Raw genomic sequence first — 576,716 nt, 5'->3', positions numbered from 1 at the left:
GCAGAAAAACCTATGAATGGAGAAGGTGTGTTCAAACTTTTGACTGGTACAATATATTAAAATCTGGCTGAGAAAACGGTTAAAGGGCCACCTGCCTGCAAAAAGGGGCCCTGGTCTAGCCAAGAAAAGACAATTTAGGACAATAATTTAAAAGATATACAGTGGCATGCAAAGGTTTGGGCACCCTTACTTAAAATGTCTGTTACTGTGAATAGTTAAGTGAGCAGAAGATGAACTGATCACCAAAAGGCATAAAGGTAAAGACGACACATTCCTTTTCAGCGTTTTCTGCAAGATTTGTGTATTATTTTTGTTTTGTACAACTGGAGAGTGAAAAAAGAAAAGGAACACCATGCAAAAGTTTGGGCACCCCAATACATTTGAGTTCTCAGGTAACTTTTACCAAGGTTCCAGACCTTAATTAGCTTATTGAGCTGTGGCTTGTTCAAATTCTTCGTTAGGAAAGGTCAGATGATGCAGATTTCAAAGCTGTATAAATTCTCTGACTCCTCAAACTTGTCCCTAAAATCAACAACCATGGGCTCCTCTAAGCAACTCCCTCGCATTCTGAATAATAAAATAATTGATGCTCACAAAGCAGAAGGCTACAAGAACGTACAGTAGCAAAGTGTTTTCAGGTAGCCATTTCTTCAGATCGCAATGTTATTAAGAAATGGCAGTTAACAGAAACAGTGGAGATCAAGGTGAGGTCTGGAAGATGAAGAAAACTTTCTGAAAGAACTGCTCGTTGGATTGCTAGAAAGGCAAATAAAAAACCCTGTTTGACTGCAAAAGACCTTCAGAAAGATTTAGCAGACCCTGGAGTGGTGGTGCACTGTTCTACTATGCAGCAACACCTGAACAAATATGACCTTCATGGGAGAGTCATCAGAAGAAAACCGTTCCTGCGTCCTAGCCACAAAATTCAGCATCTGAAGTTTGCCAATGAACATCTAAATAAGCCTGATGCATTTTAGAAACAAGTCCTGTGGACTGATGAAATCCAAATAGAACTTTTTGGCCACAATATGTAAAAGGTATGTTTGGAGAAAAAAGGGTGCCAAATTCCAGGAAAAGAACACCTCTCCAACTCTGAAGCATGGGTGTGGATCGATCATGCTTTGGGGTTGTGTTGCAGCCAGTGGCACAGGAGACATTTCACTGGTCGAGGGAAACATGGATTTGAATAAATACCAGCAAATTCTGGGAGCAAACATCACACCATCTGTAAAAAAGTTGAAGTTAAAAGAGGATGGGTCCTACAATAAGACGATGATCCAAAACACTCCTCAAAATCTACAATGAAATACCTCATGAGGCACAAGCTGAAGGTTTTGCACTGGCCCTCACAGTCCCCTGACCTAAACATCATTGAAAATCTGTGGATAGATCTCAAAAGAGCAGTGCATGCAAGACAGCCCAAGAAACTTGTAGAACTGGAAACCTTTTGCAAGGACGAATGTGTGAAAATCCCCCAGGTAAGAACTGAAAGATTATCAGCTGGCTACAAAAAAAAGTGTTTACAAGCTGTGATACTTGCCAAAGGGGGTGTTACTAGGTACTAACCATGCAGGGTGCCCAAACTTTTTATCTTCAGGCCCTTTTCCTTTTTTGTCATTTTGAAAATGTAAAAGATGAAAATAAAAAATTGTTTTTGCTTAAAATATAAAGGGAATGAGTCATCTTTAACTTCATGCCTTTTGGAGATCATTTCATCTTCAACTTGCTTAACTGTTCACAGTAACAGCAACTTTGACCAGGGGTGCCCAAACTTTTGCATTCCACTGTAGAAGGTGTCCATCAACTGCATTACATCCTGCGCTAAGATCAGATTAAACAAGTTGAGCACCAGCATTACAGTCAATATCATTTCGAAAATTGTCAGAAAATTATGAAATGCTGTCGTTTTCTACCTCATTTGGTCCATTTTATTTCAATCTATGAAAGCACAACTCTAACTAGAACTGTGAGTAAACTCACTATCGAATACCCCCCCACAACAAAATGTGTCAACTGGAACTGTGTGAACTTGAAGGAAAAAAAAAAAAAAAGAAGATACCCCTGCAACACCATGATTCAAATTCCTATTAGTCATTCATCTCAATAACATATTGGGTCTAAATCCATTTGGTACAATTTCATAGAGTGGAACACCAGCCACATCACTAGATAAGGACAAATGTAAGAAAAATACATATGAAATAAAAAAAAAAAAGTATAAAAATCAAAAAACATGTTCCAGCATCTGTACAAACCCTGCAAAACAGAGAACTGCCTTTTCTACTTTCCCTATATTACGTTCAACAGTTGTGCGATCGGCACGTCAGGCTCAAATTCTGTGGCATATTTTGTGTTACGAATTTATGAAGGTGGTTACAATAAGAAGGAAAAATATGACCCTCCTACCAGCAGATGTGGTGCAGATGAGGTGTATGAAAATCCGACGGATACCTTGTGAAAGATTCGTGCTGGGGCCATCTCGGCACCGTTGAGCGTTTTCAGTAAGAACATTGGCCAGGACGACGCGTTCAGACGGAACCCTGGAGCAAACATTCACACAGAGGAAATGATTTACAGAAGTCTGTCAAGATGAAATAGTCAGTCACAAGGGTGTTGTTTAAACAAGTGAGTGTGAAATGCTGTATAGACACGTACTGGTGCTCCTCACTCCAAAAAACACTTACAGTGGTGAAAATGTACGAGCATTCAACTTCTGATCGACTTTTTCAAACGATCATGCTGCACCATACAAGATCTGTATTCTTAGTCAGTACTGACATCTAGAGGACACCAAATACTTCACATGACGAAATGCTTAATAAAACTTTTCATGCACTCCAGCTGCCAAGACTAATATCTTCATAAGGCTGTATTCTGTGTAGATACAAGTATATCCTAGCAGCATTATATAACGAGGTTAACTGCTAATTTGGTGATCTTTTCCCCTCCTCTTGCCCAGTTGCTATTTCTGTGGAAAGGACTGAATGTACATGAACTGACATGCGTGGGGTGGTGCATCGGAGCTTAAGGCATGTGTTTATGCAGCTTTTACATCGTTATTAAAGATCTCGACCTCTTCTTAGCACAAGGTATTTCTCTATCTTCAGGCAATAGTTTAAAAGTGCAAGCCCGTTTCTTATAACACAGTTTAATGGATGCACACAATTTCTGTCAGCCCGTTTCAGTATAAACACTATCCCTACCTCAGTACTAATTACAATCGACTAAATATATTTGAATCAGTGATGCAGGATATAGGCTGGTGGAATATGCACTGAACATATGTTATGTTATTTAACAAAAGCACTACAATGTCTAATAGAACTAACTTTTGATTTCATAAAAATCGGTGAAATTTAGTTCCCTCTGAAATTTGGTCATTGTGGTATATGTTCACCTCTGTAATATCTTTAAAAAAAAATCCAGGCCATTCTAAAGCTGGGAAATTATTTAATTTGAGGGGATTCGTGAGCAAATGTACAAAAAATAAAAAAACCCGCTCACTTCACGCAGTCGAGCAGACAGAGGAAATCCGTGTGCACAGACACAGGTTTACCTTCTTTTTCTTCTTTTGGGTTTTACAGCAGCTGGCATCCACAGTGTTGCATTACTGCCATCTACAGGTTTACCTCTGACCGTGCGCTGACAGTTACATCATTCTGTCGCTACACGAACAGCTGATCACACCGAGGTGCTCGCAGACCGCCGATATTTATTAGTTTGGTCCTGTGTTTCCTTTCCTTCGCAACAAAGTCTTTTCTTCTCGCTTTCTGTTACTGTAGTCGGTCTTTCACGTCCTCCATTGTTCTCTCCTGTTTCAAATTTGTATCCCACAATGCTTTGTGCGAACAGGGAAAGCCCACCACGTGATGCATGATGTAGTATCTTGTATTGTGTCATGGTGAAGCAGGTAAAAAAAAATAACAGAGAATTTAGGGCCACATGGCCCTAAATATATTAAATGTTCTATTTAAAAAAAAAAAAAACCTAATAAAATTGGAAGTCTGTGATTCAAATTCAGTAGCTTTTAGTCCAATAAACAAAAATAACTGGGTGTCAGGGAAATTTTTTTTTTAATGACCTAGACTTTAAAAATCTGAAAGGCAGTATAGCTTTAAGTAACGGACTTGCCAAAAATGATTTAGAATAAAAATTCACTGCGATAAAATGTAAGTGAGCAGCTGATGGACTTTGAGCAGCACTCCAGGATAAAATAAATGAAAAGAATAAGCATCATGAAGGTAGACTGACAAACCCATATATGGTTCTTCCCCAAACGGTTGCTGCAAAGTTGGAAACACATAACTGTCTAGAATGTCTTTGTATGCTGCAAAATTACAATTTCCCCTTCAATGCAACTAATGCCCCTTTTCCACCAAAGCAGTTCCAGGGCTGGTTCGGGGCCAGTGCTTAGTTTGGAACCGGGTTTTCTGTTTCCACTGACAAAGAACTGGCTCTGGGGCCAGAAAAACCGGTTCCAGGCTAGCACCAACTCTCTGCTGGGCCAGAGGAAAGAACCGCTTACGTCAGCGGGGGGGTGGAGTTGTTAAGACCAACAACAATAACAAGACCGCAAAAGATCGCCATTTTTTAAGCGACGAGAAGCAGCAGCTGTACAAACGTGAAGTCATCCATTATTATTGTTGTTGCTGCTTCTTCCGTGTTGTTTTTGCTTCGATATTCGCGCCAAGGTTTATGCAAACGTAGCGACGTAACTGACGTATACAGCAACGTAACTGATGTGTCTTCCCTTAGCACCGTGAGCTATGGAAAAGCAAACTGGTTCTCAGCCAGCTCGCAAGTTGAACGAGTTGTGAACCAGCACCAGCCCCGAACCAGCCCTGGAACTGATTTGGTGGAAAAGGGGTATAAGAGGCCCAAACATGTTCCACCATAATGATGTCCCTGTGCACAAAGCAAGCACCATAAATACATGGCTCGCCAAGGTTAGTGTGGAAGAACTAGAGTGGCCTGTACAGAGCCCTGACCTCAACCCCACTGAACACCCCAGGCCTCCCACCCTGACCTCACTAATACTCCTGTAGCTGAATGAGCACAATGCTCCTAAATCTAGCATAAAGCCTTCCCAGAAGAATGGAGGTCATTACAACAGCAAAGGGGAAAACTAAATCTGAAATGGGATTTTCAAAAAGCACATCAAAAAGTCATGGTCCGGTCTCCACATACTTTTGGCCATTCAGTGCATCACTGCCACTGCAATGTACACGCTCGGTTTTTAGGATTACGAGGGGAGTTTATTTTAGAGATGCACCGACTGCAATTTTTTGGGCCGATTCCGATTTCCCATGGAGTGTGACCTGCCGATACCGATTTTGGCCGATTCCGATTTCATTTTTTCAAACCACTTCACAGCACACACAAAGACTATTTTCTTTTTATCTTTTCTTTAATAGAACATTCTGCCAGATTTTCAGTAATAAATTTTCAACACCTCAAAGGTTGAAAACAAAAAGACGTTCTTTGTAAAATCTTTCTTCATGTTTGGTATTAACATATTAATTCCTAAAATAGGAAATTCACACAAACATTTTTTCTTTTCCCATCCAATATCTGGCACAAAAACGACTTCCCCCTCAGATATTATTTGCCTACTGCTATGGAACACACTTTCATAAGCCTATTTAGATCTGAAAACTTATGCCTTATGGAACAACCCATTTCTTCATTCAGTATCAAAATACAAAAATAATTTCCAGTCATACTTATACCACAGCCATTCTATCATCTTTGTCAAATGTGTATTTGTAGAGTAATTTCCAATGGAATCAAGTGCAACCAAGGTTGTCAAACAAAAAGACATTTTTCTCTCTCTCTCTTTGTACAAATCTAACTAGATGTTTGGTAATAGGCTAACGTATTAATTCCTGTAATGGGAAATTCACACAAACATTTTCTTCTTTTCACATCCAATATCTGGCGCAAAAAAAAAAAATCACTATATTTGGATACATTGCTTTGGAACACACTTTTATATTTAGGTCTGAAAACTTAACCCTTATGGAACAGCCCTTTTCTTCTTCCCACATTCAGTAACAAAAAATACTAAAATAATTTTCAGTCATACTGCCATTATATCATATTTAATAAAGGCAGGTGTTCTTTGTTAACGGCACGCGTGCCGGAGCTCGTTAGGCACGCAGGACTGACACTGTTCTGCGCAAGCGCAACACAATCGCACTAGAAAGCGTGTTCAAGCTGCCAGTGTAGCTGCAGTCTTTTTAGCTGTGAATTACGAGTATTTCCACTTTCATCTCTATGTGATATACAAGTTTTGATCGGCAGATTTTAATTTTGACCGGCCGGTCGCTGGTCACGGCCGATCACGCGAAAATCGGCCAATTCCGATCAGCAGCCGGTCAATCGGTGCATCTCTAGTTTATCTGATTGGCTGTCACCTAATCCCAGTTCTTGATAATGTATTCTGCACTAACATTTACAAAAATACAAGGAATAATTCGAGCACATCCACAATGCCAGGATCCTGTGCCTGATTTTTGAGCTTGAAAGGAAGACCAACAGACTAGACAATATTAACCCTGATAAATGATGTGGGGTTTTTGTTATCAGGATCATTCCATGCCAAATCAACAAAAGGTTATGCTCGACCATCTCAGATTTCAATGAAATTTAGAGGGCTCAGAGATACTATTAAAAGAAGTTAATCCCCAAAATTTGAGCTTCCTATCACCAATGGTTTCAGAGATACAGGCATTTGAATTTTTCGATTTTTTTGTTCAAAACATACATATTTCAAAGTGCAATATAATCTTTATTATGCAAGATAGAAACCTAAAATTTTGCACAGAGACTCAATGTCTTGTACTACAAGCTTCAACTTAGAATTTCAATGGTCATTGTATATTAGATGGTGATTTTAACAAGGAAATTAAAAAGACAAATTTGCATTTTTTGCATTTCTAACTCATTCTGGAAGCTTGCCTGTGGCAGTAATGCTTAAACTAAGAATGTTATTCAAATCTACACAGACATATCTACCAACTTCAGTTTTACCAAGTCTCCACTATTCCTAGTTTGTCTGTAATAGGGTTTTGAAATTCGCCGATTTCTAAAACATGCCATTTTCAGTAGCAAGAAATCCAATGTGGGATAGCAGTTAGGAACGTGTAAATTTTTTTCAGTAATCCCCAAGACCCATATTTTATATTTCCAAATTTTTGTTCTGTGTCTCTCAAGTATTTTTAAACTACAGGGGTTTAAAAATCCATTTTCACCAAATTCGAATTTTTGATATATTTTCATATAACTGATATTTGAGGGTTAATAAATGCTTCAATAAGGCTCAAGTAGGTTAGGAGACATGTTTCTTCCTCGATTTTAAGTAAAATTTCAATTAATGCTCAATATTAATTATTTATAAATTGATTTTAATCTAAGACTGTGTAACATTAGCAATCAATGACCAGCTATTGTGTACCAGTCAACAGCCAGCCTTATCAATATCAACACAACACAATAGGTGACCTTTGATACCAGAACAGGTGGCTCATATCTTATAGTTTTAGAGTCTGTAAACTGCATACTTGTTCAGATAACATAGTGCTTGGATTATATTAAATGCATTGTAATGCAGAGCACTGAGAAAATTTACCAATGTTATTAACTGAATGTGTTTCTTTGCAAGGATTGGATATTTTGAATAGTTGACTAGGGAATTTAATTGTAGTTGCTTTCAATTTGAGATCAGTATAAATGAGTTTGTTCTTAGACATCTAGAAATGGCTGAACTTCCTCCCTGTTCTATAGGAATTGGACTAAAGAAAGATTCTGACTGCCATAAACTAACATACAACAGAAATTGTAAGTTAAATACACTCTCTCAGTATAGTTTGGAGCAAATTTCATTAATTAATAAAATTTCATTTTAGAACGTAAAGTTTCTTCTACTCGTTGCAGCTTTGCTTTGCCATATGCAGCTTTCTGTTTGTGGCTATACTTGGCAATTTTCAGTGGAGAGCAACCAATTGACACAAGGCTTTTGTCAAGTGATTCAGCTACCTCACCAGTGTATGTTGGATCCACATCTACACACACGCTCTCTTGTTCTGATTCTGTAGAACCTGCTGAATCTGCTTGGCTTAAATGTTCTTTCACTCTCTGTGAACATTTAGAACACAATTTTTGTCCAGGTTTAATATTTTTATTTATCAGTTTTGAAAGTGAATCTGCTATTTCAGGAAGAATTGAACGTAATTCTGTTTTAACTTTTTTCTTGTGCCTTTCATGTGGATCACAACAACTTTTCTGTAGCTCTTCATATTTCATCAGAAACAGTTTCTCATGATGCAGACATACTGTGTCTGTGCTTGAAATGTTCTCAAGTTCAGTTCTCTGTTTAATTAATGAAATTTGCTCCAAACTATACTGAGAGAGTGTATTTAACTTACAATTTCAAGCACTATGTTATCTGAACAAGTATGCAGTTTACAGACTCTAAAACTATAAGATATGAGCCACCTGTTCTGGTATCAAAGGTCACCTATTGTGTTGTGTTGATATTGATAAGGCTGGCTGTTGACTGGTACACAATAGCTGGTCATTGATTGCTAATGTTACACAGTCTTAGATTAAAATCAATTTATAAATAATTAATATTGAGCATTAATTGAAATTTTACTTAAAATCGAGGAAGAAACATGTCTCCTAACCTACTTGAGCCTTATTGAAGCATTTATTAACCCTCAAATATCAGTTATATGAAAATATATCAAAAATTCGAATTTGGTGAAAATGGATTTTTAAACCCCTGTAGTTTAAAAATACTTGAGAGACACAGAACAAAAATTTGGAAATATAAAATATGGGTCTTGGGGATTACTGAAAAAAATTTACAAGTTCCTAACTGCTATCCCACATTGGATTTCTTGCTACTGAAAATGGCATGTTTTAGAAATCGGCGAATTTCAAAACCCTATTACAGACAAACTAGGAACAGTGGAGACTTGGTAAAACTGAAATTGGTAGATATGTCTGTGTAGATTTGAATAACATTCTTAGTTTAAGCATTACTGCCACAGGCAAGCTTCCAGAATTAATTAAAAATGCAAATTTGTCTTTTTAATTTCCTTGTTAAAATCACCATCTAATATACAATGACCATTGAAATTCTAAGTTGAAGCTTGTAGTCCAAGACATTGAGTCTCTCTGTGCAAAATTTTAGGTTTCTATCTTGCATAATAAAGATTATATTACACTTTGAAATATGTATGTTTTGAGCAAAAAACAAAAAAATCGAAAAATTCAAATGCCTGTATCTCTGAAACCGTTGGTGATAGGAAGCTCAAATTTTGGGGATTAGCTTCTTTTAATAGTATCTCTGAGCCCTCCAAATTTCATTGAAATCTGAGATGGTCGAGCATAAATTTGTCAGATATTTTTTGATTTGGCATGGAATGACCAATCATTAAATGCTGCCAATAGCAACATCATGGACAGATTGACCATACTTTCCTTACTGTTATGCAAGCACAATAAAATGCCTACTTGATGGATATTCTCGTTCTAAATAGCTCAACCCTAAGGAACAGCTCAACTCCTGTGAATAATCGTGCAAGAAAACAGGGGTCCTGCTTACCCAGGGGTGGCTGCAGCATGCCTCCATTCTTCTCGCAGCTACCGATGGGCTGGATCTCAGATGAGTCCACCAGGCGCCAGAAGTCGTTTTTGTTGTCACTTCCATCGAGGCGCAGCCGGAGACGTGAGCCGGTCAGGCCCACCACTGTGGCGATGCAGGTAGAAGTGGTGTTCCTGGGGTCCTGAGCTTCCAGCTTCATTCCTGCCTTGAACTCATTGACCGGGGGTGTAGCGCTCTGTGGAGACGGCACACAATGTTAAAGCTAGACGGCCTTTCGATTTCATAAAATTGGTGAAATTTAGTTCCCTCTGAAATTTGGTCACTGTGATACATGTTTATTTCTGTAATATCTTAAAAACACAGGTCATTCTGCAGCTGGGAAGTTCTTTCATTTGAGGGGATGCCCAAGAAAATAACGTGCATGAAATCACTCGCTTCGCGCAGTCGATCAGACAGAGGAAGTCCGTGTGCGCAGGTTTACCTGCTGCTTCTTCTTTTGGGTTTTACAGCAGCTGGCATCCACAGTGTTGCATTACTGCCATCTACAGGTTTACCTCTGACCGTGCGCTGACAGTTACATCATTCTGTCGCTAAACGAACAGCTGATCACACCGAGATGCTCGCTGACCGCCAATATTTATTAGTTTGGTCCTGCGTTTCCTTTCCTTCGCAACATAACGTCTTTTCTTCTCGCTTTCCGTTACTGTAGTTGGTCTTTCACGTTTCATTCGCACACTCCCATCCTCCATTTTTCTCTCCTGGTTCAAATTTGTATCCCACAATGCTTTGTGTGAACGGGGAAAGCCCACCACGTCACGCATGACGTAGTATCTTGAATTGGGTCACGGTGAAGCAGAAAAAAATAGCGGAGAATTTAAGGCCACATGGCTCCGAATTCATTAACTGTTCTTTTAGGGGAAAAAAATAATAAAATCGGAAGTCTGTGATTCAAATTCTGTAGTTTTCGGTCCAATAAACAAAAACAACTGGTGTCAGGGAAAATTCTTTTTATGACCTAAACTTGAAAAGGGCAGTCTACCTTTAAGCACTGCCTTAGTCTCTCTACAACATTACTCCTCATCCTTTCACATTATAATAATAATAATAAATAAGCACATCAATTAATATTTCTCAGCAAAAATGCTAGATTTGTTATCTGAAGTCTGCTCTAGAACTGATTGGGAATAAGGCAAGAACACTCACCTGTTTGAAACAGTGGGCTGGAGCAGCTATAGCACCCGTCTCTTTCAAATACTTATCCCAACTGAAGTGGCCTAAGGAGGCGCAATAAAGAAAAAACATTTCAACCTTAGATGCCTAACTCTTTGTTTTTGGTGTTACTGCATTGAGTCCTAACTCATACCTTTCAGCTGAGGCTCTGGAAGTGGAGAAAGTAATCTACATTGCTGAGACATGGGTAGTAAAGTTTAAAACTGAAAATCAAATGGGAGTCAATCATCATTCTTGAGCAGAAATTCTGAAATTGACTGGTCTTTTTGATTGGTAGAACAAAGTGATAATGTAGCTGGCAGTAAAAATGTTGGATAGAAAAGAAAAGAAGTAAAGCTGATGGAGACATGGAGTTTAAAGCAAATGCAAATCTGTGATGATTGCGGTACCTTGATACTGCGAGGGAACTCGTGAGGGCCGCCCGCTGCGGGAATGCTTGATGCGTCTGCCGTCTTTCCACTCGATAACTGATAAAAAAAGACAGAAGTGTCATTATCGGACATATTTCAGTCCGACACACCAAAACACACGATTACGTGATTTATTGAACTGTACATAGTTTAAAAAGGGTAGTAATGATACTGATGCTCAGTATCAAATCAATCAATCACATTAGATCTAGTTGTACACAGTTTTTAATCCATTTATATATTTTATGCTGTCGGGATCCATCATATTGACTTATGACAGATTTTGCATGCAACCTAAAGGTGTAGGTGTTTTCCCTCCCCCAAAAATTTCAGAAAGGGAGCTGGTAGTCTGATATGAATCAAAGAAGGGCTATGTTGTACTTGTGTTCTGTTGCGTGACACATTTACTGCTTTCATTCATCCTCAGTTACTGGTTTATTCTGCTCAGGGTCACAGTGGTTTAAATGACTAATTTGTTAATATTTTGACAAGCAGTGCCAACTTATTTAACTGGAAAATATCATGGACAGGTGCGATCAAGAATACCTGCAGGAGCAAATGGACAGGGGGTTAAAGCTATCCTGCCTTTCAGATTTTTCAAGTGGAGGTCATAAAAAGAATTTTCCCCGACACCTGATTATTTTTTTGTTTAGTGGACCGAAAGCTACTGAATTCGAATCACAGACTTCCAATTTTATTAGTGTTTTTTTAATAAAACAATCAATGAATTTAGAGCCCCGTGGCCCTAAATTCTCCACTCTTTTTTCCTGCTTCACTGTGACCCAATTCAAGATACTAAAATCATGCATCACATGGTGGGCTTTCCCCGTTCCCTCAAGGCATTGTGGGATACAAATTTGAACCAAGAGAGAAAAATGGAGGACGCGAGTGTGCAAATGAAACCTGAAAGACCGACTACAGTAACGGAAAGCGAGAAGAAAAGATGTTATGTTGTGAAGGAAAGGAAACGCAGGACCAAACTAATAAATATCGGTGCTCAATGAGCACCTCGGTGTGATCAGCTGTTCGTTTAGCGACAGAATGATGTAACCGTCAGCGCACGGTCAAGGTAAACCTGCGCGTGCCCACACGGACTTCCTCTGTCTGCTCGAAGCGAGCGATTTCATGTGCGTTATTTGCTCGGGAATCCCCTCAGATTAAATAACTTCCCAGCCACAGAATGGCCTGATATTTTGTGAGATATTGCAGAAATAAACATATGACCAAATTTCAGAGGGAACTAAATTTCACAGATTTTATGAAATCGAAAGGCCGTCTAGGTTTTAAAAACAAAACAAAAAGCAACTAAATAAAGCAGTCACCTAACATAAGCATAGGATGCAATGGGTGGGACTGATGCATTTGCGCAAAAATAAAATAAATAAGTCACACCATACCTTTCGCTGGCACAGGTTTTTTCATGATTCTGTTATATCTGGATTGACCTGTTTAAACGAACACACAAAAGACAATATCAGACATCTTGCATCAATAAATCACATCCAGACTCAAGACTTCTTATGAAGAACAGCCAGGTTTAGGCTTATGTTCTTTGTGAGTCTTCAAGGCTGCTCCAAAGCATTCCCTTTCACAATGAACTAGACTTAAGTCAACTAAAGGGTGTAAGGTCAGGCCAAGGCCAGGGGACTGAAGGGTGCACTGACTGACTCAATAGCACAATATACAGAGAACACTCACAGTACGTTATTATAATTATGATGTCATTCCAATAACTAGTTACTGTAAGTGAAGGATCTAAACATCCGTTCACGTTATACATCACATGAACTAAACAGGCGCATATGGCTAATAAGACACTGTTCAGATCTATGCGCTTATCCTGGAGTAAACAATAACAACATAAACATCAATACCTTAGTCCTGCATTAGTGTGCGGGAACACGGTGCCTTCACTTCAGTTCCGTTTTCTCTTCCTTTCAAAAGAAGGGCGCCTTTTTCGAGGATGGCGTCCAAATGCAGGCGCCCGGAGTTCCTCCCTCCTTCCCAAGAAAATGACAGACAGCAACGTTATTTTCCTGGGACACCGACAGGCTAAGGCTCAATCACAAACCACGCCATATCAGACACGCAGTGCACTACATAGGGTTCGGGAGGCATTCTGTCATACATGATCCTAGTGCACTTTTTTAGGGAGTAGGGAGCAATTTGGGAATCGACCTAATAAGACTGGCTCAAATAAAGGGCAAGCACCCAGGAGCTGTTAGTGATGAAAGGTTTTGTTTTGAATTATTATTACTAACAGCTAAACAGGTTAGTTGATTTGAAATTGGCAAAAGCGGAAACAAATTCTAAAAATGGATAATAAAGCGGAAACGTGGATGTAGTAATAGTCAAAGGAATTACACGCACCAAATAAACAGCTAACGTTATTAGCGTCACGTGTCTCATAAGTTTGATTTAAAACTCCTTAGTAGGCTACTAAACTAAATAATTCAATATTACATATTTTTTTCTCTCTCCACTGGGACACCGATTAAATCATCCTTAGGCGACCCAGAAATATCCAGTTCAGTCATGTGTGCGCATCAGTAATATATGCGGGGACGTCACACACTCGAGGGCATTCTCAGGAGATAACATAGCATAGCTAGGCTAACAACAATACTGCCTAGGAGCTAGCAAAGCAAACAACAGCGATGTCTATGGGGTAACTTAGCTAGGCTAACACCACTAGCGTCTGCGAACTAGCTAGGCTAACAAAAACAAGTTCAGCAGCTACGGTTGGCTAGCTAGGCTAATAACAGACATGTATATCGGCTAGCTAGGCTAACAGCGCTAATGACAGGCATGTATATCGGCTAGCTAGGCTAACAGCGCTAATGACAGGCATGTATATCGGCTAGCTAGGCTAACAACAAGCATGTATATCGGCTAGCTAGGCTAACAACAATAGCAAACCGACGGCACCCCTAGTTTACTCATGTAGCTAGCAATTTGTACATATTTAGTCGAGAACTTAGTAAAGCTATCTTTATACATTTTAAGTAATGTAATAATTTCAAGGTAGGTCGGTAAACGCGGCAAGTTACCTCGCTTGAACTTGGCTAATACCTCAAATGTGACGTTAGTCCGCCATGTTTTTTTTAGTGCGCGTGCAGTGTGTTTGTAGTGAGGGGAGGGGGAGAGCGGGGTCGCTGAGAGAGAGAGAGAGTGAGTTACACTACGTTCACACTGCAGGCTGAAGTGACTCAAATCCGATTTTTTTCGCCCATATGTGACCTGTATCCGATGTTTTATTGACAGTCGCTACGTTCACACTGCAAGGCTTAATGCTCAATTCCGATTTTTTTGTGAAATCCGATTTTTTTGTGAGGTCGTTCACATTAACAAATATATGCGACTTGTATGTGATCCTCAGTATGAACGAAAAGCGACCTAAAAGTGTTCCGCATGCGCATTGCAGGATACGACGACGTCACACGCAGTGAGCATGGCCAGTGTTTACGGAAGTAAAACCGCCCGGTTGCGGTATGACCCATCCAATCTAGCTTGAATAGCTGCATCCCCCCAAATGGAAATCAGCTCCCTAACCTCTGCGTCCTTCCATTGAGAAGACTCAGAACCTTCACAGCCCGAAGCATAGACGTCGCCAGACCCATTTTAGGGTAGCTCCAGCCACCCTATCTTATGGCAAAGCCACCCTATATTTTTTGCCCTTTTTTAAATTATTTATATTTTTATTTTTTTTCCCAAAAAAAAAACAAAGGCAGTAAAGCACTGAACATGAGCCATCAAGAACACAAGTTAATCCGAACAACAGTTTCTGCTTGCTTATTTATTGTTTAATGCAATATTATTAATATCGTTATGATTCCTCCTCATTGGCTCTGTGTCAAGCGTCACGTCGAGTGGTAGGCTAGTAGGACTTAAAAAACTACGCGGGCATTCTGCAGCAGGCGCGGTGCGGGCTTCCATTGAGTTGGGTTTGCAAAGAGTCAGAATTCTATGCTTTCATTTGCAGACACACACGGTGAGATTGTAATTTGATGTCAGTGGTTTGCATTTGCTTAACTTTACCTAGGCTATATTGAGTCTTCTGTAGAATGTTTACATGATGATTTGTGAAGCACTTGCCCTCAGTTTGCGCAGGAATGCATGTCACCTACCATTGTTTTTTTCACATTTTTGTAGTTTAGCTGGTGAAGTTGCTTCGGCAAGCAATTAAATGATGAAAGCAATTTTTTTTTTAAAGATATTTTTTTGGGGGCTTTTTGCACCTTTATTGGATAGGACAGTGCAGAGACAGGAAATGAGCGGGAGAGAGAGAGAGACGGGAAGGGATCGGGAAACGACCCCGGGCCGGAACCGAACCCGGGTCGCCCGCACCCATGGCATGGCGCCCTAACCACCTGAGCCACGACGCCCCCATGATGAAAGCAATTTTAAAATAGAATAGAAATGGTGGGAAGTGTGTCCCCAAGGTGTGATGCTCTTGAAATAATGAATTGATTGACAGCCTTAGTAGGTGCTCTGAAAAATGTTCGGCGCGCGCTGTGCGCGCACAATACCTTTTCTCCTCTGGGTGCTAAGCTACCCCTGTCTCTCAAACCTAGTGACGTCCCTGGCCCGAAGCGTCCCTCGCATTGATGTCATGCGCAGATACGTTTTTTGAACTGGGGGGGACAAAAAACTGGGGGGGACAAAACTGCCAGCAAACCAACCCCAACCCCGATATGCCTGTCAAATTTGTTGTGGGTTACCATAGCAACCAAGCTCGAGCTCGCAACCTGTGCAGTCTGCACAGCTCAACCAACCGAATATCAGTCTTTGTTTTGTTTTATGTGAGTTGTTGCAACTATGTATACACTGCCGTGCACCTCGATAAACTGAATGGTAATTAGTCTTTTGATTTTTCCGTGAGGTTTGCCTTATGCAAAGAAAGACAGCATAGACGTTTTTTCCTCCCTATAAGTGGGGGGAACCGAGCGAGGTGAATTTAAATCTGGGTGGGACGAGTCCCACCCTCTATCTGCGCCCGTGATTATGCGCCATGTTGTTGTAACTTTTTTTGAGAGACCCGCCGCCTACTTCAGCGCAGAATAGTGACGTTTGTGGCTTGTTGATGACGTGTAAGTCGGATGAATGCGACCTGGCGGTTCAGACTGAAGTCGCATATGAAAAGAGCGGATAGGAATCGGAATTAGGACCACATATCCAAACGGCCTGGGTCGGATTTGAAAAAATCGGATCTGTGTCGTTCATATTGTCAATAAAAGATCGGATACAGGTCACATATGGGCGAAAAGATCGGATTTGAGTCACTTCAGCCTGCAGTGTGAACGTAGCCTTATTGTCAAACTCAAGAATTAATTCACAATAAAAAAATTCAAAGTGACAGTTGGTCCATGTTCGGACCGTCATGCTGGAGATTCTGGGTCTGTGTCATCCAGGGGTCTCAGCAGCAGTGACTGAGGGTGTCAGGAATCTGTCACGGAGGTGAGCTAGCCTGATGTGCTGATCCTGAACTGGCGTCATGACTCGAGGCTGACCAGGGCGTGGACGATCCCTGGTGCTCCCTGTCTGTCTGTAACGCTGACTCAAACGGGAAATGGTCGAATGATGAACACCGAAGTGCCGGGCGACCTCTGTCTGTGTACTTCCGGCACGCAACATCCCGATGGCCTGTTCACGTTGATTTTGGCTTAGGCGTGGCATCTTCAATAATGACAATTTTCCCATCATTTCCCCCGGGTATTTATAGGCAAGATTGTGTGTGTACAGTGTATGCAAAATTTGTTTGAAAATTAAAGCCTGTCCATGTCATTGACTACCCGAGTCATATTGTACGTTATTGAGTACAACTCCCTTAAATTCTGATTTGAGCACAGATTTGGAACTTATTCGGGCGGAACGAAGTTATTTTTCCATTGTGATATATTTCTTTTCTTCTTGAGATAAACTCAGCACGAATTCAGCAAGTTTTATCAATGTGCGTTTTTAAAGTTACTTAGTGTAGGTGTGTTTGTTTTGTTTTAGTGATGGGAATTTCGGCTCTTTTTCGGGAGCCGGCTCTTTTGGCTCTTCTTACTATAAGGAGCCGGCTCTTTCGGCTCCCAAACGGCTCCTGAGATTTAATTTTTGATTTAATTGCTGCAATTAACTAGTTAATTAATGACATTATGATTTATATTTTATCAATAGGATGTTTTCCATTTTATTTTTTAGTTTTTGTAGCCATTGTAAAGCTTTGTAAAGTATAGCAGTGTAACAATGTTCTAGCTATAGAAATAAAACTTACTTACCAATTAATAAATTATTTTCTCACAAACATAATGCAAAACTGTGTTATATTACCAATATAAAATACACAGAAGACATCAACTGTTTATCCTTTATGGCTTTATTTCACACTCGACCTTGAACAAAATGCCACAAAATAAATTATGAAGTATAAATCAGGCCTAAGAAACTATGAAGCAAAGTTGGAAATTATTTTAACAAACACAGAACAATGTGCAACAAAATATTTTATTAAATTAAATATTAAATAAGTATATAAAATAAGTATAAAATGTATAAACTACAATGAACAAAGAAGTAAAAATTACAAAGAAGTGTCAATAACAAAAAACTATTTACATTAAGGCTGCACAAACTCCCAGAATAAGTCTTTAGTGGAGATTGGCATTGAGGAAAACCAAGTGTCTCAGCTTGGAAGGGCTGATTCCATTTCTCCTCTCAGTTATAATCTGTGGAACAGCAAATATGCTCCTGTTATAATGACTGCTGTCTCGTTGTATACCGCAGATTAATCTGGCCATGCCAAGGCGGTTGCCGACCGAACCTGTCAATTTATGAGCGACAATTTATATCATGAGCTTCAGGAATTCACGGCAACAAAACAATGATCATGGTTGTCAAATAGACAATCATCCTTCAGCTGAGCTGAACTCTCTCTCTCTCTCTCTCTCTCTGAGGCACCTAAGGACAAAAAACTAATTCGGCTCCCCAACTCGGCTCCCACTGAAGAGCCAGCTCCCGTCGTTCACTTCAAAGAGCCGGCTCTTTGAACCGGAACATTCGCGACCGACACATCACTATTTTGTTTTTATTTGTTTCACATTGTACATAATTAAATTAACCAAAAGAAAAAAAAAAGATCGAATTGCTCTCTCACTGCAGTTGCACGGTGGTGTAGTGGTTAGCGCTGTTGCCTCACAGCAAGAAGGTTCCGGGTTCAAACCCAGCATCCGGCGAGGGCCTTTCTGTGTGGAGTTTGCATGTTCTCCCCGTGTCTGCGTGGGTTTCCTCCGGGTGCTCCGGTTTCCCCCACAGTCCAAAGACATGCAGTTAGGTTGACGTGGGGCGGCCTTGGGCCGAGGTGCCCTTGAGCAAGGTACCTTAACCCCTGACTGCTCCACTGTGGCTGCCCACTGCTCTGAGTGCGTGCGTGTGTTCACTGCTTCAGATGGGTTAAATGCAGAGGATGAATTTCACTGTGCTTGAAGTGTGCATGTGACAAAGGGTTCTTAGTTGAGTTCGCTTGGTTCGAGCCCGAGACCGCTTCTACTCAGATGGTTATTTTTGTTCTGCACAACAAAGTGAGTGAGATTTCTGTGTTCTCACCTGCCTAAATCAAAGCCCCTTTCACACATGAAACCTATTATATAACAAATATTATTTTTTCACAGTCTGGTTTCCATCAAATCATGCGCTCTGATTGGCTCACGAGCAGTCTGGAATCCTACGATCCGGACCCCGGTTACGGATCTTTGGCGACTCACTCATTCACAACAACAACAAACATAGTAGCACTTTTTTGTCAAGATTTATTTTCGCATTTCTCAGTATAATAGCATTAATTTTACAGCATGGATAGCGATAACAACAGTGTTCACAGCGAAAGCGAGTTTTACTACCCTGAGGAAGGCGAGATAAAAGAAAACATTTCAGGAGAAAGCCGAGTAGCAGGTTTGTTCTAAATATGGTTTCCCTTTCGGGCGCTCTCATTTTCTGTTAGAATTTGGTAAAGAAAAAAATAAATATATTATTTACCAGCTTAAGGTCGGCCTGTATCGTGAAATACCGTGACCTCGGCCTTGAAAATACCTCAGTCACGGTATTTCACGATACGGACCGACCTCAAAGCATATACGCAGAGCCATGGCCTCACTTTCATTTATAAATGCCTTGAGACCTCAAGAATGGCACAGGAATAGTTTTAAGCATTAACAATAAATCTAATATAGTCATTTTTACATTTAAAGTGATTCATATACAACCCCAATTCCAAAAAAGTTGGGACAAAGTACAAATTGTAAATAAAAACGGAATGTAATAATTTACAAATCTCAAAAACTGATATTGTATTTACAATAGAACATAGACAACATATCAAAGGTCGAAAGTGAGACATTTTGAAATTTCATGCCAAATATTGGCTCATTTGAAATTTCATGACAGCAACACATCTCAAAAAAGTTGGGACAGGGGCAATAAGAGGCTGGAAAAGTTAAAGGTACAAAAAAGGAACAGCTGGAGGACCAAATTGCAACTCATTAGGTCAATTGGCAATAGGTCATTAACATGACTGGGTATAAAAAGAGCATCTTGGAGTGGCAGCGGCTCTCAGAAGTAAAGATGAGAAGAGGATCACCAATCCCCCTAATTCTGCGCCGACAAATAGTGGAGCAATATCAGAAAGGAGTTCGACAGTGTAAAATTGCAAAGAGTTTGAACATATCATCATCTACAGTGCATAATATCATCAAAAGATTCAGAGAATCTGGAAGAATCTCTGTGCGTAAGGGTCAAGGCCGGAAAACCATACTGGGTGCCCGTGACCTTCGGGCCCTTAGACGGCACTGCATCATATACAGGCATGCTTCTGTATTGGAAATCACAAAATGGGCTCAGGAATATTTCCAGAGAACATTATCTGTGAACACAATTCACCGTGCCATCCGCCGTTGCCAGCTAAAACTCTATAGTTCAAAGAAGAAGCCGTATCTAAACATGATCCAGAAGCGCAGACGTCTTCTCTGGGCCAAGGCTCATTTAAAATGGACTGTGGCAAAGTGGAAAACTGTTCTGTGGTCAGACGAATCAAAATTTGAAGTTCTTGATGGAAATCAGGGACGCCGTGTCATTCGGACTAAAGAGGACAAGGACGACCCAAGTTGTTATCAGCGCTCAGTTCAGAAGCCTGCATCTCTGATGGTATGGGGTTGCATTAGTGCGTGTGGCATGGGCAGCTTACACATCTGGAAAGACACCATCAGTGCTGAAAGGTATATCCAGGTTCTAGAGCAACATATGCTCCCATCCAGACGACGTCTCTTTCAGGGAAGACCTTGCATTTTCCAACATGACAATGCCAAACTACATACTGCATCAATTACAGCATCATGGCTGCGTCGAAGAAGGGTCCGGGTACTGAACTGGCCAGCCTGCAGTCCAGATCTTTCACCCATAGAAAACATTTGGCGCATCATAAAACGGAAGATACGACAAAAAAGACCTAAGACAGTTGAGCAACTAGAATCCTACATTAGACAAGAATGGGTTAACATTCCTATCCCTAAACTTGAGCAACTTGTCTCCTCAGTCCCCAGACGTTTGCAGACTGTTGTAAAGAGAAAAGGGGATGTCTCACAGTGGTAAACATGGCCTTGTCCCAACTTTTTTGAGATGTGTTGTTGTCATGAAATTTAAAATCACCTAATTTTTCTCTTTAAATGATACATTTTCTCAGTTTAAACATTTGTCATCTATGTTCTATTCTGAATAAAATATGGAATTTTGAAACTTCCACATCATTGCATTCCATTTTTATTTACAATTTGTACTTTGTTCCAACTTTTTTGGAATCAGGGTTGTAGGTAGCGGTCTGAGTGAATGACCTTGACGTCCGTAACGTCACAGCAGGAAGTCTATCGGCCTCATCGCCATTTCCGCTATACTAAAACACAGAGCTGACTGCAACTCCAATCCTCCATTTTGAGCTAATTTATCTCCATGCCACATAGATGTGTTGCTGGCCGGTGCAGCAACATGACAGAAGGTGGATTTATGTTGCATTCATGGCCCAAGAATGTTCAAATTGCAAAGATTTGGAAGTGTTTTGCGAGAAGTTCACGGGCACATTGGGCGCCTATGAAGTGGTTTCTCCTCTGCTCTGCACATTTTACTGCAGACTCGTACGAGACCTCTGATCTGTTGAGGAGCGTGGGCTATAATCCTGTATTGAAAGAGAGTGCAGTACCAACAATTAAAGGAAAAGAAAACTACAAGAAAAGGAAAGTATTTTATTTATTTTTAATTTTTTTAAAGGAAAGTGAGTTCAGTTGCACCAGTCTTCCTGGAGTGAGCCGAGGGTTGTTGCTAAAACCCAGGACGGGAGGGGACATATTGCTCGGGCAGTGACCTCCCCGCGGTTGTTGCTAAAACCGGTGACATCCCGTTCCGTCACGGGTTTTAGTAATTGCCTGAGCCGAGCAGTAATGGCGGAGTACTCATATGAAGAAAAGTGAATGAGTGGAGCAGCCGTCTTATTTCTAAACTGGATATTGCTGCCATCTCGCCCTTACGTGGAAGAAGCGAATGAACGGAGAACTGAACGAACAACTGAAAGTCAGATTGTTTCAAAAACAATCGGCCACAAGATCGGCCTTCAAGAAGCAAGAACACAGACGGGTAAGCTCCGACTCTCATTTGGATAAAAAACAATAACAAAAACAACACGTTTAGATTAATACATGTCACTTGTATTGTGTGTTTAAGTTACCGGTATAAGATTATTTAATTTGCTTCAGAATGTGATCGTCTCAGTTCGTCTGATTATTTAATTAGTCTTTTACGTTTTATCAGTGAAAATGCATGCATGTACATGTATGTTGCATAAGTTATAACACCTATCCTCGGCCTTAAAACCGGTTCCTGTTGTGACGTCACGCATTCAGGGCTGGCTGGCTCAGCGGGGCAGCTCGAATGCCGACTTTGTGGTTGATTTTAACTTTCAAAAATATCTCTTTTTTTGTTCCTATTTATGCAGCATACAAGAGTCAAGGCTGGAGATACTATCCCCTCAGAAATGTATTTAAAAATAAAGGCTCTGTGTATCTCCTTTAAGCTGGTATATATATATATATATATGTTTCATTCCCACTCAATATTCCCTTACAGTAAAGTAACAGGTGTTGTGTATTCCCACCCGACTGTATTTAGTTAATGGGATGCTACAAAGCACAAAACTCAGCGAGACATGTGGAAGAAGAAGCCTTTATTTGTCACATGTACACTCAAGCACAGCGAAATAACCTTTCTGAAGCAGTGAACACACACATGCACACCACGGCTCGAAATTGGCGGTGGTTCGGTCGTCCGAGGCGACTTAATTTTTCATTTGGTGGGTAATTCCTGTCACTAGCCAGCCTGACTGGCTAGTTGAAAATAAAAATATATATGAAGCGAAGATTCAGACACACCATCAACTAAAGTCATATTAAACGTGTGCCGTGTCTGCGTTAATCGATGTGTTTATCGGCAGGACGGAAACTACCGAAGAATTCCGAATCATATCGTGTACGAGTCAGGCTGTCGTTTTTTTCAGTACTGCGCATGCATATAACGCATCTCATTGAATATCGTGGTAATCACGTTATCAAATTCAGTAGATGTGGCCACATTATCACCCATTTAAACACGTGTTTTTGTTGTTGTTTACATCTACATCTGCCAAAGCTACGTTGTGATGTGGAATTTTCTGAAAGGTGTACAGAAACCGCCAGAGACGGGGACAAAGCGACCTCGGTCTGAAGAGGACAAAAAGGCCGTCAATAAAGCATACGAGAAGGAGAAACGACAAAGGGGCAAACGTGGGAGCAGGGTAGGCCTTGGCTGCGATACGATTTTTATGGAATAATTAATTTTTTTCAAGTTGATTCCTAGTCAATATGAAGCTCCTAATGCTTTCTCTCTCATAAATGGTTAAATACAGAAAGCATGTTGGACATATTTTGGGTGCTATAGTCATGATAGTAAGTATATTTGTTTTCAATACTCATACACCAAGTTGCCAAGTTTTCCAATATATTATTATTTGTTGATATTATATTATGGTGCTCTGTGTTGTTCTCATTTATGTATTTAACAACAGTATCAAAATACTCTGGTCTTGAAATAAATGCACATTAGTCATGAACAGTGATAACTACTCTCTTTTGTGTTATTTTTGACAGAAGTAAAATTCATACATGAACAAATTTTGGCGAGTTGATTTTCTGTTTGGCTAGTTACTTTGGAAGGTAACTAGTCCGGCTGGCTGGTGAAAAAATATATGAATTTCTAGGCCTGCACACACAAGTGAGCATGGGCGCCGCCGGGGGGGGGAAAGGTTAGAACAATTCTAGGGGCCCAGCACTGCCATGGGGCCCTTTAAGGGGCTGATAATATGCTTTTAATGATTTTAATAAGACTTTTGAAATAACAACAATGCAATATTCCATCTGGTAAAATGTGCTAATTGAACAAGGTTAGCCCTGTGATGACCTGGCGACTTGTCCAGGGTGTACCCCGCCTTTCGCCCGTAGTCAGCTGGGATAGGCTCCAGCTTGCCTGCGACCCTGTAGAAGGATAAAGCGGCTAGAGATAATGAGATGAGATGAGATGAGATGAACAAGGTTGTCTATTTCTTGAGTTCTTCAACATATTGTCATTTAACCCTCCCCCTTTTGCGAAATGGTACGGTCCAGTTCTGGTAGAAGTGCGATGCGTTAAATCTGTGTGCTGATCAGTGCAACGCTACTTGCTGCTGTGTCGCGGTGCAGCAGCCAGCCAGCCAGCAGTGGAGTGCGTACAGTCTATGATCGCTAAATATGAAGAGTGGCTATCAAAAACATAAAGAAAGGCAGCTGAAAGCTGAGAGGGACCGGAGAGGCAGGCAACTGGTCACTCAGTTTTTCCCAAAGAAAGGTTGCTATCGCTCACGTGTGTTCAAAATATTAGCGAATGGTAAATGAACAGTATGAACGTGGTTGGATTAGCCTATCAAGAGAACACCTTTACAGTTTGTACAGTGACATTTTTTCCATTTTAATAACTGAACTGACTTGTGTGATAAACAATAAGATGAAATATTACGTTATGCTGGTGCTAATAACTAGTGCTAATAACCAGTTTCATAACTAATGGGGTGCCCTAAATATGCACAGATTCAGCCTCAGGGGGACCTCCGCCCTACCAAACCACTGAACCCCCCTTTGGAGAAGGAGGTAAGCAGCAATACAACCCATAAATGCTTTAGGATTGAAGTTTTTAATGAGCGAGCGCCATATACAGTTTGCTAGATTAAAGTGTTGCTAATAACGTTCAGCAGTCACATCACACATTTCACTACCAATTGTCCTAGCACAAGAAGGCATGTGGCAAAATCTTGAATTTTCATTTGTGATTGTAAATGCACCAGAATTAGTCACTGACCAGTTTTCATCTAGTCCCTGGTAGGTTAATACATAAAATGTAATAATAAAGTCACAAACTCAAGGTCCATGGGCTATCAAAAGTCAAATAATGACAATAGTGCAATTGTGACAAGGGTGGGCAAAGTTGGGGGGCCCAAAATTCTAATCTTTCATGGGGCCCAAAATTTCTGGCGGCGCCCCTGCAAGTGAGTAGTGGGCAACTATACTACAGCGGCCGGGGAGCAGTTGGGGGTTTGGTGCCTTGCTCAAGGGCATTTCAGCCGTGATACAGACGGAGGGGAAAGTGCTGTTCATTCAGTCAACTCCCCTCATGTTTTCACTGCTGATCCTGAGAATTGAACAAGCGACCCTTTGGGCCCAAGGCTACTTCTCTAACCTTCAGGCCATGGCTGCCCCCCCCCCATGTAAAACATGATTAGATGTAATGTCGTATACTTCATTCCAATTTCCAGCCATACCGGTATCTGCTGATGTTTTCTTTCCTTGTTTTGAATTTGCTGCCAGTCACTTTTCAGTGAGACAGTATTTGGATTATGTAGGTGTTGTCATGGAAACGCTCTCAATCAAGAATAATCCAGAGGCAAAGAGTTTACAGAAAAGTTTAGACTTTGATTAATAGGCCATTTGCAGGAATTGGTCACGTGTCAATTTTCCCCATCGCAACAAGCCCGTGGTGGGCAGGCTAACTTGACATTCCTTGACAACCATAAGAGTTTGACTGGCGATGCGAAGCAATCCATTTCTATAATAGCTGTTTTTACCTTTTCTACTGTCTTTTTTTGACCTGCATTGTTGTGTGTACTTGGAAGAAGTTTGTGGTTTTAACTTCTGTCGTAAGTTAAAGCGAATCATTGGCCGTAAAAGAGAGTTTTTTGGACTCAAGTTGGTCGCCGCCGAAAGAAATTCACGTGCAAAATGGCGGATTTCTCAGGTATGTTTCATTCTCATCTCATCTCATTATCTCTAGCCGCTTTATCCTTCTACAGGGTCGCAGGCAAGCTGGAGCCTATCCCAGCTGACTACGGGCGAAAGGCGGGGTACACCCTGGACAAGTCGCCAGGTCATCACAGGGCTGAGACATAGACACAGACAACCATTCACACTCACATTCACACCTACGGTCAATTTAGAGTCACCAGTTAACCTAACCTGCATGTCTTTGGACTGTGGGGGAAACCGGAGCACCCGGAGGAAACCCACGCGGACACGGGGAGAACATGCAAACTCCACACAGAAAGGCCCTCGCCGGCCACGGGGCTCGAACCCAGGACCTTCTTGCTGTGAGGCGACAGCGCTAACCACTACACCACCGTGCCGCCCCTCAGGTATGTTTATAACTTATAATTTCTCCTTTTCTACCTTTATCATTCGCTTAATGTGTGAAGATTCTTGAAAATAAATAAATATATCTGTAGATGTGCTTTTAGCCGATAAGAAGCAGATTTATTTGCATCATGATTCGCTTTAACTTAGGACAGAATTATACTTAGTCATTTATTTATTGAGGAAAATGATCCAATATTACAGATCCATGAGTGGCAAAAGTATGTGAACCTCTAGGATTAGCAGTTAATGTGAAGGTGAAATTAGACTCAGGTGTTTTCAATCAGTTGGATGACAATCAGGTGCGAGTGGGCGCCTTGTTTTATTTAACGAACAGGGATCTTTAAAAAGAGATGATACACTTCCACAAACATGTGTTGTGAAGATCAGACTTTGATAGATCCCTGTTCTTTAAATAAAACAGGGCACCCACTCGCACCTGATTGTCATCCCATTGATTGAAAACACCTGACTCTAATTTCACCTTCGCATTAACTGCTAATCCTAGAGGTTCACATACTTTTGCCACTCATGGATCTGTAATATTGGATCATTTTCCTCAATAAATAAATGACCAAGTATAATATTTTTGGCTCATTTGTTTAACTGGGTTCTCTTTATCTACTTTTAGGACTTGTGTGAAAATCTGATGATGTTTTAGGTCATATTTATGCAGAAATAAAGAAAATTCTAAAGGGTTCACAAACTTTCAAGCCCCATTGTATTTTGGACAAGAAGTGGATCATGGTATGTTGATGAGATCGTGGGCGGCATTGCATAATGCCATATGAAATACTGATCACTCCTCTGATTACACACAACAATTTCACCTGAACTTTGTTCCATCACATTCTTAACCAACTGAAGCTGCGGGATCCACCTCCATCCTGCACCAATGACAGGGCACGGCCTTCACGACGACCAGCACAGAAAAGGTTTAGCTTATTGTTTTACTACTGTTTTGAGTGTGTTCAGTACCCTGAGTTGAAATCTTTAAATCGTTTCACTAGATTAGATAAAGAAATTCTTGTGTATTGCTGAGAACTTTGACTCTATACGAACTCATGAGATATCTGCAGTCATCTGAAAAATAAATGCATTCTGTGGAAATGAAGACTTTTCTCAACATATTCAAACAAGCAAACATTTCACTCTCTTTGATGCAGTGCCTAGGTGATAAACAAAACAACACAGAAAATTCACTCATTTATTTAACAGAAATAGCAATCGATGCAATATTCTTCTGTGGAGAAAGTAAGTACACCCTTGGTTTCGGAAGCTAGTATTGCCCCCTTTAACAGAAATAACGTCTTGGAGGCGTTTTGCATAAAATTGTCCACCAATCTCTGACATCGGCTTGTTGAAATTTTTTTAACACTCTTCCATGCAAAATTCCTTCAGATGAAAAATGTTTGAGGGTTTTCTTGCTTGTTTTAAATATGTTAAGAAAAGTCTACAATTTCCATGGGATATTCTTTCTTTTCCACATAACTGTGTGTTTCTTGTGTGTGATCTTTGCCACTTAACCATGCCATTTGCCATTTTGTCTCCATGATCTCCATCGGACAGAAATTTTTTTCAGAAAATGATTGAATGTTTTGGCAATTGGGAGTCCACTCTGTGCTGCATGGGACCTTTTTAAAAAAAATCTTCATTCGTTCCATTGTTCTTCTTGACTAGCTTACATACATAACCCACACACACACCTCCTCTTTGCATGCTCCAGTGCACCAAGCTAAGAGCACATGCATACATGCCCATATCTTTCCTGAACATGTAGTCTGTTAGTTATAATCACTTGTAGATTCTGATCCAAAGCTTGTGTGTATGTTTGCCTGTTATGTGTAATAGCATGTGTAATAACAAACATTGGTTTCCTGCTTATGGCACTCCTTTTAGAAGCTTAACCCATCATATGTTGTTATTTTTCATCTCATCTCATCATCTCTAGCCGCTTTATCCTTCTACAGGGTCGCAGGCAAGCTGGAGCCTATCCCAGCTGACTACGGGCGAAAGGCGGGGTACACCCTGGACAAGTCACCAGGTCATCACAGGGCTGACACATAGGCCAAGTTTACATTAGACCGTATCTGTCTCGTTTTCTTCGCGGATGCACTGTCCGTTTACATTAAAACGCCTGGAAACGCCGGGAAATGGGAATCTGCCAGCGTCCACGTATTCAATCCAGATCGTGTCTGATCCGGTTGTTAGGACTTGGACTGTTTTGGCCTCTAGAGGCCGCTGTTATTTCCTTTTCGTGTCTTGTTTATTTTGGCCTCTAGAGGCCGCCACTGTTCCTGTGTTTTGTGTTTTTGTTAATTGCCTGTTAGTCCTAATTATCTTCACCTGTGTCCTTAATTAGTTTGTGTATTTATACCCCTGAGTTCAGTCCTCTTGTCACGGAGTCTTTGTGCTGTTATGTTTATCTCCAGTTTCCTTTGTACTGTGTTTTGTGGATCTTCTGAGCTTTTGCATTTTTGCCTTTTTCTTTTTGAATTATACTCTTTGTTTTTGTTTTTTTTGTTTTGCCCTGGATTGTATATAGTGTACATAGTATAAATAAACCTTTTGTTACTTTTTCTACTTCCGCCTCACGCCTCTGCATTTGAGTCATTCCCCTGGTGGCCTAGTGGGGGTTTGCTGGATCATCACACCAACGAACCAGGTTCAAATCCCAGCAAAACCCTAACACCGGTGCTGCGTAAACATTGAGAATACGCGGATACGCTGTGCTGAGCTCTAGCTGGCATCGTCATTGGACTATGTCACTGTGACATCCACCTTCCTGATTCGCTGGCGTTTGGTCATGTGACGCGACTGCTGAAAAACGTCGCGGACTTCCGCCTTGTATCACCTTTCATTAAAGAGTATAAAAGTATGAAAATACTGCAAATACTGATGCAAATACTGCCCATTGTGTAGTTATGATTGTCTTTAGGCTTGCCATCCTTCCACTTGCAAGTGGTAAGTGATATGCGCTGGGATCACACACACAGCGGCTCAGTCCCGAATCACAGCTCGTGCACTCCACTCGCGCGCTCTGTGAGCTGCGCAGGGCCGGAGTGCGCACCCTCCAGAAGGCACTCGCTGTTCAGGGCGGAGTGATTTGGAGCGCAGGATGCCTGCAGAGCCGAGCGTATCCGTGTATTGGTGTTGCTGTGTGCACGCGAATCGTGTATTGGTGTTGCTGTGTGCACACTAATCGTTTTAAAAACGTTAATCTGATGATCCGCTGATACGGTCTAATGTAAACCCCACCATAGACACAGACAACCATTCACACTCACATTCACACCTACGGTCAATTTAGAGCCACCAGTTAACCTAACCTGCATGTCTTTGGACTGTGGGGGAAACCGGAGCACCCAGAGGAAACCCACGCGGACACGGGGAGAACATGCAAACTCCGCACAGAAAGGCCCTCACCGGCCACGGGGCTCGAACCCGGACCTTCTTGCTGTGAGGCGACAACGCTAACCACTACACCACCATGCCGCCGGATTTATTATATCTTTAGAACTTTAATTTCATGATAACATGATGTAATACAATTTTCATTCCTGGGCAGTAAGTGGTATTTTCTAATTGCTTATGCATTCAAAAGTATAGAAAATGACTATTAATCCACTCAAAATTTACTTTCATGACCAGGACATTGGTGTTTTGATTTTTGGTATTTTAATATTTGGTGTTATTCAGGTTTTGATTCTGCCTCAATGTGGCCAGTCTGCTCAAGGCAATCGGAATTGCTTATCGGCCAAACAAGTGGCAGCTCTTTGCTGACAGTTTATCCAGGAGCCTCCAAGGCGTGCTGCTCCCTGTTTCTTCCCCTGGCTCACTCGGTGTACCTCAAAGAGCATTACAACAGTTTCAAGTCATTGCCGGACGCCTTGAAGTATGATTAGTATGGCTGGGAGGTCATCAGAGACTTCAGAATGGTGGAAGGTGCTGATTGAGCCTTATAAAACACTTTGCCATAGGTTTAGAAAAGGAGTCAGCAACCTTCAGTTATCTTCAAGACTTCCATCCGAAGTTGTCCAAGGCAAACGCCAAAGCCAGTGTTAATATTAATATTCATGCTAATATTGACATTAAACATAAGATAAGATAGCCTTTTATTATCCCACAAGGGGAAATTTACATTGTTACAGCAGCAAAATATATAAAGAGAACAAGATAAGGCAGTGAAGGAGTAGTGCAAAAGTACTAAGTCTACAAAAAGGATATATATAAAAGAAATAAACTATAAATTTAGAGATTTTAAAAAATACAGTTTGGGGTCTCCTTTGTCGTATTTTGTATTCATAATGCGCCACACGTTTTCAATGGGTGACAGGTCTGGACTGCAGACAGGCCAATTTAGCATCTGGACTCTTGTTTCAGAGCCACACAGTTGCATACAGAATGTGGCATTGTCTTGCTGAAATAAGCAAGGCCTTCCCTGAAAAAGGGTTTTGTTTGCCTTTAAGTAGAGTCAGAAATGAGGCTGAGATGTCGAACAGGTGTCCATGATTAATACCCAGGTGATTGGGAGTAGTGCGGAGCATGATGGGAGTTGTAATGCGGGGTGTGCTGTGCAATGAATGAACGTGTAGGTGACAGAGAACGGGCAGTGGAAATGACAGTCCCTAATCAGCAAGCCTGAGGTGATGGCAACAAGATAAAACTACCTGAGACGACATGAGGAAGAAACCTTGAGAGGAACCAGACTCAAAATGGAACCCATCCTCATTTGGGTGGTAGTGTGATTATAAATACCTTGCTTCGATAAGGGAGCTATATGGTCAAAAGTTGCAATCGTATACCCAGGAAATTCATTATAGCTTTAGCGTGAAGTCTATTTTGTTGATGTTATCAACTGTTCACTGATGGAGATTTGAGTGCAAAACTGTTCATGCCAACTACAGTCCTAAAGTGTTCATGGCAGTTGTAGTCCTAAGCCATTGTAGTAACTGTTTGTATTAATTATCCAAAGCCATCTTCTAAGTGTATCTTTTGATTGTTTATATGGGGCCATCCTCCACAGGAGCGAAGCAATGAGAACTATCCTGATGCCCTACATCTGGCTGAAGATCAGGCAGGTCTGGAGAACAGGTGTGGTCAGCATCACTGGTATCTCAGGAGTGGCATGTGTAGCTTGGCAGAGAGAGAGAGATTGTTAGGTATACCCATTATCAAGTATTGGTTAAGAACAGTCTCCATTGTGAGCTGAGTGCAGGCAGGGACTCCGGCAAGACCAGCTATGACAGCATAACTAAAAGGGAGAGCCAGACAGTAACATGTCCTGGGACAGCAGCCAGCCACTCCACCATCAACAAACCTGAGTGAACACGTAAGAGTGTGAGGTGACAGCATCCCAGTTTACCAACACACTCTATGCCCAAGAACCCTCCAGATCTGCTCCTTTACCTAATAAAAAAAAAAAACTATTAACGAAAAGGCTCATTAACTAAACAAATATATTTTCAGCCCAGACTTAAACACTGAGACCAGGGCAGGAAGTTCACGAGGGTCATGGCCCTTATGCCCTCTCAATTTGGCCTTGTGCCCTTGGAAAAAAATATCTGCCATAAGGCCACAGTGGCCTTGATGCCCTGCGGTTTTGTAGTCTGCCTCATGACTGCCAATAGGCTTTAACATCACCTGCGTCTACTGAGAAAAAAATACGTCTTTTGATGACATTCTGGATTCTTATTGGGCAACTCATCAGTGGTGGATCGGACTCGAGCCTGGCATGAACCGCTCCGATGTGCTGTAATGACACCAATCTATCACCAGCCAACCAGGAGACTTAATCAAACGCATCCCCCGCCCACTTGTGTCCGCGTCTGAGATGTTGAATTTTCACAGAAGGAGGGAAGAAGTTGACTGAGGTAAGATTGTGTGATAAATTAACAAACGAATAAGATAGGAATTTCAACATATAGGACTTAAGTTTGTTACCGTTAAATAAGCATTGCTTGTACAGTAATGTTATGTCATTACAATGTTGACCCACTTTTAACGTGCCGAGTACCGACTGTAGCCGGTAACAAATGCTAATTAGCTTGCTGTCAAAAGTGCAAAGACCTTAAATTGCTCTGTGTAAATTAGAAAATGGCGCAACTTCCTCTGTAGCCGTCAACGGACATGCACAGACTTGTCTTGAGTTTTGAGCCAATCACAACAGGGCAGCACTGTGGCCTGAGGTAAAACATGATAGTTTAAGTTTGTTTAAATTACAAAAATGAGTACACCCAAGGCGGCACGGTGGTGTTGTGGTTAGCACTGTCGCCTCACAGCAAGAAGGTCCGGGTTCGAGCCCCGTGGCCAGCGAGGGCCTTTCTGTGCGGAGTTTGCATGTTCTCCCCGTGTTCGCGTGGGTTTCCTCCGGGTGCTCCGGTTTCCCCCACAGTCCAAAGACATGCAGGTTAGGTTAACTGGTGACTCTAAATTGACCGTAGGTGTGAATGTGAGTGTGAATGGTTGTCTGTGTCTATGTGTCAGCCCTGTGATGACCTGGCGACTTGTCCAGGGTGTACCCCGCCTTTCGCCTGTAGTCAGCTGGGATAGGCTCCAGCTTGCCTGCGACCCTGTAGAACAGGATAAAGCGGCTACAGATAATGAGATGAGATGAGATAATTTTCCTTGATTGAGAAATCGGTCTGGGCTCTTATGGGTTAATCAGTAGCCTGCATGCTAGTATATGTTCCATTTACAGTCAAACATTTTGATTAATCAAAAATCTGCGTAGTAGTACAGTCTGAAGATGCTCTTGCACATTCGGTGTCAATTGAACAAAAATTATGGGAGGATATAGGTTTAATAAGTTTTATAATTTTTGAAGTGAGTGATGGATTGATAAGTTTAGATGTGTTCAATATTTTCTTATCTTCAGACATAATAGTGAAGATGTTTCTTTACCTGCTTGATAGTTTCGACTGAGACTCCAGTCTTCCTCAGAAGAGTCATTAGTCCTTAAATTAAATTAATTATAGACGTGAACTCTATAATCATTGTTTTATTTTATGGCCTTGGTGCCCTGGCTTTTGGCCTTCGTGCCCTCAAAAAATTGACAGCACAAAAGGCCAAGTGGCCTTGCCCCTAAAATGACGAAATTCCAGGCCTGACTGAGACTGTGTCTGAGTCCTGCACACTACTTAAAAGACTGTTCTATAACTGTGGGGCTTTGCAAGAAAAGCCTCTTCCTCCTATTGTTGTCTTCAGTAATTGAGGGAGCAACAAATAGCTTGCACCTTTTGATCTAAGTAGGTGTGGCGGGTCATAAAAGACCAAATGTTCGGTACTGTGAACTGTGGCGTGACACCATTCAGTGCTTTATAGGTCAATAGTAGTATTTTATACTCAATGCAAAATTTGATTGCTGCTGCATCTGGACTAACTGGAGCTTGTTTATGCATCTACTGGATCCTCCAGACAGTAAGGCATTACGATAATCCAACCTGGAGGTAACAAAGGCATGAACTAGTTTTTGTGCATCGTGTAGTGACACTATATATCATATCTTCGCAAAATTTTTCAGATGAAAGAAGACTAGCCTTGTAATATTGTCAACATGAGTGTCAAATGAAAGGTTGGAGTCAATAATCATACTAAGGTATTTTACAACCCCGATTCCAAAAAGGTTGGGACAAAGTACAAATTGTAAATAAAAACGGAATGCAATGATGTGGAAGTTTCAAAATTCCATATTTTATTCAGAATAGAACATAGATGACATATCAAATGTTTAAACTGAGAAAATGTATCATTTAAAGAGAAAAATTAGGTGATTTTAAATTTCATGACAACAACACATCTCAAAAAAGTTGGGACAAGGCCATGTTTACCACTGTGAGACATCCCCTTTTCTCTTTACAACAGTCTGTAAACGTCTGGGGACTGAGGAGACAAGTTGCTCAAGTTTAGGGATAGGAATGTTAACCCATTCTTGTCTAATGTAGGATTCTAGTTGCTCAACTGTCTTAGGCCCTGTCCACACGGCAACAGATTCAGGTGAATCTGATAAAATTGTTTATCGTTTCGGCCTGGCGTCCATACGGCACCGGCGTTTTGGGTGCCCCAAAACGAAATCTTTTGAGAACGGGTTCCAGAGTGAAAAAATCTGGCAACGGCGCCGTTGCGAAGTCGTCTGGATGAGTAGAACGGATTTGTTTACGATGACGTCACAACCACATGTGCTTCACGCCGGGTAGAAGTGTAACGAACTCAATGCGAGTTGTCAACAAATCCTATAACTTGGTTCATGAAACGCGCTTACAAAATATTTTCACTGTGAATATTTATTGTGCAATGGTGCAAAGTGAGAGAGAGAGAGCGAGAGAGAGAGAGAATAGCCCTTAGGGCAGAGTCAATCCCGCCAGCAAAAATAGGGAAAAAAAAGGAGCGATCTCACCTCTTCAGATGTTGGTTTAAGTCCGACAATACATTCCTCAAAAAGGGCGTAGAAGACCAAAGTAATCCATCAACGTGTAGCATTCAATTTATTCCGGACCATTAAAGAATTCTGGAGGATATCAGAATGTTGGCGTACCGGCTTCCATCTACCCCCGTTCATTCCTCTTTCCGCGTCTCCATTCGAAAAACGAGCACGTGATTTAAAGGGACAATATCCATAGGATAGGGAGTGAGAAAGTGTGTGCGTGTGACAGTGACAGGGATAGTCACTGTGCACATGCACAGTTATGCGCATGCTTCTACTTCTATTGTTCTGGTGTCCCCGATGGGACCGTCTTACAGCGCACGTAGTGGTGTGGCATGTGTATTGCATCATTTTCAGCAAGCGTTGCGTTGCCATATGAACCTGATATTTTACTGATCCGTTGCCCATGTGGACGCGATATTTAAAAAAAAAAATCTCGTTGCCGTTGTCGTGTGGATGTAGCCTTAGGTCTTTTTTGTTGTATCTTCCGTTTTATGATGCGCCAAAAAAAGTCATTTACATTTACAAACAGATAACGATCAGTTAAATAACACCTGAGCCAGGAGTGTGCCGTTCCTTTATCTCCAACATTTTCTAGTCTATCAAGGAAACTAATATGATCAGTGGTATCAAATGATGCACTAAGGTCAAGCAACACAAGCAAAGAGACACAACCCTAATCACAGGTCAGTAGTCGGTCATTTACTACTTTAACCAGTGTTGTTTCTGTGCTATGATGAGGTCTAAATCCTGACTGATACATTTCATGAATGTTATTCCTATGTAGGTATGAGCATAACTACTGTGCTACAGTTTTTCTAAGATCTTGGAGATAAAGGGGATGTTTGATATTGGCCTATAGTTGGCCAGCTGAGAGGGGTAGTAGTGACAAACAGTGTTCTCAAGACAATGGTTTTTGGAAGTGTTCCTGAGCCTATGCAATGATTTCCACTCCAGAATCATGTCTGTTTTTAATGCAGTGCTGCTTGAGGGCCCAAAGATCACGGGCACCCAAAGTTAGTTTTTGGCCTTGTCCCTTACATATAGAGATTTCTCTGGATTGTTTGAATTATTATCACAATTATATTATGTACCATAGATGAAGTGATCCCCACATCCATTATCTGTAGTTGCTTATCCTGTGCAGGGTCGCAGGCAAGCTGGAGTCTAACCCAGCTGACTACAGGTGAGAGGCAGGGTACGCTCTGGACAAGTCACCAGGTCATCACAGGGCTGACACATAGAGACAAACAACCATTCACACTCACGGTCAATTTAGAGCCACCAATTAGTCTAACCTGTGGGGGAAACTGGAGCATCTGGAGGAAACCCACGCAGACACAGGGAAAACATGCAAACTCCACACAGGAAGGCCCTCGTTGGCCACTGGGCTTGAACCCAGGACCTTCTTGCTCTGAGGTGACAGTGCTAACCACTACACCACCCGTGATCCCCACATTTCATAACAAGAAGAAGAAAAACTTTATTAAATCACATGCTTGTGAAATTCCTCTCTGCATTTAACCCATCTGAAGCAGTGAACACACATGAGCCATGAGCACACACATACCGTATATCCAGCACTCGGGGAGCAGTTGGGAGTTAGGTGCCTCACTCAAGGGCACCTCAGCCCAAGGCCATCCCATATTAATCTAACTGCATGTCTTTGAACTGTATGGGAAACCAGAGGAAACCCACGTAGACACAAGGAGAACATGCAAACTCCACACAGAAAGGCCCCTGCCGGCCACTGGGCTCGAACCCAGAACCTTCTTGCTGTGAGGCGACCGTGCTAACCACTTACACCACCGTGCCACCATTCATTCATCACAATTCTTAAATTGTTGCACGATTTACCTACACAGTCTTTCACAGAGTGGTGAAATCCTCCCCATCCTCCCTGGGATGCTCTTATATCTTCTTCTTTTGGCTGCTCCTGATTAGGGGTCGCTACAGCGGATCTTTCGTCTCCATTGCTCTCTGTCTTCTGCATCCTTCTCTACCACACCTGCCACTTTCATGTCCTCTCTCACCACATCCATGTATCTCCTCTTTGGTCTTCCTCGTTTTCGTGTGCCTGGCAGCTCCATCCTCAACATTCTCCTTCCAACATGCTCTGCATCTCTTCTCAGGATGTGCCCATACCATCTCAGTCTCATCTCTCTTAGCTTAATTCCCAAGCTCTCCACATGTGCTGTCCCTCTGATGTGCTTGTTCCTTATCCTGTCCAACCTTGTCACTCCCATCACAAACCTTAACATCCTCAACTCCGCCACCTCCAACTTTGCCTCCTGTCCTCAAACAAGGAGAACTTTCAAGGAAGATGGACATCATCCAAATCGTGACACTGCTTTACACACTGCATGTCTGAGAGAAAATGAATAGAACTTGAAACAAATATCTTCTTCTTCTTTTGGCTGCTCCCGATTAGGGGTCTCCACAGCGGATCTTTGGTCTCCATTGCTCTCTGTCTTCCGCATCCTTCTCTACCACACCTGCCACTTTCATGTCCTCTCTGACCACATCCATGTATCTCCTCTTTGGCCTTCTTCGTTTTCGTGTGCCTGGCAGCTCCATCCTCAACATTCTTCTTCCAACATGCTCTGCATCTCTTCTCAGGATGTGCCCATATCATCTCAGTCTCATCTCTCTTAGCTTAATTCCCAAGCTCTCCACATGTGCTGTCCCTCTGATGTGCTCGTTCCTTATCCTGTCCAACCTCGTCACTCCCATCGCAAACCTTAACATCCTCAACTCCGCCACCTCCAACTCCGCCACCTGTCTCTTCGTTAAGGGTACGGTCTCCAATCCATACATCACAGCTGGAGTCACTACTGTCTTATACGTCTTACCTTTCACTTTTCCTGGGACTTTCCTATCACAAATGACTCCGGAAATCCTTCTCCAACTGCTCCACCCTGCCCGCACTCTCTTTCTCACCTCACTATCGCAGCCCCCATTTTCCTGCACAGTTGACCCCAGGTACTTGAATTCATATATAGGCATGTTATTAATCTGTTGCCAATTAACCTAATTTTTTAACATTGCACAACTTTTCCAGTCTTTTGTTCCCCTGTCCAAACTTTTTTGAAATATGATGTTGACACTAAAATTAAAAAAAAAAAAAATTCTCAGGTTCAACATTTGATATGTTGTCTTTGTACTGTTGTCAATTAAATGTAGGGTTTCCATGATTTGCACATCACTGCATTGTGTTTCTATTTTTGTTTTACACGGCTTCCCAACATTTTTGGAATTGGGGTTGAACATGCAGTTATCACTAGGTTTTCATAGTCACATTCTGAACTCCCTCACATACCACAGACTCGCATGCTCTTTTGTAGTCAGATGCATTGAATAGGTAGTCAGGCGGTATTTGCAAAATTTGCCAAGTCTTGTTTTTGGTAATAATATACAAGTTCCGATATAAATTCATAAATCTGGACTTCTTGTAATGTTTGTAGGCTGCTGTTTCATAGTTAACTAGAAAAGCACTCGGAGAGCGCAGACCTCCGCCAAGAGTCCTTTAAAAAATCCGGGATCCAGAAGGTGATCCGGATCACCGCCAAAATTTAATGGATTGTTACTTGTGCCCAGTCACACCTCTGGAAAAAATTTCAGAGCAATCCGTTCATAACTTTTTCTGTAATGTTGCTAACAGACAGACAAACAAACGAACAAACCAACGCTACCAAAAACATAACCTCCTTGGCGGAGGTAATTATGCAGGGTAACTTTGTGCATAAAAAGAGCCCTGAAACCACATATAGGAAATTGGTATAAAAGTATTATATCATGGGGCGGCACGGTGGTGTAGTGGTTAGCGCTGTCGCCTCACAGCAAGAAGGTCCGGGTTCGAGCCCCGTGGCTGGCGAGGGCCTTTCTGTGTGGAGTTTGCATGTTCTTCCCGTGTCCGCGTGGGTTTCCTCCGGGTGCTCCGGTTTCCCCCACAGTCCAAAGACATGCAGGTTAGGTTAACTGGTGACTCTAAATTGACCGTAGGTGTGAATGTGAGTGTGAATGGTTGTCTGTGTCTATGTGTCAGCCCTGTGATGACCTGGCGACTTGTCCAGGGTGTACCCCACCTTTCACCCATAGTCAGCTGGGATAGGCTCCAGCTTGCCTGCGACCCTGTAGAACAGGATAAAGCGGCTAGAGATAATGAGATGAGTATTACATCATTAATATGCAATTATTATATCCATAATAGGTGTTATTTGTGGCACACAACCTTTTTACTCAGGTCAAAAGCAGAGTTCATACATTAGATACCCATTTAACCCTAAAAGGACCTTAACTACTGAGTGGGATCAGTTCGAACCTCAGAGGTGGTGTGCTGCTCAGCCTATTCAACTGACATAACTTTTTGCTTTTAGAAGTTTGTTACTCTATAGATTCTTTATCTAAAAGTATGTTTGTTTCAAGATTGATGAAAAAAAGTGTTTAACAAGGTGACTGATTTTCTGTTGGGGTCCCATAACTCTGTTGCAAAAATATTTCAGCTAGTTCATCGCTTCTTTGTGTGTCAATCTTTGCCTATCTGTACATTTGCATGCTTGTCTCAGATGTCTGCCATAATTAAGAATATAACTCTTTCTTACAAATTGTAGATAACTAGGTGAACCTGTTAGTTATAGAGTTACTGAAATGTCTGATGCTTATGTGTCCATGCACTCTCCATACACAACCACAACAGATTCCTCATCCTTGCACCTGTCCTGTAAATATGCTTTGTGCTAATATGCTTAATAACAATGTGTCCACGTACCAACTCTTCAGTAAAAAGCTGGGATAAGTGATTCCTTATTTGAATAAAAATATTTTATAAAGACAAAATTTGAAACCTGCACATGTCAACTATAATATTTTGAATTAGAAGTATCATTCATGTTTTACTTATTCATTAATATGGAATATCAAATGATGAAAAGTTCATTGCATCATAAACATGTGGACACATTTGAAGGTAGCTTAATATGCATGCTCGGAGAAAACGCTCATTCTGCTTTATTTCTGGTCATAATGTGTGTTCCCAATAACTGCTTTTATCTTCGTGTTTTGTGTTTGAATCCTTAGGCAAAGTGTTACTTCTTGATGTAGTTTGGACATTAAAAAAAAAAAAAACAGAAACTGCTAGCAGCTTAGTAATAAATGTATCACAGACGTTTCTGAAATGAGAGATTGTGAGCTGAGTTCTGGAATGTAGATCAGCTATAAATATTCTCAAGTTCTGTAGCAATAGTGTAAAATATTTCAGGCTTTTTTTATGTTCTCTATGTACTTAAATGTCTTATTTTAAACTTAACTTGATGATATCGTGGAAATATATGATTTCTATTCACATAAAGTTAGTAAACAGGTAATTAAAAAAAATACAGATGTTATAATGGATTTAAAGGTTATAGGCAATGGTCGGAGGTGAAACGTAGAATATCAACTTTATTGTCTAGAAGAACGACCAAAAAAGCGAATTCAATTTTCTTAGTGTCTAATTTGCACCCTAAAATTGAATAAAACAGTTAAAATATACTGTTTTGCCCAATTTCCGAAGGTTTGTTTACATCTCACTTATGCGCACTTTCACTGCCAGGGGGCCGTCATCGCGACGTCATACAAGCCAAACAGACCGGGAGCAGTTCTGTGTTTACCTGCGAACCGAGCACACGTGTGCAGACTTTGGTCGTGAGAAGTTGTGTAAAATGTCTGAAAGCGATGGCGATTTTGAAGCAGGAACTCTCCAAATTGAATATCGAGAGGTGAAACCATGTATGTATGAACGAACCTATGGCCGTTGCGAAGCCATCGGTGAATGTGGCTCATTGGTTTGACCATGCGGCCTCAGAATCGGACAGCGACTCGGCCGACTCTGATCGCGGTGACCCCGGACCTCAACAAGACTCGTGCTCAAACGATTTATCCTGGTAGTTATGATAAATTCCTACTTTCGTCATAATACTAATAAGAGCCCTTTTGAAGAATAATTAAACCGCCCTCCCTAGTGGATATAGGGAACGATTACCGGACAGTGCGCCGGTAGGCCACATTAGCCTGCCATCCACGGCATTATACTATTTATAGCCGACTCTGAGCGAGGAAATATCCCTTTGTCTCATTTCCACAATGATTGTACAGGATCCCTCAGGATTCTTGACTTGTCAATTGCAAGCAAAAGTAAAAATGTTTACCTCCAATCTTCTCCTTTTTGCTTGAGCGTTTCTGCTCCGTTTCTTCTTTGACTACTTGATTTTGTTTCACGCGCAAAATCCACTCTCTCTGCCTCATCTCCTCTTTTGGAAAAAGCCAACCCTCTCGCTCCGCCTCTTCTCCTTTCTCGGAAAAAGCCAACCCTCTCGCTCCGCCTCTTCTCTTTTGGAAAAAGCCAACCCTCTCGCTCCACCTCTTCTCCTTTTTTGGAAAAAGCCAACCCTCTCGCTCCGCCTCTTCTCTTTCGGAAAAAGCCAACCCTCTCGCTCCACTTCTCCTTTTCTGGAAAAAGCCAACCCACTCGCTCCGCCTCTTCTCCTTTTCTGGAAAAAGCCAACCCACTCGCTCCACTTCTCCTTTTCTGGAAAAAGCCAACCCACTCGCTCCGCCTCTTCTCCTTTTCTGGAAAAAGCCAACCCTCTCGCTCCACTTCTCCTTTTCTGGAAAAAGCCAACCCACTCGCTCCGCCTCTTCTCCTTTTCTGGAAAAAGCCAACCCTCTCGCTCCGCCTTTTCTCCTTTTTCAGAAAAAGCCAACCCACTCGCTCCACCTCTTCTCCTTTTCTGGAAAATGCCAACCCTCTCGCTCCGCCTCTTCTCTTTTGAAAAAGCCAACCCTCTCGCTCCGCCTCTTCTCCTTTTTCAGAAAAAGCCAACCCACTCGCTCCGCCTCTTCTCCTTTTTCGGAAAATGCCCACCCTCTCGCTCCGCCTCTTCTCCTTTTTCAGAAAAAGTCAACCCACTCGCTCCGCCTCTTCTCCTTTTTCAGAAAATGCCAACCCTCTCGCTCTGCCTCCTCTCTTTCGGAAAAAGCCAACTCTCTCGCTCCGCCTCTTCTCTTTCAGAAAAAGCCAATCCTCTTGCTCCGCCTGTTCTCCTTTTTCGGAAAAAGCCAACCCTCTCGCGCCGCCTGTTCTCCTTTTTCGGAAAATGCCAACCCTCTCGCTCTGCCTCTTCTTTTTCGGAAAAAGCCAATCCACTTTCTCCGCCTCTTCTCCTCTCTCGGAAAAAGGTAAAAACTGCTTCCTGAACCGGTCCCGTTGTTACAGTTCACTGCACAACAATAAGGCACGGTTTTTCTTTGGAAATTCCCCGAACGCACGTCTGCACTGAAGCCGAACCGCAATGCAAGTAAACAGAAGTGGACTCAACTCAAGTGGTTTGTTTGTCTTGAATGACGTCACATGTTGAGTGGTCACGAAAATCGCCGAACAGAAATTCGCCGCGAGCCGCACTAACTTATTTTAATTATTACTTATTAACAATACTTCTTGGGACCCGAAGAAAATTACAGAGGGTTTTTTAACGTATAAAGTTTCAAATGTGCATAAAATTGAAAACTGTTGCCTATGATCTTTAAGTCTCATCTCATTATCTGTAGCCGCTTTATCCTTCTACAGGGTCGCAGGCAAGCTGGAGCCTATCCCAGCTGACTACGGGCGAAAGGCGGGGTACACCCTGGACAAGTCACCAGGTCATCACAGGGCTGACACATAGACACAGACAACCATTCACACTCACATTCACACCTACGCTCAATTTAGAGTCACCAGTTAACCTAACCTGCATGTCTTTGGACTGTGGGGGAAACCGGAGCACCCGGAGGAAACCCACGCGGACACGGGGAGAGCATGCAAACTCCACACAGAAAGGCCCTCGCCGGCCACGGGGCTCGAACCCAGGACCTTCTTGCTGTGAGGCGACAGCGCGAACCACTACACCACCGTGCCGCCCCATTGCTGACATTACAACAAATAAAAATAATTTGTTTGGGATGTAAATAGAGAGTTAATACTGAAAAACCAGACTGGGCACATTTTGCAAAGTAGGTTGCATATGCTCGCTGGGCTGTTCGGAAGCACATCTGGAAAACAAGCAGAAAGGATTGCGCTGCTGTCACCAGCTGCAGTGTCCCACACAGCGGACTCAGCTCTGCGGTTCGGCTGTTCGACTGTAATGCCACAAAACCCCTCGGTGTTCTCGAGTATTTTGGCCCGAGCATGAATTTCCAGTGAAGTTCTGACCACAGATGGCGCTCCCACATCTGGCGGAACACGATAGGGTAAGTGGGCGGGGACTAAGACGCGTCCGGCGGAGTCTTGAGAAGGGAAGCCACGCCCATTCAGTGTTACCTGCGTCTGCGTAATTGCTTGACGGTCAGGTCGAGCGCGCGCGCTGCGGTAGGTCAGGTATGCGAGCGCGAGGTGGTCGAAAGTGCTTGAGGTTTTAAGGCGCGAGGACGCGATGTACACGACGGAGCGCAGGCGCATGAGCCTGCACGAGGTGAAGAGGAAGAGCTCCATCCGGCTCTCCGCCGGGAGTTTATGGCAGGACTCTCTGGCTCTGGAGCTCAGCGCCAACAAGAGCGTGACGTCTCCGCGCAGCCGCAGCAGGGCGTTATCTGTGGTGTACGTTGTGGTGGAGGACGCGTCAGTGCCGCAGAGTGAGGAAGATCTCTCTCTGAGGTGTGTGAAGGAAGCCTGCGCGGATTCCCACGCCGAGCTGCAGACCGTCCCGTTCGAGTGCATCCTCCACGCCGCGGCCAACACGCTGGATACTTTCTACAACGCAGGCAAGTGCGGACACGCTCCAGCGCGCGGGCTGTGCGCTCCTCCAACCCGTCACCTTTCTTTCAGACGCGCTGTTCGGGAAGCTCAGGCGCATCCCAGTGATGGTCCATGCGAATATTGGGTGGGAGCATGGCAGAGCGTTTGTTCACATAGTTAGAGTAGAGTGGGGGGAAAAAGCCCCCCTTAAGGAAAATTCAGTTTTTCTCCAAGTTGAAATGAACCATGTGTTTAGTTTTAATCATAGTTTTTGACAACAGTGACATGAACAATAATGCCACCTAAAGTTAATACTTAATTTTTTTTTTTAACAAAAACAAACATTATGCCAAGGGGGCCTTTTACCCCCCCCCCCCCCCCCCCCCCCCCAGTGGGGTAAAAGGCCCCCTGAGGTGGGGCAATAGAGGGCTCCGAGATGATGCTAAAAATAGTAACACTGCGTGTGCGCGGCCATCTTGGAAGTCACTCGCGCCAGAGCTCTCATACGCTACGTTCACACTGCAAGGCTTAATGCTCAATTCCGATTTTTTTGTGAAATCCGATTTTTTTGTGAGGTCGTTCACATTAACAAATATATGCGACTTGTATGTGATCCTCAGTATGAACGAAAAGCGACCTAAAAGTGTTCCGCATGCGCATTGCAGGATACGACGACGTCACACGCAGTGAGCATGGCCAGTGTTTACGGAAGTAAAACCGCCCGGTTGCGGTATGACCCATCCAATCTAGCTTGAATAGCTGCATCCCCCCAAATGGAAATCAGCTCCCTAACCTCTGCGTCCTTCCATTGAGAAGATTCAGAACCTTCACAGCCCGAAGCGTCCCTCGCATTGATGTCATGCGCAGGGGCGCAGATACGTTTTTTGAACTGGGGGGGACAAAAAACTGGGGGGGACAAAGCTGCCAGCAAACCAACCCCAACCCCTATATGCCTGTCAAACTTGTTGTTGTGGGTTACCATAGCAACCAAGCTCGAGCTCGCAACCTGTGCAGTCTGCGCAGCTCAACCAACCGAATATCAGTCTTTGTTTTGTTTTATGTGAATTGTTGCAACTATGTATACACTGCCGTGCACCTCAATAAACCGAATGGTAATTAGTCTTTTGATTTTTCCGTGAGGTTTGCCTTATGCAAAGTGGGGGGGACCGAACGAAGTGAATTTAAATCTGGGTGAGACGAATCCCACCCGTCCCACCCTCTATCTGCACCCGTGATTATGCGCCATGTTGTTGTAACTTTTTTTGAGAGACCCGCCGCCTACTTCAGCGCAGAATAGTGACGTTTGTGGCTTGCTGATGACGTGTAAGTCGGATGAATGCGACCTGGCGGTTCAGACTGAAGTCGCATATGAAAAGAGCGGATCGGAATTAGGACCACATATCCAAACGGCCTGGGTCGGATTTGAAAAAATCGGATCTGTGTCGTTCATATTGTCAATAAAAGATCGGATACAGGTCACATATGGGCGAAAAGATCGGATTTGAGTCACTTCAGCCTGCAGTGTGAACGTAGCCATAGAGTACACATTTAGCGATTCGTTTCCGCGTTAGAGGGCTTAAAAGCTTGGATTTTTTTTTAAAGAATTTAGACATCTGAAGTGATGGAGCACTACTGTGATAGTTTGGATAAGCAGGCACGGGAGCGTTATGCTGAGAAGGTACGTTTCATTGGGAATGTAGATCCATACACTGTTAGTGAGAAGAAATGGAAAGCTGACCCCAGCTTGTTGCTGCATTTAACATACATAGATCTTGTGAACTATCTAGTGTTTCACCCAAGTCCATTTTGTGAACTAAAGGATTTCCAGAACTACAAGAGCATGGAAGCATACAATAGATTTGTGTCCGGTTGGGTCCGCGATGTGTCGGTGTTTACTGCTGAAGACGGAGAGACAAAAGTGATCAGAGGGAAAGTGTTACACTCGCAGAGACTATCCCAGCCTAGTCTACACCCCTGGATAATAGTTGACAAGAGACATGCTATTTTGTGTGCACAGTGCAACTGCATTGCTGGACTTGGGGAATGTTGCTCCCATGTTGCTTCCCTGATGTTTTATGTTGAAGCGGCCACGAGACTGAGGGAAAGAACAGGCTTTTAGATAGAGGGGCGTCTGGGCGTCTTTTCGACGCCCTGTACTGAAAAAAACAAGAAATTGGACGCCCTACTTTTTAGTACGACGCCCTAATATTTCCGCCCGTGTTATGTCCGGTAACTTAGCTGAATATGTTAAAAAATCGCCGAGTCTGAGCTTTCCGAGGATCTACAAGCTTTGTTGACACCGCCATTTTGGAAATTTCAGAAGTCTCGCTTTGACAGCTGTCTTTCCCGAAGACGCCCAGGGTTACCATAGCAACAGCACGAGCCCAGAGTACAAAATATAGGCACCCGCCGCAGAGCTACAGAAACACGCGTTTCTATGGCTGCACTAATTTCAAAGTTGTGAGAGCCCTCGTTATAAATAAATGGGTTATTAAATAAATTTGGTGTACAAAGCACTTGTAATATGCGTTCCCAGAGCAGAGGGGGAAAAGATGTATGCCTAGGAGACACTGGCATAAATATCCAGACAATATAGCCGTAGACTATATTGCCGCAGCTAAATGTGGAATGTAGTCTATAGAAAACCGGCCTTACCTGACATGTTATTTATCCCGAATAAATCCTTTTAACAGTAAATAACACATTTTCATGCAGATTTTCCCAACATTACAGGCTACGTAGTGGAGAGTGTGGTAGTCGAGCCGGCGGGTAGTATTTCTAGTAGGCTAAACAATAATCAAATACGACACGTTCTAAAGGATGCTGGGATTCCAAAGAACGCACGTGAAAAGGACGAACACGTGGGATATTTGGTAAGGAAGATAGCTTCTAGCTTTGTAATTAATGGGTTTCTATTGAAAAAACGAATACCATTATAATGTTTGAAGACTTAGCCATATTTCCTGTGTGTTTTTTTCTTTGTTATACTAAATCTTTGGACGCTAGCGGCTTTGAAAGCAAAACTGGTCAGTCGGGGTTGGTTGTCACACTGTGTTCGGGGTTGGTTGTCACATGTAATGCAATTGCAATAGGTGCACTACTGACTGAGACAAACACAGCTACAACAAGCTTTATTTATGTAGTATTCTGCGATCAGAAAGCTTTATAGCTAATTTGTCATGCTTAATATGCAACTCCAGCTCAAAAAATCCCAGAAATATACCCATTTTAATAATAATATTCATTAAAAATATACGCAGTTTGCAGTGTATTTTGTTTTGGTGTTCCCAAAGTTGATATTGTATTACCAATCTGTTATACCTACATGTATTTTGAATACATTTTCTTTAACATTTTTACATAATTCTCAAAAATATGTATGTATTTTCGGTTCCTGTACCGCCCCATTGAAATAACATTGTGACAACCAACCCTATAGGGTGTCACAATCTGTCAAAGTGTGTTTGACAGCCCATATCTTTTGAACACAACGACATAAAGTAGAAATACCACCTTCCAGTCGTACCTGAGACTTGCAGCTTCCTTTGTACATTGAAAGGGACCCTATTCATACTATTGATACAAGAATGTTGTAACAAAGGCAAAAACACTTGGCTGTATTGCTCAAAATTTGCTGTCAAAATGAAGGAAATAGCATTTGAGAGCATTAGAAATTTCAAAATTTTCCGGGGGAGTACCCCCGGAACCCCCTAAAACACTCGTGCCAGCGGCGCTCAACGCGCCGCTACACCTCGCCACATACAGTGACACCTGCAAAAAAGTTAGACTCCCTAAAAAAAAATCCTGCCTAAAAGCCTGGGAAAGAACGACGGTCACACAACAGCTGGCATACTGGATGCAGGCCCGGCGCCATGGGGGGGCGAAAGGGGGCATCGCCCCCTCGTGGCTACAGCCCCGCCCCCTCAATGGAGACTCAGATCACTTAATTGTTTTCTTATGAAAATATAATGTATTATAGACGTATTAATTTGCATTTTCAAATACGAAATATTAAGTGGTTGCGCATTGGACAAAAATACATTTCACATAAATCACTAGTAAAACTGGCACGGTAGAACAAATCTGATTGGTTGTTATGATTCTTGCGTTGCAATCGTAGAATTCAACTGTATTAAGGTAGGATTATTTCAAAAAGCCTGAATTTAATATTAACCCTGTTTAGACATATGTATCAATCCTAACTACTGGGGACTAGTTATTGTGGGTGTGTGTGTGAAATGCTGACACAGCCGCGCACACACAGACCTGTGATAAGGACAGGGGGCGGGGTCGTGCCGGCAGGGGTTTTACATGCACACTTACAAGTGCACTGTCTCTGCAATATCCTGCAATATGCAGTCAGTTTACGGGAGTAGTCTTTCCCCTTCCGAATTAAACGAATTCAGTCACAATATTGTGAATCCATTTTCTTTCTTTGTAGGCTAAGTTTATCTCCGTTTATGTTGGTGTATGTGTTCATATATGGTCCGCTTTGTGCGCAAATAGCGTAAAAATATGTGTCGTTGACGTCATCCCCTATGCAGCGAGGGTGAAAATTCATCACTTCAGAGTGTTTTGTCCCCTACACGCCTAAACTGGGATCGCGGATTAAGTGGTTAGCGTTGACTCGGTGCGAGTCAGGAAGGCTATTACTGGGGCAGCCGCGGGGTCTGTTGATTTTTTTTTAAATTATGATTTTGGCCGCCGAGCCAAGTACCTTAGACTTGCATTGACGTTTTGTTTTCATGCCGCGGAGCTATTTGTATGTATTTTAAATGTAAAGGACTTGCCTGGGGCGGCACGGTGGTGTAGTGGTTAGCGCTGTCGCCTCACAGCAAGAAAGTCCTGGGTTCGAGCCCTGGGGCCGGCGAGGGCCTTTCTGTGTGGAGTTTGCATGTTCTCCCCGTGTCCGCGTGGGTTTCCTCCGGGTGCTCCGGTTTCCCCCACAGTCCAAAGACATGCAGGTTAGGTTAACTGGTGACTCTAAATTGACCGTAGGTGTGAATGTGAGTGTGAATGGTTGTCTGTGTCTATGTGTCAGCCCTGTGATGACCTGGCGACTTGTCCAGGGTGTACCCCGCCTTTCGCCCGTAGTCAGCTGGGATAGGCTCCAGCTTGCCTGCGACCCTGTAGAAGGATAAAGCGGCTAGAGATGATGAGATGAGATGAGGACTTGCCTGTAGGTTTGTGTGTGTTGTTTTATGTTTGGCATCTTTCCGGTTGTACCGCGTGTCTGTGAGAAAATTGGAGGGGAGGGTTAACAGGTGGGCACGGGGGTTGATAAAGCGCAACTGCCCTGGTAATATGCCACATGATTTTCCCGGACTAAAGCAACCTTCGGGGCCGTGGTTTTGTGGTTGGCGCAGTTAATTGTTTGAAACACGTTGTCAGACCGCCATCACTACTACACACTATATGAAAAATATTTGACCCCTTGCGATTTCTAATTGCCCCCTTAGTAAACTGTTCCTGGCACCGGGCCTGACTGGATGCTACCGGTAACTATGAAATTAAAATAACTATTTTAGTAACTATGAAATTCAAGACAATATTAACCTACCTGTCACAAAGTGATCAGAACAAATCCGGATACAGTCAAGTTGTCCTAAATTTGGTCGGTTGATGGCAGCCAGCCACTGTCGTCTCCTCCGCTCGCTTTTCTCCTGTGCTGCAATTCCCTGGTTAGTCACGACTTTAGGGAGTCTGTGGAAGCTTTTGCCACCCTTTTCCCCCGGCTACTACAGCCAACAATGACACACGTATTCGGCATTGTCACCCCTTTTTGCTTCGCTGAACAACAACAATGCACTGACACAGCACGCTTTGACTTCCAATATGGCCGCCGCCGGGTTCGCGCTGACCTCGAAGCACTCTATAGGCCCCCTCACTCAAAAAAAGCTGTTTGGATAGCAAAAGTGTTTACTTAAAGTGCCATTCCACCATTGGATGTATTCTTTGGCATAAAATACAATATATTTTATGACAACATGACTAGACAGAGAAATCTTTTAGCTTCAAAATGATATATCAAACATAATTTGACAACGACAAGTATATTAATTTTGCGACCAAAGTCACCTACCCTTTTAATTTCCGCGCGGAAGTGAAACGTGATGTCATCGGCAGGTTCCCCTTCTTGTGTACTACGTGTCGGTCTATTTTTAGACCAGGAAACCCCCAAAGTGAGAGAGTCATTTCTCCTCGTATATGGGGGCCAAAAAAATTGCGAAAAATTGAGTTAATCTTTCAGTTAGCTAGATTTATTGGTATTATTTTTATCGCGTTCTATCCGCCATTGCTGATAATCTGTGCCACGTCACACGTCACGTGGTACACAAGAAGAGGAACCTGCCGATGACATCACGCGCGGAAATTAAAAGGGTAGATGACTTTGGTCGCAAAATTAATATACTTGACGTTGTCAAAAAATTGTTTGATATATCATTTTGAAGCTAAAAGATTTCTCTATCTAGTGATACCATTTATATCTGTTGTCAAAATATATTGTATTTTATGCCAAAGAATACATCCAATGGTGGAATGGCACTTTAAGCCTATAATGTGAAAGAAACAAGAACATATCTCTGAATTAATGAATAGATGCATTATTTTATTATATTTCGCATTTTAATTTCAATATAATTTTGTGTGGATTGAACATGAATTAGCAAAGAACAAGTGCATCAATAAATAATGCTAATTGAATCAATAAATTCATTACATTAACATATTATAAATATAGTAATTATGATAAAAGGAAACGATGCCCCCTGGGGGCCATTTACCCCGCCATTAAGGGGGTGTTTTACCCCACAGACTACACTTTTACAAAAAAGGGTCTTACTTTCAAAATGTGATTCAACTTTTTATACCTAATGTATTTTTTTTTTAACGTACTGACTTGTCTACTCATACCACATACACAGCTGTGATATCTGACGAAATAGCAGCTATCTAAATACAGTTTTACTGGTATCTGAAAATTATATCACTTACCATGAAATTTGATTTCTCTCCGCTGTGTTGCTGATATGCGATCCACAGTGGATATTTGTATATCCCCGTTGTCAAGCCAGTCCATAGCAACAATAGAAATGTAACTTTGCGCCATCTGGTGGTTATTTTGGGTAAAACAGGCCGGGGGCGTATTACCCCACTCTACTCTACTGGTCTCCCAGTGGCCAGATTTGGTCTCCTAGTCAGTGCCAAACCAGCTTCACTGGGAGACCAAATTTTAAACCAGGGGTGTCAAACCTGATCCATAAAGGGCCGTGTGGCTGCAGGTTTTCATTCCAGCCATGCAGCAGCACCCTGATTTGGCTTATTCAATCAACTGACACACCCACCCTTTAATCAAGGGTGGGTGTGGCTGCAAGTATTTGACTGTGTGAAGACAGTTCAGTTGATTGAATGAGCCAAGTCAGGTGTGCTGCTGCATGGCTGGAATGAAAACCTGCAGCCACAAGGCCCTTTATGGATCAGGTTTGACACCCCTGGTTTAAACCAACTTGGGCTGCCAACTCTCACTCAATAAGCGCGAGACGCACACATTTGACTGTCTTCACACGCCATACCTCCGATTTCTCACGCTAGAAAAAAAAAATCTAGTTTATCTATCTGATCTAGGCTACCCACTGCGTCACGCCAACCACTTGCGATCGATCAATTACGCCTTCCACACGGCTAAACAGGCAGAGAGCTGTTCCCTTCTGTACACACTCCCCATGGTAGGTGGCACATCTAATGATGCTGCACTCGCCGGAAGTTGGATAATTACCTACCGTCAATTTAGAGGAAGAGGAGGGAGAAGTATGGAATCAATTTTGTGCCAAAATGTTCATACAATACTTTTTGAAATATCAAACAAAAACGACAAATCAAAATACAAAAAAAAGTCAATTTTTTTTAGACTGGCAAACAAATTATTCGTGTAATCGTGCAAAATATCAGTCTATTACTCTTCAGAAACCTTTTATTTTTGTTCCACGTCTTTCTCAGTTTTGTTTGATGTAATTTATTTTGGTTGCGATTCCAGCTTTCTCGTTTGCGCTCCCTGACTTTTTGCTTGCAGTTTTGGCACAAACTTCGTGTGGGTGGGCTGTCCAGGAGTGCATTCCCATTGGCTAACTTGTGTTTGACTGACAGCTACGCTCAGCCATTCCCTACTCGGATTCTGGCGGACTGTTTGACGAGTGACCGATCCATTGACGGTAAACAAGGATCGAGTGGACTTCAGTGGCGACTATGATATTGAATTAATTCAACAAAGTGTAAGTGCGGGATAAATGTGCTGTATGTGTTGCAGTAGTGCACATTATGCAGGCGTGTTTAACGTTAGCAAGACAGCTATTATATTGGGTAGTGGAGCTAAGGCTAACATTTGACTTGCCACGAAACACCTGCATAATGTGCACTACTGCAACACATACAGCACATTTATCCCGCACTTACACTTTGTTGAATTAATTCAATATCATAGTCGCCACTGAAGTCCACTCCATCCTTGTTTACCGTCAATGGATCGGTCACTCGTCAAACAGTCCGCCAGAATCCGAGTAGGGAATGGCTGAGCGTAGCTGTCAGTCAAACACAAGTTAGCCAATGGGAATGCATTCCTGGACAGCCCACCCACACGTGAAGTTTGTGCCAAAACTGCAAGCAAAAAGTCAGGGAGCGCAAACGAGAAAGCTGGAATCGCAACCAAAATAAATTATGTCAAACAAAACTGAGAAAGACGCGGAACAAAAATAAAAGGTTTCTGAAGAGTAACAGACTGATATTTTACACGATTACACGAATAATTTGTTTGCCAGTCTAAAAAAAATTACTTTTTTTTTTTTGAATTTTGATTTATCGTTTTTGTTTGATATTTCAAAAGTATTGTATGAACATTTTGGCACAAAATTGATTCCATATTACTGGCGTAATTATGAACTTATATAAAGTTTCTGAATCGTTTTAGCCTATAAATGTTGTGAGAATATTTAATACCATATTGAGAGCTGTGTACTAGGCATGCTAAATCATTATAGGCCTACTGCCATGCCACAGCCTCTATCTTCCCCAACAAGCAGCACGGGAGAGCACCTCCTTAGCACACGTAGAGAATATTTGTCAGATAACAGGCCCTGATGAATGCTCTATTACTAATAAGAAATATATTAATATAGCTTAAGTGTGACAAATTTTTAAGCCCAACTTAGTGTGCACATTCCCACCTATGGCCAAGGTTCAGCTTTGTGTTTCAATACTGTTCAAACTTAATCATTTTAATGTTTCTTGTAGCACATGCACATTTTGCTTACTGTTTAAGCATTTTATTTGTTCTTCTGCTGAACCCAGTGGTGGGGAAAGCCCTTAAATGCATAATGAATAGTCAGTGAGGGACAATCTTATTTTTGCAACAGTTATTAAAAATATAACATTTAGTTTCAATTCAGAAGGTGTTTAGGCTTAGCTGATGAAATATTTTCAAACATGAACTTGCCTTTAAATCTGAAACACAGGTCTATAGAGATCTTGCATGTGACATCACAGCCGATCCAGATTGTAACAGACGCCATCGTGTCGGTCAAACGCCATATTCCGCCTTCCACTTCTGGTTCTACTTCTGCTTTTACTTCTACCTTTTCTTCTGGAAAACCCTACTATATACAATTCTACTACAACGGCTGCGGCTACAAGCTCTCCCTACCTGTGCACGGTTTTTATGTTTTTTGTGTGTATTTTTGCGTGTTGTTCGTCTGTACCGGACTTCAATATCCACTACAACCGTATGGACTTACTGGACATTGGTTTCCAGCAGAAAATGACGGTTTGTAGCGATTTCCATCGCATGCACAACATTCCGGCCGAGGAAAAAAAAAAAAAAACATTCTGGACAAGACCAGATTGCGAGACCAGCGGGGTCTCCGTGGATTGTTATCAGAAGCAAAGGGAAGGAGGCGGCGCCGGGAGCCGAAGCAAAAGCGAGGCTACAGGCAGAGCCGGCCTGTTGACTAAGCTCAGAAAACAGCTACTCAAATCTCCACTGCCAAGCCTCTACCTCTCCAACGCCAGATCCATGTAAACAAGACAGACGATTTGGAATTACCTTATTCTATTCTATAATCGGCTGGTCAGTGCTATACTCAATACTTAAGTGACTTACCCATCCAATGAGGATCATTTTCTTGTTTACAAGATGCCACATCTGAGTCGCTGACAAATCCTGAATTTCTGTAAAGAAAACTGTCCAGAGATTTATAAGCATGCAGTGCTTCACCACTGAACAGCGAGGGAAAGTTAATGAGGTAATCATACACGTCCGGGTATTCCGCTGGCAGTTCAAAATCCGGTCATGAAAACTCCGTCCGGAAAGCCATAAGGGTCACACATCTGTAGATCGTTTATTTTAGACATATATCTAGTTATCTGTTCATTAGAAAAATGAGCCGTGTAGTCCGTCAGTTGAAATTGATCCATTCTGTACACGAGTGCAGCAGTATTCAGCGGTGTTTTTGACCGACACGATGGCGGTTGTGTACTTTCCGGTCACGTGACTGCAAGATCTCTATAGGTCTACAGGAACATTGGCAGTCATCTGTAGTTTTCTAGTGTGGGGGCTTTTAAGCCAAAACTTGGTGCTTTTGTTGGCCACAAGCTGAAGGCCTCGCAAGTCATGGTGTATAAGAATGTAGGTATGGCACAGCAGGCCACTCCAAAAATCCACCAGAATGCAGGAACATCTACTAAATCCAAAATCTCAACCCCCCTTTCATTGTCCATCTCCAGCTGGGTGACCCACAAACAAAACACCAGATTGCAGGGGGACAAGTGAATATCAAACTGAATACAAAATTCCCACTTACTGCGTGGTGTGCGGAAAAATTTTGCCTCCCCCCCCCCCCCCCCAAAAAAAAAAAAAAAAACCTCACTCCAAGGAATTTTGAAAAGTTGGCAGCCCTGTGTCTTATCATTTGGTTCAATCAGTTGCAATTAATTAACCAAGTACCATGTAAGTCTACATTTAACAAGGAAAACGAAGATCTATGTTATAAGATATACACACAAGATCATGTTGGTTAAGAAAAACAAAACTAAAATTTGGTTACTGAGATGGCTGATGTCAGAATCCGATGTCATTACTGTGTAACTTTGAGTGTCTTTGACATAACATTTGTGCTTGGTAATTGCTCTTGATAGCTGTGTAGTCACTGTAGTGTGTTTGTCTGTATGGTGATTGGTGAACCATTTTGCATCACAGATAGGGATGTCCCGATCCGATCACGTGATCGGAAATCGGGCCCGATCACGTGGTTTCAGACTCGATCGGAATCGGGCATTACCTCCCGATCAGGGATCGGATATATATCTATATAATATATTCTCATTTTTAACACATCAATAGCTATGTGTTGGCACAGAGTGAGACCAGACGTCTTGTCTCAACACAGCAACAAAAACACGTGCGGCATGACCTCACTTTGTAGCAGAGACGCTATTGGTTATTGGCTGCCCGTTGCCGGCAAAGTTGAACACGGAAGCAGTTCGAAGCGGAAAGCAAAGTATGTCTGTGGTGTGGCAGTATTTCAAAGTTGATGACAACATTGCCATAGCAAACTGTGAAATATGTAAAGCTGGAATTTCAAGGGGTGGACAGGAAAGGGCCGCATTTAATACAACAAACCTGATACGGCACCTGAAAAACAAACACCCGACACAATACAGCGAGTTTTTAGTGCTGTTGCAAACGTGTTGGATGACAAAAACAGGCTCAAACCTGAAAGGGTAGAAATGCTTGTTTTCATCAAGAAAAACATTCATTTCCTTAATTGAAATTACTGTATACCACTGTGAGATGCGTTCTTAAAAGCAAATTACTGGCACTGTGGCAGTTTTTTTTTAATTTGTTTACATTCCTGCCAGGTATTTTAAGGTTATGTTTTTAATTTATGTTATTTATTGTTCAAACTACCTCACGTAAGTGCTCTGTTTGCTAACGGAGTTGTTGGATGTTAAAATAAGGTGTTAAATAAAAAAAATGAGGAACATCCTGGATCCGTTTCTTTCCTCGTCTTTATTATTTTTTATGGATTATAAGAAGTATCGGATCGGGACTCGGTATCGGCAGATACTCAAAATCAAATGATCGGTATCGGATCGGAGGGCAAAAAAACCTGATCGGGACATCCCTAATCACAGAATATGCCGCAGCGGTGCAGCCGTATGGACTCTGGGGCCTGTGATTGTATTGCCCAGACCAGTTGGTCTCGTAGTGGAAAATCCTTAAAAAATGCTCTGGATCATGGCAGAGCATTTTTTAACATAGTTACTGGGAGCCCAAATGGTCTCCCAGTGGCCAGATTTGGTCTCCTAGTCAATGCCAAACCAGCTTCACTAGGAGACCAAATTTTAAACCAAGTTATGTTAGATTGATGCTGAAGGGTAAAACTGAAATGGGATTATGGGAGATGCTTGAATTGCTGGTCCAAATTCATAAGACTGTTTTCTTTGGATTGGAATGTTTTAAGAAATATTGAAGTTGGGTTGTCAAGACTGTGTTCCAAATTATAGACTAAATATAGTTATTTGATACGATGTTTCACATTGAGCAATAAAATTGAAGATTTTCTTATTTCTTATTTTTCACTGTTTCTTAAAATACATAATATTATGAAAGTTGATAAGACAACTTAAACTCATAGTGTAATTTTAGTATTTTCCCATACTTATGATGAAGTTATGGTAACTTGGCACTGCATTAACAATGTTGATATTATGCTGGCTGAAACGAGGATTCGTAATGTGGCAATTTGCATCACAGAATATGCCGCAGCGGTGCAGCCGCGTGGACTCTGGGGCCTGTGATTGTATTGCCCAGACCAGTTGGTCGCCTAGTGGAAAATCCTTAAAAAATGCTCTGGATCATGGGCTCTCTTCCCGATGAGTTTATCTGCAAAAGGGCAGATTAATGAAAGAATTAACCTTCCATGCTTTAGGATATTTTTCAAAATGTACTCAAATATCGAATCAGTCCACCATGTTAAAGTGCATATTCTGGACCAAATTCGTTTTTTTTTTTTTTTTAAATATGAAAGTATGTCCCTTTACACACTCATCCAGAAGGGTAATTTTGCACAAGGCCATCTGTCTACAGCAGAAAAAAATAAAATAACACGTCTGGAAAAATCCCAAGGGAGTCTGGAGCCAGATTCGTGACGTCACCTGCGGAAGCGCCAGCAGGCTGCGCGAGCTTTGCACGGTTTCAGTGCACAGCCTGTGTAGACCAAGCGCTCCCATTTCTCTCTCATTGTCAAGGACGCGTTATCCTAATGGGCTTCATGGGCAGCTGCCCAGGGCCTCGGCCACTAGGAGGCCTTGGAGGTAATGAGATCGGAAAATATGAAACGATATTTTCAGAAGTTTTGATCATATTGATAACATTTTTGATGCATTTTGCCACCCGTAAGGAAGCTCACCTTGTCCCGTCGCATAAATCACCCATCATTGTCAATATGATCACTGTCCACCATGTCTTCACGCTACGCCAGCTTGAGTTCAATGATTTAATTAAGGGTTGTTTATCAGGGTACAAAGTTTGTGTCACAGGGGTCCAAAATTCAAATTGATTCAAACTGGTTCTTGTACCAGTTTTTAAGTGAAGGACAAGTTAAAGAACAGATTTCAGGTAATTTTTTGACGTGTGTATGGTAGTTTTGTGTAATCTGCTATAAGATGGGAGAAACAAATGAAGTGATTCTCGGAGAGGACGTTTTTTTTTTTTTTTTTTTGACAATTCAGAATCCGCTACTTCCATAGTGCTTTTAAATATAAGGCTGTAAGCTTTGTGTTAGTTGTCTCTCATATTTATGTCCCGATATCTTGACCACATTTTAGGATGAAAATAATCATTTTAGATATGTTATTTTATATTGAAAAATGAGCTGTCTTGGAGAGGACATTTTTTGACACAATTACATACTAATTTGATCAAAATAGTCTGAAAACTTACTGGCATTCAACATTAAAACTTAACTATGTTTCCAATGATATGGAACCAAATATGTGTTTTATGGTATAAAGAATGATTAAAGTGCATCCCTTTTGGAGCTACCTGTGGTCAAAAAAGCACTTTTTCTAAATGACACGAGTAATTTTGATAAATATGACATATTGCCATACATTCACCAAAAATAACGTTACCACCATTTTTTTTTTTGCATGGTAAATAGAGCTATCACAGGGCTACAATAAACAACCAAGTTTATTTAGTCAAGCCTTTTGATATTGAAGATAATAAGTGTTAAATGTGATTTTTAGCTTGCGTACCCTGATTGTAAAACAACCCTTAATTAGAGCCCTGCACTCCCGCGGGACCCGACGCAAAGCAGTGCGGCGCGGGACAAATTTTGAAAGCTCATTGCGGGCAGGGGGGGTGATCAGCTGCAGTCCCGCTAACTAAAAACGTGTTTAAAATAAAATTTATAAATTATTAATTTACATCTATCATATATCATTTGTGCTGGATATTTTATTTGGCATTAATAAAAACATTTTAAGATGCCTAAATTTGCGGATGTGGTTGTGGCAGCGAGGGCGTGGCCAAACAGCAGTCTGTGAATGGAGGGCGGGGTCGGGGAAGGTAAGTGGCTAGGTCATTACACCTGATGTCAATTTGTGTGTGTGTGTTGCAGGGACGGAGTATAAAGGGAGGGGGAGAGGAGAGAAGAGGGATTCACTCCCCGACCACAACGTGTGTGTGTGTGTGTGTGAGTGAGTGAACGAGTGAAAGAAAGCTGAAAAGCTCAATAAAGTGAGTGGGTGTGAACACGAACTCTTGCCTGTGCTCCACCCACATCGGGGATTACTAGTAATCTAGGGTTAGGGTAATCCCCGATGTGGGTGGAGCACAGAAGCACGGCAGGCGAGAGTTCGTGTTCACACCCACTCACTTTATTGAGCTTTTCAGCTTTCTTTCTTTCACTCGTTCACTCACTCTCTCACACACACACGTGCACACGTGTTGTGGTCGGGGAGCGAATCCCTCTTCTCTCCTCTCCCCCTCCCTTTATACTTCATCCCTGCAAAACACACACACACACACACACACACACACACACACACGCACATTGACATCAGGTGTAATGACCTAGCCACTTACCTTCCCCGACCCCGCCCTCCATTCACAGACTGCTGTTTGGCCACGCCCCCGCTGCCACAGTGGTCTAATCTCGCGTACGTTTCCGATTCCTTTCCGCTCTTCCGTGTTTGAGATCTCTGATCATGGCAGAAGAGCAGAGCTCCTCTAGTGAAGCTCACAATGGGTATCTCTGTAAAGCCTCAGCTGCGCATGCCGCCTGGCAACGCGCACCCTCGCTACGTGCGCTAGGTGAAGGATCGGTCAGTGGAGAGCTCAGCTAAGCTCAGCATGTTTAATTCCCCAAGCCAATCACAAGAACTTTCATGAGAAATAACGCGAACGTCTGCATCATGCGGGATTTGCGGGCGGGAACGGGACTGAAAATCATAATTCTTTGCGGGAGCGGGCGGGAGCGTGACTGCACAATGCGGGCGGGAGCGGGACTGAAAATTCTGTCCCGCGCAGGCCTCTACCCTTAATGACTTCGCTTTCCAGAAAAGTAGGAAAGTGCCCTTGTAAGTTGACCCATGGCTGTCAAACTGAATGCGCAAAGCTGTGTGCCACTGTTGTTTGGGACATTGTGTGTGAAAGGATGAAATGTTTCACATAGCCGAACATTTTGAGATTTATTTCTGAGAAGCAAGATATTTTTCTTTCTTTATCACTCTTTGTTTTCACAAGTTAAAAGTCGCCTGGATTCCAAAATGAAAACGAACAGTTATTTACCAAATGAATGTTCTTGTTCTGAATACTAAAGAAACTGCTGTAGGCCGAGGTTCTGTTCTTGACATGTTGTTCATTGACTCACTCATTCAAAGGCTTCTTGAGGCTAAACTTTAGTTAACCAGACCTGTTAACCGTGATGTCTGATGGAGTTTTTCACCATACAATTGCCTATTTCACCATTGCTTTTTCCCGATTAAATAGGTGTTGATGGATATAAAGTTTTATCGTTCAATAGTATTTCTAATTGTGCCACTGTCATTATTTAAGTTTCTGTGTCTAGTTAGACAGGCACGTCTGAGGGGGTGAATTTGCTGAGCGCAGTTGACAACAGGCGGGGGTGGGGCCTCGGGGGTGTGTCTGCCCAGGGCCTCGGCAAGGGTTAACGCGGCCCTGCTCATTGTCCGGTCTTTTGGAAAACGATGAGTACTAATCCCATCAAGACTGGTGTTGCTACACCCTCCTACGATACATCTGTTAACCATTTTAATAATTATGCGATAACGTTGAAGAAAACCACCAGGTCGTTTTCTCATAAACAAACCAACGCTGTTGCCTCACAGCAAGAAGGTCCGGGTTCGAGCCCAGTGGCCGGCGAGGGCCTTTCTGTGTGGAGTTTGCATGTTCTCCCCGTGTCCGCGTGGGTTTCCTCCGGGTGCTCCGGTTTCCCCCACAGTCCAAAGACATGCAGGTTAGGTTAACTGGTGACTCTAAATTGACCGTAGGTGTGAATGTGAGTGTGAATGGTTGTCTGTGTCTATGTGTCAGCCCTGTGATGACCTGGCGACTTGTCCAGGGTGTACCCCGCCTTTCGCCCGTAGTCAGCTGGGATAGGCTCCAGCTTGCCTGTGACCCTGTAGAACAGGATAAAGCGGCTACAGATAATGGAGGGATATATATCCTATTTTCAAGAAATCACTAAAACGACTCATAAGTCAATAATGATAAACCTATATTTAACTATGATTATTGGTTAAGATACTGCCATAAATTCCAATATGCAAATATTAACTCATAAGCCAATCACTCAGCAAGTGTTGTCTCGGCTGGCGCTTAAAAGAGGCTACTGTAGAGCAACTGCTTGTCTCATCGGGCAATGAGTTCCAGATTTTTACACCTCTGTAAAGCCTAGGTCACAACTGGACGTACGATTTTTTTTGGCTGTACGATTTTTGGCGTTTCCCAAATTGCTGCTTTTTTTTTTGTTCGTGAAGAAAGATGCACGTTAGCCGTAAGTTTATCTTGCAACCTGAAAAAAACCGTAAGCGCCCGTAGAGTTTGTTTGACATGACAAAGAACCTGTGTTCAGTCTACGGCTCGAAAATCAGCACGTCACACGCGCGCCTTCCGTGCGTTTCTGGCGTTTTTTGCACGTAGACCGGCCGTAGGAGCATGTACGGCTGGTTATGACCTAGGCTTAAGGAAAGGAGTTCTGAGCCAGAGCAGTCCTGCACTTAGGGAGGTGCAACGAGTCCCTTTTTCTGATGCTGTAGTCATGAGTTTGCGATCTCTTGTTGGACATGTTGCATGTAAAGCACTTGTACATTTGCATACCATCTCCGAAACAAAGACAATCCAGTACAGGAAGAAGTTTCAACTGTTTAAGTGTTGGTTGAATGTGGTCAAATTTCCGTTTTCCTGAGAGAATCCTGAGTCCAGCAAAGTTCTGGACTAACTGAAGTTTGGAGATATTATACTTACTAGTACCAGCCCATATTATCCTGAACAAATTACCATCAAACCGGCGAGACAGGGTCCCATGATTGAATCGGGTTAGAGTGAAGCACTCTTGTGTTCCAGTCAATCCTAAAAAACCGGAAGCGTAACCCCAGATCAAATGGATGCTGAATATTGTCTTTTGTCATGTTAAATATATCCGTCTTTGTTTCTTTCTCCTAATTTTTGTCTTTCCTGTGATTGCTGCAACGATGCAAGAAAGGATTCAGACTCGTCTGACAATAAACTATTGTCGTCATCATCCTGGTAATATTCAATAAGGTTCACTATAATCGTTGCTGTCCCTTGTTTTGTCGTTGCTGTAGATGTTGCCATAGTCGAGATGAGCGATTCTCACAGCCAGCAGTCTCTCTTCTATCACCTTGGCGTCAGAGAGAGCTTCAGCATGACCAATAACATCATACTGTACTGCAGCAAGCAAGAGGGTGACCTGCAGCTTCTAAAGGTGAGATTAGTGGAACTTTTGGCACTAGGTGCAAAAACATTTGCAAAATAATATTCGGCTCGGGGCTGTACGCAGCAGCCGTTTTTTTGTTCCGATAAAAGACCCACCTCCCTTGCAGAGCCACTTTGTCAGTGTACAGTGACTCATTGTAGCTGCAGTTCGCATGTGTTGCTTGCACAATGTATTGCTTTGCACAATGTGTTAGCCCTCAGCCAGTATTTCCCATCATTGACTGGTAAGGTGGTTGACACAGTTATGCAGCACATGGTGCTGCTGCCTCACAGCTCCACGCTCGCTGGCGTCATCTTTAGTGTGGTGTTTTGTTTGCTCTCCTTGCGTCTGTGTGTGCTTCCTCTAGGTTTTCCTCTCCACCTCCAAAAATCATTAATGTAAACGAATTGGCTGAGGTAAATTGCTCCTTGGTGTGAATGATTTATTGTCAGCACAGGATCGACATGGTAGGGCATGGTGCTGTTACAGGGTTTCTTTTTTTTTTTTTTTCTTTTTGTATAAACTTGGTTCACCTCTTGCCATGTGCACCTTTCAGATATATGTCACACAGTGCAATTTTTTCCTTTTTTTTTTTTTTTTTTCTTTTCCTGGTTGGTCACGACTGTGATGTGTATATAAAATCTCACACACACGCTGGCCACTTTTTATTAGAAACACCCATGATAAAACCTGCTGTTTTATACCATTATCTAATCAGCCAATCTCTTGACAGCAGCACAAAGCATAAAATCATGGTGAGACAAATCAAAAGCTTGAGTTAATGCTCACTTCAAACATCAGCATAGACAAAAATTTGATCTCGGTGACTTTTTCACTGTGGCATGGGTGTCGGTGCCAGATGGACTGGTTTGAGTATTTCAGGAACTGGGGTTTTCACACACAACAGTCTCTCGAGTTTACACAGAATGGTGCGAAAAACAAAAAAATATCGCGTGAGGGACAGATCTGCGAGTGGAAACATCTTGTTGATAAGAGAGGTCAGAGGAAAATGGGCAAATTGGTTCGAGCTGCCAGGAAGAATATCGGAAGTCATAGCAACTCTTTACAACCGCGGTGAGCAGAAAAGCATCTCAGCATGCAACAGCAGAAAACCACACTGGGTTCCACTCCTGCCAGCCAAGAACAGGAATCTTACAATCAAGAACAAGTTCCTATTAAAGTGTCCGGGGTGTGTAAGTGTATATGATGAATGACATAACTGTTTTACTGGGAAATACGCCACTCATATTTTTCATACAAACTACATCCGGGAAATTGAATAACACATTTTTCAATATCTTCTCTTCTGAGGAAATTGATGAATAGTTTCGATGAATTTGGGTGCTTTTTGTTTGTGACGGTGTCTGTATAATAAAAAGAAAATCGCACATTGGCTTGAAGATATGAAGTTTATCTTCTCATGTTGAAAAACTCATTTTTCATACAAACTGCATGGTGGATCTGAGTGACACATTTTCCAAGATTTCACTCTGATGTCACTCTCTGTGTTTTGCTGCTGGCTTGGTGCGCGTTACCAAAATGGCGAATCGATTCAAAATTAAAATTCTTTTGATTAACTTGTATGTTTTTGTGGATGTGTCCATATAATAACTAGAAAAGCACTCGGAGAGCACAGACCTCCAGCAAGAATCCTTTAAAAAAAAAAAAAATCCAGGATCCAGAAGGTGATCCGGATCACCGCCAAAATTTAATGGATTGTTACTTGTGCCCAGTCACACACCTGGAAAAAATTTCACAGCAATCCGTTCATAACTTTTTCCATAATGTTGCTAACAGACAAACAAACCAACCAACGCTACCGAAAACATAACCTCCTTGGCGGAGGTAAAAAGAGTATTTTTATTAATACGGTGGCACGAAGATATGAAGTTTTTCTTGTTGAAAAATATTTCACTCATTCGCTTCACTCACTCGTGAATATGTTCACCACTCGAAGATAGATAAACTCCATATCTTTGCGCCACCGTGTAATATCCTCTATTTATTTTTTCGCGGTGCAGTTTCCATCAAATCCTGCGCTCTGATTGGCTGGCGAGCGGGCCCGTATCGTAGGATACGGACCCCAGTTATGGACCTCTGGCGACTCACTCGTTCACAACAGCAAACATAGTAGCACTTTTTTTTTTGTCAACATTTATCCTTTTTTTAATAAGATTTATTTATAAGATTATCAAAAATCTTAAATTTTTGCCAGCATTTCTCAGGAGACTAGCATTAATTTTACAGCATGGATAGCGATAACGACAGTGTTCACAGCGAAAGCGAGTTTTACTACCCTGAGGAAGAAGAAATAAAAGAAAACATTTCAGGAGAAAGCTAAAAACCTCTAACTGTTGCTAACGCCGAGCAGAAACATGGCTGAATCCTGAATGACTCAATTTTGTATCAATGGGGGACTACATAAGCGGGAAAATGTTTTTTTTTTTTTTCCTGCCATGGAAGTGCACTTGTATACCGAGGAGGAAGCAATTTGCGTTACAGACGTGAATGAGGATTCAAAATGGCGTCTTGGCTCGGTTTTCCCTTTCGAGCGCTCTCGTTTTCTGTTAGAATTTGGTAAAGAAAAAAATAAATGTATTATTTACCAGCTTAAGGTCGGTCCGTATGTTGAATACCATGACCTCGGCCCAGAGGGCCTCGCTGAGTACTTTCAAGACCTCGGTCACGGAATTTCACCATACAGACCTCCCAGCTGCTAAATAACACACGTAGGTATGTACATGCACAACCAGAAATAATTGGGATGGTATGTTGAAATTAAAACTGACAACAATGATTATTTACAAATATTTGACCTGTATTGCACTCAAAACAATACAGTAGCACATTTTCATATTTTACATCATGAATTTTATCATTTTTTCAAAATGAACCCTTTCAATTTTGATTCTTGCAACACATTTCAAAAAAAGTTGGGACAGTAAAGTATTTACCACTTTAAAATGTTGCCATTCCTTCTTATAACACTTAAGATGTTTAGGGACTGAAGAGACCAAGCGATGGAGCTTTAAGTGTTTATTTTATCCTATTCTTCCTGCAAACAGGTCTTGGTGTGCAACATAGTCGGGTCATAATGTAAGGTTCTGTGACCATCCTCTGGCAACAATGTTTTGATGATTGATTTGACCTCTATGGACCCTTTAGAAAAGATTTAGCTTCCATGTCCCTCCCAAAAATCCCGGCATTTTTTGCTACAGAGCCAAATTCAAAATGGCGCCCGGCGCCATCTCTAAAAAATAACTTTTCATCTGAATGACCTAGAATCATGTATGAAGGCACTTTTTCATACAAGTCAACCCTGAGGATTCCAAATCTGACATTTTAATAATCAAAACTAGTTTTGATATTGAAATTCAAGATGGCCGGCATTCAGTAGAGTGAAAATAGCCAGATAGCCAGCTGGGGGACTGCTCCCTTTGGGCCTGCCATCCCGCCCTGAACCATTCTTCGTCAGGCCCCTCACCAGAGACCAGTTTGTCATGGGAGGCCCTACCAAGAGCACGAGGCTCCAGACAATATAGCTCTTGGGTCATAGGGACGCACAAACCCCTCCACCACGGTAAGGTGACGGTTCCCTGAGAGTGTTTTTTTGTTTGTTTGTTTTGTGTTGTTTTTTTTGTTTTGTTTTTTTTTTGTTTGTTTTTTTGTATTTTTTTTAATGCAGAGGTACCACCCGCTGCATTATGTGGCGAGGTAGTTATCATCACCAATAACGGTAACATACGGCAACCACAAAACGCGTATCAGTCTGAATCAGAGCATTCTGAGTCACTGCCTTCTGAATCATCGGATTCAGATGACTCCACCCTCTTCTGTGCAACATCCTCATCCTCACCTCTTTCAACTTCCTCGTCCCCTTCAACCAGCCCTGGTGCAGGTAGGTGTGTGGGGAGTGCAGGCCGAGTGTGGCGGACAGGACGACAACGACCACCCACCAACTCCCAACCATGTCCGAGTGGCGACGGGTGGTCCTTCAGTGTGGGGTGGCGCACTAGATATGCCAAGTAGTTGGCACGGAGGCAGTGTTGCCGTAAGCTATCTGCATCTGGAGGGAGACGGATAAAAGACTTTCTCTTCATGGTCTTCCACTTGAAAGCACGGGCTTCAGCCATGGTGCTACTCTTCTTGTCTCCATAGATCACCTGTCTCGTGAATGCAAATAGCTCTTGTTCTACCTCATCTTCAAGGTGAAGGCTGTCTCCACACCGGGAGAGTTGCTGCCGTGCCACAGAGCTCTTTGCCACCTTCTCATACACTGATGATTTCCCTTTGCCATAGAAACCTGAGTTGGCATCACAGCCTGTAAAACAGTGTAGCTGCACAATGCAGTGTGCCATCTCTTCTGTCAACATGCCACGACAGAGGACTGTCTCTTTATTCCTTTTGATGCAAAGCATGCCAGGGAGCTGCTGTGAGATGACCGATGCTGCGATGTATACATCAGTATCAGCTGCATCAATAACAACAGGGCCACTATAGCCTGATTGCCGTAGACCAGCATAAACAGTGAAGAGGATGGTGTCAGCTTCAGTCTGGTCAATGCTGTAGTCTTCCATCGGTTGCTGTGTTGACAAGTTGGTACAATGTGGGCCAACAGAGTAGACAATCTCAGCTTTCATGTTCTGTGCCAGGTCAGTGAGGTGGCTGCATATTAGTTTTTGCAACCGCCCCTTGTTGCTGACACTACATAGTAGCGTTTTGAATGCCTTGGCAGAGGGGAAGGGGTCATCCAATTTCATGTAGGTGTTTGGTACATGTACCTTCCCTTGTATCCGCAGGTCTCGCTCATCATCTTTAGTTGTATATGCTGCATCATATGGATCGTTCACACAAATGATACGGTGAGCATCAGAGTGGCGGGCAAGGATGATGGATGACACCTTTTGGACATAGTCCAACCACTTGTATGGGCTGCCGTCTTGGGGCTGCCGATCTTCTGCTGATGGAGTTGCTATCCTCCAGATCATGCCCATGTCAATGAGAGCAACGTAGGGTTGTCTGATAACAATTGTTTGGAGGGAGAGCTTCTGGATGAGCTTGCTCTTCTGTGTCTTCCTGTATGTGCCATTGGGGTTGAATAAGGCCACACATTCCTCAACAACACGGTGTTCCAGCAGCTCGGGGAGCTTGACAAGTTGACTGTCTTCAACCAGGTTGATCACTGCTTTGAGAGCACTTCTTTCCATTTTAGCAGCTCTTGCCTTGAGTTCCTCGCTGGGCTTCTCAATGCATGCCTGCTTGGAAAATGTCAAACGTTTGCTCAAACTGACAGGTGAATGGAGGGATTTATTCTTGCTGAACACCCGGTCCTGCAAAAAGATGTTCAACTTCTCTCCTGCAGAATGGGCTGATTTGAAGTCAGCAACGAGCTCATCAGAGGCAGGCATGGCTGACTGTAGGGTGCGAAGTGTGGGTGAAGCCGGATTAAACGGGAATGAGTCAAATTCATCCATGCATGCAAGCAGGTTATGCACACACTGCTCATCCTGACGCATACGCTTCGAGCCACTTTCCGTGTGTTTCTCCTTTGTTTATTTTCGGGTGGCAAGAGAGTTGTGTGCTGCTCTTATGCGGGTAACATTGTTGACATTTCTTGAGTGCACCAGCAGTTGTTTTTCATTTTGGAGGATTGAGAGCCAGCCTGACTTCATTTTGCTGCCCTTATTCATAGTACACTCAATCCACATGTCCCAGGCCATGTTTGAATAGGGGTTACCTGTGATGGACTGACTGAAGTTAGAACGAAGGAAAGCAACCTGTTCAGCAGGGAGAGCTGTCAGCATTGCCCAGAAGTCAGGCAGCCACCTCCCATACTTATTGTTGTCATATGCTACCATCCACGGCTGCATAGCACGCAGAGAGCTGACATACTCATCCCAGTTGCAGATATGGACTGCATGCACATTCTGCATTAGAGCATCTGTCATGGACAGGAAGTCCCTCCAGTAGTCTGCCATGTCACTGACCTCTACTTGGGAGAAAAGGTTGGTGATGAGATCCTTTAGATCAGCATCATCCTCCAGGGCTGCATGAGCAGCAGCACGGGCTTCTTGGGAGAGACTTGTATTCCTCAGAATATCAAGATTCTCACTTGTCTCCTCTGTTAGGTTGGGTATCAGGCTCTCCTTGGCCAGCTGGCTCATAAGTGCCTCATACATCAGCCTCAAGCAACGAAGCCCCCTTTTATAATGCTTGCCTTTCAGAGCAGAATCAACGGATCCCTCTGCAATAACTCCAGCCGCTACAAGTACATCTCCCAGCTCACTCCCTTTGTAGCGCTTGTAGATGGTACTCATCATCACACACTGTGTATGGAAAGGACCAAGAAAGGGTACAATGTCACGGTACTTGTCTGGGTTCTCTGCCTTGAGCAGAGTGACAAGGACGTACACAGGATGATCTCCCACTAAAAAGGCAAAGGGCATGTGTTTTGAGATGATGATGTGAGAGAGCTTTTCCATGATGTCATTCACAACTGACTTGTTTGGCGGTTGATTGTAAGACATATGGAAATAAGCCTTGCTCTTTGACTGCTCCTTATTCAAGCTGGCATGAAACCCGTTGTAGGAAGGGATAGTCTGCTCAGCTGCATTAGGGCGTTCACCATTCTTGTTTGCACGAACAAGCGCATGAATAATGCTCCGCTTGCGCTGAGGCTCTGTACTTGATGAGAAGGTAGTGGGCCTGGGGCGGATGGGAGGTTCCCCACGCTTGATCGTCTTATATGGTTTAACTGCCTGCATCTCTGATGCCTTCTCAGTCAGAGCCTGTGAAACAGTCTTTGCATCTTTTGTGCACTCATGTGCATCGTGGATGTTCCGCTCCTTCTGTGCAAGAAGATCTAGGCGCTGCAGAAACATCCAGTTACAGCGGTGTCCAGTACCCCCCCCGTCAAAGTGTCATTTTGAAAGTCATCATTGTCAATGATACTGATACTTGGCTCTCCCTCAGCAATGTCATCAGGACACACAGAACATTGCTCAAAATCATGCAAGGTCCAGATATCATGCAAGAGAAGCACATCATGGTAGCTGATCCCCATACCCAACTTGTAGTAGCAGTCAATAAGCTCCTTGCTGTGAGTCAAACCATGAAGGGTGATGGTGGCATTGATGGCCGTTGTGGTGGGTCGTTTTAACACATACTGTGTGATGAGCGAGGTGAGGGAATGTGTGCATGGAGACAGATCTACCTCCTCCTTCCCCCGTAAAGCAGATAGCAGCTGCACAAGGAGAGGTGAGAGCTCTTCCTCCTCCTCCTCCTCCAGTTCTTCAACCCTTGGTGGCCATCGGATGAGTTTTATAGATTTAATATCATCCCTGATCCGCTCAGCCACATTGTGCACCAGTTGCTCATTACTGACGCCGATGGAGTTTAGTGCAGCTTCAACATATGACCCACCGCCAGATGTGTCATAGACTAGGTCACTCTGGTTCCTCTGTGAGCGTGAATGGAAACCAATCTTGCTCCCAAATTCCCGGGTCAGGATGTCTTTGATGTAAGATGATTTAACCCCAGATGTTGGGAATCCATAACGAGAGATTATAGAGCTGTAGTCTTGGAGGAGGCTCTGCAGTGACCTTAGTTCATGTTCCTCAATAATAATTTTTCTTATGTGATTAAAGAACATAGTATGTGCCTCACGTAGAGTGACATTGTGCATATGTGGGAGTTTGTCATCTTCGGTTATTTTCTTGTATTTTGTCACATATTTCATCCAACATGTGTAGTGATATCGGATCTCAAGTGCATAGGGCTGATCAGTTGCAGAATCGATCAGGCAATTGATTCTGTCCCGCATTGTCTGATCTTCCAGGGCAACTGTATGGCTCTTGAAAGCTGCCCATGCATGATCATAGGAAATCAGCCTCAACTTTGTTTCTGGGTGCTTTGGTGACTCAGGCTTACAACACCAGACACATTTTGTTTTATCATGTATCTGCCCAAGACTTGATCGTAGTCGTTTGGCAGGTGGATCTGCAGCTGTGGAACATTCATCTAACATAGAAGAAGACTGAGATGGGCATTCATCAGTCTCTTGTTTTCTCTGTCTTGTTTTGGCTTTTTCCAGTTTTTTTAGTATTACATAGTGTCAACAAACATGCTTCATGGACATACTTTCCAACTGGACCTTTATTCCAATCAACAGTTGCATAGACATGCCCAAACTTGTCAAGGCCATTCCATAACAGTGACTTTTGTTTTATGTTTTCCCATCTCTGAGTTGACCTAATGGTATCTGTGGCTTTATTACACAGAGTACCACATTGGAGAACACATGGCTGTCTATCTGTCCCTGTTGGTATATTGCTTTCTTCCATATTCAAGCAGTTGTGCATGCAGCATGAACACTGTCTTTACATTTGTCTTTACAGATCAAATATCTAGCTCCTCTCACTGTGGGCTCAAAAGAATGACTGAGGCAACAAGTAGCAGCACTAAACAAGCAGCATGTGATGATGCTATGAGAGATATGTTTCTGACCACGGTGCAGAGCTATAGTTATGCTGAAAAACAATGATTTTGTCACTTAAAAGACAAGCTTTTTGCCATAATGTCGCCAAAGCCGCTAGATGAGGTTTTTAGAATTGCCAAAAAGTCGCCAAAGTAGCTAGATGAAGTTTTTAGTCGCCAGAGACGTCGCTAAAGGACATGTCAAGGCATGAAAGGTAAAGAGTTAGAATCAAGAAAACTGGGTATGATGTGCACAATATAAAATGAACAAAATAGTACGAGTGCATTATTCACTGGCCTTTTTTTGCTTTTAAACAAAAGTTATGTTTTCTAACCTATGGGTCGAGACACAAGGTGTTTTTTTTTTGGGGGGGGGTGATAATGTAAGAAACTCAAAGTAAAAGCACCTTGGCTACTCGGTAGCGTACTGTAGGTCGCTCTTGATGTACTGTACGTACTTTCACATAAATTGGGGGGTCACGGCCTGAAAAGGTTGAGAACTATTGTACTAGATGGCAGCCATCTTGAATTACGTGATCAAAACAAAGTTGTATTATCAAAATGGTGTCAGATTTGGAATCCTCATGGCTGACTTGTGTGAAAAAGTGCCTTCATACATGATTCTAGGTCATTCAGCTCAAAAGTTATTTTTTAGAGATGGTGCCGGGCGCCATTTTGAATTTGGCTCTGTAACAAAAAATGCCGGGATTTTTGGGAGGGACATGGGCGCTAAATCTTTTCTAAAGGGTCCATAGAGGTCAAATCAATCATCAAAACATTGTTGCCAGAGGATGGTCACAGAACCTTACATTATGACCCGACTAACAGTACGGGGTCAGTGTCATATTTGTCATTCCAAAATTCGCCACACGTTATCGGGGACAGAGGTTACAGGAACCCACTTCTTCCACAGCCATGCCTTTGTAATGTGTGCAGAATGTGGTTTTGTATTGTCTGTCTTGTTGAAATATCCCTGGAAAAGATGTCATCTTGAAGGCAGCATACGTTGCTCCAATATCTCAATGTACTTTTCTGCATTAATGCTGCCATCACAGATGGCAGTGGCCCTTTGCCAAGGCCACTGACACAACCCTATACCATGATAAACCCTGGCTTTTGGACTTGTTACTAGTAACAGTCTGGATGGTTCTTTTCATCTTTTGGTCTGGAGCACACAGCATCCGTTTCTTACAAAAAAGACCTGAATGCCTCCGAGCCCAGAGAAGTCGATGGCGGTTCTGGACACAATTAACATAAGGCTTTCTTTATGCACAATAAAGTTAATTGACCTTTGTGGCTGTAACTCCATATTGTAGTGCTTGATAAAGGTTAGCCAAATAATCTTGAGCCCGTGTGGTTATATCGGCTATACATGAGTGACGGTTCTTGATGCAGTGCCGTCTGAGGGATCAAAGCTCACAGGTGTTCGGATTAGGCTTGCGCCCTTGTCCGTTACGCACTGAAATTCCTCCAGATTCCTTGAATCATTTGATGATGATATGCACCATAAAGGGTGAAAAGTCTAAATTCCTTCATATCTTTCTTTGAGGAATATTGTTTTTCAACTTTTTTCAATAATTTTCTCACCCATTTGTTGACAAACTGGAGATCCTCAGCCCATCTTTGCTCCTCAAACACTAGGCCTTTCTTGACTACTGACTTTATTTGTACCAGATCATGATTACAATCACCTGTTGACATCACCTGTTTCAAATCACATTATTATTTAATTGTTTTACCTCACCTCATTACCAGCTCTAAATTTCCCCATCCCAACTTTTTTTTTTTGGGGGGGGAGTGTGTTGCAGGTCTGAAATGCAGGAATGGAGATATAAACAAATGAAATGAAGTTGACCAGACAAGCCATGAAATATCTTGGGTTCATTCTGTCTGCAACGAAATACAAGTCAAATGAAATTTAGAAATCACGGCTTTCTTTTTTTAAAATTTGCATTTTCCATACCATCCCAACTTTTTCTGAGATGGGGTTTTGTATATAATGTACTGTAATACATACATCCAGTATCAGTGAAAAGTTTGGACACACAGTCATTCATAGGGTGGTGGTATTATTATTATTGTTAGGGTGGCACGGTGGTGTAGTGGTTAGCGCTGTCACCTCACAGCAAGAAGGTCCGGGCTCGAGCCCCGTGGCCAGCGAGGGCCTTTCTGTGTGGAGTTTGCATGTTCTCCCCGTGTCCGCGTGGGTTTCCTCCGGGTGCTCCGGTTTCCCCCACAGTCCAAAGACATGCAGGTTAGGTTAACTGGTGACTCTAAATTGACCGTAGGTGTGAATGGTTGTCTGTGTCTATGTGACAGCCCTGTGATGACCTGGCGACTTGTCCAGGGTGTACCCCGCCTTTCGCCCGTAGTCAGCTGGGATAGGCTCCAGCTTGCCTGCGACCCTGTAGAACAAAAATAAAACGGCTAGAGAAATTTTTTTGTTTTGTTTTTTTAAACTGTTTTCTAAAGTGTAGAACTGTTTAAGAAATAACATGGAATTATGTGGTGAACAAAGTGTTATAAAGAACACTTCATATTTTATATTCATTAGTGTTTATCTTGATGACGCTTTGCATACTATTGACGTTATCTTCACCAGCTACATGAGCTCATCACCTGGAATGCTTTTCAGTTAATAGTTGTCTCTCATCTCCGGTTACTTTGTGGAATTTCTCTGATTCCTTGGAACTGGTAGAACTAATTCAAATGAACTTCATTAGACTGCTCTAACTTCATTAGACTTTCTAAATTTAACAAGATGTTATTTCCGTGTTAATTCCGTGCAATTTCTTTCCTCCTTAATGTGTTTGAGATCAAACTGTAAATAGTAAATAATAAAAATACAGTAAATAGCCCTGTTCCACAACTGTAGTAATCCACATTATGTGAAGAACCGCTCAACGAAGTAAAGAGAAACGACATCCATCATTACTTTAAGATCTGAAATGTGTTTTGTTTTATAAAAATCAAGAAAAACCACCACATTAGAAAGTGTGTCCAAACTGTTGACTGGTACAGTGTATATACTCCAGCTGTTAAATTATCAGGCTCATTATTTAAATGTGTACACTTTTTTTTTTTTTTTTTTTTTTAAATTCCTGAGCAGCCTACTGACAATACAGCAGGTCTAAGTTGACATTATTTATAGACCTAGTCGTTTTTCAGTTATCAAAGTTTGGATTCAATTCAAGTGACCAGTGAAACTGGCTAATGACTATAAAGCCTTTTAATAACGAATAAAATAAATAAATCTAACTCCGATAATGGTGGCTTGTGATTTCCTCCAGTATAACAACAAAATAATGGACTGGCTGTGTTTCACAGTCCCCTGAGGAGCTCCATGATCTAAGCCAGTATTATTGTCAAGTCACTAAACCCCAAGTCCAGTCTCAAGTCCCCAGTGTTCAAGTCCGAGTCATTCAAGAAAATGTCGAGTCTGAGAACAAGACTCCAACCGCACCATTTGACGGTGGCTGTTGCTGCCTTTATGTGAAACTGTCTCTGCTACTGTGTTGGACTAAAGGCCAATTTATGCTGACAACCCAGTCCTCACAGATAGCGTCGCAGACAGTGTCTGCGTAGCCCCCCCACCTTCACAGATGCTCTGCGCGCACCTCCCAAAAATTGTGACCACCGAAGAAGCCTCGCAGACAGCGTCGCAGACAAGAGGGCTCTGATTGGTCCACTCTACATCCGCTGTACACGCACTTCCGCTTCCCTACTTTCCCGGTTTGGTTTGTTTTCACTACTGCCATTTTTTAAAAACACGAGCGAAGATGGAGCAGCACGAAGAGCGGTTGATCGAGGAAGTGAGGAAGTACGTACATCTATATGACTCTAGTTCTAGTCATTATAAGTAACCGGAGGATAAACACTCCACTAACCACACCCACCAACTACTCCTAGCGATTTTGCGACTTCGTGCCCCCTTGCGTTGTGGCAGTGAATAACATCGCGCACGCCTATTACTCCCCGCTCAACGATAAATTACAACTGTCTGCGAAAAGCTATCTGCGAAAGCCTTGTCGCAAGAGCATGCAGAGGCCTTAACATTACTGCTTGACTGCTCATTTTAGTTAACAGGCTACAGATAAAAAGCTTGTTCATCACTCAGCAAGCCCTGCTATCAACAGGGCAAATAACATGAGAGAGGGTTAACACTCGCTAGTTCATCGGTCAGCAAGCCCTGCTATCAACAGAACAATGAACATAGCGTGTCACTTACTTCTCTGGGTGGAGTCTTGCCAAATGGCAATTAAAGTTCGAGGTTGTCCCTGTCGTCTCCTCGATAGTTCTTCTACATATGGAACACATAGCAGTGCATTTTTTTTCCCCACTGCACGAGAAGTCTGTATTAGCAAAGTGGACAATCCTAGGGGCTTCTCTCCAGGCATTTTAGCGCTATTAACATTAGTTTGTTCCTGAACATGATATATGAACAGGTTAATGTGCATTCTCTTGCAGGAAATTAGTATAAAAATTAATGCAGATATGAATATCTTATGGCAAATTATTATGGCATGTTACAAAAAATAAAGAAAAAGAGTCCTCGTCTCCAATTTATGAGTCCGAATGTAGTTAATGCATGAGTCCAAGTCAGAGTCGTCAGTGTTCAAGTCAAGTCACGAGTCCTTAAAATTAGGGCACGAGTCGGACTCAAGTACTACAAGCCTGATATTAGCTACAGGCCAAGGTCTCCCGTCGCCTTGAACTGATGACCCTGTTGAAATTTATGAATAGGATCAGTTAATTTATTACAGGTATCTCCCATCCACTCACAGTGGCAGTTGCACTTGCACATACAGGTACATCGAGAGCTTAAACAGCTTTATTAGTGTGCACACACTTAAGAGAAAGTAATGCCAAAACAACAGGCATGGTAACAGTTCACCCAATTCACAGTTTGGCTCATTTTCCATCATATTTTTGAAAAAAGAAATTAAATCAAGAAAATTACAACAGAATGCAACCAGTATTTTACAATACAGTTTTTCTTTATCAACCTAAACATTCTTTTTGTGAACCCCCCCCCCCCCCCCAAAAAAAAAAAAAACAAACAGGTAAAAGAGGGCTCCAATTTCATGTTAAATTTATTTGTAGTCCATCACAAAGCAGCTTTTTCCCATTTAAGATTTTTTTGTGTGTTTTTGCAGCATTAGAGCTATGTTACTTCAGCCTGGGGTGAAGTCATGTGCATTCCCACTATGATGTGACTTTTTGCCCCTTGCTGTCCAAACAATGCAATTACAGCTAAGAAAAACAAATGACACACCAACTTTTGACTGATACTACAATTGTACATCCCAGGAGTGAAAATAGTTGCTGGCCTGTGGCCAGCAGGATTTTTAAGTTGCTAGCCCATCTGGCCAGTTGTGTGTGGCTTATTTTTTTATTGCATTTATACATGAAACACCTTGATATTAATTTCTCTTGTATATTTGGCCGACATTTGCTTGCACACACAAACTACATTTATGAATGAGATCCTGAGAGAGCCAGTCAAGTTGCACTAATTTATCACATTTAGTGCATTTCGTTTCCGGTTTATCTCACCTGTAATTGGTGGCCATGCATATTGCAAGTAGCAGCCGTTATGTTTCACTACGAAGCTGTTTGCTACTATTTATTTATTTAATAAATCTCATCTCATTATCTCTAGCCGCTTTATCCTGTTCTACAGGGTCGTAGGCAAGCTGGAGCCTATCCCAGCTGACTATGGGTGAAAGGCGGGGTACACCCTGGACAAGTCGCCAGGTCATCACAGGGCTGACACATAGACACAGACAACCATTCACACTCACATTCACACCTACGGTCAATTTAGAGCCACCAGTTAACCTAACCTGCATGTCTTTGGACTGTGGGGGAAACCGGAGCACCCGGAGGAAACCCACGCGGACACGGGGAGAACATGCAAACTCCGCACAGAAAGGCCCTCGCCGGCCACGGGGCTCGAACCCGGACATTCTTGCTGTGAGGCGACAGCACTAACCACTACACCACCGTGCGGCCCTATTTAATAAATAAATATAACTATTTGTATGTATGTTTTGTTTTGTTTGAGAGAAGGTAGACATTGTTGGAGGAAGTTTCTGGAGAGAAGTTAGTGTCGCGTGAATGGGTGATGGACGAATGTAAGTACAGGAAGAGTTTATTTGAAAGCAAGCTGGCAAACAGTTCCAAAATATGAGGCAAAGAGCAGAACTAGGGACGGACAATAACTCTGCGAGGCACAAACAGGATATACTTGGCGAGGCAAAACATGGTCCTGAAAACAAAGTTGAAACGAGAGTCACTAAACAGTAATCAAATGGCTTGGTAACATCAGACACAAGGAACAGATTGCATACTATGCAAAGTCTGTGTGAGCTGTGATTTGCGCTCTGATCAGGAACAGGTGCATGGCATTTGGTCCTCAGGAGCTTGAGCACAGTGCTGCATGTGAGTTGCAATCCAAGGTACACTGCTGCCCGCTCCGGCGTGACCGACGCAGACATAAAAGAACGTTATCAGTGATTTCAGATAAGTTAATGCTACTAATTCTAGTGTCCTTAAGTTTGAGCACTGTTGGAAAAGTTGCTAAATTTGCCTCATAAAAGAACCAAAGGATGATGGTGAAATTATGAAAAAAAAAAAAAATATATATATATATATATATATATATATATATATATATATATATATATATATATATTTGATGGGCCACCTGGAATTGGGAAGGGCCCGTAGATTTCCAACTCTACTATCCCTTCTGGCCATTGACAAAAACAGACTTATTTTTACCCCTGCATACGTGTGAAATTGTGTGTGATCTATAATATGCATACACACACAGACACGAGTGTTTTACTGGGAAATACGCCACTCATATTTTTTTCATATGAGCTATTCTTCTCCGTGCTCTCACGGAAAGCGGTCGCATTTCTCTGCTCTCCTTTTTTTTTTCCTGCTTATGCTCTTTGTTTTGTCTCGTCTGCCTATACTTTTTTTTTTTTTTTTTTTGAGAGACACTCTCCGCATTGAATTTCTAAACTAAAAAAGCATGGATTTGATAAACTGGTCTCCTAACGAAATTGACAGTTTCTGGGTTCGGGGGAACCCACCTGTCCTGCCGGAACGTCTGTGGAGGACATTGGCGATATCTACCTATTCGGAACCATGATTACCAGACTTTTGCTGATTGGATTAGGCATTGTCCTGGTATATCGAGGAAATCAGACAACGGTGACAGCTGTTCAAAGCCCCACAAAGCTGCCCGATATGATTGAGCGGTGGGCAAAGCTGTCGGCACTCAGACTGTGGCTATTAGAACTTGAACCACAACATGGTTGTCATCTTGGAGATGCTTTCGGCTTTGCAAGGAATAAGTATTTAGGAGACCAAATGGAATTGAATTGAGCAGAAATGGACAGATATGGACGAGTGGTGTGGACGTGTAAAGACTGCGTCTGTTCGAAAGACTAAACAATCTCTATCTGATCGACATTCGGCTCCCTGAACAGCACCGGCCTCAATCAAGGCCGTTGCTGGGACAACATTTCCCCCAGAAGGTCACTGCTGGGAGACACTCTCGCATTCTTCGCATTCCTTCCCCAATTTTCCGCGGTTGCCGTTTTTCACCCCCAGTGTGACAAGCGGGTGCGTGACCAGCGCCGTTTGCATGGCTGCAGGAGCGGACGGCTGCTTGCTTGCCTCTACCTCCTCTCCTTCCCCCCCTTTCCCCCCCTCAAGTCCCATGTTTTAAAGTGTACTTGTGTTGTTGTGTGCTTGCGCGGAGGTTTTTAAATGCTCCCACTAGGGGTCGACCGATAATCGGCCTGGCCGATATTCTGCATTTTTAGGGTTATCGGTATTGGCCATAATTTCCGCCGATATGCCGATAACATGCCTTTTTGCAGCCATTTCGTTCCTAACGCGACTGTCACTGCACGTCCTTTCCTGCACTCACCTCTCTGAGTTCAAGAACACGGTCCCACCCACCACAACATCTGATTTGTTTGGCACAAGAGATATAGCCAATCGACATGTGTAGCTAAACGCTGGGAACTGTTTCAAGGCGGCCGTACGGGCACTCAGGCAGAAGCGGCACAAGGGATACAGCCAATCAACACGCGTAGCTAAATGCTGTGAACTGTTTCAAGGCGGCCGTACGGGCACTCGGGCAGAAGCAGATCCCACTTCAAGGTAAGGACACGCTGCTTTTGCCGCAATAAGTCACAAACACACAAGTTGCAAAAGCACAACATCATTATATGTTTACGTTCTTCATCTACTACTCGTTAAAATTGTCCATTTGCATCTGTGTAGCCAGGCAAACTTAGCTTACGGAAGGAAGCACTTGAATTAGCCTACAACCAACTAGTCTCGCTGAAACTACATGTAATGCTTCCTTCACTACAATATAATCCTCCTAAATTGGGAATATTAGGCTTGGGCATTAAAAGCATTAGAATGTAGATGGTTACTTGTTAAGTTGTTACATAATAGGGAGTGATAGCCTACTTTGTTTGATTTTACTTTTTAAAAAAATGCTGCAGGCAGCTCCCTACACTTGATTTGTTATTTAAAAACTACTTGAAGTTGGTAAGTCTTACTTAATTCTTAGTGTAAAAGAATCCAGAGTGTATTTTCATTTATTTTCCACTGAAAATGGTGAGCTATAATATAGTAGGGAGTGATTTTTTTTTTTTAATTGGTGAATATTTATTTTATTATTATTTTATTTCTCATTTTATTCTAACTAATGTTTGACTTTATTGTACAAATGCTGCTGGCATCTCCCTGCACAAAATTTCATGTTCAATTTTACAATTAAGCATACATTTCATGGATATGAAGGTCTGTGTCAGTGTGTGCTATGTTTAATTTCATGTGAATTATAATGTTTACATTTATCGGTTGCACATATCGGTTATCGGCATCCCAATTCCATAATTATCGGTATCGGCCCTGAAAAAAACATATCGGTCGATCCCTAGCTCCCACACTGTACTCCTGATAGGAGCATAGTGGGGGGGTGTTCTTTTTTTTTCCTCATCTTTCCTCATGTTACTACTGTGTTTCTTTTTCTTTTATCCCTGTCTTCCTGTCCTGTTCCCCCTCTGTAAGGACAGGTTGATGGTCAATTTCACTGGTAACGGTGACAAAGGGTTCGTTCATTCATTCACATCCGGGACATGGAGAACCAAAACTGTGACATAAATCTCTTTGTCACTTGTGAGGAATTCGATGAATTTTGATAAATTTGGGTACTTTTTGTTTGTGATTGTGTTTTTTATAATAAAAAAGAAAATCACCCGCTGGCTTCAAGATATGAAGTTTATCTTCTCATGTTAAACTCACATTTTTCATATGAAATCTATTGTGGATCTGAGTGACATAATTAAATAATATTGGCTGGCATTGAGTGGTAGATATATTCCATTCAGCTAGCACGATATTGAATGAGTCGAAGATGAGAATGAAGTGTATCTGATGTACTGCGAAAAAATCATTTATTATTATTATTATTATTATTATACATACACATTCGATGGAACAGTTATGGATTTTACAAAAAGTTAAGAACAGGGGGGTAACTTACCAATATCCAATGCTGATTCTGACGTGTGATGTGTTGCTTTGACAACCATGCAATATTGTAAACCATATTGAACACTCATTCTTCATTGGGTAGAGTGACGTAATACACGTAGGATAAGCGATATGCTAACAAGATCGCATGCTATTAAACTAAGGGCGTATTCACACCTACGTTGTTTGGTCCGGACCAAACGAACCAAATTTCCCTTGGTCCGGACCTTTTGGGTTGGTCTGAATACAAACCACCGAACTCTGGTCCGGACCAAACAAGCGGACCGAGACCGAGCTGCAAGGTCGGACTCGGTCCGGACCAAAGGAACCCTGGTGCGGACCTTTTGGAGGTGTGAAAGCAGACCGGACCTAATCCTACAGTTTTGCTTTTTTGTACCTCGGGAGCTTCCGTCGTTTGTCGAGCATTATGGAAAACAGAGTCTTGACACTCCACCGCAAAGTGCAAACACTGTTTCGGTTGTCAAGGGAACCTTACAGCAGTCGTTCAGTCATTCAGACCAGTGGTAGGCTAGACTACAGAGTACAAAAAATGAGTAGGGGGCAAACGTGGGCCGAGGAAGAAACGCGTACCCTTGTGGATATATGGGCAGATGTCCACGTATCTGAGCTTTTGGAGAGAACACACAAAAATGCCGACGTGTTTGCTGTATTCAGTGAGAAAATGAAGGAGAAGGGGTTCACGTGCTCCCCAGAACAATGTCGGCTAAAAGTGAAGAAACTCCGGCAGACCTGCATTAAAATCAGGGACATTCTTTCAAAAAGTGGCGGTACTAGCGACTTGCGTGAAGAGCCAGAAGTGTCACAACATGATGTGCGCTCATCAGCGCTATCCTCCGTGACTACTTTTGAACTTAACGCTTTGTGCGCGTGTCGTCTCTGACCAATAGCTGAACGACCTCAGGGCGCGTGGCTTTGTTGACAGAGATTTTGGTCCACTTACTAAAATGTACAGTGTGAAAGCGAACCGCACCAAAATGAAAACATAAAAAAAACATTTGGTTCGGACCAAAGCAAGTGAACTATCGAACTATCCTGGTCTGAATACACCCTAAATGATTGAAAGCTGCTAGAAGGGACTAGAACACATGATTTTATTCCATCAAAAAGCGTCCTGTATGTAGTATAATCACTGATATTTCACTCTGATAACGTCACTCCCAGTGTTTTCCTGCTGATTAGACGCACCTTGTCAAAATGGGGAACCGGTTCAAACTTAAAATTCTTTTGATTAACTTGCATTTTTTTTGTGTGTGTGTGGATGTGTCCATATAATATAAAGAACATTACATGGTGGTGTGAAGATATAAAGTTTATCTTCTTGTGCTGAAAATAGATCACTCGTTTGCTTCGCTCTCTTGTGATGTACATCTTCACCACTCAAAAGTGAACTTCATATCTTTTTGCCATGGTGTTGTTCTCCCCCACCCAAAGTTTGGCAGGGGATATGGAAATGGGGTCTGTCCGGTCACATTTTTGTTTCCGGGCCATATCTTTAAAACTACTGAAAATATCTTAATGAAACTTTGTATACATATCAAGCAACATGTGAACTGGTACCTTTTGCTATTTTGGATTTTTTGAAAGAAAAATTACATAAATAGATTTTGACTTAGTTTCTAAGAGCAATGTTCGTTTCCGGAGTGCATATCCAAAACTATTCATGATATGGATTTGAAACTAGGTATACATGTTAACAAGGTGATGTAGATGTGCCTTTTCATATTGAGAAATTTTAATTTTTCATGTTTCCATGGACAAGAAGGTCCGGGTTCGAGCCCCGTGGCCGGCGAGGGCCTTTTCTGTGTGGAGTTTGCATGTTCTCCCCGTGTCCGCGTGGGTTTCCTCCGGGTGCTCCGGTTTCCCCCACAGTCCAAAGACATGCAGGTTAGGTTAACTGGTGACTCTAAATTGACCGTAGGTGTGAATGTGAGTGTGAATGGTTGTCTGTGTCTATGTGTCAACCCTGTGATGACCTGGCGACTTGTCCAGGGTGTACCCCGCCTTTCGCCCGTAGTCAGCTGGGATAGGCTCCAGCTTGCCTGCGACCCTGTAGAAGGATAAAGCGGCTAGAGATAATGAGATGTTTCCATGGAAACAATTTCAGACTTGGTCTCTCAGGTTAGTCTTAGGAGTAGGTTTTGTTTCCGGAGCAGAACTTGAAAACTGAGTGGTAAGGTCTTGAAAGTTGGTATATGCTGGATGCGATTTGCTGGGGGGGATGGGGGGGGATCATCCCCCCCCTCTGGTTTTTATCTCTGCTGAAAAAAAATCCTCGGGGACAACCCCGTCAATAAAACAAACCAAAAAAAAAGTTGACATGACAGGCATGTTGTGACACAGTTTTCTATGGTCTACACTGCACTCACTTTCAAAATGACCCGAAGTGGCAGCTTTGATGTTCACGAACGTCCCCAGCAAATAGATACATTGTAGATAATAACAGTATCTTTGCGTTCTCATAGAATGCAAAGATATTGTTATTATCTACAATGTATCAGTGTATCTGCAGGGATGCAAACAGCGCGGCTTTTGGCGGATGCCGCCTTTTTCACGGCCGTTTTTTTTTTTAGGGGGGGGCGTTGGAGTGTCTGATTATAATTTCAAAGTAAATTCTGTATTAAAATTACTAAATAAGCAAATCCGTTACAGTCCATGAAACAGGAAGTATAAGGATGAGAAAAAAACAGTTTAAATCAGAAAGCTGCGCACAATGTGAACTGCGCCATCAGAGCAAACTGTTCATTTAGTATTCATGTATTTTAGTGATTTTCGAGTCACTGTCCGTTTAATCCGGAGGGAGAGAAACATCCCAGCAATGCGAACTTTGTTGTGTTAGTGTTCGTGTATTTAGTCAGAGAGATAGGAAGATGAATTTACTATCTCTGGTTTAGTGTTCGTTTTCATTTAGTGTTATTCATTTGATATCATCGGATGTTATTGAGCTGTTAGCCTATTGTTACCTTAATTTTGTGACGTTTCATGATTTAAAAAAAAAAACATCCCCCCTTCTGGTTTTTTGACAAATCGCACCCTGGGTATATGTGTTGAGTAAGTAATGGATATGTGCCTTTTGATACTAAGAAATGTGAGAAATTTTAATTTTTAGCTCGCCTGGACCAAAGGTCTGGTGGATTTATGCCATGGGCTGCTGAGGTCCGTGTAAAGAGGTCGGGTTGGTTTCCTGCAGCAGAACCTGAAAAATGTGACAAATAATATCTTGAAACTTGGTATATAGTGTGGAGGATATAGATAACGGTCTTCTTGTATACACTCACTGTGTGTGTAATGTATATTTTATATATATGAGAGTGATCAATGTCTTTGATTTGACAAACGTTGCAATTAATTGACCTTCAGAAACGAGCTCTCCGAGGTTTCAAATGAATCTTGTTGTTCTTGTTTGAATGTACATGTCTTAAACAGGAGCAGTGTGGAAGCTACACCTTCATTGCTTACATGGTGTCGCCTCAAGGAAAGGTGTTTGCCTGTGATGCGACTCTGATGCGGGGAATCACGGAGATCCTGCAGCCTAGCTTTACCATCGAGCCTCTTCTGACTCCTTTAGTGGAGCGGCTGGTCAGGCTGTTTGAAAATGTATACATCCATGCAAGGTCAGTAGTCGGACTGGACCAGTTGAAAGAATTGTTATGCTGTAACGTTAATTGATAGGGATGTTTTTGAAATGGAGAATTGCCACAGAATTCTCAGTCACCTAATCAACAGTAACCTTTTTCTTGATGATAAACCGCTGTATGTTGCTTGCTTGTATTATGTCTAAATAAACTCGGGCCACTGGGATGCAGTCTGCTGAGGTCGTCGCATTTTCAACAGCAGTTGCACCGAATGCCTCATAACACCGTAGTGACGGTGCAACTCTTCTAACCCGTATACAGTACTGTGCAAAAATCTTAACCACTCGAATTTGCTAATTTTTGTCTTCAGTGTATATTTTATAACTTCTCCATTGTTGGAGTTTGAGCTGAAGCATTACTTTTCCAACCAAAATGAAATGTTACAGAGAAAATGTTTGGATGCTAGTGAAGAAATGTATTACATAATACACCACTTCTCAGTCCCCAAAAAAAGAATACTGGCTGTGTGACAGTTTCCAGAAGAGCTGTGGTTTTCCCCAATATGCTTTAAAAAAAAAAAGACGTTTCAGTTTCCTTCTACAAACTGCATAAAATCTGTCTGAGACTCATCATGGCTTTGTAAAGACAAAGTTGTTGCACCAGTTTGTGGCTTACTTTAGTGCTGGTTCTTTCTGCTCTTTATAGAAGAATGTTTAATCGTATTATATTTGAATGCGTCTTTGCTTTACAGCATTTTGTTACAGGTTCCTAAGACTTTTGCACAGTACTGTAATTTTTTTTTTATTTAATCTTGTTAATAGGATCACTCGATCCTTTGTGCTTATTCAGTGCAGTGTAAAAATATATTGTCATGCTGGAACAGGTTTGGGCCCTTTAGTTCTGGTGAACAAAGGGAAATTGTAATGATGCAGCATACAAACACGCACTACACGATTGTGTGCTTCCGAATTTGTGGCAACAGTTTGGAGAAGAGCCCCATCCAAGCGTGATGGTCAGGTGTCCACAGACTCTTGACCGCATAGTGTAGGTTTCTGTCCGTGTACTTTCATGCTGCTTCATCTTTTTATCCTGGAGCGCTGCTAAAATTCCACGAGCTGCTCGTTTAAACTTTTCTTCTAGCGAGTACGTGCACGAATCGATCCGGCGGGAGATCCGGACGGCACGTGAGCGTTTCAGCGGAGAATCCCTGAGCCAGGAGCTGAAGCGAATCCAGAAACGCCTGGACACTGTGGACCTTCTCAGCCCTGACATCGTGATGAACCTCCTGCTGTCTTACCGTGATATCCAGGTCAGGCTTTGCACTAATTCATAGCATGAAGCAAGCGTGTGTGGATCTAGTGTGAATATTCTGTTACCATATAAACTGGTTTGCATTTTTGCTCCGATGCATGTTGCATCCACACTCTCGCTTCCTGTTTGTTTTAGATCAAGAAATAATAGCTTAACAACCAAACCAGAATTCTGCAAGTTTTTGTTGCTAAGTGTTATTCGTATGTGTGGCGATTGGCCTGCTTTTCAGAGATTTCGTGTCCTGTGTTTATGTGCAAGATGCATGTTGTCGCCGAACAAACATGCATCCACAGCATAAAATGTCACCACGTAGATTAAAATATATTAATGTGGGGGCGTCGTGGCTCAGGTGGATAAGGCGCCATACCATAAATCCAGGGACCCGGGTTCGATTCCGGCCCGAGGTCATTTCCCGATCCCTCCCTGTCTCTCTCTCTCCCGCTCATTTCCTGTCTCTGCACTGTCCTATCCAATAATAAAGGTGAAAAAAGCCCAAAAAAAATCTTTAAAAAAAAAAAATATATATATATATTAACGTCTGCCGCCACTATCGCACTCTCGGCCTTCCTCAATTAATTTGGAAACCAAGATTCAGATCACCTGATGCATGAAGTGATGTCGCAGGATAATACAGTTGTATTACGTCCTTTAATTGGCAAACAAATCAGCCACTGTTTCAGCTGCTTGTGAAATGAGTCACTGATAGATTGTAATTTAATATCGGGCTCCTTTACAGGATTATGAGTCCATTATTAATCTGGTGGAAACCCTGAATGGCCTGCCCACGTGTGCAGTGGCTGCACAGCCAAATATCAAGTTTCAGTACATATTTGCTTTGAATAGGTAAGCCTTTGTATTTACAGTGTTGTATAAGGAAGTCATAGTCACCGCTAATCTGTGCTATTTTTACATTAAACATGCACTTCTGATTAATCCGTCTAGGAGGAATCACCCGGGTGATCGTGAGAAGGCTCTGTCACTCATTCTGCCCATGGTCCAGTCAGGAGCGCCAGTGGCCTCAGACGTGTACTGTCTCTGTGGACGCGTTTATAAGGACATGTTCCTGAGTTCTGGCTTCACGGATGCACACTGCCGTGATCAGGCCTGCTACTGGTGAGAGACCACCCCCAGTTCCTATCTGCTATCTGTCTCACATCTCTACGACCTCCATCCGAGGCGTTTCGCTACAATTTGTCAGGATCCCGTTTCATAAAATTGTGTACACAAAGGTCAGGGTAAGCAGTTAGCATGACTGACTGACTGGTGAAAACAGCTAGCTTTTAATGCTGAACCATTAAAGTGTGGTTTATGGCTGTAAATAAGACAATTAAATGGTTGCGTCCTTTTGTAGCGGTGTGTTATTTTCCCACTTTTGACAAGCGACATTAAGCACCTCAATTTGTAATTTGACATGGGGAGAATCAACACAGGCGGCACAGTGGTCAGCACTGTCGCCTCACAGCAAGAAGGTCCTGGGTTCGAGCCCAGCAGCTGATGAGGAGTGTGGAGTTTGCATGTTCTCCCCGTGTCCGCGTGGGTTTCCTCCGGGTGCTCCGGTTTCCCCCACAGTCCAAAGACATGCAGGTTAGGTTAACTGGTGACTCTAAATTGAGCGTAGGTGTGAATGTGAGTGTGACTGGTTGTCTGTGTCTATGTGTCAGCCCTGTGATGACCTGGCGACTTGTCCAGGGTGTACCCCGCCTTTCGCCCGTAGTCAGCTGGGATAGGCTCCAGCTTGCCTGCGACCCTGTAGAACAGGATAAAGCGGCTACAGATAATGGATGGATTTGGTCAAAGCTGTATAGTTAATGGAGCCTTGAAGCCTGTGTTAAACCAGAATCGAGCTTTACTGGATACAGATTTGTCACTTCGCACAGCTGGTTTGTTTTCAGTGTTAAGAATAATCAGGGAAGTCTGTCCTCGAACTAACAGTGCAGTCCGCTTTAGGAATATTGGGAGAGCGAGGCTGAAGTGTATCCTTATATAGTGTAAGTCTGGCATTGGTGGAATACTTTTTAAAAATGGATGATTTTGGAACCAGTCCACTCTCCAGACTGTACTTGGCTTTTATTAACTGATTTTAATAAAGGTCTAAACCAGGGGTGCCAGGGTGAAATTGGTAAGGGGGCCAGATTTTTTTCAAGTGGGACCTTGGGGGCCGAATTACACTTTTGGCCTGAAAAGACCAGACACTAACTCAACAAAAGGACATTATTTTATATGATTTTTGAAGGCCTATACGCCCAAAAGGAATTGTAAAGCTATAGCCTCAAAATGAGGCGCACAATAACATGGCAGACAAAAGCAATTTACCCTCTGAAAATGTGACAGTCTAAGCATGCAAGTAGCCTACATTTATAAAAAAAAAAAAAGCTACAGAAATAGACTAAGACACAAATAACACAAGTGTAAACTGTAAATGACTTAGATCAGATTTATTGATCTTGCACATCAAAAACAGGTCAATGCATAGGCCTAATTAGGCCAATTAAAACGATTGGCAAGTAGGCCTAAATGAGTCAAAAGAAAGAAGTGCCAGGGTAAATAATTCCACCAACAGGTCAAGTGACTAAATATCCAGTAGCATTAGTTTAAAAGAGCCAAATATGACTGAACATACCAATAAAAACAAACTACAGATGGCACATTAACTTTGCTGGTCAAGTCCCACATATATTTCCACACACCCATCCTGTTTATTCCCCCTCAAGCACACAGCACAAGGTTACATGGGGGAGAAATACCAGCTACATTTTACATGTGGAAGCCAGAAGTCTTTTACTTTTTACCAGCTTGTCGACATTGGGGGACAGACTCTGGGCAGTTGCTATTTTCATGACATCGTTGAGATGTCCATGGGTCAGACGACTACGCAGTTTCGATTTATTAATATTCATTACTGAAAATGCCTGTTCACATAAATATGTTGTCCCGAACATAGAGTATTTTACCGGCAAAGGCCGTGATAATTGGGTACTCTGGTGGCAATGACTGATAGAAAGATTGGATTCCAACAGATGCGTATTTATCCTTGACGAATGTACCCTCCGAAAATGGCTTGGACACTTTTGCGATCTCCCAGGCGATGATGTAGCTCGCCTTCACTGCCCCTAACATGAAATAAAATGTACAACAAAGATATTGAGACACCCCTCTTTGAAAACAGCCGCATTTAACATTAAAGGAGAACTGAAGATGATGTATGATATTAAAACGAACCTTCATGTGTCTCTCGAGACTTTGAGAAAGCTGCTTGCTGTTTTTGAAGGTTTGAGGCAAGCTCATTTAGCTTTTCAGTCCTGCGTTGCCCGGTGAATTGGCTGTATTTGTCGGCGTGGGTCTCGTAATGTCTTTTGACATTGTATTCCTTCGGTACAGCCACTTGTTGCGAACAAATCAGACAAACAGGTTTTCCCCCTACTTCCCATAAAAAGTATTTCTCTCTCCATTTTTCCTGAAAGATGCGACCCTCAGAATCAACTTTTCTCTTTTTAGACAACATCTTGTGAACGAGCAACAACTAGCCGACTCTACATTAAATCCGGGTCATTGCACCTGCGCGTGCTGCAGCAAGCAGAGAGCAGCTAAAAACGAACCGATGGATTACACGAAAATGGAATCAAATTGAAACATTAGATTTAAAATCATTACAAAAAAAAACACAACATTCGATTTTTATTAATTTATTATTAAAAAAAAAAAGTCTCATGAACCACCGGGCCGGATGTGATGACCGGTTTAGACTCTAAACTTTTCTGCAACCTCTTTGACTTTCAATCATTTCTGCTTGAGAGAGGTTCCATGACACTGTCTTGTGGGTGGAGAGCCCTCGGGTGGGTGGGAATTGGCCATGGTAGGAAAATCGGGGGGAAAATCCCCCCCAAAATGTTAGTCTACCAGTGAAGGCACCATTATGGTTCCATATTTTGTTTTGCGTTTTTTGACTACCATTTTTTGTAAACATTATTTGCATGTTTCATGTTCTCATAGAATCAGCTAATGGTCTAATCTTGTGACACTTTTCTGTTCTTCAGAAGGCTGTTATAACTCAGTCTTGTCTGATTCTTTATTTCCGTATGTTTATTTCAAGGTATGGTAAGGCATTTGAAATGGAGCCCTCACTGCACTCAGGCATTAACACCGTGGTGCTTCTCATGGCTGCCGGCCATGAGTTTGACACTTCTGTTGAGCTGAGAAAGATCGGTATGTTTAGCATGTATATCACATCTCCATTTAAGGAAACAAAGTTTCAGGATAAACTGATAGCATTAGGCTTGTTTGTGCACTTAAGATTATTGCGCTTGGGTTTGGACACACTAACCGGTTTTGTGAATAAATGGTGTCGGAGTTCCCTGAAACTGATGCTGTTGTGTACTGCTTCCTTACTTTGTCCCGGGGAAAGGAGTCGCTCTCAGCAGTTTGCTCGGTAGGAAGGGCAGTTTGGAGAAGATGCATGATTACTGGGATGTAGGGTTCTACCTTGGGGCTGGGATTCTGGCCAACGAGCACAAGAAGGTAATCGAAGCCTCAGAGAAACTCTACCGTCTCAATGCACCCATGTGGTGAGTGCCACAACTCGTGTCCAGTTAACACTTTATCACTCATTTGTCCAGGGATTAACATTTTGTGTATTATTATTATTTTTTTTGCCTTGGTGTGTTCCTTCTGGATTTTATTACAGGTATGTTGGATCAGTCATGGAGACGTACATTCTGTACAAAAAGTTTGCCAAACCGCCAGAGGTGAAGACCCCCAAACAGGAAATTGTGGACTTCTGGATGGAGCTCCATGTGCAAGCATGCAAACCTACTCTCTCCACAGCTCGTTGCCCGGTACGAGTACAGTCTCTTCAGTTAAATTCTACAACCTCAATTGCGAAAAGTTGGGACGCTGTGGTAAAACATAAATAAAAACAGAATGCGATGATTTGCAAATCATGGAAAGCCTATATTTCATTTAAAATAGTATAAACATATCAAATGTTGAAACTGAGAAATTTTATTTGGTTAAAATGTATGCTGATTCTGAATTTTATGCCAGCAACACGTGTCAAAAATGTTGGGACGGGGCATATTGTACGGTACTTTTTGTCCACAAAGTCTTTCACAGAGCAGTGAACCCCTCTCCATTTTTACTTCTGAGAGACTCCGCCTCACTAGGATACTCTTTTTAGACCCAAGAATGTTCCTGACCTGTTGCCAAGTCCCTTTTTTTTTTTTTTTTTAAACATTACACAACTTTTCCAGTCCTTTATTGCTCCTGTCCCAACTTTTTTGAAACATGTTGCTGGTATCAAATCATTTAAATTTTTTTTTTTTTTTTTTTTAATTCTACCAACACACAGGCTGTGCAATATAACAAAAGCCAAGAAGCCTTTATTTGTCACGCATACACTCAAGCACAGACTTAAGGGCACAGTGAAATTCCTCTGCATTTAACCCAAATGAAGCAGTGAACACACAAATGCACATACAAGTGAGCAATGAGCACACACGCGTACCCAGAGCAGTGGGCAGCTATGCCATCTGTCTACAGCAAAAAAATAAAATAACAAAATGCATCTGGAAAAATCCCAAGGGAGTCTGGAGCCAGATTCGTGACGTCACCTGCGGAAGCGCCAGCAGGCTGCGCGAGCTTTGCACGGTTTCGGTGCACAGCCTGTGTAGACCAAGCGCTCCCATTTCTCTCTCATTGTCCGGTCTTTTGGGAAACGATGAGTACTAATCCCATCAAGATTGGTGTTGCTACACCCTCCTACGATACATCTGTTAACCATTTTAATAATTACACGATAACTTTGAAGAAATTTGTAGAAAACCACCAGGTCGTTTTCTCATAAACAAACCAGCGCTGACGTAGGATTCAGAGGGAGGCGTCCCGCACGCGACGTCACGAAAATCAATGTTTGCCGGGAAATCCAAATGCAAAGTTTTTTCAGAGGCGGACCAATTCGCCTCAAATGGCTTGATTTCAGCTGAATTTTTCTGGTATTGCGCAAGGTAAAAAAATTGCTCAAAATGTTACAGATATTTGACCAAAGTTTAATATAAAATAGGAGAATTACATTGATCTTGCTCCTGAATTTACCCGTGATATGCCCTTTAACCTAATCACATGTCTATGGACTGTGGGGGGGGAACCGACGCACCTGAAGGAAACCCACACAGACATGGAGAAAACATGCAAACTCCACACAGAAAGGCCCCTTTGGCTGCTGGACTCAAACCCAGAACCTTCTTGGCGACAGTGCTCACCCAAAAGACAATAGACAAAGACAATAGTGCATAGACCGTGAATACAAGATGTGTAATGCACAAAGGGAAGAAGTGGATATTTTCTGAAGTGCAAATTCAAAAACACATTTTTTTCCCCCCTCCCCTTTTTTTCTGCCATCAATTTCAAAATGAACACGTTTTTCAAAAATATGATTTCTTAGTTTCAGCATTTGATGTTTTTGTACTATTTTCAATGAGATATAGGATTTCCAGGGCTTGAAATTCATATATTTTTTCACCAGCCAGCCGGACTAGTAACCTTCCAAAGTAACTCGCCAAACAGAAAATCAACTAGCCAAAATTTGTTCATGTATGAATTTTACTTCTGTCAAAAATAACACGAGAGTAGTTACCATTGTTCATGACTAATGTGCATGTATTTCAAGACCTGAGTATTTTGATACTGTTGTTAAATACATAAATGAGAACAACACAGAGCACCGTAATATAATATCAACAAATAATATATTGGACTTTTTTCCCCGGTCTGCAAGTTGGGATGTCTGTAACCCAATCAGGATGCTTTTTGTCTAGCATGCGCTTCATGAACAGGCACACAAGTCTCTCTTGCACACTCCGTCATATGCGCGATGCAGACATTAATGTTTCGCGTGCACACTCTTGCTCTAGATTCTGGGAGATATTCTCCAATTTGCGGGCATCAGGGAGCCACTATCAATATGCGGGAGACTCCCGGAACTTGCGGGAGACTTGGGATGTCTGTTATATGCATGCGCAGTAGTGAAAAAACTGACAGCCTGACCGTCCTGCCGATAAACACATCGATTAACACAGACACGGCACGTGCTTAATATGTGGCGGCTTTAGTTGACGGTGTGTCCGAATCTTCGCTTCATGTATCTTTTTTTTTTTTTTTTTTTTTTTTTTTCTTTTCAACTAGCCAGCTGGGCTGGCTAGTGACAGGAATTACTCGCCAAATGACAAATTAAGTCGCCTCAGGTGACCGGACCACCGCGAATTTCGAGCCCTGCTTTCCATGATTTGCAAATCACAGCATTTTTTTTTTTTTTTAAATATACATTTGACACAACATTCCAACTTTTTGGGGGGAATTCAGATTGTATTTATCTGTCTAGTGTGTTTTTAACAGTAGAGGTTGTTACAAAGCAACTTCTCAGAAATCTGGGTGTAGATTTATATTTAGATCCCCAGTGAACAAGCCGGAGCCAAAACTCCATGAGTCAGCATGAGGAAGGAACCATGAGGGGGACCAGAATGAAAAGTGAAGCAATTTTCTTTGAGGAAACACCAGACTGTTTTAAAGGTTGTTCAATATGAACATATTGTGAATAGGACCCCTGGGATGAGCACTGAACAGTATTGATAATTACAGCAGCAGGTCCTAGGTATACGTCTGGAGAGATTAAGTGCTAAATCCGTGGTGAGGGTGGCCATAGAGTTTATTTGGGAAGTGTAAGTCGTGAGAGTATCGATGTGGGACCAGCCACTGCAGCAGAAAATGAGTCAAGTGTAGAAGCTCTGAGCGGAACTGATGAATCACCTAACGTTGTAGAGTGAAACGTGAGTCACAAGCTGTCAATCTCTTCTCCATTCAAGGGCTTCAATTAGAAACCGCAATTTCACGGAAGAGTTATTGGCTGTTCTGTAATGGCCGTCATTGCAGGTTCTGATCCTCGAACCCACGAAGATTTTCCAGCCCAGCATACTGAGTGTGTGCGAGGAGGACAAGAGCCGCACCGTGCAGCTGAGCCATGTCCCACCACCCCAGGTACACACTGTTCTGCTTCCGCTTGCCTGCCCTGCTAAACTTCCCTTTGTGGGTTCCAGCTGAATGGATCTGGCAGTAATACTGAATTATGGAAAGGGTGTTGAAATAATTTATGAAATCAAAAGGCGGAGGTTTTACTGATTCTAGTGTGTAAAGCATACCTGTTTATCGCACTTACTACAGCTGGGGTTTAGTGATACTGTTTGTAATGTGACCCATGAGTGTGAAGTTTACACCCAAGAGGCTGGAGCAGCACTGTGTATCGGTTGTTGAACATTAAATATTGAATGCTATTGAGAGTAATTTATGCAAGAACAAGACAGGAATCATAAACCAGCTGGGTCATCTCAAATTATGCACGTTTCTTATTTGACTGTAAAATGTCTCACCATGTCATGCTGTACGCATTAGGGTGCATCAGTTGCCCCCTAAAAATGAAAAGTTCTTCCGATCATGATGCATTTTTGTTTTTATGTTCCTTTTGGTAAGAAAACACACTGGGTGAAATGGTTTGACAAAATTCAAAAGTTTAATGGTGGCACCAGGAGCTCAAAGTTATGGAAAAAGCTGCAATTTTATGACTTTTATGACAAAATTTCGATCACTTTTCATGAAACATTATGGCACCTTATAGAGTATACCAAATATCTTAGATACACATTTTTAGTACATATTCTAAATATATGATCAAGCACAGTTTGAGTTTTAGCTGTTCATTGAATCATTGTTCAGCTACTTTTAAACAATACAAATGTATTATGAATCACATTAATGCTTCTCAATCCCTTGCAAAGGTTCTTAACATGATCTCTGGCTCACAAGAAATCAATAAATGGAGTCCAACATTGTGATTCAAACCTTACGCGAAAACATAAAATAAGTGTTTTTTGGCAAAAAATGAACCTCATGGTTCCACCATTAGACTTTTGAATATGGTCAAAAAATTTTACAGGATGTCTTTATTGGTGAAAAGGAACACCCAAACAAAAATGCATCAGATTTTATGAAAGTGAGGGCAACTGATGCACCCTAGTACGCATCCTTTGCCCTGTCACTAGGTTGTGTGTGTGTGTTGATTCATTCATGAATAGTCATGTTCAATTATGTCTTGCCTCATTTAGAAAGGTCTACATGAGTGGACATTTCCTGCATCAGCAATTCGTGGAGTGAGGTATGGACACCTGGGGTGTATCACTTGCTACTGCTCTCTCATTTTCTGTCTCTCACTTCCTGTCTGTCTAGTCTCTCTGATTTCCTGACTTATTTTCTTTGCTATATATAAAATGACTCTGCAGTTATGAGTCATGCTGATAGTTTGAGCAGCAGGTGGCTTGTTTTCTAGCTACATGTTTGCAACACAAATCACTTACTGGGTTTGGCAGCTTGTTAAAATGGTTCAGACCTGATCAGTGAAAACAGGCTCTAGTTCAAGCTTTGTTCTAGCTTTTATATCTTCTTTCGTGTTCTGCGTGATGGTAGGTCCCTTCTGACTGCTTCAACCACCAAGTTTTCATGGTCTCTCAACCATTCACACCTACGGTCAATTTAGAGTCACCAGTTAACCTAACCTGCATGTCTTTGGACTGTGGGGGAAACCGGAGCACCCGGAGGAAACCCACGCGGACACGGGGAGAACATGCAAACTCCGCACAGAAAGGCCCTCGCCGGCCACGGGGCTCGAACCCAGGACCTTCTTGCTGTGAGGCAATAGTTAAATTCCACTTGAAATTGTCATCTTTTATGAAGGCCTTTGACATTTTATTGAGGCATATAAAACATTGTAGAATATAAATATCGATCTGATTATGAATTAAAAAGGTCTTGTCATGCAGTTTGACAGTGTTTTTAAAGACTGTTGTTTGTCTCATGGTATCTAGACGTGTACAGTTATTTCTTCACCGTACACGGCAGCAACGGGCAAATAATTTTCACATTTGATGTGCACAAACACACAATGTAACAACAGAAGATGTATTGTTAATTATTGATGTCGAACAGTCTTTCGACCAGGATTTATTTCTTCATGCCTGCTCTGGATGATGGACAGAAATTTTGATTCTGTATGTTATGCATGATGTAAAAGTTTAATTTATATAGCACCTTTCTCAAACTCAAGGTCGCTTTATATAGGTCAAAGAAAACGGCAGACACAAAAAGGTTGCTAAAGACAGGATTTTATGCAGTGGTGGTGAAGTGTTCATGAAACGGCAAGGTTTTGAGATGAGATTGGAAGAAAGGAAGGGAAGAGTAGTCACGGAGGGGTTGAAGGGGAGAATTCCAGAGCTTAGGGGCCATGCTGCTGAAGGACCTGACTTGGAACCACTTATGGTTGATGATGTAGTTAGAATGGGCAGCGTTTAAGGCATCCCAATACTTATGAGCGTGTTCAGTGTAGAGCAACGGGTGGACAGTAAGACCGGTTTTCTTATGCAAGCGCTCCAGACGTCGGCCAGTGGCCTTCATTACTCTGAGCTCAGGGGTGAACCAGGGACTTGCCTATTCTTTACAGGGGCTAAGTCATCCAGCAATCTAGAAACCGTGTCCTTGTAAACGGCAACCAGATTGTCAGGGGAGGAGAGCTCATCATGTAGGTCAAACAAGGATGATGCCTGTATAGAAGCAGCAAAGAGGTTGTGGTTAATAGACCTAATATTCCGGTAGGTGACAGATGTTTTCTTAAAGGAGGGAGGAGGAATGGTAGTATAGAAGCTGCATACAATGTGTGTTTTTGTATAATTATAATAAAATGTGTGTTGTGTCATGTTTCACTTTTAGTATGTCCAAAATTGATGAGCGGAGCTGTTTCCTGTATGTGCTCTACAACTCCGATGACTTCCAGCTGTGTTTCCCAAGCACTCTGCACTGCAAAGGGTGAGAGCCAAAGCAAGCTGCACGGTGGGACTGTAATGTTCTTCCCATATGTTTAAGCAAAGATCAAACTCCGAAAGGGAATTTGTTTCTTAGATTGAGCTAAAATTTATTAAAGAGGAAAATTCCACCCAGCATTGTTACCTCCGCCAAGGAGGTTGTTTTTGGTAGCGTTGGTTTTTTTTTGTTTGTTTTGGCCCTTTTCCACTACCCTTTTTCAGCTCACTTCAGCTCGCTTCAGCTCACTTCAGCCCGACACGGCTCGCGTTTCGACTACCAAAAACCAGCACGACTCAGCTCACTTCAGCCCTGCTTAGCCCCTAAAACTCGCACCGTTTTGGAGTAGGACTGAAACGAGCCGAGTGAGGCTGGGGGCGTGAGCAGACACTCCCCTGTGCACTGATTGATGAGGAGGAGTGTCCTCACATGCCCTCACACGCCCCGCGAGCGCGCTGGGATCTGTAAACACCGCAAACCCGGAAGGAGAAGAATTATGAATTACGAGAATTTCTGAAGCCTTATGCGCCTCGCCTCATCTATACGCTCTTGCCAGTATCTGTCGGCGTTGTCGGTGACAACAAGCCACAGCACCAAGACCAGCAACACTAACGACTCCATGTCCTCCATGTTTATTGTTTACTATCCGGGTCGTGAGACTACCACTTAAAAGGTCACTGATGTCACTGTTTGTGCTGCTTAACGACATCACCTGACGTCCACCCACTTTCGCTAACTCCACCCAATGTGTCCACCCACTTCCAGCCAGCACGGTTCAGCGCGGTTGTAGTCGAAATGCAACTCCAACAGCCCCGCTCAGCACGGCACGGCACAGCTCAGCCGCGTTTGTAGTGGAAAAGCGGCATTTGTTTTTGTTTGTTTGTTGGTTGGTTTGTCTGTTAGCAACATTATGGAAAAAGTTATGAACGGATTGCTCTGAAATTTTTTCCAGAGGTGTGACTGGGCACAAGTAACAATCCATTAAATTTTGGCAGTGATCGGGATCACCTTCTGGATCCCAGATTTTTTTTTTAAAGGATTCTTGGCGGAGGTCTGCGCTCTGAGTGCTTTTCTAGTTCTTTATTGGTTTAACAATATGAGTTTCTTCTTAGAAAGTGTTCTTTGACCGGATTTCATTTAAATGTCTCAGACAACTCTGTGGAACGTGTGTTGGGGGGATTTAAACAGTAACTCAAAGATTGCTTCCATGATGATCTCATGTTCATTTCCATTGTGCACATGAGTATGACTTTCTTTCCTCAGATTCTGTGAGCTGGTGAGCTCTCTGATCAGTCCGGCAGAAGGGGTCAGGGATTACTCCCCCTTGGACAATAGAGGACTGTTGGAGGTCAGTTCTACCTTCATAATATTCATCTCCTCCTTACTGTTGAAGCAGAGAATAATACAGTGGTGCTTTAAAGTTTGTGAATCCTTTAGAATTTTCTTTATTTCTGCGTAAATATGACCTAAAACATATGACCTAAAACATCATCAGATTTTCACACAAGTCATAAAAGTACATGAAGAGAACCCAGTTAAACAAATGAGACAAAAATATTATACTTGGTCATTTATTTATTGAGGAAAATGATCCAATATTACATATCCGTGAGTGGCAAAAGTATGTGAACCTCTAGGATTAGCAGTTAATTTGAAGGTGAAATTAGAGTCGGGTGTTTTCAATCAATGGGATGACAATCAGGTGTGAGTGGGCACCCTGTTTTATTTAAAGAACAGGGATCTATCAAAGTCTGATCTTCACAACACATGTTTGTGGAAGTGTATCATGGCATGAACAAAGGAGATTTCTGAGGACCTCAGAAAAAGCACTGTTGATGCCCATCAGCCTGGAAAAGGTTACAAAACCATCTCTAAAGAGTTTGGACTCCACCAATCCACAGTCAGACAGATTGTGTACAAATGGAGGAAATTCAAGACCATTATTACCCTCCCCAGGAGTGGTCAACCAACAAAGGTCACTCCAAGAGCAAGGCGTGTAATAGTCAGAGGGGTCACAAAGGACCCCAGGGTAACTTCTAAGCAACTGAAGGCCTCTCTCACATTGGCTAATGTTCATGAGTCCACCATCAGGAGAACACTGAACAACAGTGGTGTGCATGGCAGGGTTGCAAGGAGAAAGCCACTGCTTTCCAAAAAGAACACTGCTGCTCATCTGCAGTTTGCTAAAGATCATATGGACAAGCCAGAAGGCTATTGGAAAAATGTTTTGTGGACGGATGAGACCAAAGTAGAACTTTTTGGTTTAAATGATAAGTGTTCTGTTTGGAAAAAGGAAAACACTGCATTCCAGCATAAGAACCTTATCCCATCTGTGAAACGTGGTGGTAGTATCATGGTTTGGGCTTGTTTTGCTGCATCTGGGCCAGGATGGTTTGCCATCATTGATGGAACAATGAATTCTGAATTATACCAGCGAATTCTAAAGGAAAATGTCAGGACATTTGTCCATGAACTGAATCTCAAGAGAAGGTGGGTCATGCAGCACGACAACGACCCTAAGCACAAGTCATTCTGCCAAAGAGTGGTTAAAGAAGAATAAAGTTAATGTTTTGGAATGGCCAAGTCAAAGTCCTGACCTTAATCCAGTCGAAATGTTGTGGAAGGACCTGAAGCGAGCAGTTCATGTGAGGAAACCCACCAACATCCCAGAGTTGAAGCTGTTCTCTACGGAGGAACGGGCTAAAATTCCTCCAAGCCGGTGTGCAGGACTGATCAACAGTTAGCGGAAATGTTTAGCTGCAGTTATTGCTGCACAAGGGGGTCACACCAGATACTGAAAGCAAAGGGTCATATACTTTTGCCACTCACAGATATGTAATATTGGATCATTTTCCTCAATAAATAAATGACCAAGTATAATATTTTTGTCTCAATTGTTTAACTGGGTTCCCTTTGTCTACTTTTAGGACTTGTGTGAAAATCTGATGTTTTAAGTCATATTTATGCAGAAATATAGAAAATTCTAAAGGGTTCACAAACTTTCAAGCACCACTGTATAGCTGGTTTATTGTAGTAGGATTTTATTTATTTATTTATTTATACACATTTCCTGTTTAAATGGATCATCAAGATTTTCCATAATTGTGCCACAGTGAGGTTGACTTCTTAAATCTGATTGGTCAGAAGGTGTGGAGTACTTTTCTGTAACCGGACAGTTCTGGCTGTTACATGAATGAAGGTTGATGTTAAGTCGCTTGTTCTAATGTGGTATTGTTTCTATAATAACAGCTCCTGCTCAATGACGTGTATGAAGCAGTCTCGTGTGTCTGTGCTTTAACAGTCTAAGTTTCCTGATATCAGTAGCTACAATTTTGTATCTCTGCCAGTCAGGGCCGCTGACAGCTTTTGGCTGGGCCTGGGACAAAATGCTCTGAATGGGCCCCCCCTAACAACACCCCCCCCCCCCCCACCCCACCCCCCGGCCAACCCACACACACACACACACACACACACACACACACACACACACCCACCTCTCTTATCCCAGTCTCTACTCACGCGATTGGGGTGCTCTTGAAGGAGCAGCGATGGACAGGGGATTTCGGGCAGGGCTGGGGGCAAATAGTATACTGTGCGTGCGTACTGTCCAGTGTGAAGAGCAGAGAAGAACACACTGCTCGAGAAACGGCGGGATATGATTGCGGGCTAATGTGAATATTCTTAGCTTCAATCAGATATATGAAACACAATGTTATTAAGCCGTTGTGGTTATGAAATGATTCAATGCCCTGTGCGTTTGATATGGTGTTCAGTGTGACTTGCTCTCCCCTCGTTTGTAACATGAATTTTATTTTCTTTCCTTTTCTGAAAACCCGATTTGTGTCCAGACATTTTGTTCTGCTACCAACGAACTAACTCGTCAGGTCTCGTCTCTCGAGCCCGCGATGATTCCCGTGGGAAGGGCAACAACTGATACATTTTTACAAACAACCAATAAACAGCCAATAGGGAGGTTGCAACGTTCAGGCTCTCCTTTGCTCACAGACACTCAGTAATGCACTTATTCAAGAACAGAGAGAACTCTATTTTTTATTTTATCTTATTTTTGGGGGCCCCTCTCCACACCAGTCCCGGGTGCAAATCCGTTGCTACCCCTCCAGAACCGGCCCTGCTCCTGACTTGTGCATGTTGGCAAATGGCACGCACGCTGATTGTCGAAGCGCTATGATCGAACAATGTCGGTTTTTTTCTCCTTAATCAAAGAGTCAGACCAAACCATTTTTGCATTAGGGGTGGTAGGGGGTTCTTGACTCCTTTTTCAAAGACAATAAAGGCAAAAGATCTAGAAATCATTTATTGAATGCAAATATAGCACATTTCTTCCCCAAATCAACACATTTTGAAATGAAATAAAATAATCGCAACTTCATGAGAGCCCAGTTCTGGGCCCTCCCCATTCCTGGGCCCGGGACAACATACCTGTTTGTCCCCCCTTGTTGGCGGGCCTGCTGCCAGTACGTGGTGGAGGTTTTGTTTTCAGTTTGATTGATGAATGGTTGAAGGTTTGTATGGAATTAGCATTGTAACCAGCAGATGGACTGATTTTCGGTTTTGGAATTAATCCAAACAGGGTTCAAGAGGGATCTGATTTATTGGCAGTGGAGACAGTTGAGTTCTTGTATTATCTGAAGCCCTGTTCACACATGAAATCCGTTATTGTCTGAGGTAAAAACAACACAGAATAGATGATACATTTTCAATCCCACTCTGTCTTCCAGAACAGAAAAGTAATAGATGCAGTGTATTCCCACCTGACTGTGTTTAACGGAATGCTAGAGTGTGAAACTCTGCGAGACCGGATATGACCCGCAGTTCACAAGGCGACAAGTCCATTGTGGTGAAAAGCCCAAGCGGAGACATTAGTTAGTTAGCAGCATGGCATGAGTCGATTCGCATCGCATCTCTGTTTAGAAAGTTCTCTTCCTGTTCCTGAACATTTTTGTTCAAACAAAGGCTATTTATAACTTTTTGCTTATATCTGCCAATGTTTTCTTTGCTTGTTGTTTTGAGATTGCCGCCGGTTGCTTACATTGAGGCAGGATGATTAATTCTGTTAAATATCACCATCATTTACATCACTGCTGGCAACGTCACGACTGATAACATTTAAATCCAATAGTTCTGATTCCCACTGGAACCGTGATAAAAGATTTACCATAAACGTTACCAAGTTGTCATGGGATAGAGTAATGTTTCTTGGATTCTGTTTTTCTCCCATTCTCTCACACCTTTACAGCATAATTGCAGAAAATATACGGTTTTGAGTGGGAATGGAGGAGGAGAGATGGAGAGACACAGATGGGGAGAGAGACACAGACAGGGGGAGGGGAGAGAGAGAGACACGGAGACGGAAGGGGGAACGAGACACGGAGACGGACGAGGGCGCGAGCGAGACGGGGAGGAGAGAGAGACACGGAGACGGACGGGGGCGCGAGCGAGACACGGACGGGGGCGCGAGCGAGACACGGACGGGGGCGCGAGCGAGACACGGACGGGGGCGCGAGCGAGACACGGACGGGGGCGCGAGCGAGACACGGACGGGGGCGCGAGCAAATGTTGTTTATAGCTGCTGTAACATAAGTAATAACGAACTCGGCTCTTGCGATGTTCCACAACATTAAATGTAACTGTATAGTTCAAATTCCTGCTTGGTCTGTCATTTAATAAATTAAAAATTAATTGTTGAAGTAGATTAATGTGATTTATAGGAAAATAACTTGCTTTGTACAGGGCTGTTAAACACTGCCCTTGCATGGTCTGTTTATTATTCCTTGCTTAATTAATTAAACATAATTGGCTGTGATGGTGAGCTAAATGTTCAGTTACTGGCTCCTAGTGAACAGGGTTAACTCTGAACAGTCACAGTTTCTAGTCTGTGCTCAACACCTTGTGGCTGTAGATAAAAATGACCGCTTCCATGTTCACCTCTGCTTCTGTATTTCTCCCAGTACATGTATGAGAAAGGAGACAACGGTGAGAATGTGGTGCTTGGGAGAGGAACTTATGGAGTGGTGTATGCTGGACGAGACTTGAGTAATCAAGTGCGCATCGCCATCAAGGAGATTCCAGAGAAAGACAGCACGTATGGCCATGCTCAATTTTTTAAAAATATTTATCGTTTTTATATTGTAGCACATTGACCTCATCTGATTAGATGTTGTGTGTGCGTGTGTAGGTTTTTGCCCCCCCCCCCCCCCCCCCCCCCTCGTCAGCAGTGTTTACCCACTTCTGTTTAATGGAAAAAGATTTGACTTTGTGTTTCCAAGGGCTTGATCATTTCCTGCTTGAGGGCTTGAAGCCTGTTTAGATTTTTTTTTTTTTTAAAGCATTTATCAAGTGTTGTTTCTTTCAACTAACAAATACCATTAGAACAACATTTCCCCCCTCTCTCCATACCAGTTACTCTCAGCCTCTCCATGAAGAGATCGCCTTGCACAAGAGACTGAAGCATCGCAACATTGTGCAGTACCTGGGCTCTGTCAGCGAGGGTGGCTTCATCAAGATTTTCATGGAGGAGGTGCCAGGCGGTAAAGCTGCCCCACCTTATTCACTCTAATAACAACATCTTTCATCATTTGCGTGTGGAAAACCAGACTTTTATGGTCAGCCGGAACCTCTTGAAGTGTGTTGTGTGTGGGAGGATTTCTGTCAAGCAGGAAGTGCCTTTGGCACATTATTCTTTGCAATACGGGAATGTTTGTCTAGAATGACGCAACATGTGCACACAGGAGCACACAGCTGTAATGAACTTAGCCAAGAAAAATGAGCCATCTTTATATTTTGACAGGAAGCTTGTCCTCGCTCTTAAGGTCAAAGTGGGGTCCTCTTAAAGATAACGAGCCCACCATCGTCTTCTACACCAAGCAGATTCTTGAAGGACTGAAGTACCTTCATGATAACCAGATAGTTCACCGAGATATCAAGGTACATTCGGGTTAATGCTAAAAGGGCGCGCATGTGTCCGTGTAATGTATTGAACGTGTTTGAAGATTCTTCTCGCTTCGCTCCTTCCACCAGGGTGAAAATGTCCTGATCAACACGTACAGCGGCGTACTCAAGATATCTGATTTTGGAACGTCGAAAAGACTAGCAGGAATCAACCCTTGTACAGAAACCTTTACAGGTGACCTTTGTTTTCCAGTGACTTTGCATTAACGTACCTTTTGTGTGTGTGTGTGTGTGTGTGTGTTGGGGGCAGGTGGTAGTTGGTGGTATAATTTGTGGTATCGAAACAGTCGGTATTCAGGATTAAGTTCGATGAAGTTCCTCTCGCACACATTTCTTTTTGACACACTTGTCTTACTTGTCTTACCTTCCGTTGACGCAATTATTAATGCAGCTAACATAACATAAACCTAACACACACACACACCTTATGTCAGGCATTCATCTGGTGAGTCTGTTCATGACAGCTCTTGCCAGACTGTTAGTGTGTCCTGAGGCTCTGTACTTGTCATATGTACATTTGATTCTTTATAGACACTTGATACCTTTGTGTATGTACATTACAAACCTTTTGTCGACCTTTAGTTCATCGCTTGTGTCTAGGTACTCTACAGTATATGGCTCCAGAGATTATCGACCAGGGCCCGCGGGGTTATGGGAAACCGGCTGATATCTGGTCTCTAGGCTGTACCATTATAGAGATGGCCACTGGGAAAACGCCTTTCCACGAGCTGGGCAGCCCACAGGCCGCCATGTTCAAGGTGCTACCACAAATGGAGATTTATTTATTTATTTAGCATTTGTTACATTGCTGGAATATGCATGAATTTATACAATGATGTGATAAATAGTTCAGAATGACGAAAGCAAGCTTCTATTCCAGGTCGGCATGTTCAAGATCCATCCCACTGTGCCAGCGTGCATGTCCGAAGAGGCAAAATCCTTCATCATGCGCTGCTTTGAGCCCAATCCTGACAAAAGGGCCACAGCATCTAACCTGCTGAAGGATGCTTTCCTTAAGAGCAGTACCAAGAAGAAGAAGAAGAAGACCAAGCCGTCTCCCAGCTTAGCTGAGATAGAGCCCATCACCTCTGGTGAGTCAGCACGACTTTTAGAAAGATTAACACTGATTCTTCGGCGTTGAAGCATGTTGGCATAACTATGTCAGGATGCAGAGAGGGGGTGTATGGGAGAGGGTAGTGAACAGAAGCACACAAGGGTTGAGGTCTTCACCTCTAAAATGTGTATGGGGTGTAGCGACAGCACTACATGTCAGGCAGGGCTGATTGGCTGAACAGGGAACTGTCAGCCCTTGAAGTGGAAGAGGATACAAGCACCTTTTTTTTTAAAGATATATAAAGCTCACACGGCCACAAGCCAGTGAACTATTGCCATCAGTGTCCGTCTGTCCACAATTCATAGAAATTGCTACTTCTCTCTGAGAGGCTGTCCACACGGCAACGGATTCAGGTGAATCTGATAAAATTGTTTATCGTTTCGGCCTGGCATCCACACGGCACTGGCGTTTTGGAGAACGGGTTCCAGAGTGGAAAAATCTGGCAACGGCGCCGTTGCAAAGTCGTCTGGATGAGTAGAACAGATTTGTTTACGATGACGTCACAACCACATGACTAGAACAAGCAGCACTCTCGCTGTTTTGTATGAACCACTGCATTGCATTCACTTTTGTATACAGCTTTTCTTTTAAATAAACAAGTAACTGAACCATTTCTTGAATTTCTTTTTTTTACTGGATAAGACTGCTTTTCAAAATGGTCACACACAATATAAAAAGTTATATAAATTATATAAAAATGCTTTTCAAAATGTTCACACACAATAAGAAAATTAAGTTATATAAAACTATGCACACTAATAAAACTAATTTATACACACAGAAGGCACGATTTCCTCGCGTAGTCGCAGCCGCCATCTTGTTGTTGTGTGTTTGTTCCTGAGAGTGCTTCACGCCGGGTAGAAGAAGGGGTTTATGCGCATGCGTCCTACTTCTTCTATTGTTCTGGTGTCTCCGATGGGACCGTCTTACAGCGCATGTAGAGGTGTGGCATGTGTATTGCATCGTTTTCAGCAAGCGTTGCGTTGCCATATGGACCTGATATTTTACTGATCCGTTGCCCATGTGGACGCGATATTTTTTTTTTTTAATAAAATCTCGTTGCCGTTGTTGTGTGGATGTAGCCTGAGTTTTCAGTAGATTCTAATTCTGTTTTGTTTGGAAGATCTAATCAGCCTGTACAAAAGTGTTTTTTTTTTTTTTTAAGACATTTTTTTTTGGGCTTTTTTCACCTTTATTGGATAGGACAGTGTAGAGACAGGAAATGAGCGGGAGAGAGAGACAGGGAGGGATCGGGAAATGACCTCGGGTCGGAATCGAACCCCGGATTTATGGTATGGCGCCTTATCCAACTGAGCCACGACGCCCCCGGCCTGTACAAAAGTTACTCCTTGGTTTTGCGATTTCTCATGAACAAGTTGCTAATTAGGCCAATTAATGACCTTTCAGGAAAATTACTCCTCCTCCCTGAGTTTTCAATGCATTTTGATTCTGATTGTTTTGTCTGGAAGATCAGACTGTTCTCATGAAGAGCAGCTTAGCTAATTGTAAACAAGTCTGGTTTCTCATGGTATGGCTGGGTAAGCTACAGCGTCACTGATACACTGGGTTGTTTGGGGTTTTCCCCCCACTTTCAGTGTTTTGTGTTAAACTCCGTTCCTTACGTTTTAGCTAGTCATTTCTTTGCGTATCTTATTATTTGAAAGCAGAAAAAAATTACACATCCCAATTTAGTGATGTTAATGTAGGGTTGTTTGTTTGTTTGTTTGTTTGTTTGTTTGTTTGTTTTTGTTTGTTTTAAACTCATGAAGGAATTTAACTCTGGCCTTTCACAAATCGCATGCCACCCCTCATGGTCTTTGCAGCAATAATGTGCTCGTAAACTGAAACTGCTTTTTCAGCAAATATCATTTGAGATGACAGATTATTTTTCAGTGTGCTGTAACCATGCTAGGTTTCAGGTTTTCATTTCCTGCCCTGAAGAGGACACGCGTGTTACTTGCAGCTTATGATGGTCAACACCTATGTAACCACTTGTGCAAGGTGACCTTTTAAATACGTGGCATAAGAAGTGTAAACTAGGACTTGTTACCATCACATAGATAAGCCTGTGTCTTATCTTTTGTTGTTGGGTGGGGTTTTCTTTTGTTGTTTTTTTGTCTTGTTTTTTTCCCCTCTTTTCCTCACCCCTGCTGTAGTTGCATCATTGTCTAGTATTGTCAATGTAATGGTTGTTATTGATGTGTATTTCTACGATGTTGATGAAATGCTTGAATACTGTAATTTTTCAATACAAGTAGTTCTGTTTCAATTATAGTTTTGTTTACTATTAAGCAGCAAAATGTTAGTGGTGCTTGAAAGTTTGTGAACCCTTTAGAATTTTCTATAGTTCTGCATAAATGTGACCTAAAACATCATCAGATTTTCACACAAGTCCTAAAAGTAGATAAAGAGAACCCAGTTAAACAAATGAGACAAAAATATTATACTTGGTCATTTATTTATTGAGGAAAATGATCCAATATTACATATCTGTCAAGTCAAGGTTATTTGTACAGCGCTTTTAACAAGCATTGTCGCAAAGCAGCTTTACAGAATTTGAATGGCTTAAAACATGAGCTAATTTTATCCCTAATCTATCCCCAATGAGCAAACCTGTGGCGACGGTGGCAAGGAAAAACTCCCTCAGACGACATGAGGAAGAAACCTCGAGAGGAACCAGACTCAAAAGGGAACCCATCCTCATTTGGGCAACAACAGACAACATGACTATAATATTAAGTTTTCACATGAAGTCAGTTTTGTTGATGTTATAAATTCTTCACTGATATCATGTGAGTGGCAAAAATATGTGAACCTCTAGGATTAGCCATTAATTTGAAGGTGAAATTAGAGTCAGGTGTTTTCAATCAGTGGGATGACAATCAGGTGTGAGTGGGCACCCTGTTTTATTTAAAGAACAGGGATCTATCAAAGTCTGATCTTCACAACACGTGTTTGTGGAAGTGGATCATGGCACGAACAAAGGTGATTTCCGAGGACCTCAGACAAAGCGTTGTTGATGCTCATCAGCCTGGAAAAGGTTACAAAACCATCTCTAAAGAGTTTGGACTCCACCAATCCACAGTCAGATAGATTGTGTACAAATGGAGGAAATTCAAGACCATTGTTACCCTCCCCAGGAGTGGTCGACCAACAAAGATCACTCCAAGAGCAAGGGGTGTAATAGTCAGCGAGGTCACAAAGGACCCCAAGGTAACTTCTAAGCAACTGAAGGCCTCTCTCCCATTGGCTAATGTTCATGAGTCCACTATCAGGAGAACACTGAACAACAATGGTGTGCATGGCAGGGTTGCAAGGAGAAAGCCACTGCTCTCAAAAAGAACATTGCTGCTCATCTGCAGTTTGCTAAAGATCACGTGGACAAGCCAGAAGGCTATTGGAAAAATGTTTTGTGGACAGATGAGACCAAAATAGAACTTTTTGGTTTAAATGAGAAGTGTTCTGTTTGGAGAAAGGAAAACACTGCATTCCAGCATAAGAACCTTATCCCATCTGTGAAACATGGTGGTGGTAGTATCTCGGTTTGGGCCTGTTTTGCTGCATCTGGGCCAGGACGGCTTGCCATCATTGATGGAACAATGAATTCTGAATTATACCAGCGAATTCTAAAGGAAAATGTCAGGACATCTGTCCATGAACTGAATCTCAAGAGAAGGTGGGTCATGCATCACGACAACGACCCTAAGCACACAAGTCGTTCTACCAAAGAATGGTTAAAGAAGAATAAAGTTAATGTTTTGGAATAGCCAAGTCAAAGTCCTGACCTTAATCCAATCGAAATGTTGTGGAAGGACCTGAAGCGAGCAGTTCATGTGAGGAAACCCACCAACATCCCAGAGTTGAAGCTGTTCTGTACGGAGGAACGGGCTAAAATTCCTCCAAGCCGGTGTGCAGGACTGATCAACAGTTAGCGCAAACGTTCAGTTGCAGTTATTGCTGCACAAGGGGGTCACACCAGATACTGAAAGCAAAGGGTCATATACTTTTGCTACTCACAGGTCTGTAATATTGGATCATTTTCCTCAATAACTAAATGACCAAGTATAATATTTTTGTCTCATTTGTTTAACTGGGTTCTCTTTATCTACTTTTAGGACTTGTGTGAAAATCTGATGATGTTTTAGGTCATATTTATGCAGAAATATAGAAAATTCTAAAGGGTTCACAAACTTTCAAGCACCACTGTATTTGAACTCCATGTGTCATTTTAAAGGGGTTCTGCATATTGGTAGCGGCTTAATAAAATTCAGTGAGATTAAATAATGCATGTATAAATTAAACTTGGCTTTTGAATCGGCCTAGAATAAAATTTAAAATAAAGGGAATTGCAGCCTATAGCTAGTTATCAAAGCCATGTAAACAGTCCAGCAAGAAGAATAAGAAACTCCCTTTTTTTTTTTTTTGGTCGAGTGAGTGAGTGAAAATTCTGCTTTTCTAATTTAGTTTCTCCAGCAGTAGAATACCAGAGGAGCATGTCTGTACCCATAACTGTGCATGTGGATACTGACAGGATAGACTTGTCTAGTTCCCTCAATCTGAGGAAAACTATCCATTGCCTCAGAGAAGAGGACATTTCCGAGAGCCCTTCCAGTCCCACCACCTCTGGGTGAGTTCGAGCACCAGCAAATATCTTTTCAATCCCCTCAAGTTTGGTAGGACTTCAGTGTACACAAGTGCATATTTCTGAGGTGTGTGTGTATGTGTGTGATAGCATACCTGAGGGACAACAGGGGGACATCAGTCCTTCTGTGTCAGGAGAGCAGCTTGGTCTCTTCCTGCTCAGGAAAGACAGTGCAAGGAGAAGCACTCTGCACCGAGTTCTTACTGACTATATTGGCCAAGTACTGCACAATATAAGCGAATCGCTCCCACAGGTACACGTGTCCACATGCAGCCTTTGTTAGCATGTGTGCAAAATGAAATGGAAGGGAAATGAAGTTTTTGGTTTGTTTATTTATTTTACTTATTTGAATGTTCTGAATGGCTTTTGTGAAAACGCAAGCTGTTGCCTTTTGTCCTGCAGACAGAAGAGCACTGCATCAGCTCTGAGCACATCAAGCAGCTGATTGGTTGCCTGGGAGAAAACATCCGCTCTCCAGACAGGAAGCAACTGACCAACCGACTCCTGAAGCTGCGCGCGAGCCTGCATAATGACGCAGTACCTGTATGCAGCCTGCAGGTGGCACTCTTCAGCTTCCAGGATGCCGTATGTGACTCAATATGCAGTGATCACTGGAGTGGGGATTCCATCCACTGTTTTTGCTCTTGAATAAAATGCAAATGTTGTATTGCTAAATATGCAATCCTGTTGAATCGATGGTCACTCCAGGTGAAGAAGGTGTTGCGGCAGCAGCAGGTGAAACCTCACTGGATGTTTGCTCTGGATAACCTGCTCAGACAGGCTGTGCAAGATGCCATTACCGTGCTTCTGCCAGGTATTTTTCACCGTCCGGGGAGGGCATAAATCGCGACTGTGTTTTCCATAGCATCCAGCATCACTCTCACACGGTTCTCTGTATCTTTCAGAGCTCAAGCTGCAGCTCCAGTCATCCTTTGAGGTCGAGGAGAGTTCACCTGAAACAGAACGGACAGCTGAGGACCCAAATGCAGAGTCACACAAGGAGACTAATGGCATGTTTCAAGATCCTCAGCAGCCCAGGTCTGAGAGCATCAGTACCAGGCTGCCCAACGGCCTCGGCACCAGCTGTAGCCCTCTCATCCAGGAATTTTTCACCTCATGCCAGGAGACTAGGAGGTATCCGGCTTTCTGATTTTGTTTATTTAATATAACTCTCACGTTTTCATAGCGAAAACGCTTCGAAATATCCACGACGAGTACATGGTTCGGATTAAACGAATACAACTAAAGGTATGAATAAGAGGTGCGCTGATTTTTTTTTTTTTCTTTTTTTGTTTATCTTTCTTTATTTAGAAAGCTTGCGAGGCAAAGTTTGTAAGGCTTTTAATTGAGACTAGAGGTGTGCATTGATCCTGTAGGATGCAGTCGGAAATTTGCACAAACTTTTTAAACAGTTTTTTTTACTTTAACGCGGGTGTGAGTGAGCACTCCAAGCTCGCGGGACTTACAAAAATCATGTTGTGCAATGCATTTACGTTATTTACATCGCAACCCTGCTATAACAAACTCTTACTACGCGTTACTTTCGCATCTAATGAACTAAATTCGTGTTCCCCGCCTTTAACAATGAGTCGGAGCCTTCAGGAAAAAAAAAACATCACTGAGCCATGCGCTCCTCTTCAAGTCCTCAGTCAAATTAACAGTGTGTTTTTAATATCATAAAACAAAAGCTTACTGAGCCTTGCGTAGGTATCGATCACTAACGGTTCTCAAGAATGGTGGTCAAAGGATGAAATGCTGAAAGAATTAACTTGAACACCTAGTTAAAGTGCACCAGCGGTGTTTTTATACCCCCCTGCTCAGCACTGTGGCGCAACATAAATGTCACTGGTGATTTGTAACACATGAATGAACTGAATGGTGAAGATTTAGAAAACAAAGCAAGTCAGCGAGTGGACACGGTCAACGATACACCGGTAATCTCCATCATTTCCATCACAGACGAAGAAATCATTCGCCTCCGTTTATGATCCTTTAAAGGGGAACTGAAGGCAATTTTTTTTTTTTAAATCAAAATTCTAGCTCATTTTATTAAATATCGGAATGCATTTCTGATCGCTATTTTGTCGCTGCAATAGCAAGTTCTGAATGTTTGAAATATGCTCTGTAATACATCAGTCCATATGTCAAAGCAACAGCCGTAAACAAGATTCGCTGAGACCTGTGCGAGACGTCGTAGGACGGAAGTAAAACGTACAGCGGAAATCAAAGTGACTGACATCTGCCAACGCTGTCAGAAGACGTGCACGCCCTCTTTCGAATGCTGACGTAATCAAGCCGGAAGTTTTCCATGTCTGAAATCACTCTCTATTCACTATATAGTGGGGACGCCATATTGTAGTGCTGTCGGAAACCTTAGTGAGGATGATGTGGGAAATGCACTCAGTATAATGTGTTCATCACAAAAATACATGCATGTATTTATTATTTTGAAAACCCACCAGCCGCCTGATCCGGCACGTTTTAATTGTACGACAGTAATGACGTAAATACCAGCGCGATGGAGTAGTCTTTATCCTGTCGTCTTTCCAACTCTTCTCTACTCCATGTTGGTTCGAAGTCTCATTCTCATTATCTGTAGCCGCTTTATCCTGTTCTACAGGGTCGCAGGCAAGCTGGAGCCTATCCCAGCTGACTACGGGCGAAAGGCGGGGTACACCCTGGACAAGTCGCCAGGTCATCACAGGGCTGACACATAGACACAGACAACCATTCACACTCACATTCACACCTACGGTCAATTTAGAGTCACCAGTTAACCTAACCTGCATGTCTTTGGACTGTGGGGGAAACCGGAGCACCCGGAGGAAACCCACGCGGACACGGGAAGAACATGCAAACTCCGCACAGAAAGGCCCTCGCCGGCCACGGGGCTTGAACCCAGGACCTTCTTGCTGTGAGGCGACAGTGCTAACCACTACACCACCGTGCCACCCTTGGTTCGAAGTCATATGGAATAATCTCATCACTGATGAAGCTGGCAAATCTCGAAATTAATCTAAATTGGAATGGTATGGCGATCTGGCCGTTGTGTAAACAGTTTTCAAAATGATGGCGCTGACACTTCACATTTGAAGTCTCGCACAAGTCTCGTGAAGATCGCGCTGATAAGCGATGCCTGCCGTGGATGATACGAACTACATTCAACATGGCTAAAAACCGAAAAGGCCAAGAAGTGTAATATAATATGCCAATATGAGCCACGATATAAGGTTAATAAAACCAAAAAAGTAACTGAATAACACGTTAATTAAGAAATAAAGCAAGTTTAAAAATGACTTCAGTTGCCCTTTAACTCGATGAACTGTGATAGTGACTCGGAACAAGAAATTCATGATAAGGAGAATGTACCCTAAATTTCCCATGTAATGTGAGCGTTTGGTGTGACCAGTGGGTCTATTTCAGTGTTACAAACTTTTGGGTATTACAAACTATTTGAATGTTCCCAAGGAGTTCGTTATAGCAGGGTTACAGTGTATTTCTAACATGCTGGCAATGGTTTCCAGAGTTTCTTGGGGCATAGTGGGAGGTTTATTTATTTATTTATTTTTTATTTTTTTAATTGTTTAATGAGAAATACAGACAGACATGTGACGATCTAGAGGACTAAACAGATACTGCTCGAGGTGTTGTTTTACACTGTGAATATGAACATGGTACTGAATTAATGTTTAAATGACACAGAAAATGTTTTGCATCGTATTACAAGCACTGCATAGGAGTCGTATTAAAATGGACAGTTTTAGATTAAACCCATTCAATTCAAATGACCGGGCAACTTGAACCATCATGAACGTAACTAGAGTGACAAAATATGATGATGAATATTGTAGTTGATTGTGACCATAATGTAAATTAAAAACGGCAGTCATGACTAATAAAACATTAGTTCAGTTGGCTGCACATCACATACTTTTACATCACGTTTGCTCCTTAGTGTTGAATAGAAGCGACGTGTGTAATTTCTCCTCCCATCCAAGTCATACTCATGGTATTTATAGAGGAAACGATTGACCTGGTCCTGATTAGCATTCGCCTTCGTTAGAGACTGAGCGAACGCTCCGAAATGTCGTGGAGAGTAATTACAGTGGAACGCTTTGCGCAGTCTCAGTGCTGATATGAACCATGCATTATTTCTGATTTCCAGGTTGCTGACTCGGCTAAATGAGAAGGAGAAGGAGTACCAAGAACTTCTAATGAACTTGCTGCAGAATGCACAAAGCTCAATAGACACACTAAAGATCAAGGCTCCAACAGAGAGCAGGGGTAAATATTTCTTTCTGCCTCTGGTTTTATTTATTTTTTTCCTTGCATATATTAAGCTATTATATCCACAACTTTCCCGAACTCTGACCTTTCCCATGATTCATTGCTGCGTCGTAGCAGAAGCCGGGATCTTTCTTCAGCTCCACTGTGTTGATGTTTGTAGCTAGCGCTAACTGCTAGGTAGGTAAGATCAAAGATGACTAAAAGACGGTTACACAGGTTTGATTAGACGTGCTCTGGGGATAATACAATCAAAGTGCCCCATCTGTCTATCCTCATGGAACGGATAGACGACATGAAGTTGTGCCCCGACGTCAGCTACGTTGTCCTTGTCAGTTATTTTATTCTTAGTGAGGGTGCTGATGGTGAGGAGCTACAAAAGCATAGAGGCATACAATTATCTGCACGGTAATAAAATTGGCAAAATTACGTGTAAAAGAGAGAGTGAGTTTCTTTGCTTAAAGGCTGAGGTTGAGCTGAGCCAGAGCAAAAAAAAAAAAGGAAATCAATCCCACAGTCATGCAACAGCTATCATCTGGAAGGTAGGCCATGTCAGAGTAGAGCGATTGTATTGGTTTACTGATAATGTGGTGTTTGATATATTGTAAGTCGCTTTGAACAAAATCGTCTGCCAAATGTCATACAGGCTCAGTATGTACATGTATAGACTCAAGAAGCAAAAGCTAGGAGAGAAGCACAGGCTAAACATCTTAAATTGCATATTCTGGACCAATTTCGTTGTTTTTTTTATATGAAAGTATGTCCCTTTACACGCTCATCCAGAAGGGTAATTTTGCACAAGGCCATCTGTCTACAGCAGAAAAAAAAAAAAAAAACTAGACTGCATTTCTGCAGAGAAAATGCAAAGTGTGCTTGCTGAGCTGTAGCAGAACAGCTAGCATGCTAAAAGCTAGCATGCCAAAATGCTAACAACTAGCATGTTAACAGTTAGCATACTAACATGCTAAAAGCTAGCATGTTAACATGTTAACAGCTAGCATTCTAACATGCTAATGATTAACATGTTATTTGTTAAAATTAACACTAAGGCTAATATGCTGGCAGGTTAACATGCTAATGGCTAGTATGTTAACTTTTAGCATGCTAACACGCTGAGGGTGACATGCTAGCATGCTAACAGCATGCTAACATGCTCAGGCGAACTTGCTAACAGCAAACATGCGAACTCTGCATGTTACCATGCTAATCCTAACATGTTAACAGCTCTCATGATAACATGCTAATGGTGAACATGCTAACAACTCGTGAGCTAACAGCAGGCATGATATCGTAATGGGTAACATGCTAACAGCTAGCATGGTAACACGTGAATGCTTATATGCTAATTGCTATCGTGTGTGTGTGTAAGTATTCCTAATAAAGTGGCCATTGAGTTGAAGTTGATTTGCTGTCTAAGTCAATTCTACTACAATTCTACTACAACGGCTGCGGCTACAAGCTCTCCCTACCTGTGCACGTTTTTTATGTTTTTTCTGTGTATTTTTGCGTGTTGTTCGTCTGTACCAGACTTCAATATCCACTACAACCGTATGGACTTGCTGGACACTGGTTTCCAGCAGAAAATGACAGTTTGTAGCGATTTCCATCGCATGCACAACATTTCCGGCCGAGAGAAAAAAAAAAACATTCCGGACGAGATAGCTAGACCAGCGGGGTCTCCGTGGATTGTTATCGGAAGCAAAGCGAAGGAGGCGGCACCGGGAGCAAAAGCGAGGCTGCAGGCAGAGCCGGCCTGTTGACTAAGCTCAGAAAACAGCCACTCAAATCTCCACTGCCAAGCCTCTACCTCTCCAACTCCAGATCCATGTAAACAAGACGGACGATTTGAAATTACCTTATTCTATTCTATAATCGGCTGGTCAGTGCTATACTCAATACTTAAGTGACTTACCCGTCCAATGAGGATTCTTGTTACAAGATGCCACATCTGAGTCGCTGACAAATCCTGAATTTCTGTAAAGATAACTGTCCAGAGATTTATAAGCACGCAGTGCTTCACCACTGAACAGCGAGGGAAAGTTAATGAGGTAATTATACACATCCAGGTATTCCGCTGGCAGTTCAAAATCCGGTCGTGAAAACTCCGTCCGGTAAGCCATAAGGGTCACAAATCTGTAGATCGTTTATTTTAGACATATCTAGTTATCTGTTCATTAGAAAAATGAGCCGTGTAGTCCGTCGGTTGAAATTGATCCATTCTGTACACGAGTGCAGCAGTATTCAGCGGTGTTTTTGACCGACAAGATGGCGGTTGTGTACTTTCCGGTCACGTGACTGCAAGATCTCTATGGGGCCAAAAATCAATGCAAGCCTATGGAGGAAGAAGGGATGAGCAAAAAGAAAGGGAAAAAAATGAGTGCGGGTCAGAACCAATTGCATGTATGTGTTGGGGGAGTTGGCCTGAAGTATCACATGAGGTTTGGTGCATCTGCGATGGAGCGTGTCCGAGTAGGACGATTTGATTCATGAGCCCTATTCATTCTCTATGGGAAAAAAAACAAAAGAAAAATGACAAGAACAAGAGAACGGGCGCGTTGATCCAAAAGCTGTATACAAGCACACTACACCGCTTCGGGCCAGACGTCTCAGAGTTGGAACGGTGTCTCTATCTCGAACGCCCTAGGAGGAGTAGTGGATCCAAAAAAACGTGTCAGTATAAGTAAACTTAAGAACCACAATAGTGTGCTTACCTTTGGCAAGCAAGCACACTAATAAAACGCATCTGGAAAAATCCCAAGGGAGTCTGGAGCCAGATTTGTGACGTCACCTGCGGAAGCGCCAGCAGGCTGCACGAGCTTTGCACGGTTTCAGTGCACAGCCTGTGTAGACCAAGCGCTCCCATTTCTCTCTCATTGTCCGGTCTTTTGGGAAACGATGAGTACTAATCCCATCAAGATTGGTGTTGCTACACCCTACTACGATACATCTGTTAACCATTTTAATAATTACGCAATAACGTTGAAGAAATTTGCAGAAAACCACCAGGCCGTTTTCTCATAAACAAACCAGCGCTGACGTAGGATTCAGAGGGAGGCGTCCCGCACGCGACGTCACCAAAATCAGTGTTTCCTGGGAAATCCAAATGCCAAGTTTTTTCAGAGGTGGACCAATTTGCCTCAAATGGCTTGATTTCAACTGAATTTTTCTGGTATTGCGCAAGGTAAAAAAAATTGCGCAAAACGTGACAGATATTTGACCAAAGTTTAATATAAAATAGGAGAATTACATTGATCTTGCTCCTGAATTTACCCGTGATATGCACTTTAATGCAAATGCTGTCAAACTTTGGAACCAATAAACATACTGTACTTACAATCCCGATTCCAAAAAAGTTGGGACAAAGTACAAATTGTAAATAAAAACGGAATGCAATGATGTGGAAGTTTCAAAATTCCATATTTTATTCATAATAGAACATAGATGGCATATCAAATGTTTAAACTGAGAAAATGTATCATTTAAAGAGAAAAATTAGGTGATTTTAAATTTCATGACAACAGCACATCTCAAAAAAGTTGGGACAAGGCCGTGTTTACCACTGTGAGACATCCCCTTTTCTCTTTACAACAGTCTGTAAACGTCTGGGGACTGAGGAGACAAGTTGCTCAAGTTTAGGGATAGGAATGTTAACCCATTCTTGCCTAATGTAGGATTCTAGTTGTTCAACTGTCTTAGGTCTTTTTTTGGTCGTATCTTACGTTTTATGATGCGCCAAATGTTTTCTATGGGTGAAAGATCTGGACTGCAGGCTGGCCAGTTCAGTACCCGGACCCTTCTTCTACGCAGCCATGATGCTGTAATTGATGCAGTATGTGGTTTGGCATTGTCATGTTGGAAAATGCAAGGTCTTCCCTGAAAGAGACGTCGTCTGGATGGGAGCATATGTTGCTCTAGAACCTGGATATACCTTTCAGCATTGATGGTGTCTTTCCAGATGTGTAAGCTGCCCATGCCACACGCACTAATGCAACCCCATACCATCAGAGATGCAGGCTTCTGAACTGATAACAACTTGGGTCGTCCTTCTCTTCTTTAGTCCGAATGACACGGCGTCCCTGATTTCCATAAAGAACTTCAAATTTTGATTCGTCTGACCACAGAACAGTTTTCCACTTTGCCACAGTCCATTTTAAATGAGCCTTGGCCCAGAGAAGACGTCTGCGCTTCTGGATCATGTTTAGATACGGCTTCTTCTTTGAACTATAGAGTTTTAGCTGGCAACGGCGGATGGCACGGTGAATTGTGTTCACAGATAATGTTCTCTGGAAATATTCCTGAGTCCATTTTGTGATTTCCAATACAGAAGCATGCCCGTATGTGATGCAGTGCCGTCTAAGGGCCCGAAGATCACGGGCATCCAGCATGGTTTTCCGGCCTTGACCCTTACACACAGAGATTCTTCCAGATTCTCTGAATCTTTTGATGATATTATGCACTGTAGATGATGATATGTTCAAACTCTTTGCAATTTTACACTGTCGAACTCCTTTCTGATATTGCTCCACTATTTGTCGGCGCAGAATTAGGGGGATTGGTGATCCTCTTCCCATCTTTACTTCTGAGAGCCGCTGCCACTCCAAGATGCTCTTTTTATACCCAGTCATGTTAATGACCTATTGCCAATTGACCTAATGAGTTGCAATTTGGTCCTCCAGCTGTTCCTTTTTTTGTACCTTTAACTTTTCCAGCCTCTTATTGCCCCTGTCCCAACTTTTTTGAGATGTGTTGCTGTCATGAAATTTCAAATGAGCCAATATTTGGCATGAAATTTCAAAATGTCTCACTTTCGACATCTGATATGTTGTCTATGTTCTATTGTGAATACAATATCAGTTTTTGAGATTTGTAAATTATTGCATTCCGTTTTTATTTACAATTTGTACTTTGTCCCAACTTTTTTTGGAATCGGGGTTTTAAATAATTCGTTGTCTGTGTTATGGCCATTTTGCTAGATTTCATGTTTTTTAAATCCAAATGATATTTAGTTATTCTGAATTTGTATATCTTTACTGTCAAATTATTGTAGACTTTGTGCCGATAATTAGTTATTAGTCCACTAGTTAATTTGGTCATTAATTTGGTAATTAGCTTGAACATGCCTATGCTTGGATCTACATACGTCACGTCCAGTAGGCCTTTGAGTGAGAATTTGTTTGCAAGTCAAATGTTGGGTGGCGTGTCGTTGGTTTAATACGATTTTTTGAACACTTTCTAACCTTTTGAAGGAATATGAATTAAGTTTTGTTTACCTATGAGTTTGTTGTGCATTATCGAAGCTTTTTCTATTGATATTTTTGGAGCAAATAAATGGAATAAGTTTTGGAAACAGAGAGTTGGAAGTGCGTATAAAATGACCACTACTCATGCCGCCCACGGCCTAGTTGGAAAGATTGAAGCTGGAGTAACTTGGAAGGCCGATACACTACACTATTTGTCCAAGCTTCTTCAACTTCTTAACTACCCTGATCATTCCAGGTATTGGATGGTATTTGTAGGCTATTTGTTTACACTAGTACTTCAGCACTGGTCACTCTTGGATTCTCTTGGCTACAGTCACTTTTGAATAAAAACATCAGCTAAATGAGTGTAATGTAGTTGAATATTTGAATAATGTACAATATCTAAACAACAATCACCATAGAATTTATGTTGTTGATTCAGGTCCAGAATGCAGTGGTTAGTGGAAAGAAAGGAATCACGTACAGAAGAGCAGCGTATGGTGCTGGACAACACGTCTGGAGCCCGTTTGTGCTCAAAACAGATTCCATTCATAAAATCTTAAGCTTTCGTGAGTTGTTTGTGCACCTGACGACGGCACCCATTGAACCAGAAAAGAGACTATTTAAAAAGACGTTGTCCTCTGACTGAAACATGGCTGTCGTAGCTAGTTCTGCTCGACCATGTTCAGCTCCCTCGGCCTCTGCTGCTTGGCGACCCCTATTGTCTCTTGCAGGAAAGTTGTGGATTATAAGGCTTTCACTTTAGGTCAGATAGATGTACTGAATGAAACAATGTCTGACTTGTCTGCATGTAACAAAGTTCTTGTTTAAACCCCATGAAAGGTGTGACGGAGGCATGCTGTACAGCTGGCTTGTCTTCACTTGCTGACGCATGTCTGCAAACCTGATGTGTGTGGGGGGGGTTGGCTATGGATAATGTGGGATACATCATCAGCCACGCCTCGATAATAATTTAGGACTTGTTTGGACAATGAACTAATCCGTTGAGCTGTTGAAATAGTCATGCTTCATTAAGTAGGATTGTTCTCGCTAATGTATTCTGATTCTCCAAAAATGTAGACTTGAATGTAAGGACGCACCTTAAGCGATTTGTTGAGCTGTGACTGTTCAGCAGAGAATCATTAAAAATGCTTGCTTTGCAACCACATTGTAGATTATGGCTTTAAACATACACCGATCAGCTGTAACATGACGACCACTGACAGGTGAAGTGAATAACGTTTTGATTATCTCACTACGATGGCATCTGTCAAGGGGTGGGAAGCAAGAGAAGAGTCAGTTTTCAAAGTTGATTTGTTGGAAGCAGGAAAAATGGGCAAGCGTAAGGATCTGAGCGACTTTGACAAGGGCCAAACTGTGATGGCTAGATGACTGGAACCTAAACTGCTGAAAAAGTTGAAGGAGAACTAGGGATGAGAATCGAGAACTGGTTCTTGTAGAGAACCAGTTCCCAGTAGTTCAATTCCTTGGAATTGTTAGTCTGCTTGCCGAATGATTCCCTTATCAGTTCCATGGACGTGAGGACGCATTATGTTATACACGCGTGCTGTATTTGGTTCAGAAGTATCCAACATGGCATCGAGGCAGAAGCGCCCTAAAGCGTGGTTATATTTCACTAGGAAAGATGATAGTAGGGCCACTTGCAATACGTGCAAAGCTTCAATTACAATAAAAGGAGGAAATGCCTCCAACATGCTCAAACATTTGAATACGCAGCATACAATTAATTTGCATGAATCTTGCAATGTGTTTGATATGCTGCTTCGCGGTGATTCTCAAAGCGAAGCTTTCAACACCGCGTCCTCAGTCTTAAATGCTGTGGGTAACGTTAAACTCTCCTGGTCCTGTAGATTGTGTTAATGTTGGCACCATTTTTCTGCACACAAGTTGTTAATTTGCCACTCGGCCAAATGGAGCCAGCGGAGACGATGCAGAAGTCATGTTAATAATGACCCCAGACACGCGCACACTGTCGTGCTAATTTTTCTGCATAAAAATTATTGTAAATTATTATTTTTTCATGCCAGTTTTAATTTTATTCTAATTTTTTATATACTTTACATTAAAGACTTAATGTAAACAAACCCATTTCTACTGTATTTTATTTCCTAACCCAATGAGAATTGATAAGAGAATCGATAAGGAATCAAGTCAATAAGTGATATCGATAATGGAATCTGAATTGCTAAATTCTTATCAGTTCCCAACCCTAAGGGGAACTGAAGGCAAATTTATTTTTTTAAATCAAAATTCTATTTATCTCATTTTATTAAATATCGGAATGCGTTTTTGATCGCTATTTTGTCGCTGCTGTAGCAAGTTCTGAGTGTTTGAAATATGCTCTCTAGTATATCAGTCCATATGTCAAAGCAACGGCTGTAAACGAGATTCGTTGAGACCTGTGCGAGACGTCGTAGGACGGAAGTAAAACGTACAGCGGAAATCAAAGTGACCAGCGTTGTCAAGACACGCGTGCCCTCTTTTGAATGCTGATGGAATCAAGCCGGAAGTTTTGTTCGTTTTGATAGCAATCAGGAAAGTTTGAAAAAAGTAGGCAGCAATCGTCATTCAAGCTCGTTTTTGTGCAATATTTCGTTTGGAAAACAGTTTTCAAAATGGTGGCACTGACACCTGGCTGACATTTTGACGTTTCGAAGTCTCGTGAAGATCGCGCGGATAACCGACGCCTGCCGTGGACCAAACGAACTGCGTTCAACGTGGCTAAAAATCGAATAGGCTGAGGAGTATAATATTTAATTGCCAATACGAGTCACGATGGGGCGGCAAGGTGGTGTAGTAGTTAGCGCTGTCGCCTCACAGCAAGAAGGTCCGGGTTCGAGCCCCGTGGCCGGCGAGGGCCTTTCTGTGCGGAGTTTGCATGTTCTCCCCGTGTCCGCGTGGGTTTCCTCCGGGTGCTCCGGTTTCCCCCACAGTCCAAAGACATGCAGGTTAGGTTAACTGGTGACTCTAAATTGACCGTAGGTGTGAATGTGAGTGTGAATGATTGTCTGTGTCTATGTGTCAGCCCTGTGATGACCTGGCGACTTGTCCAGGGTGTACCCCGCCTTTCGCCCCTAGTCAGCTGGGATAGGCTCCAGCTTGCCTGCGACCCTGTAGAACAGGATAAAGCGGCTACAGATGATATGAGATGAGACGAGTCACGATATAAGGTTACTAAAACCGAAAACATAACTGAATAACACGTTAATTAAGAAATAAAGCAAGTTTAAAAAAAGACTTCAGTTCCCCTTTAACGCTGGCTAAAACAGAAAGGTGTCCGCAGTAACTACTTTTCAACAGTTTTTGCTCCAGTAGCTCTTCTGTGGGATTGGACCATATGGGCTAGTATTTGTGCCCCATGCGAATCAGTGAGCCTTCAACACCTGTGACCCTGTCGCTGGTTCACTGGTTGTCCTTTCTCGGACCACTTTTGGTTGGTACTAATCACTGCATACCAGGAACACCCCACAAGATGTGCTGTTTTGAAGATGCTCAGACCCAGTCATAGTCATCACAATTTGGCCCTTATCAAAGTCGCTCAGATCTTTACACTTGCCCATTTTTTTTTTTTCCTGCTTCCAACACATCAACCTTGAGAACGGACTGTTCTCTTGCTGCCTCATTTATCCCACCCCTCGACCGGTGCCACTGTAATGAGATAATCAGCGTTATTCGTGTCACCCGTCAGTGGTTTTAATGTTACGGCTGATCGGTGTATTTTGTGGTGTATATACAAAGTGTGCCTGTGTGTAGCTGAATTAGAGGTAACTTTGAAGAAAGAAATTGTACCTTGTGATTGTCCTTTTCAACTCCTGTGTGTTTGAGACACAAAGTGGGGAGAAAAACATGTACATCTCCATATTTGTCTTGTCAGCAACAATCTAATCAGCTAGCTGAGGAATAATGAATATTTACATTCTCAAAATGGTGAACTGCTTAGTCAGTTATAGGTTTAACAAGCTAGTATGACTTATCTAAATGATTTAGATAAATCATGTATGTACAACGTAACTTATTTAAGAGTGAAGTGCTCCATTGTTTGCTGCCGATGCTGTGAGCAGCCATGCTTTATTTGTTGACTTTACTTGCTGAACTCGGGGTTGAGGAGACCATCCCAACTTCACAAGTACGAATTTGGAGTTCAGTGGGCTTTGTTCAGAGGTTGGAAAGGAGTTTTAGTCAAACACAACGTATACTTCACTCACGGACGTAAGTGGGGGGGGAAAGACACTGCGTGTAGCAAACATGCAGGACAAATAGTTGTGTTTTGGTGGGGAGATGGATAAAGGCTCCTGAAACTGAAATGCTGGAAGAAACTGAAATATTTCCCTACTCTTTATAGGAATTGGCTTTGAGTGTATTTCGTGGTTGGCATGGTGCCATTGCACAAGAATACGCCAGCTTTCTCTTTCTAAATGTGTGCCAGTCGTGAAAGATAAATCAGTTGTGAAAGAGATGAATCGTGTTTCATTATCCCGTGCAGATAATAAGGCTGTCTGCCATAACGCTCAGACCCTGGCCATGGTGCACTGGCTGAAAGCTGTCCCAGTGGATGAACACACCATAAACACAGTGAGTGTGGCTCTTTTACACTTCATTCATCACTGACCTGCAGAGAATCTTACATATCCCATCATTACTGTGTGAAAGTAAATGGAAATTCCTTGTCCAGCTCGTGTCTCATGGCTTCACGTTAGACATCCTGCTCCATATGGCCTGCAAAGATGACCTCAAGTACTGTGACATCAAGTAAGCATTTGTTCAATCTGTCATATTTCATTAACTGTGCAAGGGGTGGACAAATCATTCGCAAGTGAAAGCTCTGCTGCACTGCGTCAAGCAAAATTTGTTTTGTCAGCAAGGTGTTGGGCAACATTTCAGCTGTGACGTGCTGTTCTTTCCCACATCATACAGTGGGGCAAAAAAGTATTTAGTCAGCCACCAATTGTGCAAGTTCTCCCACTTAAAAAGATGAGAGGCCTGTAATTTTCATCATAGGTACACTTCAACTATGAGAGACAGAATGGGGGGAAAGAATCCAGGAAATCACATTGTAGGATTTTTAATGAATTAATTGGTAAATTCTTCGGTAAAATAAGTATTTGGTCACCTACAAACAAGCAAGATTTCTGGCTCTCACAGACCTGTAACAACTTCTTTAAGAGGCTCCTCTGTCCTCCACTCGTTACCTGTATTAATGGCACCTGTTTGAACTTATCAGTATAAAAGACACCTGTCCACAACCTCAAACAGTCACACTCCAAACTCCACTATGGCTAAGACCAAAGAGCTGTCAAAGGACACCAGAAACAAAATTGTAGACCTGCACCAGGCTGGGAAGACTGAATCTGCAATAGGTAAGCAGCTTGGTGTGAAGAAATCAACTGTGGGAGCAATTATTAGAAAATGGAAGACATACAAGAGCATTGATAATCTCCCTCGATCTGGGGCTCCACGCAAGATCTCACCCCGTGGGGTCAAAATGATCACAAGAACGGTGAGCAAAAATCCCAGAACCACACGGGGGGACCTAGTGAATGACCTGCAGAGAGCTGGGACCAAAGTAACAAAGGCTACCATCAGTAACACACTACGCCGCCAGGGACTCAAATCCTGCAGTGCCAGACGTGTCCCCCTGCTTAAGCCAGTACATGTCCAGGCCCGTCTGAAGTTTGCTAGAGAGCATTTGGATGATCCAGAAGAGGATTGGGAGAATGTCTTATGGTCAGATGAAACCAAAATAGAACTTTTTGGTAAAAACTCAACTTGTCGTGTTTGGAGGAGAAAGAATGCTGAGTTGCATCCAAAGAACACCATACCTACTGTGAAGCATGGGGGTGGAAACATCATGCTTTGGGGCTGTTTTTCTGCAAAGGGACCAGGACGACTGATCCGTGTAAAGGAAAGAATGAATGGGGCCATGTATCGTGAGATTTTGAGTGAAAACCTCCTTCCATCAGCAAGGGCATTGAAGATGAAACGTGGCTGGGTCTTTCAGCATGACAATGATCCCAAACACACCGCCCGGGCAACGAAGGAGTGGCTTTGTAAGAAGCATTTCAAGGTCCTGGAGTGGCCTAGCCAGGCTCCAGATCTCAACCCCATAGAAAATCTTTGGAGGGAGTTGAAAGTCCGTGTTGCCCAGCGACAGCCCCAAAACATCACTGCTCTAGAGGAGATCTGCATGGAGGAATGGGCCAAAATACCAGCAACAGTGTGTGAAAACCTTGTGAAGACTTACAGAAAACGTTTGACCTCTGTCATTGCCAACAAAGGGTATATAACAAAGTATTGAGATGAACTTTTGTTATTGACCAAATACTTATTTTCCACCATAATTTGCCAATAAATTCTTTAAAAATCATACAATGTGATTTTCTGGATTTTTTTTTTCTCATTTTGTCTCTCATAGTTGAAGTGTACCTATGATGAAAATTACAGGCCTCTCTCATCTTTTTAAGTGGGAGAACTTGCACAATTGGTGACTGACTAAATACTTTTTTGCCCCACTGTATGTTAAAATGGATTTGGGTGCAGCTAGCATCTTTTATTTTCTCTCAATATGGAGTGTGTCACCACAAAATGAGTCCAGTTGTTTTATTGGATATCCTAAATCTACAGTTATCTTTAAAATAAGGGGTCGTGAGATCATATGACCACAAGGCCAATGAGCTGCTGCCATGGCGTGGCGTCTGTCGTCCGTCTGTCATCCACAATTCAGTTAAATCGTATCTCCTCTCTTAGTTCTCTATGGGTTTCCATTCCGATTGTTTTGTCTGAAAGACTCCTCACTCCACAAAACTTGGTCATTGTTTTGTCAAAGTTTTTGCTAATGAGTTAGTAATTAGGCCAAATGAACAAATTTTCCAGGTCTCTCATTAGAATTTTATCGTCTCTCTACTTTCTCATCTGATTTCAGTTCTGATCGATGTTTTGGATAGATCTTCATTTGAGAAACAAAACTTGGTCGTTTGTTGGCTGATTTTCCTGTTGTAAATAATTTGTTGACAACTTTTATTTTCATTTAAATTGTATCTCCTCCCTCAGTTCTCAGTGGATTTCAGTTCTGATTGATTTTGTTTCAAAGAGCTCGACCTTCTGCACAAAACCTGGTCATTGTATTGTCGAATTATTATTATTATTATTATTATTATTATTATTATTTATTTTTGCGCTAACGAACTGCTAATTAGGTCACCTTAATTAATTTTGGGACTTCTCATTATAATTGTATCTCCTCTTGCAGTTCTCACCTGATTTCAGTTCTGATCGATGTTTTGGGTAGATCTTTGCTTTAAGAACAAAACTTGGTCGTTTGTTACTAATTTTCCTGTCGTAAACAATGTGATTTGATTAGAACTTTGTTTATTTTCAGTTAAATCATGTCTCCTCCCTCAGTTCTCAGTGGATTTCAGTTCTGATTGATTTTGTTTGAAAGAACTCGACCTTCTGCACAAAACCTGGTCAATGTATTCTCAATTTTTTGCTAACAAATTAGTAATTGGGTCAGTTTAACAAATTTTCTGACTAGAATCGTATCTCCTCTCGCAGTTCTCACCCGATTTCAGTTCTGATCGATGTTTTGGGTAAATCTTCCCATGGGGAACAAAAATGTAGTCCTTTTTGTTGACTTTCCTGTTGTAAACAATTTGTCGTGGAGGTTGGTCCTCTCTGGGTGGCAGGGTGGTGTAGGGGTTAACACTGTCGCCTCACAGCAAGAAGGTTCTGACAACAGTACAAAGACAACTTATCAAATGTTGAAACTGAATTTTTTTTTTTTTTTTTTTTTTTTGAATTTGGTGCCAACAGCATGTTTCAAAAAAGTTTGGACAAGGCAACAAAAGACTGGAAAAGTTGTGCAATATTAGAAATGAGGTTAACTGGCAACAGATTGATAACATACGTTGGATATATAAAAAAGAGCATCCCAGGGAGGATGGGGAGGGTTTCACCACTCTGTGAAAAACTGTGTAGGCAAATCGTGCAACAATTTAAGAATTGTGATGAATTGTTATGAAATGTGGGGATCACGGGCAGCACGGTGGTGTAGTGGTTAGCGCTGTCGCCTCACAGCAAGAAGGTCCTGGGTTCGAGCCCCGCAGCTGATGGGGGTCTTTTCTGTGCGGAGTTTGCATGTTCTTCCTGTGTCCGCGTGGGTTTCCTCCGGGTGCTCCGGTTTCCTCTACAGTCCAAAGACATGCAGGTTAGGTTAACTGGTGACTCTAAATTGACCGTAGGTGTGAATGTGAGTGTGAATGGGTGTCTGTGTCAGCCCTGCGATGACCTGGCGACTTGTCCAGGGTGTACCCCGCCTCTCACCTATAGCTGGGATAGGCTCCAGCTTGCCTGCGACCCTGCACAGGATAAACGGCTACAGATAATGGGTTGGTCCTCTCTCACGTTGTTGCATTTCAGTTTGGTTTGTTGTTTTGGTCGTCATGGTGATTTTGATGGCAGGCCAGACGAGCTGCTACGTCCTTGACGTTCTGGTTTGTTAAATTTGGTGCAGCCAATCCAGACAAACTAGTGAGAGTGTTGACGTTATCATCTTAATACAAAATCAAGTTTGGAGAAACTCAGCTGTGAACTTTTGCGATGTGTAAATTGAAATGAATGCATAGCTCACATGTCTTTGGCCAGCGAAGTCATGTTTATAGGTTGTTTTACAGCATATTATATTTTGGTGATGGATACATTGTAGATTAAGGACTGTATTTACAGCAAAGTTAGACCTAACTACATGGGCGGCCATGTGACACAAACAATTAAGATGAAAAAACCAAAACTCACAGACCAGCCAAGGAGGGCATTAATCAGAGATGCAACAAAGACACCAAAGATACTTAAAGTACAGGAAGTCATCGCCTAATAGTTAGAGAAGCAGCTTTGGGATCAAAAGGTCACTGGTTCGATTCCCTGGACCAACAGGAATGACTGAAGTGCCCTTGAGCAAGGCACCTAACCCCCAACTGCTCCCCAGGCTGCTCTGGATATGTTGTACATCGCTCCAGATAAGAGCGTCTGTTAAATGCCATTAATGTCATGTAATTATGTGGATAAATGTTTTGATGCACTCCTGTTTCAAATTGCTGTATCTCAGAATGAACTTTGAATACGCTGGACTTTTGTTGTGACTTGCCCCATGTTTAACTATTAAACTTTATTTTGCTCAGTTTCATCAGCTTTTCCACATACCTGCGAGCTCCTACAGTAATTCCGAAAAGCATCCATTCACACTAGTGTACCTAGTCCAAAAAGGGCAGTGTACATCACACCACTATAAAGCACATCAAGTTTGCACATACATGGCAGAAGAAAAGCAAGTAGGACTTCTTTTTTTTTTTTCGTTTTCTTTTTCTAGTTGTCGATCCTGCTCGTCTTTTGGTGGGAATCTACAAATAAAAAAAAAGAAATAGCTTGGACACCGATTTGTCCATCACTGTGCGTGTGAGGTCTTGAATCTCTGCAAAATGATGTCTTGAATTTATCCTGAAATTGTCTTTGGGTGTGTATTCACAGAGGTGGGATGGTGTGTTGTCTTTGGAGAGCCATTTCTGCCCAGAGGAAGAGTAACCGGAGTGTGGTCACGGAGGACAGTGAAGAAACCATACTCTGACCAACCACTCACTCTGGGACTTGAGGGTTGTATGAGCTCAGTGAGCTTTTAATATTTTTCTGTCTGGAGACATGTGCCTTTCACGTGGGACCTTGATTGATTTATTCCGGTTCATTGGGGAAGATGAGCAATGATGTTGAAATTGCTGCCTTTTCTAAAATGATGACGTACTCACTCTGTATGCATGTTCTTACGTTCTCTTTTCTGTGTATTCAAATGTGTGTTCGTGTATGCGTACGCATAGGGGAAAGGGGTTTATTTCAGACCCATAAGGTTTTTAGTTTGGCTCTCTTGGAGAACCTTTTAAGCATTGTATGTAGAACCCAACAACAGTGTTCCCTCATCAAAGAGGGTTCTACATACAATCCCTTCAGGGAGTTTACTATCCAAAGAACTCCTAGAAAACCTTTTTATGAGTGTGTTTGTGTAACTATATTATATATAGTTAATAAGATTTTAGATATCCAGACAGGCAAGAAGTAAAAGGGAAAAAACAAGCGTCTTATGTTAAGGTCTCACATAGCCGGTTGATCTGTGAGAACCGTGATGGGGCTTACTGTGGCCATTCCGGCAGATTTTGGAACTGACTGTCTCATAAATTTGGACGGAGTAAATATGCAAATGAAGCCACAGTAGACGTGATGGAAAACACCGGTAAAACCAGTGGTGGCAGCGACGTATGGCCTTTGAGCAATAACGGCAGCGTGTATGGTTTTCATGATTGCAGTACGGCATAGCCACAGCAAGATGAAATAAACCATGCCCCCGTGGCAAACTTTTCACTTTCTGCAGAATGTTGTTCCATGAACAGTTTGAGCTCGGTGGTTGCGACGGAATGCTATGGTAACCCATGGTTACTGTGCTCCATACCGTAATTCCATACTGTGGATGAATTCATCTGACGCTTGACCCACGGCACTTTTCAACACAATGAAATTTTCCGGGCATAGAAGCCACGCCTTCTCGGTTGTCAAGGTAGCTTGACAACCGCGTATTCTGACCGAAGGGCCCGGAACGTGTGTCAGTTGACCCCCAGAAGGCTCGAAATCATCTTCCATTAAGTGATTTCTAGCTATGTGAGACCTTAGCGTTAGGAAGCTGTTAAGCCAAAACCATTGCCAGAACAGTTTGTGATGTGCCTTGATAAACCTGTGGAGCTGCATTGGACGTACTGTATAAACACCATTCTTCCAAAAGATAGTCTCTCATCGAACGCCAAAATCTCCCATAGCTGTTCAGTTGGGTTGAGATCTAGTGAGTGAAGGTTACAGCATCATTTTCATATTCAACAAACCAGGATAGGAATGTTTCATCAGAGAAGGTAATCAGTTAGAACAACTTCGGATTGATCTGATTGACGGTAACTGCTAAGGGAAAAAGTGGACCCAAAGAATGCCAGAAAATGTCCCCACAGCATAACAGCCACTGTTTTTTGTTTTTGTTTTTTTTCCTTTAGTTTGTTTCCTGTGTGTATGCACAGCCGTGGGAAGGCATGGGATTTAACATTTTATTTATTTTGAATGTCGGATGTTTTCACCTCCATCAGTTTCAGCAGCAGTTTGTTTGCCTTAGACAGCTGATGAATTGTGAACTGTTTCAAAAGGTCTGTTTCTGTGGAAACTTTGTACTTCTACTGTGTCTGTGAAGAATCTCAGTCATCCAGGTACATAGTAATCTGTGGTTGGTAGAAGGGAGCAACTGGACTTGCTTGAAGATTCTTGAAAACGTTTCGCCTCTCATCCTAAAGGCTTCCTCAGTTCTGTCTGACTAATAGGGAGTATCCAGTATTTATCCTCCCATGGATCATCATAGAATCAGAATGCTGATGGCTGCATTGTAGGCGGCTGATAAAAGATGTCATAGACACCCACCTCTGTTCAGTGATGGTCGTTCCAGGTTGACAAAAATGAACGATCCTCTCTGGCTAAGAAAAATGAACGATCCTCTCTTAGGCTACGTTTACATTAGACCGTATCTGTCTCGTTTTCTTCGCGGATGCACTGTCCGTTTACATTAAACCGCCTGGAAACGCCGGGAAACGGGAATCCGCCAGCGTCCACGTATTCAATCCAGATCGTGTCAGCTCCGGTGCTGTGTAAACATTCAGAATACGCGGATACGCTGTGCCGAGCTCTAGCTGGCGTCTCATTGGACAACGTCACTGTGACATCCACCTTCCTGATTCGCTGGCGTTGGTCATGTGACGCGACTGCTGAAAAACGGCGCGGACTTCCGCCTTGTATCACCTTTCATTAAAGAGTATAAAAGTATGAAAATACTGCAAATACTGATGCAAATACTGCCCATTGTGTAGTTATGATTGTCTTTAGGCTTGCCATCCTTCCACTTGCAAGTGGTAAGTGATGTGCGCTGGGATCACACACACAGCGGCTCAGTCCCGAATCACTGCTTGTTCACTTCACTCGTGTGCTCTGTGAGCTGCGCAAGGCCGAAGTGCGCACCCTCCAGAGGGCACTCGCTGTTCAGGGCGGAGTGATTTGGAGCGCAGGATGCCTGCGGAGCCGAGCGTATCCGTGTATTGGCGTTGCTGTGTGCACGCAAATCGTGTATTGGTGTTGCTGTGTGCACACTAATCATTTTAAAAACGTTAATCTGATGATCCGCTGATACGGTCTAATATAAACATGGGCTTAGCCAGAGAGGATCGTTCATTTTTGTCAACCTGGAACGACCATCACTGAACAGAGGTGGGTGTCTGTGACATCTTTTATCAGCCACCTACAATGCAGCCATCAGCATTCTGATTCGGATTCTATGATGATCCATGAGAGGATAAATACTGGATACTCCCTATTAGTCAGACAGAACTGAGGAAGCCTTTAGGATGAGAGGCGAAACGTTTTCAAGAATCTTCAAGCAAGTCCAGTTGCTCCCTTCTACCAACCACAGATTACTTCTACTGTGATTTTTAGCATGTCTGTTTATTCCTGAAGTGCTCTCCAGTTATTTCATGGATTCTTCAGAATTAGACACAATTTGAACATGACCTGTAACGGGTACTTTATTTAAAGCTTCCAGATTCCAATGAACCCACTTTATTATTTACTGCAACTGTAAGGCGGCTTCTAACACTAACAGCTTTCCAAATGAATGGACATTAAAGCAATCTGTTATTTCAACAAGTTCTGATTCATTGTGTTTGATTTTTACTCTCACTCAGCAGAGGTGGACAGTACCGAAGTACGTTTACTTAAGTACACTTTTTGAGTATCTGTATGTCATACACGACAACCTTTAGTTCTCCATGCCCTTACAAAATCTGTATTTTTCCCTTACATACGCCCATGAGCCCTTCTACACGAGAAATTCCAATATATAATCCAAAGCACCGATTGTTCTATTCCACATTATAGACTCCTATTGTAATAGGCATATTTATCACACTGCATCAAGTTAAAGGGATCAAATAAGTGTATACTGAATAAAAAGAAATTTTAGATCCCAGAGAAAACAACTGAATTAAAAAGGACTATATGTACAGTCAAGTAAACAATTATCTACTAAAGAGAATGACTGAACTATAAATTTAATTATTTAATATACATTGTATCAGTAATACCAGAATTATTGATGTAAATTTTGCAAATAAGATGTCTCATCTCATTATCTGTAGCCGCTTTATCCTGTTCTACAGAGTCACAGGCAAGCTGGAGCCTATCCCAGCTGACTACGGGCGAAAGGCGGGGTACACCCTGGACAAGTTGCCAGGTCATCACGGGGCCGACACATAGACACAGACAACCATTCACACTCACATTCACACCTACGCTCAATTTAGAGTCACCAGTTAACCTAACCTGCATGTCTTTGGACTGTGGGGGAAACCGGAGCACCCGGAGGAAACCCACGCGGACACGGGGAGAACATGCAAACTCCGCACAGAAAGGCCCTCGCTGGCCACGGGGCTCGAACCCGGGACCTTCTTGCTGTGAGGCGACGGCGCTAACCACTACACCACCGTGCCACCCCCAAATAAGATTGTATTAATATTAAATAGTTCATAAAAATTACCCAAAGTTCTATTTGACAAGTGCCATCACCTACAATATTACATTCCACCAAAGAAAATTACTTGAAACACAACAGCAGTACTAAGTAGGTCTGTTAATTAAAGTAGTAGGTTACAGGTAATAAATTACAGCGCTCTCCACAATTATTGGCACCCCTGGTTAAGATGTGTTAAAAGCCTTAAAAATAAATTCAATTTTTATTGCAGAAGCATAATCTCACACTGAAAACTGTAGAAAAATGTAACCCTTAAGTCAAGTGAATTTAAAAAAATAATAAAATCCCTGACTAAGAAATAATTATTTTTCATAAAATCACCTGTTCCACAATTATTGGCGCCCATAATTCCTAGAAAATAAATGTAATTGAAGCATTTCTGTCATTTCTACTGTAGTTTATAAAGTTGATCAGAGTATCTAGGAACCTTTAATTAGTAATTCCTCACATCCTGTTTCCCTGGGGTATAAATATGATGTGACACAAAGGCCTATTTCTCTTATCCACTCTTCAACATGGGAAAGACAAGAGAACACACCATTCAAGTAAGGCAGATGTGTGTCAACCTTCATAAGTCAGGCAATGATCAAGATAGAGCTTTTTGGCAACAAACACTCTAATACATCACAAAAGATGAGTATGCGGAAAAGCACCTCATGCCCACTGTGAAGTATGGGGGAGGATCGGTGATGCTGTGGACCTGTTTCTCTTCCAGAGGCCCTGGAAACCTTGTTAGGGTGCATGGCATCATGAACTCTTTGAAATACCAGAAAATTTTAAATCAAAATCTGGTGGCCTCTGCCCGAAAGCTGAAGATGGGTCGTCACTGGGTTTTTCAGCAAAATAATGACCCTAAACATGGCCAAATCTCCACAAAAATGGTTCACCAGACACAAAATCAAGCTCCTCCCATGGCCATCTCAGTCCCCAGACCTCAACCCAATTGAAAACCTGTGGGGTGAGCTGAAGAGGAGAGTGCATAGGAGAGGACCCAGGACTCTGGATGATTTAGAGAGATTGTGCAAAGAGGAATGGTCGAAGATCCCCCTCTCTGTATTCTCCCATCTTGTGAAATGTTATAGGAGAATATTAAGTACTGTCTCTTGTTGGCAAAAGGGAGTTGTACAAAGTATTAACATCAGGGGTGCCAACAATTGTGGCACACATGATTTCATGTAAAAGAATTATTTCTTAATGTGGGATTTTTTTTTTCCCACTGAATAAATGCACTTGAATTAAAGGTTGGATTTTTCTCTTTTTTTGCATTGTTGTTCTATATTATTTAAAAAAAAAAATGAATTTATTAGAAGCCTAAGAACACATCTTAACAAGGGGTGCCAATAATTGTGGAGGGCACTGTGTGTGTGTATGTATGTGTGTGTATGTGTGTATATATATATATATATATATATATATATATATATGGGCGATTCTATAATTTTTGTTCAAATTCACACTTTTTAACATCTTGAAAAAAATGTGTTATTTCCTGCAAACTTTGTAGTTTTAGGCATACAATAACATCTAAGGAACATTATTCTACTGATGGGACACTTTAATTCCCTACTGAATTTTTATACAAATTTAACCTTTTTTGTCTCTCCCCAGATGTGTCACAACCGAAACACAATATCATTTCATATAAAAATGAAGTTTCCTGGACTGTATTTTGATTTTGCTTTAATTAACATTCCAAATATACTTCTAGTGATTTTTAAAGACAACTTCCAGGATACTAAAATTAAAAAATATCATTTTAACACAATATTAAGGGTGGTTCTTCAAATTAATAGCATTTTGAAAACAATACTTCTCTGTAAATTCCATACAAACACTGATACAACTTTCAGATCCAAGGATTCATTAGTTTAATAATTTATCTAACTATATGTAATGAACCCATCGTTTCAGCTATCAAAAAAATATTTTATTTTCCCTAAATATCCATATTTATCGGTAGTGACATCAAATATTCGGTAGTGACGCCATGTTTCAGTTGTGACAACTATAGAGTCTGTAGACTATTAGACTACTTATATTTTGTGTAAACAAGTTAAAAGTGGTGGTCATACCAAACAACATGTATAGCACAAACAGCCTTCAACAACATATATAGTAAAAGCACTTCACAAGCTGGAAAATAGCTTAGATGATGGATACCAAATATTTTCTTGATTTCCTCAGAAATGCCTGCATCTCATCCTGTCTCTTTACCATTTCCCTGTGTTTCTTCTGCCTTTCTCGCCATTGTTTTCTGATGACTCTTTGCTTCCTGGCAGATAATTCATTTATTCGCTGTAATTTCCCTTCTTTCCTTCGTTTCTCATTTCTTTCTCTTTCCTTTCTTAGGTATTCTTGGTATCTTTCTGGGTCCTCCCTCAGTCTTTGTCTGTAGTTCCTTAGTCTCTCCGCAGTAGTTAAGGCTTTCTGTTTAGGCATTATTTTTCCGCGCTCTGTCTGTGGCTATCTGTATGATTTAAGCAAATATATTTGGGTTGTTGACGTGACATAGCAATTATGCTGTCCAACGATCTAAAATGTATTTTAATTCATTCTTTCAAAATTTAAAATGTTGCAAATGGTTAAACTTCTATCTATTTAATAAAACAAAGTAACTTTAAGAAATCTATACTTAAAATAAAAAACTAAAAAATTGAGCGAAACGTTGAAATTGTCCTATGGTGTGACTGTCCCAAGCTCAATTTAACAGGTAGTAACTTAAATAATTAAATAATAAGAAGGTCAGGCCTTTCTATAAAAACCCTGGCATAATTGTGAAAGTGTCTATTTTAGTAAGTGTTAATGCATTTTTCTATACATACTTTTCAAAAAATGTAGGGATTTGTGAAATGTTGTCACTAAAAACGACGTCCTATGGTGTAACACCAAATTCCTATTTTTACACGGGCAATTTCATAGACAACTATATCTTGTTGAAGCTCCACCTTGAAATGTATGTTTCTGAAGACCCCAAAGAAGCCCATGACATGTTCACATGGTAAGTTTTTCTGTCAGACTTGATCAAATATTCAATAATGTTTTCACATCAGTGAAAGTGTTAAGTTTTGTTGTCCTTTGGTGTGACACCCTTAAATTACATTTTTTGATAAAAAAAATTGTTTTTATTAACCTTGTTGTGGAGAAATATGCAAATGTATTTCACTAAATGCTAATGGAGAACTAAGCTAGCAATGACAGGGGTTTCAACTGAAGCTAAATGCTAAATGTCCTTTGGTGTGACAGAAAATATCCTATGGTGTGACAGATTGGACGGTCACACCAAAGGACAAATGTGTCACACAAAAGGACTGCATCTCTGAGAATGTGCTTTGAAAACAAGTAATTTTAGTTAATTTATAGTTGAATTTTGTATTTATAGTTTATCTTATTTATTCTTTTCATTGTTTATTGACCATTGGCATACAGGCATTGTTTTTATGGATATATGATGGATATTTGCTGTTGATTACAGAGACTGTCTAGTGTTCTTTAATTAAAAGCTTTATTGATGAGATTTCATAACAATATTGATGAACTGTGACCTTTTTTAGAACAGTAAGATTTGAGGGCGAGATGAGTGGGAGAGAAAGGATGAGAAAGTATAGAGACCGAATCAACAGTGATCCACAGAGAAGGGAGGCAATCCTTGCAGAGTGACGGAGAAAGTAAAGGAAACTATTGCAGCACAACACATGATTTACATACATTTTAGAATTCCTTCAGCACAGAGTTTTTGAGGTCATACTGAATGAAACCAATCATAATGTGTTAGGACGGGCAGGTAATACAGGTCATGGCCTTATAATTATATCTCATAATGACTGTAATATTACGTGTTTTTCCCCAAAATAATGCTAAAACATTTTCTAATAATACAAATATGTGAGATATTAATAGGGATATCATGTTTGAACACAAGTTCCTGATTATTATCTGTTACATTAATATTAATCTACGTATTTTACAAATCTATTTTCTACTTTCTTTTAAAACAGATATCAACAAAGGAAGGCTGAAGGAAAACTGTGTGCCTTTGATATCAAATCAGTACCAAAAAGGAAGCAAGAACATTTGCGAAAGATATGGAAGGAATCCAAAAAAAGATGCAGAGCCAGGGAAGAAGCATTGAATGCTATTCTGGACACCACCCCACAGTCTCCTGAAAGCATACTGGTGGAGCCAGGGGTGGAACCAGAACATCCTCCAGAAGAGCCTGTGGGAGTAGCAGAAGAGCCGGGCCCATCCGTCCTTTAGTGTGACTTGGATGTCCTATGGTGTGACATTTTAAAAACCTGCATAATTTTGTTTAATGTTATCAATGTCTTTATAAAACATTATATATTGTATGTGGGGACACAAAATAGTCACCTCTGAAAATTTAGTACAGTTTCCAACAAAATTGTACAATTGACAAGAAAGTTATCTGAGCATTTCCAGGAAAAGTCTCATCAGTCCCATCTGTAAGTAGGAAAAATGTCTTTAATGGTGATTTCATGTGAAATAAAAACTTAGAAATGCATAACAAGGGTGTGAATATGAACATAAAACTTTTTCAAGCCATCTCTGTATTAATATATATATATATATATATATATATATATATATATATATATATATATATTTCTGTATTCTTTGCATGTCACACCAAAGGACATATTTGCCATGCATTGAATTACAAATGTAAAAAAAAAAATAGGTAATTAGTTGTCTTAAGATTGTGACCACTTGTATTTTTTGAAAGATCGGTTCTCATACTACATAAATATGTAATTTTTATCTTTATTAATGATGTTTCACAAAAAAAACTTTTTTGGGGGTCTATCTGTCATCTACCCATTTGCACTATTAGCATGCAAGGAAGTCCTTTTGACTGAAATATAAGTATCATAAATACAATACTATAAATTGACTATTGTTTTGTATTTATTTCATGAAATGATGAAATCCAGACCATTTTGTCACTACCGAAACAACTATGTCACACCCAAAACCTCAACATATGTTTCGGTTGTGACAATTTAAGCTAATGTTGACCCTACTGCTAACATGCTAGTCAGTACGAAGTTAACTAGCATGGATCTCAACTTTGAAACATCAGTGAAAAGTAGATTACCAGCAAAAACAATAAAAAAAAAATCAAGATTATTTGCTAAAAAGCTGTGTTTGGTAGTGATATTTTGAAATGTCACCTGCTGATTTTCAACCTTACAACCCAATTTACTTCAAAATATTTTGACTGACGAACTTAGCATGCCACCATGAGGGAGAGAAAGGGTAGACTAATGCCGCTTTTCCACTACAAACGCGGCTGAGCCGTGCCGTGCCGAGTCGAGCTGAGTCGAGCTGAGCGGGGCTGTTGAAGTTGCATTTCGACTACAACCGCGCTGAACCGTGCTGGCTGGAAGTGGGTGGACACATTGGGTGGAGTTAGCGAAAGTGGGTGGACGTCATGTGATGCCGTTAAGCAGCGCAAACAGTGACATCAGTGACAGTGGCGGAACAAGTCAGAGCCGGGCCGGGGGCGGGGCAAATGACCGGGCCCTTTATTAAAGCTTATCATAACATCATTTTAGGCTACAAAATGTCCGCAACTGCGGTGTTTACCAATTTCAACACTACCGGGTGCAACTATGTTATTTAGTACATCAAGTCCTTCAAACGAACATGTAACTCAGAAACAAAAAACATTAGGATACTGTACATGGCTCATAATAAAACATCAATAGCCTATACTGCGCACATTATTTGAAGGGCATACGAATGAGCGCTCAGAGTGGTGACAGGAAGAGTCAGAAATAAAAGGAGGGCGGTGCAAACCTCACTGAATGCATTGTGTTGACCAATTTCAACACTACGGGGTGCAACTATGTTATTTTGTACATTAAGTCCTTCAAACGAGCATGTAACTCAGAAACAAAAAACATTAGGATACTGTACATGGCTCATAATAAAACATCAATAGCCTATACTGCGCACATTATTTGAAGGGCATACGAATGAGCGCTCAGAGTGGTGACAGGAAGAGTCAGAAATAAAAGGAGGGCGGTGCAAACCTCACTGAATGCACTGTGTTGACCAATTTCAACACTACGGGGTGCAACTATGTTATTTTGTACATTAAGTCCTTCAAACGAGCATGTAACTCAGAAACAAAAAAACATTCGGCGACATACTGTACATGGCTCATAATAAAACATCAATAGCCTACTGCGCGCATTATTTGAAGGGCATACGGCGAGCCTTGCGCTCCGCGAACTCGTCCACGATGCTCTGTATGTCACTGATTCAGTGAGCTTTTAAGCGGTAGTCTCACCACCCGGATAGTAAACAATAAACATGGAGGACATGGAGTCGTTAGTGTTGCTGGTCTTGGTGCTGTGGCTTGTTGTCACCGACAACGCGGACAGATACTGGCAAGAGCGTATAGATGAGGCGAGGCGCATAAGGCTTCAGAAATTCTCGTAATTCGTAATTATTCTTCTTCCGGGTTTGCGGTGTTTACAGATCCCAGCGCGCTCGCGGGGCGTGTGTGGGCATGTGAGGACACGCCTCCTCACCAATCAGTGCACAGGGGAGTGTCTGCTCACGCCCCCAACCTCACTCGGCACGGCTTGGCTCGCTTCAGCCCCACTCCAAACCGGTGCGAGTTTTAGGGGCTAAGCAGGGCTGAAACGAGCTGAGTCGTGCTGGTTTTTGGTAGTCGAAACGCGAGCCGTGTCAGGCTGAAGCGAGCTGAAGTGAGCTGAAAAAGGGTAGTGGAAAAGGGCCATAACTTCCTGATCCAAAATGTAGGGGTGTGGTTTAAGGCTGTGTCATAATATGGGCCAAAGTGTAGAATGTTTCGGTAGTGACATAAAAATGTGGGACAGGATTTTTTACATGGTTTTTTGTGATTATTACCATAAAATGCCAATAGAAATATGGTTATGGCATAATTAACCAAAAGTCTTCCATAAAGACATTCCTAAAAATGTGTTAGAAAAAATTCTAAAAAAATATTTCATATTTTTTTTTCCATTGTGAAATTAAGTCTTTGGAATTTGGGACAGCTACCTCGCAATTGAAAGTACCATAAAAATGATAGTATTTTCTATATTAAACTAGCAGCTACATCAAATGTGACTTAGTGTCCTGGTTGATATTTCCTTACACTTTGATATCATTAAAAGAAAAATTACATAAAAGGTTTTTAAATTTTTTTTTTTGGTCCGGGACAGCATTTTGAACAGCTTTTGTAGAATCGCCAATATATAAAAAATCATGTCAAACAGTAAATGAAGGTTAGTAAAAGTTCCATTTGAGAAAAAAGTGTCAACACCACAAGCAGTGTTAGATCCAACTAAAGATGACCGAACCACATCAAGTATTTTATGTAAACAAGGATAAGTGAAAATATTAATAAATTATGAAGTTAAACTGAAAATCTTTCCAGTAATTTATAACAGGAATTTGAATCGTATTCCTTTTTGGAGTGTTCTTTGTTGTACAAAGATGTTGCAGATTTGGCACTAGCTATAATATCACTGCTTGGGTAGCAGTTGTAGCTCCTCATCACAGTTCATTTTAATTTGCAGATACAGTATGCAGTTAGGGGCGGCACGGTGGTGTAGTGATTAGCGCTGTCGCCTCACAGCAAGAAGGTCCGGGTTCGAGCCCCGTGGCCGGCGAGGGCCTTTCTGTGTGGAGTTTGCATGTTCTCCCCGTGTCCGCGTGGGTTTCCTCCGGGTGCTCCGGTTTCCCCCACAGTCCAAAGACATGCAGGTTAGGTTAACTGGTGACTCTAAATTGACCGTAGGTGTGAATGTGAGTGTGAATGGTTGTCTGTGTCTATGTGTCAGCCCTGTGATGACCTGGCGACTTGTCCAGGGTGTACCCCGCCTTTCGCCCGTAGTCAGCTGAGATAGGCTCCAGCTTGCCTGCGACCCTGTAGAACAGGATAAAGCGGCTAGAGATGATGAGATGAGAGTATGCAGTTAATGTGTCTGCAGCCAGATTTTTTCTGTCCTCAGTATGAATTTTCCTAACCAATGAAAAAGCCCTCTCACTATCTGTATTGCTATGTGGGAGGCACAGCAAAGCAGTAAAAAGTTGTTTCAGCATTGGAAACCTGGCAACACCCAGAGCAGTTTTTACATCGAAGACCTTTCCCCAGTATACATCTATTATTTTCCTGGTCAATAAAAGAAAATCAGAGCACAGCAAACATGTAGATGGTGTTAAATGGCTTCCATCCCCTACTACACATTTTAGAGACAGGTTACCAGCGTTCGTTACCACCATTACTCTTCATTCAATACTTTTCCAGTTTACTGACGACTGATGGTAGTAACAAGTGTTGGTCATCTGTGTCTACATATAATGTCTATCAGCAATTAAAATGTTTAGGGAAGTTTAGGGAATGTTTAGGGAAGTGAAACCAGAAATCTGTGACTCCCAGTATCGCCTCCCGAAATTATCATGATAATGGAGGAAGCTTTCCTACATGCAAACAGTAAAAACTTAAAAAAAAAGACACAAATGCTTACCTGTGCAGTCTTTGAATCAAGAAACTTTTTTTTTTTTTCACTCGTTGCGAAAAATGGTCTGCCACAATTGGGGGGTTGTTGTGCTCCACGAGAAATTGGCAGAACATAACTTCTGCAGCCGTCACAGAAGTCTGGGCAGTCCGAGCCGATGGACTTAAATGACTGAGAAAACCACGTGCAACTATAAAACCACATAAATCAAAAATAGTCCTGTTTCATTGTGCATGCATGTTCGAAAAAATAAATGGTGGATGCTAAGAAAATTCTCAGAATAACGGAAAAAAATCTCTGATACAAAACGTAATTTTCCCGTATGAAAATCAGTGTACGCTGTATTAGCCCAAAAATTGCATTTTCCCATAAAAATACGGGGAAACCGTATAACTTGACATGTATGGTAGCACTTTACTTGAGGTTTTTTTTTTGGAAACTTATGACTTTAACTTCACTACATTTGAAAGGCAAATATTGTACTTTTCACTCCACTACATTTCTGTTAAGGTTCTCGTTACTATGAAGCAGCTTTGAAAGTGGATGGTTTTTTTCTTTTCTTTTCTAAAACATGATTGTGTTTTTCACAGGTGTCACTGAGACAGCCTATCAGTAATCACTAGGGTCACATCATGTCCATAGACTGGATAAAATCAAGTTCAGTGATTTCTCAGCAGCATTATTTGAACACGATCAGTTGATGGCAGAATGGGAGGAGGCAGGTCTTCTGGGGAATGCGCACACCCGTGGCCATTCCACCTGAGGAAGCATACTGAGGTATATAAATGTTTTATTCCAAGAGAAAGCTTGCAGTGAAGTTGTCTGTGCTTTTAAAGCTAGCGATAACATTGCATTAGCTATGCAGTCTGGTTAGTCAAATGACTTTCTACGGATTTGCCCGCCAAGTTGTCGTAGCCTTATCCATGGCTAACGTTTACACATAGCTAGTTAACTTGGACACTGTTAGTTAGCATGTAAAAATGGAGTTACGCTAACATGAATAATGTTAACTTATCTGAAGTCCTTTCAGAAATATGTTTTAGCATAATCTTGCCAAATAAACAGAATGTAGAAATATTTCTTTTCTAGTAGCGTTAGCTACCCAATATGATTTCGAGTTTGAAAAGAGTTTGCTAGCATGTCCGATGGAGCTTTACTGACTAGCTAGCTTAACATTAAACCACCATGATGGCACAGCATGTGTTCATTTTGTGAATTCACATTTCTGTCTTTGGTAACCGCATTAGGTTTTGTAAGCGCTGTGGCAATAATACAATGATGCGTTGACAGAAAACATATTTTTAATACTTAAGTATTTTTAAAAGCAAGTATTTCAGTACTTTAAGTAAAAATTTGACTGGACAACTTTCACTTGTATCGGAGTAACATTTGATCAGTGGGATCTGTACTTTGACTTAAAGCAGATACGCAGAACCTTTATTTTTAAATACATTTCTGAGTGGATAGTATCTCCATCCTTGACTCTTGTATGCTGCATAAATGGGAATAAAAAAATATATTTTTGAGAGTTAAAATCGACTGCAGAGTTGGCATTGGAGCTGCCCCACTGAGCCAGCCAGCCCTGAGTGCGTGATGTCACAGCGGGAACCGATTTTAAGGTCGAGGCCTTTTACAACTATAGACAAAAGTCATATAAATAAAAATTTATGGTGAAAGTAAGAAATCCCGTTACCGACTTGCTCAACTAAGACGGATTTGACTTCATTGATTGTGGGTTGACTCTCATTAAAACAGGATAGGTGTTATAACTTATGCAACATACATGTACATGCATGCATTTTCACTGATAAAACGTAAAAGGCTAATTAAATAATCAGATGAAGTGAGACGATCACATTCTGAAGCAAATTAAATAATCTTATACCGGTAACTTAAACACACAATACAAGTTACATGTATTAATCTAAATGCAGGTAAACAACAAGTGTTATTGTTTTTGTTGTTTTATATCCAAATGAGAGTTGGAGCTTACCCGTCTGTGTTCTCACTTCTTGAAGGCCGATCTTGTGCCTGATTGTTTTGAAACAATCTGACTTTCAGTTGTTCGTTCATGCGCTTCTTCCACGTAAGGGCGAGATGGCAGCAATATCCAGCACAGAAATTGGACGGCTGCTCCACTCATTCTCCATTTTCTCCATCCTGAGTACTCCGCCATTACTGCTCGGCTCAGGCAATTACTAAAACCCGGGACGGGAAGTCACTGGTTTTAGCAACAACCGCAGGGAGGTCACTGCCCGAGCGATATGTCACGTCCCGTTTCATCCCGGGTTTTAGCAACAACCCTCGGCTCACTCCGGGAGGACTGGTGCAACTGAACTTACTTTCCTTTTCTTGTAGTTTTCTTTAATTGTTGATACTGCACCCTCTTCAGTACGGGCTTATAGCCAACACTCCTCAACAGATCAGAGGTTTCGTACAAGTCTTCATTAAAATGTGCAGAGCACAGGAGAGACCACTTCATAGGCGCCCAATGTGCCCGTGAACAACTCGCAAAACGCGTCCAAATCTTTGCAGTTTGAACATTCTTGGGCAATGAATGCAACGTAAATCCACTTTCTGTCGTGTTGCTGCACCCGCCAGCAACACATCTATGTGGCATGGCGATAAATTAGCTCAAAATGGAGGATCAGAGTTGCAGTCAGCTCTGTGTTTTAGTATAGCGGAAATGGCGATGAGACCGATAGACTTCCTGCTGTGACGTTACGGACGTCAAGATCATTCACTCAGACCGCTACCTATATGAATCACTTTAATCATAAAAATTACTATATTAGATTTATTTTTAATGCTTAAAACCATTTCTGTGCCATTCTTGAGGTCTCAAGGCATTTATAAACAAAAAGTGAGGCCATGGCTCTGCGTATATGCTTTAAGTAATGAAGTTGGGTACTTTGTCCACCTCTGCACTCAGTTACCATTTCATCCTGGGCAAGGTTGCAGTGAGACTGTGACTATCCTGGGCACACTGGGCATGAGGTGGGGATACATGCGCGCGCACACACCCACTCAGGGCAATTTATCTTAGCTTGTCCACCTACTGGCATGTTTTTGTATAAGAAAGTAAGGGCTTCCTGAGTGAGTACACGGACAAACACAGACAGTAACCTGAGTACATGATTAAATGCTGGACACTGGAGCGGTGACCTTGCATTGCATTGCATTACATTACATGGCATCTAGCAGACGCTCTTATTAAGAGTGACATACAACGAGTGCAAAAATCAGTTACATGAAGTGCTGAACTTCTAGACAAGAAAGTTCTCGTGCCAACTGAACAAGTGACAACAATACTTGGTGTGATATTCTGTTGAAATATCAATACTCAAACAGCCAAGGAAACAAACCAACCATATAAAGTACAACTAAATGGAGAACTCAAACGGCTAACCCCAGACTAGACGGTACACAGCCTGGGTTGGTCTAGACCGAAAGGCGGTTACACAGTGGGCAGGGAAGCAGGGGAGAGGTGCAGCCTGAAGAGGTGAGTCTTCAGTCTGTGCTTGCGACCCATTGCACTACCTATATTTGATTTGCTTTGATTTAAAGTTCCCATGGCATGAAATTTTCACTTTCTGAGGTTTTTTAACGTTAAAATGAGTTCCTCTGACCTTAAGTCACCCCAGTGACTAGAAATTTCATAATGTGTAAACCAAATTATGCCCAACATTTGAGAATGGCGCGTCAAAACGGCGCGTTGATAAACTCTTCCCTTGCCTACGTCAGCAAGGGAGATGATCCCAACGCCCCCCCTCTGGATTCCCACCCACTGTATGGATTGCCCGCCCAACTCAAAAGTTGCCACCAAACATGGAAGTTGCACTGTACATGGATGTGACAACACAGAAAGGAGTCTGTTTTTACTGCCGACGGGAGAGCCCCTGAAGACGCAGTGGCTTAATTTTATTTACTCCAATAATACGCCGTCGAGTCTACCTAAGACGGTGTATGTTTGTCGGAAGCATTTTCCTGATGAATGTTTCCACAACTTGGGACAGTACAGGGCAGGTTTTGCACATCAACTGTCACTGAAGCCTGGGTCCGTACCAAGCATCCCTGCCGCATCAGCCACAAACACCGAACAAGTAAGTGTATAACTGTTAAGTCGTTTTGCCGTGTTTTAAAATCGGTGCCACATTAGCCTTGCAATGGCTACATTAGCTGTGCAGCTAACCGCTTCCTGCAGTTAGCCAGGCACTCTGCGCTACAAAACCAAAAAGCATGCAGCATGCTCTGTTATAATAGCCAATCAAAACAGTTTTTACAAAGACACCCATATTCTTTTTTTTAAGTCACTCATTCATTTTATTTGTTTGTTTGTTCAGTAAAAACCCAAACATTTGTTGAATTTATTTTATTTCCTCGCATCGCACCTTAATGATGTCAGCACACGGTATTTTTTCCTTCGCGGTTTGTTCCTTCTCTCTCGCCATAGTAAGACACCTACATCCGCTTGTTCTGACCCACTGGAGGTAGCGTCACAGTGCTGTTAGCCAATCAGAGGTAACACGTTTACATGTCATGAATATTAATGATAAGACCCGCCCCCACCCTCTACCCTTCCCCGCCTCCTGCTTCTCATTAGCAAAACGACACACTGGGAAAAGCGTTGAAATGGGGCTTTCTCCCAGGGGGCTATATCTACGCGCCGAAGGTTCATTTCGAGAAAGGCTGCGGATATAACATCCGGAAACCTCCACAAGCCCGTTTAAAGCATCAACAAACCACCATGCCATGGGACCTTTAAGGACTGGAGAATGGTTTAGTTTTGAGTTCTTTTTAAGTAAAATATTAAGCTTCACTACATATATTTTTGATCACTATTACAGAGTAAAAGACCTCAGAAGACTGTAAGCCAATTAAAAGCTAGTATGTGCAATTTTTAAATAATTGAATTTCAGGGTCCTGTCAAAATAGAGCAGCAATGTCTGAGACAGTGGAGACAGATGAGCATCTCTGGCTCAATTTATCAGTTATGTTTAGTTGTAAATGCTTCAAAGAACACAGTGTAGGTGGTAATAATCAAGTTATATGAGCCAAAACGTACAGGTAAACCATTAGCTAGTTGAGCTATGAAAGCTCTGTAATAAACTTAAGATATATCACTTGGATGTTCAGCAGCATTTGATTGTTACACTATATGATTAAAGGTTTGTGGACACTTGACCACCACACACCCATAGCCACTTACTGAGTATCTGATTCCAAATTTAGTCCCCCTATACTTTTGTTATAACCTCCACTCTCCTGGGAAGGCTTTCCACTAGATTTTTATCCCCCGCTGGCCAAAAGGCCCGAAGGGGGATTATGTTGTGGCAATGTCCGTCCGTCCATCCGTTTGACATATAACAAAGACAGCTTTGGTATATGTCAGTGATACGCTGTGGCAGTTCCTATGTATGGGCGGAGCACAGAAGACGGCAGGCCAGAACTGAGTTCACAAAAACTCTTTTTATTCCACTTTTCAGCTTACTTAAACACTCTCTCACACATGCGCACACATCAGCCGTCTGGTTCGGGGGAGAGCCCCTCTGCTCTCGCTCTCCCTCCCTTAAGTAGGGCGCAGTCACTGGGAAGGCACACAAACACAGGTTAATTGCTCTCAGGTGTAGTGATTCTGCCACTTACCTTCCCTGACTCCGCCCTCCTGTCACAGAGCGGCGCTTGACCATGCCCCCGCTGCCACATACCCCCACCGCCTGACTCAGGCCGGGCGGCCGTCCGGGCTGCAGCCGACTCCCCCCCCGATGGGAGAGGAAGTCCGCCACGACCATCTGTGCCCCCGGCCTGTGGACCACCTTGAAATTAAAGGGTTGGAGTGCCAGATACCAACGGGTGATCCGCGCATTGGCATCCTTCATGCGGTGGAGCCACTGGAGGGGCGTGTGGTCTGAACAGAGGGTGAAAGGGCGCCCCAGCAGGTAGTACTGGAGGGCGAGGACCGCCCACTTGATGGCCAGACACTCTCTATGGTGCTGTAGCGCCCATCACGCACCGACAGCTTCCTGCTGATGTACAGGACCGGGCGGTCCTCCCCCTCCACCTCCTGGAACAAAACCGCCCCCAGCCCTCTGTCCGACGCATCGGTCTGCAACACAAAGGGGAGAGAAAAGTCAGGGGAGTGTAAAAGTGGCCCCCCACACAGTGCAGCCTTTACCTCAGAAAAAGCCCGCTGGCATTGCTCCATCCACTGGACTGGATCTGGTGCCCCCTTTTTAGTGAGATCAGTCAGCGGGCTGGTGACGTCCGAATAATTAGGTATAAACCTACGATAATAGCCAGCCAGCCCCAGGAACTGTCTCACCCCCTTTTTGGTCTTGGGCCTCGGGCAGGCCGCAATCGCTGTGGTCTTGTTAATTTGGGGACGCATCTGCCCGTTGCCCAAGTGGAAGCCCAGATACCGTACTTCCACCCGCCCATTCGCACGCTTCTTCGGGTTGGCTGTGAGACCCGCTCGCCTCAGCGACCTAAGGACAGCCCTTAGGTGTTCAAGGTGCCTCGGCCAGTCATTACTATATATGATGATGTCGTCGAGGTAGGCGGCCGCATAGGTGGTGTGGGGGCGGAGGACCCTGTCCATCAGCCGCTGAAACGTAGTGGGCACCCCAAACAGCCCAAACGGAAGTGTGACGAATTGGTGTAAACCAAACGGTGTGGAAAAGGCCGTTTTTTCTCGGGATAGTGGAGTCAAGGGGATCTGCCAATATCCCTTCGTCAAATCCAGTGTCGAATAAAAGCGAGCCGTGATGAGTCGATCGAGCAACTCATCAATACGAGGCATTGGGTACGTGTCGAATTTAGACACCGCGTTGACTTTTCTATAGTCCACACAGAACCGGACCAACCCATCGGCCTTGGGTACTAAGACCACCGGGCTGCTCCAGTCACTGTGGGACTCCTCGACGATGCCCGTTTTGAGCATGGTCTCAAGTTCTTCCCGAACCACCTTTTTTTTGTGTTCGGGTAGCCTGTAAGGGCGGCTACGCACTACCACCCCCGGGGGCGTCTCTATGTGGTGCTCTATGAGGTTAGTGCGACCGGGCAGGGGCGAGAACACATCCGAAAACTCGGTCTGCAACTGGGCGACCTCCTTGAGTTGGGTCGGGGAGAGGTGGTCTCCACAGGGGACCGGAGAGGTACGTGATGCCAGTGCCCCTTTTTGAACCTCCGGCCCCAGCTCCGCCTTCTCCGGAACCACTGACACCAACGCCACGGGGACCTCCTCATTCCAGAGTTTAAGCAGATTGAGGTGGTAAATCTGTAGCGCCCCACCCCTGTCCGTTCGCCTCACCTCATAGTCGACATCCCTGACTCGCTGTGTGACCTCAAAGGGTCCTTGCCACTTGGCGATCAATTTGGAGCTCGACATGGGCAACAGTACGAGTACCTTATCTCCCGGTGTGAACTCCCTAAGGTGCGTACCCTTGTTGTACAGGCGGGCTTGCCGTTCTTGGGCCTGTCGCAAATTCTCCTGGGTTAGGTGGGTGAGCGTGTGGAGTTTTGCGCGCAGGTCCGTAACATATTGAATTTCATTTTTGCTTTGTGAAGGTCCCTCCTCCCAATTTTCCTGCAGCACATCTAGAATGCCACGCGGCTTACGCCCATATAAAAATTCGAATGGGGAGAACCCCGTGGAGGCTTGGGGGACCTCTCGCACTGAAAACAGCAAGGGCTCGAGCCACTTATCCCAATTACATGCGTCCTCACTTACGAATTTTTTAATTATATTCTTAAGGGTGCGATTGAACCATTCCACTAAACAGTCCGTTTGTGGGTGATACACGCTGGTGCGGATCGGCTTAATCCCCAATAACCCATACAGTTTGCGCAGTGTCCGTGACACAAACGTGGTGCCTTGATCAGTCAGAATCTCTTTCGGGATTCCAACTTGGGAGATAACGTGGAAGAGCGCCTCCGCAATACTGCGTGCTGAGATATTGCGCAGAGGCACTGCTTCTGGGTATTGCGTTGCATAGTCCACCAGAACTAATATAAAGCGGTACCCTCATGCTGACTGATCTAATGGCCCAACGAGATCCATCCCAACTCTTTCAAACGGGGTCTCAATTAATGGAAGAGGGCGCAAAGGCGCTTTTGGAATGGCCGCTGGATTCACTAACTGGCATTCGCGGCACGCCGTACACCACCTATGGACATCCCCGTGAATCCCCGGCCAATAGAATCGGGCCATTATTCAGGCTAGTGTCTTATCCTGCCCTAGGTGTCCAGCCATGGGATTAAAGTGAGCCGCCTGGAATACCAATTCCCGGCGGCTCTTTGGAATTAAAAGCTGCGTGACTCGCTCTTTAGTTTGAGTGTCCTGCGTCACTCGGTATAATCTATCCTTCATAATCGCAAAGTAGGGGAAGGACGGGGTGGCGTTTGGCTGGAGCGTTTGACCATCGATTACTCTCACTTGGTCAAACGCATGTCGCAGAGTCTCGTCTCGTGACTGCTCTAATGGGAAATCTGTGAGGGATTCCCCAATAGAGAGAGGAGGGGCCGGCGGCTCCTCACTCTGACGCGGAGATGACGTAGACGGCTCTGTGACAGCTGCTCCCGCCAAAGCAACACCGGGACCTCCCCCTGTTAAATGGCAGGACCCACTCTCTACTAAGCGTGTCATTAAACCCCGAAATCCCGGCCAATCAGTCCCCAAAATTAAAGAGTGGGTAAGGCAAGGATTAACCGCCGCCTTCACTATAAATTTTTCCACTCGGAAAAAAATGTGGACTGACACCAAAGGGTAGCTGTGAATGTCCCCATGCACACACAACACCTTCACCCCCTGTGCTCCCCCAATGCCTCGTGTTGCACCAGGCTTTGGTGAATTGAGGTCTGATTACAGCCAGAATCCACCAACGCCTGATATGTATCCCCTTGGATACTCACCAGTATGCGATACGCTCCGGCCCAATCGAGGGCGGCTTCTGGTGCGTCGGGGATCCGAACCACCGCGCCCACCTCCCTTGCCATGCACTGCTGTTGGAGGTGGCCCGGTTCCCTGCAGCGCCAGCAAACCGGCCCGGGCTTCCTCTCTGCACCAGTGTTCTGGGGCTCACTCACCTGTGGGGGGGGGAGAGACAGACACAGAAGGGCGAAACGGGAGGGCACCGCGGGTGCGGCGGGCCAGCTGAGGTGGTGCTGGCCCCCGCCTCCGCGGTGGGGGAATGGGGCGAGGACGGGACACAGAAGGAGGGGGAGAGAGAGAGAAGAGGAGAGAAGAGAAGAGACTGTCTGCTGTCCTGCCGCCGGAACAGCTGCCAAATGGTCCTCTGCCAGCTCGATGGCCTGATCCAGCGATGCCGGGCGGTGGCACTGGACCCACTCCATGGTTCCTGTGGGCAAGCACGCAATGAACTGCTCCAGCACCACCTGATCGACGATCTCCTCGGTGTCGCAGTTGTTGGCCCTCAGCCACCGCCAGCAGGCGTCCCGGAGTTGCTGGCCAAACGCGAACGGGCGGCCAACTTCCTCCAAGCGCAGAGCGCGGAAGCGCTGGCGCTGCTGTTCGGCGGTGCGCCCCACACGCTGGAGGATGGCCCGGCAAAGGTCCGCGTAGGCCAGCCGGCGGTTGGCGGGGAGCTGTAGTGTGGCCAGCTGCGCCTCCCCCGTTAGCAGGGGGAGGAGGCGCGCTGCGCGCTGATCCATCGGCCACCCCGAGGTCTCCACGACTTGCTCAAAGAGCGTGATGAAAGCCTCAGGGTCATCCTGCGGGCCCATCTTTGTCAGGGTGAGGGGGGACGGGCCCGCGGTGGAAGTGTCGATTGTCCCCGCCGACGTGAGGAGGTGCCGGAACACCTGTTGGTCCTCTTGCTGGGCCAACACCAGGGCCTCGAAGTGTTGCTCCTGCTCCTTACGGAGTGTGACGAGCGCCTGGTGCCGGCTTTGCTGGGCCGTGGCGAGGGCGTGGACCAGGTCGGCGAACGGGGAAGACTCCATGGGGCGGTTCAGCGTTCTGTGCTCCAGATCCCAGGTTTCGGCACCACTGTGGCCGTTCCTATGTATGGGTGGAGCACAGAAGATGGCAGGCCAGAACTGAGTTCACAAAAACTCTTTTTAATCTGATTTTCAGCTTACTTAAACACTCTCTCGCACACACATCAGCCGTCTGGTTCGGGGGAGAGCCCCTCTGCTCTCGCTCTCCCTCCTTAAGTAGGGCGTGGTCACTGGGAAGACACACAAACACAGGTTAATTGCTCTCAGGTGTAGTGATTCTGCCACTTACCTTCCCTGACTCCGCCCTCCTGTCACAGAGTGGCGCTTGACCACACCCCCGCTGCCACATACGCATATTGTAATGTCGTTAAATTGGGTCACATTTTACCAGAGTTACAGCCCTTGATTAACAAAATTATACTTTGACAATTTCACGAGCGTTTTTTCCTTCCGAAATCAACTCCTCTCACAATCTGTGGAGGAATTTCACCAAACTTGGCAAAAGGCTTTGTTAAATGACCGTTATACGCATATTGAAATTTTGTTTAATTTGGGCAAATTTTACCAGAGTTATGCCCTTGATTATGAACAAACTTGTACTTTGGCAATTTCACCAAGGTGTGCTTGCTTTCTGAAATCAACTTCCCTCACAATTTTTACTATCCCCCACTGGCCAAAAGGCCCGAAGGGGGATTATGTCGTGGCGATGTCCGTCCATCTGTCCATCCATTCCAGGAATGGTACTCACCTTCTGAAATCAACTCCTCTCACAATTTTTGGAGGAATTTCATAAAACTTGACAAGTGGCATTGCTGTATGTTGGTAATACGCATATTGCAATTTTGTTCAATTCAGTCGCATTTTACCAGAGTTATGACATAGTTGCCAGCAGGGGATATTGTGCTCTCAGAGCACTCTTGTGAATCATGACAGTGGGTTTTTGCCCGTTTGGTCACAAGAGCATTAGTGAGGTCTGTGTTCCAGGTCACCCTAAAGGTGTTCAGTGGTGTTGAGGTCAGGGCTCTGTGCAGGCCACTAAAGTTCTTCCACTCCAGTTTTAGTAAAGCATGTCTTTATGGACCTCGTTTTGTGCACAGCATCATTGACATGCTGGAACATGTTTGGGAATAACCACATGTGGGAGTGATGGTCAGGTGTCCACAGATCATTTGTAGATATAGATACAAAAGTAATTTTTCACTGGATGATGAGTAATAATGTACTCCTACTGGAGTAGAGCAAAATGTTATACTCCATTATAGTATATGTGAATATGATAGGGTGGCTGTGATGAGCGGAATCCCCCAGGGATCAGTCCTCGGACCTCTTCTGCTTAATCTTTACATGCTGCCATTGGGCCAAATTCTACAGAAAAATAACATTAACTACCATAGTTATGCAGATGATCCTTTCACCAGATGACTACAGCCCAATAGACTCAGTCTCAATGTTTAGAGCAAATAAATAATTGGATGAACCAAAATTTCCGACAATTAAATAAGGACAAAACCGAGATTCTAGTGTTTGGCAAAAAAAAGAGAGAGAGAGAGAAAGAGAGAGAATTAATAAATTGTAACCACCTTGATTTTCAGGCTTCACAAGCTTGATATTTAGTTTTTAATCTTGGTGTTTTTAATAGACTTAGATCGCTCCTTTACCAGCCATATCAAAGTAAGCACCAAAACAGCATTCCATCATCTTACAAATATAGCCAGGATCAAAGGTTTGGTGTCCCAAAAAGACCAAGAGAAGCTCATCCATACAGTTCCAATAGGGAGGACTATTGTAATGGTCTTGTAATTTGACTTTCAACAAAAGAAAGGAAAAAAGAATAAATAAAACGGCTGCAGCTTGTTCATAATGCTGCTGCAAGAGTTTTATCGAGGACCAAGATGTAGGTGCAATTTGTAATTAAGTGATCAATCTCATTAAATCAGTCTCATTAAATCATTAAATCAGTCTCATTAAATACCATTAAATCAGTCTCATTAAATAATACCTTTAATTTTGGTGCTTAATAATAAATTATCAAACAGCTAAATTATGGTATATTCCAAATTATTATGATCACTTGTTGTATTACACAACCCATATACACCTTGGAATTCTTTGAGATTGGGTAACTTCAAAAATATCGGTACAACAAATAAACACACAGTTTCAATAATAATTGAATTTATTATAACAAAGATAGTTCACCACCCACAGAGGTAGCAGTAGGGGTTTGGTGCAGTGTGGATTGGGTGGCAGTCGAAGGCAGGGGCCTCGACGACCTGATCCCCGGACACAGCGGCTGGCTGTTGGGACATGGAATGTCACTTCGCTGGGCGGGAAGGAGCCTGAGCTTGTGCGGGAGGTTGAGAGGTACTGGCTAGAGATAGTCGGGCTCACCTCCACGCACAGCTTGGGCTCTGGAACCCAGCTCCTCGAGAGGGGCTGGACTTTCCACTTCTCTGGAGTCGCCCGTGGTGAGCGGCGGCGGGCTGGTGTGGGCTTCCTTATAGCTCCCCAGCTCAGCCACCATGTGTTGGAGTTTACCCCAGTGAACGAGAGGGTCGCCTCTCTGCGCCTTCGGATTGGGGAGAGGGCTCTTGCTGTTGTTTGTGCCTACGGGCCAAATAGCAGTATAGAGTATCCAGCCTTCTTGGAGTCCCTGGGAGAGGTACTGAGGGGTGCTCAGACTGGGGACTCCATTGTGCTACTGGGGGACTTCAATGCTCACGTGGGCGATGACAGTGACACCTGGAGGGGCGTGGTTGGGAGGAACGGCCTCCCCGATCTGAACCCGAGTGGTGTTTTGTTATTGGACTTCTGTGCTAGTCACAGTTTGTCCATAACGAACACCATGTTCGAGCATAGGGGTGTCCATAAGTGCACGTGGCACCAGGACACCTTAGGTCGGAGGTCGATGATCGACTTTGTAGTCGTGTCATCTGATCTCCGACCCTATGTCTTGGACACTCGGGTGAAGAGAGGGGCTGAGTTGTCAACTGATCACCACCTGGTGGTGAGTTGGATCCGCTGGCGGAGGAGGAAGCTGGACAGACCTGGCAGGCCCAAACGTATGGTGAGGGTCTGCTGGGAACGTCTGGCCGAGCACTCTGTTGGGGAGGTCTTTAACTCCCACCTCCGGGAGAGCTTTTCCCAGCTTCCGAGGGAGGCGGGGGACATTGAGTCTGAGTGGACCATGTTCTCTACCTCCATTGTGGATGCAGCTGTTCGGAGCTGTGGCCGCAAGGTCTCCGGTGCCTGTCGTGGCGGCAATCCCCGAACCCGGTGGTGGACACCGGAAGTAAGGGATGCCGTCAAGCTGAAGAAGGAGTCCTATCGGGCCATGTTGACCTCCAGGACTCCTGAGGCAGCCGACGGGTATCGGCAGGCCAGGCGTGTTGCAGCTCGGGCAGTTGCGGAGGCAAAAACTCGGAACTGGGAGGAGTTCGGGGAGGCCATGGAGAAGGACTATCGGTCGGCCTCGAAGAAATTCTGGCAAACCGTCCGGCGCCTCAGGAGGGGGAAGCAGTACTCTGCCAACACTGTTTACAGTGCGGGTGGGGAGCTGTTGACCTCGACTGGGGACATTGTCGGGCGGTGGAAGGAATACTTTGAGGATCTCCTCAATCCCACCGTCATGTCTTCCACTGAGGAGACTGAGGCTGATGACTCAGAGGTGGACTCGTCCATTACCCAAGCCGAAGTCACTGAGGTGGTTTGCAAGCTCCTCGGTGGCAAGGCACCGGGGGTGGATGAGATCCGCCCTGAGTATCTCAAGTCTCTGGATGTTGTGGGGCTGTCTTGGTTGACACGCCTCTGCAACATCGCGTGGTGGTCGGGGACAGTGCCTCTGGAGTGGCAGACTGGGGTGGTGGTCCCTCTTTTTAAGAAAGGGGACCGGAGAGTGTGCTCCAATTATAGGGGAATCACACTTCTCAGCCTCCCAGGGAAAGTTTACTCCAGGGTACTGGAGAGGAGAATTCGACCAATAGTCGAACCTCGGATCCAGGAGGAACAATGCGGTTTTCGTCCTGGTCGCGGAACACTGGACCAGCTCTATACCCTTCATAGGGTGCTCGAGGGTTCATGGGAGTTTGCCCAACCAGTCCACATGTGCTTTGTGGATCTGGAGAAGGCATTCGACCGTGTCCCCCGTGGTATTCTGTGGGGGGTGCTTCGGGAGTATGGGGTTCGGGGCTCTTTGCTAAGGGCTGTCCGGTCCCTGTATGAACGGAGCAGGAGTCTGGTTCGCATTGCCGGCAGTAAGTCAGACCTGTTCCCAGTGCATGTTGGACTCCGTCAGGGCTGCCCTTTGTCACCGGTTCTGTTCATAATTTTTATGGACAGAATTTCTAGGCGCAGCCAGGGGCCGGAAGGAATCCTGTTTGGGAACCACAGGATTTCATCTCTGCTTTTTGTGGATGATGTTGTCCTGTTGGCTTCTTCAAACCAGGACCTTCAGCATGCACTGGGGCGGTTTGCAGTCGAGTGTGAAGCGGCTGGGATGAGAATCAGCACCTCCAAGTCCGAGGCCATGGTTCTTGACCGGAAAAGGGTGGCTTGCCCTCTCCAGGTTGGTGGAGAAGTCCTGCCTCAAGTGGAGGAGTTTAAGTATCTCGGGATCTTGTTCACGAGTGAGGGAAGGATGGAGCGTGAGATCGACAGGCGGATCGGTGCAGCCTCCGCAGTGATGCGGTCGCTTTACCGGTCCGTCGTGGTGAAGAAGGAGCTGAGCCAAAAGGCGAAGCTCTCAATTTACCGGTCGATCTACGTTCCGACTCTCACCTATGGTCATGAGCTTTGGGTAAATACAGAAAGAACAAGATCGCGGATACAAGCGGCTGAAATGAGTTTCCTTCGCAGGGTGGCTGGGCGCTCCCTTAGAGATAGGGTGAGAAGCACAGTCACTCGGGAGGAGCTCGGAGTAGAGCCGCTGCTCCTCCACATCGAGAGGAACCAGCTGAGGTGGCTCGGGCATCTTTTTCGGATGCCTCCTGGACGCCTCCCTGGGGAGGTGTTCCAGGCATGTCCCCCCGGGAGGAGGCCCCGGGGAAGACCCAGGACACGCTGGAGGGACTATGTCTCTCGGCTGGCCTGGGAACGCCTCGGTGTTCTTCCCGAGGAGCTGGCCGAGGTGTCTGGGGAAAGGGAAGTTTGGGCTTCCATGCTTAGACTGCTGCCTCCGCGACCCGGTCCTGGATAAGCGGAAGAAGACGAGACGAGACGAGATAACAAAGATAAAAATGAATAATAGCAGTTGAAATCTTCAGCAAACAGTGAGGTGTGTGTATGTGTGTGTGTGTGTGTGTGTGTGTGAGATAAAAAAATTAAATGTTAGCAATTGAAATACATTCAAATATGATATGGTCGGGGGCGTTGTGGCTCAGGTGGATAAGGCGCCATACCATAAATCCGGGCGACCCGGGTTCGATTCCGGCCCGAGGTCATTTCCCGATCCCTCCCCGTCTCTCTCTCTCCCGCTCATTTCCTGTCTCTACACTGTCCTATCCAATAAAGGTGCAAAAAGCCCAAAAAATATCTTAAAAAAAAAAAATATGATATGGTCATATACTTGATGAGCGCGTGTTTGTGTGTGGGGGAGGTGACCACGTGTTTCTAAGGTGGGGTTTACATTAGACCGTATCAGTGGATCATCAGATTAACGTTTTTAAAACGATTAGTGTGCACACAGCAACACCAATACACGATTCGCGTGCACACAGCAACACCAATACACGGATACGCTCGGCTCCGCAGGCATCCTGCGCTCCAAATCACTCCGCCCTGAACAGCGAGTGCCCTCTGGAGGGTGCGCACTCCGGCCCTGCGCAGCTCACAGAGCACGTGAGTATAGTGCACAAGCAGTGATTCAGGACTGAGCCGCTGTGTGTGTGATCTCAGTGCATATCACTTACCACTTGCAAGTGGAAGGATGGCAAGCCTAAAGACGATCATAACTACACAATGGGCAGTATTTGCAGTATTTTCATACTTTTATACTCTTTAATGAAAGGTGATACAAGGCGGAAGTTTTTCAGCCGTTTTTCAGCAGTCGCGTCACATGACCAACGCCAGCGAATCAGGAAGGTGGATGTCACAGTGACGTTGTCCAATGACGATGCCAGCTAGAGCTCAGCACAGCGTATCCGCGTATTCTCAATGTTTACACAGCACCGGATCAGACACGATCTAGATTGAATACGTGGACCCTGGCGGATTCCTGTTTCCTGGCGTTTCCAGGCGGTTTAATGTAAACGGACAGTGCATCCGCAAAGAAAACGAGACAGATACGGTCTAATGTAAACTTGGCCTAAGTAGAACAAAGAATTAGCTTTGGTTGCTAGCTAAGATATGTGTGTGTGGAGGAGGGGTCACCACGTGTTCCTAAGTAGAACAAAGAATTAGCCAGTAGCTAACCCACTAGCTCATAACATTACTAAATCCACTGAAATCTTGATGAGGTCAAAATATGTGTAATAATGAAATTAAAGTGTTAGAAAGGATAGAGAAGCATGCAAAAGCCTATCTATTAAGCAATTGAGAGATCAAAACAGAATAGAACAATCATCAATTCAACACCCTAAGTATTTACAGTGTACACAATTAAACCGTTCCTGAGTTTAAATTCACACTACTTCATAAAACCAATTCCTAAGACTAGTCTTTTTGCCCAAAATGCTAATCTTACTTCAGTATCTTGCCTCGACGCAAGATTATGAGGAGATGTTCTGAAGAGATGGAGTTTCAGTTGTGGAGGCCTCCGTGAAACGCAGAGAATTTCTTGGTCCGACACGTGGTCGTTCGTGATGAAAAAAAGTCTCTGATCAAACAATGTGCACAGCGCTTTTAGTTAGAAGGAATCCGGTCGCTTCTAACTTTAATTAACTGCTTTGGGCTGCAGTCATACGTACTTATAATGAACAAATGAAACCGGTTGTAACTCAATCTGAGTCACAATCGTGCAATTCTAGAGTTTACCGTGGCCAAAGGTAAGTAAAAGAAAAGCGCTAAATTCTGATTCTTGTCAGAAAGATGTCTTTATCTGGGTTGCTCTCCCGAGCGGATCTCTTTGTGCCTGCAGACGGCTGGTCCAGACAAGAGAGAGAGAGCCTCTTTATGTCAGTGTGACCCGAGTCACATCCGCGCCAAAAGAGGGAGAACGGAAGTTTGCTCAGTTACTTATGGCTTCCTGGGGGATGTGACGTAGGTGATCCCGCCCAGGCGTGACATAAGTCAACGCGGAAGTTGGTTGATGGGAAATGTAGTCCTTAGACGGACTGACTGTGTACCTACAAAGAGAACAGAGCACATTACTGCAGTTCTAAAGTCGTTACACTGGCTTTCAGTTCGTTACAGAATAGATTTTAAAGTGCTGCTATTAATCTAAAAATCACTGAATGGCTCATGGCCTGAATGAATTTCAGATTTAAAGAATGCAAACCAAGTAGGGCTCTTGGATCCATGGACTTGGGTCAGCGAGTGGAGCCCAGAGTCCAAACTAAACATGCTGAAGCGGCACTTAGCTGATCCTGTGGTGATTTTATCCCCTTAATGTAACAACACACACATGCCTTGATGTCATCATATAAACCAGGGGTTCTCAACCTTTTCTGATTTAAGGTCCATCTATTCATACTTGTAATGAGTCGGGGCCCTTTAAAAAGATCCCCAATTATTTTGGCTCATCTATTCTCATCTCATCTCCTCTAGCTGCTTTATCCTGTTCTACAGGGTCGCAGGCAAGCTGGAGCCTATCCCAGCTGACTACAGGTGAAAGGCAGGGTACACCCTGGACAAGTCGCCAGGTCATCACAGGGCTGACACATAGACAACCATTCACACTCACATTCACACCTACAGTCAATTTAGAGTCACCAGTTAACCTAACCTGCATGTCTTTGGACTGTGGGGGGAAACCGGAGCACCCGGAGGAAACCCACGCGGACACGGGGAAAACATGCAAACTCCGCACAGAAAGGCCCTCGTCGGCCACGGGGCTTGAACCCAGGACCTTCTTGCTGTGAGGCGACAGTGCTAACCACTACACCACTGTGCCGCCCCGCTCATCTATCCTTTTAGAATCTAATAATCTATTGTCAAGTGTATTAATGGGATGTAACATCACTCCCTGTTACAGATGGGAGCCCAGACATTAAATAAATGCAATAAAACCAAACTGTTTTTAATTGTAGGTATTGTATTTAAAACTGTATGGATGTGCCAGAAGCCAAAACCCTGCATGCAGGACATTCTCAGTCAAAAGGGATTAATGATCCAAAAGGGGAGTCTGGTCCATTAACACAAGAACTTATTGCCATGTTTGTGTTCAGCAAACAAGCAAGTTATTAAAACCAAGAAGTACACTCAAAAGAAGTGGATATAGAAACCATCCAATGGGCTTAGATCCTTACACGCTAACAAAGAAGGATTTTTCCTGTGAGTTGGAAAACGATCCATCCGTTGAGTTCCCCGACATCTCAAACTACCTGGTGCTGCAAGCATCATTCTACACGGGGACACAGATGAAAACCTGGAAGAGCTTGGAGGCTCCAACTTTTTATATGTGGCTGGGTTAAAGATCTGGGGATCAGGACACTACAAGATAGACGGCGATCTAAGTGCAGGAAGAGTGTTTATTAGCAGTGTTAGGACTGGGACTGTTTTGGCCTCTAGAGGCCGCTGTTATTTCCTTTTCTTGTCATGTTTGTTTTGGCCTCTAGAGGCCGCCACTGTTCCTGTGTTTTGTGTTTGTGTTGATTACCTGTTTGTCTTCATTATCGCCACCTGTGTTCAATTTATTTTGTGTATAAATACTCCTCTGTTTGTCCCCTAGTCACGGAGTCTTTATGCTATGCTGTCTAGTGCTAGTTTCCTCTGTCCCATGTACCTTGCCTGTGCCCTTGTGTTTTTTATATTTTTTGCTTTCTTTGAACTTTGTACTTTTGGATCTTCTGAACGTTTTGCATTTTTGCCTTTTCCTTTTTTTTGGACTTTGAATTGTTAATTTTTTATTTTTCCCTTTGTCTTCTCAGCATTGGATTATACTTTTTTTTTGCCCCGGATTGTATATAGTGTATATAGTGTAAATAAACTGGGTTTTTTTGATACTCTACTTTCGCCTCACGCCTCTGCACTTGAGTCATTCCCCTGGTGGCCTAGTGGGGGTTTGCTGGATCACTACACCAGCGACCCGGGTTCGATTCCCAGCAAAACCCTAACAGAAAGACTCCGCCATGACCGACTCAGCAGAGGCTGCTTCAACTGTCTACCCGGCCAACCTTCAGGGAATTATGGCAGCTTTGACATGCTTTGGAGCGACCATGGACGCTCATGGACGAACGCTCGCAAGCCAACGTGAGGCCCTTGCTCGCCACGAGGTACTGCTTCAGCAAATTGGGAAAACCCTGGCACTGCATGTCCTGATCCGGCTCCTGCTCCAGTGCCTCCCGCCACGCTGTCTCCTTCACCTCGCGAACCCAGCCTTCCTGCACCACAGAGGTATGACGGCAAGCACGGTGAGTGCCGGGAGTTCCTTACCCAGTGCCAACTCACCTTTGAGCTCCAGCCTACCACCTACACTACGGATCGCCGCAAGATTGCCTTTGTGATAACCTTGTTAGCTGGTAAGGCACGAGCTTGGGCAACAGCTATCTGGCAGAGACGGGGACCCGAGTGCTCTGATTTCAAACTGTTTACAGAAGAGATGCTTCGGGTCTTCGATCAGGCGGACATCAGTATAGACGCAGCCAGAAAGCTCATGTCCATCCGGCAAGGAGGAAGCGTCGCAGACTACGCCATATCATTCCGGATGCTCGCAGCAGTCAGCGGATGGAACGAGGCTGTCCTGGTTTCAGCCTTTCACCATGGTTTGTCTGACCCCATCAAAGATGGCCTGGCCTCTATCGGATGCCCAAGTGACCTCGAAACTCTGATCTCATATGCTATTCATCTTGACAACAGGATTAGAGAACGCCGCCAAGTCCTGAGCCTCCCCGGCCTCACTACCTCAACATGGAGCCCGTCTACCCCCTCCAGTGACTGTCCAGAGCCCATGCAAGTGGGTCGTACTCGTCTCTCCGCATCTGAGAGGGAGCGCAGAAGGAGGGACAAGTGCTGCATCTACTGTGGCAAGCCTGGTCATTTCCGAGCATCATGTCCCGAGCTCTCGGGAAAAGGACCGCCCCGTCCAGCCGAGGGAGGGTTGTGACGGGGCCTACCCTCTCTCCCAAACTCCCTGGCCAAGGAGTCTACATCCCGGTCTCCATCTCCTGGGGTGAGTCCGTCCACTCTTGTCAAGCCTTGTTAGACTCCGGGGCGGCTGGAAACTTTATGGATGTTCACTTCGCCCAAAGTATCAATGTCCCGATTGCTCCTCTTGAAATCCCATTGTCTGTGTCTGCCCTCGATGGCCAAGCTTTAGGTGACGGAAGAGTCACCCAAGTTACTTCTCCAGTCTTTCTCCAGTCTCAAGCTCACAAAGAAGAAATATCCCTGCACCTTATTCACTCACTAGAGTTCCCGGTGATTCTAGGCCTTCCTTGGCTTACCCGCTACAACCCTCGTATAGACTGGGTAACAAGCCAGGTTGTGGAATGGGGTCCTGCATGCCATGCCTCTTGTCTGCTCTCTAGCTCTCCCATGTCTCCTGCCGAGCCTCCTGATCTCACCGAGTTATCTCAAGTTCCCACAGAGTACTGGGACCTCAAAGAAGTCTTTAGCAAAAGCAGGGCCGCCATTCTTCCTCCGCACCGTGCCTATGACTGTGCCGTCGACTTGCTCCCTGGGACTACCCCTCCTCGGGGCAGACTGTTCTCCCTCTCTCAGCCAGAACGCAAGGCCATGGAGGAATACCTCAAGGACGCCCTGGTCTCTGGGTTCATTCGACCCTCCACCTCACCTGCTGGTGCTGGCTTCTTCTTTGTCGGCAAGAAGGATGGGGGGCTCCGACCATGTATTGACTACAGGGGCCTGAACAAGATCACTGTGCGCAACCGCTATCCCCTTCCGCTGATGTCCACAGCATTCGACCTGCTCCAAGGCCCCATCGTCTTCACCAAGTTGGACCTACGGAACGCATACCACCTCATCCGTATCCGACAGGGAGACGAGTGGAAGACTGCCTTTAACACCCCGTCAGGGCACTACGAGTACCAGGTGATGCCCTTCAGACTCACCAACGCACCAGCTGTTTTTCAGGCCCTAATCAACGACGTCTTGAGGGACATGATTAACCAGTACGTTTTTGTCTACCTCGATGACATCTTGGTATTTTCCAAGACCTTGCAGGAGCACTGCCACCATGTCCGCCAGGTTCTCCAGAGGCTGCTACGGAACAATCTGTTTGCGAAGGCCCAGAAATGCGAGTTTCATGTCCCCGAGGTCTCCTTCCTGGGATTTATTGTTCGGACGGGACAACTCCAAATGGACCCAGCCAAGACCCTGGCCGTCCGGGACTGGCCCACTCCCAAGTCCGTCAAGGAGGTGCAGCGGTTCTTAGGATTCGCTAACTTTTACCGCAAGTTCGTCAGGAACTTCAGTTCCGTAGCAGCACCCATGTCAGATCTCACCAAAGGGACTGGTGGATCTTATGTCTGGTCTCCTCAGGCGGAAAAGGCATTTAAAGACCTCAAGCACTGCTTCTGCACGGCACCCATTCTGGTCCTCCCGGACACCTCCCAACCATTCATCGTGGAGGTGGACGCCTTGGACAGTGGTGTCGGCACGGTGCTCTCTCAACGTTCGTAAGGAAAGTTGCACCCCTGCGCATACTTCTCCCACTGCCTGAGCCCTGCGGAGTCCCAGTATGATGTGGGGGATCGAGAACTGCTAGTGGTCAAACTGGCCCTTGAGGAGTGGAGGCACTGGCTGGAGGGAGCGCAACATCCATTCCTGGTTTGGACGGACCACAAGAACCTGGAGTACTTCCAGCAAGCCAAGAGACTGAACCCATGACAGGCTAGGTGGGCCCTGTTTTTCAGTCGTTTTGACTTCACCCTATCATACCACCCCGGCTCCAAGAACACCAAACCTGACGCACTGTCCAGGCTGTTCTCTGCCACTAACAGGGAGAGTGAAGTCGGGCCTATTATCCCTGTGTCCCGGATTGTGGCCCCTGTCCGCTGGGGTGTTGAGGAGGTCGTCCGAAGAGCTCAACGCCAGGACCCCGGTCCTGGGACGGGGCCACCGGGCCTCTTGTATGTCCCTCGTCAAGCCCGGGCCAAGGTTCTCCAGTTGGGGTCATTCGTCCCCTCTCACCGCCCACCCGGGAGCTCGGAGGACCGTGGACTTCTTGAAAAGATGGTTCTGGTGGCCAAGCATGGAGAAGGAGGTGAGGTCATTCGTCCTTTCCTGCGAAGTGTGCACCAGAAGCAAGAGTCCACGACAGCATCCCCAGGGCCTCCTGCACCCTCTGCCTATTCCCCGGCGTCCCTGGTCTCATGTGGCGGTCGACTTTATCACGGGCCTTCCAGACTCACAAGGTAACACTGTCATTTTGGTAATAGTCGACAGATTCTCTAAGGCCTGCTGCTTCATACCACTGTACAAACTCCCTTCTGCTCTTGAAACAGCCAAACTCATTTTCACTCATGTCTTCCGAGTCTTTGGTCTCCTGCAGGACATCGTCTCAGACCGGGGGCCCCAGTTCTCCTCCCGAGTGTGGCGTGGGTTCTGCAAGCTTATCGGAGCCACTGCCAGCCTCTCCTCTGGGTTCCACCCCCAGTCCAATGGCCAGACGGAGAGGCTCAACCAGGACCTGGAAACCAAACCACCCTGCGAGGCCTGGCAATGGATAACCTGACTACATGGAGCACCTGGCTGCTATGGGCAGAGTATGCTCAAAACACCCTGCAGTCATCGGCCACCAGGTTATCACCATTCCAGTGCCAGTTCGGGTTCCAGCCACCTCTGTTTCCAGACCAGGAGGAGGACACTGGGGTGCCCTCGGTCAATCAGTACGTGAGACGGTGTCGCAAGACCTGGAACAAGGTCAGGAGGACCCTCATCCAGACTTCCAGGTCCAACCAGATTCAGGCCAACCGCCATAGAAGGCCTGCCCACGTTTTCCGCCCGGGGCAGCAGGTTTGGCTGTCCACCAAGGACCTTCCACTGTGGGTGGAGAACCGCAAGCTTGCTCCTCGCTACATTGGCCCCTTCAAAGTTGTGTGCAGGGTGAACCCTGTCTCCTACCGGCTCCAGTTACCACGAACTCTTAGGATCAACCCTACATTCCATGTTTCCCTGTTGCAGCCTGTACTGTCGTCCACGTATGCCCCTGCCCCTAGGAATCCCCCGCCCCCCCGCATCTTCCAGGGTCAGACTGTGTTCACTGTGCGCCATCTGCTGGACTCCCGCCGGGTCCGTGGCGGGCTTCAATATCTGGTGGACTGGGAGGGCTATGGCCCTGAGGAACGCTGTTGGGTCCCCGCCCGGGACATTTTAGATAAGGAACTTTGTCGGGACTTCCATTTGGCCCATCTGGATCGCCCTGGGAACATCAGGAGACGCTTCTGGGGCGGGTCCTGTTAGGACTGGGACTGTTTTGGCCTCTAGAGGCCGCTGTTATTTCCTTTTCTTGTCATGTTTGTTTTGGCCTCTAGAGGCCACCACTGTTCCTGTGTTTTGTGTTTGTGTTGATTACCTGTTTGTCTTCATTATCGTCACCTGTGTTCAATTTATTTTGTGTATAAATACTCCTCTGTTTGTCCCCTAGTCACAGAGTCTTTATGCTATGCTGTCTAGTGCTAGTTTCCTCTGTCCCATGTACCTTGCCTGTGCCCTTGTGTTTTTGATATTTTTTGCTTTCTTTGAACTTTGTACTTTTGGATCTTCTGAACGTTTTGCATTTTTGCCTTTTCCTTTTTTTTGGACTTTGAATTGTTGGATTTTTTATTTTTCCCTTTGTCTTCTCAGCGTTGGAGTATACTTTTTTTTTTGCCCCGGATTGTATATAGTGTATATAGTGTAAATAAACTGTTTTTTTTGATACTCTACTTTTGCCTCATGCCTCTGCACTTGAGTCATTCCCCTGGTGGCCTAGTGGGGGTTTGCTGGATCACTACACCAGCGACCCGGGTTCGATTCCCAGCAAAATCCTAACAAGCAGGAGTGATATTCACGAAAGCAAAACAGAAAACAGAGTATTTAAACAGCGTTATAAACATGGCTAGAAACAAACGTGATAATGATAATACTTCACAAAGCCTCTGTGAAAACAGTATCTGTGCGTGCTGATCGTGCTCAGTATCAGGTGTTTCGTATAACGACTGGGTCCCAAGCACAACGTGCTCCGTGAGCGGCGCGGCCGCTTGAGCTGTGCCAGACTCAAGCGCGGAAAGGCGTGACAGTCAAATGTTCACCTCCTATGTGACCACAACTTTTAGCTCACATGTATATCACCACCAAAATGGCTCATTTTCATCGATAACCCATCACAAAGCATTGCGAGCTGTAGTGTGACTGTAGTTTAATGAGGTGGATGTGACGTCGGATGCGACCCGGCAACTGTACCCTACTCTGAGTAAAACTTAGCTTCAACTTGAAAAAAATTTGCGGCCCACTAGATGGTGCTTCGCGGCCCAATGGTTTAGAAACATTGATATGAACAATAATTTGGTTTATGATGATTGTATTTTGGTTCATATGTGATCACAATTATACAGTGATTTCATTGTATGCTGATTACATATTAATTCAAAGCCAAGTATGTTGATTTTTGGGAAAGAATGAATGAAGTTAATTCTATTAAAAGTAATAATAAATTGATTTATGAATGATCATAATTACAGTAAAATACACTAAAGACATTGTTTGTTTATACTGAAGGTTGTTTTCTGCTGAATCGCAGGCCTGTTTAAAAAGTGTATTATTCTAACTCCAGCACCTGCAGTGTTATCATATGTTATAATGAGTTACAACATATGATAAGACCATGTTGAATTAAGCACTTGTTAATTCTGGAGTGTTTTGCATGCTAATGTAATACACTTTATCAAGTTATTCTGAATCGGTATTTTTACAAGCTGCAATGTGCATCTTTTTTTTTTTTCAATCCTATGTTGTGGTATACTGGCCAAGGCCACGTTTGCACCTGCAGCCTGTATCAATCTTTAAGCTGATTTGACTCCAGTCAATTTGAACCATGTATTGTATGCTCTGAATGTTGTGTTGTTCACAACGTACCACTTCTTCTTATCATATGTTTTGATTCTTCCTGAATTGACCATTCATACTGGAAAATTTGGCTCGGTTGATACAAAATATGAGAAGCGTGAGATGTAATGACCAGTAGAAAATGTTGAAGTGGTATGACGTGACATGTTAACCAATGAAATTATTTCCGTGGGTTTTTTTTTTTGAGACAGTATAAAATGAGAACTTTGTGATTTTGAGTCGGTTCACTCTGCAGACTGAACACGGCTTTTATTAATTGATTTAATAAAAGCCGAAACTTTTCTGCAACCTCTTGGACTTTGAATCATTTTTGCTTAGGAGAATTTAAGGTTTGAGAGTTTCCATGACACTCCACTGTCTGCAACTGGAATAAACTGCCAGAAGACCTGAGCTGTGTCCCAAGTGTGGCTATTTTAAATCCAGGTTAAAAATATTTCTCTTCTTGTGCTTATGACTGAACTCAAAAACTTGCACTTATTCTTACAGCATTTTACATCTTCTATTTTAATTATATTACTTACCTTTTAATTGTATTACTTTCTTTTCATTATATATATTTTTTTCTTTTGTTATTCTGCTTATTTCTAAAGCACTTTGAATGTTCACTGTGCGTGAATAGTGCTGTGTAAATAAACTTGCCTTGCCTTATAATCCAGTCAGTGTGTTTTGTCCTCTTTTCACCACAAGTTAAATATACAGTGCCTTGCAAAAGTATTCATCCCCCTTGGTGTTTGTCCTGTTTTGTTGCATTACAAGCTGGAATTAAAATGGATTTTTGGGGGGTATTCACCCCCTTTTCATACGAAAGGGGGTGAATACTTATGCACACTCCAGTTTTCTGTTTTTTCATCTTAATTATTGTTTGTGTCACAATAAAACAACAATTTGCACCTTTAAAGCGGTAGGCATGTTGTGTAAATCAAATGGTGCTAACCCTACAAAAATCCATTTGAATTCCATCTTGTAATGCAACAAAACAGGACAAACAGCAAGTGGGATGAATACTTTTGCAAGGCACTGTAGCTGTCATCATTTAAAATGTACCTTTTCAGGCAAAAAAAAAAAATAAATAAAAATCACAGGAATATAAAGTGCAAGCTCAGGTTGTATTGGGGAGAGGTGAGAAGAATTGATGCTACACTGATTGACTGAGATCCACTGTGCGCTTGATACAGCTTTAATATTTCTCAGAATATCAGTTCAGTAGAATAGACAGTGGGATGAAAAACATGAATTTCTTTATGAAGTCATTTTATTTTGGAGCATGGTGTGAAAATATAATGTGACGTGACGATGGGTTGCACGTCTGGGCCAAATCGCTCAGATATTTTCTGAGCATGACATCAGTGAGGCCAGTGTGGTGGAAGTGAGACAGCTCTGAACATTCTGACCATCCTTGATGTTTTCATCCTGTTGACTTCATCCTAGCAACAAGCTGTGCGTCTCTTCTGTGGTGTGGGCTTTTCTTTTCTTTTAATTGTTAGACAGTGGATTAGTACATGCTTGTCTATTCACTGAAGACAGAACTGGAGAGAGACCAGGAAGACAGGATGAAGTCTGGATGTCGGACTTTCCATGGCGTTTTGAGGCCATACTCATTTTTCTTTTGTTGCTTTTCCATTAGTTTTTAGATTTTCATGGTTCTTTTTTTAACCATTTGCCTTGTGTACTTGCATGAATCCACCAGGTGAGGGCACAAGGCAAAACAGTACACTTCTGTTGGTTTATACGACTTGGCCTCAGTCACGGTGCCTGTTAGATCCAGTTTACTTTTCACCTTCCATTGTGTTTACAGTGAGTTAATTTCACACACACTGTGTTACAGAGGCAGGACAGTCAGGCTTTCAGGTCTGTGGACTGCCATGTCTCCAGGTTTGCTCACTGCTGGCTCTGGACTTTATCCAGCACTGTTATCAGTCAGCTGACTATCGGTGAGGACGTGTTTTATCAAGAAGCAAGGACATGGGCTGGGTTATGAGTGTCATGTCAAGGAATAGAGATGAGACATGAAGGTGGAATGTGTTGGTGTCTGGGCTTGGCACCTGAGTCAGTGCTCTGTGCAATTCAGGCAATCTGTTTTGCATGACAAGTCGAACAGGCATTTTAATGATTTGCGGCTTTGTTCTGCTTGATTTAAGACAACATCGATGATCTTGATCACCAAGAATACTCTAATTCCAGACAAGAAAATTGAAAAATACAGTTGATAGTTGATAAAATTCTGATCGTCCATGCTGTTATCTGATTAAGCTGAGGTAGGAAAACATTTTAAGACTTTCAGAGTAGTTTAAATAATGACTGCTGATCATTAGATGATCCATCCATTATCTGTAACCACTTGTCGTGGGCAAGCTGGAGCCTATCCCAGCTGACTATGGGCGAGAGGCGGGGTACACCCTGGACAAGTCGCCAGGTTATCACAGGGCTAACACAGAGACAAACAACCATTCACACTCAATTTAGAGCCACCAATTAGCCTAACCTGCATGCCTTTGGGGGAAACCGGAGCACCTGAAGGAAACCCACGCAGACACGGGGAGAACATGCAAACTCCACACAGAAGGGCCCTCGCCGGCCGCTGGGCTCGAACCCAGGACCTTCTTGCTGTGAGGCAACAGTGCTAACCAGTACACCACCGTGCCGCCCCTCATTAGATGATGAAATCGTTTATTCTTAAAGGAGATACGCACAGCCTTTATTTTTAAATACATTTCTGAGTGGATAGTATCTCCATCCTTGACTCTTGTATGCTGCATAAATGGGAATAAAAAATATATATTTTTGAGAGTTAAAACGACCACAAAGTTGGCATTGGAGCTGCCCCACTGAGCCAGTCAGCCCTGAGTGCGTGACGTCACAGCGGGAACCGGTTTTAAGGCCAAGGCCTTTTACAGCTATAGACCAAAGTCATATAAATAAAAATTTATGGTGAAAGTAAGAAATCCCGTTACCGACTTGCTCAACTAAGACTGATTTGACTTCATTGATTGTGGGTTGACTCTCATTAAAACAGGATAGGTGTTATAACTTGTGCAACATATACATGTACATGTATGCATTTTCACTGCTAAAACGTAAAAGGCTCATTAAATAATCAGATGAACTGAGACAATCACATTCTGAAGCAAATTAAATAATCTTATACCAGTAACTTAAACACACAATCCAAGTTACATGTATTAATCTAAATGCAGGTAAACAACATGTTGTTGTTCTTTTTGTTTTGTATCCAAATGAGAGTCGGAGCTTACCCGTCTGTGTTCTCGCTTCTTGAAGGCCGATCTTGTGGCTGATTGTTTTGAAACAATCTGACCCTCAGTTGTTCATTCAGTTCTCCATTCATTCGCCTCTTCCATGTAAGGGCGAGATGGCAGTGATATCCAGTGAAGAAATCAGACGGCTGCTCCACTCATTCTCCATTTTCTCCATACTGTATACTCTGCCATTACTGCTCGGCTCAGGCAATTACTAAAACCCGGGACGGAACGGGACGTCACCGGTTTTAGCAACAACCATAGGGAGGTCACTGCCCGAGCAATATGTCACGTCCTGTTCCGTCCCGGGTTTTAGCAACAACCCTTGGCTCACACTCCGGGAGAACTAGTGCAACTGAACTTACTTTCCTTTTCTTATAGTTTTATTTTCCTTTAATTGTTGGTACTGCACCCTCTTTCAATGCGGGCTTATAGCCAACGCTCCTCAACAGATCAGAGGTTTCGTACGAGTCTGCAGTAAAATGTGCAGAGCACAGGAGAGACCACTTCATAGGTGCCCAATGTGCCCGTGAACTTCTCGCAAAACGCGTCCAAATCTTTGCAGTTTGAACATTCTTGGGCCATGAATGCAACATAAATCCATCTTCTGTCGTGTTGCTGCACTGGCCAGCAACACATCTATGTGGCATGGCGATAAATTAGCTCAAAATGGAGGCTCAGAGTTGCAGTCAGCTCTGTGTTTTAGAATAGCGGAAATGGCGATGAGACCCATAGACTTCCTGTTGTGACATCACGGACGTCAAGGTCATTCACTCAGACCGCTACCTATATGAATCATTTTAATCATAAAAATTACTATATTAGATTTATTGTTAACGCTTAAAACTATTCCTGTGCCATTCTTGAGGTCTCAAGGCATTTATAAACAAAAAGTGAGGCCATGGTTCTACATATCTACTTTAATTTTCTTTTCTTTGTACAATAATTTGAATCATGTCAAATCAACTTGCCTGTTATGTAGAAAATTTAAAACAGCTTGTGAATTTGAAAAGGGTTTACAGATGTTCGTGTAAATTCAGTTTGTAGAGCTTGTTGTTGTTGTCTTTTTATGCAAATTCGATGCTAGTCCATACAGTGTTGTTAAATACTGGTGATTATCATGATGGACACTGTGAAGAAAATGTAAAATGTGTTCTTTCTTTCATGGAATTTCGGACTGCTTGCTTTTGCCCCAGCTTATGCTCCAAGCAGTCTCTTTGCTAGCTTCGACTGGGGGTGTATTTAACCCTTTAAAGTAAGGAATAGTGGGGATTTCAGTGAAAGGGGTTCTGCAGGAAGAGGATTTCCCCTTCGGGGGCCTGAGGATTAGGCCTTTTCGAATGTAGGGTGGAGAGATAAAGACCATTCGCAGTGGGTAAGAGGTGCTAGAACTTTTACTGTGAACATATCAAATGTAGCTTGTTAATTTACCCTTCTGATTTCACAGATGTTTTGGTAAATCCCTTGTTAATCCACAGTAATGTCTGGGATGCTTTGGGTATAAAGTACCAGAGTGCGTTTGTAGTACTTGGTTGATGTTACTAATGTATTAAAACTAATTCAGACCCTTTTTATTGGGTACTGTTTGATTACATTTCCAGTAACAAGCGTTTCTAAGTTAAAACTGCAGTACCTTTTTTATTTTATTAAATATTTGACCTGAAGGGTGTGTGTGTCTGTGTGTATGCTGAGAGTCTTTTCTGGGTCAGTGCTTATTAATACCTCTAATAGAAGTGGGGGTTAAGGTTAGGGTTCTCATTTTACATCATATTTCGCCAGCAAGAGTAACAGTGACGAGACACATGATGGCTCTTCGTTCACCAACGACATCATTAACGGTCATTAATTCTGAGACGCGGTATCTGATGACACGAATGCCATTTCGCAAGTGAATGTGATGAGATGAAGCTAAAGATCCTGTCACTGCCTGAGAGATTCAGTGTTTGCACGTGCTTCATTCCACAACCCCAGTATTTTTGTGTAATGGAAGTGTGTCTCAGTGGTTCTGGCCCTGTGCTTCTGTCAGCACTTCACACACTGATTTGCTTTGTCATATTAGCTTATGTGTCGTGTGCAGGACATTTAGCCAAATGTACAATTAGACAGATCATTCTGTTGGATTGTACTATGAGGTACAACAAAGGGGTGTTTTGTGTTTTTTTTTTTGTATTTTTAAGGTTTATATATCAGTAAGCTTGTTTTTAAGTGCATCTATGTATGAGCATCGCTAGCAGTCTGAGTCTTAGCATTCATTTTTAAACTCCGAAAAAGCAAAGCAGAAGTGATCTATGACCTTCTCACCCAATGTGATCTAACCCACTGAGCTTGTGTGTGTCCTACTGCCACTCATCCATCTATTTAACGTCAAATAACAGCCGGCCTTCGTGCCTCTCTATTCATGCAGCTTCAACCTACAGCCTGATTGCGTCGCATACAAGTGGTCAAGTTCTTTTATGGAAAGGCTTCGTTTCACTTCAGTCCAAGCTGCTTGTCCATTCCTGAAGAGGACCTGCTGCTAATAGCGCATCTGATCTCTCATGGAGCTGTCGTAATTCCTCTCAGGCCTCATGCTGAACTGAAATAGAATATTTTATTGGGATTGGAGAAATGTTTGCAAGCATTTACCGGTTGCTAGAGGGGGGGATGTTGCTGGTTCATTTAGTCCTTTTCCCTCTCTGTCCACTCAGCCCTCCATTTATCATGGTAATGAAAGAATAGAAGGGGAGGATAGTAAGCTGGAGGGGGTAGGAGCCTGTGCACATGACAGTCGAGGAGAAGGAGGAGGGAGGTGGTGTTCTGGGCTCTGCTGGGTCTCAAATACAAACTTGTATAATACACTGAAAGTGTGTGTGCATGTGTCACGGAGTAGTACGAAACAGACAGAGATGGACAAAATACCCAACTTCATTACTTAAATCGAAGTACAGATCCCACTGGTTAAATGTTACTCTGATACAAGTGAAAGTTGTACAGCCAATTTTTTACTTAAGTTAAAGTACTGAAGTACTTGCTTTTAAAATACTTAAGTATTAAAAGTACATTTTCTGTCAACGCACTGTTGTATTATTGTCACAACACTTACAATACCTAATGCTTCTGAAGCAACCGACTGGATTTACTGACTAGCTTGTAGAACCTGTAGCGCTGAAGCGCCACCTGACATGCTAGCAAGCTCTTTTCAAATTCGAAATCATATTGGATAGCTAATGTTACTAGAAAAGAAAGCTTTCTACATTCTGTTTATTTGGCAAGATTACGCTAAAACATGTTTCTGAAAGGACTTCAGATAAGTTAACGTTATTCATGTTAGCGTAACTCCATTTTTACATGCTAACAGTGTCACTCAGTGCGTTTACATGCACATAGAGAAAATCGAATTTCTGCCGTAGCTCGACTGAAATCGAAGTTCTAAATGCCATGGAAACACCTTAGCTCGGCTGAAATCGAACCGAACTGGATTTCTTGTAATCGAGCTACGCAACCTAGATTATGCGATTGTAGCCGAGCTACTTAGTGCATGTAAACCCTATCGAGCTACATAATCGAGCTACTTACTTCAGCACTGCCCCTTCCGGAAGTGACGAGTGACGAGACCACAAGCGGGAAACACAACAGCCTCGGTCGGCATGACAACAGTAGTAGAAACGTGCACTTCTGGAGCAATGAGGAGATAGAGTTCATGCTCATTCAGCTTAAGGAGTTAAATATATATATATCGATGTTGCTGTCCTCGTCGTCGTTCTTCTTGTGAACACGGAACTGATAACTTTGTTTATACTCTTGAATAGCTCTTCTTCATGACGACAACCAGAAGTGTACCAACACGATGGGGTGTGTAGCGCCACCTGTGGCTCGGGTGCACAATGTACCTCACACAATAGCTCGATTTCCTTGTGTGCATGTAGGATTGGATTCCTCTGGCACCCCTGCTGAGACCCTTAGCTCGATTACTGACAGTAGCTTGATTTGGATGTGCATGTAAACGCACTGAATGTTAGCCATGGACAAGGCTACAGCAACTTGGTGGGCAAATCTATCGAAAGTCATTTGACTAACCAGACTGCATAGCTATTGCAATGTTATCGCTAGCTCTAAAAAAACAGACAACTTCATTGCAAGCTTTCTCTTAGAATAAAATATTTACAGACCTCAGTATGCTTCTGCAGGTTGTACGGCGAGTTTTTGTAGGCCGTGATGTGGTTCGTTTTAGGCAACAAAAAAAGCAAACATTTAAAACAAAACAAATCTTTATTCTTTTCCGAAAACTGAAACATGGGTTCTAGGTATGGCCATGGGTGCGTGCGTGCGTGCGTGCGTTCCCCAGAAAAACTGCCTCCTTCCATTCTGCCATCAACTGAACAATCGTGTTCAAATAATGCTGCTAAGAAATCACTGAACTTGATTTTATTCAGTCTACGGACGTGACGTGAGCCTAGTGATTACTGGTAGGCTCTCAGTGTCACCTGCAAAAAAACCAATCACGTTTTAGAAAAGAAAAGGTAAAAAAGATCCACTTTCAAAGCTGCTTCACAGTAACGAGGACCTTGATAGAAATGGAGTGGAGTAAAAAGTACGATATTTTTGTCTTTCAAATGTAGTGAAGTTAAAGTCATAAGTTTCCAACAAAAATAATACTCAAGTAAAGTACAGATACTCAAAAGGCATACTCAAGTAAACATACTTCATTACGGTCCACCTCTTGAAACAGATTTATAACAGAGGCAAGTGTAAAATTGTGAAATTTACTGAATGACCACGATTTAAAACAAAACACGACTGTTGAACCCAGAATATACTGTAGGTACGCAGCATGTATGAGCCGATTCAACAGGTATGTAATCGATATGTACTATATATTGATTTATTCCCCTGAGATGGAAGAGTTAGAGCCTGTTTTCTGTCTGGGAGTTAAACCGTGTTGTCACGTTGCTTCTTAACAAATATGTCAGTAAGAAAAGTCTTTATGAAGATAAAAAAAATCTTTTCTCACATGCAAGTCTGATTAGACCTGAGGACGTTTGGTTTCATCCAGCTCTACTGCAAATTTACTACTAAGTTAATTTCTAATATATACTCTGGCTCTGTATAGAGAACAAGAACACGTGGGGGACATTCTTGGCATTCACGCCATTGTGCTTTGATTAAGGGGCCACTGATGACCCTGGTTCCTCAGTAAAGTGACCCCTAGACTCTGACACAATAGGTAGGATTCTTCAGTGAGACCCCGAAAATGGAGCTTTAGCACTTCAGTGTTTCAGCTCTGTCTTTTTTTTACTGTATAAACACAGTTTTGACATTAAAATTGCTGTCCTTGTATCACGCATAGCCTGTCATCAGTTTTTTGTTAAAGTAGTTTGAAAAAATCAATGGCCTTACATTGATCTTTGGGTGTTATCTTTACTCTGAAGTCATTCCCTCACAGTTTTTTTTTTTTTAGAGAATGTGAGGTACAATTCCACATTTGTAAGACACGTAGAAGCCTCTGTTCCTTTTCCCCCCCATTCTATTTGCATTACAATTAAACACCCTAGCCTGGTTTTGTGTAATGTGACAAATTGAACACCATTTAAAAAAAACAAAACAAAAAAAATCCCTTTTTCTTTCCTTGTCCGTGACAGTAGTTGGGGGTGTTTTCAGGATACTCTTTTATGTACAGTGTGTTGTTGGCTGAAACTCTACTGGCTGCTCCACTGCTCATGTGATTACATCATGCTCTATTGTGTGCTGTTTACCTCGAGCCCGGATCTCTATTCAGCTTCAGGCCTGCAGTGTTCGCTCTGATCATCCACAAAGAAATTCGGGTTGCGTTTGTGAATGGATGCATACGGCCCTGTGTGTGTGTGTGTGTGTGTGTGTGCATAGTGAGAGAGAGACTGCAGCTTGCAAATAAACCCCCTACTTCTCTCCTCCTCCAATAGGCGAGGGAGTCTTTTCCAGTGCACCCATGTATGGTTGGACACTTAATAAACTCCCTCCCGTCTCTTAACATCTTCCTTCCATGTCCTTTCATCTGCGGCTTTAGAAAATCTCTGTGGCGTTGTTTTTCCAAATGATAAGGATCTTCCCTTCAGCCTGAAAGGTTTTATGTGATGCTCTAACTGGAAAATCATACAGAACTTGCTCTAGCTTCACAGTGTGAGGTTTCTTTGACAATCCTACATCATTTCAAGCACGAATCAACCCTTATCACCAGTGAAAACCAAAAAGCCGGCTGGCAGAAAGATACTGAATTGAACAAATTAAGAAGAAGAAGCCTTTATTTGTCACACGTGCACTCGAGCACACAGTGAAAATTAACCTCTGCATTTCACCCATCTGAAGCAGTGAACACACATGCACACACAAGTGAGCAATGAGCGCACACACATACCCAGAGCAGTGGGCAGCTGTGCTACAGCACCCAGGGAGCAGTTGGGGGTTCGGTGCCTCGCTCAAGGGCGCCCCATGTTAACCTAACCGCATGTCTTTGGACTGTGGGGGAAACTGGAGCACCCGGAGGAAACCCATGCGGACACGGGGAGAACATGCAGACTCCACACAGAAAGGACCTCGCTGGCCACGAACCCAGAACCTTCTTGCTGTGAGGCGACAGCGCTAACCACTACACCACTGTGCCGCCCAAAGAAAGTACTGATTTACATTATTTAATTCAACTAAGTTTCTGATGATCTCATCTCATCTCATTATCTCTAGCCGCTTTATCCTTCTACAGGGTCGCAGGAAAGCTGGAGCCTATCCCAGCTGACTACGGGCGAAAGGCGGGGTACACCCTGGACAAGTCGCCAGGTCATCACAGGGCTGACACATAGACACAGACAACCATTCACACTCACATTCACACCTACGGTCAATTTAGAGTCACCAGTTAACCTAACCTGCATGTCTTTGGACTGTGGGGGAAACCGGAGCACCCGGAGGAAACCCACGCGGACACGGGGAGAACATGCAAACTCCACACAAAAAGGCCCTCGCCAGCCCCGGGGCTCGAACCCAGGACCTTCTTGCTGTGAGGCGACAGCGCTAACCACTACGCCACCGTGCCACCGTTTCTGATGATGTAACTTTTTTTTTTTTTTCATTCTTGTGCAATTTCATGTCACTGTGATGTTGAAGCTCAGTGGAGATTCTGGTGTGATTCCTGTAGTCAGCAGATTCCTGGAGTGCTGGGGTTCATTAAAACTAGGCATGTTCCTCTGTAACAAATAAACAGACTTCCAGATATTGAAATGAAACAGTTATGGTGAAACAACTCTAACTGTATTAAAATCCGTATGTACACTACCGTTCAAAAGTTTGGGGTCACCCAGACAATTCTGTTTTCCATGAAAAGTCACACTTTTATTTACCACCATAAGTTGTAAAATGAATAGAAAATATAGTCAAGACGTTTTTCTGGCCATTTTGAGCATTTAATCGACCCCACAAATGTGATGCTCCAGAAACTCAATCTGCTCAAAGGAAGGTCAGTTTTATAGCTTCTGTAAAGAGAGAAACTGTTTTCAGCTGTGCTAACATGATTGTACAAGGGTTTTCTAATCCTCCATTAGCCTTCTGAGGCAATGAGCAAACACATTGTACCATTAGAACACTGGAGTGAGAGTTGCTGGAAATGGGCCTCTATACACCTATGGAGATATTGCACCAAAAACCAGACATTTGCAGCTAGAATAGTCATTTACCACATTAGCAATGTATAGAGTGGATTTCTGATTAATTTAAAGTGATCTTCATTGAAAAGAACAGTGCTTTTCTTTCAAAAATAAGGACATTTCAAAGTGACCCCAAACTTTTGAACGGTAGTGTATTTTTGTTGCAAACTTTACATTAGTTTGAATATCATATGCTTGTTTTTACTCGCTTATTGTACTTTAAATAAGACGAGTCAGCGATGTATTTAATAAGGGAAAGTCTGTACCAACTTCATATGATGAACATTTCAATTGCATTTACATCTCCAGATAATTGCCTAACGTTCCAGTATTAACGCATGGAATTAAAGTTAGACGTCACTGCTAGAAAAAAAAACAACCTTCTGCGTGCAGCAGACATTGTAAAGAGACTCTGCATTTGACTGTGCAGATTTAATTTATCAGACTTTAGTCTTTAAGCTTATTTTATTTCCAAGTAACAACCCAAAATGTCTCCGATCTGCCTGTCTCTGGTGCAGCACTTTCCCTTGTCCTGAGCATCCTCGTCCCCATCCCCCGTCATACTCCTCTTCTGTGCCCAGTTGCAGTGACAGGTGGCTCTTGGGGTTTGTGTGTTAGCACGGGCCAACAGCTGCACAAAGGAGCCCCTCTGGGTCTTCGGCGGGACGGTGTGTCCCCTCTCGAGCGTGCCATTTGCCTCCCCCTCCTCACATCACAGCCATGTCTCTTTCTGTTGTGGTCTACAGGTGATGAACAGTGGCACGGTTTAGATTGATTTGTTTGAACATCCTTGAATGTATCTGGGCTCCTGAAAATACACCAAGCAATTACCGTACAGGAAAAAAAAGATTACAGTCCTGTTTTCATGTGCTATAAGAGATCAATGTTCATACTAACATACTGTACAGATTGAGATTTGTGGAGATTGGTGAAAAGTTAGACGTTTTAACTGCATACAATGATCAAAAATATCAGATTTGTAAGTAGTCTGAGAGTATAAGACCTGCCTGGCTCCATCCAGTCATTCCCCACCCCTCTCAGGAATGCTGGTTATTACCGCTGCCAACTGTGTTGGAGGAGGTTATGTTTTCGCCTCCGTTTGCCTGTTCCCAATGTAACTCAAAAAGTAGTGAACAGATTTTGATGAAATTTTGAGGAAAGCTGAACCACGGGCCAAGGAGCAATCGATTAGATTTTGATGCAAATCTAGATATGTCTGCAGATCTGGGATTTTTATTTATTTTTTTGTCTGTTCCCAAGGTAACTCAAGGAGTAGTGAACAGATTTTGATGAAATTTGGTGTAAAGCTTTAGTATTATCCTAGGTTCAAGTAATTTGATTTTGATGTTATGTGGCTTGGCGGAGGTATACACTCTACTGACTATCCTTCTAGTTATGTTTTTGAGATCAGAAGTGATATGTGCATGGAAGAAAATTAATTAATTGCTTGATTGATTCGTTCATTAATTAGCAGCCTACATGTCTGGGGCAAGAATATGACGAGTCACTGGGTGTTTTGGACACCAGTTTGGTGTTCATAGTATCAGAAACTGGTTAATTCTAGTGCTTGTAAAGAAGAAGAAGAACTTTATTCATCACACGTACATTTGTGAAATTCCTCTCTGCATTTAACCCATCTGAAGCAGTGAACATGCACACAAGTGAGCATTGAGCACACACACATACCCAGAGCAGTGGGCAGCCATGCTAACAGCACCCAGGGAGCAGTTGGGGGTAAGGTGCATCGCTCAAGGGCACCTCAGCCCAACGCCACCTCCATGTTAACCTAACTGCATGTCTTTGGACTGTAGGGGAAACCGGAGCACCCGGAGGAAATCCACGCAGACACGGGGAGAACATGCAAACTCCACACAGAAAGGCCCCCATCAGCCACTGGACTCGAACCCAGAACCTTCTTGCTGTGTTTTAATTTATTTAATTTAAAAAAAAATTAATTAGCTTTGCCATAGCAAGATATATATATATATATATATATATATATATATATATATACACATACATACACATTATGGCTGGGAAACCACAACAGCTTGCGCCAATTACAGTGGCCCCATTGTACCAAATCTGCATGTCTTTGGACTGTGGGGGAAACCGGAGCACCCAGAGGAAACCCACACAAACATGGCAAGGACATGCAAACTCCACACAGAAAGTCCCCCATCAGCCACTGGGCACGAACCCAGAACCTTCTTGCTGTGAGGCGACAGAGCTAACCACTACACCACTGTGCCGCCCCAATCACAAAGCAAAATCACTATGTTGTTTTTCTTCAGCTTATTATTATTATTATTCCCCTTTTTCTTAAAGAATTTTCTGTGAATAATTCTTCAAGAACTGTTTAATGTAAAACTTTCATTCAAACTTTGTTGCATGTCTGTCTTGGAAATGACACTTAAAGGAGATACGCAGAACCTTTATTTTTAAATACATTTCTGAGTGGATAGTATCTCCATCCTTGACTCTTGTATGCTGCATAAATGGGAATAAAAAAATATATTTTTGAGAGTTAAAATCGACCGCAAAGTTGGCATTGGAGCTGCCCCACTGAGCCAGCCAGGCCTGAGTGCGTGACATCACAGTGGGAACCGGTTTTAAGGTCGAGGCCTTTTACAGCTATTGACCAAAGTCATATAAATAAAAATTTATGGTGAAAGTAAGAAATACCGTTACTGACTTTCTCAACTAAGACTGGTTTGACTTCACTGATTGTGGGTTGACTCTCATTAAAACAGGATAGGTGTTATAACTTATGCAACATACATGTACATGCATGCATTTTCACTGATAAAACGTAAAAGGCTAATTAAATAATCAGATGAACTGAGATGATCACATTCTGAAGCAAATTAAATAATCTTATACTTAAACACACAATACAAGTTACATGTATTAATCTAAATGAGGGTAAACAACGTGTTGTTTTTGTTGGTTTTTTTTATCCAAATGAGAGTTGGAGCTGGTGGTGTAATGGTTAGCGCTGTCGCCTCACAGCAAGAAGGTCCGGGTTCGAGCCCCGTGGCCGGCGAGGGCCTTTCTGTGCGGAGTTTGCATGTTCTCCCCGTGTCCGCGTGGGTTTCCTCCGGGTGCTCCGGTTTCCCCCACAGTCCAAAGACATGCAGGTTAGGTTAACTGGTGACTCTAAATTGACCGTAGGTGTGAATGTGAGTGTGAATGGTTGTCTGTGTCTATGTGTCAGCCCTGTGATGACCTGGTGACTTGTCCAGGGTGTACCCCACCTTTCGCCCGTAGTCAGCTGGGATAGGCTCCAGCTTGCCTGCGACCCTGGAGAAGGATAAAGCGGCTAGAGATAATGAGATGAAATGAGATGAGATGAGAGTCGGAGCTTACCTGTCTGTGTTCTTGCTTCTTGAAGGCCAATCTTGTGGCCAATTGTTTTGAAACAATCTGACTTTCAGTTGTTCGTTCAGTTTTCCGTTCATGCGCTTCTTCCACGTAAGGGCGAGATGGCAGAGATATCCAGTGAAGAAATTGGACGGCTGCTCCACTCATTCTCCATTTTCTCCATACTGAGTAATCTGCCATTACTGCTCGGTTCAGGCAATCACTAAAACCCGGGACAGAACAGGACGTCACCGGTTTTAGCAACAACTGCAGGGAGGTCACTGCCCGAGCAATATGTCACGTTCCGTTCTGTCCCAGGTTTTACCAACAACCCTCGGCTCACTCCGGGAGAACTGGTGCAACTAAACTCACTTTCCTTTAAAAATGAATAAATAAATAAAATAAATACTTTCCTTTTCTTGTAGTTTTATTTAATTGTGGGTACTGCACCGTCTTTCAATACAGGCTTATAGCCAACGCTCCTCAACAGATCAGAGGTCTCGTACGAGTCTTCAGTAAAATGTGCAGAGCAGAGGAGAGACCACTTCGTAGCTGGCCAATGTGCCCGTGAACTTCTCGCAAAACACGGCCAAATCTTTGCAGTTTGAACATTCTTGGGTCATGAATGCAACATAAATCCACCTTCTGTCATGTTGCTGCACCGACCAGCAATGCATCTACGTGGCATGGCGATAAATTAGCTCAAAATGGAGGATCGGAGTTGCAGTCAGCTCTGTGTTTTAGTATAGCGGAAATGGCGATGAGACCGATAGACTTCCTGCTGTGACGTTACGGACATTAAGGTCATTCACTCAGACCGCTACCTATATGAATCACTTTAATCATAAAAATTACTATATTAGATTTATTGTTAACGCTTAAAACTATTCCTGTGCCATTCTTGAGGTCTCAAGGCATTTATAAACAAAAAGTGAGGCCGTGGTTCTGCGTATATGCTTTAAGCTATGGTGTTTTCATTTTTCTACACTTTATATGGAAGATATTAAAGAAAACTAGTAAAAAAAATTCCTGTTGAAATGAATGGTGGAATTTTCCAGACTTTACTACTAGTCTATAACTGTCAACAATCATCAACAGTCAACTATCTATCTATCTATCTATCTATCTATCTATCTATCTATCTATCATTTTCCAAAGCAAATTTTTTTTGCTTTGCAAGTATTAACTGGGGCGGCACGGTGGTGTAGTGGTTAGCGCTGTCACCTCACAGCAAGAAGGTTCTGGGTTCGAGCCCAGTGGCTGGCAAGGGCCTTTCTGTGTGGAGTTTGCATGTTCTCCCCGTGTCTGCGTGGGTTTCCCCCACAGTCCAAAGACATGCAGGTTAAGCCAGTATCTCACTGGGCTGTGACAGCCTGCAACTAGTTGGAGACACAACAATTGCGATAAAATATGCGAATTAGCGACAATTTTCACTTGGAATCACACTGAATTGATATTCGTATATTTTAGTTGTATCTCCAACTAGTTGCAGGCTGTCACAGCCCAGTGAGATACCGGCTCGCACTTCCTGTCTCACGGTAACTGACTTGACAAGGGTTCGTGACGGCTTTGCGACACCAGCGACGCATTTGTGGCAATTTTGAGAGAAATTTTGTTGCAATAATTTTTTGAGGGCGGCACGGTGGTGTAGTGGTTAGTGCTGTCGCCTCACAGCAAGAAGGTCCTGGGTTCGAGCCCCGGGGCCGGCGAGGGCCTTTCTGTGCGGAGTTTGCATGTTCTCCCCGTGTCCGCGTGGGTTTCCTCCGGGTGCTCCGGTTTCCCCCACAGTCCAAAAGACATGCAGGTTAGGTTAACTGGTGACTCTAAATTGACCGTAGGTGTGAATGGGAGTGTGAATGGTTGTCTGTGTCTATGTGTCAGCCCTGTGATGACCTGGCGACTTGTCCAGGGTGTACCCCGCCTTTCACCCGTAGTCAGCTGGGATAGGCTCCAGCTTGCCTGCGACCCTGTAGAAGGATAAAGCGGCTAGAGATAATGTGATGTGATGTGATGTGTGATAATTTTTTGAATATGTTTAAAATTTCAGCGACAAAGGAGCGACGCTTTGCGAGTCACGCAAGGAAATTGAGAAGTCCCGCGAATATTTCAAGACACTTTTGAAACTGTCTCGTGAATGACATTTGCAATTTGCTGCAAGCTGTCGCAGCCCAGGGAGATACTACCCTTAGGTTAAAGTGCATATTCTGGACCAATTTTTTTTTTTTTATATGAAAGTATGTCCCTTTACACAATCATCCAGAAGGGTAATTTTGCACAAAGCCATCTGTCTACAGCAGAAAAAAATAAAATAACAAAATGCATCTGGAAAAATCCCAAGGGAGTCTGGAGCCAGATTCGTGACGTCACCTGCGGAAGCGCCAGCAGGCTGCGCGAGCTTTGCACGGTTTCAGTGCACAGCCTGTGTAGACCAAGCGCTCCCATTTCTCTCTCATTGTCCGGTCTTTTGGGAAACGATGAGTACTAATCCCATCATGATTGGTGTTGCACCACCCTCCTACGATACATCTGTTAACCGTTTTTATAATTACGTGATAACGTTGAAGAAATTTGCAGAAAACCACCAGGTCGTTTTCTCAAACAAACCAGCGCTGACGTAGGATTCAGAAGGAGGCGTCCCGCACGCGACGTCACGAAAATCAATGTCTCATCTCATCGTCTGTAGCCGCTTTATCCTGTTCTACAGGGTCGCAGGCAAGCTGGAGCCTATCCCAGCTGACTACGGGTGAAAGGCGGGGTACACCCTGGACAAGTCGCCAGGTCATCACAGGGCTGACACATAGACACAGACATTCATTGGAATTTTCAATGTATTTCCATTGTAATATACTTTCATGTTTAATGAATTTTAAATTAAAAAAACATTTATTTCCATCATAAATTCTTCCAAACAGTGTTGTGAAGCCGAGCCTGTAGCTGTTGGCTTCCTGTGTGGGAATCCGCTGGGCGCCCACACCGTTTGAAAGTGTGGCTCCTGGGGAGAATCCACCGCGACAGGGACGCAGGGATACTTTTAAAAAATGACAAGACATTGGGACACGATACAATACCGTTCTCACGCCCACAGATCAACAATAAGATCGTAGTAATGAGTTAATTGTAAATGTCGAAGGTAAACAGCGCTACAAGTTAAAGTCAGGGTAAAGAAGTCAACCCAGCTGAGACGCTTCCCTCTGAGCAGCAATGGTACAGTCCAAATCTCGGCTCGGGCTGTGTGCATGGGGCGCCGCTCACTGCCAGCAGAGCAGAGCAGCGCGGCACATCAGCTGCTCTGGTAGAAATCAAGTCAGCCGACATTTTTGCTTTTTATTCATTTTTTTCTGTGCTGGGTTGGGCTTTTTCCTCCCCCTGTTCCGGAGGAATGAGTAAACAGCGACAGTAGAGCATCCACAGAGAACTCATCAACACGCACACATGGATCAGGAGGATCAGACTGGGCTGCTGCACACACACACACGTAAGTCATGAAAAAATCTAAAAATAAATCTTTCCTTCAGTTCCTGCTCTCGTATAATGAATCCGTGCTTCTGTATTTCAGCTTCACCGCATGACTAATGTTAATCCTATTGCTCTAAAAGTCCTCCAGAGCGTCCTGCTGGAGTTTCAGCTCCACAGTCAGTGATGTGTCGTTCACTAGTGAGTCGGTTCTTTTTCTGAACGCTGACTGGGAGTCGACTCGTGAAGAGTGAGCTGTTTGAGTGGTGGATCAGAAGCAACTGGGGAACAATTTAAAAAAAAAATTTCTGTTGAGTTAGATTTTTATGCTGATTAAAACTAAAATTGGCATGCTGATTCCAAAATTGCAGTCAGTTTTTTTTCTAACATGTCAAGTTTTTTCTCCACAGCTTACCCTCCAGATAAGCAAAATCCCACTGTAGTAAGACTATTTGAAGGTTATGGAAGAACATTATCAGGGTAGATGGGATGCACATATGATGGCTGACTATTGTTGGAGCATCAAACGCAATAGTCCTCAAGTTGAACACTCCAGAAAGAACTATAAATGTAAATTTTTTTACCTTAACTACTTGGTGGCACGGTGGTGTAGTGGTTAGTGCTGTCACCTCATAGCAAGAAGGTCCGGGTTCGAACCCAGCAGCCGGCGAGGGCCTTTCTGTGTGGAGTTTGCATGTTCTCCCCGTGGGTTTCCTCCGGGTGCTCCGGTTTCCCCCACAGTCCAAAGACATGCAGTTAGGTTAACATGGGGCGGCCTTGGGCCGAGGTGCCCTTGAGCAAGGTACCTTAACCCCTGACTGCTCCCCAGGCGCTCTGGTGTGGCTGCCCACTGCTGTGCGTGTGTTCACTGCTTCAGATGGGTTAAATGCAGAGGATGAATTTCACTGTGCTTGAAGTGTGCATGTGACGAATAAAGGGTTCTTCTTCTTGCACACAATTATATTTACAGTAGCCATATTTTTTGTAAAAACATAAGTGTTAAATAAACATTGCAGTCATGCCTGTTTCTTTCATATTTCATTGTATGTCAATATTTGTAAATTTGTACCATATAAAACAAGCACATATCTGTTAAGTACGGTATTTTTCATATTTTTTGAGAAAATGGGGATCCTATAGTTCAAAAACTTGATGTGATGGAGAAAAACTGAGATCAGTTTTGGATTCCGCACCCAAAACTTAGTTAAAAACAGCTGTCAGACCTAACTCAACAAAAATTGTGTTCCCCAGTGTAATCACCCGGGTAAAATATATCACAGAGTCGGTTTAGAAGAAAAATAGCAACGAGCTGTTTAGGAACTGAAAGAGTCGACTCATGAGTCAAATGATCCGAGTCACTGCACAGAGATGGGATTCCCATCACTGGGGCTGATCTGAGTTCAGGCATCTGATTTTCGAGACGTGTGATTTATTTTTCTTGGAGACTCAAGGATTCTTCAGTATCCTGTGCATGTGTCATGAGGACCTGAGCAAAGCACGACACGCTCTGACACATCAGAGAGAGGAAGCTGCCTTTACACCAGCTCTCAAAGCAGGGATTGCTAGTGAAAGCTGAAGCAGGACAGGTATGTCGAGCTCGTCTGGTCATGATTTCTCTGTGATGAAGCGATCTGTCGTTACAGCCTAGTGCGGGGTGTTCTGGAGCACTGGATTTGTTAAAATGACCCGATCTGTGTGTTTGTGTATACTACAGCAGCAGCACTGTGACCTGGAGAATACATCATGTCTCAGTCCTTATTTGGGATGAGACATGGGCGGCACGGCGGTGTAGTGGTTAGTACGGTCGCCTCACAGCAAGAAGGTTCCGGATTCAAACCCAGCAGCCGGCGAGGGCCTTTCTGTGCGGAGTTTGCATGTTCTCGCCGTGTCTGCGTGGGTTTCCTCCGGGTGCTCCGGTTTCCCCTACAGTCCAAAGACATGCAGTTAGGGGCAGCCTTGGGCTGAGGTACCGAACCCCTGACTGCTCCCCGGGCGCTCTAGTGTGGCTGCCCACTGCTTCAGATGGGTTAAATGCAGAGGATGAATTTCACTGTGCTTGAAGTGTGCATGTGACAAATAAAGGTTTCTTCTTCTTATTGTGATCTTGGCTTTTGCTTTTTGGTGTTGCAGAAGGCTCGACTACTTTTCTTCTGTTTGAGCTGTCAGCATCCTGGTGATCAGCCGCAGATGTTCCAGTCCCAGATGAATGTGTCTGTGGGTGTTTCGATGAATCACGGCATTCACACGATCCAACAAGCAGAACTTTTTACTTGGGTCATTCTTTCAAGCTCACCCTTCCCCAAAGCCTCTGCGCCAAGATGCCATTTTCGATGTCATTGATATTCCACCATGTTACGTTTGGAAAAGCAATCTGCAACGATGTGGCAACATCCGAGGCCATAGAGCATAAATTGTAACGTGAAAGTGAAGATATTGTCAAAAACAGTTATCTTTTAAATTCTTTCAACCAATCTGTTGAACAGTTATTCCACGAAATCGAGTCGTACATGAGCTGATGGCACCGAGTCGGCTGTACGACGAAATTGAGTGTTTTATTATATCCACGTTTGCTGGATTTTGAGAAATGGAGCATTTTTATTTGCGTTTTTTTGCAAATTCGATGCATAACTTTCTACAAAATGTCCACTAAAATAATTTCCGCTTGGAATGTAAACAAACCGGTGAAATGACAGGAGCAATTTGTGAATAATGATTTTTGAAAAATACGTTCTTGCCATCAAATACTTTTTATTCCATGTATTGTTGTATCTTTTTTTTTGGGGGGGGGTGTTTTGTTTTCGAGTAGAGTTTTTATTTCATCCTCGGTTGGTTCAGCAGTACGCGCTGCCATTTTTGTTTTTTCTCTACTCACAGTATATGACCTGATATCCTAGTAGTAGAGTAGCCAATCAGAGTGTGCGATTGCTCATATCCAGTGAATATGAATAGAATAATGTGTTTATCTGATTATTCAGCTGTAACGGACCAGAACTGGCTTCGGCCGCTTTGTTGGCAGCTACAAAGGAAAGAAATATCAGGGATATTGTGTTCAAAAACGCACACAATTTATTAGTCCCCCCCCCCCCCCCGGAAAGGCTCCGTATTTAGCTAGGTGACGCGCACAGAGAGAGCTATTAGTTACAGGCTTTCAGAACATGTTGGCCTGTATGTAAACAAAAACAGCAAATCGGATTCTGGTGTCACATCAGGGGAGGTTCATCAGTTCTAATATGATGCAAGGCATATTGCAGTCACAATACGTAACACTGTAACGTGATATTTAATTTTCCTTCAGTAAGATGTTTCGTCCGTGTCGGCAGGATCGGAGCGTGTTTACACATTATGTTGCTGAGCATCACTGAAACTGGAATCAGCGTAGTCTGGTTGAAACCTTGACTTGCAAGTGACATCAAAGCAAAATAGAAACCCGGATGTCGGCCATGTTGGTGGAGATACAACTGTGGGGTCAAGTGACATTCCATACAAAACATAGTGACGTGCGCAACTCTTTGTTTTTCCACTGCTTTAAGCGTTCTTTTACTTTTGCCATATCTTTGTGCTGTATATGGTCGTGGTCACAGCAGTACTCGTGACAGTGGCACGTTCCGATTTTTTAGAATTCCGTCCGTGATTCGGAAAGAGGGCGAGGAAACTCTGAGGCTTAGTACGGAGAGGAGACGAGCACGGCTGAACAACATCGGCAGGGCTGATCTAACAGAGGCGAAAACCAAAACAGCTCGTGTTTGCAGTAATCATTTTATCTCCGGTGAGATTCAAAAGCTTTCTCGATAAGATCATGGAAGAATTTTATTTCGTGTTGCTAGAATCTTGCTATAAAATGAGCGTTCTCTTGTCGTGGTTCACTCGGTCGTTGTTAGAATTTTAACCCGTGTATTACCATTTCGCTTCTAGGAGCGCCAGCAAAATTATACGATAGAAACGATCCACACTGGGCGCCCACTCAGAACACGGGCTGTGTTTCATCCAAGGTCGGACTTGATTCTTCGGCAGCCAAACCAGATAGAGCGTGATATCTGGGTACTCGATGGTCGGTAGAAGCATCTTATCTTCAGAAAAGTCTGACTTTTTAAAAATAATATGGGTCAAAACCACACATATCGATCTTCTCTTTGCAGTGTTCTCCACGGGTGCTTTTAAGTGGTGTACCGCCACGTTATAATTCTGGCCTGCCACCCTTCCCTTGGCCAAAAAAACCCTAACTTCATCAGTATACACCAAATAAATCGTAAAGTATTCGCGTTATTATAATTTTGTAACTATTTAACACGCAGAAGACCATTAAACGAATGCATACAGGGCTACCTGAAGTGGCCACGCGACTGCAATAGAAAACCATCCGGCCGACTGCATATACAGGTTGTGACCCAGAGCTCTGCAGATTGAGGTGGATCCCTGCGTTACACTACACCGCACTATATTACACTATACTGACGCACAGTAACGCTGGAAGCTGCAGCTAGCCAGCAGCTAAATAACTTTGCGGGTGTTTGTAGCGTTATTGTGCAACGGTTACGCTTCTCTATCGTCTTTTCTGACCATACACAGTTAGTCATCATATAACAGCGCGCGCACACGCACACATTAGTTACGTTCAGGTCTTTTATTTTACGTATCTGTGATCGTGTAGGCGAGAGCTGCATTTTCCCGCTGCTTCAGTGTTTGTTTACTGCAGGACTTCTGGGTTCTTGGGCTAAAGGACCCGGGGTGGCTTTGTAGCGCCAGTCTCTGGCACGCGCACCAGCTCGTGCGTTGACTGACTGGAGTGGTTTCACCCAGTTAACATTGTGTATTGGAAAAATGTGTGCGTTTATTGTAATTGGGTATTTTGTTTATGCATGGAAGTTCATTGATTTTTCACGCACACAAAAAAATATAATTAATTCAGGGATACGCAACAGGCGCATCAGTCTCAACGGAAATGTCAAATGAGTCTCACGCTGATGATAAAGACATGAGTAAGAGTGTTAATTTTTTTGCAAAACGATTTAGCATTTCCTATCCGTTTATTGGCCAGTTTCACTGTCAAAAAAGCCCAAAGTCCGTCAGCTGCTCCGACCAGGGCTCCGCCCCTGGACCCCCCAACCCCCCGCCACCACCTTTTATTTTTGAAAAGTGGAGAACACTGTCTTTGTATTGAATCTTCGCTCGACCGTTCAAATCGTGGTAATGGTGAGAGAATTCAGCATTGTCGTTTCCAGACACGCTTTCAGTGGCTGCCGTCCTAGTTGCTTGTATATCCACCATCATAGCAGATGCTCACGACGATCACGTGGTTGCAGGTCATCTATAGGGGATTACATACAGCAGCGTTCTGTAGAGATCAGTGCCGCTGTGATACTCAGGCAGACTCTTCAAGTAAATATTCTACGTATGGACTGCACTGAAGCGCATTATTTGATCCTTGAGCACAGAGAGCAGGCGTACGCACATTGTATGGTTTAATTCAAACGCCCTGATGTATAAAAGGAAGGGCTTTTATTATCTCTTAAGCTGTCAGAGAACCTCCACGTTAATTACAGCAACGCAGCATTGCCAGAGCAAAGGCATTGTGTATAAGAGCTGATCAGTACATTAGTATCGATTATACATGATGGGGAACATTGCTGCAGTGGTACTTTCAGAGCCTTCTGCTCTTCCTAGTACCTTCTCTGTGGTATGCATTAACCTCCATCTTCGATCGGGGGGGGAGGGCTTTCTGTGGTGACATCAAACGCTTATGCTTCCTTCCTCATGCTGGCGGAGCAGTGGAGCGGATGCTTTTGGCTTTGATTCAGGATGGCAGCAATCCCATGCTCATTGTGGGAAAATCTGATCTCCTGTAGCACACTCGCACAATTTGTCATCATCAGTACAGCCGAGTGACCGTCCATCTGTAGGGATCTTTGTCCTCCTTGCCTGGGTATCACGAGCACTGAATAGGGAGTGAGCGGAGCAAGGGGAAGTGCAGCTTGATCATCACAAAATTGCCAAGCGTCGCCATTCGTTTCAGGCGACTGCGATTTTGAAAGGAGACTCTGGTTGCATCCTAAATCGCACACTACTCGACTAAATAGTATAAGTCCAACTTGATAGATTGTTTAGAGTGGTAGCGTTTCGATTGTGTGGTTTGGAACGTGGCCTAGAATCACTTCTCTGCTCAGTGGTGTCGGATTTCATTTCCATCAAATCCAATGGAAACCCCAAAAAGATTTGCCAAGTCAGCTGCTTTATGTCTCTTCATAATAAATCAAACAGTACGTTGGAAAAGGACCAAGCAATGCAAGTGTATTTTTCCGTGAACCTGCACCCACTGGAGCCTCAGGGTGTATTCAGACCAGGATAGTTCGATAGTTCACTTGCTTTGGTCCGAACCAAATGTTTTTTTTTTTATGTTTTCATTTTGGTGCAGTTCGCTTTCACACTGTACATTTTAGTAAGCGGACCAAAATCTGTCAACAAAGCCACGCGCCCTGAGGTCGTTCAGCTATTGGTCAGAGATGACACGCGCACAAAGCGTTAAGTTCAAAAGTAGTCATGGAGGCTTTCCGTGCTGTTATTCTTTTTAATGTCATCTATATGTTTTTTCCAGGTTTTACTGTTTTCACAATTGTGCGATTACTATGCTGTTGTACAAGTAATTTATCAACGACGACGACAAAGGGCAAGGCGGCTACGGAGGATAGCGCTGATGAGCGCACATCATGTTGTGACAGTTCTGGCTCTTCACGCAGTAGATGAATTTCTTTTTTGCGTCGCTAGTACCGCCACTTTTTGAAAGAATGTCCCTGATTTTAATGTAGGTCTGACGGAGTTTCTTCACTTTTAGCCGACATTGTTCTGGGGAGCGCGTGAACCCCTTCTCCTTCATTTTCTCACTGAATACAGCAAACACGTCGGCATTTTTGTGTGTTCTCTCCAAAAGCTCAGATATGTGGACATCTGCCCATATATCCACAAGGGTACGCGTTTCTTCCTCGGCCCACGTTTGCCCCCTACTCATTTTTGTACTCTGTAGTCTAGCCTACCACTGGTCTGAATGACTGAACGACTGTTGTAAGGTTCCCTTGACAACCGAAACAGTGTTTGCACTTTGCGGTGGAGTGTCAAGACTCTGTTTCCCATAATGCTCGACAAACGACGGAAGCTCCCGAGGTACAAAAAAGCAAAACTGTCGGATTAGGTCCGGTCTGCTTTCACACCTCCAAAAGGTCCGCACCAGGGTTCCTTTAGTCCGGACCGAGTCCGACCTTGCAGCTCGGTCTCGGTCCGCTTGTTTGGTCCGGACCAGAGTTCGGTGGTTTGTATTCAGACCAACCCAAAAGGTCCGGACCAAGGGAAATTTGGTTTGTTTGGTCCGGACCAAACAACGTAGGTGTGAATACGCCATCAGACTCCTGTTCTTGGCTGACAGGAGTGGAACCTGATGTGGTCTTTGGCCTCAAGGTTGGATGTGTTGTGCAATCTGAGATGCTCTTCTGCTCACTGCAGTTGTAAAGAGTGGTTATTAATTCATCCAGCCGACCGGCGATAACGTTATGCCATCGTGAGTTGTCCGTTGTCCACATTTCATGAAAATCGCTTCTGTCAGTTCTTCACCAGTTTTTACTTTTTTGGCCGGAAGGTAGGTCTGCCTGGGGTGCATATGGCTTCTACGCAAATTTGCATAATTGCAATTAATAATGACGAGATGGAGTAATTAAGCCCTAACGAGCAGTTTCATCACACATCGCTTCTTCTCTGTCAGTTCTTCACCGATTTTGATTCTTTCTGGCATGAAGGTAGGAGTACCTAGGGTGCATATAACTACTACTTCTACCCAGATTCGCTTCATTACAATTATTAATGAAGTTATGGACTAATTAAGCCTTTAATGAGCAGTTCAACAAAAATCGCTTCTTCTCGGTCGATTCCTCGCCGTTTTGGAGGCACAGCCCGAGTGAGCTATACAGTCAGTGACGGCCTCGTTTGAGGGACTGTAGCTTTTTCTGTCAATGCGAAGTAGTCTGGCCAATCTCCTCTGACCTCTCTCCTCAAGAAGGTGTTTCCGCTCACAGAAACGCTGAACAAAATGCGGTCGTCTCTAGATCAGGGGTCTTCTATCTGATCTGTAAAGAGCCGCTGTGGCTGCAGGTTTTCGTTCCAAACAACCAGGAGCCGCACCTGATTCCACTTGGTTAACTAGTTCACCTTGAACTGCAGTCATCCATCAAGTGTACTTCCTGTCTTTGTGTGGAATGAAAGCCTGCAGCCACACTGGCCCTTAAGATCTAAGGATAAGATTGAAGACCTCTGGGGCTTCAATAGGGAACGTGTGGTGTAGATCCAAGCAGAGCCACAAATTCTGAGATAGTCGGACCAACAGTCATGTCATGATCAGAGTCCCTAAGATGACATATTTTCTCTCCAGTCTGGTGCTTGACGTGTGCATTAATTAACTGTCGCTCTTGACTTGTATTGTTAGGGTTGATGATGAAGTCTGAACCTTAGCTACGTTTCCATGCACGAATGGTTTATTTATTTATTTAAAAAAAAAAGATTCGGAATCGATTCATTGTGATCGGTGATTCAGAACACATAGTTCACGTGAAAGCGATGGGGCATGTGTTCATGTCCCAAGCATACAGCGTGAAGTGTTTCTGTCATGAGTCCAATCCCATACAGCAGGCTTACTCTGGTCTGTAAAGATGGAATACATTGGATGATGTTTTTAAAAAGGTGCCGCCTCAAAAAGTTTTAGAATGATTTTGAAGCATTTTGTTTATTTATGCAATTTTATTTGCTTTAATTACTTATTTATAAAATAATACCCTTGAGAAATGCTCTGGGGCGGCACGGTGGTGTAGTGGTTAGCGCTGTCGCCTCACAGCAAGAAGGTCTGGGTTCGAGCCCCGTGGCCGGCGAGGGCCTTTCTGTGCGGAGTTTGCATGTTCTCCCCGTGTCCGTGTGGGTTTCCTCCGGGTGCTCCGGTTTCCCCCACAGTCCAAAGACATGCAGGTTAGGTTAACTGGTGACTCTAAATTGACCGTAGGTGTGAATGTGAGTGTGAATGGTTGTCTGTGTCTATGTGTCAGCCCTGTGATGACCTGGCGACTTGTCCAGGGTGTACCCCGCCTTTCGCCCGTAGTCAGCTGGGATAGGCTCCAGCTTGCCTGCGACCCTGTAGAACAGGATAAAGCGGCTACAGATAATGAGAGAGAGAGAAATGCTCTTGCCATGATCTAGCCTCAGGTGCTGATGTGGCATAAAAACAAACTTGCTCACTCCGTAAAGATGGACGTGGTGAATATTTTAGTCGATCTTATCGTATTTTCTTTTATCTATTTCAGTTAAGTAATGATGGTTCGTAATTGGGTTAACAGACCTGTTTATCCCGGCTTCGTTAAGCTTCTCCCACACTCGGTTAAACAGGTCACAGTCGTGGACTTGGTGCTCATCCAACCATCCAACTATTTCAGATTCTTTAAGTATATTTAAAACAATTTGTCTCCACCGTCAAACCAGGTTTTGTTATCACATGCCGCCATGTTTCTCCTGTCCGTAAAATGTTATTCCTGTGTGAAAGCGTATTGAACATGTGCAGGTGGTCACCGGTACAGATGGTAGCCCGATCATGTGTTTACATGGCGAATGTTTTCTTCTCAAACAGATTGAGATCTACACCACTGGAGTATTTCATACCGATCGAGCTTGAATCCAATTAGCTATTGTCTGAATGCCATTGGTTTCCACAATAAACATGTACAAAGATGTTAAGTGTAGGAGTTATAACGGTGCTCCCCGAGCGCAAAGCAGAGCTCCATATTTGAAAGAATATGGGAATGCATCGACCTGGTTTTTGATGGCTTTTGGAGCTGTGTGACGTCCATACATATGAATGACATGACATACGTGTACCACCACAGGGAACCCGATCATAAGTGCAAGGCAACGTGTCTCATAAACACTTCACCACCAGACAATGAAATTTGTCTCTTTATTTACATTAAGATAGATGGGGTTTTATCCAGCGCTTATTTTTAATTTGCTTTTTAAAAAATAATGTGGGCTTATTTACCGTCACTGGAGCAGCCTTTGGTATTAAGAACAACAGCAGAGAGTCTCTGACGGGCGCATGTGTGTTTTATTCCTCTTGAACATGAGCGTAGCATCGAACTCTGGACATCATACACTGTACAGCGAGCACCGTGAAAATAAAAATAACAAGAGAGTCATCTATATCCCCCGCCCTATATATCAACTATATACCAAGTTTCAAGATATTATTTTTCAAGTTCTGCTGCAGGAAACCAACCCGACCTCTTTACACGGACCTCAGCAGCCCATGGCATAAACCCACCGGACCTTTGGTCCAGGCGAGCTAAAAATTAAAATTTCTCACATTTTCTTAGTATCAAAAGGCACATATCCATTACTTACTCAACACATATACCAACTTTCAAGACCATACCGCTCAGTTTTCAAGTTCTGCTCCGGAAACAAAACCTACCCCTAATGCTGGGCGATTTTTGGCCCGATTTTGACACGATTTTCACTCGTGCGACTATTTTGGAGATCGGGCCGAGTTTTGGCTCAATCGTGCGTCTCGGATCGTGTAGTATACATGGGATAACGACAAGCGATTAACACCTCACGACCTCCTCCCGATCGATCGGATGAAAATCAAACCTGTTTGAAATCCTGAGCATCGGATCCGAGCATCGGATCGTATAGTGTGAGAACAGGAATCGTAAGCTGCGTGCTGTTTACCCCTGCGATTCACTCGTACAGTATGAGCAGCAGCTGAATACCGCGATTGAAAAAAATCGCACAGTGTATGCCCAGCTTTAGACTAACCTGAGAGACTAAGTCTGAAATTGTTTCCATGGAAACATGAAAATTTGAGAAATTTCAGTTTTCTTAGTATGAAAAGGCACATCTACATCACCTTGTTAACATGTACACCAAGTTTCAAATCTGTATCATGAATAGTTTTGGAGATACGCTCCGGAAACGAACATTGCTCTTAGAAACGAAACCAAAATCTATTTTCGATGTAAAAATTTGAAAAATACTTTTTTTTTTTTCAAAAATAGCAAAAGGCACCCGCTCACATGTTGCTTGATATGTATACAAAGTTTTTCATCTTCAGTAGTTTTAAAGATATGGCCCGGAAACGAAAATGTGGATGGGTGGACTGACCCACTCACCCCGTTTCTACAACCCCTGGCAAAAAGTATGGAATCACCAGTCTTGGATGAGCACTCATTCACACGTTTTATTCTGTAGAACAAATTCAGATCACAAACATGATACAATAATAAAGTCATTCCAAAGTGCACCTTCTTGGCCTTCAGAAACACTAAAAGAAATGAAGAAAAAGCATTGTGGAAGTCAGTAAATGTTACTTTTACAGACCAAGCACAGGGAAAAAAATATGGAATCACTCAATTCTGAGGAAAAAAATATGGAATCATGAAAAACAGACAAACAAAAGAACATTCAAAACACATCACTAGTACTTAGTTGCACCACCTCCGGCTTTTATAACGGCTTGCAGTCTCTTAGGCATGGACTTGATGAGTGACAAACAGGATTCTTCATCAATCTGGTGCCAACTCTCTTTGATTGCAGTTGCCAGATCAGCTTTGCAGGCCGGAGCCTTGTCGTGGACCATTTTTTTCAATTTCCACCACAAGTTTTCTATTGGGTTGAGATCTGGACTATTTGCAGGCCATGACATTGACTGGATGTGTCTTTCACCAAGGAATTTCACAGTTTTTGCTCTATGGCACGATGCATTGTCATCTTGGAAAACTATTTCATCATCCCCAAACATCTTTTCAATTGAAGGGATAAGAAAACTGTCCAAAATGTCGATGTAAACCTGTGCATTTATTGAAGAAGTAACCACAGCCATCTCCCCAGTGCCTTTGCCTGACATGCAGCCCCATATCATCAAGGATTGTAGAAATTTGGATGTTTTCTTCAGGCAGTCCTCTTCATAAATCTCACTGGAACGGCACCGAACAAAAGTTCCAGCATCACCTTGTCCAGTGCAGATTCGTGATTCATCACTGAAGATAACTTTCATCCAGTCATCCACAGTCCATGATTGCTTCTCCTTAGCCCATTGTAGTCTTGTTCTTTTCTGTTTAGGTGCCAATGATGGTTTTCTTCTAGCTTTCCTATATGAAAATCCCATTTCCTTTAGGCGATTTCTCACGGTTCGGTCACATACTTGTACACTGACTCCAGCTTCCTCCCATTTATGCTTCATTTGTTTTGTTGTACTTTTTCGGTTTTCAAGACATATGGCCTTAAGTTTTTTGTCTTGACGCTTTGATGTCTTCCTTGGTCTACCAGTACGCTTGGCTTTAAAAACCTTCCCATGCTGTTTGTACTTGGTCCATATCTTAGATACAGCTGACTGTGAACAGCCCACATCTTTGGCAACCATGCGTGAAGAGTTACCTTCTTTAAGAAGTTTGACAATCCTCTCTTTTGTTTCAAGAGACATCTCTGTTGTTGGAGCCATGATTCTTGCCAATCCACTTGGTCCAACAGCCCTCCAAGGTGTGATAACTGCGCTGTTTCTAACTGCAGACTAACGAGCAGATCTAATCTGAGGCAGGAGTCAATTTAGGGAAAGGAAATTGACTGGGTGCGTCCTTTATTTTCTACCGGAAAATTGAGTGATTCCATATTTTTTTTTTTCCTCAGAATTGAGTGATTCCATATTTTTTTCCCTGTGCTTGGTCTATAAAAGTAACATTTGCTGACTCTCACAATGTATTTTCTTCGTTTATTTTAGTGTTTCTGAAGGCCAAGAAGTGGCACTTTGGAATGACTTTATTATTGTATCATGTTTGTGATCTCGGTTTGTTCCACAGAATAAAACGTCTGAATGAGTGCTCATCCAAGACTGGTGATTCCATACTTTTTGCCAGGGGTTGTATATCCCCCACCAAACTTTTGTTTTGGTGAGGGATAATTAACATGGTTGTAAACAGATATGCAATTTTGCAGGGTAACGTTTACAGACTATGCTCTGAACATTACACACCTTGGTCTGTTCAGCCAAGGGTGCAAACCTCTGCAAGTTAGCCAAACGTGCACCATTAACCTCTGCTCTCAAAGTCTCGTGCTAAACCACAGTTCATCCAATACATCTGAACACAAAAAAACCCACACACTTGACAAACAGCGCACGCAGACTTTACATTGTGCATGAGTGACACATCAGGATGACAGACAGCAAAGCTTTAACACGCTGTGCTAAACCTCTAACCGAGGTACATGGAGAATATAAACACAGTGTCTGTAGTATAACAAATACAGCTTCCTGGGCTGACGGCTCCGCCCATAACGTGAATAATGAATGACGGCTCTGGCTGCGACTTACACACGTTACACTCATCAGGAGCTCCGCTTTTAGGCAGTGCCTACATTTTATATAGTGCTGTGCAAAAGTCTTAGGCACATGTAAAGAAATGCTGTCGACCACAAACGACTTAAAAATAATGAAATGAAATGTTTCAACACTTAAAAAATACTACTGTGTGTGTGTGTATATATATGTGCACATACAGTGCTGAGCGTAAATGAGTACACCCCCTTTGAAAAGTAACATTTTAAACAATATCTTAATGAACACAAACAATTTCCAAAATGTTGACAAGACAAAGTTTAATATAACATCTGTTTAACTTGTAACATGAAAGTAAGGTTAATAATATAAACTTGGATTACGCATTTTTCAGTTTTACTCAAATTAGGGTGGTGCAAAAATGAGTACACCCCACAACAAAAACTACTACATCTAGTACTTTGTATGGCCTCCATGATTTTTAATGACAGCACCAAGTCTTCTAGGCATGGAATGAACAAGTTGGTGACATTTCGCAACATCAATCTTTTTCCATTCTTCACCAATGACCTCTTTTAGTGACTGGATGCTGGATGGAGAGCGATGCTCAACTTGTCTCTTCAGAATTCCCCATAGGTGTTCGATTGGGTTCAGATCAGGAGACATACAACCCCGATTCCAAAAAAGTTGGGACAAAGTACAAATTGTAAATAAAAACAGAATGCAATGATGTGGAAGTTTCAAAATTCCATATTTTATTCAGAATAGAACATAGATGACATATCAAATGTTTAAACTGAGAAAATGTATCATTTAAAGAGAAAAATTAGGTGATTTTAAATTTCATGACAACAACATCTCAAAAAAGTTGGGACAAGGCCGTGTTTACCACTGTGAGACATCCCCTTTTCTCTTTACAACAGTCTGTAAACGTCTGGGGACTGAGGAGACAAGTTGCTCAAGTTTAGGGATAGGAATGTTAACCCATTCTTGCCTAATGTAGGATTCTAGTTGCTCAACTGTCTTAGGTCTTTTTTGTCGTATCTTCTGTTTTATGATGCGCCAAATGTTTTCTATGGGTGAAAGATCTGGACTGCAGGCTGGCCAGTTCAGTACCCGGACCCTTCTTCTACGCAGCCATGATGCTGTAATTGATGCAGTATGTGGTTTGGCATTGTCATGTTGGAAAATGCAAGGTCTTCCCTGAAAGAGACGTCGTCTGGATGGGAGCATATGTTGCTCTAGAACCTGGATATACCTTTCAGCATTGATGGTGTCTTTCCAGATGTGTAAGCTGCCCATGCCACACGCACTAATGCAACCCATACCATCAGAGATGCAGGCTTCTGAACTGAGCACCGATAACAACTTGGGTCGTCCTTCTCCTCTTTAGTCCGAATGACACGACGTCCCTGATTTCCATAAAGAACTTCAAATTTTGATTCGTCTGACCACAGAACAGTTTTCCACTTTGCCACAGTCCATTTTAAATGAGCCTTGGCCCAGAGAAGACATCTGCGCTTCTGGATCATGTTTAGATACGGCTTCTTCTTTGAACTACAGAGTTTTAGCTGGCAACGGTGGATGGCACGGTGAATTGTGTTCACAGATAATGTTCTCTGGAAATATTCCTGAGCCCATTTTGTGATTTCCAATACAGAAGCATGCCTGTATGTGATGCAGTGCCGTCTAAGGGTCCGAAGATCACGGGCACCCAGTATGGTTTTCCAGCCTTGACCCTTACGCACAGATTCTTCCGGATTCTCTGAATCTTTTGATGATATTATGCACTGTAGATGATGATATGTTCAAACTCTTTGCAATTTTACACTGTCGAACTCCTTTCTGATATTGCTCCACTATTTGTCGGCGCAGAATTAGGGGGATTGGTGATCCTCTTCCCATCTTTACTTCTGAGAGCCGCTGCCACTCCAAGATGCTCTTTTTATACCCAGTCATGTTAATGACCTATTGCCAATTGACCTAATGAGTTGCAATTTGGTCCTCCAGCTGTTCCTTTTTTGTACCTTTAACTTTTCCAGCCTCTTATTGCCCCTGTCCCAACTTTTTTGAGATGTGTTGCTGTCATGAAATTTCAAAATGTCTCACTTTCGACATTTGATATGTTGTCTGTGTTCTATTGTGAATACAATATCAGTTTTTGAGATTTGTAAATGATTGCATTCCGTTTTTATTTACAATTTGTACTTTGTCCCAACTTTTTTGGAATCGGGGTTGTACTTGGCCACTGAATCACTTTCACCCTGTTCTTCAGAAATCCAACAGTGGCCTTAGATGTGTGTTTAGGATCATTGTCATGTTGGAAAAGTGCACAACGGCCAAGGGCACAGAGTGATGGTACCATCATCTTCTCTTTCAGTATAGAGCAATACATCTGTGAATTTATGATTCCATCAATGAAATGCAGCTCCCCGACACCAGCAGCACTTATGCAGCCCCACATAAGGACACTGCCACCACCATGTTTCACTGTAGACACCATGCATTTTTCTTTGTATTCCTCACCTTTGCGACCAGTTTTGAAGCCATCAGTTCCAAAAACATTTATCTTGGTCTCATCACTCCAGAGTATAGAGTCCCAGTAGTCTTCATCTTTGTCAGCATGGGCCCTGGCAAGCTCTAGGCGGGCTTTTTTTGTGCCTGAGCTTTAGGAGAGGCTTCTTTCGTGGACGGCATCCATGCATGCCATTCCTCTGCAGTGTACGCCGTATTGTGTCATGGGAAATAGTCACCCCAGTTTGGTTTTCTACTTCTTTAGATAACTGCAGTGAACTTGCATGCCGATTTTCTTCAACCCTTCTCATCAGAAGACGCCCCAGATAGCAAAAGGGCGTTGATTCGACAGGGAATCATCGGTATGTTCTTCGACCATACACCGTCGAATCATCGTGGATCACCGGCGTTGATTCAACACCGCTTTGCTCATACGAGTTTGCGTTGAAACGACGTTGAAAAGTGGATGGTGGCCGACAGAGAATAGACCCCCTTTCACCCTTTATTCAACTACGGATTTCGGTCGATTTATAGTTTAATTTTCGGTGATGATTCATCCAACTTTACTTCCTGTTTTATGTACAACAGGAAGGCTACAAATTAAGCAAAACAGGCTAAATTAAACTAGCTAACAATAAAGCATCGGGGCTCTTGCCTAGGATGAACACACACATGCATACTTCAACCATGAAAGTGAAACTTAATTTATATCAATGTGCGTAGGCTACGTCCTGTTTTATGTACAACAGGATATAAAAATGCATGCAACAATGCACCTCTCCTAATGTTTGTCAAGCTATCTAATGAGGCATAACTTTTAACATTTATAAGGAACAGAACACACTTGAACAAGTTCTTAGAAACATTTTATGATTAATTTATAATTGTGGCCTATTCCTCCTGCGGCGCAGACACCTGTACATGGAAACAGAAAAACATAACCAAAATTAATTTGATGCAGCATTGATAAAGTCAGCAGTAGTGGTCACTACAGAAGCGTTAGCCTGGATAATCTTTAAAGTTCATGGCCGCGAGGCGCGACCCATGGCTACACAAAAGAACAGGTCAGCTCAAAACGACATGCGACCTAGGCCTCGATTTAAACGCTAAGTTTTCACTCCAACGCTAAGTTTTCACTCCAACAAGACAAGTACTTCGACTCGTTTTTTGATTGAATAATGCATCTGCATTGTTGTTGTTTCAAATGGATACTAGTTGAGGGAAATTTCTCCAACGCGTGATATGACTGAAGTTCATCATAACTTCTTAAACTGCTTGAAATTGTATTCGAAATTCCCTTTATTAATAGTGACTGAATAATGGTACGTACCAGATGTCCAGGGATGAATGAAAATGTAGCGTGGTCCAGTGCTTTTCTCAATGTTGTTTCAATGGTCCAAGCGTAACAGCAGGCCGATCCACAAGAGAGTCGCGATCCAACCGAGTGGTGTGGGAGTTTCACGTGCTAGCAGTGGTAATCGCACTGCATTATGGGACAGCGATGATCTTCCTACCAATGTTGAAAACTGGCCGGCAAAAGTGACGATGGTTCAACATCGTATATTCGACCTTCTCTGACGGTCGACAGATCAACCTTTACCCAGCGCTCGAAACTAACGGTGTCCCGATGTCCCGGGGACCATAAAAAATGTCATCGGGACACAAAATTATCATATCTGGGACAATCCCGGGACAATGGAAAAAATAGATCTAGAAAAAAAGTTCTACATTAATATTATTTACAAAGCCGTAACACATACGTAGACATTCACCTAATTTGTCAATTTTAATTTTAAAACGTTAACAGCGAAAAATACATAGTAGCTACACTTTCGATGCACCTGCATCCGTAGGCTACAGAGCAGTGCATTCTGTTCTAGAATCTTCGGCCGGAGTCCGCATTATATGGGCTTGGAATGGAATTGCTACCGCACACGCTGCGCCGACTCTTGCCAGAACAAAAATGCTGAAGTGGTTGAAGCGGACCGACCGCGGGGAAGAAACTGAAAGCCCAGACATAACGTCTCCGGGACCTTCAGGATCCAAAGTGTCATCGCCTGGTCTGCAGGCAACGCGAGCAACTGAATGAACTGAATGAGCACTGTTAGACACGTTATAAAATACAACAGGAATTATTTGGATGATATTGACGGAAGATACCGTTCAACAGAATAAGTGAGTTTTCTTGGTGTCTTTCTAGTTCAGAAAGTTTAGTCAGTCAGCAGCACAACTAGGCTCGGACCTGCCACTATGCTGATGGTGCTAACATTTGCACCCGGCAGCGAAAGTTCATAAAATGGATAACGGAAAGTTCATAAAAATGGATAACGATAATGGATAGCGGAAAGTTCATAAAAATGGATAACGGAAAGTTCATAAAATGGATACGGTAATGGATAACGGAAAGTTCATAAAAATGGATAACGATAATGGATAGCGGAAAGTTCATAAAAATGGATAACGATAATGGATAGCGGAAAGTTCATAAAAATGGATAACGGAAAGTTCATAAAATGGATACGGTAATGGATAACGGAAAATTCATAAAAATGGATAACGGTAATGGATAGCGGAAAGTTCATAAAAATGGATAACGGAAAGTTCATAAAATGGATAACGGAAAGTTCATAAAAATGGATAACGGAAAGTTCATAAAATGGATACGGTAATGGATAACGGAAAGTTCATAAAAATGGATAACGGTAATGGTGAAAATGATAAGTTGGCCTTATAAGTGCCAGCAGATATTCAAGGTATAAGTAGATGAAATGAACATAAAAGGGGTCTTATTTTCAACTAAAGTGTACTGCAGATGTAGGGAGTTGAAACATTTTCTGAATGAGCTAGTTGGCCCCTTTAAATAAACGGGTATCTATTCATACAGTGAGATCGCCAAAGTTTAATAAACTGAAAATGCAATAACTGTAATTTTGAAGTAGATGATGTATAGGACATGTGTCGCTTGTGTCTTGTGACTTATTGTAAAAATGATATAAAGGGTTCAAAATCGCATAGTTACAAATATAATAGTAACTTCATATGATGGGCGGCACGGTGGTGTAGTGGTTAGCGCTGTCGCCTCACAGCAAGAAGGTCCTGGGTTCGAGCTCCGGGGCCAGCGAGGGCCTTTCTGTGTGGAGTTTGCATGTTCTCCCCGTGTCCGTGTGGGTTTCCTCCGGGTGCTCCGGTTTCCCCCACAGTCCAAAGACATGCAGGTTAGGTTAACTGGTGACTCTAAATTGACCGTAGGTGTGAATGTGAGTGTGAATGGTTGTCTGAGTCTATGTGTCAGCCCTGTGATGACCTGGCGACTTGTCCAGGGTGTACCCCGCCTTTCACCCATGGTCGGCTGGGATGGGCTCCAGCTTGCCTGCGACCCTGTAGGGCAGGATAAAGCGGCTAGAGATAATGAGATGAGATGAGACTTCATATGATAATATTAACCACTGGTTATTTCAGAGAGGAAAAAAATGGGGACACTATTGCTTCCATTCGGGACAATACAACACAGAATTCGGGACCACTGGGGGACACAAAGAAAAAAAGTTAATTTCGAGCCCTGCCTTTACCCACGGTGATTCAACAGTGATAAATCGACCTTCTCCGACGGCGGAGAAATCGACGTTTCACGGCGCTGTTTCAGTGTTGATTTTCTGACTTACGACGGAAAGCGACCATTCTGACCAAGAATCGGCGCCGTTTCAACGTCCCTCTGCTATCTGGGGCTCCTGTCGAGGTGTTAATTTCTGTGGGCGACCTGGACGTCTCTGTGAGATGGCTGCAGTTCCATCTTTCTTAAATTTTTGTACCACTTTTGCTACAGTATTCTGACTGATAGGTAAAGCTTTGCTCTTCTTCTTGTAGCCTTCACCTTTGTGATGTAAATAAATTATTTTATTTCTCAGGTCTTGTCATTTCTCTTCCATGTGGTGCCATTGCTGACGGCATGAAATGGGAAGGGGTTTTCTTTAAGTAACACCCTTTTATAGTCAACTGTCTGCTGGACACCTGTGTAATGACTCCTTAGACTCACATGTGATTGTATTCTTGTTAAATTAGACATTTGTAGTTGACAATTTAGCTTTGCTCCAGAGACTTTCAGTGGGGTGTACTCATTTTTGCACCACCCTAATTTGAGTAAAACCGAATGTGTAATCTAAGTTTATATTATTAACCTTACTTTCATGTTAAACAGATGTTATGTTAAACTTTTGTCTTGTCAACATTTTGGAAATTGTTTGTGTTCATTGAGATATTGTTTAAAATGTTACTTTTCAAAGAGGGTGTACTCATTTACGCTCAGCACTCGTGTGTGTGTGTGTGTGTGTGTGTGTGTGTGTGTGTGTGTGTGAGAGAGTAGTTGTTTTTTTTTTAAATTATTTTTAAAAATGTATTTTTAAATTTTATCTTTGTATTTATCTGTGTAATTTCTGGTCCAGTGGGGATGGGGCTCTGTTGGAGCAGGACGTTCGAGGGGGGTGTATTAGACTGTGTTTAGTCAATTTGTGATTCATTGCATTTTGTCCCATTTTAAATATCAAAAAGACCTTGAGCAAAAAAACACTATAAACAGCAGTAAGCCGTAATCAATGAAACGAAGTCGATATTTGGTGTGAGACGACCTTTTGCTTTAAAAAAATAGTACAGGGTTCCCGCGGGTCCTTAAAAAGTCTTAAAGTCTTAAATACAACTTTCAGTTTTTAAGGCCTTAAAATGTCTTAAATTGTTTGGAATGACTGGAATTTTCGAAAGGGAGGTATTAAATTTAATATTGGACCGAACGAGTGAAATGTCTCCATCCGGTTTGGGGTATTTTTTTAACCGTAATTTTAAAAGTGACCAGCGTACCTTTTGGGGCAGCATTGGTTCTGTGCGTTCTGTAGATCAAGACAGGGATGTGATTTGGGGCTGGTGAAATTATCTGAAAATTTTAGGTGGGGGTCTGGGGGCCGCAGGCCCCCAGCTGGTCCAGGGCAGCGCCCTGGTGGGGGGACAAGGGGGGAAGCCCCCCGAAGCTCCTGGGTTTTGGGGTTTTCTGACTTAAAAATTGTACTAAAATGGCAAGCAAAACACACAAGAAAAAACTTGTCATGATTAACAAATTCAAGCCAATTTAATGGTCAACATGCAACTCTAACACACACGCTCACACACTCTCACACACTCACACACACACTCTCACTCACACACACTCTCACTCACTAACTCACACTCACTCTCTCTCACTCACTCACTCACTCACCCCCCCCAAAGAACCAGCGCGAGCAGGGCCCGCTAGCCCCGCGCCTTGGGACGTAATTCGCCCCGAGGCGAGCCGCGGCGCTCCGCTTAGGTTTCGTTTCTATCCCGGGCTCCAGCCTGACTTTGGACGCTCGTAGCTCGGGCAGGGGAGGTCCCAGTATCCCCAAACTTGACAGCCAGAGACCTCTGCCCTCTCCCCAAAGAACGAAATCGCTGAACAAATGTCTCACAGTCTCATGTCCAACGTCTGTAGCAACCTCTTTCTCCAACCATTCCCAGCGGAACTTGTTTTTCACTATTCTGTCGATTTCTTTAACTCGATTTGCATCTTTACGCTCGATCACGGAGGCTGCCATCTTTCAACTCTTTGTTTGAAGCGAGCTTACGTACAGCTATCTAACAAGCGCGTTCATTGGTTGTTACAGAGCGATGGGCCAATCACGTAACTCGTTTCATCTCAATGACGTAATTGCGTAAATGACGTAATTACGTCAATGAGATGAAACGAGGTACGTGATTGGCCCATCGCTCTGTAACAACCAATGAATGCGCTCGCTTCAAACAAACAGTTGAAAGATGGCAGCCTCCGTGATCGAGGCATAAAGATGCAAATCCGAGGCTGCCATCTTTCAAACAAAGTCGGAACGAATAGGATACGAATGTGGATTTGAGGGAAAAATCGGAAACATTTTTTTTTCAAGTTTTGAGGTGAAAAAAGCGGAATTCCGCGAATTCGCGGAAAAATCACATCCCTGTCAAGAGCTAACGCTAGGAGGCTACTGGAGGCGGGGCGGTGCGGTGGTTGTGAAGAGTGAGAGATGCGCGGGTAGCTTACGTGGGCACTAGAAAGCGTTGATAATTATGGGAAGATGTCTGTTTAACGACAAGTGGTTGGGGGATGACAAATACCCCCAAAATAAGAAGAATCGTTTGCGATTAAAAGCGCTGGATCGCACAAATGTGTTTAAAGCCGGTACCGCAGCGCTGGGGACACGCCCACTGGGAAACTGGCTTTTCACGGACACGAGGCGCGCGCGTGTGTTGGAGGTCAAGCGCTCCGGAGTGAAACGCAGGTGGAAAATGGGACTTATAGGAAATAATAATAATGATTAACATCATTTTTACAAGGGTGGCACGGTGGTGTAGTGGTTAGCGCTGTCGCCTCACAGCAAGAAGGTCCTGGGTTCGAGCCCCGTGGCCGGTGAGGGCCTTTCTGTGTGGAGTTTGCATGTTCTCCCCGTGTCCGCGTGGGTTTCCTCCGGGTGCTCCGGTTTCCCCCACAGTCCAAAGACATGCAGGTTAGGTTAACTGGTGACTCTAAATTGAGCGTAGGTGTGAATGTGAGTGTGAATGGTTGTCTGTGTCTATGTGTCAGCCCTGTGATGAACTGGCGACTCGTCCAGGGTGTACCCCGCCTTTCGCCCGTAGTCAGCTGGGATAGGCTCCAGCTTGCCTGCGACCCTGTAGAACAGGATAAAGCGGCTACAGATAATGAGATGAGATCGTTTTTACATAATTAACATTGTTTATTGTACTAAGTTTAATATAAATATATAAACAACCTTTATTTCAAAACTCAAAGAGCTGCAGAAAATACAATAATTCTAAATATAGTGCAATATAAATAATTTGTATAAAGTTTTTTTTAGTTTTATTACCTATCGTCTACAACAGTGTTTTTAATATAATAAGAATAATATTAACAACCACTAATAATAATTAGTAGTAATTATTATTGATGATTAATCATTACTACTTATGAATTAGTGATTAATAAGTACTAGGGATTATTAAATGTTATAAAATTAAGTTATTAAAAATTATTACAAATAATTATTAAAAAGTAGTAATTGGTAGAATACAAACAAATGAAATAGTGAACATTGATATAAAATAACTGTACTACTACTAATAATAAACAATAACACTACTAGTAATACTTGTTAATGTTATTATCAGTACAATTGTTATATCAATGTTCACTATTAAAAACAAATTATCTATAATCCATGAATAATTGTTTGTATCACTACTACTACTAATAATAATTTTTTAATAATTTTAACTAATCTTATAACTCAATTTTATTGCATTTTAATAATCACAACTTATTAATTAGCATAATTAAGTGGTAGTTGATAATTGCTACTTATTAATTATTAAATTACATTTTGATCACTGCTTATTAATTAAGTAGTAATTAATAATGCTGAATTATAATTTCTACTCTATTAATTATTAATTAATATAGCTAATAAGTAGTGATTATTAAAATGTTATAAAATTGAATTAATTTTTTATTATTAAAAAAGTAGCAGTAGTAATACAATTATTCATGGATTATAGATAATTATTTTTGAATAATGAACATTGATATAACAATTGCACTGATGATAATTAGTTTACAGTTATTACAACACATTAATATTGATGATAATGGTTATGAAAGGTGACAGTTGTTTTTCTGTGTTTAATGTAATGCTCTGATGATTGTATGACTGCATAAATAGGTTTATGCTGTTACCTACTATAATGCAGAAGATACTCGAGAACTTCCTCAGCCAGCTGTGTACTGTACGACACTCAGACTGATTTTGCCATCGGACACAAAATCACACATCATCAAAGATAATCTTTGGGGATTGAAATAATGCCGGCTAAGGTTGTTCAGCTGGTTCTACTTGCCGTTTATTGTTTTGGTTTTTGAAATGATTCATGGTGTTTTCTCCAGTAAACCCCAGTCTTCTCCTCGCTGCTACAGTAGTTCTGCAGGCCCAGAACACACGACTTTGCTTCAGCTGTTTGCGTGTCTAACAGTTGCCATTGATGCACCCTGTTGTTCACCAATTGTGTGCATTCTTCTTCTCATCTCATCTCATTATCTGTAGCCGCTTTATCCTGTTCTACAGGGTCGCAGGCAAGCTGGAGCCTATCCCAGCTGACTACGGGTGAAAGGCGGGGTACACCCTGGACAAGTCGCCAGGTCATCACAGGGCTGACACATAGACACAGACAACCATTCACACTCACACCTACGCTCAATTTAGAGTCACCAGTTAACCTAACCTGCATGTCTTTGGACTGTGGGGGAAACCGGAGCACCCGGAGGAAACCCACGTGGACACGGGGAGAACATGCAAACTCCGCACAGAAAGGCCCTCGCCGGCCCCGGGGCTCGAACCCGGACCTTCTTGCTGTGAGGCGACAGCGCTAACCACTACACCACTGTGCCGCCTGCATTCTTCTTAAAGTTAGTAAAAAAAACTATTGCAGAAAACAGTTTTAAGTTGTCGTATTTATCATTTTCTTTGCCATGGTACAATCTTAATTTTTCCATTTAGAGGTCTTGAAAAGGTCTTAAAAGTCTTTAAATTTGTACTTGAAAAATGTGCAGATACCCTGTAGTAGTCTCCGGTACAGTGAGTGCAGTTTGATAAGGAAATGAGCTGTAGGTTTTACTGAGCATCTTACAGAAGCAGCTACAGTTCTTCTGGACACTTTGACTGTCACACTCGCTTCTTCATTTTGCACCAAAACCCAGCAGCCTTCATTACGTTTTCTTTTTTAATCTGAAAAGTGCTCTCTTATGTAATATGCTGCTCAGATACAAACATTTGTTTTTCTGTAACATTGAATTTTGTGCTGGAAAACGAACGTTTGGACTCTGAAATGGTTTTGTAATGTAGAAGTCGTCATAAAATAGAAATCTATAATAAAGTTTGTATGAAAAAAATAGGATGTCTGAGACTTTTGCACAGTATTGTATATTAGAGTAGAGTATAATGTCCACCATACTGCACCTCTGGTAAACTACAAATATTTGCAGTACCATCAAAAACTTTTTTTTTTTATATATATATCTGTTGTGAAATATCTTAAAATCTCACTCTTTAAGCCTGATTTTCCTACAAGTACACGAGGTTCTGAAACTTGTTTCCTTTCTCTGTAAACCTTAGAGAATCAAACCCTTTCCGCCAGCGGAGGATTGAAAGGCTGTTGAACTTTTGATACCTTGTGTAGTTTTAGTCGTGGGATACGCATCCAGCTAGCGGATTAATGCAAAGCCCAAATTATTCTCACTTTCCGTTCATTATTTGGAATATATTTTAACGAGACTGGCTGACTGTCTTTAACGCTGGTGGAAAAACACTGCTCGTTTGGTGTGTTTTCACCAGAGTGCTTGAGTTCACGTTTTAAACACTTAATTTGGACTCAGAATGTTTCTTCTCTTTCCTCCTCAAGAGAATTTACCCGGCACTGGTGAGCAGTGGGCTCTCTCCCACTGAGCTGCTGTGTTGTGGATTTGTCCCACATACCTGAAACATGATGAGCAACATTCTCGACAAGCTTTAAGCAGTCTGCTTACTCTGGCCTGGACCAGTTCTGTTATGAAGTAAGCTTTCTGTATCTGCGTTCCTGAGAAATGTCCTCTGCAAACCAGTAGGAGCTGCCATTATTTTTCTTTATTATTATTATTTAGTTATTATGCCCTGCTGGCCAAAAGGCCCGAAGGGGGATTATGTCATGGCGATGTCTGTCTGTCCGTCCGTCCATCCATCCCAGGAAGGGTACTCCCTTTCTGAAATCGACTCCTCTCACAATTTTTGGAGGAATCTCACAAAACTTGGCAGGATTCTTTGTTGTATGTCAGAAATACACACATTCTAATTTTGTTCAATTCGGTCGCATTTTCCCAGAGTTGTGGCCCTTGATTAACAACCTTGTACTTTCACAACTTCATGAAGGTGTGCTCACCTTCTGACATCAACTCTTACAATTTTTGGACGAATTTCTCGAAGCTTGGCAAAATGCCTTGTTATATGACGGTAATACTCATATTGCGATTTAATTTCTTTTGCGAAATTTTTCCCAGAGTTTTGATCCTTGATTTAAATAACTCTGACAGTTTCATGAGCATGTACGTTCTTCTGAAATCAACTCCTCTCATAATTTCTGGAGGAATTTCACCAAACTTGGCAAAAGGCTTTGTTATATGACCGTTATACGCAGATTGAAATTTCATTTAATTTTGGCAAATTTTACCAGAGTTATGCCTTTAATTATGAACAAACTTTGGCAATTTCATCAAGGTGTGCTTGCTTTCTGAAATCAACTTCCCTCACGGTTTTTATCCCCCGCTGGCCGAAAGGCCTGAAGGGGGATTTTGTCGTGGCGATGTCCGTCCCAGGAAGGGTACTCACCTTCTGAAATCGACTCCTCTCACAATACTTGAGGAATTTCACTAAACTTGACAGGATTCTTTATTTAGTTTCATCTCTTTGTATAGTTTTTTTGCTGTTTTAAGAGCAATTCATTCAAGGTTGTATGCCGGTTATACACATATTGCAATTTCGTTTAATTCGGTCGCATTTTACCAGTGTTGTGGCATAGTTGGCAGCGGGGGATATTGTGCTCTTGGAGCACTCTTATTGTTGCAAGTGGCTACTTGGAAATGTTTTGGTGCTTGATTTGGATTGTATGTCCTCTAGCAGAGATGACTTTTGTTCCATTTCAGACACAACCGGACGCAAGTCAGAACGGTCAGGACAGAAGACGAGAGAGATCATTTGGCTATTGTTTGTGATGGTGTTGTGAAATCAGCTTTTAGTCCAAAACATTTACAAGTAGGATGCAAGAGTGGTTTTAGTTCTTTGGTAATCAGCTTAGCAGGGAATACGCCACTGTGGCAACCTGGGAAGTGTCCACAAATACTAGCATGCTAGTGAAGCTAGCCTTTGGGTGACACAGTAGTGTAGTGGTTAGCACGGTCGCCTCACAGCAAGAAGGTTCTGGGTTCGAACCCAGCGGCCGGCGAGGGCCTTTCTGTGTGGAGTTTGCATGTTCTCCCCGTGTCTGCGTGGGTTTCCTCCGGGTGCTCCGGTTTCCCCCACAGTCCAAAGACATGCGGTTAGGTTAATATGGGACGGCCTTGGGCTGAAGTGCCCTTGAGCGAGGCACCTAACTCCCAACTGCTCCCCGGGCGCTGTTAGCATGGCTGCCCACTGCTCTGGGTACATGTGTGTGCTCATTGCGCATGTGTGTGTTCACTGCTTCAGATGGGTTAAATGCAGAGAGGAAATTTCACAAGTGTGTGATGAATAAAGTTGTGCGTTCTTTTCCTTCCTTCCTAACACCTCAGTAAATAAGTATTTAAAAGAAAAAAAAATCCACACACCTATTGTGTGGTTGACCTCGTATATCAGTCTCGGGAGACTAAAAGCAGCTAAATGGACTGTTAGCAGTGTAACCAACAGGTGCCAGTGAGTTTGCTATTAACTTGAATATTTGGTAGCTAAATGTTAGCAACAATTAATTCAATATGATGATCAGGTGGTTGTGGGCTTTTTAATTAATTAATTAATTAATTAATTGATTGATTGATTGATTGATTGATTGAGCTACTCCAACACTGGATTTTTCATGCAGTCCCACTGACCAGAGTGAATAGAGCTGGAACACCACACCAATGCAATCATTTATATCTATTAGAGAAATGCGTCTGTTTGCCTGGAATACGTCGACGCGTCACGCTGTATATGTTTATCTCCGATCATGGTAGCTCTTGCTTCTGGGCATGGTGAAAATGAGACTTTATGCCGAAAAGCCTGAACCTGGTTGTCCAACGTGTGGGAAATCTTTAAACAGACACCTAATAAAACTGAACTGGCCAACCACAGCAGCACAACTGCCATACACGAATATTGTACTCAAACTCTTCATATAAAAGAATGCTGATATGAAGAGAGCGTGTATGTACAATAATAATATTGGCTGGCTTTTTTTCGTGCTATAGCAGATGTATTCCATTCAGCTAACATGATATTGAACAAGTCTTCAATTCGTTCAATATCATGCAAGCTGAATGGAATATAGGGCGGCACGGTGGTGTAGTGGTTAGCGCTGTCGCCTCACAGCAAGAAGGTCCGGGTTCGAGCCCCGTGGCCGGCGAGGGCCTTTCTGTGCGGAGTTTGCATGTTCTCCCCGTGTCCGCGTGGGTTTCCTCCGGGTGCTCCGGTTTCCCCCACAGTCCAAAGACATGCAGGTTAGGTTAACTGGTGACTCTAAATTGAGCGTAGGTGTGAATGTGAGTGTGAATGGTTGTCTGTGTCTGTGTGTCAGCCCTGTGATGACCTGGCGACTTGTCCAGGGTGTACCCCGCCTTTCGCCCGTAGTCAGCTGGGATAGGCTCCAGCTTGCCTGCGACCCTGTAGAACAGGATAAAGCAGCTACAGATGATGGATGTTTAAAGAAAATTGATTGAGAAGTTGAATCTATATATTTCACAAAATGCGTACTTCTCATCTTGCCTTGATGCTGGATGATCCGACAACCAAGTCACCTTCTACTTGTCATCGCAAATCTTTATTTTTGGTCTGATGTTTTTATTGTTCGTGATCACCAGAGCGTGTTTTGTTTTTTCCAAGTACTGGCATGATTTGTTGTCGCATGTGAGCTCATTACTGATTAGCTAGAACCATAACAAGAGCCAGTGTGATAGAGTGATACAATTTAGACTCAACATCATTATCGCACTGTTCCATTGGCTCTTGGCTTCACTTAATGACTATATCTGATGCTATATCCTTGGTTCCCCTGTGCTGGAAACCGCTGAAGTGAGATCAGAATAGTGAATCCAGTAGTGTTCACTGGTTATTAAATAATGCTGTAATTTTTAGAACTTAAAGCGGTTGGCGTTATTCTCCTGTCGAAAGCGGTAGACTACTGCGTGAATCGGTAGAGTTGGCAAGTCTGCGGTGCCTGTGATTGGTCCTATTGACTCTGAGATGCTAAGGGAAGGATGTATCCTGATGGGAAACAGGTTCTATTGTGCATCGTGCTGTGTGCCTCCTACCATCTTCCTTCTGTCACTCCTGAGGAACGGCATCGTTCAGCTCCACAGCACACGGGGCCTTTACCCAGCTAACAGCAAGCATGCAGTAAAGTCCTTTTTTTCATGGGTTGGAACACTCAGGCCTTGTAAAATGGACATTATTATTAAAAATAAACTCATTGCGGTTATTGTTGCTATTGTGAACTCAACATTTGTATTTGATAATATTCACTTTGGTGCACATGACATGGCTTGGTTATCATTCCTTTACTGGCTGAAATTGTCTTTTTTGTTTAACACCTTCTACTACAGCGCTGGTGAATTCTCCGTTCTGATTGGCGTGAATTAATATTCAGGGATGAGAGTTTTCCGCTTTTCGGCGGATTTCCGCTTTTTCTGAGTGAAAATCGATATGCCAAATGCGTTGAGATTTTTTTTTTTCATTGAGGGGGGTTGGGGTACGTTCCTTCGTGATACTCAAGCGTACGACAATGTTACGTGTTTACATTTTCGCCATCTTTAGTCTCGCTAAGTCTCACGGTAGAATACGTGTTATCTACAATGTAATTGGCCAAAACATCGCTGGCGAGAGCATGATAGCCAATCATAACAGTTCTTACAAGAGTGTGGGAGAGAACAAAAGCCAATCATAACAGTTCTTACAAAAGTACCCGCATCTGTTCTATTTTATCGAAACTTGCACATGTTCATCGTCGCTGCGCTTCAAAAATGCGTTTCTCTTTCGTATCGGCTTTTTTACTCAAAATGCTGAATACAATTGACAAGCGAGACGAAGCGAAGGTACGTGAAATCGATGCTGGTATAAAAAAAACAGAGAGGACTGACAAGCTTTTGTCTTTGGCCAAAAAGCTGAAGAAGTCGAAATGATTAAATGAAAATAAGAAGTGACTGTGAACTATAAATAATTGTATAAAGTGTACATAGACATTATCCCATAAACTTAGCATTCGTTTGATTTAATACACTGAACATGTATATGATAGTCAGTAAATCTGAATAAATGCTGACAGTTTTGAAAACTTAAATATTTCAAAAGACTTTGAAATCATATGCAACTAATGAGGACATGGGGTGACTGACCTTTTCTCCCGAAGAAATTTTATTTAATATATGAACATTTTGATAATTTAATAAAACTTGCGTTTAATGTGAATTTAGTTTGTCATTTTTGTTGATCATAAATTATAACCATACCCTTGAATGTAGAATGTGACTTTATTTTGAATTCAAACAATGCTCCTATTGATTTGAAACATATTTTCATGTAAATATATAAAAAAGACAACAGATTTTTTTATCTACTACAGCTCAGATTGCAGGAAAAGTGGTTTGTAAGGCCTTATTTTTCAAAATTTTCCTGGGGGGGTATCCCTCCCAGACCCCCGGCTTTGGGTGCCATCTTGTTTTCTGCTTTTTTGGTGACCACCCACTCTCATCCCTGAGTATTCTAGGACGGTATCTCGGACAGTTGTGCTAGCTGGAAGGAAAATATTTGGTTTATATTAATGTGCTTGTTCTAATGTTATCGTACACAGAGACCTTTAACAAATGGAGAAAAAAAACACATGGTGGTGGTGATATGGTGAAAGTGTCTAAGGTAATGTTTAGTCTTGGTGCTTTGTAACAGTCAGAACAAGTTTTCTGAAACAGAGCAGCTTTGTGTTTGCATATTTGCAGTTTCTCTAACACAAGCTAACTTTTTCCCCCACACGTTAAATGTACTAATAAACGTACTGTTTATCTGATGTGTTAAAGATCTGATGACATGTTTTTGACATCTTTGGCGATGTTTTATAACATAAAAAGTAATTCCCGATGATCCATATATTAATTCACGAAGGCGCCTATTTTACAAGTTATGATAAAAAACGCGGCTATTTGGGCAAATTTGACGGGGCTGCAGCACCCAGGAGACGAATGAGGAGGAGGGGCTATATGACGTCAGCGAAAGAACCTTCCACCTCACTTACCAGTTTGTTGTTGATGTGACAGGTGTTCAGTTTGTCATTATTAGTATTATTATTATTATACATTATTATACATTATATATAGTTATTACCGTATTTTCTGGACTATAAGCCGCTACTTTTTTCCTAGGTTTTGAACCATGCGGCTTATACAAAGGTGCGGCTATTCTGTGGATTTTTCTTCCACCGCTAGGGGCGCTCTAACCGGAAGTAGAATCAAAAATAAGATAGACGAAAAATCAATGCAAAGAAGAATTAGCAGATCTTTAGCAGATAGAACACGCACGACAAATTACTAACTGGTAATTATTTTCAAATCCAGCGAAGATGATTAAAGTGACTTGTGGTTTCAAACACAGGAGAAATGAAGGTAAATAAATACCGGTTATTTTCTCTTGGTTCTGTTCCGTTTTAATCAGCAAAGTTGCTGCCGTGTTAAAAGGCACTGTTCGGAAAGAATCTGTTCAGGTACATACATGTACGTTTACAGTACAAAATCGTTCTGTACATGCAGTAAATATCTAATTTTTCAACATAGATATCTGCGGCTTATAGCCCGGTGCGGCTTGTATATCTTATTTTTTATTTTAAAATAGAGCGGATGCGGCTTATATACAGGTGCGCTCTATAGTCCAGAAAATACGGTATGCCTTCGCGTTGTGTTGCCGGCTTTTGCTCCAAAACCCACAAGGATGGGGTAAGTTTATTCAAGTTTCCCAGAGATCCCGAGCTGCATGCGAAGTGGGTGAAGCAAGTCGGGAGCCCTCACCAACATCCGTCCTGTGCTCTGAACACTTCGATTTGGATTGTTTTGACACCCTTCCCAGCTTAAAAGAATCTCTTGGGTGACAGATTTGTAGTAGCAGTTGTAGTATTTAGCCTTTGCATTGTGGTCTCTTCTTGCCAAGTTGAAAGAATTTGTTTCTCAAAGCAAACACTGAGGGAAAGCTAACTTAGCCAGACAAGTAGGCTACAGATTGTCATTTGCTTACGCTGATGTAGGTTATCAAATATTTTGCTTCATTCAAGGATAAAACTAAGAAGCCATAAACTAGAAGACGTGCCTGCCAATATTATCCTAAATGTATCACGGATCAGGCATAGTCGTAAGCTTATTATGTTAGCCGTTTGCATGCTCCATTAGGAACTATGTATTCAGTGTAGCATACGGCTTACATGATATAAGCAGTGTTTACACATGCAAGACAACAATACACAATATTAAAATATTGATTCCATAACATTTTGAACAAATACGGGTTGACGCACCCGTGCGGTTGGATGCACCCGTGTTCGCCATCACTAGATTCTTCCGATCTATCCCACTCACAACACAATTCTAGACTCCCAGAAGAGGAAGAGCTAGCACTAGAGAGTTCACCGGCGTTTTCATGCGCCATTTCCATTGAGTAGAACCAGAGTAGAACAGCCAGTGAACCGCAGCGTGTTCTTCCGCTGACGTCACAGCATGGCCGCGAGCCACGGACCCAGTTTTCTTGCGCTGTGCAATTAAAAGTTGGATATTCGCGTAACAACAGCTTCTTTTCACGTAATTATAACAGAAATCTAACATGTTTGCCATGTTGTATAGTTTATTTAAGAAATTGCATAGAGTCATGTTCGTGTCATCAGATCTTTAAGTGTATCCTAATCATTTGCAAGTTGTCATGATGTAAGAGGAAGAAAACACTTTAGGACGTGCGGTTATGAGGGTGGGAATATTCTTGGTGCTTCACATCAGACACATCACACCACCCGTCGTGGAGTGTCTGCGTGGGTCAGCATGCCCTCTTGTGCTTTCTACCGATCTTATGGAGAATAACTTGCGTCCTCTGGGCTTGAAGGGCTGCATCTGGCGTACAATTCTCAGCTGTTTCCCTTTGTTAGTTCCCTTTGTTGACTTGTTGAATTCAGTACATGAACTTAAAACACCAGGGACAATGAGGCACTCAGTAGCAAATCTAACCCACTATTTACTGATCTGGGGGAAAAAAACACTAATCTGTTGTGAAGATTTAGATAACCGAGCGGCACATTTTTTCCTCTGAGCTACTTGGATGGAAGCCTAAGCCTCGATTATGGTGAAAAGCCGACATATAATTTTTATGGCTTCAGGAAGAAGCGGCTTCGCCATTGTGCTCAAGTTCTGTAAGAAATAACCTACAGGAATATGCAGAAAATCGGAGTACTTCACCCAGTGTGTAGTGAGAATCTCTTTTCTTTTTCACAAGAAAATGAAGAAAAGGATTAGAAAAATCCTCTTTGTTGACATATAAATTCTTTTCAGTGTGCAACCAAAAACGATTATGGCTCACCGTCCAAAAGTGGCTCTTTATTCGTCACCTTCTGCCTAGTTTCCTATTTGAACAGTAACGCTTCTGAGCAGGATTACACTACGCTTCATGCTCGTTGGTTTCGAAACTACATAGGCTACGTTCACATTACCAGGCTGAAGTGAATCAAATCTGATTTTATTTATTTATTTTTCCTCCCCTTAATGTGACACTGATCTGATTTTTTTTTTAAACACCAATGCAGGGGGATATAGCTGTCGGTCTGTTCACCTGTAAACATTTTAGTTTCTGGAGCGTGACTCAAAAACTATTAGGAATTTTTTCACGAAACCTGACAGTTAGGTTAAGTGGCTAGAGGAGTTGTGCCTTTTTGATATTTTGGGATTTCTGTGTGGGGTTCCCCCCCCATATTTCTATGGCGATCAATTCAACTTAGGAAAATTTGGAGTGGAGTTTCATGTTGGGGCTGGGGGATACGTCATCCGATAACTCTTGTGGGTCCCCCCTCCCCAAGGCTGTGTGAACACAGAAATCCAATCTTTTCAAATTAGATTTGAGTCACTTTCATATATATATATATATATATATATATATATATATATATATATATATATATATATATTAGTCCTAAATCAGCTACATATCTGATATCTGATTCGTGGCCATGTGACATGAATGAAAACGGTCAGATTGGAATTCATGTGTTGTGGTTTTTTTTAATTTATTTTTATTTATTAATTTATTTTTAAAATTTTAAATCTACATTTTGCCTGAGCAAAATGTGATGTATATATTAGCTACTAGCATGTCCATTTAGCCGGGTTTAATACCATGACTTGTCTCACTAATATGACAGTTTTTGTTGTTGGTGAAGCAGATGACTCTTGCAAAAATGGATGTGTGTGTGTGTGTGCGCGCGCTATTTCACAGGACGGGTGCGTTCACATTCCAGTTAGGCCAGTTGTAATAATTATGAATGTGAACCGTCAAGATGGGCAAATCTGATCTGAGCAAAAAATCAATTTGAATTGAATAAACGGTGAGGCTTGTAATGTGAACGTGGCCTGAGATGCTCATAGGCTACGTTCACACTGCAGGCTGAAGTGACTCAAATCCGATCTTTTCGCCCATATGTGACCTGTATCCGATCTTTTATTGACAATATGAACGACACAGATCCGATTTTTTCAAATCCGACCCAGGCCGTTTGGATATGTGGTCCTAATTCCGATTCCTATCCGCTCTTTTCATATGCGACTTCAGTCTGAACCGCCAGGTTGCATTCATCCGACTTACACGTCATCAACAAGCCACAAACGTCACTATTCTGCGCTGAAGTAGGCGGCGGGTCTCTCAAAAAAAGTTACAACAACATGGCGCATAATCACGGGCGCAGATAGAGGGTGGGACTCGTCCCACCCAGATTTAAATTCACCTCGTTCGGTCCCCCTCACTTATAGGGAGGAAAAAACGTCTATGCTGTCTTTCTTTGCATAAGGCAAACCTCACGGAAAAATCAAAAGACTAATTACCATTCGGTTTATTGAGGTGCACGGCAGTGTATACATAGTTGCAACAATTCACATAAAACAAAGACTGATATTCGGTTGGTTGAGCTGCGCAGACTGCACAGGTTGCGAGCTCGAGCTTGGTTGCTATGGTAACCCACAAGAAGTTTGACAGGCATATCGGGGTTGGGGTTGGTTTGCTGGCAGCTTTGTCCCCCCCAGTTTTTTGTCCCCCCCAGTTCAAAAAACGTATCTGCGCCCCTGCGCATGACATCAATGCGAGGGACGCTTCGGGCTGTGAAGGTTCTGAATCTTCTCAATGGAAGGACGCAGAGGTTAGGGAGCTGATTTCCATTTGGGGGGATGCAGCTATTCAAGCTAGATTGGATGGGTCATACCGCAACCGGGCGGTTTTACTTCCGTAAACACTGGCCATGCTCACTGCGTGTGACGTCGTCGTATCCTGCAGTGCGCATGCGGAACACTTTTAGGTCGCTTTTCGTTCATACTGAGGATCACATACAAGTCGCATATATTTGTTAATGTGAACGACCTCACAAAAAAATCGGATTTCACAAAAAAATCGGAATTGAGCATTAAGCCTTGCAGTGTGAATGTAGCGATAGTTTCTGTCTGCTTTTTCCAGGCGATCATTGTGCGAGTTTGGTGCACTTGGAGTCTAAACCGTCCCATAGAGGTGAATGAGTGAACAGGGACGAGGAGACTGCAGTAGCAGTGGTATTGCTGCAGGGATTCAGTGTGTTTTTAGACAGGATCACACCACCAGTATGGTGCTTGGCTTTGGCACCCAAGTGGCATTTAAATCACATGCTGTCACTGAACACTCTCTCTCTCTCACACGCACACTCATGCCAGACTATGACTTTGCTTCTCACGCTAATACAGCTATGGCATTCAAAACGTAACACACCCACTATCCAGTAATTCAGTTATTCTACTCTAATGATGGTTTTAACTCTGCAAAGTGGTTAAGGGGTGTCCTGGGCTGATCACGTACCCTTTTATTCAGTCTCTGAGCTGTTTTCATGGATGCCAGGGTAGACCATTTGAATATAATGCGATTTGTACATGTCAGACACGGCCGTATCGTTTTATTGGTTTAAGGAAGATGGGATTAAAAAAAAAATCTACTAAATAATTCTGTATTACAGTGACGTGTTTGGGGATTTCTCACTGCAGCTTGAGATGAACTGCATTTGACTTTCGAAAATGAACAAAAATTCAAGGCATTATCAATCATTTGCTTGTAGCCTCAGTGATAAAATTTCAGAAACGGACTACGAGACCGAAATGAATAATGGCCAGTTAGTGTGTAATGGATTTGATTAATTGATGCTAATTGTGCAGAGTAGGACAGTTATGAATATCGTAGCGTGGTCCATTAGTCTGGCTTTTTTTTTTATCGGGAAGATGAATTATGTTGGTTAATCAGGCTCCCATGGAGCCATAAATTATTTTCTTGTGAAATATGCATGATATTATTACAGGGGATAGTGGGACTACATTTTCATGACCATTTTTAACTTCATTTTACATTGTAGTCAATGAAATGATGAGTTGTGGGCTTCAGTAATGGTTCTAAATGCTTAAAAAAATGCTGTAAGAATTGCGGAAATGATTTAAGACTCCTTTTTCTGAGTTTTTTTTTATGGGTTTGATTGGAAAAAAATTGTACAAAATTTTGTTAAATATTGAAGTTGTTTTCATTCTCCAGTAGAACAAGAAGCCTTTATTTATCACACGTACACTCAAGCACAGACTTAAGCACAGTGAAATGTTTCCTCTGCAGTTAAAGGAACAGTCCACCGTACTTCCATAATGAAATATGCTCTTATCTGAATTGAGACGAGCTGCTCCGTACCTCTCCGAGCTTTGCGCGACCTCCCAGTCAGTCAGACGCAGTCAGACGCGCTGTCACTCCTGTTAGCAATGTAGCTAGGCTCAGCATGGCCAGTGGTATTTTTTGGGGCTGTAGTTAGATGCGACCAAACTCTTCCGCGTTTTTCCTGTTTACATAGGTTTATATGACCAGTGACATGAAACAAGTTCAGTTACACAAATTGAAACGTAGCGATTTTCTATGCTATGGAAAGTGCGCACTATAATGACAGGCGTACTAACACCTTCTGCGCGCTTCGGCAGCGCACTGATATCTGAGCTCCGTATCAATGCGCTGTCGAAGCGCGCAGAAGGTGTTAGTACGCCTGTCATTATAGTGCGCACTTTCCATAGCATAGAAAATCGCTACGTTTCAATTTGTGTAACTGAACTTGTTTCATGTCACTGGTCATATAAACCTATGTAAACAGGAAAAACGCAGAAGAGTTTGGTCGCATCTAACTACAGCCCCAAAAAATACCATTGGCCATGCTGAGCCTAGCTACATTGCTAACAGGAGTGACAGCGTGTCTGACTGACTGGGAGGTCGCGCAAAGCTCGGAGAGGTACGGAGCAGCTCGTCTCAATTCAGATAAGAGCACATTTCATTATGGAAGTACGGTGGACTGTTCCTTTAACCCATCTGAAACAGTGAACACACGAGTGCACACACACACACACACACACACACACGTACCCAGAGCAGTGGGCAGCTATGCTACAGCGCCCAGGGGTTAGGCAGTTTGGGGTTAGGTGCCTTGCCCAAGGCCGCCACATGTTAACCTAGAACCTTCTTGCTGTGAGGCGACAGTGCTAACCACTGCATTACCATTCCAACAGTATGATGTTGGAACCTGACAAAACAAATAATTTACGTTTATAGTGCGCAGATGATGTCATGAATATATGATCACCCGCGTATCACACAGATTAACTATAAAACAACAATATCTACTTATTAAAAACTAAAAATGTACAGTAATATAAAAATGAGCTAAAACTATGATAAACATTATAATATAGAAATTATGTTTATAGATAAATAAACTGTCCCATTATCTCTTCAGTTCATAAATAATGTTAAAGTGCATATTCTGGACCAATTTTGTTTTTTTGTTTTTTAATTTTTTTTTATATGAAAGTATGTCCCTTTACACACTCATCCAGAAGGGTAATTTTGCACAAGGCCATCTGTCTACAGCAGAAAAAATAAAACACGTCTGGAAAAATCCCAAGGGAATCTGGAGCCAGATTCGTGACGTCACCTGCGGAAGCGCCAGCAGGCTGCGCGAGCTTTGCACGGTTTCAGTGCACAGCCTGTGTAGACCAAGCGCTCCCATTTCTCTCTCATTGTCCGGTCTTTTGGGAAACGATGAGTACTAATCTCATCGTGATTGGTGTTGCTACACCCTCCTACGATACATCTGTTAACCATTTTAATAATTACGTGATAACGTTGAAGAAATTTGCAGAAAACCACCGGGTCGTTTTCTCATAAACAAACCAGCGCTGACGTAGGATTCAGAGGGAGGCGTTCCGCATGCGACGTCACGAAAATCAGTCAGTGCGTTTACATGCACATAGAGAAAATCGAATTTCTGCCGTAGCTCGTCTGAAATCGAAGCTCTAAATGCCATGTAAACACCTTAGCTAGGCTGAAATTGAATCGAACTTGATTTCTCGCAATCAAGCTACACGACCTAGATTATGCGATTTTTGCCGAGCTACTTAGTGCATGTAAACCCTATCGAGCCACGCAGTCCAGCTACTTACTTCAGCACTGCCCCTTCCGGAAGTGATGAGTGACGAAACACAACAGCCTCGGTCGAAGAAAAAAAAAAAACAGCCTCGGTCGGCATGACACGTCACCTTAGCTGCCCACTTTATTAGGAACACTTCTGTTCGTACAAACACTCCTCTTAGAGTTTAGAGTTTATTTTATTTTTAAAAGGGACAGTGTACAAATTAAACATTATCCTTGCGGTAAGGACAGATGTCTGTACCAGGTTATAGCAGTGCATGCTAATTTCCGCCTGTAGTCACTTTGTTTATGCTCTTGAATAGCTCTTCTTCATGACGACAACCGGAAGTGTACCAACATGATGGGGCATGTAGCGCCACCTGTGGCTCGGGTGCACAATGCACCTCATAACAATAGCTCGATTTAAACACTGTGCATGTAGGATTGGATTTCTCTGGCACCCTGCTGGGACCCTTTGCTCGATTACTGACAGTAGCTCGATTTGGATGTGCATGTAAACGTAGTGAATGTTTCCCGGGAAATCCAAATGCCAAGTTTTTTCAGAGGCGGACCAATTCACCTCAAATGGCTTGATTTCAACTGAATTTTTCTGGTATTGCACAAGGTCAAAAAAAAATTGCAGAGAATGCAGAATGTGACAGATATTTGACCAAAGTTTAATATAAAATAGGAGAATTACATTGATCTTGCTCCTGAATTTACCCGTGATATGCACTGTAATAATGTGAATTACTTTGCAGATCTGCTAACTATGCTTGATTTTTAGTCAAAAATCAGGGGGGGAAAAACCCCTGTCGATTTAATTAATTGTATTTACTTTTGTGGCACCGTAACAATTTACAACAGACAAAAAAGCCAGGACTGTCAGACTCAGGGCCTCTGCATGCTCATGCGACAAGGCTTTCGCAGATAGCTTTTCGCAGACAGTTGTAATTTATCATTGAGTGGGGAGTAATAGGCGTGCGCGATGTTATTCACCGCCACAACACAAGGGGGCGCGAAGTCGCGAAATCGCTAGGAGTAGTTGGTGGGTGTGGTTAGTGGAGTGTTTATCCTCCAGTTACTTATAATGACTAGAACTGGAGTCGTATAGATGTCCGTACTTCCTCACTTCCTCAATCAACTGCTCTTCGTGCTGCTCCATCTTCGCTCGTGTTTTTAAAAATGGCGGCCGTGAAAACAAACCAAACCGGGAAAGTAGGGAAGCGGAAGTGCGTGTACAGCGGATGTAGAGTGGACCAATCAGAGCCCTCTTGTCTGCGACGCTGTCTGCGAGGCTTCTGCGGTGGTCACAATTTTTGGGAGGTGCGCGCAGAGTGTCTACGAAGGTGGGGGGGCTACGCAGACACTATCTGCGAGGACTGCGTTGTCAGCATAAATTGGCCTTAATGGATGACTAAAAAGTGGTAGTCTGTATAATGTGGTAACCATCTGGTGCGGTAGTTAGCTAGTTAACACTTGGCAAGAGATATATAATGCTCATCAAGTCTATCTAGTGTCTTAATTTTCTCTATATTGTACATATCGAGAGTTACTCTACTGTACGTGTATATCGTATAACCGTGTGGTGATGGCTTGTTGTGATCGGTGTGTGTTTCTCTGATGATGTGGTCTCCATGATGAGGTCTGATTTTTCTAATTTTAATCTTCAGCAGCTCTACCTCAGCGTGCACTCGGCTGTATGTTCTGAGGTTGGAGGGGAATTCACACGCTGTGTATTTTCAGAGGGGTTTGACAATACCATGAGGCAGACGGACTTCAGACAGTCAGCAGACGTCTAATATTAGCCCTGGTCCACTGCAGCTAAAGATCACAAGCCAGCTCGCTAGCCCGATATCACGTTTTGTCAGTAAAATTGGCCAAGAACCTCATGTACTTCCCCAGAAACAGGCAGTTTGACCAACATGGCAGATGACCAGCAATTTCCAGAATCGCTCCTGCTTCACACGGCTTAACTTTTTCAGTCAAGTGACTATACATATCTTGTTCTGAAAAGTTCGTTCTAGTCGTGGTGTTCTCCTGCAGACTGTGTTTTCCTGCTGCAAACCGATGCACAGAACTGCAGAAAGCTGGTCAGACTGCAACCTGTGAGAGGTTAAGGTTGTAGCCAGAAAAGTGTCCAAAAGAAATGCGGCTTGTGATTTTAATATTTGAAGAAGTCGTCGTCGTTTTTATTTGTCACATACACACTCGAGCACAGTAAAGTTCATCCTCGGCATTTAACCCAGCTGAAGCAGTGAACACACAGAAGTGAGCAATGAGCACATGCACATACGCAGAGCAGTGGGCAGCTACGCTACAGCGCCCGGGGAGTAGTTGGGGGTTTGGTGCCTCGCTCAAAGGCACTTCATCCCAACCTCAGCCCAAGGCCGTGTCATGTTAACCTAACCGCATTCTGTGAGGGAAACCAGAGCACCCGGAGGAAACCCACACAGACACGGGGAAAACATGCAAACTCCACACAGGAAGGCCCCTGTCGGCTGCTGGGCTCGAACCCAGACCCTTCCTGCTGTGAGGCGACAGTGCTCACCACTACACCACCATGGCACAAGGCTTTTCCTACAAAGGCCATGATCATGATGCAGTCCTTTTTATTATCCTAAATCTGATCACTTGCTCTAAAATGGCTGCCAGATTATGACCTCAAATCCTTAGGCATGCTTTCAGAAACCCATTCTGTCTTCCAGTATCTGATGTCGTATTCTCAGGGTGAGGGTCGCGGCCATGTCGTTGCATCCCACTGGTTTATAACTGACCTGAATAGGCTGGATGATGTCAGAGAGCTGTGTGGTTGGGTGTGTTCCTCTGTAGCCCATAATTAGGGCTTGTATTCTGGGGCTCCCGTACAACATCAGGGTGGAGCTGCAAACCCAAAGCAGTGTGTTTTAAGATCTCTGCGATTATATGTTGGGTGTTCACATAATGTATGTTGTCATTGCTTACCTAATGGTCCATCTCTCAGCCTTTTTGCAAACAGTTTGCAGTGTGTGTGTATAATATAATGTAATATTAGTACAAGGAAGGATTTTATAACCTGGCAGATACGTAAAACTTGAAACAGTGGATGAAGCTGCCATGGCCTTAAAGTGCAGATTCTGGACCAATTTCGTGTTTTTTTTTTTTTATATGAAAGTATGTCCCTTTACACACTCATCCTGAAGGGTAATTTTGCACAAGGCCATCTGTCTACAGCAGAAAAAAAAAAAAAAGCGTCTGGAAAAATCCCAAGGGAATCTGGAGCCAGATTCGTGACGTCACCTGCGGAAGCGCCAGCAGGCTGCGCGAGCTTTGCACGGTTTCAGTGCACAGCCTGTGTAGACCAAGCGCTCCCATTTCTCTCTCATTGTCCGGTCTTTTGGGAAACGATGAGTACTAATCCCATCGTGATTGGTGTTGCTACACCCTCCTACGATACATCTGTTAACCATTTTAATAATTACGTGATAACGTTGAAGAAATTTGCAGAAAACCACCAGGTCGTTTTCTCATAAACAAACCAGCGCTGACGTAGGATTCAGAGGGAGGCGTCCCGCACGCGACGTCACCAAAATCAGTGTTTCCCGGGAAATCCAAATGCCAAGTTTTTTTCAGAGGCGGACCAATTCGCCTCAAATGGCTTGATTTCAACTGAATTTTTCTGGTATTGCGCAAGGTAAAAAAATTGCAGAGAATGTAGAATGTGACAGATATTTGACCAAAGTGGCGGCACGGTGGTGTAGTGGTTAGTGCTGTCGCCTCACAGCAAGAAGGTCCGGGTTCGAGCCCCGTGGCCGGCGAGGGCCTTTCTGTGCGGAGTTTGCATGTTCTCCCCGTGTCCGCGTGGGTTTCCTCCGGGTGCTCCGGTTTCCCCCACAGTCCAAAGACATGCAGGTTAGGTTAACTGGTGACTCTAAATTGACCGTAGGTGTGAATGTGAGTGTGAATGGTTGTCTGTGTCTATGTGTCAGCCCTGTGATGACCTGGCGACTTGTCCAGGGTGTACCCCACCTTTCGCCCGTAGTCAGCTGGGATAGGCTCCAGCTTGCCTGCGACCCTGTAGAAGGATAAAGCGGCTACAGATAATGAGATGAGATATTTGACCAAAGTTTAATATAAAATAGGAGAATTACATTGATCTTGCTCCTGAATTTACCCGTGATATGCACTTTAAAGTGTATTAAGTTGCTGAGAAAACATGCTCGAGGGGAAAAACAGACTTCCAGTCCAGAATGCTTGTTTGTGTTTGGATGCGCCTCCTTAGTCACTTTACAGACCCCAGGAGATCTCATGATTTAAGGAGTGTCTTAAAAAGAAAAACAAACAAAACCACAGCATTCAATTCTCAAACCCACATTCGAGACCTGACCTTGAAAAAAAGACTAAACATACCTAAATGTCCCTAACGCAGCTTGAATTGCAAACATGACTACTCTTGGAAGTCGTTTTGTGCACGTTAATGAAGAGACTGAGCTGTGGAAAAACCTGTCTGACAGAGATATGAGTGGCGTCTCATACTGCATATGAGAGTGATTATACTTAACACTCATCCCAGTGAGGTCACCGATAGAAGCTTCTGTTTGTTTCTGCCTGAAGCTCCAGTTCTTCGGGATAGAACAGATCCACTTTCCCTACTCAAAGGCTCAAACTCCAAGAAAAATTACTTGAACCATGTGGTGTGTGATAGATAGATAGATAGATAGATAGATAGATAGATAGATAGATAGATAGATAGATAGATAGATAGATGAGTGATTCCACGCTTATGGGTACTGAAATGGGGACATGAACTTATTTTTAAAAATTCACCTAAAACCATTTCTTTTTTTTACCATCAGGTCACAAAACATGTAATCTTTAATGAATGATATGTTAAAAGATAACTTTAATTTTCTGAGATGTAATAAAAACATATTTATATGCCAAAGTCAAGCCTATGAGTTCCAAAATGATGTCTGTTCCATTACTTCTGTTACGATTGTCCATCTCGCGTCTGTTACAAATTAATTACAATCTAGCTATATACCATGTTAATCTTATTGAAAGAATGTGTATGTTTATTCTACTACACATGTTTATTAATTATATTTGCGAAAACATCACCTTCCTATGTTTCAAAAAGTAATTCTACATTGTTAAAATTGAGAATATATATGTCCACAACACTTCTGTTACGATAACTTTAATTTAAAAAGATAACTTTAATTTTCTGAGATGTAATAAAAACATTTATATGCCAAAGTCAGAACGTAACAGAAGTGTTGTGGACATATATATTCTCAATTTTAACAATGTAGAATTACTTTTTGAAACATAGGAAGGTGATGTTTTCGCAAATATAATTAATAAACATGTGTAGTAGAATAAACATACACATTCTTTCAATAAGATTAACATGGTATATAGCTAGATTGTAATTAATTTGTAACAGACGCGAGATGGACAATCGTAACAGAAGTAATGGAACAGACATCATTTTGGAACTCATAGGCTTGACTTTGGCATATAAATATGTTTTTATTACATCTCAGAAAATTAAAGTTATCTTTTAACATATCATTCATTAAAGATTACATGTTTTGTGACCTGATGGTAAAAAAAAGAAATGGTTTTAGGTGAATTTTTAAAAATAAGTTCATGTCCCCATTTCAGTACCCATAAGCGTGGAATCACGTGTGTGTGTGTGTGTGTAAAATATATATAGAGGTGATAGATGCGGCGATCCCAGCTGACGCCAACATCAGGAAGAAGGAACATGAGAAACTTGAGAAGTATCAAGGGTTGAAAGAGCAGCTGGAACGGATGTGGAAGGTCAAGGGTTGCGTGGTCCCCGTGGTAGTGGGGGCACTTGGGGCAGTAACCCCCAAACTGGGAGAGTGGCTCCAGCAAATCCCAAGAACAACATCTGAAACCTCAGTCCAGAAGAGTGCAGTACTAGGAACATCGAAGATACTGCGCAGAACCCTCAAACTCCCAGGCCTCTGGTAGAGGACCCGAGCTTGAGGATGACATGGATACCACCCCCCCGCCGGGGGTGAGAAGGAGATTTTTATTTTTAATTTTTTTTAATATATACACATACACACAGAGTTGTGGTCAGAAGTCTACATACAGGGGGCGTCGTGGCTCAGGTGGATAAGGCACCATACCATAAATCCGGGGACCCGGGTTTGATTCCAGCCCGAGGTCATTTCCCGATCCCTCCCCATGTCTCTCTCCCGCTCATTTCCTGTCTCTACACTGTCCTATCCAAATAAAGGTGAAAAAAGCCCAAAAAAATCTTAAAAAAAAGTCTACATACAGTGACGTGAATGTCATGGCTTTCAATAATTTCTTTGAACTGTTCTTTTTCTGTGGCAGAATGATTGTACAGCATACATCTTTAATTAAAAAAAAACACTAGAATTTGGTGCACAAGTTTTAATTTTCTTTGGGTTTTCTGAAATCAACACAGGGTCAAAATTATACATACAGCACACCTAATATTTGGGTAAAATGTCTCTTTGCAAGATTCACCCTGACCAAACATTTTTGTTTACCATGAACAAGCTTCTGGCAGAACTCTGGTTGGATATTTCACGACTCTTCATTGTAGAATTGGTAGAGTTCAATTTAAATTTTTTTTTCTTGGCATGGACTCCATTTATAAGCACGGTCAACATATTTTCAATAGGGTTGAAGTCCGGACTTGTTTTAAGCTTAACGTTAGCCTGCTTTATCCTCCACAACCAGCTCTGATGCGTGTTTGGGTTCGTCGTCCTGTTGTAACTCCCAAGTCGTGTTCAAGTTTCTGATGGTTTATGCTGAAGAATTCAGGGGAGGAAGTACCCACATTTATCAACACAATTAATCGATTTCCTCACAAGTGACTGACAGAGATTTGTCACTGTTTTGGTTTTCCATGTTCCCCATGTAGCTTGTATGAAAAATACAAGTGATATGTTTCCCAGTAAAACACTCATGTCTATATATTAGATCTCTGTATGTCACTCATGAGGAAATCGATGAATTGCTTTGATAAATTTGGGTACTTTTTGTTTGTGTCTGTATAATAAGAAAATCACACATTGGCTTGAAGACATGAAGTTTATCTTGTCATGTTGAGAAATTTGCATTTTTCATATGAAATACATCGCGGATCTGAGTGACATATTTAAATAATGTTGGCTGGTGTTGAGTGGTCTATCAGATATATTCCTTCCATCCATCTATTATCTGTAGCTGCTTATTCTGTGCAGGGTCGTGGGCAAGCTGGAGCCTATCCCAGCTGACTACGGGCGGAAGGCGGGGTACACCCTGGACAAGTCGCCAGGTCATCACAGGGCTGACACATAGACACAGACAACCATTCACACTCACATTCACACCTACGGTCAATTTAGAGTCACCAGTTAACCTAACCTGCATGTCTTTGGACTGTGGGGGAAACCGGAGCACCCGGAGGAAACCCACGAAGACACGGGGAGAACATGCAAACTCCACACAGAAAGGCCCTCGCCGGCCACGGGGCTCGAACCCGGACCTTCTTGCTGTGAGGTGACAGTGCTAACCACTACACCACCGTGCCGCCCTATATTCCATTCAGCTTGCACGATATTGAATGAATTGAAGACTCGTTCAATGTCATGTTAGCTGAATGGAATATATCTGATATACCGGTACCATGAAAAAAAAGCCAGCCAATATTATTATTGTACATACACACTCTTCATATCAGCATTCTCGAAGGCCAACACTAGCTTACTCGTGAGTTAGCGCTGTTGGCGCGGCAGTGAAGTCACCTTCCAGCCGCTGTAGTGTTCATCAGTAGCACAGGCTAACGACCGAGAAACTAAGATTTCTGTCCCAAGACTTTTCTTCCATGCACACTTGCCACAGTATTTTTCACTCAGACTTAAGTTTTCATTTCCCGATGTAATTTACTTAGTTACTTTTAACATCAACAACTACACACAACGGCGTGACCTGGCGGCCAAAATTCTCTCAAAAACTTACACTTTTAATGAAGTGAACCTAGCGGCCATGTTTGTTTACAAACGGTCAGTCACTCGCTAGCATGGAAGTTTTACATCTCCAACATGTCTCTCTTCCAGTTTTTCGATGTCCGTTGGTACAACCCCGATTCCAAAAAAGTTGGGACAAAGTACAAATTGTAAATAAAAACAGAATGCAATAATTTACAAATCTCAAAAACTGATATTGTATTCACAATAGAACATAGACAACATGTCAAATGTCGAAAGTGAGACATTTTGAAATTTCATGCCAAATATTGGCTCATTTGAAATTTCATGACAGCAACACATCTCAAAAAAGTTGGGACAGAGGCAATAAGAGGCTGGAAAAGTTAAAGGTACAAAAAAGGAACAGCTGGAGGACCAAATTGCAACTCATTAGGTCAATTGGCAATAGGTCATTAACATGACTGGGTATAAAAAGAGCATCTTGGAGTGGCAGCGGCTCTCAGAAGTAAAGATGGGAAGAGGATCACCAATCCCCCTAATTCTGCGCCGACAAATAGTGGAGCAATATCAGAAAGGAGTTCGACAGTGTAAAATTGCAAAGAGTTTGAACGTATCATCATCTACAGTGCATAATATCATCAAAAGATTCAGAGAATCTGGAAGAATCATATACTGCATCAATTACAGCATCATGGCTGCGTAGAAGAAGGGTCCGGGTACTGAACTGGCCAGCCTGCAGTCCAGATCTTTCACCCATAGAAAACATTTGGCGCATCATAAAACGGAAGATACGACAAAAAAGACCTAAGACAGTTGAGCAACTAGAATCCTACATTAGACAAGAATGGGTTACATTCCTATCCCTAAACTTGAGCAACTTGTCTCCTCAGTCCCCAGACGTTTACAGACTGTTGTAAAGAGAAAAGGGGATGTCTCACAGTGGGAAACATGGCCTTGTCCCAACTTTTTTGAGATGTGTTGTTGTCGTGAAATTTAAACTCACCATATTTTTCTCTTTAAATGATACATTTTCTCAGTTTAAACATTTGATATGTCATCTATGTTCTATTCTGAATAAAATATGGAATTTTGAAACTTCCACATCATTGCATTCCATTTTTATTTACAATTTGTACTTTGTCCCAATTTTTTTGGAATCAGGGTTGTATGTTTTTCTCTTGTAAATATGTGTGGAGAATATATAATGAAGGTTTTGGTAGCCTTTCAGATGTTCAGCGCTTCTTTTGGTTTATTTATTTAGTGCTTAAACCTAGCACTGGATTAGCCTCGTTTTCTTTCTCTCCCGGCCAACAAAGAAATGATTGTGCGCATGCGCAGCAGAAAAGTTTTGTCATTGGAATGTCATATTGTCTTGACAACATGCAATATTATAACAATATTGCATGCTTATTCTCCATTGGCGAGAGTGGCGTAATACATGGAGGATAAGCGATATGATAATATTGCATGCCATCAATAAACCCACTAGAAGAGAAAAGAGCATGTTTTTATTTCATGGAAAAAAGTGGCCCGTATGTAGGCCTATAATAGTTTCTCATATTTCATTCCGATGATATCACTCCCAGTGTTTTCCCGCTGACTGGACGCGTGTCGTCAAAATGGCGAACCGGTTCAAAATTAAAATTCTTGCCCCTTTTTTTTGTGTGTGGGGATGTGTCCATATATAGTGCCTTGCAAAAGTATTCATCCCCCTTGGTGTTTGTCCTGCTTTGTTGCATTACAAGCTGGAATTCAAATAGATTTTTTGAGGGTTAGCACCATTTGATTTACACAACATGCCTACCGCTTTAAAGGTGCACTTTTTTTTATTGTGACACAATAATTAAGATGAAAAAACAGAAAACTGGAGTGTGCATAAGTATGAAACCCCTAAATAAGAGCTGCTCCAACCAATTCACTTCATAAGTCACATAATTAGTTGATTAAGATCCACCTGTGTGCAATCAAAGTGTCACATGATGTCTGTATAAATCACCCTGTTCTGGAAGGACCCTGACTCTGCAACACTACTCAGCAAGCAACATAAGAACCAAGGAGCCTCTAAACAGGTCAGAAACAAAGTTGTGGAGAAGTATAGATCAGGGTTGGGTTATAAAAAAAAGGCAAACTTTGAATATCCCAGGGAGCACCATTAAATTCATTATAGCAAAATGGAAAGAATATGGCACCACTACAAACCTGACAAGAGAAGGCCGCCCACCAAAACTCACAGACCGGGGAAGGAGGGCATTAATCAGGAATGCAACAAAGACACCAAAGATAACACTGAAGGAGCTGCAAAGATCTACAGCAGAGATGGGAGTATCTGTCCATAGGACCACTTTAAGCCGTACACTCCAGAGAGTGTGGCTTTATGGAAGAGGGGCCAGAAAAAAGTCATTGCTTAAAAAAACACGTTTGGAGTTTGCCCAACAGCATGTGGCAGACTCCCCAAACACATGGAAGAAGATTCTCATGGGAAACGCCATGTGTGGGGCAAACCCAACACCCTGAGAACACCATACCTACAGTGAAGCATGGTGGTGGCAGCATCATGCTATGGGGATATTTTTCATCTGCAGGGACAGGAAAGCTGGTCAGGGCTGAAGGAAAGCTGGATGGCACTAAATGCAGGGCAATTCTGGAGGAAAACCTGTTTGAGTCAGCCAGAGGTTTGAGACTGGGATGAAGGTTCACAGTCCAGATGGACAATGACCCTAAACATACTGCTAAAGCTACACTGGATTGGTTTAAAGGGAAACATTTAAATGTCTTGGAATGGCCTAATCAAAGCCCAGACCTCAATCCAATTGAGAATCTGTGGCGTAACTTGAAGATTGCCGTCCACCAACACAACCCATCTAACTTGAAGGAGTTGGAGCAGTTTTGTCTTGAGGAATGGGCAAAAATCCCAGTGGCTAGATGTGCTAAGCCAGGGGTGTTCAAATTGATCCATAAAGGGCCGTGTGGCTGCAGGTTTTCATTCCAGCCATGCAGCAGCACCCTGATTTGGCTTATTCAATCAACTGACACACCCACCCTTTAATCAAGGGTGGGTGTGGCTGCAAGTATTTGACTGTGTGAAGACAGTTCAGTTGATTGAATGAGCCAAGTCAGGTGTGCTGCTGCATGGCTGGAATGAAAACCTGCAGCCACAAGGCCCTTTATGGATCAATTTGAACACCCCTGTGCTAAGCTAATAGAGACACACCCCAAGAGACTTGCAGCTGTAATTGTAGCAAAAGGTGGCTCTACAAAGTATTGACTTTGGAGGGGGGAAATGCTTATGCACACTCCAGATTTCTGTTTTTTTTTTTTTTCATCTTAATTATTGTTTGTGTCACAAAAAAACAAAACTGTGTGCACCTTTAAAGTGGTAGGCATGTTGTGTAAATCAAATGGTGCTAAGTTTATCTTCTCGTGTTTTAAAATATTTTCACTCATTCGCTTAATAGCCTATATATAATATATACTTTGCAGACATGTCTGATCGATGGTGGACAAATCAAAATTCATTAGGTAGCCTATGGGTAAAGTAAAAGCCGAATGTTTTGGTTTCCTGGAAATTAAATTAGACCGGCCTAAAAAGTGGTATCTATCCTAATGTAATAACATTTCACAAGGCAGTGAGCTAGTCACGTGCTTTTTAAAAACCAAGCTGTTCTCAGATGCTTTCTGCTAACTGATAAATATTGTCATCTTTACATGTTTTAAACTTTACTTAACTTTTCTGTTTTATTCTGCTGTTTTTTTTTACTGAACTTTTATTTTATTTCTACTATTGTTTAATTCTTCTTTTTTTCTCTCTCTTCTTCCCCCTTTATTTTATGTAATTTTATTTTCTATTGTTTACTGTGTTGCTTTTACCTCTGTAAAGCACATTGAACTGCCACTGTGTATGAAATGCGCTATATAAATAAACTTGCCTTGCCTTAGCAAGTTAAGTATTATTGACTCGGGCTAACGTCTTCATTCTCTCTGTTTATCTGCATGCAGTGCGACTGCTTGTTGACAGATGACAGCTTTGTTCTGGATTTTATTACCTCCGCCAAGGAGGTTATGTTTTTGCTTGGTTTCTCGTGTGTGTGTTTTCCTGAACCTGTGATCTGCACCTGCCAATTAATCAGTCGAGTAACAAATGTCGTCCCAGCAGCAGCAGCAGCTCGGCTGATGTGTGTAGTGCAGCAGGTAGCAGGGTTGAGTGAGTAGTTACAACATGGAGCGGTCACACCACCATGCATACATGTCAACCTATACGGAATGTCCGTATTTTATACGGATTTGATTCAATAAACTTAGTATACGGGCGTATAAATAAAGTTATACGGATTCTTTAAAAAAACCTTCAATATTTATTTAGAGCTATAATCAATTCCCACGATGATAAACGTACTGTACAGCACAGACAGCCAGTAAAGAGTCTTATGAAATCGCGCGTTATCTTGTGGTAGCGAGACTTCGTTCCACTTTTGATCATGCGCACTCCGCATTGCGAGAATCCCGCCAACCGTGAAGTCATAGACATATAAACATAGACGCTGCCTTCTGCGTAGAATCATATGTCATCCTCGCCGCCATATTGGATGGGGCAAAGTGGAGATTCTTCAACCGTCTCTGGTATAGCGTCTAGACAGTAGCCGAGAATAAAGATGCCTCATTCATGTGCTGCGTTTAACTGTACCGACAGGTTTACCGTCCAAACGAGATCACATGGGATTACCTTTCACAGGTGAGACTGGAAAAATACTTTGTATTCATTCTGAAGGTTTATTGTTATTAATATTGAATAAAAAGTAACTTGGATATATCATTGTTAATTATCATTCAAATTTTAGGTAAATTATTTTAATTTGCATCTTATACGGATTTTATAAGGGAAATACGGATTTTGGAGGTTGGTTATACAGGTTTGATTGACCAAAGGTTGACATGTATGCACCATGACTCATATCTAGGTATCACATGAAAACCTGCTTTGCTAAAGTCAGTAGGGTGTGGGGTTTGTTTTCGTTCTCTGGTTGTTGACTCGATTTGTCTGTTGGACAACAAAACAAAAACTAACGCCCCGACATGAATGCTGCGTTCATGTGCTATGGGAATTATGGTAAATACCAAACGCCGACATGGAAAGCACACATGAACGCCCCCTCTTGTGGTATTTTCCATTGGGCAACTCGTAGAAAATTTTGATACACGAGTTGCCGAGATGAGATGAACTTTAACCTTTTCAACATGGCGGCGAGCGGTACAAGACACTTGAATGTTAAGCATTGTACGCTACTAAAGTTTTTTTTTTTTTTACTAGTACTAGTGGGTAGTTTTTGTGTCTATGCAATGTTGCGTCATTAACAAGTGTAATATAATGCGTTAGAATTCCGTTTCCTTTAAAAATGTGTTGTTATGGTTTGTTTTTACCTATCCAGAGCAGACGCTATTGCTAACTATTGCTAACTTGAATCTGGTCCACCATCTTTAATTTGTCAACAACAACAAAAGCATGTGAACACAACACACTGGTAAATACCACTTCCCAACTGGAAAATATCATCTTCCCATAGCACATGAACGCAGCAGAAATCTGCTCGTCCTAGTGGAGAGTGATTGACCCCCCCCCCCCCCCCCCCCCCCCCCCCCCCCCCCGCTTCTCCACTAGGTTTTGATGTACTTTAGTGATATGAATGCGACTATTTCAGTCAACACTGCGTATGATTTTGTTCCTTTTGCTCACTGATGTAGTTACTGGGTCCTAAATGAACTCGTGCAGTAGCTCATAGTGGCAGGTCGAAACAATCAAAGCAGTCTCTGGATTTGGAGACCTGACTGACTGGTGTTCTTGAGGAGTCCCTGAGGCAATCTCACACACACTCTCAGAACGACACACTCGCCGAACAAGAAGTGTAGGGACTCGTTCTTGAATAAAATGACCTCATTGACTTTCTTACACTGAACAAAACCAGGGTGAGTCAGTATTGACTGATCTCTAAAGCAGACGGTCAGGCTGCGACGGGAGAGGTTTAAGCACGGCTGAATGTGGAAGATGATTCTTTGTTTTAAATACAGACAAAATAGTCCTGATTTACTGGCTTTTTTTTTTTTTTAAATGTGCGCTCGTGTGTGTTTTGAACTGAACCAGGATAATTAGGATTAGCTCTCAGATTGCTCTCATTGTCCTCCAGTAAATTGCTGGCATCATCATTTCTTTTCTCGAGCACGGTCTTATGACTACTAACCACTTTTTGCAGATCAAACATCCAGAGTTTGTTTTGCAGTGACCTGCTTCTCTCACTGCAGTGCAGAGCTGAAGAGTGGCCATTGGGGACATTTCTCACACTCGTAAATCAAGAACCTAAAGCAAGAGAAGTAGTAACAGCGCAGCATAACTAATGCGAACAGATGCACTCAGACCTTTTGCACATGCTTTTTTTAAACAGCTTTTTAAAGCGAGACGGCCTTTCGAGTTCATGAAATCGGTGAAATTTAGTTCCTTCTGAAATTTGGTCATATGTTTATTTCTGTAATATCTTGCAAAATATCAGGCCGTTCTGTGGCTGGAAAGTTCTTTAATTTGAGGGGATTCCCGAGCAAATAATGCGCGTGAAATCGCTCGCTTCGCGCAGTCGAGCAGACAGAGATAAGTCCGTGTGCGCATGCGCAGGTTTACCTTGATTGTGCACTGAGAGTTACATCGTTCTGTCGCTAAACGAACAGCTGATCACACCGAGGTGCTCGCTGAGCGCCGATATTTATTAGTTTGGTCCTGCGTTTCCTTTCATTCGTATATGAGTGATTCCACGTTTATGGGTACTGAAATGGGGACATGAACTTATTCACTTAAAACCATTTCTTTTTTTACCATCAGGTCACAAAACATGTAATCTTTAATGAATGATGTGTTAAAAGATAACTTTAATTTTCTGAGATGTAATAAAAACATATTTATATGCCAAAGTCAAGCCTATGAGTTCCAAAATGATGTCTGTTCCATTACTTCTGTTACGATTGTCCATCTCGCGTCTGTTACAAATTAATTACAATCTAGCTATATACCATGTTAATCTTATTGAAAGAATGTGTATGTTTATTCTACTACACATGTTTATTAATTATATTTGCTAAAACATCACCTTCCTATGTTTCAAAAAGTAATTCTACATTGTTAAAATTGAGAATCTATATGTCCACAACACTTCTGTTACGTTCTGACTTTGGCATATAAATATGTTTTTATTACATCTCAGAAAATTAAAGTTATCTTTTAACATATCATTCATTAAAGATTACATGCTTTGTGACCTGATGGTAAAAAAAAGAAATGGTTTTAGGTGAATTTTTAAAAATAAGTTCATGTCCCCATTTCAGTACCCATAAGCGTGGAATCACTCGTATAACATAACGTCTTTTTCTTCTTGCTTTCCGTTACTGTAGTCGGTCTTTCACGTTTCATTCGCACACTCGCGTCCTCCATTTTTCTCTCCTGTTTCAGATTTGTATCCCACAATGCCTTGTGTGAACGGCGAAAGCCCACCACGTGATGCATGACGTAGTAACTTGAATTGGGTCACGGTGAAGCAGGAAAAAATAGTGGAGAATTTAGGGCCACGTGGCCTTAAATTCATTAATTGTTCTATTTCAAAACACTAATAAAATTGGAAGGCTGCGATATGAATTCAGTAGCTTTCGGTCCACTAAACAAAAATAATCAGGTGTTGGGGGGAGTTCTTTTTATGACCCAAACTTGAAAACTCTGAAAGGGGGTCCATCTTTAACTCTTGGAAATAATATAATTCAGTGAATTGCGAAGTGGAATGCTGTCATGTTGAGAGAATTTTCCTCCGTTGCAGACAGCAGGTGGTCTGCTCTGATGGACTGAGGCTTGATGTTTTTCAGCTCGGATCACTGACGCCGTGTCCAGACAGTCACTCTGAGCTCAACACTGCCCTCGAGCCACACACCCTTTACTGTGTGCACTTAAATACACACACATGCACACAGGTCCTGGGTGCCTTAACCTGCTCCATCCCAGAGTCACTAAAATATATAAAAAGGCATACACTGGTGTTTTTTATTTTGCAATATTTTAAGTGACATTAAAGGAAAAAAAAAAAAAGGGAAACAGTAATTTTGGCAAAAATGTTTCTCTCTCTCTCTCTCTCTCTCGCTCTCTCCTCTTCCCCCACACTTGTATGAGGGGCTCCCTTCCTCCTTACATCACCCATCCGGTGCGAGACAGAAAGAGGGGTGTGGGGAGGAGGATGAGGTCATTCATTAGACTTTCAGTCCTGCTCAAATGAGATGCAGTGCTTTTCTTTTCTAGTTCCTCTGTGTGCTCTCTCTCTCTCTCTCTCTCTCTCTTTTTCCTTCCTATGTTTGATTTCACTGACAGCACTCGCTCCCATTTCCGTCCCCCTATTTGTCTAATTCCCATTTCTTTAAAAGAGCATGACGAGACTCTCCAGCGTTTCGAAGCAGGCCTTTTTCGCCTTTTCCGATATCTCTCTATTTGAAAGGGTTGTTTTTGTTTATTTTTGCGCTCAGGCTTTACTGACCTTTTATCAGATCAGTAATCGTAGGCGTATAGAACGCGGATGGAAATTCAGGGAACGACCCGAAATAGAAGTGTCTCATCACGTTTATTCTGCCTGATCAGATCAGACTTGAGTTTCTTATTTGTGTGTCGCTTTCACTTTTAAAAAATTCTCACTTTCAGCCTGTCCTACAGAGTTAACGAAGATGCTTCAAATGAGGAATTTAATTATCCAGCATAAAAAAAAAGAAGTGATTTTTAGAATGTGATGTTCAGAAGTAAGAGCTGTGCTTTGAATTCTCGGTTCCATTATTCACCTTTTTATCAAGTTTTGAGAGCCTCGAGCGTGTGAACTGCCTGGGGATGAGTTCACTTCCCTCTGAACAAAGCAAGACTTATGACCTTGCCATGAAGCACAGCAAGAGATAGTGTTTTCAGTTAGTCCACACACACACTCTCTCTCTCTCTCTCTCTCTCTCTCTCTCTCTCTCTCTCTCTCTTCAGTCCCTTCCCATTCTGCACTCTTTGACCCATTGATTGATAGTTTGCTAACATGGAAGCTTTTCTCTGACTCAGCTCCTGTACACGTCCCTTTTTATTGATGAAATCGACGGCTCCCCGTTTGTGCATTTGGATCAGAAAATCAGGTAGCAGCTGTTTTCTAAGCAGTTATGTGGCAGTGAAAAGGGCAGAGCTTTCACACTGACTTTTTATCTTGTTCGATTCTGATACAGCTCCATTGCACTTCCTCGACAGTTTGATCAAAGATTCACTCCAGACATAAAGAACTCGAACTGTTGTTATTTTTCTTGCAGACGGCACGGTGGTGTAGTGGTTAGCACGGTTGCCTCACAGCAAGAAGGTTCCGGGTTTGAACCCAGCGGCCAGTGAGGGCCTTTCTGTGTGGAGTTTGCATGTTCTCCCCGTGTCTGCATGGGTTTCCTCCGGGTGCTCCGGTTTCCCCCACAGTCCAAAGACATGCAGTTAGGTTGACATGGGGCGGCCTTGGGCTGAGGTGCCCTTGAGCAAGGTACCGAACCCCTGACTGCTCCCCAGGCGCTCTGGTGTGGCTGCCCACTGCTCTGAGTGTGTGCGTGTGTGTTCACTGCTTCAGATGGGTTAAATGCAGAGGATGAATTTCACTGTGCTTGAAGTGTGCATGTGACGAATAATAAAAAAAAAGGTTTAAAAAAAAAAGGTTTGAAGGTTTTTTCTCAGGCTTGGACAGATGATGAATTCATTAGCTCACGCACCGGGCGAGGGAACGCTCCACTCGACTTCCCACTCCCATGTTTTTGTTGGACAGAAACTTCATTAACTTGGCCAAAAAGTGCTTGCTAACGTATCTACTAAGCCACAAGTTATGACGTTAAGTGCTAGTCAGCTAGCTATGTGTTTTAAAGACTGCAGCGAGGTTCACTTTTCTCTCGGTGTTAAGCTGTGAGGTGGCATATTGTACATATGTGCACGAACGTCACTTCAGTACATTTTCTTAGCTAAACTCTCTAGATTTTAAAGCTATTTCTAATCTGTATGTCTGTCAAAAAATTGTTCATTCGTCTGAAAAAAAGTTGACCTATTTCATATTGTGAATGAGCCGTTTATAAATTACATGTGTATGTACGCTTGTTTCTCCATGTATGCATGTCCAACCCAGTAAGTGCGTGAGAAGCGTCATTTATGCCGCTTTTCCACTACCAACGCGGCTGAGTTGGGCTGAGTCGGGCTGAGCCGTGCGGTGCTGAGTTGGGCTGAGTCGGGCTGAGCGGGGCTGTTGGAGTTGCATTTCGACTACAACCGCGCTGAACCGTGCTGGCTGGAAGTGGGTGGACACATTGGGTGGAGTTAGCGAAAGTGGGTGGATGTCACGTGATGTCGTTAAGCGGCGCAAACAGTGACATCAGTGATCTTTTAAGCGGTAGTCTCACGACCCGGATAGTAAACAATAAACATGGAGGACATGGAGTCATGAGTGTTGCTGGTCTTGGTGCTGTGGCTTGTTGTCACCGACAACGCGGACAGATACTGGCAAGAGCGTATAGATGAGGTGAGGCGCATAAGGCTTCAGAAATTCTCGTAATTCTTCTTCTTCCGGGTTTATGGTGTTTACAGATCCCAGCGTGCTCGCGGGGCGTGTGTGGGCGTGCGAGGACACTCCTCCTCACCAATCAGTGCAAAGGGGAGTGTCTGCTCACGGCCCCTAGCCCCACTCGGCTCGGTTTGGCTCACTTCAGCCCTACTCCAAAACCGTGCAAGTTTTGGGTGCTGAGCAGGGCTGAAGCGAGCTGAGTCGCACCGCTCTGAGGTAGTCAAAACGCGAGCCGTGTCGGGCTGAAGTGAGCTGAAGCGAGCTGAAGTGAGCTGAAAAAGGGTAGTGGAAAAGGGCCATTAGTGTCAATGTGAGTTCTACAGTAGGTTCTAACAAGTCGTCAAGTCAGTCTGTTTTTATATCATGATTTAAGAATAGACATTGTTGTAAAGTAGCTTTACAGAAAAATTATAGATTTTAAACATATGAATTAATAAACTTATCCCTAATGAGTAAGCCTGAGGTGACGGTGGCAAGGAAAAACTCCCCGAGACGACATGAAGAAACCTTCAGAGGGACCAGACTCCAAAGGGTGATTTGGTGATCATTTGGGTGATTTTAGAGAGATTTCTAAATAACTCCCTTCTGTAAGTGTGTCCTATATTGTCACAAAGTATAACTGTGCAACCAGGAAATTCATTATAGTTTTCGCGTGAAGACGAGTTTGTTGGCGTTATCAACTGCTGACTGATTGAGACTTCAGTGCAAAACTGTTCATGACAACTGCAGTCCTGAAGTTATCAGGACAATTGTAGTCCTCAGCCATCATAGTAAAACTGTAAGTGTCCAGAGCCGTCTTCTAAACGTACCTTTTAGACTGTCCATTTGGGCCTGTCCTGCAGAGGAGCAAAGCAGTGAGAACCTCAGCCAGAAGTAGGGCGGCAGGATGGATCAGGCGGATCTGTAGCTGTGGTTACTTCAATATGTTAGCTGATTGGTCAGTTGCTTTGTTTATATTATTAAGTGGGGTTTGAGAAAGTAGGGCCCTGGGGTTTGATTTAATTACTTGTACACAATAAATAAATAAATAAATACTAGTTGTGGAAGTGACAACTGGACATTATCAAATATCATATTTCTTGTTGCGTTCTTATAATTATTAATTGTTTGACTGGTGCCTTGAATTAAACTTTTTTTTTTTTAAATCCAAAACTAAAACAAGTCAATATCAAATGACTGAATGTGTTCCATCAGTGGAAAGTTGTAGAATTGGAAAGGGAAAGGAATACAAATCAATGTTTCTCATAAATAGACAAAATATGCACATGTAAATATTATTCGTGAAATAAATCTGTGCTGAGGCAGCCTGTGGAATTTATTTTGTAGTTAATGGGGACCCTGGTTGCAAGACATTTTCGAGTCCTTGACTTCAACAGCATCTAGATTTAAAAAAAAAAAAAAAAGCCCGATATGCCAAATGTTCTTACTAAACAAACAGCAAGACACATTTGTGCTTGGCATTATTTTGCTTTGAGAACTACATTTCACCACCATCCAACTTTGCAAATAGAGTATGCGAAAGACTTTTTTTTTTTTAAATACATTCTAAATAATATGTGATCGAAATGCCAGTTGGATTGACCTCGGGCAGTTTACTCCCTTATGATTTTAAGTTTGTGCATGAAGTGTTGTCTTCTGGTTGAGCTCTTTGATGGTGATGATGATGCGTCAGGTCAATGTAGCACATTGCCAGTGCATTATGGGACAGTCTCTTCTGCAGCTGGATAAATAGAACCACCTCCAGTAACATAAATCATTCACAAATTAGATTATTCACAAGATTAACTTGCACTAATATTGAAATCTGGACTTCGGAAGCAGCTTTTACACTACCTTGTACTTTTGGCAGAGGCAAATCTTCCCCAAGGTTCCCTGCTGTCTCGGTGAGAGAACCTGGAATGTTTGACTTCCGAGTGACGCTCAGTCGAGACGTTACCTGACCTGGAGGAATATTAAATGTTCTTTATGAATGTGTAAGATGTATGTGTGTTTCAGAAAGTACTGCAGAACCACCATGAAATGTAATCAAAATCTTGAACTCCTTTTCAGGTCATTCAAGCCAAAAAAAAAAATCTGCTTGTTTGTGTTTAGCAGCGTCTCCAGCCACATCTTATTTTCAACAAAGAAAGGAGGATAACCTCTGTGGACAGAACACATTATGTTCTTATTATGAAAGGTTCACTGGAAGATGCAGCAATTACAGCCCCTGTTCCAAAGAAGTTTGGGTGCTGCGTAACGCGCAAATAAAAATGTGGTGATCTGCAAATCATTGGAAACTCTGTTTCATTGAAAATAGTACAAACATATGAAATGTTGAAACTGAAAATTATTATTATATTCAAATATATGCTTATTTTGACGTTACTGCCAGCACTACATTTCAAAATGTTGGCAGAGGGGAAACAAAAGACTAGAAAAGGGGGAAAAAAAAAACAACAACCACCCTAATTTGTTTAATTGGCAACAGGTCAGTAACATGATTGGGTATAAAAAGAGTCTCCCAGAAAGGCTGAGTCTCTCAGAAGTAAAGATGGGGAGGGGTTCACCGCTCTGTGAAAGACTGCATGGGCAAACAGTGCAACAATTTAAGAATAACGTTCCTCAATGTAAAATTGCAAAGAATTTGGGGATCACGTCATCTATGGTACATAATATCATTAAAAGACTCAGAGAATCTGGAGAAATCTCTGTATGCAAGAGACAAGGCTGAAAACTGCCATTGGATGCCTGTGATCTTCAGGCCCTCAGGCGACACTGCATTAAAAGCAGACACATGTCTGTAGTGGAAATCACTGTATGGGCTCAGGAACACTTCAAAAAACCATCGTCTGTGAAAACGGTTCATTACTGCATCCACAAATGCAAGTTAAAACCAGATATAAACTAACCAGAAACACCGCCACCTTCTCTGGGCCCGAGCTCTTTTACAATGGACTGAGGCAAAGTGGAAAATTGTCCCGAGGTCTGACTAATCAAAAGTAGAAATTCTTGTTTAGAAATCATGGACAGCATGTCCTCCAGGCTAAAGAGGAGAGGGACCATCTGGCTAGATATCAGTGCACAGTTCAAAAGCCAGCATCTGTGATGGTATGAGGGTGCATTAGTGCACATGACATGGGTAGCTTGTACATCTGGGAAGGCATCATTAATGCTGAATGATAGATATACATTTCAGAGCAATATGCTGCCATCCAGACAAAATCTTTTTCAGGGAAGGCCTTCCTTCTTTCAGCAAGACAATGCCAAACCACTTTCTGCACATATCAAAACTGCATGGCTCTGTAGTAAGAGTCCAGGTGCTAAACTGGCCTGCCTGCAGTCCAGACCTGTCTCCCATTTTTAAAACATTTGGCGCATTATGAAGCGCAAAATACGACAAAGGAGACAACGAACTGTTGAGCAACTGAAACTGTATATCAGGCAAGAATGGGACAACATTTCTCCTTTCAAAACTGCAGCAATTGGTCTCCTCAGTTCTCAAACATTTACAGAGTGTTGTTAAAAGTAGAGGTGATGCAACACAGTGGTAAACATGCCCCTGTCCCAACTTTTCTGAAATGTGTTGCTGACATCAAATTCGAAATAGGAATATATTTTTCAAAAAAACAATAAGATTTCTGAGTTTCAGCATTTGATATGTTGTCTTTGGACTATTTTCAGTGAAATACAGGGTTTCCATGATTTTGCAAATTGTCACGTTCTGTTTGTGTTTTACAGTGTCCCAACTTCCTGGAATTGGGATTGTACAACGCAGGGAGTTTTGTCAGTTTTATTGAGACATTTTATGGAAAAATATCATAAAGCTGTATTACTTGGAAAACAATGCCTCATTTTATTATACACACTTTTTCTAAAATGAGCCATGTTTATGTTGGAGGGTATTGTGGAGTTGAACACAGTGCTTTCTGAGATCTCGCCTCGATGGGCTTACACGACTGAATAAGTGAGGCACGTTTTGGCAGAATTGCCTGAGAAAGTATGCAAATGTCCCTTATTCCCTCTGATTATATATTATTCAAATATAGTTAACACTACTGTAATGAAACAGTCACCAGGTGCAAATCTTTCTCTCTCTCTCTCTCTCTCTCTCTCTCTCTCTGCTCTCAAGGTATTTTCTGTATTAATATGGACTTGTCTCTCAATTACTGGCATTTGGAGTTGGGCTCGACCAAGAGTTTATGAAAATAATGTTGGTGTTCTCTTTTCTTTTCACATACACCAAGTTGGACAAGAGCTACTACTTTGTACTGGGGGAAAAGAAACCTTAAATCACTGATGTCGTACGCAGCCGGTTGAACTATCATTTGGACTTGATCTTGTTTAGCCCTTGACCCTTTAAGGCTTAGCTAGTCCAGGTCTAGAACTGGATAACGGTGGTCTTGACTATAGCTCTACCCCAGTGGTTGACTCTATCCCTGGGTGTCCCTCTCAAGTATCACCTTTATGTTGGAAACGTGTAAAATAAGTGCAAACGTATTGGGAAAAACTTGGTCCAAACTTAGGAGAAGAAAGCAAAGGGACCTTAAAAAGCTCACAGTTGGAACAGGTGAAGCTATTCCTTCTTATTGTACATTTTATACACTACCAGTCAAAAGATTAAATACAGAGCCCCTAAATAAATCTGTAAAATCTGTAAAATAATTTTACTGTGTATTTTACAGATTTTTGGTGAACTCGCATTGTCGGGGAAATGGACGATAGTGCCTAATGTGTAGCAGGGTTTTGTGTGTGTGTGTGTGTGTGTGTGTGTGTGTGTGTATAAAATGTATATATAAATTTTTTTTTTTCCCCCATTGTTGGACAGACTGCCTGACCCTTGTAACAACTAATAACTTAAAGGGCTGATGACACGAACATGACTCTATGCAATTTCTTAAATAAACTATACAACATGGCAAACATGTTAGATTTCTGTTATTATGTGAAAAGAAGCTGTTGTTACGCGAATATCCAACTTTTAATTGCACAGCGCAAGAAAACTGGGTCCGTGGCTCGCGGCCATGTTGTGACGTCAGCGGAAGAACACGCTGCGGTTCACTGGCTGTTCTACTCTGGTTCTACTCAATGGAAATGGCGCATGAAAACGCCGGTGAACTCTCTAGTGCTAGCTCTTCCTCTTCTGGGAGTCTAGAATTGTGTTGATCTCTTCCGAATAGAATCTATGATAGTCTACCCTCTTTACCCTTTGCCTCTCATTGCTAGGCGGCAGTTACATGAAAGCCGCAAGCTTTCACAAGCAAATACATGACTGATATCACGCCGACTTTATGATTACATTTATGATTATCATGTAGAATCTATAGCTCTACGTACCTTTATCTTATGTCGTTTCACAACACATGTTCTGACAGGAGGACTGTCTTTGGATCCGGCATAGCTACTAGTAGACCCCCTCCAGAATACTGGCAGTGTTGCCAGATTGGGAGGTTTCCCGCCCAGTTGGGCGATTTCAAGTGCATTTTGGTGGGTTTTGAACATATTTTGGGCTGGAAAACGTCAGCAGTATCTAGATACTGCTGACGTTTTCCAGCCCAAAATATGTTCAAAACCCACCAAAATGCACTTGAAATCGCCCAACTGGGTGGGAAAAATCCCAATCTGGCAACACTGTGTAGGCACTGCTGATGGTAGTAACACACATTTGTGCTGAACTGAACACCCAAGAGATTCTTTTAAGCTGGGAAGGGTGTCAAAACAATCCAAATCGAAGTGTTCAGAGCACAGGACGGATGTTGGTGAGGGCTCCCACTTGTCACGAGTGCGCCTGACTTGCTTCACCCACTTCGCATGCAGCTTGGGATCTCTGGGAAACTTGAATAAACTTACCCCATCCTTGTGGGTTTTGGAGCAAAAGCCGGCAACACAACGCGAAGGCATAATAACTATATATAATAATGTATAATAAAAATACTAATAATGATAAAACTGAACACCTGTCGCATCAACAACAAACTGGTAAGTGAGGAGGAAGGTTCTTTCGCTGACGTCATATAGCTCCTCCTCCTCTTTCGTCTCCTGGGTGCTGCAGCCCCGTCAAATTTGCCCAAATAGCCGCGTTTTTTATCATAACTTGTAAAATAGGCGCCTTCGTGAATTAATATATGGATCATCGGGAATTACTTTTTATGTTATAAAACATCACCAAAGATGTCAAAAACGTGTCATCAGCACTTTAAATGCCTTCATTATGAGGATGAGGTCATCACCCATCATGCTTTTTCCTTTTCTGCTCTGCTGAATCAGTGCTGGAACACTAAAGAAGAGGCATGAGTTCACTACTGTTCCTCTCCAACTTGTCAAGTTCTACTTGATATTGTTGGTTTTCTTCCCATTAACATAATGGTGTTGATCTGAGAAGAAAGCAAGACGCTTTGTTAGAAGATTGAAGTGCTTCAGCTATTGATTTAAATGCCTTAATTATGAGGATGAGGTTTTCTACTCTGCTGCATCAGTGCTGGAAGTGTAGGAAGGAGGCACATGAGGCAAGTCGCAGGCTGCCCGTTGTGCTTTCTGATGTCGGTGATTTATGTTAATGTGGGAGAAAAGCAAGTTGCATGTAGTCATTGCTACAGAGTGTCATCTTGATGCAGTGATTTGGCGTCGTGGGTTTAAAAAAAAAAAAGATGTGACCGTGAAGGGCGGCACGGTGGTGTAGTGCTTAGCGCTGTCACCTCACAACAAGAAGGTCCGGGTTCGAGCCCCGGGGCCGGCGAGGGCCTTTCTGTGCAGAGTTTGCATGTTCTCCCCGTGTCCGCGTGGGTTTCCTCCGGGTGCTCCGGTTTCCCCCACAGTCCAAAGACATGCAGGTTAGGTTAACTGGTGACTCTAAATTGACCGTAGGTGTGAATGAGAGTGTGAATGGTTGTCTGTGTCTATGTGTCAGCCCTGTGATGACCTGGCGACTTGTCCAGGGTGTACCCCGCCTTTCGCCCGTAGTCAGCTGGGATAGGCTCCAGCTTGCCTGCGACCCTGTAGAACAGGATAAAGCGGCTACAGATGATGAGATGAGATGAGATGTGACCATGAAGCATACATCGGTGTAACATCGATGTACAACTTTCCTGTTTACGTCTCAGTTCAAATGCTGCTGTTCGTATGTAGAGCGTTTTCCTCTTTGTCAGCTTTTTACCTTCGTGTTCTTTCTCCCTCTGTCAGATTCCCCAAAGTCTCCTGACATGAAATCCAACATGGCCAAACGTGAGGAGGCAAAGACCCCTTCAAAGAAGGAAACTGAATGTCGGGACGTCAATCCAAAGTCACCCGCAACACCCAGCCCCCAAAATAAAAAAGGTAAGTGTACATTCAACAGGATGGAGCTTGTGGTTGTATGGAGTCATGTTCCATTTCAATATTTTGAATATTGTGAGCGTCACAGTAGTGCAACATGTAGCATTGGCAGCTCTCAAGGCCCTGGGCTTCATCCTGAACTCGGGATACTTTCTGGATGAGGTTTCACATGTTCTTGCAACATCCTTGTGGTCCCCCCCAACCCCCCCAGATTATCTGGTTTCCTCGGTAGGGTGCGTACCTTCGCCAAGCCATGTATCAAATCACTTGAACTGAGGATAATACTAAAGCTGGACGCCAAATTTCATCAAAATGCATTCACTACTTTTTGAGTTGCGTTGGGAACAGACAAAAAAAAATCTCCTGGATCTCCATACATATCTGGATTTGAGTAAAAAGCTAATCAGTTGTTCCTTGGCCCGTGGCTCAGCGTTCCTCAAAATATCATTAAAATCTCCTTCTCCTTTTTAAGTTGCGTTGGGAACAGACCAACAAACAAGCGGAAGTGAAAACATTACCTTCTCTAACACAGTTGGCGGAGGTAATGAATCAGTGAATGAGTAATTAAAGAGCTGTTTAATCAGGAAGTGTGAGAAGTCTAGACTTGATTCACGTAGATCTGCTCTCCAGCCCGTCTCCTTCACAGAGCAGCATCTCATCATTAGTTTCCATTCAAGAGTCCCAAAGGAAATGAACTTTGAATTAAACCAACAGCTAGCAACAATTATCCATCCGTCCATAAAATAAATAAAATTTTCCATACACTAGCTGCTATAAGTGCAACTAGAAGTCAGTTACACAGATGATGCTCCATGAATGTTGACACGTGGTCCATTCCCTGAGGTAACTGGTGAAGGCTAATGCTAATCCACCTAGCCTGGCACCAGCTAGCTCAGCCTTTAGGAAAGGACAAGCATTAAATCTTAACTGGGCATTACGTTCCATTATCCCGTGCCAGCCGGAAAGATTTAACCCAACCCTGTTCTTGTCCTGTTTATACAGTAGCTTGTATTTTTCTTCCCTCATGTCATTTCATCTTGAAGTTCACTGATTTAAAGCTAATAGTTTGAGCACCAGAGCCTCAGTGAGTGAATGTGGAGTTTGTGACTATATCTAGGTTTCAGGATCAGCACCGACGTGTTGGAATTTAATCTGGAGCAAAAACATGGCCATCTAGCTTTGTATTGCGTGCTGACAAATTTGTTTTTGTCCCCCGCTGGCTGAAAGGCCCGAAGGGGGATTATGTCATGGCGATGTCCATCCATCTCCGGAAGGGTACTCGCCTTCTGAAATCAACTCCTTTCACAATTTTTGCAGGAATTTTCCTAAACTTGGCAGGATTCTTCGTTATATGTCGGTAATGCGCATCTTGCAATTTCGTTCAATTTAGTTGCATTTTACCAGAGTTACAGCCCTTGATTACTTTTGACAATTTCATGAAAGCATGCTCGTCTTCTGAAATCAACTCCTCTCACGATTTTTGCAGGAATTTTCCGAAACTTTTCAAAAGGCTTTGCTGTATGTCGATAATGTGGATAATTATTACAATTTTGTTTAATTCGGTCACATTTCACCAGAGTTATGGCCCTTGGTTACTAAACTTAAGCTTTGACAATTTCATGAGCCTGTATTAAGCACTTACAGCATAGATCTAGTTGCCAGCGGGGGATATTGTGCTCTCAGAGCACTCTTGTTTCCTGATTTAGTAATTACTGGGTAATCACGCCAACACTAACAAAATCTCATCTCATCTCATTATCTCTAGCCGCTTTATCCTGTTCTACAGGGTCGCAGGCAAGCTGGAGCCTATCCCAGCTGACTACGGGCGAAAGGCGGGGTACACCCTGGACAAGTCGCCAGGTCATCACAGGGCTGACACATAGACACAGACAACCATTCACACTCACATTCACACCTACGGTCAATTTAGAGTCACCAGTTAACCTAACCTGCATGTCTTTGGACTGTGGGGGAAACCGGAGCACCCGGAGGAAACCCACGCGGACACGGGGAGAACATGCAAACTCCACACAGAAAGGCCCTCGCCGGCCACGGGGCTCGAACCCGGACCTTCTTGCTGTGAGGCGACAGCGCTAACCACTACACCACCGTGCCGCCCCACTAACAAAATATCGACTGTAATACCTGATAAAACTGTCTTATTGCAGTCAATTTTAAATAAACTTTAACATTTCTGAGGCTCAGCTGATTGCATCGATGAAATTTTCTGCCAAAAAAAAAGCATATATAGGTAAAACTTTGCGTTTCTGTCACTAGGACAAGGACAATTCACGGTGTGTGAATGACGGGAGGGGGAAAAAAAACAACAAACAAACCAAAACCACTGGGGTGGAAAACGTGTACACATGTACTAGAGTGAAAGTATGGGAGTTGTCAACATATTATTCAAAGAAAATGGTACTTAAGTGAATTTTAGTGTTCACATGTCAGTATACTTTCTTTAAAAACCAATCACCCCTGATTGTTGTCTACATGCTCATTACGGTAAGATCAATGTAGAAAGAACAAAAAAGATGAATTGCAGTATTTTGTACAAAGCTGTGGCGATCCTGTCATGTGATATGGATTTGATTGAATGTTTTTACATACATGATGATGATAAACACTAATGGGTGAAAGAAAAAGATGGCACGGTGGTGTAGTGGTTAGCACTGTCGCCTCACAGCAAGAAGGTCCTGGGTTCGAGCCCCGGGGCCGGCGAGGACCTTTCTGTGCGGAGTTTGCATGTTCTCCCCGTGTCCGCGTGGGTTTCCTCCGGGTGCTCCGGTTTCCCCCACAGTCCAAAGACATGCAGGTTAGGTTAACTGGTGACTCTAAATTGACCGTAGGTGTGAATGTGAGTGTGAATGGTTGTCTGTGTCTATGTGTCAGCCCTGTGATGACCTGGCGACTTGTCCAGGGTGTACCCCGCCTTTCACCCGTAGTCAGCTGGGATAGGCTCCAGCTTGCCCGCAACCCTGTACAGGATAAGTGGTTACGGATAATGGATGGATGGAGATGAAAGAAAAACTAGGTCTAAATAAATTTGTTAGGATTCAAAAGTTTATTTTATGGAAATGTAATCGGGTAACTGAAAATGATGTGGTCCGGATGTGTACTGAGCAAAATAGTTTAGCCAGTTGAAGGAAATGCTTGAAAAATATTGTAGCAGAGAAGGAACAAAAAAAACCCCCAACCCTGGCTGTAGTTTAGTGCTGCTTCAGTCACAGATCCTCTCTTGCAGTCGATCCAGTCACATGCATTTTATGTAAGTTATTTAACCCAAAGACGGCTCATTGAGAGAGAGAGAGAGAGAGAGAGAGAGCTTTTATAGACTTTCATATTCTTATGCTCCTGGGTCTAATTTGTGCAGTGATGACGAAAAGGACGGAGAAATGTGCGTTTATTCTCCACTAAGATCGAAACAGATGCTTCTCATCTGTACTTGGGGTTAGTCAAGAGTGGTACGGTGAAGAAGACTCGGTGTGAAGCACAGTATAAACACTCTGAACTGATGCATCGTAGCTATTAATCACCAGTGGTTAAAGGATATGGGACATGGATTTTTTTTCTGGGTATAATTATGTATAAAGGACATAAGAAATGCCATCTAAATCACTGCAGGGCGTCAAAAATGTGAAAATCATCACATTATTCAATTGTTTTAATACATCAGCGTAAAACAATGATTCGTTAATTAGCTAAGCGGTCACGTGACCCGTGACGTCACAAAAACTTTCCAAGGAGCCAGCGCTTGGGAATCTAATGTAAACAGGTTACCGAAATGGACACCATCGACAGTGACATTCCCGATGTTTCACAGAGATGTGAAGTTAGACCCTATCAATTCGAACCGACAGCTGGAAATTCACATGAACATAGATCTTGTCTTTACTCTGACGGGTCAGATGATTCTGAGAGTGAGAGTTCATTCAGCCCTCATGAAACTGAAAGCGGTCGGCTGGATAACACTTCCTGGTAAGTTAAAAACAATTCTGCTCAAAGGCTAATGATCTGTTGAAAGAAGTATTATTTTTGTATCATACATTGAAAGTTCATCATAGATCTAGCTAAAGTCCGTTGCAAGCTAGGTTTTTTTTGCTGATATTTTTCGAGATTGATTGAGATACAATGCTTCCAGAGTCCGAGATGAAAACATTCAAAATGGCGAAACGAGTCAGAATTATGATAATCAATAACTGATACACCCAAAATTATAATACTAATCCTTACCGCATGAGACCCATGGTAAAACCACACTTCCAGGAGGGGCTGCCGTCTGCCTCCCAAGCCGGCCGAGAGCGCTCCTCGTCGGGCACGGCCAGGCTGGCGAATGCCCTGGTCCGTCCGCCCTGTCTAAAAAATAATGGTACAACTCCGAGTGAAGGTATCAGTGCGCTGTCGAAGCGCGCAGAAGGTGTTAGTACGCCTGTCATTATAGTGCGGACTTTCCATAGCATAGAAAATCGCCACGTTTCAATTTGTGTAACTGAACTTTGTTTCATGTCACTGGTCATATAAACCTATGTAAACAGGAAAAATGTGGAAGAGTTTGGTCGCATCTAACTACAGCCCCAAAAAATACCATTGGCCATACTGAGCCTAGCTACATTGCTAACAGGAGTAACAGCACGTCTGACTGACTGGGAGGTCGCAATACACCATGATGTTCAATGTACGTTAAACTCTAAACACGAAACAATTTTCTTGTCATCCAAGACACAAAAACTATTTTGTCGCATTTGTCATCATTACGATTCACACTTCTCCATATTCATCTACCCGCTTGTGCTGTGCCCGAAAGTTTTTGTGACGTATGATCACGTGACAGCAGCTCTTCCGGTTGTAAAATATGCATATCGGAGCTCGAGCAGAAATGCCATATAATCATCACGAATATAACGATTTTGCTGAATTTAATAGATAATTTTGTATTTGTTGATGCAATTATTTCATATTTTTAGTGGAAAGAAACTGATATAGCGTGCATTTATGTTTCATGTCCCATGTCCTTTAAGCATTAAAAGGTAGATTTCAGACACAGGGAAAATCACTCGCTCGTTCACTACTCCCTGCTCACTATATAAGGAATTACTGTATAGAGGACTATATAGTGAGCTCATTTGTAAAATGAAACAACCCTTTCGGACACCACTACTCCACTGCGCCGTTATTTATGTCATTACTGTCGCAAAGTGGCGGCACGGTGGTGTAGTGGTTAGCGCTGTCGCCTCACAGCAAGAAGGTCCGGGTTCGAGCCCCGGGGCCGGCGAGGGCCTTTCTGTGTGGAGTTTGCATGTTCTCCCCGTGTCCGCGTGGGTTTCCTCCGGGTGCTCCGGTTTCCCCCACAGTCCAAAGACATGCAGGTTAGGTTAACTGGTGACTCTAAATTGACCGTAGGTGTGAATGTGAGTGTGAATGGTTGTCTGAGTCTATGTGTCAGCCCTGTGATGACCTGGCGACTTGTCCAGGGTGTACCCCGCCTTTCGCCCGTAGTCAGCTGGGATAGGCTCCAGCTTGCCTGCGACCCTGTAGAACAGGATAAAGCGGCTACAGATAATGAGATGAGATGAGACTGTCGCAAAGTTAAAACGTGCCAGATCAGTTGGCTGGTGGGTTTTTCCATAGACATCCTAATACATAGACGGAGCATCCAATGTAAATTCTAAAAGCGCTGACGAGACGCGGGGCCGCCATCTTGGAGTGGTGATCCGCTGCACTCAGTGTAATACTAAATACATTAGATATAAACAGCTTAACGTTTTTCTATCGGCTACAACCACCAATCTGTTGCAAATAAAATGCGGTTTTAACAATCTAAATCCATTATAATGATTCACGTGTGTATGTTTTCTTTAAATAGATTGTTAAGAACATATCAAAGGGGAAATTAATCTAGTCAGTGAATTTATAAGAGCCTTTTACATCCTTCAACACAATCTGACCCCCCTTCAGCAAAGCTGATGGATTCAGGTTGAGTGGGGCACTTTGTTTGGTATGTAGGACAATGTGTGATGACCATATATTGACCACAAACATTTTTTTTTGTTTTAAAGCATATCAAAACATTTATTTATAACAAATTAATGTCAAACATAAAAAATATAACAATGTAGTAAATAAATAAACTAGTAAATAAATAAAAAATGTAGTATATGAATAAACATTTAATAACAATATACAGTGGGGCAAAAAAGTATTTAGTCAGTCACCAATTGTGCAAGTTCTCCCACTTAAAAAGATGAGAGACCTGTAATTTTCATCATAGGTACACTTCAACTATGAGAGACAGAATGGGGGGAAAGAATCCAGGAAATCACATTGTCTGATTTTTAAAGAATTTATTTGCAAATTATGGTGGAAAATAAGTATTTGGTCAATAACAAAAGTTGATCTCAATACTTTGTTATATACCCTTTGTTGGCAATGACAGAGGTCAAACGTTTTCTGTAAGTCTTCACAAGGTTTTCACACACTGTTGCTGGTATTTTGGCCCATTCCTCCATGCAGATCTCCTCTAGAGCAGTGATGTTTTGGGGCTGTCGCTGGGCAACACGGACTTTCGTCTCCCTCCAAAGATTTTCTATGGGGTTGAGATCTGGAGACTGGCTAGGCCACTCCAGGACCTTGAAATGCTTCTTACGAAGCCACTCCTTCGTTGCCCGGGTGGTGTGTTTGGGATCATTGTCATGCTGAAAGACCCAGCCACGTTTCATCTTCAGTGCCCTTGCTGATGGAAGGAGGTTTTCACTCAAAATCTCATGATACATGGCCCCATTCATTCTTTCCTTTACACGGATCAGTCGTCCTGGTCCCTTTGCAGAAAAACAGCCCCAAAGCATGATGTTTCCACCCCCATGCTTCACAGTAGGTATGGTGTTCTTTGGATGCAACTCAGCATTCTTTCTCCTCCAAACAGGACAAGTTGAGTTTTTACCAAAAAGTTCTATTTTGGTTTCATCTGACCATATGACATTCTCCCAATCCTCTTCTGGATCATCCAAATGCTCTCTCGCAAACTTCAGACGGGCCTGGACATGTACTGGCTTAAGCAGGGGGACACGTCTGGCACTGCAGGATTTGAGTCCCTGGCGGCGTAGTGTGTTACTGATGGTAGCCTTTGTTACTTTGGTCCCAGCTCTCTGCAGGTCATTCACTAGGTCCCCCCGTGTGGTTCTGGGATTTTTGCTCACCGTTCTTGTGATCATTTTGACCCCACGGGGTGAGATCTTGCGTGGAGCCCCAGATCGAGGGAGATTATCAGTGGTCTTGTATGTCTTCCATTTTCTAATAATTGCTCCCACAGTTGATTTCTTCACACCAAGCTGCTTACCTATTGCAGATTCAGTCTTCCCAGCCTGGTGCAGGTCTACAATTTTGTTTCTGGTGTCCTTTGACAGCTCTTTGGTCTTGGCCGTAGTGGAGTTTGGAGTGTGACTGTTTGAGGTTGTGGACAGGTGTCTTTTATACTGATAACGAGTTCAAACAGGTGCCATTAATACAGGTAACGAGTGGAGGACAGAGGAGCCTCTTAAAGAAGTTGTTACAGGTCTGTGAGAGCCAGAAATCTTGCTTGTTTGTAGGTGACCAAATACTTATTTTTTCAAGGAATTTACCAGTTAATTCATTAAAAATCCTACAATGTGATTTCCTGGATTCTTTCCCCCATTCTGTCTCTCATAGTTGAAGTGTACCTATGATGAAAATTACAGGCCTCTCTCATCTTTTTAAGTGGGAGAACTTGCACAATTAGTGGCTGACTAAATACTTTTTTGCCCCACTGTATATAATATTAGCATACAACATTAAAACGTCACTCGTGAAACCACTACCTGATGACGATTTAAGTCTCTTAGCTCCTTCTCAGCTCTGGTAATATACTATTTAAAAAAAACAACAAATAGTACGGTAATGTTAAATCTTACTTGTGAAAAGTAATCCCCCTGCTTCTGTTTGAAACGGTTCGCTCGTTTGAGCAGGAGTACGCTGAGCACCAGCCTGGCAGCTTGTCTCTTGTCGTCTTCTTCAGTCGCGGAGTAATAGACGGTACTTTTTTTTTTATTATTTCCCAAAACATTCAAAATACAAACAAATAGAGCACCATATATATACAGATCCAAAAACATCAAAATAGTAAAACACACACACAGCAATAAAGTAAAAAATATGAACAAGAAAGGGGTTACTTAACATATCTTATCTTTACATATGTTAATCGAGTAAATCAAAGTCATCCAAAAAAGATATAAAATAACCAACATCCTTATTTTCAACTAACTTTAGAGATTTGGCAAAAAGCTTGAGGTCATTCTTCCAGTGTGTAACATAAGGTTTAGTTTTAAATAAAACGACATTTGTGAATAAAGTGTTTAGTAAATTATTAATACCATATTCAATTTTGTTATTATTTAAAAACACTCCAAATTTAATTTCTTTAATGGATAAAGGGGCAAACTGAATCCCCCTAGACTAATAGACGGTACCTTGATATCTCGCGCTTTCTCACCACTCCAAGATGGCGACCGTATTTCTCGCGTCAGAACAGCCAACTCTCCGTCTATGTATTAGGATGTCTATGGGTTTTTCATTCAGAATAATAAATACATGCGTGTATTTTAGTGATAAATCCATATTATACTGAGCGTATTTCCTACATTAATCCATACAAAGTACTTTGTGTCTGCTGCATCTTTCAGTTCTTTTAAATCAAGGCTGAATACTTTCTTCTTTGCCGCTGCCTTTTATTAAATCAAATTTGCGGCGTTTGATTAATTCCTCGCTCTGCACTCGAACTTTTATTCTTGTATTTCATCTGTCTGATTCTATTTTAGCTCTTTTTCTGTTCTTACTGTTTTTAATTGTACTTGAATATCCGTTTCTAATGTGTTTCTTCCTCCGTCCGTTCACCCCAACACACTCCCCTCCCTTCAGCGTGACCGCAGTGCATGATGGTGTATACGGTATATTGCTTGGTTAGTCACCATCGGTTGTAGACTACTTTTCACGATGCGGGATACTTTGAGCGCACTATACAGGGTGTAATAATTCTCACTATACATTCGGACAGCACTACAAAATGGCAAACTCGCTGTATAGTCCACTATATAGTGAGTAGCGAGCGATTTCAGACACGGGTAGATGTTGTCGACGTTCAGTCATGTTAGCTGCTTATCCAAACCTTTCATAAACAAGGCACTTTATGTAGCAGGACCTTCATCAATTTTAGTTGAATACCCCCGGTCTGGTGACAATACACGTTTATGAACAGCTGAAGTCGTCATACAGACACTTTTAAGCTGGAGTAAATTTTGTCTGATTATGTAGTTATATTATTTTCTGGTTTGTTTGTTTAAAAAAACCCATTTTGGCTTGATTTTGATTTTTTTTTCCTTCTTCGTCTTGTTAATTTGTTTGCATGTTCATACTCTGGGTAAAAATAATTGTTTATTATTATATTGGTGCATTGTGCATGTTCCGACATGCACCAGACCGAATTTATTTTTAATAACAGCGTTAAAACAGGAGGCTGTCATCACCATAATGTTTTTCAGAGAGGTCCTGTGCGTGCGCACATCTGTCTAATGAACAAATAATCTCATCTCATTATCTGTAGCCGCTTTATCCTTCTACAGGGTCGCAGTCAAGCTGGAGCCTATCCCAGCTGACTACAGGCGAAAGGCGGGGTACACCCTGGACAAGTCGCCAGGTCATCACAGGGCTGACACATAGACACAGACAACCATTCACACTCACATTCACACCTACGCTCAATTTAGAGTCACCAGTTAACCTAACCTGCATGTCTTTGGACTGTGGGGGAAACCGGAGCACCCGGAGGAAACCCATGCGGACACGGGGAGAACATGCAAACTCCACACAGAAAGGCCCTCGCCAGCCACAGGGCTCGAACCCGGACCTTCTTGCTGTGAGGCGACAGCGCTAACCACTACACCACCGTGCCGCCCCTGAACAAATAATATGAATAAGAATTCTACAAATAAAAGCCAAGCGTGAAATATTTCTAAAATAATATAAGATCTATGTAATGTGTAAATATGTCATGCTGTGAGACAGAAGTGTGCATGATTACAGAGTGACCTTGAAGCTGGCGCGAGTGGGACCTGACGGTGTGCAGCGTGTCCTTACGGAGTGTCCGGTCAGCAGCAGAGAGATCGTGCCGCTCTGCTCCTCTGACGCCGCTTTCACTCCTGTACACGGAGCCCGTGCCGGTTGCTATGGAGACGGTCTCCTTGCTAGTGCTAGGTGGCCTGGGTATACTCGTTTTAGTGGGATAAATATTCCTTCTCCTTTTAAAGGGCTGCGATCCTGCGTTGGCTGCCATTTCGTCTCATGGTTTACATGCTGCAGGTTTATCAGTCTGGTGTTAACGGTACCGAACAGACAGCTCATGAAAGTACCCTATAATTCCTCATTATCACATGATTGGCATCAAAGTGCTAATCTCCTCTCTAATATAACGCGTGCACCTTTACCTTCCAGAGAGCCCGTCTTTCTCAGGGAATACACGCTGATCACTGATGACCAGGACGATGCCAGTGTAAACACACAGGCTGTGAGCTCATTAAATTAATAATGAGAGCAGGGAGAGAACAATGCACTGACTGACAACACTCCTAAAGCTTTAATGGCGTATATACAGACTGTAGCCTGCATCAGTCAATCCACATTTCATCTGAAACTGATCCTTTCTCAAGGACACAAACGATAAACCCACAACCAGCAAATATCTTGATGTGTTTTTTGACAGATGCCCAAAAAACCTCCCTGAGAAACGTAGCCAAAGGGATTGATCTGGTTCTGTCCCTGAGGAGGAAAGATGGAGGAGTTAGAACTGTCAGAACGAAATGTATCGTTCAAATACTGTCCTCCTCTCTCCCCCCCTTCCAAAACCAAAATATCAGTAAAATATTTAAGGTCGGCGGCACGGTGGTGTAGTGGTTAGCGCTGTCGCCTCACAGCAAGAAGGTCCGGGTTCGAGGGCCTTTCTGTGTGGAGTTTGCATGTTCTCCCCGTGTCCGCGTGGGTTTCCTCCGGGTGCTCCGGTTTCCCCCACAGTCCAAAGACATGCAGGTTAGGTTAACTGGTGACTCTAAATTGACCGTAGGTGTGAATGTGAGTGTGAATGGTTGTCTGAGTCTATGTGTCAGCCCTGTGATGACCTGGCGACTTGTCCAGGGTGTACCCCGCCTTTCGCCCGTAGTCAGCTGGGATAGGCTCCAGCTTGCCTGCGACCCTGTAGAACAGGATAAAGCGGCTAGAGATAATGAGATGAGATGAGATATTTAAGGTCCTGCGTCCTACTTTTAGGTGCCTAACATGGCATGCAAACGTTTTGGGCAGATTGGCTCTTATTGGTGTGGACGATAATTTGAATGACGATACGTCATTTCTCGTGCAATCTACTCACTTTTCACGCAATTTTTCATCATCGCCTTAAATATTAACGACGCGCTCAAGGTATGCGTTCCGAAAGTGTTATTTAAAAATCTAGTGCAAAGTAGGACATCAGATTTCTATAAAATGCATTTCCAAGTAATAAATGATCAAATTAACAACAGTATAACAAAGCAAACATGAAGAAAATTCTTCAGTGTATTTTTGAGGCGGAAATAGCATTATGTTCTGAAGTTTCTTGTGAGAACCTGTAAGTGTGACGTCGCAGCGAGAATAACAATGGCTGCTTTGATGTCGATGTGACGTCACTACCGGAGATTGCCGAATATTTCCGTGCCGTTTTGGTTGCGAAGGCTGTTGCTAGGGGCATAACTCGGGACTGGGAAGGTAGTTATGAAAAATCTCAATGACTGTTTGTAGGGAAATGTTTGGCCTAACAATGAAGCCCTTGGTGAATTTTGATGGCCTACTTCACACTCTGCCTTTAAGTAATGTGGAGGTCATGCTAGCTTTAAACCTGTTCTCTGCCCAATACACAATCTCGTGTGGATGATGTAGACTCATGCTAATCATAAACAAAAACACTATCCTGTTATTCACAGTACTCTCTCATCCTGAATATCATTTCAACACATTTAATACTGTTGGTGTTTTGCTCTTCTACACCTGGATACTGTTGACCAATTATTCGCCAAAGACGAAGTGAATATCGGTGAATAATAACGGAGATGAAGTCGAGGTTATTGTTCACCGATATTCACTGAGCCTGAGGCAGATAATTGTATCATCTCATCTCATCATCTCTAGCCGCTTTATCCTGTTCTACAGGGTCGCAGGCAAGCTGGAGCCTATCCCAGCTTACTACGGGCGAGAGGCGGGGTACACCCTAGACAAGTCGCCAGGTCATCACAGGGCTGACACATAGACACAGACAACCATCCACACTCACATTCACACCTACGGTCAATTTAGAGTCACCAGTTAACCTAACCTGCATGTCTTTGGACTGTGGGGGAAACCGGAGCACCCGGAGGAAACCCACGCGGACACGGGGAGAACATGCAAACTCCGCACAGAAAGGCCCTCGCCGGCCACGGGGCTCGTACCCGGACCTTCTTGCTGTGAGGCGACAGCGCTAACCACTACACCACCGTGCCGCCCGGCAGATAATTGTTTTAGTATAAATACACAAGTGATTTATTAAAAAAAAAAATCGTATGAAAAATAATTTATTTCAAACTTCAAAAGTGACATGCAAATGTAATAACGGTGTGGCGCAGACTTGTCACTTTATCTACACCGAGTTACATAAAATGCTGTTTTGAAATCGATAAAATAAATCCCACTTCCACCTTTGAATAGTTTTAGACCAAACTTCGTAGCATCTTTAGTGCTTTTAGGAACAACGTTTTCATTCATCTTTTGTAATTCTTCCTCACTTACAGTGACGAAGTGATTGGCTGCCGTTTTGCCGAGTCGCTCGAGGTGATTATCGAGAAATGGTCCAAATTTCTTCACCGTTCAGCGCACGCAGGGTTTCTTATAGCCATCTGTATATTTATACTAAAAGGGTGTTGACTGTGAGTTGGCCTCGTGGTTAGCGTGTCTGCCTCTTGACCGGGAGATCATGAGTTCTACTCGTGGTCAGGTCGTACCATCATAAGTGTATAAAAATACTGCCATCTGGCAAGGCACGCTGCAGTACAGGTGTGAGTAGGGAGTCAAACTCTCGTGGTTAGCAGAGGACTGGGCCCCCTACCGTAACTCTAGCTATATAATAAGTGAGAGGCCGAGGGCTATAGAAACGGAGATTGGTGCCACACCCATGCACCTCAAGAGCTGGTTAGTACTGGGACAGGACTTTTATTTACATCAAGGTATATATTAGATGCGACCGCGAGTTGGCCTCGCGGTTAGCATGTCCGCCTCTCGATCGGGAAATCGCGAGTTCTACTCACGGTCAGGTCATACCGAAGACCATCATAAAAATGGTGCCTACTGCCGTCTGGCAAAGCACGCTGCAATACAGATGTGAGTGGGGAGTCAAACTCTCGCGGTTACCAGAGGACTAGCCCCCCCTTTTTTTTTCTCTCTTCTTCCCCATTTATTTTATGTAATTTTATTTTCTATTGTTTACTGTGTTGCTTTTACCTCTGTAAAGCACATTGAACTGCCACTGTGTATGAAATATGCTATATAAATAAACTTGCCTTGCCTACTATAACCCTAGCTATGTAATAGGCGAGAGACCGAGGGCTACTGAAACGGAGATCGGCTCCGCCCTGCACGCCACATGGTGTGGGAAGGACTTTGATTTGGTATATTAGACGTGTGTAATTTGTTTGATAGCATGGTCACTTTGCATTTCAAAACCAATCATTGGCAATTTATTATTACAACCCCGATTGCAAAAAAGTTGGGACAAAGTACAAATTGTAAATAAAAACGGAATGCAATAATTTACAAATCTCAAAAACTGATATTGTATTCACAATAGAACATAGACAACATATCAAATGTCGAAAGTGAGACATTTTGAAATTTCATGTCAAATATTGGCTCATTTGAAATTTCCTGACCGCAACACATCTCAAAAAAGTTGGGACAGGGGCAATAAGAGGCTGGAAAAGTTAAAGGTACAAAAAAGGAACAGCTGGAGGACCAAATTGCAACTCATTAGGTCAATTGGCAATAGGTCATTAACATGACTGGGTATAAAAAGAGCATCTTGGAGTGGCAGCGGCTCTCAGAAGTAAAGATGGGAAGAGGATCACCAATCCCCCTAATTCTGCACCGACAAATAGTGGAGCAATATCAGAAAGGAGTTCGACAGTGTAAAATTGCAAAGAGTTTGAACATATCATCATCTACAGTGCATAATATCATCAAAAGATTCAGAGAATCTGGAAAAATCTCTGTGCGTAAGGGTCAAGGCCGGAAAACCATACTGGGTGCCCGTGATCTTCGGGCCCTTAGACGGCACTGCATCACATACAGGCATGCTTCTGTATTGGAAATCACAAAATGGGCTCAGGAATATTTCCAGAGAACATTATCTGTGAACACAATTCACCGTGCCATCCGCCGTTGCCAGCTAAAACTCTATAGTTCAAAGAAGCAGCTGTATCTAAACATGATCCAGAAGCGCAGACGTCTTCTCTGGGCCAAGGCTCATTTAAAATGGACTGTGGCAAAGTGGAAAACTGTTCTGTGGTCAGACGAATCAAAATTTGAAGTTCTTTATGGAAATCAGGGACGCTGTGTCATTCGGACTAAAGAGGAGAAGGACGACCCAAGTTGTCATCGGCGCTCAGTTCAGAAGCCTGCATCTCTGATGGTATGGGGTTGCATTAGTGCGTGTGGCATGGGCAACTTACACATCTGGAAAGACACCATCAATGCTGAAAGGTATATCCAGGCTCTAGAGCAACATATGCTCCCATCCAGATGACATCTCTTTCAGGGAAGACCTTGCATTTTCCAACATGACAATGCCAAACCACATACTGCATCAATTACAGCATCATGGCTGCGTAGAAGAAGGGTCCGGGTACTGAACTGGCCAGGCTGCAGTCCAGATCTTTCACCCATAGAAGACATTTGGCGCATCATAAAACAGAAGATATGACAAAAAAGACGTAAGACAGATGAGCAACTAGAATCCTACATTAGACAAGAATGGGTTAACATTCCTATCCCTAAACTTGAGCAACTTGTCTCCTCAGTCCCCAGACGTTTACAGACTGTTGTAAAGAGAAAAGGGGATGTCTCACAGTGGGAAACATGGCCTTGTCCCAACTTTTTTGAGATGTGTTGTTGTCATGAAATTTAAAATCACCTAATTTTTCTCTTTAAATGATACATTTTCTCAGTTTAAACATTTGATATGCCATCTATGTTCTATTCTGAATAAAATATGGAATTTTGAAACTTCCACATCATTGCATTCCGTTTTTATTTACAATTTGTACTTTGTCCCAACTTTTTTGGAATCGGGTTTGTATTATTATTATTTTTAAATCGTTGATCATTTTAATTTTTGCCTTGTTTATCCTATTTTATCACTTCCTCTTTTCTGTGTGTCAGTGGGTTGAATTATGTCAGTAGTTTGCGACACATTATTATCCTAGACCAAGCTGGAGTTCGAGGGATTTATTATATCTATTTCCCAGGTCCTGGCACGGGCAGGGTATCTGGTGTCACCCAGAAGAGAATGGGGTCGCTTTTAGTCTTCATGTCTTCTCAGGGAGTTTTCCTTTCCCACTCACCTCTGGCTTGTTCATATTGTTAAAACGCGCTCTACGAATAAAATTGAATTTCATTATGGATGTAACTACAAACACTCACTCATCAAAATTTTTTAAAATCTGATTGAGTAAATAGGCGGCACGGTGGTGTAGTGGTTAGCGCTGTCGCCTCACAGCAAGAAGGTCCTGGGTTCGAGCCCCGTGGCTGGCGAGGGCCTTTCTGTGTGGAGTTTGCATGTTCTCCCCGTGTCCGCGTGGGTTTCCTCCGGGTGCTCCGGTTTCCCCCACAGTCCAAAGACATGCAGGTTAGGTTAACTGGTGACTCTAAATTGAGCGTAGGTGTGAATGTGAGTGTGAATGGTTGTCTGTGTCTATGTGTCAGCCCTGTGATGACCTGGCGACTTGTCCAGGGTGTACCCCGCCTTTCGCCCGTAGTCAGCTGGGATAGGCTCCAGCTTGCCTGCGACCCTGTAGAACAGGATAAAGCGGCTACAGATAATGAGATGAGATGAGACACTGAAGTTAATGAAACTTGATGCTTCCCTCACAGGAAATGGATAAAATAAACCACAATTTTAAAATAAGTCACACACTGTTTCACTCTTTTTTTTTTTTTTTTCTTTCCCTTTGTGGTTGAATGTGATCAAGTTGTATTGCGTCACTGGTGATGTTCGTTCTGTATAGGACATGGCTAAAATGATAGACTAATATTTAAAGGCATTTGAATCATAAATATGTGAACGGATTTTAAATTCCAGACATTTTAAAGGGTTTTGATATGATGTACCCACTGTAAGCGATTTTGCTGCTTTTCAGCATTTGCTGTTTTTGGGTCAGTCTGCTGCTTTTCCTGGCGCGGACGGAGTGACTCATCATGATGAACGTAGTCTCATCAACTCTTGCAGCTCATGGGACTCTTTAGCGCTGTATGTGCTATAAATAACAGCCGAAGTGGAGCACAAGGCATCGAGAAGCCTGTCTGTGGAGCCTTATAATGCCTTGTGTTCATCATTTACTACAGTAAAAGGGAATAAAAGCTTTCCTTTCTGTTTGTGCATTATTGCGAAGTCCAAAGGTCTGTTCTTTAATTTTCCGAAATGAAAATACCGTAAATCCTCTAATACTGGCCTGTATTCCATTACTGGCCGGGACTCTAATATTGGCCGGTCTCGCTGTCGGAGGAGGTAAATAATGGCCGGACTCTAATACAGGCCGGGGCTATAACCAACGATGTTTCTGAGATCATAGTGGCCTTACACAATCGTTCCGATCTGAAAGACAATTGTGATCAGTGGCGCCGCCAGGCGTATGGCCGTACGCACTAGGCGTACCTTGGGGAGAGAGAGATTTTTTTTTAATTATAATTGTTACCTGAATGCTTTGGCAATGCAACATAATTTGAGAGAGAGAGAGAGAGAGAGAGACGCGTGTGTGCCGGCGCATTTGTGTGCTTCAGGAGTGGGCGGGGTGGGCGTGACCAAGAAAGCTCATTGGTCAATGCAGATATACTTTTCTTGCACCACTGAGACCCCGTCCACACGTAGCCGGGTATCTGCTAAATCGAAGATATTTTTCTACGTTTTGGCCTGTCATCCACATGAAAACACATCAAAAATGAATATTTAAAAAAACTCCGGGCAAAGTGAAGATTTTTGAAAACTCCGTGTATGCCTTTTCGTGTAGACAGAGATAACCGGAGGTTTGCGTTTTAGAATGTCACAATCTGCGCCAAAAAAATGACAACAAATCTGCCCTGACGTCAAACGTGCAACCTTTGTTTACTGCAGAAGCCAGATTAAGCATGGACTTAAGCTAGCCGCACACCACGGCGATCCACGCGGTACCGAACCGACCCATTTCAGAGCCGACTCCCGACAGGGCACGCACATATCCCCCGACTGTTGACGAGTGCAGTCGCGATTGAAGCGACACGTGACAACTTAATAGCTTTGTGATTGGCTATTGGATATAGTTACTGTTAAATCCAACACTTGAAGATGCTACAGGCTGAATTACAAATGACACAACATGGAATATGTAGCGCACTATCTAGGCTGCATGAGCTATTATTCCCAACCTTAAATAGTGCACTTATATAGGGGAGTTAAAGCGATTTGGAATTCAGCCACACAACTTGAGCAGAGTGGCTTTCCAGCCCACTGTGTCTATGGATAAAGCTTCAGTCTATGGAATTACAGTATATACCTGCATTAGGTGCTACCAACACGTATTTCTCGCGCTAGAAATTGTTTAATGATGTCACGTGTTATATGCGAAAGATATGATTGGCTATTGCTAGCGACTCTCGCCGATCAGTCTGGCTCCCGATTAGTTTTTCGAATCGGCTGTGAGATGAGTCGGTACCATCGAAAACTAGTCTTTACGCCTGACTCGCGACTTCAGTTGGCTCGGTACGCTGAAAATCGGCGTAGTGTGCGGCTAGCTAAAGAGTAATGGATCGGAGTAGTGCCTTGAAAGCGTTAATTATTGTGCAGGTGCTATTTACATGTTTAATTTTAGAAGCCCAACTACTGCTCCAAGAGCACAGGCGATGTGATTAGGGGGTAGGATTTGGGGAAATAACCATCTACAGGTTTGGAATGCTTATGAATGTGATTGAAAACGCAGATGTTCGGTTATGTGTGGAAGGGATTTTTTTCGAAGACGAGGTGGTGTGGATAAAACATTTTTATAAACGGAGGGGGGAGGGGGGAAATGTTCGGTTTTAAAAATACCCGGCTACGTGTGTACATGGCATGAGATTCTCTCCAGTTTTGAGAAACGGAGACAGATAATCGTCAGTAGTCAGAGCTTGTGCGAGAATTTATTGAGAAGCGAGTCAAAAATGAGTAAACGAACCCTGAAACAAACGAGCTTGTTTCAGACTTTTACGAAAAAGTCCAAAAGCAGTGATCCAGGGGTGTCATCTGCTTGCCAGTCCTCTCCAGTATCAGCTAGTAACACGGCACCGGCAGCTTCCACTCCTCCGCAACCGAGCAGCAGTCCGCTGCAGCTGGATGCGAGCTCAGTTCCTTTGAGGGAATTGCCTTCATCTACCTCTGAGTTTGAAACTAGCCATACATCCAGTGAATTTCATATAAGAACACCTACATCTCCCCATGTCCCTTACGATCAGAAGTAGATGGTTGCTCCACCTTGCTGACAAATGAGCCATCAGATAGCTTTACTAATGAGCCACGAGTCAGCCCGCTATCACTGACATCAGATTCATCACACATAGGGAAACTTCAACCAGATGCCTTAAAATGTGCACCGGACTCTGTAAAGCTCAATGTCCTACAGAACCGCTTCAAACCAGACAGAGGGTGGGTGGCTCCTTCTACTCTGATTTTCGGTAAACTCAGAAAAATACCCGAGGAGTTTTTCAGCGAGTCTGTGTACCCCACGTTGCGCTACAGTGTGTGTCAGAGTCGTGCGTGCGGTAGTGCTGAGCAAGTTCACTAGATTCTAATCGAGGCTATAAAGAGTTTATTGTTTATTGTCGTGTGTAGTTCACATATGGTGTTCAAATATCAGCCTGTGTTCATGGAAGGCTATTGTTCAATTTCAAGTTAAAGTTCTATCGTTGTTTTGTGTATAAGCCTATAGATCGACTCTTCATAGAAACTGCAGCACGCAAGCGTTTTTTTTGGGGGGGGGGGGGGATTACACCGCTAGTGCGTACCTTACAGTTCAACCCTGCAGGCGCCCCTGATTGTGATTACCGGTAGGTCTGGTGGTAACCAGGCAACCAAGCATCAACCTATTTTATAGGTTCAAATAGACACAAAATCTCGTTTTTATTCATTCCACTGGTAGTCTGTTTTGCTCAAATAGAAATAGAGGCCTGCCTCTAATTCTGGCCTCCTTCCAATAATGGCCTGGACCAAGATGCACTTGAGTGAAATAAAGGCCCCGGCCTATATTAGAGGATTTACGGTAATCCGTTTCTCCATGTGATGCCATCAGTCTGACCGGTACCTGACCAGCTCCTAAATACTGTACCTACCATTCAGAACCTTGATTAGCTGGAGGTGGTGTGTATGCGGGTCACGCTCGAGCCGCTGCGTCAGAAACATTAAAGCCTAATCCATCTGTTCCCTCTAGAACAAAAACAGATGTAAACGGGGTGATTAAGACAATGTGATTAGTGGAATATTTAAGTTATTCCACAAAATCGAGTCGTGCATGAGCTGATGAGGCATGTAGCGCAGTCTGCTGTAACCCACGTACAACTAGATTGAGTGGAATAACTGTTTTATTCTATCTACATTCACTGGATTTTGAGAAACGGAAAAATACTCTAATAAATCTTGAACAAAAAAAAGATGCGTTCTTACCATCAAATACTTTCATTCCATATTTTGTTGCCTGTTTTGTGTTTTTTTTTTTTTTTGGGGGGGTGTTTTGTTTTTGAGTAGCTTTTATTTCTTCCTTGGTTGGTTCAGCAACAAGCGCCGCCATTTTGTTTTTCTCTACTCATGGTATATGAGCTGATATCCTAGTAGTAGAGTAGCCAATCAGAGCATGTGATTGCTCATATCCTGTGAATGTGGACAGAATAAAAATGAATATTTCAGCTGAAAAGGAACTTGTTTTCCTTTGACCTCAAACGTAGTCGGTAAGTTGAGTTCTAACCCCTTCAGACATAACGTGTACAATTGTACACATGAAATTCCATAGCATGGAGTTCTGCAGAATTTTTCTGTCTGTCCGAAGGGGGATAACTACTATGGAAGTTCGTTTTGGGCAAACTGTATCTTTTATTGTTCTGCTTCCTGTAACAACAGGGTATTAATGTTGGGGCAATTACAGGACTGATTATTTAATTTAATGAACAGCTCCATTGGAATGTAGGATGTAGAACACGTTTGTTCCTGTTCTCATGTAAGTCGTAGCTGCATTAAACGGTCGTTTCTTCTCCAGCATATACAGTAGATATAAGTGTACACACCCCGTTAAAACGATCGGTTTTTCTGATGTAAAAAGATGAGACCATGGTCAATAATTTCAAAACTTTTCCCACCTTGAATGTGACCTGTAACCTGTACAATTCAATTGAAAAACAAACAAATCTGTTGGGGGGGACATAAAAAAAAAAGTACAATAAGCTGGTTGCACAAGTGCGCACAGCCTTAAAGTGCCATTCCACCATTGGATGTATTCTTTGGCATAAAATACAATATATTTTATGACAACATGACTAGACAGAGAAATCTTTTGGCTTCAAAATGATATATCAAACATAATTTTTTGACAACGACAAGTATATTAATTTTGCGACCAAAGTCACCTACCCTTTTAATTTCCGCGCGGTAGTGAAACGTGATGTCATCGGCAGGTTCCCCTTCTTGTGTACCACGTGTCGGTCTATTTTTAGACCAGGAAACCCCCAAAGTGAGAGAGTCATTTCTCCTCGTATATGGGGGCCAAAAAAATTGCGAAAAATTTTGAGTTAATCTTTCACTTAGCTAGATTTATTGGTATTAGCTAGATTTATTGGTATTATTTTTATCGCATTCTATCCGCCATTGCTGATAATATGCGCCACGTCACACGTCACGTGGTACACAAGAAGGGGAACCTGCCGATGACATCACGCACGGAAATTAAAAGGGTAGGTGACTTTGGTCACAAAATTAATATACTTGTCGTTGTCAAATTATGTTTGATATATCATTTTGAAGCTAAAAGATTTCTCTATCTAGTGATACCATTTATATATGTTGTTGTAGCACTTCTCTCACTTGGACCTGTATTGTGCTATTTACCACTTATTTAGACTACTAGATTCCTGAGTTGTGAAATGAGGTAATGACTAGAAATATATAAAAAACTGTAAAACTTTATTTTGTACAGATTCCTGGTATGAAGAAGAGAAGAGCGGTTAAAAGAAGAGTATTAGAGATTAGAGTTATTAGAGAAGAGAAAACAGGCAGAGTTGCAAAAGCGATACGTATATATCCAATACAAAATGAACAAAATAGTAAAAGAATGTAATTCACATCTGTGCTCTGGGAGTAGTGAATAAATAAAAAAAACACCACTATCGCTAATAATAGTGCACTTCACATTCACTTCCCAGGTGTTCAACTACAAATCAGATATCAGAGTGATAACAATAATAGTGAGCCGTTCAGCTCACTATTAAATTGAGGGAAAAGACCTTACAACTTGTAAACCAGAATAAAATAAAAGCCGTATGGCAATTGTTGGGTATTCACCCAAATACACAACTTTGTACATACAAACAAAAATAAGTGCAAGTAATACTGATACTGTAACAGTGCAATCCCACTCAAAAGTCGTTCACAAAGCATTCATTCACACACAAGTCAATTAAAGAAAGTCAAGTCAAGTTAGAGTATATAAAGTAGGGTCTTCTTTTTTCCAGGAAAGAGAAAAGTATCTTAAATGTCTTATCTGTACTCCTTGAGACAGGAACAGCTGGTGAAGGCGACCTGCAGCAGTTGGCCAGACTGCTACAGGCGCATCAGAGAACGGGGGGTTTCAAGGGACAGGCTCGCCATCTTCAGGTTTTCTCTGGAGCTCGCGGTGAATCAATCCGTATCAAAAAAAACCAATCTACACGAAATATCATGACAGTTACTCATCAACTTCCAATCCAAATTCTTATGTGATATTTTCTATAGCATCAGTATCTCCATCAGTATCAACATGTAAACAATCAGTCGGTACCGCTATAGTGCCCTGAAACATAGCAATGTCTCAGCTGTAGCTAGCTGACGGCTAGTGCAAGCTAACAGTAAACCAACACTAGCTTAAGCGGACCGTATACAGTACATATGAATTACAAGGCAAACAAATGTGAATCATTAAGGAAAACTACATGTATAATGAAAGGAAGTGTATACCAATACACACTATACACTGAAATGTCGATCAGAAGTCAAACAAATTACTATTTCCCTCACAATATTAGCAGGCTAATATTAATTTATTGGTGGGCTAATACCATTTACATATTCCATAAACACATTTGCTACGGACATTCACGTCAAGTAAATTCAATGTTAAGATTGAATAACAAAAGTTAAACGTGGGAATACCACTCATATTCAACAGGTAAGGGTCTATACTACGGAGTAAATACTTCGATTGGTTTTTGTATAACCTTTATGGCTTCTAAATCACTATTATATTCACTATGGAAATTCTGATTCACGAAGCGTTTGAATAACTCACCGAAGTTCTTCAGGTGTATTACAAAAGAGAAAAGGTGTTCTTCAAGTAGAAAACGGAAAAAAGAGAAGTTCAACGGTGGAAAGAAGTATAAGATGTTAAAGAAGAAGTTGTAAAAAGTTATATCAAGACAAGTTCAAAGTGACGTTCTAGGGTTTGTGAGGTTCGAGCTAAAGTCTTGACGTTCAATCTACAAATGCGCGCGACAGAGTCTATGCGCATGCGTGTGCGGTGCATTAAAATCTAGCAGGGCTACATTGTCAAAATATATTGTATTTTATGCCAAAGAATACATCCAATGGTGGAATGACACTTTAAACTAATACTCCGGTTTTTTTGGGTTCACACCTGCCATCAATTAAAATGACTCTGATTCACCCCAAATAAAGTTCAGACATTTACTCCGTTGCATCCTCCAGCAAAAGCCAGCGTTCACAGAGAGCTTACAAAGCGTCAAAGCGATCTCATTGCTGAAAGGTATCAGTCAGGAGAAGGGTACAAAAACATTTCCACGGCATTAGATATACCATGGAGCACAGTGAAGACAGTCATCAAGAAGTGGAGAAAATATGGGACAACAGTGACGTTACTGGTGGCACGGTGGTGTAGTGGTTAGCGCTGTCGCCTCACAGCAAGAAGGTCCGGGTTCGAGCCCCGTGGCCGGCGAGGGCCTTTCTGTGTGGAGTTTGCATGTTCTACCCGTGTTTGTTTCCTCCAGACATGCAGACATTCCAAAGACATGCAGGTTAGGTTAACTGGTGGCTCTAAATTGACCGTAGGTGTGAATGTGAGTGTGAATGGTTGTCTGTGTCTATGTGTCAGCCCTGTGATGACCTGGCGACTTGTCCAGGGTGTACCCCGCCTTTCGCCCGTAGTCAGCTGGGATAGGCTCCAGCTTGCCTGCGACCCTGTAGAACAGGATAAAGCGGCTACAGATGATGAGATGAGTGACGTGACTGAGAACTGGACGTCCCTCCAAAATTGATGACAAGACGAAAACTGGTCAGGGAGGCTGCCGAGAGGCCGACAGCAACACTGAAGGAGCTGCAGGAATTTCTGGCAAGTATTGGCTGTGTACTACATGTGACAACAATCTCCCGTATTCTCCATATGTCTGGACTGTGGGGTAGGGTCGCAAGACGGAAGCCTTTTCTTACAAAGAAAAGGAAGAGTGGGCAAATATTGCCAAGTCTAGCTGTGGCAGGCTGATCGACTCCGACCCAAAAAGACTGAATGCTGTAATTAAATCAAAAGAGGCTTCGACAAAGTATTAGTTTAAGGGTGTGCACACTTATGCAACCAGCTTATTGTACATTTTTTTCCCCCCCCTAACAGATTTGTTTGTTTTTCAATTGAATTGTACAGGTTACAGGTCACATTCAAGGTGGGAAAAGTTTTGAAATTATTGATCATGGTCTCATCTTTTTACATCAGAAAAACCGATCATTTTAACAGGGTGTGTATACTTTTTATATCCACTGTATCTCTCTCGCTCTCTCTTTTGTGCAGCTTGTCCTTTTTATCAAGAAAACAAAGTGTACCTTCTCTTTAACTCTTTACCCCTTAATGACGACATATGACGACCCTGTGTATATCCCATAATGACATGTGACGCCGGCGTGTACGCACCATAATGGCGACATTTGATGACTTTTTTTTTTTCTTGTAAATATGTTCTAAGGGTGAACAGTATATACACATATACAAGGGTGGCTGTAGCAACTGCTTTAAGGGGTAAAAAGTTAAAGAAGATTGTTCCAAAGTGCGGGGACACATCACGCCATCCGTAAATATTAAATACATGTAAAACAACAACCTCAACAATGATAGATTTTTCTTTCCTGAACAACACTTAAATCAGTTTATTAGATTATCTGGAGCATCCGCATTCAAAATGTATAAGCTGTTGCTGTAGAAACAGTAACGTATTAGAATGAGCACATGGAGCGCATCGTTCAGGTTAGAGTCGGGACTACTGTCCGAGTCGTACAGCTTATACACACTATCGGACCAATCAGATTTAAGAACTCTACTACAGTGTGGTATAAATTGCTGCTATTAAAATATTATTGGATCAGGATGGATTTATTTTGTGAACCTGTGAGACGTCGGGTCTGGCGGCACAGGATTTGTATGCGTCCGTCATTACTGTAGCCTGTCCTGTAACATGAAAATGGAAGATTCCCCAGTTGACCTGGTCACTGTGTTGATACCAGGATCGAGATGCAAATGCAAGATCACCCATCCATCTAATCCACTCACCCATCCATCTAATCCACTCACCCACTCACTCATCCACTCTCCATCCACCCATCCATCCATCTAATCCACTCACCCATCCATCTAATCCACTCACCCACCCATCTAATCCACTCACCCACCCATCTAATCCACTCACCCACCCATCTAATCCACTCACCCACTCACTCATCCACTCTCCATCCACCCATCCATCCATCTAATCCACTCACCCATCCATCTAATCCACTCACCCATCCATCTAATCCACTCACCCATCCATCTAATCCACTCACCCACCCATCTAATCCACTCACCCACTCACTCATCCACTCTCCATCCACCCATCCATCCATCTAATCCACTCACCCATCCATCTAATCCACTCACCCATCCATCTAATCCACTCACCCACCCATCTAATCCACTCACCCATCCATCTAATCCACCCACTCATCCACTCTCCATCCACCCATCCATCCATCTAATCCACTCACCCACTCACTCATCCACTCTCCATCCACCCATCCATCCATCTAATCCACTCACCCATCCATCTAATCCACTCACCCATCCATCTAATCCACTCACCCATCCATCTAATCCACTCACCCACCCATCTAATCCACTCACCCATCCATCTAATCCACCCACTCATCCACTCTCCATCCACCCATCCATCCATCTAATCCACTCACCCACTCACTCATCCACTCTCCATCCACCCATCCATCCATCTAATCCACTCACCCATCCATCTAATCCACTCACCCATCCATCTAATCCACTCACCCACCCATCTAATCCACTCACCCACTCACTCATCCACTCTCCATCCACCCATCCATCCATCTAATCCACTCACCCATCCATCTAATCCACTCACCCATCCATCTAATCCACTCACCCATCCATCTAATCCACCCACTCATCCACTCTCCATCCACCCATCCATCCATCTAATCCACTCACCCACTCACTCATCCACTCTCCATCCACCCATCCATCCATCTAATCCACTCACCCATCCATCTAATCCACTCACCCATCCATCTAATCCACTCACCCATCCATCTAATCCACTCACCCACTCACTCATCCACTCTCCATCCACCCATCCATCCATCCATCTAATCCACTCACCCATCCATCTAATCCACTCACCCATCCATCTAATCCACTCACCCACCCATCTAATCCACTCACCCATCCATCTAATCCACCCACTCATCCACTCTCCATCCACCCATCCATCCATCTAATCCACTCACCCACTCACTCATCCACTCTCCATCCACCCATCCATCCATCTAATCCACTCACCCATCCATCTAATCCACTCACCCATCCATCTAATCCACTCACCCACCCATCTAATCCACTCACCCACTCACTCATCCACTCTCCATCCATCCATCTAATCCACTCACCCATCCATCTAATCCACTCACCCATCCATCTAATCCACTCACCCACCCATCTAATCCACTCACCCATCCATCTAATCCACCCACTCATCCACTCTCCATCCACCCATCCATCCATCTAATCCACCCACTCATCCACTCTCCATCCACCCATCCATCCATCTAATCCACCGACTCCATCAATCCACTCACTCACTCACTCACTCACTCACTCACTCATCCACTCCATCCATCCACTCAATCCATCCACACACCCACTCACTCACTCATCCACTCTCCATCCATCCATCCATCCATCCATCCATCCATCCACCCACTCACTCATCCACTATCCATCCACCCACCCACTCACTCACTCATCCATCCATCCATCCGTCCACCCACTCATCTGCTCTCCATCCATCCATCCGTCCACCCACTCATCCACTCTCCATCCATCCATCCATCCATCCACTCACTCACCCACTCATCCGCTCTCCATCCATCCATCCATCCACCCACTCACTCACTCACTTATCCATCCATCCATCCACTCATCCACTCTCCATCCATCCACTCACTCACTCCATCCATCCACCCACCCACTCATCCACTCTCCATCCACTCACTCACTCACTCACTCACTCACTCACTCCATCCATCCATCCATCCATCCATCCACTCACTCACTCACTCACTCACTCACTCACTCACTCACTCACTCACTCATCCATCCACCCACCCACTCATCCACTCTCCATCCATTCACTCACTCACTCACTCACTCACTCACTCACTCACTCACTCACTCACTCACTCCATCCATCCACTCTCCATCCATCCATCCATCCATCCATCCATCCATCCATCCATCCACTCACTCACTCATCCACTCTTGATTCTGATGGGTCAGAAGTTACTTCACTGTCAAAGCTGTGCTGTTATAGTAGTTTTGGCTGGAAGGCAAACAGCCAAAATTATTAATTATTAATTATTTAATAATTATTATTTATTATTATTAATAATAATTATTAATAATTAATAATAAATTATTAATATTATTAATGCACATGATCCGATATGCTGCCGTTTCTATAGTAACAGCTGGTTCAGGAACATATATGGCGGATGCTCGACATAATCTCAGCTTGAGAAATGGATTATCCGTTTAACTGACCTGGTGAACTTTTCTGGAGATATTTCTGTAACATTTTGAGGAAGGAGTCTCGGGTGTCGGTGCTTTGTAACAGTCAGCAAAGTATCTGACATGGGAGAGTCTTCAGGACAGAGGAGTGTGCGTTTTCTTATTTATTTATAATTTGCATGAAAAGCTGTATTTGTTCTCCTTTTAACTTGGAGAGAGTGAAGAGGCTGGCGATGGACCTTGAGTGATGATGAGAACTAACTTGTTTCACAGACGATATGAAATATAGTTATAAGCAGAGAAAAGTATGACATCGTCGTTGTTTGATTCATAAAAAAAATTGTCATCTTTTGGCAAATCTTTGAGGTATAAGAGGAATAAAAACATTTGTGACTGATTTCTAGGAAAATGATGAGCTTCAGGATGGCATTGCACCACCCAGTCACTGATTATTTTCCGAGAACCGCATGCCCAGTCGTGTTTTCTTCCTTCCTTAGCGTGTGTTCAGCTCCTGGGTGGAAAGTGGCATGAATGATGCAGCGCCGAGAGAGCGGAGCCCGTCACTGCTGCCAGCTCCTGTGCTGATTTTCAATGCTTTATAGCACTGCAGATGTGAGTGCGGACTCGTCTGCACAATGCCTCCTCTCATCGCTCTCTCACTTCCTGTCTGGTCTCTCCCTCTGGCCGTCTCTAGATGCAGTGAAGCTGCAGGACAGGCAAAGACTGGCGAAGGAAAGGAGAGAAGAGAAGGCGAAATATCTTGGTAAGTGACCCGAACTGTGCTTTTCAAGATGATGGCGCCTCCTGCTGGTTGTGCGAGAGGAGCATACAAGGTCATGCAACTTTTTTTTTTTTTTAAATCATGTGAATGAACCCTCCCCCTCCCAATCACTGACATTTTAGCTGGTTTTTCTTGTTTCATTCAGCATGTCCAGATTACCTGAGGAAAAAGCCCATAACTGTCTTTTCTCAGGATATTAGACAATAACACTTGACTATGTTTATGTTTCATCCATCACATTTTAATCCCTTCTTATATAAAACCTCCACAAGACTCTCTGTGTGTGTGTGTGTGTGTGTGTGTGTGTGTGTTTGCTCGATCTGTTGCTCATGGCTGTACACGTAGCAGCACTGCACTGCTTTTGCATGATTGACAGATGCGCTTGTGTTCTCTCTCTCACTCTCCAGAAGAGCGTGGTCAGATCCAGGGTAAGTCCTTCCCTAAGTGTCCCTCGTGCTCGTGGTGGTGATTAGTGTTTGGTCCACAATCAAGAGCCTGATCTACTTTCTCCCTTTTTGGCTCCTTCAAGTCCTCATCTGTCTAATCTCTGGGCACTCAATCATTCTCTCTGTTCCTCCTCTTCTCTTCTGCAAAATCCAAATTTCCTGGTCATTGGTGAGTTTCCCAAAAACCTCTCAACACTAAGAGCATCTTAACTAGAAGAGAGAAAGAGAGCGTTCATTGTGCTGCTCGCTCTACCATTTAACGATCTTTGTGCTATGATGCTTTTGGGAAACTCGGCACATCTTAATAGTAATCTCATGACTAATCATTCATCTCTGGGCCAAGGAGCCTTTTACTTGGCTAATAAGGCAACCGTTTTCTTTGGAGTCGACCTATTATCTTTTTATTTTAATATTTGGAAAATACGTTGGGACTTTTTTAGATGTTTAATCATATCGTTAACAAACGCAGATGGTGAATGTACTTCTCTATGCAGTCGTTCCAGTTTGAGGTGAAGGACGGGTGTGTGTTCTATCCAAACTAAGAAGGCTGATAATTTGAGCAGTGTGTTTGAGTCTGTAGAGCGATACAGACGCGTAGTGTAAGAGAATTTTTGGGACAGAACCAGGAGGTAGTGCACTATGAGTGCAGCAGCATATTTGGATTCTTTGCCACGTAAACACATGTGCGATTTTATGTTTCAGAGTTTCGCTTTGGTATTGCATCAGTGCTAAATTCACTATAATTTACTGAATAGGCTTAGACTTGGAAAAGCCTCTCGGATCCAGATTGGCTTGGCAGGAAAAGGTTTTTGTTTTTTGGTTATTTGACCTTAATCGCAAAATGAAATAACTTGTTCATTCCATACACATTATTATTGTTATTATTATTATTATTATTATTACTATTTTCTATCTATTAGCATGACAGTAAGGATATTGAGACATTGGGAGACATTGAGGATATTGGTTTAAAAAAAAAGGCCTAATGTAATATTTCAGAATATTGAACAGTTCTGCACATTGTGTAAGACGATGCTTGGCATTTTTAACGGACATTTGTTCCCATTTTGTATGAAGTACACGTTACGTTAATCATCAGTTTTTACTTTAACTATAGAAAAGACCACTAGAGTGGCGACTACAATCATCGACACCTTAAAAGACTTTCAATACGTAAATTGGGGGCGGCACGGTGGTGTAGTGGTTAGCGCTGTCGCCTCACAGCAAGAGGGTCCGGGTTCGAGCCCCGTGGCCGGCGAGGGCCTTTCTGTGTGGAGTTTGCATGTTCTCCCCGTGTCCGCGTGGGTTTCCTCCGGGTGCTCCGGTTTCCCCCACAGTCCAAAGACATGCAGGTTAGGTTAACTGGTGACTCTAAATTGACCGTAGGTGTGAATGTGAGTGTGAATGGTTGTCTGTGTCTATGTGTCAGCCCTGTGATGACCTGGCGACTTGTCCAGGGTGTACCCCGCCTTTCGCCCGTAGTCAGCTGGGATAGGCTCCAGCTTGCCTGCGACCCTGTAGAACAGGATAAAGCGGCTAGAGATAATGAGATGAGATCAGATGAGAATACGTAAATTGTGCATGAATAATTACTCAAACTTCCACCTGAAAAAAAAAAAAGACTCGATTCCCGATTACTTAAGCCAATATCTCACTGGGCTGCGACAGCTTGCGAACGTCATTTGCGAGAGTGCTCCAAAAGTGTCTTGAAACATACGCGAGGCTTCTCAATTTCCTCGCATGAGTCGCAAAGTGTCGCTCCTTCGTTGCTGAAATTTTGAACAGGTTCAAAAAATTCGTGTGACAAAATTTCTCAAATAGCGTCGCTGGTGTCGCAAAGCCGTCACGAACCCTTCTCAAGTTAGTTTCCGTGAGACAGGAAGTGCGAGTGTATCTCACTGGGCTGTGACAGCCTGCGACTGGTTGGAGACACAATTGCGATAAAATATGCGAATATCAATTCAGTGTGATTTCAAGTGAAAATTGTTGCTAATTCGCATTTTTTATCGCAATTGTTGTGTCTCCAACTAGTCGCAGGCTGTCACAGCCCAGTGAGATACTACCCTTAGCGTATCAGATCACGTGACACCGTTCTACAAGTATCGACACTGTTCCACAATTATCGACACCCAGATGATTATTTTTAAAAAAATGATCGGTATGTGGTATTAAGTTAACGAAACGTAGTTTTTATTTAAAAATTGTTTTACACAAACTTATATCTGGTACAAAATATCTTTTATATAAATATACCGATGTCTGTGCTTACCGTACGTAAATGAGGAAGTCATTCTAATGTTTGTAAACAAATGAGCTGATAATGTTTAACCTGTCAGAAAATCTTTTTGTTCCGCTTTCTACCCACTTTCGAAGAATTTTCGTAGATCACATTTTGTTAATCGTTTGTTGTTGTTTGTATTAATGTCTAGTTTTGTCGTTTACCAATAAATGTCAACGGGCAGTTGACACTGTAACCACATGAAAATCCAGGTCAAAGGTCGCATTTCATTCCTCGAACCATATACTTTTACACCTAAAAATGTAAAGTGTCTACTGATATTGTAATATGTGGTAGATATTTTACAACGAACTGCAAAAAAAAAATTCTGAATGGAATAGAAAAATCTGAATATTTCAAGCATGTAATTTTTATTATGCTAGGAATTTAATTCTGGTCTAATTCTATTTATTGCAATAGGATTCCAAATACTCTATAAACATTCCATTCTGTTCTGAATCAGAAAAAATATACATCACAGCATTTTTATTTATTTATTTATTTTTAAAGTACTTTGTCTACTTGAACAATGTTACACAGAGCTCGATCCATAACAGCTGTCACTTAATCCCACAGGGTGTCGATAACGGTGGACACCGGTGAAAGTGATCACTATTATCGACACCTCACGTGACTTCTCAAACGCGCGTTTAGATACAAAATGGCGTCTGTCAAATGAACGAGTAAGAAGCAAAGTAGGTTTCGACAAGGAGATCATGAAATATCGGTGAATATGAGGAGTAAAAACATGTCCATGATCTTTCCACCATGCTTACCTGCGATGATAACATCCGGGATTTCCTCAAATTGCTGATTGTGCTAAAAAAAAAAAAAATTCCATCTCAGGTAGTGAGCTGTGTCATCAGACGATAAGGTCAAAGGGTGAGGGGGGGGCGTCTTCCGCTTTATTAATTAACCAATAATAACTGTTGTAACTGAAACTCACCTTTTGTAAAGTTGTTTTTTATTGGTAAATCTGAAAAGGTGTCGGTAATTATGGACCGTCGATAACTGTAGCTGCCATTCTAGTTCACTGCTTTTCTTAATTGGGCCGACTGGTCAACTAGTGAAAACGAACAGTGTGTAGTTCCTGAATACTGTCTAGACTGTACAACCCCGATTCCAAAAAAGTTGGGACAAAGTACAAATTGTAAATAAAAACGGAATGCAATAATTTACAAATCTCAAAAACTGATATTGTATTCACAATAGAACATAGACAACATATCAAATGTTGAAAATGAGACATTTTGAAATTTCATGTCAAATATTGGCTCATTTGAAATTTCATGACAGCAACACATCTCAAAAAAGTTGGGACAGGGGCAATAAGAGGCTGGAAAAGTTAAAGGTACAAAAAAGGAACAGCTGGAGGACCAAATTGCAACTCATTAGGTCAATTGGCAATAGGTCATTAACATGACTGGGTATAAAAAGAGCATCTTGGAGTGGCAGCGGCTCTCAGAAGTAAAGATGGGAAGAAGATCACCAATCCCCCTAATTCTGCGCCAACAAATAGTGGAGCAATATCAGAAAGGAGTTCGACAGTGTAAAATTGCAAAGAGTTTGAACATATCATCATCATCTACAGTGCATAATATCATCAAAAGATTCAGAGAATCTGGAAGAATCTCTGTGCGTAAGGGTCAAGGCCGGAAAACCATACTGGGTGCCCGTGATCTTCGGGCCCTTAGACGGCACTGCATCACATACAGGCATGCTTCTGTATTGGAAATCACAAAATGGGCTCAGGAATATTTCCAGAGAACGTTATCTGTGAACACAATTGACCGTGCCATCCGCCGTTGCCAGCTAAAACTCTATAGTTCAAAGAAGAAGCCGTATCTAAACATGATCCAGAAGCGCAGACGTCTTCTCTGGGCCAAGGCTCATTTAAAATGGACTCTGGCAAAATGGAAAACTGTTCTGTGGTCAGACGAATCAAAATTTGAAGTTCTTTATGGAAATCAGGGACGCCGTGTCATTCGGACTAAAGAGGAGAAGGACGACCCAAGTTGTTATCGGCGCTCAGTTCAGAAGCCTGCATCTCTGATGGTATGGGGTTGCATTAGTGCGTGTGGCATGGGCAGCTTACACATCTGGAAAGACACCATCAATGCTGAAAGGTATATCCAGGTTCTAGAGCAACATATGCTCCCGTCCAGACGACGTCTCTTTCAGGGAAGACCTTGCATTTTCCAACATGACAATGCCAAACCACATACTGCATCAATTACAGCATCATGGCTGCGTAGAAGAAGGGTCCGGGTACTGAACTGGCCAACCTGCAGTCCAGATCTTTCACCCATAGAAAACATTTGGCGCATCATAAAACGGAAGATACGACAAAAAAGACCTAAGACAGTTGAGCAACTAGAATCCTACATTAGACAAGAATGGGTTAACATTCCTATCCCTAAACTTGAGCAACTTGTCTCCTCAGTCCCCAGACATTTACAGACTGTTGTAAAGAGAAAAGGGGATGTCTCACAGTGGTAAACATGGCCTTGTCCCAACTTTTTTGAGATGTGTTGTTGTCATGAAATTTAAAATCACCTAATTTTTCTCTTTAAATGATACATTTTCTCAGTTTAAACATTTGATATGTCATCTATGTTCTATTCTGAATAAAATATGGAATTTTGAAACTTCCACATCATTGCATTCCGTTTTTATTTACAATTTGTACTTTGTCCCAACTTTTTTGGAATCCGGGTTGTATTTGTTTGCTATATATTTTCAATATTTGATAACTAGGATACTCGGTACAGTGCAGACCTCCACCAAGCCACATAGCCGGATTTGCATCAAAATCGCATCAGTTGTTCCTTGGCCCATGGCTCACCTTTCCTCAGTGTCCTCAAAGTCCGTTCACTTCTTTTTGAGTTGAATTGGGAACAGGCAAACAAACGGAGGTGAAAACGTAACCTCCTCCAACATAGCTGGTGGAGGTAATAAATAAAGATTTAAAAAATTGTACATAATTTCATCTCGTGTTAAGATTATGTACGATTGAAATTTTACTGAAATTGTGTAATTGTTCTTCCAATCCCATATCTCTTCCCTACAACATGTTTGTAGCTCTGTATGTGATGTATTATGTGTTTTGGAGCCAACCATTGACTCCATCATTGATATGTGGGTCTTGGTTGCATGAAGTGTTGCAGACTTTAGTGTTTTCGCGCTGTGAGATGCGAACTCGTGTTGGCTGTACAGAGCACGATTGCTACTCTACATGCCTAATGTGAAATTCTAGATGGTGTGAGTCGAGGAGTAGTTATTACAGACTCTTCCAGTATGTATTTATTTGAAGTTCATGTGGGCTGAGTGAGATGGTGTCATATTTGTCCTGTGGGACTTGACTTTAATACGTGTTCTAAAGCCTTGCACATGAAGGCAAGCGTTGTACTTGCAGCTGTGGAAAATAATCTAACCGCTCAGGACATTTTCTATCATTATAGTTCTTTGTGTGTATTTGGTTTGGCTAACGTTTTACGCTAGTGTTTCGAGGCACAGCATTCACATCTGATCCAGGTCCGGATGTGGATAATCTCATGCCATTACAAACACGTCCTCATAGGTCAGAGGCTAAGAATAACGTCTCTTTGTTAGACAGGAGTCGGAGTACAACGAATTGGTAAAGCAAGAAAAACGGCGCAAAATTGTTTTAATGAGTGCTATTTTAAAGTGGTTAGTCTTTATTTGAAGACAGTGACTCAGCGCTTCGTAGCCAAGGGAAGTTCGTTCCAGCTCGTGTGCCAAGACGGAGAAGACTATCAATGCAGGTTTTCCTTGTAGTCGAACCATGCTAGAGGGAGAGTGGTTGGTGTGGAGCAGGGTGTGAGGAGTTCCTTCAGGTAGGCGAGGGCCGGTCTGGTTTTGGCTTCGTAGGCAAGCATCAGTGTTTTCGAATCAGTATTAATCATTTAAATAAGCATTAAGTGACCAGATCCTCCTGACGTTTTAATCCAGCACATTAGACTGAGAAACTTCGATCTTGTTTAGATGGTGAGGAAGAGATTACTTTGTAAAATACACTGGTGTTGAGGAAAACTTGGCGAATGAAAGCGCAAGTTTAAAGGTGGACTGCCTTTCAGATTTTTCAGGCATAGGTCATAAAAAGAATTTTCCCCGACAGCGTTATTTTTGTTTAGTGGACCAAAAGCTACCGAATTCGAATCACAGACATCCAATTTTATGAGATTTAAAAAAAAAAATAGAACAATTAATGACTTTCGGGCCACGTGGCTCTAAATTCTCCGCTCTTTTTCCTGCTTCACCATGACGCAATTCAAGATACTACGTGGTGGGCTTTCCCCGTTCGCGCAAGGCATTGTCAGATACAAATTTGAAACCGGAGAGAAAAATGGAGGACACGAATGAAACGTGAAAGACCGACTACAGTAACGGAAAGGTGAGAAGAAAAGACGTTATGTTCTATACGAAGAAAAGGAAACGCAGGACCAAACTAATAAATATCGGCGGTCTGTGAGCACCTCGGTGTGATCAGCTGTTCGTTTAGCGACAGAACGATGTAACTGTCAGCGCACGGTCAAGGTAAACCTGTAGATAGCAGTAATGCTACACTGTGGATGCCAACTGCTGTAAAACCCTAAAGAAAAAGAGGAAGCAGGTAAACCTGCGCATGCGCACACGGACTTCCTCTGTCTGCTCGACTGCGCGAAGCGAGCGATTTCACGCACATTATTTGCTTTAATCCCCTCAGATTAAAGAACTTCCCAGCCACAGAATGGCCTGAGATTTTGTGAGCTATTACAGAAATAAACACATCACAATGACCAAATTTCAGAGGGAACCAAATTTCACCGGTTTTATGAAACTGAAAGGCCGTCTCGCTTTAAGCTCATATAGTCGTCCAAAACCAGAACCGTTTGTGCTTTTAATATAAATGTGTGAAATGCTCACTGTATGCTTCTTTCTGTCCGTGTCTTCTTGTGAAGCTGCTAAGAAGTCGGAATGGTTGGAGAAGGAGGAACGGGCGCGGCAGTTACGGGAGCAACAGTTACAGGAGCGCAGGAGAAAGCTGGAGGATCAGAGGCTGAAAGCTGAGAAGCGCAGGGCTGCTCTGGAGGAGAGGCAGAAACAGAAACTGGAGAAGAACAAGGTGAGGTCTGCACTTCTGAGATCCAACAGGGACCATCCTGAAACTTCTACAGGACTAGATGTTTAGGGCCTGGAAATTACCCACGAGCAGAAATGCACTACAATCCTGCTATAACGAACTCGTTGGGAGATGATCAAATAGTTTGTTATACCGAGAAGTTCGTAATACTGAAATAAACCTGCTTTTCACACCAAACCCTCACGTTATATGCAAAATTTTACGGCATGTTCTCCTCATCATGAATTTCTCCTTCCGAGTCACTATCTCAGTTCACTGGCTGAGTTAAAGGGTCAGGAATGGAGATGACGATTTCTTCATCTGTTGTAGAAATGATGGAGGTTACCAGTATATTGTTGTCAATGTCCACTCACTGTTTTCGAAATCTTCACCATTCAGTTCATTCATGTGTTGCAAATCACCGATGTCGTTTTTTTGTGCCACAGGGCTGGGTAGGGGTATAAAAATGCCATAACTTAACTAGGTGTTAAGTTTAGCTTTCAGCAATCATTTTGTCCTTTTTATTGGCTCTTTGATCACTGTTCTCGATAGTGATCAACACCTAAGCGAGGCTCATTAATGGCCCTTTTCCACTACCCTTTTTCAGCTCGCTTCAGCTCACTTCAGCCCGACACGGCTCGCGTTTCGACTACCAAAGAACAGCACGACTCGGCTCGCTTCAGCCCTGCTTAGCCCCTAAAACTCGCACCGTTTTGGAGTGGGGCTGAAGCGAGCCAAAGCGAGCCGAGTGAGGCTGGGGCCGTGAGCAGACACTCCCCTGTGCACTGATTGGTGAGGAGGAGTGTCCTCACATGCCCACACACGCCCTGCGAGCATGCTGGGATCTGTAAACACCGTAAACCCGGAAGAAGAATAACTACGAATTACGAGAATTTCTGAAGCCTTATGCGCCTCGCCTCATCTATACGCTCTTGCCAGTATCTGTCCGCGTTGTCGGTGACAACAAGCCACAGCACCGAGACCAGCAACACTAACGACTCCATGTCCTCCATGTTTATTGTTTACTATTCGGGGCGTGAGACTACCGCTTAAAAGATCACTGATGTCACTGTTTGCGCTGCTTAACGACATCACGTGATGTCCACCCACTTTCGCTAACTCCACCCAATGTGTCCACCCACTTCCAGCCAGCACGGTTCAGCGCGGTTGTAGTTGAAATGCAACTCCAACAGCCCCGCTCAGCTCGACTCAGCCCAACTCAGCACGGCACGGCTCAGCCGCGTTTGTAGTGGAAAAGCGGCATAAGTCTACGGTCACACTACAGTCTGCGATGCTTTGTGATGGGTTATTGATGAAAATGAGGTGATTGGCGGCGACGCTTCACCGAACTTCGGGAAGTATTCCCAGACCCATCTGCAAGTATTTGCCGCTTAGTTTGCCGACGAATACATCGCTACCAAATTTCAATGCGTGCCCTGGAATTTTTATGCCTTCGCCACTGTAAGGTGCAGGAGGCATTATGTTTTCGGGTTGTCCGTGCGTCCGTCAGTCCGTGCGTCTGTCCCGAAACCTTGTGAACGCGATATCTCAAAGGCCAATGAAAGGAATTTCACCAAACTTTCACCATTTGTGCGCTTTGGGACAAACATGAACTGATTAGATTTTGAGATCAAAAGGTCTAAGGTCAAGGTCACTGTGAGGTCAAATGTCTGTCCGAAAACCTTGTGAACACAATATCTCCAAGGCTGATACAAGTAATTTCACCAAATCAAGATTACTGTGAGGTCAAATGTCCATCCCCAAATCACAACTTAATAAGGTGTGTAGTCTACTGGGTGGAGGCATCCCCATCGACGCCATTGGCGTGGAGTTCTCCAAGTCAAGTCAACTTTATTGTCAAATATGCTATACATGCTCGACATACAGCACAGATGAAATTTCAGTCCTCTCTGACCCACGGTGCAAACAGGCAATGCAATAAATAAAAATAGAATAATTGAAAAAAAACAATATAAACAGTATAAACACTCTAGATAGGAACTAGACATAGACTAAACACTCAAACAATATAAACAGAATAAATAAACAGTATAAACACTAGATAAGAACAAGACAGACTAAACACTCAGACAATATAAACAGTATAAAACACTCTAGATATGAACTAGACTAAACACTCAATATAAACAGTATAAGCACTCTAGATAGGAACTAGACAGACTAAACACTCAAACAATATAAACAGTATAAATAAACAGTATAAACACTAGATAACAAGACAGACTAAACACTCAGACAATATAAACAGTATAAACACTCTAGATATGAACTAGACTAAACACTCATACATACACACACACACGCGTGCACACACACACACATATAAATTGGTACAAATAACCAAACAGTCAAGGGCACTTGAGGTATAGCAGGTAAACATGAAATAAGCAGAATAAACAAACTAGCAGCTGTTAAGGTGAGGTAGTGCGGAATAGTGCAAATGAGCGAGGTAAAGTGAGATGTGCGGTCCCTGGGTTCAGTGTGTTAATGAACGATGAGATTATATATATATATATATATGTGTATATATGTGTGTGTGTGTGTTGGGGGGGAACTGTGAGGATGACATGTCAGATGCTGAAGGGGGGGCAGGGGGGTGTGCGAGCAGAGTCTGTGGCAGGGGGCAGAGGGGGGAGGAGGGACAGAACAGGGAGGGAGTTGAGCCTCCTGACCGCCTGGTGAAAGAAACTGTCCTTGAGCCTGCTGGTTTTGGCCCGGAGACTCCGCAGTCTCCTCCAGGGCTCGAAATTAACTTTTTTTCTTTGTGTCCCCCAGTGGTCCCGAATTCTGTGTTGTATTGTCCTGAATGGAAGCAATAGTGTCCCCATTTTTTTCCCTCTCTGAAATAACCAGTGGTTAATATTATCATATGAAGTTACTATTATATTTGTAACTATGCGATTTTGAACCCTTTATATCATTTTTACAATAAGTCACAAGACACAAGCGACACATGTCCTATACATCATCTACTTCAAAATTACAGTTATTGCATTTTCAGTTTATTAAACTTTGGCGATCTCACTGTATGAATAGATACCCGTTTATTTAAAGGGGCCAACTAGCTCATTCAGAAAATGTTTCAACTCCCTACATCTGCAGTACACTTTAGTTGAAAATAAGACCCCTTTTATGTTCATTTCATCTACTTATACCTTGAATATCTGTTGGCACTTATAAGGCCAACTTATCATTTTCACCATTACCGTTATCCATAGCCCTGTGATGACCTGGCGACTTGTCCAGGGTGTACCCCGCCTTTCGCCCGTAGTCAGCTGGGATAGGCTCCAGCTTGCCTGCGACCCTGTAGAACAGGATAAAGCGGCTACAGATAATGAGATGAGATGAGATGAGACCGTTACCCATTTTTATGAACTTTCCGTTATCCATTTTATGAACTTTCGCTGCCGGGTGCAAATGTTAGCAACATCAGCATAGTGGCAGGTCCGAGCCTAGTTGTGCTGCTGACTGACTAAACTTTCTGAACTAGAAAGACACCAAGAAAACTCACTTATTCTGTTGAACGGTATCTTCTGTCAATATCATCCACATCATTCCTGTTGTATTTTATAACGTGTCTAACAGTGCTCATTAAGTTCATTCAGTTGCTAGCGTTGCCTGCAGACCAGGCGATGACACTTTGGATCCTGAAGGTCCCGGAGACGTTATGTCTGGGCTTTCAGTTTCTTCCCCGCGGTCGGTCCGCTTCAACCACTTCAGCATTTTTGTTCTGGCAAGAGTCGGCGCAGCGTGTGCGGTAGCAATTCCATTCCAAGTCCATATAATGCGGACACCGGCCGAAGATTCTAGAACAGAATGCGCTGCTCTGTAGCCTACGGATGCAGGTGCATCGAAAGTGTAGCTACTATGTATTTTTCGCTGTTAACGTTTTAAAATTAAAATTGACAAATTAGGTGAATGTCTACGTATGTGTTACGGCTTTGTAAATAATATTAATGTCAAACTTTTTTTTTCTAGATCTATTTTTTTCCATTGTCCCGGGATTGTCCCAGATATGATAATTTTGTGTCCCGATGACATTTTTTATGGTCCCCAGGACATCGGGACACCGTTAGTTTCGAGCGCTGGTCTCCTCCCCGACGGCAGCAGGCTGAAGAGGCTGTGAGATGGGTGGGTGGGGTCACCTGCAATCCTGATGGCTTTGCGGGTGAGGCGGGAGTTATAAATATCCATTAGAGAAGGGAGAGAGACACCAATGATCCTCTCAGCTGCTCTCATGATGCGCTGCAGAGTCTTGCAGCAGGACACGGTGCAGGCGCCGTACCACACGGTGATGCAGCTGGTCAGGATGTTCTCGATGGTGCCTCTGTAGAAAGTGTGCATGACGGGGGCCGGGGCTCTTGCTCTCCTCAGTTTGCGGAGGAAGTACAGACGCTGTTGGGCTTTTCTGGCCAGTGATGCGGTGTTGTTCCAGGACAGGTCTTCAGAGATGTGTACACCCAGAAACTTGGTGCTGCTCACCCTCTCCACTGCAGCACCATCGATAGATAGTGGAGCATGCTGGGTGTGCTCTCTCCTGAAGTCCACAACAATCTCCTTTGTCTTCTCCACGTTCAGACGGAGCTTGTTGTCCTTGCACCACATGGCCAAGCGGCTCACCTCACTCCTGTGAGTTCTATCTAGTTCATGATGTTTTTGGCCACTCACGAGGCAGAGACGCACCAAAAAACAACTCGTGGAACTCTGAGAACATTCGCTGTGCATCGCACGATTGGTGGCGGGTAGTACTAATTTTTCATCGCCAAGTATTTCCCAAACCCGTCGTGAGCTGTAGTGTGACCAGGGGCTAAGCCTTTTGTTTTATGACGTTAACATGCACCGGGAACTTGACTGCAGACTTGATTACTAATTGTTTGTCCCTGGTGGAAAGAGGAGCACATGGCTCAGTGATTTTAGTTTTTTTATTAATTAAAGGTGGGGGACAAAAACTTGGTTTGAAAATCCATAGTAAGAGTTCTTTTATAGTGGGGTTGCAGTGTATTAGCTAACAGTCCATAACTGTCCAGTGGAGGTGTTCTGATAGTGTAGGCACCATGTGGATGAGGGTTTGTTTTTTGTTTTTTTTTTAAATTATATTACAGGCATTTAGCAAACGCTGTGATCCAGAGCGACGTACAACATACCCAGAGCAGCCTGGGGAGTAGTTGGGGGTTAGGTGCTTTGCCCAAGGGTACTTTAGCCATTCCTGCTGGTCCAGGGAATCGAACTGGCAACCTTATGGTCCCAAAGCTGCTGCTCTAACTGTTGTGTGTGTGTGTATGTGTTTGTTTAGGAGCGCTATGAAGCTGCCATCCAGAGGTCTACAAAGAAGACGTGGGCTGAGATTCGCCAGCAGAGATGGTCATGGGCCGGAGGCCTGAGTGCCAGCTCCAGCCAGAGTCAGAGTGAGTATCACAGAGCCACGTCACAAGATTAAAAAAAAAAAAAAATCAAAAGCACATTTGGATAAAACTCCTTCTGTTGTAGCTGTGCTCTCTATAGCATACAAGGATATGTTGTGTATGAGAACACCCCGATGTTGCTGGGTGAGATGCAGCCACAGATTTAACGGTGTGTTTGCTCTAGTTCACTACTTTTTTGTCTTTTATGGCAGAGAACCACACCATTTAATTGCCTTGTATCATCCATGTATGGCCTCAGAAGCACAGAGCTCGTTGCTTGAATTATATTTTTAGACTCCACTGGGTTCTTAAATTGAATCTGCCTCAAGATATCGCTTATTTATTATTTTATTTATTTATGAACATGATAAATTTGATTCAAGGCCAACCACAAGGAGGTGCACCCAACATCGCTGTTGTTGGATATTCATAGAACACATTTATTTAAACAATTTTTTTTTCCCTTCTCCCTTTTTGTAGAGAATAATCTGCCAATTTAAATGAATGTCCTCTTTTCTTAGGTTATAGTATTGTGGTGTAGTGTCATGAAAATCATACATACAACTGAAAAACTCCAGTACAATCCTGGGAAGTGCAGTTATTGCAAGTCAGGATATGCAACCAAATAGTAACGCTGTGTCCAAAATCACTCGCTCGTTCACTACTCCCTGCTCACTATATAAGGAATTACTGTATAGAGGGCTATATAGTGAGCTCATTTGTAAAATGAAACAACCCTTTCGGACACCACTACTCCACTGCGCCGTTATTTACGTCATTACTGTCGCAAAGTTAAAACGTGCCAGATCAGTCGGCTGGTGGGTTTTTCATTCAGAATAATAAATACATGCGTGTATTTTAGTGATAAATCCATATTATACTGAGCGTATTTCCTACATTAATCCATACAAAGTACTTTGTGTCTACTGCATCTTTCAGTTCTTTTAAATCAAGGCTGAATACTTTCTTCTTTGCCGCTGCCTTTTATTAAATCAAATTTGTGGCGTTTGATTAATTCCTCGCTCTGCACTCGAACTTTTATTCTTGTATTTCATCTGTCTGATTCTATTTTAGCTCATTTTCTGTTCTTACTGTTTTTAATTGTACTTGAATATCCATTTCTAATGTGTTCCTTCCTCCGTCCGTTCACCCCAACACACTACAATATTATTGCCCTTTTCGCACCACAACTTCTAAATCTGTCTCGTGCCCATGGTCATAAGGAAGAACAAACTACTGCTATACTCAATCTAAAATATTTAACGCTCCTTATGAAACATCCTATACAGCACTGTGAAAATGCGCGACTGCAATGCATGATGGTGTATATATTGCTTGATTAGTGACCATCGGTTGTACGCTACTTTTCACGATGCATTGTGGGATACTATGAGTCCACTATATAGGGTGTAATAATTCTCACTATACATTCGGACAGCACTACAAAATGGCAAACTCACTGTGTAGTTCACTATATAGTGAGTAGCGAGCGATTTCGGACACGGCATAAGTGTTAAAGTAAATAAAGACGATCTGTCCCAATACTTTTCTTCACCTAAATATCGGGTTGTTTAACATACCCAGATGTAAATATCAGTACTTGGAAAGCTAAAAATCTGATCTTCTCGTATTCATCTTTTGAGCTCAAACCCAAACATCTTCAGCATATAGCAAAAACCAAACTGGCCTTGCCGTTCCAATACTTTTGGACAGGACCGTGTATAAAATAAAACCAATTTTTGAGGTTACGCAAATTGCACAGTTAGATATGCAAAATCTTCAACCTTTCTATTAACGCTGTGACGATACGCAAATTAGTGTGGTTAATTGTGAGAAAGCTGACTTTACAGGATGAACTCGCGCTGGTTGATGTGTAACCGACCTCATTTTATGGGAAGTGCTCCATTTCAGAAGATTTTCTGCATTCTCCTGCAGAAAAGACCTTTTGAGTCTCTGTATGTGGAATATTTGCGGACCTGAGCTGTGTATCCTTGTGTCCTGTGCACGTCTGATTGTGAAATCCTCCCATTCGCGTGATTTTAATTGGGTAGAAGAGAATAAAGTGTTCATTCTGATCATTGTGTGATCCAAGATCTAAGAAGTGTGAGACAGAAACGTTTCACCTAACAGGTAAAAGAGAGTGCTCAAACTCTGACTGGAAACAGTGTGCACATTTCATATCAACTATTCCATTTATTCTTCTGTAGAACTGTTAGTGTAAACGTTTAGTTTTGTTATCCCCCGCTAGCCGAAAGGCCCGAAGGAGGATTATGTCGTGGCGATTTCCGTCCATCTGTCCGTCCCAGGAACCAGGAAGGGGACTCACCTTCTGAAATCAACTCCTCTCACAATTTTTGGAGGAATTTCACAAAACTTGGCAGGATCTTTTGTTATATGTCGGTGATACGCATATTGTAATTTTGTTAAGTTCGGTTGCATTTTACCAGAGTTACAGCCCTTGATTTCCAACCCTGTACTTTCACAGTTTCATGAAGGTGTGCTTGCTTTCTGAAATCAACTCCTCCCAATATTTTTGGACGAATTTCTCGAAGCTTGGCAAAAGGCCTTGTTTTGTGACGGTAATACGCATATTGCGATTTAATTTCGTTTGTGAAAATGTCCCCAGAGTTTTGACCCTTGATTTACAGTGGTGCTTGAAAGTTTGTGAACCCTTTAGAATTTTCTATATTTCTGCATAAATATGACCTAAAACAACATCAGATTTTCACACAAGTCCTAAAAGTAGATAAAGAGAACCCAGTTAAACAAATGAGACAAAAATATTATACTTGGTCATTTATTTATTGAGGAAAATGATCCAATATTACATATCTGTGAATTGCAAAAGTATGTGAACCTCTCGGATTAGCAGTTAATTTGAAGGTGAAATTAGAGTCAGGTGTTTTCAATCGATGGGATGACAATCAGGTGCGAGTGGGCGCCCTATTTAATTTAAAGAACGGAGATCTATCAAAGTCTGATCTTCACAAGACATGTTTGTGGAAGTGTATCATGCCACGAACAAAGGAGATTTCTGAGGACCTCAGAAAAAGCATTGTTGATGCTCATCAGGCTGGAAAAGGTTACAAAACCATCTCTAAAGAGTTTGGACTCCATCAATCCACAGTCAGACAGATTGTGTACAAATGGAGGAAATTCAAGACCATTATTACCCTCCCCAGGAGTGGTCGACCAACAAAGATCACTCCAAGAGCAAGGCGTGTAATAGTCAGCGAGGTTACAAAGGACCCCAGGTAACTTCTAAGCAACTGAAGGCCTCTCTCACATTGGTTAATGTTCATGAGTCCACCATCAGGAGAACACTGAACAACAATGGTGTGTATGGCAGGGTTGCAAGGAGAACGCCACTGCTTTCCAAAAAGAACACTGCTGCTCATCTGCAGTTTGCAAAAGATCATGTGGACAAGCCAGAAGGCTATTGGAAAAATGTTTTGTGGACAGATAAGACCAAAATAGAACTTTTTGGTTTAAATGAGAAGCATTATGTTTGCAGAAAATAAAACACTGCATTCCAGCATAAGAACTTTATCCCATCTGTGAAACATGGTGGTGGTAGTATCATGATTTGGGCCTGTTTTGCTGCATCTGGGCCAGGACGGCTTGCCATCATTGATGGAAAAATGAATTCTGAATTATACCAGCAAATTCTAAAGGAAAATGTCAGGACGTCTGTCCATGAACTGAATCTCAAGGGAAGGTGGGTCATGCAGCAAGACAATGACCCTAAGCACACAAGTCTTTCTACCAAAGAATGGTTAAAGAAGAATAAAGTTAATGTTTTAGAATGGCCAAGTCAAAGGTCTGACCTTAAAGGGCTGATGACACGAACATGACTCTATGCAATTTCTTAAATAAACTATACAACATGGCAAACATGTTAGATTTCTGTTATAATTACGTGAAAAGAAGCTGTTGTTACGCAAATATCCAACTTTTAATTGCACAGCGCAAGAAAACTGGGTCCGTGGCTCGCGGCCATGTTATGACGTCAGCGGAAGAACACGCTGCGGTTCACTGGCTGTTCTACTCTGGTTCTACTCAATGGAAATGGCGCATGAAAACGCCGGTGAACTCTCTAGTGCTAGCTCTTCCTCTTCTGGGAGTCTAGAATTGTGTTGATCTCTTCTGAATAGAATCTATGATAGCCTACCCTCTTTACCCTTTGCCTCTCGTTGCTAGGCGGCAGTTACATGAAAGCCGCAAGCTTTCACAAGCAAATACATGACTGATATCACGCCGACTTTATGATTACATTTATGATTATCATGTAGAATCTATAGCTCTACGTACCTTTATCTTATGTCATTTCACAACACATGTTCTGACAGGAGGACTGTCTTTGGATCCGGCATAGCTACTAGTAGACCCCCTCCGGAATACTGGCAGTGTTGCCAGATTGGGAGGTTTCCCGCCCAGTTGGGCGGTTTCAAGTGCATTTTGGTGGGTTTTGAACATATTTTGGGCTGGAAAACTTCAGCAGTATCTGGCAACAGATACTGCTGATGTTTTCCAGCCCAAAATATGTTCAAAACCCACCAAAATGCACTTGAAACTGCCCAACTGGGCGGGAAACCTCCCAATCTGGCAACACTGTGTAGGCACTGCTGATGGTAGTAACACACGTTTGTGCTGAACTGAACACCCAAGAGATTCTTTTAAGCTGGGAAGGGTGTCAAAACAATCCAAATCGAAGTGTTCAGAGCACAGGACGGATGTTGGTGAGGGCTCCCACTTGTCACGAGTGCGCCTGACTTGCTTCACCCACTTCGCATGCAGCTCGGGATCTCTGGGAAACTTGAATAAACTTACCCCATCCTTGTGGGTTTTGGAGCAAAAGCCGGCAACACAACGCGAAGGCATAATAACTATATATATATATATATATATATATATATATATATATATATATATATATATATATATAATGTCTAATAAAAATACTAATAATGACAAACTGAACACCTGTTGCATCAACAACAAACTGGTAAGTTAGGAGGAAGATTCTTTCGCTGACGTCATATAGCTCCTCCTCCTCCTTCGTCTCCTGGGTGCTGCAGCCCTGTCAAATTTGCCCAAATAGCCGTGTTTATCATCATAACTTGTAAAATAGGCGCCTTCGTGAATTAATATATGGATCATCGGGAATTACTTTTTATGTTATAAAACATCGCCAAAGATGTCAAAAACGTGTCGTCAGCACTTTAATCCAGTCGAAATGTTGTGGAAGGACCTGAAGCGAGCAGTTCATGTGAGGAAACCCACCAACATGCCAGAGTTGAAGCTGTTCTGTACGGAGGAATGGGCTAAAATTCCTCCAAGCCGGTGTGCAGGACTGATCAACAGTTACCGGAAACATTTAGTAGCAGTTATTGCTGCACAAGGGGGTCACACCAGATACTGAAAGCAAAGGGTCATATACTTTTGCCACTCACAGATATGTAATATTGGATCATTTTCCTCAATAAATAAATGACCAAGTATAATATTTTTGTCTCATTTGTTTAACTGGGTTCTCTTTATCTACTTTTAGGACTTGTGTGAAAATCTGATGATGTTTTAGGTCATATTTATGCAGAAATATAGAAAATTCTAAAGGGTTCACAAACTTTCAAGCACCACTGTAAATAACTTGTACTTTTGGCAATTTCATGAGGGTGTACATTATTTTGAAGTCAACTCTTACAATTTGTGGAGGAATTTCACCAAACTTGACAAAAGGCTTTGTTATATGACAGTTATACGCATATATTGAAATTTCGTTCAATTCGGTCGCATTTTACCAGAGTTATGGCCTAGTTACCAGCGGGGATATTGTGCTCTCAGAGCATTCTTGTTTATAAATGGCTGTCGTGGTAAAGTTTAGTAGAGCACGTAGTGAGTTGTGAGAGGAACGTTCAGTTTGTGTAGGTGTGTGTCCAAGCTCTGCGTCTCCACTGAACGATCTGTTATCACAGGACTTTTATGTATGACCAAAACTACTGTTTCTTGATCAGATTTTACCAAACACGCATGAACCTGACCTGTATATTTTGTGCTGATGATGAACATGAGCAGAACACTGCTACAACTGAGCAGAGGAAGTTAAAGGTCTTGCTAAAAGGCTCAACGGGACCATTTTGGCAATGTTAGGATTTGAACTCGCATCTTTCCTGTTGGTAGCCAAACGCTTTAACCACTGAGCCACCACTGCACCATAGCACAAAGAACCATCAAAGTTCATTTAGAGCACAGAGCAGTGGGGCGTTATCCACAGAGACCCGTATGGCTGCAGGTTTTTGTTACCACACATTAGGTTCAGGTTCAGCATGCCTTAGCCCTCAAGTAGGTGCTTCACACATGAGAAACCAAGGGCTGAAATAGTCAAAGGGGCACCGCTCTGCAATCGACTCGAAGAAGTTGCTGGATTGTTGGCTCTCCAGACCTGACACCCTTTAGATGGATCTTGTATTTAATTCCATCAGGGTGTCCAGCCAAACTCCTTACCGTGCACCAAGGAGGCGGTATGGGAGGCGGTTTAGTCGCCAACTCTGCAGCAGGTAGTGCTGGGTTACAGGATATCAGGAGCAGGTCTCATGACCTGACTACCACACATTACCACCTGTTTAATCAGTCGCTCTTGGTTTTCAGTTGACGATCAGATGTGGCTCTTGCTTTGTCGGAATGAAATTCTGCGGTAATAGCGGTCCTTTGTGGATAAGATTGGACAGCCCTGCCCCAGAGTTAAAGGTTAAACTCCACCCTGAATCCAATGAAATGTGTGTGTATTTAATAATCATTCACCAAAGGCAAAGGGAGCATCAGTGAATAATAACTGAGATGAAGTCGAGGTTATTATTTAAATAATATTGGCAGGCTTTGAGTGGTATATCAGAAATATTCCATTCAGCTAGCATGATACTGAACAAGTCGAAGATGGGTTCAGTATCACACTTGCTGAATGGAATATATCTGATATACCATGAAAAAAAGCCATTATTATTATTATTATTATTATTATAGATACACAAAATATTCTGCATTTAAAGGTAGACTGCCTTTCAAATTTTTCAAGTTTAGGTCATAAAAAGAATTTTCCCTGACACCCAGTTATTTTTGTTTAGTGGACTGTAAGCTACTGAATTCAAAATCACAGACTTCCAATTTTATTATTTTTTAAAATGTATTTATTTATTTATTTATTTTCATAATAGAGCAATTAATGAATTGAAGGCCATGAAGCCCTAAATTCTCCGCTATTTTTTTTCCTGCTTCACCATGACCCAATTTAAGATACTAAATCATGCATCACATGGTGGGCTTTCTCCATTCGCACAAGGCATTGTGGGATACAAATTTGAAACAGGAGAGAAAATGGAGGACGTGAGTGTGCGAATGAAACGTGAAAGACTGACTACAGTAATGGAAAGCAAGAAGAAAAGACGTTATGTTGCGAAGGAAAGGAAACGCAGGACCAAACTAATAAATATCGGCGCTCAGCGAGCAGCTCGGTAAACCTGTGCATGTGCACACGGACTTCCACATTATTTGCTCGGGAATCCCCTCAGATTAAAGAACTTCCCAGCCACAGCCTGGCCTGATATTTAGTGAGATATTACAGAAATATCACAATGACCACATTTCAGAAGGAACTAAATTTCAACGATTTTATGAAATCGAAAGGCCGTCTCACTGTAAATCTACCATGTATAACGAAGCAAACCTGGCGGCCATTTTGTTTACAAATTGTCAGTCGCTCGCTAGCGCAGACGCAGGCCCGGCGCCAGGAACAGTTTTGTTAGGGTTTTGCTGGGATTCGAACCTGGTTCGTTGGTGTGATAATCCAGCAAACCCCCACTAGGCCACCAGGGGGATGACTCAAATGCAGAGGCGTGAGGCGGAAGTAGAAAAAGAATCAAAAGGTTTATTTAAACTATATACACTATATACAGGGCAAAACAAAAGACAAAAAAAAAACCAAAGAGTATAATCCAAAAGAAAAGCAAAGTGCAAAAATACAAAAGCTAAGAAGATCAAAAAACACAGTACAAAGGAAACTGGAGATAAACATAACAGCACAAAGACTCCGTGACAAGAGGACTGAACTCAGGGGTATAAATACACAAACTAATTAAGGACACAGGTGAAGATAATTAGGACTAACAGGCAATTAACAAAAAAAAACACAAAACACAGGAACAGTGGCGGCCTCTAGAGGCCAAAATAAATATGACACGAAAAGGAAATAACAGCGGCCTCTAGAGGCCAAAACAGTCCAAGTCCTAACAGGACCCCCCCCCCTCTAGGAGCGTCTCCTGACGCTCCCAGGGCGATCCGGATGGGCCAAATGGAAGTCCCGACACAGTTCTTTATCCAGGACATCCCGAGCAGGAACCCAGCAGCGCTCCTCAGGACCATAGCCCTCCCAGTCCACCAGATATTGCAACCCGCCGCGGACCCGGCGGGAGTCAAGCAGGCGATTCACAGTGAACACAGTCTGCCCCTGGAAGATGCGGGGGGGTGGGGGGTTCCTAGGGGCAGGGGCATACGTAGACGTCAGTACGGGCCGTAACAGGGAAACATGGAAAGTGGGGTTGATCCTCAGAGTCCGGGGCAACTGGAGCCGGTAGGAGACAGGGTTCACCCTGCGCACCACCTTGAAGGGGCCAATGTAGCGAGGAGCAAGCTTGCGGTTCTCCACCCGCAGTGGAAGGTCCTTAGTGGACAGCCAAACACGCTGCCCAGGGCGGAAAGCGTGTGCAGGTCTTCTATGGCGGTTGGCCTGAGTCTGGTTGGTTCTGGAGGTCTGTATGAGGGTCTTCCTGACCTTGCTCCAGGTCTTGCGACACCGTCTCACATATTGGTTGACCGAGGGCACCCCCGCGTCCTCCTCCTGGTCCGGGAACAGAGGTGGCTGGAACCCGAATTGGCACTGGAATGGCGACAGCTTGGTGGCCGATGACTGCAGGGTGTTGTGGGCGTACTCCGCCCATGGCAGCCAGGTGCTCCACGATGTCGGGTTATCCATAGCCAGGCCTCGCAGGGTGGTTTCCAGGTCCTGGTTGAGCCTCTCCGTCTGACCATTGGACTGTGGGTGAAACCCAGAGGAGAGGCTGGCAGTGGCTCCGATGACCTTGCAGAACCCGTGCCACACTCGGGAGGAGAACTGGGGCCCTCGGTCTGAGACGATGTCCTGTGGAAGACCAAAGACTCGGAAGACATGATTAAACAAAAGTTTCGCAGTTTCAAGAGCAGAGGGGAGTTTGCACAGTGGTATGAAGCGGCAGGCCTTGGAGAATCTGTCAACTAAGACCAAAATGACCGTGTTACCTTGTGACTCAGGGAGACCCGTGATAAAGTCGACTGCCACGTGGGACCAGGGACGCCGGGGAATGGTCAGAGGATGCAGGAGACCCTGGGGACGCTGTCGTGGGTTCTTGGTTCTGGTGCAAACCTCACAGGACAGGACAAATGACCTTACTTCCTTCTCCATGTTAGGCCACCAGAAGCGTCTTTTCAGGAAGTCCAGGGTCCTCCGAGCTCCCGGGTGGGCGGTGAGAGGGGAAGAGTGACCCCACTGGAGAACCTTGGCCCGGGCTTGATGTGGGACGTACAAGAGGCCCGGTGGCCCCGTCCCAGGACCGGGGTCCTGGCGTTGGGCTCGTCGAACAGCCTCCTCAATACCCCAGCGGACAGGGGCCACAATCCGGGACACCGGGATGATAGGCCCAACTTCATTCTCCCTGTTAGTGGCAGAGAACAGTCTGGACAGTGCGTCAGGTTTGGTGTTCTTGGAGCCGGGGCGGTATGAGAGGGTGAAGTCAAACCGACTGAAAAACAGGGCCCACCTAGCCTGTCGAGGGTTCAGTCTCTTGGCTTGCTGGAGGTACTCCAGGTTCTTGTGGTCAGTCCAAACCAGGAATGGATGTTGTGCTCCCTCCAGCCAGTGCCTCCACTCCTCAAGGGCCAGTTTGACCGCTAGCAGTTCTCGATCCCCCACATCGTACGGGGACTCAGCAGGACTCAGGCGGTGGGAGAAGTAAGCGCAGGGGTGCAGCTTTCCTTCCGAACGTTGAGAGAGCACCGCGCCGACACCACTGTCCGAGGCGTCCACCTCCACGATGAATGGTTGGGAGGTGTCCGGGAGAACCAGAATGGGTGCCGTGCAGAAGCGGTCCTTGAGGTCTTTGAACGCCTTTTCTGCCTGAGGAGACCAGCCATAAGATCCACCTGTCCCTTTGGTGAGGTCTGACATGGGTGCTGCCACAGAACTGAAGTTCCTGATGAACTTGCGGTAGAAGTTAGCGAATCCTAAGAACCGCTGAACCTCCTTAACGGACTTGGGAGTAGGCCAATCCCGGACGGCCAGGGTCTTGGCAGGGTCCATTTGGAGTTGGCCTGTCCGTACAATAAATCCCAGAAAGGAGACCTCGGGAACATGAAATTCGCATTTCTGGGCCTTGGCGAACAGATTGTTCTGTAGCAGCCTCTGGAGAACCTGGCGGACATGGTGGCGGTGCTCCTGCACGGTCTTGGAAAAGATAAGGATGTCGTCGAGGTAGACAAAAACGTATAGGTTAATCATGTCCCTTAAGACGTCGTTGATTAGGGCCTGAAAAACAGCTGGTGCGTTGGTGAGTCCGAAGGGCATCACCTGGTATTCGTAGTGCCCAGACGGGGTGTTAAAGGCAGTCTTCCACTCGTCTCCCTGTCGGATACGGATGAGGTGGTATGCGTTCCGTAGGTCCAACTTGGTGAAGACGGTGGCGCCTTGGAGCAGGTCGAAAGCTGTGGACATCAGCGGAAGGGGATATCGGTTGCGCACAGTGATCTTATTCAGGCCCCTGTAATCAATACATGGTCGGAGCCCCCCATCCTTCTTGCCGACAAAGAAGAAGCCGGCTCCAGCAGGTGAAGTGGAGGGTCGAATAAACCCAGAGACCAGGGCATCTTTGAGGTATTCCTCCATGGCCTTGCGTTCTGGCTGAGAGAGTGAAAACAGTCTGCCACGAGGAGGGGTAGTCCCAGGGAGCAAGTCGATGGCACAGTCGTAGGCCCGGTGCGGAGGAAGAACGGCGGCCCTGCTCTTGCTGAATACCTCCTTGAGATCCCAGTACTCTGTGGGAACTTGAGATAACTCGGTGAGATCAGGGGGCTCGGCAGGAGACACAGGAGAGCTAGAGAGCAGACAAGAGGCATGGCATGCAGGGCCCCATTCCACAACCTGGCTTGTTACCCAGTCTATGCGAGGGTTGTGGCGAGTAAGCCAAGGAAGGCCTAGAATAACTGGGAACTCAGGTGAAGGAATCAGGTGCAGGGATATTTCTTCCTTGTGACCTTGAGACTGGAAGAAAACTGGAGAAGTAACTTGGGTGACTCTTCCATCACCTAACGCTTGGCCATCGAGGGCAGACACAGACAGTGGGACTTCAAGAGGTGCAGTCGGAATATTGATGCTTTGGGCGAAGTGAATATCCATAAAGTTCCCAGCCGCCCCTGAGTCTATCAAAGCTTGACAAGAGTGGACAGACTCACCCCAGGAGATGGAGACCGGGATGTAGATTCCTTGGCCAGGGAGTCCGGGAGAGAGGGTAGGCCCCGTCACAACCCTCCCTCGGCTGGACGGGGCGGTCCTTTTCCCAAGAGTTCGGGACATGATGCTCGGAAGTGACCAGGCTTGCCACAGTAGATGCAGCACTTGTCCCTCCTTCTGCGCTCCCTCTCAGATGCGGAGAGGCGAGTACGACCCACTTGCATGGGTTCTGGACAGTCACTGAAGGAGGTAGACGGTCTCCAGGTAGAGGTAGGGAGGCTGGGGGGGCTCAAGGCTTGGTGGCGTTCTCTCATCCTGTTGTCCAGACGAATAGCATGTGAGATGAGGGTTTCGAGGTCACTTGGGCATCCAATAGAGGCCAGACCGTCCTTGATGGGGTCAGACAGACCATGGTGGAAGGCTGACACCAGGGCAGTCTCGTTCCATCCACTTACTGCTGCGAGTGTTCGGAACGAGATGGCGTAATCTGCGACGCTTCCTCCTTGCCGGATGGACATGAGCTTTCGGGCTGCGTCGGTACTGATGTCTGCCTGATCGAAGACCCGAAGCATCTCTTCAGAAAACAGCTGGAAATCAAAGCACTCAGGTCCCTGTCTTTGCCAGATAGCAGTAGCCCAGGCTCGCGCCTTACCAGCTAATAAGGTGATCACAAAGGCAATCTTGCGGCGATCCGTAGTGTAGGTGGTAGGCTGAAGCTCAAAGGTGAGTTGACACTGGGTAAGGAACTCTCGGCACTCACTGTGCTTGCCGTCATACCTCTGTGGTGCAGGAAGGCTGGGTTCGCGAGGTGAAGAAGGCAGCATTGCAGGAGGCACTGGAGCAGGAGTGGGAGCTGGATCAGGAGCAGGAACTGGATCAGGAGCAGGAGATGCAGGCAGAGATGTCAGCTGTGCCAGGGTTTTCCCAATTTGCTGAAGCAGTTCCTCGTGGCGAGCGAGGGCCTCACGTTGGCTGGTGAGCGTACGTCCATGAGCGTCCATGGTCGCTCCGAAGCGTGTCAAAGCTGCCATAATTCCCTGAAGGTTGGCCGGGTAGACAGTTGAAGCAGCCTCTGCTGAGTCGGTCATGACGGAGTCTTTCTGTTAGGGTTTTGCTGGGATTCGAACCTGGTTCGTTGGTGTGATAATCCAGCAAACCCCCACTAGGCCACCAGGGGGATGACTCAAATGCAGAGGCGTGAGGCGGAAGTAGAAAAAGAATCAAAAGGTTTATTTAAACTATATACACTATATACAGGGCAAAACAAAAGACAAAAAAAAAACCAAAGAGTATAATCCAAAAGAAAAGCAAAGTGCAAAAATACAAAAGCTAAGAAGATCAAAAAACACAGTACAAAGGAAACTGGAGATAAACATAACAGCACAAAGACTCCGTGACAAGAGGACTGAACTCAGGGGTATAAATACACAAACTAATTAAGGACACAGGTGAAGATAATTAGGACTAACAGGCAATTAACAAAAAAAAACACAAAACACAGGAACAGTGGCGGCCTCTAGAGGCCAAAATAAATATGACACGAAAAGGAAATAACAGCGGCCTCTAGAGGCCAAAACAGTCCAAGTCCTAACAAGTTTACTAAGGGGGCAATTAGAAATCGCAAGGGGGCAAATATTTTTCATATAGTGTGTAGTAGTGATGGCGGTCTGACAACGTGTTTCAAACAATTAACTGCGCCAAGCACAAAACCACGGCCCCGAAGGTTGCTTTAGTACGGGAAAATCATGTGGCATATTACCAGGGCAGTTGCGCTTTATCAACTCCCGTGCCCACCTGTTAACCCTCCCCTCCGATTTTCTCACAGACACGCGTTACAGCCGGAAAGATGCCAAACATAAAACAACACACACAAACCTACAGGCAAGTCCTTTACATTTAAAATACATACAAATAGCTCCGCGGCATGAAAACAAAACGTCAATGCAAGTCTAAGGTACTTGGCTCGGCGGCCAAAATCATAATTTAAAGAAAATCAACAGACCCCGCGGCTGCACCAGTAACAGCCTTCCTGACTCGCACCGAGTCAACGCTAACCACTTAATCCGCGATCCCAGTTTAGGCGTGTAGGGGACTAAACACACTGAAGTGATGAATTTTCACCCCCGCTGCATGGGGGATGACGTCAACGACACATATTCTTACGCTATTTGTGCACAAAGCGGACCATACACCAACATAAACGGAGATGAACTTAGCCTACAAAGAAAGAAAATGGATTCACAATATTGTGATTGAATTGGTTTAATTCGGAAGGGGAAAGACTACTCCCGTAAGCTGACTGCATACTGCAGGATATTGCAGAGACAGTGCACCTGTAAGTGTGCATGTAAAACCCCCGCCCGCCCGCACGACCCTTGTCCTTATCACAGGTCTGTGTGTGCGCGGCTGTGTCAGCATTTCACACATACACCCACAATAACAATTAAGAAAACAATTAAGTGATCTGAGTCTCCGTTGAGGGGGTGGGGCTGTAGCCACGAGGGGGCGACGCCCCCTTTCGCCCCCCCCACGGCGCCGGGCCTGCGTGGACGTTTTTACGTGTAATACATATGGCATTTTCAATTCATTGTGGCAGTTTACTGCGGACGCTGCTGGCGAACAAAGAAATGCTTCTCCGCGTATGCATCAGAAAACTCTCTCTCATTGAATATTCTCATCAGCTCCGACATATGACGTCATGTTGGCTTGACAACCATGCAATGGTTGTAAGGTCGTAAACCATATTGAACGCTCATTCTCCACTGGGTAGAGTGACGTAATACAGGTAGGATAAGCAATACGCTAACAATATTGCATGCTATGAAACCCGCTAGAAGGGACTAGAACACCGTTTTTATTCCGTTGAAAAAGTGTCCTGAATGTATAATAATCGCTGATGATCACTGAGCCTGAGGCAGATAATTGTTTTAGTATAAACACACACATGATTTATTAAATTTTTATTTTGTGTTAAAATTATTTATTTCAAACTTCAAAAGTGGCATACAAATGTAATAACGGTGTGGCGCAGACTTGTCACTTACCTATGTCGAGTCACATTAAAAAAACTTTTTGAAATGGATAAAATAAATCCCAAGTCCACCTTACCTTTGAATAGTTTTAGATCAAACTTCGTAGCATCTTTAGTGCTTTTAGGAACAACATTTTCTTTCACAATTTGTAATTCTTCTCACTTACAGTGACGAAGCGATTGGGAGCCATTTTGCCGAGTTGCTCGAGGGAATTATCGAGAAATTTGGATATTTCTCGATAATCAGTGCACGCGATTTTCTATAATCACCTGTGTATTTATACTAAATGTAGTTGTTCCTGTGGCTAGGCTAGCTAACAGGCTACAAAACGACAAACATGATGGTCTTGATGATGGCATGAAATTTGAAGCTCAGGAACGTTTCTGTTTGAGCAGAGAGAAGGATGAGGAGATGAGGGATTTGGACACAATAAAGAACTAAAGCACTGCTGCATCTTTAGGTAGAGATGAAGCAAGGGCTAAATCCCATCAACGCCACTATCAGCAGGTAGTCGAATGAAATTTGGGGTCATGTGGGGAAATCTATCTCATCTCATTATCTCTAGCCGCTTTATCCTGTTCTACAGGGTCGCAGGCAAGCTGGAGCCTATCCCAGCTGACTACGGGCGAGAGGCGGGGTACACCCTGGACAAGTCGCCAGGTCATCACAGGGCTGACACATAGACACAGACAACCATTCACACTCACATTCACACCTACGGTCAATTTAGAGTCACCAGTTAACCTAACCTGCATGTCTTTGGACTGTGGGGGAAACCGGAGCACCCGGAGGAAACCCACGCGGACACGGGGAGAACATGCAAACTCTGCACAGAAAGACCCTCGCCAGCCACGGGGCTCGAACCCAGGACCTTCTTGCTGTGAGGCGACAGCGCTAACCACTACACCACCGTGCTACCCCAATGTGGGGAAATCGTTAATGAAACTGAAAATAGACCAGAAGTTCATGAAAGAACTTTCAGCTTTAAAAAAAAAAAAGTCAGCTTCATGATGAAAGAAATCTGAAGCCAGTAAAGATTGTTATGTATAAAGATTTATCTGCAAGTCACTGAAGAGGCAGTTTTCCTTTTAAACTATTAGCTGTTTTCCTGAACCTGTTTAAAGGGCATATTCTGGACCAAATTTTTTTTTTTTAAATATATGAAAGTATGTCCCTTTACACACTCATCCAGAAGGGTAATTTTGCACAAGGCCATCTGTCTACAGCAGAAAAAAAAAAATAACAAAACGCGTCTGGAAAAATCCCAAGGGAGTCTGGAGCCAGATTCGTGACGTCACCTGCGGAAGCGCCAGCAGGCTGCGCGAGCTTTGCACGGTTTCAGTGCACAGCCTGTGTAGACCAAGCGCTCCCATTTCTCTCTCATTGTCCGGTCTTTTGGAAAACGATGAGTACTAATCCCATCAAGATTGGTGTTGCTACACCCTCCTACGATACATCTGTTAACCATTTTAATAATTACGTGATAACATTGAAGAAATTTGCAGAAAACCACCAGGTCGTTTTCTCATAAACAAACCAGCGCTGACGTAGGATTCAGAGGGAGGCGTCCCGCACGTGATGTCACGAAAATCAATGTTTGCCGGGAAATCCAAATGCCAAGTTTTTTCAGAGGCGGACCAATTCACCTCAAATGGCTTGATTTCAACTGAATTTTTCTGGTATTGCGCAAGGTAAAAAAAAAAATTGCAGAGAATGCAGAATGTTACAGATATTTGACCAAAGTTTAATATAAAATAGGAGAATTACATTGATCTTGCTCCTGAATTTACCTGTGATGTGCACTTTAAAGCGAGACGGCCTTTCGATTTTATAAAACCGGTGAAATTTGGTTCCCTCTGAAATTTGGTCATTGTGATGTGTTTATTTCTGTAATATCTCACAAAATCTCAGGCCATTCTGTGGCTGGGAAGTTCTTTAATCTGAGGGGATTAAAACAAATAATGTGCGTGAAATCGCTCGCTTCGCGCAGTCGAGCAGACAGAGGAAGTCCGTGTGCGCATGCGCAGGTTTACCTGCTTCCTCTTTTTCTTTAGGGTTTTACAGCAGTTGGCATCCACAGTGTTGCATTACTGCCATCTACAGGTTTACCTTGACCGTGCGCTGACAGTTACATCGTTCTGTCGCTAAACGAACAGCTGATCACACCGAGGTGCTCGCAGACCGCCAATATTTATTAGTTTGGTCCTGCGTTTCCTTTCTTTCGTATAGAACATAACGTCTTTTTTTCTTCTCACCTTTCCGTTACTGTAGTCGGTCTTTCACGTTTCATTTGCATACTCGTGTCCTTCATTTTTCTCTCCTGTTTCAAATTTGTATCCCACAATGCCTTGTGTGAACGGCGAAAGCCCACCACGTGATGCATGACGTAGTAACTTGAATTGGGTCACGGTGAAGCAGGAAAAAAATAGCGGAGAATTTAGGGTCATGTGGCTCTAAATAAATTAATTGTTCTTTTAAAAAATATCTAATAAAATTGGAAGTCTGTGATTCGAATTCAGTAGCTTTCAGTCCACTAAACGAAAATAACTGGGTGTCGGGAAAATTCTTTTCAAGACCTACACTTGAAAAATTTGAAAGGCAGTATAGCTTTAAGGTGCAGTCGACTCTGCTGAATTGAAGATGAACAGTAAACGTGTTCCACAGAGTAATCTGGGGATTAGGCTAAATCACTGCAGTGGCGCTCGGTACTGCATACTGAGGCATGCCATATGCACAGAATCTCCTTATATCCTTCATCATGATCACTATTTACTCCAAGGAAATTCTCACGAAGTATTTGGACATACTTCTCAGCTCTTACTTTAGTCAGCGTTCACATGAAATGGCTGATTGCACAATTCCTGTCTTTTTTTTTTTTTTCTCAGATTGCATCTTGCCTTGCCTGTTTGTGTATGCACTATGTAAAATGACTTCGAGAGCAGTTTAGTTTTTGAGAAATTTCGCAGGCTTTATAAACCTCCCATAATTTCTGTATCACCGTTTGTTTGTTTGTTTGATCCACGGCACGCTGTAGGTCACGTTCAGCACTTCGAACCTATGCAGTGTCCATCAATGTATATATGTGTGTGTGTGTGTGTTCAGTTATGCTCTGGGTTTTACAGGCCGATGCTCAGTTTCTGCAGTCAACCTGCCCAAACACGTGGACTCTGTTATAAACAACCGTCTCTCCAAATCCTCCGCCACCCTCTGGAACTCCCCCAGCAGAAGTAAGACAACCGCCCGCCTGGACTTGGTCTCTTCCCCTCGTCGTCTCTGGCTTCTCCCCTCACATTTTATGATTTCCATTTTCTTCATTAATTTTATTTGACCTTCCGTCACCTCCCTCCTCCTGGCAATCACCGAATCATTCCTCCTGTCCACCTGATTTGGGTCTTGAGTTTCATAAATCCTGACATGCATTCATACACTGATCCAGATGTATGAGTTTTGATGCTGCGCCTCTTCACGTTCTGTTCCTCCGAAGGACGTCACATTGGGGTTTCATTTTGCGAATGGTTCCTTTTTGGTGGCGGGGTTTTTCTTTTTCTGTCTTTCTTTCTTTTTTTTTCCTTTCTTTCTTGTATGCATCATGGGCCAGATTTCATAAGTGAGCCTGTGTCACAGTGTTCTTGTGCTCCAGATTCAGTGATGATCCGCTGAATGAATGGTTTGTCTGCCTACATAATTGCCTTCAGAATATCAGTACTGTATAATAAGAATTTACGTAAGTCCTGTCACCTGCTCATTGGAAAAGACAACTCATTCATCTTTTGTGAATCAGTTTTATGTGCTTCTTTTTCATCAATACACTCTTAGGGGGGAAAAAAAAGGCTGCTATAAAATGATCCGGGGGACTCGTAAAGGCTCTGTGAGGAACTCTATAATAGTGAATTTCCCTTTCAATAGATTCCAAGCAGAACCTCTTTAGAAACATTTGAGAAAAGTAATCATAATTTTCCCCAACAACACCAGACGAACCTTATTTTTATTTTAATTTTTTTCCCTAAGAGTGTACTCGGCATGAATGCAGACACGTTACATTAACATTTTAGTAAGCCTAATTTAAAGGTACGTCTTCATTCGCATGCTCGTTCGCAACTAGGGCCAAGTTGTGTTTGCAAATCCACCAGCCGTTATGTGGGAAGAATACGGAGAACTCCTCTCAACGTCCAAATGTTGTAGAGAAATTTTTAAATGTCATTTAAGAAAGGAAGGTGTGATGTAATTGATCACTTTTCAGATTAAAACTTCATGGACGCCGTATGGGATTAGTACAGAAAGTCCCGGAAGAACCATGGCAGATTCTCAATTTCTCCTCAGGATTATTCAAGTATTTCTGATTCTGGTTCTACAAACTATTTCTTGGAGAATCGGGCAGTTTCTGGGCGCATGGTGGATGTTTGGGGGGGCAGCGGGACTTTCCAGCCCATTCTCCTGTCGCACAAGAGAAGGGATTGTAGTTTTAAGAAGGAATGATGGTCAAACCAAATATTGATTTTGATTTAGGTTTTTACAGCATACTGTTATTTACAGGAGTTTATTTAACATGTAGGGCCTTTCCATTTTCATCCTGTGCATCACCGTTGGTAAATATTTGTTAATATTTCTGCTTTTCCGCAGGCCGGAGATTGGAGCTAAGTCCTTGGGAGAGCAGCATCGTGGACCGGTTAATGACCCCCACGCTGTCCTTCCTGGCACGAAGTCGCAGTGCTGTCAGCGTGCAGAGCGGTGGCAAAGAATCTCGTGAGTAATGACTGAAAAATATTTACGTAAAACTAGGGTTATTAAGTTTCAGCTTCTGACTGATGTTCACTGATCTTGGCCTAAGTGTGAAACTGCTATGACACCTTTTTTTTTTTTTTTTTTAAACATTGCACACATTAAAATACAAGTAAAATGTTGAATTATAATTCTTTAGGAGTAAATAATGATTCAAAGAAAAATCGCTTTACATCACTAAGGACTCGGAGATTGTTGGGCTCCATCTGTGTAAGGTTTATTCACACAACTTTCCACAGACTCCACATAAACGTGCCACAATATTTCACGGTCAGTCGGCACAAATAGTTATCCAACTTGCACAAAATGACACAAACCACGGTAAGTTGTTAGCAAGGCTTCGCGATGATGCAAATGATTTCACGTGTATTTCTATGATGAGAACAAGAATAGAAGTGCTTTACTATTCAGGATGCGCTGACCTCCACTGACAGGGAGGAGTATCGCTGGCTGTTGCTTTGACAGTTTCGTTACAACAAATCTTTTTAAACAGTGTTTAAAATGTATTAAAAAGATGCCTGCTATCAGTCAGTATCAGGCATTGGGCAATGCGCAGAGAATTACTGCTAGTTTTGAATGATGATGAAACTAATAGCTTCTTACATATAACTTTAGAATGTGTGTATACAGAGAGCACTTTAGATTCTTTTTTTTTTCTCATTATGGAATACTGTTCAGTAAAGAAGAGTCCCCGATGTATAGCACGATCAGAAGCGTGAAAATGAAAAGTAGGAATAGTAAAAACCTATATATAAAATTTCTATCCGCATTCACTGGATATGAGTCATATATTCATATATTCACTGGATATGAGTCATATACCGTGAGTAGAGAAAAACAAAATGGCGGCGCGTGTTGCTGAACTAGCCGAGGATGAAATAAAAACTCGAAAACAAACCCCCAAAAATACAAAAAAAAAGCAACAAAATATGGAATAAAAGTATTTTATGGTAAAAATGCATCTTTTTTTTTTTTCCAAGAATTATTAAATTTTTCACAAATTGCTCCTGTCATTTCGCCAGTTTGTTTACATTCTAAGCGGAAATGATTTTGTCGGACCTTTTTTGTATGAAGCTTTTATTTATCGAATTTGTAAAAAAAAAAATGCTCCGTTGCTCAAAATCCAGTGAATGTGGATAGAATCAAACAATTATTCCACTCAATCTCATCATACATGGCTTACAGCTGACTCGCCTATACAGATACAATATATGAATGAATGATGGATATAGTCATGAGTGTTTTACTGGGAAATACGCCACTTTTCATACATCCAGGACATGGAGAACCAAAAGCATGAACTAACTCTCCAAGTCGCTTGTGAGGAAATCGATCAGTTGTTTTGATAAATTTGGGTACGTTTCACTTGTGAACGTGTCGATATAATAATAAAAAGAACATCCATCACACGTTGGCTTGAAGATATGAAGTTTATCTTCTCATGTTGAAAAACACTCATTTTTTCATATGAAATACATCGCGGAGCCGAGTGGCACAATTCCCGATATTTCACTTGGATGATGTCACTCCCAGCGTTTCTTGCTGAATATATGTGCGCTGTAAAACTGGCAACCCAGTTCGCAATTGAAATTCTTTTTGCTTAACTTGCATATTTTATTTTATTTTTTGTGCATGTGTCTATATAATGTAAAGAACGTTACACAGTGGCGCAAAGAAATGAAGTTTATCTTCTTGCGTTGAAAAATATTTCGCTCGCTGGTGAAATATATTCACCACTCGAAGCTAAACTTCATATCTTAGCGCCATCATGTAATTATCTATCTATCTATTAAAAACAAAATTGTCATGAAAGACATTCATCTTCATATATGTACAGATAGAAGTCACAGCATTTAAATATACCGGTATGCGGCTGTGTAAACATCTACCTCCCTACCCCGCAGAGTCACCAGTTTGTCCTCGTTCAGCCTCGGCGAGTCCCCTCGCAGTGTGCTCTCACCGGCCCCATCGGTGCTCTGAACGCTGGAGGGTCACAAGCAGCACCCCTGACATCACCCGGCACCCACGCACACGGGACTCCACTCCTGTACGCTTCAAAACTCGCTCCACAGCTTGTTCTTCGATACAGTATTTATCTATATTTTTTTAATAATACTTTTGTTTCTTTAAGTCTCTGGGGTTTTCTTGACAGATGGAGAAGAATAAGAAAGAGAAGAAGGACAAGGAGCGGGAAAACGAAAAGGAAAAGAGCGCCATCACCAAAGAGAAGGTGCTGAAGAAGAGACAGTCATTACCGTCAATGTCAGCCAGATGTGAGCCCAGGTACCGCACACCTGAGATTACTTGCTTATCTCTATCTTGGATGAAGAATGGCTCTATTATTATGGGATGTTGACGTGTTAAGGTCTTTTTTCTTTCCCCCCCCCCCCCCCCCCCAGTCCCAGTGCACCGATGAAGCAGCGGGCTTCCTCTCCCAGACCCCCGTCAGCCCTCGTCAGCCCCAACACCCCAAAATCTCGACCCAAGAGAGCACGAACACCAATCCGTGTAGGGGCACACACCAAAACACCCACTGCTGCAGAACAAGCCCGAGAGCGCCACAGTGAGTCTTAGAGTCTATAGGGCACCTTCCTTTTTTTTTTAAATATGTTATATAGATGTTGTAACTTAATGTCCGTGTGTTCATTTGCAGAATTCAGTTTCTCAGCTCCTGTTCTTGACTTGTTTTATACCCTGTCCACACCAGGGATTTTGTACCGGTACGATACTACTTTCGTACCGCAACACCTGTCCACACTAGCAACTATACCGGTACTGTAGCGGTATAACTGTATCGGTACGAAACCCACAAATGTATGGGCTTCGTATCGGTACAGTATCGGTACTGTAGCGTGGACAGATGAAGCGGCTCTGTATCGATACAAATATAATGCGCATGCGCAAAGTCACACACCTCAATCGATGTCTTCGCTGAATAAAATAGTGAAGAATGGAGATTCGTTTTCTTTGTTTCTTTCTCAACTGCCTCGCGCGTTTTATATGATTCGACTGAATAAATGACCACCAGAAATACAGACTGTACATTGACAACAAAAAGCACACACACGTTGTTTCATCTGCCGGAAGGAAGTTACTCGGCAACCACGGAAACATTTCATGCACGTGCATTTCAACTACCGTGAAAGAAAACCGCAAACATTTCTCGCTAGTGTGAACAGATGCACTAAACTGTACCGGTATACTTTGTATCGATACAGTTATACCACTATCGTACCGGTATATATGTGAACACAGCTTTAGTATTGTGGTGAAATGTGTCTGAAAGTATCTTGGCGTGCAGAGAAGCTCCAGTCGTTTACCAGGAGAGCAGATTACACTGTTGCTAATTACATGAGAAGGCTTATTAGGAGAATGACTGTGCTCTCTGCAGCTCCACTTGAATTTGTGGTAATTACTGAGTCATTGCACGTTAATCATAGCACAGTTCACCAGCCTACTCACTTTCCAGCTCTCCAGCAACAGCATCTTGGCACAGCCTGAGGATTTCTCTTCCCTTTAATCGTGTTCTGTTACAGGGCAAACGTTTGGACTGAATACATGCAAGATGGTACTGTGTCTACGATGAAAATTGTCGACATTTGAAAGATGATCTCATGAATGAGTCTCACACTTTGTTAGGCATGGATCGATGTATCATGTGACCAGTCTATCAGGAGACAAATTTATGACTATTCGAATCGACGAAATGTAAAAGAATCACGATTATCATCAGGCTGTGCAATCTTAAGTACGATTCGCACGGGATAAGTATTACCTATGGACCTCTGGTAATTCGCAATTACCCCCGCACCTCTGTGTTATTGTGTGGCGCATTCGGACGGGATAAGCAAAAGTCTGTAATTCACTGAATTTACAGACATTGTGACCGGATGTGTCATAAGTTCACAGCATCCTGTTTCGTCTTGTAGACAGTAGAGATGGGATTTATGGCTCTTTGATGGGATCTGCGTCTTTGTGATCCGTTCTTTGAAAAGAGCCGTTCAAAAGACTGGCTCATTTGGCTCTTTTTAAATATTTATTCAGTTTTAAGACGACAGCGTCTAAAGAAGCCAGATCCCTCTGCTTAGACAGTGACATCAATATTTCTGGACATACCTTTTATATAAAGCAACCTAGACTTACATTATTGTAACCCCTAAACGCTCATAAATAACCATTAAAAAACAATGAGGGCTTCAATGAATGTCCATGCAGAACGGCTTTTCTGTAAAAAAAAAAACTCACTCAAGAACATAGTTATCAAGAACGCAAGAATATTTTGTAGAAAAACACTTGTTTTACAAAAATATTTAAGTCTGAGATACAAAATAGATACAACTACAATAAATATAACACAAGAACTAGTTATCACACAAGAACATTTTAATAGAAAAAAACAAACTTTCTATATTAAAAATATTGAAATTGTAACAAAAATAGATACAACTAAACAGTCAGATAAATAGATAAAGTTATAACAAGAACACAAGATTATTTTAATAGGAAAAAACAAACTATTAATGCAAAAAATATATTATTATTAGAAAAATAGACACAACTAGACAAACAGATAAATAAATAAAATACACAAAAATAGAACAAACAAAATGACGATATAATAAATTAAATGAACGTCCGTGCAAAGTAGTTTTCCCACAATATTATCATTAATATCACACAACTACATTATAAACTATATACAAAACAATTTGAACTATTAGGCAAACAGATAAAACTTGAATAAATAAAAGGCAAATGCTGTTTAGCCTACTTCTTGTCCTTGGGCAAAAGCTTTTTCATCTGAAACATAGTACAGAAAAAGAACGACAGAAAGAACGGCTCCCCCAGCTCGAGACTCGGTTCTCATCGTTCATGCCTAGGAGCCGTTCAGAAGAATCGGTTCGTTCGCGAACGTCACAACACTAGTAGACAGGAGTTCAAGATGCTTATCTGGTTCAAATACGGGATAGGCCTACTACCACTTGCCCCTGAAATGCTGTTTATCAAAATTTCGCCCGTATCCTCCATTATTCACTCCAGAAAAGTACAAGAGACGCGCGTTTAATAATTACAAACACAGAAATGCGCGTTCACACGGGACTTGTATTACCACTGGACGTCTGTGTTTTACCGAAACACAGTAGGTAATTCGCGGCGAAATTATTACTTGGCAAATTACGGACATGGCGCATTCGCACGGGACTAAGAACTCAGACATTCTCTGCAATTATTCCGAATTACCAGAGGTCCACAGGTAATACTTATCCCGTGCGAATAGGGCTTTAGTTGTTGTCCCCCTCTGTCTGAAAGGCCCAAAAAGGGATTATGTCGTGGCGATTTCCGTCCGTCTCCGGAAGGGTGCTCACCTTCTGAAATCAACTCCTCTCACAATTTTTGGAGGAATTTCATGAAACTTGGCAGGATTCTTTGTGTTATATCGGTGATGCGCATATTGTAATTTTGTTAAATTGGGTCACATTTTACCAGAGTTACAGCCCTTGAATAACAAAACTATACTTTGATAACTTCATGAGTGTTTTCCTTCTGAAAGCAACTCCTCTCACAACTTGTGGAGGAGTGTCAGCAAACCCGGCAAAAAGCATTGTTTATAGATCAGTAGTATGCATAAAGTTTTGTTCAATTCGGTCACATTTTACCAGAGTTACAGCACTTGATTTAACAACCTTGTACTTTCACAACTTCATGAAGGTGTGCTCGCCTTCTGACATCAACTCTTACAATTTTTGGACAAATTTCTCGAAGCTTGGCAAAAGGCCTTGTTATATGATGGTAATACGCATATTGCGATTTAATTTCGTTTGTGAAATTTTTCCCAGAGTTTTGATACTTGATTAAATAACTTGTACTTTTGGCAATTTCATGAGGGTGTACGTTCTTCTGAAATCAACTCCTCTTACAATCTGTGGAGGAATTTCACCAAACTTGGCAAAAGGCTTTGTTATATGACCGTTATACGCAGATTGAAATTTTGTTTAATTTGGGCAAATTTTACCAGAGTTATGCCTTTGATTATTAACAAACTTTCATCAAGGTCTGCTTGCTTTCTGAAATCAACTTCCCTCACAATTTTTATCCCCCGCTGGCCAAAAGGCCCGAAGGGGGATTATGTCGTGGTGATGTACGTCTATCTGTCCATCCCAGGAAGGGTGCTCACCTTCTGAAATCGACTCCTCTCACAATTTTTGGAGGGATTTCACGAAACTTGGCAGGATTCTTTGTTATATGTCAGTAATATACATATTGTAATTTTGTTCAATTCAGTCGTATTTTACCAGAGTTATGACCTAGTTGCCAGCGGGGGATATTGTGCTCTCAGAGCACTCTTGTTTTTAGCTGTAATTGTGTTTTTGTACAGCAGAGGGCGGAATAATGTAAAATAGCAGGACTACATATGACTTCACTGTAGGTGGAAGTAACACATCACTAAAACAACTCTGCGAAAACGCACAAAAAACAGATCTAAAATGGAAAAGAGGTGTTGTGTGATTGACTATGAACAGATTTAACAAGAAATCAGAGCTCTGTTTTTACAGGTTGGCAAAAGCTAAAGAAAAGAGAAACATGCAGATAGTTCAAATGTTCAAATATTTATTAAGAAAAGGAATATTAATTTTTATTTTTAATAAAAGGAATATTTTGGTTAATAGACTATATAATATATAATCCAAGCTTTACAAATGTGGGTAAATAATTACTGTTGGTTATTAAGAAAACGAAACAAAAGGTATACTTAAGTTGATAAAGAATATGAAAATAAATTGTGCTTTTTTTTTTTTTTGGTAATTTTTTTTTTTTTCCCAAAAAAAATCATGGGAAAACTTAATCATGAACTCAGTATTGCAAATAAAATGGTGAATTGAGTGAGTGGATCATTACATGCCTACACATTCTCCATTTATCATTTAAAGTGTATTGGATTTATTCAGCCATCATAGACTTTGACGTGGTGGTGTTTTTTTTTGGGGGGGGGTTTGGTGAACAAATGATGAATGGGTTGTGTTCCTGTGGAAATGAGTACACTCTGTATATTATATATATCCACACTACAAGCATATGAGCTTCCTCAATTTATCATATTTATAAAGAAAGATCGGCTACAACCAAACACTGATCTAGAAGGATGGAAAGAAAAATAAAATAATATGCCTGGGCCACACTAGAGGATAATCGGGTTGATTTTGAGGCCAGGTCGCTTCTACTAATGATCACAAAATGTGTTTTGATTTTAGGCTGGTCTTAAACAGTTATGAAGCTTACCTTGTGGTGTGAACTGTAAAAGTACAATTTCAAACACTAACAGTTCAGGAGTGTGGAAACATGTTTAATATTTATAATTCAGTATTATCTTGTGGTTTCATATTATCGGCTGCTCAGGTTAAGACATCAGGTTGACGTGTCTATCATGTCATGTAAACTGTATTATTCTGTCCACATTCACTGGATATAAGCAATCACATGCTCTGATTGGCTACTCTACTACTAGGCCATCAGCTCATATACCGTGAGGAGAGAAAAACAAAATGGCGGAGTGTGTTGCTGAACCAACCGAGGACGAAATAAAAATTACTTGAAAACAAAACCCCAAAAATGATCAAGTATTTTAAAAGAAAAAGAAATGGCTAAAAGAATATAGTTTTTCTTTTTTCCCCGATATCTCCTGTTCCACACTCCAGCCCCGTCGGTGGCAGTAAAGCACCTTTAAGTTGGTTTGCCAACTGCCAAAAAACCCTAGAGAAGAAGAAGAAAACCCCAAAAAATACAAAAAAAGCAACAAAATATGAAATAAAAGCATTTGATGGTAAGAACGTATCTTTTTTTTTTTTTTTTAATTGTTTTTCAAGAATTATTATTAAAACATTTTTCACATATTGCTAGTCATTTTACTGGTTTGTTGACAGCTTATCTCGGCAAGCTGGAGCCTATCCCAGCTGACTACGGGCGAAAGGCGGGGTACACCCTGGACAAGTCGCCAGGTCATCACAGGGCTGACACATAGACACAGACAACCATTCACACTCACATTCACACCTACGGTCAATTTAGAGTGGTTTGTTGACATTCTAAGCAGAAATGATTTTGTCAAGTTTTGTATAAAGTTTTTATTGATCGAATTTGCAAAAAATAAAAGTACTCTGTTTCTCAAAATCCAGTGAATGTGGATAAAATAAAACAATTATTCCATTCAATCTCGTTGTACATTGCTTATAGCCAACTCAGCGCTACGCTCCTCGTCAGCGATCAGCTCATGTACGACTCGATTTCATGGAATAACTGTGGAATATCCTGATTCTAGTTTGTGAGCATAATCTGAAAGAGTGTAGTGTATTATTCCTGGGGGTTTACTGACCGAAGGACGTCTTCATCCGGGGCCTCTAACAGTTTCAACTTCGGTTAGGAGAGTATAAATCTTGTAGTGTGGTCCAGGCATAAAATATTAATAACAATGTTCAATATTTAATTACCAGTCTCTTGCCAATATTTAAATTTTTTACTTCTGTTCATGTACTATTCGTGTAGTACTTAGTTTTTCCTGCCTGTGTGAGTACATCAGATTTGGTTGTTTGTACCATTGATGAAGAATGGCCATTGTCTCTGTCTTTCTTACCTCCCCCCCCCCTCCTTCTCGCTGTCTGTTGTTTAGCCTCGTCTCCCATCCCTTCAGTTGTTGTGCTGTCCACCCCTGGCACGCCTCCGCGTACAAATACACCACCAGCAGCGATCTGTCCCTCCTCTGTTCCTGAACAATCCTTGCCCAATTCCAGCATTCCAGCCTCCTCTCCAGCCAAGCCCATGGCTGGAACAACTGATCCAGAGGAAGCAGCCCGCATCCTGGCTGAGAAGAGACGACAGGCCCGAGAACAAAGGGAACGGGAGGAGCAGGAGCGAAGGGAGCAGGAAGAGAGAGAGAGGTCAGCGTCACAGCTTCAGTTAGTGAAAACTGTTAGATAGGAACAGACAGGAGAAAGAAGGCAGGCTTTTGATTTCACGTTTTTCCAAAATGTTTAACGTTGCAGCATTGGCAGGCAGTTTGGCGTTTCATCCAGTAACATTTCTGGTACAGCTGAGAGGCCTGCATGTCACACACACGTTTTGCGATGCAGCTGAATAAGCTGTCCTCCATCTCTATGTGTACAATGTTATTGCATGTGGTGAGGAGTTGTCAACATTTAAAAGCAAGCAGCTCAGTCCTGCGTGATGGTGTTTATAAGCTGGGAAGACTTTTGGCACGAATGACGGTGCCACTCAGGCCTGGCGCTAGCCCAATAATAACTGCCCAGTTATTTTAGACCCATCAGCTGAATGGCATATTGGGTACTTCCTAGTTCTTTCACTTTAGAATACCCTCTGTGTATGCACGCGCAATTCCACCTTGAGTTTTGGATGTTTACGGAGATTTTCATTTGACTCATGGTCCAAGTGGGGCAATACTGATTATCAGGTGCATGTGTAGGGAGGAGCGGATGGCACGGGAGGCAGAGGAGCAGAGGCGTAGAGAGGAGGAGGCGCGCCTCATGGCAGAGCAGCAGAGGCTGAGAGAGGAAGCTGAGCGCCTGCACCAGGAGAAGGAGGCCCAGGAGAAAGCCAGAGCTGAACAGGAAGAGAACGAGCGCCTCCAGAGACAGGTTAGAGTCATCTCTGTAGGTCCTGGAGCGGAAGCTTCAAAAAAAAAAAAAGCCCCAGATCGTGGTACTCCACTGAACACACTCCAGAGTCTGAATGATTTAATTGTTTAAAGTACCGTGACATGTTAAACTATGAAAATGATCTATGTAGAACAATTGTTTGTTCAGCTGTTGCTGAAATCCCGGCTTTGTGTTGTGCATATACAGCATGAATGGCTGCATATTGCCTTGTCACTCGATAGTGGGTATCAAGGTTACATCATATCGTGGATGTTTATTCTGAAACATCATTCATTGTCATTCATTCATTCATAGGTAGACTCTCTGTCTGTCTGTCTGTCTGTGTGTGTGTGTGTGTGTGTGTCTCTCTCTCTGTCACCCACACCCTGAACTAGAATAATAAAAGTGAAAACACTTAATACTTCACATAATCTTTGATTTGCCCCTGTGCTGTCTAAGCCAAGTTTTAATAGCATGAAGACCACACACACAAGAAAACCCTGACTGAGGCATTCCTCTCTCTATCTCTCTCTGGCCTGTATACTCTGTCTCCTATTATGCCAGCATTTTTTCTACACTTGCACCATCTTGTGTCCATCGCAGTTTAGAAAAAAAAAGAAGAAAAGAAAGTGTTAACTCCACAAGATATTTCCCGTTACACGCAGACATGTACAGAGAGAATTCTTGAAGTAATCGATATGTTTGGGGCGAGTCAGCAGTAGCTCAACATCTGTTCCATCAGTCACAGCTGTGCATTTTGCAGAAAGAGGAGGCCGAAGCCAAGGCCCGAGAGGAGGCGGAGAGGCAGCGTCTGGAGAGAGAGAAACACTTCCAGAAGGAGGAGCAAGAGAGGCTGCAGAGGAAGAAGGTAGGACGAAGGCCACTCATTTGAAAGAGTGTTTTGACCATGAACAACCGTTTAAATATGCGATTTAGCCTCATGACACGTTTATCCAGTACTGAGTGGTCACGTAGCATTTGTGTGCCTTTTAAAAAATAGCTTTGAGTAATTACTGCAGGACTGTGAGACCAGTGTGTCCCGTCCATGCGTGTGCGCGCACACAGATTTTTTACGAGACACACACTGTCTCTCCACACTGGCTCCAATGCTGTTAACCCTCACTGTAAATTCACATCTTACAGCAGTTCCTTTTACCCGATCTGTTCACATCTGTCTTTGTATCAGCTCAGCCTTCGGTGAGGTTATAGAAGTGTCTTCACGTTGCTCTTCACTAGTCATGGCATAGTGATTTGACATAGAAGACTATTATCATTATTATCATTATTATTATAATACCCCCACTCTGAAGGGGTGGGGATACTGGTTTACCTCTGTCCATCCATCCGTATTTCCGTCTGTCTGAAACACTCCTTTTCTCAGCAACCAGAAATCATAGCCACTTGGTACGGAGCTTCAGCTCGGGGTCCTATACCGTGTATACCGTTTTCAGGTCTGTCCCACATCGACTTCCTGTTTACCGACTGAATGTGTTTACGAAACATATAGGGTAGATTTTTGACACCATTTCAAGAAGCAAAATACTATTTCAAAATGACCGTTTACCAGGATGCTATGTGAAATCCCTGGGGAGAGACACTGCTCTTTACTTCCTTGTTTCAGGGTTAATTATTTGTTGAAGTCAGCATTTATAATAAGTGTCCTATTCCTTCGATTGCTTGCATTCTGATATAAGCGAGAGCGGGGGGGGATACATAAGTGAGCAGTAGCTCACAATTGAGCTTGTTACTTTTGCAATAAATTATGACTATTCTCTTATATCGTGTTGTTATAAATCCATGTAAATTTAAATCTGCCTTAAGAGTAACATGGGGCGGCACGGTGGTGTAGTGGTTAGCGCTGTCGCCTCACAGCAAGAAGGTCCTGGGTTCGAGCCCCGGGGCCGGCGAGGGCCTTTCTGTGTGGAGTTTGCATGTTCTCCCCGTGTCCGCGTGGGTTTCCTCCGGGTGCTCCGGTTTCCCCCACAGTCCAAAGACATGCAGGTTAGGTTAACTGGTGACTCTAAATTGACCGTAGGTGTGAATGTGAGTGTGAATGGTTGTCTGTGTCTATGTGTCAGCCCTGTGATGACCTGGCGACTTGTCCAGGGTGTACCCCGCCTTTCGCCCGTAGTCAGCTGGGATAGGCTCCAGCTTGCCTGCGACCCTGTAGAAGGATAAAGCGGCTAGAGATAATGAGATGAGATGAGATGAGATGAGTAACATGACGGTGTTTAATGGTTTTGGTTGAATGGGGTGCTTTTTTTTTTCCTTTTTTCTCCCACCAGCGCCTGGAGGAAATCATGAAAAGGACACGCAAAACAGACACCCCAGAAAAGGTAGACGTCTGATTTCAAATCCACGTCTCTGCATCAGGTGGCAGTGGAGTCAAAAAGTCCAAATATAATTCACTTTCCACTTCCTTTCCCCTGCACAGAAGGACGTAAAATCTTCTCCTCCTCCGCAAGTTAATGGTGGAAGTTCTAAACCTGAGTCAGAGAGCGATAAAGGTAAAAAAAAAAAAGTGAAATGTTTGTTTGACAAAAAATGCCATTATTGCTTATGGAAAAAAGAAGTTAGAAGCTTTTTCCTTCAGTACAACTGATTTTTTTTTTTCCATTATTTAATGTTTTCTCCTCTCTGCACAGTTATTTGTTCTTTGCCAGACTGGTCTATGAGAGCACTTATTATTTATTTATTTATTTATAAAGTTACACAACATGAAATTCATGTGAACAAGAGCTGCTATTGTTTGGGAATTAACCACATGGCATGTGTTCCCTGAAAAGCCAAACCTCCATTAAACACATCCTCTGTGGCCTCGGAGGCCGTCTCCAGAGTGCATCTGCAGCGGTGGATTTGGAGTTATTAGTTGTTTAATCAGTACGACGTTGTACACAGCTCAAATTTTTGCCACCCAAAGAGGCATTTTCAAAGTTTATCAAAGAAATCAATTAGCAAACAAGCAGCATCACATGGTTTTTACCTTTTTGTTTAATTTAACACACTTGTTTTCCAGTGGTGTGATTGGTGTATTGCACTGTGTGTGCGGGGGGGATAATTTCATATATTTGCTTGCAAACTTTTGTTAGTGTTTGCCAGTTGTTTTCGAACCAGTCCTCAGGGCCTCCAGATGGTCCACATGTTTGCTCCGTCCCTCTGTTGTGCAAGTTGGGGAAGAGCAAAAATCTGGACCATTTTGGGGTTCTAAAGGCTGCTCTGAGAACCACTGGTGTCCACGCAGCATATGCATGCCATTGTGCCTCTGTCATGCGCATTTGAAAGATTTGTCTAACTTGCATTGTCAGTTTCAAGCTGAGCTTTCTGTGCTCCTTCTGTGAAGTGGTGCCAGGGCAGGAGTGGAGACTGGCATTCCAGCAGGGTGGAGGTCATTACCTAGAACAGATGTGATACCAGCAAATAGCAGATACCAGAGTGAAGTCATATCCTAATCAACTTTAGCCTTTGGTGAAAATGCTGTGAACCAGAAAAATATGATCCAGATGCTGGTCTGAAGGCTGTTTTGTCACTACAGGTTCTGTTACCTGCCAGTTTATTTGAATGCGTATTTATTTTTTGTGTCTTCTTAAAATCCTGTAGCCATTGCCTGTATCATTTCAAAAGAGTTATATGTGGGTTTGTAGTGCTGTAACACCGAGGTTATGATGGATAGGCAGATTGATTTACTTTATTGATCCCAAGCTGAGAAATTACGTTACAGCAGGAAGTTATCAGACAGGTGAAAAAACACACCGTACAACATAAAGTAGACGACAAATATATCCAAGAACAAGCCAACTATATGATATAAAGATCAAATCAATCAAAGTCCTTCCCACGCCATGTGGCGGCGCCAGTCTCTGTTTCCGTAGCCTTTGGCCTCTCACCTATATTACATAGCTAGGGTTACAGTGGGGGGCTAGTCCTCTGGTAACCGCAAGAGTTTGACTCCCCACTTGCAGCAGCGTGCCTTGCCAGACGGCAGTAGGTACCATTTTTATGATGGTCTTTGGTACGACCCGACTGCGAGTAGAACTTGTGATCTCCCGATCGAGAGGCGGACACACTAACCACTAGGCCAACTTGCGGTTACAATATATAGAGATACAGTATGTTTATCCATGTATGTGTTTTGTAAAGGTGAAATGTGCATTTATTGAGGTATTTCACCTGACGTCACAGGGTCACGTGACGCCCCGGTGTCCGCCATTTTGGACGTCAAGCTAGCTAATGTCAACAACAGTAGCTGGTATGTTACTGTAGCAATGTTTACGTTCAGTCATTTGGATGACTGTTAAAACCTTTCAGTCTCAAGTTTTTCCTTTACTGGATTTACTAGTTTACTGAGCTAGCGCGCGCTAGCTCGGGCAGGCTGGGAGCTAGCGCGCGCTAGCTCGGGCAGGCTGGGAGCTAGCGCGCGCTAGCTCGGGCAGGCTGGGAGCTAGCGCGCGCTAGCTCGGGCAGGCTGGGAGCTAGCGCGCGCTAGCCGGCCGCCGGGAGGCTAGCGCGCGCTAGCTCCCAGTTTGCCCGAGCGCGCTAGCTCAGTAAACTAGTAAATCCAGTAAAGGAAAAACTTGAGACTGAAAGGTTTTAACAGTCATCCAAAAGATGGCGACCACCGGCTCCAGGGACGACTCGCTGATGTAGGCATGTTACCCAGCCTGACACAAAATATTTGTAGGCATCCAAACTCGTATACGCTTTCAGATCAATACCTGTGTATGGCGATGGGTTTCTAACGACATAGGTATACAGATCATGTGGGCCGAAGTCAGGTAAAGACGAGGGCTTCGTGTACTTCCGTACGTCAGTGAACAATCCTGGTGGAAGCAGGTAAACATCGTTCTCTAAGCCTGCTAACCTCAATTTTTGCAAATACCTCTCCCTCTGCTCGCCCTGTAAATGCCCTACGTCGCTGGATAGTGAAGGTGTCACATCGCTCCTTTTTCTTTTATGTTTTTCGTTTGTCGCCTTCTTCGCGTTCAAACTGATTCGAGCCGTGCCGTCCAAAATGGCAGCATCACATGACTTGGTCACGTGAGTGAAATACCTCAATAGGACTAAAAACATGATTATAGTGTTGCACGTTATTTTGACTGGATGTATACACTATGTGTGTTCATGTTACACTACTTTAAACTGTTTTCTTATGGAAAAGCTACTGTGTGTGGCTGTCTGAGCATGTTTAGCTAAGGTTATTATTACAAGCCAGGTAAAAGCCAGTGCAAAAGATTTTTTGTTGCTCGATGCACTTCCTGTTGGGAAAATAACCTGCTCTCTGTCAGTGTAGCACATCTGTGCAGCCTATAAGCCCCGTCCACATCATGGGTTCAGGGTCACCTAGTTGTTAATGTGTGCAGAATCTGACACTGCATCATCTTTACTGCCGACCAGGCTTATGTTTTTTTTCAGTGTGCCTCAGTGCTTGTGTCGAGCCACATGCAAACACTGCCCGTGAGCGATGCCATGAGCCGAGCAGACTTCACCAGTCAAGCAACACAATCTGTGTCTCAGCCGGTACTCATGTGTTTGGAGTAATGGTTCTAGTTAATTACAGTTGTATACTAATATCTGTCATCAAGCTAAAAACTACAGCAAACACAGACTATCTTAAAAGAATCCAGATGGTGGAAACACTTAGAACGATCTGGCACAGTACTGCAGTTCAATTTGGGAAATGTAATTATATGGTATCTTCTCTCCTAGCATCTGATGACTACGTTCCGAGCACAGAGCTGAAACAAGACAGCCAGTCCCAAAGTGGAAGGAAAGAGAGGTGAACAAGTAACAATATATGTTTTGTTGAAACTTTATGTAAGTAATAGAATAAGAAATTGCAGTGGAGTGGTTTTGGACTCTCACAGGGAAGTGATGTCTGTTGACGTGATTGACCAAGTAAAGCTACTGTACAGACGATTGGGTTTTAATTAAAACCTTCTGGGTTATTCTACTACTCCCTTCTCTGCAACAGAGGTTCCCTACTGAGTTAGAAATGCTACTTGCTATGGTTCTAATGTACGCTTCCAGTAAAATGTCTTAACTGCGTAGTTTCTAGATGAAATGATCGAATTCTAAATGCTCGAAAATGTGAAAATCAAACCAAAGAATAGTTGTAAGTGAATTGAATAATCTTGATACCATGTGATCATAAAAGGCCAAAGTAATTTCTTTCTCTCTCTGTAATTACACACCAAGCACAGCACAGTTGTAAAGTTAGGATTCTTTATTTAGCTGCTTTTTTTTTTTTGGCTTGGTCTGTGACAGTTGTTATAGTGATGTCAGCCCTGAAGATGATTTACCAATAACGGCACGTCCTGAAGTGTTGCAATCCTTTTGTACCACAGAAATTTGTCAGCGATTGCTTTTGTTTCAATAATTAATGAGCAGTCAGTCATACTTTTATCACATTATAATTGTGTGTGTGGGAAGCCATGGCCTAATAGTTACAGAAACAGCTTTGGGACCAAAAGGTTGCCGGTTCGATTCCCTGAACCAGCAGGAATGGCCGAAGTACCCTTGAGCAAAGCACCTAACCCCCAACTACTCCCCAGGCTGCTCTGGATATGTTGTATGTCGCTCTGGATCAGAGCGTTTGTTAATTGAAAATTAAACGAGACTTACCTGTAAGTTGAAGTTCGATGATAATTCTACCAAATCCGCAGTGGTACTGAGGGTTAACATGGGTGAGTTAAGGGAGGGCATGTTAACCCTCAGTACCACTGCGGATTTGGTAGAATCGATTGTTGGCACGCCCGCGTCTAAGACGCACTATTTCGAATAATGAACGCATTGTCGAGAGGGGCAGGGGCCAATATGGATGTGAGCATTTTATACCCTATTTGGAATGTTTCGTGGCGTATTACAGACCCTCCAGGATTTCGCGATGTTGCGATTTGCAACTTCAACGCAAATTCAACCAATCCCCGCGAATTCAGGGCGGTGTTGCAATTATATCCAATCACCGCAACCTTCCCGCAAATTTGACCAATCGTTAGCGTCGTCTTAAGGTGACGTCGACAAACTACCTTCCGCCTTACTTCCAGTGTTGCCAGATTGGGCGGTTTCCCGCGCAGTTGGGGGATTTCAAGTGCATTTTGGCGGGTTTTGAACATATTTTGGGCTGGAAAACATCAGCAGTATCTGGCAACACTGCTTACTTCCGTGTATACATTCAAGAGAAGCAGCATGTGCGAGTCAGTGTTTATGTAGGCTTAAATTCTGTTACTGAAAGTGTGTTATGTTTACAGTGAAGGACTGTGTGCACTTTACATTATTTTTTTTACTTAATGCAAGAAATTAATGGATGCCAACATTTTTACCAAAATGGTATTTTATTTTCCATTGTTTAGGCAGCTTCAGCATCATACTGTGAGATTCTGTTCAAATTGTTTTTTTTTTCTTCTATGAAGCCTGAGCCATTTATTTTATTAGTTTATAATTATTGTTTAATTTAGTCTTCAGGAGAGACTGCCTGCACACAGTACTAGTATTAATAGGTTTTTTTCTTACATGAAAGCTGAGGTATTTATATTATATTTTAAGATAACTTCATGTTGTGCTGTGAGGTTCTCTGCACTTTAACTTTAGAACCAACAGGAGCATTTGGATAAGTAAAGCCTATTTTTCTGCATTTTTGTAGTCCTGGTAATCTTTTATATTGGTAAAGTTGTTTATAGGACCATTTCTCAGTGTCTTTCTTCTTTTAATCAATAGTTTTTCAGTAATAACTTTAATATTTAACATATCACTCAATTTTAATCACAAAAGGAGAAAATCGCAACTTTCACTTCCTCCCGCAATGTAATCGCAACAAAAACCTAAAAAACACCGCAACTTTCATCGCAATTTTTTGGAAAAACCCCCCGCAACATCAGACATTTTAGCCCGCAACAATCACAAAAAAGGCCCGCAAAATCCTGGGGGGACTGGTATTACTTGACTTCATGGTCTCAATATCGAAAATCTTGCACAAATATGCAATTTCCAACATAATTATCTGGATATTCAACAGATTTCAGCATCGGATGAATTTGGTTTGACCGCTGCCATATTGAATATACGTCGGACCCGTTCGTGTATTTACGCCGCCCCGTTTGTAGCGTCCCAAGCGAGTAAAACCTGATCCAAGTCTTTTGCTAGGTGGCGTCTTACGGTCTATGTACGAAAAAATTTTCGAAAGAGACAAGAAAACATGGATAAGAAAAAAAAGAAAAATACATCTATTTTGTCATTCTTCAGCAGAAAGAGAGTACATTCACCTGAAAAAACTGATACCCCTGATACCCAAGGTAATTAGTCATACTAGATTTACAACATCAACTACTGCAACATCAACTACTACAACAGCAACCACTACTACCACTGCCACTACCACTGGTGACTACTACTACTACTATAGACCTACACCAAACTGAAAACAAGTTAATAAAATAAATTATAATTTACAAGGAGGAGATAATATAGATGTGATATATAGTGGCCTGTGGTTGAATTCCAAAATATTGCCACTGATTAAACAATATCTCAATATATTTGGTTGAAGCATTGATTTTTGTCATCTACATTGCTTCATATGGCTTCTAATACCAAAAAAAAAAACACCAGAATTGAGAAGAAAAAAAAAAAACAGCCCCTGGGCTGCCCCAGCTGTTCATTGGGCTCGCTTCGCTCACTAGGTTCGCGTCAACTGAAGGATAATCACTGGGCCCCCCCATTGTAGAAATGGGCCCCTGTTTTTCCCCAGGAGGGGCCCTGTGGGCCCCTTGACCTGCAAAACAATCTGAGTCTCTGAATGTCATGTAATATTTAAATAATATTGGCTGGCTTTGAGTGGTATATCAGATATATTCCATTCAGCTAGCATGATATTGAACGAGTCGAAGATGAGTAGCTGAATGGAATATATCTGATATACCACGAAAAAAAGCAAGCTATTATTATCATACGTACACATTCGATGCAACAATTATAGATTTTACAAAAAGTTAAGAACAGGGGGGTAACTTACCAATATTGAATGCTGATTCTGATCGAATGTAATTCAATGTTTTGTCAATCCAATGTACAAAGTCAAAGTTCTAAAAATAAAAAATGGTATAAGTCCAAAAAGCCTGAACAACCCAACTTATGTACAAACTATATCCAGGTTGACAGTTCAAGTTCACAGTTACTTTTGGTCGTAGTTCATTGTTACATTGGAGTTGTTCAAAACCAAAGGGCTTTGCTGAGTGAAGTCCTCTTGTAAAAGTCTCCGTCACGTTTCCTCACCTCCAAGTAGAACTTTGTTTCCACTATTGCGCTCTCTTCCAGTTTTTCGATGTCCGTTGGTATGTTTTTCTCTTGTAAATATGCATGAAGAATATCCAGTGAAGTTTTGGTAGCCTTTCAGGTGTTTGGCGTGTCTTTCTCTTTAAATCTTTGGCTTTTAATGAAGCAAACCTGGCAGCTATTTTTGTGAACAAACTGTCACTCACTAGCACTGAAGTTTTACGTCTCCAGTGTGCGTCTCTTCCAGTTTTTCGATGTCCGTTGGTATGTTTTTCTGTTGTAAATATGCGTGAATATATAATGAAAGTTTTGGTAGCCTTTCGGATGTTCAGCGCGTCTTTAGTTTCGGTTTATTTATTTAGTGCTTCATCCGAGCACTGAATTAACCCCGTCTTCTCTCTCTCCCGGTCGACAAAGAAATGATTGTGCGCATGTGCAGCAGAAGTTTTGTCATTAGATCTTCACATGAGCTCTGAAATGTGGTTGTGTTGTCTTGACAATGTGCAATATTATAATGATATTGCATGCTCATTCTACATTGGTGAGAGTGGCGTAATACATGGAGGATAAGTGATATGATAACAATATTGCATGCCATCAATAAACCCGCTAGAAGGGAATAGAATACATGTTTTTATTCAATGGAAAAAGTGACCTGTATGTATAATAAATAATTATATTTAAGGTTGTGTAACATACACGATGTGTTACTAGGTCGCTCCTTTTTAAAAAATCTCGCTTGAAGTTAAAACGACAAAAAAATGCAACTTGTTACGATGGAGGAATGAGGAAAAGCAAATTCCTTTGGCCTGAAGACATTTTTTCCCCCCCTTTTTCTTGTGGTGGAAAACATACCGATTATTACAGAGTGTGGACACTGGGGATTCCTTTCAGAAATGTTAAACATGCATCTTTCTTTGTGAAATAAAACTTAAATCCGTTTATTACTCGTCATAGATTAGTCTTGGATTATGTGGAGTGTCTCTTCCCTGTGAATGATCCGTTATTATAGAAACAGTAACGTATTAGAACATAAATCAGTGATTACTCGGCACACAAATTTATAGAGCTGTAAAACAATAAAAATTCAGGAGGAGGAAGTGCCGGTTTAATAAAGGCTGTCTAACTGTGCAACTCATACGACAACTCATTTGTATTATGTTTTCAGTTCTTCAGTCCTTGTGATCAATGGTATCCAGGCTCCTAAGCATGAGAATGGACTATCAGGTGGTGAAGCGTCCCATTTTGAAGAGATCATTCAGCTGTCCAACCATGGTGGTGCTAACGGCAGTGGGCGGGAGAAATCCGAGTCTGACATCCCTAATGAGCCAATCGTGGCCTTTGATGGTGGGAACACTTTTCTGAAAAAAGCAGGCCCCATGAAGCCTCAGCATGTTGCAGGTGAGCTCAGAGGTCTTGCTGCATAAGCTTTAAAGGAGAACGGAAGGCAATTTTTTTTTTTTTTTAAATCAAAATTCTATTTATCTCATTTTATTAAATATCGGAATGCATTTTTGATCGCTATTTTGTCGCTGCTATAGCAAGTTCTGAGTGTTTGAAATATACTCTGTAATATATCAGTCCATATGTCAAAGCAATGGCCGTAAATGAGATTCATTGAGACCTGTGCGAGACGTCGTAGGACGGAAGTAAAACGTACAGCGGAAATCAAAGTGACCGACGCTGTCAGAAGACGCGCGCACCCTCTTTCAAATGCTGATGTAATCAAGCTGGAAACTTTGTTTGTTTTGATAGCAATCAAAAAAGTTTGACAAAAGTAGGCAATCGTCATTTAAACTCGTTTTTGTGCAGTATTTCGTTTGGAAAACAGTTTTCAAAATGGCAGCACTGACACCTGGCTGACACGTCACGTTTCGAAGTCTCGCACAAGTCTTGTGAAGATCGTGCAGATAAGCGACGCCTGCCGTGGACCAAATGAACTACATTCAACGTGGCTAAAAACCGAATAGGCCGATAAGTATAATAATTTAATTGCAATTAGTTGCCAATACGAGTCACGATATAAGGTTACTAAAACCGAAAACATAACTGAATAACACGTTAATTAAGAAATAAAGCAAGTTTAAAAATGACTTCAGTTTCCCCTTAAAATGTTCTTCAGCAGCTCGTTTCTGTATGCACTGCGCCAGTTTTATGATCTTCACTGTCGTATCTCATCGATCATAATCGGAGTGATGCTGCTGTTGATGTGAATTTACAGAATTCCTCCACTTGCTGGATGGAGGGAAGGTTCTCTGGATGCATCTGCTATTCATAACAGCTTATTCTCTTCTAACTATTCAGCCATGTGGTGTTTCTTCACCCTGTATGTTTTTGAAAAATGTTTGACCCTTGGGAAAAAGTGTCAAATCCAGAGTCTGCGCCATCAAAATAATGTATTCACTGTAACCTCATGCCCAGTCCTGTATTTTTGTGGCCTATAAAGTTAATTAACTGGACTAAATGGTGACTAAATAGGTAAGTAAAGTAACTTAATAAAATAAGGCCAGCTAGTTAGCAAGGTTCATTAATACAAACTAATGGAAATTAATGATTAAAGGTGCCCTTCCACCAAAAACGTTTAATACTGGCTCTTTTTGAAATACCATGGTTCACTCTGAGTTGCATATGCATGCTGCATGTGAAAATGTAATTCTACTCCTATTCCCTGTATTAGCTTATGAAAGAAAATAGTCGGAAAAACGACCGAATCTGAAAAAGCCCTATGAACTTGTGTCACTTAGAAAATTAGTATTCATGGCCTCGCCCACCTTGGCTTGCAACCGCCCACGGGAAGAAAGTTCGGATTTAAGCGCGAGGAGAGATAGCAGAGCCCATCTCGTCAGTAGCTAACGAAGAGGACCTAACAGCAAGTTGAAAACATGTCTGAACAAGTTCGTGCCTGTGTTATTTGTGGCAGTAACACATCAACGTTGTATTTCTTGCCCAAGATAGAAGAGGTGAAGAAGAAATGGTTGGAATTTATCTTTGGAACACCACCAGCGAAGTATAATGCAGCGTTAGTACTGTGTTCTGATCATTTCAACCGCAGTGACTTTTCAAACTTCGGTACCTTCAGTAGTGGTTTTGCTTCGAGGTTGTTTTTAATACCTGGATCTGTACCGTCAAGACGATTGACCACCAGCTCACAAGTTGTAAGTAAAACATGAACTTTTTGTTCGAAGGTTTTTGTTACAAAATAGCATGTTCATATTTCCGCTTTTTCTGAGTAAAAAACAACCTTTTTATCTTATGCCAAATCTGTTGAGAATTTTTTTTTATTAATTTCGGGGGGTTGGGGTATGTTCCTTCATGTTGTTCAAACTTTATTAACTCCAACGATGTTTACACATTATTTGTAAGTCGCCATCTTTAGTCTTGTTTAAATCTCATTGAATGTGATGTAAAATTCATGTTATCTACATTGTTATTGGTCAAACCATCGATGTCGAGACCATAATAGCCAGTCAAGTCAAGTTTATTTGTACAGCGCTTTTAACAATAAACATTGTCGCAAAGCAGCTTTACAGAATTTGAACGACTTAAAACATGAGCTAATTTTATCCCTAATCTATCCCCAATGAGCACGCCTGTGGCGACGGTGGCAAGGAAAAACTCCCCCAGACGACATGAGGAAGAAACCTCGAGAGGAACCAGACTCAAAAGGGAACCCATCCTCATTTGGGCAACAACAGACAGCCTGACTATAACATTAACAGTTTTAACATGACAGTTTCGTTGATGTTATAAACTCTTCATTGATGGAAACTTGAGTGCAAAACTGTTCATGACACCTGCAGTCCTAAAGTTAGCAAATCAACTGTAGTCCTCAGCCATAAAAGCCTTACTGTAAGAGTCCAGAGTGTCCTCCAGGTATAACCCTCAACTGTCCTCATGGGGCCGTCCTTCACAGGAGCGATGCGATAAAACTCCGACTAGACACAGGGCACCAGGATGGGTCAAGCAGGTCTGAGGGGCAGAAGAGGCCAGCATCTCAATCCCAGGACCAACATGTAACTCAGAGGGACAGATGGGGGGGGGGAGAAAACACAGGTTGTTAGGTATGCCCTAAAAATGACACAAGTATTAAATCTGTGTGGTAGGCTCGCAGAGACGAGAGTCTTTACATCAGGCATAACACACAATGGCATGTTAATATGGTTAAAAAACATCATGACCTGCTCTGGCTGGATGCTTGATTGGGTGATGGGAGCACACTCCTCAGCAATGATGAGATGCAGATGGGACCCTTAGGGCTGGCCAAGACAATTCAGTTACATTTCACCGGGTCTGGGACATGCGACAGAATGCCTGACGGCCGATTCCCTGCAGGCTACGATAGCCAGTCGAGGTCTCCACCCTCTCCACCAAAAGATTTCCTGTTGACTCCATGTAACTCAGAGGGACAGATTTGGGGGGGAGGGATGGAAAGAAAACCCAGGTTGTTAGGTATGCCCAATGTCACCTGAATAAGTAGGAACAGTATACATATTGCGCTGAGTACAAGCAGGGACTCCGGCAACTAACTATGACAGCATAACTAAAAGGAGAGAGCCAGAAGGTAACACAGGCATGAGGGAGCCCCGGGACATAAAGCAGCCAGCCACTGCACCGTCAACAAACTCGAGTGAGCAAGCGAGTGGGGACTGACAGCATCCATACATCCCAGTTTACCAAAACACACTATGTCTGAGGACCCTCCAGATCTACTCCTTTACCTCATAAACACCATTAACAAAAGGCTTGACTAAACAGATATGTTTTCAGCCTAGACTTAAACACTGAGACTGTGTCTGATTCCCGGACACTACTTGGAAGGCTGTTCCATAACTGTGGAGCTTTGTAAGAAAAGGCTCTGCCCCCTGATGTAGCCTTCACTATACGAGGTACCAGCAGATAGCCTGCACCTTTTGATCTAAGTAGGCGTGGCGGGTCATAGAGGAGCAGAAGTTCACTCAGGTACTGTGATGCGAGACCATTTAGTACTTTAAAGGTCAATAGTAGTATTTTATAATCAATACGAAATTTGATTGGGAGCCAATGCAGTGTGGATAAGACAGGCGTGATGTGGTCATATTTTCTAGTTCTAGTAAGGACTCTTGCTGCTGCATTTTGAACTAACTGGAGCTTGTTTATGCACTTATTGGAACATTCAGACAGTAAGGCATTACAATAATCCAACCTGGAGGTAACAAAAGCATGGACTAGTTTTTCCGCGTCATGTAGTGACATTAAATTTCTTATCTTAGCAATATTTCTGAGATGAAAAAGAGCTATCCGGGTGATGTTATCAATGTGAGTTTTGAATGAAAGACTGGGGTCAATAATCACTCCGAGGTCTTTTACTGCTGCATGTGAAGAAACAGAAAGGCCATCCAGAGTCACTGTGTAATCAGAAAACTTACTTCTAGCTGCATGTGGTCCTAGTACAAGTACTTCAGTCTTGTCAGAGTTAAGCAGAAGGAAATTAATAAGCATCCAGTGTCTAATGTCCTTAACACATTCCTCAATTCTATTAAGCTGGTGTCTCTCATCAGGTTTTGCAGAGACATACAACTGTGTGTCATCAGCATAACAGTGGAAACTAATACAATGTTTACGAATAATATCACCCAGAGGTAACATATATAGAGAAAAAAGCAGTGGACCCAAGACAGAACCTTGTGGAACACCAAACTTTACCTCAGTACGTCTAGAAATATCACCATTTATATCAACATACTGATAACGATCAGTTAAATAAGGCCTGTTAAAACAGTTTTTACAAAGACATCCACATCCGCTTGTTCTGACCCACTGGAGGTAGCGTCACAGTGCTATTAGCCAATCGGAGGTAACATGTTTACATGTCATGAATATTAATAAGTAAGAGCTGAAATCCTGTCGTTCTCCCACCACCCACTCCTCCACCAAACTAGAACAGCCTGAAACAGGAGAACCACAGCATTTTTTTCACCAAAACTGGCTCACAGGGCATTCCTTCATACTAGAGACCACCGCACAATTAATGAAAAAACGATGCAAGGAGACCTTTAAATGAATTCCTGGGAAGGGGAAAGCGGTGTAGCTGTTGTCCAAAGCCTGTCCTGAAGTTTATTGAGCACCTTGACAGAAAGTCATCATGATGTTGGAGAACGTTACAGTTAAGCGCTCTGGTTATCCCCCATTATCTGTCCTTCTGTAAACATTTTAGTTTTCGGAGCATCACTCAAAAACTATTAGGAAATTTTTTTTCATGAAACCTGACACGCTAAGCGGCTAGAGAAGTTGTGCTTTTTGACATTTTGGGATTTCTGTGACCCCCCCCGTATTTCCATGGCAACCAATTCAACTTAGGAAACTTTGGAATGGGGTTTCATGTGGGGCGGTATGTCCTCTCCTGATGACTCTTGTTATCCCCCGCCGCAAAGTGTGCAGGGGGATATAGGAATAGAGTCCATCCGTCCGTCTGCTTCAATCTGGACAAGTTTTCTCAGAAACTACATAAGCTACATCGATGAAACTTTGCACGCTCATATTACTATTCATGTTCTAAGTTGGGTTCGAAAATCATTGGCAAGAAATTATTTTCAGAGTTGATTTTCGTTATTGGATTTTGTGCAACTGGACTCAATCTGGACAAGTTTTCTCAGAAACTACATAAGCTACATCAATGAAACTTTGCGTGCTCATACTACTGAAAAAAGCCAGGTAGCATTTTATGAAGGTGTCCTAGCACTTGCATCATGAGTCAATATTAAAGCAACGGGCTTGTAAGGGTGTAAGTGTTAAGAGGTCTTCATAAAATGCTCATGATCATGTCGTCTTGTTTTTTTCTCTCAACATGTTAACTGCGAGATTCCTGCTTGTTGGTGCACCTAAGAGTCCACTGGGTAACTATAAATAAATAAATATCACAGAAACAAAATCTTTGTCCTTGGCACCTGAGCTACTGATTTTGTCCACCTCGGACTCCACTGAGATGAGTCATCGAGATTGTTCATAATTAGCCAGTCAGTGCGAACTGCTTTCAGGCCAGTTCACATACGGACAAACTTTTTATTCACTTCTGACAGTAGAGGCACACGGGTAAAAACACACACGGGTGGGTTTTTGGGGTGTGTTTTTTTTCCCCCTCTCTCTGCGCTACATTTTTGCAGGGTCGTCTTCTTGCTCCACCCCATTTCTTTGCTATCTCTGGTGAACACAGCAGGTGGATGTGTACAGGCGTAATCCTCTGTCGCTTGGCACTTGGCTCGATTGAAGGGTTGAAATGCCCGGCATGCGTTCACTGCAGGAGCTGCCATGTGCTGAATTCCCCGAGGGGGGCTGAAGAGGCCCGTTCTTTCCTTTCTTGTAGGCGAGGCTGGAAACAGGAGCCCGACTCTTAGTATGCTCAATGTGTCCCCTCTCGCTGGCATGGTCAGCAATAGTGACGACTGTGACACTACTCTCTGCAGCGCACAACTCCACCTGCTACCCTGCAGACAGGCATCGCCCATAAATTATTCCCAAAGCAAACACGGAGAGGTCACACCAGCTCTACATTTCCAACCAACATTTGTGTGTGGTGTGTGCATTGCTATATCGGTTTTATGTGCTCTTGTTAAGCCTGGCCTGGTTGATTATTAATTCCACACCAAGAGTTTTAGCATAAGAAATGAGCTCATCTCTTGCTATAACTCGAAATTTCTTGTATTTCCTTATGGTTTATTGAGTGTAATAACCGTTTTGGATTAAAGTTTATTTTATTTTTAAAAGGGACAGTGTACAAATTAAACAATATCCTTGTGGTAAGGACAGATGTCTGTACCAGGTTATAGCAGTACATACTAGTTTCCGCCTGTAGTCCCTTGGCAGGTGGATGTAATAAAAAAGATAAATAAAATGTACAGGAAATGTCACCAAATCTGTCATTAGAACAATTTGTAGTGATTTAGACCAGTAGAATAGCCTCATACAGCATACATAGCAGCTGGGTGTGATTTACTGGGGGGGATGGTGAGGATCATCCCCCCCCTCTGGTTTTTATCTCTGCTGAAAAAAAATCCTCGGGGACAACCCCGTCAATAAAACAAACAAACCAAAAAAAAAGTTGACATGACAGGCATGTTGTGACACAGTTTTCTATGGTCTACACTGCACTCACTTTCAAAATGACCCGAAGTGGCAGCTTTGATGTTCACGAACGTCCCCAGCAAATAGATACATTGTAGATAATAACAGTATCTTTGTGTTCTATGCAGGCATGCAAACAGCACGCCTTTTGGCGGATGATGCCTTTTTCACGGCCGTTTTTTTTTTTTTAGGGGGGGCGTTGGAGTGTCTGATTTGATTATAATTTCAAAGTAAATTCTGTATTAAAATTACTAAATAAGCAAATCCGTTACAGTCCATGAAACAGGAAGTATAAGGATGAGAAAAAAAACAGTTTAAATCGGAAAGCTGCGCACAATGTGAACTGCGCCATCAGAGCAAACTGTTCATTTAGTATTCATGTATTTTAGTGATTTTCGAGTCACTGTCCGTTTAATCCGGAGGGAGAGAAACATCACAGCAACGCGACAAGCAATGCGAACTTTGTTGTGTTAGTGTTCGTGTATTTAGTCAGAGAGATAGGAAGATGAATTTACTATCTCTAGTTTAGTGTTTGTTTTCATTTAGTGTTGTTCATTTGATATCATCGGATGTTATTGAGCTGTTAGCCTACTGTTACCTTAATTTTGTGACGTTTCATGATTTAAAAAAAAAATAAAATCCCCCCTTCTGTTTTTTTGACAAATCGCACCCTGCATAGCAGCATCATTTTTCACAATCACACACACGTGCGTGTACACACACAACCATAAGTTAAGCGAAATGTGCAAAGGAATGTGCAAGCCAGTGCAAATATGCATTATCCCATCCCACTACCCCCTCTTTACATAGAGTATAAGTTTTACCACTCCAACCTTGAGAGAGAGCGCAAGACATGCTCTCCAAACCACCAAAACTTCACATTTCAGTAGGTTATACCCTCCCACACCTAATGGTCATACACAAGCATAATAAGATAAAATAAGAATTTACCGTTTTGGATTGAATGGAGCATGCCCAATAGGCTGTGGTACTTTATAGTTTGGAGGGAGCATTTTCTGGAACTTGTAAAATGTTTTTTTTTTTCCTTCTTTCTTCAGTACAGATTCTCCTCTAACCACAGTGCTATCCTTTTCTTTCTTCTCCAGAGGTGCTGTGAGCATCAGGCCTGTTACACAGAGGTGATGTCAGACATGTGCCTGACTCACAGCTCCCCGCCGGAGGGTATTGTGTGATGAAGCACAGCTTGACCAGACCCGTGCCAACCCAATCACTGACTGCTGTTTAGATTGTCCAGAGCACCATCATGGTTAGAACCTGCCCTGTGCAAAAGGGTGTGATTACAAGAAGCCACTCTGCTGTCAAGCTTAACTAAACGAACCGTCACCCCCCCTCCCCCTCCCCCCCAGGTGCATTCTGTCACTATTTATCAAAAGCCCACTCAGCAGTCTCCCCTCGCTCCTTTGGCCAGACTGCTCCATGCATCTCAGCGATCACCAGAGTAAATACAAACCTGAAAAAAAAAAACACGATCTATGGCTGTATTTCTTATCGTGAGTTAAAACAAGAAGTGCTTTTGCTAGTTTGTTTTTAATGGTTAGTTATTTAATGTGATGAGAATTGTAACTACTGGGTACAGCTATATGTGAATAGTGTAAATTGGAATACAGGTGGGAGAGCTTTGTGAAATTAAATCGAATGAACGGGAATATCATGTCTCTGTTTTATTACTTTTTTTTTCTTTCAGTAATGATTAAGGCTGCAAGGATGTTCTCCATCGGGGTATTCCAGTAAAATTTGTAAAAGCCCTGTTACATAAAATTCTTTGCTTACAGAGGTCCAGATAGCAACTAACACTATTAAATGGAGAGAAGTTATCCATTAATGCATACACACACACACATTGATTTGTGGTATAAATAAGACGATTTGAAGTGACTGTTTTGTTTCATGGTGCTTTGCTTTTACCACTTTTTCATCTGAACAGATGAGACACATCTGGGTTTTTGTTTTGTTTTTTTAAATGAAGCTACATTGTTGGTTCATTAATCAGACCAGACAGGGCAAATTAAATGAAGACCTACCCCTTTCTGAACTAATGACTTTTTTTTTCCCTATAGCTAGTGTCTGATCTGATGTGTTCAAGAAGTCACTAAACGATGGCCGTTTTTAGCTCATCCTGCCGTAGGCCAGGCCGGATGAGCTTATGCAATCACGCCTCATCCGTCTGTCATCATCGTCCGTCCACAATTTACAAAAATCGCTACTCCTCCTACAGGGATTGATTTGGATTTTGGTCAAACTCGCATACAATATTCCCCAGGTGAGCGTGCATAAAAGTTGTCAAGACGGTGGTGCTGCCTGTCATGTTTACAATTTTACGGGCGTCTGAAATTTTTGGGTGGCTAGTCAAATTAAACGCTACTCTTCGTAAACCGCTAGGATGTTTTCACTGAAACTCACCCAAAAGACTCTAAAGACCATATTCCAACAAGAGTTGTTCAAGTGGTGCCACCTGCCATGGATGCGGCCACATAGGGATCATGTGCAATTTCACAAAAATCGCTACTCCTCTTACAGGAGTGATCAGATTTTGATCAAACTCGTATGGAATATTCCCCAGCTTGACGTGTATAAAAATGGCCAATGTAGTGGCGCCACCTGTCATATTTACGATTTTATGGGCATCTGAAATCTTTGGGTGGCTCGTCACATTAAACGCTACTCTTCGTAATCTGCTGGGACGTTTTCACTGAAACTCACCCAGAAGACTCTAAAGACAAATTCCAATAAGAGCTGTTCACCAGGTGGTGCCACCTACCATGGATGTGGCTATAGAGGGGTCACATGCAATTTCACGAAAATCACACTTCCTTATTGAGGACTTTTTTCCCCCTATATGTTGATCGGCTCTGCTACAGTACTTTCAGGTTTTCCCTGTTAATCAGTTCATCTGATGATGTGATGTCTTTTGCCCTTTTTTTTTTTTCTTTCCAGAAATTAGGTCGTGTACAATCACACTTGTAAGGCTGTTTTGAAAATACAAGCGCAATAATATAATTGAATAACTCTGGTAAAACTAAGCTCAGTGTAACAGCACATGAAATATACAGTGTATATATAAAGTCTTAATACCCATCAAATGCATTATTTAATAGCTGTAAGTGAACAGATGATTTTGAAACAAGATGTGACTGTTCTGCTATTACCGTGGGTCCATGTCTGTCTCAGGCCCTGCGTTCTGAGCACACAAATAGACAGCAGCCTGTGGAAGACGGTTCTGCCATCATTATTACTGTCACAATGTAGGTCCAGCTCCTAAAACCACAAACTGTCATCTCACTGAAGGGACGGACAACTGCTTCCATCACATTAATTCCTTATGTTTGGGATTTATCCAAAAGACACCCTTGTGGATATTCCACTGCAATCACTGACACCAATGTTTTATATATTTTTTGTTAGATTATGTATTATAGTCACATTAACCCATTGAAAAGAGGAAATTAATTTCAAATGTCCTCTGGATGCATCGTGGTACTTTTTAAAAATGTTCTCAGGCCTGTTTAGTCAGACGCAGCTTTAGGTTAATGTGTATCCATGGATTAAAGTGAATTCTCGCACAGTAGAGGGCAGTACCACCATAACCACTACTTCCTGGATCAGGTTTCTCTCAAGTCAGACCTTTTATTGTGACTGGTGTTTATTTTTTCTTTGTTTTGTTGAATATTCTATTATATTATGTATTTTTATAGTTCACATTTTGACTGACTTTCCAGTCTGTTTGTCATTGAAATGCCGGTCATTTCTTCGTTTCAGTTTCATGTCAGTAGTATGTTCCCCTTAAATCCGTGAGTGGGAAGGTAAAAACAGGATGTTTTATATTTAGGGAGGTGTCTGTCACTAAGTGATGGTGATGAAACCCTGCCAAGACCCTGGATTAATTCACAAAGAATGAATAGGGGGTCGTACAATTTACAAGGCTCTGACTGATGTATAGCAGGACAATGTAGAAAGCCCCGGTCACTCAAGCAGTCCTGGAATCGTTGGGTGATGGATGGGACCTTCTGGCAGATTGGTGCACGGTTTATCTCTTTGGGGCAGTCCTGTGGTTCCATTGTTAGCAGCCTATGACACTAACAGCTCAAATATCACTTTATTTATTATGCTATGAAACTTGCCATCCTAAGCAAAGTTGACTTTTGATATAAATATTTTTAATCATTTTTAAAATTGTAACTGCCAGCTGCAGTGTGAGCAAGAGTGCAGGTTTATTTTGGCTGGAGGTTTGTTTGGAAGTAATGCAAATGTGTTAATGTAAATGTGCAGTATTCTTTTCTTCAGTTCCTTCACTGGTGAAAATGAACCTCATGAACATCCTGGGTGCATATAATCCTTCTGAACGTCACTGGTGAAATGTATCCTTTTGAACTTCATGTGCCATGTTTCCGTGGCTTGTCAGTTTGCCTTTCTTAAAGTATTACAAACTGAGCCAGCCTTGAAACCCGAGGAATCTTTCACCTTTTGGAATCCCAAACATTGTGTATTTTAAACGTGACGATTCTGTTGACCATACATGCTTTACTTAAAGAAAACGGCGAGATCACTCTATAGATTGAGACAGCTGGAAACTCGGACATAAAGCTGCACTGGACATCGGCACCATCAAAAGGCTTCGACCAAAATGCTGCCCCTTTTAACCACCAATCTCTTCCACCAAGTGACTCACACTCACTGTTGCTCCTGTTTCCCAAGCAACAGGCTCCCTTCCCACAGTTGTTATCTGATGACGGCACATTAATAGGAGGCCACGGCCTAGCTGGCACTCTAAATAAACCTGCTGGAAGTTGTTGGCTTTCAGTCTGTGCAGGGTTTTTTCCAATTGAACGAATGTTTTCTAGCTGAGCTGTAGAGTTCAAAGGTTTGTCCCTGACCAGGCTTTCCATCACTCTTTATCTCGTGTTGATACTTTTTAAGGAGATTTCTAGTTGCGTCTGTGAAGGTGATCGCAGTCTGTAGGGGGTGACGGTCAATGTGACTGTCAGGCGGATAGTGCTGGATTGGCAACAGCTGGGTAGTAAATCGGACTTGTTGAAATTTGTGTCCTTTTCACATAGAACCATGAGGGTTGGTGTAATGTAAGCTTCAGATGTTGTTCAAATCCAGCTCTAAATAAAGATGTGTGCTCATATTATAAATCAGTCTTGTTGATTTGTTTTCCAGCTGCAGATAGAAAGATGAAATTTGTGATGCCTTCTGTTTGTGTCCTTGCTTGCATAAATCATGTTACATCCAAATATCTGGTAAGTGGCGGTTCATTTCTACCAATAGTCAGAGTCCTGAGAGAATGGACACATTTGTATGGGGCAAAAGATGGGCTACAGATGATGTGAGCCTACAGTTTTAGAATTCTGAGCTTCTTAAAGACGTCCTACTTGGGACATTCTCTCAGAAGGAAACATTATTTGTGTGACCCTTTAATGGCTTCCTCAGAGAGGGGCAAACTTGGGAACCTTTAAGGTTGGATGATTTTGTAAATGGTTTGTATACCTAATAGAAGAACCAATATACCTTATAAGCACGGCAACACTGCATTTGAAATTGAGATGTAGCAACCATTTCATACCAAAATCTGCCAAATTTCCACTGGGTTCTCAGTTTATCATGTTTTTATTAAACTTATTCTTGGAAAACGTCCAAGGTTTTCCAAAAGTTCAGTATTAAACAAGCTGAGGAATTGGAATGAGGGGAATTAAAATGAAATATGAAAAAGAAAACCGCACACTTAAAAAAAAAAATGTTAACTTAAAGCAGATACGCAGAACCTTTATTTTTAAATATATTTCTGAGTGGATAGTATCTCCATCCTTGATTCTTGTATGCTGCATAAATGGGAATAAAAAATGTATATATTTTTGAGAGTTAAAATCGACTGCAAAGTTGGCATTGGAGCTGCCCCGCTGAGCCAGCCAGCCCTGAGTGCGTGACATCACAGCGGGAACCAGTTTTAAGGCCGAGGCCTTTTACAGCTATTGACCAAAGTCATATAAATAAAAATTTATGGTGAAAGTAAGAAATCCTGTTACCGACTTGCTCAACTAAGACTGGTTTGACTTCACTGATTGTGGGTTGACTCTCATTAAAACAGGATAGGTGTTATAACTTATGCAACATACATGTACATGCATGCATTTTCACTTATAAAACGTAAAAGGCTAATTAAATAATCAGATGAACTGAGACAATCACATTCTGAAGCAAATTAATTAATCTTATACCGGTAACTTAAACACACAATACAAGTTACATGTATTAATCTAAATGCAGGTAAACAACATGGTGTTTTTTTTGTTTTTTTTTTTTTTATCCAAATGAGAGTCGGAGCTTACCCGTCTGTGTTCTCGCTTCTTGAAGGCCGATCTTGTGGCAGATTGTTTTGAAACAATCTGAATTTCAGTTCTCTGTTCATTCACTTCTTCCATGTAAGGGAGAGGTGGCAGCAATATCCAGTTTAGAAATCAGACGGCTGCTCCACTCATTCTCTCCATACTGTATACTCCGCCATTACTGTTCAGCTCAGGCAATTACTAAAACCCGGGACGGAACGGGATGCCACCGGTTTTAGCAACAACTGCGGGGAGGTCACTGCCTGAGCAATATGTTCCGTCCTGGGTTTTGGCAACAACCCTCGGCTCATGCTCCAGGAGGACTGGTACAACTGAACTCACTTTTAAAATAAATAAACACTTTCCTTTTTTTTTTTCTTTAATTGTTGATGCTGCACCCTCTTTCAATACAGGCTTATAGCCAACACTCCTCAACAGATCAGAGGTTTCATACGAGTCTTCAGTAAAATGTGCAGAGCAGAGGAGAGACCACTTCATAGGCGCCCAATGTGCCCGTGAACTTCTCGCAAAACACGTCCAAATCTTTGCAGTTTGAACATTCTTGGGCCATGAATGCAACGTAAATCCACCTTTTGTCGTGTTGCTGCACCGACCAGCAACACATCTACGTGGCATGGAGATAAATTAGCTCAAAATGGAGGATCGGAGTTGCAGTCAGCTCTGTGTTTTAGTATAGCGGAAATGGCGATGAGACCGATAGACTCCCTGCTGTGACGTTACGGATGTCAAGGTCATTCACTCAGACCGCTACCTATATGAATCACTTTAATCATAAAAATTTACTATATTAGATTTATTGTTAGTGCTTAAAACTATTCCTGTGCCATTCTTGAGGTCTCACGGCATTTATAAACAAAAGTGAGGCCATGGTTCTGCGTATCTCCTTTAAAGTGATTAACCTGGTTGCCTTAAAATTTCAAGTTTGTTGAAACTCGTATAGTAAGTTAACACAATGCAACTTGATGGCCTCATTGTGCTAACTTACTATATGTTTTAATGAACTCAAAATTTTAAGGCAACCAGGTTAATCACTTTAAGTTAACACAAATTTTATTTTTTTATATGCTCCCTTATTGGACAAATTATCAAGAACAACTCAATTTTGTATCACTGCTATGCAGATGACACCCAAATTTATTTTGCTCTATCACCTAATGATTATGCCCCCCTTGAATGTCTCTACCAGTGTATCGACCAAATCAACAACTGGATGTCACAAAATTTTCTTCAGCTGAACACAGATAAAACAGAAGTAATTCTAATTGGGGAAAAAAGATGAAAGACTCAGGATTACCACTATTCTTGACACAAAGGGGATTAAAACAAAAGATATGGTTAAAAATCTTGGTGTTTTCATTGACAGCGAGCTAAACTTTGACAGTCACATGAAAGCAATCACTAAATCAGCATTTTATCACCTAAAAAACATTTCGAAACTAAGAGGACTTGTGTCAAAAAATGATCTGGATAAACTTATACATGCCTTCATCTCTAGTAGGGTTGATTACTGCAATGGCCTTTTCACAGGCCTGCCAAAAAAGACCATCAAACGACTTCAGCTGGTTCAAAATGCAGCGGCTAGGGTTCTCACACGAACAAAAAGAACAGAGCACATTACTCCAATTCTAAGGTCCCTTCACTGGCTTCCAGTAAGCTACAGAATTGACTTTAAAGTATTGCTGCTGGTGTACAAATCTCTAAATGGTACAGGGCCCAATTACCTCTCTGATATGTTGCAGCGGCCGAACCCAATCAGATCTACCAGATCGCAGCAGCAAAATTTACTGGTAAAACCTGTTGTTAAAACAAAGTGTGGTGAAGCAGCTTTTAGCTACTATGCAGTACAGCTATGGAACCAACTCCCAGAGGACATCAAAAATGCTCCTGCTGTTGGCAGCTTCAAATCTAGACTAAAGACCAAGCTGTTCTCAGATGCTTTCTGCTAACTGATAAATATCATCTTTACATGTTTTAAACTTTACTTAACTTTTACAGTCTCTGCATGTTTTAAACTTTACTTAACTTTTATTCTATTTTATTCTGCTGTTTTTTTACTGAACTTTTACTTCATTTTATTTTATTTCTACTATTGTTTAATTCTTATTTTTTCTCTCTTCTTCCCCCTTTATTTTATGTAATTTTATTTTCTATTGTTTACTGTTTTGCTTTTGCCTCTGTAAAGCACATTGAACTGCCACTGTGTATGAAATGCGCTATATAAATAAACTTGCCTTTTATTTTTTTTTTTACAGTGCAGTGGACTAGAAACAGGAAATTGAATGGGGCGGTCAGTGATGTGTATGTGAGAGGGGCTGTTTCCTGTGTGCATGTAAATGAAATATAATACATGCTTTCCTGTGTCCCTTGATGCATGTCTCCACTTCTTGCCACCCAACTCAAAATTGCGTAATATCGCCTGTTGTACAGGTTTTATTCACTGTGTCTTTATTTTGCACCTGACAGTAAAGTTTTATGAGCGAGCCACCTGCCAGTGTTATTTTCAGAACAGGGTGGCTGTCGTCTGAAGAGCATCACTGGACACCGTTCATACTGTAGCACATCTTTCATAATAAATCACAACTTGGTCTCCACCAAGAGGAGGCTCTGTCTTTGGTGGAATCTCAGATGCAATGAAGAGTGTTGGTTTATTCCCAACTCAAAACGGCTTCTGTGGCATAACAATGTTCTGACTTAATATTGTGTTGGATATGTATTTTAAATTGTGATTGGAGGGGAATTACAGGGGTGAGCAGCACGTTGTATGTTAAATCACAAAACATTAACTGCACCAGTCTGGAGTGCATCAAGCTTAGCTGAACAGTGAGCCTTGGAGAATTTGCTCTTTTGAAAATGTTAAACAATTTTGCAAGTCTAGTAATGTTTGCTCAACAGGGAGATGAGCTATAAACTCCCCAGATGTTGAGGTTAATGAAAGCTAACACTAAAAGATAACTTTCACTAACCGATGCCTGATACTTTCATGTGTTGAAAGAAAGAGATGATAGTATTTTGGCAGACGTTTTTTCCATTATATAAATTGACCCTTGCAACATATCAAGGGTTTATTAAGAGGAAATTATAGTGATTCCTTCTTCTGCAGTGTGATGTATTTCTGAGCAAAACAACTGTGTTCACTCAACACTGAAGCTGGAGGAAAGGAAGGTAAAAAATGATAGCATTTTCCCCCTCAGGTGCCATGGTAGTGCAGCGGATAGCATTAAATCACAGCTCCAGAGTCTGGACTTTGATCTAGGAACTTATCCATTTCTGCACAGTGGTACACTGGAATTAATGAGGTGTGTTAAATAGAAAGGTAATGGAAATCCTGTGCTCTGGATGCACTTGCCAGGTTCAGTGCATCTATCAATTTGCACTGAAGGGCAATTTATAGTAACCAGATCACCTATCAACATGTTTTTGGAGGTGTGAAGAAACTAGAGAACCCAGGGGGAGCCCACATGTTGATGTGAACATGACAAACTTCACATAGGCAGTAACCTGAGCTCAGGACTGAACTGGGGAACTTTATGACATTAGGTGCTAATGTCATTACTGTACCACCATACTGCACGCACAATGTTTTATATAAATGACTATTATTTGAATAATAGTCCCTACATTTATTCATCCAAATGTTCTATTACCCTTCCTTTTCATTCTTACATTTGGATTTACTGTTTAAAAACAGATGTTTTTGGTTATATTTTATTGCGCCATCTTTCTCCCCCTCCCCCCTTTTTTTTGCCAACCTTCTTTCTTTTTTGTAGGAAGCCAGTGTGATAATTAATGTTTCTCAGGAATTCAAGCCCTTGGGATGATATGGCTGCCCTAGCATGTGCAGTTATCTCCAAATTTCTCAAAATCCAAATGAATGCCACCTGTATGATCTTGAAAATTTACTAGAGGAAAAGACACCACAGATAACCAAATGATCTCACTGGAACAATCATATGGCCAGGACTGCAGAATATTCAGATACCAGTGATTTTTGAACCTTTCAGATTGCCCAGCATGCTAAACACACTTTGCGCTGGCTCTTTTGGGGACACCTGACCCTTTTTTCCACTTTTGAAATAATGTTTGATATTTAACAATCTCAGATATGCCTCAAAGCTCCTCAAGAAGCATTTGGAAAGGATAGGAACGAGACAGAGCTGTGTGTAATAAAAAAAAAAAAAATGTCCTGCCTTCTGATATTAGCCTGAGTTGCTCTGGAAGAATTCAGATCAAAAGGTCTTTGAGGATGCCAATCAGCTCCAAAAAAGTTGGAATACTGTGCAAAACGTGAATAAAAACAGAATGCAATGATTACAGATCATTTTTAACCTACAGTATATTCCATGGAATACAATACAAAGACAATATATTTAATATTCAAACTGAAACTTTTTTTTTTTGTACATATACACTCATTCTGGATTTCGTGCCTGCAACACATTCCAAAAATGTTGGGACAGGGACAACAAAAGCTTGGGAGAGTTGTGGAATGCTAAAAAAAAAACCACCTGTATGTAACATTCTATAGACCCTTTTCAGTCACGTGACCTTCGTAAATGCGACCACCATTTTGGACATGTAGCGGACTTCGGCTCGAATTGGTTTGAATGCGAGGAAGGCGACAAACGGAGAACATACAAGAAAAAGGAGCGAGATGCAGAAAATACCTTCGCTATCCAGCGACGGAGGGCATTTACAGGGCGAGCAGAGGGAGAAATAACAACAGTAACGACACATTAGCAACGCCGCACAGAAATAACGGTTTATGGCACAGACCCTTTCGGTTCTCGCTCATCTAGCTGCTACAATGACTGCTTAGACTGCAACAATAATACCTAACACACATTTAAGTATCCATCGTAAAGACGTGAAACTCGTCGAGTGACGAGTGTGTTCATTGATAAGCTAACACAATCTAAAAGTAGACATACCATCACACTGCCCTGGCGCTGTGTACAGTTTACCTTCTATGGTTTGTGCACTCACTATTTGCCATTACTTTCTCCAACCGTTGTGACAGATTACAGGGAACGGCCTGGATTTAAGAGACAAATACATGTTCCTCTTATTTTGAACACTTATTTGTAGGCAGTGCTTAATTTGTAAAGTGGGAGGTCCCGGAGCGCAGAGGATGAGCGGCTCCGGTGCGGAAAAAAAAGAGGAGAGGAGAGGGGAGGGGAGGGGGGCATGGCGCTGCGCTTCTGGGCATGTTTTGTAATAACACTGCAAATTAAGTTCATCTGCAGATATTTTGTGGATGTCGTTTCATGAGAGAAATCACCAACAAGACAGATATTAAAATCAGACATTAACACTAAATAAACTTGCATTTTTTTATTTAATTATTATTATCATTATTTTTTGTTACATAGTCAAAAGAGGTGTCGGATCACCGGATCCAGTGTAAATAGCTGCCGGAGCCAACGCCCGAGGTTCCGGAGCGCGCTCCGGCTTGCTCCCCCTCAAATTAAGCGCTGTTTGTAGGACACTGCCTCTGATCTGTCCTACAGTCTACCAGCAGCAAAGGAACACAACGCTAGCTAATGTCGTTAGCTAATAGCTACTACAGAAGAACAAAGAGGTTACAATGGGTTATTTTAGCCTATTTGGTTACACACTCGCCGCCACAGAATGTTAACAGCAATGTAATGCCTTTTCTGGCTAATTTTATTCGTCTTACCTCCAACAAAGTGGTCACTGCACAAGCGTTGGTATGCCGAGGGCTGCCAATCTTTCCTGTTAATGGCCGCTATCCATCTTCTCCGTCGGGATCCGATAAAATGATAACCCTTGCCTTGTTTGTTGATGGTTACTACATCCAGGTGCACAACAATATAGTGGCATGATGGAAGTCTTGCTGAAAATAAACACTTTCTTTGCTGCCGTTCCTCAGTGTTGGCTGTGGTAAACTACTGGTAGTACATGTCCAAAATGGCGGCCGCGTTTGTCGTGACTTCACGTGAAAAGGGTCCATAGATAAACAGATGAGAGTATCATGACTGGGTATGAGAAGGCATCCTTAAGGCTCAATTGTTCACAAGCAAGGATGGGGTGAGATGAAAAATTGCATGGGCAAATATTCCAACAGTTTAAGACCAACATTTCTCAACATACAGTTGCAAGGAATTTAGAGATTTCGCCATCAGCAATCCAAAATCTGTTCAAAAGATTCAGAGAATCCAGAGAAATCTCTGCATGTAAGGGTCAAGCCAAAAACCAACATTGAAATCCTCTCATTTGATCCCTTAGGGGTCACTACATTAAAAATGGACATGATTATATAAAGGGTAATACAACCCCGATTCCAAAAAAGTTGGGACAAAGTACAAATTGTAAATAAAAACGGAATGCAATAATTTACAAATCTCAAAAACTGATATTGTATTCACAGTAGAACATAGACAACATATCAAATGTCGAAAGTGAGACATTTTGAAATTTCATGCCAAATATTGGCTCATTTGAAATTTCATGACAGCAACACATCTCAAAAAAGATGGGACAGGGGCAATAAGAGGCTGGAAAAGTTAAAGGTACAAAAAAGGAACAGCTGGAGGACCAAATTGCAACTCATTAGGTCAATTGGCAAGAGGTCATTAACATGACTGGGTATAAAAAGAGCATCATGGAGTGGCAGCGGCTCTCAGAAGTAAAGATGGGAAGAGGATCACCAATCCCCCTAATTCTGCGCCGACAAATAATGGAGCAATATCAGAAAGGAGTTCGACAGTGTAAAATTGCAAAGAGTTTGAACATATCATCATCATCTACAGTGCATAATATCATCAAAAGATTCAGAGAATCTGGAAGAATCTCTGTGCGTAAGGGTCAAGGCCGGAAAACCATACTGGGTGCCCGTGATCTTCGGGCCCTTAGACGGCACTGCATCACATACAGACATGCTTCTGTATTGGAAATCACAAAATGGGCTCAGGAATATTTCCAGAGAACATTATCTGTGAACACAATTCACCGTGCCATCCGCTGTTGCCAGCTAAAACTCTGTAGTTCAAAGAAGAAGCCGCATCTAAACATGATCCAGAAGCACAGACGTCTTCTCTGGGCCAAGGCTCATTTAAAATGGACTGTGGCAAAGTGGAAAACTGTTCTGTGGTCAGACGAATCAAAATTTGAAGTTCTTTATGGAAATCAGGGACGCCGTGTCATTCGGACTAAAGAGGAGAAGACGACCCAAGTTGTTATCAGTGCTCAGTTCAGAAGCCTGCATCTCTGATGGTATGGGGTTGCATTAGTGCATGTGGCATGGGCAGCTTACACATCTGGAAAGACACCATCAATGCTGAAAGGTATATCCAGGTTCTAGAGCAATATATGCTCCCATCCAGACGACGTCTCTTTCAGGGAAGACCTTGCATTTTCCAACATGACAATGCCAAACCACATACTGCATCAATTACAGCATCATGGCTGCGTAGAAGAAGGGTCCGGGTACTGAACTGGCCAGCCTGCAGTCCAGATCTTTCACCCATAGAAAACATTTGGCGCATCATAAAACGGAAGATACGACAAAAAAGACCTAAGACAGTTGAGCAACTAGAATCCTACATTAGACAAGAATGGGTTAACATTCCTATCCCTAAACTTGAGCAACTTGTCTCCTCAGTCCCCAGACGTTTACAGACTGTTGTAAAGAGAAAAGGGGATGTCTCACAGTGGTAAACATGGCCTTGTCCCAACTTTTTTGAGATGTGTTGTTGTCATGAAATTTAAAATCACCTAATTTTTCTCTTTAAATGATACATTTTCTCAGTTTAAACATTTGATATGTCATCTATGTTCTATTCTGAATAAAATATGGAATTTTGAAACTTCCACATCATTGCATTCCGTTTTTATTTACAATTTGTACTTTGTCCCAACTTTTTTGGAATCAGGGTTGTACTACATGAGCTCGGGAACACTATAGAAAACCGTCGTTGGTTAACACAAGTCGTAGCTGCATCTACCATGCAAAGCAAAATCCATGCATAAACAAAACATCCAGAAATGCAGCCGATTTCTCTGGGCTCATCTGACATGGACTGACACAAAGTGGAAAAGTGTGCTGTGATCTGATGAGTCCACATTTGGAATTGTTTTGGGAAATCATGGAGCTTGTGTTCTCTGGGCTCAAGAGTAAAAGGATCATCCAGATTATCATCAGTGCAAATTTCAAAAAACAGCATCTGTGATAGTATGGGGGTGTGTTGGTGCCCATGACATGGGTAACTTGTACATCTGTGAAGGCACCATTAATGCTGAAAGGTCCATACAGGTTTTGAAGCAACATATGCTGCCATCCAGATGGTGTCTTTTTCAGGGACATTCCTGTTTAGTCCAGCAAGACCATGCCAAGCCACATTCTGCACGTGTTGCAACACCATGGCTTCGTAGTAAAAGAATGCTGGTGCTAAACTTTTATTTATGTTTGAAGAGTAATATGAGAGTTTCATTCCAAGTTATAGTCAGGCAATCTTTTCTGTCATTCTTTATCTTTTTAGACAAATATCAGATTGTCCTCTTGCTTTCTTAAAGGAAAAAATCTATTCTGAAGGATTTGCTTCTTAATCTTTTAACTAACATAAAATATCCAATGGCCTTCAAGATTTATTTTGTAATGTTAATTTTTTTTTTTTAGTTTAAAACTTCTTTCAGCTACATGAAAAGTTTTCACTTTCCTACAGTACCCAAAAATGTCATTCGACTACCTGCTGACGTGGTGCCAGTGGGAATGAAACCAAGCATAGTGAATCCTCCATAAAGAGACCGATACAGCAGCACTTTAATCCTTTACTGTGTTCCTCTCTCTCATCTCCTCATCTGTTCACTCTTTTTAATACTGCTGTCATCTCCATTGTGCTGGTTACCTCGCAAATCACTAGTTAGACAAACCAAGTCTCTTCTGTAACTGAGCGCAACTGTCTTACAGCTGCATTGTAGTCCAACGTTTGGTGTCTCCACCATTTATACATTGGATTTCTCATTCCGATGCTACTGAATGTCACTGGAAAATGATGAGTGGAGAAAGCTCTTGCTGTTAGGAGCCAACAGTGAAATTTGATTGTTACCATTTTTGAGCTCATTAAAATATTTTCACCCCTTGTGATGTCAGTGTATCAGACAATCGCTGACTTCTCATTGGAATAATAAAAATACAGCATCAACCAACCAATTAACAGCAGCAGAATCAATAAGTACATCACAACTCTTTCAATACAAACATGTTTACTGTGTTTTAAGGGTGGACTTTAATGCACTCAAATGGCTGCCTGTTTAGTCAGTTATTATCCCTACCCCAACAAAGTTTGGTGGGGGATATAGAAACGGGTTCTGTCCATCCGTCCGGCTGTCTGTCCGGTCACGTTTTCGTTTCTGGGCCATATCTTTAAAACTACTGAAGATATCTTCATGAAAATTTATATACATATCAAGCAACATGTGAGCTGGTGCCTTTTCCTATTTTGGATTTTTGAAAAAAAAGTATTTTTCAAATTTTTACATAAAAAATAGATTTTGACTTAGTTTCTAAGAGCAATGTCTGTTTCCGGAGCGTATATCCAAAACTATTCATGATACAGATTTGAAACTTGGTACACATGTTAACAAGGTGATGTAGATGTGCCTTTTCATATGACGAATTTTGAGAAATTTTAATTTTTCATGTTTCCATGGAAAAAATTTCAGACTTAGTCTCTCAGGTTAGTCTTAGGGGTAGGTTTTGTTTCCGGAGCAGAACTTGAAAACTATGAGCGGTATGGTCTTGAAAGTTGGTATACGTGTTGAGTAAGTAATGGATATGTGCCTTTTGATACTAAGAAATGTGAGAAATTTTAATTTTTAGCTTGCCTGGACCAAAGGTCCGGTGGGTTTATGCCATGGGCTGCTGAGGTCAGTGTAAAGAGGTAGGGTTGGTTTCCTGCAGCAGAACTTGAAAAATGTAACAAATAATATCTTGAAACTTGGTATATAGTTGGTACATAGGGCGGGGGATATAGATGACTCTGTCTTCTTGTTGTTGACTAAAAATGCTGTGGTTACATAAATTGTAGTGCTGTCAAGCGATTAAAATATTTAATCGCGATTAATGTCGCGACTGTCATAGTTAACTCGCGATTAATTGCAATTTAATCGCACATTTTTGTCACATGAAAAACCATTGTAATTCTCTTATCAGCATAAAAAAGTGAATGGGGTTGCTTTGTGCCAATGTTTTTTTTATTGCAAAGCATAACACGTCTTGACACAGCCACTGCAAAGTGAAACCTAAGCCGAGCACCGGGGCTAGCAAAAGAGTGAAGTGGGACAGGTTACACAGTGACGGTAGGCTCGACATGCTTGATTATAATATAAAGTACACTATTATATTAACTAAGTTGTTCGTTGATAAATATTGCATTGAATCTGATCTTTACTGTTTCAGCTCACTTAACACATTTTGTACTTTTACACTTTCTGCCTGTTGATGCGTCGCGCTGTCCAATCAGAGGCGGCCAAATTTGCATATTACAGGAAGGATTTCTGGGATAACATTAAGTTTACAGTTCAGAGGGATCTGGCTTCTTTAGACGCTGTCTTCTTAAAACTGAATAAATATTTAAAAAGAGCCAAATGAGCCAGTCTTTTGAACAGCTCTTTCCAAAGAACGGCTCACAAAGATGCGGATCCCATCAAAGAGCCATAAATCCCATCTCTACTAGCGCACCCTGCCCGCGCTGGTTCTTTGCGGGAGGAGGGCAGAGGACTCTGGCTGTGCGGGGCGTGGCATTACAGTCTAGCTGCTATCGGTTTTCTAAGCAAAGTCTCTGTTCCAAGTTCCTGGCAGTTTCAAAAGCTTATGAAAAACCTACATCATGTCACAGAGCGTTAATCTCGCGATAAAAAAATTATCGCCGTTAAAATTGAGTCAAGTTAACGCGTTAATAACGTGACATTTTTGACAGCACTAATAAATTGTTTTATTTAATATGACAAACCATGTTCTATTAAGATATAAATTTAATATTTTAAATCATACTTATAATAAGTATACACAGACCCTAGATACCAAAGCTGAGTCCCCCCCAATTTAGTCAAGGCCAATTCCCACTCATCAGAAAGAAATTCCCACTTCCCCTATTACACAACAGCCACCAGCCTGGGAGGGCGAAGGCTATTACATACTTCTTCTGAGATACATGACACCAGCTGACTGCACCTTTTTGAACTGCTGCTTATGTGAGCCCACTTCCATATGCACGAGCTCACAGACCTCCCCACGATTGGCTAGCATCGCTGTAGTTGACAGGGGTGAGAGAGTATGCCACCCCTCCTCCCTGAGAACACAGGCCAGTTTTGCTCTCTTGGGTTCCCATATAATCTCAGAGAGGGTTTGACTTTTTGCCTAGAACAGTCATTAAAATACAAGGCACAAAACAATCCACCCATTGTCAAATGTCAACACAAAGGCAATCAAAGAGAATCAGTCTCACTCCCAACTAAAACTTTAGATATCCCACTGTGCGTTGCGTTTTCTGCTATTTAAGAAGAAGCCTGTCACATGTACACTCAAGTACAGTGAAATTCCTCCTCTGCATTTAACCCATCTGAAGCAGTGAACACACATGTATACCCAGAGCAGTGGGCAGCGCCTTTTTGAACTGCTGCTTATGTGATCCCACTTCCATATGCATGAGCTCACAGATTGAAATGAACAGAATGTTCATTTCACAGACTGAAATGTTCATTCCCCACGATTGGCTAGCGTCGCTGTAGTTGACAGGGGTGAGAGAGTATGCCACCCCTCCTCCCTACAGCACCCAGGGAGCAGTTAGGTGCTTTGCTCAAGAGCACTTCAGCCATGATACAGAGGGAAGGAAAAGTGCTGTTCATTCACTCAACTGCCCTCACGTTTTTCCTGCCATTCCTGGGAATCAAACCAGTGACCCGTTGGGCCAAATGCTGCTTCTCTAACCTTCAGGCCAAGGCTGCTCTTGTATTTTACTGTAAACCAACGCACTGCTCTAATTGGCAATTGTTTACAATATAGCCCTGTAAAAATTATAAAATAGTATTTTGCTTTAAAACTAGTACTGTAAACTTGCAGCAATTGTACAGTGAATTTATTGCACCCATTGAGGCTTAAAGAACATATTCATTCAGTGTGCAGTGGCAGTATAAAGTATGTGGTATATAGCCAAGGCCAGATGATTTTCCCCCTGTTCTAGGCCTGGCTTGCAATACTTTATTACAAATAAACTGTGTTCTGAATACGCAACGCGGTAACAAGGTTTCAGGCTACAAGCCAGTTCTTTTTCTCAGTGCCTTGAGATGTGCTGCGTCAACTGTGTTATGCAAATGCTATTTCAGTCAATGAGAAGAACTTTCCAACAGAGATGTCAGCATCTTTCACTGACACATGACCCTCGGTTCTTGCTTTTTAGCCTTTCGTGAACATTGCACCTGTTGCTTATTTTAAAATTCACCAGGTGACTTTTTTTATTCTCTGATAAAAAAGATCTGCATGGAGAGTTATAATGAAGATCATCATCACTGCTGCATTCTGGGAATATTTTCGGCTTTAGTCCATTGAGTGATAGCTGTTTAACGTGTCTCCCATTGTCTAGACTGAAGGAGTAGACAGCTTAAATCCAGCACTGTACAAAGAAACCTAAGCATGATTTTTAGTCTTAAGCATGTAAATCAGCACTTTGCTTTCTATGGCCTTCCCTGAGGATAGCTTAGCCAAGTTAGTGGAGCTACCAGTTAGTGAAGCTTAGCTAAAGCACAGTCTGGCAAGGACAAAGAAAAGGAAGGATCTGATGTCTTTTTTTTTTTAAAGATTTATTCTGAGTGAGCACATGTACATCAAAAACTGCAGCCAGGTTACTGCCCCGATAAAAATGTTTACAGTCACCTGGTGAATTTTAAAATAAGCAACAGGTGCAATGTTCACGAAAGGCTAAAAAGCAAGAACCAAGGGTCATGTGTCAGTGAAAGATGCTGACATCTCTGTTGGAAAGTTCTTCTCATTGACTGAAATAGCATTTGCATAACACAGTTGGCGCAGCACATCTCAACAGAAGTAAAACTCAGTGTGATTTGATGCATTTCACTAAAACTCATACAGACTGTTGAGAAACACCCAAGACATCGGAACCCATCTCATCTCATCATCTCTAGCCGCTTTATCCTGTTCTACAGGGTCGCAGGCAAGCTGGAGCCTATCCCAGCTGACTACGGTCGAAAGGCGGGGTACACCCTGGACAAGTCGCCAGGTCATCACAGGGCCGACACATAGACACAGACAACCATTCACACTCACTTTAGAGTCACCAGTTAGCCTAACCTGCATGTCTTTGGGGGAAACCGGAGCACCCGGAGGAAACCCACGCGGACACGGGGAGAACATGCAAACTCCGCACAGAAAGGCCCTCGCCGGCCACGGGGCTCGAACCCGGACCTTCTTGCTGTGAGGCGACAGTGCTAACCACTACACCACTGTGCCGCCCACATCGGAACCCTGTAGCTGAAATTCTACATAAAATGCTATTTTTCAGTAGACACGTCTTTCAGATTTTCCATGTTCAATAATTATAAAAGTCAATTGTCATTCAGTTGATTAAACCTTCCATGAAATACTTTAATATTCCTGAAGGAGTGATGTAAATGTTTGTACATTTACAGCATTTGGCAGATGCCTTTATCCAGAGCGACTTCAAAATTGCTCGATAATCTCCATCAAAAATGTCCTCATGCTAGTACAAATAAGTCAGGATCTAAAATACTATCAAGTTTAAAAATAAATGATACAGAGGACAACTATAACTATGTTAGAAATACTGGATGTCCAGCATTAATATTCTCATTATGACCATAATAAACATTTTAACCAAGGGCCAACCCAGACCTGCAAGGAACCTCAATGTGCACAATAAAAGCCCTAATAACTTTTCTGCAGCATATAATCTAACTGGATGTAACCTGCCTGTGCCAGATTTGATCCAGCAGCTACACAAACTGATTATGATGCAATTTATCTATTTAAAGCCACATGCCTGGAAGGAAACGTACTTCCTTTGTTTAGCTTATTTAATAACTCACACTTCATTTTGAGTGGCTTGATTTAAAAGACATTTGTCTACGTGTTTAGATCTGTTAAAATATGGGGTGTGTACTGAGAGATTGAGTGCTCGTATGAGGATCAAGGTTAGTTCATGTGTGCATTAGTGAAAACAATGGGGATGCATTTGCATCACCAGGAATTTTTTTTCTGACCCTTGGAGGCAAGTTAAAAGCCAGAAAAACTCTTCTGCAATGAGCATTATAGACTCCTTATAGAGCAGACTGAAACAGACCTCTGGGTCTTTCCAGATTAATAGTTTTTTTCTGGCGCAATTGGTAAATGGTAATAAATGAGACCACTCAGTGTTTAAAAAAAAAGTTTCTCTCTCCAATACAGCAGCAGTGGTTACTGTGCCAATGGTGTAGTGGTTAGCACTGTTGCCTCACAGCAAGAAGGTTCTGGGTTCGAGCCCAGTGGCCGACGGGGGCCTTCCTGTGTGGAGTTTGTATGTTCTCCCCGTGTCCGCGTGGGTTTCCTCCAGGTGCTCCGGTTTCCCCCACAGTCCAAAGACATGCAGGTTAGGTTAATTAGTGGCTCTAAATTGACCGTGAGTGTGAATGGTTGTCTGTGTCTATGTGTCAGCCCTGTGATGACCTGGCAACTTGTCCAGGGTGTACCCTGCCTTTTGCCCGTAGTCAGCTGGGATAGACTCCAGCTTGCCTGTGACCCTGCACAGGATAAGTGGTTATGGATGGAGGTTACTGTGCCTTTTACTGACTCCTTGATTACCTTTGCCAACTTTGTTGAAGGAGGTTATGTTTTCACCTCTGTTTGTTTGTTTGTTTGCTTGTGTGTTTAGGGGAAGCCATGGCCTAATGGTTAGAGAAGCAGCTTTGGGACCAAAAGGTTGCTAGTTCAATTCCCTGTACCAGTAGGAATGGATAAAGTGCCTTTGAGCAAGGCACCTAACCCCCAGGCTGCTCTGGGTATGTTGTATGTTATTCTGGATAAGCATGTCTGCTAAATGCCTCTAACATATTATGTTTGATTGTTCCCAACATAACTCAAAAAGTAGTGAACAGATCTTGATAAAATTTTGAGAAAAGGTGGGCCATGGGACAAGGAACAATTGATTAGATTTTGATGCAAATCTGAATATGTGGCTTGGTGGAGGTATGCACGCTACCGAGTGCCGTTCTAGTTTAATCTTGGATGGTTCAAAGTCCCTCCCCTGGTCCATTCAGCCATGCGTTTTATTCATTTCACCTTGGTTCATTCTTTAATAAAGGGGACATTAACTATAGTGCAGGTGTGTGTGCGCGTGTGTGCATGCAAGAAAACCATGTTGTATGTGTTATTTTGCATCCCTGGCCCTCCATAACTATAAATTTCTATAATCTCCTTGAGGCATTGATATTGTACAATAATGTAAATTCTCTCTTTTAGCAAAAAGCAACATCCAGTGTGAACTGACACTGTATGATAATCAAGTAAAACTGTTTCTTGGTAAAGTGCTGATATATTACACAATCTGATAGGATATAAAGATAAGGGCTACCATAAGAGGTCTTGAACAAGAGTTCCAGTGCAAGTAGAGCAGAATAGCTTTGGAGAAATCATTATTTTCTGCTTAAGTAACTGAATGTGGCCATGAATCAAATCAAGATGTGGGTTGGATACTGCTGCCAGAGTTGGGCTTTAGCTTTCTGTACAAGCCAGTGAGAATATCACAGGTGAGAAAAAATATGACATTTCATCTGTTGCACAAAGGTGTATTCTTGTGATGTGCTCATCTACCGTATATAGAGCTGTAAGATTCATTTTAACTCCAAGCTCATCTCATCTCATTATCTCTAGCCGCTTTATCCTTCTACAGGGTCGCAGGCAAGCTGGAGCCTATCCCAGCTGACTACGGGCGAAAGGCGGGGTACACCCTGGACAAGTCGCCAGGTCATCACAGGGCTGACACATAGACACAGACAACCATTCACACTCACATTCACACCTACGCTCAATTTAGAGTCAACAGTTAACCTAACCTGCATGTCTTTGGACTGTGGGGGAAACCGGAGCACCCGGAGGAAACCCACGCAGACACGGGGAGAACATGCAAACTCCACACAGAAAGGCCCTCGCCGGCCACGGGGCTCGAACCCGGACCTTCTTGCTGTGAGGCGACAGCGCTAACCACTACACCACCGTGCCGCCTAACTCTAAGCTGAACGTACTTTTTCTACAGTACATATTTAATGAAGCAAATAATAGATGTTTGGTTACAATAGGTTGGCCTGTTTTATGTTTACTTATTATGGTGTATGGTTTTTATTTGCTCCTCCTTTTTTGTCAATAGAAAGAGTCAATAAAGTCTACATAGATGCAAACACTACTCTGTTCTTTACTGAGCATGTGCAATATTATGCTGGAATAAATGATAGCTGCCTTCCTCAGAGCATTACAGATATGAACTCTGGCTATTTTTATTTGAGAGAGAACACCTCACACTGCATTTGTTTTCAGTAATTTCCTGAATTTTATGGTACTGAAAATGAGGTGTGCATTTATGAGATTCCCAAAAATAACAAGTAAGAATCTCTCTCTCTCTCTCTCTCTCTCTCACACACACACACACACACACACACACACACACATATATACATTTTATATATATATATATATATATATATATATATATATATATATATATAAAACCCCAATTCCAAAAAAGTTGGGACAAAGTACAAATCTCATCTCATCTCATTATCTCTAGCCACTTTATCCTTCTACAGGGTCGCAGGCAAGCTGGAGCCTATCCCAGCTGACTACGGGCGAAAGGCGGGGTACACCCTGGACAAGTCGCCAGGTCATCACAGGGCTGCACATAGACACAGACAACCATTCACACTCACATTCACACCTACGGTCAATTTAGAGTCACCAGTTAACCTAACCTGCATGTCTTTGGACTGTGGGGGAAACCGGAGCACCCGGAGGAAACCCACGTGGACACGGGGAGAACATGCAAACTCCACACAGAAAGGCCCTCACCAGCCCCGGGGCTCGAACCCAGGACCTTCTTGCTGTGAGGCGACAGCGCTAACCACTTACACCACCGTGCCGCCCCAAAGTACAAATTGTAAATAAAAACAGAATGCAATAATTTACAAATCTCAAAAACTGATATTGTATTCACAATAGAACATAGACAACATATCAAATGTCGAAAGTGAGACATTTTGAAATTTCATGCCAAATATTGGCTCATTTGAAATTTCATGACAGCAACACATCTCAAAAAAGTTGGGACAGGGGCAATAAGAGGCTGGAAAAGTTAAAGGTACAAAAAAGGAACAGCTAGAGGACCAAATTGCAACTCATTAGGTCAATTGGCAATAGGTCATTAACATGACTGGGTATAAAAAGAGCATCTTGGAGTGGCAGCGGCTCTCAGAAGTAAAGATGGGAAGAGGATCACCAATCCCCCTAATTCTGCGCCGACAAATAGTGGAGCAATATCAGAAAGGAGTTCGACAGTGTAAAATTGCAAAGAGTTTGAACATATCATCATCTACAGTGCATAATATCATCAAAAGATTCAGAGAATCTGGAAGAATCTCTGTGCGTAAGGGTCAAGGCCGGAAACCCATACTGGGTGCCCGTGATCTTCGGGCCCTTAGACGGCACTGCATCACATACAGGCATGCTTCTGTATTTGAAATCACAAAATGGGCTCAGGAATATTTCCAGAGAACATTATCTGTGAACACAATTCACCGTGCCATCCGCCGTTGCCAGCTAAAACTCTATAGTTCAAAGAAGAAGCCGTATCTAAACATGATCCAGAAGCGCAGACGTCTTCTCTGGGCCAAGGCTCATTTAAAATGGACTGTGGCAAAGTGGAAAACTGTTCTGTGGTCAGACGAATCAAAATTTGAAGTTCTTTATGGAAATCAGGGACGCCGTGTCATTCGGACTAAAGAGGAGAAGGATGACCCAAGTTGTTATCAGCGCTCAGTTCAGAAGCCTGCATCTCTGATGGTATGGGGTTGCATTAGTGCGTGTGGCATGAGCAGCTTACACATCTGGAAAGACACCATCAATGCTGAAAGGTATATCCAGGTTCTAGAGCAACATATGCTCCCATCCAGACGACGTCTCTTTCAGGGAAGACCTTGCATTTTCCAACATGACAATGCCAAACCACATACTGCATCAATTACAGCATCATGGCTGCGTAGAAGAAGGGTCCGGGTACTGAACTGGCCAGCCTGCAGTCCAGATCTTTCACCCATAGAAAACATTTGGCGCATCATAAAACGGAAGATACGACAAAAAAGACCTAAGACAGTTGAGCAACTAGAATCCTACATTAGACAAGAATGGGTTAACATTCCTATCCCTAAACTTGAGCAACTTGTCTCCTCAGTCCCCAGACGTTTACAGACTGTTGTAAAGAGAAAAGGGGATGTCTCACAGTGGTAAACACGGCCTTGCCCCAACTTTTTTGAGATGTGTTGTTGTCATGAAATTTAAAATCACCTAATTTTTCTCTTTAAATGATACATTTTCTCAGTTTAAACATTTGATATGTCATCTATGTTCTATTCTGAATAAAATATGGAATTTTGAAACTTCCACATCATTGCATTCCGTTTTTATTTACAATTTTACTTTGTCCCAACTTTTTTGGAATCGGGGTTGTATATTATATATATATATATATATATATATATATATATATATATATATATATATATATATATACACACACACACACACTAGTGCATCTCAAAAAATTAGAATACCATGAAAAAGTTCCTTTTTTCATAATTTAATTCAAAAAGGTAAACTTTCATATTTTCTATATTCATTACATGTAAAGTGAAACATTTAAAGCCTTTTTTGTTTTAATTTTGATGATTATGGCTTATAGTTCATGAAAATCAGAAATCCAGTATCTCAAATTATTAGAATATTCCCTAAGATCAATCAAAAAAAGGATTTACAATACAGAAATGTCCAACTTATGAAAAGTATATTCATTTATACACTCAATACTTGGTTGGGGCTCCTTTACCATGAATTACTGTATCAATGTGGTGTGGCATGGAGGTGATCAGTCTGTGGCACTGCTGAGGTGTTATTGAAGCCCAGGTTGCTTTGATAGTGGCCTTCAGCATATCTGTATTTTTGGGTCGGGTGTTTCTCATCTTCCTCTTGACAATACCCCATAGATTCTCTATGGGGTTCAGGTCAGGCAAGCTGGCTGGCCAATCAAACACAGTAATATCATGGTCAGCAAACCATTTGGTAGTAGTTTTGGCACTGTGGGTAGGTGCTAAGTCCTGCTGGAAAAGGAAATCAGCATCTCCAAAAAGCTTATCAGCAGATGGAAGCATGAAGTGCTCTAAAATCTCCTGGTAGATGGCTGTGTTGACTTTGGACTTGATAAAATACAGTGGACCAACACCAGGAGATGACATGGCACCCCAAATCATTACAGACTGTGGAAACTTCACACTGGGCTTCAAACACCTTGGATTCTGTGCCTCTCCACTCTTCCTCCAGACTCTAGAACCGTGATTTCCAAATTAAATGCAAAATGTACTTTCATCTGAAAAGAGGACTTTGGACCACTGAGCAACAGTCCATTTCTTTCTCTCCTTAGCCCAGATAAGACGCTTCTGACATTGTCTCTGGCTCAGGAATAGCTTGATATTAGGAATGCGAAAGTTGGATCCCCTTTCTTGAAGATGTCTGTTCGTGATGGGTCTTGATACACTGACACCAGCCTCAGTCCACTCCTTGTGAAGCTCTCCCAAGTTCTTGAATCAACTTTCCTTGACAATCCTCTCAAGACTGCGGCCATCCCTGTTGCTTGTGCACCTTTTCCAGCCACCCTTTTCAGCAATGACCTTTTGTGGCTTACCCTCCTTGTGGAGGGCATCAGTGATCATCTTCTGGACAACAGTCAAGTCAGCAGTCTTCCCCATGATCGTGGTTGTGTGTACTGAACTAGACCGAGAGATACACTGTGTTCATACTGTTTTATTCAAACTCGAAATGAAATATTCTAATATTTTGAGATGGGTTTTCTTTATGTTTTTGTACTGTATGCCATACTGATTAAAATTAAAATAGAAAAATGCTTGAAACATTTTAGTTTATGTGTAATGAGTCTATAATATATAACATTTTCACTTTCTTAAATAACTGATGGAAAATATTGAACTTTTTCACTATTCTAATTTTTTGAGATGCACTAGTGTATATATAATAAATTTGTTATTTTTGGGAATCCCATAAACAGTATGTGGAATGTCATTTTTGGCCAAATAAACAGTATGTGGAGTGTCATTATTGGTCAAACAAGGGTGCTGTGGCTATGAAAGTTGAGGGAGGAAGAGATAAAGAGGAGAGACTAAACTGACCCTCCTTTATTTTGTGGTAAAGAATAACAGTGAAATGATACCTGCTGTTTTCTGGGTACATCATAAATTGTGTGAAATAGATTTTAGGATTGCCCTGTGATGGACTGGTATCTCATTCCTGCTTTGCATCCAGGGTTCCTGGGATAGGCCCCGGGTCCACCTACAACCTGATCAGGATAAAACAGTTACTGAATGTGAATGTAGTTTGGGGACAAGCTCCATTTATTTTGATTACTCTTCTTATCCCATTTTAGGGCTCAGGAGGCTGGGTAGAATACAATTTTTTTTTCATTTCTTTTATTTTAAGTTAGTCTAAATAACGTAACCCAAACTAACCTAAAAATCTTGTTACCCTAAAAAGGTTTACAAAAGGGATTCTTTCCATGTTGTCAAACATTCATCTATATTGTCATAATCTGCTAAATATTCAGGCATTACTTTGAAAATAGACTTAATTCACAAATTCTGCATGACTTCTCCTTTTGTAAACATTAGTAAACAGCCCGTGTGATGATCGACTACAGGCACTGAATGGAGTATGGAAGAAGAGAAAAGTAAAACAACGAGTGTAGAAACAGTTGTTTTCAAAAACAACTTTACAGTTCTTTACAGTTCTTGTTCTTTACAGTTATTGATGTAGACAGACACAGGTGTATCTCCGTAGGGATCCTTTCCATGTTGTCAGACACTTATAATAACATTATGAGCCTGCCAGTAACGAAAACAAGAGGTTTACTTTGATGCGGATGATTTCCCCGTAGAATTATGTTGTGTTGCTGTTTTGCTGTTGCCGGTTATAGCATTCTAACTCAATGCTGGACCGATTTCATATGTTTTTGTATCCAAATATCCAAAGAGACGGGAAAATAAGAGCCAGGTTAAAAAATCCTGGCGTTTTCCTTCAATTGTATTGTTTTATATTTTCTGAATTAAAATATACAAAGTACAAACCTCCTTTTCTCTCTAGAAACACTCCCGACAAATCAGTTTACAGATTTAGCAGAATGCATTTTTTTTAACAATTTAAAAATATCTCCGAGGGAAGTTGAGTAAATATCCTGAACCTAATATTCTTTAATGATGTTACACCACAATGATCATTTGCTGTAAGCAGTAATTCCATCCAGAGATGTTATTCTGAAAAGCATCACAGAGTTGAGATCATTATTAAGATGCTACTACTACATTGAAAACTAATCGGAAAGCCTGTTTGCCCACCTGCGTACATTTCTGCACTAAGCACACATGGTTATTCATCCATATGTGGCACAATGAGTTAGACACTTCTTCATACCAAGACATTAAAAAGTTATACAGTGATGATATTAAGAAAAACAAACTAACAGCAGACTACTGCCTGGAAATTGTGACTGTTTGAACACCATTTAAGGAGAACAGCTCTGCAGTGTACATCAGTTTCCTGCATGGCAGGTTTCCACTCCGCACCACTGTGGAGCCTTTTAATCCACCAAGGAACAGCGTATTTAGTAAACATGTTTATCCACTTGTCATGTCCATAATTACAGTTACAGGTTGGGCTCAGAAAGCTGAATACGTGGCAGCACACCATATTAGCACAACACAATACTACAGTGCTTAAAGAAAATTCTTAACTCATGCCATTAAAACCTGATTTCTCATGTATATACCATAGCTGTAAATACAGCCATGTGTTTGGTGTAGTAGGGTAATATTTATGTCATTATTTTCTTATCAATATACACTCTATGGCCAAATGTACAGGGAAAAAGTATGGTCACACCCTTTGCTAACAGGTGCATAAAACCAAGCACATAGCCATGCGATCTCCATAGATAAGCACTGGTAGTACAGAACAGGTCAGACTGGAGAGCTCAATGACTTTCACTGTGGTATTGCGACGGGATGCCACCTTTGCTACAAGTCAGCTCATGAAATTTTGTGAAACAGCTGAGGGGGTAGACCACACAGAGCAGGATCAAAGAGTGCTGAAGTGTGTAGCATGAAAAAATTATTCTGGAGAAGTGGAATCATGTTCTCTGGAGTGATGAATCATGGTTCACTATTTGGCAGTCCGATGGACGAATCTGAATTTGGTGAACGCCAGGAGAACGCTGCCTACCGTAGAGATTGGTGGAGGAGGGATAATGGTCTGGGGCTGTTGTTCAGGGTTTGGACCCCTTAGTTCCAGTGAAGGGTAATGCTAATGCTACATACAAATGCATTTTACAAAATCTGTGTTTCCACCTTTGTGACATCAGTTTGGAGAAGGCCCTTTCCTGTTCCAACATGACAGTGTCCCTGTGCACAAAGCGAAGACCATAAACACAGCCCTGACCTCATCCCTACTGAACACCTTTGTGATGACATGGAAAGTTGTTTGTAAGCCACACCTTCATGCAACATCCAAAAAGGTTCACAAATGCTTTTTTGACTGAATGGGCACAAATTCCAACAGAAACTCTATATTAATGCTCATGGTTCGGAATGTGATGTCAAACAATTCAGTATAGGTTTATGATGGTCAGATGTCCACATACTTTTGGCCATATAGTGTATGCATAATATTAATAAAGTTTAAGTTCATTTAATCCAATTATATCCATATGGCCTGTGGTTTTATGAATCTTGAAGAAGAAATATGAACTTCTATGTTCCATGTCTGAGGTTTGATCTTGGCCTTCCTCTCATCTCATCATTAACTTCATGTCATGCATATTTGTTCTTATTATCTCTAGGATTTAGGCTTTGAGGGTCTGTCTGGCTCTAAAGGCCTGTGCAGCATGAGAAGTTTGTAGACAAAACCCTATGGCATCTCAAAGCAGAAGTGCCTAGAACAACTTCATTCTAAAACGTCACGAATATCCTGCCACAAATATGATGACTGGCTAAGAGCTTAGGCTAAATCACAAGGCCGGATGTTCCTTGGACAAGCTACTAAGGTCAGTGGCCACTCATCAAAAATGAAATAAAGATGGTTTCTAGATATTCTTACTTTCTCAGGGAACTGAACGGGCAGGTCTCATGCTATGGTGAGAAGGGCTGGTTTTATTTTCTTCACATCCTCGTTATTGCTCAGTTCTTGTGACTCTGCCTGGGATGGTGCCTTTGTCTGAACACAAGCACACGGTGGTTGGCTTTGCGAGTGACTCATTGTGGTTTCTAGCAGCATTCCTCTCAGAAGCTCCTGAGTGAAAAAGCACTCTTTATATAAGATTAAGGGTAGGAGAAAGAGGGGAATAAAACAGATTCAGAATGTTTGAGGAAAGAAATCTATTTTGAAGTTGGTTCTTAATTAAGTTTGTGCCAAGAATGGTTAAACACATCTGTATCTTGTTAGCCATGACTTTAACAGATGCAGATGGTTTATTTACCTTGAACAACAAACAGCAAGAGGCAAAAGCAAAAGTTCAAGATAAATAATGATTGGTTATCTCAAACTTTTTATTAGTTATCTTGAACTTTTGCTTTTGCCTCTTGCTGTTCATCTCTTGCTGATATATACTGTACTATAATTAGGTATGTCAGAAACAATATATGAGTGAAGAAAGAAGTTTCTGCCTACTAGTATGTTTTTGGAAGGTGAGAGGAAACCAGAGAACCCAGAAGAAACCTTCACAGACACAGGAAAAACTTATGAAATTCCATACAGACAGCAACCCGAGCTCAGGATTAAACTGGAGACCCTGGAGCTGTGAGGTGGCAACTCAGCCCACTGTGTCACCATGCCACCTGCAGCCATGTTTGTATATACAATAAGGAAATGAAGGTATGAATGCATGAGAGCCAACAGGAATCCCAAATAGAACTCATGGAAATTAAATCTCAAAGAAGAAATTTAAGCATACACTATCCCCATAGCTCCCTTACGAGCTCTTTACAAGCAGTATATATAGTGCTTAATTAGCTCTGGTGGAATGTGACTGAAATGAGCCTTGCTGTAAAAAGACACCAAGAACACGAAGCTAGTGAATGAAGTCAAGCCCAAAAATTGATGACACGGACATAAATAACAGTCTACAAAATGTGAATACTGATATTTTGTTACAACCTAGCTGATGACCTATGGGAAACTCTAGGGTATTAAACAAAAGAGGAATAGTAGGAACAGCTTGATAACAGAACATGATTTATTCAGCACGTCTGACAACCTTACGGTAACTTTGAGCAGCATGCCTGTGGTGGGATTTACTAGAGTTTAATGAGAGCTTGGAGCAACGCACTCCAATGCCCTTTCTCATGCTGAGTCATATTCAAGTCAGTCATCTGAAACCATATAACCTTAATTGTAGTCATATCTACATAACGTTTTTCCAACTATAATTAGTAGTATGAGTAAGGAGCACCACCACAATATGGGAGAAAACTAAGGTTGGGAGAGCCATGTGTGTGTTTTATGATAGAAACCCAATCAACAGTAAGCTTTCTCCACTGGACTACCCTTCGGTCCTTCGCTGATGACCAGTGATATATATACTGGAACGCTAACTTTATGTGAGACTGATAACAGCCCGCAATGCTGAGTGACAGTGCAGGGAGAGGGCGTCAGTGGGTCAGACACTAAATTTACCCATCACACAGGGGATTGAAATTGAGAGCCACCTGTGCAAAGAGCTCAGAAGTGCTTGAAAGGTTACGTGTATAGAGCAGAGGGTCAGAGAGAGCATGTTCTTGTGATTTCACTTCAGCTGTAGAGAATCCTGTTTATTGCGGTCGCTATAGAGATTCTGCTTGTAATTCTTTTTTATTGAAATGGAGCATGTAGTCCCTGCCCTGGGATTGATGAAAAGGTTTATTTTGCAGTTTGTTGAGTTAGACTTTTACCTGGGGAGCAGAGAGCAGCTGCCGTCCTCACTCATTAATACTTTGCTTTCAGCATGTATCACTCTCTGAGAGTTCCCAGTGGAGAGGGGCAGCTGTGAGAACATGTCTTGCCTACAGGCACATGCATTACTGTTCCAAGCACACCATTGGTGTTTTCTGTACAACAACAAGCTATGAGTATATGATATATATCACACTCTCAATAATAATAATAATAATAATAATAATAATAATATCTGTCTCAGTCCTCAGTAGAGATAAGATCCACACAAAACAGTTATCTGGGACACACTTTCTTGCCGGACAGGCTAAACCTGAAGATTGAAATACTTTTTGGGAACTTTATACGTAATGATTTGCCATTTTAACACTTCAGTTAAGTTGTATCTGACTTACATATGTGACAGTATATCATTATGATGGTTTGATGTAATTAGGTGTAATTCTTTGGGGGAAAGGTATATGTTGTAATATGCTGATTTCTCAAACAAGTTTATCCCAAAATGCCATTCCTGAGAAAACAATATTTTCTGCATTCTTGTGGTTAACTGATGAAGAAAGTAAATTTATGTACATTTTATACAGTCTTATAACAGTATCCTTGTACTGCTGATTTAGTGTTATACAACATTTAAACTGATTTTCTTTGAACACCTAATTTCCTTCCTTCACAAGAAGTTTGTATAAATCAGAACAAATTAAAACAAGTTTGCTCTCATTTTCATCCATTTCCTATCAGTAGCCTAGCAGTTAGCAGCCTTAGCTGCATCATGTCCAAACCAGAATTGATTGAAGAGGAAAGAGTCTTTAACTTCCCGCAGTAAAAATTTGAACAACAGACTCATTTAGGGATTAAAAGGGCACCCATCAACATGTTTTTCATGGCAGTTAAACATTAGACAACCCTTATGTTTGCTAGTTGCTGAGGAAATGTAGGTTTATGTGCTCGAAGCTTATGCAAAGGAACACAGTTGTCCATCTACATAACATCCAGGCTGAACAAACTGATCAGGCGGGCCGGCTCTGTGGTCGGCATGAAGCTGGACTCTCTGGTAACGGTGGCAGAGAAGAGGTCTATGGACAAACTACTGAACATCATGGACGATGCCAGTCACCCTCTGCACACTGTCATCAGCAACCAGAGGAGCCTGTTCAGTGACAGAATGCTCCTTCCCAAGTGCAGGACGAACAGACTTAAAAACTCCTTTGTCCCTCACGCCATCAGACTGTACAACTCCTCTTTGGGGGGGCGGAGGGGTAACAGGAGGACAGAGGATGGGAAGGAGCAGTAGCCTAGCCTAACAATAAGCAATACTGGGCAATGTGCAATATAATGTGCAATATCTCTCCTGCCGTGCCCCCCCCCATTTCTCCCCCCCTTCTCCCCCCTTCTTTAAAATTTTTCCTCCTCCCCTTCCTCTCTTCCCCATATCTTATTCTTTTTATATTTGTATATCTCATCTCATCTCATCTCATTATCTCTAGCCGCTTTATCCTTCTACAGGGTCGCAGGCAAGCTGGAGCCTATCCCAGCTGACTACAGGCGAAAGGCGGGGTACACCCTGGACAAGTCGCCAGGTCATCACAGAGCCGACACATAGACACAGACAACCATTCACACTCACATTCACACCTACGGTCAATTTAGAGTCACCAGTTAACCTAACCTGCCTGTCTTTGGACTGTGGGGGAAACTGGAGCACCCGGAGGAAACCCACGCGGACACGGGGAGAACATGCAAACTCCGCACAGAAAGGCCCTCGCCGGCCACGGGGCTCGAACGCGGACCTTCTTGCTGTGAGGCGACAGCGCTAACCACTACACCACCGTGCCGCCCATATTTGTATATATAAATGCTTAATTTATTTTATCTAGAAGTTTTCCTCTATTTCTTTTCTCTGTTTATCTGTAATGATGCTGCTGGAATCTTAATTTCCCTGAGGGAACCCTCCCAAAGGGATCAATAAAGTTTTATCTAATCTAATCTAATCTAATCTAATCTAATCTAATCTAATCTAATCTAATCTAATCTAATCTAATCTAATCTAATCTAATCTAATCTAATCTAATCTAATCTAATCTAATCTAAGCCTGACCGAGTCAGTTGTGTTTATTTCTTTTGTTCTTATAATCTTTTTGCTACTTGGAAGCATGCCCTTGCTTTAGTGGATAATCTGACCTGAATAGACAGAAAGACTATCCTGTGTTCATCCCAGGACTCTTTTTTTCCACAATATGCTTATACTAAACATCATTTGAACACATTTATTACTGTTTGTTTTTCCTCTTCTACAACTGTAAAAATTTATAGTCCCACTATCTAGTGTCACCCAGAAGGGAATTGGTCCCCTGTTGTGTCTGGTTCCTCTGAAGGCTTCTACCTCATACCTCCCTGTTGCCTCTGGCTTGCACATTTGGGATCTATTTCTAGACCTGAGTTCTGTAAAGCTGCTTTCTGATCATGTCTGTTGTTAAATGTGCTATGCAAATGTAATTTAATAGAATTGAAACATGAAACCACATGACATTAGTAGCAATGCAGTAAATACTTTGCATTTCTAACTTGTCGAGCTAAAAGCTACCTATAATAGCTTCAGCTAAACTACTCTTTTGATGAAGTTGCTAGGTACTCTACAAGTTACTTAGAAAAAGTAATTAGCTACACTGAAGGTACACTATATGGACAAATGTTTGTGGACACCTGACCATCACACCCGTATGTAAACCTTTCCCGATCTGTTGCCACAAATTTGGAAGCAAAGAATTGGCTATGAAAGTCTTAGTATGCTGTAGCATTACAATTTCCCTTCAATGGAACAAAGAGGCCCAAACATGTTCCAGCAATTGTGATAATGTCCTTGTGCACAAAGCGAGGTCCATGAAGACATGGTTTGCCAAGGTTGAAGTGGAAGAACTTGAATGGCCGCGATCCCACTGAACACTTTTGGGATGAATTGCAAAGCCAACTGCACCTCAGACCTCCTCATCTGACATCAATGCCTGTCCTCACTAATGCTCTTGTGGCTGAATGAGGAAATCCCCACAGCCATGCTCCAAAATCTAGTGGAAAATTGTTAGGGTTTTTTTCACCTCTGGCCCTCACCATCTCGAGATCAGTCCCCTCGTGTCACCCAGACGTCTGGGGGTGAGTCGCAGAAAAAAGAAAGGAACCCCACAATCCAGTTCGCAATCTTTATTCGTAAGTCCTCCAATACAATGAGAGAATACAGGGATTTTATATGTGTCTTATCTGTGTGGATGAAATGACATCACTGTTTGATATCTGTCTATGTGTGTGTGTGTCTGTGTGGATATGCAGCTATGTTATGTGTGTGTGTGTGTGTGTGTGTGTGTGTGTGTGTGTGTGTGTGTGTGTGTGTGTGTGTGTGTGTGTGTTATGTGTGTGCGTCGTAGGATGTCAGACTATGACAACAGTGACTAGGTCAGTAAACCTTGGACTGAGCAAAACACATCTTAATAAGCAATATATTCTGATAGAATGTTCTAAAATATATCAGTATTACATCTCGAGCAATGTGTCTAGCTTAGACAGAAGGTCACACAGTAACTTGGTCAAGTTACACAGAATTCAATGCCTTCTAGCTGAAATAGTAAAATAGAACAGAACAGAACAATATTAAAAATAAATCCTTACAATTTTGTCACAAAATAAATTACTGCCTTCTTGGTCAAGAATAAATACTTACAATTATTTATCCTTACAAAGGAATAAAACCTTACAAAAACCTTCCCAGAAGAGTGGATGTTATTATAACAGCAAATCTGGAATGGTATTTTCAAAAATCACATATGAGTATGATGGTCATTTTACTTACTTAATCCTCTTTGCGCATGGATGCGCATAAGGCCTCCACCATAGCTTGCCACCGTGGTCTGTCAGAAGCACACTTCTCTAGGTAACCCCAGGTCCCATCTCATCTCATCTCATTATCTCTAGCCGCTTTATCCTTCTACAGGGTCGCAGGCAAGCTGGAGCCTATCCCAGCTGACTACGGGCAAAAGGCGGGGTACACCCTGGACAAGTCGCCAGGTCATCACAGGGCTGACACATAGACACAGACAACCATTCACATTCACACCTATGGTCTTTATCTCCTTTTCCACAGTCTGCCTCCAGGTCTCTTTTGGTCTGCCCCTGTTTCGCTGGCCGTCTGGAGTCCAGCTGAGGGCTACTCTCTGTAGTGACGCTAGTGGCATGCGCAGCACGTGTCCAATCCATCTCCATTGGTGCAGTTGAACTTCTTGTGTGATGGATTTTGTCGAAGTTTTTCAGTGCAGTTCAGCGTTTGAAATAGTGTTTGGCCAAAAGATTTTCAGAATTCTTCTGAGGCAGTGGTTCTGGAAGACTTCCAATTTGTGGCTGATGGTCTTGCTCATTTTCCATGATTCTGAGCCATACAGGAGAGTGCTCAGGATGTTGCTTTTGAAGAGCCTGATCTTGGTGGTGGTGCTGATGTTCTTCGCTCTCCAAGTGCTTCTCAGTGCTGCAAAGGCCTGGCTAGCTTTGGAAATTCTTGCTCTGATCTCCTCCTCTGCATCGCCATTCCTGCTCATTTTGGATCCCAAATAAGTGAAGTTTTCTACATCTTCTATTTCTTCCCCATTGATGATAATGGCTGCTTCCGTCCTGCTGTTCATTCTGAGGTGCTTGGTCTTCTTGGCGCTGATCTTCAGCCCAATCTGCTCTGCCGTACTCACCATGGTGGTGATCTTGGCCTGCATGTCTTGATGTCAGTGTGAGAGCAGTGCCACGTTGTCCGCAAAATCCAGATCTTCCAGGCATGAGGTGAGTGTCCAGCAGATTCTTCTTCTTCCCTCTGCAACTGTCTTCTTCATGATCCAGTCCATTCCTAGGATAAACAGAAATGGAGAGAGAATGCATCCTTGCTTCATGCCGCTGAATATGATGGTCAGGTGTCCACAAATTTTTGGCCATATAGTGTACTTTGTCAAACTGAGGAAAATCAACTGTGACAGTTTCATTTTATTTTAATTTGCAGATAAATTATTGCAGAATTAAATGTATATGCTTTGTACAGAGTATGCTATACCAAAGAGATTTTGCTCTTTGACTTGTAAACCACTCTTAATACGAATATTAACATTACTTGACATTACTTAGCAGTAAAAGAACAATCATCAAATAAGCAAGAGATACAGAGAGAGCTCAGTCCTCTATTCTTGGTTCAGTTAGTTTCTGGAAATGGCTGCTAACTAGTTTTATTCTTCTATATCACTACCTGGTGATAAAAGTAGCTAGTTATTGAAAAAGCTAAATTATTTTGAAACAAGCTCAGCTACTGCCATGTTATATGTAGTTAAGCTCGTAGCTAGCATCTGCTCAGTGTTGGATATCAGATTATGTGATTATCATATCATGACTCTTTGACTTCACTCTGGCCAAATTTAAATTGAAGCAACTGTTATTTGAAAGAAGTGTTAAGATTTTGTCAAATCTATGCATTTATAAAATTCACTGTAACTTTAACATTTCATATCACATCTTCACAGTATTATTTTTGTACTGGAATAACTGAATACATGCTATGAGTAGATAAACCCTAAACTATCCATACCAATCAACGCATTTTACGACATTTGTAGGAAAAGGTTATAAACAAAAGATAAAATTTAGAATCTTTCCAACACATTTTTGCTTCACATTTCTCTGTTGACTGGCTTTTCTTATATGTTTTTAGCTTTTCTTGAGTAGTGTACTCTATTCATGCTTCACACTATAACCCCAATTCCAAAAAGTTGGGACACTGTGTAAAACAAATAAAAACAGAATGTGAAGATTTGCAAATAATGGAAACTCTGTATTTTATTGAAAATAGTACAAAGACAACATATCGAATGTTGAAACTGAGAAAGTTTATTGCTTTTTGAAAAATATACGCTCATTTTGAATTTGATGTCAGCAACACATTTCAGAAAAGTTGGGACAGGGGCAACAAAAAACTGAAAAAGTTGTGTAATGCTAAAAAACAAACAACCCCCCCTTCAATTTGGTTAATTGGCAACAGGTCAGTAACATGATTGGGTATAAAAAGAGTCTCCCAGAGAGGCAGAGTCTCTCAGAAGTAAAGATGGGGAGGGGTTCACCGCTCTGTGAAAGACTGCATGGGCAAACAGTGCAACAATTTAGGAATAACGTTCCTCAATGTAAAATTACAAAGACTTTGGGAATCACATCATCTACAGTACATAATATCATTAAAATATTCAGATTATCTGGAGAAATCTCTGTATGCAAGAGACAAGGCTGAAAACTGACATTGGATGCCTGTGATCTTCAGGCCTTCAGGCGACACTGCATTAAACACAGATGTGTCTGTAGTCGAAATCACTGTATGGGCTCAGGAACACTTCAAAAAACCATCTTCTGTGAAAACAGTTCATTACTGCATCCACAAATGCAAGTTAAAACCAGATATAAACAATATCTACAAACACTGCCACTTTCTCTGGGCCCGAGCTCTTTTGTGATGAACTGAGGTGAAGTGGAAAATTGTGCCACAGTCTGACGAATCTCATCTCATCCCATTATCTCTAGCTGCTTTATCCTGTTCTACAGGGTCGCAGGCAAGCTGGAGCCTATCCCAGCTGACTACGGGTGAAAGGCAGGGTACATGACAAGTCGCCAGGTCATGACAGGGCTGACACATAGACACAGACAACCATTCACACTCACATTCACACCTATGGTCAATTTAGAGTCACCAGTTAACCTAACCTGCATGTCTTTGGACTTTGGGGGAAACCAGAGCACCCGGAGGAAACCCACGCGGACAACATGCAAACTCCGCACAGAAAGGCCCTCGCCAGCCACGGGGCTCAAACCCGGACATTCTTGCTCTGAGGCGACAGCGCTAACCACCACACCACCGTGCCGCCCCAGTCTGACGAATCAAAATTAGAAATTCTTTTTTGAAATCATGGCCACCACGTCCTCCAGGCTAAAGAGGAGAGGGACCATCAGAGCAATATAGTGCCATCCAGACAAAACCTTTTTCAGGGAAGGCCTTCCTTCTTTCAGCAAGACAATGCCAAACCGCTTTCTGCACATATTAAAACTGCATGGCTCCATAGTAAAAGAGTCCGGGTGCTAAACTGGCCTGCCTGCCGTCCAGACCTATCTCCCACTTAAAACATTTGGCACATTAATTAATGAAGTGCAAAATACAACAAAGGAGACCCAGAAATGTTGTACAACTGAAATGGTATATCAGGCCAGAATGGTACAACCTTTCTCTTTCAAAACCTCTTTCAAAACTACGGCAATTGGTCTCCTCAGTTCCCAAACATTTACAGAGTATTGTTCAAAGTAGAGATGATGCAACACAGTGGTAATCATGCCCCTGTTCCAACTTTTTTGAAATGTGTTGCTGATGTCAAATTGAAAATGAACATATATTTTTCAAAAAAAAACAATAACATTTCTCAGTTTCAACATTTGATATGTTGTCTTTGTACTATTTTCAAGGAAATATAGGGTTTCTATGATTTGCAAATCTTCACTGTTTTTTTTTTATTTATGTTTCACAACAGTGTCCCAACTTTTTGGAACTGGGACTGTGGTTGGTCATCAGCATTTGTTCCAGTGATGGCACCAGGTGCTGTTGTTTCCTGCTGAAATGAATTATGACCCAGTCAAAGTCATAAGCAATATAAATATACCTGCAATGGTGGAGAATTCACCCAACTCACACCTTTCCTAACTGCCTCTCTCATGCGCTCAACTGCTTGGGATTGTATCCATTTGATATTTTAAATGCAAATTTTACTTTTCCACAGAAATGCTGTAGATACAGTACTGTATGTCAATATCAAAACATTTAACAAGGCCTTTTATACAAAGGCTGATCTGTAGCAGTAACTTCACCTCACCCAGCTGCTTGGAGTAAGTTTCATGGAGAACTTTTATGAGCATCCCACACTGCATTATATGAAGTGTCTATTTAGGTCTGAATAGTTGGCAAGGAGCAGTAAGTAGGGGATTAGAAACTAAAGTTAGCCAAAACCAGAGTCTAGCCAGGAGAAGGTTTTCTAAACAGAGCCAGAACTGCAATGATCACTGCTGTTTTCCTTTTGAAATAGAATGCCATTAGTTCTTTTGCAGTTTGATTTGACTTGGACTTTAACTGGGTGAAAGAATTGGTATTTACTATTGCATGGAAGCCTCAGAAGAAGTGTATTAGCAGACTAAGCTGTCACACAATAAAAACTATATACAATATAACATATAATATCATTACAAATAGCTCTATTTTTTTTCAGTGTTTCCACCAACTTTCTTATGGTAAATCAGCAACTTGGTTATATTTAGTTACATATGCAAACTTCCCAGACCACAAACAGAAGCAACATTTTGTATACGGTACAACTAATCAAACAAACCAAGTCAAACTTTCATTACAGAAACACCATTAAGTATTCATGGCTGCTGACATGGCCTTGCACACCCATTATTTTTCTGTGACTTCACACCTCACACTGGCTCAATTACTCAAGATATTCTATCAAGCATGCCAAAACAAAACCTTATCAGAGTAGCCTGCATTCTCAAAGTCTGACTCAAAGCCTGAATGGTCAGATCATTTACTCTGTTCAAACCAGTGAGTCATTAAGACCACACCAGCAGTGCTCAATGCCCACACCATCACCTTCCTGGTGCCATATATAGTAAATCATATGTGGACAGGTGAGCACCAAGCCAGCATGATATTACAGTCTATACTTCCATAATGCAACAAAAAAATAAAAGTAATTTTCCCGTATTTTCTAAACAGTGTGAACATCTTCCCACCTTTATATGGAATCAATTTTGTGCCAAAATGTTCATGCAATACTTTTGAAATATCAAACAAAAACGACAAATCAAAACACACAAAAAAAGTCCATTTTTTTAGACTGGCAAACAAATTATTCGTGTAATCGTGTAAAATATCAGTCTATTACTCTTCAGAAACCTTTTATTTTTGTTCCGCGTCTTTCTCAGTTTTGTTTGACGTAATTTATTTTGGTTGCGATTCCAGCTTTCTCGTTTGCGCTCCCTGACTTTTTGCTTGCAGTTTTGGCACAAACTTCACGTGTGGGCGGGCTGTCCAGGAATGCATTCCCATTGGCTAACTTGTGTTTGACTGACAGCTACGCTCAGCCATTCCCTACTCGGATTCTGGCGGACTGTTTGACGAGTGACCGATCCATTGACGGTAAACAAGGATGGAGTGGACTTCAGTGGCGACTATGATATTGAATTAATTCAACAAAGTGTAAGTGCGGGACAAATGTGCTGTATGTGTTGCAGTAGTACACATTATGCAGGTGTTTCGTGGCAAGTCAAATGTTAGCCTTAGCTCCACTACCCAATATAATAGCTGTCTTGCTAACGTTAAACACGCCTGCATAATGTGCACTACTGCAACACATACAGCACATTTGTCCCGCACTTACACTTTGTTGAATTAATTCAATATCATAGTCGCCACTGAAGTCCACTCGATCCTTGTTTACCGTCAGTGGATCGCTCACTCGGTAAACAGTCCGCCAGAATCCGAGTAGGAAATGGCTGAGTGTAGCTGTCAGTCAAACACAAGTTAGCCAATGGGAATGCGTTCCTGGACAGCCCGCCCACACGTGAAGTTTGTGCCAAAACTGCAAGCAAAAAGTCAGGGAGCGCAAACGAGAAAGCTGGAATCGCAACCAAAATAAATTACGTCAAACAAAACTGAGAAAGACGCGGAACAAAAATAAAAGGTTTCTGAAGAGTAACAGACTGATATTTTGCACGATTACACGAATAATTTGTTTGCCAGTCTAAAAAAATTTACTTTTTTTTTTGTATTTTGATTTGTCATTTTTGTTTGATATTTCAAAAGTATTGTATGAACATTTTGGCACAAAATTGATTCCATACCTTTACGAATTTGAAAGTCCACCCAGTGCAATGGTGATGAAGATACTTAACAGTCACATTGTTTCAAAGCATTTACAAATTCATGTAAACTGCAGCATTTAATATTTGGAGATTCTAAATATATTACTTAGATTTTATAAATTAACAGTTCATAGATATTTGGGTGTGTTAGGATTTTATTGATGTCGGGGATTGATGATTGGATGTGGGTATCACCTGACCGATGAATGTATGTATGACGAAAACGGAATCGGGGAAGTATTGTGGTTCTCAACCGGGGGGGCGCGCCCCCCTGGTGGGGCGCGGAGGTACTCCAGGGGGGTCGCGAGTAGGCTTCATGTATGGAGGAAAAAAAAAATCTGGGGCTAACAGGCTATAGTAGCTAAGCAGATGCAACACATTTACCCATGTCAAAATGCAGGACATTGGACTATTACATACAAATCAATACTATTATAAAATCTATCATCAATCTATCATAAAATCTTGTGTGTGTGGCCGCATCAGTCGGGGGAACTGTGATATGTTCCCAAGCCTTGCAGACTTTATCAGTAATGCAGGCACTTCCCACGATTTCTCATCTGTCTTTCAAGCAGCGTCAGAGCACCTGTCGGTAATGAGAAAACAGTTTGCGGCATACTTTACAGAGGATTATCGCTCTTTTGCGTGGGTTCGAGATCCATTTGTGTGTACTGCTGACGAACTTCCAGTTGACATGCAGGAACAGCTTATTGAGCTGAAGAGTGACAGTAGACTTAAGGCAGTCTTCACCTCATGCCCTCTTTCGACATTCTGGGCAGCATTAGCCCTGTTCACACGGCACGCATCGATGCTGCACCGATGTATTTTGTTGCGATATATCTTACACCGGTGTAAATTTTGTGGAGCGTTCACACGTCACAACCCTGCTTACTAGAGAGAAGCGTGTCAGCACCGGTGCAGCCCCACTTGCGGTCACACGGCAGTTTCTGCGACCGTGCAATAGTAGCAAAAACTTTATTACTATCATTTCCTTTGATAGTAATAAAGTTTTGATATCATTTCCTATCGTTATTACTATCATTTCCGATAGTAATAATGCGGAAATGAAATATGCGCATGCGTGAAAATGTACTTCCTTTTCCCGGTTGTCATGGCATCATCAAGCGCCGGGAAAACAACGTGGATGAAGACACCAGTGTTGCCAGATATTGTTTACTTTTTCCAGCCCAAAATATGTTCAAATCCACCAAAATGCACTTAAAACTGACAATCTGGCAACACTGGAAGACACGCAGTTCTGTTGTTGTTGATATTCGCCATTTTGGAAGCGCAAAATACCAGGATGCAAATTATGCAATGCCCGTATGTAATCAACTCTCCTCACGCGTAGCGAGTCTACCCCTGTAGCGTTCAGACGGCCCATTTTATATCGGTGCTGCCCCGCAAACTAGCATTTACTCCGGAGTAAATTTCTTAAACCACCTCCCGAGCAGGGTTAGATTTGCACCGGTTTAAGCAGCTTTCAGGGGCTACACCGGTATAACTTTTTACCGTGTGAACGCTCTACCGGGGCAGCCCCGGTGCTACACCGGAGTAAAAGTTGCCGTGTGAACACCCCTATTGATGCAGGAGTACCCGCAACTGTGTGATGTAGCCTTGAAACTGCTCATCCCATTTCGCATCGACCTACTTGTGTGAGGCAGGATTTTCAAAAATGACTGCGCTCAAAACGAAATATCGCAATCGTGCGCAAATTGAGGATGACTTGAGACTGTGCTTGTCAAACATTTCGCCAAGAATCGAGGATCTTTGTAAGGCAAAGCAGGCTCAGGTCTCGCATTAACGCAAATGCAGATCACAAAGGCACAGTAAAAAGTAAAACCTAAATTCACGCCTGGTCCCAATTCCCAATGATATCAATAGCCAGCTAATGATAAGCCTAATAAAATACCTAATAAAAACACTAATAATAATAATAATAATAATAATAATAATAATGATGATGCCTATTAATAATAATAGCATAATAATAATAATAATAATAATATCAACAACCAACAACAGCAATAATAATAATAATAATAATAGGCCTAATAATAATAATAATGCCTGAAAGAACATAAGTCTTGTACTACCGCCAACAGCTTAGTAATGATAATAGGCCATAATAATAATAATAATTATAATAATTATAATTATAATAATGCCCGAAAGCAGATTAGAAATGTGGTGCTACTGCCAATTATAACAATAGCCTAATAATGATAATAGGCCTATGTATTTCTATGGAATGGATAATGCTACTACTGCTACTACTACTACTACTACTACTACTAATAATAATCTAGCCCAGGGCTAGCTATCTATCTATCTATCTATCTATCTATCTATCTATCTATCTATCTATCTATCTATCTATCGGTTGATATAAGGTGCTATAGGTCGGGTGGCGTCACTGCGGGTGAGTGTGTTTGGGGGGGGGGGGGGGGGATGGGGCGGGGCGAGAAGAGGGGCCCCCAACTGCAATGAACCAGCTTTGGTGGGGCCCAGGTTGCAAAAGGTTGAGAACCCCTGGATTAAACAGTTGAGTTTTTCAAGAGCACCCGTCTCGTCCTCAGCTCCTTGTGTGTACCTAACCACCTGTAGACGAACCTATAAAGTTTACATTCACAGAAATCTCTAATGTGGTGTAATATGCATTAGCTCTTGTGTCAGATTTAGTACAGCAGTTAGCACTAGCAGTCCCAGCATTTTTCTGTCTACCTAGAAGACCCACATAGGGGCCATTTGGCCCGACCGCTTTTCCCCAATACACTAATCACTCATTTTGTTATGGTAATGAGGCTGTTAGTGGCAGTGTGTGGGGTGAGGGGGTCACATTTCACACACTTCACACTTCAGTGGTGAAGTCATGTTGGCTACTTCTGTGTGAATGTGAGAATGAGGAATAAAAACACATTCTATTCTAAAATGTGAACATGTGAATGTCCCATGTGACCATAACGACTCATGTGACTGCAACCAGACAATTGTTTGATGGATAAATACCTCAGTGCACATGGACTATCGCTTCAGTTCCCTCAAGAGTTTTGTTGTGAAAGAAGCTCCTCTCCAAGGAACGAAGATGCAGAGATTCAGCATTCAACAGGCATTGTAAGATTTCATTTCTAAGCTGTAAGGTAACTAACAGCCACATTTCCATAACAAAATGAATGTCTACAGGGAGGACTTGGGGCCAATTGGCCCTCTTGTGGGTTTTCTAGGTAAAAAGGCCAAATGGCCCCTCTCTGGGACTTCTAGTGCTATTAGTGGTGCATGCTGTATTTAACACAGAACTTTGTTGTTCTCAAATGACTGAACATGAGTCACACACAGGATGCAAATACTTATTCTAAAACTAGAAGCGTCCTTGGGGTTTGTGAAACTTTTCCTAGAAGCCAAGAAAGTTTTAGTCAGCGACCACATGTAATAATTTTCTTATGGCCGTCAGTCTGATATGACAAGACATGGTCTGTAGTAGAAAAAAATCTCAAATGAGTCTGAAATGCAGTTTTCTGTATATTACATTACAATATAAAGTAATTTTTTTCCCTGATATTGTACGATAGATTTTATAAATTTTACTTAATGTAATCACCACACTCACTCAGAAATATAAACTCCAAACTTCTCCCTTCATTCATTGTTGCACTTGGCAATGATGCAGTGTACCTGAATGAAGTTTGATATTTTAATGTCTTCAGTCAACACTTGAGTTTGATGATTCTAATTGAAGTCTGATAACATTCTTCAGACTGTAGCACCTTCTTGGGTTCCGTTCACCATCTCAGCCAGTGCTGACACAACCTGGTATGGACTAGTGAGGCCAATGATACGGAAACATCTAGAGGGTGGCAATATGCTAAGAACAGCTGTGTGAAGCCATTCTGATGTTGTTAGCAGTTGCCTCCACAAACTTTGTTTTGTCAACCAGAGTCTTTTGCATTAATTCAAAGTTAAACTGATGCAAGAAACACAATGTACTGCAAACTGTGCTTTAATAACATCCACATATCTGCGTGAGGCTACCTGTAATTGATGAATCTAGCTAACATTCAAGACTACACAATCATGACGTCTACTAAAAGGCTTCATAAGAAATTAAATTAGAAAAAGATAATTGGACTAGTACATTATAATCACAAGATAGATATCAACTAATTAATATTTTGATATTAAAGCTGACCAAAAAAATATAACCAGTTGTTTTTGCTTCCATGAATGTTATATTTAAAACTCCTATTTCCTTTGACTCCTACACAGCAAAATCCCCAGTGTTGAATTAACATGTTCAGAGTTAATTTGTGACCAATTGGACATATATAAACTGCTTTTTTCTTTATATATGTTATCTCTGGGTAATATTATTTGTAAACATTGTAGTTTCCACTGTTATGCTGATGACACACAGTTGTATGTCTCTGCAAAACCTGATGAGAGACACCAGCTTAATAGAATTGAGGAATGTGTTAAGGACATTAGACACTGGATGCTTATTAATTTCCTTCTGCTTAACTCTGACAAGACTGAAGTACTTGTACTAGGACCACATGCAGCTAGAAGTAAGTTTTCTGATTACACAGTGACTCTGGATGGCCTTTCTGTTTCTTCACATGCAGCAGTAAAAGACCTCGGAGTGATTATTGGCCCCAGTCTTTCATTCGAAACTCACATTGATAACATCACCCGGATAGCTTTCTTTCATCTCAGAAATATTGCTAAGATAAGAAATTTAATGTCACTACATGACGCGGAAAAACTAGTTCATACTTTCGTTATCTCCAGGTTGGATTATTGTAATGCCTTACTGTCTGGATGTTCCAATAAGTGCATAAACAAGCTCCAGTTAGTTCAAAATGCAGCAGCAAGAGTCCTTACTAGAACTAGAAGACATGACCACATCACCCCGTCTTATCCACGCTGCATTGGCTCCCAATCAAATTTTGTATTGATTATAAAATACTACTGTTGACCTTTAAAGCACTGAATGGTCTCACACCACAGTACTTGAGTGAACTTCTGGTCCTTTATGACCCACCATGCCTACTTAGATCAAAAGGTGCAGGCTATCTGCTGGTTCCTCGTATAGTGAAGGCTACATCAGGGGGCAGAGCCTTTTCTTACAAAGCTCCACAGTTATGGAACAGCCTTCCAAGTAATGTTCGGGATTCAGACACAGTCTCAGCGTTTAAGTCTAGGCTGAAAACACCATCTGTTTAGTCAAGCCTTTTGTTAATAGTGTTTATGAGGTAAAGGAGTAGATCTGGAGGGTCCTCAGACATAGTGTGTTTTGGTAAACTGGGATGTATGGATGCTGCCAGTCCCCACTCGCTTGCTCACTCGAGTTTGTTGACGGTGTAGTGGCTGGCTGCTTTATGTCCCGGGGCTCCCTCATGCCTGTGTTACCTTCTGGCTCTCTCCTTTTAGTTATGCTGTCATAGTTAGTTGCCGGAGTCCCTGCTTGTACTCAGCGCAATATGTATACTGTTCCTACTTATTCAGGTGACATTGGGCATACCTAACAACCTGTGGTTTTCTCTCTCTCTCTTACATCAGACCATCTACCTCAAAAGCTTCAGCAGTCTTCTTCTTTGTGGAAAAGAAGGGAGGAAGTCTCTGGCCATGTATTGATTACCAGGGCTTGAATCAAATCAGTGTTAAGTACCTGTAGCAACTAGTATCCAAAGCAGTCGCTGAGAGGCTGACGGCCGGGTGTTAGCTGATTGTCTGATGCGCTGTAAGCTACTAAACAAAATATCCACTGAGATCCAGGAATCCGTTTACCGGTTTTTATAAAAAAAGTATGACAACATAAAGTGCTCAAAATATAATGAAAATCACAGCAATCCAAGCATAAACAGCGATAAAACAGCAAAAACAGCGATCAACAAAAAGTACGGCCTCCCAGTAGCTCACTCAGTAATTATACATAATAGGAGTCATGAAATAATTAAAACTAACAGTCCACATAATCACATTACATTATTTGTCTTCTTCCATCTTCATGATCCTGTAAAAAGGCCAGTCAATAGGGCCAGAGGTTACTAGCACGTAGCCCTGTGATCTGTGTTCACCACAGTCACTGCCAGTCAAGTATCAAAGTTAAAGTTAAGTCAGAGGTTTAGTCAGAGGACTAGGCATTGTCATTCATAACAGCTGCCCCACCTCCAGGATCTGCCTCCTGCAGCAGACAGACCTTGGTTATAGACCGGTTCAGGCAGCTACTCTTAAGGCCAATTTATGCTGACAACGCAGTCCTCGCAGATGGCGTCGCAGATGGCGTCTGCGTAGCCCCCCCCTTCGCAGACGCTCTGCACGCACCTCCCAAAAATTGTGACCACCGCAGAAGCCTCGCAGACAGCGTCGCAGACAAGAGGGCTCTGATTGGTCCACTCTACATCCGCTGTACATGCACTTCCGCTTCCCTACTTTCCCGGTTTGGTTTGTTTTCATGACCGCCATTTTTAAAAACACGAGCGAAGATGGAGCAGCACGAAGAGCGGTTGATCAAGGAAGTGAGGAAGTACGTACATCTATACGACTCCAGTTCTAGTCATTATAAGTAACTGGAGGATAAACACTCCACTAACCACACCCACCAACTACTCCTAGCGATTTCGCGACTTCGCGCCCCCTTGCGTTGTGGCAGTGAATAACATCGCGTACGCCTATTACTCCCCGTTCAACGCTAAATTACAACTGTCTGCGAAAAGCTATCTGCGAAAGCCTTGTCGCAAGAGCATGCAGAGGCCCTTAGTCTTGATGTGCACCTGACACACAAAGCCCCTTCTGTCCGGAAAGGTTTGTAGGACTCGTCCTATGACCCAGGAATTATAAGGTGCTGTGCTGTCCACTATAAGCACCAGATTTCCAGGAACAAAATTATGCTTCGCTCCTGACCATCTCTGCCGCTCCTGCAATTGAGGTAAGTACTCCTTAACCCATCTCTTCCAGAACAGGTCTGACACGTATTGGACCTGCTTCTATCACCTACATGTGTACATGTCGGCTTCCTGGAAGACTCCTGGTGGCAAAGATGGTAATGCCTTCAAAAGCAGCAGGTGATTAGGCGTCAATGCTTCCAGGTCATGAGGATCCATGGAAGCTTTTGTTATTGGTCGGCCATTGATAATGGCTTCCACTTCACAGAGAACTGTGTGAAATCCTTCTTCATCCAAACTTTGCATATTCAAGGTGGAGTTGAGGACTTTACAGACTGATCGAATTAACCTCTCCCAAGACCCTCCATGATGGGAGCCAGCTGGGGGATTAAAAGTCCATTTTATCCCTTTCTGAAGGAGGACATCATTAATCTGTGCCTGATTCCACTACTCAATGGATGTTTTCAATTCGTGTTCTGCTCCCCTGAAATTCATCCCATTATCTGAGCGCAATTCCCGTACTTGACCACGTCTTGCTATAAAGCGCCTGAGAGCATTTATAAAGGCTTCTGTGTCGAGTGAAGGTGCTACTTCAATGTGGACTGCTCTTATGGCCATGCAGGTAAAAATTACCCCATACCCCTTTACAACACTTCTTCTGCTCTTCACCTGGAAAGGTCCAAAATAGTCTATTCCTACCCGAGTAAATGGAGGTTCATCTGGAGTCACCCTTTCAGATGGTAAGTCTGCCATTAACTGAGACACTGGCTGAGCATTCAAACGTCAACAGCTCACACACTTTGACAGAACACTCCTTATGGCTGTACTAGCTCCTGAGATCCAATATTTCTCACACAGCTTGGACAACATGTGGTTTCGCCCGCCATGTCCCACCTCTTGATGGATATGTCTCAGCAGAAGGGTTGAGATATGTAAATCTTTTGCCAGTATTATTGGATGCTTAGCTTCTGCTGGCATAGATGACATGCTGAGCTGACCACCAACTCTCAGAACCCCAGCTTCCATTAGTGGACAGAGTGTGTGGATGTGACTATGACCCTTGACACTTTTGCCTTTTTCCAGCATGGAGAATTCCTCTGGAAACCTCCTCCTTTGGCTGAACTTGATGATCTCCAGCTCTGATTTCTCTAACTCCTCCACTGATAGACAACTTGAAAGCATCTTTCTCTTGAATGTTTTCATATCCTTCTCCAATGAACGTCATCGTTGTTCCATATCCAAATCAGATTGTGCAAGAGCCATATTCAATTGTCTCCTCTTCTGACAGAGAGATGAGAGCCAAGTTTTAAATCTCAAAATCCAAGCTACAGACTTTCTCAGATGGATCCAAGAACTGAAGTGGTGAATCAGGCGAGTCACTGCATCAGCCTCCTCACTGGCCTGTACAGCATTCACTGAGGCTTCCTTCTTGATCTCAGGGTCATCTGCTGGAAGTTGAACATCCTCAGGGTCAACAGGCCACTCATTCTCAGGTTGGAGAAGAAAATGAGGCCCTGACACCCATGTTGCATCCTTAAGAAATGCATCGCCTTTCACACCCCTGGAGGCAACATCTGCTGGATTACTTGCCGTTCCAACATACCTCCACTGAGAGGGTTGTGAAGCCTTGCGAATTTCTGTGACTCGATTAGTGACAAAGACTCTGAACCTGGATGTCTCATTCCTGATATATTTGAGCATCGAAGTGCTACCGGTCCAAAACACAGAGTCCTGAAGATGCATGTGCAGCTCTTTCTTCCACAAGATATCAATGCAACTGGCCATGGTGGCAGCGATAAGCTCCATTCGGGGGATGGTAGCAGGTTTTAATGGTGCCACTCTTGCCTTTCCCATGACAAAAGCACTGTGCACCTGTGAGTGTGCATTTCTTGACAACAGGTAGGTCACTGCTCCATAGCCATCCTCGCTTGCGTCACAGAAATGATGTAATTGTGCTGTAGTCACTTCACCAAAATCCAATGGTTTCAGACACCTCATAAATGTTACATTTCTCCAGATGGCAAAGTTCATCCAGCCAATTTGTCCACTACTGAGCCACGGTCTGGGGTATGACATCGTCCCAGCCAAGTGCTCTCCTGCACAGATCCTTTAAGATCTTCTTTGCGGACAAGACGACAGGACTCACGATGCCAAGAGGATCATAGATGGAGCCAACCGTTGAGAGGATTACTCTCCTAGTGAGTGGTCTATCCTTAACAACAATCTTGAACTTAAAAGTATCAGACTGAATGCACCACTCCACACCAAGCACTCTCTCCACAGGTGGCAAATCCTGGTACATGTTCAACATTTTCATGTCTTTGGCTCTGTGCTCCTCAGGTATTGCATTTAGAACATCACGCCTGTTGCTTATCCATGTTGTGAGTCGAAACCCACCTTTTGCACAGATTGCAATGAGCTCATGATAGTTCTCCTCTGAAGCCACAGACACTAGGCAATCATCCACATAAAAGCTATGTAGGACCTTGTCCATTGCTTCCTGGCTGAACTGTCCTTTGTTGTCCTCTGCACATTTCCTGAGGGCAAAATTGTCACAGCTGGGAGAGGACGTTGCCCCAAAGGGATGCACCAACATCCTAAAGTGCATATGATCTTGATTTAAATCTCCAGCAGGCCACCAGAGGAACCTCAAGAGGTCAGCATCCTCTGGTGGTACTCTGACCTGGTGAAACATTGCCTCCATGTCCGCCATAATAACCACTGGTTCTTTCCTGAACCTGCTCATCACGCCAATCAGCGAACTTGTAAGATCTGGGTCCTGTAAGAGCTGAGCATTGAGTGATGTTCCTTGGAAACTTGCTCCACAGTCAAAAACAACCCTGATCTTCTTCTTTGTAGGATGGTAAACACCTTGGTGCAGGATGTACCAAACTCTACCACCACTACATTCCAAATCCTCTTCTGGTACCCTTTCAGCATAGCCTTCGACAACAAGATCATTCATGAAGGCCATATAGTCAGCATGAAAAGAGGAATCCTTCTGAAGCCTCTTCTTCAGGTGTAAGGCATGCTGCTCAACGATTTTCCTATTATTCGGCATACTAACGTCCTTATTCCTCAATGGTAGGTTGATCTGATAATGGCCATTAACTTGCTTTGCTGAACTCATAACCAGCTCCATGAACTTTTGTTCTTCTCTTGACATGCCAGGCTGTTCCTCCAAGCTGCATTCAGGGAAATCAGTCTTAAACTGCTGCTGCCAAAGTTCGTCCAAAGTCACAACTAACACTCTGTTCACTGTTAACTCTGGCTGCTCACCACCCACTGCATCGCCACTGTCTTCTCTCAGCGGCCCATTCACTGTCCAGCCCAGCATTGTTTGGATTGCATAGGGTCCATCTCCAACACTGCGGATAACTTGCAAGGGTTCCAAGGCTTTCGAGACATTTGTCCCAATCAACAGCTCAATCCCTGCATCAATCTCAGGCAAATGAACATGCTTCCAATAAGGCCATTTTTGAATATCACTCTGTTTTGGAATATTTCCCTTGTGAACAGGCATGTGTGCTTGAGTGTAAGCCTTGGGCAGATCACAGAAATGCTCCCCATTCAAGCCAGCCATTTCCAGTCCTTGCACCATGTGGCTACTCGCCACTTTCTCTTGGCTCATTGTCCGTAGGAGAATATGAACTTTTTTTTTCCTGCAACATTAAGTTTTTCCCTTAAAGCTTCTGTACAGAATACTGCAGTGCTTCCTGAGTCCAAGAAAGCATAGGTGGTGACTATCTTACTGCCCTTCTTGGACTTAACTTGCACTGGAACTATAGGGAGTTTACAGTCGTCATCACCAGCCCCTGTAAGCCCACTTGACATCAGAGCACTGTCGACGGACACCTCTGATTTCCTTTCAGCTTGGTCTGACTCTTTGTCCTTTTCCTTTTGAGGAATGTGAAGAACAGTTGGATGTTTGAGACCACATTTTGTACAGGAAATCCGTTTTCTGCAAACTTTGCTGACGTGTCCAATACACAGACAGTCAAAACAGACACCCTTCTCTCTTAAGAAGCCTATCTTCTCTTTGTGTGCCTTCTTCCCCAACTGTGGACATGAATCCAAAGCATGTTCTCCTCCACAACACATGCATGTCCTCCTCACAGACTCGTAACGCTCCTTTCCTTTAGTTCCAGGCTGAGTTCTGTTCATCACAGGGGCTACAGTGGTGGCAAAACCGGTTCCCCTAATTCCAGAACAAGTTTGTAGATTAGGCTTGTTTACTCCTTTATTCGTCGTCAGTGATGGAGCGTCCTGTATGCTTTCCGAACAGTGGGTCAGTTAGAACCCGCACTTATTTCTCAATGAAGCTTGTGAGGTCAATGAATGTAGCTCTCTGGCTGCGCCTTTCCTGTAGTTTACAGGCTACAGAACTCCACTTATCTCGGAATTTGTAGGGCAACTTTTTTATGATGGTTAGCATGTTAGCTGGGATGTTCAGTTCATGCAGATATTGCACCTCTTCCATGACATTACAGCAACCTCTGAGAAAAAGGCTATAATCTCGAAAAGCCTTTACATCCTCATTCTTGATTGGCGGCCATAAAAGAGCTTTTTCCATATATGCGTATGAAATCCTCTGCTCATTTCCAAACTGCTCCTTTAATAACGCTTTTGCCTTAGCATAGCCTCTTTCAGGCTCCATATGCTGGCAGCTTCGGATCAGTTATTTGGGGTGACCCCTTGTGTGCTGTTCCAAAAAATACAGTCTGTCAGTCAGTGCGTTTACATGCACATAGAGAAAATCGAATTTCTGCCGTTGCTCGACTGAAATCGAAGTTCTAAATGCCATGGAAACACCTTAGCTAGGCTGAAATCGAACCAAACTTGATTTCTCGTAATCGAGCTACACGACCTAGATTATGCAATTTTAGCTGAGCTACTTAGTGCATGTAAACCCTATCGAGCTATGTAGTCGAGCTACTTACTTCAGCACTGCCCCTTCCGGAAGTGACGAGTGACGAGACCACAAGCGGGAAACACAACAGCCTCGGTCGGCATGACAACGAATCATGACAATGGCATGAATCTTTTCTTTTTGTGGCATTGTTTGCACTGTTAAAATTTAGCTCACTTACTGTATCACCAAATACATCTGTACAGCTGTTGCATAGCTGTGAATTGTGTACATAAACAAGTCATTGTATTTGTGTGTGTGTGTGTATATATATATATATATATATATATATATATATATATATATATATATATATATATATATATATATATATGTGTGTATGTCCAACATCTGAAGAATGTCAATAAAAACAAAACAATTGAACTTTTTGTGTGTTTATTAAGACATAAGTTAAATTGTAAGCAAAAAAAAAATTTTTTGTAAGCAAAAAATGGACTTTAGAAAAATATACAATTGTGCAAAATAAGTTGTCTTACAAAACAGTGGTCTGCGCAGGACAGTTTGTAGCCATACAGTCTGTTAGAGCAAGCCTAACAGTTTGAGCACGGAACTTGTGAACACGGAACTGCCAGTGTTGCCAGATTGGGCGGTTTTAAGTGCATTTTGGCGGATTTGAACATGTTTTGGGCTGGAAAACGTCAGCAGTATCTGGCAACACTGCTGATAACTTTGTTTATACTCTTGAATAGCTCTTCTTCATGATGACAACCGGAAGTGTACCAACACGATGGGGCGTGTAGCGCCACCTGTGGCTCGGGTGCACAATGTACCTCACACAATAGCTCGATTTCCTTGTGTGCATGTAGGATTGGATTTCTCTGGCACCCCTGCTGGGACCCTTAGCTCGATTACCGACAGTAGCTCAATTTGGATGTGCATGTAAACGCACTGACTGTGATTTGCAGTGTTCCTCTCCACACTGTTCTCGAAGGCCTTCACAAACGCATGAAATTGTAATGGATCACCGTCAAAAATTGGTATCTCCCTCTTAGGCAAAGATGAAAGGCATTGCTGCTGTACCAACAGTGATGTTATTTCATTTTGTTTGCTCATAATGCCAAACATATTGCTTTGTTCTTCATTTGGACCAATATTTGCATTCAAGGCATTTCCCTCTTGCATTTGCATCCCTTCTTGAGGACTGTGAGTCACTGCATATCGATTGGATTCATAGGAAGTAAGTGACATAGGTTGTGAATTAATTAACAGATGGATTTTTCTCCTTAGGTCTTATACCTGCATCCAGATGAATATGACTGATTTCACATTGTGACCTTTGTGGTACAAATGACTTTGCTTTAGCACTGAGGGTCTGTGTTTTCCCTTGTCCTTTTGCCAGATAGGAGTTCATTCCATCCGAACACTTTGATACAGAGGTTTTCCCACTTAAGATGCTCCGAGACTTGAGCACATCCAGTTTAGCCATGTTTACTGCAATTTCCTCATCCAATTTAAGTTGCTCCTTCTTTTTACGTAGCCATTCCTCCTCCTCTTCCAGTTCATGTTTGTCTTTTAATAATTTTTGTCTCATCCTTAAAGCTGCCAAGTCAGCCTCTGCTCTGAGACATGCAGAAGAAATACTGGAAGCAACAGACTCTCTTCCTATAGCAGAGTTTTGTGATTTAGACACTCTGCTTCCCACATTTGACACACTGTCATCTGGTTTTACATTGTCTTGCAGATCATCTGTATTAATTATGGAAACAGCCTGTAGCTGAGTTTCTTCAGGTGTTGGAGGAAATACCTGTTCATTCATTTCACCAGAATCAGTTTGATCCTGTAACACAAGCTGCTCCTCTGGTTCATTCAACCACTGCTCAACGCTCCTTTGAAATGTGTTGCTGTAGTCCATGATATTAGAAAACCATTCATTATGTTTCCTCTGCTTCTCCTCAGGGAGTAAAGGAATTAGTGTGTCATGTGACATGGTGGCATTTCCACGCTGTTCAATTAAACTCTCTAAAAGAGATCATACCTGTGAAACATTTTCCTTTTTTTTCATGAATGATTTCATTTGTGGTGTGAACCCTTTAATTTTATTCACACTCATTTTCCTTTCATTTTGAAGCTTTTCAATTTGGTTCTACAAAGCCTTTGCAATGGGCTTAGGTTGCCTTTTCCCACTCTCCATTTCAAAACTTGAAACAACACTTTTTTGACTAATTTTCTTTTTTCCAGTTCCTTTTCAATACGTTTATGCATCCAGACACTTCAACAGATCCAAAAACGTCACACACATTAGCAGAGCAACCGCAATTTCAAAGAGACAAAGCAGAGATTCATCCTCTGACAGCACGAAGATATTAGGCTACAGCACTGGATCCACACAATCAATGCCAGCGATTGGTATAACCAACTCTTCCAACCGGTGTTCAATCGAACAGTGTCCGCTGGCTTTGAGTGTGTTGGCTCGTGGCTATAATGATTGAGAGTCAGTGCCTTCCTTCTTTCGTTATCTCCGATGGTCCTTTCTCCCATTTGATCCTTGATACATCTCAAGTTGCTTTCCTAATGCTGTTTTTTTGTTGACAAAAATGTAGCGACTAGTATCCAAAGCAGTCGCTGAGAGGCTGAGGGCCGGGTGTTAGCTGATTGTCTGATGCAATGTAGGCTACTAAACAAAATATCCGCTGAGATCCAGGAATCCGTTTACCGGTTTTTATTAAAAAAGTATGACAACTTAACATAAAGTGCTCAAAATATAAAGAAAATCACAGCAATCCAAGCATAAACAACGATAAAACAGCAAAAACAGCGGTCAACAAAAAGTACGGCCTCCCAGTAGCTCACCCTCTCATCTTAATTACTTCCGCCTGTGCCATTGCACCTGTGACTATATTAGCTAAATGTTACCGCCCCTAAGCTCATCACCCAATTACTGTGATATCAAAATAAATGACAACAAAAAAATAACAAAATAAACCAAATAACCCATAATATAAACCACAAAATTATATATAATACATTTCATCATAATAAATACCTTCATGGCTCCTACAGTACCCATATCTGCTCCCACTGGTGCCTTCTGCATTGGAACAGCCACGCTCAGCTAAGATCTTCTCTAAACTAGACCTTCGCAGTGCCTATAACCTGGTCCGAATTCGAGAGGGGCACCAATGGAAGACGGCTTTTAGGACCACTGCTAGCCGTTTTGAATACCTGGTCATGACTTATGGCCTTTCTTTGGCACCAAGTGTCTTCCAGTGCCTGATAAACGACATCTTAAGGGACATGCTAGAGAAGTTTGTGATTGCCTACATTGACAACATCTTAATCTACTCCCCAGATGAAAACAGTCATCTCGAACATGTCTGGTCTGTACTCTCCTGCCTGCTTGAGAACCATGTCTATGCCAAGGCAGAAAAATGCGAATTTCATGTCAATCAGATCTCATTTCTAGGGTACATCATCAGTTCCGAGGGAGTAAGCATGGACCAGGTGAAGGTCTCACCAGTCACAGCATGGCCCACTCCCACATCAGTTAAGGAGCTGCAACACTTTTTGGGCTTTGCAAATTTTTACCGGCGCTTCATTCGGGGCTTCAATGCCATGACCGCTCCTCTAACCTCACTGTTAAAACACGGACTGCATCACCTCCAGCGGAACCCAGCAGCTGAGGAGGCTTTCAACCAGCTCAAGGCAGCATTCACTTCTGCTCCCATTTTACAACATCCAGACCCTACCAAGCCATTTGTTGTAGAGGTAGATGTGTCTGAAACAGGAGTAGGAGGTGTGTTCTCACAGCGTCTCGGGGAGAAACCCAAGCTGCACCTGGTCACCTTCTTTTCAAAGAAGCTTACACCTACAGAGAGGAACTACGACATTGGTAATTGCGAACTCCTAGCTCTTAAACTGGCCTTGGAGGAGTGGAGACATTGGCTGGAAGGCACCACACACCCATTCACGATCCTGACCAACCACAAGAACTTAGAATACTTAGACCGCAAAACAGCTGAACCCATGGCAAGCCAGGTGGACCCTGTTCTTCAGTTCACAATATCCTACTGCCCCGGCTCCAGAAATACCAAAGCTGATGCTCTTTCCAGAATCCATAATTCTTCATCCCATACCTCTGAACCAACTCTGATATTACCACCTGAATGTTTTGTACAAGCCATCACATGGGACATAGATAAAGAATCAAGCAGTCAGAAACCCTGAACCCTCCCAAGAACTGCTCCCCCAGACTTCTGCATGTCCCACCTGACCTCAGAGAGAGACTCATCATCTGGACCCATGCTTCCCCCGCCACTGATCATATCAGCAGACATTGCAAATACCAACTCATTAAGAACAAGTATTGGTGGGAGAACATGATCTCAGATATCAATCATTTTGTCTCCTCATATTCTGTATGCACTCAAGCCAACGTACAGTGTCTTGCAAAAGTATTCATCCCCTTGATGTTTGTCCTGTTTTGTTGCATTACAAGATGGAATTAAAATGGATTTTTGGGGGGTTTGCACTATTTGGTTTACACAACATGCCTACAACTTTAAAGGTGAAAATTGTTGTTTTACTGTGACACAAACAATAATTAAGATGAAAAAACAGAAATCTGGAGTGTGCATAGGTATCCCCCCCCCAAAAAAAGTCAATACTTTGTAGAGCCACCTTTTGCTGCAATTACAGCTGCAAGTCTCTTGGGGTATGTCTCTATTAGCTTAGCACATCTAGCTACTGGGATTTTTGCCCATTCCTCAAGGCAAATCTGCTCCAACTCCTTCAAGTTAGATGGGTTGTGTTGGTGTACAGCAATCTTCAAGTTATGCCACAGATTCTCAATTGGATTGAGGTCTGGGCTTTGACTAGGCCATTCCAAGATATTTAATTGTTTCCCTTTAAACCAATCCAGTGTAGCTTTAGCAGTATGTTTCGGGTTATTGTCCTGCTGGAACGTGAACCTTCGTCCCAGTCTCAAACCTCTGGCTGACTCAAACAGGTTTTCCTCCAGAATTGCCCTGTATTTAGTACCATCCATCTTTCTTTCAGTCCTGACCAGCTTTCCTGTCCCTGCAGATGAAAAATATCCCCACAGCATGATGCTGCCGCCACCATGCTTCACTGTAGGAATGGTGTTCTCAGGGTGTTGGGTTTGCACCACACATGGCATTTCCCATGATGGCCTAAAAGATCAATTTTAGTCCCGCTCTGTGGAGCGTACGGATTAAAGTGGTCCTATGGACAGATACTCCCATCTCTGCTGTGGATCTTTGCAGCTCCTTCAGTGCTATCTTTGGTGTCTTTGTTGCATCTCTGATTAATGCTCTCCTTGCCTAGTCTGTGAGTTTTGGTGGGCGGCCTTCTCATATCAGGTTTGTAGTGGTACCATATTCTTTCCATTTTGTTATAACGGATTTAATATTTCTCCATGGGATATTCAAAGTTTGGGATTTTTTTTTTTATAACCCAACCCTGATCCATACTTCTCCACAACTTTGTTTCTGACATGTTTTGAGTGCTTCTCGGTTTTCATGTTGCTTGCTTAGTAGTGTTGCAGAGTCAGGGTCCTTCCATAACAGGTTGATTTTATACAGACATCATGTGACAGATCATGTGACACTTTGATTGCACACAGGTGGATCTTAATCAACTAATTATGTAACTTATGAAGTTAACTGGTTGGACCAGCTCTTATTAAGGGGTTTCATATGAAAGGGGGGTGAATACCTATGCATACTCCAGATTTCTGTTTTTTTTTTCATTTTAATTACTGTTTGTGTCACAGTAAAACAACAATTTGCACCTTTAAAGTTGTAGGCATGTTGTGTAAATCAAATGGTGCTAACCTTTCAAAAATCCATTCTAATTCCACCTTGTAATGCAACAAAACAGGGCAAACACAAAGGAGGATGAACACTTTTGCAAGATACTGTACCACATGCTCCACCTGCCAGGAAACTATGTCCTCTCCCAGTGCCTCAGAGACCCTGGTCACACATTGCCACAGAGTTTATCACTGACTTACCACCATCACAAGGTAACACAATCATTATGGTAATCATTGATAGATTCTCCAAAGCTATCCGACTCATCCCGCTACCTGGTCTACCCACTGCTTTCCAGACAGCCGACTAATATTAAACCATGTCTTCCATTATTTTTGCATCCCTAAGGACATAGTAAGTGACCATCACCCTCAATTCATCTCCCGCCTTTGGTCCAGTTTCATGGAAAGATTAGGAATGTCAGTAAGCCTCACATCTGGATATCACTCAGAGTCCAATAGCCAGGTGGAACGTACCAATCAGGAGGTGGGTTGTTTCTTGTGAATATTCTGTATGAGGAATCAAAAGGACTGGGCACACTTTATCCCATGGGTCAAGTATGCACAAAACTCACTCAAGCACTCCGTTACTCAGTTGACACCATTCCATTGCATACTTGGCTATCAAACACCCCCCACCCCCACCCCAGTTTCTGTGGGACAACACACCCACCCAATTACCGACAATCGACATTTGGTTCAAGAGAAGCCAGCAGGTGTGGGAAGAGGTTCACCAGAGGATGGAACTAGTAAGTATAAAATATAAGCAATATGCAGACAAACACAGAAGTGAGAGCCCAGAATACTCTCCAGGAGATCATGTATGGGTCTCCATGAAGGATTTAAGGGAACCTAACGTGTAAAAAACCCCACAAGCCCATTATATCAGCCCATACAAAGTACTGCACAAAATTAATGAAGTATCCTACAGACTAGAGTTTCCACCTCACAGCAGAATGGCACCAACCTTCCACATCTCATGCATAAAACCAGCTATTCAAGGTCCCCTAGCCACAGATACACCCACCCAAGAGCCCCCTTCCCCAGACACTGAGGGCAAACCCATCTACCAGGTAAACAAGATCTTAAACTCCCATCACAGACAAGGTCAACTGGAGTACTTGCTAGACTGGGCAGGCTATGGCCCAGAGGATGAAGTTTGGTGAGCTCCAGGGACATATTGGACCCCCTCCTTATACAAGAGTTCTAGAGCCAGCATCCTAACAAACCTGCACCTAGAAGGAGAGGGCAACCAAGAAAGATAGTTGCTCCCAGAGGGAGCTCCTCGGGGTGGTTTCTATCAGTAACGGCGCTAAAAACACGAGCCTCCAAACATGGCCGCTCATAACTACAAACCCCAAGTGCCCTCTGACTACTAACTACATAATTACAAACCTGACTACTAATTACATAATCTGTTTCCCATTCAGGCGGCATGGTGGTGTAGTGGTTAGCGCTGTCACCTCACAGCAAGAAGGTTCTGGGTTCGAGCCCTGTGGCCAACGAGGGCCTTTCTGTGCGGAGTTTGCATGTTCTCCCCGTGTCTGCGTGGGTTTCCTCCGGGTGCTCCGGTTTCCCCCACAGTCCAAAGACATGCAGGTTAGGTTAACTGGTGACTCTAAATTGACCGTAGGTGTGAATGTGAGTGTGAATGGTTGTCTGTGTCTATGTGTCAGCCCTGTGATGATCTGGTGACTTGTCTAGGGTGTACCCCGCCTTTCGCCCGTAGTCAGCTGGGATAGGCTCCAGCTTGCCTGCAACCCTGTAGAACAGGATAAAGTGGCTAGAGATAATGAGATGAGATAATGAATGTTTCCCATTCAGCAATCATCACCTCGCCTATATGAGCTCAGCTCTCACTTCCTGACTTTGCAAAGTATCATTTAGTGTTCTGTGCCTAACCTTACCAAGCCGTTTGATTTCTGCCTGACTCTGTGTTTGACCAGTGTTTTCATTTAGTCTTGACTTTGTTTCATTGCTTTCACTACATTGTTCCGTTCGCTGATCGATTGAACTCCACCTGTTTCCTGACTACATGTCCTGCTCTTCGATTTGGCTCAGACTGCAGTTTGCAAAGGCCCTGGTCTCCCCTGTGCTTTCATCCATAAGTGCCTGCACTCTGATACTAGAACTGTTACAACCTTGCCTGGAAGAGGAGCCACATTTATTTTGCCCCCACATACAGTGAGGAGGATGGTAAAGTGGCCAAAACAAATTCCCTAAGGATCATTGTTGGTGAATTACAAGAGAAAGTAAAATCTTGGGCTTTCCAAGTCTCCGAAACCACCATCAGATGCCACCTCCATCCCAACAGATTATTTGGAAGGTATCTCAGAAAAAAGCCTTTTCTGTCAGTTAATCACAAACGTAAGCATCTGAAGTTTGTGAAACGCGACTGCAACTTTTACTGGAACCATGTTCTATGGTCTGAAGTAACAAAAATGGAGCTTTTTGGCAATAAACACTCAAGGTGGGCTTGGCATAAAAAGAAGGATGGCTATAATGAAAAGAACCCGATCCCAACTGTAAAATATGGTGGAAGTTCTGTGATGTTTTGGGGCCGTTTTTCCTTCAGAAATCCTGGAGACCTTGTTAGGGTACATGGAATTATGGACTTCATGAAATACCATGACATTTTAAATTAAAATCTGACTACCTCTGCTAGGAAACTAAAACGTGGTCATTATTGGATTGTCCAACAGGACAATGATCTGAAGTATATGTCCAAATCAACACAAAAATGGTTAAATGACCACAGAATCAAGCTTCTGCCCTGGCCATCTCTGTCCCCTGACCTGACCCTCATTGAAAACCTGTGGGGTAAGCTGAAGAGAAGAGAGCACAAGAGAGGGCCTTGGACCCTGGATGATGTGGAGAGATTGTGTAAAGGGGAACGGTCTCAGATGCCCTGCTCTGTATCTCCAAGCTTCTCATCTCATTATCTCTAGCCGCTTTATCCTTCTACAGGGTCGCAGGCAAGCTGGAGCCTATCCCAGCTGACTATGGGCAAGAGGCGGGGTACACCCTGGACAAGTCACCAGGTTATTGCAGGGCTGACCCAGAGACAAACAACCATTCACACTCACATTCACACCTACGGTCAATTTAGAGCCACCAGTTAACCTAACCTGCATGTCTTTGGACTGTGGGGGAAACCGGAGCACCTGGAGGCAAGGGTGCAGATGGCACTGGGGACGGGGGGGGGGACATGTCCCCCCCAGATTTATAGTGACCCCTATCTGTCCCCCCCACCCACCGTCCCTACGTAAGGCTCCAAACATAGGTAGAAAAAGTGAGGATTAATGTTCCGTTAGTTAGGCTAACTTACATTGCAGTACAAAGTTGAAATGGCAGCAGCAGTAGCCTTGTCTGTGATCAATCCACATTACACCGATTCAAGAAGGGGAAAGACTGGAGCAGATCCTTGCAGAGTTGGGAAAGCAAGGTGTTCAATTTTCCACGTAATTCTCGGTTAATAACACTGCACAGCTGATCCATTTGATAGTAACGGTGTTTCTGCTATGACTAATGGTGCGTTCAGTTGTACTCATAAGTTGGAAGTTTGAAGTCAGAAAAGCATTGAAATCTAGCATCTACCAGCATAAACGTTGGGGTTTTCGTTTCATTTCATTAACTAGCCATTTTTTTCGAATTCCATGTTCCATGATGTCCCAGTTTTTAAACTGGGAAGCGGCGGAGAGATGTTTTTGGGACCTATTGAATCTGCTTCTAGACAGTAAATTTGTTTGGCTGCAGAGGGAAATTTTTTTTTCTATCAATTTTGTTTATTGGAAAAAATACTTTTTATTTTTATTTGTGGGGCGGCATGGTGGTGTAGTGGTTAGCACTATCGCCTCACAGCAAGAAGGTCCGGATTCGAGCCCCGTGGCCGGCGAGGGCCTTTCTGTGCCGAGTTTGCATGTTCTCTCCGTGTCCGCGTGGGTTTCCTCCAGGTGCTCCGGTTTCCCCCACAGTCCAAAGACATGCAGGTTAGGTTAACTGGTGACTCTAAATTGACCGTAGGTGTGAATGTGAGTGTGAATGGTTGTCTGTGTCTATGTGTCAGCCCTGTGATGACCTGGCGACTTGTCCAGGGTGTACCCCGCCTTTCGCCCATAGTCAGCTGGGATAGGCTCCAGCTTGCCTGCGACCCTGTAGAACAGGATAAAGCAGCTAGAGATAATGAGATGAGATGAGATTTTTATTTGTGTGAATCTGTTGTTCAAGTGTTTATACTTCTGTTTTCATACACATTTTATGTTTCTAATCATTTTGATGAAGGCACGAGTGTGAATCATTTCAATTTTATTTTGTTATTAATTTTTGGACATTCCCTTTTTGTTAGAAGTTACAGTTAAAGTTTCTGTGATGAGATTCTTCATCCTGCTGAGATCAGCAAATGTTTAAATAAAACATGCAGAAGACATGAAGTTTTGGAGCGTGATTAACATACCAGACAAATAACAATTTGATCATGTATGGCTAGTGTTGACCAGGTAGGCCTTTGTCTACCAATGTTCATTCAGTTAGAAAACTCACAATTCTAATGTATATTGAAGCTTCAGTACATATATATGCATTTACACAAAATGGAATCATTTGCTGACAGCTCAGTCCCCCCCAGTTCAAAAATCCTATCTGCGCCCCTGCCTGGAGGAAACCCACACAGACAGAACATGCAAACTCCACACAGAAAGGCCCTCGCCGGCCACGGGGCTCAAACCCAGGACCTTCTTGCTGTGAGGCGACAGTGCTTACCATGATACCACCGTGCTGCCCTACCCTCCATATATGTCAGAGATTAATGCCATATAAGCCAAAACTGGAATTATCTCATGTTTTGCTAATGTTCCAGTCTTCAGTTCAAGCCAGCATATTTTTCTGTATTCTTCTTTGCTTAGCCTAGAAAAAAAAAAATCCAGTATAGGCTCTGAATTGGATTGGTATTCTATCCAGGGAGAATAAATGGGTGAATTCTAATATGATGTAATTAGTCACCATCTGATTCCCCAATCTTGAAACTTGCTTTAAATTTTATTTTAAATTACAACCCTGATTCCAAAAAAGTTGGGACAAAGTACAAATTGTAAATAAAAACGGAATGCAATGATGTAGAAGTTTCAAAATTCCATATTTTATTCAGAATAGAACATAGATGACATATCAAATGTTTAAACTGAGAAAATGTATCATTTAAAGAGAAAAATTAGGTGATTTTAAATTTCATGACAACAACACATCTCAAAAAAGCTGGGACAAGGCCATGTTTACCACTGTGAGACATCCCCTTTTCTCTTTACAACAGTCTGTAAACGTCTGGGGACTGAGGAGACAAGTTGCTCAAGTTTAGGGATAGGAATGCTAACCCATTCTTGTCTAATGTAGGATTCTAGTTGCTCAACTGTTTTAGGTTTTTTTTGTCGTATCTTCCATCTTATGATGTGCCAAATGTTTTCTATGGGTGAAAGACCTGGACTGCAGCCTGGCCAGTTCAGTACCCGGACCCTTCTTCTACACAGCCATGATGCTGTAATTGATGCAGTATGTGGTTTGGCATTGTCATGTTGGAAAATGCAAGGTCTTCCCTGAAAGAGACGTCGTCTGGATGGGAGCATATGTTGCTCTAGAACCTGGATATACCTTTCAGCATTGATGGTGTCTTTCCAGATGTGTAAGCTGCCCATGCCACACACACTAATGCAACCCCATACCATCAGAGATGCAGGCTTTTGAAGTGAGCGCTGATGACAACTTGGGTCGTCCTCCTCTGAATCTTTTGATGATATTATGCACTGTAGATGATGATATGTTCAAACTCTGCAATTTTACACTGTCGAACTCCTTTCTGATATTGCTCCACTATTTGTCAGCGCAGAATTAGGGGGATTGGTGATCCTCTTCCCATCTTTACTTCTGAGAGCTGCTGCCACTCCAAGATGCTCTTTTTATACCCAGTCATGTTAATGACCTCTTGCCAATTGACCTAATGAGTTGCAATTTGGTCCTCCAGCTGTTCCTTTTTTGTACCTTTAACTTTTCCAGCCTCTTATTGCCCCTGTCCCAACTTTTTTGAGATGTGTTGCTGTCATGAAATTTCAAATGAGCCAATATTTAGTATGAAATTTCAAAATGTCTCACTTTCGACATTTGATATGTTGTTTATGTTCTATTGTGAATACAATATCAGTTTTTGAGATTTGTAAATTATTGCATTCTGTTTTTATTTACAATTTGTACTTTGTCCCAACTTTTTTGGAATTGGGGTTGTACCTTTTATGGACCAGTCATGTAAAATTACATGCAACTATTGCACTAAGATACTCATAAATTTAGAAAATTTGAAGAACGTCTGTTGTGACAGAAATATATTCATAGAAACATGCACTATTTTAATTTTAAACCACTTAATTTGTTTATTCAAACCTCTGACCCTTTGTTGCAGACATTCAAATTTACATCATGTTTTTAATATCATCCTTATCAACAACATACTCATAGACAGTTTGCTCTAATGCAGACTTTTAATTCATTTTTATTGGTGCATAGTGTGCTTAAAGATATTAAGGATATAATGATTAGAACCCCCCACACACACACACAATTATCCAGTTGTCCACTATCATACGGAAAATAACTAAAAAGGTATCATGTTATACACACACACACACACACACACACGTGTGTGTATATATATATATATATATATATATATATATATATATATATATATATATATATATATATATTACACACACACTGACCTGTTGGTGTCAGACTGGTTTGAGTATTTCAGAAACTGTTGACCTCCTGGGGATGGAACAAAAAAAACCTTCAAGTGAGCCACAAACACCTTGTTGATAAGAGATGTCAAAGGTAACTGGTTCGAGCTGACTGGAAGGCTATGATAACTCAAAAAAAAATGACTCTTTCCAACTGTGACGAGCATAAAAGCAGCTGCGAAAAAGAGTCATCTCAAATTAGTTCCCTGAACATGATAACATGAGGTCTCTGTCCTTCAACAGCCCCCCCCCCCCCCCAGTCACCAGAACTTCATCCATCAGCAGCATGGACATGCAGCTGACAAATCTGCAGCAATTATGCAACTCAGTCATGTCATCATGGACCAGAATATCCAATGAATGTTTCCAATACCTTATGGAATCCATATAATAAAGAACTGAGGCTGTTATGTGAGCAAAAAGGGGTCCTACCTACTTTATCTTGATCAGAGTCATGGTGGTTCCATAACATTTATATTTAGGTTTAGTACAGTTGAACATCCCATTTTAAAACCATAGGCATTTATATAGAGTTGTTCCCCTGCTGTTGCTGTAACAGCGTACAATCTTCTGGGAAAGCTTTCCACTACATTTTGGAACATGCCTGTGAGGATTTACTCATTCAACCACAAGAGCATTAGATGACATCTCTGACCATTCCAAACAAATTCAATAGAGTTGGGGTCAGAGCTCTGTGCAGACCATTTGTGTTCCATACTTCATACCAACTTTGGCAAAACATGCCCTTATGGAGATTGCTTTATGCATACAGGCACTGTCATACTGGAACATGTTTGGTATAGACACCTTGATTCCTATAAAGGGAAATCTTATTGCTATGGAATACAAAGACATTCTAGACAATTATGTGCTTTCAACTTTGTGGCTACAGTCTGGGGAAGACCCATGCATGTGTGATGATCAGGTGTCCATATGCTTTTGGCCATATAGTGTATATATTGCTAGCATGTCAACACTAACTCAATCACATTTTTAGGCTACCTATAACTATTTCAACTTTTACTCAGGTGAAGGTGTTGTATAGGCTACAGGACATCATTCATGACTAGAATTATTAGCTTTTTACCTGTGGTGGGAATTCAGTAGGGGAGAACAGGGAGACTTGAGACGGATGAGACTTGAGATAGTTTGTATTCCCATAAATTAATTTCAATCAATCAGGTTTTAGATTACATCAGAAGTTAGATGTTGCCCCTTAGAGTAATCTACTTCTTTTGGGGCCATGAAGCTGGACACTGCAGTAGGGTCTGTGCAGTTCAATATTTATGTTAACCAAAACTTGTATTTTCTACTTCCACCTCCATTCTATGGTGTAATGTCTGCTGGAGAAATCCATCCATCCATTATCCATAACTGCTTAGCCTGTGCATGGTTGTGGGCAAGCTGGAGCCTATCCCAGCTGACTATGGGCAAGAGGTGGAGTACACCCTGGACAAGTTGTCGGATCATCACAGGACTGACACATAAAGACAAACAACCATTCACACTCGCATTCACACGTACGGTCAATTTCCATCCATCCATTATCCATAACTGCTTATCCTGTGCAGGGTTGCGGGCAAGCTGGAGCTTATCCCAGCTGACTATGGGCAAGAGGTGGGGTACACCCTGGACAAGTCGCCAGGTCATCGCAGGGCTGACACATAGAGACAAACAACCATTCATACTCACATTCACACCTATGGTCAATTTAGAGTCACCAGTTAACCTAACCTGCATGTCTTTGTACTGTGGGGGAAACCGGAGCACCTGGAGGAAACCCACGTGAACACGGGGAGAACATGCAAACTCCACACAGAAAGGCTCCTGTTGGTTGCTGGGCTCAAACCCAGAACTTTCTTGCTGTGAGGCGACAGTGCTAACCACTACACCACTGTGCCACCTCCATATATACTATTAATTATTAAACTTAAATTCTGGGGAAAAACATTTAAGGATTTTTTTCCACAAAATGGCCAGATGGGGAGAGTTGGGACAGTTCATGTTATAGGTTTTTTTTCTTGTGTTTTATAAATATAAAATTGTTTAAAAATGTTTGCTAAAAATGTGGGAGTGTACCTGCATGAGGATTAAGCTTATTTCATTCCTTCTTGAGAATGGAACTGTTTTGTCTCGTCAGGTTGTGGGTGAACTGACATCCATCTCTCGCTCTACCGGCATTGTGTGTTCATACAGTTCATAAGGTACAAGTTTTGATCATAAATAAAAATTAAACATGTAGGCCTAGATATTTTTTGTCCCATGTCTCCCCACTATGTCCCAAGTCTCTTAGCATGTCCCATATCTTCCCTCAATGTCTCATGTCTCCTCACAAAAAAACCGACAGAAAAAGTGAAGCTTCAAAGCCAGTATATGTGACAAGCTGAGAAACTAATATTGTAGCAAGAGGGTATAGTAAATCTTCTCTAATGCAATACCTGCAAAGAATTTCACACAATCTATAAAAGCTGAAAACAAGTCCCAAGTCTCCCCGCTCACCCCTACTGTTTTAAATATCTTTTTACGAAATGGAATTTAGTGTCGAGTATAAAAGTGTAAAGAGTCTGGGAAACTGTCAGCTCCATGTTTGACAGGTGGAATGCACTTGGAGCCCCTCCAACTCTCCATGTTACTGGAGTAAACAGCAAGTCAGGGTAGTACGCCACCTAGGGTATGTCATGCTTTGTTTGCGTAGTATTTTGGCTGACTATCGAGTGGTAGATGGGGTAATTTGGGACCTTGTAGCGCACTTTCTCTGTGCCACAGAGGAGGAGGAGGAGGAGGCAACTTGAACATGTGCGGCTCATTCTGCACTTACAGTACGCTCCAGTCTAAACGCGGTTCATAACACAGCTGTGGATCAAAGCCATTCAGCCAGCGGTATCGCAGCGCACTGAGCTTCATTACACTGAGCTCTAAACTACTGACAGAGGATACCTGGATGTTCCCGAATTAGACATTCTGCTTCTGATGCCTTGATTATTATTATTATTATTATTATTATTATTATTATTATTATTATTATTATTGCGTGATCGAGGTCTCTAAATGAAAGATAAACAAAGAAGATTGTAGCCTTTCGAAAAACATCCGATTCAAACATCTGGATCACACAGAGTCGGTGAGTGTTTTCTAGGAATAATCAGTGACGTTATTTAAAATAGCACTAGCTACATCCGCTGATTTTATTAACAAGTAGGACTTCTAAGATTCATAATCTACTTGAATCATATATATGCAAAGTTTTCAACAACATAACATGCCATCCAAATGTTATTCCACATTTATAATCTTTATTACAAGGATATAACAGTGAAACTCGATGTGGTGTATAACCTGGTGTATATGTGGTGTGGTGTATGATGTATAATGTGATGTGGTGTATGATGTGGTGTATGATGTATATGTGGTGTGGTGTATGGTATGGTGTATATGTGGTGTGGTGTATGGTGTATATGTGGTGTATGGTGTATATGTGGTGTGGTGTATGGTGTATATGTGGTGTATGGTGTGGTGTATGGTGTATATGTGGTGTGGTGTATGGTATGGTGTATATGTGGTGTGGTGTATGGTGTATATGTGGTGTGGTGTATGATATGGTGTATATGTGGTGTGTGGTGTATGGTGTATATGTGGTGTGGTGTATGGTGTATATGTGGTGTGGTGTATGGTGTATATGTGGTGTATGATGTGGTGTATGGTGTATATGTGGTGTGGTGTATGGTGTATATGTGGTGTATGGTGTATATGTGGTGTGGTGTATGGTGTATATGTGGTGTATGGTGTGGTGTATGGTGTATATGTGGTGTGGTGTATGGTGTATATGTGGTGTGGTGTATGGTGTATATGTGGTGTGCAGTGCGCCCTGGTTCATTTTATAAGAGGCAAAACATTACTGAGAATATGAGTATATGTACACTGTAAAAAAAATATTTGTTGTTTTAACTTAAAAAAGTTAGTGCAAGGGCTGCCTTAAAATTTTGAGTTCACTGGAATTCACATAGTAAGTTAAATTGTTGTGAACTTACTATATTAATTTCAGTGAACTAAAAATTTTAAGGCAGCCCTTAAGGCAACCCTTGCACTAACTTTAAGTTAAAACAACAAATCATTTTTTACAGTGTACTAATTAATGATGACTTCTTATTAATTAATAGTTATCATAGTTTTTAAATGTGTATGCTGAATCAGTACACCACACATGCTGCTCATTTAGAACTATGAAGGCTATTTGGTCAAATGCTCTGATCTTTGTGTTTATCATAATTTTGTTTTATTGTTATGAGTAGGTTATAACACTGCTAGTGTAAGTCACGCCTTCACACAAACAAGCAACACTGATAAAGTAATTTTGTCTTTTGGTTGTAAGTGTGATGGAAAAGTGTAATAAAACTCGAGGCTGTTAGGAAGAAACAAACAGAAAAATGAATTTATTAAAGCACTGCTTGCAAGAGGGCTTTCCCGAATGAAAGAATTTCACCCTCCATTTCCATAGACCCTGTTTTATAGATGTCAAAATAACAATAGCATATCAGATATCTTCTTAATCTCAGGGTGTCCAGCCTTGGCACCCTCTCTATCATTAAACACTGTTCCGGCACATACACATGTTTATACTAACCTAAAAAATAGAACACAAACAGCATTCTTCATCTTATATAAACATGAGACACAGTGTCTGACCTTCTAAGAATCTGAGAGGCATGAGTTCTCTAAAAATGATATTTTTCCCCTACACAGTGTCTCTGAAGCTTACCTTTCTAAAAATCACTAAAGCGATAAGAATTGTCTAAAAATTAAATTTTCCTCTACCTAAACTAGCAGCTAATTACACTATAATAAGAAAGGGTACAGTAATAAACTGCATTTTTCCTTCTCACTGGTGTGCTACCATTCATTATATTTAATCTTTCACCCGGAAACATATAAAATGCACCTTTAAAAATGATTTAGAGTACTTAATTGGATCATAATGATGTTTTAGAGTAAAGTTTTAAAGGTAGACTGTATGCACCTTTTTCCTTTTTATATAAAAGGTACACGTTAAAGGTACAAGAGCTGTATCTTTACATGTACCACCCCATCAACAAGGAAAGATACACTTTAGCAGCGTTACGTTTGAGAGCATATACTAGTGTAGATGCAGTGTTTATGTTTCTGATTTTGAAAACACTGGACAAATAAAAGTCACAGAATATATTGTGTGATGTTCTGTGGTAATACGTAGAGGATATTACATGGCGGCATGAAGATATGAAGTTTAACTTCAAGTGGTGAATGTATTTTCAACATGTATAGAGATATATGGAAACAAGTGTTTTACTGGGAAATACACCACTTGTATTTTTCATACGAACTACATCCGGGACACGGAGAACCAAAACTGTGACATAAATCTCTGTATGTCACTCATGAGAAAATCAATGAATTGTTTTGATGAACTTGCATACTTTGTTTGCGAATGTGTCTATATAATAAAAGGAAAATCACACATTGGCTTGAAGATATGAAGTTTATCTTTTTGTGTTGAAAAACTCGCATTTTTTATACCAAATACATCGCGGATCTGAATGACATAATTCCCGATATTTCACTCTGATCATGTCACTCCCGGTGTTTTCCAACTGACTTGACACACATTGTCAACATGGCAAACTGGTTCAAAGTTAAAATTCTTTTGATTAACTTGCGTATTTTTTTGGATGTGTCCATATAATATAAAGAATATTACATGGTTGTGTAAAGATATGAAGTGTATCTTCTTGTGTTGAAAATATTTTCACTCGTTCACTTTGCTCACTCATGAATATGTTCACCACTCGAAGATAAACTTCATATTTTTGCACAACCGTGTAATATCCTCTGTTTATATCACGGTTTTGAATCTCCATGTCCTGGATGTAGCTCGTATGAAAAAATATGAGTGACGTATTTCCCAGTAAAACACTCATGCCCATGTAATATGAGTTTACTTTTCATTGAAGAGTTACCTTTCATTTGTATAATATCTGAATAACCCCTTCGGGCAATTGTACAATTGTACACATGAAGTTCCATAGCATTTTTCCTTGTGTCCAAAGGGGATAATAAGCTCCCAAATATGGTTATATAAAGGGATTCTGGTGTCTATCTTTATTTAACCGTCTTTGGTCAGTTTATGGAGGGTTGTGTCTGGGTTTTTGGGTGTTTAACGATCTGTATGGACTTGAACATATAAAGCTTCGGTTTAGCAGCAGCAAGACAGTGATGTAAATGTCAGTATAAGTTAACATTTGGCTTAGTGCAGTATTGGGGGCATATGTAGTAATATCCTTAAAGCGCTTTTGAATATACCAAGTTCTATACCAAGTTCTTCCAGTTCCACAAGAACACTCACCACATGTGGTCCACTCAGTTTTAGACAGAGGTGGACAGTAACGAAGTACGTTTACTTAAGTACTGCACTTAAGTACACATTTTGAGTATCTGTACTTTACTTGAGTATTAATTTTTTGGCAACTTATGACTTTAACTTCACTACCTTTGAAAGACAAATATTGTACTTTTTACTGCACTACATTTCTGTCAAGGTCCTCGTTACTATGAAGTGGCTTTGAAAGTGGATGGTTTTTTTCTTTTCTAAAACGTGATTGTTTTTTCGCAGGTGACACTGAGACAGATGATCAGTAATCACTAGGGTCAGGTCACGCCCGTAGACTGTATAAACTCAAGATCAATGGTTTCTCAGCAGCATTATTTAACATGATCAGTTGATGGCAGAATGGAAGGAGGCGGTTCTTCTGGGGAATGCACGCACTCAGGGCTATAGCTAGAACCCATGTTTCAGTTTTCTGAAAGGAACAAAGAGACATTTCATTTTAAATGTTTGCTTTGTTTGCCTAAAATGGAGCACATCGCAGCCTACAAAAATTTGCTGTCCAACCTGTGGAAGCATATTGAGGTATGTAAACATTTTATTCCAAGAGAAAGCTTGCAATAAAGTTTTATGTGCTTTTAGAACTAGCGATAACATTGCAATAGCTATGCAGTCTGGTTAGTCAAATGACTTTCTATGGATTTGCCCGCCAAGTTGCCATAGCCTTGTCCATGGCTAACATTAACACATAGCTAATTAACTTGAACACTGTTAGTTAACATGTAAAAACAGAGTTATGCTAAGATGAATAACATTAACTTATCTGAAGTGCTTTCAGAAATGTTTTAGCATAATCTTGCCAAATAAACAAAATGTAGAAATCTTTCTTTTCTAGTAATGTTAGCTACCCAATATGATTTTGAGTTTGAAAAGATTTTGTTAGCATGTCAGGTGGAGCTTCCCTGACTAGCTAGCTTAACGTTAAACCACCATGATTCCACAGGCAGATTCATCCATCCATCCACCCATCCATCCATTATTTGTAGCCGCTTATCCTGTTCTACAGGGTTGCAGGCAAGCTGGAGCCTATCCCAGCTGACTATGGGCGAGAGGCGGGGTACACCCTTGACAAGTCAGCAGGTTATCGCAGGGCTGACACAGAGACAAACAACCATTTACACTCACATTCACACCTATGGTCAATTTAGAGCCACCAGTTAACCTAACCTGCATGTCTTTGGACTGTGGGGGAAACCAGAGCACCCGGAGAAAACCCACACAGACATGGGGAGAACATGCAAACTCCACACAGAAAGGCCCTTGCTGGCCGCTGGGCTCAAGCCCAGGACCTTCTTGCTGTGAAGCGACAGTGCTAACCACTACACCAGATTCATATGTGCATGAATACATACACTTGTGCATGCGCACGTGAGACCGACCTGTGAGATGGACAGTATTGCACTAGTCAGTCACAACAAATTGCTGGAATTTTTTTATTTGATGTCAGACGATGGTCTTGCACTTTTTTGTCTTGCTTAAAGCAGTGTTGCTGTTGGGCAGTTATTAAGCTAGAGGTGTGGACCTGGGTTTTAAGCAGGTTGGATTGTCAGTTTTATTTTCGGAACAAGTTGCATTTACAGTTATTCCACGGTCTTCCTCAGGGGCGCAGATACGTTTTTTGAACTGGGGGGGACAAAGCTGCCAGAAAACCAACCCCACCCCCAACATGTGTTGTGCGAGGAATATACTCTGATGCCCTCAGGGCGGCGACATTACTCAGCTAAGACAAAAAAAACCATCACTCCTTCATCCCTGCAACCGTTAGCTTACAGGGATGAAGGAACGCCAGATTGAACATTAAAACTGCCTTCTGAGCACTGTATCTACAGGCTACCACCGAAAGAAGGAGGCTACCAGAAAGGCATCTCTACTCCGTACGATTTTACTTTCACTACGACATTACTTTGAACAGACTATCAAAAAATTGCAAGGTGATATGATAAAGTAAGGCACAGTTTACTTACAGTCGTTGTTTTTTTAAAAAACGATGCAATCGTTTTCTGCCTTTTCGGTTTGGCACCCTTCATCATGCCATGTTGGGGTCCTGAACTAGGAGCTGTCCCCGATATGCCTGTCAAACTTGTTGTGGGTAACCATAGCAACCAAGCTCGAGCTCGCAACCTGTGCAGTCTGCGCAGCTCAACCAACCGAATATCAGTCTTTGTTTTGTTTTATGTGAGTTGTTGCAACTATGTATACACTGCTGTGCACCTCAATAAACCGAATGGTAATTAGTCTTTTGATTTTTCCGTGAGGTTTGCCTTGTGCAAAGAAAGACAGCATAGAGGTTTTTTCCTCCCTATAAGTGGGGGGGACCGAACGAGGTGAATTTAAATCTGGGTGGGACGAATCCCACCCGTCCCACCCTCTATCTGCGCCCGTGGTCTTCCTGATTAACATACACATACATGTGTGCACACACTGCCAGAGCTGTGTCAGAACACTACCATGCTGCTTTGTGGGGGTGGGGAGGAGTGTTAGAAAAAAAAAGAAAATAACAATGGTTCTTTTTAAGTTCAGTTTTGTTTTCTTTGTAACATTCTACCAGGTGTTTATTCCACAAGTTCTACAAGCTAGTCAGTAAATCCAGTCGGTTGCTTCAGAAGCATTAGGTTTTGTAAGCGCTGTGGCAATAATACAACAATGCGTTGACAGAAAATGTACTTTTAATACTTAAGTATTTATAAAAGCAAATACTTCAGTACTTTAACTTAAGTAAAAATTTGACTGTACAACTTTTACTTGTATCGGAGTAACATTTGACCAGTGGGATCTGTACTTTGACTTAAGTCATGAAGTTGGGTTCTTTGTCCACCTCTGGTTTTAGATATTTTGGAATAAAGTCCAACTACCAACTGTGTACTTTAAAATCACTTGCTAAAACAATCTGTAATAAAAATACAAAGAAAAACTGCACTGAATATACTGATAGATTTGCATTAAGCTGAATACTGCTGTATCTGTTTTAAAATAAACCTTTAAGGAGAATCAGCAGAATTCCTTAAAAAAGGATCAGTGTGTGTGGGGTTGTGGAGTTTTGTATTTCTACATCATGCTTTAAACAGACTGTAATTGTAAGGGTTTGGAGAGGAAAGCCATGTGTGGTCCATGATGAATGTAGTAGGGGCATCACTGCTCAGTAAAAATATAGCATATAGAGAGGCAAATTTGACTGCACCACGTCTCAATTCAGTATCATAATTAGTAAATAATTTTACAGATTCACGTGTTATATAATTATATATAAGCTCAATATTGAAAACCCAGCAGTTAATGCAGATGTTGGAGACAAGGTTAAACCATAGATGATTAGTTCATAGTAGTAGACTTCCTGCTCTGTAGTTTGATATTGCTTCCGTTACTGTGTACTACGACTGTTATTAACCTTCACACTATTAACCATTCTATTGAAATGTGAATATCATCGAATGTCATTGTGTCATGGTTGCTACTTATTTATTGTGGTCCACTTTTACACTTTCTATGAGTGTATATCTATGAGTACCGCTAATCAACTGATATACCATCGTATCTACAAATTTACATGTTTAATGTGTATTATACAATCTATAATGTATATTTTTGCATTTTAGGACTTTTCTGTTCAACTGGGACTTGCAAGCTAATTTTTACTGTACGATGACAAGAAAGAAATTCTATTCAGTTATAGATATATTTTGTTAATTTAGCTTGTCTATGTGTTGACTGAGCGCTAAAAATTTGACCACATTTGTTACACTAATGGAATATTTTTTTCTAAAAAAAAAAAAAAATCAGTTACCTTGGCCTTAGATAAGAGGAGCTGATTCCCTATTTGTCTCTCATAGAAGCAAATGTGACTGTGGCTGCTTATGTGATATCCCTGGCCTTAATGACAGAGCAGTTGATTGAGTGGTGGGCGCTTAGTGCTGCCATATCAGGTTGCTTCACAATTGTTTGTATCAACTTGAAGCCTCTCAATCGAACAGGTGATGAGGCTTAAGCTGCAGTTGCCATTTTCGGGAGGCATTTGTTTGTACATGTGTGTGCATTTTAGATAGAGAACAAGAACATGAAGGACATGGGGAGGAGGTGGTGTGTGTTTTTGTGAGTTACAAATGCACAAAGCTATTTTGAAGAGTTATTTTTATTTTTTTTACAGAGTATTTTTTAGACATTAAATCATGGCCATGGAGTACAGTCTCTGTTGGAAACTGCCACTCTTTACTAATCTCCTGCCGTGAAAAGCATCTCATTGTTTCTCTCACACCTAGAATCCAGTTGTTCTCTTCAGAAAAGTGAAATTAGAGACCAGTCATATGCTTCCATGTCTGCATCAGCCAGCCATATTGTTAAGATTTTCTATTTAAATACAACGTGCTTATTTATTATAACAGATTAAAAGAAACTTGATAATTTTTGGTAATGTGAATAAATACATCATACTCATAGCCAACAAAAATACAAATCAGATTTATTCTTAACACCAAAACATTAAACATAGTGTTGGTGTTAGCCCCATCTCTTATGTTATTAAGAAGCAAGGGCCATAACCACCACAAAGTTGGTCATTCTCCTTGAGCAACAGCAAATTGCCAATGCTAAGTTTTTTGTACCTATTAAAGAATGTCATACAAGTTGTTTCTTTATCACTTACATTATAAGAGTACCAGTCTGTTTTTTTCTCTCTCTCTCTCTCTCGAGAAAAATATACAAATGCGACTTATGTTACCAAGAAACTGCAAATTTAAAGTTACAACTTTACCTCTGAATTTTACAAAGCACGGTCACTGTAAACTTCTTCCATAAATTCTAAACATCTTCTGACAGAAAATTTCATCACATCAACAATTATAGACATTTTGAGCCTGTTTATGTGGAGCATCCACAATGTAAGTCCCTGTGAATTAGCTGTTACTATGAAAGTTATAATGCATTAGAATAAGCGCATTGATATAAACCTGTGATGTGTAATACAGCTGAAACTATGGTCAGAGATGTGCTGTAAAAAAAAAAATCTTCAGACTAATCAGAGTTGAGAATTCAACAGCACTGTGGTATAAATATCATAACGCAATTTCAAGATTCCTGTGTGGTGTTTGTCTTATACATCAGTAGTTTGGGCTGTGATTAATTACTAGAGACCTGTGCAGGTCTGAGCTCAGCCTTTTACGTCGACGCCAGGATTTGAACCAATGTTGCAAAACATGTTCCTTTCCTGGACAGCACTATAGACTGCTCAGCCACAGAGGACTACATTTGGAGCTGAGGTCACGTAACATGGCACTTAAAGAGTCAGTACGCAGTGGCGCCACACCGCGATTGTGGAATCGCTACCTGAAGCTGGCACACCAATTACATTCTTAAACACGCTTGAACTCGGTTAAACATACAGACAGGTGCCTCTATAGGCTTCAGCCAAAGGCTGAGCCAAAAAGGAAGTACAACTCATTTTATCAGCTCATTTGACAGCTACCCCAACTGTACAGTGGCAATAGTTAGATATTTTTCTCAGCATACAAAGGGATCTTTGAATCTAGACAACCAGAAGTCACTGACAGTTATGGCACTAATCAGCTTCATTTGAGGCCAAGTTTACATTCACCTCAGGATAAAAACATTCAGACTCTAGTTTTCACAAATCCCCACATTTTATGTTCCCATATTTCCTGTGTTAAAGGAAAACTCTGGGATTTTTTAACCTGGGCCTTATTTTTGCATCTCTTTGGGTCCATATTTACTAGGGACAAAAACAGTTGAACTCAGTCCAGTACTGAGTTAGAATGCTACAACCCGCAACTGCAAAACAGTGATGCGGTGTAATTCTACGGGGCATCGTCCTCGTCAAAGTAAACCGCTTGTTTTTGCCACTGGCAGGCTCATAATGTCATTATAAATGTCCGAGCATGGAAAGGCTCCTTACAGAGATACACGTGTGTCTGTTTCCATCAATAACTGTAAAGAAACTGACTGTTTCTATACACATTGTTTTACCTTTCTCTTCTTTCGGTCTCTGACGCAGTGCCCCATTCGGTGCCTGTAGTTGATTATCGCACAGGGGCTGTTTACTGAAGTTTACAAAAGGGATCCTTTCCATGTTGTCAGACACTCATTCATAGTATTGCAATCAGCTAAATATCTGGGCATTACTTTGGAAGTAGACTTCGCAAATTCTGCATGATATCTCCTTTTGTTTACATGCAAATTTTATATACACCTTGCTAATATTTGGTGGCATTGCCTTATAATTGCTTAACTTGAATCAAACACCCGGGGTAGCCTTGCACATGCTTCTTACAATACCTTACCTGAATTTTTGCCCATTTATTCAGACAGAACAGGTGTTACTTAGCCATGTTTGTGGGCCTCCTTGCATGGACACATTTTTTTTTCCAGTTCACAAATTTTTGTTACAAAGCTATTTTGTTAGATCTTTTGAGGTATGCTTAAAATCATTGCTGGAAGACCAAGTTGTGAACAATTTTCAATGTTCTCATTGATGTTCTGAGGTTTTCCCTCAGTATTTCTAGATAATCCTCTTTTTGCATTGTCATCTATTTTCTGAAGTGTCCAATCCATTTTCCAGGGAAACACCACCACAACATAATCGCCTTCAGATTAAAAGCCTCACCATTTTTCCTTCATATGGAGTACTGATCATTATGGCTTAAACTTCAGTTATTGTCCTCCAAAAGGCTAAGTCTTAGTCCTGGTGATTACTGGCAAACTTCAGGTTTTTTTTAAATGCTGGGTTTCTTTCTTGCATGTCAGTCTTTCGACATGGTAATGTCGAACTCTTAATGGTGGATGTACATTCTTTAGTGCCTGATGCCTCCACTTCTTTCAGGAGTTCCTTTATTGTTGTCTTGGGGTTCAGTTGAACCTTTTGGCCACAAGTTTGTTTGTCCCTGGGAGTTATTTTTTTGCCTCTTTCATGAATTATGCAGTGTTTGTGTGCCCCAAGGCTTTTATATTTGCATTCAACTGTTTGTACAGCTGCTCATGGTGATGGTCCTAAGGAGGAACTGGGCTTGTGGAGGTCAACAATTTATTTTCTGAGGTCTTGGCTGAGTTGCTTGGATTTTCCCATAGTATCAAGAGCAATAGGTACTGGCTGTTAAATCCAGTCATGGGTGTACTCCCAATGAACTCCTATTTATGAGAGTTGGCCAATCAGAAGCTCCTAAAAGTCATTACATCAATTTCTGAAATCTTCCAAATTATCGCAAGGGACTTAATGTTGAAACAAACTTAATGTATGTAAATATTTGACAAACTAGAATTCTGACATGAATTAAAACAGAAACAAATCTGTTTCTAATCACTTGTTTTAAAATTACCTTAAAAACATTCTGAACATGAAACACTATGAAACACTGACATGAAATATATTTAGCCGAGGTGCAGACTTTTGGCCTCAACTATACAATAAAATTAGGGATAGAGATATTGAAATTAGTGTGTGTGTGTGTGTGTGTGTGTGTGTGTGTGTGTGTGTGTGTGTGTTGGGGGTGTAATTAGTAATTTTTAATTGAAATTAATCTGTTTGAAAGTTTTTAATTAAAAAAAATATTTTAATGAGTACAATTGAGAATTTTCTATATTTTCTTTTCATATGGAAATGTTATGCACTACTGAATCCAGGTCAGTAAATTTTCACTCTTCATACCCTGCTGCAAACAGCTTGCATAGTTAGCAAAGAGCCTCCCTGTCTGGAAGCTGAAGGAAATTGTGTCCTATGAGCCAAAAGCAACAGCTACCCAAAGTGAAAAACTCTTGGATTTTATAAGTAGGTGGCTTCACACCAAATCTGCACTGTGTGCTGAACAAAGATGGCACATGGACTTTCAGTGTTTGGTCTGCAGTTTTTTGATCCAGATGGAGCGCAATATAAATGCTGATTTTTAATTTTTTTTCTTTTTTAGCAGTGGTCAGGTCACATGTGTGATGTAGGACTCCTGTGTTTGTTGTACAAGCATGACAAAAAAGATACACCTATTGTTAACACAAATAATTGTCTGACAGTAATGATGTATATTTCCGTGATCAGCATATAAACTTATACAGTCAGGTCCATACGTATTTGAACAGTGACACACAATTTTTGTAATTTTGCATCTGTACACCACCAGTGGATTTGATATGAAGCCATCAAGGTGTGATTGAAGTGTAGAATTTCAGCTTTAATTCAAGGGCTTTAAAAAAAAATCACTTTAGCCAAATTAGGAATTACACGCTTGTTAATGTCATCCCTTTTTTTATGAAGTCCCTCAATTTTCACAGGCTCAAAAGTAATTAAACAATGGACTGATATGCAGTTTAATGGACAGTTATTTCCTGTTTCCTCATTATTTCATGACAGATTAAAGTAATAAAAGGTCTGGAGTTAATTCCGAGTGTTGAATTGCATTTGACAGCTGTTCATAGGAACTCTCAATATGCGGTCATCATTAGGCTGAAAAAACAAAACTGACCTATCAGCAAAATAGCAGAAACAGTAGGAGTGGCCAAATTAATAATTTGGTTCATTCTTAAAAAGAAGGAATTTACTGGCAAGCTCAGCAACACCAAAGGGTCTGGAAGATGACAAAAGACAACTACAGTGGATGATAGTAAAGTTATTTCCTTGGTGAAGAGAAACATCTAAACCCCTTCACAAAAAAGGGAAAAAGAAAAGCATGGAGAAGGACAGGAAGGGCTCATGAGCCAAAGTGTCCTACTTCATCTGCCAAACATGGTGGACATGTGGACGTGGCATGCATGGCTGCCAGTGGAAATGGGTCATTGGTATTTATTAATGATGTGACTGCTGGTAGAAGTAGCAGGATGAATACTGAAATACATAGAGCTATACTTTCTGCTCTGATTCAGTCAAATGTTTCAAAACTGATAGGACAGCGCTTCACAGTACAGATGGATAATGACCCCAAACCATGAAAGCTACTCAGGAGCTTCTGAAGGCAAAGAAATGGAATGTCCTGAAATGGCCGAGGTGTACTAATCAGTGTACCCAATTAAGCATGCTTTTCACTTACTGAAGACAAAATTGAAGGCAGAAAGACCCACAAACCAGCAGCAACTGAAAGCAGCTGCAGTAAAGGCAAAGCATCTCATGGGAGGAAACTCAGCATTTATTGATGTCCATGGGTTCCAGAATTCAGACGGTCATTGACTGCAAAGGATTTGCATCCATATGTTAGAAATGCTTATATTTATGTTAGTTTGTCCAATTACTTTTGAGACTGTGAAAATGGAGGGACTATGTAAAAAAAATGGCTCTAATTCCTAAATGATTAATACAATGTTTTTGTTAAACCCCTTCAATTAAAACTGAAAGTCTACACTTCAATCACATCCTGATGGCTTGATTTCAAATCCATTGTGGTGGTGTACAGAGGCAAAATTATGAAAATTGTGTCACTGTCCAAATAAGTATGGACCTGACTGTATGTGGCAAAAAAAAAAAACCAACAAAAATCGCAGTTTTGTTCAGTGGTAAGATCTTTCATCTTGGACTAAGTGCCACATGTATGTATAGTAATTTTTTTAGCCAATTATATTATATTATTTTATGTGACTGCAATTGTCAGTTAGTACATAATCCATATTAAAAGGGTCATTTTTATGGTGAGAAAAGCTGAGTGGCTACAGTTAGTAATAATCAATCAAAACAACATTGAGGCAGCCTCAAGTAAGCTCATCATCCTTTAACAAACCTAACATCCGTTCACTTTATTATGCATTTTCCCTTTTCAGTGCTTTATTACATGTCAAGTACCAGGCCACTTAAAGCTGAGACATACACTAGTGTACCCATGGATGACAATAATGGACAACAGGTCCAAATGCCCTTTCAGTACTTCCAGAAATACATAAATCAGTGGTTGGCAATTAAGATTGTTAAGTTATTTTTTTCCATTCTCACTGTTGGATGGCAAAGTTGCATTAAAAGCCTATTGTACAGCATTCGGATACAATATTGGCCTATAAACATTTTGTAAATGATCTATAACATAAATCATACAAATACATAGGAAAAACAAACAACAAATGGATTTATTAAGGTGCTGGGCCACCATGAGCCACAGTACAGCTTCGGCAGTTCATCAAAGTAGAACTTGAAGTGAAATTTTCACACAAATGAGTTTAAATGTCTATAGTTTTACATGTGAACAGGAGAGTGTCCTGTTTTGTTAGCAGTCCAAATAATCATGTAAGGTACAGTTGGTTAGATTTGACTGCTGGACCACAATTTGTCAAACCCTACCATAAATTAAACTACAGAGTTTTATTATCAAGGTTTCTATATTTAGTTTGGCTTAATTTAAATACATGGGCATGACTTCCTCAGTTGTAGCCACTCAGCTTTGCAATACAAATGACAGATAAGTGTGATTTCTTTTTATGCATTTAACAAAAGTATCCTTATGTTTTAATATCATGGCTATCTTAGTGATGTTTTCTATTGCTCTTAAACCTATACTTAATCAAAATCCCTTGACTCAAGATTAGTAAGTAAATCCAGAGTACCATCAGTATGTTTTTCAGTGGCTTGTTTCTGTTGCATTCTCTGACAGGAACCTGTAAACAAGCTCTCCAGCAGTGATGTCTAAGACACCAAGATCTTCTTCCAGAACTCATTCACGATCAGCCTCCAGATCGAGATCAGGTTCTAACTCTCGCTCCCGCTCCAGGTCTCGAAGCAGCTCACGGTCTCGGTCTCGGAAGCATCGCTATGGGTAACTCTTTCCTCAAACGTCCCAAAAAGCCTGTGGTTAGGGATTGTAGCCCTTACAATTGCAAATTGTTATGTAGAAATACTTACACAGGTGGTCCTTAATTTTGGTTTTCAATGGAGCAGATAAGGAGTTATTGTATCAGATTCTGGTTTCAAGTTAAAGTTTTAATGATCAGTAGAAACCAGAAACACAGTAGCCTAAATTTACACAAAACAACTGAATGGATTTTTCATTCATGTTTACATGCTTTAAATAACAGTCGAAGATTTTGCAGAAGGGTTTATTTTTTTACACACAAATGTGAATACTGTGCATCAGTGCGTTATAAAACACAAGACAGTGTAGCAAGCAATTTAACTGAAGGGCTTCACTGCTTTCTAGTCTTGTAGTTTCTGTAATGAAAAGATTAATCATCTTCCTGTTTCTAAATATTTGTCATTCGAGAATTGATTTCAATGAAAACATTTAAAAACATCGTTAAGAACTCATTGCCTTAGAAACCACTCCATAAATGTTTCAACTTTGTAATGGATGTTCTGAAGAATACAGAGAAAGAAAAGCAGTCATATGCAAAACTGATGTGTAACTTATCTTGAATGACTTTTCCATGGAAAAATACAAAATCATATCATAGAAGAACTACCTTTCAGGCCAGGCCACCTGTATAAGCTTAACCAAATTAGCCAAATAACTTACTTCGGTAAGTAAGAAAAATCTTAAAAAGTAAGATTTAGCATAAGGTTTTTGGTTAGTCAGCAAAACCTACCCCATTTGTACTATTTTCAAGGATTGTGGGTTTATGAGAGCTTACTATGATTCAGTATGAATAGGACAATTTCCAGATTTCTCTCCAGCCTCTTCATTATACTATGGATATAAATGGATCTGTTTTCAGCAACAAGCTCAACAAGCAAGATCACTTCAAAAACTGAAGGATGCAGAGCCAGTTCTTTGTGATTTAATATGAGAGTTACTTTACTTAATATTGGTCTTTAGTGATACAGTAAAGCCAAAATCTAAAACCTTTCATTTTCTAAGAAAGCTCTAGAGTCTGAAATGCCCAAATATTTTGTCCTCCATGTGTAGGAATATGAATTGTATCAGTATCAGTTCAGTCAAGAACAGAACCACATTCACACACACATACATATATATATATATATATATATATACATATATATATATATGTGGGCGGCACGGTGGTGTAGTGGTTAGCGCTGTCGCCTCACAGCAAGAAGGTTCTGGGTTCGAGCCCCGTGGCCGGCGAGGGCCTTTCTGTGCAGAGTTTGCATGTTCTCCCCGTGTCCGCGTGGGTTTCCTCCGGGTGCTCCGGTTTCCCCCACAGTCCAAAAAACATGCAGGTTAGGTTAACTGGTGACTCTAAATTGACCGTAGGTGTGAGTGTGAATGGTTGTCTGTGTCTATGTGTCAGCCCTGTGATGACCTGGCGACTTGTCCAGGGTGTACCCCGCCTTTCGCCCGTAGTCAGCTGGGATAGGCTCCAGCTTGCCTGCGACCCTGTAGAAGGATAAAGCGGCTAGAGATAATGAGATGAGATATATATATATATATATATATACACACATACATATATATATATATATACACACACACACATACACACACATATATAAGACGTCTGATATTTATACCCTTAGCTTTATTTTCTGGGTAAGAGTAGTGTGGCGTAACTGGCGGTCAAAAAAACCTCCTCCTGCTTGGCAGTATAAGAGTGGAAATGTTTCCCAGATGACCCATGTGACTGACTCTTTCCATACACACTCAGCACAAGAGATGCAGAACCTCTCTCACTCTATAAGAGTGTAGTGCTGCTCTGAGTATCTCTTTTCTCTTTATTCCAATGAAAAAGCTCACTGGGTGAGTACAATTGTGCATTCAAATGATTAACAAGACAAATTACAGGCATTTAATGAATCAATTTAGCTTGCAGCTAAAGAATGGTTATCGTGTTGTGTATATGTGCTTGCCATCTGCTTCAAAAACTAAAGTAATTTCTCACAAATTAAATATGAGTTAAAATTAGTTTCACTTTCATTGCATTGTTGTTCAAAATTATTTGCAAGCATTAGATAAGTGGCATGTGAGTAAAGAAAGCACATGGAAACATGGCCATTCAGCTTCAGACATTGTAAGAGGGGAAAAAAAATGCATAAAAATCTATGAGCTTTTGGAAGCAAAGTATCGCAACTTTTTATACTTTTTTCCTTGTGTGTTTTACCTTTTAAACTTCAGATTTCACCAGGGCTGCTGGAAAAGTAAATAATGGGAATGAATATAATACATGTTTCTGGCATTTATGTGATTTGAATGATTGTAATTCATTCTGCATTTGCTCCATGCTAAGAATTTTTTTATTTGAATGTGCGCATAATACTGAGTAAATATTTGTATTTCTGAGAATTCTGATTGTACCTTAGCTAATGCAGTTTAGCAGTTGTTTATAATGTATGAATTAGTGTATGAGTGGAAATACAGCAACAAGGAAAAACGTGACGAATGTTTGCATTTTGGGTTATGTGGTGCTTTAGGGCCACCTTGTGAACAAAATACTCCCTGCAGCTAAAACTCCAGACTCAAACTAATGTTGAACTTAAATAATGCAAACAATTTGTTACAGTACTTGATTTTATAGAAGACAATGCAATGCTAAATGTAACTCATACGTGGAATAGTTAGCTTTTGATGACCTAAATTATTCTCTGTTTCCATCAAACCCTTTTTGAAATATTAACGAGCATGCAAAATATGGCCCAACTTTATACTCAGTATATACTATATACTCAGTCAGGCTTTGTTTTTGTTATCTTCAAGCTCTAGATCTCACTCTCGGTCCAGATCCCATTCTCCATTCCATAACCGGGGACGGAAACATCCACGGGAATATCAATACCATCGGGAATTCAGAGGTTACCACAGAGGCTTCCGGAGGCCTTATTACTTCCGGGGCAGAGGACGGGGCTTCTTTCGTGGCCGCTTTCAGCGTGGTGGGGGTGGATACAATAACTACAGATCAAACAACTGGCAAAACTTTGGCCAACATCCACAGCAAAAGCAGCAGAAACACCCGAAGCAGCAGCAGGCACAGCAACAGCAACAACAAAAGCAACATGCCCACAGCCCCAAGAGGGGGCGCTCTCGCACTCCCAAGAAACATTCAAGCAGCTCGCAGTCCCTAAGTCATTCACACCACTCTGACAGATCTTCATCACTGCATTCACACCACTCCTCTTCCTCCAGCTCATCCCGACAGATAACTGCTTCTGTTAAGCAGAATTGTAAGGCTGGAATAGACGTTCTGTCTGCACCCAAGGAAGGCCAGAAAGCTGGAGAAGGAGATGCTACACTGTCAATACAAGAAGAGCACCACCCAGAGGAAGACGGAAGTACAAGTGGGGAGAAGGCCCCTAAAACATGGCTATTTCCAATAAATCATAACAGCAGCCCAAAGAGGGCCAGTCCACATATTCACTCTGTTGTCAGTGCTGTCCAGGATCGTCCAGCCTCCAGTGAATCAGGTCCTGTCCCTGGAACTTCAGGAGCAACTAGCAATGGTGCCACTCACAGCCAGACTGCTGCTTGTACTCCCTCTACCAGTAGCCCTCTAAAGAAAAGTCCCACAACAGTTTTCTCAGGCTTTGGGCTTTTTTCAAATGCTGACCAGGAAGAGGATACGCTTGCAGTCTCTATAGCTTTTAAACAGTAAGCTAGTTACATACTTAGCACATTATTTGATCTTATTTTGCGTGTGCTTCTAAGTTAGGTGTTGTGAATACAGAGGTATTAACTAAGTTGATTACACAAGTGATTCAGACAGTGATTCAGCCATATACAGTAGCTGCAGGTACTTTTTCTAGCAAACAGATACATTGATCTGAATAATTCTTGAACCTGTTATTTGGGTGCATAGTATGATCTGAAATAACCCATTACAAACCCTTTGTGGGTTTGTGAGCCAGAGAAGAAGTAGTGTCCACTGTTGGATATCGATTTTAGGAGAACAGTTATGCATTTAAATTATACTGTAATTGTAAAATGACCAAGTGGCAGTTTCTGAGAAAGTCCTCTGAGAAATTTACAAAAATCCCTACAACAAACATTCCTAGAAATCCAATCAATCATGAATTTCTGTGAATGTTTTGCAGTCAGGGAAGGTCATGTCATATTCGGGAAAGACTGTTAATCATAGTATACAATAGTTAGTTATGATGTTAACATGTGATTATACATGTTGCAAATGATTTTACAACTGTATGACCTCAAACTTGACAGGCTTGATGTACTAAATAGCCATACATTTTTTTCAACATACATGACAAATATATAATTTCCTGAGATTTCCTTTCTGGCGTCCTATTATGCATTTTTTCTTTTTATAATTACTGGTTTGTGACTATGAACAAGCATAATTAACTGGCAAAGTCTCTTTCTTTTGCTTCTCAGATTCTTAGAGGAGCAGAAGAATAAAAAGCAGGCTCTTGCAGATAAAAGCATGGGGAATGTATCAGACAATGGAAATGCATTTCCAGAAAATAGAAATAGCAAATGTGAAGGCACTTTTGATCGGTCATCTGGTCCAAAACTCTCCAGGTCTGCAGAACAAAACAACAAAAAGGAGAGTGAAAAGTACAAACACAGAGACAATTTCAAGGGGAACACATCATCCAATAGTTACAGGCCAGCAATCCTCTCTGAAGATGGGGAGGAGGAAGAGGGTGAGGTCACTGAACCCCATTTACAGACGGGGGTTGTGGAGAATGAAGTTCCTAACCGTAAAAGCAAAGTTGCAATATCAGCTCGTGAACTGTTTGAGGAACATTTCAGGAGGTTGGACGACAGAGCATGGGATGATGAGCTTGAGGCCTTTCTAATAAACCGAGAGAAGGAGAGGGCTGCAAACATTCTATCTGCTCTGTCAAAGAGGGAGAAGTTTGCACGCAAGTTTGAGGACCTTTCCCCTGAAAGACCCTCAAAGATGAAACGAAAGGACAAAATGACATCAAGTCCCTCTCCCACATACAAAGCTCTTTCACGGAGGATCTCTGAGACCCAAGAACAAGAGCTGTTCATGAATTTGGGTGATGAATCCTCACCCAGGGCCTCTGGGAAAAGAGAAAGAGAGTTTAGTCTGAAGATGGATTCCCTTAGTGAAGATCTGGCAAGGTAAATAATTCTCTAATTCCCATAGTGCTTTTCCACTGGATGCATGGCCAACAAAAGAAGCAAGATTCCATATTGCTGTTACTTCTATTACTAAGTCAGTCAATACCATAATTAGATACCTTCCGCTCATACCAAACAGTGATATATTGGTGGAACTTGAATCTGTGAAGACCGTTGATTGGGCAAATGCAATGGTCATAGAATTGTCCTGATTAATGTCTCTGGCTAGAATCGCTGCACAGTAATTTTTAATAGTATAATTTCTGTGATTTATTTCTCTTCTCAAATGTCTGGGGCTTTTTTTACATTTGGAAGCTGTTTTCACAAGTTTTTTTTTAAAATAGAATTTAATGCTCCATAATTATTAGTTATTAACCCCGCCGACAGTAGTCGGAGGGGTTATTATTTTCACCTGCGTCAGTCTGTGTGTGTGTGTATCTGTCTGTCTGTCTGTCTGTGTGTCTGCAAGATATCTCAAGAACCAATGGATCGATTTGGACCAAATTTTGTACATGTGTTGCCAATCACCCAGGAAGGAAACCATTAAATTTTGGAGGTCAAAGGTCAAAGGTCAAGGTCATGGCAGAACTTCGAAATTTTCGCCCAATGTATTTTAATAGGGAAAAGGCGTGGTTTGCACTCGTTAGAGTGTCCCTGTCTAGTTTAACTCTATTATGTTTTCTCATTGCTGATATTCAGCTTGATTTCTTATAATGTGATCCATGTAAAATTAGCTATCAAGTAAGGCCAATCCCAAATGGCCTTTTTTGCACTGTTTTCACTACACAGGGTAAACATCCCATTATCGCGCTTGATGATATCTCCACATTACTAATACCTGAACATCTTAAACATTTCACAATAATATCACTAACTATTGCCAAAATGAATGTATTTCTTAACTGGAAAGACTGAACCAAAATATCCATAAAACCCTAACTTAACCTCTTAGGAGATCATTCAACTTGCAGCAAAATGCTGCAATATGCCTTTCAAGAAACCTAGCTTGCCTTTTAAAAATACCTTGAGCTAATCTTACTATTCATTCTGACACATAGGTTTTAATTTTTAGCTTACTTTTCTTTTATGTTTGTCTTGTATGACTTCTAATGATGCAACGAAATGTACAGCCTCTGATCTCTGTTGGTCAGAAATGTTCAAAAGTAATAAAATGCAAGTCCAAGTCAAGTCCAGAGTCTTTGAATCAAGGCAAGGCAAGTTTATTTATATAGCACATTTCATACACAGTGGCAGTTCAATGTGCTTTACAGAAGTAAAAGCAAAACAGTAACAATAGAAAATAAAATTACATAAAATAAACGGGGAAGAAAATTAATAAGAATTAAACAATAGTAGAAATAAAATAATAAAATGAGATAAAAGTTCAATTTAAAAAAAAAGCAGAATAAAATAGAATAAAAGTTAAGTAAAATTTAAAACATGGAGAGACTGTAAAAGTAAAGAGTTTAAAATGTAAAGATGATGATATTTATCAGTTAGCAGAAAGCATCTGAAAACAGCTTGGTCTTTAGTCTAGATTTGAAGCTGCCAACAGCAGGAGCATTTTTAATGTCCTCTGGGAGTTGGTTCCATAGCTGTACTGCATAGTAGCTAAAAGCTGCTTCACCACACTTTGTTTTAACAACAGGTTTTACCAGTAAATTTTTCTGCTGCGATCTGGTAAATCTGATTGGGTTAGGCCACTGCAACATATCAGAGAGGTAATTGGGCCCTGTACCATTTAGAGATTTGTACACCAGCAGCAATGCTTTAAAGTCAATTCTGTAGCTTACTGGAAGCCAGTGAAGGGACCTTAGAATTGGAGTAATGCGCTCTGTTCTTTTTGTTCATGTGAGAACCCTAGCCGCTGCTGAATCAAGTCCCAAGTCAATAGAATCTACATGAGGAGTATATGGGAACTTTATAGTAATGATGAAGAAAGTATAACAATAAAGAACAGTACTGCTCACAGTAAAGGGAAAAAACAACAGAACAAAAGTTGTGTGCAAGTTGCAAAAATATTTTTAGAAATAACACTTCTTTCCATAGATGAAAAAGGCTGTAGGTGACAACATCATCAAGAAAAAAAAATGCCACTTGAAACATTAGAAAGTCCTTTGTTTTGATAAACATTTTTACACAATAAAGGAATATGAAGGTCCAACATGACCATTAGTATTTGGACTTGACATAGTTTGTCTTTTGTCTTTAAAGACCTTCAGAAAACAAAGAATAACAATGAAATCATGAAATGGGTTCTAAGCACACAACTATTAGCCTTAGTAAAAATGAACACTAGATGTAGATGCTTAGGTCTAGTCTTACCAAATGTAACAGGTAGGTCAACCGCCACTGATAATTATGCCATGAATATGCCATGGTTAAATATTAACTACAACCCCAATTCCAAAAAAAGTTGGGACACTGTGTAAAAGATAAATGAAAACAGAATGCAAATCATGGAAACCCTATATTTCATTGAAAATAGTACAAAGACAACATATCAAATGTTGAAACTGAGAAATTTTATTTTATTTTTTAATATATGCTCATTTTGAATTTGATGTTAGCACAATTTAAGAATAACATTCCTCAATGTAAATAATTTGGGGATCACATCATCAATGGTACATAATATCATTAAAAGATTCAGAGAATCTGGAGAAATCTTTGTATGCAAGAGACAAGGCTGAAAACTGACACTGGATGCCTGTGATCTTCACCCCGTCAAGTGACACTGCATTAAAAGCAGACACATGTCTGTAGTGGAAATCACTGTATGGGCTCAGGAACACTTCACAAAACCACTATCTGTGAAAACAACTCATTACTGCATCCACAAATGCAAGTTAAACCCATATATAAACAATATCCAGAAACACTGCCACCTTCTCTGGGCCCGAGCTCTTTTATGATGGACTGAGGCAAAGTGGAAAATTGTCCCAAAGTCTGACGAATCAAAATTAGAAATTCTTTTTAGAAAGCATGGACACCACGTCCTCCAGGCTAAAGAGGAGAGGGACCATCCAGCTTGTTATCAGTGCGCAGTTCAAAAGCCAGCATCTGTGATGGAATGGGGGTGCATTAGTGCACATGACATGGGTAGCTTGTACATCTGGGAAGGCATCATTAATGCTGAACGATAGATACACATTTCAGAGCAATATGCTGCCATCCAGGCAAAATCTTTTTTAGGGAAGGCCTTCCTTCTTTCAGTAAGACAATGCCAAACCACTTTCTGCACACATTAAAACTGCATGGCTCCATAATAAAAGAGTCTGGGTGCTAAACTGGCCTGCCTGCAGTCCAGACTTGTCTTCCATTGAAAACATTTGGCACCTTATGAAGCACAAAATACAACAAAGGAGACCCTGAACTGTTGAACAACTGAAATTGTATATCAGACAAGAACGGGACAACATTTCTCTTTCAAAACTACAGCAACTGGTTTCTTCAGTTCCCAAATGTTTACAGAGTGTTGTTAAAAGTAGAGGTGATGCAACATAGTGGTAAATATGCTCCTGTCCCAACTTTTCTGAAACGTGTTGCTGACATCAAATTCAAAATGAGCATATAGTTTTCATAGAAGAATAAAATTTCTCAGTTTCAACATTTGATATGTTGTCTTTGTACTATTTTCAATGAAATATAGGCTTTCCATGATTTGCAAATCTTCACATTCTGTTTTTATTTACAGTTTACACAGCATCTCAACTTTTTTGGAATTGGGGCTGTAATATAAATGCTAATATTTGCTGATGTGAATGGAGGAATGTCTCTTTAACAGTAACATCGCTTTGATGATGCTGTGTTCAGACCGAAAATGATGAGTGTCAGAATTCACTCTGGCTTGTCCTGCCAGTGATGCCATCAAAGTTTTTGGATGCTCTGCGATGTAGATGAATTAGGTGGCTATTTCATATAGGTTCTTTCAGAATGGTTAGTTATGGAAACTTTATTTAAAGGGGCCACAAAGCAAACAGACATGTTGACTGCCATCTTTGTGCTGACTGACCATGAGTAGGGTATAAATTAACCTCATTAAATCTTTTGAATGTGAAGGTAAATAATTGATTGACGAAGGAACAATTATGATTACATTTTTGGTTAAAAAAACTAACAAACTAATTAAAAGCCATTTGCATGGTGTGACTTTTGTGTTGGGCGGCACGGTGGTGTAGTGGTTAGTGTTGTTGCCTCACAGCAAGAAGGTCTGGGTTCGAGCCCCGTGGCTGGCGAGGGCCTTTCTGTGCGGAGTTTGCATGTTCTCCCCGTGTCCGCGTGGGTTTCCTCCGGGTGCTCCGGTTTCCCCCACAGTCCAAAGACATGCAGGTTAGGTTAACTGGTGACTCTAAATTGACCGTAGGTGTGAATGTGAATGGTTGTCTGTGTCTATGTGTCAGCCCTGTGATGACCTGGCGACTTGTCCAGGGTGTACCCCGCCTTTCGCCCGTAGTCAGCTGGGATAGGCTCCAGCTTGCCTGCGACCCTGTAGAACAGGATAAAGCAGCTACAGATAATGAGATGAAATGAGAGACTTTTGTGTTAATGATAAGTGCTAAGTCAAATTTCAATAAGCAGTTTATAGGACACATTTAACTAGCCTTGTTCTTTAACATTAATGTTCCTTAATGAGTCGAACACCTGGAGCACACAGTTTCAGACACCTTGGTCCATGCTTCATTTTTTGTTTTCTCCATCATTTATGATGTGGAAACCCACCACTACAATTATTAATTTCTCGCCCAATGTACTTGGAAACGGTTTGATGCAAAACTGCATCATAGTTCATTACCATAAATTTAGTCTGATGCCCTCACTGCCCAAGATGGGTATGGGGTATGGGGTAACTAACAGTCATGCTGCTGCTTGCTGATGAGAGACGCTGGCTCACATAGAAAATGAAAGACTTCTGGTTGCTTTGACACACTTGCCACTTTTGTTCTGAATGTACCATAAACAAACCTGTCTGGGTGTGTTTTCAGGTGCATTATAAAGTTCTATGTCATTAAACTAGTGTCTTTAATTTTATTTCCACATTATTTGCAGGTTGCAATCCTTCTGTAATATGCATTGATTTTGAAAGATCTGTAATTGAAGGTTACACCATTTACACTGGTGCTAACGGGCACATCATTGTGTCACTAGATTGGGTGGGTGGGGGAGGCTGTAACCCAAAATAAAGCAACATTAATTTTTCTGTAACTTTCACACACACTGTGTCCGTGTAATCACATAAAGACTTCTATTTACTAGTCCAAGTTAAGTTGGGAGTTATAAAGGATTTGTTGCCAGTCAAGTCTGAAGTCTATTTTTATGTGACTTAAGTGCGACTCAGACTTAAACTCAAGTGTCCATCTCTGCTGTTGTTTCAAATTTGCACTTCTGCGATGATTCCCATTTCTATTTCTGTGTATTTATTCCTGAATTTTTGTTTTGCTTTTGGGTGCAACATTGTGCAAAAGGAATGGGGGGGGAGGATGGAATAATAAATAGTGATGACTGAATGGCAAACATATTTCTGTTAAATCTGAAGTACAGCCTAAATGGGTGTGTAGAAGGAAAGAGCAGTAAAGGCAGATTTATACTTCTGTGTAAAATCTACGCAATAGGTATGGGGTAGCCATCAGAGGTGGGTAGAGTAGCCAAAAATTGTACTCAAGTAAGAGTATTGTTACTTTAGAATAATATTACTCAAGTAAAAGTAAAAAGTAGTCGTCCAGTTAATTACTTGAGTAAGAGTAAAAAGTACTAAGTGAAAAAACTACTCAAGTACTGAGTAACTGCTGAGTAACTTCTTTGTTTATTGATCAGGATGTCATAACAGGCAGAGATTTCATATATATTTCACATATATAAACTGTGTGTGTGTAGTTCTGTGTATTAATAATAACAACAAGAAGCTCAAGGCAGTCTGCACATAAACCATAACACTGTGTGTGTGTGTGTGTGTGTGTGTGTGTGTGTGTACACGCGCGCGCATGTTCAAACCATGAAGTGACTGTTCAGCTTTAACAGCAGCTGGCTCTCAATTTTGCACTGTGAAGCTGTGACCTTTTAGCCGTGAACAGGTGAAAACAATAATAAATTAAATATTAATTAATTAAATCGTTACAAAGTAACATAACAAAACAATGGGTAGAGGTTACAAAGAAAAAGAAGAAAAAGGCAGTCTGCACATAAACCATAACACTGTGTGTGTGTGTGTGTGTGTGTGTGTGTGTGTGTGTGTGTGTGTGTGTGTGTGTGTGTGTGTGCACGCGTGCATGTTCACTCCGTGAAGTGACTGTTCAGCTTTAACAGCAGCTGAAAATCATGCGTAATACAACCCTGATTCCAACAAAGTTGGGACAAAGTACAAATTGTAAATAAAAATGGAATGCAATAATTTACAAATCTCAAAAACTGATATTGTATTCACAATAGAACATAGACAACGTATCAAATGTTGAAAGTGAGACATTTTGAAATTTCATGCCAAATATTGGCTCATTTGAAATTTCATGACAGCAACACATCTCAAAAAAGTTGGGACAGGAGCAATAAGAGGCTGGAAAAGTTAAAGGTACAAAAAAGGAACAGCTGGAGGACCGAATTCCAACTCATTAGGTCAATTGGCAATAGGTCATTAACATGACTGGGTATAAAAAGAGCATCTTGGAGTGGCAGCGGCTCTCAGAAGTAAAGATGAGAAGAGGATCACCAATCCCCCTAATTCTGTGCCGACAAATAGTGGAGCAATATCAGAAAGGAGTTCGACAGTGTAAAATTGCAAAGAGTTTGAACATATCATCATCTACAGTGCATAATATCATCAAAAGATTCAGAGAATCTGGAAGAATCTCTGTGCGTAAGGGTCAAGGCCGGAAAACCATACTGGGTGCCCGTGATCTTCGGGCCCTTAGACGGCACTGCATCACATACAGGCATGCTTCTGTATTGGAAATCACAAAATGGGCTCAGGAATATTTCCAGAGAACATTATCTGTGAACACAATTCACCGTGCCATCCGCCGTTGCCAGCTAAAACTCTATAGTTCAAAGAAGAAGCCGTATCTAAACATGATCCAGAAGCGCAGACGTCTTCTCTGGGCCAAGACTCATTTAAAATGGACTGTGGCAAAGTGGAAAACTGTTCTGTGGTCAGACGAATCAAAATTTGAAGTTCTTTATGGAAATCAGGGACGCCGTGTCATTCGGACTAAAGAGGAGAAGGACGACCCAAGTTGTTATCAGTGCTCAGTTCAGAAGCCTGCATCTCTGATGGTATGGGGTTGCATTAGTGCGTGTGGCATGGGCAGCTTACACATCTGGAAAGACACCATCAATGCTGAAAGGTATATCCAGGTTCTAGAGCAACATATGCTCCTATCCAGACGACGTCTCTTTCAGGTGAGACCTTGCATTTTCCAACATGACAATGCCAAACCACATACTGCATCAATTACAGCATCATGGCTGCGTAGAAGAAGGGTCCGGGTACTGAACTGGCCAGCCTGCAGTCCAGATCTTTCACCCATAGAAAACATTTGGCGCATCATAAAACGGAAGATACGACAAAAAAGACCTAAGACAGTTGAGCAACTAGAATCCTACATTAGACAAGAATGGGTTAACATTCCTATCCCTAAACTTGAGCAACTTGTCTCCTCAGTCCCCAGACGTTTACAGACTGTTGTAAAGAGAAAAGGGGATGTCTCACAGTGGTAAACATGGCCTTGTCCCAACTTTTTTGAGATGTGTTGTTGTCATGAAATTTAAAATCACCTAATTTTTCTCTTTAAATGATACATTTTCTCAGTTTAAACATTTGATATGTCATCTATGTTCTATTCTGAATAAAATATGGAATTTTGAAACTTCAACATCATTGCATTCCGTTTTTATTTACAATTTGTACTTTGTCTCAACTTTTTTGGAATTGGGGTTGTATCTCCTCATATGAAAAAGACTGGAAATAATCCTGTAAGATGCGATCAACGATGTTAATCCTTGATGTTAATCCTTTCATCTCCCAAAAAGTTGTTTACTGGCTCCATCTCGCAGAGGAGTAGGCAAGTGGAAGTAACAAGCAGAAAGGCTGCTAACTAGCTGCCAGTGCCCAGCTTGGCTGGGTGGTGGTGGGGATTGCTAGCAAGCGGTCAAGCTAACAAGCTAATGCCCTTCCTTTTGTGAACAAGCACTTGTAGACAAATAATAAAACAAATCTCACAGAAAAAAAAACACCTAGAGTCTTCACAAATCCCTCTAATCCACAACAAATACAGTAGCTTGAAAAATGGAGATTTCACAAACGATATGTTATGCGTTTTGTTATTTAGTAAGTTTTCACCAGTCTTCCATTCCCAGTTTTTGACCAGAGCCGTGTACAACTGTAACGCTATTGAGGAGCTCACATTAGGCGAGCAACCTTATTTTCATGAGCATTTTTTGGTTTCACATCAATAAAAAGTGATTGTTAGGAAGATTTTTTGTAGTCTTATTTCTTGGTTCTCTGGTGTGTGTGTGTTATCTTGCCGTCTGAGGCCGCAGTGCATCAATACATTTCCACAAAACAATGTATTTTACAGTTATTTATGATGTTACAACAGGGCTAACGTCTGCCTACGAAGACAGCCAAAAGCACACAGCCTACTTACCGCAATGTGTTTCCTCAAATTCGACGTTGAGTTTTTATAAGCTGAAACGTCCACTGGTTTGGGGAGACACATCTGACACCGCATAACATTATTATTTTTTGTTGTTTGGAGAGTGAGCATGGTTTGTATGTGTGGCCAGGGGTGTGCCTCTTCAGCTTGATGAGAAACGCTGGCCGTTGTCTCTGCCATTTTTCTTCTGCTTCCGGGCTCTTTTCCACCTGGACTGCTCTTGCCGCGGGAATTTTGTGTGCGGGCGTGCAGCGGCTTGGCTCTGTTTGATTGGCGAAACGGAGTTAAACCATAGCTCCTCCCACTATGGCTCTGGCTGCTCCATTTGATCGGTGAGATGCGGTCATGTGACAGAGCCTCTGCTGGAAGTCTCGACAAAACATAAATAAACAGACCACGCATCGCACGTATCAATAAAAATAAAGTAGCGAGTAATGAGCAGAATATAGCCCAGTGTAACGGAGTAAAAGTACCGCTTCTTCTTCACAAATATACTCAAGTAAAAGTAAAAAGTATGCTGCATTAAAACTACTCTTACAAGTACAATTCATCCAAAAAGTTACTCAAGTAAATGTAACAGAGTAAATGTAGCGCGTTACTACCCACGTCTGGTAGCCATGTACCCTACACCTTAGCCTAACCTAATGTTCTTCAGCAACTCACTTCTGTGACATCATGCTGACAACATCGGGACCTGTGTTACACATGTTATTGTGACAACATGTACATGTGCATTTGCAATTTTACTATGGACCCATTTCCTGAGTTTGACACAGAATTTGATGATGTGATTTTACTGCCCCTGTCCATCACTAGTCACCCTCACAGGTCATCCTAACCAGTCCCTTCCTGAAAAAGTGTTATTACAATAACAGCACTGTCCAGATTTCAGACTGTATACTGAATGTCATAGCAGGGATGCATCACTACTATTTTTTTTTCAGATTAAGTACAAGTTGTACTAATATCAATTAGGATTAATTAAGAAGGATTAATTAATTAATTAGGCATGTCCTAGACCATTTATTTTACTTCTGATTATGCTTCCCCACTTTAAATGATGGTCATGAAAAATGCACACTTGCATATTCATGCTTTAAGGCTACTAGGCTCACTCTGCTTTCCTTTGATTGCCAATATTAATCATATCCAGATTGCTGTTATTTCAAATTGTCTGTTCATTAGCAGAACAATTTACACTCGGCTTACATCACATAGTATCATGTGGTATCAGATGTTGGTATCAGAACACTGTTTTACTAGTAAAATTATGAATAAATAGCACATTATTAGACTGATACACAATATACTGATGTATCCCTAGCTAATTTTATTACAGGATAGAATTTAACAACTATTGACAATTTCAATAATAATAATAATAATAATAATAATAATCTCATCTCATCATCTCTAGCCGCTTTATCCTGTTCTACAGGGTCGCAGGCAAGCTGGAGCCTATCCCAGCTGACTACGGGCGAAAGGCGGGGTACACCCTGGACAAGTCGCCAGGTCATCACAGAGCTGACACATAGACACAGACAACCATTCACACTCACATTCACACCTACGGTCAATTTAGAGCCACCAGTTAACCTAACCTGCATGTCTTTGGACTGTGGGGGAAACCGGAGCACCCGGAGGAAACCCACGCGGACACGGGGAGAACATGCAAACTCCACACAGAAAGGCCCTCACCAGCCACGGGGCTGGAACCCGGACCTTCTTGCTGTGAGGTGACAGCGCTAACCACTACACCACCGTGCCGCCCCATAATAATAATAATAATAATAATAATAATAATAATTAAAGCCGCAAGCGGCCTCGACGGGCCCTCGCGCCAGCGGCCAAGGGGGGCGGGGCATGCGTCCCCGCGAAATACCATCCACAGCTTCTTCGGCAAGAGACATTACTCCCACAATGGCGACAAAGCACAGAATTGGACACAGAGTACACGGTGTGCTGAGATGTTGTCATGGACAGAACATTTTATGCCATGGCTTCCCAACCAAATTAATGTATTTACCTCATCAGTCACCAAGCTATAGCTACATAGGATTGTCTTCTGTTAGACATCTATTAGTCTGTATGTAACGCTACAACACTTGCTCCCGACTGCCTACCCATCCCCCACAAGTCATGTGTGTTTAAGGCAACCAAAACAACATACTCCTGGTGCCTCATGATTGTAAACACCTCTCCTGCAACTGCTACAGCGCAATGAGCGCCCCCAGTGGTGAAAGTTCACCAAATTTGGTATACATGTCAAGGGACCTATGACGAGTTGTTGTGTCAAGTTTGATCAAGTTTGACCAATCAGAAGCCGAGATATAAATTGGTGCCTGAAAACAGCGCCCCCAGTGGCAAAAGTTCACAAAATTTGGGAGATCTGTCAGGTGACCTGTTAAGAGTGTGCGTATCAAGTTTGATCAAGATTGAGTAAATAGAAGATGAGATATTGATTTTTGAAGAATAAATGGTTTGGTTTTTCCCATGTCAGTAGGTGGCGCTATGCTGTACATGAGCGATTATGAGTTGGAAAAATAAGTGTCTACAACAGCAACGCACTATCACAAGGTAGTGGTGTGAAGGAAAAGCATTATGGAATTATTTACCAAAAACCCGTTTTGGAGCAATTGCGTCGGCCAAAAACAGCGCCCCACATGGACGAAAATTCCCAAAATGTGGGATACATGACATGGGAGGTAGTAAGAGGGTGGCCGTGAAGTTTGACCAAATTTGAGGAAAGATTGGAATTTTTGCCCAAAAATAGCGCCCCCAGTGGCGAAATATCACAGAAATTGGGTAGCATGTCAGAAGCCGAAAGCGTGATTTGCCTGTGAAGTATGAGCAGGTTTGAGCAATTAGAAGATTTGTTATGAATTTTTAAGCATGTAAAATTTTGCATTGAAAATTGATTGACGTATAACTTCTGAACGGCTTATCCTACGTGAAACATATTTAGGAACTTTTGTCAGCCATGTCTGTAGATGATGTCTATCAATTTTGGTGACATTCCTATGAACGGCCTAGGAGGAGTTGCGCCGTCTTCGTGGCCATGCATTTCGCACGTAAGTGAAATTACCTCACTTCCTGTTGGGCGTGGCTAATGCATTGGCATTACATTTTTGTCCGGCTTAGTGAGATACATATGCGTACCAAATGGCATGCCACTACTACAAACTACATGGCACCCAGGCACCTTTATGCGGGAGGCCAAAATCACAACGACTTAGGGGGCGCTAAAGAGGCCCTGAGGCCCGCCTGGATCTGGGCTTCTGGTTCTCAGTAGCGGTGGCAGTCTAAGAAAAAGGAGCCAAATTTCGTGCGTTGTCGACCATGGCAAGCGCCCCAATAAGGGTCTTGTAAAGAGTTTGCTTGCCAAGTTTGACAAATCAGAAGCTGCAATATCATTTTTGCCATAACCAGCACCCCCAGGGGCGAAAGTGCACAAAATTTGGCATAAATGTCAGGTGAGCTATGAAGAGTTTGGGTATGAAGTTTGATGACAATTGAGTAAATAGAAGATGAGATATAGATTTTTGAAGAATAAATTTTTTGGTTTTTCCCATGTCAGTAGGTGGCGCTATGCTGTACATGAGCGATTATGAGTTGGAAAAATAAGTGTCTACAACAGCAACGTACTATCACAAGGTAGTGGTGTGAAGGGAAAGCATTATGGAATAATTTACCAAAAACCCGTTTTGGAGCAATTGCGTCGGCCCAAAACAGCGCCCCCCATGGACGAAAATTCCCAAAATGTGGTATACATGATATGGGAGGTTGTAAGAGGGTGGCCGTGAAGTTTGACCAAATTTGAGGAAAGATTGGATTTTTTGCCCAAAAATAGCGCCCCCAGTGGCGAAATATCACAGAAATTGGGTAACACGTCAGAAGCCCAATGAGTGATTTGCATGTGAAGTATGAGCAGTTTTGAGCAATCAGAAGATTTGTTATGAATTTTTAAGCATGTAAAATTTTGCATCGAAAATTGATTGACGTATAACTTCTGAACGGTTTATCCTACGTGAAACGTATTTAGTAGCTTTTGTCAGCCATGTCTGTAGATGATGTGTATCAATTTTGGTGACATTCCCATGAACGGTCTAGGAGGAGTTGCGCCGTCTTCGTGGCCATGCATTTCGCACAAAAGTGAAATTACCTCACTTCCTGTTGGGCGTGGCTAATGCATTGGCATTACATTTTTGTCCGGCTTAGTGAGATACATATGCCTACCAAATGGCATGCCACTACTACAAACTACACGGCACCCAGGCACCTTAATGCGGGAGGCCAAAATCACAACGACTTAGGGGGCGCTATAGAGGCCCTGAGCCCCGGCCAAGTTTGGGCTTTTGGTTCTGAGTAGCGGTGGCAATTCTCGGAACTGGTGCCAAATTTGGTGCGTTTTCGCCCATGGCAAGCGCCCCGAAAATGGCCCAACAGCGGAGAAAAATAAAGAAGAAGAAGAAGAAGAAGAAGAAGACGGAAGAATAATAATAGTGAACTCTTACAAGAACAATAGGGCCTTCGCCCTATAGGGCTCGGGCCCTAATAATAAATTGGGCTCACTCCTAAAACATTTTGCAGAACAGGGGAGACATGTGTGAATAACTCAATTACCAATGAAACCTAAATGCACATCTGAAACATATGTTTCTGGTGACAAAACTTAAATATTTTTCTAAAATGAAATGCACAGTAATGATCATCTGGACAAAATACCTTTATTTTATGAATTCTGCTGTCACATTTGTTTTGTACAGCATATTTAGTCTTAGTGCCTATGTTGTTTTTGTTTACAGTATCTGTTCTTTGTACTTCATCTCTTTGTACTTTGAAGAGAAATTATGCACTAGCTAGTAATTGTTGTTTGTTATGTCTTCCAGATCATCTGTTTTGACTAATGATTGGAGGAATGCTATGGATCTTGTGCATTGTGATAAAAGGGGACTTCAGCATCGTTGGTGTAATAATTTATGCAGGAGCCCAACAGAGCTGTTTGCACAACATGTCATTTCAATTGTCCATTATGTCACAGGTGATCAAAATCTCTATGATATAATGAACACTGTGGTTATGGTTGTCAGATATGAGCTTTAATGATGCGTTGTTTCATATGTGGTTCAACAGATAAATAAGCTTCTTAACTCTTCAATGGAGTTGATGGGCAATGCAAAAAAAAAAAGTTTCAGCAAACTATAAATTATTTGAATTGTACTATTTAAACTATACTCATGCCCATATCCACAGCCATGTGTGAATTATTTAAAGTGCAGTGATATTCAAACAGGGACTTGATATGTCCCTTTATCTCAAAACTCATAAGGAATCATCTGTATTGTGCAAGTGGTATGATTTAATGGAATATCAATTATTATGTGTATTTTATTTGTGCCTGTGTTCATATTTCTTTGACCAAATACTGGACATAAATTTAGTTACTGACAATAATCAATATATATCTCCCATAGTGCAACATTTCTCTTCGTCTGGAATGAGTCTGAGCGATCGATTTACCATGTACCAAAGACTAGCAGCTGAGAAAGAAATCATGAAGCCAAGAAAGAGTCCAGAGATACACAGGTATTGAAAATCTTATTTCCCTTTCTCATCATTCTGACTTTAATCAATTTATCTTTAAATTGAGAAATTGCAATAGTCTAATCTTTAGGATCTTTATCCCCATGGAAACTTGCAAGAAGCCTAGATGTTCCTAAAAATTCCCCTTCTTTCTTTCTTTGACCTTTTTCCACAGGAGAATTGATGTTTCTCCCAGTGCTTTTATGAGGCACTCATTCCTGTTTGATGAGTTGAAAGGCTCCGGGGATAGCAGCTCCAAGGTGACAGAAAATTTTGAAATATGCCATATTATGGAAAAGAATGCTGCAAAAGTGAGCCAGCCAGAGCATCTTTAGCATCCCCCCCTCTCTCTTTCTAAGCCCCTGCTTTCTCTTTCAAGAGAGACGTAAGCTCACTGCTAAATGAAAGTGAGATGTGAAAACGGGCACATTCAGTTTTTTGTGTTGTAAATTTCCCCACAATTGATGGTTATGCTTTACTGTGGGTACAAGCCTTCCTAAGGCAGTTGAGTCAAGAAATGAGCAGTCATAAATGGAAGTGACCAGTTGCTCCCATGGCAAAGCCATTCAAGGGACTCTGATCAAACATCATAGTAAGTATTCTTCTTCAAAGCCTGAACAGAGCACAACAAGCCAAAAACCCTTAAATACTTTCATGTCCAGTGAAAGTATTGTGATGTGGTAATTTGATCTTTCTCAATCGGCCAATATGTGTTCTCTGCAATGTTTCAAAACTGTTTAAGCTGTTGAAGGACTCCTGAATTGAAGATGAAGTCTTTAAGGTCCTGATGTCTTTAGTTTTTTTTTCTTTCTAAAGATGAATGAAAGTTCTCTGTTAGTGCAAAAGGGGTTTCAAGTGTTAAACCTGAGGAAAGTTCACTTTGTGAGGTCCAATTGCATGATTAAATCGTTTGTGGAGTTTTGTGTCTTGGTTCCTTCCCATATACGTAGTTTTGAAGGATGCCACTAGAATGCATAAGTAATCTTTAGTCTGGCCACAATGTCTTTTTGTCTCCTCAACACAGGCTGAAGTTAAACAGTTTAAAGGAGGTACAATGGATCTTCCAATGAATGATCATCAGCGTAAAAAATATTTAAGCAGAGAAACAAATGAGAAACAGGAAGAGCAAGGGGCATTTGGGCAATCTCCTGAATCAAGCATGGAAAGCTCAAATGAGAAATCATCCAAACACCACAAAAAATCAAAGTAAGTTCTATAGCACTATGTCCTGTATACAGACATTGAGGAACATTGCCCCAGCATTGGATTACTATTGGAATATTGGATTACTACCTAATTAAAATTTTAGCCATATGATAATACTAATTAATATTATATACACCTTTATATACACTCTGATTTTATCTTTCAGAAAAAACAAGAAAAAACGAGAACGTTCTCATTCCTCCTCTTCCTCTTCATTTGTTCATGAGGAGGAGACAGAGTCTACAGAGAAAAGTTCAGCCCAGCTGCAGGTCAGAGAATGTATTGGATCCGCAGAGACAGGACAGGCACATGGACGATTTGTAAGGCTTCATTAGTGTTATATTACATTACATTACATAACGTTGCGTTGCATTACATTACATGGCATTGAGCAGACGCTCTTATCCAGAGTGATAAGTATAACAAGTATAGCTTTCTCTATGAGCCCAATGTGATGCATTTATGCTATGTGGTGAACTAAGTTGCCTACATAAATGCACTATATGGACAAAAGTATGTGCTTGTTGAACATCCCATTCCAGATTTAGTCCTCCTCTTTTGCTGTTATAATAAGACTTTCTACTAGATTTTGGAATGTGACAATGGGGGGTTTGTGCCCATTGTCCACAAACATATGGCCATATATTGTATTTAAGCAATATTGCATGAAATCAAATAACAGCCATGCTGATATTCAGTATAACTACCGGCACATGATTGTGAGTGTGATATTGCTTTTATACAGCAATTCTCTCAACAAGAAATTAATATAGATGAAGTGACATTTCAGACACAATATGGCCAAATGTTCTGTTTATTTTCACTCTATGAATGGAAATAGATACTGAAGAAGCCACACTCACTTTTATAGCACATCAATGAGCTTGCTAGCTAGCTTACATTGATTTGTACGGTACATTTCAGTTAAAGGTGCTTCTGCTAAAATTATCTTCACCTGATGAGCTTTCAAATTTTAAACCAAAAGCTACTGTATATGCCTGAAAAGTATTATTTTTCATGTCCGCTGATGCCACTAACACTACTGTAGTAACTTTTTCGAACTAGGAAGTGGAATTTTACATGGTGAACATAGACAAGTTGAGTGGATGGACACAGTGAAACATCCCATTACGATTAGAGGAAATGTAGGCACTCTTGGAATGCCGCTCAACCAATCAATTTAGTGGCCCAAAACTAACTCTTGTATACTAAAAAATAATTATCTGTATTTAGAGCTGTGCTAGGTGGATGCTTATAGAGATCTTGCAGTCACGTGACCGGAAAGTACACAGCTGCCATCTTGTCGGTCAACAGCACAGCTGAATACTGCTGCACTCGTGTACAGAATGGATCAATTTCAACCGACGGACTACATGGCTCATTTTTCTAATGAACAGATAACTAGATATATGTCTAAAATAAACGATCTACAGATTATTGACCCTTATGGCTTTCCGGACGGAGTTTTCACTACCGTGTCAGTGGATATGGAACTGCCAGCGGAATACCCGGACGTGTATAATTACCTCATTAACTTTCCCTCGCTGTTCAGTGGTGAAGCACTGCGTGCTTATAAATCTCTGGACAGTTATCTTTACAGAAATTCAGGATTTGTCAGCGACTCAGATGTGGCATCTTGTAAACAAGAAAATGATCCTCACTGGATGGGTCAGTCACTTAAGTATTGAGTATAGCACTGACCAGCCGATTATAGAATAGAATAAGGTAATTCCAGCTGTAATTTCAAATCGTCCGTCTTGTTTACGTGGCGTTGGAGAGGTAGAGGCTTAGCAGTGGAGGTTCGAGTGGCTGTTTTCTGAGCTTAGTCAACAGGCCGGCTCTGCAGCCTCGCTTTTGCTCCCGGCGCCGCCTCCTTAGCTTTGCTTCCAATAACAATCCACGGAGACCCCGCTGGTCTCACTATCTCGTCCGGAATGTTTTTTTTTTCTCGTCCGGAATGTTGTGCATGCGATGGAAATCGCTACAAACCGTCATTTTCTGCTGGAAACCAATGTCCAGTAAGTCCATACGGTTGTAGTGGATATTGAAGTCCGGTACAGACGAACAACACGCAAAAATACACACAAAAAACATAAAAAACGTGCACAGGTAGGGAGAGCTTGTAGCCGCAGCCGTTGTAGTAGAATTGTATATAGTAGGGTTTTCCAGAAGAAAAGGTAGAAGTAGAAGCAGAAGTAGAACCAGAAGTAGAAGTAGAAGGCGGAAATATGGCGTTTGACCGACAAGGTGGCGTCTGTCACAATCTGGATCAGCTGTGACGTCACATGCAAGTGCTCCATATGCTTTTCTGTGTGGACAGATGTTTTAAATGATCTATTTTCAGTTCACACCTTCAAGGTTTACAAAATGTTCTTGAACACACAAGTTTCTTAATTGCATCTGAGAAACAATTTTTTGCTTTTAAACCCTGCCAAAAGTTTAAAGTCTAAACACTAAATCCAAGTAAGAAATAACTGAGACAGACCTCTGTTTTGGGCAAAATTGCATACAAAGTGAACAGAACAGCGTGAATAGTTTCTCACAATTGCTTACAAGCATTAGTAACTATCACATTTATATCTCTTTCTGTAAAAACACAAAGTGTTGTATATCAGTTGCTTCCATGACCGAAATGCACTATAACTAACAAAAGACCATAAACACATCTCAAAACTGTCTACTTTTGTCAAAAAGCACACAGTGGCCAAAAACATGAACAACTGATGTCAGTAGATGCATTATATAACATGCATTGATGTTGCAAATATTACAAACCACATTTTCAGAAAAGTTGGGATATTTTCTGAAATGCAATAAAAACAAACAAACAAAAATCTGCAATTTGTAAATTCTCTTTTATACTCATTTATTTAACTAACAAAAGTACAAAGAAATGAACAAACAAATGACTTTTAATAATTTGGCTGACCACTTGATTGTATTTTATAACTATAAACACATTTTGAATTTGATGCCTGTAACACTCAAACAAAGTTGTGACAGGCAAAATAAGAGTGAAAACTTTATAGAATATTCAAGTTACACTGATTTGGAACATTTCACAACAGACAAGTGGATTGGTACCAGGTGAGGGTATCATGATTGGGCATAAGAGGAGCATCCACTGAAAGCTCATTCTTTGCAGGAAAAGATGCAAACAAATTCATCAGTTTGTGCCAAACTTTGTGAGATTGTCGATCAGTTCACAAACAACATTTTTCAGTGCAAGATTTTAAAGAATTGAGGTATTTCTTCATCTATAGTACATAATATTTTTAGAAGATTTAGTGAATCTTGAGAAATCTCAGCCTGTGTAGGGCAAAGCCAGAAACCACTGCTGAATATGTGTGACCTTCAAGTCCTCAGACAGTATTGCATAAGAAACCATCATGCTACTGTGATTGTGGTCAGATGTTTCAGGTTGGTTTCAGGGAAAAGTGGGTGTTGATTTCTCCATGCCAAAGACAAAATAGACCAGACAGACTGTTATCAGCAAAAGCCAACATTTATCATGGTATGCAGGTACATTGATAAAGCCAGGCCTCATTCTGCAAGCCCTACCTGTACAACACCATGGCCTCATCAACAGAGTGTGTGTGCGCGTGTGTGCGCTTGACTGGACTGCCAGTAGTCCAGATCTGTTGAAAATGTATGGCACATTATGAAGAGCAGAATGAGACAGTAGTGACCATGGAATGTTCAGTAGCTGGAGTCTTGTATCAAGCAAGGATTAGTGCCCTCAGTTCCCAAATGATTAAAAAGTGTAATTAAAAAGAAAGGAGATATATCACAGTGGTAAACATACCTCTGTCTTTTTCTGAGTGTGTTGCAGGTATATTCTAAATTTGTTTACATTTACAAAATACATTTAAGTTGGTCAGAAAAAAACATTGGACATCTTTTCTTTGTACTTTTGTCAGTTAAATAAAGGTTCAAGAGAATTAACAAATCACTATTTTTTGTTTTTATAGCATGAGAAAATATCCCAACTTTTTTAGAAATGGGGTTTGTATTTTATTTAGTATGTTTGTATTGAAACTGTTGATATTCCCTTGGCTGATAGGATTTTTTTTTTTTTACTTTTTTTAACTTTCAGTTGCAAACAGAATGGCAAACTTATTGTGCAGAATACAGTGGTGCTTGAAAGTTTGTGAACCCTTTAGAATTTTCTATATTTCTGCATAAATATGACGTAAAACATCATCAGATTTTCACACAAGTCCTAAAAATAGATAAAGAGAACCCAGTTAAACAAATGACACAAAAACATCATACTTGGTCATTTATTTATTGAGGAAAATGATCCAACATTACATATCTGTGAGTGGCAAAAGTATGTGAACCTCTTGGATTAGCAGTTAATTTGAAGGTGAAATTAGACTCAGGTGTTTTCAATCAATGGAATGACAATCAGGTGTGAGTGGGCACCCTGTTTTATTTAAAGAACAGGGATCTATCAAAGTCTGATCTTCACAACACATGTTTGGGGAAGTGTATCATGGCACGAACAAAAGAGATTTCTGAGGACCTCAGAAAAAGCGTTGTTGACGCTCATCAGGCTGGAAAAGGTTACAAAACCATCTCTAAAGAATTTGGACTCCAGCAATCCACAGTCAGACAGATTGTGTACAAATGGAGGAAATTTAAGACCATTGTTACCCTCCCCAGGAGTGGTCGACCAACAAAGATCACTCCAAGAGCAAGGCGTGTAATGCCGCTTTTCCACTACAAACGCGGCTGAGCCGTGCCGTGCTGAGTCGAGCTGAGCGGGGCTGTTGGAGTTGCATTTCAACTACAACCGCGCTGAACCGTGCTGGCTGGAAGTGGGTGGACACATTGGGTGGAGTTAGCGAAAGTGGGTGGACATCACGTGATGTCGTTAAGCAGCGCAAACAGTGACATCAGTGAGCTTTTAAGCGGTAGTCTCACGACCCGCATAGTAAACAATAAACATGGAGGACATGGAGTCGTTAGTGTTGCTGGTCTTGGTGCTGTGGCTTGTTGTCACCGACAACGCCAACAGATACTGGCAAGAGCGTATAGATGAGGCGAGGCGCATAAGGCTTCAGAAATTCTCGTAATTCGTAATTCTTCTTCTTCCGGGTTTGCGGTGTTTACAGATCCCAGCATGCTCGCGGGGCGTGTGTGGGCATGTGAGGACACTCCTCCTCACCAATCAGTGCACAGGGGAGTGTCTGCTCACGCCCCCAGCCTCACTCGGCACGGTTTGGCTCACTTCAGCCCCACTCCAAAACGGTGCGAGTTTTAGGGGCTAAGCAGGGCTGAAGCGAGCTGAGTCGTGCTGTTTTTTGGTAGTCGAAACGCGAGCCGTGTCGGGCTGAAGTGAGCTGAAGCGAGCTGAAGTGAGCTGAAAAAGGGTAGTGGAAAAGGGCCATTATAGTCGGCGAGGTCACAAAGGACCCCAGGCTAACTTCTAAGCAACTGAAGGCCTCTCTCACATTGGCTAATGTTAATATTCATGAGTCCACCATCAAGAGAACACTGAACAACAATGGTGTGCATGGCAGGGTTGCAAGGAGAAAGCCACTGCTCTCCAAAAAGAACATTGCTGCTTGTCTGCAGTTTGCTAAAGATCACGTGGACAAGCCAGAAGGCTATTGGAAAAATGTTTTGTGGACAGATGAGACCAAAATAGAACTTTTTGGTTTAAATGAGAAGCATTCTGTTTGGAGAAAGGAAAACACTGCATTCCAGCATAAGAACCTTATCCCATCTGTGAAACATGGTGGTGGTAGTATCATAGTTTGGGCCTGTTTTGCTGCATCTGGACCATTATTGTAGTTTTCTCCATTTATTTGTAGAAAACTACAACAACAAATTACAGCTGTCCAATGACAGCTTGCCATCATTGATGGAACAATGAATTCTGAACTATACCAGCAAATTCTAAAGGAAAATGTCAGGACATCTGTCCATGAACTGAATCTCAAGAGAAGGTGGGTCGTACAGCAAGACAACGATCCTAACAAGTCGCTCTACCAAAGAATGGTTAAAGAAGAATAAAGTTAATGTTTTGGAATGGCCAAGTCAAAGTCCTGACCTTAATCCAATCAAAATGTTGTGGAAGGACCTGAAGCGAGCAGTTCACGTGAGGAAACCCACCAACATCCCAGAGTTGAAGCTGTTCTGTACGGAGGAATGGGCTAAAATTCCTCCAAGCCAGTATGCAGGACTGATCAACAGTTACCGGAAATGTTTAGTTGTAGTTATTGCTGCACAAGGGGTCACACCAGATACTGAAAACAAAGGTTCACATACTTTTGCCACTCACAGATATGTAATATTGGATCATTTTCCTCAATAAATAAATCTCATCTCATCTCATTATCTCTAGCCGCTTTATCCTTCTACAGGGTCGCAGGCAAGCTGGAGCCTATCCCAGCTGACTATGGGCGAAAGGCGGGGTACACCCTGGACAAGTCGCCAGGTCATCACAGGGCTGACACATAGACACAGACAACCATTCACACTCACATTCATACCTACGGTCAATTTAGAGTCACCAGTTAACCTAACCTGCATGTCTTTGGACTGTGGGGGAAACCGGAGCACCCAGAGGAAACCCACGTGGACACGGGGAGAACATGCAAACTCCACACAGAAAGGCCCTCACCGGCCCCGGGGCTCGAACCCAGGACCTTCTTGCTGTGAGGCGACACAATAAATAAATGACCAAGTATAATATTTTTGTCTCATTTGTTTAACTGGGTTCTCTTTATGTACTTTTAGGACTTGTGTGAAAATCTGATGATGTTTTAGGTCATATTTATGTAGAAATATAGAAAATTCTAAAGGGTTCACAAACTTTTAAGCACCACTGTAGGCCATATATAATAGAAAACTACAATAACAAATTACAGTAAGTTCATATGTAAGTTTTATGTACACAATTTTGAAACTAACTGCTTCCTGTGCACACTGAACTTTGTACTTATTGACACTACTCTGTATTTTGCAGCAGTTCCGAATACGAGGTAGGGGCTGGAACAGAGTGAATTGCAGTGGAAATGATAACAAGTGCAATAGCAATGTTCATGTGCCAGGTCATTCCAACAACATGGACTGGGATTCAGAGCAAATAGCCAAAAGCAAGAAATACTATCTGGTATGTTATTATATGATCTCTTCAGTTACTTCTGTGAAATACTTCTTTTTCCCCATCCTAAGTCCTTCAGAGACCATCATTTCTACAGGATCCTTACTTGTTCTGGCAGTTATGGAAGTAAAAGAGGCCAAAGAATATACATTTATAAAAAAGATTGTATATTTTCGATAAAACTCTAAAACTGCCTGTATCCAAAAAGCATAAAAATGAAAATATTGTAAAGAGACGCTTCTTTGAGTGAGAATTTGCGATGACAGCTGAACTTACGGTACAGGGACAGGGAGTATGTAGGAAAAGTGGAGGGATTTGTTTGAGAAAAGCTTTGATTGAATCACACTGAAAATCTTGTTTGCAGTTAGCTGTTCAAAAAACATAATTTCTATAAAATCTAATGAAATTAGGCAGCACGGTGGTGTCATGGTTAGCGCTGTCGCCTCACAGCAAGAAGGTCCGGGTTCGAGCCCCGTGGCTGGCGAGGGCCTTTCTGCGCGGAGTTTGCATGTTCTCCCCGTGTCCGTGTGGGTTTCCTCTGGGTGCTCCGGTTTCCCCCACAGTCCAAAGACATGCAGGTTAGGTTAAAGGAACAGTCCACCGTACTTCCATAATGAAATATGTTCTTCTCTGAATTGAGACGAGCTGATCCGTACCTCTCCGAGCTTTGCGCGACCTCCCAGTCAGTCAGACGTGAGTGAAGGTATCAATGCGCTGTCGAAGCGCGCAGAAGGTGTTAGTACGCCTGTCATTATAGTGCGGACTTTCCATAGCATAGAAAATCGCCACGTTTCAATTTGTGTAACTGAACTTTGTTTCATGTCACTGGTCATATAAACCTATGTAAACAGGAAAAACGCGGAAGAGTTTGGTCGCATCTAACTACAGCCCCAAAAAATACCATTGGCCATGCTGAGCCTAGCTACATTGCTAACAGGAGTGACAGCACGTCTGACTGACTGGGAGGTCGCGCAAAGCTTGGAGAGGTACGGATCAGCTTGTCTCAATTCAGAGAAGAACATATTTCATTATGGAAGTACGGTGGACTGTTCCTTTAACTGGTGACTCTAAATTGACCGTGAGTGTGAATGGTTGTCTGTGTCTATGTGTCAGACCTGTGATGACCTGGCGACTTGTCCAGGGTGTACCCCGCCTTTTGCCCATAGTCAGCTGGGATAGGCTCCTACCTGCGACCCTGTAGAAAAGGATAAAGCGGCTAGAGATAATGAGATGAGATCTAATGAAATTTGATTTTTTTTTTATTTCTATAAAATCTAATGAATATCATCCTTGATCATAAAAAATCCTACATATTTCACATAAGATCAGATTGAAAATATTTTATTAATGGATGGAATTAATATAGTTTTCATTTCTTTAGTTTGATAAAAATGTTAGCTATTTCCAGATACCTGTCAATGCTAAGCATTGCTAGCTAATAATGCTAGTATTAGCTAGCCAGTGAAACTAATCTAAATTTTACATTTTTGAATGTAACCCTATATTAACTGTCTTAAAAAGTGTAAAGGCCCTAACAGGCTTAAATGACTACCTTTACATTTTCACTTCCAAAGAAACTATCATTTTTATTCAAGCAAAGACAAACCAAGAAGCCTTTATTTGTCACACATACACTCAAGCACAGACTTAATCACACAGTGAAATTTGTTCAAGTTATAATAACTACATAGAAGATCATGCCAGGAAAACTTACCCAGACAGACATTTTCTCACATTTTACCTCTAAATTACTGTGATATTTATACACATTCTGTAAACCCACTGCACTGTTCAGAACATATTCTGTGTCTTCAATTACTATTATTTGTCTTAATGTTGTGTTTTAATATTTAATATTTACTAATAAGTAAAAGCTATTTCTGTAAGTAAAAGCAATGTATTTACCATCTATATTGAGCATAATATATTTTTGTACCTTATGATTTGTAGCAGGATGAAAAGGATGTTGAAGGTGAAAGGAAGTGGGTGGATACCCAAGGGCATGGTCAGTCTGCCATTCCTCGTGTCAAAGGTCGTTTCATCCTACGGAGGCCCACCATTTCCATCACCACCAACAACTCTAACTGGAGCCATGACAAGTTCAAGGCCAGTGGTGATGATGGTGAACCAGGCAACAGGGACCAGAAGGAGCAGAACAGTGCATGAGTCATTGCCTAGGCACCAGGGGCTAGTGAATATTAACTGGCAGCTCTCCCTCACTGCCTAACTCCTGGTGGGCAGGATTCCCAACCCTATCCTGTGTTGGTTGGATGAGACCAGGGAACTGAATCCTTATACACAAATATTAGCAGTTGCACTTATCAACAGGAGTGGGATGCTCTAGTGCATCTAAGTCTACTTCATAGGAGACCATTAGAAGCCCAGCTATTTCTTACTAGGGGTATTCTTAACTCATTTTGTAAAAGCCTTTTAGCACTTTTTATGAATTTTTGTGAACCAGTGAGTGTTGATTTTCATACAATAATTTGACAGTGATCTTTAAAACATAGTAAGATCCAATAGGTGCCTTCAGACCTGGATATGCTGATCTGATTTTGTCTAAATATAATAAATTGATGTTGATATAAATTAAACTCACTGGACTTATATCTTATACCATACCAGGATATGATTTTCCATTGGACAGAGGTCTGTTCTGACCTCCCATCATGAACTCCTGTCAGCTGTTTCATAGATTCATGTGGATCTACTGTGGCAGTAAACAAAACTACGCAAACTATCACTGTTTGTCATGTGTGCATTTCATTTTCTGCTGTGATGCATATTTTTCATGAGACTAAATTTTTTTCTAAAGATTTTCTCACTATGTTGAACGTGTCTCTTTGTCATTGTATGTCAGTGGTGTGTATTTATAGTTGATTGATTTCTCAGCAGTTAGCTTATTGTTCATGCAATAAATATCTGCAGTACTTTACCAAACCCATGTCTAAGTTACTGTGTTGATTCAGTTGTAGTGTCCATATTGAAACATTGCTCACATTTGGACCCAAGCTTTCAAAGAGTGAAGGCCAAGGTTTGAGAAGAAAAGGCATCACTTTCACATAATCAGTCACAATGTGGGCTCCACCTACTACAGATCTTGACTGACATTTTATTGTCAAAAACTGATCTGTGATGTGTATTGTAGACTTCCCCAGCCAGCAGGTACAATCTCTTCTTCCTTCTATGTACCATTCTGGATTGGATTCCTAAAGGATAAGTATGTGCTGGTGATCCAACAATGACTCAAAGGCCAGTTTTTTAGTAGTACCGTTCATAAATATCCTCATACCCAGAATAGATATACAGTGGATACAAAAAGTTTACACAGCACTGTTCAAATGGCAGGTTTTTGTGATGTGAACAATGAAACTAAGCTAAATCATGTCAGAACCTTTTTCACCTTTATTGTGAAATTGCAACATATAAAAATCAAGTAACAAACAATCAGAAATGTTTAGGGGAAACCCCCCAACCTTTTTGCCCATCCTTTTATAATTGGGAATGTGGCAGTGTTCAGAATCAACCAATCATATTGAAACTCATGTTAAATACTAATTAGTATACACCTGCCATCAATTAAAGTGAGTGATTAACCCCAGAGAATGTACAACTGTTCCTATAGGATATTCCTGACATGTTCTTGGTAACATCCAACTGGAAAAGCCATGAACTGTAAAGAGCTTACAAAGCAAGTAAGGGACCACATTGTTGAAAAATATTAATCAGAAGAGCATTACAAAAAAAATTAAAATAAATCCAAGGCATTGGATATACCATGTAACACTGTAAAGATAATAATCAACAAGTGGAGAAACTATGGCACAACAGTGACATTACTAAGAACAGGATGTCTGTCTAAAATTGATGAGAAGATTAGAAGAAAACTGGTCAGGGAAGCTGCCAAGAGGCCTACAGCAACATTAAAATAATTGCAATAATTTCTGACAAGTACTGGTTGCTCCCTACATGTGATAAATTATCTCCCAAATTCTTCATGTGCTGGGCAACAGGGTAGGGTGGCATGACGGAAGCCTTTTTTGTTTAAAAAACAAAAACAAAAGACACAGCCCATCACCAAAATATGCTGGTGGCAGCATCATGCTTTGGAGCTGCTTTTCGGCACGGTGGTGTAGTGGTTAGCACTGCCACCTCACAGCAAGAAGGTTCTAGGTTCAAGCCCAGCGGCCGATGGGGGTCTTTCTGTGTGGAGTTTGCATGTTCTCCTTGTGTCTGCATGGGTTTCCTCCAGGTGCTCCGGTTTCCCCCACAGTTCAAAGGCATGTAGTTAGGTTAACATGGGGCAGCCTTGGGCTGAAGTGCCCTTGAGCAAGGTACCTAACCCCTAACTGCTCCCTGGGTGCTGTAGTATGGCTGCCCACTGCTCTGGGTGTGTGCACACATGTTCACTGCTTCAGATGAACGAGAGGAGGGGGACTCTGCATCTATGTCAACAAAGATTGGTGCACGAACTGTTCTGTGGTGGGCAGACATTGCTCTGAGGCTGTGGAACGCTTAATAGTGAAATGCTGTTCTCGCTATCTGCTGCAGGAATTCACAGCAGTGTTCATAATGGCTGTTTATGTCCCTCCGCGAGCTTCCACTAAAGACGCTCTATGGGAGCTGCACAACAGTCTCGGTGCGCTTCAAAACAAACATCCAGAAGTGTTGTATGTGGTGGCGGGGGATTTCAACCACGTGAATCTGCGGGACACTCTCCCCATGTTCCACCAGCATGTTAACATCGCCACTCAGGGTGAAAACACTTTGGATAAAGTCTTTACCAACATACAAGGAGTGTACAGAGCAGCGCCCCACCCCCACCTCAGTACCTCAGACCACATCTCCCTCCTGCATACTGCCCAGTGTCAAGGAGCAGGAACGCAGTAACAAAGACCATCTCCGTGTGGCCTGAAGGTGCTGTGTCCATGCTCCAGAACTGCTTTGAGACCACAGTCTGGCAGATGTTCAGGGAGGCTGCGACATCAGGGAGCAGTGTGGACTTGGAGGAGTACACATCTTCTGTCCTGCACTACATCAGGAAGTGTTTGGAGGATGTGACCACCTCCAGGACCATCTTCATCTGGCCAAACCAGAAACCTTGGCTGAATGCAGAGGTGCGCTCCTTGCTGAGAACCCCTGATGCTGCATTTAGGGCCGGTGATGCAGCAGCACTCAGAGCAGCGAGAAGGAACTTGTTGGTGGGCATAAGGAGAGCAAAGTCCACATATGCTCTCAAGATCCAGGGCCATTTCAATTCAAGTGACCCACAGGGCATGTGGAAGGGCATTAGGTGCATCACTGACTACAAGAAGAGTGGTGCACAGTGCCCTGAGGACCCAGCGCTCCCCGACACCCTGAATGCCTTCTACGCTCGCTACGAGGCCTCCAACACCACCACTCCCTCTTGGCTCACCCCCTCCCCCGATGAGCCCCCAGCCATTAGCATAACAGCGGCAGAGGTGAGGAAAACACTGCAGGGGGTCAATCCCCGAAAAGCCCCAGGCCCTGATGGGATCCCAGGCAGGGTTCTGACTGCACTCACCAGCTGTTTGAGGTTCTGACAGACATATTCAACATCTTGCTGACTCAGGCCAGAGTCCCATCATGCCTCAAAACAGCCACGATCATCCCTGTGCTGAAGAACTCCGTAGCATCGTGCCTCAATGACTACCGCCCCGTTGCACTCACCCCTGTCACCGGTGGCACGGTGCTGTAGTGGTTAGCACGGTCGCCTCACAGCAAGAAGGTTCTGGGTTCGAACCCAGCGGCTGGCGAGGGCCTTTCTGTGTGGAGTTTGCATGTTCTCCCCGTGTCTGCGTGGGTTTCCTCCGGGTGCTCCGGTTTGCCCCACAGTCCAAAGACATGCAGACATGCAGTTAGGTTGACGTGGGGCAGCCTTGGGCTGAGGTGCCCTTGAGCAAGGTACCTAACCCCTGACTGCTCCCCGGGCGCTGTGTGTGGCTGCCCACTGCTGTGGGTGTGTGTGCGTGTGTTCAGTGCTTCAGATGGGTTAAATGCAGAGGATGAATTTCACTGTGCTTGAAGTGTGCATGTGACAAATAAAGGTTTCTTCATGAAGTGCTTTGAGAGGCTGGTGATAAGGCACTTGAAGCAGACCATCAATGTGGCAGAGGACTCACACCAGTATGCTTAAAGGCAGATGCCATTTCTACTGTGACCCACCAGGCCCTCTTTCACCTGGAGTACAATGACTCCTACGTGAGGCTGCTGTTTCTGGACTTTAAGGCTCACTCACAACCCACCGTACGTGCTACTACGGGTGGTCTACGGTAAAAAATTTGGCAAAACCGTGCTTGACACTTGTGTGACACTTGCGTGCGTTCAGCACCATAGAAGGTCGCAGACTGGCCATGGGACACTTTTGGTCCTGCACATGCAAATTCTATGGGTCTTGTGAAAAATCAAGAATGCATACACTACGTATGGGACCGGTACTCCATTTGTACACCTGAACCAAGTCAGCAGCGCAGCTAGTAGGGGCTTTTTGCAATGATAGTAAGATGCATGAGTGACACAGGTCATTGTACGAGTGATGTGCCTCAGAAGTACTACACAAGTATCCACACTTGCTATTTGTGTGGCCCCCAAGACAGAAGTACATCACACTTTTTACTCCCATGTGTGGTGTGCACGCAGCACACGCGACCCACATGTGACACAAGGGGCAAGACTCTGGGTATATATATTGGGGGAGGAACCAAGGAACCGATCATGTAGCGTGTAGCATTGTAGAAGGAAAGAAGACCATCTCATTTGCTGTTTTTATTTGAGTATATGTTAATTTACCATGCAAATGTCAAATAATAAAACATGAGTATAAGGGAATAACACATTTTATTACATTGTAAAAAATCCCAACTAAATAGCCCAACAGTTTGAGCACTGAAACCCACTTTGACTCTGACTCTAAGCTACTGTCCTACTCCTGCTGAGTGGTGGGACGGGGTGTTGGGATGTCCTTGTCACTGAGCATGGCACAATGGCCTGACAGTGATGATGGGATTGCAATGTCCTCACTTCTAGGCGCAGTTAGCTGAAACATACATGAAAATCAGCATATATAATATTAATTACAAAAGCATATGGATACCAAAATGAATGTTTAAAGCATGTGTATTATAGTGCAAGAGGTTTAATTAGTATTTACCTGGGAAAATCCCTCTGGCGGGGTGCTGTGCCTTCTGCTGGCTTGAAGGCATACTTCTCCCTGTCCGTGCAGGGCTCGCCGGTGCTGCTATCATCATCATCATCATCATCATCATCAAATTCTTCCTCCTCCTCCCCCTCTGCTGTTTCAGGCTGGGTTACTTCACTTTTGCTCACTTCTTCTTGGGTCCCATTTTCTAAACTTTAAACTGAAAATTTTTAAAAATTTTTCCCACAAAATATCCAATATTGGTGTAGTGGTTAGCGCTGTCGCCTCACAGCAAGAAGGTCCTGGGTTCGAGCCCCGGGGCCGGCGAGGGCCTTTCTGTGTGGAGTTTGCATGTTCTCCCCGTGTCCGCGTGGGTTTCCTCCGGGTGCTCCGGTTTCCCCCACAGTCCAAAGACATGTAGGTTAGGTTAACTGGTGACTCTAAATTGACCGTAGGTGTGAATGTGAGTGTGAATGGTTGTCTGTGTCTATGTGTCAGCCCTGTGATGACCTGGCGACTTGTCCAGGGTGTACCCCGCCTTTCGCCCGTAGTCAGCTGGGATGGGCTCCAGCTTGCCTGCGACCCTATAGAAGGATAAAGCGGCTAGAGATAATGTGATGTGTGTGTGAATATCCAATATTCTTCAGTCGAAAGACAGATGCAGAATGCTGCAGACACGCTGGTTTTATACCCACTCCTGGCTTGCATCACATGCAAGTTATGAGTGATTGTAGCGTGCTAATCACTTGCATCACACACGCTTCACAAGTGCGGCCTGAACTCATCTCATTATCTCTAGCCACTTTATCCTGTTCTACAGGGTCGCAGGCAAGCTGGAGCCTATCCCAGCTGACTACGGGCGAAAGGTGGGGTACACCCTGGACAAGTCGCCAGGTCATCACAGGGCTGACACATAGACACAGACAACCATTCACACTCACACTCACACCTACAGTCAATTTAGAGTCACCAGTTAACCTAACCTGCATGTCTTTGGACTGTGGGGGAAACCGGAGCACCCGGAGGAAACCCACGCGGACACGGGAAGAACATGCAAACTCCACACAGAAAGGCCCTCACCGGCCACGGGGCTCGAATCCGGACCTTCTTGCTGTGAGGCGACAGCGCTAACTACTACACCACCGTGCCACCCGCGGCCTGAACTCATAGCGCAGTAAACTGGTAAAATGCAAGTCTCACACACTCCACACTCACTGAACACACACTGATCACATGTGTCAGACATATGCTTTCAACAGGCTAACGGGGGAATTTTTCCTTCGCCTCGAGGAAGTCAGGTGTACAACCTGTACTTGACAAGTACTTTGCCTGTACTCCTCCTCCAAACCTTCCCCCGGGTTTACCGCGACCCTGCGGCATGGCTGCGAGCTACCAAACCCTGCAACCCATGCATGTCCAAAACACTTACGGCGGGTTGTGAGTGAGGCTTGACACACATGATTAGCACATGACAATCACTCATAACTTGTGTGTGATGCAAGCCAGGAGTGGGTATAAAATCAGCATGTCTGCAGCATTCTGCATCTGTCTTTCGACTGAAGAATATTGGATATTTTGTGGGAATTTTTTTTTTAATTTTCACTTTAAAGTTTAAAAAATGGGACCCAAGAAGAAGTGAGCAAAAGTGAAGTAACCCAGCCTGAAACAGGAGGAGGAGGAGGAGGAAGAATTTGATGATGATGATGGTAGCAGCACCGGCGAGCCCTGCAAGGACAGGGAGACGTTTGCCTTCAAGCCGGCAGAAGGCACAGCACCCCACCAGAGGGATTTTCACAGGTAAATACACATGCTTTAAACATTCATTTCAGTATCTATATGCTTATGTAATTAATATTATATATGCTGATTTTCTTGTATGTTTCAGCTAACGACGCCCAGAAGTGAGGACATTGCAATCTCATCATCGCTGTCAGGCCATTGTGCCATGCTCAGTGATAAGGACAAGGACATCCCAACACCCCGTCCCACCACTCAGCAGGAGTAGGGGCAGGACAGCAGCTCAGAGTCAAAGTGTGTTTCAGTGCCTAAACTGTTGGGCTATTTAGTTGGGATTTTTTTACAGTGTAATAAAATGCGTTATTCCCTTATACTCATCTCATCTCATTATCTCTAGCCACTTTATCCTGTTCTACAGGGTCGCAGGCAAGCTGGAGCCTATCCCAGCTGACTACGGGCGAAAGGCGGGGTACACCCTGGACAAGTCGCCAGGTCATCACAGGGCTGACACATAGACACAGACAACCATTCACACTCACATTCACACCTACGATCAATTTAGAGTCACCAGTTAACCTAACCTGCATGTCTTTGGACTGTGGGGGAAATCGGAGCACCCGGAGGAAACCCACGCGGACACGGGGAGAACATGCAAACTCCACACAGAAGGGCCCTCGCCGGCCCCGGGGCTCGAACCCAGGACCTTCTTGCTGTGAGGCGACAGCGCTAACCACTACACCACCGTGCCACCCCTCCCTTATACTCATTCATTCATTCATTCATTCATTCATTATCTCTAGCCGCTTTATCCTTCTACAGGGTCGCAGGCAAGCTGGAGCCTATCCCAGCTGACTACGGGCGAAAGGCGGGGTACACCCTGGACAAGTCGCCAGGTCATCACAGGGCTGATACATAGACACAGACAACCATTCACACCTACGGTCAATTTAGAGTCACCAGTTAACCTAACCTGCATGTCTTTGGACTGTGGGGGGAAACCGGAGCACCCGGAGGAAACCCACGCGGACACGGTGAGAACATGCAAACTCCACACAGAAAGGCCCTCGCCGGCCCCGGGGCTCGAACCCAGGACCTTCTTGCTGTGAGGCGACAGCGCTAACCACTACACCACCGTGCCGCCCTCCTTATACTCATGTTTCATTATTTGATGTTTGCATGGTAAATTAAACATATACTCAAATAAAAACAGCAAATGAGGTGGTCTTCTTCCTTTCTACAATGCTACATGCTACATGATAGGTTCCTTGGTTCCTCCCCAATATATATACCCAGAGTCTTGCCCCTCGTGTTGTGTGCAGGTCGCGTGCGCTGCGTGCACACCATACATAGGGGTAGACAGTGAGATGTACTTCTGTCTTGCGCGCCACACAAATAGCAAGTGCGGAATACTTGTGTAGTATTTCTGAGGCACGCCACTCATGCAATGACCGTGCGTCACTCATGCGTCTTACTGTCATCGCAAAAAGCCCCTACTAGCCGCGCTGCTGACATGGTTTAGGCAGTGCTTAATTTGTGAAGTGGGAGGTCCCAGAACGCAGGAGGTGGGTGGGTCCGGCAACTCAAAAAAAAAAAAAAAGGCGGGGGCGGTTGTGGGTGCAATCAGTTAATTATTGAAATTAAGTGATCAATCTCATTAAATCAGTCTCATTAAATTTTGAAGGTCAATAATTAAAATGAATCAATCCCATTGAATCGTTTACTTTGACTCATTTGAATTGAATCATACCATAGAATCAGTCTCATTTGAAGTGAATCGTTCAGTGAATCATACAATGAATCATTTAGTGAATCATTTAGTGAATCGTTCAATGAATCATTTAGTGAATCATACCATTAATCCTGGATAAATTACCAAACAGCTAAATTATGGTATATTTCCAAATTATTACGATCACTTACCATATTACATAACTTATATGCACCTTTTTGAATTCTTTGAGAAGATTGGGGACTTCAGATATTGTTCACACAAATAAACACAGTTTGTTTAATAAATGAATTTATTATACAAAGATAAAAATAATAAATCAATATATACAAGCAGTGAGGTGTGTGTGTGTGTGTATGAAGGACTTGACCATGTGTTTAGCCTCGTGTAGCTAACTACATGTGGTGGAGGCCTAGATTAGCCTTGTGTTGCTAGTGTGTGTTTGTGAAAGGCCCTATGGCCTAGCTAAAGTGTGTTTGTTAGGCCTGGTGAGGCCTACTGAGCATGTGTTGCTAAAGACAAAGGGAAGCTATCTAAAGTGTATCAGGCCTGGTCAGGCCTGTTGAGCACGTGTTTTCTCAGTAACAAAAAGATTCCACACTCATAACATTACCAAACTCCCCAGCAAGCAAGCCCGTGCAGGCCCCCTTTGGGCCCACCATGGGCCATATTAGGGGCCCCCTGCGGGCTGCCCGCACAGGGCCCGTGAGGCTTTGCTCATTGGCAAAGTACTGGCCCCTCAGTATGGGCCCCATACAGGCAGCCCACACCTAGCCCTAAATAAGCCCACACAGGTCCTGAATGGGCTGCCCTCACTCTGCTCTAAGCATAGCCCTCTCCTGGCCCGCAGAAAACACACATTGATATTTTTATATATATTAATATTTATGATATTTCATTCTACAATGTGTGCACACAAACTTAAAAAATGTATAGATTATTTAAAGAATTCTATAATTGACTTGATAAATACTTTGTCCTTCCTAGACCCATACAATATCAAAATGTGTGTGTGTTTGAATAGTAATTTCTATAGTGTTTATTATTTATTGTGTTTCTGACAATACATAATGTTTAAAAAATGTGAAATAGCCAAAATTTCAGAGTCCAAGTTTTAATAAATAATTTCACATAAATAAATGAATAAATAAATAAATAAATAAATTTGAACAAATACATACAGTTCATCAAACGCTTTTGCACACCTCTGTAAATTGACAGGTGCGTATATAGGTTAACATCCCAGTGAGGTTGTCATTCAAAAGTAAAGAATATCTTCCACCACTAACACACACACACGCACGCGCACACACATATATTAAACGTCCTGTGCTGCAACTCGAATGTACCGCTGCCTACGGCCACCCGCCCTATCTCGGGCATTCCGGAACCACACCTTCACCTCGTCCTCAATCTGTGCTGCTGGTGGGGAGTCCATTGAGCCTCTCCTAACAGCATCTGTATAGATGGGCAAAATGTTCAAGATAAGAGGAATGTTTGGTTATTTGCAAAATCAGCACTTTTGATATATTTGATTTGAAGTTCATTTCAAAAGGTCCAGCGTGTAATTTTAGCAGTTTGTTTAGTTTAAAACTGGAAGAGTGAGTGCAATATGGACCAGGGTGCTAGATAAACAGAGAACAAGCACAGTAGGAATTACTTAAAATGCACATTGTACAGGACAGATTCTAAAAAGTTGGGACAATTGGAATTTTTGTGAATAAAACAAAACACTTTTTAAACATTCAATCTACACATAAGATGGAGGAAAAAATATTGTTTCGTGGGAAATATGTATTCATTTATTTGATACATGCAACAGATTTTTAAAAATGTGACGGCAAATTATTTTGTTGTTATTCACAAAATAAAATTTCACTTTGGAATCCAATTTGTAGATGAAGAGAATCCAGTGTCTTAAGTGCCAGTCAAAGAGTGATGATCAGCCAATTTTATCGTAGGAGATTTAAAAAAAACAAACAAACAAACAAACAAACAAAAAAAAACAACTTACCTACAACTACCCTCTTTAATTTTAGGTCCCGGAATGCCCTTTTGTCATTGCACCCATTCCAATTGATGGTCATGGCCAATGAATGGCCGAAAACGGTGGCCAGGACCCTCCTGGTTGTGGCCTGGACAGTGGCACCACCAATTGTCCCCAGATAAGCAGTCTAAAGGAAAGAAAAGTAAAGATTAGCTCATCTGCTCCCACAATAATGGACATAAGCCATTTTCATAGATTTAATGTGGACATAAAAAAACAAGCTGATACAACACAAACTACTGAATCAAAAGTCCCACTTGTGCACATTTTTCAAAAGCATCATAACACACGCCATCAGTTAAGGTAACTCCATATATCATCACTTATAACTTCTTGATCATAGAGAGGAATTCGCCTCAGACCTTTACTATAATACCTTTTCAAAGAACTTAAAGGGGCTGCAACTTAGAAACCAATATACATACCAATTCTTTTTGGTAGGGGCTGTCCTCCAGTTTTTCCTCCAGTCCATTGAGGTCCTGGAAGTTCTGGAGAGGTAGCTCCAAGTTGTCTGGCAGCTTTGCGTGTTTGTTGCTGCCTGATCTGGCCAACATTGTCACCGTCCGCTCCAATGCAGACAGCCTATCCTTAATCTCCTCCAGCGTAGAGACCAAATATCTCTCAAGGCCTGAAAGGAAAAAGACACTGAACTGAGTGGCTTTTGTGCTTGAGAGAAGCTTACAGTCAGGATAGTGCTATCATGCTAACATGTTTTCTAAAGATTTTTCAAAAGGTATCATGATTTATGTCTTTTGCTTTGTATCCAAATGCGAATAGACGAATGAACACCAATTTTCAATGAGCTATGATAAATAATACAGAATGTAAGGGGAAAAATATAAAATGTGTACAAACGGATGAATATGCAATAAAAAAGACCCTCCAGTTTTCTCCAAACTCCTAACTGATCTTGAATCCATCAAACCATTTCTATTTTTAGAACTGTCTACATCCAAAATAACTTCAGTCACTGCTTCACTGTCCATCAGAGCTCAATTCTCAATCCAAGTTAAGTCTGATATAGACAGCTATAGGGACATTTAAGTGGCTTGATGGATGCAATAGCAGTAAAAGTTTTGGACTCAATACCAGTTGAACACTTAAGGTATATCTGCATAACCTACCTGAGGATAATGATGGCTGCCTTGCAGGTGGGTAAATAGGGAGGGGTGGACTAAGTTGGTCGTCCACTTGTTCAGATGGATTTCCTGCAAAGATGAGAAAAAAACTGTTACACGTGTGTCAAACAAAATTGTTTTTGACGTGGTTGCAGTCAGTCACACTAAACAAGATGATACATATCTTTTGAGTGTGTGTGTGTGTGTGTGTTGGGGCGTGGGGTATGGGAAAAAGTTGTAAATAATGCCTACTTGAGGATGATGATGGCTGCCTCAAAGGGGGGTGAATTGGGAGGGGTTGAGGTGGGCTCAACAGCTGGGTGTCCATGTGATGGGCTTGGCCTGAGTGTGAACTTGCTGCAAAGATGAGAAAAAAAAGTTTGTTACACTGTGCCTCAGAGAATTGTCTTTTGATGCGACTACAGTCATTCACACAGATATTAAAGAAGACATTTCTTTGTGTGTGCATGAGGGAGATTTATAGGCCTAGAGTTTATGGGGAAAATGTGTAAATGTGCATAACCTACATGAGGACAATGATGGCTGCCTCACTGGTGAAGGTGGTGGGCTCATAAGAGTCAGGTTCATCGCTGCTGGTGGAACTGGTGGCAATGGTCTACTTGGTCCAGGCTCAGGCAGGGTGATGTAACGTTTCGTTGGTCTGCACAAAGAAACAGGATAACTTTAGTTGTTTGTTTTCTCATTCATAATTTACCTACCCAGCTCCTTGTTGTGAATAACATGGCATAGGCGTCGTGCTCCAACTCCCCAGCCGTTGTAAATCAAGCGTAAACCCACGGCCTCTCGTGGCTTATTGCTTAAATTAATGAGGGGAATGTTTGCTCTCCAAATCTTAAATTGGTTGGTTGCTTTTTCACGGTGCTCCTCTGAACAAAGCCTAACCAAATCTAATTCATAACTTTTCAATAAAGAAAGTGTGTTCAGACTTTAATGGTCCTGACAGAATTATCATCATCTACTTCAATAATTGGCACAATTTAACCCAATGTCTTCTACAGTGGCACAACTCAAACTTACTGTCTTGAACACTGGCATCTCTCCAACTCCTCAGGCTCACTGGCGACAGCTAAATGTGTTTCTGCCATTTTGGCCTTTTTTCTCGCCTTTTCATAGTCATCTGTAAAGGCAAAAGTTTGTCAGACCCAAATTTATATACCATATCAATTCATCAGGCATCACTGCTTCTGACATTCCTGTTGTAACCCTGTGGAAAAATGGATAAACTGTTTTTTAAGTGAGAATAAACTTTTCACCAACCATTAAGGGGAAAAAGAAATTACAAACTGTTCAGATTAATGTTTGCATTCAGCATTATTTTCAATTCTTGAAAAAAGGAGAGTCCTACCTGCAGTGCCCAAAACTGTGATGGTGTGGGTGGTCCACGCTGGTCCAGGGACTGCATGTGTTAATAGAGCCATTTTAAATTTATTTGGATCTGCATAAGGTGGCCAGAAGGTCATCGAATTGTCACCATTAGTCCAGCTGTTGCTTACAATCCCAACAGAGTTGTCAAGGAACTCCACAACAAAATACATGATTGGCCTGAAAGTAAAAAAATAATAATAATAAAAAAAAGATTAAAAAAAAAAAAACTGTCAGGTGGGGGTGGGGGGTGGCTAATTACTGTGGAGGAGAGGAATGGCTGCCCACTCTGATGTCATTGGTATCAAAACATACTTTTGGGTGACATCTGACAAGCGATACATTTGATCTGTATTTTCTAGATTACTGGCTTTATAAAAGCCAATGTCCTTTGAGTCCATGGGGCTGAAGAACAGTGACTCTAGTTTCAAAAACCTCCTAAAAATGATGTACGTTTTTTGTGTTCTCTCATCGCAGAGTATGTTCTGTACAAGTCCCAGATTGCCTTGAGCCATGACACAGTTGTCACCAACAGTTGTGGCAACACTGAAAAGTTCAAAAACCGCCTTTCTGTATTGGGTGCAGTGAGGCAAGGTGGCAATTGTTGGTCCACATGTATGTTTGATTTTCAGTATTGTCTTTGAGTTTTCTGGGTTTCATAAAGGCTCTTTCCAATGTGATGTGCCGGTGTAGTTGTTGTAAGACAAATTGGGGTTTCCTGCAAACTTTTTTTAATTTCCTCATGTAGTTTTCAAATGGAAAGGCTGATACTCCATCCAATGCTCCATATCTCCTCACATCATCAGCTAGATGGCATAAATTATGCACATTGTACACCAATTCATTTGCTCCGTATAATTGTTCAAATTCATTCAAAAAATGAGACATTAGAGCGTCAGCAAAGTCACAATAGTATTTGCAGAGAGCAGGGGAGAGCATGAGGTACATGGCAATGGAGAGATTTAGGAAATTGGTGTATTGGGAAGATGGAAGGATGCCTTGCAAAACAATTGGGCCTGTATAAAGAAGGAACTGGCGGTATTCAGTTGCTTTCCATCTGTCAATTTCTGACAAACTTCTTGGCTTTCTTTGAAATTCAATTGGGATGTGTTGTCTTAGCTGTACCAGTCTTGCAGAGATCGCCATCACTGCCTGAGAACCCAGCCTACACGACAAATCTCCTTTCATCCAAAAACGCATCAGTTTTCGAGTGACGCCTAGACAAACAAGATGCATGTAATCCAGGATGAACATTGTTATCATGCCTAGATTAATTCGAGTAAGGGGGGAGTCGCCCTTGTGGTGGTCCTCATCCACTTTTCTCAAAAACTGGTCATCTGTGCGAGGCACAGCTGTCTTCTCAGGGAAAGTCATATGGTTGTGGACATAGACTCCCTCTTGAGTGCAACGCTCACATCCAAAATACCCATTGTGCCCTTTGATGTTTTTTAGAAATGACCTCGCGGGAGCGTCACAGACGAAACAGTCAATTCTTAAAAAGAAGGTCTTTCCAGCCATGTGAAACCCCTTCTCAAGCTGTGCTACCTCCTCCACAAAATCATGCAAATATTCCTCTAAATCTAGAGGCTTTGTCTTGCCACAAAACATTCCAATGACAAAGGGATCCTTATCAAATGGCACTTTGCCCAAGATTGGCCACAACTGCAAAGCTGAGCTCTTATATAATGGCAAACCATCCACATTAACTTGTAAATTAATCATCTCACTAACATTGTGGAGAGCATCTGTTGCGATTGTCTGGAGGTATTTGAGAATGCCAATGTGTAAATACTCCCCTCCTTTTATGTTCTTTACATTGGCTGCTATTTTAGCTGTTTTTAGCAGGGTTCGAGCTTGCTTTGGCAGGCTTGGATGGAACTCCTGTAGCACACTAAGAAGATCAGAAAAGGTGTTCTGTGGCACATTGTTCCTCAGAGCCCAGTCACAAAGAACATTTGTCAATTTTGAACATTCATCTTCACTATCTTCATCAGTTTCACAAACATCCTCTGAGTCACTGTCTTCATAGTCACCATCTGAGGTCATGCCATCAACTCTCTTATCGTTACAGTCATCAAATGAACTTGTGCAGTCCATGAAAACATCGTCTTCCTCCTCAGCACTGTCATTCGGGGCCTGACTGATGTCACGGTCAACAGCATCCAAAATATCTCCTCCATTGTCAGAATGTGACTCAAAAGACTGAAGGATTCTTAATGTGCGTCTGCGTTTAGTCCAATAACTCCTGGATGCCATGTTCCTGTAAGCAGATCAAATTTGGGCTATAGGACTATCATCATAGGCAGCACCATTCCAATCCCATTCCTTCAGACATACACTGTAATATGACAACATTTATGTTTAATGCACTTTTCATAATTTCAATTGAGATTCACATCGTGTTTAAAACAGCCTATTTCTGTCTGTGTGCTAGCTTGGCCTACTAGTATACAATATACTTATATATAGGTTATACACTGGGGTGAACATTGGTAAAGTGGGACCACTGGTAAAGTGGGACAGCTGAGGTTTTTTCATGAATATCTCCTTTGTGGTTCGGCCTTAGCAATTTAAAACCATTGTTGAATAATCCCTGGAATGTAAGGGGTTAAATATTCGGTCAACATGCATATCTGTTTTGTATGGAGAATGCTGGTGACCGAAAATGTTTTTTCACTGTTGGTGGCACTTTTTGCACTGCTTGCTTGAGTGCGCAAGTTCCACTTCTTGCTACTGGGGATCAGGGAAATGTGCGATTGGTTAGATCAGGTATGACGCATCATCATCTGGCGCGAGGTTGAAGTGTACAGTCAGTGCTTAGTGCGTCGTGCATCTCATTCTTGGGCAGGATTATGTTGGCGACAGTCAGACACGAGCCTATGCTCAGGCAGCGCACAAAGCAGCTTCTGAACCATTGAAACGGTAAGTTCTGTTGATTATCCTTCAATTAGCCTACATGTAACCTCAGCACTGTTAATATATTACTGTGGTAAATTTTAATTGGGGATTTTTCGTCAAAATTCAGGCGGACCATCAACCAGAGGCGAACTAAGCATAACGGCATCCTATTCAGCCAAACGGTAAAGTATGCTTATTATTTAGTTGTGTAAGCAATAACACGTAGACGGAATTTTGAAACAATCCACTAATGTAATATTGTTGTATTGTGTAATTTCTACGATGGTCGGTGGTTTAATGTCGAATCAACACCACGTGGCTGAGTAACTAGCCAGCAGAGTTATCACATGGCAACAAGCCAGTAGCCAGCTACAGGCCTAGCCTCGGGCTGTCACTAATGCCTTATCAATTGTAATGTGTTATACAGGTTGATGGATGATGGACAATGACAGGTTTCAGATCGGTAAGTTCATTTTCTTAAGCTTAAGTAGAATATTTAAGACGTCGATAACAACGTAGCATGGACCGACATGTCCCCGGGGTGGCTCCGATAGCCATTTACCCCTTTGATAACCGTTGGCTTCATCTGTGTTCTGTTGTGTAGGGCTACCACTTATTTAGGGTTTTAAATTCAAATGTTTTTTCATTTTAAGGGAGCCAGGCAGGGTGACTAACAAGCAGATTTGTTGAACTCACAGCCGTCAATATTCTCAGTAGGTTAATACGGCTTGGATCGAATGTAACTACGGGTGAAAGGTGGGGTGCGCGCGTGCCCTCTTTGCTGGACATTAGCTAGTCAGGCTAGCAAGCATACAGTAACAGAGTTGGCTAACCGCCAACGAATGCGTTGATACAATGGTGGCTATCGCTGTGGACATCTTAAATGTTTATAGAGACAATATCGGATCGCTGTGAATAAATATAGTTGGCAATTATTGAAATCCAAGCTGAACACAATAGTTTTATCCTCCGTCTAAACGTAGGTTTTCAAAACCTTCACTTTGACAACAACGTCAACTCATTCTTTATAATGAGATAAAAAAAATAGTTTAATTTTTTACTCACCTCAGAGACGAATCGATGGAAAGCTACACCTAACTATTCGCCTTATATTACACTAAAACTACGATTACTACTATTATTACAACTGAATCACTAGAACTACTATTATTTACAACTGTACAACTATCTAAAACTAAACACTGTGACAAAACTACACTATGAAATACAAAAAAAACTAACCTATTTACTAAATCTAAGAACTAAAGGATTACTAGTGATTAAAACTAATTCTAAATATATACAGTGAAATTATGAAATGTATCAAAACCGCTAACTAACGCACTAACAAATCGACCGTCTCCGTCTCGACTCTGGATACCCAACAGTTAAACTATCACCTGGGTACGAGTCTTAAACTGTACAGGTGAGCACGAGCCCTTTTTCTGTTATTTTACGTCATGACGGGGCAGTGAAAGTGCTTTCAGACGCCCTTTACCGTGTTAAAATGTCTGGTGGACAGAGCATGTACAACGTACGTTTGGTACCATTGTAGAGCTTACATAGGGCATTCAATGGTATATTATGTGAAAATAGTTGATCTACAAGTGCATTTAAACGCACCACGGAAAGAGAGGGGAGAGATGGGAGGCACAGGGGCAGGAAGGAGGAGCAAACAAGGGGGAGAGAGAGACACATGTGGTGTGCTGTGTATGTGGCCTTATGTTACTTACCTGACCGAGCTATTCATATGATCTAGGTTTGTAGCGAGAATCGCGTGTGGGTGGAGCACAGAGGACGGCAGGACAGAGATCAGGTTTGTCTAACGGCTTTATTGCCACACTTTTCAGGGTTACAATACTGTTTCAAAGTAGCGCGAGAGACACACACACACAGCGTCTCGCTCTCCCTCCTTAAATAGGGCGGTTTACTGGGGAGAACACACAAAACACAGGTTAATGACACTCAGGTGAAGCGATTCTGCCACTTACCTTCCCCAACTCCGCCCTCCTGTCACAGACCGGTGCTTGACCACGCCCCCGCTGCCACAAGGTTATATTCATGTTGTCCATTCTATATGTTAATGTTGGCGTTTAAGATCAAAGTCAGAGATGCAAAATATGTGTACATAGCATTACATTAACATTACATTACATGGCATTTGGCAGATGCTTTTTAAACCCAAAGCGACTTACAATCAAGGACATAAGCAATGGCATACAATGCAGTAAGGATACAGAGCTCATCTACAAGTGCATTTTAACGAACCACGGGAAGGGAGGGAGAGAAAGAGAAGGGGGGGGGATGAGGGAGTGAGGGAGAGAGAAATTTACAATTCAGTGAATTTATATCACTTATAATTAGTTGTCTGTTTTCTATCATGAACATGTTCCATCGGTTGCTCCAGTTATGTATGGGAAAGATCTATAAGGCACCCAAAGCAGAATTATTGCTAAATTTTGATGTGAAAATCACAGTTAATGTAAACAGTCATTACCCATAAATAGGTTATCAATTTATGGAATGGAATGGTTACATTATGTGGAAGCATTCAACGTTCATAAGGTCTCTTCTCCTCTCAACCCCTGGGGGTCCTGGGTGTGTTAGGCTGCATAGATGTATTTAAATAATTAAATAATTGTCTTGAGTTTTAAAGTTCATGGAGTACAAAATTAATTTTATATAATATGTATTTTATCCTTCTGCATTTAGAATGTTGCCTGGACTACTGATGACCATTCCATGGCCTTCTGGCCATCTTATGCAGATCCCAATCAAAATGGCATTACTGATGCATGAAGTCCTTGGACCATCGTGGACCACCCACACCATTGTAATTTTGGGCACTGCAGGTAGGACTTTACTTCTTTTTTTCAAGAATTGAAAATAATGCTGAATGCAAACATTAATCCGAACAGTTTGTAATTTCTTTTTCCCCTTAACTCATTCAGTGCCAGCCATTTTCAAATTTGGTCACGTCCCAGTGCCAGGTTTTTTGAGCATTTCAGTGTTTTTCCAAGACCCACAGAAAATTCAGTTCTATGTTCATGTCAACAACAAACATACCAAACTAAACTTCAGACTTTCCTTATCACCAGAAAAAAAAAAACGTTTCTTTGTACCTCTTTCCATTCTTTAGTAATTGCCTGGAGAACATGGGTGGGTTTAACTAAACGCTGATTTCTGACCAAAATGCTGAGAAAATCGGCCTTTTGTAACAAGCAACATTTCAAGCAGAAACTGTCTTTGATTATAGGCCTAATTGTTTTAGGTAGCTCGATGGCTCACCCTTATTAGCGCGTTATCTTGTCATGCTGTCTGACACATATGCTGTTTGTGTTTTCCTTATATAGACAGTGCGTCTTCTTCGCCTTTTCTCTGATCACATGCCACTCACACTAAAACAAATGCCGCCTTGATTGTTGCTGCGTAATATAAACTTTCTGATCAAGTGGCGGAGGGAGAAGCTATGTATTCCATGGGGGGCAGGAGGGATAGTAAAAAAAACTAACGTCGCGGAACGAAATTTACACTATGTTCTGCTGATCCAGTGTGAGCTGATTGTCAACATACACGCTGACTTGTTTTTTGTATCGGGCTAGCAGTGTGTTAACTATCTGTGAGCAACCCAGCAGCAAGCCAGGTCCAGTCTCTAGGCTGTTTACGTCAATCAGACATCTTTCAGACAAGGTTAGATGATCACATATTCACACTCATACTGCTACTGCAGCCCACAGAATGGGTTCCCTTGTGATTACAACTAGGATTTTTTTGACACAAGCTAGATCAGATGATTACCCCACCTCCCCTATAAAAAAACGCAATTGACTCGATAACGCGTCATTGGCACGGGGCGTTACCATTCGTAATGACGCATTTTTGAGTCATTGGCATCAAAGGAGTTAATGGCTGGTGAAAAGTTAATTCTCACTTTAAAAACAGGTTCGTGTCCGACTGTCGCCAACGTAATCCTCTTTTAAGAGAAATTCAGTGAATCGCCCATCACCACCTGGCTTGCTCTACCTTTCTGGTTTATGTAGTTATAATGACTCTTACTTCATATCTGATTTCACGTGTGTTCATTCAATTTGCACTCTCCTCCTCTCTCTCTCAGGACGTACCTAAGGCGTGGGACTAGTAGAACATAAACGGCACCAACTACGTCAGCACATCCCCCAGTATTGTGGCTCCTGCTGGGCAAACGGCAGCAGCAGTGCCATGGTAGGTAACACGCACAGCCATGTGATTTAACCTGGAGGCTGACTAATCTACTTCCTGTTTCAAGGCCACACTTGTGCAGTCTTTGTTCACTTGCTTGTTTCTGTAGGAGGCTGAATCAGCTCTTCTGTAAATCCTGTTACCTGCAGGAAGAGCTCTTATTGTGTGTGTGTGGTGTGAGGAGCATGTGTGTTTAATCAAAGTACACAGGCTTAAAACTGCATTGTTTCCTCTTAAAATAGGATTAAGAAAGTTAGAAATGATTATCTTTAATGATGTAATGACAACAAAAAAGAATGGTTGAAACTTACACTTACCCTCCCTTGTGTGCCTTTTTATCCAACGTTGTCCAAGAAAGGAAATGATGGAAAAGCAATCCCCTCTTTGTGCTTCGTTTCACAGGTGCTGGTCTTCGCTGGATTTGCCACGCTTTGTTTTTTACTCACCTAAGACAGTAATTGCTCCATATCTGATGTCATTGGTATCAAAACATATTTTTGGCGACATCTGACAAGTGATACATTTGATCTGTATTTTCTAGATGACTGGCTTTATAAAATCCAATGTCCTTTGAGTCCATGGGGCTGAAGAACAGTGACTAGTTTCAAAAACCTCCTAAAAAGTTATGTACGTTTTTTTTGTGTTCCCTCATCGCGAGTGAGGCAAGGTGGCAATTGTTGGTCCACATGTATGTTTGATTTTCAATATTGTCTTTGAGTTTTCTGGGTTTCATGAAGGCTCTTTCCAATGTGATGTGCCGGTTGTTGTAAAACCAATTGGGGTTTCCTGCAAACTTTTTTAATTTCGTGTAGTTTTCAAATGGAAAGGCTGATACTCCATTCAATGTTCCATATCTCCTGACATCATAAGCTAGATGGCATAAATTATGCACATTATACACCAATTCATTTGCTCCATATAATTGTTCAAATTCATTCAAAAAATGGGACTGAGATTGATAATAAAGAGATTGAGGAAATTGGTGCATTGGGAAGATGGAACGATGCCTTACAAAACAATTGGGCACAGAAGGAACTCAATTTCTGACAAACGTCTTGGCTTTGAAATTCAATTAGGATGTGTTATCTTAGCTGCACCAGTCTTGCAGACATAGCCATCACTGCCTGAGAAACCAGCTTACAAAACAGATCTCCTTTCATCCAAAAACGCATCAGTTTTCGAGTGACGCCTAGACAAACGAGATGCATGTAATCCAGGATGAACATTGTTATCATGCCTAGATTAATTCGAGTAAGGGGGGAGTCGCCCTTGTGGTGGTCCTCATCCACTTTTCTCAAAAACTGGTCATCTGTGCGGGGCACAGCTGTCTTAGGGAAAGTCATATGGTTGTGTATCAAATGGCACTTTGCCGAAGATTGGCTACAACTGCAAAGCTGAGCTCTTATACAAGGGCAAAGCATCCACATTAACTTGTAAACCAATCAACTCGCTAACATTGTGGAGGGCATCTGTTGGTATTGTCTGGAGGTGTTTAGGAATGCAAATGTGTAAATATTCCGCTCCACAGGCTGCTATTTTAGCTGTTTTTAGCAGGGTTCGAGCTTGCTTTGGCAGGCTTGGATGGAACTCCTGTAGCACACTAAGAAGATCAGAGGTGTTCTGTGGCGCATCGTTCCTCAGATCCCAGTCACAAAGAACATTTGTCAATTTTGAACATTCATCTTCACTATCTTCATCAGTTTCACAAACATCCTCTGAGTCACTGTTTTCATAGTCACCATCTGAGGTCATACCATCAACCCTCTTATTGTTAGTAATCAAATGTTTTCTCAAAAGTCAGTTTTTTTTTTTTTAAGGATCCCTCAGGCCAGCAGAAAGACATACTCATCTTCCCCTTCAACACACAATTTCACATTTAATAATAAAAACCCATGCACAACTATTTTTGTATTGTGTTGTACCTTCAAGAGGTTATTTGAAATTATTTTAAGTAGAAAAACTGAAATAGTGGGTAGCATCAAAGCAAGGTTTACAGGTATGGAAATTTCAGACACTTTAAGGCAGTCTGAAAAGGCTTATTCACTCACCTGAAAATGTAAGTTTAATGACAATGCTTTTTATATTCTGGAAGATGACCATTAGTGTGGTGAAGTCATGTGATTTAATTTCACTCCATTCAAATCTTCATCTAAAATGGATTTTATTGGTACTGTCTAAACACATGTCATTTTGGTTCATTATTATGAGTTTGAAAATGTTTGAACCATTTGATGACGTAGCTCAGAGATAAAAGCCTACTTGCACACTACTAAACACGGCAATAATTTACCAAGGTGATATATTGATAGCCACCAAACCACACAGCAACAGTATACCAAACCACACAGCAACAGTGAACAGTCGACATAGTTAAACTTGCAAAACAATCGATGTAGCTGCTATGCTATGTAAAATCATAAGTCAGTCTGTATTCTGCTTCTTGTCTGTGATGGAATGTGTCAAAATGTAAACAATGGCTTTATAAACGATTCGCCTGTGGGCTGCCCACAGAAAGCCCGCATCGGCCCAATTAAGAAACGACATATGGGCCCAAATGGGCTAGCCCGCATTGGGCCAGTAGTGGTATTCCTGGGGCAATCGGGTAATTGCGGGCAGCCCACAGCTAGCCCGTGGCTGGGGTTCTGACGTGGGCAAGCCCTCGCTGGCCCTGTGTGGGCTAGGTTAGGGCTGGCCCTAGCCCACACTGCCCGAGGAAAGCCCACACGGGCCCCGTACGGGCTTGTTTGCTGGGTCACTGAAACCTTGATAAGGTCAAAATGTATGATAAGGAAATGGTGTTAGTCAGAGAGGAGCATGCACAACCTATTAAACAATTGAGAGAACATAGAACAGAACAATTCAACATGCTGCGTGTCTAACAGTGTAATGAATAAACCTGGGTTTAAATTCACACCATTTCAAATAAAAGCAAATTCCTAAGACTATCCTAATTATGCCCAAATGCCAAAATCTTACTTAATCCTGCCTTTAGCAAGATATGAAGAACTATTCGCCGGTGTAGTTTCGGGCCTCGCCGTGGGAGCACGTGAGCCGCTCGTGATGGAGGCGTAGAAAACTTTCGAGTCCAGCGGAGCACTTGGGTGGTTCCCGTGGAAAGCAGAGGATTCTTGGTCCGAACCTCAGCGTTCGTGAGGAAAAGTCTCTGATCAGAATAAGATGCACAGTGCTTTTGAGTTAAAAAGGATTCAATCGCTTCTTAACTTTTAACTGCCTGGGCTGCAGTCATGACGTCACTTCTTATACGAAGACACCGGTTGTAACTCAGGTTGAGTTTAAGGATCGCGCTATTCTGGACTTTTACCTTGGCCAGTGGTTAGGCACAGAACGCGCTGGATGGTGAATCTTGCAAGAAAGAAGTGTTTTCGGGTTGGAGAGCATCTCTTTATGCGTCCAGACTCCTCGGAAACCGGACGCGAGAGACAAAGAGTGGAACTTCTGCCCGGACTTATGTGCGCATGGCGGACTGACGTAGATGATCCCGCCCACGCGTGATGTAGGTCACGCGGCAGAGGACTGGGAATTGTAGTTCTTAGAGACAACATGGCGGCATGATACCTACACGGTTTACTATAACTTTACGCACACATGCCTATTGCATGACATGTATTGCAACAGCACCAGTTATCAAATCCTGGACAACAATGGACAACGCTCAGAATGTTCTCCAAACAGGCACTCAAGTTCACTCTCGCTCTCCACACATATGTTAAGGCAGGGGTCGGGAACCTTTTGGCTGAGAGAGCCACATATTTTCAAATACATTTTCGTGAGAGCCATATATAAAAAGTGACGCTGAATACAACTAAAATGCATTTTTACGTATAACCAACAATTTGAGTGTAATATATTCTTTTTCATAATGAAGAGGCTCTTGACATGCCGTCTTCCTCCTGTCCCCCACTGAATATTTTGACGCAAATGTAGCTTGGCGTGTTTCGAAGTGCCGCTTTATTTCATTGTTTCATCGATGCAATCTTGTCATTGTATAGGCCTATTGGACATAAAGCAGAACCCTCTCACCCCACAAAGGCGAATTCCTCTGTCCATTCCTGTTGAAATGTATGGTAGCCTACCAGTCACCTTTTTTCCCTTTTCGCCATGTTCTTTGTCAAAAGGCTTTGCTTTGCAGACAGCTAACTGACTTTTTCATTAAATGGAGGTGTACTTCTTGATCTCAATGTGAGCTGATTAATCTGCGAGCCAGATTCACCAAAAGAGCCACATCTGGCTCCCAAGCCATTGCAGACCCCTGCGTTAAGGCAACAATCGGATCAACAATTAACAAATCAAACACAGGTTACAATATATTGATGGCCATAATAAAACACAACAGAGTAAAGACTTAATCTTGCTTGTGTATCTGACTAAGATTATAAAGAAAGTAAATAAATAAAACGGTCCTGGCACTTGCACCCACAACGCAGCCCCATAGACCGTAGAACACATTTGAACAATAGACCTACCACGTGTCGACCGACCCGGTGTTCTGATAAACGGTCCTACATCCGCGAAGCGTCCTATGGTAGGAGGGGATGTCAGACATGTCTGGCGAGCAGTCCTACATTGCAGGAAATCCTACAGTGTGATTCAACTTTAACTTTTAGTCATAGTTCGTGGTTTTTCCCTCTGCAAAGAACATGCTTCTACATTGATACAACGTCCACCAACCCTGTCAGAATTCATATGAATGTAGGACGTTCTGACAATTCAAACAACTCCGTCAGAATATGCTTTTACATTCATATGAATCTAGGATGCTCTGACTCTTCAATTGACCCTGTCAGAATATGTAGAATTAATAGTTTTTTTTGTCACTATTCACAAGTACCATTTGCTCTATTAAAATGAGTGTAGGACATTATTACAATTCAAATGACGCCGCAGGACGTTCTCACAACTCATATGACCCCATCAGAATATGCTTCTACATTAATAAATGAATGTAGGATGTTCTGACAATTCAAAAGACCCCTTCAGAATGTGCTTCTACATTAAAATATGAGTGTAGGACGTTCTCACAATTCAAATGATGCCGCAGGACGTTCTGACAACTCATATGACCACGTCAGAATATGCTTCTACAGTAAGTAGGACGTTCTGACTATTCAAATGACCATCGGAATATGTTTTTACAATATATGAATGTAGGGTGTTCTGACATATGCTTCTACATTAAAATAGGAGTGTAGGACGTTCTGACAGTTCAAACAACCTCGTCAGAATATTCTTTTACTTTAATGAATGCAGGACTTTCTGACAACTCAATGACCATCAGAATATGCCTTTACATTAACATATGAATGTAGGAAGTTTTGACAATTCAAATGACCCCACCAGAATATACTACACTCACTGTAAAAAAGAATAAGTTAAGCTTACTTGAAAAAAGGTGGAAACTCGTTGCCTCAAATAAATGAAGTAATATAACTTGTTCTCTTTCAAGTTATCTTTACTTTACGTTTAAAAGTAATCTCCACTGAAAATATTTGTTATTCTTACTTGGAACTTGAATGTTGAGGTTGCTTAAAACCAACTAGTAATGTTTACTTCATACCAGCTAGTAAAGGTTACTTGGAGCAAAGTTGTGTTTACTGGTGTTAAATGGGTTTCTCTTACTTTCAGCTGTGTAATGGGTACCTAATTCCTGATTGTAAGGTTTACTTGCAGAATCTACACCTTACTTATAGTTTGTAAGTATCAGCAACTTGAACAATTAATGTCTCACTTACACAATGTAATGTAATTAAATGTTATGTTATTTTTATTGCAAGACATAAAACGGCATAACAACATATTGGAGCATCAATATAGTTTTCATTCAGTCAATAACTTTTTTAAAGCTTACTTTCATTTAACACATCCAACCCAGAGAAGCATAACATTCCACTTAAAGTGTCAGTCCACCATTCCTGGAATTAAAATCATTTTCTCCACCTCCACTCGAGTTAAATAACTGAGTTTTACCTTTCTCCTATTCATCCAGCCGTTCTCCTTGTCTGGCGACGCAACAGCACACAGAAAACAAACTTCCACAACTAATTTTGAATGATTTCATTTTATTGGAACACTTCAAGATGGCCAACTATTTGTTTTGAACAGGTTTACGGATTTGCACCAAATCTTACAAAACTTGTGTTGTGCGCGTGCGCAGTGGGGCTTTGAAGGATGAGTAGGGTGTAGAGCAGGGGTCTTCAATCCTATCCACAAAGGGCCAGTGTGGCTGCAGGCTTTCATTCCAACCAAGCAGGAGCTACACCTGATTTCACTTGTTTAATCATTTCACCCTCGTCTCCAATCAACAATCAAGTGAGCCTCCAATTTGGCTGTAATGAAAGCCTGCAGCCACACTGGCCCTTTGTGGATAGGATTGAAGACCCCTGGTGTAGAGCAACTACAACAGCTGATCAGATAGGTCAGAAGTTGAAGCGCTTTGGTGGAAGATCGTGAAGGGGAGATATTTCAGATGTATTGCAAGACTCACGCAATGGTTAGAAATCAGCATTATGTTAGATTAAGTAGTTTAAAGATTGAATGCATGCCGTTAATCTGCACCGTTTATAGCACAGCTGATGTAGGACAAAAATCTGTTCAAATGCCAAGAAATGGCGTTTTATGCTCTGCGCATGCGCAGTGGGGCTTTGTAGGACGCATTGACATGTAGGACAGTTTATCAGAACACCTGTTGTGGCCCCGCTTGGCAAAAAAATAAATAAATAAAATAATATCAGACATTATGATCTTAGAAAACGCTTTAGTGACGAACAGTTACAGACAGTAATATGTCGTGATATTATGTTATAAAATATTATTTTTTATTAGGCTATATATTAAATTATATATTAAATTTATCTTCTAAAATAACAGACTGTACTCATATCACAACCGGTTTATTTCACCATTGGAGATCAGATCACACAAGACATGAGTTAAATGACTCATTTTAAGGATTTAAGTAGGGTATTTAAAAGCATAGCCTAGGATTTCAAGCATATTTCAAGTTTAAAAGCAGTGCCAGCAAACATAAGTGCAATCAATTCAAGTAATAGTTAAGAAATAAAGGGTTTACAAAACAAGTTGGAGAATTCATTTTAAAAATTTTAGTAAGCTTTCTTGTTTTTTTTTGCCATTTTTTCCACAGCGCAAGCTAACGGCTACAAAAAACCCGGTGTTCTATTGAGCGGAAGTATACACCCCATGTTTACTTATTTATTTAATTTATTGTTTGATTTTTTTCCCTTTGTGATGGTCACGGAGGTGATCTGATCCATTTAAATAGCTGCCGGAACACCGAATGAAATGAAAATAGCTGCCGGATCCGACGACGGAGGTTCCGGATCTTGTTCCGTCATGTTCCGGCTCAAATTAAGCCCTGGGTTTAGGTGTACAAAAGGAGTACGGGTCTCGTACATAGTGTATGTGTTCTTGATTTGTTGCAAGCCCCGTAGAATTTGCATGTGTAGGGCCAAAAGTCTCCATGGCCAGTCTGCGACCTTCTGTGGCGCTGAACACATGCAAGTGTTGCGCAAGTCTCAAGCACGGTTTTGCCAAATTTTTTACCATAGACAGCCCATAGTAGTACGTACGGCGGGCTGTGAGTGAGGCTTTACACATGCTTCACAAGTGCGGCCCGTACTGCTAGTGCAGGAAACTGGTAAGATGCAAGTCACACACACTCCACACTCACTGAACACACACTGATCATGTGCGTCAGACATACGCTTTCCATGGGGTATTTTTCCCATGCCTCAAGGAAGTCAGACGTGCAACCTGTACTTGACAAGTACTTTGCCTGTACTCCTCCCACAAACTTTCAACATTGTATAGGTGCTGTGTGAGACGGCTGCCTCTCCAGTAGCTCTGTAGTTTTTAGCTCTTTAAACCTCTTTTTTCCACCTTTTTTTTTACTTTTTTCCACCTTTTTTACTTTTTTGCTCTTCTTACAAAGACACAGTGTGTTTTACTATATAACATGGATATATTTAACTTCAACACGCAACCAGGAGCCAGTTTTCTCACTTATTCGAGAGAGGAGCTGCTGGCTCTGAAAACAATGGGACGAGCCGGGATACGACACCCCATCCCGGCCGAGCTGAGGAGGAAACCAAGGGGCTGCAAAGCCAGGGCTAAGCTAAAGGCTAGGCTAGCAGACAACCGGCGGCACTACAAACCATCCATTCCCTCCGTTATCATGGGGAATGTGAACTTGTTGCCGAATAAAGTCGACGAGCTTTCCGCTCTGGACAACCAGCGGATTTACTGGGAGAGCAGCTTATTTATTTTTACGGAGACATGGCTAACACACCTTGTACCGGATGCTAACGTGGACCTGCGAGGATTCACTGCTGTGAGAGCTGACAGAGACACTAACACATGCGGGAAAAGCAAAGGTGGGGGACTCATCATTTATGTTAACAATCGCTGGTGTAACCCGGGACATATCTCCGTAAAGACAGTTTTATGTTGCCCGGACTTGGAGCTGCTAGCCGTTAGCCTGTGGCCATATTATCTGCCGAGGGAGTTCAGTCACATGATCACCATCTGTGTTTACATCTCTCTGAGGGCAGACGCAGCCGCTGCATGTGAGAGGATTCACTCTGTCACAGCAAGGCTGCAGACACAGCACCCTGAGGCATTTATCATCATTTCTGGGGACTTTAATCATGCTACTTTGGACTCTACTTTGGCTGCTTTTTGCCAGGCTGTGGATTGTCCAACAAGGAACAACAGGACAATTGACTTGCTGTATGCTAATGTGAGGGATGCATACAGAGTCACACCCCTCCCCCCACTAGGGAAGTCTGACCACAACCTGGTTCTTCTACAGCCTTCATTTCCCAGGGACTCACTGTGTCAGGACCGGGACCCAGACAGCTACCGAGGGATTTGAGGTGAGCAGCATCTTGTGCGAGCGAGCTAACCCACAGCAGTAGCTAGCCGTTTGCTCAGGAGCATCTGCTGCGTGACTGCATCGACATCTGCAACCTGATTTGTCTGGTCTGACTGGTGGATTATGAGTAACACGAACCCACACTTACACTCACACACACACACACACGTTCCTCATAACAAGCCATGGGTAACACAGGAAGTCAAAGCTATCCTCAACAGGAAGAAGGCCGCCTTCAGGAGCAGGGATAGGGAGGCGATGAAAGCAGCATAGCAGGAGGTGAAACGCTGCATGAGGGAAGCTAAGGACAGCTACAGGAGAAAGGTGGAGCAGGAGCTGAAGGAGAACAGCATGAGGGAGGTCTGGGAAGGTGTGAAAACCATCACAGGCCACAATACAAAGACCAGAGTCGTTGAGGGGACAGTGGAGAGGGCGAACGAGTTGAATGACTTCTTCAATCGGTTCAACCAGCCCACGTCCCCCCCACCCTCTCCCTCACTGCAGCCATCTCTCCTTCTTCCCTCAACACACCTCCCCCCAGTCATCACAGCAGCCCCCTCCTCCCCCACCTCAACACAGACTCCTCTATGCATTACTGCAGACCAGGTAAGAGGTCAACTGAGGAAGCTTCACCCCAGGAAAGTAGCAGGCCCGGACAAGGTGTGTCCACGACTACTGAAGACCTGTGCTGCTGAACTGGGTGAACCACTCCAGTGCATCTTCAACCTCAGCCTGCAGCTGGGGAGAGTGCCAACCCTCTGGAAGACATCATGTATCGTTCCAGTTCCCCCAAAAAATTGGCCCAGCGAGCTGAACGACTTCTGACCGGTGGCGCTCACTTCACATCTGATGAAGACGTTGGAGCGGCTCTTCCTCAGCCTCCTCAGACCCCAGGTACAACATGCCCAGGACTGTCTGCAGTTTGTGTACCGGGCAGGTGTTGGTGTGGAAGACGCCATCCTCTACCTGCTACACCGAGCCCACTCGCATCTGGATAAGGGAAATGGCACAGTGAGGATCCTCTTCTTGGACTTCTCGAGTGTCTTCAACACCATCCAGCCCCTACTGCTTCAGGACAAACTGAACAGGATGCGAGTGGACCCCTGCCTGGTCACCTGGATCTCCAGCTACCTCACTGACAGGCCGCAATACGTCAGGCTGAAGGACATCGCATCTGACACTGTAATTAGCAGCACCGGAGCACTCCAGGGCATCGTGCTGGCCCCTCTTCTCTTCACCCTGTACACTGCGGATTTCTGCTACAACTTGGAGCTGTGTCACATTCAGAAGTTTGCCAATGACACAGCCATCGTTGGGTGTTTCAGTGATGACAGAGAGGAGGAGTATAGGAGCCTGGTGAGGGACTTTACTGTGTGGTGCAACAGGAACCATCTGCAGCTCAACACCTCGAAGACCAAGGAGCTGGTCATTGACTTTGGGAGGTCCAGACCAAGGTCACGACCAGTTCTGATTGAGGGAGTCGAGGTGGAGGCTGTGGATTCCTACAAGTACCTCGGGCTGTGGCTGGACAGCAAGCTGGACTGGACTTGCAACACCAATCACTTATACAGGAAGGGACAGAGCAGGCTATACTTCCTTAGGAGGCTGCGGTCCTTTAACATCTGCAGGAAACTCCTGTGGATGTTCTATCAGTCTCTGGTCGCCAGTGTCCTGTTTTACACCATGGTGTGCTGGGGGGGCAGCACATCCAAGAAGGACACATCCAGGCTGGACAAACTGATCAGGCGGGCCGGCTCTGTGGTTGCCATGAAGCTGGACTCTCTGGTGACGGTGGCAGAGAAGAGGTCTATGGACAAACTATTGAACATCATGGACAATGCCAGTCACCCTCTGCACACCGTTATCAGCAACCAGAGGAGCCTGTTCAGTGACAGAATGCTCCTTCCCAAGTGCAGGATGAACAGACTCAAAAACTCCTTTGTCCCTCATGCCCTCAGACTGTACGACTCCTCTCTGGGGGGGAGGAGGGGTAACAGGAGGACAGAGGACGGGAAGGAGCAGTAGCCTAGCCTAGCTTAACAATAAGCAATACCGGACAATGTGCAATATAATGTGCAATATAAAGTGCAATATCTTTCCTGCTCCCCCCCCACACACACTTACCCTAACCCCACTTCTCCCCCTTCCCCCTCCCCCTTCCTCTCTTCCCCATGTCTTATTCTTTTATATTTGTATATGTAAATACTTAATTTATTTTAATTTATCTAGAAGTTTTTCTCTATTTCTTTTCTCTGTTTATCTGTAGTGATGCTGCTGGAATCTTAATTTCCCTGAGAGAACCCTCCCAAAGGGATCACTAAAGTTTTATCTAATCTAATCTTATCTTTCCCCCGAGTTCACCACAACCCTGTGGCATGGTTGCGAGCTACCAAACCCTGTGACCTGTGCGTGTCCAAAACACTTACGGCGGGCTGTGAGTGTGGCTTTAGTTCTGTGTTTAATACCATTATCCTGCAGAAACTGGTGACCAAGCTGGCAGCACTGAGAACCTCCTCATCCCTGGATTTCCTGACCTGCAGGCAACAGCATGCCAGGATTAACAACAACACTTCCTCCACCATCACCCTCAACACTGGCTCCCCCCAGGGCTGTGCTCAGCCTTCTGCTGTACACACTGATGACCTTCGACTGCAGGGCTCACTAAGAGAACAATCTCGTGGTGAAGTTTGCTGACGACACAGTAGTGGTTGGACTCATCACCAACGGGGACGAGTTGTCGCACAGGATGGAGGTGGAGGACCTGGCAAGATGGTGCGGGGACAACAACCTCATCCTCAATGTCCAGAAGACCAAGGAGATGGTTGTGGATTTCCGCAGGACTGACACCCCCCCATCCTCTCTACATCCAATGAGCAGCTGTGGAGATGGTTCCCTCCATCAGGTACCTCAGAGTACACCTGACCAACACACTCACCTGGCGCACCAACACCATGGCTGTCATAAAGAAAGCCCATCAGCACCTCGACTTCCTGAGGAAACTGAAGAGGGCAAGACTGTGGGCTGACATCCTCAGGTCCTTTTACAGCTGTGTGGTGGAGAGCATCCTGACCTCCTGCCTCACAGTGTGGTATGCTGGCTGCACTGTGGCTGAGAAGGAGGCACTGCAGAGGGTGGTCAAGTCTGCACAGAGGACCATCGGGTGCAGCTTACCACCCATCAGTGACATCTACACCACCAGATGTAGAGAAAGAGCCACCTGCATCCTCTGTAACCCCACCCACACTGCGCATGGACTTTTCACTCCCCTGCCCTCTGGAAGAAGGCTGCGCTGCATCCGGGCAAAAACATCTAGACTGAAAAACAGCTTCTACCTGGAAGCAGTCAGACTGCTGAACTGCTCCACCCCCCATATACTGAACACTACGCACCTTACCAACGTGCCTTAATACTGCGAACTGTTGCTGCTCATGCTTTTGCTTTATTCACGCTGCACACACCAAGACCTGGGTAACTGCGTTTTGTTCTTATCATGCCACATGGTTTGAATGACAATAAATCTGAGTCTGAGATGGGTTAAATTCAGAGGATGGATCTCACTGTGCTTGAGTGTGCATGTGACAAATAAAGGTTTCTTCAGCTGGAACTGGAGCTTTAATCAGGGTGGAAGGAAGAAAGTATAGCTACAAATACCATTCAAATTTAGCACAAGAACTTAAGGCTTCTGCTGAAACACTTAAGATGAAAAGGAATTTCACCTTTTAGCATGATAATGATCCAAAGCACATCTCCAAATAAAAAAATGAATGGCCCAGCCAGAATCAAGATCTAAATACAATAAAAAATCTGTGGGGAGGGCTGTGTGCAGGAGATGCCAGCCAATGTGATCGAATTAGAATGCTTCTGCAAGGAAAAATGGCAAACTATTGCTAACTCAAGATGTGCCAAACTGATTTACACTCACCCAAAAAGACTTAATGCTGTAATAAAATCTAGAGGTACATCATCCAATTATTAGTTTCTGGGCATGCACACTTATCCAACCAGGTTATTGTACATTTTTTTCCTTTTCATTTTTTCCCAAAAATGATTCCTATAGTTTTTCACTTTAATTTATAGGCTGTAGCTTCAGCATAAATGTCAAAAAGGTTCTGATATGATTTATCTTGGTTTCATTTCACATTACAAAAACATACTATTTTAACAGGGGTGTGTAGAATTTTTATCACTGGACATCATGCAAAGCAAAGGTTCAGAAACTATTGAAAAAACGCACGAATATTTAACAGTTATTTCACGAAATCGAGTCATATATGAGCTGATAGCCGACGAAGCATGTAGCGCCAAGTTGGCTATAAGCCATGTATGGCGAGTTGAGTGGAATAACTCTTTTATTATATCCACATTCACTGGATTTAAAGAAATTGAGTATTTTTATTTTTTGCAAATTCGATACCTTTATACAAAATGTCTGACAAAATCATTTCAGCTTAAATTGTAAACAAACCAGAGAAATGACAATAGCAATTTGTGAAAAATGCTATAATAATAATTCTTGAAAAATAAAAAAGATACATCCTTACCATCAAATACTTTTTATTCCTTATTTTGTTGCTTTTTTTGTTTTTTGTTTTTTGGGGGGGTGTTTTTGAGTAGAGTTTTTATTTCGTCCTTGGTTGATTCAGCAACACACTGCGCCATTTTGTTTTTCTCTACTCATGATATGTGAGCTGATAGCCTAGAAGTAGAGTAGCCAATGAGAGTATGTGATTGCTCATATCCAGTGAATGTGGATAAAATAATGATGGATGTATACAGTATATGCCTGGCAAGTTTGGACAATATGTGTGTAAGCAGTTGATACCTGTGAAAATACGGCTATAGTGGAAACTTCAAATTCACAGAATTTCTCGATATACAACGGAATCAGCATAGAACTCCCAGAGCAGGTTTAACCCTGGTACAAAGTACTGAAGTGCTGACTGATAAGGGTTACACTTTATTACATATGAGATCATTTACTTCCTCTCCATACAGTGGCATGCCAAGTACAGTGGATATAAAAAGTGTACACACCCCATTAAAATGATAGGTTTTTCTGATGTAAAAAAAAATATATGACACCACGATAAATAATTTCAAAACTTTTCCCACCTTTAATGTGACCTATAAGCCTTACAATTCAATTGAAAAACAAACAAATCTGTTGGGGGGGGAACAAAAAATAAAAAATGTACAATAAGCTGGTTGCATAAGTGTGCACACCCTTAAACTAATACTTTGTTGAAGCGTCTTTTGATTTAATTACAGCATTCAGTCTTTTTGGGTCGGAGTCTATCAGCCTGCCACAGCTAGACTTGGCAATATTTGCCCACTCTTCCTTGCAAAAGCGCTCCAAATCTGTCAGGGCATCTCTTGTGCACAGTCCTCTTCAGATAACCCCACAGATTTTCAATTGGATTTAGGTCTGGGCTCTGGCTGGGCCATTCCAAAACCTTTTTGGGGTCATTGTCATGCTGAAAGATGAAATTCCTCTTCATCTTCAACTTTCTAGCAGACACCTGAAATTGACTGGTATTTAGAACTGTTCATAATTCCCTCCACCTTGACTAAAGCCCCTGTTCCAGCTGAAGAAAAACAACCCCAAAACATGATGCTGCCACCACCATGCTTCACCGTGGGTATGGTGTCCTTTTGGTGATGTGCAGTGTTGTTTTTGTGCCAAACATACCTTTTGGAATTGTGGCCAAAAAGTTCAACCTTGGTTTCATCAGACCATAGCACATTTTCCCACATGATTTTGGGAGTTGATTTTTTTTTCTAAATTGATGTTTTGTTTTGTTTTGTTTTGTTTTGTTTTGTTTTCAACCCTACCTCATAGCCCAGACATATGGAGAATACGGGAGATTGTTGTCACATGTAGTACACAACCAGTACATGCCATAAATTCCTGCGGCTCCTGTAGCTGTAGGCCTCTTGGCAGCCTCCCTGACCAGTTTTTGTCTTGTCTTTTCATCAATTTTGGAGGGACATCCAGTTCTCGGTAATGTCACTGTTGTCCCATATTTTCTCTACTTCTTGATGACTGTCTTCACTGTGCTCCATGGTATATCTAATGCCATGAAAATGTTTTTTGTACCCTTCTCCTGACTGATACCTTTCAACAATGAGATCCCTTTGATGCTTTGTAAGCTCTCTGTGAACCCTGGCTTTTGCTGGAGGATGCAACTGAGTAAATGTCTGGACTTTATTTGGGGTGAATCAGAGTCATTTTAATTGATGGTAGGTGTGAACCCAAAAAGACTGAATGCTGTAATTAAATCAAAATATGCTTCAACAAAGTATTAGTTTAAGGCTGTGCACACTTATGCAACCAGCTTATTGTACGTTTTTTATTTTTTAAGTCCCCCCCCCCCCCCCCCCCCAACCGATTTGTTTGTTTTTCAATTGAATTGTACAGGTTATAGGTCACATTAAAGATGGGAATTGTTTTGAAATAATTTATTGTGGTCTCATTTTTTTTTACATCAGAAAAAACTACCATTTTAACTGGGTGTGTACACTTTTTATATCCACTGTATATTGCAGATTTCTCAGTTATATAGTTGTTTGTAGTTTGTTGAAATAATGTAGAACAGAAAGATAAGATAACAATAAACATAATAAAGCACAGTATGCGCTATGAGGAAATATTTTAATTTCTCTTTATGCCTTAAGAAGATAAGTGTTGAGGATTCAAATAGATTTTGTTTTAAATACATCTACAAGAAGATTCATGTGTCTTAAATGACAAAATAACAGTTCTGTATTTGAATTAACCATTCAAAAGCTTGTTACTTGAATAAACGTCTTCCTCCACAAAGCCCTTGCTGTTTCACTGAAAAACACAGTCAGCCCTTTGATTCAGTCCAGCACAACTAAGAATATATTTGACAACATACAGTACAGTAAATACTAAGGGTGACAATGACACAAACCAAGATATCGTCGCTGTCAGTTCAAAACCTGCTATATGACAATTTAGGTCAATTCTCAAGGATGTTTTTTTTTTTTTTCAATTTACGCTAATATAATCCTGCAATTAGCTATTTTGATGGATATTGACTAAACTAATAATAGAACAAGTAAATTTTTACTGGCTTCTCAGCTTGTTATTTCAGAGTTTTATTCAGTTTTTTACGTCTCCTGTAAAAAAGGAAAAATTTCACATAGCAGGTTTTGACCTGACAGCGACAATATTAATTTAGAACATCAATAGACTTAATGTATCATGCTTCAACTCCTTCTGCTTCTTTTAGCTCTTTCTACATGTACTTTATACACTCATTCCAACAGAAACCTGTTTCACCTGTTTCTCTTCCTTAATCTCTCTCTCTCTCTCTCTCTCTCTTTCTCTCTCATGCATATACACAATCACTTCTTCTAGCTTGTCATGACTAGCTAGGAAGACTGCCTCACAGTTAATATTTGGCTAAAGAAAGGAGGACTGAAACTGCCTTTGCTGTGTTTGTGTATCTAGTATTATTGGCACTAGCAATTTGAAAACACAGATTTCTGCCAGGTCCAGAGTCTACTGACACGAAACAAGAGGACTGACCAAAACATTTGGTGCAATGGGTAAGCTTCTGCACTTTTATGGTGGGATTATTTAAAAGCAGGTTCTGCTTGTGTTTGTATAGAGTGGTATAGTTTTTTCTTGAGGTGATTTATGGACAGTGGGTCAGTAAAGTATACAGATTCTGTGGTCATTTCCAGATTAGAGGTTATAGGTATTAAGGTATTATAGGTATAATAATAATAATAATAATAATAATAATAATAATAATAATAATAATAATAATAATAAATTAAGGTATTATAGGTATAAATAATAACCAATGAAATAATAATAATAATGATGTATATACACAGCAGTTAATAAGTGCCTTGCTTATAACATTAATATGAAATTAAAGTATTTCTCTACAAAGTAGTGTGGAACTTAATTTAATAGTATTTATGACCACCGTTATGCCACACTATGATTTAGAGTTTCATAATATTATGGTACCAGGGCTCAGGATCTCTAGCTGTTCATTTAAACCTCTTGAAGTCCTAAAGGTTCACATTGTGACACTATCTTCCATTTATAACAAACAGTCATTAATTTGGGATTTGTTTGTGAGTAGATTCTAAGTGAGAACTTTCAGTTCTGTCCGGTGGAGATAGAACGCAAAGTACAAAATGAGATTGTTGTCTTCTTCCCAACTTTCCCCTCTTCAAATGATTCTCTAAGAGTGCATATTTCCCTATTATAACTTCAATTAACATAATGGAAGCAGATAAGACATTTGCTATATTGTAAAATTGCTTTATGGGGATGAAAACTGCCTGGAAAGCCTCTTGAGTAAAGATGACAGCTAGTGCAGTCAAGTCCAGAGTGAAACTCCACCTTGATTTACATGCCACATACCACACACCTTCTGACCTGTTCAAACACATTGCTTTGCAAGCTAAATCAGCTACTGTATATGAAAGACCCATTTTGATTTGGTTGAATGCATAATAAGATAACATTATTTAATACACTAATGCACAGGCTACAACTGAAAAGCATACAGACTGACATAACATACTGACTGAGACATGAACTAGGCAGCAAAAAAAAAAAGAAAAAAGAGGACATTATTTTTAACACAGCAGCAATTAAAGGGGCGGCACGGTGGTGTAGTGGTTGGCACTGTCGCCTCACAGCAAGAAGGTCCGGGTTCAAGCCCCGTGGTCGGCGAGGGCCTTTCTGTGTGGAGTTTGCATGTTCTCCCCGTGTCTGCGTGGGTTTCCTCCGGGTGCTCCGGTTTCCCCCACAGTCCAAAGACATGCAGGTTAGGTTAACTGGTGACTCTAAATTGACCGTAGGTGTGAATGGTTGTCTGTGTCTATGTGTCAGCCCTGTGATGACCTGGCGACTTGTCCAGGGTGTACCCCACCTTTCGCCCGTAGTCAGCTGGGATAGGCTCCAGCTTGCCTGCGACCCTGTAGAACAGGATAAAGCGGCTAGAGATGATGAGATGAGATGAGATGAGATGAGATGAGATGAGATGAGATGAGATGAGATGAGCAGCAATTAAGGCAAAGACATCAGCACTGAACATGGCACTAAAATGAGCTTTAGCAACATGCACAGTTAAATTGTTAGTACTGTACCTCCATTAATATACTGACAGTAAAATCTCTATGCCCCTGTCTATGCCAGAGGTGCTGGTTCTTTTAGACTTTGAGGGAACTATAGGAGATGAGATAACAGTATGTGCGGGCGATGTGGTGAAGAATGTGACAGTGGCCAGTGAGGACGGCTGGATGGAAGGAGAGCTCCGGGGAAAGAAAGGCATCTTCCCTGCTCATATTGTCAAGGTCTGATCTGTTTTCTTTTGTGTCCTAGAAATTTGAAAGTCACTTTTTGAGTCCTTCCTTGTTATACTCCAATTTTTTCCAGTATAGGAGGTGCCTGCTTACTTGAAAGGAGACAGTAAGAGAGAGCCACGAAGCTTGAGAAAACGTATGTACTTTTTACAGTGTCTTTTCCTGTCTAGCCCAAACAAAACACAAACATTTAGGATGTCAGAAACTATGCCCTGACAGCAAGTTAAACAGAAACAACGTTTCATTTAGACCACATCCTATCACAACAGCCAAATGATTGTTACTGGAAAAAAAAAGTGTTAAAATGTCACGCGACAAGCCATTTGGGGTTTTATACTTGCTTGACGGAGTGTTCGGTTTTCTCTAGCAGATTTTAATTTAATTCTGGTTATTTATCATTCCAGCAAAGATGACAAAAGATCAGTCCAGGAAATGTGAAGTGACTTATGCCTACACACCACTGCACCAAGACGAGCTCGAACTAGTTGTTGGGGAAATCATAGAGATCATCAGAGAGGTAGTGTGCAACATGCTTTTCACAAAGATAATCTCTAGCAATGCCCTATAGCAAGAATTGTTCATAATTCTATTTACTACTTTACTAACCCCAATTTTCAGAAAAGTTGGCATATTTTCTAAAATGACAAAAACAAAAATCTGTGATTTGTTAGTTCATGTGAACCTTTGTTTAACTGACAAAAGTACAAGGAAAATATTTGTAATAGTTTTACTGACTAACTTAATCGTATTTTGTAAATGTAAACAAAGTTAGAATTTGATGCCTGCAACACACTAAAAAAAAAAGTTGGAACATAGACAAAATAAGACTGAAAAGTTTATAGGACATTCAAGTAACACAATTTTGGACCCTTTTTCAGCGTCACGTGATCAAACCGTTGCGCACACACCCTGGCAACAGAAGCAGTAAGCTTCCCAATTTATTCTGGGACAGACTAGCCTACTTATCAATCATTTAAACGTGGATATACGGTATACTGTTCTCAGCATCAACATGTCTGGTTGTTGCGTATACGGTTGTACGAATCGCTATTCCACCGGCGAACTCAAGTTTTCTAGGATTCCTAAAGGATCACACCCATTTCAGAGCAACAGACGGCGGCTGTGGCTGCAGGCGATTAAACGTGTGGACTGGAATGAGGACATAATAAAAAATGCTCGTGTCTGTAGCGCCCACTTTATATCAGGTAGGGTTATCTATCTACTGATTTTACTGGAAGCCTTGTTTACATTAGTGATTACCTGCATGGTGTAGAATAATAATCAAAAGCAGCTTAAGTTGTTGGATAAACTGACGTTAGCTTTGGCTAGTAGCACTAGCTGCTAGCTTGCTATGCAGCTAAAGTTTTATAGACCCTTTTTCTGTTTGTACACAAAGCTTGGCTTAGAACAAACACATTTGTTTTGCCTAGCAAGCTAATGGGCAAATCTAATAAAACTTTAGCTGCATAGCAAGCTAGCAGCTAGTGCTACTAGCTCAAGCTAACGTCGGTTTATCCAAAAACTTAAGCTGCTTTTGATGATTATTCTACACCATGCAGGTAATCACTAATGTAAACAAGGCTTCCAGTAAAATCAGTAGATAGATAACCTTACCTGATATAAAGTGGGAGCTACAGACACGAGCATTTTTTATTATATCCTCATTCCAGTCCACACGTTTAATCGCCTGCAGCCACAGCCGCCGTCTGTTGCTCTGAAATGGGTGTGATCCTTTAGGAATCCTATAAAACTTGAGTCCGCTGGTGGAATAGCGATTCGTACAACCGTATACGCAACAACCAGACATGTTGATGCTGAGAACAGTATATATCCACGTTTAAATGATTAATAAGTAGGCTAGTCTGTCCCAGAATCAATTGGGAAGCTTACTGCTTCTGTTGCCAAGGTGTGTGCGCAGCCGTCTTTGTTTACAAACAGTAAATGGGTCTATAAAAGGAGCATGAAGCAAGGCTCAGTCTTTGCAAGCAAGCATGGGTCGTGGTTCACTCCTTTGTGCCAAAATTTGTGAGAGAATTGTTAACCAATTCAAAAAGAACATTTCTCAACACAAGATTTTAAGTCTTTCAAAATCTACAGTACATAATATTGTGAAAAGATTCAGGGAATTCAGAGACATCTCAGTGCGTAAAAGGCAAGGTTGGAAACCACTGTTTAATGTGTGTGACCTTCGAGCCCACAGGTGGCACTGCCTGAGAAACCATCATGTTAATGTGATAAATATAGCCACATGGGCTCGGGACTACTTCAGAAAACCATTGTCACTTAACACAGTCTGCTGTTGCATCCAGAAATGCAAACTGAAACTGTATTACACAAGGAGGAAGCCATTCATCAATTCTATGCAGAAATGCTGCTGATTTCACTGGGCCTGAACTCATCTCAGATGGACCGAAAAACTGGAAACATGTGCTGTGGTCAGATGAGTCCACATTTCAGCTTGTTTTCAGGAAATATGGACGTCGAATTCTCAGTGTCAAAGGTGAACACAACCATCCAGTTTGTTATCAGAGAAAGGTGCGAAAGCCAGTATCTCTGATGGTATGGGAGGCATCAGTGCCCATGACATGGGTGAGTTGCATGTGTGTGAAGGTACCATTGATATATTGGGGCATATACTGGGATTTTAGAGAGACATAGTCATCAAGGCAACGGCTCTTCCCAGGAACTCCATGCTTATTTCAGCAGGACAACGCCAGGCCTCATTCTGCACAGACTACAACAGTGTGGATTCATACACACAGAGTGCATGTGCTTGACTGGCCTGCTGTAGACAAAAATTCCAATTGCAAAACTGCAATAATTAGTACCCTCAGATCCCATATGATTAAAAAGTGTTATTAAAGGAAAGGTGATGTAATACCATAGTAATAATGCCTTTGTCTGAACTTTTTTGAGTGTGTTGCAGGCATCAAATTCTAACTTCATTTATATTTACAAAAATCAATGAAGTTGGTGGGTGTAACTATTGATAATCTTTTCTTTGTATTTTGTCAGTTAAATAAAGGTTCACTTGAATTAACCAATCACAGATTTTTGTTTTTAATTGCATTTTAAAAAAATCCCAATTTTTCTGAAAATAGGGTTAGTTTTTTACTATCCTTTGCAGTCTACCTCTTACATAAATTAGCACTGTGATTGCATGTAATCAAATCACTAAATAACTGCTCTCCAAATTAGCCAGTCAACTGAGGCCTTTCTGTGTGGAATTTGCATTTTCTCCGTGTGCCTGCATGGCTTCCTTTGGGTGCTCTGGTTTCTTCCCACAGTACAAAGACATGTGGATTAGGTCAACTGACTACTCTTAATTGTCAATAAGTATGATGTGAGTGTGAATGTCTATTTGTCTCTTTGTGTTTATCCTGCGATTGATTGGTGACCTGTCCAGTGTGTACCCTGCCTCTCACGCAATATCAGCTGGGACTGGCTCCAGAATTGTGTGACCTACAATCGCTAAGCAGTATGGAAAATGAGTGAATTAATGAATTCATTAATTTATTCATTCAATCTTCAATAACCATTTTATCCTGATCTGGAGCATGAGGCAGGAATTCACCATCGATTGGACACCAGTTTTTCACGGGGCACCATGCACACATACATTCACACCTAGTGCCAATGTACCATTGCTATTCCATCTATCATTACTACTACTACTACTACTACTACTACTACTAGTACTATTTTTGTGAGGTTGGAGGAAACTGGAGAACCCAAAGGAAACCCACCAGAGAATATGTGAAACTCTATACAGTAATCTTAGTACAGGATTGAATCAGGGACCCTGGAGCTGAGAGGTGGCAACATTACCCACTGTAGCACTGTTTAGCAGGTATAGATGCTGAGATTTGATGGTACAGTTGCGCAATATGATATAAAGATTAGCCCTTGAGTTTGTAATGGTCTTCTAAATCCTAGTGTTTTTAAATGGCTTTCCTGACTGCTTGTGAATCTGCTCACAGATTGAAGATGGATGGTGGATGGGAAAAAAAGGTGGGAAAATAGGAGCTTTCCCATCAAACTTTGTGAAAGAAATTTTTGTCTGTCCGAAAGGTTGGTTATAGTTTTTGACTTTATATGCAGTATGGCATAACTTGTTATATATTTCAATCAAATTAATAAAGAAATGTACATTGCAAGAAGCTGTTACAGTGTGTCTTCATAAACCTTTATGATATACAGATGTAAAGAGCAGAGCTAAACTCTCTGAGGCCATCTTCATTAAAGAGGTACAGCACACTGTAGCACTGTCAAAAAGAAACTGTGGTACTGAAACAAGTTTAATTGATCTGTCTGTTTCTTTACAGGACAAACAACAGCAAAGAACAAGTATACGTAAAAAGACAAACAGTAAGTAGATGAGTACATACTATACGCAACATGCCAACTCGTTTTTGAGATTTTATATAACCCTGTTGGGCCTGTTTGGATGACTTAATCGTTAAAGCATGAAAACTGTAGTTGTATTGTAATGATGGCATAAATATATTCTGAAAACTGCTAGGTGGTGCCTCCTGGGATTTCCTTAAATTACTGCATTCCATTGGGGTGTTAACTTGAACCATCATACCATCACATTTAGAACATAGTTGTTATGAACAACTGCTTTTGAATGACGTTTAATCTCTGCCTAGTCCAAGCACACATGATACATTATGAATGCCACCATTCGCCCTGCTTCAATGACTAACAAGCCATATATTTACAGCAAGTAGTTTGGTATGCCATCACAATGCTGACCAGCTTGACGCAAAAGACATTCCTGTTTCTGTTGTTTGACAGTAAAAGAATGTTGCCAAGTCATGTTCGACTACGCAGCCAATGCTGAGGATGAACTAGAGCTAAAGAAGGGAGACATTATCAACATCATCAACAAGGTCTGACATCAGAGTTAGATTTAAGTAATTACATAACCATCTTGGCCTGCATGACAGATATGATCACATCACTGCCTGCCTCACTTCCTTCTTCCCATGAGTGGAAGGAACCATTGAATAATAATAATAATAATAATAATAATAATAATAATAATAATAATAATAATAATAATAAACTACAGGAACTCATTTCATGTTGTGCTGGCACAACTTATGTAACAGATTACAAAGGCAGTCAACATTAATTAAAATTATTTTATTGCCTATTTTATTCTTTTTATGCATTCCCTTGGTACTGTCAATAGATTATTTCTTCATTCGTGTTTCTTTATTTCCAGAGAATATGTGTCTGACTGAGCTTTGCTTTTCACTCTCTTCTTCTTTGCTGAAGGTCTGTGATGATGATGGATGGTGGGAAGGCGAACTGAATGGTCGAAGAGGCTTCTTCCCTGACAACTTTGTCATGATCATCCCACTGGAAGTTTTCCAAGTGAGTGGGTGGAGAAGTTCTCACACTAGCCCTGTGTGGGAAAACAGGAGTGTATCAACATTGTTTATAGGCTTTTACAAAGTTTGTAGATTAGTTCTGTTTTTAGACTAATTTGTTTATATACGCAAGTAATGCAAGTAAAAGATAGCGTGCTATTTGTATTCCTAAAATTAACGTTGCTGCAGACTTTCTGTGATTGCATTTTTTCCTGTTATTTTAACCTTGTTTAATGGGACTGAATCAGAGACATCCGTTATTAGGAAAGCGGAAGCCAGTAACAAAAAGTTTCCACTATAGAAAGAGCATTAAACCAAAATAGTCTCTAAATCCATTTTGTTGTATTTCCCTTGTTAGGAAAAAAGCCAACCACCACTGAGAAGTGGCACAAAAAAGCATTCAGGTAAGACAACTGTTGTACTTCTTTATAGCTGCTATGGTAACACCTGTAGTCATGGAGGATGTTTTTTTTTTCTTCCTGGAGTTAGATGTTTTCATGTAGAAGTGATATTAATGTTGAAGACTGAGTTATGTTGAGCTGTGTGTCAAGAAGCACATTTGCTTCTCACAAGATTGGCAGTCATTTTATGGCATATAGAGTATATGTTTAATTGCCTAAGACATGTTCACAGCGAGGCAAAACAATTGTGAATAACATGCTTATAACAGATGTCAATGTAGTTTAGAAATGTCTTTGCATGTGGAGTCTTAGTGTTTAATTCAGTGTATAGTCTGTGAAAATTAGATTTCACGCAGTGTCAACTATGTTATATAATACAATATTAAGTAACATAATTTACAGAAAGCACATAGTTTCTATCTTAGTATGATATAACTACAAAATTAGTTGCTCCATAAAAGTAGGACAGATACAAAAATTACATATGTACAAAAACATGAACTCAAACTTGATGAACACTCATCACTCACTCATGTGCTGCTGAGCTGTGGAGCCTGTAACCCAGGGGTCACCAAACTACGGCCCGCGGGCCAACTCCGGCCCGACACCCCCCTTAGACCGGCCCCCCAGCCCCCCACCACTTGAACCAGCCCTATGAGACAATCCCCAAAAGTGGTCATGGCCTATTTTTTTTAAATTGCTTTTTGGCAAATAACATGTCTGCATCTTGTATTTTGTTGATTTTATCAATTAAAATTGATATTTAGTTATAAAATGAACTATTCATATTTTCCGAATTTTCGTCATATGCTCGCGATCAAGCAGTGACAGGCAGCGCACGCGCAGAGAACTGTCAGTGTTCAGGACAGCAAAATGGCTAGCGGTCAGCGAAAAGCTGACCGAGAGTGCAGAGTTTTTAAAGAACAGTGGACCACCGATTATTTTTTCGTTCAGTGTAAGGACCATGCAGTTTGTCTTGTATGTAAAGAAAGTGTGTCGGTTTTCAAAGAATATAATCTGCGTTGTCACTACGAAACCCGCCACAAAGAGTATGCTAGTTTGCGAGGGCAAACAAGAGAAGACAGGATTCGGAGGATGAAATGCGGACTGGCTGCACAACAGGATGTATTCCTTCACCAAACCCAGATCAACCAGGCTGCTGTCCGAGCTCGCTATAAGGTAGCTCACCTACTAGCTACCCATGGAAAGCCGTTTACTGATGGGGACTTTGTTAAAGTATGCATGCTTGCTGTGGCCGAGGAGGTGTGTCCCGACAAGAAGGATGCGCTCAACGCGGTGAGTCTCTCCGCACCTACTATGACCAGGCGAACCAAAGATTTGGGGGACAACGTGTATGACCAGCTGAATGAGAAAGCGTCAGAATTCAAGTTTTTTGCTTTGGCCATGGATGAGAGCAATGACGTGCAGGACACAGCACAACTGCTGTGATCTATTGCTCATATTATAATTTCACTGCTTTTTTAAGTGTATTTATTTTATAGGCCTATTTATTTGACCTTTATTAAGTGCTGCACACAATTATTATTAATAATATCAACAGGCCTACCTACAATTTATAATTTTCCACTCACCTTTGCCAGTGTCAATCACCTCAACTAGGCAGATGTTTCTTACCTTGACAGCTTTGATGTTATTTTTATTAGAAAATAAATAAATGGAATATCTGTGGTATTTCAAATTAAAACAAAGTGTGAAGACTCGAGTACTACTTTTGCAAACCACTAGTAATATGTGCCAGGAATCAAGTGTTGATACAGTAGTGGGGATATAGTAGTGTGGATATAGTAGTGGGGGATATAGTAGTGGGGGATATAGTAGTGGGGATATAGTGGTGAGGATATAGTGGTGGGGATATAGTAGTGGGGATACAGTAGTGGGGATGGCTGTGCCAGGCTAGTAATCTCTACTACACAATGAGGCCTGCTGGTGGTCATATTTGTCTGGGTCATACAATTCTATGTTATATAGCTGACCTGACCCCGGCCCCCCATCACAGTCAGGAACGACAATGTGGCCCCCAGAGAAAAAAAGTTTGGTGACCCCTGCTGTAACCACTTAAGCTTTATTTGTAGCTACATAGAGCTCCAGTTTATACTGTGAATATCAGCCCAGTCAAACAATGATCTTTTTTTCCCGCTTCTGTTAATTTTTATGCCCTAAAGCATTAAAAATGACCTAAAAGGTAGTTTTGCAATTTTGAAAATAATTATCATGTCATTTATGATTCAGTGTCTAGGATCATCTGTATCTCAGTCTTGAATACAATGTTAAGTGTGCTCTGTAATCACAGTCTTGGACCAGATATGTCTGTGGTTTTTTTTTAACAGATGCCTATTTGTGCACACTAGTGCTATTTACAACACCTTCAACATAGGTATCAGTTCTGCAATATTTTAATCACAAGCCAATACTAATTGTGTAACCTGATATTTCTTAAGACACATGACAAACTGCACTGAACTGGCTGTTTGTCAAAAAAAGGATGTGAAATGCTCATCGATAGCTGACACAACATGTACAGGAAGTGGGTTTTTTTAACGACAGTAAGTTTATAAAAAAAATGGCTAAGCACACCTGTGACTTCTGAAGTTGTTTTTCTCCTCATTACATTTGAAAAAGCAGGACTTCAAAAATCTCATGTATGATACCCAGTGTATCTACATCAATCTATATTTCCAATGATCAAAATATTCCATTTTTACAATTATTTCTGGAGCATGGAAACAAACTGTACAATTGTACACAGACTAGTGTTTCCTGCATTCTGATAAAATCTGAACATCTCTGCTGAAGTAGTGCACAGACATACACAGGATAGCTGCACTTATGACAGTTTGACAGGAAGTTGTAGGTCCATGTGCCTGTGTGAGGTCATATTATCTAAGTATAAGGCAGAAGAAGAAAGCATTTACAGGCATCTTTATGTTTAGAATGCCAGGGTAGATGCAGGAACCAAGACTTTGATTACTTTGAGAGGGTATGTACAGTCTGACTTACTGTATAGTATTTCTCCATTTCAACCTTACTATTTTAATGTAACTTGGTTAAGACTTCATAACGCACAGAAATGGATAGCATGTCTACTGCATTTCTAAATAGGATTTAAGCTTTGACAATGTATTGGATAAGTCAAACTAACCTGCCTTGAGTAGAAAACTGATGATGTGAAGTACTTCCACAACATTGTAAAATTATTTTCAGCATTTAATCTGAATATACATCTGACCTAAGGGCAGCCTTCCAGACAACTTCCAGATAACTAATTTTTCTGACTAGATATTTTTTAATAACAGGGCGGCACGGTGGTGTAGTGGTTAGCGCTGTCGCCTCACAGCAAGAAGGTCCTGGGTTCGAGCCCAGGGGCTGGCGAGGGCCTTTCTGTGTGGAGTTTGCATGTTCTCCCCGTGTCCGCGTGGGTTTCCTCCGGGTGCTCCGGTTTCCCCCACAGCCCAAAGACATGCAGGTTAGGTTAACTGGTGACTCTAAATTGACCGTAGGTGTGAATGTGAGTGTGAATGGTTGTCTGTGTCTATGTGTCAGCCCTGTGATGACCTGGCGACTTGTCCAGGGTGTACCCCGCCTTTCGCCCGTAGTCAGCTGGGATAGGCTCCAGCTTGCCTGTGACCCTGTAGAAGGATAAAGCGGCTAGAGATAATGAGATGAGATGAGATTTTTAATAACATATTGTAAAATATAAACATATCGCAACATTCATGATAATGACGTGATATACTGCACTACTGATATGACGAATAACTTATGCATACATATCAAGCACCTTTCATATTTATATAAATTTAAAAATAAATTAAGTGATTCATGTACTTTATTCATTACAACTATGCTGTAGAAAGGGTCATCTTTAATGTAATGTTAGCTTTTAGTATAAAGTTGAAACTAATCATCATCATCATCATCATCATCAGCATCATCAGTCCAAACCATTCCAAACTGATTATGGAGGCTATTCTTAAGCATAGACACATTTCTATAATTTATAGAACAAAATATATATAATTACCATAATCAAGTGTATGGTATGAATAGTGCATTATACCACAGAGTACTATAATAATTAGTGGCCCTCAGGTAATGTATTTATTGAGGGATCAAGGAATTATCAACAACCAATTAATTGAAATAGTGTTTAGAGCTTCAGGAGGCATTGTTAAAGTGTGGCTAAAATGTTGATCAGATCACAAAAAAACTATGAGCACAGTCACAAAGGTGTATGAAATGTGGCAAGTATCACATAGTTTCCTGAAGTAATTTCACCTTTCCAGTCTTCTTTCTTTGCAGAAAAGGTACCATCATTTTTCTATATTATTTGAAGGAAATATTGAATAGAATTGAACAGAGAACGCTAAATTATCCATTAGCTCTACACAGACTATCATTAAACCACTACAAATCATTTTACAGTTAGTCATTTCCTAGGCTATTTCTTTCAAATAAACTCATCTGTTCAACCTTCCAGGACCTGTGAGTAGGGCCCCCAGTGTCCCTACTCTGGGACCATTTATTGCCCTTGTAACTACAGACTTTTTTTTTTTTCAAACAATTTTACTGAAGTTACTGAATAATCAATAGTAGTTATGCAGTTATGCTAATAAGCTTGAAAACGAATAACTGAATCATAAGATGGGACTTTAAAGAGCTAAGAAAAATTTGAGCATACACAGGAAACCATGGGCCACTTCCTCAGTCAGGCACTCTGACATCCCCATGCTATTTGGAGACCTTTTTTTGCTCAGCCCATGTCATTTTGAGAATGCTCGAAAACATTTTTTTTTTTTTTTGCAGTTTAACACTGTTTGAAAATATGTAAAACTGTCTATGGGGTTGATAATCATGCTATTATGCAACCTTTTTCACACTAACATCTCTTTTGGTATGATAGTAAATCAAGCTTCTGGAATGGATAGAAGCAGCACTGAAGCAAACACAAAGACTGAAAACAAAGGTAAGACACCTTGGCTAGGAAGAAATTCATGCTTGTTTTGATAATTCTATTTAAAGCAAACAATGACTATAAAGTTTAAAGCTGCCATGTCTTCTCATTTATTGCTCATCAAGCCTTTAGATAATTGTCTCCAAATGGATGTATTAATTTTCATAAATTTTCTTCAGATGCACATACAATGAATAAACAGCCAAAGCTATCAGTGCACATTTTCAGCATAATTAAGCAAAAAAAGACAGAAATACACTGCCTGACCAAAAAAAGGTCACCATTTGGATTTAAATAAGCAAATACATAAGAGCCTTTGATTGGATAATTACTGCAGTGATTAATATGTTTCAGCTCACAACAGTTCTTTTAACCCTAACTGATGCAGTGAGTAGCTTCTCATTTCTTAAACAACCACTGTTGGAAGACTGGCATGGATTTAGGGGGGGGGGGTTACCCGGCAGGCCTTCCCCCCATCAAAAAAAATTGTTTTAGTATTGCAGATACCGAGATATGCCCATCGTTTTTTATTTAATTAATAAGGTTTAAAAAATAAACAAAATAAATTGTTATGTGGGATTGAGCTGAAGAGTTTATGGTATGCATTTATATTTAATAATAAGTCCGAGCTTAGGTTTTTTCACTCGTGACACAAATGCAGTAAAAAGCAAGCTGGGCAAGTCCTGTTGGATTTTAACAGGGCATGGGAACTTCATGCATAGACACAATAACAGTGTCTGTGGGAAATAAACCTGGACCGGCGGACATTGAACAGTAATTTTCGCATGTCTGTCTGTATTTCAAAAGCATCAAACCGGATGGCCCATGAAAAATTGCAAAGATATGGGTCTAATCTACTTCTAATTTTCTTCCAAATGTTACACTAGGTAAATACATTATGTTGTAACACGGCCTGTGATTAGTTGATCGCGGACACTCTCGATGAATGGCAAGTCGCCCCTCATCAGTGAGTAGAAGTGCATTATGGCATAACACCACATGGCACTGTTATCAGCTGGATAGGCTTACTACTAACGTTAAAAGAAAATAGACTAATACAGGTTTTGGACCATGACAAAGTGCTTTTTCCATCATATTTTAACCCTCTGGGGTCGAGAGCTTCGCCAGGCAAAGCTCGACAGGTTTAGAATGAGTAGGTCACGTATTTAGATAAATATCTTCGCAAGTTTTTTTTTTATCATACAACGTACAAGCATGATAAACATATTGACATAAACTTTATACTTTACACTTTCCTATGTGCTCACTGCCAAATATATATATATATATATATATATATATATATATATATATATATATATATATATATATATATATAAATGAAACATAAAACTTGTCACCTTATTCAGTCACACCAGAGTCAGAGTGCTGAGCAGGCACATAAAAGCCTATTCACACACTAACAGCATGATAATCACTTTCACTCTTTCGATTTCTGCAGTGTTTTCTTCTATTTTCTCAGTTCTAGTCCAGCAGATTTTAGTCTGAATGCCAAATGATATTACCATGTCTAGTTTTGAGCCATTTTAAAAGTCATTTTGTTACAAAGTTACTTGGAATCTTGTACTCAAAATTTTAACTCTATTATGTAGAGTTACATAATAAGACAGGCTGAAACTTGGGCAGGCAGACAACATTTCAGACTTGTGTGTTTTGTGACAGTCTGCTTAAAATTCCTTATTTTCCACACTGTAATAACATACTGTATTCCCGGACTGCTCTGTAGGCTACATGTAAAGGATGTGCGCCATCCTTTTATATTTATGGTATCAATAAAACGCATGTTCACAAGCCAAAATGATAAAATGCTACAGCAGACTTACTGCATACACATACGTGTCGGCTGTCCGGCTACTGTTCGTATTCATTAATAGGGTATCCCTGTACTTACTATACCCTGTGTATGTACATGGTACATGTGCCATTTGGGGGTGAGCCTCACTTTGATTTTTACGACAACAGATGGATAGGTTTGTGAGAGATATTGATTTTTCTAATGGCTCTGAAGAATATAGTCAAGCCGGAAAGTCTGCACACCCCTTTCACCTTCTCCACATTTTATTACGTGACAGACTTATTCTACAATAGACTGAGTTAACTTTTTGTCACAAAATTCTCCACAAAATAGCCCATAATGACAAAGTGAAAGCAGGTTTTTAGACATTTGTGCTAATTTATTAAAAATCAAAATGTAAAATATCATATGTACACAAGTGTGCGCACCCTTTGATATAACACCCAAAAGTGATCTGAGGTGCATTTTGTTTCCACTAATACTGCTTGAGATGTTTCTACAACTTAATTGGAGTCCAGCTGTGGTAAATTCAATTGATTGGAAATGATTGGGGATTGCCAACACTATTTAAGGTCCCACAGTTGACAGTGCATGTCAGAGCAAACTCCAAACCATGGGGTCAAAGGAATTATCTGCAGACCTCAGAAACAGGATTGTGTCAAGGCATCGATCTGGAGAAGGGTACAGAAAAATTGCTGCAGCTTTACAGGTCCCAAAAAGCACAGTGGCTACCATCATTTGCACAGTGGTGCTTGAAAGTTTGTGAACCCTTTAGAATTTTCTATATTTCTGCATAAATATGACCTAAAACATCATCAGATTTTCACACAAGTCCTAAAAGTAGATAAAGAGAAGCCAGTTAAACAAATGAGACAAAAATATTATACTTGGTCATTTATTTATTGAGGAAAATGATCCAATATTACAGATCTGTGAGTGGCAAAAGTATGTGAACCTCTAGGATTAGCAGTTAATTTGAAGGTGAAATTAGAGTCAGGTGTTTTCAATCAATGAGATGACAATCAGGTGTGAGTGGGCACCCTGTTTTATTTAAAGAACAGGGATCTATCAAAGTCTGATCTTCACAACACATGTTTGTGGAAGTGTATCATGGCATGAAAAAAGGAGATTCCTGAGGACCTCAGAAAAAGCACTGTTGATGCTCATCAGGCTGGAAAAAGTTACAAAACTATCTCTAAAGAGTTTGGACTCCACCAACATCCCACCAACCCACCAACATCCCAGAGTTGAAGCTGTTCTGTACAGAGGAATAGGCTAAAATTCCTCCAAGCTGGTGTGCAGGACTGATCAACAGTTACCAGAAACGTTTAGTTGCAGTTATTGCTGCACAAGGGGGTCACACCAGATACTGAAAGCAAAGGTTCACATACTTTTGCCACTCACAGATATATAATACTGGATCATTTTCCTCAATAAATAAATGACCAAGTATAATATTTTTGTCTCATTTGTTTAACTGGGTTCTCTTTATCTACTTTTAGGACTTGTGTGAAAATCTGATGATGTTTTAGGTCATATTTATGCAGAAATATAGAAAATTCTAAAGGGTTCACAAACTTTCAAGCTCCACTGTAAATGGAAGACGTTTGGAACCACCAAGAATCTTCCTAGACCTGGCCACCCGGCCAAACTGAGCAATCGGGGAAGATGGGCCTTGGCCAGGGAGATGAGCAGGAACCCGAGGGCCAGTCTGACAGATCTCCAGCGTATCCTTGTGGAGATGGGAGAACTTTTCAGAAGATCAACCATCCAGGCAACACTCCACAAACCTGGGCTTTATGATAGAGTGACCAGATGGAAGCCACTCCTTAGTAAAAGGCCTGCTTGGAATTTGCCAAAAGGCATCTAGAGGACTCTCAAACCATGAGAAACAAGATTCTCTGGTCTGATGAAACCAAAATTGAATGTTCTGGCCTGAATACCAGGCCAGAACCAGGCACCGCTCATCACCTGCCTAATGCCATCTCTACAGTGAAGCATGGCGGTGGCAGCATCATGATGTGGGGATGTTTTTCAGCAATAGGAATGGGGTGACTAGTTCTGATAGAGGGAAAGATGAATGCAGCTCAGTACACCGAGATCCTTCAAGAAAACCTGCTCCAGAGCACTCTGGACCTCAGACTGGGGCGAAGGTTTACTTTCCAACATGACAACAACCCAAAGCACACAGCCAAGAGAACAAAGGAGTGGCTTCGGAGAAAGTCTGTGAATGTCCTTGAGTGGCCCAGCCAGAGCCCAGACCTGAATCCAGTTGAACATCTGCGGAAGGAGCTGAAAATGGCTGTGTACCAATGCTCCCCATCCAACCTGACGGAGCTTGCAAGGATATGCCAAAAGGAATGGGCAAAAATGTCCAGAAACAAGTGTGCCAAGCTCATAGCTTCTTTCCCAAGATGCCTTGAAGCTGTAATTGCTGCCAAAGGTGCATCAACCAAGTATTAAGCAAAGGGTGTGTACAGATATGTAACCCCTAAATAACCAATTTTTGTCAGTAAAATAAAATTGCATATTTTCTAAAAACCTGCTTTCACTTTGTCATTATGGGCAATTTTGTGGAGAATTTTGTGACAAAAAATGAACTCAATCTATTGTAGAATAAGTTTGTAACGTAATAAAACGTGGAGAAGGTGAAAGGGGTGTGCAGACTTTCTGGCTTGACTGTATCTGTTTGAAATCCCCTGAGTCTTGGGAACTGAGCCTCTGGCGGCCCCCTGGACCCCCACCCTTACTGGGTTTACACCCCCACCCCCACTTCCTGGATCCGCCCCAGGAAGACGTATCATCATGGAAAAGATGTTACTGTGTTTCAGAAGAGTCAAATTATTGGCCTGCATCAAGCAAAGAAAACAACTAAGGAGACTGCTGAAATGACTGGAATTGGGCTAAGAACTGACCAATGCATTATTAAAACCTGGAAGGATAATGGTGAATTGTCAACTTCAGAAGAGGTGTGGTTGGAAAAAAAATCTTGACTGACTGTGATCGGAGACCAGTTAAATGATTAGTGAAGTCAATTCATAAAAAAATCAACAGTAGAACTCACAACTATGATTAATAGTGAAAGTAAAAGCATTTCCACACTCACCATGCAATGAGAACTCACAGGACTGGGATTAAAGTGCTGGGTGGCCATGAAAAAAAAAACACTTGTTAGTGAGAATAATCGGAAGAAAAGGCTTTAAGTCAAATTTATTTGTATAGCGCTTTTAACAATAGACATTGTCACAAAGCAGTTTTACAGAAAATTAAAGGTTTTAAACATGAGCTAATTTTATCCCTAACTTATCCCTAATTTATCCCCAATGAGCAAGCCTGTGGTGACGGTGGCAAGGAAAAACTCCCTCAAAAAGGAACCTCGTTTGGGTGATAACAGATAGCATGATTATAAATAACTCGATTCTATAACTGTGTCCTATAGAGTCACAAAGTATAATTGTGAAAACAGGAAAATCATTATAGTTTTAACATGAAGTCTGTTTTGTTGAACTGTTCATTGACGTACACTTGAGTGCAAAACTGTTCATGACAACTGCAGTCCTAAAGTTAGCAAGTCAACTGTAGTCCTCAGACATAAATGTATTACTGTAAGTGTCAAGAGCATCTTCCAAGTGTGACTTTTGACTGCCCATATGGAGCCGTCCTCCACTTCAATTTGCTAGGGAGCATAAAGATTGGACTCTGGAGCAATGGAAAAATATCACGTGGTTCGATGCACCTATCATGCATAGTGGCCACTGTACAAGCCTCTGGAGACAATGTTATGATCTGGAGCTACTTCAGTTGGTCAGGTTGAGGCTCAGCAAAATTATGTGGCAATAAAATGAAGTCTGCTCACAACCTGAGTGTACTCAATGGCCAGGTTATCCCATCAATGGATTTTTTTCTTCTCTGATGTCCCAGGTATATTTCAGAATAACAATGTCAGGATTCACTGGGCTCAAATTGTGAAAGAGTGGTTCAGGGAGGATGAGAAGTCACACATGAATTGGCCACCACAGAGTCCTGACCTTAACCCCACTGAAAGTCTTTGGGGTGTGCTGGAGAAAACTTTCCAGAGTGGTTTGACTCTCCTGTCAATATCAATATCTCAATGAAAAATTAATGGAACTCTGGATGGAAATAAATGTGATATTGCATAAGGTTGTTGAAACAAGACTACCTGCAAATGTACACCATAATAAAAGCCATAGACTGTCCAACAAAATATTAGAATGTGCAACTTTTGTAATTGATTGATTGATTGATTGATTGATTGATTGATTGATTAATTAATTAATTAATTAATTAATTAATTAGTTAGTTAGTTAGTTAGTTAGTTAGTTAGTTAGTTAGTTAGTTAGTTAGTTAGTTAGTTAGTTAACGGGGCAGCGTATAACACCTATGAGCCTGTTTTTTGCCATAAGATATGTTGCTTCTATTTCAGTTCGAAAAGTAATCACATCATTTATTTTGGTGTGCAGATGAGAAGTCAGAAGCCAAAGATCTCAGAAGTGAAGTTCCTGGCAAAATAAAGCTGCCTGGTTTGTTCAAAGCCCTACCACCTCCAGTTAAAGACAAACCACAGAAGCCTGGATCCAAGTAAGTCAATACTTAAGTCATACAAGTAAGTCAATGCAATATATGTAACAGATTTTTTTTGGAAAATGTATACTTTTAAACTTGTCATTTTGTCCAACCTACAAGATTTATAGGTTTATTTTAGCTTCCTTGATTTGCATTTTATTAAACCAAAGGACATGAGTTAAATCTCAGGTCCACAAAAGATGCAAATGGGATTAAATCAAAACTAGATTAATCTGCAGATACAGTGGTGCTTGAAAGTTTGTGAACCCTTTAGAATTTTCTATATTTCTGCATAAATATGACCTAAAACATCATCAGGTTTTCACACAAGTCCTTAAAGTAGATAAAGAGAACCCAGTTAAACATAGGAGACAAAAATATTATACCTGGTCATTTATTTATTGAAGAAAATGATCCAATATTACATATCTGTGAGTGGCAAAAGTATGTGAACCTCTAGGATTAGCAGTTAATTTGAAGGGGAAATTAGAGTCAGGTGTTTTCAATCAATGGGATGACAATCAGGTGTGAGTGGGCACCCTGTTTTATTTAAAGAACAGGGATCTATCAAAGTCTGGTCTTCACAACACATGTTTGTGGAAGTGTATCATGGCACGAGCAAAGGAGATTTCTGAGGACCTCAGAAAAAGCGTTGTTGATGTTCATCAGGCTGGAAAAGGTTACAAAACCATCTCTAAAGAGTTTGGACTCCACCAATCCACAGTCAGACAGATTGTGTACAAATGGAGGAAATTCAAGACCATTGTTACCCTCCCCAGGAGTGGTCGACCAACAAACATCACTTTGCAAGGCGTGTAATAGTCGGCGAGGTCACAAAGGACCCCAGGGTAATTTCTAAGCAACTGAAGGCCTCTCTCACATTGGCTAATGTTAATGTTCATGAGTCCACCATCAGTAGAACACTGAACAACAATGGTGTGCATGGCAGGGTTGCAAGGAGAAAGTCACTGCCCTCCAAAAAGAACATTGCCGCTCATCTGCAGTTTGCTAAAGATCACATGGACAAGCCAGAAGGCGATTGGAAAAATGTTTTGTGGATGGATGAGACCAAAATAGAACTTTTTGGTTGAAATGAGAAGTGTTATGCTTGGAGAAAGGAAAACATTGCATTCCAGCATAAGAACCTTATCCCATCTGTGAAACATGGTGGTGGTAATATCATGATTTGGGCCTGTTTTGCTGCATCTGGGCCAGGATGGTTTGCCATCATTGATGGAACAATGAATTCTGAATTATACTGGCAAATTCTAAAGGAAAATGTCAGGACATCTGTCCATGAACTGAATCTCAAGAGAAGGTGGGTCATGCAGCAAGACAATGACCCTAAGCACACAAGTCGTTCTACCAAAGAATGGGTAAAGAAGAATAAAGTTAATGTTTTGGAATGGCCAAGTCAAAGTCCTGACCTTAATCCAATCAAAATGTTGTGGAAGGACTTGAAGTGAACAGTTCATGTGAGGAAACCCACCAACATCCCAGAATTGAAGCTGTTCTGTACGGAGGAACGGGCTAAAATTCCTCCAAGCCGGTGTGCAGGACTGATCAACAGTTACCGGAAATGTTTAGTTGCAGTTATTGCTGCACAAGGGGGTCACACCAGATACTGAAAGCAAAGGTTCACATACTTTTGCCACTCACAGATATGTAATATTGGATCATTTTCCTCAATAAATAAATGACCAAGTATAATATTTTTGTCTCGTTTGTTTAACTGGGTTCTCTTTATCTACTTTTAGGACTTGTGTGAAAATCTGATGATGTTTTAGGTCATATTTATGCAGAAATATAGAAAATTCTAAAGGGTTCACAAACTTTCAAGCACCACTGTAAGCAAGTTTCAGCAGCTTGTTTCCTGTTCTGTATATGTTCAGATATAACATGAGCGTCTGTGCGCTCATGCATGCAAAAGAATGTAATCAGCACTTTCTTCTGATTGTGTTATGATGCTTTGCCACACAGCATGAGCAGCAGTTTGAAATATGTGGTTTTCTGGCTTCACATGTCCTGGAAGAAGCACATGTTAGCCTTTGTCCTCCCCTGTTTGTATTTTTCATATGATAAGGGTGGGTGGGAATAGTGACCAAGGTTACTGATTTGGGGGAAGAGGGGGAGGATTGAGCTAAACCTAATGTCAAACAATGTGATTTAAAACAAAAGTTACTAGCACAGTTCATTAATAGGGATCAAGTAAGCCCCAAACAATTTCTCCACATGTAAAATGGATCATGCATGCAATTTTCATAATAGTCCAATGCCTCCGTGACTGAACAGATATAGAGTAATAAAAATAATTATAATAGCTGAACTTTACTGAGACCCCACAAAGTCCTCTGTCCTGTTATTTTGTGAAATAGCACTTTTGTTTTATCCAATTATTATTATTATTATTATTATTATTATTATTATTATTGGGCGGCACAGTGGTGTAGTGGTTAGCGCTGTTGCCTCACAGCAAGAAGGTCCGGGTTCGAGCCCCGTGGCCAGCGAGGGCTTTTCTGTGTGGAGTTTGCATGTTCTCCCCGTGTACGTGTGGGTTTCCTCCGGGTGCTCCGGTTTCCCCCACAGTCCAAAGACAAGCAGGTTAGATTAACTGGTGACTCTAAATTGACCGTAGGTGTGAATGTGAGTTTGAATGGTTGTCTGTGTCTATGTGTCAGCCCAGTGATGACCTGGCGACTTGTCCAGGGTGTACCCCGCCTTTCACCCGTAGTCAGCTGGGATAGGCTCCAGCTTGCCTGCAACCCTGTACAACAGGATAAAGCGGCTAGAGATAATGAGATGAGATTATTATATAGCTCGTGTGCCATACAAGTTCCTGTGAATGAGTTGTTACTATCAAAACAATAGCACATTACAATGAATGCATTAATATTGACCTGTTATTTGGACTACAGCCAGAACTATTGTCAGAGCCGCTGTTATAGCAAGTTAATGAACAACTTCTGACCAATCAGGCTCTAGAATTCAACAGTACTCTGGCAGAAGAATCCAACCTCAATTCTATAAATTTGGGACACTGTATAAGACGTAAAGAAAAAACAGAATATGATGATTTGCAAATCTTGCAAATCTATATTTTATTAAAAATATTACAAAGACAACATATCAAATGTTGAAACTGAGACATTTTATTCTTCTATGAAAAATATATGCTCATATTGAATTTGATGTCAGCAACACGTTTCAGGAAAGTTGGGACAGGGACAACAAAAGACTGAAAAAGTTGTGTAATGCTAATGAATAAATAAATAAATAAATAAATAAATAAATAAATAATACTTAGGTTGATTGGCAACAGGTCCATAACATGATTGGGTATAAAAAGAGCCTCCCAGAGAGGCGGAGTCTCTCAGAAGTAAAGATGGGGAGGGGTTCACCACTATGTGAAAGACTGCGTGGGCAAACAGTGCAACAATTTAAGAATAACGTTCCTCAATATAAAATTGCAAATAATTTGGGGATCACATAATTTATGGTACATAATATCATTAAAAGATTCAGAGAATCTGGAGAAATCTCTGTATGCAAGAGACAAGGCTGAAAACTCACACTGGATGCCTGTGATCTTCAGCCCCTCATGCGACACTGCATTAAAAGCAGACACGTGTCTGTAGTGGAAATCACTGTATGAGCTCAGGAACACTTCAGAAAACCATTGACTGTGAAAATAGTTAATTACTGCATCCACAAATGCAAGTTAAACCCATATATAAACAATATGCAGTAACACTGCCGCCTTCTCTGGGCCTGAGCTCTTGTACGATGGAAAATTGTCCCACAGTCTGATGAATCAAAATTAGGAATTCTTTTTAGAAATCATGAACACCACATCCTCCAGGCTAAAGAAGAAAGGGACCATCCAGGTTGTTATCAGTGTACATTTCAAAAGCCAGCATCTGTGATTCATATGAGGGTGCATTAGTGCACATGACATGGGTAGCTGGTACATCTGGGAATGCATCATTAATTCTGAATTATATATATATATATATATATATATATATATATATATATATATATATATATATATATATATATATACACACACACACACACACACACACACACACACAGTGGTGCTTGAAAGTTTATGAACCCTTTACAATTTTCTATATTTCTACATAAATATGACCTAAAAGATCATCAGATTTTCACACAAGTCCTAAAAGTAGATAAAGAGAACCCAGTTAAACAAATGAGACAAAAATATTATACTTGGTCATATATTTATTGAAGAAAATGATCCAATATCACATATCTGTGAGTGGCAAAAGTATGTGAACCTTTGCTTTCAGTATCTGGTGTGACCCCCTTGTGCAGCAATAACTGCAACTAAACGTTTCTGTTAACTGTTGATCAGTCCTGCACACCGGCTTGGAGGAATTTTAGCCCATTCCTCCATACAGAACAGCTTCAACTCTGGGATGTTGGTGGGTTTCCTCACATGAACTGCTCGCTTCAGGTCCTTCCACAACATTTCGATTGGATTAAGGTCAGGACTTTGACTTGGCCATTCCAAAACATTAACTTTAGTCTTCTTTATCTATTCTTTGGTAGAAAGACTTGTGTGCTTAGGGGTGTTGTCTTGCTGCATGACCCACCTTCTCTTGAGATTCAGTTCATGGACAGATGTCCTGACATTTTCCTTTAGAATTCGCTGGTAGAATTCAGAATTCATTGCTCCATCAATGATGGCAAGCCGTCCTGGCCCAGATGCAGCAAAATAGGCCCAAACCATGATACTACCACCACGTTTCACAGATGGGATAAGGTTCTTATGCTGGAATACAGTGTTTTCCTTTCTCCAAACATAACGCTTCTCATTTAAACTGGAAAGTTCTATTTTGGTCTCATCCATCCACAAAACATTTTTCCAATAGACTTCTGGCTTGTCCACGTGATCTTTAGCAAACTGCAGACGAGCAGCAATGTTCTTTTTGGAGAGCAGTGGCTTTCTCCTTGCAACCCTGCCATGTACACCATTGTTGTTCAGTGTTCTCCTGATGGTGGACTCATGAACATTAACATTAGCCAATGTGAGAGAGGCCTTCAGTTGCTTAGAAGTTACCCTGGGGTCCTTTGTGACCTTGCCGACTATTACACGCCTTGCTCTTGGAGTGATCCTTGTTGGTCGACCACTTCTGGGGAGGGTAACAATGGTCTTGAATTTCCTCCATTTGTACACAATCTGTCTGACTGTGGATTGGTGGAGTCCAAACTCTTTAGAGATGGTTTTGTAACCTTTTCCAACCTGATGAGCATCAACAACGCTTTTTCTGAGGTCCTCAGAAAACTCCTTTGTTCGTGCCATGATTCACTTCCACAAACATGTGTTGTGAAGATCAGACTTTGACAGATCCCTGTTCTTTAAATAAAACAGGGTGCCCACTCACACCTGATTGTCACCCCATTGATTGAAAACACCTGACTCTAATTTTACCTTCAAATTAACTGCTAATCCTAGAGGTTCACATACTTTTGCCACTCACAGATATGTAATTTTTGATCATTTTTCTCAATAAATAAATGACCAAGTATAATATTTTTGTCTCATTTGTTTAGCTGGGTTCTCTTTATCTCCTTTTAGGACTTGTGTGAAAATCTGATGATGTTTTAGGTCATATTTATGCAGTTATATAGAAAATTCTAAAGGGTTCACAAACTTTCAAGCACCACTGTATATATACACGTTTCAGAGCAATATGCTGCCATCCAGACAAAATCTTTTTCAGGGAAGGCCTTTCTTCTTTCACCAAGACAATGCCAAACCATTTTCTGCACAAATTAAAACTGCATGGCTCCATAGTAAAAGAGTCTGGGTGCTAAACTGGCTTGCCTGCAGTCCAGACCTGTCTCCCATTTAAAACTTTTGGCGCATTCTGAAGCGCAAAATACGACAAAGGAGACCCCGAGCTGTTGAGCAACTGAAATTGTATATCAGGCAAGAATGGGACAACATTTCTCTGTCAATTCAAATTCAAAAACACTTTATTTGTCCCCTAGGGGCAATTTAAAGGCATGCAGAGAAGTACAGTTAAACACATAATAAAAAACAAAAACATTAAACATAAAAATTATGACAGTGTGCAAGGTGGCAGTATGTGGATAAATAACTGTACAGTGATACAATATGTATAAATATGATAATTAAAAAAACAGTATATACAAAAATATAGTGTGGTGCAATTTGCTTATGAGGTAGAAGGATCAATAGCAGCAGAGTCTATGTTTAAAGTGGTATGTGTACAGAGGGTAGTTAGTGTACCAGACAGGTTAGAGTGCATCTGAAGAAGGGGGAAGGGGCTGGAGGGGTGAGTAGAGCTCAGTTCCCAAATGTTTAAAGAGTGTCATTAAAAGTAGAGGTGATGCAACACAGTGGTAAACATCCCCCTGTTCCAACTTTTTTGAAACGTATTGCTGACATCAAATTCAAAATGAGCATATATTTTTCAAAAAACAGTAAAAATTTCTCAGTTTCAGCATTTGATATGTTGTCTTTAGACTATTTTTCAATGAAATATTGGGTGTTCGTGATTTGCAAATTATCACATTCTGTTTTTATTTACAGTTTACACTGCATCCCAACTTTTTTTTGGAATTGGGGTTGTATTTCAAAAAGGAAACAACTTAAAATGGAGTGTTGTAGAAGGAGCTGTTGTTAATAATTGATAGTTCTGGGTTGGCTGAGTATGACATTTACCTCATCACTGCAGGTCAGCACAAAAAAGATTAATAGCACAGGCAGAAACTACACACCTTAATTACTTCAAAGAAAATTCCTCAGATTTTCTGGTGTTCTGGTTTGTCTAGTTTTTTACACTTTGTGTACACCTACAACATTACTAACAAACAGTATATGCAGGTGGATTATAACATGTTGGCAATTTCCAATTCCACACAGTTTTTAGACAAGGATACATTTTCCTTTTTTAGGCCAACTGATGACCAGCCTCCTGTTTCACCAAAACCCACAAACAATAAGCCTAAAGATTCAGACCAGTTTGATGGAGTCGACATGTCTTCTGTGAAACTCAACCATCCCACAGCCAACAGGGTCAAACCTCCACAGAGGAGACCACCATCACACACACCTGTAAGTCTTTCCTGTACACATTAAATCTGTCATTTACCAAAATAATTGTTCATATTCCAGGGTACCCATTGTATTTGATATTCTCTTCAATAACTAATGATCATTTACCCTGGATTAATCAGGTGTGTTTTGGTCAATAAAACATCAGTTCAACACATTTTTTTCTTAGGATGGTGCAAGTATTCAGTGTTACTTGTGAGAATGTGTGCCCACAAAGGACAGGGTAACCGTTAAATTCATTTGGAATTTGCTTCTTGTCAATATTCAGTAAAGCATTCAGAAGAGCAGGAAAGCCAATTTCATATGTGATCAATCTTTTAATCTTATTTCAAATACATTTAAGTGAGATTACTAGCCACTGTTAATAAAACTCTAATCTGATAATTTTTTAAAATATTCTCATATTAACAAATATGAGGTGACACAGAGCCCAAATTCCCTTAGTCATCCATCAACATGGGAAAGATAAGAGAACACATGAACCAAATGAGGGAGAAGTGTGTTGCCCTTCATAAGGAGAGCACTGTATGGTACTAATTCTTTTTAATCTGGCATCGTCATATTAAGCCATATTAAGTTAATTACATCATAGGCTTAATATTTAATTATTGGTTTAGACCACATGTACAAGTGTAATAGTGTAAAAGTATACATTTATGAATGTAAAATAATTTTCTGTCAATAACAAAAACAGGCAATGATGCTCCATTGGTGTGTGTATAATGTACAGCAACCGGATTCCTAGAATCATGGATTCTGGTGTCACACCTATGTTCTGCAATTGTCAAAACTCCTTTGTCTTCTACATATACACTTACATTTCAAAACATAAATGGATATGAAATGGCTGTAAAGATACTTTTAATCTTAAACTAAAAACACATTTGAAAGGATGGTTAAGTTTTATGGATGGTTAAGTTGTACAAGACCCACAAGACATACTTTTCATCTGAGTTATTATCTTAAAATATATGGAGTCATATAGGTGGTAAGGCTGATTTAATTACCATTTGCCTCGTGTTTAGGTACATGTTCAGTAAATGTTAGGTCTGCACACTGCTCTAGGAGGCTTGTTAAACACTGGGAGTAAAGCAGTACTGAGAATATACCAATGGTTTCAAATGTTCAAAATCTTTTGCTAATGAAGAGTACTTTATCATAGGCCTATAACTGCAACTGTCATGCTTGTGGAAATTTGTCCAATCCCTTATTTTTCTGTGAAGGTATCCCATGACACCAACCAAAATGAGGCATCAACAGAAACAGATGGAGCTGATGAAACACTTCCAGTTTCTCCCAAGGTTTGAAATCAGAATTTTCATTCAGAAAAGGAAATCTATTGCCTGAAGACTAATTACTATGACTATGCACAAAATATGATAATCTAGCAACCAAAAAGTGCATCATGATCAATTGGACTGCATTTTTTCCCCCCATGAGACCCTCATCCCAGTGTTTTGAGAACATTTTCAGCTGAAAAATTTTCAGGAACTCAAAACCTTCTCCATTTACCTTAATAGAGCACTTCATTGATGCATGTTTCAAGCACTATGAACACAGGTCAAAACATTACTAGTGTGAAATGGGGGTGAGTGGACATGGTTTCTAGAGCATTTCAGTTAATATCAGAGAGTTCAAAACACATGCATAAATGTTGAGCCGTCATTTTTATTATGACAATGGCAGCTCTTTTGCCATATGTTGGATGTGTTACAGAATGCTCTGATGTTAAAATGTGGAGCTCTTATGCAAAATGCGTAATGGTAGGCAGGTCTGATACTGTCTTATTTTAAATAATTTATTTTCCATTTTACCCCTCACTGCCTAACCCCCACAATTTGTTTATAATAGTTTTTGCTCTGACTACATCAGCGTATATTAAATGTCATAAAAGCTGTGCAAGTATGAATTTATTTGATTAGGATAATTAAACAAAATAGAAATACTGACTTCTCTAGTTCTCGGATTTGTTTGTGGTATGATTTTTGTTTTTAATGAGTCTAGGTTGTTTTGTATATATTACTAGACATGTATTTTTGTCAATATCATTATCTATGCCAGATATTACTATTTCAGATTTATTTTTCAGGGTATTAAAATACACTTTTATATTATTGTAGCACTTGCAATAATCAAGAAAATAACACAATTATGTCTTGCAGGCCACAGGAAATAATTTACCACTGAACAACAAGCCCTCTACTATTTTAGCACCTCAGCATCCCACTCCATGTAAAACTCAGACAAAACCAGTAGAGGTCCAGCAGGAGAAACCAACACTGGAGCAGGTTCTAGCTGAACTGAAAGAACTGCGCATGGAAATGGAACTGTTCAAAACCAGACACGAGTGAGTATCATCTATCAAATAGCACTAATACCACACTGCAATATATAGGTCATATGTAATTATCATGATATAAAATACTGTTATTCTTTAAACAGTACAGACATGAAAGAGCTTAAAGATGAGCTAAATGAGGAAAGGAGCAAACGAATGAAATTACAGGTAAGTGGAGTCCTGAATTCATGTAAAAATATTTTAGATCAAAATGCCATTCTGTTGTTATTAAATATTTAGAAAATATTCTTGCTTTTTCTATGTATCTACAGTAAATGTAATTGATTATCAGTCCAGCTATTAAAATGACCCCTGTTTGCAGGATGAGGTACAAGTGCTGAGGAGGCAGAAGTAACTATATCTCAGATTTGAGATTGTGGTTTTTATATGCTGTGCTGCTCTCAGTGGAATGCAAATCAGGATTCCACAACACAGAGTGTGAGTTAAGAGACCACGCAGATTGACCTGCAGACCCACACATCGGCCCTCAAAGCAATTATTGATTCAGCTTTTCTTATATATATTGGATTTACAAGAAGGAGAATGTAATTTTCCATGTCTTCTAACTGGACTTGGAAAAGCAATTATTGCTGATAGAAAAAGAAAAATGTACCTCCTTTATCGAACATTTCTATGACACCAAGACCTTTTGTTTTGTGTGCATAGCTTTGTGTTTTATGGTACTCTGTCTGCTCTGAGTCTTCATGCTGTATATATTCTAAACATCATAATGTTCTATTTTCATATTTGATGTATAAAACCCATATTTTAAATTATATTTCATGAGTAATCTTTAACTCTATTCAGAATAACTGTTTGTATTTTTCCAGATACACATACCATTATCTACATTGAAACCTTTGGTAATGCTTTAAGGTTCACTCAACTAACATGGTTTAATACATTCGTTAACATGAATGAATCATGTACTGTACTTCAGCATTAATACACCATAAGTAACATTAACAAACCAACTGACACCTGTATTAATTGATTTTTTTAAATAAACCAAATAGTCAAAAAGAAATTACACCTTAACCAATGTTCATACAATTAATATTTAAAATGAAGTCCATAATGACTAATATGAAATAACACCATAATGAACGTTTGAGGTTGCTAAGTGACAAAATTCAGAAATGAGGCTGAAAGGAAAGTTCTAAGATTTACACCTGAAGACCAGAGTTCACTTCAAGTTGTAATTAGCCTTTAAACAAACGTCAGTTAATACTTTTGTTGACTTGCTTTGCTTTTTACTTGACATTACATATGATTAATTAATGCTGAACATTACAGCTTTTTGATGTTAACTAATGTATTATTTGATGTTAGTTAAGCGAACCTTGATGCAAAGTATCACCATTTTTTTGTTCTATGTTTTCCAAGGTGGTAGATTTCACATTAGTATATCTCCCTTAAAACAGTACAAAACAACATGTACTAATGTGATACAGAATACTGAAACTAATTTAAAGGCACTTTCAAATAGATAAGATGTACTTAGCTATTTTAAGAAGCTGAAAAAGTCTCTGATGCTCAAATGTTGTTGTTATTATTATCATCTGCTGGCTGAACCAATGATATATTTTCCCCTGTTTCTTGCCTTGCCTCACTTTGAACTGAGTTGTGTTAAAGTTATGTCTATTTAATTGTGTACACCACAAAGTTTTTTAAGGTTAAGAATTACTTTTACAGAACTGCAATGTTTTCTTGGGATTTGTACTGTGACACTAGAGCTTCACTGTGAAACGTGAATTTAAGGTGATGGAATAAAAGTGAATATATAACAAATAACTAATGTGACCTAGAATCAGCCATGTAATATATTTTATTATTTATATTAAAATTATTTGGGTACTTAGCTAACATTGCTACCTTACAGCAGCAGGGTTGCTGGATTAATCTTGAGCTGAGGTTGGTGACTGCATGGAGTTGTTTTTTTTTTTAAGCTATTGTTGAATATTTTTGTAGTGCAAAAAAGAGCATGCCATCATTGGACTTGCTTATAAATAAGCAGGAAATGAAATTTTATGCGTTTTTTTTTTTTTTTTTTAACGGCTGTCTGTGGCAAAGGATCAGCCTTCACTGTGACTGCTTTGGTTAAACCTGCATACATATTCAGCCCAAATGGTGTGAAACCCATAAATTAACCCTTTGCCTTTCTGCCTCCATGCATGCATATGGTACAAGCATGGCAGAGTCATGCTTGTACCATCTTCTTTCCATTTTTTTAAATTATAGATTTAAAGTGCCATTCCACCATTGGATGTATTCTTTGGCATAAAATACAATATATTTTGACAACATATATAAATGGTATCACTAGATAGAGAAATCTTTTAGCTTCAAAATGATATATCAAACATAATTTTTTGACAACGACAAGTATATTAATTTTGCGACCAAAGTCACCTACCCTTTTAATTTCCGTGCGTGATGTCATCGGCAGGTTCCCCTTCTTGTGTACCATGTGACGTGTGACGTGGCACATATTATCAGCAATGGCGGATAGAACGCGATAAAAATAATACCAATAAATCTAACTAATACCAATAAATCTAGCTAACTGAAAGATTAACTCAAAATTTTTCGCAATTTTTTTGGCCCCCATATACGAGGAGAAATGACTCTCTCACTTTGGGGGTTTCCTGGTCTAAAAATAGATCGACACGTGGTACACAAGAAGGGGAACCTGCCGATGACATCACGTTTCACTACCGCGAGGAAATTAAAAGGGTAGGTGACTTTGGTTGCAAAATTAATATACTTGTCGTTGTCAAAAAATTATGTTTGATATATCATTTTGAAGCTAAAAGATTTCTCTGTCTAGTCATGTTGTCATAAAATATATTGTATTTTATGGCAAAGAATACATCCAATGGTGGAATGGCACTTTAATGGTGATTTACAGAATGTTTAAAATTTGGGAGATAGATCCATAGTTGTGGAAAAGTATTAATTTTATATACAATATATAGGATATTACATAGTTGCGTGAAAATATGAAGTTTATCTTCGAGTGGTGAATGGATATATCATGAGTGAGTGAAGCGAATGAGTGATATATTTTTCAACACAAGAAGATAAACGTCATATCTTCGCACTACTGTGTAATGTTCTTCATATTATATAGACACATCCACAAAAAGAAATAAGCAAGTTAATCAAAAGAATTTTAATTTTGAACCAGTTCACCATTTTGACAACGTGTGTCTAGGCATTGGGAGAACACTGGGAGTGACATCATTGGAGTGAAATATTGGAAAATATGCTACTCAGATCCACAATGCAATTTGTATGAAAAATGTGACTTTTTCAACATGACAATATAAAACTCACATCTTCAAGTCAACTTGTGATTTTCTTTTTATTATATAGACACAATCACAAACAAAAAGAATGCAAATTTATCAAAACAATTCATTGATTTCATCACAAGTGACATACAGAGATTTATGTCACAGTTTTGGTTCTCCATGTCCCGGATGTAGCTCATATGAAAAATACAAGTGGTGTATTTTCCACAGTAAAACACTTGTATATGTGTAATTTTTTTGATGAAGGCAAGGTTATTATTCACCGATATTCACTGAGCCTGAGGTGGATAACTGGTTTAGTATAAATACACAAGTGATTATTTTTTAAAAATAATTTATTTCAAACTTCAAAAGCAGCATGCAAATGTAATAATGGTGCACACCACGGGCGATTGCTCTAAGACAGTGAGGGAGGCTCAGCCTCCTCTAAAAATGATGAACATCGTGTAGGATGAATTGCGCTAGGCTTATGTTATAGCCGACCTTATAACATTGCTATTTCAGATCCAGAATCATAGAAATATATGTGCTCAACCCAGTGCCGTATTAAGCCAATGCGGTGCCCCTGGGCACTATACCTCAAGTGCCCCCCCCCCCCCCCCCCCCACACACACACACCCTGCGCGCACACGTTCAGTAACCTCCTGCACACACTCACAAACCTTGCCTTTTGCTGTCAAAAATAGTAGCATATACATAAACAATAGTACACATAAACAAGGTCATTCTTCCTCATTGAAAATTTATTAAGTAGGCTACATCAGCCCATCAAATTCACTGAAAACAACCAACGATATGCATGGAGGCATATTGAAATGTCTTATTCAAAAATGAGCAGCATATATTTGTATGTCTCCCTCGGCTAACACTGGCTGTGGTTGTAGCATCTCCCCGGCTAGTGCTAGCAGGGCCATCTCCCTCACTAGCATCGCTGATTTCACTAGCTTCGGCTTCAGCGCTGGTAGTGACAGCAGTTGTCGATGTTTTTATATTTAAAAAAAAAAAGATCTAACACTGGAACATTTTTAATTGCAGCTACACGCCTGGAGCCTCTCTAATTTTCTCTTTGCACAACCACTCAATTGATGTCTGTCCATTTTTCATTTCTACCGTGGTTTTAAAAAAATTGATACATTTCACCGTAGGTGGACTGGCTCAACTGACAGGTTGAGGAAAGGAGGGTTAATGGTCACATAGGCCACTCTTGCTCAGAATTATGTTTATTGTTGTTCTTATGAAAGTGTTCATAATGGATTATATATGACTATTTAACAATGTCAAGTGTATAACCATTTTAAGTGTACAAACATTCACGAAAAATATTTTTAAAGTTTGTCATGTGGTGCCCCCCCACTGGCCGTGAGTGGTTGGTGCCCCTGGGCACTGTGCCGCAGGCCCATATAGTTAATCCGGCCTTGGCTCAACCCACTACAGTGCAAAATCATTCCCTTATAACTTTAATGTGTGCGTGAGTTTTTCCCCCTCGACAGCACGATGCAGCGCAGCCTCAGTGCACTTCAACGGCATTTGGGAGCTCTGCGCTTTCAATATCAAAATGCAAGACGATTATTGGACAAATACTGCGAAAATGCCCGCCTACGGACTCCCAGCCTCACAGTGGGAGGGACATGGCAGTTTCCGCGAGGAGATGGTGATTGGTGAAAGTGGCTGGATATTTTCTTTGACTGACAGCTCGTTTCAAATATAGACAGGCAGCGGTGAATCTCAGTTCAGTCCCATGCGGATCGCAAGTGCTGTGGTGTATTGTAAGAGATCAGCTTACATTTCGATTTCATTCATTACATACGGTTTCTACCAGCTTTTTTAGTTTGTATATATTTTTATTGTAAATAAAGTGTAAATATAGTGTTGTCAAGTTTGCTATCTTAGTTCCAGAAATTTTGTTTATTTGAGTGACTGAACTTGAACTTGAGGGGGCTAGTCAGCTAGCAAGAAAGCTGCGCACGGATGCCAAGCATTGCTGATTTAATTTTGGCGAAGCCATTTGCCAGTCTTCCTTTCGAGGAAAAAATTAAAATTAAAGAGCAGGGTAGACCAACGCCTCAAATTGACTTGGTGAAAAAGGTAGGGAATAATACTTGTTCCTTTCAGCTCTCCTGGTACGAGAAAGTGAATTGGCTAACAGCAAGTGACCCACATCAACAACAGTAAATAGGCTACTTTAGTAATATGTCATGGATGGACCAAAAATATAGAATCTATTTAAAATGTTTATGCTGAGTATATTATATTGGAATATATATTTTTCTGGATATGAATTAAACACAGCTACAATTTGGAAAACATGTTTAAACAAAAACACAGCCGAGAACATTTCACACTACAGACCTGGATTAAAAGTGAAGGGTTATCAAAATTGTCAATAAAATATTTCTCAGTCAAAATAAGTAAAATATAGGGAAAGTGTCATTGAATGAAATGTGTGGCACCCAGCCCTACTGCTGAGGTTCCTGACAAAGAGCTGCTTTCAATAATGATCAATTTTTAAACAACATGCCACAATTTTAAAATATAAAATGTTTTTTAAATGGATCACACCGCACTCACGATGAAAAGGTGCAAAACAAAACCAAAAAACTGTTGAAACAAGAAAAAATGTCTGCACACTTAGATCCTTTTGTTCATTTAATTGCCAAGCTTTCGGTCAGAGACCTTCCTCAGGGCACAAACAGATGGAGCATACAACAAACTAATCAATTAAGATTCATTAAGGTGCTCAGTCACACCTGCACAGATGAGTTGTAGTCCAAATGTGGGAGTTGTAATTTTTCTGTTCTTCCTGGTTTCATATTTCCTCTACCCAAGGTAGCTGGCATTAAATTGACCCCAAATACACCAATAAAATTACCCACCACAAAAACATACATCTTTTTACATACAAACTTGAGTACACACACACATATAAGCAAATGTAAGTTCAAGATAACTGCATAAACATCAGCAAGAACTTCATAAACTGCAGTTTCAAGACTTAACAAATGGTATACCTCCAATCATAACATAACACTCATGTCAAAGTCTACATTTAACCCTTTGGGTTGTAGGGCATCTAATGTATGGATCCAAAACAATTCCCTTTGACATAGCACTTTATCAATGTTTCCACCCCTTGACAATTTAACTTGCTCAATTCCCTGAAACCGAAGGGAAGAAACAGGGTGGGCACACTCTACAAAGTGACAAGCCACAGGATAATTAAGATCAGCCCGTCTAATCGAACTCTTATGTTCGCTGATCCTTTGTTTTAAGCTACGTGTAGTTTTTCTTTTGTTTTAAGCTACGTGTAGTTTTTGACCTGGTTTGCTAAAGATCACGTGGACAAGCCAGAAGGCGATTGAAAAAATGTTTTGTGGACGGATGAGACCAAAATAGAACTTTTTGGTTGAAATGAGAAGCATTATGTTTGGAGAAAGGAAAACACTGCATTCCAGCATACGAACCTTATCCCATCTGTGAAACATGATGGTGGTAATATCATGATTTGGGCCTGTTTTGCTGCGTCTGGACCAGGATGGTTTGCCATCATTGATGGAACAATGAATTCTGAATTATACTGGCGAATTCTAAAGGAAAATGTCAGGACATCTGTCCATGAACTGAATCTCAAGAGAAGGTGGGTCATGCAGCAAGACAATAACCCTAAGCACACAAGTTGTTCTACCAAAGAATGGTTAAAGAAGAATAAAGTTAATGTTTTGGAATAGCCAAGTCAAAGCCCTGACCTTAATCCAATCGAAATGTTGTGGAAGGACCTGAAGTGAGCAGTTCCTGTGAGGACACCCACCAACATCCCAGAGTTGAAGCTGTTTGGAGGAATGGGCTAAAATTCCTCCAAGCTCGTGTGCAGGACTGATCAACAGTTAGCAGAAATGTTTAGTTGCAGTTATTGCTGCACAAGGGGGTCACACCAGATACTGAAAGCAAAGGTTCACATATTGTTGCCACTCACAGATATGTAATATTGGATCATTTTCCTCAATAAATAAATGACCAAGTATAATATTTTTGTCTCATTTGTTTAACTGGATTCTCTTTATCTACTTTTAGGACTTCTGTGAAAATCTGATGATGTTTTAGGTCATATTTATACAGAAATATAGAAAAATCTAAAGGGTTCACAAACTTTCAAGCACCACTGTATATATATATATATATATATATATATATATATATATATATATATATGGGGGCGGCATGGTGGTGTAATGGTTAGCGCTGTCGCCTCACAGCAAGAAGGTCTGGGTTCGAGCCCCGTGGCCGGCGAGGGCCTTTCTGTGCGGCATGTTCTCCCCGTGTCCGCGTGGGTTTCCTCCAGGTGCTCCGGTTTCCCCCACAGTCCAAAGAAATGCAGGTTAGGTTAACTGCTGACTCTAAATTGACCGTAGGTGTGAATGTGAGTGTAAATGGTTGTCTGTGTCTATGTGTCAGTCCTGTGATGACCTGGCGACTTGTCTAGGGTGTACCCCGCCTTTCGCCCGTAGTCAGCTGGGATAGGCTCCAGCTTGCCTGCGACCCTGTAGAACAGGATAAAGCGGCTAGAGATAATGAGATTATATATATATATATATATATATATATATGGGCTCGCTGAGCCCAGCGGCCGGCGAGGGCCTTTCTGTGTGGAGTTTGCATGTTCTCCCTGTGTCTGTGTGGGTTTCCTCCAGGTGCTCCGGTTTCCCCCACAGTCCAAAGACATGCAGGTTAGGTTAACTGGTGGTTCTAAATGGTCAGCTGGGATAGGCTCCAGCTTGCCTGCGACCCTGTAGAACAGGATAAGCGGCTACATACGGTATAATGGATGGATGGATGGATGCTTTTACCAATGTTTGTTACAGTATGTCCTCTAACAAACTAGTATCTTCCAGGAACATGTACATGTATACTGAGATCAAATGACACTTTCATTGCACACAAGTGGGATCCATTCCACTAATTATGCAACTTTGCTGGCAGCTGGTTGCGCTTGAACTAATTTAGGGGAGTTTCACAGCAATGGAGCGATTACATATGCAACCACAAATATTACATGTTTCATTTGTAAATAATTTTGAAAACTATGTGGGCTGTTTTTGCATCAATCCAAGACACATAATTCCAATTAAGTGTATTTCAGTTCCAGGTTGTAACACTCCAAAATGTAGAAAACTTCAAGGGGTGAATATTTATGCAAGTCACTGTATTAGACAATACAGATATGATGTCCTGACAGAATAAAAATAAATATTGTGAGTTTTTATTTTTTTTATTTGTATTTTTTACCATCAATTATTTGCAAATGATTTATAGGAGAATGTCATGTGTTGTTGAATTGTTTATACAGTGCACAGGGAGGTATCACTTTTTAGTACCTATTGCTATATTACACTTGCATAAAATAAAACCCTTCCCTTTTGGTTTATAAATACTCTGTGTCCCTGCTAACATTCAACTAGTCTCATTAAAATAGTCTAATTAATCTGATTATTGGAACACTTCCTAATGGTATGTAGATTTATGAATTGTTAAATGTTGTTTATAAACCTGAGTTTATAAATATTGTATATAATTTGTATATTACAAATACATTACGGCGGCACGGTGGTGTAGTGGTTAGCGCTGTCGCCTCACAGCAAGAAGGTCCTGGGTTCGAGCCCCGGGGCCGGCAAGGGCCTTTCTGTGTGGAGTTTGCATGTTCTCCCCGTGTCCGTGTGGGTTTCCTCCGGGTGCTCCGGTTTCCCCCACAGTCCAAAGACATGCAGGTTAGGTTAACTGGTGACTCTAAATTGACCGTAGGTGTGAATGTGAGTGTGAATGGTTGTCTGTGTCTATGTGTCAGCCCTGTGATGACCTGGCGACTTGTCCAGGGTGTACCCCGCCTTTCGCCCGTAGTCAGCTGGGATAGGCTCCAGCTTGCCTGCGACCCTGTAGAAGGATAAAGCGGCTAGAGATAATGAGATGAGATGAGACAAATACATTACATTACAAATACATTAGGTAGGTGGTACTGCAAACTGGTCTTATTTTTTTTTTAAACTCTAAATGCAGTGGTAATAATTATTGTTCATCTCAAGGGGGTGCCATTTATCAGGTATTTTGTGTTGTTTTATTGACTGAGGCCTTGTTCAGATTTAATCACACCTGAGACAGACATGTTCATTTGAACAACATCTCATCTCATCTCATCTCATCTCATTATCTCTAGCCGCTTTATCCTGTTCTACAGGGTCGCAGGCAAGCTGGAGCCTATCCCAGCTGACTACGGGTGAAAGGCGGGGTACACCCTGGACAAGTCGCCAGGTCATCACAGGGCTAACACATAGACACAGACAACCATTCACACCTACGGTCAATTTAGAGTCACCAGTTAACCTAACCTGCATGTCTTTGGACTGTGGGGGAAACCGGAGCGCCCGGAGGAAACCCACGCGGACACGGGGAGAACATGCAAACTCCACACAGAAAGGCCCTCGCCGGCCACGGGGCTCGAACCCGGACCTTCTTGCTGTGAGGCGACAGTGCTAACCACTACACCACCGTGCTGCCCATTTGAACAAAATATGAATAATTTTAACTGTATTTTTTTTTTTTGTGGTTATTACCAGAGCAACATGGTGGCACAGTGGGTAGCAAAGTGTGTTCTTCACCCTTACGCCCACTGTTCCTGCGATGGCTCCACCTCATTCCAGATTAGGATAAAACAGTTATTGAAGATGAATAAATGAATGGATGGATGAATATTACTAAATATTAAATCAAATCGCTCCCAGTTTTATCCATACCAGATAACTTCAGTTTCAGACTGGAATATCATTCTAAAACCCTGCACAAGACTACTGATCTGCAACTTATTATTCATTCTTTAGTCTTATGCACAATTACAACATAATTTGAACTCTACACTTACTTCATTCTAGCTAGACATAACAATTAATTTCCCTGATCCTCAGAAGAGATTGTTAAATGATTATTATTATTAAATAAGACATAACTACATCTTATTCTTAGCGAGAACTATGCCATCATGTTCTAAGATCAACTAAATTCCACAACATTAAAGGTTTCAACTTGTTGAACAGGATGAGCACAATAATAATTTCTGCAGTTTAACTGCTGTTTAATACATGTTCATGTAGTATTATGGAAAAATCACTTGTACTACACATTTGTATTTGGATATGTTATAAAACAGCCTCTTCCGAAGACTAAAAATAATATTTAAAACTCAAAAAAAGAGTTATTGGCATTCTCTGTACAGTGACAGTTACTCATCTACTGGACTATGAGTTGCAGGTATGCTTTTCCATATGCATTTATATTGGGAGTACATCATGTAAATTATAGACCCTAATATACAGATTCCCTTCATAGTCACATCTGTATGTCTGTCAATAGTTGTTGCATTGTTTTCTGTTTTTTTTTTAATCTTTTGCAATTAGGACCACCTGATATGTGCAATAAGTGTGTTTCATCTACTTCATAATTCCTCTAATTTAGTATTTATCTTAGGTATATATATTTTTCTTTTTAGTGTGTGTGTGTGTCGTGGTGGTTTCATGGTTAGCACTGTCGCCTCACAGCAAGAAGGTCCTGGGTTTGAGATCAGTGGCCGACGAGGGCCTTTCTGTGTGGAGTTTGCATGTTCTCCCCATGTCTGCATGGGTTTCCTCCGGGTGCTCCAGTTTCCCCTACAGTCCAAAGATATGCAGGTTAGGCTAATTGGTAGCTCTAAATTGACTGTAGGTGTGAGTGTGAATGGTTGTCTGTGTCTATGTGTCAGCCCTGTGATGACCTGGCGACTTGTCCAGGGTGTACCCCGCCTTTCGCCCGTAGTCAGCTGGGATAGGCTCCAGCTTGCCTGCGACCCTGTAGGACAGGATAAGTGGCTACTGATGATGGATGGATATATGTGTGTGTGTGTGTGTGTGTGTGTGTATATATATATATATATATATATATATATATATATATATACAGTGCCTTGAAAAAGTATTCATACCCCTTGAACTTTTTCACATTTTTCCACCTTACAACCACAAACTTAAAAGTTTTTTATTGAGATTTTATGTGATAGACCAACACAGAGTAGCACATAATTGTGAAGTGAAACGAAAATGATGAATGGTCTTCAAAATTTTAAACAAATAAAAATCTGAAAAATGTGGTGTGCATTAGTATTCAGCCCCCGTGTCAATACTTTGTAGAGCCACCTTTTGCTGCAATTGCAGCTGCAAGTCTTTTGTGGTATATCTCTACCAGCTTTGCACATCTAGACACTGAAATTTTTGCCCATTCTTCTTTGCAAAATAGCTCAAGCTCAGCCAGATTGGATGGAGAGCGTCTGTGAACAGCAATTTTCAAGTCTTGCCACAGATGCTCAATAGGATTTAGGTCTGGACTTTGACTGGGCCATTCTAACACATGAATATTCTTTGATCTAAACCATTCCATTGTAGCTCTGGCTGTATGTTTAGGGTCATTGTCTTGCTGGAAGGTGAATCTCCTTCCCAGTCTCAAGTCTTTTGCAGCCTCCAACAGGTTTTCTTCCAGGATTGCCCTGTATTTAGCTCCATCCATCTTCCCATCAACTCTGACCAGCTTCCCTGTCCCTGCTGAAGAAAAGCATCCCCATAGCATGATGCTGCCACCACCATGTTTCACAGTGGGGATGGTGTGTGCAGGGTGATGAGCAGTGTTAGTTTTCCACCACACAGCGCTTTGCATTTAGGCCAAAAAGTTCAACTTTGGTCTCATCTGACCAAAGCACCTTCTTCCACATGTTTGCTGTGTCCCCTACATGGCTTCTGGCAAACTGCAAACGGGACTTCTTATGCCTGTCTTTCAACAATGGCTTTTTTCTTGCCACTCTTCCAAAAAGGCCAGATTTGTGGAGTGTACGACTTATAGTTGTCCTGTGCACAGATTCTCCCACCTGAGCTGTGGATTTCTGCAGCTCCTCCAGAGTGATCATGGGCCTCTTGGCTGCTTCTCTGACCAGTGCTCTCCTTGCTCGCTCTGTCAGTTTAGGTGGATAGCCATGTCTTGGTAGGTTTGCAGTTGTGCCATACTTTTTTCATTTTTGAATGATGGATTGAACAGTGCTTCTTGAGATGTTCAGAGCTTGGGATATTTTTTTTATAACCTAACCCTGCTTTAAACTTCTCCAGAACTTTATCCCTGACATGTCTGGTGAGTTCTTTGGTCTTCATGATGCTGTTTGTTCTTCAGTGTTCTCTAACAAACCACTGAGGCCTTCACAGAACAAGTGTATTTATGCTGAGAGTAAATTACACACAGTAGGACTCTATTAACTAATTAGATGACTTCTGAAGGCAATTGATTGCACTGGATTGTATTTAGAGGTATCAGAGTACAGGGGGCTGAATACTAATGCGCACCACATTTTTCAGATTTTTATTTGTTTAAAATTTTGAAGACCATTTATCATTTTCGTTTCACTTCACAATTATGTGCTGCTCTGTGTTCGTCTATCACATAAAATCTCAATAAAAAACTTTTAAGTTCGTGGTTGTAAGGTGGAAAAATGTGGAAAAGTTCAAGGGGTATGAATACTTTTGCAAGGCACTGTATATGTGTGTGTATATATCATCTCATTATCTGTAGCCGCTTTATCCTGTTCTACAGGGTTGCAGGCAAGCTGGAGCCTATCCCAGCTGACTACGGGCGAAAGGCGGGGTACACCCTGGACAAGTCGCCAGGTCATCACAGGGCTGACACCTAGACACAGACAACCATTCACACTCACACCTACGGTCAATTTAGAGTCACCAGTTAACCTAACCTGCATGTCTTTGGACTGTGGGGAAAACCGGAGCACCCGGAGGAAACCCACGCGGACACGGGGAGAACATGCAAACTCCGCACAGAAAGGCCCTCGCCTGCCACGGGGCTCAAACCCGGACCTTCTTGTTGTGAGGCGACAGCGCTAACCACTACACCACCGTGCCGCCTTATGTTATCTTATGTTATCTTATCTTATCTTCTGGAACTATAAGTAATTGGATTGGTTTCACAGTTGCTTCATGCAGAAAAGAGCAAACATAAACTATGGAGTTGATACTATAACAAATGATCATAAGTTGATTGATAACTTACAGACTGAGTAGTAATTTAAGAAAGTTTATTGGTCTGTTCACAAAGAGGACACTATGATTTTGGCCCATATAAAAATGTTAAGCAATGTTGGATCTTTTCATGGAATAAAATGCAACACCAATGATAGAGGCATTTGGTACTTGATAAACTACTTGACAAACCCAACTGCCTTAGCTTTGTTAAAACAAACAAACAAACAAACAAACAAACAAACAAACAAACAAACAAAGAAGATATATGTTGAACAACAAAAAATAATGCCAATTATAGGGCTCTGATGTCAGTATAAATGTGATACTGATGTGATATACGAATTTACTGGTGTAGTATAAGACTTTGCATGATATTAACAACACTATTTACACAAAAATAAAGGTTGAAAGTGTAAAATAAAAAACAATCTAAAAAAAGGGCATAGTGGAGTGGTGCAAATGGCTGACCACTAGAAATCATGATAACATCAATGTACAAAACCTGATTCTCAACCCTGAAAAAGTACATTAGGGGGAATGTGACTCTTATGAGTGCATTTAAAAACTGCTATATTCTCTACTAGGATATTCTCCTCAACATCTGTCTCATTGAACAACATAGCACCAAAGTAAGCTCTTGTGCAGTAATTGTGCTTGCCACTGTTCTACATGTGGACTTGAACACTCTAAATACATTAGAGTCCAAGATTTTCTTTAAAAGTCTTGTTCTGTGACCACATTCAATTCTAATGAGTATTAATAATAATGCACCCTTCCAATGGTGCTGGTTCCTGTGCCCAGGATGTCTGGTTGTCCATTTCTCCAGATCTCCCTGATGATCCTCTCTCTCTCTTCCAAGCGCTGGGCTCGTTCCAACTCCTCTGCTGAGGTAAACACATTCACATTTCCATCCAATGTGCTGTGGTGGTTGCCCATGGGGAACTCTGTGCTGCAGTTGGTAATAGTAGCCTCCACATCTCCTACTTTGTCCTCATTCTCCTCCTCTTCCTCCTCCTCCTCATCACTATCTTCATCTTCATCATCTTCACAAAAGTCCTTCAGCTGTTTTCTTTCTGGAGTGGGTGGCGCAGGTGTAGTCCGGGGTTTGCAGGAAATTCGTATTACTAACAGACAGAGGGTAAGCACCAGGCCAAAACACACACCAATGACAAAGTAGAGGCCGAACTTCTCAGGATTATCTGAAAGGTGAAAATATATACATATGACTGATCTTGTAAGATAGAGTATACTGGTTGATAAAGTGAAATAAACTATTTATTGATGATTTAATAATAAGAAGAAATAAACCTTTTATGTGAGCATATGCCGCAATACTGTTGCTCAAAAGGTCCATCTCTTTCTTTTTTGCATCCATCCTGGTTTTGTCTTGAGTTTTCAAACCTGATAAGTCAATACATAAACACAATTAAAAATTTTAAATGTTATATCATATTGGAATTTATGCTGACATTTTGGCCAAGAGCAAATCCTTGCACAACTTTATTCAGTCATCTTCCATAAAGGCTTTATCTTGGGCAGAGTGGAGCCTATCATGGAGACATTGGACATGATTTGGGAATACAACCCTGATACAATACCAGTCAATCACAGGGCACTACACATTTGCACCTACAGGAATTTATCATAGCCAGTCTGCCAACCAGCATGTTTTTTAGTATTGGGAAGAAAGTGGAGAACCTGGAGGAAACCCACACATACACATGGAGAACATCTTCTGATCTGGTTTCATCATGCCAGATTTCCAATATGTGTTTACTCGAATACTTAAGTCACTGCAGGTGTATGACTTGTGACATGTAGACACAGGAACATACAGATGCACAGTTCCTCTTTTACAAAGTAGATTTAACTGACCTAAATGATGGCTGAAAGAGACACACACAGACTGTTCTGGTGGGTCCCAATCATCATCATCATCATCATTATCATCATCAGGTCAAGTCTCCTCGGGAAGTTGCAACAATGGCCTTCCAAGATGGTCTATGCAGCATAATTGATTTGATTTCATCTGCTGACTGCAGATTGGTGTCATTTCTAAGCTGGTCGATGTACATTAATCGTAGGCCTTCCTGAGAAGCCTGACACTGTTGAGGCTCCCAAAGAACCAAGCTGCTCACAGTGATGTGACTGTGATGAATGCAATGTCCTGCCAGACACCCACCCATCCATCCATCCATCCATCCATCCATCCATCCATCCATCATCTGTAGCCGCTTATCCTGTCCTACAGGACTGCAGGCAAGCTGGAGCCTATCCCAGCTGACTATGGGCAAGAGGTGGGGTACACCCTGGACAAGTCACCAGGTCATCGCAGGGCTGACACATAGACACAGACAACCATTCACACTCACGTTCACACCTACGGTTAATTTAGAGTCACCAATTAGCCTAACCTGCATGCCTTTGGACTGTGGGGGAAACCGAAACACCCAGAGGAAACCCACGCAGACAAGGGGAGAGCATGCAAACACCACACAGAAAGGCCCCTGTTGGCCACTGGGCTCGAGCCCAGGACCTTCTTGCTGTGAGGTGACAGTGCTAACCACTACACCCTGCCAGACACAGTCTTCTCAATCTTATTTTTAAAGAGAACAGTGGCAGGTTTCCATAGAGCACCTCATTGTGTATGCGGTCCTGCCAGCTGATGTTACACACTTTTCAAAGCATACATGTGTAACACCCATCTAGCTTGGCCTTGTCCCTGACTGTTAATGTCCAGGCCTAACATTCATAAGTAAGAATAGATTCTATAGAGACAATGATGATATTCTTTTTCATGCTGTCCACCATGCCAAATATTCTTCAGCTTATGAAGCACACACCAGGCCTGGGACTTTCTCACGCTAATATCTTTCTCTGAAGAGCTGATATGTGAGCCCAGATACTTGAAGTTGTCTTTTACAGCTAGCACATCACCGTCAAGGTGTAGTGGTTAGCGCTGTCGCCTCACAGCAAGAAGGCCCGGGTTCGAGCCCCGTGGCCGACGAGGGTCTTTCTGTGCAGAGTTTGCATGTTCTCCCCATGTCCGCGTGGGTTTCCTCCAGGTGTCCCGGTTTCCCCCACAGTCCAAAGACATGCAGGTTAGGTTAACTGGTGACTCTAAATTGACCATAGGTGTGAATGTGAGTGTGAATGGTTGTCTGTGTCTATGTGTCAGCCCTGTGATGACCTGGCGACTTGTCCAAGGTGTACCCCGGCTTTTGCCCGTAGTCAGCTGGGATAGGCTCCAGCTTGCCTGCAACCCTGTAGAACAGGATAAAACAGCTAGAGATAATGAGATGAGATGAGACATCACCATCAAGAGTCATCAAGTTCACATCACCCGGAATGTTAATGGACACTACCTCAGACTTTTTCACATTAAGAGACAGTGCTATCTTTCTACACTGAGGCCAAGTTTACATTAGACCGTATCTGTCTCGTTTTCTTCGCGGATGCACTGTCCGTTCACATTAAAACGCCGGGAAACGCCAGGAAACGGGAATCCGCCAGGGCCCACGTATTCAATCCAGTTCGTGTCTGATCCGGTGCTGTGTAAACATTGAGGATACGCGGATACGCTGTGCTGAGCTCTAGCTGACGTCGTCATTGGACAACGTCACTGTGACATCCACCTTCCTGATTCGCTGGCGTTGGTCATGTGACGCGACTGCTGAAAAACGGCGCGGACTTCCGCCTTGTATCACCTTTCATTAAAGAGTATAAAAGTATGAAAATACTGCAAATACTGATGCAAATACTGCCCATTGTGTAGTTATGATTGTCTTTAGGCTTGCCATCCTTCCACTTGCAAGTGGTGAGTGACTTGCGCATGCCCGATATGCACTGGGATCACACACACAGCGGCTCAGTCCTGAATCACTGCTCGTGCGCTTCACTCACACACTCTGTGAGCTGCGCAGGGCCGGAGTGCGCACCCTCCAGAGGGCACTCGCTGTTCAGGGTGGAGTGATTTGGAGCGCAGGATGCCTGCGGAGCCGAGCCGCTGAGGAGAAATTACACATTACACATTTACACATTTCAACTTACGTGCCGTCTAATTAGTCATGTGATTAGCGTATCCGTGTATTGGCGTTGCTGTGTGCACGCGAATAGTGTATTGGCGTTGCTGTGTGCACGCTAATCGTTTTTAAAAACGTTAATCTGATGATCCGCTGATACGGTCTAATGTAAACCCCACCTGAATCTCCACACTTTAGAGTAGCTCTTGAGCTTGGTTCACCGAGTCACTTAATAGCGTGATATAATCAGCAAAGTCAAGGTTCATGATCATGACAGGACCAACTCGCCTACGCCATCTTGGGTGGATAGTAAACCCCAGTTCCTCCTCATGGCCGTTTATTGCTTTCCACAAAGCATAGCCAAAGGCTATTACAAACAGGTAGGGGGCTAATGTGTCACCTTGAAGGATGCATGTCTTGAGGCTAAACATTTCTGTTTCACCATCTGGTGAGAGGACCTTTGCTATGGAGTTGGTGTACATATTGACTGAATAATTTTAGGAGGAATTCCATATGCAAACAAAATTTTCATGAGCTTGCCTCTATGAATGGAATCAAAGGCTTTCCTGAAATTGATAAGACTGCAGTCAAGTGCTTCTTCTCTATACCCTCAATGAGACATCTAAGTGCAAGCACTTGGGCAGTTGTTGATCTTCCTTCCCTGAAACCATTCTGGTTAAATCTTAGCAGAGGGTCTAATGGTGGTCTAATCCTGTTCAGAACCATTCTGTTGTACACTTTTGCAACTACTGAACTCAAACTAATTCCCCTATAGTTATCTCTATTCCTGAGATCACCAGCTTTTGGTATGGGGATTATGTTCAGGATGGGCTATTGCTCAGGAAGCTCAGGTTCCATATGTGCCATGTTAGTGAAGCTCAGTATTAGGTTGTCAATATGCACCCACTTCAAAACTTCAGGAACAAACCCATCTTCTCCGCAAATTTTACAGCTTTCAAAGAATGCTTGGCCACTTGATACTCCTCAAGTTTAAATGGGCTGTCATCAATAAGAAGCTCTTGAAAGACAGGCTCTATTTTTTCATCTATATCCCCAATTATCAGGAGGTTGCCAAGTAAGTTTTTAAAGTGACAATATCATGAGTTGACTCGATCCTCTGCAGGTTCATCATCAATTTGGCTGGGGCAAGGTGACCAGTCCCCGACTATGTCCCTGACCAGCTTCCAACTCACTGAATGCTGGTTACTGGAACAGCATGCTTCCACCTGTTCAACTTTCTTAGCAAGATCTTCCATCAGGACTTCATCGTAAGCTCTAGACAGCTTTTCCTTTGTTTGAATGTAAATCTAACCCAGACCATCACCTATCACAAAATGGGCAGACAGTACTTTAAAACTTCAGCAGCCTGGCAAAATATGGCCCAAGCTTCAGTTGGTGGAGTAGGCATTGCCTTGAGCCCAGAAGCAAAAAAAGTTCCCTTGAGTGTTAAATCCATTTCTGCAAGAATACTGATATCCAATCTTAAGAAAAATCCATTCACAACAGTTATCTCGGCGTAATCACCAACAAGTGTAGCAATGGAGGAAGAAATCAGGACCTTCTATGCTAACACAATTAATAATGCAATTAATGCTGTGCCTGCTCACAACTTCCTCCTTATCCTGGGTGATTTTAACAGATGCCTGGATAAAGATGAAGTGCCATTCTCTTACCACAAGAAAACAAATAGGAATGGAGAATGTCTCCTTGACTTAATGGAAGAGCATGCACTAATAGCTTGCAACACTCAGTTCCAGAAGACAACAAAGAAGTTATGGACCTGGATCTTACCCCCAGACACTAATAGCATCAGGCACAAGCAGCAAATGGACTTCATACTAATCAGGCACAAATGGTGTAACAGCTTTCTAGACTGTCAAGGTTACAACTTATTGGCAAGCGTGGATTCTGCCCACAGGGTTGTGTCGACCAAAATACATCTTAGTCTCAGCACGCGGAAGAAGACAGCAATGAAGAAAGTGAGGTATAATTGGAGGGTTCTTGGGAATGATGCCGATTTGCAGAATAGTTAAGGCAGCAATAAGAAATAGTTTCCAGCTCCTGTCTGATGACATTGATGAAGCAGGAACCTCTCGGTATGCGCACTTCATAGAGGCCAACAACGAAGCAGCAATGAAAGTGCTGACTCCTCTGCCGAAGAAAAAGGACAAGCTTTTTGCAGTGGGTCCCAACCACTTATCTATATGTATATCATATAGAGCAGATGGGTGTGGAATTTGGGGATTAGGCACTTACAGACAAAAGGGACTTTGTCGATTCTGATTTTCCAAGTACACAATTGTACAGGCCAGAGGACACAGGCAAAACATTTTTTTTTTATTGCAGTCATGGAGGTCACTTTTGGTAGTAACCAAGAAAAGTAATTTCCTCTGCAAACCTCAATGAACTGTAACCTGTGTCTAGAAGGCAGGCGAATGCTTGTTTGCTGGCTGCATTTTTATTTTGGACACAATCCACTAACTCATCCTCAATGACATACCGTTTTGTCAAAGGATTGTTTGGTTCCATTGTGTTTTAATCCTGTCCAGGCAATGAATCAATTTTCATACTGTAAACATTCTTGAAGGTCTCAGGTTTCCTGTTAAAAAAAAAGCTCCATAACCACACCCTCTTGTTCTCTGTGATTGGCCAAGTGTGTAGAGAGATTTTAGCTTAATCAAGTCAACATGTCTCCATTCCTTTCCTAATTCTATGATGGAAAATTTGGCTCCAGTCCAAGCACAATCCTAGGGAGATTGCGTCATAGGATATGCAGCTTCAGGTCATGTGGTCTTACTGGCAGAGCTTTTAATAGGGGGTTATTGAGGACTCTGCTTGCTGGGCCTTACCAGACTTCCTGTGCAACCCTCACACACATTTTCCCCATGCATCAGTGTCACATAGCATTTCCTACTGATTTTGGCCTTTCTTACCCTACTTACTATTGTTTTCAAAGCACCACATTGCAGTGCATGGACAGAGAGGCACTAGGGCTACATTATTAATTCATATAAAATGTGATGCAATTTTCTTATCCTGACAAGAAGTCAGGATAAGCCTGAGCCTTAGCCTGAGACACTGAAAATGTAGGCACATGAATATATAATGCATGGTTTAAATAACTGATCCATATTTCATATTGCAGTATGAAGGAAATGGTAGATGAAAGCTAACACTTAATACACTTGGTAGATGAAAGAGTAACACTTTTGATAATGCAATGAATAATTGTATAATTTGGCAACATTAACATATCAGTGCCTCTGGACTACTTTCCAGTTGCCAGCAATCTGGACAGAAATATACAGTGGTGCTTGAAAGTTTGTGAACCCTTTAGAATTTTCTATATTTCTGCATAAATATGACCTAAAACATCATCAGATTTTCACACAAGTCCTCAAAGTAGATAAAGAGAATCCAGTTAAACAAATGAGACAAAAATATTATACTTGGTCATTTTATTGAGGAAAATGATCCAATATTACATATCTGTGAGTGGCAAAAGTATGTGAACCTCTAGGATTAGCAGTTAATTTGAAGGTGAAATTAGAGTCAAGTATTTTCAATCAATGGGTTGACAATCAGGTGTGAGTGGGCACCCTGTTTTATTTAAAGAACAGGGATCTATCAAAGTCTGATCTTTACAACACATGTTTGTGGAAGTGTATCACAGCACGAACAAAGGAGATTTCTGAGGACCTCAGAAAAAGCGTTGTTGATGCTCATCAGGCTGGAAAAGGTTACAAAACCATCTCTAAAGAGTTTGGACTCCACCAATCCACAGTCAGACAGATTGTGTACAAATGGAGGAAATTCAAGACCATTGTTACCCTCCCCAGGAGCAGTCAACCAACAAAGATCACTCCAAGAGCAAGGTGTCTAATAGTCAGTGAGGTCACAAAGGACCCCAGGGTAACTTCTAAGCAACTTAAGGCCTCTCTCACATTGGCTAATGTTAATGTTCATGAGTCCACCATCAGGAGAACACTGAACAACAATGGTGTGCATGGCAAGATTGCAAGGAGAAAGCCACTGTTCTCCAAAAAGAACATTGCTGTTCATCTGCAGTTTGCTAAAGATCATGTGGACAAGCCAGAAGACTATTGGAAAAATGTTTTGTGGACAGATGAGACCAAAATAGAACTTTCTGGTTTAAATGAGAAGTGTTATATTTAGAGAAAGGAAAACACTGCATTCCAGCATAAGAACCTTAAGAACCTTATCCCATCTGTGAAACATGGTGGTGGTAGTATCATGGTTTGGGCCTGGTTTGCTGCATCTGGGCCAGGACGGCTTGCCATCCTTGATGGAACAATGAATTCTGAATTATACCAGCGAATTCTAAAGGAAAATGTCAGGACATCTGTCCATGAACTGAATCTCAAGAGAAGGTGGGTCATGCAGCAAGACAACGCCCCTAAGCACACAAGTCATTCTACCAAAGAATGGTTAAAGAAGAATAAAGTTAATGTTTTGGAATGGCCAAGTCAAAGTCCTGACCTTAATCCAATCGAAATGTTGTGGAAGGACCTGAAGCGAGCAGTTCATGTGAGGAAACCCACCAACATCCCAGAGTTGAAGCTGTTCTGTACAGAGGAATGGGCTAAAATTCCTCCAAACCAGTGTGCAGGATTGATCAACAGTTACCAGAAACATTTAGTTTCAGTTATTGCTGCACAAGGGGGTCCCACCAGATACTGAAAGCAAATGTTCACATACTTTTGCCACTCACAGATATGTAATATTGGATCATTTTCCTCAATAAATAAATGACCAAGTAAAATATTTTTTGTCTCATTTGTTTAACTGGGTTCTCTTTATCTACTTTTAGGACTTGTGTGAAAATCTGATGATGTTTTAGGTAATATTTATGTAGAAATGTAGAAAATTCTAAAGGGTTCACAAACTTTCAAGCACCACTGTAAATCATAAAGCAGCAGATTCTGTAGAGCAGCCTTTCTCAACCGGGGTGCTGTAGCACCCTGGGGTGCCGTCTGGCTTCATTAGGGGTGCCGTCAAAAAATTATATATTCTAACATTGAAATAAATAAAATGAATTAAAATCCCAAAAAACGATAGTTACACTAATGCAGATCATCGCCGCCTCATGCATCATCAAAATTTGTCTCACGGCCCCCTTTCCCATGTCACAATGTCACTGCCTGGGTCAGCGTATGGTCAGCGTGACTGCGTATATTTTATATGGGGGTGCCTTGAGAATTTGCATACTTCTGAAGGGTGCCTTGACTGAAAAAAGGTTGAGAAACGCTGCTGTAGAGAATCTGAATGCTGTTTTATGGTCTGGAGGGGAGCAGATGGGAGCTGCCAGTACAAGTTGGTTTAACTAAGCCCTTTGGCTGTACTATTCAGATTTGGAACCTGCTGACTCTTGAAAATCTCTTTGTTCCTGTTTACTCTGTGTTTACTTGAATGAGAGGTCACCATTGCAGTAGGAGAAGTGGAAATTCCAGGTAACAGGAGTCAAGTACATCCTACCATTTTGAGTTGGTACATTGTCCTAATTAGGAAGGTTAGCAAATACACTGAAGTAAAAATAAAACACAGCACAGTTTTGGACTAACATTCCAATTAAAAATAGAAGTACAGCATGAACCAGAAACCAATAGCAAATGTCAATGTGTGTTAAAATAAATACAATTCTTTCAGCATTGTGTGAGTGCTTCTTGCAGCCACACCTGCTTAGTACCTCTGGCACAGAGAATTACTAAAGCCTCTAAATCTGCAATCATGACATGTTTTCCCATTTGTGGAAAAGGCCCCAATGAAGTTTCTATTCATTCATTTGTGGGGTTGTAACTGGTTTGAACCGTTTTGATGACATTAGAAGAGTGTGGGCACATTGTGGTTGTCTAGTCAGTGCTGTTTATGCTGGCACAAATGCTTGCCTACAGCAGTGACACTGGAAGCATTATAGAATGCACAGGAAACTGCATGTCACATTTTTGGTGACCTAAACTTTGAATTAATGGCTTTTTAAAGTTTACCTACTTAGACATTGTTCCATCTGGATTTTATTAGGTAAAAGGGCACTCAGGATCCTTGCTTAAGCCTTGTGACACACACTGTATTAGTGGCTATAGTGCTTAAACAAATTGCTGTTCATTTATTCTTTCATTCATTAATCTTCAGTAACCTCTTTATCTTAGGCAGGGTCATATTGCATCTTGGGAACACAAGGTGGGGGAATTCATCTAGAATGGGACATCAGTATATCACAGGGCACCATGCATACACATTCACACACTCATTGTTCAGGGGCAACTTCGTGTGGCCAATTCACCTACTGGAATGTTTTTGAACAACAAGAGAATACCAGAGTACCTGGAGGAAACCCATGTGGACATTGGGAAAACATGGGAAAAAACTCCACATGGACGGTACCCCAAGCTCAGAATTGAACAACCAACCCTGGAACTGTTGGGTGGCAATGATACCTACTGCATTACCATACCAAATAATACATTGACAACTTTTTGCAAACAAGCTAACTATAACGTGAGGGGAGCTGAGTGAATGAACAGCACTTTCCTCTCCTTCTGTATCATGGCTGAAGTGCCCTTGAGCAAGGCACCTAACCCCCAACTGCTCCCTGGGCACTGTAGCATAGCTGCCCACTGCTCTGGGTATGTGTGTGTTTACTGCTTCAGATGGGTTAAATGCAGAGGAGGAATTGCGCTATGCTTGAGTGTACATGTGACAAAAATAAAGTCTTCTTCTTCTTCTATAATTCAGTTAACTATAGTCATTAAAATGACATTTATGTATTCATTTTTTTTTTAGTTTGTATACTTGTTTTCCTATATGCCTTTTGCTTCCTTTTTCTGTGAAATCAAATATAGTGGCATTGTTTCATTTAACAAACTTGCATACATCCAAGTTTATATATCTGGCTAACTTTTTATAAAGCCTTACCAGACTATAATTTTACAGACAAAAGTAATGAGGGAATGTGGTTGCACTCCACAGGTCTATTAATCCTGCCATATTGTATTGCCTGGAAACCTTAGCTGGCAGTACCCTAATCCTGGGTGGTGCTCCGGTATCTGCAAATGAAAGATAATAGCAGTCAGAGCATTGTTTAAAGACTAACAAAACACTCATTAACCTGCCCTGATGTTTTGCTTGAGTTTTGTTTTCCCATGGGAAGAAAATTATTAACAGACCCCCAGCTACGTAATTGAGGTATAGTAATGCAGTTGTCTTGGTTTGACCTAATTTATTTATCCAGAGCATTTGTTGCTAGAAGCTTTGATAAAAGTTTGGTGTTTTAATGCAGTACTCCTTACTCTGATTGGCAATACTGAGAAGACAGAGAAATTAAAAATCTTTGCTTCATCTACAGTAAACTTGATCTACACTGAGACCACTGTTCATTCATTAATTGAAACTGTTAAAGCAGGCTAACTTGTGAATATTAATTTGACAAAATGAGTCTTGCTCATACCAGTAATATATTAACAATCAGTATGAAAAACGGCTGAGACCAGGGTAGTATCACCACTCAAATCTGTTCCAAGGCAAATACAGAATAAGTCTGGGGAAAAGGCCAGTCTCTATTTTGGATACTGGGTTGTTTGCTTTGTGTGTGAAAGGAGGAGTGGCAGGGGAAGTCTTGGGACTGTCATATCAGGTGATATTTTTGCTACTTCCCACAAAAAGAAGACCACAATAGCATTTCCTTCCCCTGTCTACATCCAGGACTACACACAACAGTGCTGTGACCTTCTTAATGTGTGCTGTACAAAAAAACTAAATACTGTATATCTAACTGCATTTGTCTTTTATTCACTTATCTTTAGACGTTTGGATTTAGTGTGGATTATTAAATTGTCCACGTACAATACCATACAAAAGTTTGAACCCACTTTCAAATTCATTGGATTTTCTTGATTTTTATTAATTAAAAGACACTTCATGTCTTGAAGTAATGATGGACTGTCGTTTATTTTTACTTAGTTGAGTGGTTCTTGAGATAATATGGATTACTACAGTTGTGGAATAGGGCTATTTACTGTATTTTTATTATTTACTATTTACTGTTTGATCTAAAACGCCTTAAGAAGGCAAGAAATTGCACTAATTAACTTTTGACAAGGCACACCTCTTAATTGAAAAGCATTCCAGGTGACTACCTCATGAAGCTGGTTAAGATAATGCCAATAGTGTGTAAAGCGTCATTAAGGTAAACAGTGGCTAGTTTGAAAATATTTTGTTTTTGTTTTCACACTTTTTTGTTTACCACATAATCCTTTATATGTTTCATGTTATTTCATAGTTTTGATGTCTTCAGTATTCTTCTACAATGTAGAAATTACTCAAAATACAGAAAAACGTATGAATGAGTAGGTGTAATCAAACTTTTGACTGATACTGTAAATACAAAGCTAAGTAGATAATTTTTAGCCATAAATTGTTTGTGGCCAACCTCTAAAGAAGTTTTCCTCCTCTAAACCACAGAACAGAAGCTCCCTTTTTTACAGATGCTTAAACAGAGGGGATAATTCAGAAATGATCTGACCACATGACTCCCTCACAAAACCTTGCTAAACATAATCACTATAGATGAGTGGAATTTACTCAGTGAGTTAGAATGGTAATAGAATTTAAGAATTACGGAAATAACTAGTGTTTAGTCATTCTTGGTATTTCTGATGCAGTGAAATCACCTTGCAACCACAATAAATTCCTTTAGTTTATTACTACAACGATTAAGTTGCATAAGACCTGTCATATTCCTACTGAGCTATTACACCTGTACATTATATTTGTTCTATTATTAGAGTTTGACCTCAGAAAATTATGACATGGGAATCGATATTAAATTCTACCATTTTCTTTGCCTATCCCTTTTACTCCTAACAATTTTAGCTGAAAATACTGTGTTTTTATCAGAACCTGATCTCATAAAAGAATTCGAACATGCAAGATCAATGTGCCTGAGATTTCATTCACTCTCATTAACATGAAGTAGTAAGAAAAATGCATAAATTTTATATGAATTGTTATGAACTGTCAAGCATGAGACAGTTTGTAACCATGTCAACATGTGGTCGCCAACAACTTACACAAGCCTGTCAGGATCATCTGACCACTAGTTGGGAACAGCACTCAATATGTAAGAAACAGCATAATGGAAGTTCAAGCTTTTGCCTGAAACCACAGTGGTGCTAAGGGTGACTTTCCACTCAATAAACCTGGACACATTTCTGCAACACAAGGACAGACTGTTTTATCTGCAAAAACATTCAGTGGAGGCCCATGGCAGAAGCATTAGCTGCATGAGTTTCATTTGAATTCTTTTACAGCCCAAGCTACTACTGACTGGAGAGAATATAGATCATGCTGCTCTGGTGGTTTGTAGTGGTTCCCATACTCTGAGCTCTGGCAGTGACTCTTTTGTGAGGGTGGTATTTCACTTGGAACCAAGTCAGACATGTGGTTGCCATCAGCTCCTTGACCCTTACACACAAGATGGAGCTGACCCTGAAGCTGCATGCCAGCTGGGTGAGTAGACACCAAACTAATACTACAAGACTACCCTGCTCTTTAATACACTTCTCTTCAAATGGATAGAAAGTGTGGGTTTGCTTACATATAACTCTGGGTTATTAGCTCCCTTTATTTGAAGATGAAATAGAGCTAGTCTAATCTGCAAATTACTGCAAGTCTAGAGGAGTGTGTGTGTGTGTATATATATATATATATATATATATATTGTGTGTGTGTGTGTGTGTATTTTCATTGCATTCTTGTTCATGCATGTGACTTTTATGATCAGACACATCTTAGAAAATTTTATATAATTAAATATGAGAAACGAGGTCAATTTTATGTAAAGGGTTAAACAATTGCCTTAAGATATACTGTACAAAGACTACAGTACAAAAGATTACAGGAATTGTGATGCATTCATTCATCCCTCTTCAGTAATTAGTTTATATTGGTCAGGGTCACATTGGATCCAGAGCCTATCCGAGGAGCACTGGGGGGTGAAGTGGGAATATTCGGTGGATTGGACAACAAGCACACACATATTAACATGATGGGACATGATAGAGCCAGCATGATGGAGCCAATTTAGCATAGCCAATCCATCTACCAGGATATTTTGTGAGGTGGAAGTAAATAGGAGAACCCATGCAGAGAACAAGGAGAATACGCACAGAAACTCCACACAGACCTGAGCTCAGGATTGAACTGGGAACCCGGGAGCTGTGGGGCAGCAATGCTATCCACTGTGCCACTCTGCTATCCAATTGTGACAGTTTTTCTGATGTGAAGAATTAAATCTAACAGATGTTGGTCAATGAGTCGCTCCATCAGTAGTATATCTTGCAGTCTGATGTACTATTTTCAGTTCTTTTAAACATTTTTAAATTAATGAGAACATGAAAACACATTATTCTCTTTTCATTCCATGGGGATAGCTAAGGATATTATCAAATCTTGGATAGGATTTACATTCCTCAGTTTTTATATCCCTATGGAAACTTCTAACCCTAATACGTCCTCAATTTTCCATCAACCACATAAATATTTGTATTCTCCCAATTATTACACACATGCAAATTGTAGACAACAAACATTATGAAGAAGGTTACTTTGAAAAACTGTGCATGGTCTTGTAGATACATTTGCAGAGTGAATATCAGGGAAGCGTAACCTTCAGGTGATCTCTAGACTCAAATTCCACAAATAGAACATGATTTGATCTGCAGATCATTCACTCTACAGGGGCCACAGCAGAGCCACAATAACATACTGGCTGTATTATGCAAACCTTCATATTAATGTCCAATGCAAAACATGTGGTCTGCCTTTCTCATGGGTACGTTGGCATCATTAGCTTTTTCCTGTTCATGGAGAATGTGCACATAGCACACTACTGCCCTCAAAAGTTGACTGACAAAACAGTGGCTATGAATGATCAGTAATTAATTCCTTAATTTATAATCAATAATGGTTTTATCCTGGTCAGGGTTGCAGTGGATCCAGAGCCTATCCCAGGAACACTAGGTGTAAGTCAGAAATACACCCTGAATGGGATGCACCATAGGGCACCATGAGTACATATTCATACAATCATTTTGTAATCAGAGGAAAAATCAGAGGACATTTAGCACAGCCAAATGACCTACAGTCCCCCTACAGTTTTTTGGAGGTGGGGGGAAACCAGAGAACCTGGTGGAAACCCATGTGAACAAAGTGAGTATATGCAAAACTCCACATAGACAGTAGCCCAAACTCAGGATTGAAGCAGAGAACCTGGAACTATGATGTGGCAACAGACCCGTACCATGACCAATCATTTACCGTATATTTGGATTTCTTGTAATAAAGAAAACCAAAGTTTGGAGTATGCTAAAAAGCCAGTTTCAGGCTAAACATGCCTCCAGGGATCAAGAAAGGTTAAAGCTCAAGGTGATTTTAAAGCTATCAAATTTTGATTCAAGGAATGATGATCTGGTTCTATTTCTCTTTAAGGCCAGCATACATATATAATGAGCCAGACAAGGCTGTACAGATGTCAAAATCTCTGCTTCTGCCAGCACTGGTTTGTCACATCATTGAAATCTTGCTCAATGTGTGTATAAATGTGAGGGGACATTAGCAAGAATGGTGCTACTGGAAGGAATTTAGACAAGATGTTCAAGAATAAAAACCTGACCTATAGCTTACCTACATGTAAATCTGAGGAGCATGTTAACCTCTAGCACCAGAGACAGATAGAACAGGCAGAGTAAATCACACAGGATTGTGGTTAGGATATGGGTCCTTTCAGAGAGTTAGTTTTCGTATAAGTCCGCCATTCCAAAACAAAAAGCAGATGTAGAGCTTATCTTGACTATTTTATCATATAAATTAATTGTGTCAAAACAAATATTGCCTCTATCATATTCAAATTAAATAAAGGGATTTTGTTTTTGTTTTTAACCTGAAAGCACATTTGCATCAACTTTCCTTCCGATCTTCTGTTCATATTATTATATTATCAGTTCAAATAAATTCTGGACAGGCAACAGGTTTATCAATGCAGTAAAGTTTGAACAGGATAAAGTACAACGTTGTAGTTTGATGCTGAGCCCACACATACAATTTACATTTTTACTCGTTTCTACTAGTTCATATGAAATACAGTGCTAAAAATAGCTTGTACATTTTGTGTTCAGTGTTCTGAACGAAGACAGCCATTGTGAACACTGCAAGTAAGAAGGTCACTTCTTATACATCAGCTGTAATTCCAGATCTTTGGATTTACATCATGACATTTTTAATGAACAGAAGTGAAATGTCTCCATGGCATAATGTTCTTCCATCCAGAGCAGCAAATAATGTTAGGGATATTCATGCTGAACTACCACTGAATACATACAGAATTATCAACAACATTACACTGTTGCATGCCACCAGGGACAGTACCAAACTTAAAGATATATTAAAAAAAATTATTGATATATATATCACTCACCGTGCTATAACCTTATGACAAATATTCAGCAAATATTTTATTTCATAAAGGTCAGATCTGATTCCACACATTTAGCACTCCATCCAAATGCTGCAGTGTTTCTCCTAATTGCAACCATCCAGCACTGTTGAACACACTAGTGAAACATCCAATCCATGGTCTTCTCAGTAATAGGTAAGTATACTTAAAAGGTTTAATTTTGCTGTCCAAGAGCCCAGAGCTGGTGACTTCCTCTAGCAGCTAGAACATAATGACAGATTTCTCTCCTTCCAAACCGTGTCTTACAAACAGCAGGAAGAGTGTCACATAGCTAGTGAGCCAGCAAACGGGAGAAAAGGGGAAAAAGGAGGAACAGTCTAAAATGGGCAGGGTTTGGGAAGAGGGGGAAGGAAAGCAGGGAAGAGGGAGGCTTTCTGTGTTGTTAAGGAAACAGAAAAAGAAAACCAGAGACCAATTAACTAAGATTTTCCACATTGAATAAAACTTCAGAGTACAAGGGAATGACTAAAACATTGACTAAAATGGGTGTGTTCATGTTCAAATGTACTCTGAAAGTAAAAACACAAGCTTTCTTTGTTGCTTTCACCAAATGCTGTATGCATTTTCTCTCCATCTGCTTCAAGCAATAAGTATGGCTCTGTAATGAGCAATCAATATAAAGATAAAAACACACTCTAACCAATTGGACTAATCAGGGAACAGATATTGTTAGTTAAGTTTTAATAATAATAATAATAATAATAATAATAATAGCTATGGCACTCTGAGATATATTTATGGAATTTAATTTGAATGAAAACCTATACATAGAAGTGTTAATCCATGCAGATCCCCTATTGCCTCATACTGTATGTAGGTGTGAGTGAGGCATGACACCTGACCATTCTTGCCTGAAGTAAGGAGCATGCATGCATGAGCAAGCCCACCTTTGCACTACTCTCGGCTACCTTACTACTATAATTTAAGTGCCACCATTTAAGACAGCATATGAAGGTCAGGAATAATTCAATTCCTTCTGTAAGAAAATGGTTCTCACAAAGGCCATTAATTATATTTTTTTATTCCTTGAAAAGTCCATAAGAAATCTGTAATGTATTTGTACTTGATGAGAAGGAACAAGAAAGTGCATGATTTTTATTGGTTATATGAAATATTAGGGTAAGCACACGAGGATAATAATAGAATGGTCTACTCAAAACACCTTCAATTTTTCCTCAACACTTTATTTTCTGCTTGTAGTCGGGGTATAAGAAACCAAAAATGGAGAGACATCAGCAGGACCCTTTTAATCTCTCTTTAGGATTAACAGGGTTGCCCAGAAAAGAAGAAAGGAGAACCATGAATTTTGCAGGGGCTGTAACAGTATTGCTCCATTTGTTCCAGGAAAGACATTTCTGGATTGCTCATTTCTCAATCGCATTCTGAGTTGAATCTTCTCTTGGCTGGCAGATGTCCACTTGTCCCCAAAGGTGATTTACTCTCCAGTAAAAAGCTAATGGGGAATGTGGGGTAGAGGAGAGAGGAGATAGGCTCAGGATTTGTGGGCTGTCATGGCTGACTTATCATAAACCCAATGCTCCCTTTTAGAGTCACAGAATGATTGCTTGAGCATTCCTTGTATCATGACTCAGCTGATGAATATGATGATTTTTAATCTGAAAGTGGTTTTTGCAAGGAGAAAAAAGAACATTATCTTTCAATACTGTCTTCCCGTCTCTGTGAGAGATATAATGAGTGGTGGAGGTGGGAGGTGAAACAAGACAGTACTTGTCCATTAGGATCAAAATCCAAGGTGAAATGAGGTAACTGTTTAACTGGTGTATAGGTTAAGTGAATGTGGGCTTAAGTTAACACTTTCATTGGAGCAGCATATAGTGTGGATTGGCTAAGTTAAATTGCCCCTATGTGTGCATGATGTCCTGTGATGAACTGGTGTCTTATTCAGTGTGTATCCCTACCTCATGCCCAGTGGTCCTGGAATAGGATTCATATCACTTGCAAACCCTAACATGGATCAAACCCTTACTGAATAATATAACACAACATAACATTATTGCTCTCAGGAATTGCAGTGAAAACGCTTGTACAACTCCAAATTAGATAAACCTGGAACGGTCTGTTAAAATTAAAACTGAAAATGATTTGTAAATAGGGCGGCACGGTGGTGTAGCAGTTAGCGCTGTCGCCTCACAGCAAGAAGGTCCGGGTTCGAGCCCCGTGGCCAGCGAGGGCCTTTCTGTGCGGAGTTTGCATGTTCTCCCCGTGTCCGCGTGGGTTTCCTCCGGGTGCTCCGGTTTCCCCCACAGTCCAAAGACATGCAGGTTAGGTTAACTGGTGACTCTAAATTGACCGTAGGTGTGAACGTGAGTGTGAATGGTTGTCTGTGTCTATGTGTCAGCCCTGTGATGACCTGGCGACTTGTCCAGGGTGTACCCCGCCTTTCGCCCGTAGTCAGCTGGGATAGGCTCCAGCTTGCCTGCGACCCTGTAGAACAGGATAAAGCGGCTAGAGATAATGAGATGAGATGAGATTTGTAAATAATGTTCAACCTGTATTGCATCCAAAACAATACAACAGCACATTATTAGTTGTTTTACCTCGTGATTTTTTTTTTCAAAATAAACATTTCAATTGTGATTCTTGCAACGCATAAAAAAATTGACAGTAAAGCATTTAACACTGTAATATTGCCATTCCTTCTCACAACAAAAGATGTTTAGGCACTGAAGACACCAAGTGATGGAGATTTTCACGTTTTATTTTGTCCCATTTTTCCAGCAAACAGGTCTTAAGGTGTACAGCAGTATGGGGTCACTGTTGTCATTTTTTGTTTCAAAATTCACCACACATTCTCTATTGGGTAGATTTCAGGACTACAGGCACGTCAGTCCAGCACTTGCACCCTCTTCTTCCGTATCCATGTAACTTTTCCCAAGGGCACTGACAACTCCATACTATGACAGACCCTGGCTTTTGGACTTGTTGCTGGTAACAGTCTGGATGGTCCTTTCATCTTTGGTATGAAGCACATGCCATCCATTTCTTACAAAAATGACCTGGAATACCGATTCGTCTGACCACAATACATGTTTCCACTGTGTGCTGAGAAGTCAACAGCGCTTCTGGATACAGTTAATATAAGACTTTTTTTTTTGCACAGTAAAATTTTATCTGGCATTTGTGGATAGAACTCTGTACTGTAGTGCTTAACAAAGGTTTGCCAAAGTAATCCTGAGCCCATGTGGTTATATCAGATATAGATGAATGACCGTTCTTGATGCAGTGCCGTCTGAGGGATCAAAGCTCATGGGTGTTCAGCTTTGGCTTGCGCCCTTGCCTTTTATGCACTGAAATTCCTCTAGATTCCTTTAATTGATTAATGATATTATGCACCGTAGAGGGTGAAATATCCAAGTCACTTCCCATCTCTTGTTTTTAAACATTTCAATTATTTTTTCATGGATTTTTGACAAACTGGAGATACTTGGCCCATCTTTGCTCTTCAAAAACTAGGCCTTTCCTGGATATTAATTTTATACCAAATCATGATTCGCCTGTTGACATCACCGGTTTCAAATCACATCATCATTTAATTGTTTTACTATCTCATTACTAACCCGAAATTGCCCTGTCTCAGCTTTTTTGGACTGTGTTGCAGGCCTGAAATGCAGGAATGGATGTATATTAACCAATGAAATGAAGCTGACCAGACAAAACATGAAATATCATGGGTTCATACTGTCAGCAATGATATACAAGTCAAAGTAAATTTTGAAATCACTGCTTTCTTTTTCTTATTTGCATTTTCCATACCATCCCAACTTTTTCTGATATGGGGTTGTTGTAAAACATAGTAGACATACTCCTCTTACTGTAAACTAAAAGTAATTCTCCATGAACCCTAGAATTAAGGGGTGTTAATATTTCTCAAATCAACCACTAACCTAATAATTCACCAGCATAATTGCATTTGCAGTGCAAACTGTGAAAGAAGAAGAGAAGCATAATAATAATGGGTTAGCAATCGCTACAAAATGCCATAAAAAGGTATTTAAACAGCAAGGGATATGTGGAATGCATTCATTCTATTGCTTTATTTAATCAATAACTTACATATTTCAAAATATACACACATGGTCTTAATGACTCATCTCAACGGACATCAAAGTTTCAGCACTAGTGCTAATGATGTGGGAGTTTTGGAAAATTGTGCCCTATAGCCTATTAGCACACTGGAAGATTCCTGGCTCCTTGGACCTACTTATTAAAACAATCCCACCCAAAAAAGACATCTTCCTACAGGTACAGCCCAATCCATCTTACATAAAAAAACAGGTCTCTGCCAGTTATCCTCTCTATCTGTAGTAAAGCCCATTCTTTAAGAAGCCTTTGGGTGGATCATGTGTTATCTGGAAGGGTTCTTGACAGAGGGATGAAACCTTTCAGTGAAATTCATTGCCTGGTGTTCTTAAGAACACATAAATATATTTTCCACTCATGTGGATCTCTTGTTATTGTCGAATGAGAGTGAGCGCCATACTGATCTCCTCTCCAATGCTGTTTTTGGTGAATGTGGAAAGAGTTCTGACATGACTGGCGAAGAAAACGAATGCAGAAGAAGAGGTCTGTTTGGTGTTAGATGGGAGGGCTAAGACAGGAAATCTCCCCGGGTGTGTGTGTGTGTGTGGGGGGGGTAATGTGGTCTGTCCATGTTCGGCAATGCTCCCTGAGCACCAAAACTGGACCAATAAAAGGGTTCAGTGTTCTTTCCTTAACTGAGGGGGGAAAAGGAAAGGGGGTGAAGTATAAACTTGAGTGGGTGTGATGAAGGATTGGGAGGGGCAAGGGGCAACGGGATTACTTAAAATGTTCATCACCTTTTCAGGAAGGCATGCTTCTCCTGTGCATTGCATTGTAAAGTGAGTATCTGGAAGACAAAATATGCACTGACTATATTTGCATGCAAAATTAAAAGAATTGGGCAGTGAGCAAAAATAATGTTGTAATCAATAAACAAACATTTAAAAAACAAACAAACACAGAACCGAAAGGGTTATTTTGCTAGTGATACTGTATAAATATATAGTAATATAAATGTTATACTGCTGTTCAACAACCTTCTTCCTGGTAAGCCTTGACTTTACAGCTGAATCATTAAAAGAATTTACCAGAAGCTGGTGCCAACAATTCACAAGGTTAAAACAGTAATTACATATGAACAAAAAGAGATGGTCCAGTTTCTGTGGAGGATAATTGAAGACAACAGTCTGAAATAGTGGCTTTTATGTTCTCTATTGTCCAGAGCCACAGACTTAATTTAAACTTAGTTATTTTTAAAAGGTCCAGTAAAAATTCCAAAGTGAATCATACAAAAAAAAAAATCAAGCTTATTCAGGGTGTGGAAATACAGTGCCTAGCAAAAGTATTCATCCCCCTTTGTGTTTGTCCTCTTTTGTTGCATTACAAGATGGAATTAAAATTGATTTTTGGGGGGTTAGCACCATTTGATTTACACAACATGCCTACCACTTTAAAGGTGAAAATTATTGTTTTATTGTGACAAACAATAATTAAGGTGAAAAAAAAAACAGAAATCTGGAGTGTGCATAGGTATTCACCCACCCCCCAAAGTCAATACTTTGTAAAGCCACCTTTTGTTGCAATTACAGCTGCAAGTCTCTCAGGGTATGTCTCTATTAGCTTAGCACACTGATCTATACTTCTCCACAACTTTGCCCTTGACCTGTTTGGAGGCTCCTTGGTTTTCTTGTTCCTTGCTTAGTAGTGTTGCAGAGTCAGGGTCCTTCCAGAACAGGTTGATTTATACAGACATCATGTGACAGATCATGTGACACTTTGATTGCACACAGGTGGATCTTAATCAACTAATTATGTGACTTATGAAGTGAATTGGTTGGACCAGCTCTTATTTAGGGTTTTAAAACGAAAGGGGGTGAATACTTATGCACACTCCAGATTTCTTTTTTTTTTTAATCTTAATTACTGTTTGTGTCACAATAAAACAACAATTTGCACCTTTAAAGTGGTAGGCATGTTGTGTAAATCAAATGGTGCTAACCCCCCAAAAATCTATTTTAATTCCAGCTTGCAATGCAACTAAACAGGACAAACACCAAGGGGGATGAATACTTTTGCAAGACACTGTACGTAACCAATTTTTAAGAATATAAAGGAAGAATCTATGAAAAGATCATGAATCTATGAAAGCAGGTCTACTAATGGTGCCTAGAGTTACGATCAGACAGGGAGAAGCTATATTTAGTTATCATGTTACCCATAGCGGAAACCAACTTTCAGAAGACCCAAGATCCATCCCAAATGTAGCCATTTTCTGTTCTCTTGTGCTGTAAAAGAGCACTCAGGGCTAGCACTGCACTGATTTTATTGTCTATTTTACTTTGCACTGCGTGCTATTTTCATTTTCTTTGAACCTTATTGTACAGTATATTGCTATTTTTGTATATTTTATTATAATCCCCAATAAGAAAAAGTTGGGACGGTATGTTAAATTTGAACTTAAAATAGAAAACAATTATTTGTAAATAATACTTGACCTGCATTGCACTTAAAACAACACAGCAGCATATTATTTTATGTTTTACCTCAGGAATTTTATTGCCTATTTCAATTTTTATTCTTGCAACACATTTAAAAAAAATTTGGAGTAGTGAAGTTTTTACCACTTTAAAATGTTACCATTCCTTCTCACAACACTTAAAAGATGTTTAGGGACTGAAGACACCAAGTGATGAAGTGTTTCAGGTGTTATTTTGTCCCATTCTTTCTGCAAACAGGTCTTAAGGTGTGTAACAGTATGTGGTCGTTGCAACAGTACAGGGTCATTGTTATCATATTTGTCGTTTCAGAATTCACCACACATTCTCTATTGGGATCAGAGGTGACAGGCACCCTCTTCTTCCACAGCCATGCCTTTGTAATGTGTGCAGAATGTGGTTTTGCATTGTCTTGTTGAAATATCCCTGGAAAAGAGGTCATCTTGAAGGCAGCATATGTTGCTCCAAAATCTCAATGTACTTTTCTGCATTATTACTGCCATCACAGAAGTGTAAGTTACCTTTGCCAAGGGCACTGACACAACCCTATACCATGACAGACCCTGGTTTTTGGACTTGTTGCTGGTAACAGTCTGGATGGTCCCTTTTGTCTTTGGCCTGGAGCACACAGCATCCATTTCTTACAAAAAAGACCTGGAACCAGGTCTGACCTCTGGTCAGACCACAATACATGTCCCCATGGTGTGATGGCCCATCCCAGATGCCTCCAAGCCCAGAGAAGTCAATGGCACTTCTGGACACAATTAACACAATGCTTCCTTTTTGCATGGTAAAGTTTTAACTGGCATTTATAGATGTAACTCTATATTGTGGTGCTTGACAAAGGTTTGCCAAAGTAATCCCGAGTCCATGTGGTTATATCAGCTATAGATGAATGATAGTTCTTGATGCAGTGCCGTCTGAGGGATTGGAGCTCATGGGTGTTCAGCTGAGGCTTGCACCCTTGCCCTTTACACACCGAAATTCCTCCAGATTCCTTGAATTGTTTAAGTGATCTTATGCACCAGAGAGAATGATATATCCAAACCCCTTCCTATCTTTCTTTTGAGGAGCATTGTTTTTAAACATTTTAATAATTTTCTCATACATTTGTTGACGAACTGGAGATACTTGACCCACCTTTGCTCCTCAAAGACTAGGTCTTTCCTGGATACTGATTTTGTACCAAATCATGATTACAATTACCTGTTGACATCACCTGTTTCAAATCACAGCATTATTTAATAGTTTTACCTCATTACTTGCTCTAAATTGCCCCATCCCAATTTTCTTTGGAATGTGTTACATATCTGAAACACAGGAACGGATGTATATAAACAAATGAAATGAAGTTGACCAGACAAAACATGAAATATCTTGGGTTCATTCTGTCTACAATGAAATACAAGCCAAAGTAAATTTTGAAATCACTGCTTTCTTTTTTTATTTGGGTATTTTTTTGTGAATGTATCTATATAATAAAAAGAACATCAAGTGTTGGCTTGAACATATGAAGTTTATCTTCTCATGTTGAAAACCTTGCATTTTTCATATGAAATACATCGTGGAGCTGAGTGACATATGTCCCGATATTTCACTTGGATGACATCACTCCCAGTGTTTTCCTGCTGAATATACGCGCATTGTAAAAATGGCGAACCAGTTCAAATTTAAAATTCTTTTGATTAACTTGCATTTTTTTATGTGTCTCTATAATATATAGAACATTACATGGTGGTGCGAAGATATGAAGTTTATCTTCTCATGTTGCTTCACTCATTTGTCTGTCTGTCTGTCTGTCTGTCTGTCTGTCTATCTATCTATGGACCCTTTTCACGTGATGTCACGACAAACGCGGCCGCCATTTTGGACGTGTACTACCAGTAGTTTACCACAGCCAACATTGAGGAACGGCAGCAAAGAAAGTGTTTATTTTTAGCAAGACTTCCATCATGCCACTATATTGTTGTGCACCTGGATGTAGTAACCATCAACAAACAAGGCAAGGGTTATCATTTTATCGGATCCCGGTAGATGCTGACTGACGGAGAAGATGGATAGCGGCACACCAACGCTTGTGTAGTGACCACTTTGTTGGAGGTAAGACGAATAAAATTAGCCAGAAAAGGCATTACATTGCTGTTAACATTCTGTGGCGGCGAGTGTGTAACCAAATAGGCTAAAATAACCCATTGTAACCTCTTTGTTCTTCTGTAGTAGCTATTAGCTAACGACATTAGCTAGCGTTGCGTTCCTTTGCTGTTGGTAGACTGTAGGACAGATCAGAGGCAGTGTCCTACAAACAGCGCTTAATTTGAGGGGGAGCAAGCCGGAGCGCGCTCCGGAACCTCGGGCGTTGGCTCCGGCAGCTATTTACACTGGATCCGGTGATCCGACACCTCTTTTGACTATGTAACAAAAAACAAAACAAATAATTAAATAAAAAAATGCGAGTTTATTTAGTGTTAATGTCTGATTTTGATATCTGTCTTGTTGGTGATTTCTCTCATGAAACGACATCCACAAAATATCTGCAGATGAACTTAATTTGCAGTGTTATTACAAAACATGCCCAGAAGCGCAGCGCCGCGCCCCCTCCCCCTCTCCCCTCCCCTCCCCCCTCTCCTCCCCTCTCCTCCCCCCTCCCCTCCCCTCCTCCCCTCTCCTCCCCCCTCCCCTCCCCCCCTCTCCTCCCCCCTCCCCTCCCCCCTCTCCCCTCCCCTCCCCCCTCCCCCCTCCCCTCCCCCCTCTCCCCTCCCCTCCCCTCCCCTCCCCTCCCCCCTCCCCTCTCCTCCCCCCTCCCCCTCCCCTCCCCTCTCCTCCCCCCTCCCCTCCCCTCTCCTCCCCCCTCCCCTCCCCTCCCCCCTCCTCTCCCCTCCCCTCTCCTCCCCTCTCCTCCCCCCTCCCCCCTCCCCTCTCCTCCCCCCTCCCCCTCCCCTCCCCTCTCCTCCCCCCTCCCCTCCCCTCCCCTCCCCTCTCCTCCCTCCTCTCCCCTCCCCTCCCCCCTCTTTTTTTCCGCACCGGAGCCGCTCATCCTCTGTGCTCCGGGACCTCCCACTTTACAAATTAAGCACTGCCTACAAATAAGTGTTCAAAATAAGAGGAACATGTATTTGTCTCTTAAATCCAGGCCGTTCCCTGTAATCTGTAACAACGGTTGGAGAAAGTAATGGCAAATAGTGAGTGCACAAACCATAGAAGGTAAACTGTACACAGCACCAGGGCAGTGTGATGGTATGTCTACTTTTAGATTGTGTTAGCTTATCAATGAACACACTCATCACTCGATGAGTTTCACGTCTTTACTACGGATACTTAAATGTCTCATCTCATCTCATTATCTCTAGCCGCTTTATCCTTCTACAGGGTCGCAGGCAAGCTGGAGCCTATCCCAGCTGACCACGGGCGAAAGGCGGGGTACACCCTGGACAAGTCGCCAGGCCATCACAGGGCTGACACACAGACACAGACAACCATTCACACTCACATTCACACCTACGGTCAATTTAGAGTCACCAGTTAACCTAACCTGCATGTCTTTGGACTGTGGGGGAAACCGGAGCACCCGGAGGAAACCCACGCGGACACGGGGAGAACATGCAAACTCCGCACAGAAAGGCCCTCGCCGGCCCCGGGGCTCGAACCCAGGACCTTCTTGCTGTGAGGCGACAGCGCTAACCACTACACCACCGTGCCGCCCTACTTAAATGTGTGTTAGGTATTATTGTTGCAGTCTAAGCAGTCATTGTAGCAACTAGATGAGCGAGAACCGAAAGGGTCTGTGCCATAAACCGTTATTTCTGTACGGCGTTGCTAATGTGTCGTTACTGTTGTTATTTCTCCCTCTGCTCGCCCTGTAAATGCCCTACGTCGCTGGATAGCGAAGGTGTTTTCTGCATCTCGCTCCTTTTTCTTGTATGTTCTCTGTTTGTCGCCTTCCTTGCATTCAAACCAATTCGAGCCGAAGTCCGCTACATGTCCAAAATGGTGGTCGCGTTTACGAAGGTCACGTGACTGAAAAGGGTCTATAGCAAAAATATATACTGAAAAAATACACCAAAGAGGAACTAAATTCTACAGTGTAAAGAGAAAAGAGTGCTGAAAAAGTAGGATTTCAGGAGTCACATGTGCATCTAAAAATGATCATGTTTCCTAAACGGACAGTGGTGCTACAGTGAGTTGGAGTCTTGTGAGTTTGATCCATGCTGTAGGCCACAGAGGACTCTGATTCACCCCCTCCTGCATTTTAACTACAACTGGGAGTCACTCTTGATCCAAACGGAAATCCCAACCTTACTGTTTTGTACCATTCTGATTTGGTTGACATGTAAACATGGTGGTCTGCCAACAGGAAGTTAGTTCATGTATGTTTTAAAACTTTGTTGAAAAGAAAGGCCAGTGGAAAGTGAACTTTAAAAAAAACTTACCACAGTTTGCAACTCATTAAGAATTGGGTTTTTATTGCCACATCACCTTTCGGTTAGATCATTATTCTCATTTGTCAACTAAATACTTTTTGTTTGATTAATTTCCCCTATTTGCCCTGCAACACAGTAGCTTACATGTGTCTTTGAATGCCTACATGCTGAGAGCCCATGGGCTGTCACTGCTATGATGGACAGAGGACAATGTGGGAAGTGAACTTGTAAATGCCCACACATGCTGATGACTCAGTTCTGCCTCTTATGACTTCATAGATCAGTTATCACCCCCAAGGGACATGAGCTGATATTCTGACCATCCATCTCTTTCATTCCTCTACTCTAAACTCTTCACTTTGCTGAACTGCTTCCTGGTTTCTTTTTCTTCTTGAAAGGATGTTAAGTGATAAGTTATTTCCTTCTTTAAAAACACACAAGCTTTTCCCATGATAGTGTATGCACAAGTGAAGTGATACACTTTCTAGCTGTCTTACTTCATATGTTGAAGTGTTCCATTGATTCTAATAAGAGAAAAAAATCAGCCAGGCTTTCTGGGTGGAAGATATAGATTACTCTCTATCCACTGTCTATCAGAGTGACACAAGTTAGTTGTGGACATCTATGAGTTCATGCATGCAGAACAGGGCAGTGTGCTTTCCTCTGAATGTGTTACACTGCCCTGGGATGCTGCATGAGCAGCAGTTTGGAAAGGTGTGTACCACATGCTAGTCCTACCCTCCCCAGTTGTTAGATTTCTTGTGATAGTAGAGAGTTAACTATTGAGTGGGAAGTGGCAAGACTAAATTAGGGACAAAATAAGGGGAAATACCAAAAAATAGAAATTTAAAAATAGGATAACAACAAACTTCATCATTGGGGTGAGACTTTATTCATATCTGGTTTTACTTTTTATTTTGCAAAGTTGTGGTAATATTTTACATTTAAGGCAGACTGCCTTTCAGATTTTTCAAGTGTAGGTCATAAAAAGAATTTTCCCCGACACCCAATTATTTTTGTTTAGTGGACCAAAAGCTACTGAATTCAAATCACAGACTTCCAATTTTATTATTATTATTTTTAAATAGAACAATTAATGAATTTAGTGCCACGTGGCCCTAAATTCTCTGCTATTTTTTCCTTCTTTACCATGATGCAGTACAAGATACTACATCATGCATCATGTGGTGGGCTTTCCCCATTCACACAAGGCATTGTGGAATACAAATTTGAAACAGGAGAGAACAGTGGCAGACATGAGTGAGCGAATGAAACGTGAAAGACCAACTACACTAACCGAAAGCGAGAAGAAAAGATGTTATGTTGTGAAGGAAATGCAGGACCAAACTAATAAATATCGGCGGTCAGCGAGCACCTCGGTGTGATCAGCTGTTCGTTTAGCAACAGAATGATGTAACTGTCAGTGCACGGTCAGGGTAAACCTGTAGATGGCAGTAATGCAACACTGGATGCCAGTTGCTGTAAAACCCTAAAGATGAAGAAGACAACGACTAAGGTAAGCATAGATTTACATAGAAGACTAGATTTCCTCACCGTGTATTGAGGTATTTCACCTGACGTCACAGGGTCACGTGACGCCCCGGTGTCCGCCATTTTGAAGGTCAAGCTAGCTAATGTCAACAACATAGTAGCTAGTATGTTACTGTAGCAATGTTTACGTTCAGTCATTTGGATGACTGTTAAAACCTTTCAGTCTCAAGTTTTTCCTTTACTGTATTTACTAGTTTACTGTAATTATGATCCGGCAGCTATTTACACCGGATCCAGTGTAAATAGCTGCCGGAGCGCGCTCCGGCTTACTCCCCCTCAAATAAAGCAGCACGCTCCGGCTTGCTCCCGGAGTGCTCCGGCCGAGGTTCCGGAGCGCGCTCCGGCTTGCTCCCCCTCAAATTAAGCAGCACGCTCCGGCTTGCTCCCGGAGTGCTCCGGCCGAGGTTCCGGATCGCGCTCCGGCAGCTATTTACATTGGATCCAGTGTAAATAGCTGCCGGATCATAATTACAGTAAACTAGTAAATACAGTAAAGGAAAAACTTGAGACTGAAAGGTTTTAACAGTCATCCAAATGACTGAACGTAAACATTGCTACAGTAACATACTAGCTACTATGTTGTTGACATTAGCTAGTGTTAACAGCTAGCTGCTAGTACACTGCTACAACACAGACACCGACCCTAATAATACAGTTCTTGGTCATTGCCTGGTAAAAGCAAATTTATAACGGGCCATGTCTCAACAGACTAAGAAGTTATTTCAATGACATTTAATAACATTTTGTTTATCCTGAGGACCGAAAGTAAATGAAAATGTGAACAAACCTTAGCTGTAATAAGATGGCGACCACCGGCTCCAGGGACAACCCGCTGATGTAGGCATGTTACCCAGCCTGACACAAAATATTTGTAGGCATCCAAACTCTTATACGCTTTCAGATCAATACCTGTGTATGGCGATGGGTTTTTAACGACATAGGTATACAGATCATGTGGGCCGAAGTCAGGTAAAGACGAGGGCTTCGTGTACTTCCGTATGTCAGTGAACAATCCTGGTGGAAGCAGGTAAACGTCGTTCTCTAAGCCTGCTAACCTCAATTTTTGCAAATACCTCTCCCTCTGCTCGCCCTGTAAATGCCCTACGTCGCTGGATAGTGAAGGTGTTTTCTGCATCTCGCTCCTTTTTCTTTTATGTTTTTCGTTTGTCACCTTCCTCGCATTCAAACTGATTCGAGCCGTGACGTCCAAAATGGCAGCCTAACAATGCATCACATGACTTGGTCACATGGGTGAAAAACCTCAATTCCAGAACGTCCGTACAGGGCGGCCATCTTACCACAGACAAGGGGTATGAAGACTTATGCAAGCACAGCACAGCCCAGCACTCACATTATGATTTACAGGAAATCAAAGTACTGACTTTGATGACAAGATGATGTGTGTGTCTGTGTGTGTTTTAATTGTAGATGTTTATATCAGTATGTTTAGTTTTATTTTAACTGCACATTGGAGCCTAGTCAAATGAAATTTCAATCTTCTGTGCTAACATACATTGACTTTGACATGATAATCAGCTTTGAATGTTCTTTTTGTAAATGTAAAGATATCTTTTTATCCTTGGAAGTATAACCACATGTGATTAATTAAATGCTTTTTTTGTCACAAACTACCGTGAGTCGCTGTCACTGTTTTATACTATTACTTACTCGGGCAGTGCATTTGTTATTATGCTATGATGTGAGTTTACATTTGTTATTATGCTATGATGTGAGTTTACATTTGTTATTATGCTATGATGTGAGTTTACATTTGTTATTATGCTATGATGTGAGTGCATTAGGTTTTTGAGGTGGATGAAGTATTTCTGAAGTTTCAGAAGTGAGTAAGCTGTTTATTTAACTTTAGCTTCCCCTACGGCCCTATCACATGTAAAAATATTTTCACTAAAAATTGGAAATAAATTGTATGGTTATTTGTCCTAAGGCCGCAGTTATCCATAAGTATGCAGTGTTAGGCTTCTCACAGCATAGGAATTTCAGCATGCATCCTGTCTTACAGTCTGTAGTATACTGAAATATTTTCACCAAGCTATGCGTATTTTTTTAAAACATAAAATGATTATTCATCATTAATATCATAAATACATACTTCCGTTTGTTTTTTTTATATAACAAACCAAACCGTTTGAATATCGATTGAAATTTGAGGAAGTTACGGTCATCTGAAAAGTACATATCGCTACCAACACAATGTAATGGGTAAGCCAGCTGTCTGAGGTAAAATGGCCGCCATGTGCGGACGTTCGACTTCGTTGACGGGCAACGGGGACGAGGCATCTAGTCTTCTATGTAAATCTATGAAGGTAAGTATGTGCATGTGCACGCAGACTTCCTCTGTCTGCTTGACTGCACGAAGCAAGCGATTTCATACACATTATTTGCTCAGGAATCCCCTCAAATTAAAGAACTTCCCAGCCACAGAATGGCTTGGGTTTTTTAAGATATTACAAAAATAAACACATCACAATGACCAAATTTCAGAGGGAACTAAATTATACCGATTTTATGAACTTGAAAGGCCATCTACTTTTAAATTTCACAGGTAAACTTGGTTTTTTAAGGTTCTATCTGCCAGCCAGTCATCTTCCAGGATGAAAACAGGATGAAAGAAAGATAATAACTAAACCATTCCTACGTTATTATTCCCAACAATCCACACCTTTTGAAAACCCTCTTGGGGCCAGATTGGATCCTTCATACAGCTTAGTAATAGTGAAAGTACTGAATCATCAGAGAATAGATGCAGTGTATCACATTTACTTTTTTTTTTACTTAAGTGTTACTTCTCACACAACATACCACAATGTGCTCTATTATTACGAGATAACTTCTATTAGATCTAACACATTAGAGGAGGAACTACTGTTCTGATTTATATCTTTGCTTCGAAGCAGGGTGAGAGCTGTGGCTGTAAGATCTGTGATCATGGTAATAACAGGGAAACGCCAAGCTGAGGATGATAGGGGAGAGTGAAAGGAGCAAGGCTAGTAACTTCACTGCATCACAGTGCTGCTGCCCTTCCCCCTTGAAAATCAGGCACGTTAGGACTCAGACAAAAAGCAGTGCATACATTTATCTACACACACACACACACACACACACACACACACACACACACACACACACACACACAGCTGTGAGCACCTGGAACACCTCTGTGTCAAGCTGTTGTAGTGGCCTCGCTCATCACGCTGTCAGATGTACTGCCGGCCTTGCCCCCTTCCTGCTGACTACCTCTTCATTAAAGCAAACACTCTGTTGGAACTGGATCCTACTGCCCTCCAGTTGTTAACCCTGTACAAATCGATAATGATGTGGTTAATGTCTCTTGGGTCCTGTCCTTAATTAAAATATAAAGCCTCATTAGTAATGCTTGGCCTGGTTTTGCAGCTAGCTGAAATGCCCAGGGACTAGCTGATAAGCGATAAAGTAAATGCTTTCTGTACAAGGCTGGAAATCATCTATTTGTTTTGTTTTTATTTTGTTCTCCATTGTGAGTGTGGTATTTGTAGTAAACTTGTGTGTAGACATATGGATATACACATATAATTAATTAATTATATGATATAGTCATAGAGAATTGATATCTGAATAGTTGAAGTAATAAGTAATATACAGTGTATATATATATATATATATATATATATATATATATATATATATATATATATAAGGAAGCTCGATAATTAATTTATATTGACTAAAGTAGAGAGGTGGGATTAAATAAGTTTTTACTTCAGCCCACTCCTTTTCGGACATGTAAACTCAAAACTGCTTAGTGCGTCCTTGTTTGTATTTTTGTCTTGTTTTCTCTTGTTTTGATTTTTGATATATTATTATTACCTATATTATTTAAGGTTTATTTTCTAATTTAGTGGCTTTTTACGTGTTTTTGTTGCAAATGCTGTTTTGTTTTTCTTGTTATCTGCTTTTTTATTCATTGTTTGTTTACATGTTTGAAATAAACTATCATCATCATCATCATCATCAAATCTATGTTCTAGTCAGTGCTGACACAAAACCCACACCATGATGCAGAACTGCTTTAACTATTTTAAACTTCAATTTAAAAAAAAGAAAGAAAGGGGGAAAAAAAGCTACATCAGTGATCACAGAGTCAGCCTTGATGGACTCTGAGGTTCTTTGACCTGCATGTGCTTTTTGAAAAGACATGTTTTGCAAGGTTGCAATAAACTTTGAATGAGTGAACTATGCAGTTTAAATGCTATGCAATTCCGTTAATTGTAGGGAGTAAGCAATTACATTTGCCCTGGATACAACTCTAACTTATGATTATAATTCTAAAGGAGGAGTGACCTCAGAGTGAAGAATTTTGGGGAGTTTTGTCGTGTTATGTGCTGGCACAGCACCAGAGTAAACTTTATGCCCCAAAACCTTTTGTTTCTAACCGTACTCCTCCCTCTCTCTCTCTCGCATGTAAAGACACTATGTGTAAGTCTACAATACCATGAATGCTTAATCATTAGTCCTCCTTCATTCAGTCTGTGGCTCTTCACTTTCACAAGCAAGTGCTAACATGTTTATCACTATTCCAAATCTTCCACAGTTCACAAAGTTCTAGAGATGATGTTCAATTGTTGATGTCACATTTTGTGGTTGTGAAGAGGCCGTGCTTGGAAAATTATTTTTATTACTCTAAGAAAGGTATTGTGTCAACTACTAGGGCAGTTGGCGATTTGGCTCTTTTTTTTGACAACATGACAAACAGCAAAGCTAATAGTAACAATGGAAACTTTTTTTTTCACAGTAAGTACACGCTAGGCAAATATTATTTTATTAACAAGAGATTTCTGACCATTTTTTTCTAGATTGGATTTTAAAGTAGGCTACATGCTAGCATGTGAATACTACCATGTTTGTACAACAATATATGGTGTGATCTTGTAATAATACTTAGCAATGCAATATGCAATTATGTAGTACTTATAATAGATGATGCACAAGTTGAATCTGTAAATATTCATCCTGTAAGAAAAAGCTACGAAAAAATGTAAACAAAGTAGTAAATGTATGCACGTGAAGTAAGAATAAAGCTAACAAATTATAAGCTAAAGAAATTATTGTAATTTGTTCAAGATTCAGCTTGAACTAAAAGGTTATTGACAACCTCAAGCAATAATAATAATAATAATAATAATAATAATAATAATAATATCCTTCATTCATTCATTCATTCATTTTTTTATACCACTTATCCATTGCAGGTTGCAGGGGAAGCTGGAACTAATCCCAGCTGACATCTGCTGATAGGCAGGGTACATCCTGGACGGGTTACCAATCCATCGCATGGCCATAATAATAATAATAATAATAATAATAATAATAACAACAACAACAACTAGTTAATATACTTATATTTCCATCATTCTAAAGTATGCATCAGGTGTTATTTATAAGCATAAGCATGTCCCCTTCACTTTTTGATATGGCAAAAGCAATAGTCAAGCAAAAATACTTTGTATAAATACCAGCTGTGTTTTTGGGGTGGGTTCTGTTTAAAAAAAAAAAGTCTCACCTGTGTTATTAAAAAAAAGAAAAAACAAAAACAAACAAAACTCTCTAGTATCTAGACTATCTATAAATTGATCCCATACCACTGCACATATCTAATATTTACATAACTTACAATGTACTTATTAATCAAGGTGAGGTATGTACAAGGCATTACTTGTCATTATTATATATTTATATTTGTTACTGAATAATCTGATATGATTAACATAACTATTAATATAAAATAATTGTGCATTATTTTACAGGGAGTTTTTTTTTTCTAAACATAGAACAAACAAATGCTGGCCTGTTTTATTTACATGAGAAGAATACTGTATTTTAAAGTACTGGCTTGGAAAATCTACTGGATAATGTAGTAAAGCTTGTGACATTGGAATGCACAAGTACAGCTCCCCTGAAAAAAATAATCTGTTTTGTGTTTAATCTATGTTTGTTGTACCAGTCTGTTTACCCTGCTTCCTTGGAGTTTGGACCAAAACTCGAACACACCATAAATAACCAGCACACTGAGATCTCTTGAGAATTTTTTTGTCACAACACTGTGTTTCTTATTTAGGCTTATGTACAGCAATCACTAAAACAGAAATTTGGATGAGAGCTTACTATTAATTTCACATCATTACAGTACCGTAAATGCCACCTGCACAAAATAGACATATTTTATATCAGCGCATTGTTTAACACTCATCACAGGCAACCTGAATTTCATTAGTTACCTCACTCATCTGAGCCAAGAACAGTAATTGGGTTTTAGGTCATGCTGCCAAATTGGTGCGATTTGCAGATTCAGCACTCAGGACTGTAGACGGCTCATTAAACTCAATGACCTGCAACCAAATGTATTTGGAACAGGGTTGTGTGAACAAAAGAACTGGTGGAATTTGATCATCCCACTAGTCGGTGCAGGCTTTTTTGCTCCTAAGCCAAAGCAGGCTCTCTTTACACTCTGCATTCCAACTATGCAGTTGTGGTTTGAGTGCAAACAAAGTAGGAGTGTGGAGCCCCCAACGCTCTCTTACTAAAGAACCCTGCAGATGGTTCCACTCACACACTGCCAAGAGAAGTCCCCCCTTATCATCTGTTACACATCATAACATACTATTCCACAGGCGTAAAGGACAACACTGGTCTGAGGATGGAGAAAGAACTCATTCATAAGTGGAGTATTTGTGCTGGGGGTGCCAGCTTGTAACAAAATGATATTATCATTATTATTTGCAGCTACCATATAAACAGGCTTGCTTTATGAAAAAGACCGGTAATATGATAAAGGGCAAAATGCATGTAGGAATTCTGAGAACATTCAGATGTCTCGCTACCAGCACTGCGAGAAAATGACCACTAAGCCAGCTGGAACCCAGACAAACTCTCGCATGCATCACTGATCCCTCAACGCACTGGCCCAGCACATCCCACTGCCATGTTTCCTCCCGAACCATAACATGCACATGATTATGACTTATTAGTTATGAACCACATGAGTAAATTTGTTTCTCTATTCTTTTTGAAAGGATTAATATAAAGCTTGATGTAAATGCAATGCAAAAATCTCAAACAACTTATCATACTCCATAAATGTAAGTTTTGCTTTCTTATGAAATTCTTAAAGATGTTTGCCTTGTCTGTTAGAAAAATGCCAGATTTTATCTCATCTCATAATCTCTAGCCGCTTTATCATGTTCGCCAGATTTTATATCTAACTAATTTTAACTTGTATATTCTAAAGCATATATTAAATGTATGTGTGCCTTGTAGCTTCATAATTTGTAATTTATCCTGTCTTGCTTATACATGACTTTTTCATGATTTGGAATTCATTGTATAAATGGTGCAATATGAATGCTTCTGGTGATTTATTGTATGTTTGCTGAACTGATTTTGAAATATAAAAATATGGAAAAATTAACCAACTTACTAATTTGCCAGAAATAAGACAAGACAAGACAAGACAAGACTTTATTGTCATTGTAGTTATACACTGAAACTTAGTTTGGTAGCACTCAGAGAAAACAGCAGCAGTTTAAAATAAAAATAAAATAAAATACAAGACAAAGTAAGTGGAGGCATTACAGTGTAGGCAGATATTGCACAATTGTACTAGGCGTATTTAAGTTCCAATGTGTAAAGTGATCAAGTCAGTAAAATAAAGTGCCGTGTAAGCAGATATTGCACAGATTGTAATAATTGTATTTACAGTCCTGAATGTAAAGTGATCAGTGCGTGAGCAGCAACTTGGGGGTGTATATGTGTGTGTGTGTGTGGGGGGGGGGGGGGGGGCAGGGGATAGAGATTACAGCTCTGGGGAAGACAGTTCCTTAGTCTACTTGTGCTAGAGATCTCTAGCTCAAGAACTTTTCAACTGGATTACAAATCAGAAAACCACAATGGGGATAAATCAGCTGACTGTCATCTATCATTCACAAGCTTCCCACCATATTAGACAACAATATGCCTTACAGGACCAACAAGAAAAAAGGGAAAGGTTCATCGGTCCTCAAAAATCCTTTTCCTTTATACAGAATATCAGACATTTATTCATATTTTCCTTCTCTCTCTCTCTCAGTCCTAACTGCCACTTTGTACTCAGAAATTGTTCGTGCCTAAAACTGAGGCGTGATGACATTGGGTGTATCTGACATGGTGTATGATATACAAGTACAATTTTCCACCAACTATGATCCCAAACCCTTCATACAGCACCAACTGAAAATTACTATTTTCTTTTTTATTATTATTATTATACTGTTACAGCAGCTCAGGAACATCACCTTTAAGTATTTTTTCTTCCTTGACACAATAAATTGTATTTGTCTTAATTTTTATTTTAAAAAAAATCCTATGTACTGCAACTTTAATATCATGCACAAATCCCTGAAGTAAATTAAAACCTTTGAAACCAAGTTTCAAGTTTATTTTTATAGCGCTTTTAACAATAGACATTGTTGCAAAGCAGCTTTACAGAATTTTAGTGACTTTAAACACGAGCTAATTTTATCCCTAGTCTATCCCCAATATGAGGCAATAATTGGTTAATTAAAAATGAATCAAAAATCAAAAGTAGTTGGGTGAGTGGCTGCTTTAAAAAGAGATGTGTAAACACAGCTGACACTTTGTCTCAGAGAAAAAAAATAAAGGGAAAACTTCCTCCCACCTGCCAAAGCTTTATTGACTCTGGCATTTCTCCAGCTAGAGGGGGGAAAAAAGTCATTCCTACAAGCCAGCAGAGTTAAATGGTATTCCAGAGATGTTCAGTGATGGGAAAATGTATTTTTGCCTAGGTTATGACATGCAACAACAAAACATGCATATACAGAGGGAGAAGAATTCTTTATACAAGTGATTATAAAATAAGACTGAAAAAAAAATCTGTTTCTCGCAAACATTTTTGGAAATATCTGGACCAAAAATAAATCAAATCTTTTTCCAAGTAACCTTTTATTGTAACAGTTTATAGTAGGATATACTGCATGTGTAAAGAATACAAAAGGCATGCTTTTTGTCTCCAAACATAGTTTCATGTTTACAAGCACATCCCTGCTAAACTGACTGTGTAGAGAAAGTCTAGTTGAGTGTGGAGTCTCTATATGTGCATGCTAATCCAGAACAGAAGCTCGTCATACTACCTTTAAAGCATATTTTACACCCAGACTTACTTTCAGCTCTAAATCCCAAGCAGAAAATTACAGTTCAGTACTGAAACCAAGACATGAAAGCAGTTTAGCAGATGTTATAGTTGGATTATTATTGCTCTGGCTAGCAGCAGGACGGTGCTGCTTTTCTTACTACGCATTATGAGATAAAGTGTTTCCATTTTTCCCCAGAGGAGTATTACAGTCCAATCCTGGTATGTCTTTTTCATGTGATGGCTAATTGTTTGTGCATTTGCTCCAAGGTCATACATAATTCAAAAGTTTCTATTTGATACTGATTTATGACTGTTTCAGCTTCCAGGTTTGATCTGGAAGTTTTATCAAATAAAATATTACATAAAACACAAGCTACCTAAAAAAACACACACACAAAACCCACTCCATATTTGCTGGATTTAATTAAGGCAGGAAGAGAGTTTATCAAACTAATACTGTAGATCTTTAAGAGATCCCTGACTATTGTTATTTTTTGCTTCTTAATTTGAACCATTTGTGACTTCAAGAAGTTATCTAAAGATATATCATTTCCTCTGCATATTTCAAATATGTGCAATAACTCAGGAAATTGGGAATTTTTTCCCGCAAATTCAGCAATCAGATCCCTTTATAAACATTAGCATAAGCCTAACAGTGCAGAAGTAAAGCACACTTTCACACACAGCATATAATGCATATAAACCCATTCCAAATTTCAATACTAATGCAATACATCATAAAACATCTCATATGTAGCCTCCATTCTCACTGTGATTTCAGGCACTCTGCCCAGAAAGGGGGAGTTTACAGAATACAATTGCTGGAATATGATTTATGTATTATCACAAAGCTGTACTTCCAAGTAATCGTAATGCAATTGCCTTTAACTGTCATATTAAATGGATAATGCTTGACTATAAAAGGAAAAGATGATGATATGATTACAAAGTTATATTACAGAAAATCAATGGTGTTTCAGAGAAACATGCAGCCTGTGGGCCCTCAGAATCATCTCAAAGGCATGTTTTCAATGAGTCATGCCAGAGTGTGAGTCCAGTGTCCTCAGAGACATGTCCTTTATGACAAAATGCTGAGTTCTCAGGCTGAGCAGGGACAAGCTGATCCTTTTGTTATGGTTACAGGCATTCCACAATATTACAGAGACCCAGAGTTCTCGAAATTATGGTGTGATTATTTAATACTCCAGTGTGATATCACTGAACAGTATATATGCTATATTACACAAAGGATAAATGTTAAACACTAGATAACAAAATCACAATCACAGTGAAAATTCAAGAAGCAGAAATGTTTCTCTGAAAAAAAAGAGTATGAGGATAGAATTACATTTTCAAATTCAGCAACCAGATCCCTTTATAAATAGTAGCATAAGCCTAAAAGTGTATACATAAAGCACATTCACAGCATATAGTACATATAAACCCATCCCAAATTTCAACATTTAATGCATTTTATACATACACACACACATTATATATATATATATATACACACACACACATATACACACACACACATACATACACACACACACGTATATATATATAGTGTGTGTATAGATAGATAGATACACACATATATATACACATACATGTGTATGTGTGTATATATATATATATATATATATATATATATATATATATATATATATATATATATATATACACATACACACACACACACACACACACACACACACACAACCCCGATTCCAAAAAAGTTGGGACAAAGTACAAATTGTAAATAAAAATAGAATGCAATAATTTACAAATCTCAAAAACTGATATTGTATTCACAATAGAACATAGACAACATATCAAATGTCGAAAGTGAGACATTTTGAAATTTCATGACAGCAACACATCTCAAAAAAGTTGGGACAGGGGCAATAAGAGGCTGGAAAAGTTAAAGGTACAAAAAAGGAACAGCTGGAGGACCAAATTGCAACTCATTAGGTCAATTGGCAATAGGTCTGTGGCAGCGGGGGCGTGGTCAAGCGTCGGTTTGTGACCAGAGGGTGGAGTCAGGGAAGGTAAGTGGCAGAATCACTGCACCTGATGTCAGTTAACGTGTGTTTTGTGTGTCTTCCCCAGTGACCGCGCCCTATATAAGGAGAGAGAGGGCAGGGGAAGGGAGCTCTCTCCCCAACCAGATGCCTTGTGTGTGTGCGTGCGTGTGTGGCTGGGAGAGTGGAAAATAAGTACACTGAAAAGTGGAAAATAAAAGAGTTTTGTTGAACTCAGTTCTGGCCTGCCGTCCTTCTGTGCTCCACCCACCCATCAGAATTGCTACAGTGGTGCTGAAACCCGGGATCGGAGCACAGAGAAGAACAGCCCCGTGGAGTCCTCCCCCTTCGCGGACCTGGTCCACGCCCTCGCCACGGCCCAGCAGAGCCAGCACCAGGCACTAATCGCCCTCCGGAAGGAGAAGGAGCAAAGATTCGAGGCCCTGGTGCTGGCGCAGCAGGAAGATCGTCAGGCGTTCTGGCACGTCCTCACGTCGGCGGGGTCCACCACCTCCACGGGCCCTCCCCATCTCACCCTAATGAAGATGGGCCCGCATGACGACCCCGAGGCCTTCCTCAAGCTCTTTGAGCAGGCAGCAGAGGCCTCGGGCTGGCTGGTGTAACAGCGCGCGGCATGCCTCCTCCCTCTGCTAACAGGCGAGGCGCAGCTGGCTGCGCTACAGCTCCCCGCCGACAGCCGGCTGGTCTACGCAGACCTCCGCCGGGCCATTCTCCAGCGTGTGGAGCACACCCCCAAACAACATTGACAGCGCTTCCGCGCTCTGCACCTGGAGGAAGTCGGCCGGCCATTCGCGTTTGGCCAGCAACTCCGGGACGCCTGCTGGCGGTGGCTGAGGGCTGACAACTGCGACGCTGAGGGAATCGATCTGGTGGTACTGGAACAGTTCATCGCCCGACTACCCAAAGAGACCACGGAGTGGGTCCAGTGCCATCGCCCGGCGTCATTGGATCAGGCCATCGAGCTGGCGGAGGACCATTTGGCAGCTGTTCCGATGGCAGGACAGCAGATCTCCTCTTCCCCCCTCTCCTCTCTCTCTCCCCCTCCCCTCCTGTGTCTCGTCCTTGCCCCGTTCCCCCACCGCGGAGGCGGGGGCTGGCTCCTACCCCAGCCGGCCCGCCGCACCCGCGGTGCCCTCCCGTTTCCCGCTTCCGTGTCTGTCTCTTCCCCCCCTCAGGTGAGTTAGCCCCAGAGTGCCGGTGCAGAGAGAAAGCCCGGGCCAGTTTGCTGGCGCTGCGGGGAGCCGGGGCACCTCCAGCAGCAGTGCTCAGCAATGCAGGTGGGTGCGGTGGTTCGGATCCCTGAGGTGCCAGGAGCTGCCCTCGATTGGGCCGGAGCGTATCGCATACCAGTGAGTGTCCAAGGGGATACATATCAGGCGTTGGTGGACTCTGGTTGTAATCAGACCTCAATCCACCAAAATCTGGTGCAAGACGAGGCATTGGGGGGAGCACAATTGGTGAAGATGTTGTGTGTGCACGGGGATGTTCACAACTACCCTTTAGTGTCTGTCCACATTCTTTTTTGAGGGGAAAAATTTAGTGTAAAGGCGGTGGTTAATCCTCGCCTTACCCACTCGATAATTTTGGGGACTGAGTGGCCGGGATCTCGGGAGTTAATGAGGCATTTAGTGAAGAGTGGGTCCTGCCGTAGTTCAGCAGGGGGAGGTCCCGGTGTGGCATTGGCGGGAGCAGTTGTCACAGAGCCGTCTACGCCATCTCTGCGTCAGAGCGAGGAGCCGCAGGCTCCTCCTCCCTCTCTCGGGGAATCCCTTGCGGATTTCCCATTAGAGCAGTCGCGAGACAAGACTCTGTGGCATGCGTTTGACCGAGTGAGAGTAATCAATGGTCAAACGCTCCAGCCAAATGCCATCCCGTCCTTCCCCAATTTCTCCATTATGAGAGATTATACCAAGTGACGCAGGACACTCAGACTAAGGAGCCGATTACACAGCTTTTGATTCCAAAGAGCCGCCGGGAATTGGTATTCCAGGCGGCTCACTTTAATCCCATGGCTGGACACTTGGGGCAGGATAAGACACTAGCCCGAATAATGGCCCGGTTCTATTGGCCAGGGATTCGCGGCGATGTCCGTAGGTGGTGTACGGCATGCTGCGAATGCCAGTTAGTAAATCAAGCGGCCATTCCAAAAGCGCCTTTGCACCCTCTACCATTAATTGAGACCCTGTTCGAAAGAATTGGGATGGATCTCGTCAGGCCATTAGATCGGTCAACACGAGGGTATCGCTTTATTTTAGTTCTGGTGGACTATGCAACACGATACCTGGAAGCAGTGCCTCTTCGCAATATCTCGGCATGCAGTATTGCGGAGGCGCTCTTCCGCATCATCTCCCGAGTCGGAATCCCCAAAGAGATTCTGATTGATCAAGGCACCTCATTTATGTCACACACACTGAGCGAACTGTATGGGTTATTGGGGATTAAACCGATCCGACCAGCGTTTATCACCCACAAACGGACGGTTTAGTCGAACGGTTCAATCGCACACTCAAGAATATAATTAAAAAATTTGTTCGCGAGCAAGGACGCGTTATCCTAATGGGCTTCATGGGCAGCTGCCCAGGGCCTCGGCCACTAGGGGGCCTCGGAGGTAGCGAGATCGGAAAATATGAAACGATATTTTCAGAAGTTTTGATCATATTGATAACATTTTTGATGCATTTCGCCACCCGTAAGGAAGCCTACCTTGTCCCGTCGCATAAATCACCCGTCATTGTCAATATGATCACTGTCCACCATGTCTTCATACGCTATGCCAGCTTGAGTTCAATGATTTAATTAATGATTTCGCTTTCCAGAAAAGTAGGAAAGTGCCCTTGTAAGTTGACCCATGGCTGTCAAAATGAATGCGCAAAGCTGTGTGCCACTGCTGTTTAGGACATTACGTGTGTGAAAGGATGAAATGTTTCACATAGCCTAACATTTTGAGATTTATTTCTGAGAAACAAGATATTTTTCTTTCTTTGTTATCGCTCTTTGTTTTCAAAAGTTAAAAGTCGCATGGATTCCAAAATGAAAACGAACAGTTATATACCAAACTGTGGGTGGTAGAAATGGGCAACTGGACTTGCTTGAAGATTCTTGAAAACGTTTCACCTCTCGTCCAAAAGGCTTCCTCAGTTCTGTCTGACTAATAGGGAGTATCAGATATTTATCCTCTCCTGGATCAGAATCAGAATTCTGATGACCAGCTCATCTAAGGTGTCATTGAGGCATCATGTTGGTGTGGGTCACTGGAGGCTGGGTGTGAACGGCGAGTCATTAGGGTGATCAAAGGATTGTCCGTTAGGGTGATCAATGGCAATCTGACTCTCTCTGTCCTCCTGTGAGTCACTGAAAACAGCTGGGTCCTGGCGTACACCCAGCCATCTGGGAAGAGTGTCCAATACCGCCTTGTAGATGGTTGACAAATTATGTCTTGTGGGGGTCTAAGACATAATTTGTCAACCATTAAACAGGCACGCTTGAGGGGGTGAATTTGCTGAGCGCAGTTGACAACAGGCGGGGGTGGGGCCTCAAGGGGGTGTCTGCCCAGGGCCTCGGCAAGGGTTAACGCGGCCCAGTTCGCGAGGACGCACACAATTGGGATAAATGGCTCGAACCCCTGTTATTTGCAGTGTGAGAGGTCCCACAGGCCTCCATGGGGTTCTCCCCGTTCGAATTATTATATGGGCGTAAGCTGCGCGGCATCCTAGATGTACTGCGAGAAAATTGGGAGGAGGGACCTTCCCCCAGCAAAAATGAAATTCAATATGTTACTGACCTGCGCGCAAAACTCCACACACTCACACACTTAACCCAGGAGAATTTGCGGCAGGCCCAAGAACGGCAAACCCGCCTGTATGACAGGGGTACGCGCCTTAGGGAGTTTGCACCGGGAGATAAAGTACTCATACTGTTGCCCACATCGAGCTCAAAATTGATTGCCAAGTGGCAAGGACCCTTTGAGGTCACACAGCAAGGCGGGGATGTCGACTATGAGGTGAGGTGAACGGACAGGGGTGGGGCACTACAGATTTACCACCTCAATCTGCTCAAACTCTGGAATGAGGAGGTCCCCGTGGCGTTGGTGTCGGTGGTTCTGGAGAAGGCGGAGCTGGGGCCGGAGGTTCAAAAGGGAACATTGACATCACGTACCTCTCTGGTCCCCTGTGGAGACCACTTCTCCCCGACGCAACTCACGGAGGTTGCCCAGTTGCAGACCGAATTTTCGGATGTGTTCTCGCCCCTGCCTGGCTGCACCGACCTCATAGAACACCACATCAAGACGCCCCCAGGGGTGGTAGTGTGCAGCCGCCCTTACAGGCTACCCGAACACGAAAAAAAGTGGTTCGGGAAAAACTTGAGGCCATGCTCGAAATGGGCATCATCGAGGAGTCCCACAGTGACTGGAGCAGCCTGGTGGTCTTGGTTCCCAAGGCCGACGGGTCGGTCCGGTTCTGTGTGGACTATAGAAAAGTAAATGCAGTGTCTAAATTCGATGCATAACCAATGTCTTGTATTGACGAGTTGCTGGATTGACTAGGCATGGCTCGCTTTTACTCGACACTGGATTTGACAAAGGGTTATTGGCAGATCCCCTTGACTTCACTATCCCGAGAAAAAAATGGCCTTTTCCACACCGTTTTTCTGAGGTGAAGGCTGCACTGTGTGGGGGGCCACTGTTACACTCCCCTGACTTTTCTCTCCCCTTTATGTTGCAGACAGACACGTCGGACAGAGGGCTGGGGGCTGTTTTGTCCCAGGAGGTGGAGGGGGAGGATTATCCAGTGCTGTATATCAGCAGAAAGCTGTCAGTGCATGAGGGGCGCTACAGCACCATCAAGAAAGAGTGCCTAGCCATCAAGTGGGTGGTCCTCGCCCTCCGCTACTACCTGCTGGGATGCCCTTTCACCCTCTGTTCAGACCACGCACCCCTCCAGTGGTTCCACCGCATGAAGGATGCCAACGCACGGATCACCCATTGGTATCTGGCACTCCAGCCCTTTAACTTCAAAGGTGACCCACAGGCCGGGCGCGCAGATGGTCGTGGCGGACTTCCTCTCCCGTCAAGGGGGGGGGGGGGGGGGGAGTCGGCTGCAGGCCGGACAGCCGCCCGGCCTGAGTCGGGCAGTGGGGGTATGTGGCAGCGGGGGCGTGGTTAAGCGTCAGTTTGTGACAGGAGGGTGGAGTCAGGGAAGGTAAGTGGCAGAATCACTGCACCTGATGTCAGTTAATGTGTGTTTTGTGTGTCTTCCCCAGTGACCGCGCCCTATATAAGGAGAGAGAGAGGGCAGGGGAAGGGAGCTCTCTCCCCAACCAGACGCCTTGTGTGTGCGCGTGCGTGCATGTGTGGCGGGGAGAGTGGAAAATAAGTACACTGAAAAGTGGAAAATAAAAGAGTTTTGTTGAACTCAGTTCTGGCCTGCCGTCCTTCTGTGCTCCACCCACCTGTCAGAATTGCTACAAGGTCGTTAACATGACTGGGTATAAAAAGAGCATCTTGGAGTGGCAGCGGCTCTCAGAAGTAAAGATGGGAAGAGGATCACCAATCCCCCTAATTCTGCGCCGACAAATAGTGGAGCAATATCAGAAAGGAGTTTGGCAGTGTAAAATTGCAAAGGGTTTGAACATATCATCTACAGTGCATAATATCATCAAAAGATTCAGAGAATCTGGAAGAATCTCTGTGCATAAGGGTCAAGGCCGAAAAACCATACTGGGTGCCCATGATCTTCGGACCCTTAGACGGCACTGCATCACATGCAGACATGCTTCTGTATTGGAAATCACAAAATGGGCTCAGGAATATTTCCAGAGAACATTATCTGTGAACACAATTCACCGTGCCATCTGCCATTACCAGCTAAAACTCTACAGTTCAAAGAAGAAGCCGTATCTAAACATGATCCAGAAGCGCAGACATCTTCTCTGGGCCAAGGCTCATTTAAAATGGACTGTGGCAAAGTGGAAAACTGTTCTGTGGTCAGACGAATCAAAATTTGAAGTTCTTTATGGAAATCAGGGACGCCGTGTCATTCGGACTAAAGAGGAGAAGGACGACCCAAGTTGTTATCAGCGCTCAGTTCAGAAGCCTGCATCTCTGATGGTATGGGGTTGCATTAGTGTGTGTGGCATGGGCAGCTTACACATCTGGAAAGACACCATCAATGCTGAAAGGTATATCCAGGTTCTAGAGCAACACATGCTCCCATCCAGACGACGTCTCTTTCAGGGAAGACCTCGCATTTTCCAACATGACAATGCCAAACCACATACTGCATCAATTACAGCATCATGGCTGCGTAGAAGAAGGGTCCGGGTACTGAACTGGCCAGGCTGCAATCCAGATTCTTCACCCATAGAAAACATTTGGCGCATCATAAAACGGAAGATACAACAAAAAAGACCTAAGACAGATGAGCAACTAGAATCCTACATTAGACAAGAATGGGTTAACATTCCTATCCCTAAACTTGAGCAACTTGTCTCCTCAGTCCCCAGACGTTTACAGACTGTTGTAAAGAGAAAAGGGGATGTCTCACAGTGGTAAATATGGCCTTGTCCCAACTTTTTTGTGATGTGTTGTTGTCGTGAAATTTAAAATCACCTAATTTTTCTCTTTACATGATACATTTTCTCAGTTTAAACATTTGATATGTCATCTATGTTCTATTCTGAATAAAATATGGAATTTTGAAACTTCCACATCATTGCATTCCGTTTTTATTTACAATTTGTTTTTTGTCCCAACTTTTTTGGAATCGGGTTTTTTTATATACATGTCTCACACACACACTTGCATGTGTAACACAAACTGCTGAAAAAGTTAAAGCTAGACAGCCTTTCAAGTTCATAAAATCAGTGAAATTCAGTTCCCTCTGAAATTTGGTTATTGTGATATGTTTATTTCTGTAATATCTCAAAAAAAATCCAGGCCATTCTGTGGCTGGGAAGTTATTTAATTTGAGGGGATTCCTGAGCAAATAATGTGCATGAAATCGCTTGCTTCACACAGTCAAGCAGACAGAGCAAGTCTGTGTGCACATGAGCAGGTTTACCTGCTTCTTCTTTTGGGTTTTACAGCAGCTGGCATCCACAGTGTTGCATTACTGCCATCTACAGGTTTACTTTGACTGTGCACTGACAGTTACATCATTCTGTTGCTCAACGAACAGCTGATCACACCAAGGTGCTTGTTGACCGTTGATATTTATTAGTTTGGTCCTGTGTTTCCTTGCCTTCATAACATAACGTTTTTTCTTCTCACTTTCCATTATTGTAGTTGTTTTTTCACATTTCATTCGCACACTCACGTCCTCCATTTTTCTCTCATGTTTCAAATTTGTATCCCACAATGCCTTGTGTGAGCCCACTATGTGAGGCATTACGTAGTATCTTCAATTGAGTCATGGTGAAGCAGGAAAAAATAGCAGAGAATTTAGGGCCACATGGCCCTAAATTCATTAATTGTTCTATTAAAAAACCCTATTAAAATTGGAAGTCTGTGATTCAAATTCAGTCACTTTCGGTCCACTAAACAAAAATAATTTGGTGTCAAGGAAAATTCTTTTTATGTCCTACACTTGAAAAACCTGAAAGGCAGTCTACCTTTAATCCTGGCTAAAACAGTGTCAGCATTAACTTTTTCAGCAGTTTGTGCTACAGTAGTTTTTCTGTGGACCATATGAGCTAGCTTTCGTGCCCCATGCAAATCAATGAGCCTTTGACACCCATGACCCTGTTGCCAGTTCACCAGTTGTCCTTCCTTGGACCACTTTTGATTGGTACTAACCACTGCATACCAGGAACAACCCACAAGATGTGCTGTTTTGGAGATGCTCAGACCCAGTCATCGAGCCATCACAACTTGGCCCTTATCAAAGTTGCTCAGATCCTTGCGCTTGCCCATTTTTCCTGCTTCCAACACATCAACTCAAGAACTGACTGTTCTCTTGCTGCCTAATACATCCCACCCCTTGACAGGTGCCAATGTAATGAGATAATCAATGCTATTCACTTCACCAGTCAGTGGTCATAATGTTATGGCTGATCAGTGTATACGTAGCTTACATAACAAGACCGCATGACAAGGAAGATCTGCTTCACTGCTGCTTGTTGATGATGATGATGCCCTTTACTGTCATATACTGTATTGTATGCAGTCAGATGTCATGTCAGGTCAAGTCAGGTTAATTATCAGAATAAATGAAAATTAATGAAGCATAGACACAATAATATTAAAGCAGTCAGTCCCCTATTCGCTCCTTGGAATGCTGTGACATCACATGAACTGCAAGGATTCAGGATTCTGTGCTGGGTTTCAAAAAAATCCAGCCCTCTTAGTTTAGTGATTTACTTGCCAATGTGACCCACAGATCCTAAAGACAAGTTACACATTCATGTGGCAAGCTACTGGAATACACACAGCCGATTTTGTCCTGGCAGTCCCCAGCTATGTCTGTCTCCTTTGTGACTTCTAATGATATGCTAGCATCTCCCTACAAAGCACTGTATAACAAAAGTGGCAACAAGTGAGGCCACCAGTACCCCACCCAGGCTTCACTGGAAGAAAGAAAGAGACACAATTACACCCAGTGAGGCTGTCCATCATTCTGTCTCATCCAGCCAAACCCACATAGTGCCCGTTACCATTTAGCATAACCCATGGAAGACCATAATGAGCACATAACTGTACTTTTCATTCTGTGGGAAGACATCAGCACCAGAATGGGACCAATAAAAATAGCAGCTTTTGCCACAGCGATTTACAAGTTGTTATTCCCAGCTATGTTGCAGTAACTCATCTTCTCCCAAGCTCAAAATTAAGATTCACCCTCACAGTCACCAGAATTATGGATTGAGCCATGTATTTTTATTGGACATAACATCCATCATTTACTGTTTACAGTTAAGATCTCACTCACAGGGGCGGCATGCTGGTGTAGTGGTTAGCGCTGTCGCCTCACAGCAAGAAGGTCCGGGTTCGAGCCCCATGGCTGGCGAGGGCCTTTCTGTGTGGAGTTTGCATGTTCTCCCCGTGTCCACATGGGTTTCCTCCGGGTGCTCCGGTTTCCCCCACAGTCCAAAGACATGCAGGTTAGGTTAACTGGTGACTCTAAATTGACCGTAGGTGTGAATGGTTGTCTGTGTCTATGTGTCAGCCCTGTGATGACCTGGCGACTTGTCCAGGGTGTACCCCACCTTTCGCCCATAGTCAGCTGGCATAGGTTCCAGCTTGCCTGCGACCCTGTAGAACAGGATAAAGCAGCTACAGATAATGAGATGAGATCTCACTCACATGCATGCACGCACGCACACAGGAAGTCTATAGTAACTTAAATAAGCACTCTTTACAACCATGATTAGCAGAAAAGCATCTCAGAACACACCACTTGAGGTGGACGGGACACAACAGCAGAAGACCACATCAGGTTCCACTCCTGTCAGCCAGGAACAAGAATCCGAGGCTATCTTGGGCATAGACTCACCAAAACTAGACAGTTAAAGACTGGAAAAAGACCAAGTGATTTATTTATTTTTTAATCTTCAATTGTCCAGTTTGGGTGAGTCTGTGCCCATGATAGCCTCGGATTCCTGTTCTTAACTGAGAGGAGTGGAACCTGACGTGATTATCTGCTGTTGTAACCCATCCACCTTAATATTACATTCTGAGATGCTTTTCTGCTCACTACAGCTGTAGAGAGCAATTATATGAGTTACTTTGTCCTTCCTGGCAGCACAAACCAATATGGCCATTCTTATAAACAAGGTATTTCCACACGCAGAACTGTCAATCATTCAATATTTTTTTCCTTCCCACCATCCTGTGTAAACTCTACAGACTGTTGTGTGTCCCAGGAGATCTGCAGTTTCTGAAATACTCAAACCAGTCCTTCTGGCACCAACAGCTATGCCATGATCAGAGTCACAGAGATCACACATCTTCTTCATTCTGTTATTTGATGTGAACATTACGCAAAGCTCTTGACCTGTGTATGCTTGGAAAAAAGAAAAAAGGCAAGCGATGTTCATTTTACAGCATTCACTTAAGCCTCTTTTACATACGAAATCCGTTAATATATGAAGCAAGAACAACACAGAATAAATTTTCATTGCCACTCAGTCTTCCATAATGGAAAAGTAACGCATGTTGTGTATTCCCCCCCCCCGACTGTGTTTAACGGAATGCTACAGAGGGCCAACCATATGAGACCAGATATGGCATATAGTTCACAAGGTAGCAAGTCCATTGTTGTGAAAAACCCAAACTGAGACATTAGCTAGTTAGCAACAAGGCATGAGTCAAGCTGCATCATGGCTCTGTTGAGACAGGTGTCTTACTATTTCTGAATTTTTTTTAAAGCAAAGGCTATTTATAACATTTTTGCTTATACAGCGGAACTGCCATATCCGCTGACTCATTCAAATGTACAAGCATGACCCCTCAAACTACAATTC

The 576,716-nt window shown here is 41.9% G+C and overlaps 8 protein-coding genes and 1 long non-coding RNA gene across 24 annotated transcripts in view; 5 read left to right on the top strand and 4 right to left on the bottom strand.

Annotated features, from left to right (window-relative positions):
- LOC132886954 (polycomb protein SCMH1-like) overlaps positions 1-14,383 on the bottom strand; it is a 34,430-nt gene extending 20,047 nt beyond the window's left edge. For 2 of the 7 annotated variants that reach the window (XM_060922201.1, XM_060922197.1), the window contains exons 1-7: positions 14,304-14,383; positions 13,128-13,253; positions 12,651-12,698; positions 11,233-11,310; positions 10,817-10,887; positions 9,614-9,848; positions 2,407-2,540 (exon numbers count right to left, since the gene is read on the bottom strand). In XM_060922201.1, the coding sequence (XP_060778184.1) occupies positions 2,407-2,540; positions 9,614-9,848; positions 10,817-10,887; positions 11,233-11,310; positions 12,651-12,675 (543 nt within the window). In that variant the 5' untranslated portion in view covers positions 12,676-12,698; positions 13,128-13,253; positions 14,304-14,383. Of the gene's footprint in view, positions 1-2,406; positions 2,541-9,613; positions 9,849-10,816; positions 10,888-10,976; positions 11,047-11,232; positions 11,314-12,650; positions 12,699-13,127; positions 13,254-14,303 lie in introns of those variants that run through there. The other 5 variants (XM_060922198.1, XM_060922199.1, XM_060922202.1 and 2 more) reach the window with 4 other exon arrangements.
- Positions 14,384-42,765: 28,382 nt separating this feature from the next.
- On the top strand, positions 42,766-128,642 carry si:ch211-1i11.3 (mitogen-activated protein kinase kinase kinase 5). The gene is made up of 28 exons (XM_060922196.1): positions 42,766-43,215; positions 61,076-61,215; positions 82,702-82,889; positions 83,991-84,159; positions 84,898-85,004; positions 85,104-85,274; positions 88,252-88,364; positions 88,564-88,723; positions 88,843-88,993; positions 92,082-92,186; positions 93,308-93,357; positions 94,962-95,057; positions 96,315-96,399; positions 101,021-101,154; positions 101,472-101,599; positions 101,860-101,996; positions 102,090-102,195; positions 102,621-102,778; positions 102,901-103,111; positions 107,599-107,761; positions 107,867-108,029; positions 108,179-108,361; positions 108,485-108,590; positions 108,682-108,910; positions 111,942-112,060; positions 121,805-121,893; positions 121,994-122,070; positions 126,841-128,642. The coding sequence occupies exons 1-28, from the start codon at positions 42,888-42,890 to the stop codon at positions 126,935-126,937; spliced, it is 3,963 nt and encodes a 1,320-aa protein (XP_060778179.1). The 5' UTR covers positions 42,766-42,887; the 3' UTR covers positions 126,938-128,642.
- LOC132886089 (EPM2A-interacting protein 1-like) lies at positions 86,625-87,797 on the bottom strand. The gene is made up of 2 exons (XM_060920646.1): positions 87,381-87,797; positions 86,625-87,271 (listed from the first exon to the last, which is right to left on the bottom strand). Exons 1-2 carry the CDS (start codon positions 87,661-87,663, stop codon positions 87,075-87,077), a joined length of 480 nt encoding a protein of 159 aa, XP_060776629.1. The 5' UTR covers positions 87,664-87,797; the 3' UTR covers positions 86,625-87,074.
- Positions 128,643-182,103: 53,461 nt separating the features above from the next.
- On the top strand, positions 182,104-336,255 carry map7d1a (MAP7 domain containing 1a). Of its 5 annotated transcripts, XM_060922194.1 has the most exons (20): positions 182,104-182,339; positions 194,808-194,957; positions 246,408-246,542; positions 274,887-274,955; positions 275,381-275,401; positions 282,659-282,822; positions 288,134-288,245; positions 305,927-306,031; positions 307,425-307,547; positions 309,488-309,630; positions 309,736-309,866; positions 309,983-310,146; positions 316,246-316,513; positions 317,056-317,227; positions 317,991-318,095; positions 319,513-319,563; positions 319,662-319,734; positions 322,931-323,000; positions 327,660-327,892; positions 335,695-336,255. In XM_060922194.1, the coding sequence occupies exons 3-20, from the start codon at positions 246,428-246,430 to the stop codon at positions 335,703-335,705; spliced, it is 2,130 nt and encodes a 709-aa protein (XP_060778177.1). In that variant the 5' UTR covers positions 182,104-182,339; positions 194,808-194,957; positions 246,408-246,427; the 3' UTR covers positions 335,706-336,255. The 5 variants fall into 5 exon arrangements, with proteins under 5 accessions (XP_060778177.1, XP_060778175.1, XP_060778174.1 ...); XM_060922192.1 differs by lacking the exon at positions 194,808-194,957 and having other exon boundaries at positions 275,384-275,401; XM_060922191.1 differs by lacking the exon at positions 194,808-194,957.
- thrap3a (thyroid hormone receptor associated protein 3a) lies at positions 183,592-448,311 on the top strand. 4 transcript variants are annotated; one of them, XM_060922188.1, is made up of 11 exons: positions 183,592-183,602; positions 417,515-417,676; positions 420,509-421,396; positions 422,138-422,857; positions 436,395-436,546; positions 436,980-437,091; positions 437,264-437,348; positions 438,113-438,294; positions 438,461-438,614; positions 445,274-445,420; positions 447,362-448,310. In XM_060922188.1, exons 2-11 carry the CDS (start codon positions 417,543-417,545, stop codon positions 447,575-447,577), a joined length of 2,790 nt encoding a protein of 929 aa, XP_060778171.1. In that variant the 5' UTR covers positions 183,592-183,602; positions 417,515-417,542; the 3' UTR covers positions 447,578-448,310. The 4 variants fall into 4 exon arrangements, with proteins under 4 accessions (XP_060778171.1, XP_060778172.1, XP_060778170.1 ...); XM_060922189.1 differs by lacking the exon at positions 183,592-183,602 and adding an exon at positions 403,313-403,664 and having other exon boundaries at positions 445,277-445,420; positions 447,362-448,311; XM_060922187.1 differs by lacking the exon at positions 183,592-183,602 and adding an exon at positions 403,314-403,664.
- An 8,864-nt stretch (positions 448,312-457,175) lies between these two features.
- Positions 457,176-465,668, bottom strand: LOC132886949 (uncharacterized). Its single transcript, XM_060922186.1, has 9 exons — positions 465,216-465,668; positions 460,568-460,764; positions 460,240-460,339; positions 459,729-459,862; positions 459,454-459,558; positions 459,208-459,291; positions 458,509-458,711; positions 458,051-458,210; positions 457,176-457,494 (listed from the first exon to the last, which is right to left on the bottom strand). The coding sequence occupies exons 1-9, from the start codon at positions 465,230-465,232 to the stop codon at positions 457,355-457,357; spliced, it is 1,140 nt and encodes a 379-aa protein (XP_060778169.1). The 5' UTR covers positions 465,233-465,668; the 3' UTR covers positions 457,176-457,354.
- LOC132886950 (uncharacterized) lies at positions 463,131-469,603 on the top strand. 2 transcript variants are annotated; one of them, XR_009654754.1, is made up of 6 exons: positions 463,131-463,506; positions 463,610-463,664; positions 463,910-463,945; positions 466,195-466,334; positions 467,597-467,703; positions 468,103-469,603. It is a non-coding gene; the product is annotated as an uncharacterized LOC132886950 (long non-coding RNA). The 2 variants fall into 2 exon arrangements; XR_009654753.1 differs by having other exon boundaries at positions 463,132-463,664.
- Positions 469,604-483,978: 14,375 nt separating this feature from the next.
- sh3d21 (SH3 domain containing 21) lies at positions 483,979-514,365 on the top strand. The gene is made up of 17 exons (XM_060922185.1): positions 483,979-484,183; positions 485,799-485,956; positions 486,044-486,101; positions 486,370-486,482; positions 489,946-490,036; positions 490,166-490,212; positions 490,291-490,333; positions 490,766-490,860; positions 491,252-491,350; positions 491,705-491,750; positions 496,669-496,731; positions 503,017-503,134; positions 510,074-510,233; positions 511,457-511,534; positions 512,396-512,580; positions 512,676-512,739; positions 512,894-514,365. Exons 1-17 carry the CDS (start codon positions 484,180-484,182, stop codon positions 512,924-512,926), a joined length of 1,455 nt encoding a protein of 484 aa, XP_060778168.1. The 5' UTR covers positions 483,979-484,179; the 3' UTR covers positions 512,927-514,365.
- Positions 514,366-526,020: 11,655 nt separating this feature from the next.
- Positions 526,021-542,798, bottom strand: eva1ba (eva-1 homolog Ba (C. elegans)). Of its 2 annotated transcripts, XM_060920645.1 has the most exons (4): positions 542,486-542,798; positions 536,929-537,059; positions 527,282-527,374; positions 526,021-527,172 (listed from the first exon to the last, which is right to left on the bottom strand). In XM_060920645.1, the coding sequence occupies exons 3-4, from the start codon at positions 527,346-527,348 to the stop codon at positions 526,730-526,732; spliced, it is 510 nt and encodes a 169-aa protein (XP_060776628.1). In that variant the 5' UTR covers positions 527,349-527,374; positions 536,929-537,059; positions 542,486-542,798; the 3' UTR covers positions 526,021-526,729. The 2 variants fall into 2 exon arrangements, with proteins under 2 accessions (XP_060776628.1, XP_060776627.1); XM_060920644.1 differs by lacking the exon at positions 536,929-537,059.
- Positions 542,799-576,716: the final 33,918 nt, after the last annotated feature.

Source organism: Neoarius graeffei, chromosome 5, assembly GCF_027579695.1.
Source record: "Neoarius graeffei isolate fNeoGra1 chromosome 5, fNeoGra1.pri, whole genome shotgun sequence".
Lineage (NCBI taxonomy): Eukaryota > Metazoa > Chordata > Actinopteri > Siluriformes > Ariidae > Neoarius > Neoarius graeffei.
Note: the sequence above shows the minus strand (reverse complement) of the source record. Positions and strands in the feature narration are given on the sequence as shown.

Bases quoted from the DNA above. Each gene is read 5' to 3' on its own strand.
- thrap3a (XM_060922188.1), top strand. From the start codon at position 417,543: ATGTCTAAGACACCAAGATCTTCTTCCAGAACTCATTCACGATCAGCC. The intron at 422,858-436,394 runs GTAAATAATTCT...TATGTCTTCCAG, and splicing joins CTTAGTGAAGATCTGGCAAG to ATCATCTGTTTTGACTAATG. The intron at 445,421-447,361 runs GTATGTTATTAT...TATGATTTGTAG, and splicing joins AAAGCAAGAAATACTATCTG to CAGGATGAAAAGGATGTTGA.
- sh3d21 (XM_060922185.1), top strand. The intron at 486,483-489,945 runs GTAGTGTGCAAC...ATCTGCTCACAG, and splicing joins TCATAGAGATCATCAGAGAG to ATTGAAGATGGATGGTGGAT. The intron at 491,751-496,668 runs GTAAGACAACTG...TTGGTATGATAG, and splicing joins TGGCACAAAAAAGCATTCAG to TAAATCAAGCTTCTGGAATG.
- map7d1a (XM_060922191.1), top strand. From the start codon at position 182,297: ATGGATCAGGAGGATCAGACTGGGCTGCTGCACACACACACAC. The intron at 274,956-275,380 runs GTAAGTGACCCG...CTCACTCTCCAG, and splicing joins AGAGAAGGCGAAATATCTTG to AAGAGCGTGGTCAGATCCAG. The intron at 318,096-319,512 runs GTAGGACGAAGG...TTCTCCCACCAG, and splicing joins AGAGGCTGCAGAGGAAGAAG to CGCCTGGAGGAAATCATGAA.
- si:ch211-1i11.3 (XM_060922196.1), top strand. From the start codon at position 42,888: ATGTACACGACGGAGCGCAGGCGCATGAGCCTGCACGAGGTGAAGAGG. The intron at 101,997-102,089 runs GTACATTCGGGT...TCCTTCCACCAG, and splicing joins TAGTTCACCGAGATATCAAG to GGTGAAAATGTCCTGATCAA. The intron at 103,112-107,598 runs GTGAGTCAGCAC...TTTCTAATTTAG, and splicing joins GATAGAGCCCATCACCTCTG to TTTCTCCAGCAGTAGAATAC.
- LOC132886949 (XM_060922186.1), bottom strand. The intron at 460,340-460,567 runs GTAGGACTCTCC...TTGCCTTTACAG, and splicing joins CACAGTTTTGGGCACTGCAG to ATGACTATGAAAAGGCGAGA. The intron at 458,211-458,508 runs GTATGTATATTG...TCTTTCCTTTAG, and splicing joins GCCCCTACCAAAAAGAATTG to ACTGCTTATCTGGGGACAAT.
- LOC132886089 (XM_060920646.1), bottom strand. From the start codon at position 87,663: ATGTTGTCTAAAAAGAGAAAAGTTGATTCTGAGGGTCGCATCTTTCAG. The intron at 87,272-87,380 runs GTTCGTTTTAAT...ATTTCATGTTAG, and splicing joins GTCTCGAGAGACACATGAAG to GGGCAGTGAAGGCGAGCTAC.
- eva1ba (XM_060920645.1), bottom strand. From the start codon at position 527,348: ATGGATGCAAAAAAGAAAGAGATGGACCTTTTGAGCAACAGTATTGCG. The intron at 527,173-527,281 runs GTTTATTTCTTC...TTCACCTTTCAG, and splicing joins GGCATATGCTCACATAAAAG to ATAATCCTGAGAAGTTCGGC.